The 573,386-nt window shown below is 42.4% G+C and overlaps 33 protein-coding genes and 1 long non-coding RNA gene across 71 annotated transcripts; 13 read left to right on the forward strand and 21 right to left on the reverse strand.

Annotated features, from left to right (window-relative positions):
* The first annotated feature begins 3,654 nt into the window (after positions 1-3,654).
* LOC115375205 (uncharacterized) lies at positions 3,655-15,431 on the forward strand. Its single transcript, XR_003929696.1, has 3 exons — positions 3,655-3,824; positions 11,582-11,645; positions 13,710-15,431. It is a non-coding gene; the product is annotated as an uncharacterized LOC115375205 (long non-coding RNA).
* Positions 15,432-17,232: 1,801 nt separating this feature from the next.
* Positions 17,233-18,238, reverse strand: ccl20a.3 (chemokine (C-C motif) ligand 20a, duplicate 3). The gene is made up of 4 exons (XM_030074887.1): positions 18,113-18,238; positions 17,834-17,939; positions 17,644-17,721; positions 17,233-17,525 (listed from the first exon to the last, which is right to left on the reverse strand). The coding sequence occupies exons 1-4, from the start codon at positions 18,186-18,188 to the stop codon at positions 17,483-17,485; spliced, it is 303 nt and encodes a 100-aa protein (XP_029930747.1). The 5' UTR covers positions 18,189-18,238; the 3' UTR covers positions 17,233-17,482.
* Positions 18,239-21,225: 2,987 nt separating this feature from the next.
* Positions 21,226-22,192, forward strand: ccl20a.4 (chemokine (C-C motif) ligand 20a, duplicate 4). The gene is made up of 4 exons (XM_030075023.1): positions 21,226-21,386; positions 21,602-21,713; positions 21,829-21,909; positions 22,014-22,192. The coding sequence occupies exons 1-4, from the start codon at positions 21,314-21,316 to the stop codon at positions 22,036-22,038; spliced, it is 291 nt and encodes a 96-aa protein (XP_029930883.1). The 5' UTR covers positions 21,226-21,313; the 3' UTR covers positions 22,039-22,192.
* Positions 22,193-22,405: 213 nt separating this feature from the next.
* Positions 22,406-32,123, forward strand: capn10 (calpain 10). Its single transcript, XM_030075242.1, has 13 exons — positions 22,406-22,688; positions 23,153-23,403; positions 24,478-24,609; positions 24,807-25,003; positions 25,659-25,888; positions 26,657-26,798; positions 26,917-27,083; positions 27,627-27,883; positions 27,968-28,170; positions 29,326-29,581; positions 30,556-30,749; positions 30,911-30,956; positions 31,664-32,123. Exons 2-13 carry the CDS (start codon positions 23,248-23,250, stop codon positions 31,691-31,693), a joined length of 2,010 nt encoding a protein of 669 aa, XP_029931102.1. The 5' UTR covers positions 22,406-22,688; positions 23,153-23,247; the 3' UTR covers positions 31,694-32,123.
* A 955-nt stretch (positions 32,124-33,078) lies between these two features.
* On the forward strand, positions 33,079-37,320 carry eif4e2 (eukaryotic translation initiation factor 4E family member 2). 2 transcript variants are annotated; one of them, XM_030075002.1, is made up of 8 exons: positions 33,079-33,214; positions 33,810-33,921; positions 34,028-34,162; positions 34,384-34,488; positions 34,721-34,873; positions 34,978-35,118; positions 35,888-35,964; positions 36,100-37,320. In XM_030075002.1, the coding sequence occupies exons 1-7, from the start codon at positions 33,195-33,197 to the stop codon at positions 35,921-35,923; spliced, it is 702 nt and encodes a 233-aa protein (XP_029930862.1). In that variant the 5' UTR covers positions 33,079-33,194; the 3' UTR covers positions 35,924-35,964; positions 36,100-37,320. The 2 variants fall into 2 exon arrangements, with proteins under 2 accessions (XP_029930862.1, XP_029930861.1); XM_030075001.1 differs by having other exon boundaries at positions 34,978-35,114.
* Positions 37,321-37,575: 255 nt separating this feature from the next.
* Positions 37,576-40,589, reverse strand: LOC115375594 (phospholipid scramblase family member 5). Its single transcript, XM_030075046.1, has 7 exons — positions 40,244-40,589; positions 40,053-40,130; positions 39,701-39,893; positions 38,514-38,625; positions 38,323-38,422; positions 37,742-37,800; positions 37,576-37,602 (listed from the first exon to the last, which is right to left on the reverse strand). The coding sequence occupies exons 1-7, from the start codon at positions 40,587-40,589 to the stop codon at positions 37,576-37,578; spliced, it is 915 nt and encodes a 304-aa protein (XP_029930906.1).
* Positions 40,590-42,724: 2,135 nt separating this feature from the next.
* chrng (cholinergic receptor, nicotinic, gamma) lies at positions 42,725-49,952 on the reverse strand. The gene is made up of 12 exons (XM_030074040.1): positions 49,889-49,952; positions 48,319-48,455; positions 48,172-48,216; positions 47,839-47,963; positions 46,897-47,052; positions 46,090-46,187; positions 44,906-45,106; positions 44,676-44,790; positions 43,912-44,026; positions 43,516-43,771; positions 43,282-43,415; positions 42,725-42,946 (listed from the first exon to the last, which is right to left on the reverse strand). The coding sequence occupies exons 1-12, from the start codon at positions 49,950-49,952 to the stop codon at positions 42,725-42,727; spliced, it is 1,668 nt and encodes a 555-aa protein (XP_029929900.1).
* A 2,051-nt stretch (positions 49,953-52,003) lies between these two features.
* prss56 (serine protease 56) lies at positions 52,004-59,367 on the reverse strand. Its single transcript, XM_030074041.1, has 14 exons — positions 59,271-59,367; positions 57,582-57,740; positions 57,181-57,435; positions 56,783-56,972; positions 56,511-56,619; positions 56,194-56,350; positions 55,779-55,921; positions 55,270-55,429; positions 54,906-55,094; positions 54,616-54,807; positions 54,280-54,482; positions 52,986-53,562; positions 52,772-52,878; positions 52,004-52,622 (listed from the first exon to the last, which is right to left on the reverse strand). Exons 1-14 carry the CDS (start codon positions 59,365-59,367, stop codon positions 52,449-52,451), a joined length of 2,712 nt encoding a protein of 903 aa, XP_029929901.1. The 3' UTR covers positions 52,004-52,448.
* A 4,376-nt stretch (positions 59,368-63,743) lies between these two features.
* Positions 63,744-65,702, reverse strand: LOC115375532 (COP9 signalosome complex subunit 7b-like). The gene is made up of 7 exons (XM_030074967.1): positions 65,690-65,702; positions 65,366-65,524; positions 65,076-65,151; positions 64,896-64,984; positions 64,542-64,744; positions 63,996-64,101; positions 63,744-63,913 (listed from the first exon to the last, which is right to left on the reverse strand). The coding sequence occupies exons 2-7, from the start codon at positions 65,522-65,524 to the stop codon at positions 63,797-63,799; spliced, it is 750 nt and encodes a 249-aa protein (XP_029930827.1). The 5' UTR covers positions 65,690-65,702; the 3' UTR covers positions 63,744-63,796.
* A 3,344-nt stretch (positions 65,703-69,046) lies between these two features.
* vwa5b2 (von Willebrand factor A domain containing 5B2) lies at positions 69,047-81,756 on the forward strand. The gene is made up of 22 exons (XM_030074295.1): positions 69,047-69,173; positions 70,643-70,824; positions 71,508-71,723; positions 72,599-72,824; positions 73,006-73,163; positions 73,530-73,661; positions 73,752-73,876; positions 73,985-74,161; positions 74,308-74,418; positions 75,192-75,394; positions 76,389-76,503; positions 76,736-76,921; positions 77,018-77,234; positions 77,342-77,676; positions 78,334-78,571; positions 78,671-78,997; positions 79,082-79,219; positions 79,371-79,499; positions 79,655-79,705; positions 80,442-80,553; positions 80,682-80,805; positions 80,943-81,756. The coding sequence occupies exons 2-22, from the start codon at positions 70,686-70,688 to the stop codon at positions 81,705-81,707; spliced, it is 4,224 nt and encodes a 1,407-aa protein (XP_029930155.1). The 5' UTR covers positions 69,047-69,173; positions 70,643-70,685; the 3' UTR covers positions 81,708-81,756.
* Positions 81,757-82,190: 434 nt separating this feature from the next.
* On the reverse strand, positions 82,191-87,748 carry alg3 (ALG3 alpha-1,3- mannosyltransferase). Its single transcript, XM_030074296.1, has 9 exons — positions 87,538-87,748; positions 86,911-87,010; positions 86,654-86,801; positions 86,066-86,226; positions 85,739-85,859; positions 85,025-85,230; positions 84,477-84,553; positions 83,454-83,598; positions 82,191-83,371 (listed from the first exon to the last, which is right to left on the reverse strand). Exons 1-9 carry the CDS (start codon positions 87,719-87,721, stop codon positions 83,191-83,193), a joined length of 1,323 nt encoding a protein of 440 aa, XP_029930156.1. The 5' UTR covers positions 87,722-87,748; the 3' UTR covers positions 82,191-83,190.
* A 32-nt stretch (positions 87,749-87,780) lies between these two features.
* Positions 87,781-93,928, forward strand: mul2 (mitochondrial E3 ubiquitin protein ligase 2). 3 transcript variants are annotated; one of them, XM_030074297.1, is made up of 6 exons: positions 87,781-87,897; positions 88,961-89,114; positions 89,255-89,342; positions 89,491-89,611; positions 92,301-92,532; positions 92,695-93,928. In XM_030074297.1, the coding sequence occupies exons 2-6, from the start codon at positions 88,998-89,000 to the stop codon at positions 93,199-93,201; spliced, it is 1,065 nt and encodes a 354-aa protein (XP_029930157.1). In that variant the 5' UTR covers positions 87,781-87,897; positions 88,961-88,997; the 3' UTR covers positions 93,202-93,928. The 3 variants fall into 3 exon arrangements, with proteins under 3 accessions (XP_029930157.1, XP_029930158.1, XP_029930160.1); XM_030074298.1 differs by lacking the exon at positions 87,781-87,897 and adding an exon at positions 87,925-88,062; XM_030074300.1 differs by lacking the exon at positions 87,781-87,897 and adding an exon at positions 88,087-88,169.
* A 5,458-nt stretch (positions 93,929-99,386) lies between these two features.
* camk2n2a (calcium/calmodulin-dependent protein kinase II inhibitor 2a) lies at positions 99,387-102,581 on the forward strand. Its single transcript, XM_030075352.1, has 2 exons — positions 99,387-99,852; positions 100,750-102,581. Exons 1-2 carry the CDS (start codon positions 99,684-99,686, stop codon positions 100,818-100,820), a joined length of 240 nt encoding a protein of 79 aa, XP_029931212.1. The 5' UTR covers positions 99,387-99,683; the 3' UTR covers positions 100,821-102,581.
* A 4,575-nt stretch (positions 102,582-107,156) lies between these two features.
* On the reverse strand, positions 107,157-190,718 carry ece2a (endothelin converting enzyme 2a). The gene is made up of 4 exons (XM_030074682.1): positions 190,431-190,718; positions 189,937-190,107; positions 150,722-151,005; positions 107,157-108,107 (listed from the first exon to the last, which is right to left on the reverse strand). Exons 2-4 carry the CDS (start codon positions 190,094-190,096, stop codon positions 107,820-107,822), a joined length of 732 nt encoding a protein of 243 aa, XP_029930542.1. The 5' UTR covers positions 190,097-190,107; positions 190,431-190,718; the 3' UTR covers positions 107,157-107,819.
* A 5,637-nt stretch (positions 190,719-196,355) lies between these two features.
* acsm3 (acyl-CoA synthetase medium chain family member 3) lies at positions 196,356-202,928 on the forward strand. Of its 2 annotated transcripts, none has more exons than XM_030073551.1 (14): positions 196,356-196,386; positions 197,438-197,644; positions 197,892-198,102; positions 198,408-198,615; positions 198,728-198,871; positions 199,420-199,576; positions 199,711-199,790; positions 199,898-200,021; positions 200,129-200,209; positions 200,304-200,405; positions 201,433-201,560; positions 201,672-201,771; positions 202,154-202,273; positions 202,362-202,928. In XM_030073551.1, exons 2-14 carry the CDS (start codon positions 197,438-197,440, stop codon positions 202,446-202,448), a joined length of 1,749 nt encoding a protein of 582 aa, XP_029929411.1. In that variant the 5' UTR covers positions 196,356-196,386; the 3' UTR covers positions 202,449-202,928. The 2 variants fall into 2 exon arrangements, with proteins under 2 accessions (XP_029929411.1, XP_029929410.1); XM_030073550.1 differs by lacking the exon at positions 196,356-196,386 and adding an exon at positions 197,055-197,285.
* Positions 202,929-206,932: 4,004 nt separating this feature from the next.
* Positions 206,933-213,184, forward strand: map6d1 (MAP6 domain containing 1). The gene is made up of 3 exons (XM_030074584.1): positions 206,933-207,688; positions 208,285-208,609; positions 212,573-213,184. Exons 1-3 carry the CDS (start codon positions 207,144-207,146, stop codon positions 212,648-212,650), a joined length of 948 nt encoding a protein of 315 aa, XP_029930444.1. The 5' UTR covers positions 206,933-207,143; the 3' UTR covers positions 212,651-213,184.
* Positions 213,185-213,957: 773 nt separating this feature from the next.
* Positions 213,958-244,711, reverse strand: yeats2 (YEATS domain containing 2). 6 transcript variants are annotated; one of them, XM_030073699.1, is made up of 30 exons: positions 244,527-244,711; positions 243,950-244,067; positions 243,701-243,798; positions 243,473-243,565; positions 243,146-243,376; positions 242,430-242,548; positions 240,528-240,689; positions 238,734-238,845; positions 236,947-236,991; positions 236,683-236,851; positions 235,362-235,604; positions 234,204-234,371; positions 233,127-233,218; positions 232,142-232,327; positions 231,792-232,023; positions 231,200-231,361; positions 229,908-230,035; positions 229,079-229,225; positions 227,637-227,825; positions 222,866-223,226; positions 222,598-222,732; positions 221,490-221,645; positions 221,138-221,300; positions 220,601-220,677; positions 220,391-220,470; positions 219,188-219,392; positions 217,210-217,445; positions 216,855-216,929; positions 216,547-216,620; positions 213,958-215,547 (listed from the first exon to the last, which is right to left on the reverse strand). In XM_030073699.1, exons 2-30 carry the CDS (start codon positions 244,047-244,049, stop codon positions 215,439-215,441), a joined length of 4,347 nt encoding a protein of 1,448 aa, XP_029929559.1. In that variant the 5' UTR covers positions 244,050-244,067; positions 244,527-244,711; the 3' UTR covers positions 213,958-215,438. The 6 variants fall into 6 exon arrangements, with proteins under 6 accessions (XP_029929559.1, XP_029929560.1, XP_029929558.1 ...); XM_030073700.1 differs by having other exon boundaries at positions 221,490-221,564; positions 243,146-243,379; XM_030073698.1 differs by having other exon boundaries at positions 243,146-243,379.
* Positions 244,712-246,122: 1,411 nt separating this feature from the next.
* On the reverse strand, positions 246,123-268,254 carry klhl24a (kelch-like family member 24a). 2 transcript variants are annotated; one of them, XM_030073706.1, is made up of 8 exons: positions 268,026-268,254; positions 266,199-266,317; positions 265,246-266,090; positions 262,934-263,118; positions 258,742-258,860; positions 252,301-252,489; positions 249,899-250,087; positions 246,123-249,765 (listed from the first exon to the last, which is right to left on the reverse strand). In XM_030073706.1, exons 2-8 carry the CDS (start codon positions 266,271-266,273, stop codon positions 249,565-249,567), a joined length of 1,803 nt encoding a protein of 600 aa, XP_029929566.1. In that variant the 5' UTR covers positions 266,274-266,317; positions 268,026-268,254; the 3' UTR covers positions 246,123-249,564. The 2 variants fall into 2 exon arrangements, with proteins under 2 accessions (XP_029929566.1, XP_029929565.1); XM_030073705.1 differs by having other exon boundaries at positions 266,199-266,331.
* Positions 268,255-269,174: 920 nt separating this feature from the next.
* On the reverse strand, positions 269,175-271,130 carry LOC115374891 (probable G-protein coupled receptor 148). Its single transcript, XM_030074042.1, has 4 exons — positions 270,865-271,130; positions 270,514-270,774; positions 270,163-270,325; positions 269,175-269,570 (listed from the first exon to the last, which is right to left on the reverse strand). Exons 1-4 carry the CDS (start codon positions 271,128-271,130, stop codon positions 269,175-269,177), a joined length of 1,086 nt encoding a protein of 361 aa, XP_029929902.1.
* A 281-nt stretch (positions 271,131-271,411) lies between these two features.
* Positions 271,412-274,034, reverse strand: LOC115375698 (probable G-protein coupled receptor 148). The gene is made up of 2 exons (XM_030075186.1): positions 273,896-274,034; positions 271,412-272,987 (listed from the first exon to the last, which is right to left on the reverse strand). The coding sequence occupies exon 2, from the start codon at positions 272,870-272,872 to the stop codon at positions 271,913-271,915; it is 960 nt and encodes a 319-aa protein (XP_029931046.1). The 5' UTR covers positions 272,873-272,987; positions 273,896-274,034; the 3' UTR covers positions 271,412-271,912.
* A 114-nt stretch (positions 274,035-274,148) lies between these two features.
* On the reverse strand, positions 274,149-276,865 carry mterf4 (mitochondrial transcription termination factor 4). The gene is made up of 4 exons (XM_030075185.1): positions 276,759-276,865; positions 275,975-276,422; positions 275,660-275,844; positions 274,149-275,018 (listed from the first exon to the last, which is right to left on the reverse strand). The coding sequence occupies exons 1-4, from the start codon at positions 276,783-276,785 to the stop codon at positions 274,620-274,622; spliced, it is 1,059 nt and encodes a 352-aa protein (XP_029931045.1). The 5' UTR covers positions 276,786-276,865; the 3' UTR covers positions 274,149-274,619.
* Positions 276,866-277,503: 638 nt separating this feature from the next.
* pask (PAS domain containing serine/threonine kinase) lies at positions 277,504-289,722 on the reverse strand. Of its 2 annotated transcripts, none has more exons than XM_030075311.1 (22): positions 289,605-289,722; positions 288,963-289,187; positions 288,626-288,855; positions 288,349-288,519; positions 288,013-288,150; positions 287,725-287,859; positions 287,260-287,530; positions 286,684-286,865; positions 286,473-286,593; positions 286,230-286,328; positions 285,748-285,919; positions 284,222-284,454; positions 283,898-284,027; positions 282,917-283,509; positions 282,641-282,786; positions 282,241-282,408; positions 281,951-282,076; positions 281,710-281,844; positions 280,731-280,930; positions 279,441-279,574; positions 279,157-279,306; positions 277,504-278,264 (listed from the first exon to the last, which is right to left on the reverse strand). In XM_030075311.1, the coding sequence occupies exons 2-22, from the start codon at positions 289,165-289,167 to the stop codon at positions 278,086-278,088; spliced, it is 3,918 nt and encodes a 1,305-aa protein (XP_029931171.1). In that variant the 5' UTR covers positions 289,168-289,187; positions 289,605-289,722; the 3' UTR covers positions 277,504-278,085. The 2 variants fall into 2 exon arrangements, with proteins under 2 accessions (XP_029931171.1, XP_029931170.1); XM_030075310.1 differs by having other exon boundaries at positions 286,464-286,593.
* Positions 289,723-290,181: 459 nt separating this feature from the next.
* kcnab1b (potassium voltage-gated channel subfamily A regulatory beta subunit 1b) lies at positions 290,182-340,041 on the reverse strand. Of its 2 annotated transcripts, XM_030075225.1 has the most exons (18): positions 339,957-340,041; positions 334,964-335,080; positions 333,140-333,195; positions 328,691-328,958; positions 321,712-322,305; positions 309,695-309,738; positions 307,399-307,436; positions 305,404-305,483; positions 304,869-304,913; positions 303,894-303,938; positions 302,547-302,590; positions 299,400-299,486; positions 293,127-293,212; positions 292,602-292,722; positions 292,403-292,497; positions 292,102-292,222; positions 291,621-291,709; positions 290,182-291,491 (listed from the first exon to the last, which is right to left on the reverse strand). In XM_030075225.1, the coding sequence occupies exons 5-18, from the start codon at positions 321,924-321,926 to the stop codon at positions 291,402-291,404; spliced, it is 1,200 nt and encodes a 399-aa protein (XP_029931085.1). In that variant the 5' UTR covers positions 321,927-322,305; positions 328,691-328,958; positions 333,140-333,195; positions 334,964-335,080; positions 339,957-340,041; the 3' UTR covers positions 290,182-291,401. The 2 variants fall into 2 exon arrangements, with proteins under 2 accessions (XP_029931085.1, XP_029931086.1); XM_030075226.1 differs by lacking the exons at positions 328,691-328,958; positions 333,140-333,195; positions 334,964-335,080; positions 339,957-340,041 and adding an exon at positions 323,205-323,646.
* LOC115374896 (complement C1q-like protein 2) lies at positions 332,490-333,696 on the forward strand. Its single transcript, XM_030074047.1, has 3 exons — positions 332,490-332,772; positions 333,064-333,186; positions 333,416-333,696. Exons 1-3 carry the CDS (start codon positions 332,490-332,492, stop codon positions 333,694-333,696), a joined length of 687 nt encoding a protein of 228 aa, XP_029929907.1.
* A 2,189-nt stretch (positions 340,042-342,230) lies between the features above and the next one.
* LOC115375705 (ras-related protein Rap-2b-like) lies at positions 342,231-344,426 on the reverse strand. The gene has a single exon (XM_030075227.1). The coding sequence runs from the start codon at positions 344,101-344,103 to the stop codon at positions 343,555-343,557; it is 549 nt and encodes a 182-aa protein (XP_029931087.1). The 5' UTR covers positions 344,104-344,426; the 3' UTR covers positions 342,231-343,554.
* A 2,026-nt stretch (positions 344,427-346,452) lies between these two features.
* On the reverse strand, positions 346,453-399,316 carry mbnl1 (muscleblind-like splicing regulator 1). 22 transcript variants are annotated; one of them, XM_030075207.1, is made up of 12 exons: positions 399,294-399,316; positions 379,902-380,955; positions 357,855-358,070; positions 357,410-357,625; positions 355,847-356,086; positions 354,539-354,592; positions 353,128-353,278; positions 352,100-352,135; positions 351,124-351,215; positions 350,674-350,718; positions 349,862-349,933; positions 346,453-349,415 (listed from the first exon to the last, which is right to left on the reverse strand). In XM_030075207.1, the coding sequence occupies exons 2-11, from the start codon at positions 380,073-380,075 to the stop codon at positions 349,877-349,879; spliced, it is 1,281 nt and encodes a 426-aa protein (XP_029931067.1). In that variant the 5' UTR covers positions 380,076-380,955; positions 399,294-399,316; the 3' UTR covers positions 346,453-349,415; positions 349,862-349,876. The 22 variants fall into 22 exon arrangements, with proteins under 22 accessions (XP_029931067.1, XP_029931065.1, XP_029931063.1 ...); XM_030075205.1 differs by lacking the exon at positions 399,294-399,316 and adding an exon at positions 398,618-398,704; XM_030075203.1 differs by lacking the exon at positions 399,294-399,316 and adding an exon at positions 392,667-392,970.
* Positions 399,317-412,862: 13,546 nt separating this feature from the next.
* On the forward strand, positions 412,863-423,354 carry LOC115375234 (cullin-3-like). Its single transcript, XM_030074633.1, has 17 exons — positions 412,863-413,162; positions 414,608-414,805; positions 415,357-415,470; positions 416,472-416,632; positions 417,554-417,668; positions 417,762-417,990; positions 418,147-418,292; positions 418,461-418,637; positions 419,008-419,178; positions 419,344-419,451; positions 420,771-420,895; positions 421,011-421,107; positions 421,659-421,793; positions 422,005-422,191; positions 422,309-422,454; positions 422,643-422,808; positions 422,854-423,354. Exons 1-16 carry the CDS (start codon positions 413,103-413,105, stop codon positions 422,772-422,774), a joined length of 2,301 nt encoding a protein of 766 aa, XP_029930493.1. The 5' UTR covers positions 412,863-413,102; the 3' UTR covers positions 422,775-422,808; positions 422,854-423,354.
* Positions 423,355-423,759: 405 nt separating this feature from the next.
* dhrs12lb (dehydrogenase/reductase (SDR family) member 12-like b) lies at positions 423,760-428,458 on the reverse strand. Its single transcript, XM_030074681.1, has 10 exons — positions 428,376-428,458; positions 427,548-427,681; positions 427,356-427,438; positions 426,748-426,843; positions 426,532-426,613; positions 426,356-426,417; positions 426,100-426,204; positions 425,429-425,519; positions 424,362-424,499; positions 423,760-424,201 (listed from the first exon to the last, which is right to left on the reverse strand). Exons 1-10 carry the CDS (start codon positions 428,429-428,431, stop codon positions 424,044-424,046), a joined length of 1,005 nt encoding a protein of 334 aa, XP_029930541.1. The 5' UTR covers positions 428,432-428,458; the 3' UTR covers positions 423,760-424,043.
* A 358-nt stretch (positions 428,459-428,816) lies between these two features.
* ap1s3b (adaptor related protein complex 1 subunit sigma 3b) lies at positions 428,817-432,962 on the forward strand. Of its 2 annotated transcripts, XM_030075174.1 has the most exons (6): positions 428,817-428,965; positions 430,237-430,415; positions 430,622-430,730; positions 430,969-431,106; positions 431,894-431,955; positions 432,106-432,962. In XM_030075174.1, exons 1-5 carry the CDS (start codon positions 428,963-428,965, stop codon positions 431,933-431,935), a joined length of 471 nt encoding a protein of 156 aa, XP_029931034.1. In that variant the 5' UTR covers positions 428,817-428,962; the 3' UTR covers positions 431,936-431,955; positions 432,106-432,962. The 2 variants fall into 2 exon arrangements, with proteins under 2 accessions (XP_029931034.1, XP_029931035.1); XM_030075175.1 differs by lacking the exon at positions 431,894-431,955.
* Positions 432,963-433,122: 160 nt separating this feature from the next.
* Positions 433,123-436,167, reverse strand: scg2b (secretogranin II b). The gene is made up of 2 exons (XM_030075173.1): positions 436,107-436,167; positions 433,123-435,568 (listed from the first exon to the last, which is right to left on the reverse strand). Exon 2 carries the CDS (start codon positions 435,553-435,555, stop codon positions 433,738-433,740), a length of 1,818 nt encoding a protein of 605 aa, XP_029931033.1. The 5' UTR covers positions 435,556-435,568; positions 436,107-436,167; the 3' UTR covers positions 433,123-433,737.
* Positions 436,168-445,044: 8,877 nt separating this feature from the next.
* On the reverse strand, positions 445,045-460,477 carry acsl3b (acyl-CoA synthetase long chain family member 3b). 2 transcript variants are annotated; one of them, XM_030074225.1, is made up of 16 exons: positions 460,254-460,477; positions 459,029-459,111; positions 454,075-454,592; positions 452,944-453,121; positions 452,659-452,768; positions 452,266-452,404; positions 451,279-451,429; positions 450,739-450,862; positions 450,495-450,566; positions 450,138-450,277; positions 449,667-449,839; positions 449,408-449,482; positions 449,120-449,311; positions 448,925-449,039; positions 448,600-448,757; positions 448,011-448,168 (listed from the first exon to the last, which is right to left on the reverse strand). In XM_030074225.1, the coding sequence occupies exons 3-16, from the start codon at positions 454,423-454,425 to the stop codon at positions 448,011-448,013; spliced, it is 2,136 nt and encodes a 711-aa protein (XP_029930085.1). In that variant the 5' UTR covers positions 454,426-454,592; positions 459,029-459,111; positions 460,254-460,477. The 2 variants fall into 2 exon arrangements, with proteins under 2 accessions (XP_029930084.1, XP_029930085.1); XM_030074224.1 differs by lacking the exon at positions 459,029-459,111 and having other exon boundaries at positions 445,045-448,168.
* A 4,085-nt stretch (positions 460,478-464,562) lies between these two features.
* Positions 464,563-466,494, reverse strand: LOC115374581 (uncharacterized). The gene has a single exon (XM_030073560.1). It carries the CDS (start codon positions 466,211-466,213, stop codon positions 465,530-465,532), a length of 684 nt encoding a protein of 227 aa, XP_029929420.1. The 5' UTR covers positions 466,214-466,494; the 3' UTR covers positions 464,563-465,529.
* Positions 466,495-473,176: 6,682 nt separating this feature from the next.
* On the forward strand, positions 473,177-493,396 carry LOC115375111 (paired box protein Pax-3-like). 3 transcript variants are annotated; one of them, XM_030074434.1, is made up of 9 exons: positions 473,177-473,261; positions 473,849-474,084; positions 474,747-474,876; positions 475,139-475,282; positions 485,269-485,468; positions 486,014-486,179; positions 487,338-487,558; positions 491,895-492,153; positions 493,371-493,396. In XM_030074434.1, exons 1-9 carry the CDS (start codon positions 473,177-473,179, stop codon positions 493,394-493,396), a joined length of 1,467 nt encoding a protein of 488 aa, XP_029930294.1. The 3 variants fall into 3 exon arrangements, with proteins under 3 accessions (XP_029930294.1, XP_029930295.1, XP_029930296.1); XM_030074435.1 differs by having other exon boundaries at positions 487,335-487,558; positions 491,895-492,158; positions 493,371-493,388; XM_030074436.1 differs by having other exon boundaries at positions 491,895-492,158; positions 493,371-493,388.
* A 14,191-nt stretch (positions 493,397-507,587) lies between these two features.
* LOC115374897 (zonadhesin) lies at positions 507,588-532,202 on the reverse strand. The gene is made up of 27 exons (XM_030074048.1): positions 532,160-532,202; positions 529,066-529,140; positions 528,166-528,407; positions 526,805-527,131; positions 525,444-526,005; positions 525,093-525,289; positions 524,543-524,926; positions 523,652-523,944; positions 523,213-523,478; positions 522,390-522,527; positions 521,941-522,203; positions 521,713-521,797; positions 521,503-521,574; positions 520,476-520,732; positions 520,296-520,380; positions 519,974-520,093; positions 518,732-518,902; positions 517,861-517,998; positions 517,407-517,663; positions 511,862-511,946; positions 510,818-511,376; positions 510,268-510,478; positions 510,022-510,178; positions 509,553-509,923; positions 508,528-508,657; positions 507,775-507,943; positions 507,588-507,618 (listed from the first exon to the last, which is right to left on the reverse strand). The coding sequence occupies exons 1-27, from the start codon at positions 532,200-532,202 to the stop codon at positions 507,588-507,590; spliced, it is 5,688 nt and encodes a 1,895-aa protein (XP_029929908.1).
* Between the last annotated feature and the right edge of the window lie 41,184 nt (positions 532,203-573,386).

Here is a 573,386-nt window from a genome sequence, read left to right on the forward strand (position 1 = left end):
TGTCCAGAGTAGCATGATAACAATTTTGAGCAGAACATGAAGAAATTTAGGTTGCATGTATAATCCTCTCAATTTAATAGGTTCTTAATCTGCATAGCCAATTTACATACAGGCATCGTCTAGTAAAATAGAGCAGCCACATGTGTTTCCGTTGCTTAAAACTAAAAGAGTTTTTCGGAGCGTATTGGTGTGTTGTCGGGGTGCGTTTTGCATTTTTAACTTCACAATGCTCTTCAGATGTCATTTAACTCGCTACTTTCAGAGCTAGTTTTAGGTGACAGATACATCGCAGATGAATGCCAGTTGGATCTGATTTTGGCCAATGAGAAAAGCTGTTTTGTGTGTCATCCACGGCTTAAAGTGGTGCACCCAGTCGGAGGCTTTAAAAGGGGGAGCAGGAGAGGGGAAGAGAGGAGAGAACAGAGAGGAGGAGAGCGAAGAGATGGATGAGAAGTGAGGAGAGGAGAGGAATTCAAACCTGCATTTTTATTAGAAATGAGGAGAAACAACAGAGTAAATGGGCCCAATTTGGCTACACTTGGTGCTATAATAGTTGCCCATCCAAAAGCCTATGCCCAATCCCCACGTCACTTTTGTCAGCCTCCAAACCCTGCGGATGTTCTGCGTGTACAGCAGATGCACATAACCAAAGGATGTGAGGCATGAAAGCAATGGGAAATTCATTACATATTCCTACCCCCCTCCGTTCACCATAATCACCACAATTAGCAGACATCTGCAGTGATTCCAAAGCTGGGAGTGTATTCAGGCAATCAGAGCAGCTTCACCAACGGCACTGACTACAGCCCCCTCTGTGATGGGCCCCATCCTGAAGGGAAGCATTCCATTAGAAACTCAGTGATTAATTGAGACGGAGAATTCGCTCCTGGCATCGCAAGAGAATGAAACCCGACGGGAGGCATCCATGATAGTAGGGTTGTACAGAGGCTTGGTTAGAGGTGGTCCGGAGTTTGTGGGGGCTCCGCCATACTGTTCGTGATGCGAGATAAGGCATTCACACTGTGGTTCGCAATTAGCAGTAAGAGAACAGTCACCAGAAACAGTTATAGGAAGATTTTTCTGACCCATCAAGTAAACAAAACCTGTGTGTGCCTAATGATAATCCAGATTTTATAGCTGCTTGCCATTTCGAGGCTCAAAACCTATTGTTCTTGATGGCTATGGCAGGAGCGGCACATTTGAGCGTATCGTTAAATATCGCCCGCTCTTCTTCAGGACCACTGGAAATGTTGATGCCCAAATTACCCATGTGTGATATAACCCATTATGTCATCTTGGCTTGTGGATAAATACATCCGTGGGTTTGTGTGACAGGTTAAACCATCTCAACCGTTAACTGCTAAAACTTTGAAAGGTTTGAGATAATTCTCAGAAGTGTGGAGTGGCCTGTTTACTCCATCTGTGGAGGATGACAGAATGTTAGACAACTCATTACTAAAGCAGTGGGAGATGTCATTCATACTAGGCACAGTATGGCACAGCCATGGTTTAAGCCTGAGCTTAATACGTTGTCATGGAAATCTACAGTAGCACATTGGACACACTTTCCATTTGCATTAAGGCCAGGGACAGACGAGGCCGGATCGCACACATATGGTTATAATAAGGGTAAATAAGTACATCAGTCTGGCACACACAGCCATGGATGCTCATGTTCAGACGTAAACACATTTATCACTTACATGCAATATTGTGCTTGTCAGGTAAAAACCTTTTATCTCCAAAATGTCTGGTTTGCAGAAAATGGGCAGGCTGCCTTGTTTTCCATCTGATGGCCATACGGTACATATTTGAATTTAGGTTTTGAGTTCAAACTGTAAAATCGTAGAGGACCCCTTAATCCTTCAGTTGAAAGGAACCATGGGCATGTTACATAACACCAAAACTGGAGTTACTGGGTTTTCACGAGTTACACTCACACACACAAACACACACACACACACAAAACACACAAACTGTGAGATTTGTGGACGTTCTGCAACTGTGACTGAAGCTGCAGCTACATTAAGAGGAAAAGAGAGAGATTACAAGCTTAGAGGAAATCTAGTCAAGGCTGTTGCTCTCGTTCGGATGTTTGAAATTGAACTGAATAAATCTAGGTGTTACTTCTGAGAACATTATTATTCCCACCAGTTATGCAAATTAGACTTCCAATTCACACAATAATCGCAAGATGTGCCGCTTTGTTGAGACTTTCTTCACCGGGGAGCGTGCAAACTCCATCAGTTTTAATGGAGACAACAAGTAGAGTTTCCAATGAGAACTAATTTGCGGTCGACAAGCTCTTAAGAGTCATAAAGTTGGAGTCACAATGAAATGGATGTCTGTGAGCGTACACCTGGCGCGTCCCTCTTTCCCGTGCGACGGCCTGGTCCTAATAAAGGCCTGTGTGGTGCAGCACAGACAGACTGCGTTTCTGCTGTGTGGAGAAATGTGTTCAATCACCATGGCTACCGGTCAGAGTAGAGCCCCCGCTGTGGTTATTAGGATTTCTCTGTCTGCTCACACACTAGCCCAGTATGCAGGTTAACACCTCACATTCGGTATTATGGATGTGAATCTGTGTGTGTGTGAATGTGTGTGTTCATGAGGGGGAGGCCGTCGGGTCAGGGGTGATATAGTATTGTAATTACGCCTACAGGAGGGCGTCGGACTATTTCATTCAAAGCATCTCCTCTCAGAAACTGCCAGCTAAAATGGACTGACATGCACTCCTCCGGTAGCCCTACTGCTTCCCAACAGTAGCACTGATGTGAGAGGGGGAACATGAGAAAGCTTTGAGCAGTATTGATTCAGCTGAGTACTCTCCGAGTACCAGAGGATCTGAAGAGGGAATTATCCATGCACCATTTCCTCCCTACTCCTGTGTGGAAAATTCTGCAGTTCTAGCTTTCTCGTAGCCTACATACAGCAGGGCAGAGGAACGCACACACACACACGCACACACACAGACACACACACGCTTACATGCACACGCACGCACGCATACACACACAGGCTTTCTAAAGGTACTAAAATAATGGTTGTTTGATTTATTTATAGTTGGTGGCCTCAAACTAGGCTAGTCAAGCATTCTTCATTTTTTGTCAAATTAAACATGACAAAAAACACACATCCTATGAATTCCAGGTGGACACCATGCTACAGTCCTTCACCCATAGGAGTAATATTGTAAAGTAACGCCACAGGAATTATTATGTACAATAAGGTCATCATAAACAGGACAGACAGTCACAGACGCACTGTAAGTCCCTGTAGGAATATTATAGGGATTTTTTCCTATAGGGGACAGACTGTTTCTTGACTCCCCAAATTTGACACAAAAAGATCATAGCCTATTATTTGAAATCATTGCAATAGCAATGTTTAAGTCAATAAATACACCAATGAGAACAGAATATCAGAGAGACTCGGGGCATTGTCTGCATATGCCGCTTGCCCTAAGTATCCTCCTCCACTCCCCACCCGATTTCTCCTGAATAATACACGATGTGCCCCCTCCCCGCTGCCGCGACATCCAATGGGAGACGTGAATTTTATCAAGCTATCTCCACTGAGCCAATCCCGGCCGTCCCGGTGATCCATGTAAACCGGATGCCCTCCCTTCTGCCTCTCAAACAGACGTAGGCTGTGGATCTGCGACCGGGAGGCGCACAGTGTGGAGTTGGCACTGGATGGAAGTGATGAGATTGAAAATGCCACTGTGGCAGACTTCAAGACATCGGTCCTAACACATCAGTCCAAATCGCCAGGGCAGTGAATCCTGCTGTTTTGCGAGCTGTGGGTTGAAACCGAATTTTTTTGTAAGTATAGCACCGTGTAAAAATGTGTAAAACTGTAAGGGGAAAAAAAGAAAGAAAGAAAAAAGAGCGAGCCTGTAAAAAAACAACAACAGTGTTTTGTTTAATCCTGTCTCAATAGAATATGTGAAATCTGATGCAATAGGTCGAGAGGAAATATGAATCGATGTGGGTAGCCTAATTAACTTGATGCTTTTGAACTTGAATTAGCCTGTGTATTTTATTGATGTATTTTTAGGAACGCATGGATTTTTTTTCTGCTGAATATGCACATGGTTGGAAAAAATGAATGCATGCGAAACTCTGTGACAGTGTTCTGGGCTCTGGACCGGCGCTCCAGCTCGTGTAATAAGCGGCTGCACATGTCTCCAAATCAGCGCATGTGAATTCGTTCAACATGCCAGTGGAAAAAAGGTGTCTTTCATCGCTCATTTCGTAAGGACATTCGTGTGGCCCGAGGAAAACGTGATCTCCGGGCAGACTCTGCCAGCTGAAGTGCCTTTTGTTTTACTGCTTGTATTATAAACTTTTATGCGTTAGGTTATGCTTGCAAAATACATCGATGGCCTGACTCTCTCTTTTTTTCCCATCGATGCTATTTGAAAGTTTTATCGATGTGCTTTAACACCTAGTGGAATCCAAAAGAATCTCAGTAGACGCCTCTCAAACACTCAAACAATATAACTGATTCATTTCACCCACCAGACAGTCCTTTTTTATTCCTAATGGGCCTGAAAGTCGGCGAACACTGATAAATGGTGGCTATTATTTTTCAGCTGAACAATGCGCACTGGCTTTGTCTGGACCATCTGTCATTGTATCGACATTACACCACCCCTCCTGGTCCAAAGATTCACAGTGAGACACCTGAAGAGCAGAAAACAGACAGTGATCATTCAGAGCTCCAGCCGTCTTGCTCAAAGCCGTGACTCATGATGTGATCCGCCTGTGTGGATGCGTGCGTAACGCCTGACAGAAAATCTGAAAACGCACGGGCACAACCCGGTGCAATTAAAACATTTTACGCCTTTATGAAGGAGGTATAATTGCACATAAACCACGACTACCATGCTTTTCAATGTGAATGGAAATTGGAAATAGTGCAAGTCGCCTTTATGCATGGCGAGCTTTTTGCGCATCCTGAATTCTCGGAAATAGTCTTGGCGCATCCGACTTCCTCCTGGAATTTAGGCCTCCAGCTTGTATGGCAAAATAGACTACCATTTTCAGGGTGGGCATTTTGAGAGTGATGCCCCCTGTATGGCCCAATTAGCATTCTCTAGTTATATAAAGCAATATACACTTGGTTTTGGGGCACATATTATGCTACCTTGTTCAGCCTTTGTGAATATCGACCCTTCAGGTAGTTTAGCAATTGCGCGCCTACAGTATAGTGCAGCTGAGATTTTTTTTTTTTTTTTTTTTTTTTTTTTTTTTTTTAGGTCTCTTTAGAAACTGCCGTGCTTAGTCTCTCAGCGTGCAGTGCCAAGCATTAAAGTGCCTTAAGGTTAATGAGGCAGTCTCCATAAATTCTTCTGCCATCTGGATATAGTGGGTCTAGACGCTTAGTGCAGCACAACATTTTAATGGGTGTGGACTATATAGGGGTCCTCAATTTAATGAAAAATAAAATGCACAAGGACCTCCTCTTGAAAAACAAACATTTACCTCAGGCTGAGTTATTTTATTTATTTATTTATTTATTTATTGTTAAGAGTATTTCACTGCATGCAGTCAGTCTGTGTTTTACATAATCAGCTGAGTGGAACTTGCTTTTTCCAGTTTTGGTCCAGGTTATCTTTGAGAAAGAGAGAAAGAGAGAGGGAGGGGGAGAGAAAGAAAGAGAAGGAGCCACTGAGTGACTGAAGGCTACTGATAGGTGCTGATATCATCAGCTGTGATATCCTTACTTCCGTCCCTCTCTCAGGGCTGAGTTACACATAATTCACTTTAGCTTTGTCTGCATTGGAGAGACTAAGCAGCAACCTTCTGCTCACTCACACTGAGGAGCAGCGCATGTCTGTGTCTGTGCCTGTTGTAGGGCTTTAATCCAGTTTTCAAGGTGAAATTGCTCTCAGTGGGCTATCAGAGTGGAATGAGTTAATGGAGTAAAGCCACTATCTTCCTGCCATGCAGAGAGAGGGCTGGCTGGATGTTGGTCTTCTTATCTTCTGCTGAAGCTGTGATCATCATTCCTGTGCTACCCACTCTCTCACGTGATGGGCTTCATCAGCTGCACCCTGCAATTATGGAGAAACCTGCTATCACAGAAGAGAGGTGCTTAGCCATGGATCACTATTGTTTTTTAGTTTCACATTCTGTCTAAAACAATCTCAACAGTATTTAGAAAAGATTTCTGCTTAAAAAAACAACAACAACAACAAAAAACTTCTCTTTATAGCTTTTACTTTCAGCAACAATATTATGGTGCTGGACCAAAGGCTCTCCTTTCACTTCCCTTTTACCCGACAAGTCCCTGTAAACACTGAACACTCAGATGTAGAGGGCAAAAAAAAACACTACTACACTCACTTCCTCCTCATTATTCCGTTCAATCATTGAAATGCAGTATGCAAAGTCCTTTTCATTCTTTATTTCTGAGTCATCTGGACGACATAAAAAAGCATAGGTCCCTGGTGGACGATGAACCATATCCCCAGAAATAGATGTAATGAGTATATGTGTGTGTGCGTAGTATTTTTCTTATACCACATCAGATTTGATCAAACAGCTGTAAATCCAAAGCCGACGATGCCTGGAGACGCAGTTTTATAATATCGCAGTCCAGTATTATATTAGTGTTAAGCACATACAGTTGGATTCAGTTAATGCATCAAAGATAGTTGATGTTTGAGGCTGAATGAGATCATCAGATATTACAGAGGCAGGAATGAGGCAGCGTGTGTGTCTGTTTCTGTGTTTGTACTTGCTCGTGTGTGTGTGTGTGTGTGTGAGGTTATGGCGGTGGGTAAATGGAAAGCTTAGGAAATGGATAGACCTCTGTTCACTGCCTTGGGCGCTTTGGCAAACGGCCTATCTAGATGAGCAGATGACCTGTGACCCCCTGTCTCGCCATGGGCTCAGGTCAAGCCAGGTGGCTTTTAAGAGCCGATCGGGCCTGTTCAGTAACATGTAACAGTTCAACTCTTCACTTCAGAATCAAACGGACTCTTTTAGTTAATTGATGAACCTTTGCGCCTTCTGTGTGACCATGTGTGTATTTTTGTGCAAGCCTGAAAAATAATTTCCTCGGTTCATGTGTGTCACAGGTGAGGTTATGCACCAGTGAGCACTGATTCAGAGGTTAGGGCAGCAGTCATTAGGTAGCCCCCGTCTGCTCTCACCTGGTCAAACCAGGTCTGTTAAACCTAGAACATCTGCTCCCCCAAATTCTTTGATTTTAACTTCTCTCTCTGCCGTGAACTCTGCTGAACTATGAGCTAGGCTTAATAAAGTCAGAAACCTGTCCAAACTGCCTAAAGCTTCAAAAGCTCCTTTTATCTAGGGGTTTGCACTGTGTGCTAGCAACATCCGAGATAGGAGATAAAGAAGATTTGCCAGTTGGTTGTCAAAGGCAGATCCAGGTCTGCCATTAGACTTCATTCTGGGTTCATTTATGAGACAGTACAGCTGTTGTGGCTCCTTTAATCATGAGGCAGAGTACTTGTTAGACAAAAACACCACATTAGTCCAGACCTTGTTGGAGCTGAAAGAAACAGCCTGTCTCCAGTCTGTCACAACTATCTGTCTATTGTATCGCCATACAAGAAATTCCCCATGGAAATTTTGGAATCTTTCCCATTGTTCCTAAAGGAAAGGGGGCTTTCATATGGATGTGGGGAATGCCAGGAAATGACAGGCATTCTTTGTGGACTATTTGAAAATAAACTTGCGGGTCCTCACTTCCTTCTCAAGAGCTAAGGAAAACCAGAAATGAAGGCAGCATTATGATTTCAGCAATCCCTTAATGTCATTTTCACCATCTTATGTTTCCTGCTGCAATTTGTCCTTCAATTTTATTTTCTTATGGTCACATTACAGTTCAATATACTGGAGGTATATCATTGAAGTTTCAGCTAAAAGGCTTTGGTTGTGGGCTTTTACCTTTTTTTTTCCCCCTTCAATCATATAAACGGGTGCGGCCTTCTTTTCTTCTCATTTGTTCTTATTCTGCCTTATCTTTCCCCTTACTTAAGACACAACCCAACTGCTGGAGCTATGCTTTATGGGGTGTGACAGTGAGCAGTGGTTGCCAAGGCAGGCTGCGTGGACTGGAACGTAAAGCTTTACATTCAGCCGGCCACGGTCGGTTTGGGGAAGACTTAAACTCCCCTCAACCCTATACAGACCCTTGCAACAGGAACTGCTCTCATTCTGCTGAGCTGGCAGGAAAAGTGCAGAAATGGAAGGGGGGGAACAGAAGAAAAAAAAATGGAAGAATGTCAGACCTCCCTTACTTAACCTCAGAAGTTCTTAATTGTGCTTTCAACTATGTTTGAGAAGGGAAATGGAGGTGCGCTGAAAGAGAGGTGGAAAAATGGGGACTGATGTGTCATGATTCCTAAATTATACTTTATAGATTTTTTTTCGACCATGTTTCCAGGCATTATTGTAAGTGTATTTTGCCACTACTCAGGTGCTCGTGGCAGCTTTGTGTAGCTTTGTGCAACAGGCTCTTCTTCTTTCTCAGCTGGTCAGTCTTGCTGCTCCTCAGACTGACACTCACACCTTACTCCCCCTCCTCTCTCTCTCCTCCTCCTCCTCCTCTTGTTGTTTTTCCCACCAGGCCAGTGGTAGTTCCCAGGTATTTGACCGCTGTAGCGTAGCCGGGAGGCTGGTTGTTCCATCCACTGTGAGACAAAAGCAGCGTGCCTTGAAGAGAGGGATGAAAGGAAACGGGGCTGTGCAGCCACTCCTTTTTACAATGGGAAACCTCCTTAGTGAGGTTGTAGAGCAAATAACCACCTTCTCTCTATCTTTTTTTTTTTTTTTTTTTTTTTTTTTTTTAACAAGCCCAGGGAGTGTGTTTGTGTGCGTCTGTCTGCGTGTGTCTGTGTGCAGATATAATGTGAGTTTGTGTGTGCATGCATGCAAACAGAAGAGGGTGCTTATGGCTAAATAAAAAGTTTTAGTCGCCTTCCACTCATTTAGATCAGGCCCGCAGATGGTGCCTCTCTAATTAAAGATGTTTTGTTTTTGTTGTGGTTTAAACTGTAATGAGAAGGTTCGAAATGGAGATGGAGATGAGCACCTGTAAACGAACCAAGAAATAGCATGGAAGTGTTTTTTCTTTTAAAGTAGTCTTGTTCCACCAACAAAGGCTTAGATTCATTCTGTAGCCTTTTGAGTTATTTTAATGAAAAACATTATTTGTGTTGAATGTGCCAACGCTGCTAGTCCTTACCAGATATTTCAAGTATTTACCGTACTATCAAGCAGTGCAGCTCTCTTTGTTAGAAGTGATTTATGCTCATACAGTCATCTGAACTATGCGTCTGCTGCATATCTCTATCTGTCTGCTGTAACCCAGTGGCACTTAGTGCAGTGTTATCATCTAGGGCAGTAGCCAGGGGGAGGGAGGAAGAACCACAGGAGTCTTTTATGGCCCCAGCTCCAGAGACAACCTGTTCTCCGGCACCTCTCTTCTGGCACTTTTTTATGACATCATAAATTCCTCCATTTCCTCTGACCAGCCTTAGGTGGGTATAAAGGACATAACTGGCCAGTAATTGTCTGTCTGGCCCTCTCATCTGTCAGTCTCAGTCTACTGCTGGTGACTTCCTTCAGAGCCAGACTCACAGACTGCCTGAAGATACAGAGATCTCTTAGATCTGGAAGGTGGACCAATAAAAACAGCAGTTTTATTTGATGAGTGCTAAAGCGAGGCAGTTTTCGTTTCGGTAGAGTTTTCCTAGGAGCCTTTTGAACTGCATCTTTGCTGGTCATTTAGGTCAACGAAGAGAGTAAGCCTGGCACCAGTGTTCGTGGCCCTTTTCTGCTTGTATGTGCACTTCAGACTGAAGACAGCAGCCCACTCTCAGACCTGTTGATACCTTTTGTTTGTTGAAGTTTGAGGATGAGGAGTAGAAAAGAAAGGATTAAGGGTAGAAAGAGGAGGATTGGGAGAATGGAGGAGCCCTCAGGAACATTCAGTGTTCACATTCATCTGAGGCATGGCTGGGGGCTCCTCAGGGAGGCAGGAACAATACACGCACCAGCACGACAACATTCCTCGGGGTTAAAAAGGTCAGGGGTCACCCAACGACCCCACCCTGCCAATCAGACCCAAGGCACTAACTCACTCCCTTTGTTTTTGGTTTATGTCTTTGCACTTGTTGAACGGACTCAGCACTTTGCGCTACATTGTCCCATTTGCTCTCTAATAGACTGCACTGGCATGGAGTGTCTTGACTTTCTTTTAAAGTTCATGCTCCATATTAGCCAGTCGTTTTTAGCTCAGGCATTGGCAGTTTCACTTGATTACACCTGGAACAAGGCACATGAGCAAAGCTGGCTTTCGCAGCTTCTCACAGCTTCAAGCTGATGTATCGAGTTGAAAATAGATGTTTCGCATCTCGGGGGTGGCGAGGGAGGAGTTGATATTTTTTCTTCCATTGTTTCAAGCGTGTTGCTCTACAGAGAGAGAGAGAGATAGAGAGAGATGGAAGAGAGGTGAGAAAGATTTGCCACACAGGAGAAGCTGCACAGGTTGAGCAGAAGAAACTGAAATCACATTAGCTTGAAGCTCAAACGAAGGCCGTTTGTGTTAAAAAACAGATATTATTAAATACTTAATACTTAGTAATTGTACTGAAAGTTCGCTTGGCAGCCGTAGTAATGTGGCTGTTACAGCAGTTTTGAAAATAATGTTTGTAGCGGTATGGCCTGTGTCACATGTACCATAGCCAGATGCTGAGGAAGGCAGGTAGTGAACCATGGCTTTATTTCTGACATAGCAGTGAAACAGATTGTTACACATACTTTAAATTTACTTGAAAGATTATGGCATATAATCAGTGCAACTGACAGAGGTCAAGTATTTGGCCACTGAGGACATAGCAGATTCTCAGTGTAAGCAGGCAAATGTAGAAGACCACAGTATGTATATGGACACCACACACACACACACACACACACACACACATATGAATATATATATATTCATATGTGTGTGTGTGTGTGTGTGTGTGTGTGTGTATATATATATATATATATATACATTTGAACACCACAGATCCCTTCCAATGAAGTCTGAGTCTGAAAGCTGCCATTAAAGCAGAGAATATGCATGTGCAGGCGTGGGGTGGCATGTGAGGCCCCTGCAGGCAGACTGCAGGTCTGTTAGTCATTATGAATGAATGTACAGTACACACTGGAGTGGACATGCAGCTACATTAAAGCCTCACCCACGGCCACATCGGACCACCCCAGAGACACACCGCTGGCACTTCCTCTACCTTTTTCATGGCTCAAGCCTCAGGGGAAGTGTGTTTTGGGATTTCCTGAGAAACCACTGGACATTCGACTTCTTTTGTTTAGACAAAAATTCCACTGACTATCAAATTGATTGTAAATTCTTATACAAATTTTCAGATTCCCAGACAAGCCTGTTTATGCCGTTGCTTTTTTTTTCTTTGTTGTTGCTGTGCAACATAAAAATCAATCTCCAGTGTGTGCCTCTTGCCTCACAGGGTGTGTGTGTATCTAACTGATTTGTGTTCACATGTTATTATTATTGTCTCTCTGTCTCCTATCCGCAGGTGTTCACAGTGCGCCTCTTGAAGCTAACTGTTGCAGCTGTGATGAAGATTGTTTCAGAGTAAGGTATATATCTTCAATATATTTGATTCTCACAAAAGTGCGTAAGAAGAGATCTTCATAAATCACACAGTAGAAATTGTAGTAATTTCATACGATTTTTTTTTTTTTTTTTTTTTTTTTTGCGTCTTGGAGGCGTAACATCAGAGAATTTGACGCTAAACCCCCTATATTTAATTCGAGCGCTGTGCGTGATGCGGACTAAAATCGACATACAGTTTAGGGAGGAGAGATCACTCTGTATGAGCCTGCAGTTAGAAATGAAAGCCTATCTGGCTGCAGCTGTGGAGGAGCTCCAAGATGGGGACATTTATTGTCGGGAACAAATAGAGCCTTTTTATTTTGTCTAGCAGCTGACGCCTCTCCCCACCCACTCCTCCAAAACCGCTTTTGTCAGTGATGTAGAGTGGCCTGTACAGGCAGACCCAGAGACCACGAGAGTTTCATAGCAGAAAATACAAAGTGTGGGGTTCGTTGGCGATAGGCTTTCGAGGAGGAAAGGCCCGGCTGTTTGCCATATGGTGTAATTATCTGCTATTTCAAAAGATTATCTCCCTCCATCAACACAGTGTTTAAAAGTGTGTATGTGCGCATATATGTATGTGTGTCTGTGTCTGTGTGTGATCTGATCTCTGGTTTGTACCCCCTGTGTAATGTTGAGACTCTGTGGCCTGCAGCCTGGCCCCTCATTCAAGCTGGGTTAGCTATGATCTCCCCCCTAACCCCAATACCCAGCCCCCCAACAACCCTCCCTGATCCCTCCCTGCCTCGCACACACACACACACACACACACACACACACACACACACATAGAGTCCCTCAACACAAAAGAAATATTCAGCTGTAGAGAGGGGGTCCCTCAGAGGGCGCGACATTGAACTGGGGGGGATTAAGAAGAAATGCCTGGCTGACACTGGGGTTGCCATGGCAAAGCCCCCTTTTCTCCTCTCCCTCAACCCTCTGCCTATTTTTCATTTTAGGTCGCATTGTGGGGTGAGGTGTAAGTAAGTGTGTGTGTGTGTGTGTGTGTGTGTGTGTGTGTGTGTGTGTGCATGCGCGTGTGTAAGTGTGTGGGGGAAGATGTAATATGGCTTATGAATTTGGTCTCTTATCTATGCTGCTTTGCTTCACCCTTAGAGAAAATAGACCTCTATAGCTCTTGTGCTGGAACACGGACCACGGTGCCTGGGAGCAGAAAACGCTCTCAAAAGCTAAAACACTCTTCCAGCAGCCTTCTTCAATTTATTTTTTATGCGGAGTTTTGTGTTTATGGATTTGTATTTACTAAGCAATTGCAGATTATTGCTTATAATACCATAAATTAGACCTAGTATCCACGCAGCAATTTATCTGATTGTAAAACAAACAAAAAAAAAAACAAAAAAAAACATGCATTTATATATTCATAGAGGAGAGGAAGACATGAGATTTTTTTTTTGTAAGACGTAGCATACTCACAAGACAGCATCAGATTGTTATTATGCATGATTTTCTGAATTACAGCAGCGTTTGCATGATGCATCGCTCTTCTGTTGTGCTGAGTGCGTTAGCCTGGTAGCTTGACGTCGGCCTGCCCGCCCAAGCACAGTAATGGATGCGGGCGAGCATGCTCGGTGACATCAGCGCCTTAAGTCGATGAAATAGGGCGATGAATGAACATAGATCAGCGTTTACCGTCCTGACGTCACCCCGGATCTGTGCAGCCGGGAATGACACTGTCAGTGGTTGTTTGTCCTGCAGCGATGGCCTGCTTCTGACAATGGGGGCACTCAGGCTGCGGCCAGGCGAGGGGCTGGATATTAAAGCTTGGCTGCACAGTAGGACACCCAAGCATTGTTCTCCATGTTAAATATCCATAAGCAATATTGTAATTTTGTTCCGAGCCATGCAAAAACACAGAGAGGCTGGTTCCAGGACCACAGGGGAATAGAGCAGCGTTCATTTTACAGTAGTATCATCATACAGTTTACCTGATTACGATGTAAACTGTATCCACGGATACTAACAAATCAAAGAGTAACACAGTGCAATACACATTGCTAACCATTTCCTCTTCATCTGTGTTTCAGATGCTGGTACAGCCAATATTACACCCGAGACCTGAAGATTAAAGACCTCCACGTGCATCTGATTGAAGAAGTGATTGCAAACAGATCTCATTTTATATTCCAGTTTTTTTTTTTTTTTTTTGTTTAATGAAATGCACCATGTGTTTGTATCTGTGTACAACAAAACCAGCGCAACCTCGGTGGTCCATCCTTGCCCCGTGGACAGTGGACTCATTCTGTCACTGTCCTGTGTCATTATGTCCCTCTGCTGTGCGACCTGACCTCTGTGATTTGAGTGACACCCTCAGTCGTGTCCCTGTCCCCTGCTTGTCTGACATGACTGCCCTGCCTTGTCTGTCAGCTCAGCTCACAATCACACCCACTCCCCCTGCTTGCCTCGGTGAACATTCAACGCTGTCGGTGAGTTTGGTATGGATCACATAAAAACCATCGACCGTTGACTGTGCCCTGTGGCTTGCTCTGACGTCATCAGAAATGATCAAAAGTGCTCTGCTATCTACGAAGGACAAAAATGCAAGTGGGCGAAAACGGACAGAAATGCACACATGAACACACTCACACATACATGTGCGCACACACACACACACACACAACTGATTCCACTGTAGCCCAAAGACCAAAGGTCACAATCAACATTCATTGCTGTCGCTGGGTTGGACTGTGTGGAAAAGCTCACTGAACAATGAGTGCAACTGTGGCCCAGATCTGCCTGACTCACGTCTCAGCCAATAAGCCAACCGGATGTGAAACGCTCTGATTTCTTTATTTATATAGCTCTTGTTTTTCACTTCTATTTTCTCCACTCTTCCTCCCTCCCTGGCGCTGGGAGTCTTCAGGGGAAGAGAGAAAGAGAGAGATAGAGACACAAATAGACTTCTGGCTGCTTGCTTGTCCTCATCCTCCTCTCCTCTCCTCTAATTGGTGGTTATGTGTGCAGCAAGGGGGAAGGAAGCGGAGTGAATGTGTAATCATTTGGAGTCTCTTCTCCTTTAGATGTTTCATCCCTCTCTTTTTTGTTTGTCTAATTATATAGTGTGCTCAGTTAACTGTGTTAACTGTGTGTGTCTGTGTGTCCGTGACACTGAACGAGGGAGAGAAAGAAAAAGAGCGAGGAAGACAAAATAAGAAAAAGAGGGAGGGAGATCATAACAGCAACAAAATTTATTATGTAGTTATGAATATACTTTGTATAATCTTTCTCCCGGTGGTGCCACTCTGCATCCACTTCAAGTGATTTCCAAATTCAGAAAGTAGATCTTTTTCACCTTTCTGACTCAGGCTGCTGTCTCATTATCTGCCTTTGAGTTTCGTGAGAGACTGTCTGGCTGCCTGCCTGTGTGTGTGTGTGTGCGTGTGCGTGTGTGTATGTGTGTGCGTGCGTGGTGATAGAGGACCTGTCTGGCTATCTCAGAGTGCAATATGTTATTTCCTTCTATCCTAATGCCTGGTCCCCAGTGGGAGAGCGCAGTCTGTAACCTTGTCTTCCTTCAGACAGTCTGGGACCAGCCATGCTATTGGCTTTTCTCTCTCTTTCATTAGGCCATTTCATAGCGACTGTCTTATATTGTTTCCTGTATATAATGTAAATACACATCTCACGTGGTAAATGTACCCATATAATGCATAATAATATTATCTGTGTATTAGATCCTCATGAAGCTGAGGATTTTTATGACTCATTTTTTTTTTAACTTGGCTCAATAAAGTTACATCACAACTGAAGCACAAGAGTCTGGTGTAATTATTTTACTTGTGAATACCCATATTAGAGATGTTCCTCATGCTGCTAAATGGATAAATGTATTGTTGCTCAGCAATGTTTCACAGAATGTCCCTCTCCCGGTTCCTCTCCTCCTCAACTCTGTCTTTGCGTAGCCTATATTGCTCCCTCTCTAACAGAAAGTACTCTCTCTGTCATTTAGTGACCAACCCCCTCGCCCGTCTCCCTCTCTCCCCAGTCTCTCTGTATTATTCATAGAAAAGCACTCTGTGCAGTCGTGCAGAACAGTGATGGTGATGTAATAGTGGCTGGGAGCGTGGCTCCGGACTGTCATTTGGGATGGATTCATGCGACTGGAGAAAACGTTCAGTTTGTTCAGCTTTGTTGATGTTGCCGACAGCTATATTTGATGGCTGGGAATTGAACCTCAAGCTCATCTCACAAAAAAAAGTAAATTCAACAGACCACATTTCAAAGACCTGAAATCTACCCATGATGCACCCTGTTGTGGACACATTAAGGTGTCAGGGATGAAGGAGGAGGCATGGAGTTTCATCTGAAGTCCTCATCCTGCATGCTCTTTTCATCTCTGTGGAGCAAACTTATTAGCTTTTATATTGCAAATATTATTAAAATGTCAGACCTAATAAAAGAAAGACACAGTAACCGAGTTGCTTAAATGTTATGGTATTGCGCTTCCTCGTGGCACTACCTCCATCTAGTGTTCAAAAATCTCCCAGTATTAATTATAAGAAAAGAGACTCGGCCATTCTGTGAGCTGCACGGAATGAAATACTTTACAGAGAGGAAAACACAGCGAAGACAGGCCATTGCTCATTTTCCCCAGTGTTTTATAATTGTATTATTTTAAATGATTATTTATATTATTATTTTAATTGTATAGTGACATTGATTCCCTGTGGTATACTGGGTTCAATACTGTGTGTCATACAGAAAACGTCCTGCCAAGACCATTCTACCATAAATAAAACAAAGCTCCACACTAAAATACCCTTCATAAATATGTCATTGTTTGCAGCCTGCGTGTGTGCATGTGGGATAGGCCTACCTGTACTTCTACATTCTTCAAACAGAAAGCCCAGATGACTTCCTCCTGCTGATGTCAGTGGACTTTCACCAGATCCTGTTTTTATGTTCACCAGGTCATGACCGTGGAATGTAAAATGTCCAAAGCTGGAATTTCTGTGCATGAGAAGACAAGCGGGACAGTAGAGATAAACAAGTGTGTGATGTCAGCGTACACATGCACACTGTGTAGTACAATAATAAACACGATAAGGACACCTATCATCACCAAGCTTTTAACCAGCTGTCATGCTTTGTTTTATTCTTTTATTCTATTATTTTACATATTTTATTGTATTTATGTCTTCCTTTGTTTTGCATTGAGGTGTCTTCCTTTGTTTTTAGATATTTTACTGTTTCAGTGTCTTCCTTTGTTTTATCTCCATCTTTTATATATTTTATTGATTGCTCGGTTTTATTGGGCAATATTTGCACTCGTTTTAAAAATAGAGGTTTTATTTTATTCTCGGTTTTAATTTTATTGTTAAGCACTGGCAAGCAAAAGTGGTTTATAAATAAAGCATTATTGATGATGATGTTGTTATATAATGATTCACTTGTATACAGCTTTCCATTATTCCCCGACACTAAGCCCATGCACAACAAATCCAAAAACGACAGGAGAAATTTGTATATATATTTTTTTTTACAAAAATTTATTGCAGCCATATAACGATATAACAACAAACACAAACGCATCATCGCATACAAACAAAAACAAATACAAACCAACAAAAAACAAGTTCCATCCTTCAGTGCTCTTACAACTGAGCTCGTCCACATATTACCAGGCACATGGTTATATTACAGTATTTGTGGCCGAGGGAAGCTGTCAGCGGGTCATAAACGTGCGGATAATAAAGGTGCGGTCAGCGGGTCCCAGACGGAGCGGAGACAGAGGACGTGGAGCTGCCGGGCCCCTGCGGTCCCGCTCCAGAGGCTCTCCTCAGCCACCAGCCTGCCCTCACTAGGCCTGAGAGGTCCTGTTGTGAACCATTTGCGCTTTATTCCTGCAACAATAATTCAGAAAGTTGTTGTTTTAACTTCAGCCACTGCTGTAAAACAAATGTAACATCACTATTTATGCACAGACGCATTATTTCTGAGACGATTTCCTCAGAGTCCTACCTTAGGCGGTCGACGCAGGTCATCACCCAGCCCAGAGCAGGATTTGTACACGCTGCCCTGCCCTTTTTGGTGTAAAAACTGTAAAGGAAACAACAGAGCATTAGCATATAAACTTAACACTGGTGTTAGGTTGAATCTATAAATGTCTGGTTGAGCGTCAGAGGCCGAGCATCATCCAATAGGAACTCACATGATGGCGTTGATGTGACACAGCTCTTTAACGGTCTGGACTGAGTAACCCTTGATGGCATTACATGGGATTATGCCACGAGTGTAACTGCGACAGCATTCAGATACTGTGGAACAAGAGAGGGGACAAATTAATTATATAGAAGAGAGACAGGGAGAAAGACAGAGAGAGATTAATCCAAAAAAAATGCAGGCAAGTAGATAGACTGTAGAGGTGGAATTTGTGTAAATGCAGTGAGGAGAGTAATTGAAGGTGGTGGCAGATGAAGCCAGTGTTTACCTGCAGATGTGTGGGAGGCAAACAGGCCAATGGTCAGCAGCATGAGTGCCAACACTGCCGTTCTGATGAGGACCATGTCTTCTCCTGTGTCAGTGGCTGTGTCTCTGAGCTGAGCTTTAGTCTCGCTTGTCCTCAGGTGAAGGTGTGCAGGCTGCTGCAGCTGTAGCTCTATATATTCTCAGAGAAGCAGGAAACATCTCAGCCATAGAGGAGACAGATGAGGGTTTTTTTCTTGCCCACGCCAGAAGAAGTATTGCACCATTACAAAATTTCCCCCTCACTTTCCCCAGAGAAAAGGGGAACAGCTTCAACACATGCCAAACGTGGAGATAATGTGCACATATTAAATACTTCTGAGTGGCATTCATACCTGGTTCACACTTTGATAGAGGGTTTGTGACATCTACATGACTACTACAATGTGTCACTACAAACCAGATCAATATACAGCTGAAAACATCACATATGGTTCAGTTGTCATGTTAATTATGAATAGTTTTGAAAAAAAAAAAAAAAGAAAAAATATCAGGGAGGAAGCAACACAACAGAAAGCTTTACACTCATACAAAGTTACAACTTTCATAAAGCAACACTTGTCAAAATTACGTAAAAGAAGCTGAATGATGTGACATGAGCAAACAGCGTGGCACACTGGCACTCTGTTCATGAATAGAATAGAATAGGATAGAATAGAACAGAATATAATAGAATAGAATAGAATAGAGTGTGATAGAATAGAGCAAAGCAGAGCAGGGCAGAAAAAAATAGGACAGATCAGAATGGAACGGAACAGAAGAGAACAGAAGATAAAAAAGCAGAGCAGAGCAGAGCAGGGCAAAATAGAATAGAAAAGAACAAAATGGAATGGAACAGAACAGAAGAGAACAGAGCGGATGGAAATAGAGCAGAAACAGAACAGAACAGAATACAACCGAGCAGAGCAGAACTGTGCAGAGCAGAGCAGAACAGAACAGAACAGAACAGAACAGAACAGAACAGAACAGAATAGAACAGAATAGAGCAGAACAGAGCAGAATAGAGCAGAACAGAGCAGAACAGAACAGAACAGAACAAAACAGACCAGACCAGACCAGACCAGACCAGACCAGACCAGAACAGAGCAGAACAGAACAGAACAGAACAGAGCAGAACAGAACAGAACAAAACAGAGCAGAACAGAGCAGAACCACAGCCTGGCATTCACAGACCTCAGGTCACACTTGTACCTTTTGTTACCACGCCTGTTCAAAATAACCAGACCTTTAGTGAAAAGCACAGGGAGTAACGCGGGGAATTCAGGAGGTGTGACTGCTTTTGGGAAGTCACCACAACATTACAGCGTAGAAGGCAAAATCCTTGAGAGCAGTTTTAAGTTTAGATACGAAAAGGTTCTCAGAGGTCGCACAGAGTCTTACTGTAAATAGATCACAGTGTGGAGTGCGTAAATGTAGGCAGCTACAAGTGGGTTGGTTTGAGGTAGTCAAGGAGCTATTTTCTAGGTCAGAGGAACACTTGCAATATCGCCTAAAGCTTTGAACAAAAGAGAAAAAACTATACGGGCAACACTTAAATAGGTCATGGTACAGTTAATTTCTTCCCAAGATGATGCATCATGAATTTTCCTCTAAAACCGCAACCCTGTTTAACATGCAATAATTACCACGGCTTTACATCCTGCACAATGCCTTTACGAAACAAATATAGCATGCTGTAACTTAATATAATTTTTCTGTCTGCATATTTAAAATGAGCTAAAATGCCAGGCTTAGTTAAAGAGATTTTTCCCTTACATTCATGTGGCAGAAGATGACTTAACTGCTGGCATGTTAGACTGCCAGTACAAAGACCAGGACAACTCTAGTCATTATTATCACAATACATAAACATAAATTAAAAATTCTATGCAAATAATTATTGGCTAGATTTGAGACCAGAGAAGAAATACTTTTGACTTGTTTGTTAAAAGTTGTTTTAACAAACAGAAGGAGATACTTGTTTTAAGAAAAAAAAAAAAAAACACTAATTGATATGTAACCTAGGTGGTTATAACTGTGGGAATACAATGTATAATAAAAATAATAACAGCACCATCATCATCATCATCAACAACAACAACAATGACAACAAGAATAAGAATAATAAGAATAATAATTTCAGTGTATAATCTCAATAATGTCAATGACTTGCATATTATTCCTCTTACATCAAAAATTACTGTTGTGAAAATTTGTTGTTGTTATTTATTTTAGTTATTTGTTGTTATTTGAATTCCTCTTTTTGCACATTTTTGTAAGACTAGCTATTGTAATTGTAGCAGTTAATGGGGATCTTAATTAAAAATAATAATAATTTGAAATAAGGACAAATTCAAAGAAAAAATCTCCTTGCTCAGTAATGCTGGTAAAAATTACCATCACTATCATCTATGTTTTATGGTTCTTTAGGGTCAGCTGAGGGAATTGTGATACATGTTTATGTAACTTTGAAACAAAATGTAAATGAGGGGATTTGTATAGTCATTTCACACACATGCACGTTCATTGGCCATCAGCTATTAACAATATTAATCATGCATACGGTATACTGCACACTGAAGTAGCTCAATTGTATGCAGTAACAGGGACAAAAATTAGTAGGCAGTTATGAAATGAATGAAAGCTTGTGATTTAAACACAACAAGGAAACACAAAAATATGTCAGTGTCTCGTATATTCTTCATTTACCGTACAAATATATATACATATATATGTACTGTTGTACTTTTTTTTTTCTTTTTTTAAATTATAGTGTTTACACCTGGCAAAATAACAACATTAAACTCTTATGTGCTCTAAGAATACAAGTCTAAGGAAGGATAGACTTTTTTGGTCAATGTTAGATTGGATTTTTTTTTCTTTCTGAAATGGATAACCGCTGACTCTTGCATATTCTTCAAATTAACCAGAAGAGGATGGGGTTGTGGTACTATCGTTGCAAGCAACTCACCACACTTGACCCCAATACATTTGAAGGCAGACATTTCCAAATTGCTCTTTGAAGCAAGTGGGTATGAGGTCTCCACAGGGGGGTTTTTCATTTCCATCTGAGACAGTATTTAAATTCACAGTCAGAGCCATGATTTCTCAGTTCACCTGATCTGAGCATTCGATCCCAGGATCAGCACTTATCAGAGGACGATCCCCCCGCCTGAGCTGTGTGAAGATGGCAAGACTCACCGTGTGTCTCTCCGCTTTGCTGGTACTGCTGGTGGCACTGGTCGATCTGGGTGAAAACAGTAAGTTGGCCATGAGCAACAATGTTTTGTACCACGCTGACTCACACCAACTGTCTTAGTCATTCTCTGAACCATCAGAAATCTATTTCATTAGACCTCACTGTTTTCAAGATACTATTCAATTTCTACAACAAAAATGTTAAACGCTAAGTCTCTTTCATGGTCTTTCATCCTGGATGTATCAAAAATTGCTCTTGATGTCTCTTTTTTTAAAGGTCCCATGAGGCTTTGCTGCACAGAGTACAATGAACATCCCATCCCCATCAAGATGCTGAAGCACTACAGAATTCAGAAGGACACGGATATCTGCAACATCAATGCAGTGATGTAAGAAACAATAACACTTTCTGTGAAGCAAAAGCAGCATACACCACTTTGGCAAACTTTATAAATGTAAACTGTGCCGTTGTAATAACTGACTTATTCTCTTGTCCTGAAACAGTTTCAAGACAGTGAGGGACAGGCGTGTCTGCGGCAATCCTGACAGCAAGTGGGTCCAGGATGGCATAAAGTTCATAGAACAGTAAGATAATTCCTCAATTCAACTCATATCCTCACTCAAATGCTAAAACAGTCCATGTTGCATTGGGTCTGTGGTTTACATGTGTCTTCTGTTTTCCTCCCAAGGAACAAAGCTAAAGGCCAACACTGAGCAGCGGCAACACTGATGGAAGACACCTGACAAAATCAACTTGAAGACATTCAAGACAAATATAATATCTTGCCTTTAACCTTTGTAAAACCATATAAAACCTATTTTTCTGAATTAATGTCATATATTCTAAAATAACATGCTGATTTCTTGTTATTCCTCTTTGGACCACATGATGTATTTTTCTTTATATAACAAAATGTACTGCAGTCACTTTTGAGAATAAAGTTGATTATTTTTTCATAAACCTTTAATTGTCATCCTTACAAACAAATAAGCACTTGTAATTACAGCACACTGGGCATCTGTACGTGTAGTTCACTTTTCTGACACTAGGTGGCGGTGACACATTGCACCGCAGGAAGGATTCACATTATGAATGAACAACAAGGTGTCCCACCGGAAGACGCTTAATATCAACGTTTTCACACCAGCGTGACATTTCTGCCTTTGGATTTAGCCTTCCAAAATATTATTCTGCTGTTGAACTTGCACTTGAACTTCATGAATGTAATGACAGCTTCGTTGTCAAGTGAGGATGAGGCGGCCGGCACGCGAAGCGCCCGGTGTTGTGCTAACAGCAGCTAGCCGTTATTTTATTATGAGCAGCTGAATGACAGTCACGACGATGCGGGACAAGGAGGAGCAAGGTAAGATAATGGCAAACTAGACGAGTGGATCAGTCAGTATAGTATATGGCAGTATTTTTTTTCTCGACATTAAACGATGGGAAACACAAACACATCACCATCTCTATTGCAACTTTTATTTCAACGAATGGTGGCTAGCTAAACTTGAAGTCCGGTATAAACACGGAATGCTCCTTTATCTTCCCGAGGAGAGAGTTTTCATATAACGTTGACGAAGCTGTTGTGTTATAATGATATTTAGGTGTAATAACGGTTGAGAGTATGGTATTAACTCCACGTATGAAATGGAAAAGGTGGGTTCACCGTCCAGCCACCCGTGCAGCTAGTTCATGTTTGTGGTGATGTTTTAATGTGATTCTTGCAAAAGCCGCCTTATTGCAGGTGACTTGCCTGTGATACATATTTAAATGTGTAATGTGTCGTGGCCAGCGCTATATGGCACTAACACGTGGTGCATTTTACAGGGCAGGTGTGCCACAGCAGTGAAACTCAGCTGGTTACAGCCGGCTGACTCAGACCAAGCTGCCCAGCACCGTCCAGGCTCAGAGAGGCAGGAGCCATGAAGGAGGAGGAGGAGGAGGAGGAGAGGAGCGAGTGTGGAGCTGAGCCTCTGTTTGAGGACCCTGACTTCCCCCCTGGTGACACCTCGCTGTTCTCTGAGCGCTCCACACCCATCGCAAAGCTGCAGGGAGAAATCACCTGGAGACGCCCACAGGTGAGGGAGATTTTGGCAGGGAAACTCCCCTGTTCCTGCGGCTGTCTTTTTTTCTGTTTGTCTACTGTTAAAATGATCTCATTCTTTGCGTTGGACAGTTTGCTCGGCATTGAAATCACCGTCACACAGACACATTCTAGCAATTAATGATACATCTATTTCCATAGTACTTTTCTTAGTGTTACAAAGTGCTCAGACTGATAGAAACTGTAAATGAGATGCCATTACGTCAATTATTTTACTTGTTAATAAGTATCCAAATGAGATTAAGTGTCAGCAGAAAACTACGGTATCTACACATGTACCACGATTAGGACAGAAATACATTTCCTCAGTATTATAACATTCATGATTATTATGGATGCATGAAAATATCAGTGTATCATCGGTATGGTTGTGCCGGTTGTCAGGACTGTCTCAGGCAGAGCATCATCCAAGCCTGGTTAGGTAGGATGAAGTAAACTGAAAGAAAGTGACATGTTTTACATAATCTAAGTTGAAGTAGTTTTCTTGTTTTGCCCTGTGAATGTGTACATTTTTGAAAGCATTGTATGTTATATCTGCACAGGCCAATGGACCTTCACAATAAAAGCGGGCATAAAAAAATGTTGGTAACACTTTACAATAAGAGTACAACAATTAACGTTTGTTAATGCAGTAATAAACATTAAGTAACAGGTAATAAACATTAAGTAACAGTTAACTAACCGTTAACTAATGTGTCTAAGAATCATGTACTAATGCTGTTCATGCTAAGGTATTAATTTATATGTTATTTAAGGGTTATTGTAGATATTATTAACATTAGTAAATTCCATAATAATCATTAACTAACAGTTAATTAACCATTACGGCATTAATATTAACTAACGTTAATTGTTGTACTCTTATTGTAAAGTGTTACCAAAATATTATTCCATTACAGGAGAGACTTGATGTTATATTTATAAATGTGTCATTGGAAGGTGGTTAAAGTAAAATTCCACCAAAGACGTCTGTGATGTGAGTACGGCTTGTTTTCAAGAAAGTCCCCTTAAGTGTCTAATTCTTCCTTTTGCCTTCTTGGTCCTCCAGGAGATTTGCCTGTCTCCATCTCTCTTTCCTGAAAACATCAACCTGGGTCATGCAAAGCAGGGTTTATTAGGAGATTGCTGGTTTCTCTGTGCCTGCACCGTCTTGCTCAAGAATAAACACCTAATGAACAAGGTAGAGCAAAATGATCTATGTTGTGTAACTTTGACATGTTGTACTCTGTCTATTTGGACCTAAACCACGGCCTAGTAATGAGACTGACCGTTCTGTAGACACTAAACCCCTGTACGTTCAGGCGCCTTAACTGTTACAATGCTATGTCTGTCTTAGCACAACACTGCTGTAGTGACTGTTTCGGTGGTCCTCTCCAGGTGTTGCCCCCAGACCAGCCTCAGTGGGATGACCGCAGGTACAGGGGCGCCTTCCAGTTTCACTTTTGGCAGCAGGGCCACTGGACAGAGGTGACCATTGACGACCGCCTGCCCTGCATCAACTCTTCTCTGTGCTTCTCCCGCTGTCAGGACCCCACTGCCTTCTGGGTCGCTCTGCTGGAGAAAGCCTACGCCAAGTGAGAACCTCTGTGAAGTTGCCCTTTTTCTGTCTTAATTTAATCTGCCATGAACTTTGATTTATAAATCTTTTTCATCTTTTTGGTGATTCTTTTATAAAGGCTCTGTAAACCTCACCTATCCCTTAACTCCTCTACAGCCACTGAAGATCATCCATTGCTAGCAGCTATTAGCCACTGAGGGAACGCTGCCATTGAAATCAATGAAAGCTGCTCCACTGGATGTATTGCGTCGGTTTTATGCTGCATCTAAACTAAAAAGCAATCACCATTAGGACAACATAAAATGTGTCGAAATAATGAGAAACACATTTAATATTGGTTGTTGCTGGTGTGTTGGCTTGTGTTCAAAATCAGTAAATAAATGGCAGCCTGGATAGTCTGATGTCAGTTATTTTTCTACACAAGAGACAAACTCCAACCAAGCACATATTTGTATCCCACAATAACTGTCTGGCTATAGTTTGCAGCAGTACTGACCTTTGTTCCAGCTCAGCTTTCATTTATATTTGTGCACACGGAAAAGAAAATACCTCAGCTATACTGATTACCATCTCCATGTTTTTGGAGTAATGCAGTGGCACCTTGCTGATGGCAGTGCAATGCAATATGAGGAATGTGAGCAGTCCATAGCCTGTCTCTTCCTCTCTCACAGGGTCCATGGCTCATACGAGCGGCTGTGGGCAGGGCAGGTGTCTGAGGCCCTGGTGGACTTGACCGGGGGTTTGGCAGAGCGCTGGAACCTGGGAGACGGAGGGTCAGAGGAGGAGCAGGGACCAGAGCATGACAGTGATCGGGTCAGGAGGAGCAGGCTGGACCTGAACCTGCTGCACCCTGTGAAAGATAGCTGTGTGCTCAGCTGCTCCACTCACAGCAGCCCTGGAGGTCAGGAGAGTGTTTTCTTGCAGATTTAAGGGATTACTAAATGCTTTCAGGAAGGCTTTGTCAAGCAGCTGACCTTAGGAATTATAAAATCAGCACATAGATTTTTTGTTAAACTGAGGGAAACTTCATTTTTCTAAATAAGAAATAGTTCAAGTTTTCAAGATTGTTTTCATTATTGTCATTTGCGCAGAACAGGAAGTGCTGGGCCATGAAATGCTTGTTTGGCTATGCTCTCTCAACAGTGAAGCATTAAAACAGTGCAAGCAATATAAGACAATAGAAAGTATAACATAAAGCAATGTGTTAAATTATGTACATCATTAAGAGGTAAGAATGTTTGTACATGTGAATAAACCACATATGGACCACAACATCTGGTGTGCAAATTGGCATATGAATTAGTGTGATTAAAAAATTGTGCAGATTGTCTTGAGAATGAGACATAATGGCAGAAAAATCCACATAAAATAGAATATAATAAGATAAAAGTCTAAAATACACAATGTTTAGGTTTAGCTTATTGCACATATAAAATAATATGTGAAACAACCATCAGGGAGACAACATAAATGCATAATGAGTTGGAGGAGCGGGTAATATAATCCATGGAGACTCGAAAGAAAAGTCAATTTAAGAGGCTTACGGTCTGGAGGTAGAAACTGTCTTTGAACCCACCGGTCTTTACCTTAATGCTCTTGTGGAAATAAGATTATGTATTGAGAATGCATCCTGTGCCATATCATCTGATTGCCTCCATGCCTGCTGCAGGTGCCAGTGAGCTGGGTCAGTACCACGCTCTGACTGTGATGGAGTGGCTGGATGTGAAGACCGTGTCAGGAGGACAGGTGTGCCTGCTGAGGATCAGAAACCCCTGGGGAAGATGTTGCTGGGGAGGGGCCTGGATAGGGAGGTAGGTGTGTGTGTGTGTGTGTGTATCTGTGTACACATGTGCCTGCCAACTCCAGTGTAAACATGTACCTCATAATATGTGTGCAGTCTCAAAGTTTGGTCTCTCTCTCTCTCTGCAGCGGGGCAGGATGGGCTTCTGTCAGTCCTGCCTGTGCTGTGGAGCTACAGGGCAGGACGGCCGTGGGTGAGTTCTGGTTGGACGAGGCTGAATTCCTGTCCCATTTTGATGATGTCACAGTGGGCTACCCCATCAGTGAAGAGGGACACCTAAAGAGCATCTATACTGGTAATTCTCGTATTTTAATTGAGGATGGTTTTAACCTTTCTGTCAGCGTTTGCAGTGTACACGGAGCCATTACCACAGTGAATGTAACTGATTAGGGGTGTAATGATTCATTAATTGCATTGATTCATTAATTATAAATTCTGCTTATTCAAATGCACTGATTTTCTGAGAGAGATTCCTTATCCAGCCCAACTGGAAAGGAAATGTTTTGAAGCAAATCATTCATAAATCACTTGGATTTTTTTTGTCAATAATATTTTTTATAGCATAAATACTATTTAAGGAACTCTATAGTCTGATTCTTTTTTTCACATTTCAAGAGAAAACACTTATATTACTTCACAATATTTGGTTAAAAGCACTGGATCAAATGGTTGACTGGCATTGTGGTTTACAAACATGAATCAAATTAAAGCGTTAAAAAAAAGAAATTAAGTTTCTAATCAAATCACCAACAAATGAATCATGAATCAAATTCAATTTCTGTTAAGCCAACGATTTGTATTGATGTAATCAGTCCCTGACAACTTCCTCCTGCAATAGGAAAGCTGTTGAAACACAGCCATCAGCTGGTGGGACGGTGGATAAAAGGGCACTCCGCTGGTGGTTCTCGCAACAGCAGCAGCTACAGCAGCAACCCCAAGTTCTGGCTCAAAGTGTGCGAGAGAGGAGAGGTGCTGGCATCCCTGCTGCAGCGTAGGAAATGCAGAAACACGGAGCAGCATGCACAAACACCACCTGAGGACAGCAGGAACACAAAGCACCAGCACCACCAGGCTATCGCTCTGCACATGTGGAAGGTTTGTGGTACGGCTTTGATAAGAAAGCAGGTCTTGGTGTACACGTGGGCGTCTGTGTGCCATTTTGTTCACTGGTGTTTCCAGGTGGAGAAGAGGCGTTTTAACCTCAGCCGGATGTTGAGCAAGCCTCCCTGCGCTTCTACACACTGCCATGCCTATGAGAGAGAGGTGGTTCTCCATGGGCAGCTGGAGCCCGGCTACTACCTGCTGATCCCCAGTACCTTCCTACCAGGAGCTGAGGCCCGCTTTCTCATCAGGGTCTTTTCCTCCTCGCCCACTTCCCTCAGGTAATGGCCACTGAAGGGGTAGATTGGTTTTTGTCATTCTTGTTGAAAAATCAATGGACTAGCTGAATCTCAGCAGACTTCTACAACTTCTGTGACGTTTCTGCCAGATTTCAATTCTGATTTAAAAATGTTCAGGTGCTTTTGGTAAAGCCAAATTTTTGTGACATATTAAAGGAACAAATCACCAGAAATACAAAAAAGGTCTTTGTATCGATTTGCATCTAATTTGTCCTCGTTGTGTGTGGAAAGATACAGTTTTCCTTTGTTCTTTGACAGGAAATAGTTCTCACGGAAACTCTCTTTCTTTGCGGCTGAGGTTTGGAGAAGGGGGAAAATCCAAACCAAACCATTTAATACGATGCAAAACTGAACCATAAAAAACAAACCTTTCAGTACACAAAACATCCTACAAAGTGCAGTGCTACAAACACATCCACTGTGTGAGAGCCATACAACCACACACTTGATTTATTGAATATACTGAAAGTATTTTTATGTTTGTTTTAAATAGTCTAAGTATTATTATGAAAAAAGCTATTTTGCAAATAAGACAAAACAAAGAGAACATTAGAAATGATAGTGGGTTTTTTTCTCCCTTACGTACAAAACAAACCAAACCGGAAAACACAATCCGAAAACCACAATAAAGACTGAACTTTATTTATTTATTCTGTTACACTCCGAATTTTCACATATAAAACTTTGCCAGTGTGAGCTCCACAAAACAAATACAGGAAAGATCACAGCAGACTGAAAACCACACCAAATCTCAAAGAAACTAGATTGGTTTTAGGGTAAGTGGAAAAAGTAATATATTTTTGATAGGCTTAGTGCTTTTCAATATATTGATGTTCTTTTGTTCTTGTTATAGTATTTAAATTTTTCTTCCTCATACTGTGGAAATGAATGGTGGTGAGTGAATAGTGACATCTGGTGGTCAAATTGTAAACTTTATCAAAATACTTAGTAACAAATTCTACTTTTTAACAGACCCACAGCTGCTTCCATTCAGCCCACAAGTTTTCTCCTGGAAATGTAGTTCCTTTGATTTATATTGTCTGGGCACAAGGAGACTTTTGTTAAGTGCTAAGCCTGTGATGTGTTAGGTGTCTGGATGAATTCTTCAAACTAAGATGGTGTTTGTGTCCCTTTCAGTGCCCTGAAAACCCCAGGTCCCTCACTGCCGTCAGCGACAGATGGAGAGTGGGAGACCAGTTACTTTCGTGGCACGTGGGTGGTGGGAACGAACGCTGGAGGAAGCAGGAACTTCCTCTCTCACTGGCAGAACCCCTGTTTCCCATTTAACGTGTGCAATGACTCAGAAAAGACATCAGGAGTTAATGTCAGGATTACCCTGCGCCAGAACCTCCCGGATACTGACCTGCACCCGATTGGCTTCCACGTCTACAGGGTCAGTCAAATATTAAAGAGGAGTACCGGTGTCACTTGGAGTTGTAACCGCTTTACTTCTGTCGTGTTTCCTCTGTCATTTTATCCAACTGTGCAGCTTTGGGTGCTAATTCCAGTATTGTTCCATATATTTTGCTGTTCATGTCTAAGTTATGATTTAGATAGATAGATAGATAGATAGATAGATAGATAGATAGATACTTTATTCATCCCGAAGGAAATTCAAGTTCTAGTGTTAAAAATATTTTTAATCATAATATATTCCTCTAAAACACTTTGACTACACTTTTACACTGGATTGAGATAACAGATTGAATGACTGTTGATTGTCTCTTGCAGTGGTGGTAATTTCTTTGCTGTTGTGGCATTCTACTGCTAAAACACTAACTTCTGTCTGTATTAAGTTATATTAAACATTTTTTAAAGTTACTTTATTTTTATCATTTATAAAATCCAAACTTTATGGTGTTAAATCTAGCTTTAAGTTGACAGCTTGCCTGCCTAACAACAATACCCTAAATAAGTATTGTGAGGTTACATGTTTTGATGGATAATTTACTGATGCAGGCTTCCACATCTCCCTGTGGTGACAAAAAGCAAAGCTTAATGTAATGCAAACATCCATATTAAAACACTAAACTGATGCACAGTAAAGCCCTGATAAAAAGTCATGAAACCAAATCAAAGATGCATTACCGTGATGTATTATCTGGCTTGAGCACTTTGAAGCCTGTGCAAGTTGTTTTTCATACTACACAAAAATAAACAGCAACAAATGGGAAGATACAAAAACCAGTCCTGATATCTTGAACTACACTAACCCTAACCCTAACCCTAACCTAGATGAGATTAGTACCAACATTTAAAAAATGGATTATCCTTTAACATGACATAGATGTAGCCCTGTATTCAGATATAGTAGCTAACGATTCATGGTTGAGATTCTTGAGTTTCTGATTTTGTGTATGTATCCAGGTCCCAGAAGGGGTTCCTGATGCGACATTACCCAGGGATGAGGATCCTGTGGCCAGTTGTGTCCCGCACTGCTACACCCAGGACGTCAGCCTGTCCTGCAGCCTTCCTCCTGGAGCTTATGCCATAGTTCCCTCCACATATCAGCCTGACTGTCCAGGCAACTTCACCCTCACCCTAGCTCGCAGAATACACAGGTTGGCTCCATTCCTATATTTCCCGTTACTTTCTTAAGGCTGTTTACAGTGCTGCTGGTGTAATCGCAATGTTTTACACAGATGAGCAATGGTTTGAGGTATTTTGTATTGTTTGATGCTGCTGAAAAAAATCCTAAAACATGTATTTTTTTTTTTTTCAGGAAGGTGGTGAAAAGTCAGGAGAGGCTTGGGAGAGCCATTCAAGAGGTAATTAGATGGAGTAACATTTTACATTATATTACAGGAACAGTTCACCCACAATACAATAAAATGACATTTTCCCACTGACTGCTAGTGTAATCTATCCATCCATATAGCTTTTGGGTGTTTTGGCGAGGTTTCCAGTCTGCAGTGATATCCACTGTCTCCTTGCACCGCAACACATTGGGGCTGGATCGGTATTGTTTTGTGGAGCTCAAATCATCATACATAAAAACTCAACAGCAACAACTCTTTCCAAAAACAATGATACGTCTACCCGATATAATCCGCAGCCCTCGGTGGCAAAGATTTTTTTTGTGAACTATATTCTGAATATATACAGTTTGCCTTGTTCTTTAGCAGGAGCTAGTTCCCAACAAAAGTCTTCACCCTGTAAAGAATGTGTATTATGTCATTATGCCACTTCTGTCCGTGAGCCCCACAAAAGAGCACCCCTTTAACCCAACTGTTTTGGGGTGCCAAGGGGCAGGGAATATTGCAGCAGACTGGAAACCTTGTAAGATCAAACCAAAACTTTGTGGTTGTATAGACTGGACTAGGTAAGTGGGAAAATATCTTTTCTTGCATTTTGAATGACCTGTCCTTTTAAGTCATGGCTATCACCTATAGCCATATTGTTATTGCTGTAATTATGGTCAGCAGATGGCACCATTGAATAATCTGTTGTCTTGCTTTGTCTCTTTGGTCGGCAGGTCTCTCACATCTCTGTGATGCGTAGCTAGTTCTGGGACTGTGTCACTGCTCCGCTAACGTCGGCTCACCTCTTCGTGCCTCTTGGCCCATGATGAAAGAACCAGTTCAGTCCACAGAGGGTGTGTGTCTTTGTGTGTGTTTGGGTGTGTGTGTGTGTGTGTGTGTGTGTGTGTGTGTGTGTGTCTGTGTTCCACTGGTGGCTGAGAAGGCAGGCAGCTAGATTTAGTGGGAATGTTTGTGTCAGGACTCGTAGAAACCCCTTTATCCTGAACCGGTGAGGCTCAGGGCTGATGAGCAGCCACACACTCATCGGCGATTAGGACATCAGAGGTTGTCGGTGGGCTGGGCTGCTAATGAAGGATGACGGGGCTGGCTGGTGTAAACAAACAGCCGCCATTGAAGAGGCCCGCCGCTGCCCTTGCTCGTCCACTCACTGGTGTGCCTGCCGGCCTAGAACAAAAGCCCCTCTCATCAAGCTCCTCTCAGAGGCCCAGGGGGCAAAGGGGCGAGGGGACGGTCTCCAACAACAGAGCCAACCACACCATACCATGCCATAACATACCATACCACACCATGCCACACCATGCCATGGCCTCTACCCTCTATCCCCGACTCCCAAACAATCGCCACCATATCTACTCAACACCGTATATCCCTAGACACAGACAGAGGGTTTCCTGGACTCAGGCAGGGTGACGACCCCATCCTTTAACCCCATGACCAAACCTGCACTCAGCCAACACTCTCCCTTCTAGCTGGACCTAAGGCCGTCTGCCCGGCCTCTGATTCCAGTCTCAGTCCCAAGCACCCACAGCCCACCCACCTCTCATCTCCCTCCCCCTCAGACTCGGTCCAAAGCTCCGACTGGACCTGAACTGACCCACTGTTTGAAGTGGCTGCAGGAACCGATGACAAGCGGAGGCATGGAGGGGATTAATCAAGGGATGCGGCACATCAGAGAGGAGGCTAGTTCATATGAAGAAGCCGCCAGTCTGTTTCTGTTTTTTTTTTTTTTTTGAGCCCACATACAGTATGTGTGTGTGTGTGGGTGCTCGTCTGCCTGCTTTGTACCCTTGTGTGTGCTTGTGCAGAAATATGTTACAGTATATATGATAACTGCTAAACTGGAGCCACAGTTACCACACAGAGACTTTTGAAAGCTATAATTACTCTATTTCAACTGTACTGTACCATGGCTGTGTCTGCTGGCTCAGCCTGTTTGTATATATTTTGTTTTGGAGTCACTGAAAGGTCTGATGAATAAAGTGTTAAAAATAAAAACACTGGTGCTGATCTGTGCCATAAATAAGTACACATTTCCTGTCTGCTTTTGTCTACACTTTTTTTTAATAATTTCTTTCCATCATGCATTTCTGCATAAAAAGTTAGCTCTATATGCTCATCAACGTGACACATCAGACTGACCAATGCACTGTGTGCGCGTACACGTCCGCCTGCTGTGCGCGCCGTCGTTCCTGCGGAATTCAGTAGGCTGTGGTCGGACTCCGAAAGGTTCCCACCAAGAAAATTATGAACAACAAATTTGACGCGTGAGTAATCAAAGTTTTGTGCGTGTGCGTGGAATATTTAGCAGAGAGTGTGCGCCCCGCGGTGAATGCAAACCCGCCGGGGAAACGTAATGAATGCTTTTGCGTGGCGTGTAGGAAGAGAGGTGTGTCAGCTTTGCATGGTTGCTGCGTGGTCTCTCTTTGCTTATAAACGTGTATGATCGCATGCTCCAGAAAAAAAACGATGCATTTTTTTTAGTCGTAAACGAAAAGACAGGGCAGACGATAATTTTAATTTTATTCTAGGGGGCTGTAGGCTGCTGCTTACCCTGGCGAGAGCCGGCCAGGCCCCGCAGGCCTCTGCTGAATCCTCGGTGTGTGAGTTATTGAAAAGCGGGGAGAGGTGCGCGCAGGCTCGGCTTGAACTAGCCTCTGGCGGCCGTAGTTGCAGTGAGACTTGTAGCACAGGCTGCTAGCAAAGTGCCATATGTTATTAAGTCAAGGTAGTTGCAGTGGAGGTGTATGTAAGATGCATCACACACCAGGTTTTATGATTGCAATACACAAGGGAGAAAAAAACGAGTGTGCCTTCCTTAATGTGGTCAGTTTGTCGGTTCTGTGTTGTGGTTGCGTTCAGTCTGAAAGATGATGACAGTGGAGACCACGACCAGGACCAAGGCTCACCGAAAGACTGTGAGAAGGAAAAAATCGAAGACGAAGATAAGGAACAGAACACTGCCAAGAAAAAGGTGAGCTTTGCAGACATGAACAGAAAATAGTAGTAATATCAGTAGCTTTTCCCTGTATGTGGGAGTGTGTGTTGGTATGTGTGGTAAATTGCTTTCTCCTCCTCAGATGGTTGTACCAGGGGTGGGAGAGCACCCTCTTCAGTACAACTACACCTTCTGGTACTCCAGACGCACCCCGGGGAGACCAGCCAGCACCCAGAGCTACGAACAGAATATCAAACAGATTGGCAGCTTTGCCTCGGTCTGTCCGCTTTTTCACACTTTTGCTTCTTGTATGGAATGATCTGTTTTGTTGAGAAGGCACAGATAGGATAGTTTTTCTCTGGTTTGGTTTTGTCGGTAAACTCAGTGTGGACTCTAGAGATTCAAGAGTTGAGACCGTACACGGTGATATTGGGCTCTAAGTAACCTTGAACTTGAACTGTACTGTGTGAATAAAGAAATGACACATTTCTTTGCAAGGTGGAGCAGTTCTGGCGTTTCTATAGTCACATGATAAGGCCAGGCGACCTGACTGGCCATAGTGACTTCCACCTCTTCAAGGAAGGCATTAAACCTATGTGGGAGGTGCGTACTCATGTTTGAAATGTATGTTTACTCCTCCCACACACTCCCCCGTCTCATGTCTTAAAGCCTGCACCTGAAAGTGTTTTGACTTATTCAGGGCCGATTGGGGTACCCTGATCATCTTTTCCGCTAAATGTGCACAACACGGCCACACAGCTTCTCCTTTTACACTGGATCCACGTGGTTTAATAAATGTGCACCAGTTTTCTAACGCTGTTTATGCTGCATCCAGGATGATGCCAATAAGATGGGCGGGAAGTGGATCATCCGCCTCAGGAAGGGGCTGGCCTCTCGCTGCTGGGAAAACCTGATCCTGGCCATGCTGGGGGAGCAGTTCATGGTGGGGGAGGAGATCTGCGGAGCTGTGGTGTCAGTACGCTTCCAGGTAAACACACCAACACACACAGACGCACCTATCTGCACATGAGTCATGCCTGTTTGATGATGCACTGACACATCATCTCTGCTTCCTTATGTCTTTCCCCCCAGGAGGACATCATCTCCATCTGGAACAAAACAGCAAGTGACCAGGCTACCACTGCCCGCATCAGAGACACCCTGCGCAGGGTCCTCAACCTGCCACCCAACACCATTATGGAGTACAAGACACACACAGACAGCATCAAGTATGTATGTTTCAACCCTTTTATTATTGGTTTTCTCTCTCACCTCTCTTTACACATGCATGCACACACACACACAAATTCAGAATTTATGTTTTCTCACACAGGTGGCAGTATGACTCATGTATAATGCATTACAGTGGAAACCCAGCAATTTTCCATACTCTGTAATGATGATAAATCTTACTTATATAGCACCTTTTTATACAAGAAATGCAGCTCAAAGTGCTTTGCATTACATGAATGCATGAATTACATGCACCAACAGTGCTTCAACAGTAAATAGACATAGAATGAACATGAGGAACAGGGATTAAATGCCATAATGTATCATAATTTGGAAAATCAGTGCATTTTTCCTCAATGCTGTATCTTCATTTAACAACAGTGAAACACAAGACCAACAAGCTCTTACAGTATTGTCACACTTTAAAGAGTTAAAAGATGGATTGCATTTGTGTTGCTGCAACAGTGTGCACAGTTCTACAAAAGGCTCACATGGTTCAAACACATCAAAACTCATTTAGATGTAGTTGTGGATGGTATCACTGCAGCATAAATTTTCATTGCAACGCTGATTTACTGATGAAACTCTGGGGCACATATTTAGTTTTTGTTTATGCATGCATTGTCAATACAAAAGTAGGATAAAACCAGTGCATCCAACACTTTCAGTGCAACTCTTCTTTCCAATTAACTTCCATTAAAGAGCAACTCATTAATGCTTTAGGTGTGATCCTTGCCTTGTGCGTTACTGCGTCTGTCTCTGTTTTCAGAGCCTGGGAAGACTTCCATGGTCTGGTGAATGCTAGTGGTGCCCGTTAGTCCCCTGACTCTGAGAGTCTGTGCAAGGGTACGAACTGTCTTGTGCTTCATTTCCACAGTTTGACAGCGTTTGGAGGTTTTCAGAATAGTGAATTTCTGAATCTCTTTGTTCACCTGTCTCATGCCCGTGTTGTCTGTCTCTGTCCGTGTTTGTGATGTTTAGATGTGTATGTGTGATGTGTTGGGGATGAAGAGTCCAGAGAAGGAAACCTCTGCATGGATTGGCACTGTTGGAGACAGAGCACAGGTCAGGGACAGAGGCAACAAGACCATTCCTTCTTTTTATCTCATGTGGAAACCATTGGGACTGAATCGAAAACCCTTTCAACAGAACGTGGAACCAAGCTGTCTGTTTGAAAGAACGAAGTGTTATTTTTAATCAGCCAGGGAGGAAGGAAACTGGGGTGGATCTTTTCTATTTTTTCTTTTATAATTGCAAGTTGCATCATCTCTTACTTGCCACCAGAGGGAGACTGTTGGACAGATGTTTGGGCATCTGGTCAATAGCTGTTGACAAAGAAGTGTACTTGACAAAATACAACAATACCAATCTGTGAATAGATCTGATTTTATTGTTTAACATAACATTGCGCCTCCCTCTGATGAAGTAAAAAAAGTACATCTAGATCTGTTTTATTGGGACTTAAAAACAAACAGGGTTGCAGTAGATGTTATTTTATTATAGTGCTGTATTTTAACTACAAATCCTCTGGTCATTTGAACTAGACTTATTGTGTACAAAATATATTTGTAAATACTGTCCACCTCGAAGATCACATAACTGAATCAGAAACGATTCTCCATCTTTGACCTGGAAGATGAATCCCAAAGGATGAGGACCATCCTGAAGTGGGCGGAAGGTGTGTGTAACCTGCGTCTTTAGAACGGACTGCCATGCTGCCTATATCACTGTGCCTGGCCTCGAGCCCGACCCGAACCAGGTTTCCCTTCTGTGAGTTTTGTCTTCACTCCGCCTGTAAAGATCCCATAGGTTGGGCTCTGCTGTAAAATCCTCCCCACAAGCTGTATAAGAGCTCTGAAACACTGATCTGAAATCAGCAAGCCTGACTCATCCACCATCCTCCACTCCCTTCCATTTTGTACGAAAACATATGAAACATGCCCAGGGTCAGGGCTTGTGGCTCAGTCTATCTCCTCTCTGTTACAGTTTTTATCAGTCCCTCGGGAGCATTTTTTGGAACCGTGTTAAGAAAGCGCCTATAGTTGTTGCAAAAAATTCTTTCACGAGAAAAAAAAAACTGTAATGCTGCCTAGGATTGAATGTGTGGTGCTGGGAACAGGTGTGTGTCAAAAGAGAAGAAGCACTGTCTGATGTACACCTGAAGGATTATAGCAATAAATGTCAAATATGCATCTGCTGCTACAACGTGGTTCAGTGTCGCTTTCTGTCATTACGAGGTCAAGTAAATTGACATTTTAGCCGAAGGGCAACTGATGAGTTGTCAAAGAAAGATTTAACTTTATTCATTCTTTGCACATCGCATCCTTTCCATATCATCAGCCCTTCTTTCTTTTTTCCAAATACACTGGGTTTTATAGTGCAGCCTTCTGAGCCGTAAGTGAGTGATGCAGCTGCCATGTTTCAGGAGATGCCGTCCCATTCCAGTGGCTCCAGTGATCAGCTCATCTCAAAGAACATATGATGCTGTAGAGGCAGAAGGAAGCGAACAGGTCAGCGGGCCAACAAGAGGCTTAATTATCCTTATTATAACACTATAATATAACTTACATGGGGGTCACAAGACTTAGACTTGCTATTCTGTGCATATTTTGTAATAGCTTACCAATAGAAACGTGGCTGCCAGCAGGAGCAGTTTGTTGTGTGATTCCATATTCAATGGCACTGCAGGATTGCAATACATTTACAACAGTAGACTTTGTTATTTGAAAGAGGGAAAGCTTCAAAGGCTAATAACCTCAAGGTCTAGATGGCTGATACATTTGCTATCAATGAAATTACCTTGAAATTATTTATATCAATGCATGTGCTTGAATGGAGCTGAATTGAAATACAGAGATCAGAAGCATGTAACTTGTGCAATGCCCGATGTATTTCTTTAAGCTTCATAAGTGCAAAAAGCTATGGAAAATGAGAGCAGGTGAACATTGCTTGGTTGTATCTATACATGCAGAATAAGCACCACATTTTGAGCATAGTGCTCTTCCTCAGAAAACACTGAAAAAGAGTAGAAATGATCATTGAATGAAAAAAAAAAACCTGAAGCTGGGAAAATGAAAGGAAGAGGTGATATCACCTGAGATGGAAAAGACTGGTAAATAAAAGCAATAACAGACAGAGCAGGTCTACTGGAGTCAGTGGGATTTTAATTTTTTTGGGATGGTCCTCTCCTGAAGTACAACTCACCCTCCAACCCAAAATATTCATGGTCCATGTTGGATTCATCATTAAAGCCAGGCCACTTCTTCCATATTGTGCCCACTTTCTCACCAATTGTTGAGACAACCTGGTGTTTGAGTGGATAGAGAAATTACTATATGAAATACTGCTGGGAAGTAATGAGCAATATTACATTTTATTACGAGATGCATTAATACTTGGAATTCCTGGTTGGAGAAACAGCGGCACGGACAGCAGGATCCCTGGATTTGGATCGTAGACGCTCCCTTTGAATCGCACACTTCTAGCAAAGGGGTGAACATGCTCCACCTGACAACCAGCCAACACACACACACACACACACACACACACACACACACACACACACACACACACACACACACAACCTCCATCAGCTTGCAAACTTCTTTACATAAGCATGCAAATGGTAACCTGCCATACACTAGCGAGCGCTTCACACGTTTTGACACACACAAGCCTTGATGCTTGGTTGGTCACATTTTCAGCTGTCATGGTTCTGCAGTACCAACACCATTGTTTGTTCGGTGTCCAATTGGGCCACGCTTTATTCTAGAACAGAGAATATTTATACCAAGTGGACCTCTGGTCACTGAAACCTCTGCCAGGTCAGTCTTAATTGGACACAGCTTTATTTGGCTGTTGCGGCTGGAAAATGCTATTTTACACACAAAGAAGACCCGAACTAACCCTGGAGTCAGCTTTGGGCCAGCTGAAGGAGGTTATTTCGGTTGGCTATAGGAGATGGTATACCATTCTACCCATGACAACTGTACTGGCCATCACTATTGGATGATAATATGACAAAGAGAAATTGGCAGTAAAGTTGTCTTTCCCATTGAGAATGATGCCGCATTCCTTCCTTCCCTGCCCAGTCCATGTCTGTCGTTGTGGCTTCATCCAGACAGCTGTTTTGTGCATTAACTCTCCCCAGTTTAGACTTCACCCTAGCTGTGTGGGACAATAAAGGCTCGCCATGCTATTTACAGGACCGGGCATCTATGGTGGTCCAAGGCCTCGGCTGGCCGAAGGTTTGCAGCAACATGGATCCTGACGTAATGGATAGACTGGAAAATGGGGGCCACATGTTTGCTCAGTCTGAGACTGCAAAGTATGAGGATTGATGGTGTAGTACACTGGACCGAGAGGTTTACAGTGGGGCCATTATAGAAGTTCATATTTCACCATATTCATAAGTGACTAAGAATGCTGAAGGAACTGGTGAAGTCTGATTTTGTTTCATTGAAAGTCACTGCAAAAACTCTTACATGTAGGTTCACATTAGGTGAGGCATACATTTTTTTTTTTTTTTATCCTAGTTTCACCAAGAACAATAATTAGATAGAAACAGATTCTGTTGGCCTACCTTTGGCATACCGTGCCAATGAGATGGTTTTGTGGAGTGTAGGCCCTGATCTCCATAAGGCAGCAGCCCAAGCAGCAGGCATCCACCTTAAAAGGTCTTTCAAAATAAAAGACTTGGCGGCCATGGTGGTCAAAGCCCTGCAAGGAACAGGCACGCGCTGGACCACAACACTGGAGGCACACACAAGAACTCTCTGAGAGAAGGGACAAATTGAGAATGAAATAAAAGAAAAGAAAAGGACACACAGGAAACATATTCATTCATTCTCTCTTTTGAGAGTCTAGTGAATACATGTGAGTTGAATGTTTTCTCTCTGTTAGGACATGAAGCTGCTGTACACAAATAACAGAACCTTCCACAGCCATAAACAGCTGCGCTCTGCTTTCTCCAGCGGCGATGCTGTAGATCCTTCTGGGAACACACTGTGGACCTACAACAAGGAGGCATTATTCAATTGGAATGGACAAATCACAGCATCTAAAAAACATCTTTTATACATCTTTACACTCAGATAAGTATGTGCACACACTCATTTTGACTGACCTTGCAGCTCTGGTCTAGCTGTGATATGTATTTGACTGACTGTGTCTAGCATTTCCATGCAGTCTGGTCCTGCTGCATCTCCAAGCCTCTGCTCCCCAACCTCAGGTCCCCTCAGGGCCCCTGGTGCTTGCACATGCCCATTCTCCATCTTATTCCCGAGCACCAGGCCTGAAAGCCGCTCTCTAGATGCCCAGTCAGAGTGCACTGGGTGGGGCTGAGGTCCAGGTGAGACCTGAGACTCACAGGAAGGCCTGGCTTGGCCACGGAAAGCTCTGAAGATCATCTGGATGTGATTCTCTCGCTCCAGTCGACCGAAGGGAAGAGGCTGATTGGTTACTGCTGACATAGTCTGAAATTCAATACGAATGTGGAATTAAGTAAATAATCAAACATCCCATCATTCTCAGTGTGAGAACAACAGGTGAGGTATGAATTAAGTTTTTTTTTTTTTAAAGAGTTTAAATTCACAATGTTCAGTCTTTGTTAAATATGGCAGACAAAGGTGAGCACATTAGCAAATACCTTTCACGTTGCTTAATTATGTACTAGATTTGTGTGACATAAAATGTGAATGATAAAAAAGTACAATGAGGGGCATAAATCTTACAAAAATGATAGAAAAAGTGCTTCCCAGTGTTTTATAAGTTTCTAATCTGGAAGTCTTAACTGATATTATTTGAGTTGTCCTCATAAGATGTACAACAAATGATGTTCTGTCTAATGTATATTATTTCCATTAGATTAAATGTAGAAATTTCATTTACAAAGAACAGTGGTGTTTTAATAGGAAGTTGGGGATATGTAGTTACTCATTTCATAGAAAATCATGGGCTATATTATTGTCTAACTAACAAAACCAACAATGCAGAGCAGCACTGAAAATCCTTACAGTACAAAGTTTAACAAAATACTATTTTACTTTTTTCTGTGACAGGAGGCCTTCATGGTCCTTTTCTTAACTTCTGAATTAATGAAGAAAAGTTAAGGGACAACAGCTTTTTCTTCAACCACACTGTTTTTCTCACTGACTCAGCCAGTTCCCTGGCACCAATATAAATAAGACACAGTGGTCTTTCGTCACAGTTGCCATCCTGCAACTCCTTTTTATTCATGTCACATCCACTCGCAGTCCTGTCCCACAGTCCTGTCCCCTCTTACAATATATTACACATGCAATACTGTGCATTACACCATCACAAAACTGATTGCAGCAACAAAAATTATGGTGGTACCACAGTGTAGAGCTGCTTAATGCTCTGCATATATAGTGATTGCTTCGAAGTGCAAGACGTGCACAGAAAGAGTGACTACACCAGGTGCTCACATAGCTAACATCCTCCTGAAGTATTTAACTTTTCTTAAACATAAGCAAAAAGACAAAATGATAACACTACACCATCAAATGTCTGCGGCTTACCGTCCGTGGTCCACCTCCAGGTATGTACAGACGGTGGTAAGATAATATGAAGGAGCAAAGAACTGTGAAGGAAAGAGCCAGGCGAGTGTTTGAATCCTCATGATCAGGAGGGGTTAAGCACGGCCCTTTTTTTTCCCCACTGTTTGTGTGAGAATTCACGTAGTAATGTTTGGCTTTGTGTATCCGTGTGTGTGTGTGTGTGTGTTTGGGAGGTCTCACTCCCACTCTTCTCCCTGGCTCTGTCTCACCCCCTGACTCCGTTTCCATCCCAACCAGCCGGATCTGCCTTTTGTTGGGGTAGAAAGGCATCACTCAGCCATGTAATTGAAATCCTGCTTCCAGAGATGGGGGCAAGAGGAGGGTGGGTGTGTTTTAAGGGGTAGTTTGGGGTGTGGGGAGGTTCTCGATGTTCTCATGTGCCCCCAAGAAGATGTGACACAAACAGTGTTGATGACTGGATTGAGATGTCCAAGACAATCAACTGTGCAGAAGACAGACTGATGGGGAAAATTTTACTTTAATTGATTAAAACACATTTGGAGCATTATATTTGCTGTAAATACCTTCTGTTGTTCACCATTTATATGTGCGATGAACACAACAGAAAGTCTTGTTGTAGGGAACAGTTAATCAAGGCCAATAGCAAATGAGTAGTTATTGCAAACATTGAGCTGACTCAGAAAGATGACACAACTCACTGATGACAGAAGTGTTTACACTTAACATTAAAATTCTTCTTTTTTGTTACACAGCTTCAACCACATTTTACACCCTCAATAATCAGGCACAGCTGATATCAGTATACAGCATTATGGATCAGGCATGCCATCCACACAGCTGTACAGCCCTTTATTGCAGTGAACAAACAAGTTTCACCTAACCTTGTGTCAGACCCTTTGAAGCAAATGATGCCACAGCAGAAGCTTAAGATACACATTATTTCTGCCACGCAGCCATATCTTCTCCATTTTCTCCAAGTCCCAGTCATCACTCGGACTCCTCTGGAGAAGGCATCAGATTTCCTCTCTGGGTACAGCGATGAAACCCGGAGACCTCCTCTTGGCTCACCCCAAGAAGTCTGCTCCCATCCCGTTCTCACTTGGGCTGGTGAGATTCTCCACCGGAGGCAAGTACCTCCTGGGATCCCCAAGAAAAGGTGTGGAGGGAGGCTGGTTGAAATGGCCCATGAGGAAAATCCCGATGGTGCCGATGAAAAACACCAACGCCATGACGATGAAGCACACCCTGTCAATCACCCGGGCAACCAGGAACCACTCTTCATTCTCCTGGGGTAAACAGAAAACATCGGTGATCATCGGTGATGGCAAGCTGCACTCCATGCTTTGTGTTTGAATTCATGTATGTACATCATTTTGGTAAATAGACACCGACCCTAAAGGAACACTTCACCCAAAACGAAGAGTGAAGAGTTTCATTGGGAACTTTCCTGCTGAAGAACACAGCCAAACTGTGTTCTCCTATTACACTGGGGTGCTGGGAGACAGGGAAGGTTAAGGCAGGCTGGAAGAATACTGTATGTTTTTGTGTGTTTGTGTGTTTGTATTAGGCAAACTGTTCCTTTAAACCTGAGTAGACACAGTGTGTAAAATGTGCTACCTACACTCTGGAAGTTGTTCTGCTGACGCGCAGTTTCAGCAATGTGTTTGCAGGACTCCACACACTGCTTCAGCTCTGGAGAGGCCTTCGCCAAACTAACTTCAAGCTGCTCTGCCGTACCTCCCTCCAGTCCATCATCTAGGTACAAAGGTCAACTGGATATTCACATATTCATAAAAGGAAGCATGCATTGGAGTACATTTTTTTTTTATAAGCACAAACTGGTTCAGATACTCACGTAGCTTTTCTAATACTGATTTCATCAACCCGTTTCTCTCTTTGAGTCTGGTAAACATGAGTTCAGACCGAGCTGTTTTCATAAAGTATTCCTCTGCCTTGTCAATGAGCTTCATGGAGCTGCGGCGTCTGCAGGGCACCATGAAGACGCCGTTCCTGTGAGCTCCGCTGTTACTTGTTTGTAAGGTGTTCTCGTCATTTGGCGTCCAGGGCCGCATCTGCATCCTCAGCATGCGAGGCAGGATGTTCAGAAGGATCTGATGGTGAAACGGGGTCAAAGGTTAATCCCCATGTCAAACAGAACTGTTTTGGCCCGGGTGTATGTACAGTCAACAGCTTGAGAGTTGATCAATAGAAATTCTACTTGAACAAGGGCTTGGTCCAGCCAAAATGTCACCTTCCGGACTTTGTCTGTCATCTTGTGAGTGCTTGGGGTTCTCAGGGACACGTTGAGAACGATCACACAGTTCATCACTACCATGGTGGTCACTGACATCACAAACATCAGATACCTGCATCCGAGAAAAAAACACAATTCACTGGATTAGGTTACACATCATATCTATTTTAGCTGTGTATCAGACCCCAGGTGACTTTCAGAATAACAGCGGAGAGAATCTATGGCTCAACAGGAATTCAGATCAGTGCACGATTCACTATTTGGCGATTCGATAAAAGATTATTTTCCGTTTTGGAATGACTCAGTTCAGTTTGACTTTGCGAACAGTTTGCACTCTGAGTCAACAATTCAGTTCAGTATTTCAGCCAAAATATTATAGCCATCTAATTGACATATGTAATAATGTTAAAGACAGTGGGCCTCAGTCATTCACCAAGAAGAAATTTTAGAAAAAACCTAGGAAGATATTGGTGAATGAAGCCCAAACTATCCTTTTTCTTCTTAAATGTGAAAAAAATTCAGACAATAGAATTTCTCAAACTTCATTTATTATTGAAAAAAAAAACAACAAAACATTGTTGACAAAGACATTTCAGGTCATAATGTTTGAGAATGTCTTTTTTTGTAAGAATTGTGAATCATGAGTATTTCAGTTCAGGCCAAAATCTGTCTATTTGTTTTAGCAGATGGGTGCAGTCAAATCATAATAATACTCTCGTCTTTGAACAGCTGATATCTTAGTGTCATGCGCATGATCCTACTTTCCAATAAGAGGCACTGCCTTGGAAGTCTCCGGAACTTTTTTGGCGATAAGGAGGAGGAACACAGTCTGGCCCAAGAGAGTCGCAATGGACATGGTGCACTTCTGACCACCAGCTGCAAAACACCAAACCATGAAAAGCACTTCAGTGGTGATGAAAATGTGTTTTCCCTGAGTGGAAGAGTTGATGAAAGTTTCAGATGTGAATATGGAGAGACACAGAGACGTCACCTTTGGCAGGCAGGAAGTAGACGAGCAGGCCCAGGGAGGAGAAGAGCACGCAGGGAGCGATGATGTTGATGATGTAGAAGAGGGGCTTCCTCTGGATGATGAGAAAGAAAACCACCTCCTGGTACTCCAGCTCATCTCTGGTGTACTGACTGTTGATCACCTTCTTGGCCGGCCGGTGTTTGATCACCCACTCTCCATTCTCTGAAAACACCACAGTCAAAGTCTTTATCAGACTTTTATTGTGTAAAGCCAGGGCAGGAGCTATCATTTCAAAAGTGATTTGGGTGGAATATTAATTAATTTATTTTAATTTATTTTTTTTTACATAAAAATAAATCAATAGGTGTGTGTTACTTTTGTTGTGTATATACAAAATATAAACCTTCTGAAACCTGAGCAAATTCATCTGATTTCTCTAAAAACATTATAGAGTTAATACTGAATCACAGGAAAATCACCATAAAATGATCACAAAATTAACCAAAAAATGAAATTGCCACAAAATTCCCTGCCAAAAAAAAAAAAAAAACACACACAAACAAAATAAAGACAATTTGTTAATTCTGTTTATTTATTTATTTGTTTTTGTTATTATTTTAATTTCTGTTTTATTTTCATTTATTTTTGTAGTGGGTGTTCTTTTTAAAATTATTTAATTTTCTTATCATTTGAAAATATATATATATATAATAACATTTTTTTCTTTTCTCTCTCTCTCTCTCTCTCTCTCTCTCTTTTTTTTTTTTTTTTTACTGATTTTGTACCATTTGTCTTTGTTTTGTAAATTTTTAAACTCATTTTCTTGTAATTTTCTTTCCCTATTTTGAAAGGAATCAAGTGGATTTGCTCAGGTTTCAAAAGGTTAAATGCTTGTGAAAGGCATCTGAATGCAGAAACGCCTTTAAAGAAAATAATAATAATAATAATAATAATGTGACAGGACACCCGACTCATGACAGTGAGTGAAATATTTAGTAACCGGACGAATGTAGGTGGAATAAGGTGTTGGGGACAGAGGGGACTGCTCCACGTCCCGTCTGCTGCCTCTCTGTGTTAAACTACAATTATGGCCAATAATACTGATAATTCTATATAGTTCAATCATTTTAAGATCTAATGTGTCACACTGGATGTCCGTTGTGTGGCCAGCAGTATTGATTACTCATTTGGCTCAACTGCTGTACCTGTGAAAGCCTCTGGGTCAATGTCCACCCACTCCAGCGTCTGGTTGTCCTCCTCTTTGAGAACCAGCTCAATCTCATTGGCGCTATACGTCTGGGAGCTGCACAAACACAGAGGACAGCTATCTTATCCCCCCAAAAAAAACATTGTCTGTCACCATGGCAAATACATCCATTCATTATATTTTACAAGACAGCAGGGTGAAAAGGCATTACTGCATGTATGCTGGTGGTAATTGTTCCTGGCTTGACTGGATGGAAGAGAGCAGAAAGGCGCACAAGCTGGCTTCTGACGTGTGTTTCCAGGTGGGAAAAAATCATTTATATATAAGACAGCAACAATTTGGATGCAAAAAAAAAAAAAAAAAAAAAGACTGAAATTATGGCATGTCTTGAGGAATGGTGGGCAACTTAAGTCTTCATTGACAAAATATATTTTGTGTATATTTATTGGGAGATACTGAATTATGAGCTTCGAGGTTATATGAGATTATACAGTATATAGGATTAATATACATATACACCTTTCTGGGCAAACACTGAATCTCACCAGAGCATCCTCTCCTGTTTCTACCCCTCTTCTCATCTAGTTTCCTACTGCCTTGATATTTCCTTTTAAATATATAAATCTATATATTTTGAAAGTTCATAGGACTCTCCATTCTTTTAAAAATGCAGGAAGCTGAGCACTTTAGGTCCCCATACAATTGTAACTAGTGATTTTAGTCCAAATCTGATCTTGTTTCAGATCTGTATTTGCTGACTTTTGCCAAGACAATTCGAGTTATCATTATTCCTGCCTGTACCCACCGAAACACCATGGTGCAGTTCTGCCAGTCGAAGGGGAAGTAGTTGACAGTGATGGCACAGGCGCTGCGGTAGATGGCAGGAGGCAGCCAGTACACACAGCCGTTAGGAGACACCAAGGCATTGCAGTAAAGCGCTACCTCAAACTGTCCGTCCACACTGCACACAGGACAGGACAGGGAGGTGAAATTTGTTGACCCATGTTAAAAATAAAAATACATTGTGTGCACATTTCTTTTTTACTCCATTCAATGCACCCTCCTTAAAACAGACATAGGACCATCAATCATCAACATGGGCCCCATTTTCCCAGAAGAAAATGTACACACACTTCTCTGCCCGCAGGAAAAGACAAATCTTAACTTAAGCATGAACAACACTTAAATCACATGTTCATACACGCACCAATCAAATATGACCATTACTGAGCATCTTGGTGTCTATTTAAGCAGATTTGGTGCTCACTCTGCATGGCATTGCATCCCTGACTGCTACCTCCACAGCCCATGATTAAATCACCATCATGTTCATTTAGTAGTAGCACTGTGTATCGCTTAGGCTCTGTCATTTGGGTTGCAAGCTCAGTCAAAGCTGTGTTGTACTTGCCAATTTGTTTTGAAGCTTCACTTAAGCAGAGCCAAACAAAAATAAATGGTTATAAATTGACGGGACTGTCCATACTGCACTCTCAAGCTTCTTATTTACCTTTTTCTTATTCATTGGTCTGTCTCGTCCCTTTGGTACAGGCTGGGTGGGATCATAAACATGAATGGGGCTGTCTGCAGTATATTGAAGTTCAAGTTTTTCAACTTTGGGGATGCAAGTGTGCAAAGTCACTTGAAGCAGCTTAAGTGGCTTGCTCAGTGACTAAAAAAAAAAAAAAAAAATCAGCGGCTAGTGTGGTTTATTCTAAACATGATAAAATGTTAAAGTTGATATACTCACTTGTTTTCCAGTATGATATCAGGTAGCCAGATGCTCTTGGAAGGGACACGGAGCTCGGAGGTGATGTTCCCATACAAATCTGATCTGGGTGGCTGGTCCCATCTCAGCCTGTAGTCACACCATTGCTGCATACACAAATAGTCTGAGTCTGCCTTTGTTGTCAATATATAGTCAGGATATTTTGTTATTTGGGAGAGTAATTTATGATAAAGAACAATATTTACCGTGGGTTTAAAATCATCTATCATCAACAATGCAAGGCAGTCAAAAATAAATTGTGAGGGAGAAAACCTTAAGTGAAGGCAGCACATAGTGCATAGGTTGTGTGTTTACCATTTCTATCCAGACGCTGGTCATCAGGGCCTCCTCCTTTTCATTCTGAGGAGAAACATTTATGTATTATGTTTGCAGGAAGTGGAAACAATTGGAAGCAATCTTCACCAGGAATCACCACAAAGACAGACATCAAACTCCACTCACCAGAGAGATGAGGTTGGTGAGCGTCATCTTGATGTAGACCTGAGTGATGTCACCATTCTTCTCCATGGGTCGGACATTTTTGTTGTATCCCTTCATGAGATCCTTGAAAAGCTCCCCCTCAAGATTGATGGCTGATGCTGCAGACAAATACAGGGTCACTGAGGTTTGATGATACTGAGGGCAAAGGGAACAAATCAAGTATACCCTAAATATTCCTTCATTTCAAATATAGTCTCAATTCCATTTCCACCGACTGAACAATTTTACATCAATTAAACACATGACTTTCCCTTAAATTTCTCCTTAAGTCCTTTTAAAGTTAGATAAAAAAAAAATCCAAATGGTATGACAGTGGCACGTATATATTCAGTTTCACTTCGCTGAAGCTACATCACACGTTAAGTGTCCAAACCCCAGATGCCCTTGTTTTATGGCAGCACCAGATCTACATGTCTTGTGCATCATTTTATATTATTTTCCTTGTAATTCAGCAGGACATATTTGGTATCTTTGGAAACCTTGGGATTGCTTCTATAATTTAAAATAAATTTCCGTGGGTTTGAACAAAGCAGCTTGTATATGTAACAATGAAGCCACCAATGGCAGAGTTAAACCTATAAGCCTGAACTATGAAAGAATTGGCAGAAAATTCCATTTTTTTGAAATTGAACCCTTTATTTAGTCCTATAACATAATGTAAAAAAAAAAAAAAAAAAAAAAAAAAGATTTTTCAAAAAATATGTTATTACATGCGATTTTTCTGTTGTATCATATATGACAGTACTTGAAGTGCCCAAAGGTATACAACAGTATTTTGGTCAAGTATTGATTAAACTGAAAATGGAATGTGTTATTTGATAACGTATATCATATATGATACAAATGGCTTTATAGGGTTAAAGGTGAACGTTCAGTAAATTTATGACAAAATGCATAGAGCATTACCTTGTACAGACGAACTTCTCTGGTGCATATGGTTGATATTGACAGCTGTTCATGTATTACTTTAATATGTAATAATTTATTTATTGCTTGGGCAGCCGAGCCTCTGTTGGAATACTTACAGTTCAGGACAGAAATGGAGAAGACATGTTTGACTTATGTATATAATTTCCTTTTGGTGGACTAAGAATAAAACTGTAAGAGCTGTTGAGGTGCAAAGCAAAGACAAGTTAGCTACTTGACTAAGTGGCCTTACCGGCATTTGTCTGGTGACTAGTATTACAGTAACATAAAGCCGAATGTATTGGACATCACAGCAACACGTGGCTTGATGGACCATGTCAGGTAGACAGAATATGAGACAGGGGTAGACATGCGGTGTTACAAATGGTCTAGTCAACACATCTTACACCTATAATACATTAAGTCTGACTGGGCAACTGTCTTAAAATCCTGCCAGATAATGCTGTACAATTCACTAGCAGAGCACTGAGGTCAAAGTCATATCTCTGCTCTCCCACCAGTCAGCATTTATTAGTTACAATCAATTTAAACTGACAGCACACCATTATATCACTAAGATCCCCTTCCACACACACTGGTGGATGAAAACACAGATCATTCTTACCTTTGCTCGATATCACAATAAGCAGCAAAAAGAGGGACGGAGTGAGTGGAGGTGCACAATCCATCTGCTTGTCTCACTGAAACAAAGCTATAACAACTGATCTGATTTACATCGATAATAGTCAGAGGTTGCTGGCACTCAGCCTGTGTGTGTGCATGCGTGTGTATGCATGTGTGTGTTTCTCAGCAGAGGTATGAGGGTCGGGGCTCTGGCTGGAGGGTGGGTGGGTGGAGGATTATGGGAATGGTTGGGTGAGAAAGGGGCTGGTGGGGGTGGTGCTGGGGCGGGGTGGGTGATGATTGTTAGAGTTAGGATTAGATCCAAGAGTATATTTCCAGTCCTGCATATTCAGCTGTCACAACAACACCATGCATGCACACATAAACACACACACATTGAAGAACATGAGAGCGTTACACTCAGTCCATGGCTGCCCTCCAGTGTTAAAGTACAGCAGTCCAAGAAATATTGTGTTGTAGCTGTATTCACAACTGCAGGCTATTGTCATTCAATTATTCAAACTTAATGTGGCAGTAACAGACAGTTATCAGCTTTTTTTTTCATCACAGATATCTCTTTTCATGGCTAACTGTGTTCTCTGCTGTAGGCAGAGATCCTGTCTGCTTCTATATCAAAGATTAGATAAGGAAGAAAGGCAGACAGAAACAACAGTACCAGGAGGAGAACGAAAAAAAAAAAAACAGTACAGTGACAGGTGACAAGACGTGTCTTTTTACACCGCTCTCTCTCTGATGATTGACAAGGCTCTGTGGAGGTTGGCTGATATTGCTCTCACATTTATGGCTTGAAAGTAGTGAGGGGGGCCACTCAAAATGTTGGGCACACACACACACACACACACACACACACACACACACACACACACACACACTTCCAGTCAGCAGGAATGTAGTTGATGTCTTGCCACAGAAGTACAGTGTGTGTGAGTGTGTGTGTGTGTGTGTGTGTGTGTTTATTCAGCTGTCACACTCATATCCCTGGATATCCCTGTTTTACGGTTTGGGTTGGTTGATAAAATCTGCCATTTTCTCAAAAGCTTAGTGGTCAGCATTCTGGGCCTGGATTTAGGTCTGTTTGACTGAGCTCTTTCAGCCACACTAAAATAGCGGCTAAGATTTGGTGAAAACAGGGAGCCAGACACAAGCCAGCATTGCCATTCAAGGTTTGACTGTTTCTGATGCTAGAGTAACACTTCTTGGAAGCCAAAGTAAGCAACACATGCAGTGTTCTGACTCATGACAGATGGACATTGACGCAACAAGAGGCTGTAATGGTCACCCTAGTTCAGGGTCTTATTACTATTAGCTATCCATCCAGGAATAAGGAGAGGGGATAAGGTGGTGGGGGGCAGTGGTAGCTATGGCCCGGCAGCTGCTGTGTTGATGGGAAAGCTTCTCATAATGGGTGAGGAGCTGCCACGGCACTGAGGTCAGTCCGGGGTCATGAAGTGGCCCAATCAGCATGGAAACCAGTCTGAAGAGAGTAAGCTGGGGTCTGGGTTGACCTGCTGACCCCTCCTCTGCTGTAGATCAGCAGCAAAATGCTGCGGGATTAGCAGCATTGCTGCCAGCTAATTTGAGAATCTCATGTTATGTATTTCATATTATATGTGCAACTGGGAAACATACAAAGCAGGGTTTTCAAAATTTTTCATGCACTGGACTTCAAAGTTGATTCTTCATTAAGCTGCAAAACCCCAGCTGAAGTGCTTTTGCCCAGAGAACTCTGATATCAAAATATGTTTTGTTTTGTGTTAAGTATTAAATTGTTTAGAGGTCATACTTGTACATGTCATACATGTACAAATAGTTTAAAGGTGACGAGATTACAATAATCCCTCACAGGCCAAACTTTTTTTGGATCATAAAAACCTGTTAATGAACGAATTAGTGAATGAATTAGTGAAATTAAACTATATGTTATTTGCTGAGGTCCCACTAGAAACCCCTCAAGGACCCTTGGTGGTCCTTGGACCACACTTTGAAAACTACTGATATAGATTACTAATTGTATTCAATACCATAAGAACCACAAATGTAATTAATTACAACTTTTATTCATATTGTTTTTTTTTAACAAAAATACAAAGCATTTCTTCTATACAAATAAATATCATAAGAATAAAGATAGCATGGATAATATATACAGCCTGTGTGCTTCACAAGAGGCTCAACCTTTGCAAAAGACATTATGAATAACTTATAATATTTGTACAGACTCATAAGTTAGAAAAGGCTGTGTCTAACACCAGACACGTAAAACAACCTGTGGCTTGATGGGTGGTCAACAGCTGGCTTGATACATTCATTGTTGTGTGTTCATTTACAGCCAAAGTAGGGCTCTCCAGGGGGGCAAAATGTTTCAAAAAAGGGTTTTAAACAGGAGAGGGCAGAGGAATGAAAAGTTTGTGTGAGTGTGCGTTTTATGTGCATTTCTCCCGCTTCAAAGAACTGAAGTCCTAAGAGTCTTTGTTCTGTCATCTCTCATTTGAGTCTCCACTTGTCACTTGCAAGTGTTTTCACTTGGTGTTAGGATAAAGTTATGTTTTGAGTGCCTCCAGTGCCAAAGCGATGATCCTTGGCATACTGCGGTAGAAGGACTCATTCTCCAAACCCACCAGGCTGTAGAAGGTCAGAGGTCGCCCTCCCACAACTGCTCTGACTCGCGCCTCGTAAAGGCCTCGATCGTTCTTCGAGCTCAGATCAACTAACACCTGAACCAAAAGAGAAACAAAGAAGCGGGGAGAGAGAAAGAAGAGTAACACAAAAGTTACAAAATGATCCAACAATCACAATACTTTCCATCCATGCTCGTCTACCTCACTCAACCACTTCATTGTCACCTCTTCAAGTAATTATTTACCTCTTGGAAGTTCATTTGTAAATTCTTGGTTGGGATGCCCAGGACCCAGCGATAAGAGTCCCTAACTTGGCTGACATGCTGTGAAGACTCTCTCAATCCAGGACAAACTAGAGGAACAGATGTCATGTCATTATAATTCATTTTATAAATACCATTTAAACATTTTGCAAAATTTGCTTGAGGAAATACAGTCAAAAAAGTACGTGAAACATACTTTTCTCACTGCTCCCAGGTAACTGCCTCTTACGAAGAAGGCTCCGGTGTTTCCTGTGGAGGTTTAAGGGCTGGACAGGAGGGGCAGCAGGCCTGGGGTCAGCAGTTGTTGATATGTAGTCGCCTCCAACCACTGACTGGGAAACAGTTGTGGACTGGACTGGGAGGGGGAACGGTGGAGACGTGAATTCTGTTGCAACTCCACTCTGTGTCAAAGTAGAATCTTCTGATGTAGTACGATGCTTTACATCAGGAGAGGCATTTCTGTCGGAAAAGGTTTCACTCATTTGTGTCGTGTCTCCCATCAGAATTCCATCCTCTGTTCTGAGTTTCTGGATTTCATCCATCAGGGCTGTCAAAAGTGAGGGAGACCCCTGGGGTTCCTGGGAGGAGGGGGAATCGGTGTGCATTACTGTTCCAGCGAATGTTGTAGAAGAAGTGTTGGGAGGCTCCTCCTGGATGTAGGCTGTGTCCAAGTGCAGGATGGGAGGAGCAGCGTTGGAATCCAGTTTGGAGCGCAGAGCTGAGATGACAGACTGATACTCTCCCTCGAGCCGTTGCACTGAGGAGTCCTCTGTCTATAGATGAAATGTAAAAATATACATTCAGATATCAAGGCCGGACTTAAATAAATCAACATAAATATCAAACATATCAAAAGAGAAAAAGCTCTTGTCTGTCTAACTGTGACATATTAAACATGACCAGTGAAGCTAATGAGGTCACTGGTTAAGTAAATCAATGCTTTTTCACAGCAGCACATTTTGAAATGAAACAGCAGGGTAAACACAGGTGTTACTAATGACATTAATTAATTCCATTTAAGCATGCTAAACAGCAGGATCGTGGCTCTGTTAGACTTAAACGGAACAGAACCTTAATGCTATTAGTAACATATGTATTTATAATGCTATTCAAACTTGTTGTAAAAAGGTCTATAATTTGTAAATATTTCTGAGTCAATATGCCTACAACTTTGCTGAACTTTGCTGAGCTGATACCAGAACATGACAAGCACCCGCGATGATTTAGAAATGATTTGATATTTTCTGCTATCAAACTTCATTGTAACTGTGCAGGAAATACCTTAATGTGACATCATGTCTTCTACGCTATCCATAGGAATAAGAAAAATACACTTCCAACACCAAAATGGGCCCATGAATGCTAAGATTTTAAGGAGTGTTTAGGCTTTTTGGAGAGGATTTTCCCATTTAAGTTTACTCAGTCGTACTGTATGAGGCACAAATGTTCCTATGCAAATTCTGTGTTGTTTCCTCCTGCCCTCAACCTACCTGTAGGAAGAAGTTCTCCTCCTGTCTTAGTGATGTGGAGGAGATGTCTGCTGGTGTGTCAGTGTGTTGTTTATCCAGGTCCTCACCCAGGCTTCTCAGGTATTTTTCCCAATCGTCCACCAAGGGGCCGACCCCTCTGAACAACGCCGGGGGAACAGGAGGAGGACCCTGCTCTTCTTGCAGCACCGCACCACCAAACAGTTCTGCAAGGAAGAATACATCTGTTACAGACATGACCTACAGGGCAGTTTCTGAATATACCATTTTTCTGGCAAAGAAATGAGAGTTTTTGAGACTTGGCAGGAGATGGCATGAGAGCAGCTGTAATTTATGTACCTGCTGCTTGTGCGAGGTCCTGGCCCAGGCCCAGGTCCCTCCTCTCTCTGGTGTGAGTGAAAGCTGTGCTGTAGATGTGCTCCACCAGCTGAGGCAGAGTCTGGGTGAAGAAGGTCAGGTCCACCTTGTCTCTGATGTAGTCCTCTGCCCTCTGGAGCAAGTCCAACAGGGTCTGCAGGAACGAACGCAACTCTACATGGAGGAGAGCAAGCAAAACGTTAGACACAAAGAAATAGGTATCTTTAATTTAACATAAAAATCAAGCTGTGCATTTAAGAAATGGTACTCACGGCATTTCTTGAAGCGGGTGAGGCACTTGTCTTCGGCCATTTGTTTGCAGGTGCTGGCTGTCTGACCAGGAGGACAAGTCAGGGAGTAGAAGCGACATAGGGAACTGAACTCTGACTTCTGTTCCTCTTCAGACAGCTCCGTCATCTTTAGGAGTTCAGGACAGGTTGGCTCACGACTCCCGAATGACTCTACAAAGGACAACCGCAGATGATACAAATGATTTGAATGCTCTATTTTTTCCATAACCAGCCAATAATATATTCAGTATTTACAAGTAGTAAACCACTGATAACTGAACTCTAACTGATTGAGCAAAACTCTGTAGACAATTTATAGCACATTTTTCTGTTACCCCAAACTTACTCTGTATCTCAGCCTGAATCCAGTCTGAGAAAGCAGAGACTCGTGTGTAGACTCCCGGCTTGCCCTTCTCTCCACAGCCATCTCCCCAGGAGGTAATGCCATAGAGCTGGAACCGACCTGATATTCGGTCCTGGTAGATCAGTGGGCCTCCAGAATCTCCCTGTGGAGGACACAAAATTGAAAAGAAAAACTGTTATGGAACAATGAAAACTGTCAATGTTATGGAAAATGGCTTGGTTGCTGCTGACAGTCGCCAAAAGTAAGCACCTCACAGTTAGCCCATTTACACCTAGCAGTCTTTAGGAGGCACTGTCTACAGTGAAACAGTATCATTCACTTGGCTCCTCTCTGAAATACTGCTGAGCTGTGTAGCCTGCTTTGCATCTCCAGTACTATGTGTCCAAACTCTGAAGTGGATAAATTGTGTTTTGAAATAGATATCATCAATTCAAGTGAAACTTTCAGATCAGAGTCTTCAGTGCAAATCAAAGCTCGGCTGTTCTACCCACCTGACAGGAGTCGATGCCTCCGGAGAGATAGCCAGCACACAGCATAGTGTTGGTGACCAGCTCTTTGCCGAGGGCGCTCTTACAGGTGCTCTGAGGCAGCAGGGGTACCTTTGCCTCCATCACCACGTCAGCAGATGGGCCGTCTACAGAGAGGATACACACAGCAATGCACTACAGTTAAAGGAATGTGCAATCATGAGAAACACATCAGAAAAAACATGATCAACTTTGCTCATCCCCAGGGGGCTGTTGGCAATCCTGTTGGCTACAACAAATTCTCATAAATATGGTGAGGGTTAGATTTTTTAGATCAGATTTTTTAAAAAGTGTGCAGTTTACAGTTTTACAAATTTGGATTCCTGTGCAGTTGATAAGTGAAAATACATGCCATTTAAAACACACTATTCCCCCTCACCTTCATAGAGGGACCCCCATCCTGCAACTAGACAGGGGCTACCAGTGGGGGGCTCCATACCAGAGGGGAGACACACAGGGGTGACATGGTTGGACAGGACCACCGGGGATGTCAGCTCCACCAGAGCTATGTCGTTGTTAAATGTCTTTGGGTTGAACTGCAAAGACAAGAGAGCGTTTAAGTGATAAGATGAAAGACCGATTGATTGGTTTAGCTAGCTGACTGGAAGATGATGGTGGATGAGCCAATAATAAACACAAGGATACACATGGAACAGTGAGGCTCTGTGCATTATGCCAAACTGCGTGTTATGTTACCTTAGGATGAGGGATGATGCGGTTGACTTTGAGAACCTGCTCGTCAGGGTCAGTCTTTGTGATGTCGAACTCACCCACCACTGCTGTCCAGTAGCTCTCACTACGGCTACTGCAGAGGACAAAAAGATTGCAGAAACAGGAAGCGAGAGATACAGTTATTCCTAATTTTCTTTTTTTTTCTGTAAACAACATTTAACTTTGCTGAGAAAAGTGCTAAATAAATTCAGATTATTACACAAGTTTGTTGCCTTACTACAATTACACACACATACCCTGCAAAGCAATGAGCAGCGGTGACCACCCAGGAGCTGTCCACCAGCACCCCTCCACACATCAGGCCACCATCAAGCTGCAGGTTGACCAACCAGGGCCAGCTACCTGGAGGGGCAGGGGAGCCCCCCACAATCCTGGAGCGAGGCTGTGTGATATTTTGCATGGTGGACAACCTCTGACCACACACTGCTGCTGGTGTAGAGAGACACGGGTGGTCAGGAAATGTGGCAAATTTCCCTTATCTTGGACACAGATGGGTAAAACCATGTAAATATTTGACAATTTTACCCTCATGGCTCTACACTGATTTCCATTCTAGTTTTGATTCTCATGCCAGAGCAAGTAAGATGGTCTATTTGTAGGAATGCTTTGTCTGTAAACATATGTATCCCCTCACCCTGTGCATGTGTCTGCGTAGCGGGCTCCAGGTTTTGCATAGTGTTGAGCAGGCTGCACTGGAGGACACGGGCACTGCAACTCTCGCCCATAATCCTGATGCAGCTCTCCTTGTCCAATTCGCCTGGTGGGCAGCGATGCTGGTAAAACGCACAAGCCTGGCTCAAAGCCCAGCTCCGCTCTGCCTCATTCTGAACCTTCTGCACCTTACTGATGATATCACAGCTGGGTTCTGATAGGGCACTGGCAGGAGAGGCTGCTGGGCGAAAGTAAGAGATGTAGACATCAGGAGAAAGCATTCATTGGTGATAAAAACAGAAACATCTTCTCAATGTGTTACTTGAGACATTCAAGTAACAGAATGAGAAAGGGCAACAGAGGGGAGACTAACGCTTCACTTACAGCAGAAACCGGACTGCTGACCACAGTCCTGAAACAGACAGGGAACACAGCCCCTACAGCCTGCCTCGGCCCGGCTTCTGTCAGATGAAGCACGCTCCACAGCAGACAGAGCACTGGTCAGAGCCGCCTCCAGAACCACAGTGCCACGGTCCGACAAAGCTGCGGGAGAGGGCAGGAGGATAGAGAAATAGGAAGAGACAGGTGGAGCACAGAAAGAAAAAAGATGTCAGAAATGAAAGAGGAGAGGGAAACAAAAAGGAAGTAGAGATGTTCACAAAGAAGATGCATGAGTAGGCTATTACAAATACTTTTAAAAAACGATTGAGTGCTGATCCAAACATTTTCACAGGTTTGTTAATTTCTGACAAATTTATAAGGCTTTCTGAAGGAACCTTTTTTGGCAACAAGTCAATAGGAAGGACATATAGGTCATTATATAGAAGACAGTCATGGACTGTGGGAACAGTCCATGTGTGTATGTGAGAGTTTGTATGAACTTGTCCAGCTTTCTGGTATGTGTGTGAGTAGCGCCTGTTTTCTCATGCTGCTCTTTGAGCTCATTGGCAGCGTGTGAGGGGAGCTAGCTCACGCTCAGCGCCCTGGTGAGGCTTCTACAGGCACACTTCAATGGGACCGCCGACCCTGCAGCCCCCCTCTGTGCCGCGCCACATCACAGGATAGGCCGCTAACAACAACAATGCTGATTGAAGACTTAATTAGAAGGCCAGGGCTGAGCGGGCAGAGGCTGGCGGGCAGGGATGGACCCTCGGGACACAGGCTGGCAGCCCTGGGGCGGCTGGGACCCCGAGTCCCTTGTTCTAAACACTTCAAACACACATTGCCATCACCACTGCCAGTATGAAGGCTCTGCTGTACTCAGCACTTCAACCAGGGAAGGCCAGGGGTCCCTCTGCACTGCATTAGACCACACTAAAGTCTCTCTCTGATAAAGCTGCCTGGGAAAGCGCAAAGATGTGACTGGCACAAGGCTGGCTAGAGAATGTGAAACATCTTAGGCACATGAGAAATTTTCTAATAATTCAGATTATTTCAAAATAAACAGTTTGAGGCATTGGTCATAGCAGGATTTTTAGTGTACAACAGTGTGTTGCATCATTGGCAACATGGAGACAGACACCTGCTGCTCCTCAGTAGGACATCGGAGATCAACCGGCCATTCCACCTGAGTAACAATTAATCCATTTGAAAACACTTGGCACCAAGTAAGCCTGATATTTACCTGCTGTTTTGCCCAAAATGCATCACCCTGCACATGTTCAGAAATGATGCTCACATGAACAGATGTTTTCCTCACAACTTCAGAAATATTTGTTTGTCCAAAAACCTAAAGCATCACAGCATCTTTTATGCTGGTTAGGAGATTGTCACTATGCAGCTTTAACTAAAGAGAGAAACAGCTGGCTTGCAGAAAATTTTAAGACCAGTTCAAATGTAAATTACTGTGTGTTTCCAAAAATTATTTTCAGTTGCGCTCAGCTTCACTCCTGAAGATCTATACAGCGCTCACGCATGACGAACTGTACTGACATTTCTGCCGCTTTTGGACTGGCCAGGTACTGTGATCAACAATCTTAAAAAAGAGACGATTAATAACAATTTTTCACAATGAGTAAGAGGAAACAAATACCAAGCTCTCTATAAAAAAAAAGTTTAGTGAAGCCATATTACCTTTGAGTGCGCTCTGGGGCATCCTGTAGACCTCTCTCCCGGTCGGAGCTCCCAGCAAGCAGTCCAGCCCCATGAGCAGCAGTGATACCAGCAGCATGGTGTAAGAACATCAGACCTCCACTCCACGGTGGCAACAAGCAAGCAGGCAGGAAACACGCGGTGACGTCTGAGGAGGGTGCAGAGCTGCTGGAGCTGAGGCTAGACTGTGGTACACTCACTGTGTCCAGGTCCTATTGTCTGGTGGCTCTCTACAGTCGCTAACTGTCTCCCTCCTCCTGACTCTCTGGGCTCTCTCCCACACTGTGGTGCAGGGCATCTGTCTGTAAGTTTACTTAGAGGAACAATAGGTGCCTGGAGTGGTCCCTGGTATATATAGAGTCCCTAGGGGAACACCAGTGAAAGGGAGGGGGAGAGGATAGGAGAGAGAGAGAGAGAAAGGGAGAGAGAGGGAGGAGGGAGAGATGCTCCCATGGCCAATACACAAACAGATGAATTCATTAAGACTGTGACAGCAAATCGGGCGCAATTTGCCAAGGCTGGATATTACAAAGAGGTTTGGTTCTATGAAAGGAGACAGAGGGAGGGAGAGAGAGAGAGAGAGAGAGAGAGAGAGAGAGAGAGAGAGAAGTAGGGAGGGGGAGTGGGGAGGATGGAGTGATTGGCTGGGAGGCAAGGAAGGGGGTGTAGTTTGAATTAATTAATATGAGAGGAAGAGGAGAAAAACGATGCAGTAAAGTGTATGGGCTGATGTGACATTGGAGTGGAGGAATGCAGAGCGAGAGGTACGGTCAACGAGAGTCTAAATGAAAGAGTCGCAGCATGAGCGGGCAGAGCTGGAGACGGATGGAGACGGATGGAGAGATTGAGTGAGAGGGCGAGCGATGGGGGAGGGACAGTGACAGGGAGTTATGGGGGAGGGACGGTGTGAGAGAGCGTCTGCCATTCTCCATGCCGCTCAAAGAGGGCATTGTCCCCGGCGTCTCTCTGAGGATGCCCACATCAAAGCCGTCCCCCGGGCATCACTTGGCCGCCGCCTCCATTGATCACTTACAGTCCTTTATCCCTCCCATTAAAATATTGTCAGTTCACATCACTTTTGTCTTTCTCAGCTGAACTCCGCTTTTGTTACATAAAGATACAGTAAAAGGGTGTTTATGTTCACAATGTGTTTTTAAAAGGCCAGAAGTGGTCAGTCATTCAATAAATTAAAAGTTTTTAATTGCTTGCATTTATCAGTAACTTATTATGGCATGTCTAGTCACTGCACCCATACAAGAATAACAAAATGCGAAGTGCGTTTGACATATTGACTCAAACCAGAACATCTGAGTCTCATATTCAGCCTGAAAACCTTGCTTTTCTTGATACAAGGGAAAAATCTGTCAGAGGGATACGATAGTCCCACTTTTCCAATTCTAATCCACTCGTTTCCATACGTTTCTTGAATCAAGTGTCATTTTCTTGATACTAGTGGGCTGATTTGCCTTATTTGAACAATTTTATTCTATAACAAATGAAATGGCACTGGAAACAATTGGGATCATCTCATCCCACTGCCAGATTTTTCACTTGTTTTAAGGAAAACTTTTTAACAGTGAAAATGAGCCTAAACGACTTGTTAAGATGAAGATTTTTGCAGTATGGATCAAACGTTGATAGTTTTTTTATTAGGCAAAATCTCTTGGTGATATGTGAGTCATACTATCACAGAAAGCGATGTGTGGTACAAGGCTTTGAGGGGTTAAGTCAGGAAAAATTTCAAGATTCATTTCATGGTTTATTGTAGTTTGTAAACTTTAAAAGACATCCAAAGCCAAAGAGTAATGTTTCCTGTCTTCTGTTTTCCTCGCACTGAATATGCAAATATAATCACCTGCTCATGAAACAGACCTTAAAATAGAGCTTTTCACAGTTGTTACTAATGAAATGAATTAAAGTTCTGTTCCATTTAAGTGCAGCAGAGTGTTTCAAATGAGCCAGCAGGAACAACACCAGGACCCTGGTTCTGCTGGACCTACATGGAACAGAACCTTAATTAATTTCATTAGTAAAACCTGTGTTGACCCTGCAATTCATGACAAAATGGTCGCTGTGAAAAAGGTCTGTAGAATGACCGGGTGATTTTAAGTGACAGCTATGATGCCTAATTGATTTCACTGATTAAATGTGAGACGGAGATGCAGAAAGAGACTAACTAAAGGATTTTTAAACCTAGAGTCAGCAGAAACATGGCTGTGCAACTGTATGAGCCATTCGGGTTACTGAGGGTAATCATATACTATGCATCCAGTATGTATTACTGGATGCACAGTATATAAATATATGTAATGTGGTTAACCCCATAGATGAACACAAATCCCACCTCTATTTCTGAGTGTAAAGAGAGAAAACTGAATGTGCATGAATGCAGATGCAATGTAGTATTACAAGCTTGTGCATATTAATATTATGTTACAGGCACTGAACAGCAGAAAGCTCTGCAGCAGACATGAGATTGATTGAGATATACAATTGATACAAACACAATGTTCTGTACACTCAAAGGCAGTGAAGGGGGACATGGTCACACTCTAGATGCACACAGAGAAAAGTCTGTGCCGACCGGTAACCCAAAGGAGGAACACAAATTGGAGTCATCTTTGAGCCAACTAACTGGCTGAACGATAAAAAGACCAGCAGCCGAATCTAGCATCAAAGAGAGCCGCCCACCGATGCCACAAGCCAATGCTGACAGCAGAGTTCACACTGCCAACAACATACGTGTGAGAGAGTGTGTGAGACTGCGTGTTTATGTTTCAGTGAAAGTTTGTGCAGCCAACTCTGCTAAATTCAAATGGCTGAGCTTTGATGTCGGAAAATCACAAGCGACTTTATCTTTGTGAAGATGAAAACCAAAACTAGGCTTCAAAAAACGTTTGAAACAGAAGGAAGGAGATGGGAAGAGAAGGTGAAACTTGGGGTAGATATAAGAAAAAGAAAAAATACACTTCTGCGTTTTAAAGCTCTACTTTCAGACATTTGTGTGTGTGTGTGTGTGTGTGTGCGTGTTTGTGTGTGTGTTTTGTTGTGTGTGTTGTGCCCCAGCCCCCTCCATGCACCCGTGCGGCACAATGGCCCTGAGATCTGAGAGTAGGCTCAGGCACAGCGGAGCGGGAATGGCATGGGACAAACGGGCGGCACTCTTTCATTTCTTCCCTCCCTCTATCCATCTGCCTTTGATGTCCTTTGATTAATCTGCCTTCTGCTCACTCTTCCCGTCCTTCATCTATCCACCGGACACAGAGGACTGGAGCCTCCCTCTCTTATTCCTCCTCCCGCCCGTCTCTGTCTCCACAAATTTCTGGGGGATGTTCTACTTTATCTACTCTTTCCTATGGTGGTTATGTACAGGACAATCTTAAATGTGTCTGTAATGTTAATGCTCAGTGGGTAAATAAGATTTTGATCATCAGTTCCAGAATAGATGGGCAATTTCCCTCTGTAAGAAAATTTTGTGAATGGCTAAGGGGAGCTGAACTTGCGTGACAGCCAATTGCACATAATGAATAGATCATTGCCAAGATTTATTTTCTTTTTTAGTCTCAAGAGACCCCCTGAATGGAGATAACCTAACCGTCTAGTCTGGCCTAAATTTTTAGTGAGTACTGGAGTTGCAGGGGTCAAAGTGGTCAGACTACAGAGATTCATGTGATTACACAATATCAATCTGCTGGCCTGTGTAGAAGTGATGTATCTTTACCCCAGGATGGACAGACTCCTCACTGGGGGGCTGCATGAGTAGGTTACATAAAGAAACCGCACAATGCTCAACACAAAATCACACCACAATGAGAACCTTAACAACAATCGTGTTGAGTAACACCCAGGTATTGTGTTCAGTTATGAAACCATTTCTCCCATTGTTTCAGCCAGAAAACAATTGAAATCTAGGTCAGTGGGGTACGCAAGGGAGAAGAGGTTCCCAACATTTCAGCTCAGACAGACACTTGAACCCCTTGACAACAGCTCGTCTGCACAGGCATGTATTGGGTCATTGTTAAACATGTTGTTAATTAGATCTATTATGACCTCAATGATCACATTAACTACCACTAAATGCACATTAACTATGAAATGCTCAATAATGCGATATAAAATTTACCTTAATGTAGTAATAATGAAGGATTGGATGATGATTTTATAAGTAAAAAAAAAAAAAAAGACTGTTCGGACATAATCTTCATCTTTTTATAATTAAAATGTATACACCCTTTAGACCCTTGTGGAATGAAGTGTAATATTTTTATTGAATGAAGGGAAATGGAAAAACCTCTATCTAAAGAAACAAATGTTTTGCATAAATTACTTACATTTCATGGCAACGAGTTTAGCTTGCATTCATGAATTTCCATTAATGAACAAGGAGGAATTATGCAAAAACAAGAAGGGCCCTCTGTGTCCCAGGCTTAGCCTCAACATGGGGTGGGGCACAGACCGATGCTTTGATGGTCACTGATTCTGAGAGGTTGGGTTTGTGCCCTTGGAGCTCAGTTTGCTGGTTGCTGCCCTCTAGTTGGGGATGGCAACAGCATCTTACGCTGTGAATGCAGGCTGTGATGAGATGTGGAGGAACTGAACAGAATCTGCTGGTGGATGTTCCTTACCTGAGGGGAGAGAGGCCAAACTAATATACTCACTCAACAAAGCCTTCTTTGTATTTGAATCCATCTCTCTCCCTATCCTCACCTCCGCCTCAATCTCCTGGTGGGCTTTCAAGTGGGCATCTTTGCACTCATTCATTCTGCCCACCTGCTGCGGTATAGAGGTTAAGACAGTCTCACAGTTGCTGCACCTGTCCAAATAAGCAGAAACAGAATGAAATGAACAGAAGTGAGGCACAACAGACCCTTCATTTGTTATATGCCTGTGTACAGCTGCACAGTGAATGGTTTCTAAATAGGTATTGCAAGTTTCCACAATTAATTAATGACCATTAATCAGTCATTGAATTCTGGTATACTGACAACTCTGAAATGCTTCATTTCATTTATAATGTCTGGTGTTGCTGTAAACAAACCGGATATTGACAAAAGATTAAAAAGTGCACTGGAAGAATACTAAAAATGATGCTTATGTAATTGGGATCAGAGTACCTAGAAAAATCAGACACTATCATTTTAGTCATAATGTAATATAATGCAACTGTATCATTCAGCACAAAGAAAAAGCTTGAAGAAAAAGCAAGAAAAACTTTCAGCAATTAATTAAGTCACACAAAAACATTCTGCTCACCACTGTGTGAGAATGCTGCTGATCTTGACGATTCCCTCATATGGGATGTCCCTACTAATACAGAAGTCGACCTCCAGTTGCTGCCTGCACTGGTCGAGCTTCCCTTGAATCACGCCTGCATACATGGCCTCGATTAACAAGTCCTCCAGCTGCCGAACACTGACCAGGTCTAAGTCCTTCATCAGGACAGAGTATGGGATAACCTGAGGAATGATAACGCATGGAGCATGGGGACATCACACAGAATTAAGGCTAGTGTAAGTTAAAGATAAAGTGGGGAAATAATTAACAAAATTAAAAATCCACAACAATTATCATTTATTTGCTGTTAAGCCGGGACTGTGATATTTTTACCTGTACATTTGCAGCCAAGTTAACAATAGACAGGTGCCTCAGTTTGTTTTTCTGTATCTCATTCAAAGGGGGTAAAGTGTTTTTCAAAGCTGGAAAGGAATAGCAACATAGTTGTAATTACTATCATCATCCATGAGTGGCAACTGCAGACTCTGAGTGGGAAGCAAATGGAAAGTGTACCTTTATAATCATGGTATGTGCCATAAGCAAAAATGGTTAGCAGGTGTAAGTAGCCCTCATCTGGACCTCCAGACAGCTGAAAAAAAAAAGTAATGGAGAAACTAGATGAAGCATGCAGCCAGTGACTCCCAGTTCACTGTTAACAAGCTACAGCTGATTTGAAAAGCCTGACATCTGGTGTCACACTTCTAACATTACATTTATTGACGCGTCTCCCGCTGTGACTATTCCGGATATAAGTCGGGTGTGGGGGAAAATGCCTACTTGATGTGTGATTTCAGCAGCATTACCTCTTGAACACAGGAAAGGTCAAGAAACTCCCCAAAGTCACTGACACCAGGGGCTGCCAGTAGCTGGTTGATGAGGCTGACCAGACTTTCATCTGTGGTCTCTTCAGCAAGTGACAGGCTCTGTTCACAATGACTGCTTTGCTCATGCTCCCCAGCCATCTGAGGAAAACAACAACAACAACAGCATTGTAGCCTACTGCTAAACCTCAGCTTTAGGAAACTTTAGCTAGCTACATCGCTATTATCTAGCTAGCTCGCTGTCAGCTTCAATATCAAGTGTTGTCGGGTACACAGGTTGCTAGGTGGCTAACCAGGAGCTGTTACCTGAATATCTGAAGTTCCTGAAGTGTGACCTAAAGAGGATCCCAGCAAAATTCATTCCAGTTTAATGTCATTATAATGTCACTCACAAGACATTAGCACAATAAAAGAAAGTAAGAATGAACTGCCAATAAAAATAGCCTGAGGCACCAGATAGTTTTATGTTTGTTTGTTTGTTTAAACACCAATAGCGAATCCAGCTGCCTAGCAACGTAAACCATTAACGACCGTTATGCAGCTTTAGCTAAGATTACCTTAACTACACTATAACTTACCCAAACATTAAATCGTGTTTACTGAAAAAAAAACAAAACAAAAAGGCGAGACAGTTACTAAGAAATAGAAACTATATATAACACTGTTTTAACACTGTCATGTCTGTCAGTAGGAGGATGTTGGCCACAAGGAGGCAGCATGAGCTACAAAGGAGGCTCGTGTAGGCTATACTGTGTATTTATGTGCAACATTTCAGTAATATAAAAGCACATTCACTAACAAAATCCAATCATGAAACCAAATAACACTGATGCTGAATGTCCTTTCAAAATCTTATAGCTTTACTAAAACGTTAGTAAGGGTACTAAATAAATAAATAAATAAATAAATAAGTAAGTAAGTAAAAAATCTTGCTTTGGTTCTGTGTGCTTATAAGTTTTTTTTTTTTTTTTTTTTTTTTTTTTATCTCAAGCAACTTTCTGCTTTTGGGATGCGTTGGACCGCTGTAGATTATGCAACTAGTCAAGTTAATTTGCTGCTGTTTCATCAGTCTATTTTTGAACTTATGTATCTGCCTGATAATAACTTTGTACTGCTTTATCCATTCTATCACTTATAAATGATGACTTTTATCTTGGGAGTGAACATTCACTAAGGTGCAGGATCAACTCTGTAACACAAATAAAACAAAGTATACTTTTGCAGTCTTTTAACATTTTAAGATGCAAAACTAATGATTAAAAAAAAAAAATTGAGTCATCTCCATGGTAGTATTTCAGACAGGCTGGATATTTAGCCATATTTGTCAAATATTCTATTAAACTGTGGTGAATACTGATGACCCTGAACTGTATGACTGTGTCAGGGAAAGCAGGCAACATGCACTGCACCAGGATTTATTTTCCGCTGGTTGCAGACAACATCCACAACCCCGGGAAACACCAATTATTTGGGATGCATCATTGTCAAGGTGACGTGTCACACCATGCTCCATCATGTCTGAGTGCAACATCCTGTGTGTCTCAGAATATCTGCATAAGAGGTTTGTCTGGCCAAAACTCTCCAGAGGGTAGTGTTAAAAATACACAAACACTACCCAAGTCATCCAACAGATGACAGTTACTTGCAGTTCAATCCCAAACCAACAACAATATCACATCTCAAATGCAACATCAAAATCAAAAGGCATGCAAAGATGGACCTTCCTCATAATCAATAGTGCATCTCCCCAAATACACATAGAGCTGACTGCACTGCAGTGAATGCTGTGCACTGGATGACCTGAGCTTTCACTCTTTCCATCGCAACCGACCATCTCTGAAGCAAGAATAAAGGACCTGCGGAACAGATTGCCTTCTGTTATAAATCATAAAAGTATGTTTATATAATACAAAATCTTAGAGTTGATACCTGGCAGAGTTAGTTTATTTGTGAAGTGATTACAAAGTGCATGTTGATTTTTTTTCTTGTCTTGTTGAATAGGGATAAATATTGTGTCAGAATTCTTGAAAGCAAGTGTGTTGAGTTGTCCCTCCTGGTTGGATCATTTGGGCTTTGGTCAGCAGATGGCATAAGAAAGTCTGAAAAATGACTGAAAAACATTTTAAGGGATTTAATTTGGACAGAATATTTTACTCAGGATAAAATATACTTATTTAACAAAATAGATCAAATATGCTCATGGAGCCAGGAACAGCCAGTTTTATATGCTCTTATGCTTGCCTTTTGAAAATGATTTTATTTCTATCAGGTTTGTAGCCGAGATTTTACTAAAATATAGCAGAATTGGGGATGAAAAAAAAAATGACAAAACGACTATTATTTTATCTTATATCATGGTGGTGTTACCTTCCTCATGTGTGTGGCTGTCGAGGCTTTGTCTGCTGTGATCTCACTGACCTGGTAGGAAAGGCAGATACACATCGCCCCCCTCCTTTCTCCGGTCAAGCCATTAGCCATGAATTATGGTGCTGCTACCATCGCAGCCAATTGTCTGGATAAAAAGCAGACTCTGTCTCACTTGTGTGTATTATGCCTGAAGTGCAGGTTCAGGACCAACATTTCTGATCAGCTTTGTGGTTCAAGTTAGGGCAGGTAAACACTGATGACACCTCAGTCAACAGAAAATATTGGCTGGTGCAGAGTAGGAGGAGGAGGAAACTGCACATCGAGGACTGATCACACCAAATTTACTCTACTGAGAAGAATATATAGATTTTTTTTTAAAAAATTTTTATTTTATGGTGCATATAGAAAATAAAATATAATACAAGAACAAAATAAACTAGGAGTGGCTAAAGTTTCTGAAGAAACTTTAAAATTGCTTGCCTATGTTTCCAAATGCGTGGCCATGCACTAGACTGCCATCTGTTTTTCTATGCTGTTAGTAGTTAATGCTATGTTTGCTGTTTTGCTAAATGGTTGCATTGGTATACAAAATAGTTACTATGACATTGGCAGGTAGTTAGGATACTATGGTGTTCCTGGTGGTTGCTAAGCTGTTGCTATGGTCTTGTGAGTGGTTGCTACTGTCTTTTGTGTAGGCAGTCCCTATGGTGTTCTGGATGGTTGCTGAGGTGTCACTAGGTGGTTGCTATAGTGTTCAGCATGGTTTCTAGGGTGTTGACAGGCAGTTGCTATGGTGTTCGTAATGGCTGCTAAGGCATTGCTAGATAGCGCTATGGTGTGTCGAGGTGTTGCTGTGTGGTTGCTATGGTGTTCCAGGTGGTTACTAGGGCGTTGCTAGACGGTTGCTATGGTGTTACTGGTGGTTGCTAAGGCATTGCTAGGCGGTTGCTATGGTGTCTCGGAGGTTGTTTGAATAACTAAATATATTATGAAATATTTGAAATGTGACTAGTGTAGAGAGAGAGAGAGAGAGAGAGAGAGAGAGAGAGAGAGAGAGAGAGAGAGAGAGAGTTTTTTCTTTTACACTTTTTAAAATTAGTATTACCTTTATGTGTATGCACATTTTATTGTTCTTCCTTTATTGTGTTTATTTGTCATTTATTTCTTTGGCGACATGTTTGATCCAAAACGTCATGCCAGAGCGAACTGAATTGAGAGAGAGAGAGAGAGAGAGAGAGAGAGAGAGAGAGAGAGAGAGAGAGAGAGAGAGAGAGAGAACAGGGTCTCCGGTCACGGGGAAAAACTCCCACGATTTCTCACCGGGAGACCGGCGGGCAGATGTGCTGGTGGAGGGTGATGCAGAGGTGGCACATAGACGGATTAACAAACAACTGCATTGAGCACACAAAGCAGAAAACACACAGTAAGTAATTCCGGGACATTTTTGCATGTTATCTCAGGAGCTTTTAACTGCCAAAAGGGACTGCAGTGGCTAACTCTTAGTGAGCGATACAGAGTATAGGCTACTGCAGAAATATTAAACAACGCGAAACGAAAGAATAGTAGTAACTTGCTTTTGATTACTTTCAGTGAATAAAGTTAACCCCCCAAATCTTGCCATTAACCAGACTGTGTTACTGAATATTTTTTATTATTATTATTATTTATATGCAGTAATGTGTGAATAGATGGTGGTTTCTATACAAAAGTAACTTGTGTTTTTCACCCAGAACTTTAAAGGAAGAGTGTCTGTATGTATGTGCCCTCACTGTTTTTAATACATCATTATCTCTGCAGTGCCTCTTTTGTCTTAGTGATAAAGCTACACACACAGTCTGCAAGGCTCGTCCAAAAGCTTGCTACACCTTAGAGCCTCAGCAGCCTGAGCCGGGATGCTGCATTGTATTTTTCCTCTCTTGTGTTTTCTGGCTGCAGTACTTTAACAAACCAGGCATTTATTTGCCTGTTATGAGCTGAGAGTGCTCGGGAGCCAGATGGGGGCTGTTGATCTTGTTAAAAAGGTAGATGTGAAAGGACCATTACCTGGACCAGAGCAAACACACACACACACACACACACACACGCACACACACACACACACACACACACACAGACACACAGAGTTCAGTGCAGTGTACATTCACCGAGCTGTGATCTAACTCTCCTCTCTGCACCTGCTGCACTTAAAGTTATTAAGTGGTCAGTCATGAAGAAGGTTATTTATTGTCATTCCTTACAGTCTGAGTTACGTAAATGCAGACTTTGAAGAAAGTTTAGATGAGTGGATGAGTTGTGAAAAGTTCTTATTTACAAAGGCGTTACAGCTCATCTTTGTTAGACATTGTCATCTTTAGGGTGAAGAGGATTTCTAACCTTTTCCAATCGTTTTGTCTTGGCATCACAAACCCGGCAAATAGTAGTTTGCCATTTCTTATCATGCTGCTGTGTGGTTAAATGAGAGTAAGGCTGCATTTGCATAGAGGTTGAGCTATGATGGTATATATCAGGCATTACACACAGAGTAGTAAGTGTTGACCTGCTGTGTTAATGATTGACCTAGCCTTGCAGCAGGTTGCTAAGGAGCTAGAGAGAGAACCTGGGTTGGTTACATGTCCAAGAGCCGATATCTTTAAACAGAGATATCCTGCAGTCCAACAAGTGAAACATGTGAAAGTAATACCACTTTATAAGTGTTTAATCAACATGATGCAAATCAGGACTGATTCAATCAATGTTATTTCCTCTGGCATAACGCTTCGTATCCTCAACAAGATCAGTGTGATTAAACACAGAATGGAAAATGAGAAAATTTAAATGCACACTCACAAGTGCCTCTTCCACTCTGCCTTGACCGTGTGACCGATCCCCGTACGTGACTGTGTCCTCATGTAGCCAGCAAAGTAGAGGCCTGTTGGCAGCCTGAAGCCCTGAGAAGATGGTGGGACTGAGAAACCGCTCCACATGGGAACCCTTGCTACTCAAGGCCTCTTGCATCAAGTCCTGTGCCAACGGCTGTTCACTGGGCATCACTGCACACCTGACCTATGCCAACGCTGACACAGAGTCAGTTGAAGGTGAGTTGGGGTTCAGACTAAGGCTGGGGATTGGCACTCATTCTCCAGTTCAATTAGATTTCAATTTACCAGATCCTGATTTGATTTGAGTCCTGTTTGGTTCAATTCCCTATCAATTCAGTTAGGAATAATTCAATTAAATTTCAATTTGCAGCTGACAAAGTAGACCTTCACTTTTGCCCAACTTTTCTTTACCATCTTGTTTTTAAAATACAAAATACTTCAAGACATCTGTTTGATGGTGCTTCAGTGGGGGATTTTCCACCGTTGTTTGTTCTTTTGTTTAAAATGTAATTTCGGCAGCCGATCATATGGTAATATTTCAGCAAACAACTGGAGGTGCGCAACAAACAAAATCTTGCAAAAATCTTCACACATCCGCAGAAAAAAAGTCTTTGATTAAAAGGCTGAACTTTGGATTTTAAGACCTGATATTAGATTGTTCAAATAAAAAAATCAAATCAAATAAAATAAAAAAAAGAGATTAATTTGAAAATCAGTATTTTTAGTATGACTTTTACCATGCAGTTACCTCATATCCATCTATAAAGCACTGCAGAGAGGAAACTGACATGCTTCAGAGTTTCATTGCTCTCTAGGTTGGAGCAAAAGTCTGGACTCATTGTTTGGTGCCTCTGCAACAGCACTTTACCCAAATCCTCTGTTTGTGTATCCCGTTTTAGGTGTGTTTGTGTACCCTCTCGGGGAAAAGGAGGTTGTGGTGGGCTTTGAGGCTGTAATCGCAGGCCGGCTGGTGGGGGTACAGATCCAGAACCGAGGAAAGCTGAAGGACTGCTGTCTGGATTGCTGCCCAGGCTCGGGTCTTGATGGCCAGTGTGGGAATGGCCGGGAGTGGGGCTGCTGCGGGAGCTCCAGTCTAGACATGCAGTGCACCAACGGTGAGGAGGCAGAGGAGGGAGGGGCAGTGAGGGAGAAAATGTGCTGATGTGCCCATATATTTCTCTGATATGATTTCATATGGCTTCTGCATTTAGAAATGAGCTCTGCATCTATGCTGAATATTCAGCTCTAACCATGCTACCAGGGCTGCTGATCTACCCATTATCCCAAGACAACCCCTGTAATAAATCAACCCAACAGTTATTGAGCAGTAATCAACCTAACTCATTTATGGATACTGCTAGAAGACACTAGTCACTGGGCCTTCTCTGTTTAATACAAAGACATTCAGGCCTGTACACAACACAGAGCTGATGGGGAATATCTGAACACCAAGGAATGTATACATTCTTGTATGGTAAAACTCCAAATACATTATGCAAACTGATTTCCTGTCAGGATCATCAAAATGTTTGACACACTGTATTTTGTCTCTAGATGGAAAAAAAAGTGTCAGTTGAAATAGAAACACAAATCTGATCATTTCAAACAAAGAGAGGGCGATGGATAAACAATACTGCTTTGATCCCTAACCTGGATACAAATGCAGCTGTGTCCTTTCATAGCCCCGTCTTAGTCACACTGAGGATGCTGGGGTAGTCTTTAAGGACAGGCAACAGAGGATGATGGATTTGGCTGCCCGCCTAATGGTGAAATGGCTTTCACTTAGTATAAACATATATCAACTGGAAGTGCCTGTGGTGCACTGTGGTATCATAGACATTTGGAAATTTCTCTGATGCACACAACACTAGACAAATTCAACCAATTCTTCCCTTAATCCTTGACTATTTTGATTAAAGATAAATTTAATTTTCTTGTTTGTCTGTTTTCATTATTTTAATATGCAAGTAACAGCTCTATTTTGCCCCAGGACATCTCATCCTAGATGAGGACCTGGAGAGGACCACCTTCATTGTGGGCACAGGGGTCATTGGCCCTATGGATATAGTGTCTATTATCATAAATTCTACAGTAGAACTCCCCACATTGGAAAATGGAGCAATCCACATTGTCTACCCCACACTCCTCACCCCAATTGTCAATGGACAGATGACTCCAAGCAAAAGTGAAAATGGAGGCAAATCAGATGAAACAGGGTATGCTATAATATCATCTACTAATAGTGAAAATACTTTGAAATAAATTCTACCTTAAAATTTACATTTTATGAAATTAGTCATAATTAATTCAAATAAATGCTTGTTCCATTTGAATAAATTCAGAGGTATATTCAGTTCTGCTGTTTTCTCAAATAATCTAAATTACTCTCTTGCTCAGACCAACCAGTTGTTTCGGCGCCACCTCAGGCAAGCAGGAACGGGTTCCAGGCTCTGAGCAGCAGTGTGCCCATGCCATCCTCACCAGTCCAGCTGCCAACCTGGCACCCTATGAGCTCAACTTTCAGCTGCTAGTCAGAGGGGCCTGTCTACTCGCTGGTATTGCCTGTCTCCTCAAGTGATTTAGATTCTGGGTTTTTTGGCGCGCCCATGGTGAAATACTGGAGCAAAAATATGTGTGAGGAATCCTGCCAGAAAGCAGAGTTATTGAACTTAAAAATAGGATCCAGGTTCAGACATTGCCAGTACACAAGGTGAAAAGCAGCTAGAAATATACAGCAGGACTTAGTCTGCTCCACAAATATAATATATTTAACTATATGCATCATTGGTCTGTATGCTTTATAACTAATGTCATGATATCATCCAAAATGTATTAATTGAGTAGAGACAAAAATAGCGCTTTTATAATCAGCTCTGTTTTAAATGGGCCTCTGTAAGTATCTATTGCTAAATCCATTCCAGGACTGGAGAGTCCGACTCATGCTCTGAGGGCAGATGCAGACCCCAGTGCTCAAAGTGCCTCTGCCACCTACATCACCCTGGCACAGGAGCATCCATATGACAGACACATAGAAGTCATCCTGCACCTCAGTGGTAAGCTATTCAGAATTGTCCCCAAACTATGATTCATAATGAAAACGTTTTTTTTTCCCTGATTTTTGACATCTGCAAACTCTTCTGTAGAACCTCACAGCCCATTGGTCATCTTGGAGAAAGGCAGGCTCTCCTTCAGCCAATATGAGCAGCAGATCACTTCCCGCCGTGATTTCATTCGCTCTATGCGAAAAGATTCAGAGCCAGAGAAGAAGGTTAGTATCATTTTATGTCTATTTGCAGTTCAAATCTCAAGCCGTTCATTCCCATCTCAGGGTTTTCTGTTACCTCGTGAAATGTCAAAGTCAGCACTTTGGTTGCAGGTGGAGTTCGTAAGGAAGCGGTACCACAAGGACATCCTGAGCTGCCCTGTCTTGATGCTCAACTTCTGTCCTGATTTGTTGTGTGAGCCTCCAGAGCTGCACAGCGCCACCAGGGAGCTGCTCTTCCTTATTGACCGCAGTGGCAGCATGAGTGGCACCAACATCCATCGCATAAAGGTGAGCTCCAGTCAGTGGCAGTAGTATACATGGGACTTGAAGCTGCAATTTAAGGACATCCACAACACTGCATGTTAAATGTGAATCATATGCAGTGATTCACATTTAAAGGGCCCTGTGCTGTCTACCCTATTTTGTTTCCTCAGGAAGGCATGATGGTGGCATTGAAGAGTCTCCCTCCTGGCACCATGCTCAACATTGTGGGCTTTGGCACCACCATCAAGACCCTATTCACCTCCAGCAAGCTCTGCACTGATGTTGGTTTTAAATCTGCACTGACATAACTATGGCAATCTAGTGAGAGAAATTATATGTCGATCTCAGAGACAGATAGAAGATACTTCATGAGTGTGCCCCACACATAAGATATGGAACAGATACAGAACAGATACACTTTGTGCACAATGCACACACCTTTTTTTGGATCATGCCTTCAAACAATTGATGTTTTTGATCCATGCAGGACCCTCTGTTCTGTTTTGTCCATCCTCTGTTCCTCAGTAATCAGTCAATAGGTCAGCTGTTTGGGTTGCCTTAGTAGCAGAGTATCAGGTTTTAGCAGAACCACGGGTCTGCAAGGACAAACAGTCTTTGCACATGCTCTAGACCATATGGTGACCTTTTATGCATATTAACTATGGTAGGAGATATCCTTCCATCCCCTTTCCTGTCAGGCATGTTTGTCCACCGTGTGATTTGAGGTAGATTCAAGGCAGGTGCTAACAACTGTGTATGTTTACCCTGTCTTTATTAGACAGGGATTGATTAAGTTCTTCGCTAACCTCACTGGGTAATTGGGGAATCTGATATCAAACATAGTGAATTTATCTCAACAACATAGATGATGTTTACACAGGCAAGGACATGTAATTGGACAGGTGCTAGTACATGATTCTCACTGCAGTATGAGTCCTTTCCTCCACTCTAATCTTGTACTACAGATACAATTTCTCCCCATCTCTCTGTGTAATATACATGTGTGCATGTATATGTTTATGTATATGTATGTATGTATGTATCTTTATGGCAGGTCACTCTAGTGCAGGCATGCGAGTATGTCCAGAGGATGAGGGCTGACATGCGAGGTACCAACCTGCTGGGGGCACTGTCCTGGGTGTACCAGGAGCCCATGCAGCGGTCATGCCCGCGCCAGGTTTTCATCATCACAGATGGGACCATTAGCAACGTGGCCAAGGTGCTGGAGCTGGTCCGCAGAAACACATGCTCTGCCAGGTATGGGGTCTCAAAAACAAAACATAGCCATTTAGATATTTACTCTATGGAAACTGCATAAGAATAATGCAGAAAAGTGATGTGAGTGCCCAATCTGTGGCAAAAACGCATAAAAAATGGACCTTAATTGGAATGACAAACATTAACAAAGATTTACACTAGATTTCGCAATGTAATCAACACTGAATTACTGTAGGAAAATAAACAGAAAAATAAAGAAAAAAAGGATAGGGAGTAAGGTGTGGGACTTAGTGAGGCAAACAGAGAGCTTAAAGAACCGACTGTGATCAAAGTACTTTGAAAGAAAGAAAAGAAGAGAGTGAGGTATTTTTGGCTCCACCCAGTAATCCCGCTAAGTGCTCCTCTCTGCAGTCCGCCCTCTGGTTTCTTGTGCATTGCTCAATAACTCCATTTATCCCTCATTAGTATTCTCCTGTTGGATTGGCTTTGCCCAACACTGTTTTTGTCTGTCCCTATCTAAATATGCTCATGGTTGCTATTCCTTGATCACTAACATATTTCAGTTCAATTAACGCTTTAAACATTGCAGTCTAACTACAGTCTATCTTTCCCTGGACCCTGAGACCCAAAGGTTTATTATCTCATTATGCTGATACATATTTTCAAGTACTCGGTCCTCTGCTCTTTTCAAACTCTTAATTAGCCAAATGGCTTTTGATCCCATTTCTGTCTTTTTCACGGTTCTAAATTTCCCTTACCTGAGGCACAAGAAAATCACCATATGCCATTAGGTTTCACAAAAATGTAAGTATATACACTTTATGTCATTTGAAGTGTTGAGAGGATCAACTCAATTGATTGAAAGATGCACCTATATATATTACAGACAGCAAATAGCATCCAGGAGCACTCAGTAATGTGAGAGAGGATAAGAGAAGAGTGGAAAGGAAGATCTCACATGATGTTTGTGGTATCATAATTCAGTTTTCTCAGGGGATGTGGATAAAACTGAATGTTATCGATACCTTTGCAGATGCTTTGGCTTGGGCCTTGGTCCTCGAGCCTGCAGGAGGCTCCTGCTGGGCGTTGCCAAGTTGACAGGAGGAACTACAGAGTTCTTGTACGATGATGAGAGACTCCAGCCCAAGGTAAGAGTAGTGCAGTACTGCCACCTATTGGAGAAAATTTGTATTTCAGTGCAATTATCTCAGTTTGGGATAGAAAAACACAACACTTTTGTACTTGTGCATGTCTTTCAGCATGTTATAAGCCTTTTAGACAAATTATCACCAACTGATTTGCAACAGTATCATGATAATGTTATAGACTGTAGCTTGGACTACATGATGTATTGTGACTAAGGTTAGTCTAACCTCTCAGTTAATCAAGTCCCTGAAAAAGGCCTTTGAGCCTGTGCTGACTGATGTGCGAGTCGACTGGTACCTGCCGGACAACATGGAGGCTCTTCTCTCACCCAGTGAGATCCCTCCAATCTACCCAGGAAATCGTCTGATTGGATACTGCACTCTGTATGATATGACTAATTTCAAAGCCAAAAAGACAGAGGTATGTATCACTGTATTCTTTGAAAGATAGCCTGTGTGTGTGTGTGTGTGTGTGTGTGTGAAATTAGATCTCTTACCCAGCTCTCTTATTTTGAAGGCTCAAGGACATAGCTATAAAGGTGTCCACCGTGGCTCCATGGGCTCAGTTTTTGGCCTATCTAATGATGAGCTATCGCCTCCTCCTGCCTCAGAGCTCCTGCCCATGGTGACATCTGCAGATGGCACTGACTTGGAGGAGGCACTGAGGGAGATTTCCAGAGAAATCTCCTCTGAGTTCTCCTGTGCCAAGGACACAGACCCTGGCACCAGCCCAGGTCTGATATGAAATATGAATATGAATGTTGGAGACAGAATTTAAAGGATTTACAGACTTTCTGGAAAACAGAAACAACTGTCATCAGTTTATTTTTGTTGTCACTAGGCGTGGAAATGGACTGGACGAGTGACGTTCGAAAGAGGATCCAGGAGAGGTCCTACGTCCAGGAACAGTATGTCCTCACTCGCTGCTCCCTCAGCAGTGAGAGGGGACTACAAACACACTCTCACTCCCAAACACACACCTCCTCCATCTCTGACTCTGCAGGTGGCTCTTTTCTCCCTGAGCCTCACTATGGTGCCCTGCTGGACACAGGGTCCCTGCCCCAGGGCCTGGAGAAAATGCCCCCTCCAGAACACAGGACATCCCTGTCTCGTTGGGCAGACTCACCTTGTCAACAAAACCTCGCCGCTGAAAACTCTGACAATTGGTCAAAAAAGGTAAAAATAAATTAACTGAAAAAAATACACTTTTTAAAATTTAAACACTGTGAAATAAGAGCAATTGGTGAAGTGCCTTGCACCTCTAAGCCTATCTTATCTGGTGATGATTTTGCTAGTTCTTGGATAACTTGCCAAATATAAATTATGTGATGTCACACCCAGATATTCCCATCACACCTACAGAGGAGTTTGATAGGGAGAAAAAAAATCAGTTACCTAAAACATCAGTGATAAATATAAGGGTTTGGTAACAGCCCTTCACTATCAAAGAGCAATAGCTTTTTTTTTTTTTTTTTTTTTTTTTTTTTTTTAATAAAAGTATCATTTTCCACTGGTATTCAAAAATCATAAGGGGAAAGAAAGAGATATTCATTTCTCCTCCAATAGTAGCCTCAAAAGAGCAGAATGCAATGCAGCCACAGGACATAACACACAGCTGAATGCAACAAGTTCACACCCTCTCTAGGTATTGTCCAAAGTCATTGTTGGAAGTGTAGGAAATCAGTAACAAGTACAAGTAGGAACACAGGTTAACAGAAAGTGAGCACACCAAAACTGTAAATTACAGTACTTGGAGCTGCCTACAGTACTTTGGAGCTGCCTAACCTTTGAGCCTCTTTGTTTCTTCCCTCCTCTCTTTTGTCATACAACCAGAATGGACGTCTGTATGGAGGTGAGGAGTCTCGCAGGAGACAAAAAGCTTTGGCTCGTTCGACCATGGCGGCGCGAAGTTTCTCCTCCCCCCAGGGTGAGCTGGACATGCACCGTCTGAGGAGAGCTCTAGAGAGGGTCTCCTTTGATCAGACCCTTGGAGGGAGGCTGGACGAAAGTGATGGGGAGACTCTGCCCACCCCATGTGGGGCACTTTCCCGCAGAAGCCTCACCGACTCCAGTAAGATAATATCGACAGTAAAAGCAAAACAATCACTTTCTTTCGTCCTCCCTTCCATCCATTCATCTGTCGCTCTCTTTCTCACCGTGACTCCCTCAGATGGGCTGCTGTTCCCTGCCTCTCCTCTGGACTGGGACAGCTTCACCGACCCGGAGTACCTGTTCACTGCTGCTCCGCTTGAGGATCCCCCACCAGGGCAGTGCCGCTCCCTCATTCACGGAGTGCTTGGCGGTCAGCCCTTGTCGTGGGAGGTCACTGTGGACCTTGGGCACCTCTGGACCCCTGAGGGCCAGGAGACAACAGTGGGTGGGGGAAGTGGGGGAGGAGGAGGTGAACCATGGGAGGAGATCATCCACCAGCTGACTGCTCGCTCTGTTATCAGAGACTTTGAGAAAATGGCAGAGAAGGAGACTGACATTGAACATGGTGAGGTGTTTCTCTGATTACTTTACGTCCGTCTGAACTGCTATTTATGCCCTTTACTATTTTGTGTGATGATCTGTCTCATAGGCCCAGCTAAGCGATACCGTCTGAAGGCGATCCAGACCAGTAAGCACTGTAACATCATCTGCATGTACACAACCTTCACTGCTATTGACAGCAGCTCCAGCAAAGGCTTGCCAGACAGCACAGAAGTCAAAAACACAGGTGTGCTACCCAGTCATCACACACATACACACACACACACACACACACACATGCGCGCATCAACCCCAGGGTTTGATTTCTAATCTCTGTGTAGACCAAGACCCATTTCTACATGGATACTGGTTGCGTGACCTGCGTTTTGTGTGCATAGGGGTGCGTTTGGGGAACAGGCAGAGTTCCCAGTCGGGTAGTCGCAGGCAGAGGGCCTACTCTGTCGGTCTGGGCCGACGACGCTCCAGCAGAGACAGTGAGGAGATGGAAGACGCTTGGAACTCCACAGGTACATAAACTGTAAACTGACAAAACCTCCTGAAATGTTTCATTCTCTAGTCATTAATGGTTACTGTTTTGCTATGAGTAGTAATAGGTCATCAACTAGACCAGTACGTAATGTGGAGGAATTTTAAGTTATCAAGATTATGTGGTGTTTCTCAGACAAGGATGACACTCCTGCCTCACCCTGTAGCCTTGCATCGTGGGATTCTAGTAAGTACTGCTCTTCACCTGCTCAGTTAAATGACTTTGAGGTCACCATAGCCTCGAGGTTGGAGTAGTAGACCGGAAGCAGGTTTAAACCTCTGAGCTGAATGGGAAACTCTGAGTGGGGGAGATGACCCAAAACTAGGGCTGAGTGATATGGACAAAATCAAATAACTCAAGATCTTTGACAAAAAAAAGTCTGAGTATCGATATTGTAGGGATGACTATAAATGCTTTTATAAGATATTTACATGCAGGAGATTTTTCATAAACAATCATTAGTAATGTGGATATGATGACCAAGCAGGTAGAGGCAAACACCTATTCAGAAAATTCGATCCCTTTATTGTAATTCACGCTTTAAAACCAGGAACAATTGTCTTATATGATATTACAATATCAAAATTCCCAGGCAATATCTTTTTTCATATTATGTATCAATATTATATCATTATATCACCAAGCCCTACCCAGAACTGCTCTCCCCTGAACTGATCACATTAAACTAACCCACAGAATAATAACAATTAATGGTTAACTCCTATCTGCTCAGTGGTAACCAGGCTAAGCCTGTCTTTGTTTAGAGAAACTTGTGTGTTACTGCTATGAAGCTGGAGATTGCTGAATAAGGAAAACCTTTCTCAGGTTAAAAAACAAACAAACTCCAGTTATGAAACATTATTTTAGCACAATACGGATGCAATATAATTGTGTAATGCTTCATTCAATGCCACTATGTCAGATGTAGGGGGTGGTGCCTATCCTACCAGCCCCCCAGCCGTGTCAGGTGCCTCAGGGACTCGCTCACAGCGATCTGTAGAGAGCAAGTCAATGGAAAGCTTCTTTGGCACGAGGTGAGACTTACACGCAAATGCCAGTTGCAAAAGATGAACTATACTTCTGGAATTGTACTGTATCCTTAACTGTAATAAGAAAACACACACACACACAAAAAAAACCCCCACCACTTTATGTTTTCCAGGTTCCCTCTGGGCAGACTCAGGTCCTCGATTTCATCAGGAAAGCAGGTTCCTCTCAAGTCCCACTGTCTGTCTGCAGAGACTGAGAAACAAGCTGAAAATGAAACTCCAGACTACTTGCCTCTGGTGAGACGCAGATACTCACAAACACACAGACATATGCACTAATAAAAATTGCAAGTACACACACACACACACACACACACACACACACACACACACACACACGTTCATTACTCTTTACATCCATGCTGTTTCCTCAGGTGAATCTCCAGCTGGCTTCAGGAGCTTTCCTGCTGACGGAGATCTACTCTGACTGTGTCCAGATCCCACTGGACCGCCTGAAGAGGGCCTCACCCTACAGCCTCCACCGCCGCAGCCTCAGCCCGCCGTTCCGCTGCACATCCCCGAGTGCTCCATCCCTCTCCTCCACTGCCAAGCCTCCTTGTGGTCCAATGAGTCACCACGCTTCCTTTCCTCCTTCCTCCTCCTTCACCAAACCCCCTGCTCCTCCATTCCATCACACTCCAGATGACACTCCCCTGACGCTCGAGCCAAGGCTCCGCCGAAGGCATTTGTCTGACCGGGGGCCCATCACCTCACCCCCTGACCTCCCCAGCTCTGAGGAGGGCTCCCTGGAGCTTTCTGTTGGCCACTCCCAGAACCCCAGCCATGGCCAGGCGGACAGTGGTCGTGGGTCAGAGACAGACGTCTGCGAGGGCTCCCCAATGGAACCAGTCACTGCTGAGCTCCAGGGGAGCAGTCAGCTGGCTCAAGAGGACCTGGAGGGCTCAAGCTGGGCTACGGCTGTGGCTCTAGCCTGGTTTGAGCACCGCTGCGCTGGTTATTTCATGGAGTGGGAGCTGGTGGCGGCAAAGGCAGATTTCTGGCTGCGCCACCAGGAGCTGCCAGAGGGAGTGGACCTGGCCGGGCTGAAAGGAGCTGCCAGACAGCTGTTCCTGCTGCTGCGCCACTGGGATGAGAACATCAAGCTGAACATGCTGTGCTATAACCCCAATAACATGTGAGACAAATATCATTATTATCATTGGAAGATGAGCCAGATCCACTGGGCAAATTAACAGTAGCATCACAGACTTCACTTTTTACCTTTATTGTGACTCCAAAGAAGCAATGCCTTTACATGAATAACTATAGTATGTCCTACATGATTTTATCTGCAGGGTGAACTAATGCCATATCTCAGTGCCAAGACCATTTTAATATTGTTAGGTTGCACATCAGAAATTCTACTGCTCTAACAGTTTATATTTTATGTGACAGGAATACCGTTTACTTGACATAGACCAAGTGGCCTTTTATTATATTCTAAATATGGTTTATGCAATCACAGAATGCCTTGGCCATCTGAATAGGCTTTTTACTCAGTGATTTTAATTTGTAGTCAGTGTATAGTGTATTACTTTGCTTAATGTATGTAGTCAGTCGGTACTGAACGAGTGTGAGCTTTGAATAATTTCGATGGGAATAATGAAAGGATGATTCTTTGATAAATTCACAAATGATTCTTTACAGCAATGAATTTATTGTCCCACAAAATAAAAACATAATGTTGAAATTAATCCATTTGTCTTCATGTGTAACAAAAACATGCAGCCCCACTCCCCCCAAAAAAGCACTTCACTAAGGCTAACTGAAAACTCGCTTTAATATAAAAGTTCACACTTTTGTTGTTTCAGTCTACAGTATACTGTCACATTTAATCTACTTTCATAATGATGAGCACTGTGCCAAATTCAAGAAGATGAATGAAATTAGAAAAACAAAACAAATAGCCAAGATTGTCTCCAGCTCATTTCTACATGGTTGTAGCAAGTTACATAACTACTGGACACTATTTTTGGCCTTGTATTATTGAATATCTACAGTGCCCAGTGGTAATGCCACAAGCTTATGTCTGATATGCAATGACATTTAAGCTCTGATTGCGAAGTTCAAGTTCTGTGGTATATTAATGACATTCTTTAGGTACAATATACTGCTCTCTTAAAAACAAAGTACAAAATAACATTTTGCACACCAGGAAATGAGTTAGTTATTAATAAACCTGTCAAACTGTTGAGAATTACCTGACGAGATTAATCATGGGAAGAATGTAGTTTTAGCATAAAAATAAGTAGCTGTATAGCCTGTGTAACAAATTCTTAAGATATCTTTAGTCACAGCAAAACATTCACAATTTCTCCTCAGCACTATACTCTGCTCTTCCAATTACATATCTGAAAAGGGAACCTGAGAATCCATACTTTCTTTCTTTCATATCTTCAATTCTCTGTCACATACCATTTCCTCATTTAGGTGTCTGTGTCTGTGACTGCATCCACATGTTAATATCTCTTCACATTACGTGGTGAGCTGAGATGAGAAGCATCAAAACAGCTCCTTTTTGTTAAGACAGTCTTCCCCAGTGACTTCCCTCTGTGTCACGAAGACAGGGGGATGGAGGCTGTTAGACGGACGGTCAGACCCAAGTACACCTGGGTCTGGAGCTCACTGCCGTTTATCCTTGACGGACGCGCCTCCCTGTGCATCTGCCGGGGCAGAGGCTGGCGTCGGAGCCAGCCATAAACAGAGGAGGATGATGAGGTGACAGACATGCAGGGCGGCTGAGCTGTAATTAGTGGACGGGTAGGTGTTCCATGAAAGCTCGATAAGACCCAGGATTAGGACCCTGCATACAAAAACAAAATATATAGTAGGGTATTTGCTAATCTTTGTTAATCTTTGGGGCACAGTTTCATATTTCCTTTTACCTGAGCAGGTGAGCCAGTTTCTTGACTCCTCCACTCCATAGCAGGTAAGGTAGCGTGTGGAAGTACCAAACATAGAACTGGTAGTGCAATGAGCGGCTGAAGCACATTCCAATGAAGTTAGAGGTAAACAGAACCAGCACTATCTGTGATTTTCTGTTAAGGACTCACTTAAAAGGCAATGCAAACCAGCATCATGTTCATTCATTTGCTAATCAATGTTATACCCCATATATAAGTAACATTATCAAAAAGTGACAGACAACAACTTTTCTGGCAAGTACCTGTAACTGTTCAAATGTATGTAGTATTCTGTTGAGGATATGATTCATTCATCAAGTTATCATGGAAAAGAGTGCAGACTGTGGAAATAATTGTAAGGCACTTGCCAAGTCTAATTCGTTAAATTTTACCACACCACCAAAATGAAATGCAAATAAATTCAGAGTCCGATGAATCAGATGTAGTCTTCAACTGAGCATGAGATAAAAACAATTGACTGTTCACACATGGCAGACAAACTTTTGCGTATTTTGCATCTCTGGCCTATAAAAAGAAAGCTTTGCTGCAGCATTATGGTGCACTAATAGTGTGAGATGAGCCATAATTGCTGGGCTTCAACATAGGCCTTGCCCTGAGTTAGGTGTCCAGTGTCCACACATCCAAATATAGATCCATAAGGAGCCTATGGCTCTTCAAGACTATACATAGTCTCTCTCTATTTGTTCTTTTGTTGAAAATTTAATAATAATTTATATTCTCATGGTTTGTCTCAAGTCATGAGGAAGTTCCAATAGTTTTCCATATGCAACACAGAAATTCTTTGAAATGAGCGCACACATTTGATCTTGTGGCTACGAGAAAAATGGAATTGATAAAAACTGACCTTTGCTATTAAATGAGTGCACAACCACATTAAGATCAGATTTGATTGTATGATAGTTTGATGAATGAGGGCCAGTGTGTCTTGAGAAACAAGAGCATACATACAGCACAGCTGCACACTTAAATAGGATAGAAGGATATGATCAACAGACATTTTCTGAGCAGGAACCTTCCTCTTGCCTGGCTCTTTCAGCAGTTCGAGAATGTTCTCTTCTGGCCTAAGAGAAGAAGTAGCTTTATCATTTTTCAGCAATAAAAGAAAATACAAAGAATATACTACAATATGTCTTTAACAACCACAGAAAATCCTATTTATGAAATATTACTATCCTTGACTTGCAGTGACATCACTGTTCTGTTGATGCCACCATACTGACTCCTGTTTGCCTCCAAAAAATGTACTGCTGAGCAGGAGTCAATATGACTCCATAAACAAATCACAGCCCATTCTACATGTCATAGATAGGCGGTCCCAGTTTATAACCAAAATCTCCACATTCAAGCCGCACCCTTTGTCTACCAGCCTAAATTCTTGAACATGGAAAACCTCCACCGGAGTCCACAGGATCGACTGCTGCTGACCGAGCCAAAGCCTGCGGTGTACTGGAACAAACAACTGGCACAATTTACTGCAGCCATCTCCATCTACAGTGCCAATATGACCTTGGCACAGGTAATGTCTGCCTCACCTCTTCCAACGGCGGAGGGCAAAGAGCAGCAGGGTGAGCAGGTGGGCAGCCAGCAGGAGCAGGTGGAAATAGCGACTCAGGAAGAGCCACTCCGGCAGGAAGCGCCAGTTCACCGTCCATTTGAACATGAACTGACGGCCCAGATCAAAGGCTCGGCTCACGTAACCAACGGGATTCTCCATGAGGAAAGGGAGACCCAGTAACAGCTGTGATAGGACGAGAGAGATGTGGCTCAGAAAAACTGAAAAACACTGACTCTAATAGCCAAAAAATCCATACAGTGTGGAATCTAGGGAAATTAAAACAACACTGGCACATCTTGTATTGAAATGGATGGTCAGCAGTAGGGGTTGACTATTCTGCCACTGACTAAAGCTGAAGAAAGATAATATTTCCTGCTGATATACAATCTTTAAATTTGCAGCTTACCATGCAAAAAATAAACAAGAAAGCTATTACTAGAGAAGATTTCTCTTATTTAATGTTTGAATAAACAAAATGAACACAGAGAATACTGCAAATGCAACTTAAAAAGATGAGAGAAATTCTGTCAAGCAATATTTAAAATCTTATAAAAGGAGCTATAGAATATCTTTCATATCGGAGGAGGCTAGACATGGACATACCAATATCCCATATTAAAAAAAAGGCAGTTATTGGTCAGATATAGTAAACCAATAAATTAGCCTAATCCTAATAATAAGGTATATTTACCTGTATGCCAGCACACAGAGAGAGTTTGGGGATAGTCCTGATGACACCAAATTCAGACAGGAGGAGGAAGAGGAGGCCAGGGGCGAATAGGAGCACATTCATTTTCACAGACACTGCTAAACTGTCAGAAAGAGAGGGAGATAGAGTTTTAATTTCCTCATGTCACAAATGACAAAAACACACAGTATCACTGATACGAAAAAAGACACACTAAAAATGCCTGGAATTCATGGCAGACATCAGCACACACTACTCTTGGTCATTAGAGCAGACTATTAAGTGAGAGGCTGATCCGTTTTAGGCCTGCAGTAAGGTGTCCACACTTGCCTATATAGGCCGCAGCCCAGGGTCCAGCGTCCATCCAGGAAGAGATTGACAGCCCCAAATAGCAGCATCATGGCCACTGGATCGTTGAAGAGACGCAGCACAAAGATGGAGTGGATCCGGTAGGAAGCACAGCACACAAAGAAGAACACATAGGGAGGAACCTGGAAACAAGGAAATGAGTAACCACTGATTCTGTACAGTTGCACAGAGGAGTTGTGCAATGACATATGAGCCTGATTAATCATTATTATTAATTTGAATGTGATTTCAGCTCTCTGGCAAGTTGATCAGCTCCCTCAGTCTCTACTAGAAACAATAAAATGATGTTTGGCTACTGGCTCACTAATCAAAGCTGGCAATTTAACCAAACAGAGCACTACATCACATGGTTAAGTTTGATAGCGTCCAGATAAAGACAAATAAAGTGTCTCATCCAGACAGATTGGCCTCGATTTGGCATCAGTGTCATTGCAAAAACACAGCAAGGAAACAGAAAACAAAACACTGGTGTTTAGTTGGGTATCACAACAATATGCATAAAGTTTGATGATAAAACATTAATTTTGCATCAAGCAACAGTGGGCTTACCTTTTTCGTACGGCAGTATATCCTGAAGACCAGCAGCAGTGTGATGAGGTAGAAGACGGCGAAAATATATTGTCCCAGACGGATGTTCACCCCGTGGCCGGTGATGTAATACAGAGCTGTGAAGATGTAGACAAAGCCAGCAGGGTACCTAGAACAACAAAGTGGTTGTCATATTAGCCTTTAGCCATGAATTTTTACACTTCATCAAACCCCAAGTTGAATAAAATGTGGCAACACTTTGGGCTTTTGAAACTCACACCAGGGGGCCCGTGTCTCCTTTAAGCTGGGTGTAGTCGTAGGTACCGTTGATGACTCCCTCCACCTCATCCATGTAAGCTTTCCAGTCTATTTCTGTGTCTGCAATAGAATATATTCAACAATGATCAGGCATGATGGGGTGACTTTAAGTGCGACCATAGAAGTATAACTGTCAGGACTGCTCACAATTTGTTTTGTTTAACTTGTCATGGATAAGGGAAGCAAAAACATACACATTAGACAGAAGTAAAACTATCAGAATTAACAGAGATGACTGATACTGCTTCACATCATAGTAACACAACATTAACTCAATAGGTAACAACTATGTAAGCTCTTTTACTCGTTTTCCAGACTACTTGGATGAGCTCAAACTACAACAATATTACTAATAATAATAAAATAATTGCACCAACTTTTAAGTACTAGCAATTCTGCAAAGGGGAATTGCCAGTTCATACTTAGGGAGAGCAACAGCGAATGCACGCTGTCATGCAGGGGCAGTAAATCCTCTTTGACAGGGGGCTGCACTAGATGGTCAGCTAATGCTAGCTACTGAGCGCCCAGCTCCGTCCGGAACAAAGGCGGAACACCTTAGCATGCTAACTATCCATGCAGCTACTTACATGCCACTTTTTGGATGACCCATAGGTTGATCCCTATCTCCAGGAGCCACAGAACAGAGACGACCAGCAGTGTGTAGTCCGCCCTGAACAAAACCAAATGCTTGTCCTGCCATAGTACGTGCAATTTGCCCCTCAGTCGGGACAGGGGACCAAAAGACTTTTTCTTCACACCTCCTCCTGCCATGTCGGCGTAGCGACGTGGAGAGGCCGCAGCTCGCTTGTCAACGTCGGCTGTACCCCGACACGTGACGCAGAAACCCAGTCGCCCTGACGCTCTCCGGCTTCATCACCCGCATCACATGACCAAAACATTGACCCCATTCTTCCGGGGACGACTTGAGAGAAGTTTTTCTCTGTCAGGTAAACGTTTCAGATCTGTAACTGAACATGTGGTAGAATTTCGACAAGCATTTGCACACACGACTTGTAGTCGCTCGCGTTGCAGAGTTGAAAACCGTTGGCATGGCAGCTGCGCCGGTTGGCCTAGCAACATTACCGAGCAGCTAACCAGCTAACCTAGCAACGGCAATTTTTTACTAAACATAAGCTGGAGAATCTGTGTCGCTGGTTTAGCCAACACAGTGACTCTCAACATGCAGCCCAGCTTAAGTTTATCACAGAAAGTATAACAGGTCTCTACTTTAAATTGTCAAAGAAAACGTTCATGCTGTTGTGTTTTTCAAGCTTGCAGTTTTGCTAACGTAGGTCACGGCGACGTAAGATTAACGTAGCGTTATCTGTCGTATCGATTTAACAAACACCTGGGAGGTTTTCCACAAATCAGGATTAGCAACCTGGCAACATACGTTAAAGTAAACAAGATCACTTTCTTCAAGTCTTCGAATTTTCTGCAAGTCTATCCTCTGAAAGTTTGGTTCATGTTTACAATCAACTACCTGGGTGACTGGGTCATAGTCCTAACCCTGACCTTTAAAGAATCGCCTTACAGCATGAAATCACTCTCGCCAGTTATGGTTAACTCTCTAATCCTGGTTTTATCTTTTAGTGATGTGACACTGCTGAGTGTTGTTTAAATGGCAGCTTTGTTTGCATTTATGACTGATGTCTCCTTAATTTGACTCAATTATAGAAACTGAATTAAGTCTATAGGTAAAATTATATGACTGGACAATTTGTTATTTATTTTACTGTGCTGCTGTTTTGTATGTTTTAATTGTGTTCACATTGGAGTCACTATATCCTCGTGGTACAAATGTTAGAGTTGAAAGGTTTGGTTGAATGGTGAAAAATATCAGATCAATCAATCCTCAGTGCCATGTACATATTTAAAGCATTTCACAGAAGTGTCAGACTGGATCTTGCAGCTGTGAGATTAAATGGCAGCTTTTTTCTACTGACACACGATCCAGTCTTATAAGTTGAGCGTCCTTCACATAATATGTTTGGCTTCCCAACTGTGTAGGTCAGCTCTCGAGGAGGTGACAGGAGATCCAGGGGGAATGGATGAATTTCCTGTGAGGACTGTGGAGGCACTATGTCTTGGGACCAGCCTGGCACTCTCTGGCATCTTCTACTATGTCTACCGAAAGAAACGGAAGACAGTGGACAAACTCAATGTTCGTTGAGTTTCACTTATAATTGCCAAGAACATAAGTTGTAACAAAATTGTTTACAAATTTGTTTCTAAAAAAATGTAGAACCTGTCAGCTATGCTACATATGTACATGGAGTGTTTCTTGTGTTCTTGTGTTGTCAGGATGCTCCACACCTGACCTTAGATGGAAAACTCACAGACATTTTGAATGTTACTCCAGGGAAGTGTCTGCAGTATGTTGTCATCGAAGGTAACAATTTTTTTTTGCTGTTAATGATGCTGACAGGAGTTGATTCACGCTTCCTCCTTGATAAACAAGTTTACTAGTCTGTTTATGTTGTCTCTCTGATATATATATATGTGTGTGTGTGTGTGTGTGTGTGTGTGTGTGTGTATAGGGGCAGTACAACCAGTAGGAGAGCCCCTAAGGAGTCAGTTTCAAGATGGAAGCGTTGGAGTGGTGCAGAAACTCATGCTGAGAGAACACAAGTTGGTATGGAATGGCCTCGCTCGCACTTGGTAAGAACCACCACACCAATAATAGCAATACAACATGACACTTCCAAAAGGCTCAACAGTAAATTTTAGCATCACACAGGCGCCAAGCTCTTTTACATTTAAGCTTACACTCAGCCAAGAGTATCTCACCCAAAGTTTCTAGCCTCACCCTCAGCCTCAACAAAGATAGAATAATGGGACAGCTGACACCAAAAATGACAGACTAAAAGGATTACTGAGCAGTGGTAGAAATATTTCCAGAGTTAAATGTTTGTCTCCCACTAAGGCTGTCAATGCAGCAAATATATTTAGTAATAGTTCTTGAAGTTACTCTGGATAAAAACATCCACCAGTTGTCATTCGATATGTTACCCCTCCAACTTGAAAGTGCCCGCTCAGCAGGTCAAGGATGGCATTGTATTAATAAACAATGAAAGTAAAGGCGGTTATATCAAACTGAAGACAGTGTATATTACTTCTTCTATTATAACTAAGCCATCTGAGGATTAAAATATCTTAAGCTCTCATTTTCATCATGAAAACAGTGTCCATACTTTGCCCCTAACCGGTCTGATTACCCTTCCCTTTTGTTGCTTTTTGCTTTTTTAGCCTCAATTATAAACAATAAAGTTCAAATAGAGTTTGAAGGTTTGGCTTCAGGAAGGGGTCAAAACAAATTTGATTTGAGTCCCTCAAACTTAGCTAAGTAGCATAGATTTGTCTGCATGCCATCCTGTAATTTACTTTCTTTCGTCTTAGAAGATAATTCAAGTTATTTTCAGCCATGGCCTGTTTTCATAGTTTTTCCCATAATGACCATTGATTGTGTTCAGATGTTTTTTACCAAAACACAACAAAAGAGCCAAAAAATCATTTGAAAGGTTTTTAAACACAGACACAGTCTTCATCAGGGTCATCAGGGTCTGATGAAGACTAAGAGCTGATGCACATTGGTCTGCTCAGTTGCCCATGCTTGAAGAATAAATCTGCTGTATTGTTTCACTTGAAGACAGACTACCTTAGTTTTTTCCATGGTTGTCCAGGATACTTAAAGTTCTCCTCCAGTCATTTATTAAGATCCTATAACAATCCCTGTTTATCAGTATTATATATTTAGGAGTTTTTACCATAAAAACATCCCTTAGTGCCTTAAAACAACTTAAATGTAATGCCAAACCTTGCCCTCATTAAAAATGCACAGATCTATGAATGCATTGTCGTCCACCTCCCTGCCTGCTTGGACAAAGCTCATGACCAGAGCTCTGTTCACACAATACCGAAGTCACATCCCATCCCAGTTTATAATCTAACCATGAAAAAAAATTCTTTAGTCAATCCCTTAGTTACACTAATATTGCTCATGTGAAGCAGCCATTTTGTGTTGGTCTTTCAATTATACTGGAATGACGTGATTGGCTGTCAGATTTGTGTACCAAATCTAGATGGTGCGGAGTACATTTGAATCTCAGATTTTAGGGGTGTGCGCAGACACCTCTCCCTTCAGTAGAGGATTGTGAAAGCACCTCTCTAGTCACAAACTTTGCATAGATACACGTCAGTATAGTCAAGGCCAGACACTTTAGGGTACATAAACATAAGAAAACACTGAGTGGAGGGGGTCTGTAAGGACAAATGTCAAGCAAGACTTCCTTTCACCTGCCTAGCTAAACCTGCCCGGTAGACAGTTTGTTTGTCTGTCTGTGTCAAGACAACTGAAAAACTGGATGGAAAACTGGATGGATTGGATGAAACTTCACTGAGGGACTGCTAATGAGAGGATTAGCTCATTAAAGAGTATCTTAGGTCATAGGTCAAAATTCACATTTTGGCTATATCTCTGTAACTAAACATCGTAGAAAGATGCAGCAAGGTATGTTATGCTGATGTCAGGGATTGTGCAGTGTGATGCAGGCTGCTGTCTCTGATTGCTCTAGTTTATTTATTACTTGAACCTTGTGTGTATTAAGGTATTAGATGTTAAGATCATACCTCTTTTGGTTTCCCTAGCTGCTTTAGTTTGTACTTTCATAGTAAGAATTCTTCTCTGAATTGTTCTCCTTCTGTAAAGACACATTAATGCATGGTGCTCTCACTCCTGAGAAATGAAAATCACATTTTTTGCTCACCTTGAGGCACTGAAACCTGTCTCTTCAGCTTTTATGTCATGCCATAAGGTGAATTGGCCTAGAAAAAGCATTGCAGATTTTGCATCTTGACAGGATACTGTATGTCTCAGTTTCTCAGTGCCACTCTGTCTGAGCATAGTGTATGTCTGGGATCTTTACCTATTCGCTGGCTGAAGGGTTTCTCCAGTAATAAACTTAATTCTAGTTACTTTATTTCCATTTACATGTTGCCATTTAAGCTTTGGTTGCTACTTAGCTCGGGAAATTGTTTTGGCATTTCTACATTCTCTTAGCAATGTATTGACAGATCTGTTTGATTCTGTTCAAAAGCATATTGCTTTATATTTTTATATTCTTATTTTGCACTACATCAGAAATACTTTATTTTAGAAACTGTCAGGAACATCTTTCTCTGTGAGGAAAATTTCAGTGATTTTTACCTGTTTAATCGACCAGACCTCATTGAGCAACTGATACTATTGCTCTCCTATTTTATCACGGACATAAAATATTTGATTTTTCTTTTTTGTAACAATATAGAAGCTAAGCAACCCCTCTATAATCCCACTGCAAACCTGTTGCAGGACAGACAGTGAGCGAGTCCTGCACCAGAGAGTGAATGCAGTGCCCTTCAACCTGGTGGGATCAGATGAAGCGACAGTCAGGGTCCTGTGCCCTCTGGAGGCCTCAGGGTTGGACATGGAGATCATTCATGAGAAATTCCACCAGGCCACTTACGGCTTCACTGACATCATCGGACAGTACCTCAGTGGGGAGAAACCTAAAGGGCAGCTGGAGACGGAGGAAATGCTCAAGGTCAGTTGTTAGATTAACCTTTCAGATTGAGATTATGATTTGTTTATATCACAGTCAGTTGAAATGACATAACAGTGCTTTAGAGATTTTTCTTCATGTTTTTTTTTTCTGTTTTTGTTTTGTTTTTTTGGCTAACCACCAACCACCTCCATCTTTTTCCAGGTGGGTGCAACTCTTACAGGTGTAGGTGAATTGATTTTGGACACAGACCGTGCACTCAAGCTGCGCCCCCCTACTGACGGTTCAGAGTATTTCTTGAGCACAGCAGACTTTGAGACCCTGCGGGTGGAGCAGGAGAACCAGGCGGTTGTGTGGCAGGTGTTGGCCTCTGTCTTCGCTCTGGCAGGGGCCGCAGTCCTCCTTTGGGTGGGTAGACGCTACTACCGCAAGCTCAGGGTGCGCTGGGAGCAGGACCGGCTGAGGAGGGAGTTTGAGAGACTGGAGGCTGGAGCACAAAGGGTGGGCGTTGTGTCGGCAGGCTCCGAGGCCTCTCAAGATATACCCATCGAGAATGCGTGTGTAATATGCCTGAGCCAGCCACGTGGCTGCGTTCTGTTGGACTGCGGGCATGTGTGCTGCTGCTTCAGCTGCTACGAGGCTCTTCCACAACGCACGTGTCCCATATGTAGGCAGAATATCAGGAGAGTGGTACCTCTCTACCAGGCCTGAGGCATCTTTTACGAAGGCTTTGTTACTGTCGTGACCATCTTACCTCACAGGACCTTAACCACTGCAAAAACTATCCTTTCTACCAGCTTTACAGGTGTGAAGCTCATGTGTGAAGCAGAGGGTAATTCTCTTTGGTGATCTACTTTAGTTATAACAACGGTTTCCAATACTCTTTAAAGTATAGGTCTAAATAAAATGTGAAATACAAAGATAGAGTATCACTTTTTGATCCCTACATAAGTACAGTACGTTTTGATGCTGTTGTTTTATCTCAATTGTAAATGTGTCTAATTACTGGCAAAAAAAAGTACTTGGAAAGTGTGTAAATATATACAATAGAGATAGATGTTTATTTTCCTACATGTTTGTTCTGTGCCTTAATTTTGTTAATTTAAATAACTGCTGCTGTCATGGAGTGATTGCATATAATGGGGCTCCTTGATGCGGGTGATAAGGAGCTAAGCTTTAATTCCAGTTAGCTTCTGCACCAGTTATTCATGAATCAAGCAAGAAAATCACAGCACCAAGAAAGTGTTTGAATCATTAAAAATAAGTGAAAGATCTTGGTTCTGTGATGCTTGTGGGGGGTACAAGTACTGCTACATGAAGTAGTTCAGTATTAACATTTACTGAATACGCTACCCAGTAATCAAGGACAGGTGATAATGTGCAAACTGTTTGTTTGTTGGAACAGTCAGGTCAATAAAGCATCACTTTTTAAACCCTGTTTGCAGTGTGCTTCACTTCGTACTTCACCTTATACCTCAATTTACCATGAATGTATAAATACACCTACTACAGCCTCACTTGACATAAAGTTCTTAGTAAAATCAAATGACAGTAAAAAAGGATGAAGAACTGTTGCACGTTAGCATCAGTGTATGCTCATTTGTATATGCCTTCAACTTAATTCTGAGTCATAACTTGGTGCTCTGCCTGCCTGTGCCTCTGAACAAACCAGAGACATCTGAGCAACAGCTGTTTCTTCAAATGGCTGCTGCCCTTGTCAAACAGTGGGAAGGCAGTTCCTGGCTGAATACACTGATGAGTTTCACAGGACTCACTCACGATGAGATGAATTGATGTTTTTCCAGGGGCACAAATGCTTGTTGACAGCTCCTGGTCTCTGAGCAGACTTGTGTATAGTGAGTCAGCAAGCTTACTATTTCTGTCATCTCTAACAAGCGGTGAGAAGATGGGGAGAGCAGATAGATGAAAAGCCACCTCCAGATTCTTTTCAGTTTTGATATAGAAGAGGAGAAACTAACAAGCATGCGTGGGGTTTTTTTGCGGGCTGGGGGTGGGTGAAATGGGTGAAATGAGAAGTGAGGTGCCAGGCCTTAGTTGGGGTGAAGCGGGTGAGAGAAGAACAGGTGGGGAGGGACAAGGGATGCCATAAATCTTCCTCAGTGGTCATCAGGGTTCACTCTGACAAATTCTTCTTGAACTCTCTCAGCAAAACGACAGCTGGGGCTCTCGTGGAACAGACTATTACTGTACCACACATAGACTTCTCGGGGCATGGAAAAACACCGGCATTCAGTTTTGCCGTTCGCTGCTCATTCCAGTATAATTGAGTAATCTGGAGGATGAGAAGACATTATGGGGTTATTCTCATATGGGCTACTGGTAAGATGTGAAACTCTGAAAATGACATTGAGAATCTCTAGATTGCAATGTATGCATTGTTCATCCCACAATTATTACAAAGCAGAGTTAAAACCACTAAAAGCTGAATTTTTTTTCCTACTGTCTGTTGGATACTGTTCATTGGCACACATTTTCAAATTCAAAACCTGAATGAGAATTTCTTTGCAGAATATCTTCTTATGAAATTGATTAATACTTCTACCACTAGGTGTCCATCGTTCTTTACTTCAGTTTTTGGAAGTACATAGTGTCTAACAGGAAGGGGAGACACCAACTCCAGTGGACTGTCTCCAACAGGTCACATGCAATTAACACACTCTGTGACACTGTAGTTAATCCATTCTGATAGCTGACAAACAATTCGGATGATATGATTATTCTTTAATTGGCTATGCTTCATGAATAAGGACCGTGATGTGTCACGTCCAGAGAAAGAACACTGGAATACTTCAAGGGCTTGTAGAGGAAATTAAAGCATAATGAGGTTGCAGCTAGTGGTAATAGGTTAGGTGAAACCTCATTTAGAAGGGGTACCATTTTAAAATACAGGGATTTAAGTATCATTAGCACAAGGTTATTATGAATTTCCTCAGTTATTAAAAATTTGAATTTACAGTGGCCATTACTGCTGTCATTCCACAACAATAACATTTGTGCTATTTATGTGTACATCACTTTTATTTTGGGTGATGTGAACATATGGGGCCATCGTTTAATGTTGGTTTTGCTGCATGTTTTTTTTTTTTTTTTTTTTTTTTTTTTTGTCATTTGTTATGGATTGCATTAATATAGAAAAGCCAATGGGAATGTTTTACTTGTGTTTCTTGTGCACATTGGATTACAGTATGCCTTGCATTCAGCGAGGCTGTCACAGCAGACAGAGCCAGTGCTGTATGTAATAACACACAAATTCTGAAATACAAATGGCACAGGTCCAATTCTGAAGCAAATGTGACATAGGTTTTGCTAAATCTCCAAAATCCTGACATGTCCTTGTATGCTTGTGTTCCTGATTGGGAGGGGCGTGCATTTTTAGCTCTGGCAGCCATGCTTCAGCACACATTCAGAGAGACAGCAGGAGGAAAGGTAGCGGTATCTCTAGAGAGAGAGCCACCACAGCCTGCTTGTCCCTGATGCCAATTACCACTGTCACCCATCTGCCTTGGGCATGCAGTGAAATGTGTGATCCGTGACCTACTTTCTAACAGTAGTGTGACTGCAGACCTTTTCCTCTCATCAACAAACCAAGCACACCTCTGCAAAGACAAGAACAGGGGTGGTGCAGGTGGTATCATAGGGACGCTGACCGTCACTACTCATGATGGCCACATATAAGGATTTTCCTTTCTGTAGGACTGCATTTATGTAGAGCCCCATCCTCCACTAAATCCTACCCTGAGTCTTGAAAGCAATCATATTTCTAATGGAAGTTGGGCAGCGATCAGTTTGTTATTTAGTCTACATCTGCTCCCATCAGAAAGTGATGAGTGAAATCAGATCCACAGAGATGTTTCTCACACCTGCCCTGTCTTCAGAATGAAGAGTAAAGAAATAAATGTAGAACACTCTTGTAAGAGTATGAATTGAGAGACACACTTTGGTTTGAAACTCCATTTTGACTTCATGAATATAAAACTAAATAACAGAAAACATACAGCTTTGAGCACATCTTTATTCTCCCCACTGAATAGCAGAGGAACAAGGGGAGTCAGGTGAGAGATGGAGCAGGCAGCTGGCCTTTGTGTAGCTGCAGAGAGACAGAGTATGCCGCAGCCTACAGCTGTGAGCATTTCTATCTCAGCTGTGTGCTCACTGATCCAAGGGCAGGAGCACTGCCAACGTTCCCACAGCCCATTGGAGGATGTTTATGCAGGGAAACAAACAGCATTAATCTTCATGACGAGGAGAGAGAGATACACACAGTACTTTCATTTAGTCCATGACTGCAGATGGTGTGTGTCTTTCCTCTAATTACAAACAAATGATTTTTAAGTATCTGGATTATATTTCTGCCTTCCTGTTCTACACGCACACATGTGCGTGCGCACACACACACACACACACACTATGTTCTTTGAGGAACACTGGCTGAGGAAAAACACCAATAACAAGCCTGGAGCTAAGAGCCTAAATCAATTCCTTGAGTATCAGCTCTTAGTATCCGTGTGCCTGTATGTGTGTGTGTGTGTGTGTGTGTGTGTGTGTGTGTGTGTGTGTCTGTGTGTGTGTCTACGTGTGTGTATACGTGTGTGTGTGTAAGCTCAGCAGTGGTTGATCTGCTGTAGGGGAGAGATGGGGAGGGGTGACTCAGCACTGTGATTCATTTGTAATTGGAGGCAGTGCTTCAAGAGCACACACAAAGCTTGCACACACACACACACACACACACACACACACACACACACACACACAGTGTTCCTTGAGGATGGGTGCCCTTGTCAGAGAGGATGGGACTGATTGACTGAGCTTGGTCATTAAGAACATGCTGCCTGCTAAAGAGAGAGAGAGAGAGAGAGAGAGAGAGAGAGAGAGGGGGCAAGGGAGGCAGACAGAGGGAGGGAGACCACAGGGTGTAGAGTGAGAGGGGGCAAAGAGGGATCAGTAGAAATAAAGTGGGAGGCACACAGAATGAAGAGTCATTGCACTTGAGCATGGATCCATTATAATGTACGACTGATGAGGGTATATGGCATCACAGCCTTCATCTAGTATATTGTCCTATGACCCCCACAAGCTTGTTGGAGTACAAGAAAGTACAAGAAAGAAAGAGAAGTGGTAATGCATGCATGCCTCTGCCCTAAATAGTTGAGTTGGCTGGCAACAACTGTAGGCCTACTACTTTCCCTGCCTGTAGCCTATAGGAGCATGAAGCAACACCTGTTGCCATGCGGGGCAACAGTTCAGATCAGGAATGCTTATCATACCAAAATATCAGCTACAGACATAGATCTTAAAACGAATTCCAAGTAATGTTGCCACCTCGAGTGGTACTGACAAGTGAAACTGTGAGCTCTGGCCCACGGACTCTATGAAGTGAAATATAAGGGCCCACTCCAGTTATTTCAATCCACTCTTTAAACTATGGGTTGGAGATTATTTATTTTATATAAAGAAGTAACCTTTTTGGTAAAAATATAATAATTTGACCTGCCTTCAAAGCGCTTGGATGTTCTCTTTCTTATATCTGGAAAAAGTCTTTTGGGTTGTTTTCCGCGTCTAAATGTTGGTTGCATGTTTTCTTAAATAACCTCCGGAAAATGGTCGTTAACATTGATGCTCCCGGGAGGCAGTAACATGTTTTAAGGGGGGGTGTTATATGGGCCACATTTCTGTGTGAAGCCACAACTTGCAGCCAGCCAACAGACAGGGGCTGGCTGTGGCTCTACGGGAACCCCCCCGTCTTATCTCCGGAGGAGAAATCCAACACTGCTGATTCCACGACCGTCAGCTGTTCACTTTCCCCAGCTATGCCGACTGCTGGCCAACAGCGAGCCCCAGCAAAGGGACACTGGATCTTACACAACGACAAGGTTGTAACATGTTTGTTGTGGCCAAACGCTAGTCAGCTGGGTTAGGGTTTGTGTTAGTATGCAGTAGGAGAAAAAGATTGAATCTTTGCAGGCTGAGGATAGGTGCATGAATTATACGGGTGCTGTCCGTGGTGCTGAAATTGAGTTTACTTCTTCCCTGGCCTTTGTGTAGAGCTGGAGCCCTGCCAGGAACACATTATGTACCGTGAAGGTGTAACTCTCTCTCTCTCTCTCTCTCTCTCTCTCTCTCTCTCTCTCTCTCTCTCTCTCTCTCTCTCTCTCTCTCTCTCTCTCTCTCTCTCTCTCTCTGTGGTTTGCAGAAATGTGCTTATATTTTGTTTTTCACATCTACTTCTGTAACACAGACACCGTGTCTTTGGGCTGTCTTACCATGAACTACTGAACAGAACAACCTCGGTTAGGCTACAAAATGCGAGGAAATACACAGACTGCCGCCGAGTAATTTTGGTAATTTTGTGGCACTTCAGCTCTTCAACCTATCTGAAACACAGAAGAGCAGGTGAACTCCAGCACGAAAAATAGCTATCTAGTCGAAGATGAAATTATTTAATCAAGTCTATATGACAGGCCTGTGAATTTTATCGGCAATCATAAAGCCGAAACAAACAAATAAGAGATAAATAAGTAAATGAATACCACATAATAAGTTCCTATATTATATATTAATGTTGCCCTAAACGTAAATCCTACCTCTAGCCTCAAAGCTGCTACCAAGTCGGTTTTAAAGCGAAACATTCTCATCCACCTCAGCAATAACATCTCTCGCCTGTTGATGTCACCCGTACTCCTCCAGCACTCGGAGCCCCCCCTCCCCCCCAACCACACACACACACACACACACACACACACACACACACACACACACACACACACACACACACACATGCTCTCTCTCTCGCGCGCGCTTCAAACCCGGATGGATGACTTCACCGTTCCGCCTGGGTTTCCTTTATGATCCTGGGATCTCCCACTTCCCTCACCAGACATCAGCCAGCAACACAGGCGAACACAACTCTCTCTCCCAGCTCACTACAGCTGCACCACAACCTGAGACCACAGAGCGACACACACCATCACCACCACCACCCGGACCTCCGAGGCTGGCCGCGCATCCACATCTAGTCCTAACTCTGACTGATACTCCAAACGGATCCCGGCAGGAGAAACCTGACCACTGCAACGACCACAAAAGGGATCTTAGGCTATATTGATTATATAGCCACCGCCGACGACTTTTATCTGTTTTTCCAGTCGCTGGTAATCCTTCTCCACCGTGCCACAATGTCCGAGGTGTTGCCATACAACGAGGGGAAAATGAGCGGCTATGGGGCGGACAGCGAGGTCAGTCAGATGTCCTTTAGCTGCGGACTGCAGGACACAAACGCCTTTTTCGCTGCGTCGCAGGCGAAAAGACCCCCAAAGCTTGGACAGATCGGCAGAGCCAAACGAGGTAAAGGATGGTTAAATGGAAAGGACTGGCATTGTAACTTAAACATGGCCACACTTAATCAATGTATGACAGAAAATTCCTATGGGCAAACATTAACTGTCATAGAAATAAACCCGACCACTTTTGACTGTCACTACAAATTGTATTGGCTTCCCAAAGAAAAATCACTAAAATATGGGCATAGTGTTTATGTGGTGCTCTGTAGTGAGTTTATGGTGACCATCTTGCACTCGTGGTATCTTTTTTCAATGTCAAATGGTATCACTAGAATGTTCCTACAGGGACTTATATTTTGTTATGATATTTGTATTGTATGCCCTCAAAATTTATTATAGGATTACTGGGCTATAGGTAATTGCAATTGTTTGTTGAGCTCCAAAGACATTTTTTTCCTCACTTGCGCATCGACGACAGTAACATTGTTTGCAATCATGCAGAGAAATTATGTTTGTGAAAGGATATCCCCATACAATACCATAAAGCAATAGTGTTCTGCCTGATACACGCAGCCTGGCTCGGCGCCATTATCGAGAATGCGTTGTTTTCATCAAGTGCGTCTACGCCGAGGTTAGGGATTTGCAATGGTGGATCGTATTTGCCCAGTTACTTGCACTGCACTAGAATCACAATTTGTCCCACATTTTTGCACGTTGTTATTTGGTGTGTTGTATTCCCCTAACGGGGTACGATAATGTAACCTATAAATAATTCCCAGCAGGAATATTATAGTGATACCATTACAGATAAAATAAGTGGCATCATAAAGAATTTTAAACTCACTATATCTCGCCACAGTGTCACCACAATGAGTTAAACCAATAATATAGTGAGCTCTTTGAAAACGTTTGTAACTCGATTGGTGTGAGTAAAACATCATCTGCCCTTTTGTCTCCACAGTGGTGATCGAGGACGACCGAATAGACGAGGTCCTGAAGGGGATGACAGACAAGTCCTCACCTGGCGTTTAAACATGAACGATGCCTTGCAGACTTTTTTAATTTTGATCACCGATTTGAAGCACTTGTCGGCTGTGCATGTTCGAGGATTGCAGGAGAAACGATGGCACGAAGCGAAGACAAGTATGGAATGAGAAAGGGAATGAAGGGGAAAGAAAGGGAAGATGGAGAAGGCAAAAAGGAAGAGAAAAGAGAGAGAGAAAGAGAGAGAGAAAGAGAGAGAGAGAGACTCTGGAAAAGACCGAGATTTATCATGGGATTGCTGGCAATTCTCCAAACGAATCCCGATTTTAACTACTGCTGCGCAGCAAGATGTTGAGATGGCGGACACTGCTCTGTGTCTCAACCTCTGCTGAATTTATGATGGATTAACTTGTCATTACTTCACGACCATCTCTTTCTTTCCAAAAGCGCTGTAAGCAACAAAATACTGCAACTGGAGGCTGAACCTAAATTCAAGCCTTATTTCAATAAGTTGTACAGTAGGTAGGCTAAGCTTTCAGACCTTTCCTCCCCTTTAGGCTTTGCTTTGTTGATTCAATCAGCGACGGTGCATTCAAGGGAGCTGTCCTTTCAGCACTGGTCCAATGCATTCCTGTTGCTGCTAACGCTTTTTAAAAACAGACCAACCAAACTCTCAAGTCTACTAACTAGAGGAGACCCATTGTATGTAAAAACATATATCCGAGGATGGTGCAATGTTAATATTTTCTTTGCTATAGCCCAATTTGTTTTGGCCCTACTCCTGAAAAAAACCTTATAGTCCACAGATTAAAATGAACAATGGGCTACAGTTTTATTCTTGCATTACCCATTAGTGGTTAAAGGTGCAGACTGGCGCCTTCATGTAGCTAATCTACACCTGCACATATCTTTTGTTTTTCCTTTTTTATTTATTTATTTTTTTAATTTGACATTTTCAATACTGAAATATCGACAGAGGCCAGCAGAGACGAAGAAATTATAGTAAATGTTTAAAATACTAGTCATGAAATTGATGGGAAAAGAAAAGATGTTTTCTATTATTTGATTATTTTAATTTTGCTATTATTCGTGTTTTCGTCTTCTATAAATTAAAAGTCGACTTTTTTCTCCATCTATTTGCATGATCTTTCGCTCCGGTGCCAACACAGGTGCCACCACTCTTACCCTGGCACGCTTCTTTTTAACAAAATTCATATTTGTATTTTTATATCTAAATATTTGTTATTTAAATGATATGCTAGTCTATCGTCTTACAGTTCATCAACAAAAATATTTATACTTCAGAGAGGATATACAGATCGAGACTAGGCTACATAACGGAGAATCTAAGAGATTTTGGTTGACTGGTCTCATTCTATATCAAAGGTTGGACGTTTTTTAAAGACTAACTGAATGTGTCTGGGGTTTTTGCACACATCAATGTTAAACTATTATTAAGAAATCGTATACTGTGACTTGAGCTTCGTTGATGAATTTGTTAGAAAATGGCAGTTTTAGAGTATATTGCACTGTTTACGAGTATCCTCAAATAACACCTTGTTATTTGACCGATTTTGGACATTACAGTTATGTTTTTTATTTTGTTTATTTTGTACCATTCTTTTAAAGAAACTGGATATGGTTTGTTGTGCATGAAACCTTAATATTTTCAATAATGAAACATCGTTTTATGAAGCAAAAAAGCAACAAAAATGTCATGACATTCTAAGAATGAGTCATTGTATATTATGATGCCATTTTCACTGTATTTGGTGAACTAATAAATGGTGAAAGAAGATTATATGGTGATTCTTTGCTATGGCTTTTGTTCCATGACACAACACTAATAACTATTGTATCCACTGTAAGCTAATAAGGCCAACATCAGAGTAGCCCAGGCTTGCTGTCAATCAAAGTAAGTAGACAAAAACATGGAGCACATCACCTCATCATCTCAAAGGTCTGAGCCATTAAGTATAATAAAATAAATAACATCAACTGAGCAAAGAGTAGGTCGAGTTGAAGCATTGTAAAGCAAAGGGAATGTAATTCTAACATTTTGCAGCACAGGGAATCACAGAGGAACTGGACTAGGCCTCCACAGCCACTATATCCATGAGTGTAAATACTGATCCTTAATTACAGAGTGAGAAAGGAACAGTGGTCCATCTGTAAAGCTGTTTAACAGCTCTGTGCCAGCCTAGACTAGTGAATCCATTAAACCAGAGACCCCTGGGGATCCATGTCTGGCCACAGGATCATCTATCAAAGTCTGGCCTCATTGTTCCCCTAGCTATCGCAAAAAAATCTACAGCAGCCGCTTGAACAGTCAGTGCTGGTGCACCAACCATGCTGTGCTATCTCAACGTGGTTGGTGGTCATTAACATCGAAATCAAGGAAGCTGTGGTTTGTTACATCAACAAATTTCTGTGGCTGTGGCAGAAAACTGTGGCTATTGATATCACCCTCCCTCTACTTGTGGTACTCATGCAACATGGCATTGAAAAGCGAAAATAAAAGCCTGATATTGACTTTCCTCGAAATCTCACTGTAGTGAGTTGGCAGCCATTGTAGAGGCTATTTTGCTTGGGGTTTAACTGGAACAGTAGCAGCAGAATTCAGGCTTGAGAAAATGTCTTACAGTGAAAACATATAACAAGACAAATGCCCTAACAGCAACATGTGAACACACAATCCCAGCATTATTCAACGCTGCACTTGACTCCATCCACAGAGCTTCAACAAAGTGCCATCGTTATGAAGTCCCTCTCTCCCAACTGTGTTCCCATCACTGAGATTATTGACTGTTCTCGTAAAATCACCACTGGAATGAATGAACACACAAAGCTATTGATCGTATTGCTGATGTTGTTGTTGTTGCTGCTGCTGCTGGTCTGTAGCTGTCTGAGGCCACGAGCAATTACACTTTCAGAGTAATGGGCATCCCTGGAAGGCAGGGACCAGATGGACAGGTTTGGTCAGATATTGTCTCAGCCCTTCCCCACTCCTCTATGTCTCTGTCATGTTTTACTGCAAGCATAAGATGTTCTGTTACAGCAACAACAAAGCACATTCATGAAAGTCCCACCATTGGGCTTTCTCCAAGAGGAAACGTAGGTATGAAAATATATGAGATATTCTAAACTTTGTAACCTCAAGACAATGCAAAATAAGAAAAATACAGAGAAAAATGTAAAAAAGCCTTAAAATATTACTATAAAGTATAACAAAATATATGTAGAACATCTGAGAAGAATAGATGAAAGCTGTAATGCAAGATAGATGCCTGGCCGAGGGATGTGTAGGTCAACAACAAAGGTACTACCGCTGCCCCCTGAAGAGATTTTGCCCCAAATTCCACTACCACTTGGCAGTTTTGAGGGTCAGAGGTACTGCGGTTGTTATTTAGGGTACTAGATATCCCGGCTCCTGTGTCCTGACCTGGCAGATGGGCTGGGAGCTCAGGCCGTGCTGGGTTCAACACAGACATGCTCTACATGCCTCCCCGAAGCCTTGTCACTGTGTCATGCCATGTAACACAGAGATGGACGGAAACCCAAACATGACAAACGCGCACATGTTCACGTGGGGACAAAACAAATTGAAAACTAAAGCGGCGTCAGTGTGAACGGACCACCAAAAACGATTCATGCCATCCCCTCCCCCTTTCACAACACACAAACAGACCCGGAGCAAAGCTAAAAGGCACTCTCCAACAGTTCAGTCTGTGTGTGTGTGTGTGTGTGTGTGTGTGTGTGTGTGCAGCGGTGGAAACAGTAAAAGCGGCAGAGAGCTTTGATCTATGACCCCCCCACATCCCTACCCCACACCCCACCCCATCCCGAGTGGACATCCATTAATATTCCTCCTCCAGTTACATAACCCTGCCATACAGTATATCATGGCATTATGCTAGCCCAAGGGAGACAGGCAAATATATACACTTCAGAGCAACAGCAATGTTTCCTTTAAGCCCACACTGCATCTAATGCAGATTGGCAGCCACTGAGAAGGCTAAGTGTTTCCCTCCACACTCTGTACGCTGGTCTTTAGCAACTGGCAAAGCTAAAGCTAAGCTAAGAGGCTCCTGTGGCTGCAGAGGATGGGACCAAGGGCTTGCAAACTGTGTCAAGAACTTGGAGTAGTGCCGTGTAGTGACAGATGATGCTTTAACACAAAATGATGGCACTGTGCGGGTTAAAACATGAAAGGCCTGTAGTTAAAACATGCAACAGACCTTTTGACTTGCACGAACTCCGCCACATCCCCACCCCGACACCCACACGCCAAAAGCACTCAGGGCCAATCGATACAGACAACTGAGAGAGAGGATTGAGTGCATGGGAGGGGGAGGGACGAGAAGAAGAGGGGGTGAGAGAAAAAGAGACAGACAGATAGAAAGAGAGAGAGAGACAGACAGACAGAAAGAGAGAGAGAGGCATTGAGCATGCAGTAGATTGCTGTTGTTGCTGCCCTTGGGCACCCGAGCATGGAGGACAATTAGGAGCAGCAGAAAGAATACTGGCTCCACTCTCTCACACACAGACACACACACACACACACACACACACACACACTGCACACACAAATATCAAATCATAGTCTCAGACAGCTGAATAGCACAGGTGTTCAGAAGAAAAAGGTAAACAGTGGGAGAAAGAAAGAATGAATGAAGAAAAGATGAAAAATGTTTTTGTTTATATGAGAAAGTGATGGCTGAGCCTCTGCTGCATGAGGCCTGTGCCCTGCTCTGTGGTTACATAACTTAAGTCCAGTCAAGTTAAATCTCACAGTTGGCGTCTATGCCATTGCGCATCAGTCAATCCAACTGAGGGAGCTGAAACCCAAATTTAAGAACTGCTGAATTGCAATATAATCCTGTATTGACTGAACTGAAATGGAAGAAACACCGCACCAAGTCCAACACAGCAGAGAGGAAGAACAATAAAACAGAATTACATAAAGCTTTCGCAGGAAATAAAGAGCAGGAAAGTAACAAACACTACATGACTCGTCATCTATTTGTGTTGACCAACACAGAGTGGAAGCACATCTTGTTAACACCTCCGCCCACCCACACACAGCTGATTCCATCAAAGGTTTTTGCTGTCCCAGCGCTGCGGTGTGGCTGGACTGGCCTCCTGCCAAGGCCAAAGCCTCTATTGTCAATATGCCACATAAGACTTACATAAGCACCCTCCTGCCATCCGCTCTGCCCGGGCAAATAGGTGCCACACTGTTTTTTTTTTTTTTTTTTAAACCCTCCTGGTCGGGTGGCCAGACCGCTGCACTCATTTGTCACCATGGAAACCTCATAATTGCCAAACTAACCAATGGGCTGCACCCTGGGACAATCCAAGTTTGTGGGGGAAGCGAGGGGTGTGGAAGAGGTGAGAGTCCATCACTGTCTGATAGTAATTCATCTGTTTTAATAGGATCATAATGTCTTTGTGTGTGTGTGTGTGTGTGTGTGATCATAGTCTGTGATAATGGCACACAATCACTCCGAGCCTTAAAAAAGCGATACATTAAAAAGTGCAAAGAATGTGTGTGTATTTTTCATTGTACATTTTGGTTCAGCCACTTTTATCTCAATAGTTCAATCACTCCAATCCTCATTCAATATCAAGCACACAGAGACAAAGGAGTTTCTTTCCTAAAATTTTTATTCCTTTTGAGCACCATCGGTTAAACTTTGGTAAATCTCCAAATTGTCAAAGTTAAACAAAATAACAACCACATATTACCAGCATAAAATCGAGGAAGGAAAGAAGAGCCATCTGAAAGATCACACACCTTTTTTCAAGTCTTAAAAATAGACAGTAATTAGATCTCAGCGGAGAATTAAAAATAAATGATTTCTACTTTATTAATGTAGTCCCCCCTCCAGTCACCAGCCTTCCTGCCTGTCTGCCTGCGTGTCTCTCTCTCTCTCTCATACTGGTCTATATTTAAGCAGCAGAGAGCACAGGAACGAAGGCTCATCTGATGTTTCCTCAACAAATAATACACACAATGGGCTGTTACTAGTATGTGTGTGTGTGTGTGTGTGTGTGTGTGTGTGTGTGGGTAGTGGTGTTGTGTGCTTGACAGGTGCATCAAACATGGCATATCTCAGACAGTTACTCGGCTAAGTGTTTGTCTGGAATGTAAAGGAACCATGGGACAGATGCAGACAACACCAATGGGTGACATATTAATAGACTTAAACACTGACTCGACATGCAGGCTGGTGCTGCACTTATACGATGCCTTGACATGCAATTTGTCTAACACTGACAGGCTTGTAGTGCACTAGAGAATCTGAGGCTGTTCTTTTTACTACCTCTCCCTCTGACTTACTGTATACATCCAAGAGCACTGGAATGGAGAATTGGGTTATGACTAATTAAGGTTTCTATCACATAACCTAGAGTAGTGACTGGCAGAATATAAAAAGAATGATGATGAAACCAAAGGCAAAAGCAACTATGATTAGCTGTACTGGTTGTGGCTAAAAAACATTTTATTGGCAATCGGAATTATTTTGACATTCTGTAATATCCCACAAATATTTTAAAAAACATTGATACAAAAATATTTCATTAGAATGACCATGGTTGCTCACGGTGTTTAAGGCCAAGGCTAAAATATTTCACAATTCAGGCACACCGGTGGTGTAACGTAAAAATCAATGTATTTTTCCCACGGGAATCACTTCCTCCAGATGTAAACATAAACATCTATTATCAGATCGCAGCTAAAGATATGTTATAGCTAGAATTATTACAGAATAAAATAATGAGCGTAGAGCAAAAATTAGTTGTAGCAAAAGAAGTTTTGCTAAATCATATTTTGAGCACTTCCCCACAGACTCAACATGACAAAGTTGAAGAGGAAAAAAATAACTGTCTGTACTATAGATTGGCAGATGAACAGTGAAAAGTATGAAACCTACATTCTCTCATTTTGGGTTAACTTCTAGTCAACGAGACAGTAAAATTAAAATATTCCCCATTTTTCTGGGGAACTCCTGGAACTCCTGGACCCCAGGTTGAAAACCGGTGTCATAAGTCAATATTCAACAGGTAGTCCTCCTTATTCTCCTGTATTTTTGTGATTGTAGTCGGAGGGTCTTTGGCCTCCTCCAGCAGCCTTCTCTGCAGTGCCGCGTCCTCAGGGCTAAGCTCCTCCCCTTTGGTCATTACATACACAAAGTAGTGGAAGCTGTCTCCGTAGGTGTGGTGTTTGATGGACCAGCTGTACTCGCTGCGAGCATAGAGGCGCTTCCTGAAGTGGGGCTGAGCAAAGGTAACGGAGAGGAAACGCCCTCCAGGCTTCAAGACACGACTGACCTGGAACGGGTGACAAAGAGCAAAACACAAACATCAATATTGTAATCCTCTCGGTTATGGCCATAATTAACACCACCATAACTACCATAATCACCATTTTTAGATTTATAATCACTTTTTTACCATTTTTTTCATGATATTTTTATCTAAACATAGCAGCACAAACAGCACCTGAAACGCTCTTGTCTTATGATAAATGCTTGTGGATATAAGGGAAAGACAACAGCGTGAGACAAGCAATCATAAAAATGTATCTGCCAAATCCAATACCAAGTCATCAAAATCCCATAACTACTGTTGTTTGCTTGGTAATAAAGTGTATAGATTAAATAATAGACTTTTATACATCTGTCAAATAGCAGATTCTTTGAATCTTGCCAAGCTGGTGCACGCAGTGTGAGTCAGAGCAGGCGTTTGTGTATTGAGCCTGTCAGTCCACGGCGCCGGCTGCGTGGCCAGGCAGTGAGCACAGGCTCGTCTCATAATGTGGCATGACAGCACATAAACTGCGAGGGTCCTGCCATATGAATAATTGCTGTTCTGAGTCCATCAACATCATTCCAGCGTGTTAAGTCTCCATGTGAGCTGCACGTGTGTTATCAGGATGCATTACACTTCACAGATGAGAGGACTGCAGAACACATACTCTGGCAAGGGAACACTCACTCAGACACACACACACACACACACACACACACACACAAACATACAGATGCATCTAGACTTAGTTTGAAAAGCACAGCGAGGAAGTTCTCCGCAGACAGAAGTATGTGTGGGAGTAAAAACACATAATTTGCAGTACAATGAGCATCGCACAACAAACTTTCACATTATGAGTTTGATACAGCCAGTATGTGAGTGGGGTCATCTCAGCAGAGCAGTAAAGTAGAGAGGTTTCAGGAGAATTGAAGATTATTATCCAATGGTTTGATAAAGAATGATTAGAGGGAATTCATTTTATGGGGATCTGTTGATATAAGTTTCATTGTTGTACAGTTGTACAGTCTAAATAGATTTTAACCCCTTGAACTTTGATTTTTTTTCCTTAAATTTCCAGCTACGTAGTTTCAAAGATAGATTTTATTTCATCTTATATGATAATGACACCTATATATTATGCATCAGCTTGATACATTTGAGACAGAGCTGGGATGTTAGCAACGCCATCTCAAACGATAATGGAGAGGAAAAATAAAATTAGAAAATCTGGAGCAGATGGGGGTGCCCCGGTGGCTCACCGGCTAAGAGTGCGTACCATGTACCAGGGCTTAGTCCTGATCGCAGCGACCGGGGTTCGAATCTGACCTCAGGTCGTTTGCTGCATGTCATTCTCTCTCTCTCTCTCTCTCTCTCTCTCTCTCCCCTGCCTTTCCTGTCTATCTCTTCTGTCAAATAAAGCAGAAATGCCAAAAAAATAATCTAAAAAAAAAAAATCTTGAGCAGAAACATAAAAACAAAAAAAATATATAAATCTTGAAACATCTGCAGCGAAATGCAGAAGTCTGTCCTGTTCGCTTCATAGCCCTTCAGAAGAGACCCTTAGGCAGAAATGTGCCACCCTAACCACTATCACGTAACATTATTTAGCTATGGCTAATGTTAATGCTAACAATGCCCTAAAAACATCATCAGAGAGAGAATAAAATCTGAGTGGGTATTTTTTTGTCCTGTAAACTACTAGCTACAACACCGCAGCTTTTACATTCAAATGGCAGAGCAGAGGATTAAAAAACGAGATGAAATATCTATTTTACTCCAATGTTTATTGAAATTACAAATAAACAAAATGTAAGCCCTAAAATATAGCAAATACAATTCTTCAGTTTCTTTTTCAAATGCATGTGTTGTTTGCTTTTATTCCTTATGTTAAGAGTTAAATCAATGAAGTAAAGAATGAAAATATGTCTTTATTCATGATTATTGTTGTTGTTGTTGCTGTTGTTGTTGTTGTTGTTGTTGGTGGTGGTGTTTGGCCGACCCATTTGTTTACTTGTGGATCTCAGACTGAGCTGTTCTTATGAAGTATGAAGGCATATGATAATGAAGTAATAGTCAGTGGGGAAAATTGTGTGTTCATTTGCATCTTCTGCTTTACACCTCAATGTCTGGGCCTAATATTGTTGTATAAAATAAAATAAAATAAAAAAAGATGTCTTGCGCATCATTTTATACATATTTTTCCTAGAAGTCAGCAGGATGTACTGCATTTGGTACCTTTGGGAACCTTGGGGATCGCCACTAGAATTTGAAATAGAGTTTTATGCAGTTTAAAGAAGCTCGGCAATGCAGCATGCACCAATGCAACTAATACATGAGGCTGCGATACCATGCACTCCCAGTTTGCTGTATGTGAACGTGCAGTGAGCAGCGGCTACATGGTGTCTCTCTGGTGGCTTCGTGCCTGGGCTTTGGGGCGTGAAGGGGGCAGCCGGGGCAGGGCTCACGTGTGAATGTCACGAAAGCTGTAAAAAAAAAAAAAAAAAAAAAAAAAAAAGCGATATCATGCAGGCAGGTTGCAGTAGCAGTTGTGGTCTCGAGTGGAGCGGAGTGGCCTCCTCTATACTGTCCCAGGGTCTTTGGAGAGGAGAGAAGAGCCACTCTGAGACTCCAAGAGCACGTGTATCCTGCTCCCGCTCGCACGATTCATCTAGCGAGCAGCAAGAACATGAATTATTCACTCTCCACTGTGACAAGGAAGAAGAGCGAGAAGGAGGTGGAGGGGGTCGTTGGATATTGGGTAAATTGAGTAGGACAATGGAGAGAGAGGGCAGGGAACAGGAAATGTTGATATAGACAAGGGAGGGCCTAACAAAATGGCAGTACAGAGATGAAGCTTTTCAAAAGGTGGAGTGAAACAGTCTTCCTAAAAGCTTCCTTTAACATGTCAAGATGGTCCAAAGGTCTTAACATTTCCTCAACATCATAAAACGGATGTATAGTATCAATGGACTGAAATGCTGTACTCATCTTCCTTGTTTTTGCTCCTGCACTTTTAATGACTGTTGGCTGAAAACTCAAAGGGTTCATGGTTCGCGGGATAGAAATATGGTGACAAATACCTAGAGCCGGGCTTGGGGCCAGCGTCTTTACAATGATGAACGTGCATATTGGCAACAGAAGTTTGGCTGTGTTATTATGGAGGCTGGAACAGTGACCAGGTAGGTGGTGGGTTCACATTTTATTTGATCATATTTCTAGATCAGAAAATATCATGTTATTGTGTGTACTTAATGGCTGCCAGAGTCAGTGTTCAGCCCACAAAGAGATGAAATTAGATTGGACTCCATCAGGGTCTCAAATTTGTCAAAGCAATGGGAGAAAACGGTGGCCGAAGGCGATAAAAAGGGGCGACTGGGCAGTAAAGAATGCACGTTTTGGAGGCGAGTTGTGTTGTTTATCATAGTCGCTCACTTCTGCCATTTCTGTTTCCAAAATGCACATGCAGCTTTCTGTATTAGCCTTGTTTACAAACTCTCAAGAGGTCTATTCAGAGCAAAATGTCTGTTCTCTGTCTAATAATTTGTAGTGGTGTGTTCAAGCCTACTTCTACTTTTGAAATTTGAAGTGAACCATAGGTGTGCATACACTGTACCATCCTTCTTGTGACCATGAGATCCCCAACGACTGGTGCAAATTACTCTCTTTCTTTCTTTCTTTCTTTCTTTCTTTCTTTCTTTCTTTCTTTCGAATGTGGTGTGTGTTGTCTGAAATATTGTTGCTTGAAGCTTGAGAGGCTTTTTGGCTTGCTGGTGGCACTGCGGGTGTCAATCAGTTTAATTTGTGGATACTGGATATTGATTTAAAAACACATTATTCCTCAAAGGCTCATCAAATTTGATCCAGATATAGAATGTGAAGCTTAGGGCCCTGTTGGCATGTTGGCGAGGCTGTGTGGGGCTGGGGGGCAAACAGGTTTAAAATCGAAATGCTGGCCCCCTCCGTTGAAATCAAATATTCCTCCAAGCTTTGTCCAAAACAGGCCCGCAGAGGCGCAGAAATGTGATGGATGGAGCCCAATCCATTGACAAAAATCACAGAAGCTCAGTTTCCTTAGAAAGCCAAGGCTGTTCAGATCACTGGAGCTGAAGAAAAGCCTGGAAACAGGTGGAGCCCTCCGGAGGCTTTAGGCAGAGAGCAGACAGGGGCGGGAGTTAACCGAGTGCATCCTGCCTTCACCCCTTCACCTATTATTCATGACATGGAGATGTATGGGCCCAATTCATTTGCCTGAGGTGTGTAACTCCAGAGCCTTATGTCACAGGTGACTGGAGGATTGACGTCACCGCGAGCCAGGATGACAGTGAATTACAGCAGCGTTGACTCAGCTAAAACCCAATAATGCTGAATGATTACTGACAACTATTAGTGCACAGCCCATTTTCTGCCTGTGTGAACACCAGGAGCAAACAGCTTATCTGACCGAGCTTTGTGTGTGTGCACTGGGATGTCATGATCAAAAACGAACAGGGGGGGGGGGGTATTCAAGGAGGCCTGAGAAAACATCATTAAAACATTAATTTGGCTGACACCTATCTGGCTGGAGACGAAGTTTGGGTGCGCTCAGTGAATCATGGCAGGTTGGAAAATGTTGCCAGCTATCTGAAACCTTGAGTGTTGGGTAAACAAACAAAGATGGATGCTGAGATGTTTAAAACCGTGACACACATGGTGACACATTCTCGCACATCTCATTTCCCTCTCGCACGGAGAGTGTTTACATACAGTGCTGACCCAGATTCACACACACATGTACATGCGTATACACACACACACACACACACACATAAAAATCCTTCTGAGAGGGAAGATGATGCATTAAGTGTGGTGACTCATACACAAGTACAGTATGTGTACGAGAGCGCACGCACTACAACGACAATTTTGGCGCTATGCAAATGATCTGCCCACACATTAGAGTGCTGGTATTATCATGGTAATGGTTCAACAACGGCAGGTTTGTGTTGACGAGATGCACTCATGTAAATACCACAGATGAAATAGACGCTTCACTTAAAGGAGTAGAAATCACTGAGGCTATTTTTTAAATATTTTTTTTGGAGGACATTTATTCTGAAGCAACAAGTGGATGAGGACTTGTTGGGTGTTGCATGCACACACTCACACACACATACACAGTGGGGAGACGGCCTCCCCAGAACACTGAGTCAGTTTTCAGTCTTTCCACCAGCAGTAGGACATCTGTAACGTGATCCTCCATGGGCCACAGGGCTTCTCCGACGGGGCAGGCCAAAAGGAAACCACGCAGTTAACGCCCTTGATCACACACTCGCACTGTACTGAAATGATCTGCTCGCTGCTCCACAACAGTATTGCACAACGTAGTATGCTTGGACACACACATACACACACACACAAACAGAAACACACACATTCACACAGGTGTGCATGTGTATGGCCTCCTCTGAATTATTCAGTGTAGAGGCGGAAGTTTGCCTCTAAGTGACCTGACCTGCCTCGAGTGCACCACAACAACCAGGTGACATTGGATTTCACTCAGTGTCCCAATCTGGAATACCTACCTGTTAATCCCACAGCCTTCTCAAGCTGCGTTACAATACTACATTAGAATTAGTCACAGTATAATAGTTTGTCATATGGACTATGTGTCTGAAATAAAAATTCATTGTTGTTATTATTATTATTCTTATTCTTATTATAGTTTGGCAGAATCATGCACAAATACTGAAAGTACTACATTATGCTTGGGCAAAATTATCTTCAAAATATTGTCTGTGATGCATCCAACATTTCAAAAAAAAAAAAAAAAAAATCAATTTCCAACCCATTATGTTATTTTATTTTTTATTTTCTGGTCATGTTTTCATTTGTTTTAATTTATTTCAAAATTTTTCAAAATTCACCAGACTGAGGATGCCTGGAAGAGATGCCTAGCTGTTATGATGGGGCAGCTAGTGGAGATTTTAAGCTTCCAACACCTTTAGAGAATAAAGCCAAAAATAACCATGTTCAATAGTAATACAAAACTATAGTAAAAAATAAAACTACAAATAGGTGCCTGACCTTGTTGAGGGTTTGAAATTGTACAAAATATTGAGGCATGACTTCAAATATTGCAATATTGAATATTATCAGATATTCTCCCAAGCTTTAACTGATTGTCTTGCTCAACGGCACTTCAGCAGGGCAGATGCTTTGCCAACACGGGGACTTTAACCGGGATCCTCTGGTTGAAGGGCTGCTTACTCACGACACCAACCTGCTTCTCATTTCGTGCCGCTTATCTGAGATACACAGCCCCGGGGCATAAGCTGAAAATTTCAATTTCACTTATCAACAAACCAAAGTGATGTGGTAACATTTTGACAAATTGCAGCAGCATTTTACAGCTCTAAATGCTGCTCGATGAACATGTCATTCCTGATTTCATTTTCCTTCATGTGACATTCAACTTGTTGTTACATTGTCTGGGCCTTTTTTCCCCGAGCAGTCCACGGCACCTAGTTCAGTAGTGACGGCCTGATGAGTGTTTGTGTTGGGGGAGAAAATAGGTGAATATCAGCAAACCTCTGAAATATTAACTTTGCATATGTCACTCGCACTTCCTGCCTGACCTTTACCACATTAGTCCGAGAGAGGATGATAAGGATGATAAGTCGATCCAAGGAGAATAATCGCGCATCTACTCCTTGTGCGCCTCTCTTCCCCCCCGGGCATGGATCCTCAAATTCTTCCATTCACTTACTTTTGTCTTCCTGTCCTCACCGGACCACAATATTACCGTTCCCCTGCCTTTATCTCCTTTCTTTCCTCCCTCAGTTCTCGGTTTGCCTCCAGATAGATGAGATAACTGATCTAGCCTGGTCAGCTGAGGACAGGGAGCTCCGTGGCCACATTGCACACCAGGCTCAAGTGTTCTATGATTATACACTGCAGGATCTCCAGTTTACATAAGCAGGGTTCATCCGAGACCGAAAAGGTATGTCTCTGACTCTTCAGGCAGAGAAGCTGCAGTGTGCTGCAACACTTAACTTGGAGTGTGTCCATGCTGAAGATCCACAGCATGGCCCGTCTGTCATTTCTACACACCATTTGCAGATATAAGGTTCAAAGGTGCTAAATGCAGTATATTTTACTGCATTTTATTTTTTGTTAGCCTTATAGACTATGCAAAACGTTTTCTTTTTTCTCATATTCTTTGTATTGAGCTACTTTATTTATGTTGTTATTTTCTTGTGCTTTATTTTTCTGAAGATACATATTTTTCTGCTAATGTTGCCCACTATTTTTCCTATGCAATGTCTGGATAACCTGCTGCTGTTACACAAAATCTCTCAATTTGGGATCAATAAAGGTCATCCATCGATCCATCTATCCATCCATCAATCTATCCCTCCATCAGTCCATCAAGTTGTCCCAGTTTTTGCCATTCACGCCTCCAGTTCAAACCAAACATGCACATTATATACCTAAAAGAGTCCGCGTTTTCTGCTGATTTTAACGGTGCCAAAGATGAAGCAGTCTGACCTCCACTTTCAAAGTGACACCCTTGGAAGCTGGTGACGGCACATTCAGCCAGATTAGCTGGCAGAGTGTGTCACAGTTTAGCCGGCAGCCTGCGCTTGTGCACACTGACAAATACCTTATGTTTCGATTCAAAATGTGTCTGCCGATCAATACAAACTGTGTTATATTACATCAGTGTAATCCTTTTGTGTTTACTAGTGTTATTATACAGTTTTCAACTATGTTTTGGTGGATTTTGGGAGACAAAATAATTTTTCGTCTGCTGAGGTGTTGTCCTTAGTGTTAAAAGGTGCACTCAGTAGGTGTGCTAAATCATTGTCACCCTCCTGACGAAAATGGCCATCATGCATGCATAAGTGCATACGTGTGTGCGGTGTGCATAAGGGTCCTGGTTTAGGGGTTTGAAAATATGGTCACCCTATTCTAATACAACTTTACATGTTTCAGGATATTTCCTGAGAACAAGTATAGTGTTATAAAGAGTTGTAGTGGGGATTTTTCCTTCAGCTCTACCATCATCACTGCAATTCCTCGCTTATTTCAATAGACCTGAAAATACATGAACAGTATAAACATGATGGACCCCAACAGTTTAAAGTCAAGTTAAGTAAAATGGAAGAAGCTACTTGAAAACACTGGAAGCCAACGTGCCTGGTGCACTGAATAAAATCATACATGTTTGCTCTCCAGTTTCAGCCAAAGCCTTGGACAACCTGCATCACTGACTTGGCCACTGAGACGCCAATCTTGCCTGTTTCAAACTGGTGATGGAGGCTGTGGTACGTGGGAGGATTAGTGAGGAGAAGGAAGAAGTGGAGGCTCCGTGTGCATGCGTGTGCATGTGTATGTATGCGCATGTGTGTGTGTGCGCGCAAGTGGGTGCGTTCTTCCCTCTGTGGGTGAGACAGAAGTGATCAGTGGGTAGCGACACCACAGGGCACTATCTCTGGACAGCAGACCTGTATGGACCACACAGCTTCAGAGGCACTGTAAAGTAAAGCCACACACACACACAATCACACATACACACACACAAACACACAAGCATACGCTGCTATGACTGTGTAGCCCTTAAACTTGCATGACCGCACACTCAGTGAAACGCGCTTGAACTGGGACAGAGAAAAAAAAGCGGGGGAGAGGTGCGCTTGTTATTTAGGTCATATTTCTCTCTATTCTCTTAAAATTCTCTCCCATCCCCTGGTTGTTTTTCTAGCAGCCCCTCCTCTACTGTAGCTCTGCAGACCCCTCGCTACAACCCCCCCACCACCACCACCACCCTGAAGAAACATGCATTTGAAATCAACTGTTTCTCTCCCTTTCCGTTTCACCTCACCCATAGCCTGCAGCCAGGCATGTGGATGGCAGAAACGTGTTAATGTCTTGAGGAGAGCGGGAAAGAGTAATAAAGAGGATGGGAGGGGTGAGGAGAGATACAGAAAGGGGTGGTGGGGGTGGGGGTGTGGGAGAATGAGGTCTCAACGCCAGCCTCCTAACTAAGCAGATCTGCTCTTCCCTCCAGGGGTGCAACAGCCTGCTTTGTTTTCCTACATCCCTCCATTCCTGTTTTATCCTTCTCTCTCTCTCTCTCTCTAACTCTCTCTCTTTTTCTCTCTCCAAGCTCCTGGCTTCGAGAGCCAAATGTGCAAATGCTATAAGCCACCATCTGCCCCGTGGAGACAAAAGCTTGATTTTTGTGCATGTGCGAGTGTAAATGTGGCTGAGCGTGTGGGCCGTAATTGCACCAACCTGGCTGAAAGCAAATTGCCTTCTCCGGGAACTTGGTTTACTCAGACAGCCATTAAGGTGAAATTCGAGATTGTTTATGTTTACGTGCATGTTGGAGATAAAATGCGCTCCAAACTTATTTTGTACAAGTTGCAGTCTGAGAAGTTTTTTTTTTTTTTTTTAATGCTGTACACCATATGCACACAAACCAAGCAATGCGCACACCATTTTGTTCATATAAATCCCTTTGTCGTGGCACATATCCCCAAATGGTGCAGTGATGGATAATACGGGGTAACGTGAGAGGAGCTCAGTGCTGGATTCCCACATCCCATTCCTCATTTCCAGCCTCCCACTCCCTTCCTTCTCTATTCTGCCCACCTATCTTTCCTCATTCCAACTTACTCTCCTTTTCTCTCTTTTCTCCCAGCTCACATACCATCGTCCTCTGCCCACCCACTGCACAGTTGAATTATACATCAGAGACCTTCTCTCCTTTCCACTTCTATCCTTCATCATCCCTCTCATCCACCCCTTGCCTTGCTGAGACAAAAAAAAAGTGAGTTTGTTTGTGCGCACATGCCATATGGAATGTTTTAATGCATATTTGGATGATTCTGAAAAAAAAAAAAAAACTAAGTGATTTAAAGTTAAGTTTTCTATATCCACTTCTCAGCACAGGACCAGCATCGCCTCGTATATCTGTTGGCGTTGAGCGCAAGCTGTGTGGGCTTGTCTGTGCTGAGCTGTGGAGGCTCTGGCTAGCAGCGCAGGCACACAACAACAACAACATCAAGCCTCTAAACTAGGCACATCCCTCCCGCTTACATTGGGTGTTGCCATGGAGACAAAAGTTTAGTGCTGGTCAAAGTAACATATGTGGGTCAGAGTGTGACACCTTTCCCAACAAACAGCAGGCAGGAGAGTGGCGCTATTCACGCAGCATCCCTCATTAGACAATCCGCATGCCAGTTTTTTTGTTTTTTTTAGATAACAAGCAACATGTGACGCGTGAAACAGTGCAAATAATCCAAAAATACTAGGAATCTTTGCAGTGTAAGTGTGTATGAACATTTGGCTGGCATGAGGCTTCCGAAGTCGGCCGGCAACTGTGAAGCACACCAGGCACTGTGAGGCAGAAAAATCCCCTTTGGACCGAGAAGTTCCTCAGTCAATCAGTAAGGAGCCTAATTAGTGAGTTGACATTGGGTGACTGGGCCAGGAGTTCAGTAGCGACAAGAATAGCTGAATGTTTTCCTGTTCCCTCTGAAATGTTGCTCCGAATTAGGTCATGGGTTTACAATGCACTTTTCTGGAAGTGAAGAAAGAAACAACAAAGCGCTGGCTGGGTCACCGCTTTGAAAATTCATGCGTGTGTGCATGCAGCGCTGTGTGACAGATAAGCATCTTTGCATTCAGCCGCTGCGCTCTCCCCTCATGACAATCTGGCACACCGAGCTAAAATTAAAACCCCCCTTTCTTCCCTTTTCATCAAAAATAACTTCCTCCCGCTTTTATCTCGCCTTTCTTCTTTATCTCTCCCACTCTCTCTTGCTGCCTCCTCACCCTTGCTGCCTTCCCCTTCCATCAGGGACCAGGGTAGAGGTTTGCTTTAATTACTGAACTACTTTTCATACTGGCAGAGAAAGACAGAGGCACACTTCAGACACCCACACCCGCCCACTGTCACGCTCCCAGCATCCCTGCATCGCCTTTCATTGCCATACTCCCTGGTGTGTGGAGTGTTTGTGTTTATGAAAGTGTGAGCCTCCGGTATACACTTATGTGAAGAATCGCTATCAATTTTCTGAAAACAGTTGCATCTGCTCGTCTTTGTGGTCACTGACTTGTTTAGTCATCTGTGCAAAGCAGCACATCAATGCTGTCATATCTGGTGATGTCTAATTAATGAAGCGGTGTTTAACATTCTCGGTACAGTATGATCAAAAAAAAAAAAAAAAAAAAAAATGATGCAGACGCTGCGTGGTAGCCGGTTTACCGAATTGGAAGGCGTAGAGTCAGCGTATGTGTAATTAATAAACTCATTCGTCTTTCAGAGCAGCTCTAAAAACATCAGAAAACTCAGAGGAATACAAGCCAGCGAGAAACTAGAGCAAAACGTGAGCGCTGGTACAGTGACACGTTTGGCTAGCAACCGGCAGAGGAAAGGGAGGGAGGGAGGGAGGGAGGGAGGGAGGGTGTTTCCCTCTTTTTAACTCGCTCCTCTCTCTGCCTCTGCCTGCCTCGCTTGCTAAATCTGAAACTACCTTTTAAAGCCCAAGACATTTATTACACTTATCAAGCCCGTGCTTACACTTACATGTAATTATCCATTAAATCTTTGTGAGTAGACGTGCATCAACAGTGGTTGGGTAATTACTTAATTGTAGTGCATATTCCCCATTGAGCAACACAAGGAGTTTACTACTCACAACAGCAGCAAGTGCATTAGGATTATTTAACCATTAGTTGCTAGCCATTAGCTTTACTGACTTGCTCTGCAAATGTTTCCTTATGACAAAAGTCCAAAAGTTGAATCACAAGAAGCTGTTTTATTTATTTTGGGGGAGAGAGACAAATGGGCATCCATCCATTTTAGTAAAATCAATCTACAGAGAGGGAGAGATCAATAAACTAAAACAGAAAGAGTGGCTGTGTACTTCAGTAATGTCTCACACTCTGTAGTGCCTTTCTTTCCTTTTTAGCGGCGAGCCAGATAGTAAGAGTTTGGCAGCAGCTGGAGAAGAAGGGAGGCAGGGAGGGAGCGAGGAAAGTAAAATGGGCCAGTGTGTCTGTCTGCTCAAGGGGTCTCCCGTGGGACGGGGAAGGGGGACAGGGCAGCCCAGCGGAGGTTCCTGCAGCACACAAACACACTCCACTCACTAGACCAGTAGGGCAGGGAAGCCCTGGGCAACTGAGACAACCTAATTAATAATTGACACATTATTGGCATACTTCAAAGGCTGTTACGAGCAAGTAATCAATGGTCATTCCAATGGTATTTGGAGACATTACGGGCGGAAAGTTGGCCAGCTCCCGGACTCATTTCGTGGAGAGCTGCCTGAGAATTATTTGTCCCAGGCCAGGGCTACTTGTTCAATTTCAAGACATTGTTAATACGTGGCCATCTCTATGTGTCCTTTCATTTTGTTGGGCAAAAATACCATTTGTATTGGCCAGTGTTCCTGGCTGTGCATCAGTGACAAATGAGCCTGCTGTCCAACAGTCCAAGCCGGCGCTTCGCCCACAGGTCTCAACTCAGTGGAGACCCTCTGATGACTCATCCTACAACAAAGTAGAGCTGGGTCTTCGTTCCTTCCCCTGTCTGGCTTGTCATAGCAAAAATTAAGAGGCTTTTGGTCCATCTTGAAATCATGAGGAGGCACATTTACTCCTATATGCAACAAGTTAATTGTCTTTACTTTTCTCACTCTCCCCTCTCATTCTCTTGCAAGCAATCCATGGAGGGAAATAAGAAGGGAATAGACTGATGCAAGGCTCATTTTCTTCAATGGGCAGAGCGCCTGAAAAATCCTCCTGATGAGGACAAACTGTGGGTAAAGGGTTGACACTGTCCTTTAGAGCATGTTAAAGTTACTGGTAAATGATTTCTTACTCCTGTGCAGGACCACTATATCTGAAACATCAAAATGGTCTGCTTGATTGCTTTATACAGATTGTGTTGAATAAAAGTAGCACTGACATATTGCAGTTTACATAGAATGACTGTATGGGACAAATTGGAGAGGTAAGGAAGGTAGACAACACTTTTCTACAGCATACCTCTATTGTTGCCTGCAGATGTAGGCAGGCCAGTTTCCATAACAACCTGAAAAAAAAACACATGTACAAAAAAAAAAAAAAAAAAAAAAAAAAAACCCAAACAACTTCATCTAATTTATTCTGGAAGCTCTGGATTCATCTCTTTGTGCTATTGATACACATGAGGAATAAATGCAGCCCGAAGCCAGTTTTCGTCACTGCTTCCATGTTCCTCACAGTTGCTGTACGTTGGTTTGTTCCAGCCTCGTCGGTCACAATTTTGGGTATTAGCATAAAGAGCTTGCAGTTAATTCTGACAATAAGAAATAATGTTAACACCTCTGCCAAGCCTGTAGTCAGATCCTACTAATGTGTGTAAAAATGCATTAACATGTGGCTCAGTTGGCTTGGTCCTAAATATTCTCCTGAACCTTCACCAATAAAAGGTAAATCTACATTTTCGTAATTTTAAAAAGGTACAACATAAAACAACTTAATACTGTCTGGAAATGTACTGTATTGATTTCAGCGCTTTTATAATACAATAGGCCTGACATCTTTTGAGTGATCAGTTGATTAATCAGTCGGGAGGGTCACAGTCGACCAATCACAATCGATTAGTCGTTAGACACTCAGGAAAATGTCTGCAACCAGGCCACATGGAAGTAGCCAGGATGCATTTAACTTTCTAAGATAATAACGTGGTTAATGGTGCAGATGTTGTTTGTATTTTTGTTTGTATTTGATTTATGTCGCTTTTATTTGAAATGTTGCATTTGTATGAAGTGAGAAGAAACATTACTGCGTTTGACCTGGTGTCTGTTCTGTTTGGCAGAGAAATGTTCACATAAGAATATTAAGAACTCCATCGTGAAAATCGTCCTTTAACGATGCTCTGTCGATGTCTCATTATGGGAGCGCTAGGAAGTGTTCTCGCCTTCAAAGTCGGGCAAGCTGAGCTCCAAACTCAGGGGAGCAAGCGATGGTTCCACGCCCAGTCTAGTGTGACTGTATGTGGGAGAGGAGAGACACAACTGGACCCACATTACAGCACTGAAGACTGCAGAGACAGTGAGAATGAGATTGTTGGAGGGATGTGGCGACGCAGGAAAGAGAGGAGAAGTTTAATTGAGCCAGACTGGGGGCCGATCCTCCCTCTCTGTTTCCATAAAGCCTGTCAGCACCAGATGCAATAAGCGTGCCAGTGGTAGCGTGTTTGTGTTTCTGTGTACTGTTGCTTGAGTGTATGCCCGCGTATTTCTGTGCATTAACGTCAGTCCACATGTGCAAATATGTATTCGTGCCAGCCTTTGTTTGTGTGAGCGTGTTGACGTGTGTTTTCAGGCGAACCTGCATCACCTGAGGCGTACAGATGGAGAGCAACGTCCCACCAATTTTAGCTTCAAATGATGATTTATTTTCCACATAGTAATTATTTTCCTCCAGTTTGAATAAATGATTTTGGAGGCGTTGTGTGTGTGTGTGTGTGTGTGTGTGTGTGTGTGTGTGTGTGTGTGTGTGTGTGTGTGTGTGTGTGTGTATTTTCCCACCAACTCACACTATTGAAAGAAACAGAAAGTGTACCTAAATGGCAAAAGCTCAAAAATTGAAAGGCATAAAAACAATAAAAAAAAAAAAAAAAAAGACCTCCGTGACAACGATGTTGTTGTAGTTAGACTTCCTGTAACTGGCACCTGGCCAATTAGTGAGTGAGTAAACAGAGTCTGCCCTGAGGCGGCCAACAGCGAAGAGCCTTGTGACACCCGTACACACAGCTCACCTGGTAAAGGCTGAACATACAACCCAGGTTCATCGCTTAAGGAGGAACAGCAGAGCAAAACCACCAGTAGCCTGAGTTCACACTGTGCTGGTCCTGGAATGAATGTTAATCTAGCAGAATTCATTATTTCAGGCCAGATTAAAAAGTGATTTCTGACACAGGCTGATGGTTTGACCACAAAAAGCAACTAATCCTCATTTATGTGTCAGAGGGATGGAAGGCTAGACGGATGACTGTCTGCTGGGCTCTTGGAGATGTTGTCCTGCTCCCATCTGGTCATCTGGTCTCCTGCAGCTGCCCGGTGTCCGTCTGACTGATGTTGGAGGCGCAGACATGGCAGTCAAGTGACTGGAGTGTTAGTGAGTCACTGGCGATGATGTTTCCATCCCAGATAAACAGCTACAGGGATTCCCTCATTAATTAAGAGCTTTAGTATGTTATGATTAAGAGTGGCATGCAGTGGCATGGTGACAAAGAAAAAACACAGGACCACATGCTGTATGAAGCCTTTTTGGCTTACATGGCACTAGCTCGCTGATTGTGCTCTCGTATTTTTCAAGGTAACAGGGAAGTTTAAAGCTTATTTTGTGTGTCACATCATCAGTTTGCAGAACTGATCTCATAATGTCAAGTTGTCATGGAAAGGTTCTTTGGGAAAATGTTTTCATTGTCACTTAGCTTTTAGCACTTGCATTACATTTATACATTTTTTTTTTTTTTTTGGCCAATTTGCCATTTCCTAACTCATATAGCCTTATAGAAGAAAAAGATTAGTCATGTTTGTTTTTTGATTAATGCCAAAAGTCAGATAGGCATCTCATAGATATATTAGCCCATCTGGACAATTTAAGAGATATGACATGCTGTATTACTTTTGGTTATGATGACACTTTGGGTGTTTTCTGTGTGTTAGCTGTGTGATAAATTAACGACAAGTCCAAAGTGGGTCTCAGCCTTGCTCGTAATGCATAGTGTGACGTATAGGCCTCAGCCTCTGTGACCCCGATTAGGAGTATGTGGGTGTGGAGAATGGATGGATAGACAGATAAGTGGGTGGATATACTTTAGCTGCCACTCTTTTGGATGACCTTTGGCTGTGCAGTAGTTGCAGTTGTTACTTGTAGAAATGGGTGTGCAGGATTAACACAATACATGCTTTTTTTTTTTTTTTTTTTGCTATTTGATTGGCTAGGGCATGAGTGTTACTTGGAAATCAGAAAGAAATCTGAATTATTGTGTCTCAACTGAATAATAGCCACCTTTCATCACCACAACCCATTTTAGACATGTGCCTATTATTACACAGAAAAATACTGTGCTTTTCTTGAACTGCTGCTGACTGACTGCTGACAGGGTTTACTACACTTCCTCCACCCTCAGATATTACTGAAGATCAAAGAGAACAGGAGCCACAAGTCTGAATCTAGAGCAACCCGGGACACGCCTGTGCTGTGGGGAAACTCGACCCCCCTTGTGTCGCTGCCTGAGAGGCGTCTGATACCAAATGTGTGTCTGAGGTCTGAATATCAGATGTATGGATTTGATATTGCTGGCTTTCAAAACAACAAAGTGTCTGTGTGTCTTCTACTCTTATTTAAAATTCATAGATAAAACAAGGAGGAGCACTGCTGCTGGCTGCTTGTCTTGTTACTGTAAGTGCCTTCTCTCCGCAGCTGCGATATTGTAACAGACAGTTCAGTATTCCCACTGCACTTCAATAACACAGGTAACTCTCTGAACTCCAGCTCCTCTGTTGCGCTAAACAAGAGCAAATGGAGACGTTTCTTTCAGCCATGGCTTTTACCCTCTGAAAGGGCCTCTGTTCATTTAGGGAGATGAATATGCTAATCGTGATGTTAATGTAGTTATAGTGGTATCTGTGTAGCATACTGTCAACTTCCAAAAACTTCTCTTCTGTCTATTTAAATTCAAGAGACACGAGCTACTACTGTTACTGCAGTGCTTGGCTCTTACTTCTCAGATTGGGTGAAAATAAATAGACTACCATCTGATTTGGCTCTATGGTCAGTGATGCAACCAGGAGGAAAGCAAAAATCTGCCCTTCAGCAAAAAAAGCCAAATCTCACTCTTTCCCTGCTTCCTCATCTGTCTCTCTCTCTCTCTTTCTCTTATTCTCTCCTCATTTGCTATCCCCCTCACCTCATCTCCCTGCGTTAGTACGATGCATGTGACTGCTTTCATTTAGCTAAACTTTCTTTTTCTGCATCGGGGCTGACGAAGTTACAAAACACCACATGTGAAGCCCGAAACGCAACCACAATCTGCATTTCATTCATTACGGGCCTAAAGTGGCGAGGGGACATTAAGAGCTGCAGGAGCTGAATGCAGGTAATCAGCAGAAGGTAAGATAAAGAAAAGATTACCTAACAACCTGACTGATCTGATCTGATGCGACTGATTAAAGCAGTCAGGGGTTTAAGTAGCGCTAAGCTCCGTCGACAGCGGGACATGATAAATGACCGCGGAGCACCGAGCCAGGGCTGTGCTGCAAATCACAGACACACACAGGTAGATCACAGCAGCCCATATGCAACGGTCACTATGGTGCATTCACCTTCATTTGACCCTGTGACACAGCCCTTGATGAATGGATGGTCGTGGCTGTTATGGGAACAGGTTTGTAATAGAATCTGGAGTAGGCGCAGGGTTACGGGTTAAAGATGAAGCTAAGGTTAGCGTTTGAGTCAGTTTGACAAACTACTCCATATGTTCCAAAGACCAAGGTGTAATTAAGAGTGCTAGTTGGATTCAATTTAAAAAAACATGCTTTGTGAGTCACTGTGTTGTTGCCTGTGCTGGGGAGCAGCTTCACCACATGTTATTACCTTACTAATTAACTGGCAGTTCAAATACATTCTGCATTAGGTTGCTGGCAGTTTAAAAAAAAAAAAAAAAATCCATATTGAAATGGTGAATCAAGCAGTCACACTTTTGGTGCTCGAGGAGACAATGACACAAATGAAGTCAAAAGTTACAAAATCCAGATAATTTCCAAGATAAATATAACCAAAGCCATTTCTCTCCGCTTCCCATGTTCATTCCATATTTTTAAAAAGTCGCTTGAACTACTTTTCCTAAGTATCCCTAGTTAACTGAACTATTTATTAAAGTAGCTGTGCTGTAGTTCAACTACTTCCAGTGCAACATAATTGGTAGCTTGCAAAACTATGATTTCAAACTAGCCTTCCAAATCCTCACTGTCGCATGTGCCTTTGCTGGAGAGTATAGCTCACTACATGTTTTCTCAGTTGCATGTTGGCCTGATTTCTATGGACAGTAATGACAAATCAAGAGTGAATTTCACAGAGCTAATTCCCAAAGTGGGAGTGAACAAATCCCTTTGGATCTTGCCACCAGCATCAAAGCTGTAGCGAGCAACGGCGCACATCAAAGACTGAGACGACTCGAAAAATCACCAACAGCTGACAAGCGCCGCGTGCCTGAAAACCACAGAGAAAAGCAAAATCCACTCCATTCCTCCTCCTGCTGCTTCTGGCCCAGATGCTGAATTACCACGGAAAACAATAAAACTCTCATTGTTCTGAGCTGATATGGCCAACCTTAAAATGTCACATCTAATTCAACAGACACTCACTAGTGTCCTGACTCGCGCTAAGTACTGGTGAACTGCTGCCATATTTGTGGGCTATTTTTGTGTCAGCAGTCGATCCCGCAGGCAGAATGCAGCTCATGACTGACTGCCTTGGCGGCGCCTCCTCACGTGCCCCCAACCAGGTCGGCTGCAGCGTGAGAGAGTGGGCAGAGGCTCGCCCACTGAGATCCCCTCAGCTCCCTTCGCCTCTCATATGAAGTAGAGCACTGCCTGGGAAAGAAACGAAGACGTGAAACCAGAAAGTTTCCGGATGAACTGCGCTGTGCTCGAGCTCTTGCGGGTCCCGATATGGATCGGAGAAGGGTTCGACTGGAATATGTTGATGTAAACTAAGTGCAACTTATTTGCTCCCCGTAGGTGTGTGCAGTTTCGCCAAAGTGTGTCTTCTTTCAATGACACAAACTCAAAGCAAACTATTCTGGCAGGAGCGGCAAACTGATGCCACCTCACCCAAAGGCGTAACAAGGTCTCTCCCTCACTCTGTCACTCCTTCTGTCGGCTCGAGCTCCTCTGTCATCTCTCCTTCCTTCTCAGTCGCTCTGTTTGTCTCTCCCTCGCGCTCCATCTGATCAAGGACTACATGAGGACTTGGATACAAGAAGCTGTGATTATTTTGTGAAAATTCAAAGTGCCCCCAGGCTGTTGTTTTTCGTAATTAAGGACTGGAGCAACAATCTGGCTTCAAACACAACCCACAACAGACAAGAGACAGTCACACTGCCGGGCTGATCTGAAATATGCCAAACATCCATATCCATACTGTACGATTCCAAACAGGCATACTAACCACGTCCTGTAGGCCTAATGAGTTTGAAAGCGGGGGCAGTCTGCAGTGTTATATTTGTTCTAAACATGCAACACAGCAAAACACAAGCCCACCTCCCTCTCCCCTCGTTACACGTGACGAGCGTTGTCTCCTGAACGCTCGGCTGTTATCGCTTTCTTCCTGTCTATTTCTAAATTTGCTGTGCCATAAAAGCCACGTCCATTTTTGACGTGTCTGCGTAACAGCGTGATTTGTGGAGCAGCGGAGTTGTTTCAAGTCCTGGGATATCTCCTCACACACAATGCAGAGGCTCAAAGGGATCAAAAATGAGCGATTTCCCTCCTAGGGCTGGGATGAAGTCGAGGAGAAAATGGAAATATTACAGATTATATACATAATACAGTGCAACCCAGCCATGCACTGCAAGTGGGTAATCATGTAAATTCAGAGGATAGAAGAGTTAGAGGTTAAAGGCCCTTTATCCTTTAAAACACTGTATTTCCAGTGGTACTGTTAATACTTATTTAGCAAAGATATGTTTACTGTGACACGCCTAACCCCAAAAATTTCATTGTGGTTTAACTGAATATGAGTTGTAATACAAATGACACTGAAGCTCAAATAAAATGGCCTGCTGTTTTTGAAGCCACAACCCAAACACAGTTAATCCAAATCCTCTGTATTTACAGGCTTATCAGTCAAGTTTGGATGGCAATTTGGTCAAAACTTATCCAAAATGGATGAAACATATCAAAATGGAGTGGTTTTAGTTATATTTTAGGGTAAATTTGACAGCCAAATGAATGGAGCTTCTGTACATCGTAAATGCGTAATGTTTGAAACGTCAACTCCTTCTGTTTCATCTTGATTTTGGTAAACAGACATGGAGAAAAAAAAAAGGAAAAAAAAACTTTCTCCCCTTTTTTTTTTTTTTTTTTTTACTCCTCTCCTCACTGGCGATAGGAAGATGGGATGCACTGCACTGTCACCTAGTTTCCATGGAAACCTGTTGCTATGGAAACAGGCCCTGGAACAGACTCGGGAGTGGCGGCGGTGAAGATTTTCGCTGGAGAGGGAGGCAGAGGGAGGTGAGGATAGAGGGGAGAGGATGGAAAACGAGAGGGAGAGGAAGAAGAAGAAAGAGAAAATACGAGGACATGGAGCCGTGCTACGCCTGAGTGAAGAAATGTGGGAGACAGAAAGAAAGAGAGAAGGGCGCAGGCATGAAAACGACTCCGATTTTGTGCAGTTTTACATGCCAAGTAGCATCCTGGCATTAACTCAACTAACAAGTGTAGAACACACACTGAACCAGATCTTATGACCAGGGCAGACTGGGTTAGGGCTGTGTTTAATGTGGGATTATTGGGAGCCTCTTATTTGATAATGAACATGATCCCACATTTAAAGGGCAGCCTCATTGACATTCATCTCACTGCTTTCATGGCCGTTTACAGCAAACATTACATAACTACTGAAATACTGGTGACTGGCTACAGCCAAACATGGGGCAGCCTGCGACACTGTAAGTGTGGGTCTGTGTGTGCATGTGTGTGTGTGTGTCTGTGTGTGTACATTCATGCTTGAGTGTGTGCACAGATAGTGTCAATTCACTGCAGGGAGTTACTTAAATCTCCTTTCTACGGAGCAGTCAGTGCTCTCTTAATAGACACAAGCACACAAATGCACACACACACGCACACACAAAATCACAAATCACTTGAGTAAGAGAGAAAAGTGGCAAACAGCTTATTTTGTTTGTTTCGGAGAAAATAACATGCAGGCAGTGCTGGCTGCTGGCAGGTAAATCCAAGGCTAAGAGACTCGTCTGCAGATGTTCACATAAAAGACCGTTTCCCAGAAATTACAGCCTACCCAGCCCCAGGACTGCACGGTTTCAGCTCCCTTCCTCCCTCCCCTCATCTCCATCTCTGGCTTTTTAATCTTTCTCTGGCTGAAGTGGTATTGTAGCCCGCTGGGTTAGTCTGTCAAACTGCTAGCACGGAGAGAGAGCCTTGGTTTATGCCATGAACTGCAGCCAAGGATGGACAATATGGACAGCGACTGGCACTGGACACCATAGGACAAACACACGGATGGGTATGCATGCACACACACAAACACACACAGTTATCCACTCATTCTTTCACTATCTATCTATGCTTCAAACAAACTGTGCCCGAGAGACATTTTCCTGGGTGGGCAAAGGAAAAGGAGCTTATAAGTCGCCTTGAACCTTCACTCACCTGTGAAAAGGCAAACAGAGCTTAGAGCGGCATATGTTATGTATGTGTAGATGTATTCTTATTAACACAACAGTGTGAGAACAACACATAACATAAACTTCAGGTTCCTCCTGTCCAGTAGACAATGTGATTAGACTGTGCAATATCAAATGTAATGCTTTTGTGCAGCAAAAAATTGCATACTAAAGATGCACAAACCAATACATCTAATTCTCATGTGTGTTTGGGTCATGGGTCATTGGTATTACTTATTTTATGACAACAGACAATAAATTTCACACCATCCGATGCTAAAAGTGTATTATATGGGTATGTTTGACCATATGTTTCTGCTCTTAACAACACATAATTATACAATTATACAAAGACGTTTCACTCATATTTTACAATTCAGATGCATTTCGAACACCTGGTGGCCATCTTTCATTTTAGAGCATACAAAGACCAGCACCGACGAGAAGTAAGGAAAACGTATTCAACAGGTAAGAAAAAGAGGGATAAGGGTATAAAACCGGAGGAGGCAGAGAATACTGAGACTCTCTTCAGGCCGAAGGAGGGAGGAAACCAAGAGAGGAAAGGAAGAGAGAAAGCCGAGCGAGCTCTGTGAATGGTGACGGCAGCCTCGGGCGTAGCTGCTCTGCATTCTCTTTGGTGGGGGACTGGATAAAAGCTTTACGAGACTTCAGTCTGACAACGGAGAGTGGCAGGAAAGGAGGCGATTTAATTAACTGATTGGCGGTATTATGCAACTCCACTTTTTGTCTAATGACGCACCAGAATCTGACAACTACCCCTGATGCAGCATTTCATGGTTTGAGTGATAGTGAACATGTTTATGACCTGTTTATGACAAACTGACAAACGGATAGAGGTCACGTTTCATGTGCTGCAACACCGGCTGGCTCAAAATGAAAATCTGATGTATAAAAATCTTATTTTAACATTTTAATTTTTTTTGTTCTAGTATCTATCTATTTATGTATGTCTCTGTGTATCCATCAATCAGTCATTCATTCATAAGGTTATGTCCATGGTTGTGTCTGTGTTGATGTTCCATATTTGCCGTGATTTTATTTATTATTGGCCTCGTGCAGCAGTTTGATTTACGCCAGCTGTTTTTAAATGTGCTTTATAAATAAACTGCACTTCGCTTGACGTATGAAACCCACAGTTACGACTTCCTGCGAGGAAAAAGCCGCTCACACAACTTGTGATAAGGTCATGAAAGTGATGCACTTTCAAAGTCCAAGCCAGCCACCTGTAAGAGGAAGCAATCAGAGGAGAGCATAACCTTTAGAGGTTAATGAGGCCTTGGAATACAGTACTATAATTTATAAAGTGCAACCTCACCTGCAGTACTCAAGCACATTTAATAGCAAAATGCATTTAAATGACTCTCACTTAAGGGGGATTTTGAAAGCAGGGCTATTTTTTTAACCAAAGAAATTTCAAATATTAGGACATTTCTGGCACCTTTGTGTAGTTTTCCTGTGAGTGCACTCTATTGACACACAGCAACTGTAATGACACTTTTCACATGCAGTACAATAACGAGTGTGTGTGTAGCGCAGTGTCTGCCAACAGCCTCCTGACAGCCCCTGGAAGCTACTGTTTTTGGGATGCATAAGTCACTGTCGCAGCATCACGGTGCTTTCAGCATGGGAGATGACAGTTAAATAAATGCGTAATAGTCTGGAGGTTGTCAGGAAGCAGTTTAGTGTGGCACCGCCGGAATCAAAGAGAACCGAAAGACAAGCTCCTTGGGCTTTCTGGATCCTTTCAGCGCTGAAGAAACGCTGTGAGCAACAGAGATGTACTGCACAGATCTCTGTCTACACATCTGGAATCACTGACACCTAACTGGGGAGGGGGGTCATAGGGACATGTGTGTGTATGTGTGTTTATGTGTGTATGTATGTGTTCTTGTGCATGATGTGCTTGTGCATCTGTGCCTCTGCAAGCATGTGTATGCACATATTTGCGTGTGTGTGTGTGTGTGTGTGTGTCTTCAGCAGTAGTGGCCAGCTGTTCAGCAATGGGATCTCTGCACATCTGGCAGCTTGCATTGGCCTGGAGTGGAGGGCATCCGCAATGTACTGATGAAGAAGGGGGGGATGGGACAAAGAGGAGGAGGAGGAGGAGGAGGAGGAGGAGGAGGAGGAGATGGATAAGATTAAAGGCAGCCGGGTGGAGAAGAAGAAGCAGGGATGATGAAGTGTTTTGATAGGATGAGGAGGAAAATAAAGCGGTGTACAGTGAGACACCTGGAGATGAGCTGTGTTTGAGAAAGATGACGAGAGAGCTTGGGAAAAAAAAAATGGAGAGAGGAGAGAATGCCTCACTGACGAGGAAAAAGGAGGTTTAACTGTGAAGGGGATGGAACTTAATCTAGTGAATGGGGAAAAGGGAAGAGGACACACACACACACACACACTCACACTTAGCAGGAGTGACTTGCACACGAACCCAGAGAGATGGAGATGGAGATTGTCGAGAGATATGAAGAGGTAATGCCGCAGACGCACACTGGTAGGATCAACACAAAGAAACTGCATCAATTTCTCCTCACGCCTTCTGTTACTATTTTATACATTAACTTCTGCTAAACCTTTGAGATGCACTCTTTTACTTTTAAATTTCATTTCACTTGAACGGGCAGAAATGAATGCAATCAAGGACAACATGTGGTGAATAATGCTGTTCCTTTAAACGTCCTCTTCAAGAGGACAGAGGCAGGAGGGTCAGGGTTCAGGTCAGACCACCGGGGTCAGCTGATAATCTACACATTTAGACGACCACTAACCCTAATACACCGTCAGCTTTTTCTGTCTCGCCTAAACACCGCAAAGGTAAGAATAGCATGATCGTGTGTAACATAAGGATTAAAACCTCTTATGTTTGCGGACCATGGAAAAAAAATTAACTGAAATATTTAGATGTGTGTCACGTGTTTTGGAGTAGACGGTGTCTTAGGTCATGTGCACATACAGAGACAATCCATTGAGCTGTATGTTTATTAGTGAAAAAAATCTATAGGCCACCATCTATTATCCTGTGATCCTATGATCCATTGTCTAATACATGTGCCGCTGATTCCAGGACCAGAATTAATGTAGATGTAGACGTATAAAACTGCCAGACAAATGGAACGCGGATCCATCCGACAGATTGCCTGGAGGTCTTACCAGCTGTCATTTAACGGCATTGCTGACTAAAAGTACTTCAGAATATGAACCATGGACAAACTGTCTGTATAAATTATTATGTTCTACAGTGCGCTCTATATATTTATTTACATGTAGCAACCCCTGTACCTGGAAAACTGCCCCTGCAGAAAGAAAAATATAAATACAAAGAATGAACTTCATCTGGCCTTCTTTACAGCCTAAATATCCATATATCGTGACAAGAATACCCCCCCCCCCCCCCCCCCCCCCCCCCCCAAAAAAAAAAAGAAATTTGAACTGCAACACCTACTGGGAATGATCCCAGAGCTTAGGAGCGAATGTGGGCCTGAGAACCAAAATTGGTTCCACCCCCACATGAACAAAACACAGCCAGTAAACACCGCTTAAAGGTGCACTACGCAAAATTGAGTGTTGACCGAGGTAAGCGCAGTTTCAACTAGCAGTGCACGATAATCTCAGCATGTCACTGGTATCGGGTGATATCAGCTTTAAAATTAAATATTGATATTGGCTCAAAATGAAAAATTCTGTCGATGAGACATGCCGATTTGTAAAATAGGTCACATATGCCCTGGTTGTGGCTGTTGTCAGGATTGTCTCTGGGAGAGCGTCATCCAAGCCTGTTTAAGTAGGATTAATCTTACACTTTTGTTTAGTAGAGTGTTATATGGAATAAATTTGGCTTTTTTTTTTTTTTTTTTTTACATATTCTAAGTTGAGGTAGTTTGTCCAGTGAATGTGTACAGTTTGTATAGCATTGTGTTTTATGTCTGCATCTGCCAGTGCCATCACAATATGAGTAGGCATAATGATATCTTAATTCCACTACATGAGACTTCACGCTCTCTGTAATTAGGCGCAAAAATATGTTTAAATATTGGTATAAGCAATCAGCAAAAAGAGTTGGAAAATATCGGCATATTGGATATCGGCAAAAAATCCCCTATCATGCATCCCTAGTTTTGACCGACAAGTGACACGTAATTTATCGGTGAGTCTGGCAAACGATGAAAAACATGTGGAGCCAACCTTCATATTTCATTTGAGTTATAAGGGTCATCACTTGAATGCAGTTTTACACAGTGCACCATGAACTATGTTGAGGAACAAAAATAACTGGTAGAATGGCAACACTTGTAACACTGCTCACTGAGTTACAGTCATGACAAAGTCAGAGAGTCTGCGCACTTTTTCTCCAAGACCTCGTTTTGTTCCGCTTTATCAGAAACAAAAGCGGAGGCACAAGAAATGCATGTGAAAAAAAAAAAAAATTGATGAGTTACGCAATGTGTGTTTGTCTTTGCAGGAAATGGATCTATTTCTGGCAAGAGGGTCAAGCCTCCAGAGTCTCCTCTGCTCCTTACAGCAGCACATAGTGGTTTCCCACAGCTGATGGTTCTGTCCATTAGCTCAAAGGTGCAGAGGTCATTTTGGTCACTTGAGATGGAGCTGACAACATTACGTTGTGTCGGCAGAGAAAACTCTGTCATTTCTTATGAGTCTGGTGTATGTCAATTGTGGGTCTCCGATGGAGGATCACAAGGCACAGCTGTCGACCCCAACCCGGACGGCAAAAGCTTGGTGGAAAGAGAAAAGAAAAGAAAAGAAAAGAAAAGAAAAGAAAAGAAAAGAAAAGAAAAGAAAAGAAAACAAAACAAAACAAAGCAAAACAAAACAAAAAGAAAAAGATTGCAGGAGAGGAGAGAAAGTGACCTGACCACAGGCTTGATTGATCTGCTGTGTGGAGAGAGGGCTTTTTCACAGTTGACTGGGCTCTACACTTCACAACACTTTATACACCAACACACACAGGCAGACAAACACACACACACATACACACACACAAACACAAATGCATAGTTCTGCACACACACATGCATGAACATGTGCCAATGCATAGACCCACTACTGGATTTTCTGGCGTCCCTTGGTAGCCACTTACTCTTACTTTCCGCCAACCGCCTTCAGACACACACACACACACACACACACACACACACACACATATGCACACACAAACCCAGGTCTGTCTTTGACCCTGTTCTGTCAGTGTGATGTTTTGTTCACGCTGAATGAGACTGACTTTTCCCTGGCCACATCTCCCAGCTGTCTCTGCTCTCCGCTCCAGTGTAATAGTGCTCTCGTGAGCTTAAACCCACATCTTCTCTAGTATTTTCTGCACAAACTGGGGTCATAATCGCCATAATCTGCAATGCAAAACAGAATGCATTGTCCATATTGTATAATTAGAGAGCAGTAAAACAAAGTGCATCATGCCCAACATGCATGTAATGCAGATTAATTCAAATGTAAGATACAGATGGCTGAGAGTCTGCAGCTACAGGCAGTGACGCACATACAGCAACACAGTTTGCATTCATTCTGGGGGGAACGTGGACTGGATGGTGTGTAAAAATGCAGTTGATCTCTCTGACCTCTTTCCATAGGAGAACTATTTCTGCGATGATAACTTTCAACATGAGAGAGAGAGACAAAGAGCAACACGGACAATGAGAGAAAGAGAGAAAGCAGGCAGATCAGTCCAGCCTCCCCCTTTCCTTCCTCCCTATCTCTGCTCTGACTTTGAAAGGCCTTAATGAGAGAAAAGTGTCTCTATCGATTCTCCTGCATTCTAACGCTCCGTGATCGAAGAACAAAGGAGAGGAAAGATAAAGATGGAGGCAGAGGGAGGGAAAGGGGAGGGAGAAAGTGCATCCCATCTAAAAGCCTTCCACATTTTGCAGTCAACTGAGGAGCTGCGCATCCCATATCAATATTATAAATTAACAAATTTGAGAGTTTACGAGCAGTAGGGGGCCCATTTGTGTCAATGTGTGTGTGTGTGTGTGTGTGTGTGTGTGTGTGTGTGTGTGTGTGTGTGTGTGCATGTACTGTATGTGTCTGGCATGTGCTCATGGGTGTGAGTGTACATCCACTTGTATCGTTTTTTTTTTTTTTTTAATACTTGTAAACCTCAGGAATAATGATGCAGGAGAAAAAAAGCCACATGAACAACAGAGGTGCCATTATAGCTACCTGGCAAACAGAATAAACAATCTCATCATCTTTTCGACTGTCCTGTGTCTTTGCAAATGAGCACAGCACTAAGTAGACTGTCATTAAAGCGATCTTGATGCTTATACTGGCAGACTGGTTTGATTTTCATGAGCTACACCATCGACAACAAAAGCCAGAATATAAAGAAACTGTATTCTGCCTGTATCAGACTTCTTAGCAAATTACTTACTATGGTTTATTTATTTGTCTGTGTTTATTGGTGTTTGTTATCATGTGTATTCATTTTCTAAATTTTTAACTGTAATTTAAGGAAAATGCATTCTTATTTACAGAAAAAATTTGTGGAGGAGCTGCAGAGGAAAGAGTGCAAAGTATCTGCGAGCGAGAGGAAACAATCTGGTATCCCTGCAGCTCCTCGTTTTCTACAGTACGGTGTGTGTTTTTCTTTGCAGGTCTTCTTACCACACCTCTGTCTATAGTTACACTTTCTCTCCCTCATTATCCTGCTCTCTGTCTCTCTTCCCTTCCCTTATCTCCAGCCTCTCCTCTCCTCCTCCTCTTCCTCATCCCTCTCTCCCTTATTCTCTTATTCCAATTAATGATCCTCCCCCTTTAGGCATCCGCTGTTTCCATAGGAACAGTGCTCTGTAGTCGATACTGGTCGTCTAGGCAACGGTGAGCTGGGCAGGATGTTCTCTGTGTGTGTGTGTGTGTGTGTTTACTTGATTTGGGCTTGCCCCTTGCAATGGCACAGGCAAAAATATGTTGTGTTTATGTCTGAAAGAAGCTAATCTTTCTTTATGCCCAAGGAAATTTTCGAGTTTTTTTCTTTCCTCTATTTAGCATGTCTGTGTTTCTATGTGTGTTTGTGAATGTGCATGTGACCGTCCGCTCTCAGTCTATATTATATAGGCACTGTGTGAGTTGTTTTTCTCTGTGGTTCGGTCACAGTGTATTTAGATCTTGTTTGTCACTGTCCTAATGCTCCTCTAAACTTTATCCCTCCCTACTGTGCAAATGAGCATCACGCATCATATTTTTTTTTTCTCCCTTTGTGTATACAACGCACTCACACACACACGCCCACACACACATACTCAGATACACACAGACAAACACAGCACTAAAGGTCAGTCCCTGTAGATCACGATCTCCGTCCTGGGATCAGATTTTAGAGTATATGTCGTGAAAAGAGAGCGAATAATCTGGCAGTGTAATTTCTTTTTCTCCCTCAGTAACAGAGTAATCAGGTGCACAGATGACAGGACATAGCTTAGGGACTGTGACCCACCAACACTATGTGCATGTGCCTATGTGTGTGTGTGCATAAATGCATGGGATGTGTGCACCAAAGCATGTAGTCACATTTATGAGCTTAGGCAATGACTAATATTTTCCTTTGAACGACTTCTGCAAACCCATGTAAGTAAATTGCTGTATATGTGTGTGGACATCCATGTAAACACGTGTGTGTGTGTGTGCGCACGCGTACAAGAGAGAGAGTGTATGCATGTGTGTGTGTGAGAAAAAGGGAACAGAAGGATTGCGTCTGGCCCCGGGGCTTCCCTATTCACAGCCAGGACAAACCCTAATGCTGGATTACCAACAGAATCCACAGAGAGACAGAAAGAGAGGGAGGTAGAGAGAGAGGGAGATAAGGGGGATAGAAAAAGAGAGGAGGGAGTGCACAGAGAGAGAACAATGACTGAAACTGGGATAGACAGGAGGGGGGAAACAGGCAGAGGAATTAATACAGTATTAAAGAGTAAAAAGACAGAAATCAGAGAGAAATTAAAGTGATGTGTCTTTTATTGAACGTGGCTGCTGTCAACAAATATCATGTTAATGCTCTGATGGTATCCAGGGGCCAAGAGCACACTTTCTGTCTGTGTCTCCATAAATCCATTTTTTTCTCACAAAATTCACAACACACCATATTCACACAGCAGCCAGGACACACTTCCCTTACAATCAGGGTGAGATTCTCAAATTCTGTTAAAATAATAATGATAATAAATAAAAAGCAAAACAAAAAGAACAATGTCATGCTGCCATGTCTCATCATTGCCCAACTTCAACACAAAAATGAAAAAAAAAAAAACCCAAAAAAACAATGGACAGTAAAAATTCAGGGGCGCACCTTGAATTGAGTCATGTATAAACTATTGTTAACTATTTTTTAATTTTTAATTTAATTTTAGCTAGAAAACAACTAACGCTAGCACTCATCCACATCCTCTTCCAGCTGTGTAGAAAAAAAAAATGATACAAGCAGCGAGCTGACAGAAACCTCTTCTGTTCTCACGAGAAAATGTAAAAAAATAATTAGGAAAATAACCTTGTGGCTCTTGATTTTGATTAAAAAAAACATTGGTTTTGGCAGGAGTTGAGTCTTAGGTTGTTAGTGGCTTTGTCAGAAAATTATTCAATAACTTTGTTTACAACAACAAAGCCTAAAAACCATGTAATCTACTCGTTGAATATCCTGCTTACACCGTGATCATTTGCCAACAATATAAAGGAAAGAGGAAACAATATAAAAAAAGTTTTCTTTTCTCGGCCCAAAAGCTCTGACAGATGTGCTTTTTAATGTCGCTATGGTTACAAGTTGGGTAGCGGATGAATTTAGAACGATAATTAAAGTTGAGCGTAACTACGTGTGCAATACACGATTTTAAGAGTATTCACCCAGACCATGATGAATCGAGATTTATTTAGCTGACATCTATTTAGCTAATATTCAAGTTTGCCTGAGATAGGTTATGAATTCGCTTCCAATCATTTTTAAATAACTTTAGCAGTGCGCACGTGATTTTGAATTACTTTTGCGCGTTAACTTCAACTTCGTCCTTTGTTGTTTCTGTTGAGAACCGAACGTTGATGTACCACTGTTGGCTTGGCGAGGTGAACCACCCGAAAATATTCTGGCCTGCGTGAAACGAAGGCCCTCAAGAGCCGGCGCCGCTTCTGCCCGCTCAGCTTCTACGATTCAAACAGGAAAAGAGACAAAGTGGAACTAATGAGCTGCATTTTACTGAGTTATGGTGCAATACTGCTCCAATGTGCATACATACCATATATGTATTGTTGTTTTTTGGTGGTGGTGTTTGATTGTGTATGTGTGTGTGTGTGTGTGTGTGTGTGTGTGTGTGTGTGTGTGTGTGTGTGGCGGACCATCTGCCAGTATGAGTGGTGAGTGAGTATATGGCTGAACACGTGCAGGGAATCATGCCTGAGCCGTGTGAAAATCCCTAGAGAGCTGGGAAACATCAGCTCAGCAGTCCATCCCGTGAAACAGACAGGCACACACACACACACACACACACACACACACACACACACACACAAATATATGCACAGATGTGGATGCACAAACATACTCCAACATACACGTTGGTGTACATTCTGCATACCAGCACAGAGCTTGCACACACACACACACACAAACACACACACCGCAAACAAGTGAACACACACACCCCGAATATAAAAAGACACTCTGCAGGGATTCGTTAATACACTCACACACACGCCGTCTTTGATCCCACCCTCACATCCCTACATATGCGCGGCCAGAATTACAATCACCCATGCTCCCTCTCGCTCACGTGTGCTCCACTGCTCTACTTTCCTCTTCTGAAGCCTCAGAGGGAAGGACCGTTGGGCCAGCACCCTCTCTCTCCCTCTCTCTCTCACACACACACACACACACACACATACACACAACATACACACACAGTAGTATGCACATATGCACACAAACACATTACACGCACAGGAGGATCCAAGTACGCATAAATTCAACCATGCATATACAATTAAGCAACACACACAAACATAAGCATGGTGATACACACCCACACACACACATGGCAGTGGTTGGGTATACACACACACATACACACACACAGAAAATCACACCCCGGCATGTATAAGCGCTAATCAGGAGGGCAAGTGCACACAAGGCTTGTAAGAAACCACACACACACACACCTCATGGATGAAGGAAATGTACTTCATCTATTAAAATTAAAAAGGCTTTAAAAATTACTCAGACTGGTGTTTTGCAGCGGCTCCCTCACTCGGCTGCCCGGGACTGACTGCTCTGTCTCACTTTCTGTTTATCTCTGGGATTCTGCGGCTAGCTTCCTATACGGCTGCAGAAGCCATCTTCCTCCCTCCGTACGGTGCACTATTATTCCTGCGCCCTGTCAGTGTGTGTGTTTGTTTCCCTGTTCTCAGGCGGACTTTGGCCTAGCGTTAAAGGAACATAAGTGAACTGATAAAAAAAAAATAAATAAAGAATACATAATGTGTCTGGTTGTGTTTCCTGCCAGGGGACTGCAGATGAAAACGAGCTCATAGCTAAATCTGGTGCAATTTTGCAAAACTGTGCAAGATCCCTTTTAAGTAAATGTTAAAGTTTCTTTCTTTCTTTCTTTCTTTCTTTCTTTCTTTCTTTTTTTTTTTAAGGAAGTTGTTCCTTATCCAATGTGAGGGTCTAATGACAGTGAATGTTTTATTGCTGTAAAGCCCCTGAAGGCAAAGTTGTCATTAGTGATACTGAGCTATACAAATAAAACTAACTTGACATGACGTAAAGAAAAGTAAAATAAAGAAACATCAGCTGTGAGTGCGTTGGGCTGACGATGAGAACAAAGTAAACTCAACCATCAAATTACATACAATCCACAATTTTTATCAGCTGAGTCTCACCTGAGTCCTGATTTCATTCGGCCTTTAGAAGTTGTGTGAAGTTGTATCCACTGAAAAGAGTTTTCTAAATAAAAACACAGACAAGGCTTCGACCTCTTCACTTGCAATTATAGCAAATGAAAGTAAGTTTATACCAAAACACAATGGTCAGCTGGGAGACGAAAATATATTTTAAGTAACCAAGTCACGCATGCAGGGAAATTTAGCGCTGATTGGGTTGAACTTCAGATCTGAATTATAGATGTGAACAGCTGATTGATGCGGGGGGCAATTACCAATCATTTCCTCACTTTCAATTTGAAGAACACCATTCAAAGGCGAGTGGAAGCCTTCAAATTACATTTGTTTTTCCAGCTTAAAAAAAAAATACAATGTCTACACAGTATGAGTGTGTGTGTCCGTGTGTGTATGTGTGTGTATGCGAGAGAGAGAGAGAGAGGGAGAGAGAGAGAGAGAGAATGAGAGAGAATGAGAGAGAGAAAATAAACTGGATTGGAGTAATCCACTTTGTCCTGGCAGAAAAGGTTCACACAAATGGAAACATGCCCCCCCCCCCACAAACACACACACTCACACACACACTTAACAGACATAAGCCTCTTTCACACATAGTTCCTGGTAAATTACTGGGTCGACCTTTCATTCACCGCTAGTGATTTTCACTATTCACACACGCTGCTACACTCAGGAACATCTCCATCTTGCACCTTCTCCGTCTTGAAGGTTTCAGACTGTTGCCCCTCAGTTTCCCCTCAGTTCAGAACCTGCCCAGTTTCCAGCATCTCTTGAGAAAAGAAGAACTTATATTGCAGTTACTGAATCACCCATGAGGCACGTGATGTATGTGTAGTGCCGTATCTTTTGTAGCGCTTACAGTAACAGTTACTCCACCACTGTGTGTGCGTGTGTGTGTGTATGTGTGAGTGTGTGTGTGTGTGTCCTCATCTGAATGTTCCCTTGTGGCCGTCTTCCCGGCAGGAGCCCAAGTTTCCTGGTAATGGAGCGAGGGAGAACTCTCCACAGCAGGAGCAACTCAGAGCCAGGGACAACCAATCAATCTCTCTCTCTTCTCTCTCTTCTCTCTCTCTATCTCTCTCTGTCTCTCTCTCTTTCTCTCTCTCTCTCTTTAACTAGCTCTAGATGATATCATGACACTCGTTTCTCCATGAGGCGGGTGATTGGCCGGTTCAGGAGTCACATACTTTCCAGTAGTGGAGGTCAGGAGTCCTCGGGGTGGAGGGGGTGTGAGTGAGATGATTCTATCTTTCATGTGCAAAAAAAAAAAAAAAAAAAAAAAAGTGTTAAAGTGCTTGTAAAAGTTTGGAGATAGGTAACAGGATGAAGACGGGCATCACACATGAAGACACAAGATCACACACACATTCTTCGATTCTGCCATTCGAATAAACACACAGGTGGAAAGTAACCGAGTATTTTCACTCAACTTTTGTAACGACAAACAATTTGGAGGCTACGTTACTTTGAGAATTTCTACTTTGTAAGTTGTTAACTTTTACTTTTCAGAAGGAGATATTGTACTTTTTACTCCACCCCATTTTTTTCTGAGGGCTTTAGTTAAGAGCTGAAAAAGTGTTTGCATAAAAAATATAGAAAAATCTCAATGATGCATTATTGAGTTGTTGAGTATGAGCCATCCAAAAATATGTGGAGTAGTTCGTCTTAACCCTACCTGAAACATTTAAATGCATGACTTTTACCTGCAGTTTAGTGTTTTTCCATTACGGTATTGCTTTTTTTTTTTTTTTTTTTTTTTTTAAGCTAAAGCACTGTGTTTAGCCATTCATCCATGTAAGCTGGATGTAAATCTAATTAAAAACCTGGAATTCTTATTGTTTCATGCTCCATGCTACAGAGGGCTTACGTTTACAAATTTTCAAATGACACTACTACAAGATGATGAGGATTATTGCGTGAGACTTCTCTTGTTTAACTTGTAACTGCATGTGGTCTGATCCAGGCATGCCGCTAATTTAATCTGTATGAGATTTAATCTACCCAAATGGAATGGAACATAACAAGCAGAGAAGGAATCGGCCCGGTTCCAAGTGAAACATGGTCCACTTTGTTTGAGAACGCCATAAGAACGATATGATTATAGGACGCAAAACCGAAATGCAGTGCATTGTGGGTTGAAAGCGGATGTTCACACCTGTAGCTGCCTGCCAGACAGAGACTGTGCTGCCAAAATGAGTCAGAGACAAATGTGGAGTAACGTTAGGGCGTTAGGGATCTTGTGGAAATATGGGCTGACGACAATATTTCATGCTTGTGGAAACACAGAAATACTGACGTCTACATTGTTACATTTCTCTGTCGTGTCGATTGTTCAAACGGTTGCAAAACAAGTCCCGAATTCAAATCTTTATTAGATTCAGTGTTAGAATCGCCTGGTCTGACTTGAGGTAAAAACTGAAATGCTCGACCTTCTGAAGTCACTTTTTAGAAGTACACTTGCCTTTTCCCAGTGTGGAGTTCATTTTAATCGATGAAGAGAGAGGATTTCATGAGGCAATGTTAAAAAAAAAGAAACACACTGCAGCGTGAGTACACAAGTTATAAAAAGGACCACTATAACATCATCATTAACATCTCACCATGCAATCTTCTATTATTTTTCGGAAATCCCGGTGTCACGCACTAAAACATCTCACTCTACCTGTCCCGTGTGTTTTCATGTTGCTAAGCTCTCCCTTTGCCTTGCATCAGTCGAGTGTAACAACAGAGCAGCAGCTGGCACCACACACTGACTGCATGTAGATGAATTACATCTGTGCCGTCAACACGATGATGGAGTTCGAAGCAAAGCCTGTTGCCATCAGCAACAAACCGGCCATCAGTTTTCCGTGGTCAGTCCACTCAGATCAGTGCAAAAATCGAACAAATCAGCGGACAGTTGTTAAAGTCGGTTTTAAACCCAAATGACCCAAGTAAAGTATTACCAGGCTAACTTTTCAAGGAGCTCCCTACAGCCCTTCCACCGACCTGGGAAGATTAATGTTGTACAGTCGTGATGTGTCAGGTTATTTAACCTATTTTAACCTGCTTGTTGACAGATTACTGACACTTTTTACAGTGTTTTTATCTGGCAAGCAGCGCTGCTTTCTCCTATGCGGGAGAAAATCCGAGTCCTCCGGCTGTGTGTGTGTGTATGTGTGTGTGTGTGTGTGTGTGTGTGAGGGAGATGGAGACGAGGAAACTAAGAGCATCTGTCTCTTTTGGTCTCTATCTGCTCCTACATCGGTACTACAGTACTTCTTGTTTTATGAATGAAGCAGTACACAAGTGGAAGCAGCCACGCTGTGTGTGTGTTTGACCAATCAGAAATCCTGAGTTAAAAAAAAAAAAAAAAAAAAAAACATCCCCCAAAGTTCCTGGGCGATTCAAAAGCCCCTACCCTCGAGTGGGGACTTATTTCTGGCTTAAAAAAACGTTTTGACCCTGATCCCTGTGGCTGAAGCGTAGACAGCTCCTCAAAAGGCTCCTAGTTCCTGGCGAAAGTTCCTGCAGTCAAAATGAGCCGTAAGAGAAAAAAGAGGAGTCGTGAAGCAAATTTAAGAGGTGAAGCCATTTCACAAAGAGTTGCTTTGAAGAATTTTGTGTAACTAGGTGTATGAACACATCCAGAACGGGGGGTAATAACTGTGTATCCACAAATGTTTAGGGGTTGAAGGAAAAGGTTTACATAACATTAAGGGGAGGGGAAGGCAAAGTAGTCGGGGTGGAAAATGCCATGTATGATGGTGGCTAACTGGTTGGTAAGTAATAATTTTATTTAGCTTTTTCACTTTAAACACATTATTAAGTAGGTTTTTTCTGCCTTTCTGTTTTAACAGCATTTCCTGGCCCACCTGACTCCCTTCCCTTGTAAGCTTCCTCCCTAACACCCTCCCTCCCTCTATAATAGAGAAAGAAACAGGAAAAGAGGCAAAAGCTAGAAGAAAAAAAGAGAAATGGTTGTAGAAGGATACATATAGTATCAGAGGTATAGAGATGGGGCAAAGAGGAATAGTAGGACACAAGTGCTGCTTTGGTGGAAATGTTATGTAAGACCTCAGTTGGAGCCCTGCAGCTCTTTACATTAACCAGCACTACACTGAGCTAATGTACACACACACACACACACACACACACACACCATATTAGAGATAGACTTAATGATGATGTGCACTGACTTGCAGTTCACAATCTCTGTATCTTTCCCCAGCTCCTCAAACCCTGCTCTCTGTCTCTCTCACACATGCATTTTTAAATTCACTCCGCTATCCTTTATTGGCATGAATTTTACATTAATACTGCCAAAGTTTTTTTGAATAGGGATTCATTAAAAAACAGTACAAAAAAGTGAATAAATAAATAGTAAAACATTCATTCAAGAAACATTCATTAATCGTTTGAATAATTAAATAAAACCAACTAAAAAAAGTAGTGCAAAAGTCTAAAAAGGAAAAAAAAAGATCAACATAATGCTCAAGTGCAACATTCAAACTCAAAATATTTGCGCTGGCTTGAATGTGTTAATGTACTGTACCATGCAGCCAAAGCACGAACAGTCTTAACACATGACAGAATGACAATTGCCACATCAAATGCGGTAATTAATGGATTATGTAAAGATAATAATTTGTACCATCGAGATAATCAGTCCTCATGATAATCAGTTGTTACCTCAGTTAGAGAAATCCAGCGACAGACTGCAAGGCAAAGTATCCTACATGTCCTTATCTGTGTTTCTTCTTTTTCTTTCTTTTTTTTTTTTTTTTTTTTGCAATCCAAACTTTGTTCGCCTTTACACTGTACTGAGCCAAATTAGCATCCAAAGTTCATCAAATGTGACCCGAGGAAGCTTTGCCAAAGGCCATAGTGCTCCAGCAGCGTGGAGAAAGATGTTTTATCACTCAGAATTGTTTTGCTCATGTATTTGTGCCGTGCAAGATCACTATAGGTTGATAAGCAGGGGTGCACACAAGTTCCTGTGTTGGCAACAAGCTCCGCTGCTGAAGTGCCACTGAGCAAAGAGATCGAATCTCTCCAAGCTCCAGGGCTGCTCTGACTTGAATCACATGAAACCCTCCTTCAGACCGCTTTAAACAGACCGCAGAACATTGTTTATTTCTTCAAACAGGGGTGGAAAAAAAGCTTTAACTTTTTTTTTTTTTTTTTTAGCTTTAACTATAAACTAGTCCTTACCTCTTCGAACAAGCCCGAGGACTAGTCTTTACCTCTTTCAACAAGACTAAAGGTTAGCAATTAAAAGTGTTCGTCTGAAACGCTATCCAACGAAAGAGTCTCCATAGCAACAGTAAGAGTGATTCACAGAGCGTGTCAGGCTGTGAAATAAATTTCACACCTCAGTGCGCCACGGCCTCTGCTGCGAGATTGTGTGTGTGTGTGTGTGTGTGTGTGTGTGTGTGCACGTTTTGCAACAGAAATAAAACTGTATGTTTTTTTGTTGTTGGACTTATTTTACCGCGGGTCTGTGCGAGCTTGAGAGAGGAGAAACATGATTGTCAGATGACGTGCACTTTTTTTTTTTTTTTTTTTTTAAACGTGTTTTCATCAGCAGATGTCCAAGTTTTCTCTACTGCCTGCATGCACCTTATTATCAAAACATGGTTAAATGTGTATTCATATGTTTGCATGGTAAAGATCAAATCTACTGACCTGAAGGGGAGATGGTGGTTTGCAGATACAAAGAGGATGTGTTAGAAACGAAACTATATTTTCAGATCGATATATTAGCAAGAGGAAGAGTACCTGCGTCACAATACTTTTCTTCTTGCATAGGCTATAATTTCCCTCAACTTAGAGTGTCCAAGGCCATGACAGTGCACATACGGTTTTGTCTGTCAGAAACAGATTCTAACAGAGCCTCCCTTTTCTCTCCTCTACATTGCGTAGTTACATTGTGGGTTCCCCCTTTTCTCTCTCTCTCTCTCTCTCTGACGCCATTTTGTAGATTGTCACCACAATATTCTTGTTTTTGTGTCCCACATCACATGTGCATTAGGATCCTCATCGCCTCTATGATGAAACGTTCTCAAAGCGGACTCTAGTGTGCACCGCGCTCCACTCCCTCGCTGCCTCTCTCGTTCTCCCTCTCCTTTTGCTTCCTCCGATCCGTCTCACACTGGCGCACTGCTCATTAGCTTTCTGTCAGTCTCGCTTTCTGTCTCCTGCTCGCTCTCTTTTTCTCTTGTTCCCGTGCTTGCTCTTTCTTTCTCTCCCTCTCTATCTCTCTTTCAACAGCTCCGGTGCCATCCTGTAGTTTCCCCCGTTTTCTCTCAACCTCTTCTCTCCCTGTTTCTCCTTCACCCCCCCTCTTTACTTGTGTGTCAGTTTAACAAGCAGAGGAAGATGAGTCTTCTTTTGGGCTCCCTTTTCATTGTGCTTTCTCTCTCCCTCCTTTCTCAGGAACCTGTCTCACTTTCTTTCCATCTTGTCTAGCTTTCCGAGCCTTTATCTTCCCTCTCCATCCATCCCCATTTTGTTTTGCAAGGATTTTTTTCTAAAAGATAATCAAAGTAGGCTCTAAACCCACCTCCCTGCAAAGATACACACACACACACACACACATGCACACACAGACTTGAATCGTGACTGCTGTGCCAATCTGAGCTACAGTAAGAGGCACAGAAACACACTCGTGCAGGGGAGAGGAGAAGTCTGGCGTTTCAACTCCTCAGTCAAACACAAACCGTCACACTCATGATGCCTATCTGCATACAATGTGAGTGCGGTCACACATTTGCGTACCACACAGCTCCGAGCGAAGACAGGTGAAAGTGGAAATGGGAGAAAAAAGCGGGTAAAGGGGGAAGTGAGAGGAAGGAACGTGGCGAGGGAAGCAGGTGATATGGAAGTGATAATGCACAGCAAGGTGTCCCGATATAGACGATTAATTGGCGAGGTGGAGGCCCCAAGCACATCAATTCCCTATTTCGGGACCCCTCAGAGGCATCATCACACTTCAGCATTTACCATTTGGCTACTTTCCAAATGATCTGAAAATATATTTAAAAAAAAAAAAAAAAAAAAAAAAAAAACAGCCTGTACTATTTTTGTATGAGTCAGACTAATATCTGGCTAAAATTTTTCAACTTGAGTCACTGTAGATGTTGTGGATTTGCCAAAGTGGATATGGCACATATGTACGCAAAAATAACTTGGCTAGCTCAGTATTGGTGTTAACATTATGCCAGTGTCAATTGCTGGAGGATAATCACAACAGTTTCGAGGCAGTCGGGATATTCAAAATAGGGCAGAGTGGCTAGTCGTTTGACGATTTCCATATTTCCATGCTGATCATGAATCAGTCTTGCATTAAATGGTAAAAGTACATTTGCCTGAGATGCTTTTTTAATCCAGTGTTGAAAAAAATAAAACTAAAATGGAGTAGGTTCATCCAAAAATCACACAATATTGTGATATCCAATCACTATACGTAAAGAATAGCAATAATTACAGAATCGCAGTTTTGGGGTGTCAATGCAGATTCCTTACTGATAGTGATAGCGTCCTGACACACGCAGCTCCAACCAGTCAGATTCAGGTTTTCGCGGTGGTCACGGTATAAACAGTGAGACTGAACTTGAGTGTACTACTGTAATGGCTTTGGAACAGGCCTGCTTCATGAGTTCAGCTCCAGCTCTCTTGAAGGGAAGTCAAATCCTCCCATCTGTCCCCCAGACACACTCCCTGATCCTTCTTTAATACCTCCCTCTGTTAGAGGAGAACACGCAGGACACTCTGTCTGCTGGGATTGTGTGTGTCACCGAGAGTGTGTTAGCGCGTGGGCGTGTGTATGCAACTATTGTCAGATGCTGTCCTTAAAAAACTGACTCACAAAGTCTATAGGCCAGTGTTAACTGTGATTAGAGTCCCTGGTTAAGCTTATTGCTTTAAAGGCCTAAACTGATTTGGGAAGTTGAAAAGATGTGTACAACTTTTTTGTTTGCTTTGCTTTTTTTTGTTTTTTGTTTTTTTTTTTTAGGTTTTGGGCTTTATATTCTCTTATGAGATCGTGTATTTAATTGTGACTCTGTTATACTTTTTACTTGATCAATACAATAATAGTTTAAGTACAGTACTTGGGATTCATGGCTTTCTTGATTCTGACAACAGCTCTGGAGATTAGTGGTTATTGTTTTGGTGTTTGGCACTCAATGTAGGCACTGTCCCAGGATAATGTAATAATACAGACACTCACGCATTTGCTTTGACCTTCTTGTATTTATTCCAAATAATCAGCTGTTGCTGCATCTGCAAACGTGAAATGAATCACTTCCTGTGCAGCACAGGGAAAGATGGATGCCCTTTTAGGCGTTTATGACAGCAAATGCCAAAGCTTTTTAAGGCATTCAAAAATTGTCGATTATTGCTTGAAGAGTACTGACATAAATATTTCCCTCTTTTCGAGAGGCATAGCCTGAATGTCAGGAGTGAGTAAATATTCCAGGAGGGATGTAATGTTGTCCTACAGTTTTGAAGATAGCCTCCGTCTTTCATGTCTTGGTATCCTCAGTGTATCTGGGCGCTGTGTGACCACACCCACCGACAGGCGACAGATTTGTGGATATCGTGCTCTCATAAATGCACCATTTATCCTGCTCTGCCTGCACACGACATAGATTGGCTCATAACCTTGTCACATGGCGGGAAGATCGTTTAGGAGTGAACCAAGATGCTGTGTAACACACAACACCCTTTACTTTGACAGAACCTTTACTATTCAGAATTACAGTTGCAGTGATGGTGAATATTCACGATATCACTGTCAAGTCAAAGTTAGTTTTAAAAACATTCAATCACCATGATGCATTTGCATACTGATTACACACTTACTGTGACATAAAACCCAGAATTTTAAATTATATGTTATTTTAAGATCTTCATTAAGAACAGAACGTATATAACTAAGAACCTACGCAATAGACATTACATTTTAGAAAAGCATAGTTTTCACTTGTTCTCCACCAATACATTTATGGAATACTTTTTCTATAGCTTTGCCACAACTGCATTTTCATTTTGCATATGTGATGTCAGCAAAATGCCCAGATTACAGCTGCAAACACTGAGTATCGATTCTGCAAAGGTTACAACCAGCGGAACCGTCTATGAGTAGATCATGAATAAATTTCAAAGCTCGGAAGTCATCTACTCCAGCTGAAAGTGTTCTCTCATCTAGGTGTGTCAAGGTCAAGCATGGCTGATAGCCAAAACGCTGTCATTGTCACATTGACTCAGTGGTGGTAAGTGCTGTAAGCCAGCAGCTGAAGGGCACTTGACGTTGTGCTAGTTGGACTGATGGGCTGGAGAGATGGTGAGTAAATGTAGAGGGCCACAATTACTGATGTCACCTTCAAAAGAAGTCACTCGCAAATAAACTCCTATTGTAGAAGTGCAGTCAAATGATGAGAGGAGGTGCTGTGTCAACTGTGGAGATACTTGAGGTTTGTGCAACACTGTAAGGGCTGGAAAGGGCTCAGCTCGACAGGAGAAATGTCGTTTTTGCATATGGCAAAGACAACATCAACAGTCGTGATCATATCTGTCCAGCACAAGTATCAGCTGCAGAAGTGAGTACAGACTTTGCTTTACGATCCAAAGTCAAGGCTAACTTACCCAAACTAATTCCCATTCATGTTCTCATGTGCTCTTGGACGTTTCTACACATCACTAATTCTGTCCTGTGAATTCACGGCCAGTGTTTATTTTCGCTTAAATTCCCCTAAATCGATTAAATCTTGCACACCTGAAAAACCGTTGTGATCGACAACTCAGAGAGTGGAACCCAAGTATTTTGAAGGTCAATGACGGGTTTAAAGCTGCACCACGGAAGAAGGAAAACATGCTCCTTACATGTAAACACTAAACACTGAGTTACTAAAGTGCACCCAAAGCCTCTTTGAAATTTTAACACTCAGGACATTCGGTGTTAATGCACAAATCTTAAATGATTATAACTGAGTAAAAAAAAAAAAAAAAGCAAACATAGTGAACCTATTTACAAGATAAAATTATCAATGTGTGGCAACTTTCAGGTTTCACAGAGCACTTTTTTCACATTTTTTAAACATGAATAGGAGTCAAGTGGGGTAAATTGGCTTTTACATCTAAACCACCAAAACATATTCTGCACACAGTTATGCAGTTGATATTTGTGATGGATATTTATGATCATGACTGTTGATGAGAAGTCAAAATAGGAGGTTGAATGTAGCTTTAAAACACCCTCATCCCGCCTTACCTCTGTCAGCACTTGGTGCATAAGGCAGGAGGCCTGAGCGGACACCTTCCAAGGATCTTTCTCGTCCACCAGCAGGGCGTCCAGCGTGGCCTTCTCCAGAACGACATCAAAGGATGCGTCCGGGAAGGAGAGCTGGCGCATGTCCATTTGGTGCCAGCTCATGCCCGGGCAGTCTTTGTGCCTGGCGCTCATGTTAGTGATGCACACCGAGGAGTAGTCTATGTTGGTGATGCAGCGGTAGCCCGCACTGTACATTTCACCGCTCATAGTGCTGTTTCCACATCCTGGAGGAGAGGAGAGGAGAGGAGAGAAATTATTAAAAGACTCAAATTCTTATGTGTTTGCTTGCACTGTCGCTGTTTGTCTATGAGTAAAACGTGCTGTGATCAATATAGCTTCAACATGTGATTAAACAACCAATCCAATCATGACAACAAGGACTGCAATCAATGGGACCACCTCTTGTGATTGATGAGACAGGCACAAGCACACGCGCACACACACATACATACACACACACACACACACACACACACACACACACACACACACGGACCCACGTACACACAATGGCCTCTATTTGATCAATCTGCTAAAGATCTGTTGTTCGTTCATGAGCGGAGACTGGGGAGCCTCCCAGTCTAAGAGACCATATGGGCCTCCTATAAACTGTGTCCAGAGGGTGCAACCTGTTTCTACATCATGCCGCATTGCACAAAATTCATTACAAATTACAAGGTTTCAACTGCAGCAACAATGTAATGTTGAGGGATGACAGATGGATGATAGCTTGAGACGGGGGGTAAAAAAAAATGACAAAAGAATGGGGAAGATCGTCTCTCATGTGGCAAGATGAGATGAAAATGATCTACTGAATGCAGCATCTCACCCTCTGGATCAGATGACTCATAGATCGTGGAGCTGGAGGAGGAGTGGGTGGAGAGGAAGGTGGCCGAGAGGCAAAAAAATAAATAAAAAAAAAATGGAGGGGAAGAGAGGAGGAGGAAGAGGAGGAGGAGGAGGAAGAAAAGTTGGAGGAGAAAGATGTGTTGATGCACGGATCCTGTTTCAGGAAATGTGGGATTTATGTGTGTTCGCTTCAAAAAGGTTCAGATGCCTTTGTGTGTGTGTGTGTGTGTGCTCATTAGTGTGTGTGTGTGTGTGTGATTAAGGCTAAGTGCATGCGGGGGGAGAGACTGTGTGATAGGTGGGGCTGTCACTGACTTCTGGCAGCACGTTGGCATTGACACCTCTTTTGCAAACGTGTGGCTGGCGCTTGTTATCACCTTACTGCTGTTACTAATTACCAACCTCCAGTAGCTATGTGTGTGTGTGTGTGTGTGTGTGTGTGTGTGTTTGAAAGTGTGTGTGTGCAAGGCTGATTCAGTTAGCAGCCTCACACACTAAACAACACATTTGTAACCTATTCAGACATATGTGTCTGTGTGCGCGCGTTAATAAGACGGTTCATGTAGCAATCCATAACACACCAAACTAATAACCATAGCAGACATTCCTCCTGCACATATACCCGCATGCAAATAGCGGGGGCAATTAAAAAGGAAGCAGAGGTACGAGACAGAAGGAGATGCAAACAGAATGACGGCAAGTGAGAGGAGCTCTATAGAAAGCGTTTGCGCTGCCAAACAAAGCGGTACAGTACATTCTGAAAACAATGCAGTTACGCAACGGGCCCACGGATGATAAACACTTCCAACGAGTGGTATCAGACTGTGTTAACTCAGGATGCTTGTTTGTGTTTGTGTATCCCTCATATGAGGTCCCCACTCACAAGACCAATGTTTGTAAGGGGGGAATAAAGTGTTCCAGACATCAGCAGGATGGAGCCACGCCGCCGTCCCCTGATGGCTCTCCCAGTGACGTGAGTGATCCCAGCAGCAGAGGAAATATGTCAGCGCTGCTCGTCACGCTCATGCATAGTTGATGCTTGGTTTATGGATGCCTAGAATATGAGAGTAGGTGGGTGGGGGCTGGATTACACGGGCCGTGGCTGTTCACACAAAAGGAACCTTGGGATTACTTTGGGATCAACAGGTTATCGTGGATGTAGGTTGTGGAGGTGGGGCTTAAAACCCAGAGGCTTCTTTCAAAAGCACAAAACCAACGGGCGATCAGTGAGGGAGAGTTTTATTTGATGGAAGGGGCTTGATTGCTCAAAAATGATATGATTTTATTGGTTGTAATTTTTGTTCCTGCCTACTGGTTTGACATGACATCACTATTGGAGGTACACCGTTTTCTTGGGTGTAGATTTTGATATAAAAGTATGAAAAGGCTTTTATTGTTAAATAAATGAATACTCTGGCATGGAAAATGAGCTTTACTTGGCTGAAAGGTCCTCATTTGTTTTCACTGCGACTTTGTGCCAAAAACAAGCCACAGCTTTGGAAAGTGTGTTTATGTGGAGAAGCAGTTTGACTGACAAGGTATGAAGGGAACAGCAAGGAGCCCTTGAACTCAGCATTTAAATTCCCTCCATCTCAAAAAGGTCAGAGACAACATAACAAATGGTGGAGTCAACCTTTGGGGAGGGGGGAAAAAGGGGGCAATCATTTGGCGCTCAGTTTGTGGTCAGATTGAAGGTCTGTAGTCTCTCCCTATGCCCACGTTTGGGCCTCTGCAGAGGGGGTTAAAGCGCCCCCCCCCTCCACCCCACCCCCCCCACACACACAAATCCTAAAGCACGCCAGACATTGTTTCCAAAGGGTTCTCCCCGCTGACACAGCTATGTGTGTGTGTGTGTTTGTGTGAGTGTAATCCTGTCTGTGTGTGTGTTTTTTCCATGGACTCGGCTCTGAGGAAGAGGTGTCAGATGACAGCTCATTCCTAGGGGTTGTCACGACAATTATAGTTGCCGGGCTGTCGTCAAGGACACCACTCCCATTTTGTCTCTGTGACATCAGCTGGTGGCCTCCTCAACCCCTGACCTTTATATATACACACAAACACAGACACACACGCATGCTCACACACGCACACGCACGCACACAGACAGACAGACACGTTGGTTTTACTACATTTGCGGGGACACAGCATTGACTTACATTCATTCTCTCCAGTCTTTTCCTAATCTCAGCCGGACCCTAACCTTAATTCTAACCTTAATCCTTACCTTAACTAATAAGCCAAAACAATTAGCCTGTGAGGACCGAAATGTCCTCACCAGAACAGTGTTACAGTAGTTAAACAAGCCCACACACACACACACACACACACGCATGCACGCAGACAGGCACACTCTGTTGCTCCATAAGCAAACAGGCCCATATTTCTGAAACTCAAGAGGGGAGAGCTGACTGGGCTTTCCAGCAGCAAAGTCCTGCTTATGTGTCAATCCACAGGGTGTGTGTGGGAGGGGCGTCCTAGAATGTATGTGTGCGTGTTTACATGAGAAGGTCCATTCGGGATAGCAGGCCAGTCCAGGCCAGTCTGGAGCCAGTCTAATAGATTTTCCTCCAGCTGGGAGTGCGGCCGGTGGAATCTCCTGCTAGCTGGAGCGCACATCCTAACTGGATTAACCAGAGCAGGCAGAGAGAGGCAGACTAAAGTTAGAGGTGTCATGTCACCTCGTTCTGCTGGCTCGGTATGTGTGTGTGTGATGGAAAATTTGAGTCCTGGTCTTAAAAAGTATCATATTGCTTCTAACAAATACACAAAAACAAACCAGGATGAGCGTCCATCATCTATCGGTGATGCGCACGCTGTGTTTTGTCAGCGTGTGTGTGTGTGTGCGTTCGCCTCTCGGTTGCCATTTATTTCACAAAATCCTGCATTAAAAACAATAGGATCCACAAACCCTTATTCATGAATGCCAAAGGAGTGGACTGGCTGCGAGTGTGTGCCCACAGAGAGGGACATTTGCCAAACATGGAGGTGGTTCTCCTCTGCAGTCTCAGAGACGCTTTGTACAAGAATGGCATCAGGTTGCATGGCTGACCCGATAAAACCTTTGATATCCAGGAAAAAACACAACAACATGTGACTGCTGCAGCTGTGGAGCTTTCGGTATATATATTACCCCACAGGAAAGGAAACCTCTGAAGTAAATCCACTGGAATAACTAGCATCTCTTCACTCCTCTTATGGTCAAATGCCAAGTCCGGCTTACCGACAGCCAGGAAAAGGGACACTTAAAAAGAAGCAAATCATATCCTCAGTGACATTACTGTCATTATAAATATATAATTTCCTCCATCAAAATGAAGGTATGGTTGTTAATTCAAGCATAAACAAAAAGGTAGTTGTCAGAGTGCTGATCTTGAGTTTTACAGATGCTAATGTTTGCTGATATATGTGATTTTCCACTCAGGCCTTTGCTCTGACATCAAGCCTGGTTCTGAAATGGGTGTTCCCCTGTTACAGCACAAGGGTGAAAGACTGTTATACTGGATTGTGTGTATTAGTAAACACAGGATGTGCAGAAGATTATTTTCCACCTGCAAAGTGCCGCACCTTCAGAATCCTTGCATACCTATTAACAATGTGTTTTAAAAATGTCTCCTGTTGGAGGCTTGACCTTTGGGCTATCAGATGACCTCCATCCACATACAGAGCGACTCTCCAGAGTCCATCTATGGTCAGGAGGGATGGTGGGCGGTGGAACCCCTGCGAGCGAGCCAGCGGTGTGAAATATCAAAGCCGCTATCTCTGAGGTGATCCAAGTGCAGCAGTGGAAACTCCATGATGTCAGAGTCATGCAGAGCATCCATGGACACATTAAGAGTGGTGAGAGGGATCGGTGTTAATGAAAAGTGATGTTCACGTGTGCATTCTCAACAACACTGTGCCCCCCCCCACCCCCCACCCGAGGCTCTGGGCTAGCCCGTGGTAAACCGGTGCCATGGTGACGCTTCGCTAAGTGCAACGGCACCTAAATGTCAACAAAGAACTGTGCTGAGGTGAAATGTATGTGTATCTTTGCTACTGGTGTGGACTTCCTATGTTATCAGACAATCCACCATCAATATGCTAAAGTAATAATCCTCAGTGTTTTCATAAGTCTACATCCAGTTTAGTGTGTGTCTCTTTCTCGGAAAAAATCCTCTGCTGCACAGAAGCTTTTTTATTTATAGAAGCATTGCCTTCCACGTTTTCATTTTAACGATACTTAAGTAAGTGTCTTAAGTAAGAATTACACAGTAACACAAATTACTAAACACAGTTACCACAATTAATAATAGTCAATCAAATTTCATGCGTTCTTGCTGGTGGAGCTCTTGCACCTTTTTTTTTCCAACTGGCGTTTGACAAAAACGTGCATGGTGCAGGTGTCATGAGCTCGACTGTGACTGATCAGGTTAGGTCTGGAGAAGCCTGTGTGTGTGTGTGTGTGTATATCTGTATGTGTACATGTGTGCTATGACAATGTCATGATGACAAGCCAATGTCACTCTTGGTCTTTTTTCAGCCAATTACCTCTTGCTCTCTCTTCTCTGTTATGGTCCACTATACAGATTAATGAGGCTGGACACACATGTCCTGTCTCCTTCTGTGTATCCTTTTATTTTACAGGCATTTTTGAATATTATTCTCCAAAAGGCTGGGCTGATTTCAGGCTGTCCGCTGTCAGCAGGACATCTGTAAGCTGATCCATGGGGCTTCTCGAACAGGCCAGGCCACATACACACACACTCACACTGTAATGAAATGATGTGCTGGCTTCCCAACAGTCTTGCATGGTATGACATGTTTGCACATACACACAATGTCTCAAATTACCTGATCCGCACAAGCTTTTAATGAACATTTTTTTTTGTTCTGTCTTAAAACTTTTTCCTGGATTTCAACAGTTTCCAGTAGCAATTTATTTTGGACTGTCTACGGTGGTCAAACTCTTCAGCTTTACTCCTCCGATTGGTTGGGATCTCATTACTGTGTGGCCAGGCTTTGCTCAGTCTCACAGCATTTTATTTTAAATTCTAGTGGAGATCTCAAGGTTTCCAAAGATAGCAAACATGTCTAAAATGTCTGAAATAATGCATGACACCTACATATTTTCTGTTACAAAGGTGAATTTGTTACAGTCTGATATCTGTTGTAATGGTGCAGCCATAAAGCAGTTTCCTATTAAAGACACAGAGGCTGGTTCAATCAAAAAATCAACCAATGTATTGATTGAACCAGTCTCAAACCACACGCGGAGACAGAGAGACAGACTTAGAGAGTGGAAAAGAATAGGGAAGGTGGGTGGGTGGGGGTGGAAAATGAGAGAATAGAGGGAGATGATGTGACAAAGATGAGAGTGGAAACACACTGAGTGAAAAAAAACTAAGGAACAGGGGAGATGAAAGGGAAAACAGTCAGGAGAGAAGGGAAAGAAAGAGGTGCAGAGAACGGGAGAGAAGGAAAGAGAAGAGAGCAACGAGGAGGAGAGGGAGAGAAATAAGGGAGAGCGAGGAAAGCAGGGAAACAAGAAAGCGGGTGGAGAGGAGGAGCTGATGGAGAAGAGGAGGAAGAGGACGAGCAAAGAAGGGAAGAGGGCAGAGGAGATGAACTATTAAACAAAGCTGAGAGATGCAGACACAGTCGCTGCTTCTGACAGGGCGAACTACTCCGCCTCGTCTCCATGGAGCTCAGATTCTCTCTCCTTCTGTCTGCTGCTTCAGATATATACATATATATGTGTGTGTGTGTGTGTGTGTGTGTGTGTGTGTGTTCCAAGGCAAGTGGATAAGCACTAATATTACAGTCTGCAGCCTTTGTGTGCATCATCTGTATTTCTATGTTTTATGTGCACAAACCAATCTAAATATAGCCTTTTTGAAGTCATCTTTGCATCTACGCCAATTTTTTTTTTTTTTTTTTCCCCACATTTCTCAAGCAGTTTCAGATGCTCTATAGAAGTTGCATCAGCGCTGAGGCCAGATGACATAGATTCTCTCAAAAGCTGCAGCTCTTCCGGCAAGTTCTCTTCTCAAGTCTCCTCTTCCCTCCACTCACAGAGCAACCTCAGTTATGTAATCGGGTATACGAGCTAATTAGTGGCTGAATAATTAAGACTGTGCCCGTGACAGTGTGACTGTTTGATGGAGTGTGCGTGTGTGTGCGAGAGAGAGAGAGAGAGAGAGAGAGAGAGAGTGATGGAGGAGTTTGGAAGGACTCCATTGTATGAATCGGCCTCTCTGCTGTGGCACCGAGCCTGAAGCTTCTCTCGGATCCAAAACACCAACAGGCACCAGGAATGGAGGCTCAGTAAATGACAAAGACGGGAGAAACGCTCCATTTCTCCTCTCCAGCGCGAGCTGAAGGTTACTGCGTGCCACCCACTACCTTGTTTTCATTATTATGTATCCCTTGTTATCTTCCCCGCCACAGTTCATCCCATACTGCATACCAAGCATTTACGCAAAATACCTGTGTCCACTGAAGTTTTAACCTCAAGCGTGTCCCTCATGCAAAATATTTCCCTGAGCTCACAGGTTCATTTTGGAAGCATTTCACAAAGCCACTGAGATTGCGTGAGTGTTTAGGCTACGGCTTTCAGGGTAGTTACTGTCATAATACAGCAGCTGTACACTTGAGTTGCTATGGTTACGCTTCGCTCACATCATCCTTTAAGGTTTGTTGTACTTCTTGTGACACATCGTCACCGTCGGTGTTTTAGCGTCTCGAATGAGAACAAACAAAAAGGAAAAGACGGACAAACTGGACAGAGGAGACTGTAATTCTGGTGATGCCGGATTGAATTGTTGAATTGTAATGATGCTGAACAAGCTGCACTGCGAAAACAATCTGTCTTAGCAAGCCATTTAAGTCTCATACTCAGTCATAAAATCTTGATTAAAAAAAAAAAAAGTGAAAAAACCTGCCAGTGGAATGTGATAATCCAACTTCAATGCTTGAATTTGTCCCAATTTGCTTGAATCGACTGTCATTTTGAATGGAACTGAATTGTAGGCTACTCTATTGGTCCAAATGATGGTTTACTGGTGAGGTGCCTTATTCTGCCTTGTTTCAGCGGTTTTATACTGGTTTGCAGAAAAAAAAAATCATGAAACAAGTGAAAATGGACTGGAAACAAGTGGGATTATCTCATCCTACTGTCAGACTCTTCCCACATGTTTTAAGAAAAACAAGAGCTAAACACTGAATATGAGACTAAATGACTTACTGAGATGGGGATTCTTTGCAGTGCGCACATCGCTCCTGGTGCCCCGTGGGTTTTCCCTGCCCCCAAAAATGTGTCTTGATATCTCCTCTTCCACTTCAATAACCATAATTTCAGTTACTGTCTTGCGTTACACAAAGTCTTTACCGTTTAAGCGGCTGGCAGGGGTCCCATAAGAGTTTCTGAGGAAAATGGTCACTAAGGACCTTTTAGCAAAGCAGAAGAGAACTTCAGGGAAGCAACTCAGGGTAAAAACTTACAGATCAAAGGGTTTTCCCTTACAACATAAGGAACCTGCTGGTGATTTTATGAAACTCCATTTCTCCTGAGGCACCTAAAGATGAAATTTTAAGGGCTACCTTGGCCTAAGTGGGTTTTTGCAACCAACCTTGCTGGATCTTAAGTGCTTTAAACCTTATCTTCTACTTGAAGGAAGCTACTGTAGAGGCTGCAAGGATCTGCTGCATTTCAACCCTCCCTGTCCTTAGAGGGGACGAATGACAGAAAAAAAAAAATTCTGTGCTGTAGAGAGAGATCAGGAGTGACGGAGAGAGAGAACCCAAATGATGCAATCTGATCTGCCCTTTCAGTGTAACAGGGATTGGTGGGGGCACGCACACACACTGTCTCTCTCTCTCTCTCTCTCTTGCTTTTACACACACACACACACACACACACACATACACATACACACACACACACACACACACAATCCAGAGTGAGTCAGGTGTGTCACTGCAGATCAGGTCCTTGTAAAGGACGATGTCGTGACTCGAGGATGGTTTTCTGTTGCCACTTTGGCAACAATGAATACACGGATCCACCCAGCTAATATGACACTAAACTTTACTTATGCAACAGCTTTACAAAGATTTTGGGTGCATTTAGTGATGCCTCACATTACATAAACCTGATTATTAAAATTTAATATGTTGTTACCTCTGGACCCATTTTCAACTCAAGGACCGGACTGTCTTGCAACTGTCGTTTCTACTGTTGCTGCTGGATATCTATCTAACTATCTATCTATCAGACAATTAGTAATAATGAATGAGACGACATACAGAGGGATAGTAAAGTGTTTGTTTTCATATTTTTGTTGAAAATACTTTTGTCCCTTATTGATTGCAAATGTAATATTTTTCTTTTGCTTTTGTTTCTCCTATAAAAAAATTGATGTGGTATTTTTTTCTTTTTTCTTTCTTTCTTTTTGCTCTCTTTTGTCTCTGTCTGTGAGCTTTGTATGTTGAATGTAAAAAAGCTAATTATAACCCGCACTCTACTTGCTGGATTTTCATTTCCTTCAAATAAACAGAACATACATAAATATAATAGCTATTGTCTATCGCTCTCTCCTTTTCCATCTCACTTGACCCACATTGGTCAATCCATTATATTGCAAAGTGGCTGCGTAGCGCTCTCGTCTTATCAGATTCATCGATACAGCGTGACGCCACACTCAGCAAACACGTCCACAGGTGCATTACAGTCAAATCCAATATAGAGGCAAGTCGCATCATCCTGTTGTGCTCACTACCGTTTCTGCCCACAGTCTCCCTCCGTCACTGTCCCCGCAGTTCATTACAGCCACACCGTGTCAGCTGCAGATGTGGCAATATTTATTTTTCCGCCAGCCCACTGTAGCAAGGAACAATGTGCGTGCAGGTGTGCGGTGTTTGAGGAACCAAAGTCCTTGCGTACTCTTTGTTCCCTCTGACTGGCAGAGTTTTAATCTGTCAGTCAGTCGGAGGCACTGCAGAGAGGCAGGTCATGATTCAGCAAGAAACCGTGTGTGTGTGTGTGTGTGTGTGTACGTGTGTTTGTGTATGTGTCTGTTCATGTGTGTGGGGGATTGAGTTCAGTGGAGTCCTTTCACTTCTCCACTCTCTTTAATCTGTGATTAATCCAGCTCACCTGTTCTGTGACCTGACCTGAGGGCGGAAAACACACAAACATTTATTGTGGGCAGAGACAGAGACAGATGACAGTAAAAAAAATAAATAAATAAATAAATAAAAAAGACTCATTTCTCGGTCAGGCTCTCTCAGTTTGTCCCAGTTTACATATAGAACCGATTCATATACATGAGGCTACAAGGATGTCACTGTCGTCGTCAGGCGTTTCCTTGCAACTGCATGCGACAAGGATTAGGGTGCAGACTGCCTCGACAGGGAAACACTGCAAAGTGTGACAGTGAAGGTGAGGCAAAGTCAGGCAGTCAGAGGTGTGTGATATATAACTCCAAAGGTACACAAACATACTAAAATGACTCAGAGTCTCTGCCTACAAGCAAAAGATTGTTGTTCATGTAAAATTTCTTACATTATGACAAGTTATTGGTCTCATATTCTAAAAAAAATAAGTCTAAAAAATCCTTTTTTTTTTTTTTTTTTTTGTTAAAGTAAAAAAATCTCAATTCAAATGCAGATTCCCTCATTTGAGGCTTTTTTCCCCCTGTGGGAATCTGTCAAACTATGTTGCACCAGGGCAGAATGAGGCAGATCAGTCAACTAGTTCATTATATAAAAAAAAAAAATTGACACTTGAATCATGAAGACTTGATTCAAGCACTGGAAAATCATTCCTGTTGGCATATGTTTTCACTTGTTTTAAGAAAAAATATGATTTTTAAGACAAAAATGACTTGTTAAGATGCTTTTTTTTTTTTTTTTTTTGCAGTGAGTGCACTGCCAGAAGACCTTTTTGCAGCATTATCGTCTACATTTGTGTGGTAAGGTTTAATTGAGGCCAAAACTTGGGAAAATCTCAAAGTGTCCCAGGAAGTGTTAGGTTGGTGGATGCAGGCTGACACATCCTGTGAAAAATAGCACAAGTATGCAAACGCTGACATGCACAAAGCACACACACATACACACTCTATATTTCTCATATTCACATATTCACACTTGCTCTCTCTCTCTCTCTCACACACACAAACACACCTCATTGTACTGTATAAGGGGAAAGGGAGGATAGCAGCAGTGGAGGCATTTTCAATTAGCCCCCTACCAAGACCACGTCTGTGACAAAATGAAATGGCCGAGAAAGCACAGGTACGCCGGTGTTTCAAACACTTGCACACAAATGCCCTGTCCCCTCTTCCCTGACACACGCACACACGCATACACACACACACACACACAGACACATGCACACTGTGGCTCAAGCTTGACTGGTTAATTTTCTGCTTGGGTGGATGCCGAGTTGGTTGGGTGAAGGTGCCTGTGTCTGTATGTAAATGGGTCCATTGTCTGACCTTGGTGTGATTATGCGGTATGGATCAGCCTTTGGGCTGATGAGGGCCACAGCACCAAGGGAGCTGTATGGCTGGCCAAGCCTATTGATCCCTGCAGAGAGAGAGAGAGCATGTCTGTCTGTCTGTCTGTCTGTCTGTCTGTCTGCACTGTCAAGGTGTCACAGTCAAGGACTCTGATCAGCGGCTGCTACATGGATTAATGACAGGTGCCTCGACTGGCATATTCATAGCAGAGTGTACCATGTTCACAATAGACTTTGTCCCCTGCCAGAAGCTATTAGCCTGTGTTAGAGCTGCAAAGGAAAGCCCTGATGGCCAGCTAACATCAGTAGTAACGCCACTGCAATGCAATGCAGCTAATAGCATTCATTGTCCATGGACTCATGCATGAAATTAAAGGAACAGATCAGCATAGCGGCTCAATAAAAAGCACAGTCAGATGAGATTTGTATATTTCCTTTTTATGAGTAGTGAGGTTATCTGCATTTTGCCTAGAGTTACAGGCCTATAGGACTGTAATACCAGTGGGGAAAAGCTTTTGTTTTAGCCTGATACTGTATATTAGAGTAAAACCAATATTAGACTTAATTAGGCTGCTATCATTCGCTTTGCAAGTTTGATACACACAGCTGTTAAAGATGTTACCACTCTGGCATGCCTTCGCTAGGCGCTTAAATCTTTGCCCAGCGATGACAGCTTAGTAGCTCATCGTTAGTTAGTTCATAGTTCAACTTTATTATCCTTCGATGGGAAATCTGATTTGCGGCAGAGTGCAAACTACAGAGCAGAGTCACAGTCAGATAAAATCAACAGCCCATAACGACAGCACAATAACAAATAACAAAACGATATCAGTAACAAATACAAGATCTTGCAAGTGCTGCGCACCAACCTAAAAAAATAAGGATGACGACTGAACAGCTGCGTAGCCTGTTTACTAAGTTTTTAAGTTTCAGACTCAAGTTCCAGAGCCAAAGCCACCTTTCCACTAAAGGCCAAAAGCTTTGGCCTTTAGTGGATGGGTAATGGGCACCACTCGGGCACTTGCTTGAGGGCGGCCCTTGAAGACAGAAGGTCAAAATCCATGTGTGAAGTTTGTCCTGTTCCTGAATTGCAAAACTCTTTGCCGCATGTGATTGTTAGTCAGAAAGTGTCCTGCAGCAGTTTGGGAGAAGAGCTGGTGTGCACTTTTGCATTAAGAGTACCAGTTGTGCCATGCTAGTAGCTCTACAGCCCTATGGCGTTATGCTGTCCCTCATTTCATGTTACACTGGTGAGCTATCTCTGACTATTATACATTTCTCTGGCTTTATTATACTATGATGCCATCCACTTTGACCAGCTACTCAATACCCTGCCAATAAAACACAATGGAATTCAGCTGAAAAGCTTTTTGTGTTGGATTTTAAACGGCCAACTCTATCAAATAACACCTCATATAAATGCCTTGGCAGTGCATAAACTAACTCATTAAAAGGACATTCATTGATAGCCTATGAACAAATGTGCCAGCTAGCTAAAGGCCTGATGCCTATCTTGGTATTAAAATAGTGCAGATGTTGACGATTTAAGATAGAAGATTACAACACTGTCAAACTGTTAAAAATTTAATTGGAGTATATATGGGCAGCAGGTGAAACTGCAACAAAACAGGGCTATAAAATATAATGGCAGCATTAGGCAGATTCCACATTGCCCTATATAAAATCTGCAAAACTGGTGGGAAAAAAAAAATGCATCAGCTCTCTTCAGACTCTCTGAACGTGCTTCAAAAGGCTTCCCAGCATCTATACTGTAGCTCGGACTTATAGAGTAGCCTGGTCGAGCCACCGGCGAGCAGCTGAACAGCAGTGAAGCTGCTAATGAAGAGTGAGTCAGCCTCTCAGACAGTCTGGAGGATGAAGATGGTGATTAATGTTGCATGCTTCATCCCCTGCTCTGCTCTGCTGCTACATGCAATATGCCCGTGCTTTATCGTAACTCTCTTCCTCGCACACGGCTACACACACACACACACACTTTTTGATTCATCCGTTCCTCCAGCTGGTTATCTGGTACTTCATAAGGCGACCTTTCCTTATGTGTGACTCACTTTTGTCTTGCAGTTAGCTGCACCCGATGTATATTTAAAAGAGAAACGGGTGAATGGAGAGTCGTCCTGCAGGTGTCTGCCACTCTGCTGGCTGAAAATTAGACGCAAACAGCTTGAGATTCACATGTGGTGGTCTGTTCTCGCTGAATTGTGACAACTTCCTGTTTCGCGGGAACCTGGTGTTCGTTGGCCATGAGGAGAGAAAGAAACAGTGAAGTGGAGGAGGCAAGAAATAAGACATGAGGAGGATCGTGTGTGTGCGCGCGTGAGAGAGACAGAGCTCGTGTGTCTTGCCAAACGTCCAGTAGCGACCAGTGGGTTCCCTCTCAACGCCAGCCAATCTCCACCGATGGAAAAATGTGTGTGACCTTTCCCCGGTGCTCCCCGAAACTTTTCCAGCTCAGACCGTCCTGCGCTGTCACTCACGCAGCCCAGGAAGTCCTTATATGGTCGTGTGAACAGGAACCACAAGAGGCGCCACGAATGTCACTCTAGTAATGCCTGTGATCCTGCGAGCGTACCTGCAGTGCACAGAGGGACGCTGCACTCTGCACATATTGCTCTCTCCACACTAGAGTCTCGAGGGGATTGAGAAACATGTAAATGACATTTAGTTTGGTCGCAAAGAAAAAAAAATAAAGAGGGAGAGGGAGGGAAATGAATGGCTGAGGCTATGAATGAGGATAAGAGAGGAGGATTTTAGAAGCTGGGTTGGAGTGAATGGGAAGAGACGACGGGAGGAAGAGTGGGCTGAGATTGAGGGGTGTGAAAGGGAGTAATTGGCGAGTGCGACGATAAAAAGGAACAAGGAGAGCTGGAAGTGAGCGGGTGGTGTGACGTATTCAGAATGTTTCTCTAACTCCCGCTTCACTGTCTTCTCTTCTCCTCTCCTCTCCTCTCTTCTCGCTCTCTCTATCAGGCATCTCTGCTGCAGCGTTGACTCTAACTGCATACTTGATGAGAGAACCAGCAGAGGTCCCAAGCCTCACACACACACACACACATACATGCACATGTGCGTGCAAACACACACACACACACGCTCACACAAACATACACACTGCTTGATAAGTCAGTGCCAGCCTAAGTGCTGAGTCTGGCACCAATCCTGAACCCACTGCTACCCACTGCTGCCTGGCTCTGACACACAGACACACACACACACACACACACACACATGCGCACACCACAGACAGGAGGGCCTCCTTTATATACACCAACAGGCTGGGAAACATTTATTTAATGAGAACGTGTCGGATAATCATTTAGTAGTTACTGTAGCTGCTGGATTTATTTCTGTTTTGTGAGATTAGTTTTTTTTGACATTCTGCTTTATTTGAGAATGATGGTGGAGAGAGAGGGAATGACATGCAGCAAATGGCTGGATTCACACCCCGGTCTACTAGGTGAGCCACCGGAGCGCCCATCAGCTGATGGATTTGACCTTGTGTGAAAAAAGGCATTCAAATTACACAGAAATAATAATAATAATAAAAAACAAACAAACATCTGAACCATATATGTGAAGTGTGTATGTGTCTATCTTGTACATCAGTGCAAGATATACAAACAGAAAAGTAATATATGCACATATTGAGGATTTTCATTTATGGCATATATGTCCATATTAACTTCTAGTATATGAGACATATTTGAATTTGACCCATTGTCATGAATGGACATAAATGTCTATTAAACACTGAATAGCACATGCATCCTACCCATTCCATATGCACATATAAAAAATCTATATGATCAATATATATAGGCTACACACATACACTGTTTCTACAGGGGTATACATATATTTGGTTCATATATGGCTATATAAGACGACATTTCTCTGGTGTGAGGGCATATATGTTCATATATAGTTTTTTGTTTATTGGATAAGGACTGCAGTTGCAAGTTGGCCTGCTGGCTAACACTGTCACATTTACATGCAATAAATGTGGATTAATGTGTTGTCCTTTAAATAAAATAAATACAAATACAAAACATATTAGATTTCTGTATGGAAGTATGGTTACTGAAACAATAGGTTTGCAACACTAAAGACAAAAACACACATACACTGGCAGATTGTAGTAATTTTTTTTTCATATTAGAGGCAAAGGAGCAGGACTTTCTGGCTGTAGTCACATAAGGACAGAACAGACAGCAGAGCCTGTAGATTAAACAGCTTTACTTTATAATAATCTGTCCTCCACTGAGCTACAGTCTGCACAGGAGTTGCACCACCACCCCCCACTCCTCCTCCTCCTCCTCCTCCTCCTCCCCTCCCCTCCCACCACACCACCGCTCCATCCCATCCTGCACACCACACACACACTCTGTCTCTCACATTCACATATTCATTACACCAACATACGTTCATTTGCAAACATACAGACACACAAAAACTGAATGTGGAATGTAAATCAGTCTCAGTGCTGGTGGGTGAGTAGCTGAGTGGTTGTGGCATAAAAATTGCTTCTTGTCATCGGCGCTCATTCTGAAATACACATACTATAAAGGCTGAATAACTTGCCAAGGCCACGGTCTGTCTAGCTATGTGTGTGTTTGTCAGATAAAGAGCTAAATTATAAATCCGCCCAGGTAATATCACTATAGCAATGCAGTCCGTGTCATGCTACTGTGTCCTTGTGTGGGTGTTAACACGCAGTGAGCCCTCCGATGACACAGGACTTTGTTTCCTGGCCCTGGAGGCTGATCTATGACCGAGCGCACACCTCCCCAGAGCCTGTCTCAGGTTTACACTGCTGCGGGATTGAATTACCACGGCAGTACGGAGTGTACTGAAAAGGTATTGGCTGCCTAATGTGATGTGGCAGTAAATGAAAAAACAAAATCAGACTAGAAGAGTGCGCTCAGTAGAGTGCAGATCTCTGCTGGGCATATCGCTACAGGTTCCTGTGGTCGGGAACTTGTGGCTCGCGAGCTATTTGTAGGTCTTTGGCAGAGGACATATGGCTTTCCAAAGAGACTGTAATTCAAAAAGAGCATGAGTTAAAATGTCTAAATTCAACATAACTACTAAGGTCTCTCTCTCTGTTTCTCCCTCTCTCTCTCTCTCTCTCTCTCTCTCTCTCTCTCTCTCACACACACACACACACACCACTCGGCCTGTCAGTCGCCCACCCTGCCTTTCTCTGTCTCTGTCACTACAGGTGGTTTTCCATCCAAATTACCTGGATACTTTCACACTTAAAAATTCCTTCAGCCCATTGTTTTCTGTGTTTCCACTGCAGTCTAAATATCCGCCAAGAGGACTAATCTGCCTATTTGTTTTTTTTTTTGTTGTTGTTTGTTTTTGTTTTTTTTTTAAAGCCGAGAAGCATCAGGCTAGTTCGCCCTATGTTTATTTTGTGTGTTTTATAAACTCAACCAATAAAAAAAAAAAAAAAAAACAACGCCCACATCCTGGACTTTTTCACCCATGATTGGTGTGAAAATGGCCACAATAGGGTAAAAAAAACCCAAAAAAAAACCCAGTAGTGTGCAAATAAAGAGAGAGGAAGAGAGCTGTGGTGGTTGAGTGAGCTAGACCATGAATGAAGAATGTTTTTCAAAGGTTTTGAACCACTGCAAGCATGAGAGCTTCTTTATCATGCAGTCATATCTGCGTGCAAAAAATTTAAGGCTGACAGACGCAGTAATTTGCGAGATTAGCTGCAGACACACACAGACACACACCACGCCAAATGCATGTTCCCGTCCAGGCTATGACTAACGGGGATAAGACCTAAAAACTCAATGCACAATCTGTTTTGCGTGTGTGAGAGAGAGAGATCCAAAGTACAAACGTCCCATAGAAGAATTAAATAAAAGGTGCACTCAAATTTCGTTTTGGGCTAAAAGTTATCACTCTCAAGTACTAGCTCACCCTTTTGCATCTGTTGTCGGGATGGTAGGGAGGGAGTCCAGTTACTGAGGTTAGTAGGAAAGCAAAACATTGATTTCATTTATTAATGAGTCTACATCACTGAAACTGTTTCCTATGCAACTTTAATTATCAGCATCTCAATCAGTCCTCATGGCCTCGCTATGGTGTTGTGGACTGAGAATCTTTCCACTAACTTCTGCCTGGCTCTGGCTTATAAAGTAAAATGGGACAGGAACAGGATGCCTGGCACGCAATGCAAATTGCATTTGTTAGCAATTAATGAAGTATTCTGAGAAGATATTATTAAAGACAATAAATACCTGGCCTGTTCCTACATAGGAGTTACAGCTGCTAATTGTCTGATTTGCACAAAGGCTTTGTTCTTCTTGATTTATTTATTTATTTATTCATTTATTTATTTATACAATATAGGGCAACCAGAGAGGACTGTAAAGTAAGAATTTAATTGTGCAGTGCCGCTCGCCCTGCTGTGCATATGACAGTAAAGCCTTTGAACTCTGCCTCATGATTGATTAGTTTTGGAGCACGACCCTTTGCAATCGACTCTTCTGGCCATTTTCTCTTGCTCAGATTATTATACACACACAAACATCATGGCATTATGGCATCACCAAGCATGCAAAATGACATGACTCTGTCTCTCAAGTGATAAAAAGCAACAACCATATACCCAACTAGTGGTCAGGCTTGTACTTCAGCTTGGCAATTAGTTATAGCAGATGGGACGAGTGCCTAATGTGACGACTGAAAAACGAAACACTTGAACACTGTGAATAGTGCTAATCAGAAAGCATGGTCCCAAACATGGTCCTTTTCCTGTCTCTCTCTTTTGTGACTGTCAAATAAAGCAGAAATGCCCCAAAAAACGTACTATCACTGAAGGAATATAGGAATGATCTATCTCCATGTCTCTTCATCACCTGCCTCAGCCCTGTGAGACAGTCTGGCTGCTGATTAGCATTGGTTGACAGGGCATATAGTTTTACCACCGGTAAGTTAATGTTAGCAGTTTCCCATCATAACATCAGTAGTGTTTAACACTAAGTAATGTTAACTGCTGCGGCTACCTTTATATGGCTGACAATAAGTTCTTTACAAATTATTTTTGCATGTTCTGCACGACTGATTATCACTTTCGTTTTTATTCTGAGGCTTTTTCATTCATCGCTAGAATTTTGCAAATACCAAGCTGTCCCGATGCAACCCACGGGCCTTACAATTGTGTTCCACTCGCATCTGTTAGTGACCATTCACACGAACATACACCACTCGGGAGAGATGCTTTGGGCTCCATTCATTTCAGTGAATGGATGTGCCTGCTCTCTTTCTAATGGCACATCTCTCTGTATGAATGCCTGTACAAGCTGCACATACATGTATCTGTATCTGTAGGTAACTTCCCTCAGTAATGGGGAAGTCTACGCTAAATGCAAAGATGTCTGAGAAAACAGACAGAAGTTCTCAGGTGAGTCACACCTGTGGTCATAGGAGATGCTTCATGTCAGGGACGCAGCATCCCTCATCCATCATTACTTAACCAGAATCAGCGTCCAGACCTCTCCACTCTACAATCAAAGTCCTAATAGTGACGCAGCTGGGACTCAAAACTCTCTGGGAACATTCCCAAATTCTTTACCCACCCTATTTTATCCACCCTGCCCCCTGTTCCAGTTAGGCTAATGCATTCGGAAATGCATTAGGAACAAGATTAAGAAAAAAAGGAGGGCTGGAGTGGGGCGGCAGAGACCGAGAGAGGGCATCAGAAGGATGGAGAATATAATGCTTGGTGAGGGTGAAGTCTGCTGCCAAAAACTAGTTACATCATCGGAGGTCAACGAGGCAGAGTGTAATCATGGTAGAGATGAGATGATGAGGGGATGAGAGAGACGGGAGGAGGAGAGAGGGACGCACAGGAGGGGCAGACCAGATGTTGGCTCCTGAAGATGACATGAGCTAAACCAGCAGCAAGGGCGCGCATATACAGCCTTTATGAGCAAAAACAAACACATGCACAATGACAAATAATAAGCACACCTATTTAAGAAATGATCAACAACAACAGGAAAAATAACACAGCCCACATACACTCCCATGAAGCCCAGAGTGAGATATAAACAACAGACTGTGAGCAGAGCATAGATCAGCTTATATGATTTGTCAATAAGTGAAAAGCCAGATTGTCGCGTGTCAAACATCGGTTGCTAAGACAGATGAGAACGTCAGGCTTCTCAGCAGAGATGCAGGACATCTTCCTCCTCCCTCCCTGCCATTTCTCTCCCCTGCATCTCTCTAATGTACAATGTTATGTAACCTGAGCTAGAGACTCCAGAGGAGAGGAGAGTGCCAGGGATAAAGAGCAAACGCAGGAGTGCAAAGGTAAAGAGAGGCAGACACACAGCCAGAGAGAAAGAGAGAGAGAGAAAGAGACATAAAGACAGGCACAGAAACAGACCCGGATGTAGACACATAGTGCAATGCAAGAGGAAGAGATGAAAGAAAGAAAGAATGAAAGAAAGAAAGAGAACATGGAAGCACATGGTAGACATACAAGCAGTTGCCATGAGTTGTGAAGAGGCTTTTGGAGGAAAAAAGGTAAAAAAAAAAAAAAAAAAGAGGCAGCAACTAAGAATGGGAGAAAGAAAGAGTCAAAACGTAGTTTAGGAGAAAGAGGTGGGAGAGAGGAGACATTATACTAATAGTTTTCAGAATGTAAAAGGGGAATAGGCACATACAGAAGAAAAAAAATGGAGGAGAGGCAGTGAAATACAGGGAAGAGAAAATGTAGGAGGGTAAAGAATAAAGATAAGGATGGAGACAGGGACATATAGGAGGGCAGTGGTGAAAGTGTCAGTGTTTTAAAAAAGCAACATTATGGCACAGCAACAAGGGAGACTCGCAGATCCTCTTGTCATCAAATAGTCATAGCACTAACCCTGCAGCTCAGCAAGCAGTGTACTTGTGACAGGAACTGCATTTATCATCCAAGCATAATGCATAGCAGGCAAATGGGACTTGGGCTCTTTAAACTAAGAGCGATGTCTTGTCACGGGGACCTCAGAAGCTTCAGATGGGACGAGGACGGACACACAGCGAACAAAAACAGAGGCTGACAGCATGCGTCGCAACACAGCCCTCTTAGCTCCGTCTGTGTTTTTGTGTGATGGGTGGCATAGTTTAAGTATGTGCATGGTGTTGCCTTCTGTTAGTGTGTGTGTGTGTGTGTGTGTGTGTGTGTGTGTGTGTGTGTTGGATTTAATCTGCATGCGAACACAGACTCTGGAAAGACTCCCAGCAGTGGGATTTGTGAAAATCTAACTGTAGCTCAACAATCTCTCCAACACTCTCTTTCCTCCCACCATTTTCTTTCCTTCTATCTGTCGGTCTTCCTGCCTTCTTTTTTTCCATCTTTGACCCAGAAACGGTTAAACTGAACGCTGATATATCTTTTACAAAATGACATTCAAAGCCGATAACCTCCCAACTGTGCCGGTTCGGAGTAAACGACACAGCTTTGGCCCATGTTCGCTCTCCCATTCATTATGCTCGCACACAGAAACGGGAATACTACCTTCTTATTACCGTCCAACACACAAAAAAATGGATGCATAACAATGTGTTTCAAAATAAATATTGTCTTGGGGAGTGGGTAGCCATGGCAACAGGCAGAGGAACTAACTCTCCGCTGGTAGTTTGGACTCGTCTCTCACTCCTCTCCCTGACTCCAACACAACTAATAAGGGAGGCAGTGTCTTGATAAAACGTGTTGCATTAAGCAGAACACTGGACTCTATCCTCATGGGTCTGTCACTCTCTGTCTCAGTTGACTAACTAAAACTCCCCGTCTCTCACTCTCCTTCTCATTTTGTGTGTGTGTGTGTGTGTGTGTGTGTGTGTACTGGGCATAGTGGGGGGTTTGCAAGGCCCTGGCTCTCAGGTTTATATGAACAGGGCACCACAACCCATGGCAGACCATCTGCTCTCCGAATCCCTGTACTGGCTAATATAGGCCACGCATACACACACACGTACGTACACACACACATATACACACAGACAGTGTTTTTTTTTTTTACACTCCAGTGCTGCTAGTTAATCCAAGCACCACTGGATGAGATAATCCTCCAGTCAAACGTGAGGCTCCTCCTGTTATCGAAATACTTTTTTCTTTCATCCCTTCATCTCTGCCTCTCCTCCTGTCCTGATTTCAGAGGACATTGAGAGACAAACAATGATGATGTGCAGTTTTTTTTTTTTTTTTTTTTCTTCAAGCACAGTGGGCATTCGACTCATTTATCTTTGCAGCAATACTGGCCCCACTTATTTGGGAGGCCATTTCTCATATCAAGTTTCTGATACACAACTTTACATCAATTGACAAGCGATAATTATTACTGTGTGAGAAACAGTCTAGAGACATTCAGTATCTGGTTTAGAGTCACTATCAAAATTAGGCTTAATGTCAGAAATAGAGCCAGGTTAGGATAGGTAAGACCGGCTTCATGCCATGTAATGCTTTCATTAGTTGCAGGTTGCAGATTAAACTTTTATTGTTGCTATGTCGCCAAACCTAAACAATGATGCAAACCCAGAGCATCATTTTCATTGGATGGTTCACCTACGGACCTAAAGTTGCACTTGACATGCACCATATAAAACCAACCTCAGGTATAAAAATGAAGTCAGGATTAGTGTTAGTTGAATTATCCCCAGAAAGTTGGTTCAGTATCAGCACTGGACTACCCATATAAAGAGTTACTGTATTTTAATTAGCGAGAGAGTCAGAAAGCAGGGAGGAACACCTAAAAATAGTACAGTGATTCATTCAGCACATGGCATACATTGCATCAATCATAAATTCTGCAGGTTCAACGGCATTGTTCTGCTAAAACAAAGAAATAAAATTAATAAATAAAATGAATCATTCTTCGGGCCAAATCACGATTCCTGAGGGAAAAAAAAGGCCATAATTGTACTGACTTAATAGAATATTATTCACTGCAATTGCGACTGTCAATAATGTTTTTTTAAGAACAAATAATGTTTAAGTAATTCTGTTGTCTGATTTTTTCCCCAAACTTTATAAGAAAAAGAATAGTCTTACCTTGTTGCATGTGTTTCTTTAATGGATACAAAAGTGTGGCTAAAACCAATAAATCAATCTGAATCGTGGCTTACAAACATGAACCGAACCAAATCATAAATAAATGAATAAATAAATAAATAAATAAATAAATGCTTAAATTGAACTGAATCACCAACTATGAATCATGAATCAAACTGAATCACTGTTAACATTCCTACTCTGAGCTCAAATTCCATCTTTTCTGTCTGCCCCTGATAATCTACTTAACATTTTGGAAGTGGGAAAAAAATACATTTTTGAAAAACAGAAGGGAGCAGGGAGCCTGTCCTTCATCTTGAGGATCTGTGATGTCCTGTGATGCCGAACATCTGCCTCGCTGAAGTGAGCAGGACACTGAATCCCTACCAGTTCCATGGACACTATTCTGTGTCTGGCCCTGACCTCTGACCCACTTCTGGAGGAGGGGAAGGGAGGAGGGTGGTAATTGGCCCACATGGATCAGTAAGGTATCACATTAAAAAAAGACCAGACGGTCCACCAAACACCACAACAACAGCGTGAGGGGCATATCGCTTGCCAAGAGAGAGCAGAGGCGGCTCGGTGATGTGCAGCGATGGCACTGGGGAGACAGCTGGCTTTCAGCGGGCCAGAGACCACACTGAGCTGCTTCCACTGTTAATCGTCAATATAATCAGTGTGTCTTTCTCTGTGCCTCCATCACGCTCTCCCTCTCTGTTACACACCCCTCCTTTTCCTCTGCCTGTACTTGTTCACTTGGCCTGCTGAACCCCCTCCTACAACCCATGTGCTTCCCATCCGATCGCTCACACCTGCAGTGCTGTATATAGACAATGCAAAGACGAGCAAACAGCAGCAGCACTGAAGAGAAAGGCATCTGAGCCGTAAAAAGTAGATTAACTGATAAAGAATCTGGTAAGCAGAGACCACCGAAGTGGTCGGGGTTTCCACTTCTGGATCCCGCAGTTTGTCTTATGTGGTGAAAATAGAGCTGGGCTTCTGGTTAACGTTTACAATAATTTTGTCCATAAAATATCTTAATCTGACACACAACACCACATGGTATATAAATATTTGCTATTAAACTAGGTGCACATATACAGTGGTCCCTCGTTAATCGTGGGAGTTACGTTCGAAAAATAACCCGCAATAGGCGAAATCCGCCAAGTAGTCAGCTTTATTTTTTACAATTATTATAGATGTTTTAAGGCTGTAAAACCCCTCACTACACACTTTACACTTTTCTCAGACAGGCATTAACATTTTCTCATTTTTCTTAAACACTCTCAAAGTTCAAACCTTCGTAGAAAAATAAGTCCAGTAAAAAAAAAAGCATGCAAAACTGCGAGGCCGCGAAAGGTGAACCGCGTTATAGTGAGGGACAACTGTACACCATGAAGCTGCATCACAACAGTGCACTGGAAGAGGTGTGATGCCTGCATCTTGAGACTGGAATTTAGCTCGCATTCTTTCCCCAACCAAAAGTTTACTTTTTTCTGTACATACACTACAAGATTTGACATAAGGAGAACACAGGAGGTAGCAACAGCATCAGTGTTTAAATGCTAAGCATAACAGCTCTTCTCAATAGCCAAGATCTAATTTAATAGCTAATTTGGTGATTTTTTTCCACTGCAGGTCAAAACTTGTTCCACACCACATCAACAAATAAAGATCCATTTAAGTCCAAAGATACTAAGAAAAGCAGTTAATGTCAGAAACCTCTGAATGACTTTGTAGGTCTATAAACTGATAGGTTCAACCACATTTGGTTTTCTGCTTCATTAGAGAGGCCCAGTGGGGAGAGACAGGAAAGACAGGGTGGAGAGAGGGGATGACATGTGCCAGGGCCTCTGTGGTTAAGTCAAAGGTACATGCTCCACCTGGTGAGCCACCGGGGCACCCCCATAAGCTCTTAAATCAATAACAACTTTACTTGAGGAGAGGCAAATGTAGCGTACAGATTCTCATGGGTCTGTGATGACTGTATGACTCTTATCATGTTTGCCATGTTTGACAAGAATTCATGGTCAGCTTGTCATAAAATAGTACATGTGCACTAGATCATGACATTCATCCCCCCTGGCTGTAACGCTGAAGTGTTAGCTCATATTTTATGCAGTTTATGCACTTACATCACAGCCTAGACAGACACACAGAAACTTGGTCAAGGGTTGGATGCATTCAGCCCTAGATTCCTCCCCGCGTCACTATGGTGACGGCAGACTAAATGTACAAATGTGTGTCCATGCGTGCGTCTTCAAGTCAGGGAGAAAGTGAAAGTGGGGAGGCAAATGGGGAGTTACGTAAGAATATCACAATCACGCCAAGATAACTCTATCATGCATGCTATATCAGGACTGAGAGAGAGAGAGAGAGAGGGAATATGAAGAGGCAGCCAAGAAATAAAGTGAGAATTTAAGACCAACAATGAATTAGGTGGAGCGGGAGGCAGACAGCCATTAAAACAGACAAACAGAAAGACAAATATAACTGCCTTGAGATGTGCAAACAGAGACAGACAAATATGCCAGCGGACAGATACATGGGAAGACAAGCAGGCACAAAGACGGATGGGCAGAACATTAGACAGACAGACAGACAGACATGCAGACGGGTAAAGAAGCAGAGGTGGATGTGCAGGTCTGTAGTCTGGGTCTGTAGTCTGTGCCTGCAGCATTACAAGCAGCATTACGTAATAAGTGCTGGGGACCGCCTCAAACAAAGCCAGCACTCTCCTAAAAATCCTATTGGTCACACACAAAAAAACCCCACCGACCAGTGTATTTAACGACTTAGCCGCAGTAATGGTCTTACAGCAGAGGATGAAGAGGGGATTTGGAGGGACATATGGGAAAGATACAGCGATGTAAGGTTTTGTTGAGAGGTAACAGGCTGACAAGAATACAGGAAAGAGAGAGAGAGAGAGAGAGGTCAAGATGATGTCATCACATAACCTCAACGCCAGTGTTTGATGCCATGTTGTGCTTTCATAAGAGCACGTATAGCCAGCAAGTAACCTCTGATCAGCATTTGTGCTCTTGTTTTCATGTGAACGGCGTGGACATCTGTTCAAGAGTGCAAGTGCATGGGAGAGAGACAAAGCTGCATTTATTAAGATGTGCTCTATTCGTTGCACTGTCAGCGCCACAGAACCGTGTTAACTCACAAAAACGAGCACCAGTTAACCCGCCGCCGTAGCCCCTCATCCTCAACGTGACTGCTATTCATGCACACACACACCTATATACAGATGATTGAGGCATGTGAGCTTGCATTACCACAGCTGTCCTGCAGCCCCAATGCGTCACTGCAGAGAGGCGTATGGGACATTGCTGACACACACAGAGCTGGCAGGGTTTTCCCTTCTCAGAACTATGTAGTGTGACGATACGTTAACGATGCCACCGGGGCTCAGGACACAGTGCCTACCTGGCTCTCTCTGTCTGACAAGTACACACCATCAAAAATAAACAGTTTTCTGTCTCTGTATCTCTGTTTTGCATATGATTTGCTGACATATGTTGCACACAATAGACATATTCCAGATTTTGACAGAAATTATACACAAGTATTCTGGGGATGGTCCAGCATCATTAACCTGATGTGTAAATATATCATTTCAATAATTGTAGAAATAGTTGTGTGTTTTTTTTTTTTTTTTTTTTTTTTAACAAAATCAACTGAATTTGTCTGATGTTGACCCAGTGTCACTGATCCAACATGTAACTTGTCTGAGGTCTGCAAACTGACAATCTGTCTTCCACTTCTGTGGTAGCCAGTGACAAACAAAAAGTAAAACTGTACACTTTATACTAACACAAGCTCTTAAACAATATACCCTCATTTACAAGTGGGACAGATAAAAACTACAAATAACAAGACATTCCCTAATAATACCAGTGCTTTCTGGAGAAAGCGGGATCTGGGGGCATTTCAGGAGACAGCTCCAGCCAGGGAGAATCAAGGGACTGTCCCATGAAAACGGGGATGTCTGATCTCCTTACTATATGTGCAGGATATATGTGTGACATATGTGTGAGGAAACACACATATATATTCATGTGCATACATACAGTATGCTGTCCTGCTTTGTTCCTTCACCTGGACCAGAGTAAGACTAATCCAAAAGCGTCTACGCTAAAAGCACATTACTGATGCACTGATGACGCATTTGCAAGCTTGTCAGAATGGCTGTGATGCACGTACAGTGCCTTAGATTACGTACTTTAACACTGCATCACTTTAGAGGTCCCGACTGGAGTATCCAACTGTTACACTAATAGCAGGACCATATGCGCCTATGTGTTCCTGCTTCAAGCACATCTGTATTGTTCATTTTGTCATCTGTTAAGCCCTGGAGTATATCAGCCTCATGAAATCAGGTCATTGTCTTCAAGCTTCATAGGTTCCTGCGACACACGCTGTACCAGCTGATATGTCAACACAGACTTGTGACAAGCGTGTGTGTCACTAGAACCATGGATTTAAGCGTACAAGGTCACTGAGATGTGACTTTTTATGTCATGACGTACAGCAACTGTCACAGTGAGGGAAGCTCCTCTGTACTTTACACAGCTCTCGGTGTAAAATGCGGCGCTGGGTGCGCTCTGATGGCCTATTTGACCTCGACATAATGTCTTTGTGAGCAGTGTACAGTAAGCTACGTGGTGACACAACGGCTCTTTTAAGGGCTGCCTTTGACTGCGGATGCACTCTCACCAGCTGTCAAGAGAAGGACAGGGAGGGAGGGGGAAGAAGAGGTGTGTGTGCGAGCGTGTGTGGGGCAATGTGATGTAGGAGGGTGCAGTGCAGACAGAGGAGGAGGCTGTGTGAATGCCAAAACCCTACCACTCCGCAGCCTCAACACACACAGATAGCTGTGTGCTCATGCCACAAAAACAATGTGTTTCCTAGAGAATGAAATGCTATTTTCCAGTCTCTTGCATAAGTGCAGGCTATTCACTCGTTCTCTCACACATACTGTAAAGACACCAATTCATGTGCCAGACATACAAGCGACAAAGGATGTGTGCCATGTTACAATTCATATGTACACCATCAGCTCACAGCAACGCCCACTGGCACTCCTCGCATCTGCAAGCGGTCATTCTCAAAAGCATAATGAGGTGTGTGTGTGTGTCATCACAAAATGCCTTACATGACTGCACTTTACTTCAATTGCTGGTGACAACACACTCCAAGTCATCACGCAGTATGTGCACAGGCTTGATAAACACAGTGTAATTATGTCGTACTTTAATGTAATGATACATATGCTCATTATGCCATAATAATAATAATGATAGCAGTTTGTGAAGACAAGCCAATTTACTTACCCTTTGAACTCTGGTTTTCCCTTAAATTTCCCCTAAAGTATCTTCAAAGTTACAAAAACAAAATGTTCCATATTAAAACAATAATATCCCACTTACTCTGTAATTGCCGGTTGCAATGCTTCATGCTACATTATCATAGCATTACATTGCATTACACTGAGTGAAATATTCAAACCCAAGATGCCGTTGTTTTATGATGGCATCATTACATAAAATAGAAAATTATATCTATATTGCTTTTTTTTACATTTTACACATTTCCCTGTAGTCCAGCAGCATATATTTGGTATCTATGGAAACCCTGGAATCTACACCAGAACTTAAAGTAAAGCTCGGCAAGCGGGAACAAAGCTCAGCCACGCAGCGTGCATTTGTCATGACAAACCCACAGATGGATCTGGCAGGGCAGCAGACATAAAGATGATATGATGAGTCAAATTAGGTATAACACATTATGGTACTCATTTAACGGGGATTCCACAGCTCATGATACATTCTTGACGTCACAGAAGCATAATGGATTTCAGTGGCGGAAACCGCACTTAAAAAAAGCCTCATGTCCTGGTTATACTAAATTCGTTATATCATAGCCTATGATGACATGTTCTAATACACACTTCTGATGTCTAATATGCTATATAGTATTAAAGAAGTGCTCTGAAAAAAAAAAAAAAACAACTTATAATGTTCTCATGCCACATTCATGACACGTTTTACGACATTATGGCTCCTCTGATGCAGGAGATTTAATGATATTGTGCATATGACGTGATGACTTATGGTAACGTGTTGGCCTTCACATCACCAGTGTCTTTCTCTGTGTTCTCCAGAGCTACACATCAGAGCCCATCTCCCTCACTGAATGATTCACTTGTTCTCTCCATCTTCCTCGCTCTACTGCCTTCACTCTTCACTCTGCCTCACACTTTTCTTTTTTTTCATCTTGGCCCCGTGACCCTCATCCAACCTGCCTTTCTACTCAATCACCCCTTTGCTCTGATTTGCTTTACTTTCTCTCTTAAACTTCCCCCAAAAATCCTCATCTTCTCTTTTCTCCCGCGGTCTCACACTATTTCTCCTTGTGTCTCTCACGCTGTCCTCCTAATTCATTCTCAACTCTACATCTCACTTTGTCTGACACACACACACACACACACACACACAAATACACACACTCTCTCTCTCTCTCTCTGTCCTTTCTTCTTGAGTTGCATGCATCACCTAGGAGGTCTTAGGGGGGGTGACTGAGTAGTGTTTCCTCTGAGTTCAGGGAGTGTCATAACACCAATATTCCACAAATAAGTGTGCATGTGTTGACTCCTCACTAAAATGAAACACCTATTCCCACACAATGGCTCATCCTCACCACAACAGGGCTTGTCCAAAAAACAACAACAAAAAAACCCCAAAACAATCAAAACAAAATGCAAAGTCAGTCTCATTGGTTAGCTGGACAATTTGCGCTCTGTGTGGGAGTGAAGAATCACCGGGCTGCCTCTCCCCTTCCAATGGCCGTATTATCATCAGTCAGTGAGTGACTCAGGGTGGTGGGTGGTGGCGTGCGGCTGCCCCCACCACCCGCATGTGCCCACCTTCTGTCATTGAGAAGGCAGTCATTCACTAAAAATCCACGCTGCACGCAAACTGTCACTACACTGCCGCTGCTGATGCCGCACAAACACCGACACAGAACGACGCATCTTCTCTATGTCCACGTCGCCACGTCGGGTTTACAAACCCACATAATACACCAGTAAGAGAAGATTTCATAATGAGGCGTCTTCTAATTGTTCACGAACAAGGAAACTCCCTGTGACATAGAAACACTCAACCGCAAACACACTGTAACACACACACACACACACACACACACACAAAAGCATGCTTGTTCTGTGCTCTGTTTATCAGGGCTGGGCCCATCGATCATCCTAGCCCGGTTGCCCTGGTAACCCTGTTATTATTCAAAGCACGCAGCATCAGCTTGCACAGGGAGAGGTGCGTCTATGTGTGTGTGTGTGTGTGAGCGGAGGTTCCCATTGGCTCACAGGCAAAGCAGCCATCGGTCCGGGCATTCTCCTTCCCAGCATCCTTCCTGATCTGCATACCTATGAGAACAGGATAACGTACACACACGCACACACACACACACACACCGAGCTGGACACTGCAATCGGAGTGCTGCTATCTCTCCGATATAACTTCAACTTCAAGAGTTTATTTAAAGTGCACACCACCCAAAGAGTCTCTGTACACTTTCAGAGGCAGTAAAAAAAAAAAAACAACAGAAGCCGCCCCCTACACAATATTCTCAGCCTAGATTTGAAAGTATCAACAGAGTTTGTCTCCAAAACGCATAGTGGTAGACTATTCCAGATTATTCCAAACAGAGCAAGGGAACATAAAGGATGTGATGGAGTATATGGAGCTAAAGGCTAAGAGACCGTTTAAAATCTTATAGGCACGAAGAGGATTCTGAAATCAGCCCTCGTGTGAACCAGTAACCAATGCAGAGATATCAGTACCGATGTTATATAATCCAGCTTTGTAGTTCCTACTCCTAGTTTTCGGTTCGTATACTCTCTTTTCTGTATTTCTTTGCCTCCCTCAACCTTGGCACACTCCCTCTCCCCAGCACTTTCCTCTATTCCATGTGATTCTCATTCAGCCTCCATTCCTCTTCCCCAGTCTCTGCATTTCATTCAGCCTCCACCCATATCTGTGCTACCCCCCCCCGCCCCTGCCCCTCTTCTTATTTTTCATTCACATTCTGCGGCTCTACGGCTCATTCATAAGCGGCACCACTCCTTACAGCAGCAAAATGTAGGGAGGAAAAGGAGGTAGGGAGGGGAGAGGAGATGGGGGCGGGATGGAGGGAGGGTTGCCCCTACTGACTTACTGACTGTTGCATGGTAAGGGCTCCCTGAAAACAGCCAATCCGAATGCCGAGAGGAGAGGAGGGTAGGGAGAAAAGAGAGAGAGGCAGAGAGAGATAAGGTGGTGAAGGGGGGTGCTCCCACCCGCCTCAACTCCTCTCTCCTCCACCTCCCCTCTTCTTCTCCTTCCTTTCATTCATTCACCCATACAGCCATTCATTCATCTCACTCCTCCTCCATTCAGACAATGCACCTCATCTGCCACTCTTTGGTTTATCTGGTGCAGATGTCTTATCTCTTGCACAGCATCTCTCAGTCAAGGCATACTGTGCACTACTGCATGGTATTTTTTTTTTTTTTTCCGGTGTGTGTGTGTGTGTGTGTGTATGGCTGTTTCCCCCCGGTTGAGGCCAGAGGACACTGCAGACAAAAGAACCTCTACTGCCTTTGTTCGCCGAGCAGCCTCATCTATCACCGTGTTACCCTGCTCGTGTCAAAGACAAGCTGTATTACATTTAACACAATATCGCTCGATCACTCCTGCTCGCTTTGAATGCTTTATGCATGTAGGCCTAATGAGACATGCAAATCCCATTGCAGGACCGTGTCATCAGTTTAAGTGAGAGAATAGTGGTTCTTCTGAAACCATGCAATCATCACAAAATTAGGACACAATTAAACGCATGAAACCAGTGTGTTCATCTGAATGTGAATGAGCTTGTTGGCGACCGCGGGCACAAACTAGGAGCAGTGACACGGGAGGACTGAGTTAATACGAGCCTATCTGATCCGACGTGCTGGGCTTCCACTCGCCGCGGGAAGAAAAAGCTGCGATCAATAATAGGAAGGGCAAGCATAAAATGGCCGAGGCCTGTCCCTCGGTTCTATTATTCCTCTGAAAGCTGCCCGTGCCTCGCAACCTCTCGGCTGTCTTGAATCCAAGTGGGTGAAGGAAGGTGTGTGCATGTGGAGGGAGAGCGACAAGGGATGGAGAAAACAGGGGAGAGGATAAATAAAAGAGAAATAAAGATAAAGCAGGTGGAGATGAGGGAGGAGAGGAAAATAAAGAAAGAAAACAGAGAAAGGGAGAAAAAAGGAGGGAAGAATTGCATGGGAAAAGGTGGAGATTGGAGTTTGGAGACAGGGGCTGAGGGAGTTTTGACTTTGTTGCAGGCAACAGTGGAACAGATATCAACTGGGCCTTCTGACAGCTGCTAAGACATGACTCCTGACCCCAGATCGCTCTCTCTCTCTCTCTCTAGCTCCTACCATCCTCTCTATGCTGCCAGTGACTTTCCGTCCCATCAGCATTTAGTGTGTGTGTGTGTATGTGTGTGCATTTCTGACACTGCGGAAAAAGGGATGTGAGAGGACCTTCACCCAAGAGCTCCCCATTAACACTGACACAAAATCCTCCAGCTTAGCCTATAGGGTCCTCCACTGCTGCACCTACTTACTGCAGCGTTTCATACACACGCACACACACACACACACACACAGGTCCACTACTTCCTAATGACCAAGGGGATGAGTGCACAAGCACAGAAGCATATGACAGCACAACAGACTCATACTTACGCCCCGTATAATGAAGCCCACATTGTTTTTATTGTTAAATGGCTGACCAGAGAAATCATTCCAGTGCAGTGTGGGAGGATTTTATTCAGCAGCTTCACAGGTGGCAGTCTGTAAAACCTGCAATGAAACCTGACTCACCCTGCCTTAAGGAGATGCTAGCCCACTTAAAATAATTTCAATAAATATGGGTTTCAGCGGAAAGGGTTAGTGTCACATGCTGGTCTAAATACTGTTAGCAGTGGCTTTTCCACCTTGCAAGACTAAAATTATAGGGACAGAACTTGGAACTTGTTAAAGGAAATGGTGAAACTGGCAGAAAATATCAGCTATTAGCAGATGCAGCTGTGAAACATCAGTATTCAGTATCAGCTTTCAAAAAAGAGACATCCGGTCTAACACAACAGCTAATAAACTGAAACACAGATCAACAACAATAACGGCACAGTAGAAATGTGCACCTCATCTCTCTCGGTGACAAACCCCAAAGTCCCTTGTCCCACAATGACACACACTCTTAGATCAGGCAAAAGTCAATTCTTAGCTCGCCACACAAGCCCACCAATCTCCTGTGGAAAGTGCTGCAGCTCTCAAGACTGTAAACACCTCTACTCCAACTATATATAGCCTGACTGGCTCTGGGCACACAGGTGAAAGTCTTTGATACCCAATACTGACACGAAGGGGGCAAAGAGGGCAGGGTAGGTACAAGTGAGGTGAGGGAAGAGAGAGGTGAGACAGTGATGTGGAAATGGAGGAAACAGCAGAGGTGATGGAAGGAGGTGATGATGGCTGAGATCAAGGGGAGGGGGGCTAAACACTCAAAGAGTAAAATAGAAAGAGCTGGTGCTGAGGCAGAGAGGGTGAAGAGGGAGAGAGGATGGTATGAGGTTACACGGTGGCTAGGATGAGAGCAGTGATGTAATGTTCTTGATGAAAAATCGCATAATGTAACGGTGGACGGACTCTGGGGCCATACATAGTGACACAACAGCTGAACGGCTCGTCGTGCCAGCGGCCCGGCCCTTCACAATGCCTCTGCCAATTAACACTGCTTAGATCATCCTCAGGAGTTATGCTGTCAGAACAGTAGGTGAGCTTAAAACAAGGCGACAGAAGGCATTTCGGTGAGACAAAAGATACCTTATTAGGTTTCTTGCATGCACATTATGTACTGCAGTGTTTGCCTATGTATAGCCACGCACATGCACGGGCTACCAAACAAAAAAAAAAGCAAAGGCCTGCATTCAGATAGCTAACAATACAAATGATGATGCAGATAAGGAGAGCTGCAGGAGGAAACCACTGTTCATCCAATACAAAACAACATATTTTCCCACTTAGCCCAATCCATCCAGACAGTTCCTGTGTAATTTGGTGAGGTTTCCAGTCTACTGTGATCAGCCATGTTTCCCTTCAATTCAATAAAATGAGGATAAACGGTTGTTGCTGTTGTTTTTATGGAATTTAACCATTAAAAATCTACAAGTGAAAAACTCAACAGCAATAGCTCTTTCCAGAAACAATGACAATGTCACCAAGCATAATCCATCACTTTATAATCCATGCTTGAAGACAAGGAAGATCATGGCAGCCTGGAAACCTCACCAAATCATACTAAGAGGTGATTTGAAGTGTTTTTTTTTTTTTTTTTTTTTTTGGTTTTTTGTACGGACTGTTCTTCTAAAACCTAACAGACTCAAATACTAATTGTTCATAATGAGCAAAACGTGACAATCTGAAAGCATTTAGACAGCACTTCAACACATGTGCGAGCACACCTGAGGTTCTGAGTCAACTTCAGTAATTGCAGGCATTGCTCTGAATAACCTATGCTGCCAAACATTTCAGATAAAAATGGCTCTGCTGCAGAAATGCCAAGACTGACGCAACAACAGACCCATATCACATGAGGCATTTTTCAGTAAGGTAGGCTTTCTCGCTCTTGTCCTGGAGATGTGATATCGTACGTACCTGTATGCCAGGTGTAGTGGTCTGGAAACATGTAGAGAACATTACGTATAGACGGCTAGTTACTCCCAGGCCACTCACCCCCCGACACACTCCTCAACACCCCGCTCTAGAATGGGGCCATTACATCATCACCTAGCACCTTGGGGAACAGCAAACGAGCACTGACCACTGGGGTATGTTGGGTCATTACATCATTGGCAGCAGCCCGGGGCAGGTCATAAAATCGTGAGCTGTGGCTGTGTGGCAGGCGCGAATAGGACAGTGTGTGCAGCACTGATCATTGCTAATGCTTGGTAATGTTGGTCACACTCACACAGGTCAGCAGGAGGGGCAGTGACTGTTTGTCACGACGCCATGGCACTCACCACCCTATGACTATAGCCTACCATGTAGTCCAGTCCAGCAGATAATGAGCACAGTTATGTCATATTACATGGGTAGAACACACAGTGCCTTGAAATTGGTACATCATTACTGTATTGAAGCTTGAGTAGACATTCCACTTGGAAACTATGTCTCTGAAGTGGTGTTTGTGCTCTTAGAACTGATCCTTAGTGACGCTGAGACTGCAAGCAAGATAAAGTTATGATTTTCGATATGTAGGCCCGTTCATGCTCTGCAGCACTCTCCAACTAATATTTATGGACTTTCACTCTTGTCTGTGGCTGAGCAACTTTCTGCAACATTTTAATGCATATCACATTGACCTAATGTCACCGGGTCTCTAAGTGGGTGTCTGTGTGGGCATTGCAGCCGATGTACTAACAGGATATGCTTTCAGGAATGATAATACCACCTTGTCAATCACCTCCCTAACAATACTGCAGAAATCACACCAACGTTAAAGCGTGAAACTTTGCATCATCTTGTCCTGTGTAAGACGATGGCAAATTAATTTGTGTACTGTGACAGCTTGTGTGTTGTGCGTGGTCACAGACTAGATCAGTGTTTTCAAAGTCAATTTTAAGTTGGGTGATGAAACCCAACTCAATTTCATTCTTATCTATTTAAAGTGATCTTCATACCTGCAGTACATATACAGCAAGGAGCTCATACAGTGTAATGCAAGGAAGAATGTCTACCAATGAAACATAACCACCCTTTGAACCTTGGTGGAAGTACATTAGCGTGTGTAGAAAACAATATATGCCAAGCATAAACTGATAACTTTTATAATTGCTAATCACAGAAGAAAACTGCTGTGTGAACAGAAAGAGAGCCACACCAGTATACATACATATACACAGACATAACATTGTATTGATCATTTTAATTTTAATAATACCATACTGACTGCGTTTCTGTTAAAGCAAATGAAAAAGATCTGTGCTATTTAATGGCAATTACTACAAAAACAAACCTAGGAATGCATATACTGAGAAAATGTGTCCTGCTATAGCTGATATTATTGATTTCAATATCAATGTGAGAAAAAAACTTCTGCAAATACACACATATTGAGAATTTGTAGTTCAGGCCATTTTGTGTTCTGTAACAATGAATGTATTGTCAATACATTGCAATTTATATGGATGAAAGGCCATTTGTGGAGATTTTTTTTTTTCTTTTACCAAGATAAAATAAAGCAGGATATTACTATGCATGAATGTAAGCTGGGCAGCGATGGTTTGTCTTTAAAACAAAACAAAAAAAAAAAAAAAAAAAAAAAAAGACTGAAAATCTGTGGCTTGAAACTGCTGAGAAGAATGAGGGGAAAAAAACAAGGAAAGGCAGAAGTGGGTTACTAAGTAGGTGGGAGGGAAAGCAGGCTGATGGGGAAACCTGCCATCCAGACAATAGAACGGCATAAAAAAAAAAGAGAGAGAGAGGAAGAAAAGAGGTTGATACTGTAGAGGACACAGAGGTGGAAGATGAGAGGAAAAAGAGGACCTATAGAAAATGGGTTATATGATAACAAGAAGGAGGAAAAGGGGCACACAAAGATAAGAGGGACTAAAAGGTGAAGGGAATGAATAAAAATGAACAGCATGACAAATGAGAAGAAGGAGAGCTAGGTGAATGCAGACATGACAATGCACACAGGAGACGGGGCAAAGGCAACAAAACTGGCCACAAAAACTGAGGAGGGGAAACGAGATGAAGAGATGCAGAGTTAAAACTGTCATCAACATGCAGCGGAGGCCTCTTGTTCTCCTCATCCATCCATCTTGCCCTCCGTTCTCTATTTCTCTCTCTTTGCTGCGTAGATTAGTCTAATGGAAATGACCTCCATCGGAGAGAGCAGAGTGGCCCAAACCTGATTAGCTATTTACTTCTCTTCCATCTCTCCATCCCTTTTGCACTCATCCCACACAAACAGCACCGTGGCACCTTGCTCTTCTCACATCTTTCCACATCCTCCCCCTCCTCCACCTCCCTTATCTTCTCTTTTAACCTCTTCAAATCCCTTAGAATTTCCCCTAAAGTAGCTTCGAAGTTAGAAAAGATGTTTTTCTCCATATTGTGACGCCGATGTCAGATGCACATTCTGTATCTGCTGGCTGCAGCGCCTTACTGAAGCTACATCACACTAATATTGAGTGAAATATTCAAGATGCTTCAAGATGCCATTGTTTTACGGCTGCACCATTACATCAAATAGAAAATATTTCGGTGTCTTGTGCATCTTTTTAAACAAATTTCCGTGGGGCTGAACATGATACATTTGATATCTCTGGAAGCCTAGAGATCGCCATTAGAATTTAAAGTCAAGTCAGGAGGATTTGAACAAAACTCGGCTGTGCAGTGTGCGTTTGTAAGAATGAAATCACCAATGGGCTGAGGAGGTATTCTAGTTCCCTATAGTGATGGGGCAATTCATTGTTATCTCCTTATGCGTCAACACTCCCTGATGCACAGAGCTGATCAGCAATACTGGTAGGAAAATACACGTGCGACCATGGCCAGGCATTTGTCCATGAGATGGTTGTAGGCAATTCTAAGAGCTCTTCATGTGTTCTCAACAAGTGAACGCTCACACATGTATATAGTGGGCCACCCTATATATAGCTCTCCATCTCTGCCTGTGTGTTGTGAAAGACGACAGCAGCACGTGCTGGTGACAGAAACGTGCGATTCCGTGATTGAGAGAGTGAGCACATGAGGGAGAGAGAGAGAGAGGCCCTGCGAGATGAGAGCACTCGGCCAATGTAATGGCTCTCCTTGGGGCGGAAATCAGCATGCACAGAGTGGTCTGCCCTGGTGTGGCCTGCTGCAGTGTAATGCAGGAAAGAGACGAGAGGAGAGATTTTCATATATCACACTCTAGAGGCTCGGAGCCCACTCACACCTCTGCTGTAGGTGTGTCTTTGTGACGCATGTTGGCCAAATGTGGGTGCACACTATGTGTTTGTGTCTGTCTGTCTGTCTGTCTGTCTGTTCTCACTGAGAAAACAATAGTATTGGGTGGGTGGGATCTTGAGATGCCCATTTCATCACATCACCATCTTCGTCACAATTGACGATTATCTGAATGTTAATGCACCAGGCAATATAAAATCTAGCTTTGTCAGTCAAGAAGGCAACCGACTGACTTCATCGATATCCAAATGAAGACAAAGGCATCCAGGTGTAATGAGGTTGCTTGTAGATTGGTGCTGTCGTCTTACCGGGAGGAGACAGGAGTGAAATGGAGGGAGCTTTCTGGAGAGGAAAGAATACCCATCTTCTGTCGACCTCTCCAATCCCCCCTTCCCTTACACACACACACACACACACACACAATAGAAAGCCCCTGTCACTCCTTGACACAAATTTAACGAACCCCCCAGACACACACACACACACACACACACACACACACACACACACACACACACACACACACACAAAAACACATGTACACGTCTCACTGTGCATACATAAACAAGCTCCACATCAGCAAACACAGACCACTGCAGCCCCCTAGGCCTCAGCACAGGTACAGCAGGCGAATGAAAATGACTTTGTGCCTGGCATGTTGGCATCATAGCGGCAAATTCCTGGATTCATCTGCAAGTGTTCCTCCTTCTCTGGTCCAAACACAATGAACCGCTTGATGAACAAGGCAAACTTATCTAATAACGCCCTTATTATAAAGTGATGACGTAAAAGTGTACTGTTTCACCTCAGGAAATAATTCTGGTTTGACCACATGAATAAAACGGTAAGACAATCAAGTAAACAATTAGGAATCACTTCAGCCACTGTTGGTAATACACAACTCAATAGTTCCACCCTCCTTATCATAAATAGTCTATTCAAATTTTAATATGGAGATGATGCACAAGTAAGTCCTTGTTGGCCTCACATTTTTGCCTAAAATAAATGTGATCCATGAGAGATCATTTCAATAATTTGCTCTGACGGTGACGATGCCATCAACCTTCGTCAACTGCTCATATCCCCTGCATATTGTTTTGTGCTGCTCTGACACACACACAGGTTTTTCCTACCACACGAGCAGCAGCGGCGGCGGCACAAAACATGTTTTCAAATGCTTTTTAATTGTGCCTTATGCTGCAGAAGCAGGGCCATTAAAAAGAACACTGCAGGGAAGAAGTGCTTAGCAAAAGTTAACAAGGTGTATCTTTATGACAGAGTGACATCTTGTGGAGATTTGTGAGAACTGCAACGTAACACAAGTTGCACCAACTTCCAACTGTGAATGGGAATAATGCTTCATAATACTTAACCACTCAGTAATAAAGCAATCAACAAAAGCAAAAAAAAAAAAAAAAAAAAAAAAAACTAAGAGACTTTAGCTTTATCTTTGAATGCACTGAGACCATCTGTGCCAAAACCACATTAAGGCCTACTTGGCACTGATGATTATGATGACTGTATGTTTATAGTGGCTTATGTAAACATACTCTAACCTTAACATGTTTGAACATTTTCTCTGTTGGGCTACCACATCACATAATTTTCCAGCCAGTCATATTAAAGTTGATCAAAACCTATCAATAAATAGAAAAAGACAGCCTACAAACCAAGCACAAGAATGGAGTCATCTTTCTTCATGTGTCCCTCCAAAAGGTGCTGGAATTTGGAGAAGTCGCCCAGCCAGTCAAAGCACTGCTCTGTCTTGTATCTCTCCTCCCAGTAGTCAACATCTTTGTATCTGGAATTGTCATCTGGCATGTGCTCCATATTCTCGTTCACTGGCATGATGGGAAAAACAAACAAACAAACAAACAAACAAAAAAAAAACAATATGACGCAAAATCCAAACTTCACCAGGCTTGCCTCACAAAGCAAGCTCGTTTCAAACATCTTAAAACATACAAACTAGAAAAATTAACATCACTGGCTTCATAATGCTTTGAGGTTAGACACAAGATGTAACAGAATCCACAGGCACAACACTGCGCATGTGCTGCTGAACATAACTTTTGGCACCTGCCTCCAAACTTCCAGTCAATCATTTTACTTATATATTACTTTGCCATTAAAAACAATCTTCTCTGCTTCAAAGACTACTTACGAAATTAAGCGTCCTCCTAAGACACTGAGCCAATGAAAAAGTAAATAGCTTTGGGCAAATCCACGTGTTGTAGTCATTCACCCAGCATTGTCGGTAATGTCCCCGTTAAGTCCGCTTATTTCCCAGCATGAAGCCGCAGCAGCACAGTGCGATAACTTTTGGAGTAAAGCGCTACAAGTCAGTCGATTTTGTTAGGCTATATGCATGTTTTTCTATAAGAATCGACAGACAATGCGGAAAACTTTTCATAGTGCATGAACACGTTATTCGCCCCCGCCCGGCTGTACGCAGCGCATTGATGTTTCCTGTTGACGCTCATTCGCAACCGAGAGGCGGAGCAGTCTGATTAAACATTTAAATCCCTGCACGGCGGGGATGACTGTGCCGCATTCAAGCGCTCCTCGTAATTTCTCACAATAACGGACGATTACATTTGATTCACTCTGTTAACAACAGCTTTATACGCCACACACCTGTTTGAAACGATTACTGACACTTTAGCAGAATTTGTTAATTGAGGCGAGGTGAATAATTGAACCCATCCAATGGGAAAAAAAAAAAAAAAAAAAAAAAAAAAAAAAAATCAGTCATATCTGTAAGGTGTTATTGACTTCAAAGTGGCACTTTACAATGGCCTGAAGAGGTTGCCAGAATTAAGAAGTGAAGTTGTTCCTCATAATAAAAACGAAAACCCGCATGCATGTGGGGGAAACAACAATATTAATTAATAGCTGAGTTGTGGTCAGAAATGTCAATTCACTGAGACCCTTAGTTTCGGCAAATTTTTAATCTATAATATCATGTGCCGAATTTATCAAACTGAATGGTCACAGTGTTAAAAGAGAGCTAAACAACAACAACAATAACAACAAAAACTGAATTAACGCATGGGAATAAAGAACAATAGGATTTTTGCCCCGGCAAAGACTGATTAAAATTCCAGGTATGAAAACATTTACAATATCTTCATAATAATGCATATTTTATTTTATTTTATCTCTGGGTTGGGGTGGGCTGGGGTGGGGTGGGGTGTATGCCTGGGGTGTATGCATGTGTGTAGTTTGCTGTATTTGTGTGTGTGCGTGTGTGAGTGCGTATGAGGGGGTGGGGGATTGGGGGTGTATGTCTTTTAATGTAAAGCACTTTGTGTTGCATTTCTTTTATGTATGAAAGGTGCTATATAAATAAAGTTTGATTTGATTTGATTTGAATATTTAAAGAAACAAACGCTCTTTGTTAGATTTTGCCTGACTAAGAGGTTTGATGTAAAAAGTATTATTTTGAAAATAAACTGCACACTCTCAGAGTTTATTGACCCTAGAAATGACTGATTGTTCAAAATAAAATCAATGAATATGTTTGTGTGCGTGCGTGCGTGCGTGTGTGTGTGTGTGTGTGTTTCCCACCATAATATTTATCAATAGATGCATTGGTTAGATAAACTTGTCATTATGTTGAGATGATGTCTACTTTGAATAGTAGCATTGATGGAAATCTCCCTTACAATTTCTTATTGAATCTCTTTAAATAGTGTTGTTACTATGTTGTAAATTGTATGGAGATTAAATCATGGTCTGTGTGAATGCTCTCTTCTGATTGGCTGGCAGGTGTGCGTTAAAACAATGTATTGCACATGTAGTCCGGCTGACAGACAGACCTGATGGCCAAAGTGAACGAGCTCAACTTTGAACTGCAGGGTAAAGACACATGATTAATGCTGTCAATGCTTTCAAAGCCAAAGTGGGTCTGTGGACAGTTGAGAAATTGGAGACTGACACACTTCACACACCTGGAAAGACTTGGCAGAGGATGTGAGAGAAGCTAAACCTAAACAGCTCTGTGCCCATTTGGATAAAGTGGCAGCTGAATTTGACAGGTGTTTTCAGTAAATGCATGCCATGGAGGACATTGTCAGATTCATCACAAACCCATTCCCTCCTATTGACAATGACTCTGATGTGTCTGTCAAGTTGCTGGATGCATTTTCCTTACCAAATGGAGTGGACACGTCTGACCCCAAAATATGTTGCATATCAACATTTAAACTCACAATGTGGTGGAGCCTACGTCAGCGTCATGTGACTAAGCATTACTTAACATCAGCTAACAGTAGCTTGTTAGCTACTTTAGTCACTTTTGTTTGCTTCGTTTGCTCTGTTAACCACCAAATTCACTTGGTTAGCTTTAGGAAAAAGTCATGGTTAAGTTTAGGAAAACGGTTCATCATTATAGTTAAGGATGGGAAAAGAAGGCTAATTTATGCTCCATTTTGTGTTGATGGTGCTCATGGCACAAATGGCGTGGCACGGTGTGAGTGAACGGCAGCACATTCATGGTTCATGCGGTTGAAACGGCGCTTAAACTGATCATTATCTGTTTATCCAATACTGCCTCCACGGCGCTGTGCCATGTTGTTGCAAAAAATTGCTCTGTGCATGGCTCAGCTACAGAGCTCTGACCACTGTCCAGCACTGTTCAGGTCGTAATTGCATTATTCTGCCGTTCATGCCGTCGACACCACAGCAAGTATGAAGCCTAAATTCCTGCCATCCACCTCCCCACTTGCCTCCTAACATAGCATTTGTTTCTCACGTTATTCAACAATGGGAAACTTGAAAACGTGATCAATACGTGATCATTTTGGTCTAGAATAATAGGTTGTAGGTAATGTTTAGTCATGTGAGGATGTGCTTAGTCAAAACTAAGCAGGAATTTATGTCCAACCCAGTCGCCAGAATGACACTTTGTCATTTTATGTTTCTGCAAAACAACAAACATGTTGAGATGTCAATGTTTTTGAACCAACAATTCAATGCATATCAATGTTTAAACTTACAGCCAATGTGGTGGAGCCTGTGTCAACACCACGTAACTCAGTGTTAACGAATGTCCTATTATACTAGACCAAAATGAGCAGTGAAACTACTGTACATGGATGTTCTTTTCAATTTGGACTTTCACCTCCTCCGACATGGTCTCCTTCTTCTCTCACTCCTCCTCCTTCCTCAGCCACATTCTCTCCATTCTTCTGTTGTCCTCTTTCGTTTTATTGACTTGGTTTGGCCATGCTCCTATTGCTTCTCTGTCTTTTTTCTGCCTGGCTCGTTCTGGTCAGGATACTTTGAGTTTCCTCTACAAAGTCCTGTCATTTTGTTTCTTGAATTTGGTAATTATACCATCTGTGAATGCCTGTTGCTTCCCTCATTGATGTCTTTTTCTGACAGCTGTCCTCCAGAGGGGTTAGCTACTTTGGAGAGCAGGCTGTTCTCTGTAGCTTTCCATGTGTTTTCCGATTGTTCCTTCTGGTTTTGCCACTCTCTCTCCTTCTCAGCCACACTCTTCTCCTTCTCCTCCCTCTGGATGTTTAGACATTCCACAAGGAAGGAGATTTCTTTATCTTTGTCCCCAAAACTCTCCTCGATTATGTGGCATTTTGCTTCAGGTCTTTCTTTGTTTGAGAGGAGCCTGTATAAATAAGTTCTTTATTTCAATCTTCCCTGCCTTCCCATTGTGTTCCTTCTCCTGCTAAACCGTGGATAGCTGTGCAGCTCCTGTACCCTGATGTCTCTCCATCTCCTTTGCCACATCCTCCAGTTTTCTCTTTAATCCAAAGTCTCTTCTGTTTGAAGAGCTACGACTGCAGAGCATGAATTTTCCTCCTTCTAAATGCTAAACTGTCCCTTGAAGAAGAAAATCTTGTCTTTTTGTTTCACAGCCTCAGTGTCTGACATTTTGTGTCAGTTCTCTTTTGCTTTGAAGGAGAATCTGTTTCTCACCTCGGACGTTCTCCATGATGTCCCCTGCCTCCCCAGTCTCTTTCCTCATCTCCCTGAATGTTCTTTGTCATGTTCTCCATCACTTCTTTCTCTTCATCCCAGAGTCTCTGCTTTCTGGAGCTCTGTTCCTGCTGGGCTTCCAGGGGTGCCCTGCTGTTCTGTTTGGTATTGTCCCTCATCTTGCATAATCAGACATGCAATTTGTTGCAATGCATTTTATTAGTTACATCAGACATGATTTGTCTGTTAACACACTTCAGGACAAGATTTTGAAGGATTGTGGACTACCTATCGCCTACACCCTTGGCCTAGCTTTCCAGCTCAACAACTTCAGTAAATTGTTTTCTCTTCATCAGCTAATGTTGGGTTTAATAAAAGACAGCATTGTAAGCAAGGACACCTACTGCAAGTGCTGTAGAGAAAACAGGTAAGTGTTAGACATAGAAACAGTATGCCAATCGCAAGCAGTATAGCAAGCAGAGTATTAAGAGCAAACAGTCATGCCAGGCTCCTGTGAAGCTAACCCAGTGATGTGTTCAGGCTTGCTCTGATATTACTCATGAGTCCAGAGTCAGACATCTTTGAGTGAAGGTGCTTCCACAGGCTGGGGCATTTAGGTTTGCTTTTATTCTGTGGTATGCCCACATCCAGTCATTTCATGTCCAGGTTTTCCATGTCTGATATCACATTCAGATGTCTCATCAGCTCAGGTGCATTTTGTGCAGCCTGCCTCTGTGATATCACGTGTGATAATTCATCACAATGTTTTGTCACACCCCCAAATATATTACCCACTCTTTGGATCTTCTGTGTGTTTAACCTGCAGTGTGTTGCAAGAGTGGATGGTGACCTGCATCTGTGATATCCTGCATGATACCCTTTTCATAATATCTTCAAGGACATACACTCTGATGTAGGTGTGAAGGGTGTCTTTCATCTCAGTTGTGGTTGTGGTCGGAGATTGGTTGGATTGAGGGAGGTTGGACCCGCCGCTGTGTTCAGATGCAGAATGGCTTGTTCAGCCGCAGCAGGGGTGGGCCCTGTGGCCTCTGCTTTGCCGTGGTTGTGGAGAATGTGTGGTATTACATCCAGGTGGTTCATGAGCTCCGGTGTGCATTGTGGATGGAGGAAGATCTGCCTCTGTGATATTGTGTGAAATATCATATTTCATCACATCCTCATGCCTGGCCTCTTTGCCTGTGTCTTTCCCTGCTGCGTCTGCACCCACCCAGTCTGTGTCTACCCTTTATACAGGCTATGGGCTGTGACATCATGGCCCGGTTATGTGACGTATGTAATAACATGCATGGATGTATGTGCATGAGAGCAGGCTGCCTTGGGTCAATGAGAAAAGCTAAAAACCTCACACACTTTTCAAATCTGATAACCAATTGGCACAGGAATTCAACAAGTTTTATCTTAGGTTTGATGGCTTTACTTTTAGTAATGAAATCTTAAATTTGAAAAACAAACTATCCTGTCCTGGTCGTATTCCCTTCAGTGTTTCCTCTGTGGCCAGATCTTTTAAACTCTCTAAAGCTGGAAAAAGCCCGGGTCCGACTGCTCTCCTCCTGTGCAGATCAATTAGCCCATTTTTTACCATTATCCCATTTTTTACCATATCCTCCAGCTGTCACTCAACCAGCAGAGGGTGCCAAAGTGTTGGAAGCAGTCCACAGAATACCTGTGGCTAAAACCACTAACCCCAGGGTTTTTAATGATTTCAGACCTGTGGCCCTGACTTCCCTTGTCATGAAGTCCTTGGAAAAATTGATAAAGACAGATCTTATTAAGACGGAACATCTATTTGACCCACTACAATTTGCTGATAGGGCTGGCCGTGGAGTAGAGGATGCTACTGCCACTTTATTAAATCTGGCTTTTAAACATCTTGAAGGAAACAAAAATCATGTCAAGCTGCTATTTGTGGACTTTTCCTCAGCTTTTAACACAATCCAGCCCCACATTTTAATTGACAAACTTCTAAACACTTTAAACTTACATTTTAACATTGTAGGCTGGAGTTTTTAACATCCAGAACAGAGAGAGTGAAGATAAATGGATGCCTGTCGGGGAGCTGACATTAACTTATTAAATACGTATTTGTAAGTAAAGGTTTTATTTTGAAGGCTGTGGCCGGAAGTGTTAAATTGCCTTCAGTGACCTGTTGAGAGTGCAGGGTGAGTACACATGATGAGCGAGGTAATTTCGCTTTCGGTTCATTTCCATTCTGCCTTATTTAAGGCCAGTGGGAACATTTACCTCCGTTTTTACACTTTGGCCATGTGTCTGGTATCTGAGCCGCTGACAGAACAAACCAAACCAAACCAAAAACGCTTGCACTCTCGTGTTTTGACCCGAGGGTGTCGCTGCCTACCTGGCTTAAAGTGTCGCTGTCAGGTTTTAAAAGAGTTGTTAACCAACAACACCAGACAGCGGACTAATGAACAACCTCTTGTAGCGTTTGCGTGTCGTACGGTTTCAAAAAATTCAAACAAGGGAGTTTGAAAATCTGAGTCTTAAAAGTGGCGATTAAAGCCCATGTCCTGTCGCTTATAATGCGCCGTTACTGTGCTAGCATGTTGTTTAAGATAAATGAATGAATAAACGTGGTGAATTTATCTCACTTTTGGAGAAAAGAGACGTTAGAGTACGATATTCCGGACAACCTTGAAAGCAGCACAAAAGTAAGCGGTCTACCCGGGGTTGCCAGGTTGGCGATTTTTCCGCCAATTGGTTGGGATTTAATTTTTTGTTGAACGACTGTATTTTTTTGGGCCTCCTTTACTTGTGAACCCATGCTCTGTGTAAATGTTCAAAGTTAAAAGTCGCTTTAAGCTGCACAAATTCATCAATGACAGGACATGACAATTGCAGGCAACCTACAATAAAGAGGCTTGACCAGAACGGCTTTACTTAGCGCTGTTGTAGGAGCTTGGTGTGTGAGGGTTTTTGCCGGATGTGGCAACCCCGAGACGAGTCTACCTACACACTGCTTTCGGTCACTTGAGGAGGTAATCGGGTGTTGACAGTCTGCTCTACTCTCAGCACATATTTAGATCGTCATTTATTTCACACGGTAAGACCATCATTAATTAATCATCACGAATATGCATCGATTACATCTTTTATACGCAATTTAAAGCTTTGAACGTGTAATCCAGAGTTTGAGTGCGTTTATCTGCATTTTCTGACACTAACCCCACCACCGACCCCTTGTTCTCCCCCCAGATGAGGACCAGTATTAACACCCTTCCTTCCCAGTACAGGACCCTGACCAGGTCTAGACTAACTGCGAGCCAGATTCAAAGACACAAGGCATCTCTTCCCAAAAACTTTTCTGACTACGAGAGCATAAAACACGACTTCAACCCTCAAATCCCAGAATATTTCAACTTTGCCAGAGATGTCATGGACAAGTGGGCAGAAAAGGAGAAGGCAAGCACAGATCAGTCTTTATAACTCATACATCATGTTTTTTTTTTTTTTTTTTATGCTATTTTTTTTTTTTTATTACTGAGCAGAGATTTGACCCTAGAATAAATTGTGATGCTGCAATGGTGATATGAAACTGCATTCAAATTTTTCAAGGCAAATGAATGAACAACTAAACATATTTTTTTTCCTGCTTATTAACCTAAGTAAACCACCAAGCACAACTTACCCTTACCCCTGTGGCCTGCAGGTCGGACAGCGAGCAGCTACGCCTGCATTGTGGTGGGTGAATGACAGAAAACAGGAGATTCAGTGGAGTTTTGAAGAGCTGGGCTTCCACTCAAGAAAACTGGCCAATGTGCTGTCGGGACTGTGTCAGCTCAACATGCGGGACCGGCTGTTCCTCATTCTACCCAGAATCCCTGAGTGGTGGCTCGTCAACATTGCATGTCTCAGGACAGGTAAATGATTGTAGGCTATCGTTTTACTGTAACAAGAAGAAGGTGTTTATTAGGTAGCTGCAGTTCATAAACACCGTGGAGGACAAATTCCAGGAGTTTGTGTTTTTAGTGCAGCCCTGACATAAAATGTGCATTTGCATTGTCTTATCATGTGTTTATTGTTTTATCATGAGTTCCTCTTGCATTTTATGATTTCTTACATTGCTACCAAATCCCTCTGCGACTGCAACATGGGTTTATACAGTTTATTTGTTGTGTGTAGTTAGCTGTTAACCCTCTCCCTTGCTCTGACACGGCTGCTACAGGTACAGTGCTCCTACCTGGCACCTCTCAGCTGACAGCCAGAGATATCCTGCACCGGCTGCAGACCTCAGGGGCCAAGTGTATCATCACAGATGAGTCCATCGCTCCACTGGTGGAGGATGTAGCCAGTCAGTGTCCTTCCCTGCAGTCCAAAATACTAGTTTCTAATAGGAACAGAGATGGCTGGAGAAACCTTGGTGATCTGATGAAGTATGTACCACGACAAGGCTGCAGAATTGTCTCGGTGTCAAGGTTCAGTTAAAGCTGATTAAATAATTTCAGTGCTCATTTAACTCAAAAAATTCTCCCTGCTTCTATTTAGTAATGTGGCCAGTGACCATGAATGTGTGGAGACTCGCAGTGATGATCCTATGACCATCTTCTTCACCAGTGGCACCACAGGGTTGCCTAAAATGACCCAGCACAGCCACTGTAGTTATGGCATAGGTCTCACTGTCAATGGCAGGTAAGTTCAGCAGCTTCTGGATGATTTTAGATGAAGCATTGTGTAATACATTCAGAAGTATTCAGATTTTTTTTTTTTTCAGATTGTTAAATTATTGATTCATTAACCTGCAAGAACTTTAATTGTTTGAGCATTGGTGTCCAGGTGGCATGAAATGTGACAACTCAATATCATGTTGAGGCACTTACAACCTCACAATGCATCATATCTTATGAGCTTATGGAATGTTTTGCATGTAAAAGTCTGTCTGTGCAAAGTAACTAGTAATTGTAACAGTCGGTTGTGTGTAGTGCACAAAAGAGTACAATATTTCCCTCTGAAATCTAGTGAAGCAAATAGTATAAGTTCTCACAAAATGGAAACATTCAGGTAAAAGTGGCAGCGCCTCAAAATCATCCTTAAGCACTGTATACGAGTATGTGCACCAAAATATTTTCCATGCCTGGTTGTTACAGACTTCGTAAATAGATATTTTTCCAGAAGTGACAGCTCCAAGCGTGTTAATAGAGCCCTTAAGATCTCACCAGTTGTCTCGTCTCTACCTGGAGGTACTGGTTGGACCTGACAGACCAGGACGTGCTGTGGAACACATCAGATACCGGCTGGGCTAAGTCAGCCTGGAGTAGCGTCTATGCCCCTTGGATCCAGGGAGCCTGTGTCTTCATACATCACATGCCTCGTTTTGACAGCTCCACCGTGCTAACGGTAAGTGAACATGGCAGATGCTGAGATTAATTGCCACAGGGAGTTGGACGATCGGCATCGTCTTCTTTACTAACCTCGGGAATTGGTAAACTCCAGTCCTGCACCTCAATTGTGTCTCTTTCTTTTCACGTCAGACCCTCTCCAGCTACCCGATATCAACATTCTGCACAGCTCCGACTGCGTACCGCATGCTTGTTCAAGAGGATGTGGCCAAGTATGTGTATTTATTCTGATTTGGTGTCAGGTATAGATGCGCTTATCTTACTGCCAATTCAAAGTGAGGGGCAGAGTGACTGAAACATCATTTCTTTTCTGTGTCAGGTACAAATTCAAGTCGTTGCAGCATTGCCTGTGTGCCGGTGAGCCCATTAATCCAGAGGTAATGAAGAAGTGGAGGGAGGCCACGGGATTAGATATCTACGAAGGATATGGACAGACTGAAACCGTGAGTGACCTAAACAATAATGTTACAATAATAAGTCTAAAACCAGGTTAGATTCTGGTTACGCTTACTGGTCCAGTGAGGGTTATTTTAATGCTGTGATTGCTTAGGTTTTGGTGGCTGCTACTTTCAAGGGGATGAAGATAAAGCCTGGATCATTTGGAAAGGCATCGCCAGCATATGATGTACAGGTAAAAAAAAAAAAAATAAATAAAATAGCCCGCAAGTGCAAGTATGCCTGCAGGAGCTAAAGAATTAGGGTCAAGAATTTGTGCTGTTTCTCAGGTTGTGGATGACGACGGTGCTGTTTTGCCCCGGGGAGAGGAGGGAAACCTTGCCATCCGAGTGAAACCCCTCAAGCCGTTCTCTCTCTTCACTGAATATACTGTGAGTAAAAACGCTTTGAATGATTTGACTTGGACTCACTGGTCATTATAGTAAACATGATATGCAAAAGGAGAGAAGATTAAGACAAGGCTATCAAGGCAGCAGTTAATAAGTCACCCCCAATGAATGATACTGTTAAGCCCTGGGCTATTTATTAACAAAATGCAGGAGTCGGCGTTAGGGTCTTTCAAAGTTTGAAATTCTGACCTTTAATAATAGCATTTGATCATATAGACAATGATATAGGTCAATATAGATATTTTATGTTATTTTTTTCACGCTACAACAAAGTGAGAAAATGCTTAAAGTGTTTTTTTTTTTTTTCAAGACCAACACTGATTGTGACATGTATTCACTTAACTTAGACTGCCGAGGCCAATATTTTGTGCAAATAATCAGTATCTTTAAATTTAGAAATTACATGTCAAAAAAATCAAACAAGAAAACTATTAGACTACTTTAATGAAATGATTTGATATGCAAAAAGAACAGAGAATAATGGAACTGCAAAAAAATAGAAGAATAGATGATATTGAAAAAAAAAAAAAGACCTAGAGAATAACCTCTTCCATACTGGAGAGAGAAGACATGGCAGCAGTGATAACCAGTATTGAAAAAAAGGCAGATATTGGTCGATATATGGGTAAACTGATAAACTCTACACGCCCCACTTCATTATGTTTCCTTTCTGCTGGTATTGTCAATAAAAGGCATCATGCCGTCTCCTTTCATAGCTCAGCGCCATCGACTGAACTGGCAACCTTCCCATCATTGTTCTGCTGCTCTGACCACATGACCACCTCCTCCCCACCAGCTGACCTAGTTGTGCTTTTGTAAACTAAAGCCTTCGAAAAATTTTACATGTGGTGACGGCCGCAGCACAGGACACACACCAGAATAAACAGGAGTCAGTGTGATCAGCTTTGTCACAGTTTAATTATGCAGTCCACACCAAGACTGATTGGTTGTAACATACAGCATCTCCATCTTGTTTGCTGTTGAAATGAACACACACTGACATGGCCAGGGTGACCCAGTGAAGACGGAGGAGTGTTACAGGGGGGATTTCTACCTGACCGGGGACAGGGGAGTGATGGATGAGGATGGTTACCTGTGGTTTGTGGGGCGAGCTGACGATGTCATCCTCTCAGCCGGGTATCATCCGCAGTTTTCTTTTTTTTTTCTTTTCATATACCACATTGAATTGATCAACTTCACATCAGCTATTAACTAATATTAAATTACTTCTTATGGTGGTGGTGGCAGGTATCGGATCGGCCCGTTTGAAGTGGAGAATGCTTTGATAGAGCATGAGGCTGTGGCCGAATCAGCGGTGGTCGGCAGCCCTGACCCAATCAGAGGAGAGGTATGCCGTTAAACCACTGTTGGCTGATGGGGCTCACCTGTAGCTCACCTGCAGAGTGTGTGCCACCTATCAATGCTGTCCTTCCTGCAGTGACCTGGGTTCAAATCCAAGCCCAAGCCCTTTGCTGTTTCTCCTCTGCCCTTCCTGTCTCTCTACTGTCACTATCAACTACAGCAGAAATGGCAAAAAAAAATAATCTAACTGTTGGTTGATTACAACTGTTAAAAAAAAAAAAAAAAGCAAATTTCAGTGGTGATAGAAATTGCAAGAAACTGCTTCAGCGGAACTGAATCCAGAAGCAAACACCCTCATAGTCTGTGTACTGTGTATTATTAATGAGTTTAAATGTGAACATTGTTGAGCAGTATTTTCCTCCTTCCAGGTTGTCAAAGCATTTGTTGTGCTGACACCAGAGTACAGATCTCATGACAAAGAGCAGCTTGTGAAAGACTTGAAGACACACGTGAAGAAAATGACTTCGCCCTACAAGTATCCACGCAAGGTACTGTCAAATCAGTAGGGAAACCGCATGCCGTAATATTGGACGTCTGCAACATTATGTTTCTTTTCCGTCTTTGCGCTGTCTCCAGGTTGAGTTTGTGGAGCAGCTTCCCAAGACAATCAGCGGTAAGATCAGAAGAGTGGAGCTACGCAAGAGAGAGTGGGGACAGATTTGAGTTTTTTGACCATCAGGACATTATAGCTGCATTGATTTAAACCTACAAATTTCAATCTCACTCACAGCATATTATAAACCTTTGCCTCTTGATGGCTGCCCAAATAACAGGAAGGCAAACCATCAAGGAAACCTGGGACTGATGACATCCGATCAGTATGACTTAGTATTGTTTAGTATTGATCCAGCACTTTGCTGATTTGTGCATAGTGTTCATTTGTCTTTCTATATACTATTGTGTAGAACAAGATAATGTCATATTTGGGTAGTTTTACACTGCTCTTTCCAAAAGTCTTGACCATCATCACAATATTAGCACGGGGATCCATGCTCCTACACCACAGTGCCTTTGAATAAAAATTACCATTCCATCTCACTATATGAAGATGTTTCCATTTGCTGTGGTTTTGCAAACTTTTGTGATTTTTAACGGGGTACACGTTCCTCGATGGGTACAGACAATAGAATAAAGTTTTGGGCGTATGAAACCATTTCAAAAATGCAAAAATAAAAATCTGACATTTTGGAAACATGACAGTTCCAGCAGACAGCAGTGATAAGCATTATCATTTTGAAAGCCGCGTCATCTGTAATGGCATTGAGAGGAAGAGGACGTGAAGCTAGTAGATAATTGTCTGACTGCCAGCAAGAAGTAGATTAGGCTCACTTATTTGACTAGTCTGATGTGCCGCTCGCTGGTGACAGCTCCAGCAGCAAGGGTGACAGCCATGAACAGTACAGGCAGGCCGGGGCTTACAACCAGCTGCCGGACCCCTCGCCCTGAGGTGGAGGCTGTAATGAATTTTACTTGATTACTTTTTTTGAATAAATATATATAACCATCACTTATGTTACCCACTTAAGTCTCAATGCACCTTGAACACTCTAGGTCATATGTTTGGCTACTGATTTATTGATTTTATCTGAGCATTTAACATGGTACAGCCTAGTATCTTGGTCACAAAAGTGGGTGACAACCCCTATATTTGAAAGTGGTATTCCTTATTTTTAACTAATCACACCCAGCGTATAAGCCTAGATGGAGCTCTGTCATAAACAAGATCATTGAGCACAGGTCCCCTCAGGGCTGTGTGAGCTCTCCCATCTTATTCACACCGTCCACTAATGACTGCACAAGTACTCAGTCTGGTAACTATATAATTTAATTGTCAGGCAACACTGTGATTCTTAGTTTATTGTGTAAGGACAATCGTTTTTTACGAGAGTGGTGAGTGGTGGAGTGACAGTGATCTGATGACAGTCACTTCATCTTCAATGTGAAAAAGACCCTAGACAATGTATGTTTTTTGGGGACATTGCTACTTTAAATGAGAAATAAAAGCATACAGTGAACAGCATTTTTGGCTTATGGGAGATCCTGCAGACTCAAAAGACATGTTTATGCTCAAACATGTCCATCCCCATTCATTCACACATGCAATGTCATTTTATCCCCTGCAGATGGTAGTGTCACACTGCTATTTTCAAATTGTTTCAATGCACTGGAAAATGCTCAGTATGTGTCATAATATCCTATCATCCTCCTATAATTATTATTTTAGCAGCTCTAGCTTTGTCCTCCTCCTCCACACTGGAGTGCCATTCTGTTGTTATCTATACCACTGCAGGGTAGGACTGTGACAATCCTCTGTTATCCTAGATGTGGTGACTATTCACTCTGAAAACTGGGGCTTAACCCATTTTATTGCACTGCTTATTTATCTGAAAGTCAAGGGAAATAGATATCTCATACATATTGGATAATTTCAATATTACCATTCAGTTTTATCACAGGCCCAGGAGGAAATACACAAAGGCAAGACATGAATATCTTCATTAAATGCAAAATGTTTTTGTCAGCGAGCCGTAGTCCATGGAGTTTGGTGTGATGTCAGTCCCTTTCGGCTTCAGGCTGTGTTTGGGATTAAGTAACAATGGTTCATGTCTCAGTATTAGTATGGCTACAGCATCACCAACTTTCCGTTCTTTCAAAAAGACTGACATATGAGCCTCTGATCTTTGTTGTCTTTCCTGCAGGAAGGTCAGTGCTGCCCCTTTCTCCATTTTCTCTCATCTTTGTTTTGAGTTTATCACTGAGCAAGAAGCACCTGGACATTTTTGTCCTCTGGGTGTTCATCCCCCTCAGTCTGTAGACTGGAGACTTGGGGGAGAGTAAGATCTCAACTCTGGCCACCACAGGAGCCATTTGGAGGTCCTCTTTGTGCAAGAGAAGGATGCATCTTGTTATCTGTCTACCCCTTGCTTTTTACAGTCTTGGACATTTTCAGCATCTTTCTCCATCATTCCAGTTGATTCTGACCAAAATCTTGTCAACTGCTTAATCACAGAGCTAATTACATCCCACTTGTCAGGGTGCATGGCCCTCCATTACTGTCCTAAAAGGCCTAATGGATGTGAGATGCATAACATTTTTGCTGTAATGAGCCAGTAAAACATGTTCATGGAAATGAGATGAAGTCATACCTTTCTTTTACAGATTCAGTGCTACTGTGGCCATTGCTGTAGTATGTTCATGTGCACCATGTCTACATGCACAGCAGTGTAAAGCAGTGAAAAAATAAATAGTGTTCTCAGGCCATGGATAAACTGAAAACATACTATTTAAATATGCACCATTACAGAGTGAGCATCAATATGTTGAAAAAACATATGCTTTGGGCACTTTGTGAGGTTGATTTTTAACTGTGATTTGGCCTTATAGTCAGGCAAGATCAGAGTAGCTTTGTAGTGATGAGACAGACAAGATTTTGGTCAGAATTAATTGGTAAAATGGAAAATTATAGGGAAATATGGTCCAGGTTGAAAATGGACCAGCACAACTCCTTCATGAACAGAGAGTTCTTCTGCACCTTAAGGCTGCTCCTGTGCATTTCCAACTCAATCATCCTTCATGCTACAAGTTGATGGTAACCATGGTCACCCTATGCCCTTACTTGTTGGTGTGTAAAAGTTGTCCACAGCTGGCAGCTTGGCTAGCATTGCCAGTTACATACTAGAGTTGTGAGGCACAAGCATTGGCGTTGTTCATCAAACAGTTACAGCTGTATGATCTGTTGGTGTGAACAGGCATAAAGAGAACTTGAACTCACTGTTGAACTTATCGTTTGCTCAGATACAGGAGCCTCACTTCACTTTTACTGCAGAGAGATATTGGTTTTACAGAGCTGTAACCTAAAGCTGCTCTGCTGTTTCCCTTTGAGAAGCAAGCAACTCTTCAAAGTGAAGAGTTCCTCTTTCCCTCTCCCACTTACTGTGATGGGAAGCTGCTCCTCTGATTTCTTGAGTGCATCAAGTGCCATCCTGCTAACTTCATGCAGGCACTTCCCCTCCATTTCACACTCACTGAACTGTGATTAACTCTGTTTCTCCACATCAATTTGGTCCTAAGAGCCTTCCTGCTGTTATCATTTACAGTTTCTCCATTTTATTGCCAATCCTGCACCAGCTATCATTAAAGAAGCCAAAGCACTTCTCATCTCTTCATCCATGGAATTGCTAATTCCACTATTGAGTGGCTCCAGACTCCGGCTGTCTATGAAAGAAAGGAGTGGTGTTGAGGACGAGCTGCTGCCTTGGTGGGCCAAGGCACATGCTTTATGCTCATGAGAGATGCTTCAGGGTTGATATTCAGAGTACCTTATCCAAGTGTATCCTCCTGTTCCTTGCAGCTTAATAATGATGCTGCTCTTCAACAACTGCCTGTTCCTCCCCATATAACGGCCATATTAAAAAACTACTATCTCCAATAGGCCCTAGAATTGAGACACTGTAACAGCATTTGACTAATTAAATAATACATTAACAAATGGATTTCATTTTGAAAGCAAGTGGTTAAATACAGAGCAAGTCAGTCAATATGGGCCGCAGTAAGGCTTTGCCTCTGCTTGTTCTCGGGGATAAACTTCATGAACTCGACTGAAATGAAACAGCTCGAGGCACAATGAGGATTAAGAGGCAATGATCACAAATTCTGCTGCTATTAAAAAACGAGATTAAAGAGCCTGTGCATTATTTCAATTAAAAAATCATTCTCCACACACATCCACCCTGCCCTTGAGCTCAGGATGCGCCGGGTTTGATGAGATTTAAAATCAGCTGTCAACCAGCCCTTTCTACTACCTTTCACGCTGCAGATTAATTATGTAACCTCAGCCTACTGGCAACACATTAGAACCACGTTTATGTCAGTGGTTCACATATAGTATAGTGTGGTCCTGGAAAAATATGTTTTTAATCAGGATTTATTTTATTTCAGTGTACGAGAAATATGCGGGAAAATAAATAACGGGTTGATTATGAATCTTTGGGGCTGATGTGGACACTCTGGATCCGGATGGAGATGCGGATAATAATTTGCGATGGATTTCTCTGCATCGTGGAGGCACTATCACAGACCACGTGAGAGGAATATTCAATGACGGTAGCCGGCAGACAGCGGCTCCGGTTCATCTGTGCTGGCACTCCGCTGCTGCTGACATGGACACTTGGACACGGCGCAGTCTCGCTCCCAGTGTCCCAGCAATGGACACCTACACGCAGGGCGACACTGTGCCTGAATGTAACCTTTGATCTCCATCGTTTCCCTTCTTTTCTGTTTCTTTTTTTCTTTTCTGTTTGATTTCTTTGCTCTCATCTCCGCTGTTTGTTTTGCTTTCCAAGTCAAACAGTTTGGGGAATGGCTTGGCCGTGCATCAGCAGGGTGTGCTGTCTGGCTCGCTTCTGGAATCAGTTCGACAAATCGGACCTCTCAGTCCCGCTGACCATCCAGAACTACTCGGATATCGCCGAGCAAGAGGTGCGATCTGTCACCAAGCAGGTCTCCAACACGGACCATCCCCCGAGGAATAGTTTCTCAACCCCGGACCACCGTGATGGCTCCCCACAAGCGCCCGGCGACGGCCCAGGGACCCGGGGGTCGCTAAGGGGGCGGAGGGAGCCCAGTTACAAGCCCCGGGAGGACTACCACCCGCCCGGTGTGCCTTTCCCCAGCGTTACTCAGTACAAGCAGGATTTCAAACCCTGGCCCATTCCCAGGAAGGAGAATTTCCCTTGGATTAGTAACGGGGGAAGCAGGGCTGACAGTGTTTCGGACAGCCCGGTGAACACTTACCACAATGCCAACCAAGCACAGGGGGAGAGGGGGGAGAGGGAGGAGCGGGGCAGGGGGCAGAAGTGGGGGGACCAGCAGGAGACAGGAGCAGGCAAAACCAGCTCGTACAGGTAGGATGCATCTTCCTGGTGTTTCAGCACCCTGTCACTGTCCACTCCGTCCTGAGGGCAACATGGAGCAAGATGCACGCTGAGTGCAGGAAAACTTGCGGGCATGTGCTGCTGCCTTGCCTGTGCAGTGGTTAATTAGATGCCTTTTGTAAATAATTCATTGATTCCCAGGGTTAACCAGGCTAGCTCATATGGAAATGGGGGCCATCAATAATTCTCTCACACATTTCATTTTATCATCTTGGAGTTCTAGCTAGATGGGAGGTGTATTCATCGGCTAAAATTGTTGAGTTTGCATTTTAGACACACTGCAGGTTAGATGTTGACTCTAGCATGATGAATTATGATAATGATTTGCTGATAACCTCTGGTAATGAATGCATTCTTTAATGATGCTACACACGCATAGTCAAAAAGTCAGTCATTTCACCATTTAGCATTTTCAAATATGTTCAAAGTTGCCTTCCAAACTAGCACTTCACAAGCAATCAGATACAAGCTTTTGCACATACTGAATATACTCTACGCTCTCTACATAGAGAGTTCTGCTCCACCTCTCCCTCCTTCAGCCTACTGACGCCACTCTCTCCCCTCAGGCAAGAGTACCGGCCATGGACAGGGGTGAGACCAGCAAAAAGTGCAAGGAAAAATCCCCCAGCTCCATATGCCAGCCCAGGGAACAAGGCCACGCACCTCCCACCTGAGACCAGCTACCAGGCTGCCTACAGTGGCGAGGTTCACAGGTCCATAGGGCTGCACCAGGCGGACCACATCCCCTCAACTATTGCCAACATCCAGCCCACGTCTGTCCCCCAGCCCATCCCAGCTCCCATCCCAGCTACTGCCGCCCCCAGCCCTTGCAGCCTCCAGCACAGCAGCCTGCCCGAGAGGACCGACCTCAGTCTAAGAACCAAGGGAGAGGTGAGTGTAGACAGCACAACGACTCTTGCTGTGGAAGAACTTGTGTTTCTCTGCAAGCCCAACATTTTCCATCCATTTGTCTTTCATGTAGTGAGTCACACAGACCTGCACTGAAAGCAAAAGAACAGACTGCAACAATACCGCCTCAAAATCAGTATTACCAGCACTCTCGTTCTTTTCACAGCCTGTTAAAAAGCCTAGCAACACACCACACGTACTGCAAAGCAAAGGATTTGAAGCATTCAAGTGGAGAGGACACATTATGCACATTACTTATCGCAGGACTGGATGTTTCAAAGTAGTTTTCAAGCTACAGGTATAAATTGCAGTACGCTCCTGAAAGTCATCTTCACTCTTGTCCCAGGTGGCCTGTTGCTGTTGGGGCGCCTTGCAGAAGTGATACAGCATGTCCCTAAGCAGCTCAAAGTGACCCAGCTGTTTAAAACAGGCCATGTACTGTATTAGGTAACACTCTGCTGGTGCTCCACTCATTACTTTGACCTGAATAGAAGAGGCTTGACGGGAACAGAAAAGTAAATATTCACATGATTGGACATTTTGTCCCAGATTTGTGTTCTCAGAGATAATGAGACAGAGAGACAGGCAGACAAAGAGACAGATGTACAGTTAGATTGACATTTTTTAAAACTAGACATGCTGAAACTAACTAAAACAAGGCAAGAGGATTTACTTAGGAAGCTGAGAACTAATCAATTTGGTCAGGTTGTTTGAGATTACTGTAGGCTAAACTGGGTGAGGGGACGGATTCCCTTTCCCCTCTCCCCTCCCCTGGGTGGTGTTACTCAGGTCATTTGTGGCGTGACAGCAAGCTAAACAGTTTTTGGGAATCTCCAGAGGTTTAGTGCCATCCCTCCTCCCCGCCCACGCCACACGGTGCCATCTGTCATTTGAGAGCAGGGGCTGTGATGAGCTGGGCCAGGCTCAGCTAGTTTGATGTGACATATGTGGGCGTGCAAACACAGAGACGCTGGCCGGCCAGCCAATTGTCATCTCTGCTATCTCACACTGACATGCATCTGGGAGAGACCTTTAGGAAATGTAGTTTGGGGGAACAAACAGCACCATTTGCCCTCTCTCCTGCATCATCAGTTTTTTTTTTTTTTTTTTTTTTTTTGAGCGAGGGTTTCCAAAAAAAGCAATCACTGCATGAATGGAAAACCGGATGACCTTTTGGCCATTTGCGTAATTTTCTGAATTATGGCTGCTCTATTTTGATGTCTTTGGAGCCTTTATGTACCTTGGTGTTCTGTGTGATGCTGGTGGAGGTCGATATGAGCCGTGTCAATGGTAGGTCACAGGCTCTATTAATATCACTGGCCCAGTTGGAGTGTGAGTTCACAGTACATTAAGAAGGGATGATGGTGGTTGGCAGTATGCTGGGCCATGGGTACATTACAGTGTACATTACAGTAAAAATAATGCCTAGAAGCTATAAAGCTCCCAACCTCACCCTTGAAACAGACATACTTGCATGCATTCAGGATTACACACATATGTGCACACATATACAAATCAGTGTGGCCCAGCCTGTCAGTATTGATGCATCTTCATTGGCCACAACACAATCTGCCAGTGTGACACAAACTGGCCTGGAAGAGATCAAGTCGATCTTGGATTATCCACCCCAGTCACCAACTGCCCACTCACTGCCAGCTCATTATTGACTCACTGCCCCCTTACAGAGGAGCATAACCGTGCACTACACATCTCATTCCACCACACAGTACACTGGCTAGGGATGTTTTGTTGGGATTTGTCTGTGGAGGACCTTCAAATCATGTGAATTCTGTGCTTGATGCAATTTGCAACATTTATGACACCAAGCTGTGTTATCACCAGAGAGTCACCGGAGAGTCAGGCTGCTTATCTAATGTTATGGCAAAATAACTCAACCAGCAGCACTGACTGTATCCATTCATTTTAAGACTTAATGGCAAAGATCTAAATAAGCCGCTGAAATCGAAATTGTCTGCTTTTGATGATGAAGGAGTCGGGGGCCATTAAAAGCTCATTATTGGGCAAATCAGTTTGTTCAGTTGTGCTCTCCCCCACCTAAAAGATAAAGTAATGGACTTGTAGCCATCTCTAATTCAACATTACGCTGCAGGGAAAATCAGGCAATTCGCTGCCAGGCAATGTTGATACTTTTTTGTGCTGAGGAAAGGCGTGTTTTGTTGAACTCCATGAGGGCGAGGATTTGTTAAATGGGAGTGCGAGCTGTGAAATGAGGGAAAGAACCGCCGTTAAACCTTGTCCGCCTGGCGTGAACGAGTGCACCAGGCTGCAGCGCTGAGCTCACAGCAGGGAGGGAAGTGGTGTGTGTGTGTGTGTGTTTGGAATCAGGCAGGCCCGGCAACCGCAACACAAGGGAGACAGATTTGCAAAGATGGACTCTATAATCCAGAGTGTGTCAGGGATGAACAAGGAAAAACCACTGAATGGGCAACACATTTAGCACAGAGAATGAATACCACAGCAGGGGAACGCATTGTTCATGTTTAGGTATTCTAAGAGACATTCCTGGTTGTTTTGTTCCTTTTTACTTGGCTTAGAGGTAGCATTCCCCTGACATTTTGGTACAATGGTTTGAGAGCTCCCAGGCAATTCTCCTTGAACTTTTGAATATAATGTATAGGAACACTCTTGTTTTTCATATGCTATAGTGACACAGATGCACAGTACAGGGATGGAAATGGCTTTCAACTGCATAAACAGCGGGTAAGACAGTCTACAGGGACAATACATCCTGAAATTCACCTTCCTCCGCACTCATTCGATCCTTTTTCCTCTTCATTTTCTCTCTTTCCGTTCACCTCCTCCATTCCCTCATGCATTCTCTTCCTTTCTCTGTCTTTCTCCTCTCCCTTTGCATCCCTCAAGCCTGGCCTTTCTGTCTATTTTCTCTCTCCCCCCCCGTTCCTTTCACTTGGACCTTTTCCCTTTTCCCACGCTGCCGGGACTACAGGAGTCATCTGTGCCAAGTTGGCAGGGCTCTGGCAGGGAGAGAGGGTGAGCTTCATAGTAAGAGCAATGCAGAGGGAAGGGGGGCACCAAAAGGCAAAATGAGTGTGAAGAAAACAAGGTAGGGGGAAAGAGGAGAGAGGGAAAGAGTTGCAATAGAGACATGTTTTGGTGATGAAGACAAAAAGGGGGGAGGGAGCAAGACAGAATTGAATGGCAGATGATGGATCATTTGCCTTTCTGGTAAAGTGTGATGTTGCAGTGGTTTGCGGTCTTCTTCAGCATGAATCTAATTTAGGAGAGAGGCAGACCTGGCTGCTACACAGAGTGGAAAAGACACTGTGTGGGAGGGGAAGTGAAGGGGGGGTGAGCACATGCGCACACACACACACACACACACACACACACAAACTTTGACAGCTTTTACAGAGTGTACATGTACACAATCCTCCTTCCACCCACGTCGCTGCGCAGTCACATTGAGTGTACTGCCGGGACAGAAAGCCTACAATCTCCATAGATTTCTGCTCTGGGCGTTTAATGAAAGTTACCCTATACGTCACGGCTAGGAAAGTGAATTGAAATAGCCTGGCCCATTTTCACAGACTCATCCGGTAATTGCTAGAAAGAAAAGAATATGGGCAACATCTCACCGTTACGGGCCATTTATTTGACACAGCCTAGATAGATTCCGGTAAGGTTTTGAGAACAGCTGCCATCAGCAGAACAGAGCGCCACTAAGCAGGGAGTGGTGATGTAGTGAGGCTGCCGGCGCCCCGACAGCAGACCTGATGCTCTTTGACTGCACAGCTCAGCCAGTCTCCTCTCATTTCACGTGTCCAGTGTTGAGCAGCACCACAGCTGCTGCTCTCTCCTGTGGCAAACGCTCCCTCTGATCACCTCACAACCTGCTGTTATACCCCGGGCCATCCCAGCGCTCACTGCTCTGCCTCCGTCTGTCTCTCTCCTCCCTCCTCTCAGGAACAGCTGGTGAGGACCAAGCTCCCTCCGAACCCCTCAGCCGTCTTTCAGAGTGGGTCGCGGGTCTTCAACATCTGACCGCTGGCTCCGATCATCAAGCATTCCAATTTTGGCCAGCTCAGTTTAAAGGAACCAACAGGGGAATGTTTTCAGTCCATTCCACACCACAAGAAATCTATGCAAGGGAATGTAATGCCCTGTCAGTGCATCTGGACAGGCAAAGTCTGTGGAGTGAGTGAAAAACAGATGCCACATAGAGACACCCCCCCCACCCTCTTACAATTCTTTCTGCCCCTATACTGCTATGGAAATGAATATGCATGTAACTAATTTGAAAATAAGCTTTTTTTCAGCATTGTAGACACAAGAACCTGGCTGCTCCATGTGTTTGTGTGTATGTGAGTGCATACGTGTGCACCTGTTGACTGGATTTTTTTTTCTTTCTTCCTCCTTCTACTGTACTGTTGACTCTGCTCCAATAATGACCAAGATCACAGTTTGTCACTTAAGTGTGTATGCTCAAAGCACTCTGTTTGCCCTTTGGTGTTGCTAAGAAATCTGCTAGTCTTTTATTAACGTAAAAAGGCAAAAAAAAAAAAAAAAAAAAAAAAGTTTCCTCTGTATTCATTTAGTTTACTATTTGAGAAAGTATTGTTCGATCTTTTATTTTGTAAACCTGTTGTTTAAGAATATAAAAAAGCCAATATAATGTGAGCAAAATTACAATAAAAGAATATTAGGTTCTTAGTGGTTGAGTTTTTTTTTTTTCTTCAGTGGTCACTATTCATGAGATGTACTGTTTGGAATAAACAAAATTTCCTGACACACTGCAAAAACTCAAAATCTTACCAAGAATATTTGTCTTATTTCTAGTCAAAATATCTCATTACACTTAAAATAGCATTTGCAAATTTTGAAAATAAAACAAGCAAATTTTCACTTGTTTCAAGTGAATTTTCACTTTTTTCCACTGGCAAATTTTGCCAATGAAACAAGCAAATTTTCAAGTCAAAATTCACTTGAAACAAGTGAAAATTGTCTAAAAACAAGTTACTTCTGAGATGATCATGTCTTATTTTAAGTGATATTTTGACTAGAAATAAGACAATTATTCTTAGTTTTGAGTTTTTGCAGTGCATGCAGTTATCTTTAAGTAGGAGATAGCTGCCTCAAGAAACTGTCACAGAACACACACTTTTCAGAAATCAACATTATGACTCTCAGGTTCTTAATTCTGCTGGCACATCTTTGCCCGGTTTAGTCAATAAGCGCTTTGCTGTCAGTCCATTCCAGGTCATTACCTACAATTTATCCTCACTGAGTTCATCAGAAATCCAAAGAAACGAAATGTTGGCACGCCCAAGCATTTGACAACCACTCGGTGATGTAAGCAGGCTTTTGCTTTTTTATTACAAGAATATTGATTATATATATTTTTTGGTGTGCACTGAAAAATGAAAATACAATATTTAGGTATTCTCTACACTAATTTGGTCAAACAGGCGTCACAGCCACCCAGGCAAAACACTTACACTCACCTCATTCACACATTAACATAATGCAAAGCTTAACAGACTGAATTTCCGACAAAACACCCCCTTCGGTCTTCAGTTATTTGTATCAGCTGACAAAACACATATTAGCATTCACATCCAAACCAATTAACTACCCTAATGAGCACATCCAGTACCCACCACAAATTCATAAGCACATGCTACTGTTAGGGCATTACTGTTTGCAGGTGTTGATGATATATATAAAAATAAAACAGGAATTGAGACACCATCTATTTCATGTTGGTCATGTACACTGTACACTGCATGGTGGATACATTACGGTGGTTAAACAAAACACTAAACAGTACTTGAGCTGGCTATCAAATGTGGTCCATAAAAACAGCTTTCGTGAACTCGTGATTCTTACAGAGGCTTGATAACATTAGCCAAGAGTTTTCTCAGTAGATATGATGAAGATATGACCGCCATTGTCTATGTCATTATCTTAACACAGAAATCAGAGCTCCAACTTGCAATAAGAAGCAGCCACCCTTCTGAGCAAACCTTGGATTACAGTGGCTACTTGCAAGGTTTGGTTATGACTACAGATCACTGATTGTTGATGGCAATGACGCCTCTGAACAGATATGTCGGTTTCATAAAAGAATTTAAAACATTAATTCTTCAAAATTCTTCTTCATATGGCTAGCTGGGAAATACTGTTCATGAAATACCCCGGACAAGGTAGCTCAATTAATAGAGGCCTCTAAGATTGAGATGTCCCAGACTGTTTCCTTTTCCATAACTCAAATCTGTGAGTCAGTTCCTCCGGCGAGCAGAGTGACTGAGTGTAATATTGTTCCCAGTCCAGGCGAGGAGGCTGCAGGATTAAGACTGGTGGAAGGGACAGTTGTCTGCTGCTATCGTTTCAGCCCTGGAAGTCGCCCCAGCCTGCGTTTCCCCACTGACTCTGTCTGGAAGCAAACACTTAATCACCAAAATAATCTTGTTACGAGGTAAGCAAGAGTGCAACTGCCTCTCAAAATCAAATCGCAGAAGTCCCACAATGCCACTTTTCAAGATATATTAAGACTAAAATGTCACAATATTCTCAGAGTATTTCAAACATTTGTCAGTCCACTGTCGTGCGGCTGCTACGAGAAGCAAGCCCAGCCCTTTTTATGATCAAGTCAGTGAAAACAGTACTTCAGTAACTGTCAGGTGTGACACGACCATTTCAGCAACAGGATGAACTCCGGCTGCGAGGATTCACGGGGTTCGGTCGTTCGCTCCAAGTGCAGAATCCTGCTCCTCCTCTGTTGAGGTTTGGACAGTCATTGCCACTCTGTGTGTGCGTGTCTTGGTGTGCATCAGTTGTCCTTAGCCAGGTAACCCATGTGTATGTTGGTGAGAAAGTCGCAGGTGGGGATGCTGCTGACTGCCTGGTGCACGTTCATGGCTGTGATCTCTCTGGGAGCCCTGGAAAAACCATGTAACACGATCAAGAATGTGAGCCGGACTCTCAACATGGGAAATCTGCTTCATATCAGCTGGAACAACACTTTTGAAGATTCATTATCATTTATCTGTATATTGTTTTGTTCAATACTCAGTTCTGATTGGCCAATGAGGGTATTCTGAGCTCTGTTATTTCTGCGTTACAGGCTGCTGTTTCACATCTAATACATCACTCCACAGGGACACGTCTCATCACATCACCACTTGCTTACTGCAGACAAACACTCATGAAATATATATAGATTTTTTTATGTAATGATTTTTTTTGCAACGTGTTGGGGGCAGAATATCTACTTTGATAAATGTACTTAAAATATTAAGAACTACTAATTGTTTATATGACCACCTGGGAAATACTGCTCATGAAAAACCTCTCAGGTCAGGACAAGGTAGTTGTTTTTTACAGTTGCAGTCCTAAATTTGTAAATCACTTGTAATGAAATCATTTTCAATCAGTATTTTGTATCAAGTAATTGATATATTTGGCAATTAATCATACAAGAGGAACAGTATGCAGGCACTGGAGCCTTAGTTCACTGTTGGGGCCTTTTTTGTGATAATGACTGACTTGCTGTGGTGGGTGGGTGTGGGTATCTAAAGTACTTCATTTTGATTCTGCCTAACCTCTACAGTGTCATTTTACCTGAATGCAGTTGTATAATGCTCTTTTAAACTGAAATATGACAATTTGGTGGCTGTCTAATGTGCAGTCAAATTAAGTTTTTAGGAAAAAATAACATTAAATTTCATTGTAGCTCTTCTGGAAGATTATTATATGCTGTAACCCATGTCTGATGAACAAACACACCAAACCTCCAAATAGCTTGGGCCGGCCCCAGATATGACAGCGCATAAAAGTAAAGAAATGGAGTGCTAAGCAGGTTATGTTAGGAAAAAAAAAAAAAAAAAAACACACACACACACACAAAAACAAAAACAAAAACAGAGTGTATTTCTGACCTGTTCTGAGGGGATTTGGCATATGCCCCAGCCAGAGCTTCTCTCAGGATGTCACTGGCAAATTGTTCTGTAGCCTGCAGCATGTGTACACACACACACACACACACACACACACACACACACACACACACACACACACACACACACACACAGAGTCATTACTCACATAGAAAATCAGTTTCTAGTACAGTACAAGGAGAGATACACAAACTGTATGCAGTGTGCATGTCCAGGGGATGCTACGGTAATAATGACTTATTCCACTGTAAATGAACAGCTCTTTTGCCCTGGCCTGTGTTGTGACCGACCTTGAGAATCATGGCTTCAACCACGGGAGCAAACACATTCTTCTCCACCTCCACTGGCTGGAAGGCTACCCCGATCTGAAAGCGTAGGAAAGATTCAGAGAGAGGTGAATAAGGGGGCGCAGCTTCTGCTTGTCATTCAGTTACAATCCTTTTACTAAAAGCAGCATTACAGAAGGGAGGATATTTTGGGTGGGATTCATCCACCTGTATTTGAATAATCTTCAGCAAACAGAATAATCTGAATTTATGAAATCTTTCAGCAAAACCAGCTGCAAGTCATTTCCCCCCAGGAAGAAACCATTTTCACTCTAAATCCGAAAGCCCTCACATCCCAAACCCCAGAGTGGCTCCTGACCTGCTGAGCCGCTTCATTGACAAATTGTGCAGACGGGCAGGGACCCAGGAAGAACTTGGGCTCTGAGTCGGCCTCTTGTTCCTCTTCTTTGACCTTGAGCTTCTGGCAGGGGGGAGTCACAGAGATAATGTCCACTATTTCATCGTCTGCTTCCTCTGGTTCCGTCTTCAGCAGAGTTTGCATCTGCTCCAGCCGCAACACCAGCTCCTCACAGCTGCCCAGGGTTGACGGGCACTCTGTGGATTGATTGATTGATATGTGCATTTAACCGACCGGTGAACAAGCAACAGCATAGCAGCAAGGCAGAAACATCATGCGTTTAAACACTTCATTTTTGAGTGAGGCTGCTTGATGCGTGGGTCTGTTGAGAGGAGAGAATAAAAATGCAGTAATGCAGTAAACGTAAAATGCAGTAAACGTAATGCCAGGCAACCAAATCCTTTTTTCTTTTTTTAACTAACGTCTCATTTTACCAGCTCCGCTATTTCGTGTAATTCAGTAAATCTATGTAGCAAAGACATGGAGAGTGAGAAAAGACAGTGGGGGAGAAGAACATGAACAGCACAGAGTAACGTGTTGTTTGGGCTCAGGCAAGTGTGTGACTCACTGAGCTAAACAGCCTCGTCTCTCACCCTTCAGAGACAAAAGACAGAATTAATTAGGACTGCCTGTGAATACCGGTTCAACAAAACACCAAGGCTGCGCACTAGCCGCCCTCACACACATTACCGGACAGCAAACACATTACTGGACTCACTGGTATCCGCAGAAACACTACACCCACACTTCACACACCCTGGAACACTGAAGGGAAAATATTGATCCACTCTGAGATACTGCGAACAAGAAAGGGCATGCTGTGAAATAACAACCACCACCGGCCAAGCTAAACGATGTCCTGGTAAACGCTACATGCCCAAACACACAGACATCAAGAGATCTTGACGGTGGTGCTGCACAGTGGCCTCGGGTTCCCCTATCCTGCCGCACAAGGGGTGTGAACACACTTGACCACGGTTAAGCCATCAAAGTAGAAGCATACAAGATTATCCCCTGCCCTAGCCTCTCTTTGGTCCTCGCCCATACACACAGACTGCATATCTTTCAGGGTAGGGCTGCATATTGTATAGATTACAGCTGTGGTTATATAATAAATCATCAGAAGTAATGGTTAGTGCATTCCATTTAATACTGCTCCTGTATCAATGCATTCGTGTCTTGGAGCCAGTAAACATACAGAAAACTCAAATTTGGATGCTGAAGAGGAAAGAGTGTAACCCTCACTAAACCCTCAACCTTCCACTATATAAATATATAAATACAGACACTATCCTCTATAGAGCAATAGACAAAGCCACCGACATTATCACAGTGACATCAACATGTGTTCATGAAAGAACATGAGGATCACACACTGCTGCCTATAATATATCTATAATTCTATTTTTATGATCACTCAGTAGCCTCTTTGCGGCTGAAAATACGCCCACAGACCCACTTGCCTCTGAAAGAAAAGGGGATGCACTGACTATACAGATCATTTTTGCTATAGATGGGTAGTGCAACCTGGCAGTGGAGCTTGTAATCTGGTGGAGGAAATTAACCTCGCACTGACTTCATTGCCCTTACTTGCTGCCAACATTAGAAGTTACATAATCCAAGGTAAAGTTTATGCTGTCAAAATTATGGTACCTTTTAAAAATTACACATTATTATAAACCGTTTCTTTCCCCAGACCATCACTGAACTGAACACTGTCACCCAATTAATGCACTCACACTTGCTGATGCCTCCCACACATACACTCACATTGTTCACTTTACTACCTCAACCAGTGATATTTATGCAGCACTTGTTAGTTCTTATTGAAAGTCATTTTAGATATTATGCACTGCATCAGGACTTCGTTTTATTCCTGCCTGTATACTCTCAATATATACTGCCATAATGTGGTAATGAACTTAACTGAATCACTCACCAGGCTCGCTGTCTATCTGAGTGAGGATGTCCTCAATGGACTCCTCGTCATTCCTGCGTTGGGGCTCGGGGTCAGGCGGTGTGTAGCCCCTCTGCCGGCACCACTGCACCACCTCTCTGGTCTTTGGGGGAGTGAGGGCCTGCAGACGGGGCGAGTGGTCCAAAACGTCCTGGACAACACGCTTCACTGCCACCGCTCGCTGGAGCTAAACACACATACACACAGATATGCCAACATCTATTATGTAAAAATGTACAATAGGCCTCAATGCCCCGGGTTTGACCATGCACAACTATTTTGTGACGGCACAGCTTTGATGTGTGTACATTCATGTGCACACACAATCTCCCAACAGTCAAGCATAAGCTACTTAAAAGCCAATCGTTTTTAATCCCACATTGTAAAATGGCGTGCTTCAAGTCCTCTGTCTCCTAAGTAAATTCGTAACCTGTAGATTATAAATATCCATGTCTGACCCTGAAATATCAAGTGAGAGGACAGGATGCCGAGACACAGGCTGGTCTACGAGGGCGACTGATGAACTCATTAGGAGGAGATGAGAAGGGACAACCAGGCACAGATACACATCTGACCAGATAAGAGAGGAAGACATGAGGCAAGCAGAAAGCTTGTCGAGTCAGGAGTCCAGAGCCGAGCACACACACTTTACACAGACAGCTCTACACAAAGTGAATTATCACTGACAAGAAACGCATCCTCAACTTGGAAACCAGGTAGTAATAAGACACACGTACTGACACCCTGTGTTGTTGCTGAGTTGGAATTAAACCTTTATCAGGGGAAATATGCTCTGTCTTCACTGGGTACTGTACACCCACAGAGCAGTGAAATGTGTCCAATGTAAGTGTTAATTCTGGGAAAGCGAGCTGATTCTTGACCTTGTGTTTTGATTTTGTAAGCACAGCATAACAGCACTCACTCATGTTTGCAAAAACTGTGGTGAGCATGTTAAACTGTTTGTCTAATTTATTGAGAACTGTTGAGACATTTTGATCCTCTCATGTCTATTTTTCCCGAGAAGCATATTTTCACTACTAATGTGCATAATCTCAACAGGAGTGTGATTGTAACTCCAGGTCTGAGACGGCATATCGCTGAGTGACACGGAGAATGTAAAACATAAAATTTTAATTCCTATAATAAAGCACACATACACACACACACACACAAAAAAAAAGTCACCTCTGATGCTCTGCGCTTGCCAATATTCCAAGAATAATACTGCTCTGTAGAGGAGGCACAGAATGGATGGGAATCTTCAGCTAAGCAAACAAACAACAAAAAGATTAGATTATTCGTCAAAACCTGGTCGTCCAAGCATTTAATCTTTGTTTCGCTTTGTGGCAATAGCTCCAAGCATGTCAGCTGGAGGGGAAGGGGAGGCTCACTTACTCTTTTCTGGCACAATCAGAGGGAACTTTTTCACCACAGCAGTGAGCAGCTGCATCATCGTCTCTATGTGCTCAGTGCTGAGGAGAGGAAAGACAAACTGTGAGGCACAGAACCAGAAAACACTCGTTAAAATGCTCGTCAGTGAGAGAAACTGCTTTCCATTAGCAATATGGTATCCGTTTGATCGCTTTCATAAAATGCGGCTTTACTAATCCCCATGGAGCACTTCACCCAACGAGTCAGAGTGGACTTGTTTAAAGTCAAAGTTGTAAAAATATATAGAAAAATGCTGTTGTACTCTTGATGACTCAGTGTTAGTGCAGGTGCAAAGAATTTACTTTGGGGGTAAATTCTGCACACTTCCAAAAAATAACAGGATGAAATCTGTTTCTGCACTTGCACCTTTAACTCTGACATTAAGCCTGTTAGGAATTAAATGTGATTAATTTGGCTATGTTTTGATGCTGCTATTTTTTGGCGGCATGCAGAATTTCCTTTTATTCTAACAGGGAAAGTGGAGCCATAACTCATCCTTACTTGATGAGGTCATGCGTGGAGTTTTCAGCCCCCTGCTCCAGTTTGACGGTGGTCGTTGTCGTGGCACCAGCGCGTGGAGGGTGGATGGAAGTGGAGATCGGAGCAGTCACCGGAGGCGACGGGACCGCAGTGACAGGTGTGCCAGCACCGGGCTCTGTCTTTACTGAGACAGAGAGTGACAGCGGGAAGCAAGTGTGAGAAAAATATTTATTTCAAACAAGATATTATTTTGACTAAGTGAGGGAGAGAAGAGATGATGACTGGGAATGTGTAGGCAAGAGAATAAGAAAACTAGGAAAAGAATGCAAGGAGAGAAGATGTGGTGGGGGAAGGAGCAGGGGTCTCCTCTCACCTTGTGCCAGAGGCAGGGCAAGGGAGGGGGAGGCCTGGCTGGCAGGACTGGGGGAGGGTCCAGCTCCAGCTGCTCCTGGGGTGGTAGTGAGAGATGAGGAGTAGGAGGAGAAAGAGGAGGAGGAAGGAGTACTGGAGACTGGGCCTTTAGACAGTACTACACACAGAAGAAAACACACACACAGGATGCATCAATAGCCTGTACTGCTTAGTAGGCTTTATTAGATGAGAAATGGGGTGGGGGGAGGTGGGCTGTACTAAGGCTTTATACTAGACAGGGAAAATATGACGATACATTCGGCAGTATGTTTATTTCCATATGCATCTCTAATCATGTGACACGCTACAGTAATTTGTATCAGCAGAATAAGCCTCAGCAGAATTTCACAGCATGATGTAAATAAAGCTGTAGCATGCCTACTGCCCTTTGTACTCTCCATTATGCGAATGCCCATTATCAATCGATGTAATCTGGTGTTCCAGATTTGTCAGAAGGAAAAATGGTCTGCACTTGAAGTAACGTCAGTGTGATCATTTCTTTCTTCTGACAGCATTCTTCAAAGTGGTTATTTTACTAGAAAATCTGAGAGACCACTGTGTTTTCTTTTCAAAGACACAGTCCTCCAGAACGACAGTGTACTCTAGGGCTGTGCAATTGGACAAAATAAAATATCATAACACATTTGATTAAATAGCTCAATATTGATACTGCAGCGATACTGTCGGGAAGACTATCACTGCTGCCATGAGATATTTACACACAAGAGATTTTTGATAAATAACCATTAGCAGCATCAAGCAGCTAGAGGCAAATAACAGAACAACTGGAACAGTCTATTAATTTCAGAAAATTGCATCTGTTTACTGTAAGCAGCCTTTCTAAACAGGAGAAAATGCCATATCACAATATTAAAATAAGTCCCAGGCTATATGTAGTCTCATATCATGATGTCGCTATAATATCAGTATGTCGCCCAGCCCAGCAGTTTCAAATTGCCACTACATTTCTTCTTCAGAAACTTATAAAACAGCTCAGTAATGACGCTGACTGCTGTGCTGCCTAAACAAATATTTTATCTGTTTGTCTGTTTGGCTTTAGTCACACTTACCTTTCCCAACAGGCATGAGTATAGTCTGTACCCCAACAGACCTGGGGCCCACCCCTAGCTGTTTGAGCTGGTTGGCAGGGATGGTCAAGACTGTTTGCTGGGAGCTGGAACTTCCAGAGTGGATTTTGAGCATGCCTGGACAAAGCACAGAACATTCTGGATGTAAACAGCTTTGGGTCTGGATTTGCTTGTTAACTGCTTTATCTAGAACTGGAAATCAAACCGGGACACAACGCCAACAGGCCACGTGAGGTTTCTGTCTCCTTACCTGAGAGAGTAGCGCCTGTCTTCCCTCCTCCTGCTGCCATCCCGCTGACTAGTGAGGCTGCTGTGACCAATGACGTGCTTGCGCTCTTGGGCACGCCCACTACAGTCCCAGCGCCCTTGGACATGCTGATGACCGGCATATTGGTGATGTTCTTGGCAACAGTTACCACGGTACCAGTTGACCCTGCAGCACTCTTTGTGGCAGAGTTGCCGGCACCCTTGACCAAGGTGGCCACAGCACCCTTCGCCAGGCTGTTTCCAGCGGCAGCGCTGGCACTCTTAGCAGCACTGATGACTGCTGCCTGGTTGGCCGCCACAAGGACTGGGTGGTGCTGGGAGGAAGTCTTCACACCATCAGCAGCCTGCATGAAACACACACACACACACATACAACCATTACACAAACACATACATAGCTTTTTGCTTTCAGCCAGATATCATGAAATTCTGACTATTGTTGCTACTTCTAACAAAGAACGGGCTCCAGGTGTCTTTTCTGCCTATGCTGTCAGTATGAACAAGATCCATTCCCACATCTGTGCTCTCCCTGTGTTTGTTAGCCTTAAGCTTATGCAAAGCAAAAAAAAAAAAAAAAAAAAAAAAAAAAAAAAGATAAGTTGTGGACTCCTAAGTCCTCACTGTGCTTTGGATGTAAATTTACAGCAGGGCCGCAGCATTTATACAGCACGGCGAGCCTCCACATCCTACACAAACATCAACACCCACACCATTTTAGTCTACTGAGCAATCTGAAGACATATAATATCTTTTAGTGGGTATAGGATTCCTTATTTGTGCTTTAATATCACAGAATACCAATGTCTATGGTGAATATTTTTGATAATCTAGCTGTATTCTCCCAATTTTTGGAGGACAAAATAATTAACCTGCATTATATATCATGCATAATAATCAGTGATGTAAACAGAGTGACATCAGGTTGAGAATTTTTTTTTTTTTGCATTTTCCAGGCAGCAAAAATAAATCTCAAAGCCACCTTCATCTTACATCCCATCTGCTTATTATTAGGGCCCGAGCGCTGAACAGCGCGAAGCCCTATTGTTATTGTAGTGTTTTTTTTTCTTTTTATTATTATTACGTCTAAATAACCCTTAATTTGACCCCCTAAACATGCTCCAAAACTCACCAAATTCGGCACGCAGGCCAGGTCTGGCGAAAAATTTGATAAAATGGACAAACAGGCCCCCAAGGTGCAAAAATGAGCTTGGTAGCGCCACCTAGGCACACAAAGGCAGCCGCTGTGGCCCACAGGAATGTGATAGAAAGACCAAACCAACGCCGAAATGTAGGTCTCATCAAGCCCTACAAATCACGAGCTGACACCCCCGACCTAAAACCAACAGGAAGTCCGCAATTTGCGTTTGAATGTCACGTTCTCGCCCAAAATTCCGCTTTGAACAAAATCTATCTCCTCCCAGGCCGTAAATGTCAGCAGCTTGAAAATTTAACAGATGACAGAGGACACAGTGCTGAACAAAAGTTGCTAAACACTCCGTCATTACTCGATTCGTTTGGATTTCATAAGCCCTCAAAGTCGGAGTGGCCAGAGCCAAAACCTCATTTTTTCCCATGGAGTTTGGTGTGCAGAGGCTGACACTTGGCACTAATTAAGCCCCTGGAGTCTAAAGTAAAAGTCTGATGGCTTTGAAAACTATGCAGATGGAAAGAGGACAAAAATTCCTACGAAAATATGTAGTTTTGATGTGGATTGGACCAAGTTTGTGGGAGCTGTGAAGACTTTTCAAACATTTTTGACTCTGGTGTGCTCTGCTCTGCACTCTGCCTGGACATGTGACTCACTCTAGCTGCCTCAGGAATGTGCAATACACACCCATTGTAAGAGCTCAGAGGGAGCAGAAAACACTCTCAAACTAAAACTGCCATAACTCAAAAACAGTAAAAGATAGCAAAATCATGTAAATGGGAGATTTATAGATCCAAGTCTCGTGCCTCGTTTAAACTTTGAATCAAGTCGGTCACTTAAACGGTGACCGAGCTGTGACCCCTCAAAAAGGGGTGGGTTTTCTGGATTTCTCCATTAGATTGAATGAGGATTTCTCTGTGTGCCTGCATTTTGGTGTGATCATGCCACAGCTGCCACTACTCAAATCAGTCACACACTAGGACATGCTAAGGGCGCCATCTGCTGGAGGGGCGCTGCTAGTGGCCAGAGGGGCACCAGCAGCGAATGTACGAGTGGGTTTTTTGTTGGCGTTGTGTGTGTGTGTGTGTGTGTGTGTGTGTGTTTGTGTGAGTGAGTGAGTGAGTGAGTGAGTGTGTGTGCCTGCATTTTGGTGTGATCATGCAGCAGCTGCCAGTACTCCTGTCGCTCACACACTAGGACTTCCGCGGCCTTTCAAAATAAAAGCCCAAAACTCTTTCAAAATAAAAGCACTGAAAAATACCCTTTAAAATGGCACAGACAGACGAATTATCTGCACTTCGACACGCGCGCTGTCCCCGACGTGCACGGGGGGGCGAGGGCCCGTCCAACGCTGCTTGCAGCTTTAATTCTGGTCTTTACAGTTTCTCTTTCAAGCCTAATTTGTCACATATTTTAAAAGCCCATATCACTCCTAGTTAGACAGTGTGGAGAGAGGCAGCAGAAATGTGTGATGTGATGAAAGAGCATATTAGATGAACGACTCGCCAGTACAGGTGTGAAGGCTAATTAACTGTAATTGAGCTGCTCTAAAATACAGGAGATAAACAGGGGGGCATTGCAGGAGCACAACACATAAGACTTAAAATAGACAAGAAGCCCTAGAAAATGTGAACATGGGCGGGTATGGCAGCCACGGTCGCACACACAAACACACTTTATTTTGTGACTCAAGGGATAATTCTGGTCATGATGAATGCTGAGCTTATTTTGTAGAGTGCCCTCTCTCCCTTATGAAATGTCTGTGTTTTTAGGCAATCTGTAGCTAGAAGGATTTTGTAGATATCATCCCTTTGCATGTATTTTCCAAATTTTGAAATGGCTTGTGGCAGATAAGAAACACGCTTTTTAATATCGTTAGATTTATGCCTTTAAATGTCAAAGAATAAAACATGCTTTGTATATTTTGTTTTATGTAAGGTGATTTTTGAGCTCCAAAACGGTGCCATTCAAATAAAATGCATTATCTCAATGACATAATTACACCACTACATCATTTTCCCATAGTTCCCTGGGTCGAACACTTATCCTTGCAATTACTGTCACAAACACATCTACTGTTGCCCTGTTTGTCAATGAGGAATTTCTGTGGGAACACAAATGTTCAAAAACAGTCAAATTCATTTGGATAAGAACCACTTTTCATTAATAAAGTAATATTTTTCTATGTTCATGCTTTATTAGGCACGGTTTAGCCCAAAATTGGATTTGTTTTTTTTTTTTTTTTTGTTTTTTTTTGACATTGTGTATAATCCACAGGAATATTAAGAAACTAACTGCCCTTTGGGCTCCATTCTGCTCTGCCCTTGCTTAATTTACATTTGGTCCCACCCAACAGAACTTTGTAACAGCAGCCATTTTGGCATGAAGTAGCAGGATAAACACAGGTGTTTATCCTGACTAATGACATTAATTGAGGTTCTGTTTCATTTAAGTGTACCAGAGCTTTTCCAGTGATTTTTCAGCATGAACAACAGGAGAACACTGGCTCAAAGAGACCTAAAAGTAACAGAACCTTTATTAATGTTATTAATAACACCTGTGTTTACGGTGCTCCTCATGCCAAAGTGGCTGCTGTGAAAAAAGTCTATTTCTAGAGTGAGTTGTACTGATCAGGTCACTGGATTTAGGAAATTCTCCAAGACAAACAAGGTGATTTCTCTCTGGCAGGGCCGTATCGATACAATTAACAGTCCTAGAAGAACATTTGCATTTTTCCCTAAACAGGAAAGGCAGTGCTGTGGTCCCCTGGTTCAATGTATTGCTCTGTACTTGCACTGAATTTTCCAGAAGAGTAAATGTTTTGTGTGTGTGTGTGTGTGTGTGTGTGTATGTGTGTGTGTGTGTTTGTTTCTGTGAGTCAGAGCCTCCAGTTAAGTATAAAGTCTTTTGTGCTTCTTGATATCTCAAATTAATGAGGCCTGGCCACCAACAGTAAAGCTTTAATCACCCCAACCCAGACCACTGGTGATAGACTGCTTAAGGCTCCACACACGCCATTTACGGTCTCTGCTCTCCCTGACAACCACATCACAGCCAAGCTGTTGCATTCATACAGCAGTGGTGGGGGCCAAATTGCTAGGAAACTGACCCAGGCGAAATGTGGAGATAAAAGAGATTATTCCTCATCTAAAAATGTCTATAGTTTATTACATAGGGAAATTACAGTAAAATTATGTCATGGAAACAAATCCAGGCTCCAGCACAGAGATATGCCACTAAACATATGGAACTGACAAAGGAAGAGGACAAGACAGCCAGAGCTGGGGCAGCAGAAGGAAACTTTTAGATTACGTTTACATTTGACTTTTAGATTGATGAATCTTTACACTGCACACCCAAATCATATGAATATGCAAAAAAAAAAAGTGTTTGAATATTATGCAAAGTTGGCAAACTGATTGCAGTTCAAACGTCAGCTGGATGTTTTTTGGAAACTGAGCCAGTTATAAAATTTATGGGAAATGTTAAACAAGCATTCAGGGACTATTTCAAGTCCAATGTTATTTAACCTGTGCATCATATGAAATGAATTTATGAAGCAATAGCTGTCAGACAGAAGAAAAGAGATCAACACTCTGAAACTGGCCTGTTGCTGGTTGGTTGCCATGGCAGCGCTGGCAGAGCCGGGGGTGGAGCTTGCAGCAGTGATGACTCCGCCCGTCATCCTCAGTGTGGTCGTCCCCGGCTTGGACAAGTGGCCTGCCGTCGCCGCGGTTACTGTCTTCACAGAGCCGTCAGACAGCTTCACCTGCGTTCCTTGGGAACCGCCCACCACCTATCAATCACACAAAGATCACAAACTTGAATTCTAAAAGTCCCAAACTAAACAGCAAACACCCACCTTTTACCCACTTAAATACAAACAGCCTAGATGAAACCTAGAGAAAAACTCTCCAGGAAGTAGGTGAGGTGCAAATCCAAAGTTGTTCTCTATCCACTGACTCTGACTGACCCTCACAGTTTAAACTTTTCCTAGAACAAACTTTGTCCCTCTACAACCCATTTTACTGCAAAAAAACACAATAAACCCAAATTAGCTGTATTTAGTTGAAAGTGGACATGTGATAGCCACTCTCCAACTTGCCACAGCGTAGTCTCAAGAGTGGAAAGTGGCGAGAAAATGAAAATGGCTATTGTGCAGTTATATAACTGAAACAGATTAAGTGGAAGTGTCATCCTGCAGCCCAGCAGCACATGGGGGAGTTAGGCCTACACCAGCTGTTCCCTTGATGAGTCCTTCACTGTTACACCCTGCCACTCACTCACTCACATATTGGGCTGCGCGGACTGAACACACACAAATGTACTGGTGCTGCTCCCTCTCAACTTGGTGCACCACTAACACACTACTCATTTCTCAAATACTACACGCTGTTTACCCCTCAAACTAAGTGAACTACTAAGACAGTCTTACAACAAGCTCAGCAGGCTACATTACTAATATATAATATGCTGGTGAGCGGTTTCAGGCTGATTCAAACAAAACTATAAAAGAAATCTGCCTGGACAGTGTTTGCTAAAAATTATTTTGATTTAAAATTAGCTCACTCTTTTAAAACATTCAGCTTTTTGTCTTTGTATTCATTTTTTTTTCTTACGGCTGGCCTTACATCCGCTCTGTGTCAACATACATGTTAAAATTTCAAGCTTTAACCAACATGAGGCCACATATCGAACCAGACAGCTACTACTGGTTTATGTAAACCAGTGTAACAGTCAGCCAATCAGCTGCTTGTTTCATACAACAGAGCCATTGCTTTGCTCTAATTTGATTGGCTCATGGTCAGATAGAGCGCATGGTACTCAGCAGGAGCAAAGTTTGAGCAGTCGTTAAGACCGTTTATCTGTTTACAACCAAGTCATTCAAAAGTTAGTATCTCAAAAAATGAATGCCGTTGTTTTTCCCACTGTGTTGCACATAAACACGGCTTTCAGTGCTTGAGAGGCTGTTAATAATGTAAGGGACATTAAAACAATGACACTGAGTAACTACTCAAGAGTGCTGCTAAAGGTCAGAGACACACTGACCTGAGCAAGGATGGCCGCCTTCTGTCCAGCTGTCACCCGAATGGCCTGCTGGGTAACCGTTGCAGGAGATGATGCTGCGTGACCTGCTGAACTGGAACTCCCCTGCTTCCCTGAGCCCTGTGCTGGCTGGCCAACTAAAAACGTACCCTAGATAAAATGGAAAACCAGAAGGGGGGGAAAAAAATCACCAAAAGGGGGAAAATAAATCAATCAAAATCATTGGAATGGTTACGTGGCAAGTTCTTAAAGGGCAAGACTGAAATAGTCCCCTCTCAAAAAAACATTAAAAGGCACACAAAATAGGTTGCAGGTCTTAAGTTTAAATTTAGGTGGAAATCTCACTGCAACAGCTAAGGACTCAAACTTAATTAAATGCTAACTGCACAGACAGCATTGTAGCAAAGCTGACCAAAGCTAAGTGCAGAATCAATGCTACAGTAATGAATGTGTCAAATTAAGATCACACCAGGCTACACTGCTCCACTAGAATACATAAAACTGGGCTTCACAGGAAAAAAAAAAGAAGTGCCTCCCTTGTTGTACAGCCTGTGCACACAAGACCTGTCATGCTATAAGAGGATACAATCTAAAAACAGATTGTGGTATTACATAAAGTTGCGGTGATGAGTATTGGAAGGATAATGTTCAAGATGTCAAAGCCTCCTACAGACTTTCAATAGAAGCCTTTTACAAATGCTCCACAAATGCCACAGTGACAGAAAAGGGAGATAAATAAACCACAAGAGAAGGAAAGAGACAAAATACTCATACAAGTGTTTGTGTGTGTCTGCAGTGTTTGCATTACAGCATGTTATGTGCTCCTACCCACCTGTGGGGTCTGTTTAAGAATATAGGATGTGTAGGAGAGGTTAGAAGGCAGGCTGCTGGAGGAGGAAGAGGAGGAGGTGGTCTGGGAGCCCCCTGCACCTGCAGACGAGCTGCTCTGGGACTGCTGACCTAAATTACAGACAGCCACATACACATCAGTCACAAAACCTCATAAACATGCCAATTATTCGTGCTCATGAATCATAGTTCATCTTTAATTCAATTCATTTTATTTGAGTAATTTCAAATTAAAAACACACATTCTATGTAGGACAATAGGATTTTGTAGAGTAGACCTTTACAGTCAGTGGCCAAAGCAACATAGCTGACTGACAGTGAAGGCTCCTGTGAACTCTGCTGAATCTCAGTGCAACTTCTGGTGTATCAGCCAGGATCTTTTAATCTAGAGGCATGCCTCAAGTGGTAAAGAGTCGCTCTAGCAGCGGGTTTCTTAACGAGCTGAGAGCAATATGACTCCTAATGTGACCCCTATAACTTGAGGCAAAGTGGAGCCTGTGAGGGCAAAAGGTTTTTGGCTGGGACACTAACCCCACTCATATGTTTGTTGGCTATTTTACCTCAGTGGTTCACAAAATTGCCCAACTCAAAACTTACACGTAACCACCCACTGTGTTCAGCAACTCTCGTTTAGCATCAGTCTATCCCCATCAGTGAACTTCAGGATGAAACCACTGTCCTTTGCTGATGTGTGACCATATTTAGCATGTGATGACATGATTGTTTAGATTGTTCTCCTTGTCGCATCAAACCAAATTTATCATTTTTGGACTGACGCACGAGCAATTTGGGCAGCTACAATTTGGCCTCTTTGGGACTCTATTAGCTGCCCTCTGGTGACTGTGACACCTCTTTTACAGCAGATCATATTCATTTTCATGCACTTATTATGACTTACCTGCATGCTGTAGCTATCTTTGTAATGGTGATCCAGATGCTACAAATGTGGTATTTATGTTTGAGTAGAAGCAGATTTGCCCTTGGGCTTCTGGATCAGCTCTACTAAGTACTGCAGTCTAAAAATAGCTCTTATTTGAATATTTATATCATAATATGTTCATAATTCCTGTAATTGCACTTTTAAATATATTGTTTTTGTTGTCTGCAGAGCAATAAGGCACAGTTCCACTGTATTTACATTTTTCTAGCTGTGGGTGCAATTTTTCACTTTTAGGGGGCAAACACAGCTAAATAAGTATCAAGGAAACACTGCGTTCCCATTCTATTAAAAATGACATTGTTTAAACAACTTCCACAGGATGTACAGTATCCTACCTGCTGAGTTGGAGGCTCGGAGAATAGCACCCTGTGGGATGAGGAGCAGCTTGCCCTTCCCTGACGGGTTCTTACTGTTGGTGGTCAGGTAGAGCTTAGTGCCTGGGGGCAGGTTGGCCAAGTTGGCCAGGTTGTTGGCTGGCAGCTGAAGAGTAGCCATTACTGAGGACACACACAAAAACATACACAAAAAGTATTGTTTCATCGACTTCTCAGAGTGTACTGGCCTCTGTATACACAGAGTGTACACAGAGGCCTAGCTATATATTATTAAACTTGATTTCAGTCCAAGCACAAAATCATGTACGGTGATTATGACTGGAAACATGTTAAGCAAGCCACATCACAATACCACTGAACAATAAATATCACAGTAAGTGCAGTGCCAATAAGTATAGTACGTAAACTATAATATGTCAGGACTAAACTGAAACTTTTTCACATTCCATATACTTTTTATTTGACTTTTTTATTGATTCCCCAACTTTTTGAGACCTGGGATTTGTCAAATTTATTTTCTATAGGTTTTCAGTGTGTAAGTCACTGTGCATCATGTGCATCTGAGTGTGTGTACACAAGTGTGAACCCTGACCTCCACTCTTTCCACCTCCTGAGCCACCAGCACCCTTGGATGCAGCCTGCTGACCAGCAATGCCACCTGCTCCACTGACGATGGCCTTAGCAACGCCCTGAGCCACCACTTGCTTCCCGCCCATCACCTTAGAGCCAGAGGTGTTGCCCTTGGCGACCAGAATCTGCCCACTGCTGATCGCCACCTGTTTGACCGCAGACTGGAGCGTTGAGCCGACAGGGATGCCTAACATCTAGAAATGAAATTCCAAATGTAACTTGTGAATGACATTAACTGTTGATAAGAAAGACACAAGAATCAGTTTTAATCAGTAAAGGGTTAGAGTGCTTCTTCATAATTATATGTGTGACCTTGCTAGTTGTAGCCCCTGTGGCCCCTCCTGTTTGTTTCTGGGGCGACATAGAGATCACATGGCCTCCCTTCACTGCGACAAACTGGTGTGCTGCTGTGGCGGTGGGTTGCTGCTGGGTGGTTACCGTGGAAACCATCTGCTGCTGCTGAGTAGAAACTTCCCCTGGCTCTTGCTTGATTATAACCTGCACAAGGCATGAGTGCACATGGAGAGGGAGAAAGGCCAGGTGCTGTGAAAAACACTTGAGGGTTTTCAGATGTTAGGTATTGCAACAATTAATATTCATTTATTTAGTGTAAATATTACATTCTAACAAAAATAAAGCCACTTCCTGACAAGTATCTGATTATACCTGCATTTGGACTGCAAACAAATCTCCTTTTTCTTTTACAACAGGCAAAAGAGAAAAAAAAAGGTGTACAGGACACTGAAAATATGCTGCCCAAAAGCAATTTTTAACAATCAACATCATCATTTATTTATCCAGCCGGTGTTTTTATATTCCTCATCCGCCCTGGTCTTTAGTAGTAGGAGCCAGCAGGCTGCAACAGAGCAAACCTTGAACACCAGCCAGTTTCACAAGGCATAGGGAGTCTCTCTGCAATAAAAAGGAATTTTAACTAAAAATGTAATTTACTGTCTATGAATAACGAGGCGGTGGGAGGGTGCGGATTTTACTGCTGGCTTCTGTCACCCTGTGTGTGTCATCTGTGAGAGGGTGATACAGAACCATGCAATTCAGTCTGCAGTGCCCCCCACCTCCCATCTTCAGAGTGATGTCCCATTTAAGTAGCGCTCACATCTGCTGAAGATAGCACCCTGGCGTACTATTAATACCACGGCGCCTTGGTAGAGATACAGATTCTACAGGGACGGGGAGAGAGTATCGTCACACTGGGGGGGAACAGTGCAGTAGATGGATGTTTTCACTAACAGGAATCCATGCTGACCCTGACAATAACAACAAGACTGCGCCCACTCACCTTCACCCCTGAAGAGAGGAAGCTGCCTGTGTGAACTTTCGGGGCTGGAGAGCGAGTGCCCTGGGCAGCAGAGTGCTTGGCTGAGGGGCTTCCTGCAGGGCAATTTACACATAAATACACACATCAGTGAGAGAGGACATGACTGCACTGCTGATGCCTCACTGCTGCTCCTGTCATCGCTTCTACAGACATCAAGCTGCTGCAACGCAAGAGAACACATTTCTGTCAGGGTTGCTTATAAGTGGGGCTTACGCTGTACAGCAAGATCTCAGTGAGCTGAGCTATGCTACAGTTTAATTCTTCACTTGCTGCATCAAAATTTGTTTTAACCTGAGACTAGTGAATCAGCACTGACGCCCACATCAAACTCATCTAGCTTGATAAAACATCGCTTAATAATAATCTGACCCCGCTGCCAGACCTGGCAGAGCTGTGCATTGGCGGAGGGTGCATGGAAGTGGCTGAGTAGGCGAGGGAGAATGAACGATCCGGGGGAGAGAGCTCCTGAGTGGAATGTGAATTGATGTTGCTGATGCCAGAAAGTAAAACACAGCAGCTAGGGTGATGCAAGTTGGTCCTGCTCCACTTTGGGGTAATGCTCACACACATACGCACACCCTGGTGTGAGTGTGTGTAGACCCATCCACCAGCCTCTAATCTGGCCATGGAACACAGCACCTCAGTCACCATGGCAACATCACATCCAACAACCATGCTGCCTCACCACACGTCATGATTCATGAGTGCAAAAAAGGGACAAAGGAGAGAAAGAGGCAAAGGAAGGGAGAGAGTAAAAAGAGCTAGAGCCTGACATCTCTAGTTCCAAAAAAAGAAAAAAAAAAAAAAGTGGAATAAAAATTGGGCGACCAAGAAGAAAAGGCAAAGAAGCAGAGGAAGGAGTGAGAGTAAGCGGGAGAAGGAGGGAGGCCGGTGGTGATGCTCATCATCTATATCGCTACAGAGGACATTCTAAAAAGCCATTTTCACATGTGGGTGGCTCAGACTCTGCTTTTCGATGGGCTGCAGGTCCACTTCCTATGTCAAGTGCCACTCTGACACTGAGCAGGAGCTGTGTACCTGTGGAGGCGGCAGACGTGGAAGCCATGCCAATCACCTGGCCCGGCTTGTCCACGATGATGTAAGGGTTGTTGAGCACCGAGGAGGAGCCCTGCTTGCCGTGGACAGGGGTAGAGGTGGTGGGGGTGCGGGGTAGGGGGGAGTGGCTGGGGGTGGAGATGGGAGAGCCTGGGAGAAGCAAATACACGGGATTAGCCAAGTAATTATTCCTAAGAGTGCTAATGAGGACAAGTGAACATTTATATGAAAAAAGGAAGTTATGTAGAGAGTTAATGACAACAGATGTACAGCTACATAAAATGTGGGGTTGTAGTATATTATTTACATTTCTTAGGTTCCCAGATGTTTTACATTTTCATTTGAACCCTTTATATGAATATAATATGTTAGGTATTCTGAGTGTGCATGCATATATGTATACGGCATACACCGATTTCCACTCTCCCCCACTTTCCAAATCACCAGTTGCCTTAGTGGTGCCTTGATGACTGGCACGCCACTTGCACCATTGCCGGTCAAGAACAAATTTTTTTTTGTGTGTGTTGGCTTTACTTGTGGTGATTTGTTCCAAATTGAACTGTCCACACAAATTTTAAGGCTTGGGGCAAAGAAAAAAATAAATTTGCAGAGGGTTTTGTTGCACAGCCTCTTTCTAAAAATGCCTAGCACTGCAAATTTGTAGTTTATCATGTAAGAAATCTTGTTGAGTTTATCCCCTGCAAACAGCATTGTGTATTCCAGGCAGTGAGTGAGTGCATATCAAGTATGTAGGCCAAGTGAAGAATGAATGACAACAGGGAACACAGGGAACAAAATGTGCATAAAACAGAAGACTGAAAAACAGGCTACTAGAATTTCTCTGATGACGTTCGATAAGAAGTCATTAAAGAGACAGTAGTGACAGTGTTTCCCTGAGGTTTTAGTATTCTACCTGAATAGAAAACTAAAATGTAAAGGTTTTTCAAGATAGAAAGAGTACAATTATTTCACTTAGATAGCAAACCAAGGGCTACTTCCTGCCAGTGGTTTATTTGACTTTGAATGACAGATCCAATCTCACAAAAACCCTCTGCTGTTCTGGACAGAAATCATTACAAAAAGAAAAAATAATAATTTAAAATGTATATAAGAACAAAACAAAACAAAACAAAGAAATACCTGAAACAATTTTACAGCTCATGGTGATTGGTTGGAATGATTTCCCAGGAGACTCTGCAGGGCTGGGTGGCTGCCCCTGAGGGACAATCTTACAGCTTGCAGTGATTGGCTGGAAGGCAGAGTTGCCATGGGAACCCAGAGTGATTTTGTCGCTGGCTCTGGGTCTGGTCGGGGTGCGTTCACCAGCTGCGAGGCTGGTGGCATGTCCTCCTGCAGACCTCCCCGACTCTGCTTTGATAAGGGCTGGAAGGTGCCAGGAGAGTATAGATCATTAAAACTCGCTCTCTTCCTCACAATTAATTAGCAAGACTCATCCTGGCACAAACAAACACACACAGCGTGTGTGTCTGCTGAGGGCAGACTGACAGCGAAACTGCTGCTATAACACTTTACAGTTCCATCTGCTTGTTGATGACCCTTAAGACCGGTACCACCACAGGCTGTCTCGGTGAAAATTAAAACTAAATTCTTTTTGAAGTTCAAATGTAAGCTCCTCTGAAAGTCAATAAAATGGCAGACTTACCTAAAGTACTCTAACATTTTCATTATCCTATGATTATGGAAGTTGTCTCATCATGTTTATTTAACTGTTGATTGTTAGTAGGGCTGCATGATATTAGAAAAAAACTTACACAGTGATATCTATTTTTTTCTGTGATATATATTGCTATGGGAAAAAATACAGGAAATTTAGCCAGATAGGGGCAGTGACTTATTCATGTACAGTTACAATCATTAACAATTATAATTTTTATCATTTGGGTACTTTAAAAGACTATCCTCTGCTAACATCTGCTCTGACATCAGCATGGACAAGTGGAGAAAGAGTGGGTGGAGCAACAAACCAACTGTGTATCCAGGAACCCTTAAATCGGACACAATTATTTAATAAACATAAAGAATTTTCTTGTAGAATAGTCATGTAAAATAAGATCCTTGCAAGTTTTCCTTTTGTATCAAGCAGCAAAAAAGTTGTAGCCTGATGTGTTAAAGAGTTAATTTGTCTTACTTGTTGTTAGTTATTGGAGGACTGTGCTGTGTTTTTTGTTTGTTTTATTTTTTGATCCTCAACAATTTTTAATGGGTTACTGTCTGCTAATAAATGCAGCTTTGTGTAATTATTTTAATTGTCAAATAAATTAATTCGATAATTGAAGCAGTGAGGCCTAGTGACCAGAGAGACTGTCATAACAGGGAATTGAAGGATTCATCCTCCACAACTGCCAATATGTCTATCAACAGGTGTCATGTCAAAAGGTTTGCAGTGCTGATGTAAATCCTTCATGAATGTGTTTGAATGGACAAACTTTTCAGCGTGTACCTTTTTCTACACTGGAATCGTGTGGGGTGGGAGAGCTGCAGCGCCTGGTGGTCTGGGTCTGAGAGGCGTTGGATGCTGGGCTGCCCGCTCTGTGAGTCAGCTTGGACAAGGAGGGCTGAGAAACGAATTCATCCCCTAGAGAGTTCCTATGGAGCTCCACATCAACTACCTGGAACAAATACAGACACGTCATCAGAGTAATGCTGCGAGAAAAAGTGAGTGCAAGAAAGAGAGAGAGAGAGAGAGAGACCATATCCAACTTACAGTTTCTGCACCCAGAGTCTGCAGCCCCGTGTATGTTCTGTCCAGCTGTAGAGAAAGAGAGAGGTGTAAATAAACACTTCGACTGAGTTTTGGCAACAAACTAACGATCGAAAACCGAGTGAATCTGTTGTGAAGACTACACAAAAAGTTAGAAATGCAACCATTACATAAGGAACAAATCCGCAAAATAATTCCAAAACCTAATTATACCAGGATTTATTGCCAATTTATTTGTTATCGTGGCCAAAAGAATTCACGATAACTATATCATCACAAAATCTCCAGAAAATCTAAAGGTGGAGTGAGAGTCTGTAATCACGTCAGGTGCACTTTGGGGGAGGGAGACAAAGCAAGAATGGAAAGGAATAGAAATGATTTAGCATGCACTGGAATTTTTACATGATATTATCACGTGTATATTATTAACATGATATTAATATGTCATTATTTAAACATCAAAGTTATCATCAGTATCGGTACATCGCAAACTCCTAATATCAACTTAGTTGTATTTTGCACCGTCTGCTTACAGCAGAGCTGCTGACTGCTAAGCCAGTGCGACATTGGAACAGTACACTAAAACAACACTCTGGCTTACTGACAGTCTCTTTATGTCATTGCAGGCCTTTGCTATACAGCACATCTTGTCTGCACTGTATGTAAGGTCCTGTCAGGTTTTGGCATGCACCTGGTGTCTGAAACCTGTCTTGTATAACTGTCTGGTAGGGTGCCAGCACCAAATACCCAGGGGAAATTCCTTATGCACATGTTGCACTTGACAAATTTCAGTAATACAGCTGCTAGTAGCCATTAGTAGGGTGCAGGTCTATAGAACAAATGACCTGACAGTGACTACATATGCTTGATTCAACATTTTGAAGAACTTTCAATGTCAGTTCTGCTAATATAAGTGAAATGTTACTTGACAGAACCCTTTTTCCTGATGGTAGTACCATTCAGTGAGACCAAATGGAGTCTGACACACTTTAGGCCCCACTGCAAAAAGCTAAGCATATGTGAAGTTTGGACAGACTTGCAGTAAATCTTTACGAAGTATGCCTCCCGTCCTTTGTAAATCTTTGCTGCCAATTTCTCACATGTGCCATGGCCACAAGGTTAGAAGTGTTAAAATTCTGTGAAACACAGATGATGTAAACTGTTGAAATATGCTTGTGTATACAGTTTCACACAGATTAAGTCAGCTTTGTAGGAGACACTCAAAACAGTTATTACTGTTGCAAGATTGGCCTGAATGTAGACACTGTGGCATGTGACCAAAAGTGATCTGTCACACTTTGGGATCAATCCCAAATATGAGCTGAAGTTTTGCTGACATATATGATTGCAATGTGCAATAGTTCTGGCTCGAGCCAAGGAATCTTTGTGGGGGGAAAATGTCTGATTCAAGACTTTAAACCTCACGCATTATTGGCAAAAATGTAGAGCTTATTTCTTTTAAGTGTTAGCATCTGGCTGATGGATGTACATCTTTTTGCCTGATCAGCAGAGGAGACTTGAAAAGTATCCATGAAACTTGGTTGTTCTAGTTCCTGAGATACAGATATATTTGGGCAGAAAAAACAACAACAAGAAAACTAACAACAATAATCGTTGTTTCATTTGCAATTGACCAGTGGTTGAGATGAAAGTTGGCAAAGATAAAGACTGCAGAGAGAAGGTGGAGCAACAGGAAAACTCTGAGAGACGCAGCGAAAATTGTGTGTGAATACTTGATGCGTCTCAATCAAAAGAGAAAGGGGAGTTAATGGATTTGGGTGCGGCCTGACCTTTAGCTGGTGGATGATGTCAATGCGTTTGTTGCGGGGGTCTTTGAAGTGGATCTGGATCCTCACGGGAAACTCACCCCAGCCTCGCCGCGTCAAGTGGAAAGGAGGCTCACTGAAAACAGACACATGCAAAAAACACTTATGTAACATCATTAAAATATGCATCTTTGGGGAAAAAACCCTACTAAGGAAGCATCACAATGAATCTGCAAAAGAAAGAAAAAAAAGCTAATCTGCTACCCTGCTTTGTGACTCAGTTGGAATTCATAATCTCCTAAAATCAATGACTTGAAGGTTCCCTTCTCATCACCCTCTTTCTTTGAAGCCTGAGGTTTATGTCCCTACAGAGACTGATCCTGCTGCCAGCATTTTTAAGGGCAGGTGTATGTGCAAGCATACAAGAATGTGAGACAATACTTGTGTGTCTCTAGGAGTAATCCATTTGATTTTCTCTTCCATTTGCATTTCTCCCATACATATCTACACACCATGTGTCAGCAAACAATATCAGGCCCAAGAGCACTGGTGCTAAGCGGGAGTGAGGGCTTGAGTCAGTCAGGGGGAGCTTATGTGGAGCTGCTATGGCAATGTGAGCGCCTTGTCAGCTAAAACAGCCAGGAGGGTATGGCTCAGGATCAGGATTGCTGACTGATAAAAGAGATCATTCACTCAAAAAGCTGTCTGCAAACTTAAATCCTTTGCCACTTTTACGGGATAAAAACTAAAGAGAGGCATCCCGAGCTCAGCACTTGAGGCCACCAAAGTTCAAGATATTGTAGTTCTTCCTCAAAGCCTTATTGCTCCTGTGATTATGACCCAGCATGACACGGCAATCTCCACACCTCAGTGCTCTGGGCTGAGCCACGCTGTGGTAGACACAAGCTCATCTGAGTGATTACACAGCATGAGCTGGGTGTGTCCACAGTATTAGTCATGGGTTGATGTTGCTGACTCATAATGGCCTAAATAGCGTCATTGAACTACACCTCAGGATGTGTGTGTACACTGTGTACAGTGACTCCTTTTTCAGTTTGCATAAATGTTTACCATAGACAAAGATTTAATTAGAGTTCATCCTGTTCAACAGGACAAACGCCAATCACAGCCACCCATCAGCTTGTGTATGTTCCCAGGGCAACAACAGGCTGGGGTTCTGGATCATCAAATGTCCACAAGGGGGCACTGTTAATTACAAGTTTTTGATCACAGTGTGTTTACAGCTAAAATATGTGCAACACAATTTAAATTGCAGGCAGCTGTTAGAGCTCTGGGTCGCTTCTCTACTTAAAAGCTGGCCTGAATGTTGTCTTGAGGCCAAGGCTCAATTGGCAGAGCCAGTCGCTGATGAAAACAGGCTCCTCTGCATCCAGGTGGTGTTCTCTCATCCAAAATTGTTTCTTCACACTCTTCAGCTTGGCAAGTAGATCACAGAAAGGGTTGGGGAAAACTATTGACCTGGAATAATGATATAGGCCTAAAAGTAAACATTGTATCTATGAGTAACACAACACCTTGACGCCATATCTTATTAGGAAACAGCTCTCCCTGTCTCTTCCTTCTGCTCTTGCCTGAGGCAACTATGAACAAATAACACCCAAGAGCTTGTTTCAATAACAAGAGGGAAGCCCTGCCTTGATCAGTAGGCATAAGCATGAACAACATGTGCACACTGACACATGGTTTGTCTCTCTCTCTCTCCCTCTCTCTCTCTCTCTCTCTCTCACACACACACACACACACACACACACACACACACACACACACAGGCACACACACCCAGGCACAGGCACACACCTGACTTCCACCAGGTCATTGGGCTTATAGCTGGGATGCAAGAAGAACCAGACTTTCTTTACAAAGTGGTCGATGCTGGGCTCCCTCCTGGATCCTCTGACGTACAGCATCCACTTATGGGTGGACTGGTCATTCTCTTCCCTTTTATCTGGGGGGATGTACCTGAGGGAGGGAGACAGAGGAGACAGGTGAGGGCTGATGGATGGGGAAGAGACAGTTTTAGACAGCTGAGAGAGAGGAGTTAAAAGATGTTTTAGTAGAGAAACAAGGACGAAGGGCATACAGAGTGAAGGAGGGGTTGACAGACAGGTGGGTTGGCAAGACTGTAAAGACTTCCTTGAAGAGAGATATGATAAAAAATGACTGAGGCTGGCTGGGACACAGCCAACTATTCAGTGCTGACGGCTTGGCCTTGTGTATACATAGATTAGAGAGAGACCATAAATTAAACAATTCACATAAACATTCCTATCACAGACAATGCATTTCACTAAATGATGAATCTGCTGACAGTAAAATTGAACATTCTGCGCAGTTAATTTTCTATCAACTATCTACAGTAACTTTGTGACAGGTATAAGTCTGTATATTATATATTACAATGAAGGAGAGTTAACACTGTTCCATGGAGCCATCAAAGGCATATACAGTGCATAAGACCCAAAGGGCTCAACGATCAAGCTCCTCACAGTTAGGCTAGGTGTTGATCTAACAGGTCCTTCATATCACATTGAAACACATGATCTATGGGAGCTGTCAGTTATATGAATCAACACTTTATAAATACAAGTGCAAAGGAAAAGATATCAATCAAGAAAGGTGGTACTTTCAACCTGCATCAAGACCGGGCTTGTAACTAACCTGAAAAATTACTCCACTCTTCACTGAGCAGAGATGCAAAAACAAGGCAGTCTAAGGAAGACCGCTGAGCTTTCGAAAATGATACACAAAACCAACATGCTGGGGGGGAAACAAAAAAAATAATAAAATAAAACCATGACTGCTCTCAGGGCCACAGTAGATTATTAACGTTGAATGCGGCTTTTCTCTGCCATTCCTAAAATATCTCCTCTTCCTAACTTTGGCACTGCTCTCACGACATACCAAATACCACCAAATAACTATCATGTCGCTGCACAGTAGGCGAGGAGATAACAAGCACAATCTGTTTCTCTAGTGGTCAAATTTAGCATCAGAAAACAGAACAGGAGGGTGATGCAAATTAGAAAGACATGCAATTCAGGTGTACCGGAGATTCTAAACCACCCACAGGCATGAACATAACCCTAGCTTTGCCTGAAGCAGTTTGGTATATGATGTACTGTATGTTGTAGTATGGCATATAGTGGTGCATATGTGATGCTTACACAGTACATGTAGGCATATGTGTTAACAAAATATTGGCCGATATGTTTGTTTTAATACATAAAAACCATGTGTACATAATTATTCTCCTGTTGATATATTATAATCATATGCACTGGAAGCCTGCTATTTTCCAGTTGAAAAATAAACACTAATAAACAATCTACACCACCATCTGCTCAGCTACAATAAGCTGCTCACTGCTATACGAACTATTGGAAACAATGCAGTCTGCAGGGCAAACCTTTTATTGACGCTGCTTTCAACTTATCTCAAGGGCTTTTTACTGCAACATGTCCTTGCCCATACCAATATATCTGTGATGAGCCAATACGGAGCATAACTTCAGCCGGCTGATGTTATCTCCCAGCTGATAGACAGGTCGTGCACTTGGGAGCTGCTGTGATCTTGAGCTATGTTACACCCTATTATCGCCGTCTTATACTGCACAAATTGTTCAAAGTAAATAATGCTCTTTCATGGTATGTTTTTACTGAGTAAAGATTATGACTGCATGAGCTCAGGTAGATCACATACTTGGACACGTTCCCCACTACAATTGTCTTCTTTGCGTAGAGTCTGGAGGCATCATCTCCACTGGTGTGGTAGGTCACCCTCTGTTCTGCTCCTACCGCCGATGGAACACCAAATGTGTCCTGCAACATAAAACAGAGAATATAAATAGCTTGATGAAGAATAAATGCATATAATTAACTAATTAAAAAACAATTAAAGATGAGCTCTGAAACGTATTATACTAAATGTCATTATGATATCCATGTGTATGATGCCGCTTCACAGCTGTCCTGGTTGACAGTGCCAAGACAGAGCTGCTACACTATTAACGTGTTTAATCAACCGCAGAGGCTCCAAGTGCAGATACACACATGCAGATAGATTAGCTGATGCTACACAAAATCTTTGGAGAACCTGAGGGAAGTACACAATGCTAGCAGAATGCGTGTTAATTACTGTGAACCTACTGTCACATCAACATATCATCCCATGCTATTTGACTTTCAGATTTTGACACATCAGTAAATAACATTGATTTCATTACTTGGTTGAGACATGACATTTTCACTCTGCTAGACAGGAGATGCTCCCCCATCTTTACTGTAGTTCAACTCCCTGGAGCGAGAGCGTGTGGGAAGCTAAGGATTTCAGCTTTAATGTTAATGCCGATTTCCCATCCATCCAAATAATTACCTGGTAATTACAATTACCACGTCGTCTCTGTCTGCTGAACTCACCTTGCCCGTGTTGCGCCCAGGCCTGCGCTCCTGCCTGCTGCCTTCCTCTCTCCATGCTCCCTCCCCGTTCCTCTCAGGTCCCTCTCCTTGCTGCGAGAGAGACTCGGACTCCGAGGGGGCCAGAGATGGGGTCTCAGAGCCCTGGTTGAGAGGGGAAGAGGAACGGGAGGGAGACTCCAGGAACCGCCGGATGGCTGGGTGGTTCAGCACTGCAGAGTCACTCTTGGAGGCCTGCTGGAAAACACAGGAACAGTGGTTGCTGTTACCATAGCACTTTGCTGTCCCGCTACAACCAACAACTGTTAAAGTATGAATATTATAAATTACCTCTGGCATCTTTGTCAGCCCAGCGTTGGCATAGTAATTGGCCACTATGCAGGCTCTTAGCTTGTCCATCATCCTTCTGGCTTCATTGAGACGCTGCAGAAAGCAATGGATAAACAATAAACCAAAATGTATTACAAGATGTTAACTAGTGATGAACTCATTTTAAAAAAGTAGTTAAATGCTACAAATAAAAACTGAAATAAGATGTTTACTTTATTTTTCATTTACCTGACTGATCACATCTATCTCATGCTCTTTGTTCTTCATCTCCAATGAGAACTGCTCTCTGATGATTGCTTCAATCTTCTGCACTGTTGCTTCTCGGGCTGCGAGGACACAGGGGGGAAAAAAAACAGAGAATAAGTACCACAGACAGCAGCACAGAGCTAGAATGGTTAGTTAGAGCAAATTGTACAAGTTTGACAAGCACCTGAGGCAGGTGTACTGGCTCTGCGTCCACACCAAGTTATTACTTACCATTATGCTCTACCACTTTGTTTCTCTTGCTCTCCTGGACCAGTGAGATGTCCTCATAGTCTGGATCATTATCCTCTATCTTTCTCTTGACTCCCGACATGATTGCCTAGAAATGAAACTAGAACAGAGAGGAAGAAAAGGAAGATATGTCTAGCTAATGTGTCTGGCGAGTGTTATCATTCAGCTTCAACCGGCCGACTGGAACAACACTTAGCATCGAGTTAGCATTAGCCGGCTAGCAGAGGGCTCGCCAGATGCAGCTGAAGTTACTATGGGCTGGTTAGCTAGCTAGTAGCCAGGACTGCTACACCGCTAGGTAGCTGTCTACAAGCTAGCACTATTCTGCAGCATACTATGAGCCAATTACCTAAGCAAACTGAACTTGCGAATTACGCTAAATGATTTATCTTTGAGTTTTACAGCCCCACAGCCTACATAAGATCGACCCGTCCGTGCCTCTTACCCGTGCAGCCGGCAGCAGCTACTCAGCTAGCATGCTAGCATGCTTAGCTAATGTTGGCGAAGTTAGCACACACATGCAGACACCGACACAACGTGATTTGAAATGCAAACTTACTGAAGCAAGCCGTGTGGACCAGCGTTTCTCTGTGAGGCGTGTGCTTTAATTCAGTGCCAGCATACCAGCATGCTATGTTACATTTAAAGACCCGTGTTTGGTCAATTGGTAAATCTCGAAGTGGACATGTAAGCTAAATCGTTGAGATTGGCCTTGCATTTCGCCAAAACGTCCACCAGGGCCCGCTATTCTACAAAGCAGATGGTACTTCTCAGGAGATGTGAACAATCTGCAAGGAGAAGTCAGTCTGACTTGATTTCAGCAGCACAGCGCCTTTATAGCTTTATGCTTAGTTTGCCTTCTGCAGTACAGCTCTGCACAAATTCTCCTGTGTGAGTTTATTGTTATGTGTAATGCATTATACATATATAATCTGTCTATATTTGTCATATGCTCCACTCAATGTCATTGTCTCCTGGCACTAGTGTTTCCAGATAACTAAAGTTAAATAACTGACTAAAAATAAATAACATTAGATAAATGATTCTTGCCTGTGCCCTTCACTGGAATAATAGTGTAAGGTGTATAATAATGCAACATCCTTAATTTTGTTCCTTAAGTTTGTTTTATGCACTAAAATCAAAGTTGATTAGTGTACTTTCCTATCTGCACTTGATGAAAACACACTTGCCACACTGTGTAGTTTATCGTAAAATGCAGAGATGTCCCTGTAAGAATCTTTAATAAGAACGGATTGTGGTTTTGGTGAAACCACATTGTAATCTGCAGCGTATAAATTTTAACATGACGAACACCACCATGCTCTTGTGAAAACTTATTGCGCACAAGATGCCTTGTCCTAACTTGAAATATTGTGGCTTGTTTACTACATTCTTGCTCAACACAATGGTTCATATGGTTCATTAACACATAAAAACATCAGCTGTAAATTTATTCAAATGACTGTTGCTCCACCCCTTGAAGAAATAAAAGATTCAACAGCAATATGTAACGGCTTGCAACAATTTGAACAGGAGCTTGTGTCTTAAGACAACAGCTGTCTTTATCACACATCCTGTAGTGATGCATCTCCTCTTTTATCTTGTCTCTCCCTCTGGTGTGAAGACAGACGAATCAATCCACTGATCCAAACTGTAATGAAAATGTTCAGTAACCCTTGTCGGGGCCAGTCCCTCCATCACTGCCAGCACAACAGCTGCTTTCCCTCTCCGGCTCCGTACTTGTCTCCATGCTCTAAGTCAAAACTCCAAGCAGGGTTTAACAAAGAATGCAAGCTATAATTAGGGCATCTGTCATGGAAAAATTCTGTATCACCGTTTGGTAATTGAAAATGATCATTTCATCACAAAATGTCAATCTTGTGCAACAACTGTATTTCCAGGTGTAGCTTTGCCTCGAAATTCCATACACTTAATAACTACAAATATTTGACTAATGATAGCGTGTAAATGCGACTCTGAGCACCTCCAAGGTAGAATGGAATGTCTTCCTGCTGCCCAGGGCTATGAGAAAAGAGAGGCACTCAAAAAACACACAGACAGTCAACATCAGAGGCTGACAGTAAAGACAGACAGACAGACAGTAAACAGTGTCGACTCCATTCTTTGCACTAATGAGGTTGTACGTGAGTTTCGGTATGGAAGGAAAAACTTTATTGATGCTTACTTTAAATATGTCAGCTGTTACAGTTCGACAGTCTACAAAGACAAAGATATCTCTCAGCTAGACAAACAGCATCCAAGAGGGAAGTGTAGTTACAATATCACACATACATAATCAAAGTTTATATCAAAATGATCTGATTTAATTCCTATGCTGATTTATTCTGTTATTAAGGCACATAGGGAGGCATTCTCCAATTGAAAACCTCTGTGTTGCATGCAAGTGGTGTTTTCACATTGGATGCATTTTCAGCAAAGTCACCTTTGTGATTTAATCAGATCTACTTTGGCATATGTTTGTGCTCATATTCATATCCATCAACCAATCTTCAGAGTTATTTAATTAAAGGCAGACCACTTGCATGTGGCACACAGTCAAAATAAAACCATATCTCAGCAACACTCAATCCCAAAACTCACCACGACAAGAAAAAAAAAAAGTAAAGAGACACGAAAACAATGGATAACATTAACAAAGCACACAATATGAGCAAGCTTCTATGTAGATAATAATGAAAATCAATAAATCGTGTTACAAAAGGACAGTGTTTGTGTCCTGTTTGGAGTAAATACTCAGTGAAATCACAGACGCACACACACTCAAACTCTCTTTCACTCCCTATCTCACACCCTCTTCTAGTCTTTTGTGCTCTCTTGCCTGTCAGCCGCCTCTGGTTGGCCTTCTGAATTACCCTGAGCATGTAATTCTGCAAAGGAGTGTGGGTAGGCCTGAGGGATTTTTATAATTTTTCACTGTTCTAGCATGTGCTGCTATCAGAGGCATGACACTGAACTAACTCATCCATCTGGGAAAATGCCCGGAGCGTGGTTTAGGCCAAAATACCCCCACCTGTTTTTGCCATAGTGACTGACAGAGGGGGCCCAATCTCGGCTGTTCTTACATTTCGTTATACTTGTACAGTTACACAATCTTAGATGTTAACAAGTAAACAAACTCACTGATCCCCTACCTTTAACCCTAAAAAACAGAAAGCTGAATCTCTCTCACTCACTCCTGACATTGTTCTCTATGTTGTTTTTGTTTGTGTATCAGAACCATAGCAGGCAGCGGCCAACAGGAGGCACCAACAGGCCCCTTTCCTCTCACTCTCATACGTCACATGAAAGCAAAGAACATTTACTGATACAGTAAAAAAAAGAGAAAGAAATCATATTTACATTGTCTTATAATTCTACATTTAACAGTATACTGTCAAAGTGCACAATTGGGGCTCTCAGTTACAGAAAAAAACAACAATATGCAAACAAATAAGAGATACATTTAAATATGAGTTGAATAAAGAAAATAAAAATGTTTTAAAGTTACCACATTCACAGCAATATCTCTAGTCTGTCAACACCGTTTGTAGTAAAAGGTGACTTTTACTGACCAGGCTTTGCTGAGCAGTAAACACACATACACATGCACACACCTGGAGGTCTCTATGGTTACCCCGAGTTACAGGTGAGGGGCGTCAACATTAGTGGTGCAGCGTTCTTGATAAGGTTGGAATTTTTTTTGCAACAATGCAAGACTGGTAATAGCGAGCAGTCATGCAATATTGATCCTACAACTAGTTGACAAACCTCCACAGCCACCACGCATCCAGACAGAGTAGTAAAAGTCACACACATAATATGCATACACCCACTTATTCAGAGCAGTCTTCGAGTTTGATCTACAAAGGCTTCTCACATCTACAAAACCACCCACCCACCCAATACACCAATTAACTAGTCTTGATATGCAATAGACACACTTGCTAAAGCTACAATACAATACAATACAATACACATCCAATTGTAAAAAAAGACAAAAAAGTATAATTTAAGAAAAAAAAAAATCAAAAAGAAGGTATCAGTATTATGTGTAATAATATTAATAATGATGATGATGTAGCGTCATAAAATCATGGTACGGCTGTAAATCCTAAAGCTTCGGGTGATGGCACAGCAGAAACAGTGACAAAAGAAACAGACGCGGGAAGTGGATCTAGGTGGAAAAACTAAAGAGAGGGATGACCTAATGAGAAAAGGAAGCAGATAGCGTGGTGCGCTGGGCCTTGACCACAGCCGGGGACACAGGCTGATGACAGGAGAACATCTGTGGCTACGCTCCAATGTTTTGATACATTCTCCACCCCTTATCTCCTCTCGTCTTCCTGCTCGAGTTCAAGGGTCGGGAGCATCTTGCATTCAGTGTTTATTTTTAAATTGCTGATAATGTGGGTAAAAAGTACAGCTGCCAGGCTGTTTACCACATCATTACTTGGTCGTTTTGACTACTAAAGACAAGAGTCGAGCAATTGAGGACACGGCAGAGTCTGCCAGGTGATGTTTAAGGATCATCTGGTTTAATTTGTAAAGGTTTGGAGTGCAGCAGGTACAGAGTTGGGAATCTGGCCAGACCACTCATCTGTCTGTCAAAAACAAATTCATATCAGTTTTCAGTGCATGGTTCTGCGTGGATATTTTCCAATATCTGCTTTAAGGCATTGTTTTTGTTCGTTATCACTATCTGAGATCACTTCAGCTCATCAGGAGATCTAGATCTCAGAATGACACAAGGTGTTATTGCTTACCACAGAAATGAAACCACAGCAATGGGAAGTATGTAGAAAATGTAGATTATGTACTACATCCTTGAAATCTGTAACAAAATACAATTATGGAAATTCAGTAATGTTATCAGCACTTTTAGTCTTTTTGATTGATTTCGGGTTACTTTCCCCAGAAAATCCATTGAATATGCAGTTAAGCACGTACTATATTGTCAGTTAGAGTCTTAAATTTGGTGTTTAATATTATCAGCATCGGCATCAGACCATCTAAATACTCTTTTCCTCAGCACAGTTTTGTGGTAATCCAACAAGTAATTACCCTTTCTTTTTTCAATCTGATTTTTGCTTGATCTGATCAGTGTTTTCATACTAAATGCAAGAGATCACAGTTACCACTTGTAGAATCAGATTACTGTAACCCATTACATGTGATCATTTGCTTCCCAACATTGTGCAGCCATTACTAATCTGCAGCACATCTACCATGTTGATCTGACTCCACTTCGGCTCAAGTTACAGACATGTCAGTAGCATTATCAGCCATTGAGAATTTCCACAGAAAGACTGTAAGGAGTAATGGTGAAGGGTACAATGTTATGCAGCAGCGAAAGATCCACACCACCACAGAGACTGTCGCTACATGATGCTGTGAGAAAATAAATTAGCTGAATGGTGAGGTGAATTACTAAATAGGTCTCTTCTAAAGAAGAACGCTTCTGTGTGTGTGTGTGTGTGTGTGTGTGTGCTGTGCATGTGTTTTGTTTTGTTTTTGCAGAGCTTGATTTTCAAAGAGTTAGAAGTTCTTAAGTGTGTGCACTCTTGTGACAGTGTGCGTGTCGGTGCATATGTTTCTGGTCAGGGCCTGTGGTACTTTTCGTTGTAGCGGTGGATGGTGACGCAGCCGTGGTAGGAGATCGGCCGCGGCATGGCTGCAACTCCAGTGATGATGCCTGTGGCCGGGTCATAACACAGAATGGTGTCTGAGGCTTCGCCGGTCTCTCCTCTGCCACCAAGGATGAAGATCTTACCGTTGCACACTGACATGCCACAGCTCTCCTGCAGGGAGGCAGAAGGAGAGAGAGACAGTAAGAATAAGGGGAAGCCGCTGCAGTGTACACAAGGTGAACTAAAACAGAGCCTGCTTCTCGTACCAGTAGTACACAGTGTGTGTCTGTGTGCAGTTTATCACCTGTTTGCTGAAGGTGTGAACCACATGCATCCAGTAATCCTCTGTGGGGTCGTAGCAGAATATGGACTTGGTGAGACCACCGGACACGTAGATCAGGTTGTTGAGGGACACCGCCGTGATGCAGCGCTTGGCGATCGGGATGTTGGCCCTTAGCAGCCAAGAGTCTGTCTCTGGATCATAGCACTGGACCTGTGACACAAAATGGGTTGGTGTTACGTGACTTTGAGAAAAGAAAAGACATAATACTGTACACTGAAAAAAAACAGAAGTGTGATCCTGACAGTAACATACTTGCAGCATAGGACCATACCAATCCTGTTTTGACTTGAATGCTTGGCAATCATGTACTGTCGCTAAAATTACCATAAATCCACTAATATTTTCACAAAGCACATTAAAAAAAATAGTGTAAGTTAGCATTGACATCTAAGCTACCAAAGCATATTTTGCACACATTTCTGCATATTTGTGAGAGAAAGATACAACCATACCTGTTGAAGAGAGGTCAAAATAAGTTATGGTCATTTATTTTACTATCGACTACATAACAAAGACAAACTGCAAGCTGCAAAGAAAAACAAATTCCTTTCTTATTTTGCGACTTGAGTGGCATCAGATACTGTGGTTTTGTATTCAATCCATGCATTCTCCCTCTCCTCCCTCTTCAAAATGGTATGCTTTCAAATTCCCAAACAGCCTTCCCTCCCACACAAACTGCAACCACACTCTAATGTGAACAACACATGCGCATGCATTTACTCCAACAGTTGGGATCAATGTAAAGGACCTGCGGGAGACTTGAGAGATATGTAACTTGAGAGAACTGGAGTCAGCATGAACTCTTACCCCTAAGGCCACGTAGAGTGAGACACAAATAGATAGACAGCCCGTCAGTGAGACACTGAACCTATTGTTATCCACTGCCAGCCTGCCTGTGTACGCGCTTTGTCTGGGCAGCACAGACATGCATAAACAAACAAAATGAGCAATTCCAAGGAAGAGGGCAATACTCCTGTGTCTTGAGTTCCTGTGAATGCCGCCATCTTCCTGTTTACTTTAAGTTCACAGGGCTGTCTGTCAAAAGAGAAGGAAACTGTACCAAGGTAGCTTGTCTCAGCGGATATCCACATATCAGACAATACAGCAAAGATGTGCAATCTGTGTTTCCTTAGAATTTCTATTGCCCACCACTTAGTCCAAAATCCAGGCGCCTGTGATGTTTACAACACAAACCAGCAATTTTGAAATCATTAATCAGACATTCCTCTCTGACTGCTTAAATTAATTTGACTGCGGCTACTGAAAATGACACCACTTTGTCAAGCAAGCTTAGCACTATTAAACATCATGTTGCGGATTTGGCTTATCCACCTTATTGCCAGCAGTGGGAGAACAGAGTGACATTTATTAGACATGTACTGCAGTTTGACCCGTGTCAGGCCCGTGTCACCGCCACTGCGCCTGTGCAAGTAATCGGCAAACCAGGATAAGATGTTTACATGCAACGGTATTCCGGTTTCTTTCTACTTCGGGTTGCTCAAAACCAGGTTAAGGGCTTATCTAAGTTTCTGAAATCAGGATATGATGTTAATATGCGCAAACATAAAAACGGGACATTTCAAAAACCTGATCGTAACTGGGACACTCTGGTCCAAGAAGCAAAAAATAGCACTGGGGGTTATCCAATAACCTGCCAGACATTTAAGAATGAATATTACAGAAAATATCACATATGGTCACAAATATTGCAATACTCAAATTATGAGATACTGGCCTAAGCCTGCTATTATTGAGAGTTCATTTGATTTGATCACAAATATGCTTAGTCTGTTCCCTTTTTCTTTTCCCTTTGTTCTTGTACCATTCCCTGTATTCCCTGCAGCAAAGTGTCACAGCTCCTCATTGACGCATGACAAGTGAATGAGTCAAGTATCAGTGACTCACACAGGTGCGATTAAACCTGAAATACCACACAAAGCGTAAATCAATATGGAAATAATGATCAGGAATATCAACTGACGCAGTATAGCCTGATGTGCTTGATCAAGGTAAAAGAATGGGATGTGGCTGTTATCACGTCAATTAAAAAGACAATCAGTGATATTTGACAGGTACAGGTGGGGTTCCCATTTGTGTAACAGATAGTTGTAAAACCTTTCTGAGGTGAACACCGTTCAGCACCAGACGCTTAAAGTGTTGCTCAACTAAAGCTGCATTCTATCAACCTGAGCGATTGTATCTTTTTGTATTCATGAGTATTCATGTAGGGTTTTGAGGACTTTTTTTTTTTTTTTTTTTTACCAAACAGGTTTTTTGACATTCCTGTAAGAGACAAATGTGCATTTAGCTGTTATCGCCACGTCCATACGTCTGTGATTTGGAAGCACCCATCTGTTTCCCACCTTGTCTGAGCAAGTGTTGTCGTCGGGGCCTCCTCCAATCACAAAGAGCTTGCCGGCACAGCTGGCAACAGCTGGAGAGCTGACCGCCTCTTTCATGGGAGCAACTTCTGTCCAGCGGTTGGAGAAGGAGTCATAACACTCCACACTGCTCAGGCGGCTCTGGCCATCATAGCCTCCCACAGCGTAGACCTGAACGCAGACACACACACATTCACAGTGGAGCATGAGTTATGATTGACACCTGAATATGGGCCACTGTGAAACAGTGAGTTGTGTTTACTTGTGATGTATCCGTGACTACACACATTATGCAAACACACATGTACACATAGATTTCATTATCAACTGCACCAGATGTGTTTATTCAAGGTTTCTAATCCATGTGTATGAACAATATTTTGTGCCTCTGAACAAGGAGAACCAGTCTACCAAGTAAACAAAAATGATGACGCGTTGCTCTCAGCAAGCGCCACCATCCCTGTTCTCTTTTGTTCTTACAGCCGGAAGCACAGGCCTGGATCACCTCCGCACCTCTGCATGTGCTAAACTCGAACTTCAGCATTACCTCACACTCCTTCACGCTCAGCACAATAATCCTTTGAGCCGCTGTCTTATCTTGACATTCCTCTGTGCAGTGTCTTTTATGTACGGCAGCTTTGCCACTGAATACAATGTGAGTTTAAGTCACTTTAAGACTCATTTACATGTGCTCTAGACAGGGCCGAGCAGCAGTGAGGCAGACGATATCGTCAATGTGGCATCACCAAAATCTGTACATCCATCACTATTTAGCCAACGGGCATACTGGCTGAGGAGTCAGTGTGTGTATCGTGCAGTATATGATACGCCTTGTAGTTATCTACAAAGCTTTAATGAGGTTGGAAGGAGCTCATGCTACAAGTGGATCTAGCTGAAATCTGGCTGACAGATACCCCTTGGATCAAAGACCAGGTTTTTAGATTTTGGTGGTGATCCAGAACAGGGATTTATGCCGTTAGATGATTATCGTTATCATCATTATTATTCTTGTTTTTTTTTTTTTTTTTTTTTTTAAAGATGATAATTGTTTATGGCTGGCTGCTAAAAATAGCACATGGATCCGTTGCAGTTATGTGCTATCTTTTGGAAAAGGGCAGCTGCTTTGCAGTTGTTTGGAAAATTGCTTGGCACTGACGGTGGTTTGCACTCCACCAAGTGCCTCCGAGCTATAATCTATAATCCCTCTATAGGGTAAAGGAGGACAAGATCAGGAGAGGGATGAAAGAGTGGCATTAAGAATCATAAAGACATTGATTTAAAAGGAAAACAAGGGAAAGCAAAGTAGGGAAAATACCTCAAAAGGAAGACATTTATAAAAGATCTCTAATTTCCTTTTCCACGGTAACACAGATTCTAGAAGATCACGTGTCAGAAAAAGTCAGGGCAGACACTGAGCTGTATTACTGGTTCAAATGAGCACAGCGCCACTCATCAACAGGCTTGTCTGATGCAACATTATGCCTTGAGACTGTTCCTCTCTCTCCTAACCTACAGTATAAACAAGGATAGAAAGAAAGAAAGAAAGAAAGAAAGAAAGAAAGAAAGAAAGAAAGAAACAGGAGGGAAGAGGAGGAAAAATAGAGGGGGAAGTGGATGGGGCACCTGGATATTTGCATAGCAACTGAGTCACCTCACACTACCGCCTTTCTCAACTGAAAAGTTGAAAGAGAAACAAAGAACACCTCAACAAACCCATTCAGTGTGTCTAATGTAGCCATGTTAGTGTGTGTGTGTGTGTGTGTGTGTGTGTGTGTGTGTGTGTGTGTGTGCGTTAAATGTGAACAGCATGTTGATTTTTCCCACATAAAGCACTGAGGAGCCACCACACTGTAGGATCCCGTATCAGTTTAAGAAAGTTCATTTGAATATGTTGATGTGGGAGATACGAAATCTGAAATCTGTGTCGCGTGTCAATGTACCTGAGCGAGACACGCAGGAGGAAACAGAAAAGATAAAGGAAGACCGTGGGACGCAGAAGGAGGTCTGAGAAAAAAAAAAAAGAGAGTTAGTTCTCTCCTCGCTAGTATTCTGTCCTCTCCTGAGCTTATCCAGACACCTTCTTGACATCCAGACTCCTTCCTGTTTTGTCACTGCCATGCCATACATACTCGATATGCAGCCCACACGGTCCTGACACACGCTTTAAGAATATGGTATGTCAATAAAGATGCGTTTTGCATTTGCCGGATGATGGCAGCCCATACTCCACAAGGACTTGAAGTATGTGGCTATCGAATAAATGTCAGACATGATTAATGACTCTCAGCAGACAGAGTCGATATATTGAATAAGCAGACGCGTGACTTCCTTCATGATTGTGATCCAACTCTGGCGATGGCGGAGCTTCCTTAACACATGGAGAGTCCGAAAAAGTGACAAAGAAAAACAGAGATTAAGAGATGTAAAGACAGACAGACAGAAAGGAATGCAGAGAAACTGACAGAGCGAGAGAAAGAAAGATCTTAGAGAGCGGGAGAGACAAAGAGAGAGAGAGAGACTGAGAGAGAACGAGTGAGACGGTGTGACAGATGAGAACAGCCGTCGCTGAGCGCAGCCCATAACAGGGAGAGCAAAACAACCAGTGACCTATTTTAGCTTATACTCTACAGAGGCGAGATCAGTGCAACAGGACATCACAAAATGCACGGACATTAAGAAGTGTGCATGTGTGTGTTGTTGTGTGAGAATGAGGTTGAGTTTTAGACTTCTCTTTTTTGCAAATTGTATTTACTCTGGCTGGTCATGACTAGGGAATGAATGCAGCCAAAGGGAGGACCCCACAACCACAGCTGGCCAACTGTTTGAGTGCAAAAAGATATTCAATGTACCCACTGAGTGTGGATATTGCTTGCATGGTGAGTTATTAGAAGGCAACACTGAAGTCTTTGTGTGTGAAAGCATGATCATGCATGTGAGACCATTTTACACGCTCAAGTTTGCTTCCCCCTACGAGCAACTGGAACACGAGTAGTGTACATCAAAAGGGGAAATTATAGACCCCCAGAGGAAATGACTGGTTGCAAACTTCTTCAGAACTGAATTCTGAAGAAGCAAAATGTGATAGAATATAAAGAGACAAAGAAGTGCTTGATATAAGATGACAGATTTAATATGAGAATGGAATAAAAAAAAAGAAAAAAAATCCCTCAGAAGGAAAAACTTGATCTTTGATCTGTAAAATGAAAATGCAGCGAGAGAGGAGCTAGAAAATGATGATTAACTAAAGACAAGAAAATAAGAGCATCAAAGTGGCATGGCAAAGCCACCATACAGCGACTAAAGAGACAGAAAAAAAGGCGAGACAAAGAGGATAAAAGAGAGGACTAAACCACATGTGTGTGACAGATTCAGGAAGTGGCCCAAGATGAGAGCTTCTCCCGGGACTTAACAACTCTAAGGAATGTGTTTTTCAAGTGTGTGTGTCTGTGTGTGTGTATGTGTGTGAAAGAGTGTCTGTTTGTGTACACACACTGTGCATGTGTGTCTGCATGTATGTATGACCCATGGCCAGGTTTCTCAGCTCATCACGAGCTGCAGTCCGTATATTTTTACAGAGAAATACGCTTAAGCATGCAGAGACATGAATATTAATGACAGGTTCAGCATTAGACATGGACTGGGGTTAGAAGGATAACCAAAATCTTTCTCTATTATGGCTTAATTTAATCCTTTGAGCACCAAAAAACTTTTTTCCTTGTAGGTGTTAAATCATCAGTATGAAGTCTTACTTTACAGGAAGTACAGGTTCTACACACTTCACTGATTTATGAAACTTGATTCACATAGACCCTGAAGCCCACTAAAAAGACTTAAAGTGTTTATGGAACTCTCTAGCCTTCTATAAGTCAGCCACAGGTCATTAAATGTAAGCCTGCCTGGCGTCCTGTAATAGTTCTACGACTGTAAATTACAGAGGTGAGTTGAACTGCAGCCATATCAATCCAACCTGTTGTTGTTTTCAACGTGCACGGATCATGACTCAGGTTAGGGATAATTACTAACTTTTACAGCCAGGCCTGATTACCTCACTGATGTGGAGGACTTGTGTGTAGTCCTCCTTCCATGCACGCATGCATGTGTTTCTTGTTCCTGTGGCAAGGCAGGATTCAGGATTTTGGGTGTTGTTTGGGAGACACTGTGAGACCAATGCAAACTGATCACAAGTGGATTTCCAGCAGCTCAAGAGAAAATGTTGCGCAATCGCTGCAAATGACAACAACCTGCCTGTGTCATGACCTCGCTGTCAAAGTAAATACAGCACTGTTTCAGCCACCAACTTTCCAAGAATAATTGTACTTTTGTGCCCGTGTGTGTGTCTGTACTTGTGTGGATAAATGCGCTTGCATACGCACAGTGTGGATAAATAAGTAGCACGTATGTTATCCTGACTCATCTCTATTTATGTCCTGCTTTTGCACCTCTCTGTTAACAGATAACTACAGGGTGGACACTTTCTGGAAGCTGCACATGACATTGTATCACCAGTGGACAACAGTGGTTTTGCATTATGCCATCATGATTTTGCATTATGCCATCATTTCAAACCATGTACAAACACTATGTTATGAGGACCAACTTGAACATCTACTTGAAATAAAACAAAATCTGTATGGTAGTTATAAACAAACAAACAAACAAGGTATGTAGCGATTAAATCCAATAAAAGATTTCACTTTCATCTCATCAGAAACACTGGACATCTTTGTTTTTATGTTTGCTGGTCTATGCCTATGTGTATATACTCAGTGTGTTTATAGGCCCTTATACAGAGTATTTTCAGCTGTCAGCTGTATGGCTGCTGAAGGCTGTGTGTGATTAAGGAGAGACAGATGAAGCATGATATGAGCTAGTGGACTAGGCTAGTGCTTAACTGGGAGGTGTGAGCTAGTGGCACACATCCAGTAAACTCCCACTGCCCTCAGACAAGCATGTCCACCTGGCACTACACTAGACTATAGATAGATACAGTTCAAGAACCTAAATAGTGATCAGGGATCACTCGTCACGTGTAAAGACAAACTTTACAGTGATTTTAGAACCAAACTGGTGTTAGTGATCTCCGCCTCTATTCTGATAGTAACAGGGGACTCTGACCATAAAATATAGCAAAACAGAAAAGTGAGCTTGCAGGAATAACCAAAAGCTTGAATTATTATTATTTTTTGTGTGTGGAGAAGGTAACAGGTAAATCGGCTAAGCTGTCCCCATCAGCGTTTGTTCATATGACTTTTCAGGCAACTTTTTCCCTCCATCTGTTGAATCTGGTACTATACATCCAAGATGTGCAGGATGAGTCAGCGCTGACCGTTTACAAACCCTGGAGCAACAAATGGATGCATCACATATTTTGAAAATGACATCACTCTCAGTCACATGGCATCCTCAAGGACCAACAAGTAAGATCCTTGACATGCAGAAAGTCGGCGCTAGTCAAATATGTCACTGGAATCCACTGCTGTCGCCTGTTTTTTTTTTTTTTGTCTGTCAGTGGTGAGTAACTGATCTTTAAATCTATGTACACAACTTATTGTCAGTCATCACTACAGACCATTGGCCCGTTTCAAAACAAATTCCTTCAAGCCTGCAGGCAAGAATGTGTGTGGCAGCAGAACAGGACTCTGACGTTTTTGAATGTTGACACATAAGGTACACTGTCTTCAATATTCAGTTACCTCTCCATTCTTCGACTGTGTCATGTTCCAGAAAACTTTACTGAGTGTTTTACCCGTGGAACTCGAATTGGAGCAGAACGGACTTTCCTGTTCAAATCAACATGAGCAGGATGTTACGAACGGCAGCCATTTATATGTGCATCACTGCCGCTGCAAAGAGCTGTGGTCGTTGCACAGGGCTACCGTCCGTATTCCAGTTGGTGGTAAAAATCAGTGTTCATTTAATACTTCTTCTTCTCACTTCTCAAGTGAGTGTGGCACACTATACTGCTCTACATGTGCACTGTCACTGTATCAGCTAATTAGAAATGTCATTTTGTCCTGAACGAGTCAAACGACGCTGACAAACACTTTCATGATTGTTCTACTCCATTCAAATTTTGTGGTTTTACGTCAGGTCAGGTATTACTAAACAAAATAATGATGCGTGAAATTACATACCACTGCATTGTTGTTGTCCTATTTCTCTGTAGCACCATTTATTCAAACATGTGCTGGCAAACACCTCCGTCTTGAAGGACATTTTTGGCCATAGGCTGCCAGATTAATTTCCTAACACTGTAACACTAAACCATGTGGCTACCATCATGGAATTGTACTGTGTGTAAGTGTGTAGGAGGAGGGAGAGGGGGTATGACAAAACCAGAAAATAACATAGAAAGACTCAGACGTGCTGATAACTAGAGTTCATTACACAGAAGTGACGGTACGATGAGACTAACTTCCTGACCTTGCCCAGCAGGACGGCCATCTTGTGTCTCCAACGGCCCTTGTTGAGGGAAGCCACTCTGATCCACAGGTTGAGCTGCGAGTTATACATCCACACATCCCTGCTGTTGATACGGCCACCTAAAACACAACACACACATTTCAGATACTTGGCAAATCAATAAATATATTTCTATTGTTTCCTTTTTACTGTACCATTGTTTTTTTCCCCTATAACAGCTAAAGTTGCACTGTGCAAAACCGCTGATGGTCAAGTACAGTGAGGATTGTTTAGACTCCGCTGACAAATTTTTTTTTTAGAAAAAGCAGGAAATTTTATGTTTGAGTCTACATGGTCCTAACTGTGCTTATTCCACATTTTTAGTCAGTTGAGTTCCAACACACAGTCGACCCTGTGCAATTTTGCATCATGTACCTTTAAGTTCATTTTGAGGCCAGTTTGAATAAAAAAAAAAGTCAGAAAGCCAGATTATTATTTTTTCTCCACATCCAACTGATTTAATAAAAACAGTGTGTCTAAAAATAAAGCCAAGTCACTGTTGGTGAACACCCAAGTTCTGACTGCATTAAGCATTTATGTCAAAGTACCATTTCATTCCCTAACTAGGGCATAGCTGCCAGTTTCTTATCTTTGACATAGGCTTGGTGCCCTGTGTTCACCAATGGACCTCACAAACAAAGCCTGACACACTGACGCTGAATAAACACAACATACACATGTACACAAAAGCATAAATGCACACCCACACACACAATCGCAATCTTTTGTTCATGACAGTCGTTTCTTGTCTTTAAGCAAACAAGTACAATATGAAGTGTTTTTATTTTTTTTTTTCTCTTTATGGCAGCTGCACAGCACAACAACACTCGGCAGTCAGTCAATGAGGTTACAGTGTGACCCAGGCATGGTTTTAACAAGCCCTGACACGAGCCCTATCTCTCAACCCAACCCCTTCCCTCCAACCCGTCCACACACCTGCCTGTTGAGTACCAAGAACCAAACTGATCTTCAGGAAAACAAACTGTTAGCAATGAAAAAAATGCAGCTTTCTAGCAGAGCCAGGGAGGCATGACACACACATGAAATCTAGGTTAAGCCAAAAGGGAACTAAGATAAAAACAAACATGCTGGACTCAAGAAAAAAAAAAAAAGAAAAAAGAAGAAGGCAGAGTGTTGTCTGTAAAAGCTTAACATTTTCTGGTGCTGTCCGGAAAGTAGGCAAATATTATTCTGACAACAGGGTTACTGCAGTGTCATCTGAACTAGTAGCAGTCATCTCCTGGCTTATGCCCAACAACAAGTTCAGCAGAAGATGCAAGCTGTGTGAGGAAGAGAGATGGGTTTCGTACGAGTGTGTTTCTATGCGTGGGTGTGACATGGCTACCAATAACACTCAGCATGTAAACAGTACAGACAGTGACAATCTGCGTTATTTCACATTGGGACATAAATTGATCTCATGATGACATCAGTTAATACAATATAAAAGATGAAAATTAATAAGAGTAGTCATGCTTGCACGCCACACCTCTCTGTTTAAACCCCGATGCCCTCTTGAAGGCAAAGAATTTGTCACTTAAGAAAACAAGTTCATTGTGACACTGAACCGTCTGAGCTCCTGACAGTAAAATCAAATGCTTCCTTGATCCATTGCTTTTTGGTACAGCAGAGTTCTGCCATTGGCTGTTAGGGATTTTCTTTTTACAAAAGCCTTGTGGGTGGCTACATGAGCCAATAATTATGGCACAAAGATACACTGCCAATGAAAACAAAAGGTGTCTGGTTCACTTTTGTCTTCACATGTCTGCAAAGCAGAATTGTTTTTCAGTAATGTAAGGTAGTTGAGAAACAGACTAGACAGGTGGCAAGAGACAACAGGATTGAGTTTCAGCCTAACAATCAATAAAATGACTCCATCAAGGGTCATCGGTGTGACAATTAGAGGACATGTTGGTTACCCTTTATTGCTTCTTGTGGTGGGGTAATGTAAGATAATTTCTGTTCAGTAATATCAAATTACACTGTAAGATACAGGAAAAGAGACAAGAAGGAAATTAGTCATAACATCTGGTTGCCAGATAGCATGCAACTCCCGAGGCTTCGGTTTGTAGAGATTTGCATGAAAGAAACAAGATGGCTTGGGTCATATTGCTTCAAAGAAAACCTTACAAACTACGCTGCTTGTTAAAAAAGATACTAGCTTTATAAGCAGTTGTTTTCTCAGTGGAAACCTGAGTTGGTCAAGTCGCACTGGCTCAGACGGGGAGGACCACTGTTGCTAATTACTGTTCTTAAGGTTCAAAAGGAGGCGATTCTGGGACATCCCAAGATGATTTGTGTGACAGCTGTCATAGGACTAAACTTTGCCTACAATTGTACACATTTTACTGCTGCTGGTAATGATCAAGTTCATTACGTTATGGAATTTGTGTCCTGTGAGGAGACTTTGAGTGAAGTCACACTACCTGTGACTCTGACATGCATGCCACAGTGCTGTATCAGGCAAGCATGCATGCCGCTGCTCTTTAGCTGATAACACATTATTCAGCATAAGTCAGATAGCAAAAAGCCACTTCAGTGAATGACAACATAAAGCTAAAGATAACTTATCTTGCACAACCAGAATGAGTTAAAACAACAGTGGCTGATGACACAGCATTGAGTGATTTGCTCAAGTGTGCTGAGCATATGAGAAAAATATTGGTGGTCATAGTCCCTGTCCTCGGACAGAAAGATTGGAGGGGTTTTATATACCCGTCTGAGGCACATCCTATTTAAGACCACAGCTAGCTGCAGCTGTGCTGGAGACTGGAGGCCCTCCAAGGTATTTACACCAACCCCAAGTGCCAGGAGAGAGAGTGAGTGTGCAAGAGCAAGAGAGAGGGAGAGAGAGAGAGAGAGGGAGGGAGGGAGAGAGGGAGAATGGGTATATAAAAGTAAAAGATAAAAATAAAAGGTGGTAAAAAGGGGATGACTGCATCAAGGAACATGGAAAATGGGGCAATGAAGATAAAATGTCATAAAGCAATTTAAAGCGGGGTTGCAGGACTGTGTATGAAAGAGAGAGAGAAATGGGGGAAAAGGGAGAGAGAGAGAGTGAGAGAGAGGTATGTTGACTTTTCCAGGCAGTGCTTCCAGGCAGATTGATAGTGAACACGTGAGGACATGGCACAGGCAGAACAGGGAAATGCATAAACACAGCACACACTCTCGCTGTCTGTCTCTCTCTCTCTCTCTCTCTCTCTCTCTCTCTCTCTCTTTTTTTTCCCCACCTCTTTCTACCTCTCTTTTGTCTCTAGTCTCTCCCTGCAGTCACTTTGGCAACTTTTTTTGCGGCTAATAAAAAGCATGTTGGGGCATGAGCAACCCTGGCAGACACATCTGCACGTCTATCAAATCATTTTCCTGGAATATGCTTCCTATATTCCCAAGAAAAGAACTCACTGACATTTATCCTACAAGGCATATATTGCAATGCTGTTTACATCAGTAATATGAATCAATCTTGGCTTTGCACTGAGTTTCTCGCTGGTCTTGTTAGTCAGGATGCATGACGTGATGTTGCTGTCTTGTTAAATCTAGAGCCATTTTCAGCAGAGGAAACTTGCACCATACTTGGCTCAAACTGTATTCCAACAATGCAGCAGCTTGGCCAAGAGCCCTTGAGGACTATACAGCTCATACTTAAGTTCACTTTGAATCCCAACATATGGCAGCAGACTCAAACCAAAAATGGATGTTAGACTGAAGATCCTAGAAAGCTGTGCAAGTTATATGGAGACGATTGACCTTGTGGATTGTCCAGTGAGAAGAGCGAGAGAGTTCGAGCCAGCCAATAAGGGCCTCCCTCGGCAATGAGCCTGGAGAGTGCATCCAGATGTTAGTCTCATATTTTCCTTAGTCTCAAACAGGCTGTGGTTGTAAAAATAACACAGGGCAAACAGCCATCATGGACCTTACTGCCACTCCACCGAGAGATTAGATGGCAAATTAGGCACAGGGAAGCACTGAGTTCCTTGAGATTGTGGTATAGACTAATTTTTGTTTTTGGCTAAGGTACAATGTTAAAGTAAGCAAAAGAAATGAGATGTTGTAACAAATATACACTGATACACTGAATGCAAATGTTAGCAACATAGGTGTAAATGGTAGTGCCATAAAAATGTCGTTAGCTAATGCACTGGGCTCTTACCCGACACCAGAATGTCGTTGCGGAGGGCACACACAGCATACTCTGACTTGGTAAATTCGGGCAATTTGGCTAGTGATTTCCACTCTCCTGTGACTGGGTCATAGCATTCAGTGTAGGGCAGGTTGAATCCTCCCATCCTCTCACAACCCCCCACCACCACAATCACCTCAGAGAAGCCTGTCGACCTGTATGGAAAGAAGAAGGGAAGGAGGGAGACAGACAGAAAATTAAAGATGAAGGGAGAAGCATAAACACAGCTGTGGCAATTTTCAAAAACAACAACACAGTGTAACATGTCTACATGGAAAAGCTTGGTATCACTCAGCAGGAATGTACACATTACAAAACCGCTATCTAATAAAATCGTAACCATATACAAAGAGTATGAAACCATATAAACATGACATCACATAACACATCAACATGTGGACGCAAGGCTAATTAAAGGGCAGGTAGTCATGCCAGGGGAGGTACAGATTGGTATTTTCCCCTGCCTGACGTGTAACTTATCTTCGAGGCAAAGTTCAGATTAAAACAGAAATATCAACACGCACACCAACAATAATACGCTTGGGGCTAGACTAGACTAAATCTCAATTTCCATGCTCAGAATGCTTTCCTATCTGGCTGCTCAAAATACGTGCCACAGATGTGACCTAATTTCCTATGGGGGAGCTAATTAACAGCAGTCTCATTTCTTATGGTATCATTCAGAATCACCGGTGCTGGATAGAAACCCACCAGCAATTTCTCCATATCAAAAGCCCAATATATTCTGGATACCCACTGTCAGAGCAACTGAAAACCAACCAGTGTTTTCTCTGCACTTTCACCCACATTCCCAATGCCTGTTTACAAGCCAATGTGGCTATATGTAATAAAGTATGGGTGAGACTTTGCTTGTATGAATATATGGGGTACCATAGCCAAGGAGCTGTCCACATTTGTTTGTGTGTGTCGGTGAATGTGACTAATATGTCATCAAGAATTCATGAAGAGAAGAGACAATTAGCTGATTGGTGAGACCCTCAGGGCTTCCCCAGAGATGAGAGGGGCTCCAGTATGAGGAAAAAGGAGGGAGTTAGGCATCTGTTTGGTGCAGGAGAAAAGAAGATTGGGCCCACAGGGCAACAAAGGCAGACAGCCGGGCGACTGACTGGCAGTTTGGTTGGCTGATATGATCAGATCTGCCTGGATACTGACACGATATGTCTGAAATATGCGTCACATAAGCTTGTTAACTGACACCGTGCACCGTTCCCACTTAACCCTTACAGCAGGCCTAAACAGAAGGGCAGCTGCACTGTTGTTAGCTTCACACCAAGCCACCATATGGTCTGCACTGTGTCTCATTCACAAGGCTTCATTCAGCACCAGCCTTTTCCATTTAATCATGCAATCATACCGTGTACACACATAAAACGCTCACAATAAAAGGGCAGGATACATTTGGTAACTGGGTGTGAAATGAGCAGGTTAGTACTTCAGAAGCCCAAACACAACAGCGAGGTGAGTTACACCACTGGCATGACAACAAGACTCAACATTTCGTGATTGCATGTCCTTGCATCACACGATTTTTTTTTCCCCTCCCAGCACACCGGAATATGTGGACGCATGCCTTGTCTCGTTCCTCATGATACATTTTCATTTCAAAATAGGACGGTATAACAAATCTCAACTGATGATAGCTTTGCCTGCTCAGCAAAATGACTTGCTCTTCCTCTTTCTCTCGCTCACTCAAATGCGCATGTGTTCAAAATTGTTTCAAGGGGTAATGAGGTTGTGAGCATGCTGTGACCTTAAAGTGCAAACCGTGAAGGATAAGACAGGGAAGCACTGGTTGAAAAAAATGTTTTCTGATCTCACTCAAATATCTTCACAACGTCAGAAGCTTTTGAACCCTATGTGACTCAAAAGGCTCAGAGAAAAGCAAAAATCACACAAAATGGGATGTGGCAGTATATTTTTGGTTTTAAATTTGGATTTACCTAACCCTCATCAAAACACCCTTCTGGTGCCTCAACCTGCAATGCCACAAGAGGAGACAGATGTGACAAGGACAGTCGTTCATCTTCTTCTTGTCAGCAGCAGATAAGATACTGTAGGAAGCTACTCAGTGCTGTAAGCCACAGTGCTTACTTGAGCCAAAAAAATGTGATATGATCTCTTGGCAATGAAATGACCCATGACCCTGAACTATTGATTTCTTCCTTTTGTACATTACAAAAAAATATCTTAGATTATCTAACTAATATATCTCCTTAGAATGGGAGATAGGAGCTTCTTTCTTAAGTAAAAAGCGATATTACCTGCGTGGGCGGGTTCTGGGTGACATCATCTCGTTGCCCAGCACGTGGTAGCGCCTGGCCTCATGGAGCAGCTGGTAGCACTCTGGAGCATTCTGAATGAGCTGGTCTCCCTCCACTGTCTGGACAAAGTAGTTGGGGTGCAGCAGGGGCAAGCGGACATGGTGCAGCAGGTCCTTCAGCATGGGCCTCCTGTGCTCCACATCGTGGTACACCCACCTCATCACCGACTCAAACACCACCTCCTCCTTTCCGATGGACAAATCATCACTGCTGATGTATTCTTCCAGCTCGTCCCTGTGCAGGTCAAGGAATTCCTCGTGCTGTGCCACTTCAGAGAAGTTGGCAAGGGCATAGCTGCGGCAGCGACTGGCCAGCTGCTTGAGGGCATGTGCATCGGCAAAGCGCTGGATGCCAAGGCAGTTGCAGGGGTCCAGCTGGTCCTCCAGGAACTTTGCACAAGCATCGCGCAGTGTGGCGATCTGGAAGAGGCTGGAAGTCTCGAAGAGGAACTGGACATTCTCAGTGGTGATCCTGACGCGACCGGTGTAAACAAAACTGAGGAAAGAGTCCATCGCCTCGGCCAGGATGCCGTTGATCTCCACCAGCATCTCGCGGCTCTCGCGGTGATCGTTGCAGAACATAGCTCTGAAGTAGGAGGAGCAGGCGGAGAGCACGGCGCGGTGGCAGGGGAACTCCCGGCCCTGCACGCTGATGACCACATCGGTGAAGAGACGACAGTCACGGAACTCATTGAACACCTGGAGGATGGCCTCCGAGTGAGAGGAGCCAGAGGAGAAGTCCAAGACATCCTGGCTGGCTAAGCTCTTGGGGTCAACTTCAAAAACCTTGGGAGACAACGTAACATATAAATATGAATTATGGACATTTGTCACTTTCATCAGCACAGACAAAACAGAGAAGTGATTGAAAATGGCTGTGTTGTTTGGCGGCACCTTGCGTTTGACGGCCGGGGAGTCTCTTGTCCCAGAGTCTTCCCTGTTCAGCCTTCTGCCTAGAATCAATACCATGGCTGCCACCTTCAATGTAGACCTTCTCTAAACCTTTGGGCGACCTGGGGATGGACAGCAGATAGTAACGTACCAATACCAACAACTTGTTTCAAGAAAATAATCCAATAGTGCATGTATTGTTACCACTTTCCAGATGTGTTAGATGTGTGTTTGTTATATTGTAGGAGGGATGGTCAGGGAAGGGTCATTAGCTCAACCTAAGTGTTTCAGTGTTGCTGTATATAGAACAAATAATCCCAAGAGGTAAACTAAAGTCACAGAGGATGTACAGCATGTGACCAGAAGCAGGAGAAAACAAAAATTTACCCTCATAATTCTCAAGCCCTTAGGGAAATGTCTGCCTGACATCACAGAGATGGAAAAACGCTTATTTCAAGGAATGACAATTTTTGAGGAGCACACAAATCTGCCAAATAACTTCCTCTGGCTCACCGCTTCTGTGAAACACTTGTACCCTGCAGCACAATACACCGGTTCAGAGTGAGGATGACAAAGAAACTCTGGCGGGAGGGAGGTTGAGCAACGGTTGGAACTAAGGCCAAGCTACATGTCAGTCAGGTTTGTTTTGAAAGAGAATGGGGGAAGGGACTCTATAAGGGCGCTCTACGTCACCATCATCTGAACAACAAACTTTGAAGTCAGAACCGTAGATAACACTGCACTGAATATTTTCACGGCTTTAGATAAGACTTAAATAGACTTTCTGTTCTTTTTTAAGACGTAAAAGGAGACTCCAGAGTCCAGTGATACTCATATTTATCTAAGGCTCCAGGGTTCAAATGATGCTTTGTTCATATGCAGATATTAGATATCAGATACAGTCTATACAGATAGTATTTTAGGGACATCTACGTCCGCATAGGTGTTGTTTAACTTGCCCAAGAAAGAAAGTCTTATGAAATTCAGCAGGCTTAGACAACCTTGCTAAAAAACTGGAATGCGCTACAACATCAAGGCGCCTTTTCACTGGCCATGTGTAGCCCTCAGTAAAAGGTCAAGGCAGCCAACAGGTCTGGCTCATGCTCAAGTGAAGTCATTTCATTTAAGGTTATTTTTAACTTGGCTCAACAACCAAATTATCACTCACCCTATTCATTTTTTTTTTTTTTTTTTTTTTTTTTTTTTTTGCACGTGTGTTATAGGGGTAGACTTGCCAGCAGCAGCACCTTTTTGAAGTCAGGCCTAGAGGACAGGTTTTGCCGGTGTGTCTTTGAAAGACTTCCCTAAATATGTTTATGACATTCAGCAGGCCTCAACAACTTTTGATTAAAACTGTACTACCGGCACAATACATCATCAAGCCTTCTTTTCACAGGTCACCCTGGCTATGTGTGGCCCTCAAGCACATGCAAACATGCGGTACGTGTTCCACAAAAATAAACATAAAGAACGTACAGTGCTGAAATTGTAAAAGTAATGTAACACCACCCTTATTTGCTATTTTGATAGTCACGGGAACAAAATTTGATACATCTCATTACTGAAGTAGAATAGAACAAAAAGTTGCTATTTATTATTGTTAGTTTACATGATGAGGCGATAGGAAATACTTAAAGACTGTGTAGGCTACTCCAAGTTATATCGGACAAAGGATCCGTGCTTCATGCCGACCGTTAGCCCTTGACAACACACACACACAAAAAAATGAAGGGCAGTCGTGCTGTTTACTTTGTTATTCTATTCAACCGGGAAAAAGTGACCATAAAAACACGTTTCGAAAACTACAACTTTAAGTGCAAAGAACTATACCTTATCCAGAAGTTTCCAGATGAAGCTTCCTCTTCAGTTAGAAGTGCAGACCAAAAAAAAAAAAAAAAAAAAAAAAATGTGGGAACAAAAATATATGTGTGTCCTGAAAATGTGTATCAGTATCCTTTTGCAACAGGTTGACTCAAGTAGTTATGGAAAACAAGGCACGCTGTTACACTGCGCAGACATTTTGGCTTAGTGGAGATGGCAAAGACAAAGAACTCTAACTAACTGTAAACACAGAACCCAGATATACTTGTCTCGGCCTTAAAAAAAAAAAAAAAAAAAAAATCCAGCCCACCGAGTCCAGTCAGCTGGCGGCGAACTCGCGGTGCGTTATGGGTAATGTAGTCTGTGTCTGGCGGGTGTGCCTTAATTATTCTCAATCAGAAACATCACTTCCCAGACGCCACTCGCTCTCCACGTGGCTATTCTTTGTTTGCAAACAAAACTCGACATTTAGTTGAAACAACAAGTGACACCGTTTGAGCAATACACAGACACAGACTGTGTAGTGTTTGTCACAATCAGCGTGTTAATCGTGTACATTGTGGACAGTATTTATGTTTTTCCGTGTGTTTCTGAAATAACACCAAACAATAAAGAAATTAAATTTAATCTTTACAAAAACAGAATATGTGTATTTACATAATCGTAGGTTGATTTGCCTGCAGTGGCTTCACAGGTAAAATCAAATGCCAGAAAGATGAATCTGTGCCAAACAGACATCCTATTCTCCAGGTGTAATGTGATATGGGACACGTGAAAACAGGATAAAGAACAACATGCTGCACACTTACATTTTTTTTTTTTTTTTTCAGGTGAAGAGGGAGGAGGAACTTATGGAACAAAGGATGTCACAACTTCCTCATGCAGTTGCACAACATTTCACAGAGTTGCCAGTGGAGTTCCCTGAAAGGGTTCACGACTGTTATCACTGACCCATTTGCACTGTTTTTTTTTTTTTTTTTTTTAACTCTGCCTACTTCCAATAGTGGAGAAAGAGCTGTCCTATACACAGCATAGGCTATATTTCTTAGTGATGGTCATAGCAACAAAGCCATCCATTTAATCTTGACCAACATGCGATTAGACACAATCAAATAAACACACACGCAGTGTTGTCCTTGTAATGTTTGATTTGGCTTCTCATATCATAGGTGTGACAGCTGAGGGCCTCTTCAGACCATAGAAGCTGAGCAGGACACTCCTCAGCTCTCTGTACCTGAACCCATACAGGTACGGTGCCAGAGCCTTGGGCAGCACCAGCAGCAAGTTACACAACACCAGAGACACCCACAAGTTGGCACGCAGATCCTGGACTCCCTGATGGCAATACAGAAGCAGCTCAATAGCCAACACCAGTAAGGGGCAGAAGGACAGCAAGAGGTGAAAATAGTGCATGAGGAAGGTTCCCCTGGCCCGGGACGAGCGGCTGCCTCTCTGGATGCCCACCGTCCGTGTGCGCCAGTACAGAATCACATAACCAGAGAAGACCAGGAGTAAGATCAGCAGGACGATGGTCACTGCCAGAAGCAAAGACATCTGTGGAAAACAGGTTACAGTTACTCGCATTGCTGTGACTGAGTGGCTTTTTGTATACTCTTTTACTTAAATCATTTTTTTGGTGTCTGAATACATCAAGGATACCTCAGAGCATATTAAATTACTTCCGTTCCAGCTAACAGGTTTTGTCTCTGCATAAGCACTAGGAAGTGAAACCAATATAAACTGACAGGCTGTCAGTTGGCAGAGGAGAGGAGGAAACTGCCCTCACTTTGTGTGCAATGTTTATCTTCTCATTTTTCCAGTTAAAACAATCTGTGTTGATCTCTGTGCTCTAGTTCGTTTAGAATTACACAGGAAAAATAACTCTTTTGAAAACTCACTTGTGTTTACCCTGAGCATTTTTTTTATCAGCCATGTTACTTTTTACCAGGAAATATTATGTAATTTTATGTCTGCTTAAGTAAAATATCAGCAAAGCAGCAGTACCTATATTTGAGCAGGATCTTCTAGTAATCTTACCTACAATACTTCAAAAGGAAGTATGATAATACTTAAGGGGAAGTATGGTAATTCATATGGAAAGGGCAAACAATATAGCATTAGTGATTATTGTGGGTTTCTGATCCACCTGCAAGGGTGCGGAGAGGCTGACAGTGAGCACCAGGAGCAGAGGTGCAGAGCAGAGTTGAAGAGAGCAAGGCCAGGTGGTGTGGTACCACACAAACACCCCTGCAGACCCAGCTGGGAAGATCACCGACACAGCCCAGATACCCAGAATGACCTTCTTGGTTCTACAGGGATCGGGAGAGAGACACATAAAGGTAAGTTACAGTGTGTGTGTGACTGGGAGAAATTTTTCTGTCACACTAGTTGAAAAAAATTTTACCCGCAGAGAACAACAAATGCAAGAGTTCTCTCTTTTACCATTAAAAAAAAAAAAAGTTTTGCTATCTGAAAATCTTTTTGTTAGAATCGTTACCGGGACACCGGCCACAGGGCAAAGTACCGCAGCGGGGCCAGCACTGCCAGTGATGTGTCAAGGACTATGGCCTTGGTGCTGAGGATCCCAGAGCTATACAGCGCCCCCAGCAGGAAGAGCATTGTAGCACAGGCCCACTCAGACATCAGGACCCCTGCTGCGTTCACACAGGTACACAGCGTGTACATCGTCAAAAACAGCAAATCACTGAGCAACACGTTGGCCAGAAGAAGGTAGCGTGTCTCCTGACACATTTGGGGCCTAGGAGGATGACAGGGATGTTTTAATTAAAATATTTCCTTACTTTTCTCCAAGTAAAGAGTGTCTGGCATGTGGGTGCATGTGACTCACCTGGTAAGGATCTTGGCCAAGAGAACGGGAATTACCAAGGAAACAGCCATGAAACCTAAGATGGGGCACAGCTGCAGCAACCTGATTTGGTGGAGAGATAGAAACACATACCAGTCGTTGATAAAGAGCTCTGCTTGTCTCCAGAGAGGGTCAGAAGTGTTGCTCTCTTTGGACAGGGGGAAGTCTCTCTCTGTCTGGCCGGAGCTGTTGTACCAGTTGCCGATGGCACACAGCAGAGACCGAAATGGGTCCTCATCAATCCCCATTGCTGCAGCACAGGAGTGTTCAATTCACTGCCATCCACTACCTCTGTCTGGCTGAGTGACACGCTGAGTGAGATGGTGCTGCCCTGACTCTTCTAGTGCCTCAAAGTGACAAGTCGATTAGCCATTTGTTAATGATCTCCTCGGATGCCCAGTTTTAGGCAAACAAGGCACTGGGGGAAAATGGAGCTAAGTGCTTGTTGCTGTGGTCATAAAACTGACCCTGACTGATAGGTTCTACAAGGCTTTTACATTATATAATGATGACATCATGCATATTTGTTTGGTAGAGTTTATTTGACATATCTATTTTGGTTTTAATGACCGCTCAAGACAAGAATCAGGTAGACAAAAGCTTGGACAGCAACAGAATTCAGGATATTATTTGCATTTGGACCCATACAACAGTAACCAGTAACAAGGCCCCCTTAAAAAAAGCCGACAAAGAACTCAAGTGACCTTTTTTAAATTATTTTTCTTTAAATAAAACCACTAAAAAATACAGTGCATATGAAAATAACTCAAGTGACGTCTTTACATAAACAATTATATCTTACAATAGCCGTAAGGCATGCAATATTAAACAACAAACCTCATGAAAAACAACATGGGAAAAGGCAATTTCCTCTTCATTGTAGGAGTGCAACTTGGATAATATGCATACAACTGAAATATGCAAATCACAAGAGCTTTGGATTTCATGTAAATTATTTGGTCAAGCTGAAATGTAAGTTTTTATCTCAAAGATCAGTGCATGTGAGTGACAGGCTGCTCCAGTGTGTCTTTTAAGGCACTGTGACCTGACTGAGTTGCCTGTGTCGGTGTAGCAGTTGCAGCAGGGTATCAGAGATTTCCCTGTACCTCATGCCATACAGGAAAGGAGCAAACAGCCTGGGCAACAACATGAAAATACACATATTGACTGTGTTGATCCACACATGGACGTCCTGACCAATGCCATCAGTCTTTAACAGGTAGAGCTCCACAGTGAAGAGCGCGCCCGGGGCGAAGTAGAGCAGGAGCAGGACGCCGTGGGCCAGTAACGTGACCCGGGCTCTGGAGAAACGCCTTTGCCAGATACCATGGGTCTTAGTCACCATGTAGAGCCGTATGTAGCAGTACAAAATAAGCAAGATGCAGACTGTTGCTGCTACGAAGAAGTAAATGTGGACCCCAACTGTGTTCTTGGCCTCTATGAAGCCGAGGGAAATGAGGACCAGACACACAGACATCTTTTCAGGGGGGCTCTCCCTCCCCACCTCCATCATAATCACCAGGGAAAAGGGGTACAGGGCTGCCACCGCCCACACCACCAGCAGAATGCAGTGGGTGCGTGCAGGCGGCAGCAGTTCACGGTAATGGAGAGGCCAGCGTACTGCCGCAAAGGTGTCTGCTACCATGAGGGTGACGGTGAGAATGGCACAGCTATGGGTGGTGACAGTGACAGCTGTGAGCAGCTCACAAAGGCGCCAGGGCATCTCCGCTGTCAAGGTATTACACAACACTTTCGTCAGGTTAAGGATGAGGAAGATCAAATCTGCTGCCAGGGTGTTGGCCACCAACAGGTAGCGGGTCTCCTGACGCAAAGCGCGGGACAGACAGATGCACGCCATTAGGACAGGGCTGGTCAGCAAGGTGGCCAGGGTGACAAGGGCAGTGGGGATGAGGAACAGCTGTAGATGCCACCTCTGCAGAGTCTGAACCCATTCCAGCGTGATGTTTGCCATTTTTATTGGTGATGTCATTTTGTCTTTGGGATTTGGGATATATGGATGCTGCCAAGTGCTCTAGTCTTTTGTGTGTAAAATTTTTGTCTGGCTGTGAAACTGATGCCTGACTTGTGCTTCCTCCAGTAGCTTTCTGTGGATGACAGACACAAACAAGACTTGGTATTATCTAGAATTAAACTAAACAACTCCGTAACATATTTTGTTGATGCCCTGATGGCTTTCTTTACAACTTTCACTAGGAAAATTATGTAGCATAATTTTCCTAGTGAAAGTACGCAAATTATGTTATGACTATTTTATGACAACCACAATGAATAACACACTGTGAGCAAAGACAAGTTTCCAGATGTATAGGAGCTTTACACTGAGCCCTTAGGAATAGCTCTGGCAATGCAGTAGCTATTGGGGAGCCAAAACAAACATATTCATCATATCGCTGTACTAAAGGTTTGAACCTTTGCTGCTCAGTTTAGATTATAGGGAGAGGACTCATTTAACAATTAATAGCTGCTGTAGGTATTCAAATGAGCAAAGCGCACCTACCCAAAATTCAAATATGAAACATGGTACATAACAACGGACTTTGTTCCTGGAATGGTATGTTGCAAATGAAAACTGAATCCAGTAATACAAATATTATTACACAATATTTATTTTGACCATACTTTTAAATATAGACATTACATCTGTTACTTGTAGTTTTCATTCAATTATTTCATTGGCTTTAAATATGTACACCTTTAGCCTTAAGATGCACTATCAGGTGTCAAAGCAGGAGTCACTATTTCTTGAATTTTTAATTCTTTATAGCAAAAACCACTTATGACAATGTTGCTAGCCTCTACATACATACAACTACATGGCCCTCAGCATTCACTCCACGCTCAAACCCTCAAAAAAAGGCTCCAAAATCACTCGATTCTTTTCAAACACGGCACAGACACATCTACTGACAAACTATTGATTGACCAAAGGTGGCGTTTGGTTGAAATCATTTCCCCTCACAGTAACAAACACAGCCTGGGTGAGTTTTCTTACCCGATGTCCAGCGCAGACAACCCTCCGCGTGTTGCTCATCCATTAGACTTAATGCCTCAACAAATCGATGGCTGCTCTGTGCGACTCTAGCCACTCGCTGGCCTTATCTGCTGATGTACTCACTGTTGACTCATAGAGATAATACAGGGATGCAGAAGGCTATGGCCACTTGGCTATCGCATAGTAACAGGGTGGTGCTTAAAACCTCGTAGCTGGTCCTCGTATTGTTACCTGTTTCATGTCCACCCACTAATAAGTTTCAAATCAGATTTATTAAAACCATTAAAAAAAACTCGCTCAAACAGATTAGGCTCACTTTTTCCACTGCATTTTTTCCCGTTCCATCAACTATTATATTAAAGGCAATTAAGCTTCTGACAACAGCACGTTGTAATTTATGAATACAATGTGTGCTACTTATCACCCAGCTGACACTGTCACATCTAGTATCCTGATGAGGCCATGATAATAATGATGCAATATGCAGTTATCCGTCACTGTTCATTTAACCTGCTATTGTGATGGATAACAAGGGCGTGTGGCCAGGAGGATCAAGGAGATCAGGAGAGAGGGAAAAAAAAAACAGGCGGGAGTAACCACCACATTTGTTTACTGTTTGAACTGGGCACACGCTGCCAATGACACAGCTTGACAAAAGACAACACTGGATCTGTTTGCCAGGATAATAACTGTAAATGTTCTTCTCCCAGTCCATCCCTCACTCTCATTTCTTTCTCCTCTTCATGTATCCACTCCTCCCTCCGGTCTCCTCATCTTCTTCATTATGCTCCTCTCCCTCCTCCTCATCATCATCACTGTCATCCTCGGTGTAACTCTGCCGCTGGTCCTCCTCCTTCCATTCTCTCACCATCAGTTTCTGAAACACATCATACTCTTCTGCCGACGCCTTGGCAATGTCTGTGAGGTAGGCTGCCTGGTCCGCGCAGAGGATGTCGTTGAGTTTGGGGTTGATGATTATCGTCTGCCCTTTCTTGTCCGGGGTTTGGTACTGGCCCCTGCGCTCCAGGAAACAGTGTCTGGAGCGCACCTCGTCCAGAGTGAAGCGGAACAGCCTGGACTTCACCATCTCGGCCTGTTTGACACCCATGCGAAAGTAGACGTACTGTGGAAAGACGGGAGAACGCACGCTGTTACAAACAACACAGACAACACGGTCGGGTGTGTCAGTAGCCGAATAATCAGTTCTCAGGAACACACGATGCTGTGCCGCCTTGTTCACAGCTACTTCTGCCCAGGAGCTGTGGATCTGCATGAGGGTCACATCAGCTGAAATCCCTCTACAATGTCCTATGGCAGAGAGTTAAAAAAACAAATTTGCTGCACAGTCATCCATTAAGTCTGTTTTTAATAGACTTTCCCATGGCATCAAAGTGCTCATGCTGAAACATCGATAGCCAATTTAAAAAAAAAAAAAAAAAAAAGCCATAAGGGATGAGAGTGCAGTTCATTTATTTGTTTTTAACTCTCAGTATTTCTTGGTCTGTGCCTCAACTTGGTGTGTGTCCTTGTCAGCACCTCTGTTGCAGGGTGGAGTTACGATATTTTGTCACGTTTTAGGAAAGTCGACAGCTGTGTGGACCTACACAAGAGCGGCTCATCTCTTAAAAGACATATTAAGTTCAATGATATTTATTTCTGTTTGTTGATGCTTTGATTGCAATATGTAACAAAAAGACCTGTTGTCAGTGTGACAACATCAGCACCAATTCTGTAGCCCCTCTCCAATTAGATCTAAACTCTGACCTGGAACTTGTACTCCAGCTGAGCCGGGTTCTCCTCCACTACGGCTGGACTGTCCCGGAGGATGTCTGTGACCTGCTGGCCGGTGAACATACACTTCTCTCTGAGAAAGATCACCACATTTTTGATTCTCTTCACAGGCATGGTCAGGATCTGAGGGTGATGGACCACCACTCTCTGCAGACTGCCTGAGGGGAGACACAGTGTTGGAATACACTTAGACCATTCACTAAATAATGATTATCAATATGAACCACACTTCCTTTACCCACTCTTTTAAAAGTGTGAAAATAAATGGTGTTGTGCATAATCTCACACCTTCCACTAGACCCAGTTTCCGCAGGTTGCCAATCCGCTGGTGGAGCTGCGAGTCCTTCACACCGTAAAGCTCAGGACTTTTCTGCAGCATCTTGAGCACGGTGGAGGGGTTGAGGCCGAGGACGAACAGAGCTGTGAGCGTGGAGAGGGCGTGTTTCGAAGCATTCGCTCCTTTGGCTTTGGACACGGTCTCGTACACCTCCTCTGCCTGGATGTCGGTGAAGCCCATGTCGAGTAGAGCGCAGCGGGAGAGCTCAGTGACCGGCTGCCTGGGGAAGGCTGCAGGTTTGTGGTTGTGCGGCGCTGACTGCAGGGGGCTCTGGCCGGTGGAGGAGCAGAGGAGCCTGCACGCCGTGGAGGGCGGCTGCAGGAGCCACACATGACGTCTGCCAGGCTGGACTGAGCTGCGTACGGGGGAGGTGGCAATTCTCAGGATCCACTGAACAGCCTGCAAAGGAGACAAGGAGGCTGTAAACATGAACAGCAAAATTATCCCAAAGCTTTCCCTTATGAAGGAAAACCCTATCACTTAGCTGAAAAGTCAAAACCTCACAAATGACACAACACAAGAGGAAAAGGCGTAAGAAGTATGATAAGGTTAGCTGAAGTGAGCAGAAATCAAGGTTATGGAGGCAGTTTGCCGGCGTGCTAACTTGGACCGTAAACGTTGCTACAATATTTTAATAACATGACATGATTATATATGATAATACCACTTTAAAATCATTCAAGTGAAGTAAAAAAAAAAAACTCAAATGAAGGGTTTTAAAGCTGCAAAGTTCACCTGACGTCCCGCAGCTCGTGTATTCATGCTTGTCCGTCGTGAAAATACTTCCGTCTTGCAAATGTGGGCATGAGCATAAGGGTTCCGGCAGGAAAACAAAGCCTGAACTTTATCGGTATTTTCCTACACAACAGTGGAGTCAGTTTTCTAAAACCTTCGACATGAAAGAAATTCCTGTATGTTTCATGTGCTACCAAAAATTTCGAAACCTAAAACAAAAAAAGAATAAAATATCCTGGAGTGTAGTGCAATGACTGATGATTGACAGGATGTTATTCATGACACAGCCATCCTTAAAAAAGAAAATATAATAATAATAATAAAAAAAAGCTGTCATTTTTATCTTACACAAATGTTGTGGTCATCACAAACAGTATAAAATTTACAATCCATCGTTTTATCAGGCATTAACTGATAATACTGGTTTACACAAGGCCCAATATACTCTAATGCTCACAGAGAGGATTAATAAAGCTTGAGACCCATTGTTTGGTAGTGAGGTAAGTGGTGTATTTGTTATACTAGACTACTTTAAGAACCATTAAAACACACACACACACACACACACACACACACACACACACACACACACACACACACACACACACACACACACACACGAGAGCACTTGGTATTTTTGGAGTTGTTTGTGCCCTACATGCAAAAATCATGTAGTTAGGTCCTTGCAGTGAATTGTTTCACATTAAGAAAATGAAACAATATAATCACACAAGAAAAAGACAAATTTGTGCCAAAATATTTATTCATGTGCAACACAATAAATAGATAAAATATTGTAAATATACTTACAATTTTGAATGAAAAACCTTGAGGTTTAAAAACATGAATATAAAGACATACACTTCCTAAATGAAAGCTGGAGAAAGAAAAGGCTTCCCTTCAACTCTGCTTCTCTGAGCTTAACAACTCAAGCAGCAAAGCTAACATTTTGCTTTAAAATTTTCCCCACTTCAAAAATTAAATAAAACTAATGAACTCAATAAAAAAAAAAAAATGCTGGTATAATGTGATGCTTATGCCTTCCTGTGGTGCGCTTAGCAATCAATTAACACAGACATCTTTCCCAGCCAATAGTGTGATAATTATATTTAGTAGCAAATCCAATATAAAGGTAAAAGATCCATGTCTCTGATCTTCTCTGTCTAAAGAGTCAGATTAAAGCTTTGTTTTGCCTCAGACCGGCAGAGGCTTGTCTTCCTTGATTTTTACACCACATCTCCTCTCTAAGGCTCCTTCCACCTCTGCAGTTTAAATGACGGACGGACGGTTGGGTTCCACACAGCGACAAGCAAAGAGATTATAGTTTTCAGTCATCGCAGAGGTATTTCTGGAGTTCAGATTCCAAGGCCACCATCGAGCTCCTCTCATCCTCATCTTCCTCCTCCTCTTCGTCATCATCATCAGGAAGAGTCTCATCACCCACATCGGGGAACAAGCCCTGTCCGATGTATGCTACGGGACTGGATTCCTGGCGCTGTGGCGAGCCTGTCATGGGACAGAGGGCCGTGAGAACAACTACCTCCACTCCAGTCTGTCACCTTAAGGTTTGATGCAGCGATAGGAGATGACAGATTCTGTGTGTTGCCTTTTACAACTGACAACTGTGCTGATGTACTGACATTATTAATTCTTAAATTTGGCTATTTTCATGAGAAAAAAAATGATTCAGTGTTTCCTTAATAACTTCATTCTTTGCTATATTGAAATGACTGTGAAACTTTAATTAAAGCCCACATAAAATGAACTCACATGACTACTTTCTATAAAACAGAGCACTTCAAATAGTGACATCATCTTACACTACTGGGTGTAAATTAAAATTTCAGCCAATAAAACCTTTCATAAAATCTTTAAAAAAAAAAAAAAACTTTCATCCACCTACCCCTACAATTAAAACTGTTTTTCTCCCAAACTGATGTATTATTGGGTTAGGGGTCTGATCTGTCCTATTGGTTTGTACTTGTGAATGATCCCTCCCTGCACCCAAACATCCTGTTTAACAGGAAATTAATCAAATCAAGACGTTAAGTGTCCATTTCATTAGGCCTTAAAATTGTCACATGATGCTAAAACACTGAACCAAAACCCATACTAATGACATTATTTCAAATTAATTAGCAGCTATGTAATGCGGAGTGAAACAGCCTGAGTATGAGGTGGTCAGAAAACTGTAATTAATCCTTCATTTAAAGATTGAAATGTATTTTAATGTACAAAGAAATTTCATTCCAGATTTTACAGACTCTGTGTGCAGATGTTGGAGAATGAGGAACCTTGTTCGTATACCAGAGGTGCACAACACAGCTGGCTGATATCTGGCATTTAATAAAAAGCCCGAGCTGGTCTAGCCCGGGTGGTGAGAGAGTGATCTCCTCACCATGGTTGTCACTCTCGGGGAACACCTCGCTCCAGCTGTACTCTGCCAGGAAGATGGGCTGGCTGATCCAGGACTGCAGCAGCAGCTGGTCCAGAGTCATCCTCTGGTCAGGATCAGGGTGCAGCAGCCCACATAACACACCATGAAGCTCTGGGAGAACCAACAAAGGAAGCACAGCAGCGAGTTGTGAATAAAAACTCTTTGGGAAGGGAAAGTATTCGCTGTGTGACAGTCAGTGATAATGTGACAGAGCTTTGTTCTGTTGGTGACAAACAGCAGTATACCTTGGGAGACAGGGAAGGGGGGTTTGAATTTGGCCTCTAGGATCTCTCCCACACCACAGAAAGGATTCTCACTGAACAGCAGTGTGTACAGTAACACACCCAGAGACCACATCTCCAGCTCTGGACCTTCATATCTACACAACAGCACCAACAGAGAGGCGGAGCAAAGGCACAGAATCAATACAGCAGCAATAAAATATGATATGTTTTCAAAGGCAAAACCTGAGGTGACCTCGTTCGTTAGTTACATTGCAATCGATGAACATCTTATCAAAATTCATGGCTGGCAATATATTCTTTATTGATTATAGATTGTAAAACATGCAATAAATGTCACAGAGGGCTGGAAAACAGTGATCTGGCCTAGATTCTGCAGCCAGATTTTGTGCTGTCTGTAAAATGTTTAAAATACAACAAAGAAGGAGTGTAGGACATCAAATTCTATTTTACTACTGATTTTATCTAAAATATCTGTACAGATGGATTTAACTTGGAGCTGACCAATACTGTAGTACAAATAAATAAATCAAATCGCAATAATTTTGACATATTGCATTTACGCACTAATCATTTCTATATGCTAATTTTCATTTTAAAATGAATAATAATGTGATTTTTGCTAGGATCTGTGCCAATCAAAGGTGTTTTCTTAAGTTTGGAAAATGTGGTTTGGAGGCCAAGGCATCTCTGTAGCACCACAATACTTCTTTCATGAATGGTATTTTGTCACACATTTTATCTTTGTCAAAAATTACAGCTCCGGTGATTTGGATATTGAACTTGGCCATAGTATGATTTAGATAATATTGCAATTAAACTATTCAGCTCAAGTACAACTGTCACAAAATATCTTTTCAATACGGAAAGGGTACCAACTAGGGCGGAAACAATATGTTAAAAAAAAAAAAAAAAAAAAAAAAACACGAAGCATTTAATTTTTACAGATATTGTGATTGTGATATGATCCACAATTTTAATGGGATAATTTTTTTTATTCTAATGTTCATTTTCACTGAGAAGGCTTTTAAATGATTATGTGTGATTTTTGCTGGGGTCTGTTTTCTTACATCTGGAATCTTGATCGATATCAGCATATTTTATTTACAACAATGTTTTATCAAATATTTTACCTTTATCAAAAACTTGCAGGTGTTATGGATATTGCACTTGGCCATATCTGGATTTGGAGAATTTTTCAATTAATTTTCAGCCCTCGTACCAACCTCCCTCACATCATCCCCTAGCCCCAGATATTTAAATACAATAAATAAATTGATATTTTGTACGTACGGATTTCCCTGGAGCACCTCAGGGGAGCAGTACTCCAGTGTGCCACAGAAATTGTAGAAGAGCTTCCCTGGAGCCAGCAGGGCAGCAGAGCCAAAGTCTATCAGTCGGATGTGGAAACACTTGTCGATGATGATGTTCTCGTCTTTGATGTCCCTGTGGAGGATGTTCTTCGCCCTCAGGTAAAACACAGCTGCCACCAGCTGACAGAGGGAAGGAATCAGAAGTTAAACAAGGGACACATTACCACATTTTACTCTGCATTACTAAGGGGGGCTTTTCAGACCTAATTCAACTTGGTCTGTTTTTAAATCGGACCATGGGTCATTTATTCTGATGGTTTAGTTTGTTGGGAGAGGTGAGAGCACGTATTCGAACTCTGGTGCAGACAAAAAAAAAACCCCCAAAAAAAACAGTGAGCCACGGTCTGCCTGAAAAGTCTTGGTTCACATAAATAAGTGAACCATGATATGGTTTGTTGCAAATCAGAATGGTATCAAACAAAAATACAATCCATTGTGCATTGAGGGTTGAAAGCAGATGTTTACACCTGAAGCTCCTGGCCAGACAGAGCTGCCAGGGCTGTCAAAATGATTCTGGCAAATGAGTGTGTCTTTTCTATAATTATGAGCTGACAACAGTATTTCATAATTTATTGTGGAAACAAAAATACAGAGGTGTATGTTGTTATGCTGTTCTTGCTCCATTGCTCCAATGTTGTTCTTTTGTTGCAATATGCTGTTATCTGTGATTGGGATATTGCAAGAAAGTTTCCCCTTGTAAAATTTCTGTCCAATAGATGATCACCCTGTTTAATCCTGTGTCATTTCTTTACAAATTTTGGTTCACTTAACAGTGCTGGCTCAAAACTGTAACAAAATAGCAACTTTACACCTTAATTGGACTAAAGCAATCATATTGTATATATGTAAGCACCCTAAATTTCAGTCTCCTCATCACATGCGGTCTCCTGGCCATGTACCTGTCTGAAGATGTAGCTGGCCAGGGGCTCATCCAACCGTGGCTGCTTGTCTATGAACTCAAACAGGTCCAGACCGTCTCCATGTTTCTCCATCACCATCTGGAAGTAACTCCCATTCTCAAACACCTCCAGAACCTGGTGACATTGTATACATGTATAAGGAAGGGGATTTAATCTAATAGATGCAAAGGTGTAAAATCATGTATAATGTCTTAAATGTTTACTGTGACAACCCAGTTACCTTGACGATATTATGGTGCTGTACCCGCGTCAGTAAGGCAATCTCCTGGCTGACTCGGCCCAGCATGGGGTCATCCACCCAGCAGTCACTCACAATCATGCCTTTCTTGATGAACTTAACTATCACCTGTGAATCATAAAAACAGTGCAGGCCATATTATCACCATGATATAGCCTTGCAAAAACTATTTTAGATACTAAAATATCCAGTACTTTTATGAAGAAATGATATACACTGTACACAGAGAGAGTGGGAATGTCTTTATACATAAAATTAAGGCGCTATCTTACCTCTTGTCCATCACATCGCCGTAATGCCTTCCAGACAAAGCCAAACGCTCCTTTACCCATAGCTTTAAGTGGCTGGTAATCTTCTTCAAACTGTCCGTCACAGGCTCGAGACCGCTCTAGATCCATGGTGGAACGCAGAGCCTCGCCATGACTGGCCTCGGAAATCCTCTGATTGAACAAAGGAATGAGCTGAATAAATACATATAGCTAACAAGAGAGATACAGGTAGACATATGATAGTTAGAAAGACAGACAAATAGAACTTTACTGAACTACATTGCAGTATACAGATAGAAACTAAACTGGCTGTTTGGGAAATGGCTACATCTCTTTTGATGTTTAGATAGAGAAATACATTTGTATTATTAAACTATCACTGAAGGCCTTTACTGCCACTGACCTCTCCTAAGCTGGCCCCTGACGCATCATGCAGCGACTGGCTATCAGTTTGCAACAGCTCCCCCTGCTGGCTAGGTCTGCTTATCCACACACAGAACACAGAGCTGCCATCAGGGAGGTCAGCCCTGCACACATCACACTGCACATCTGGAGAGAGAGAGAGAGAGAGAGAGAGAGAGAGAGAGAGAGTAGTGGCAGGCAGAAAGGTTAAATGCATAATATGGGCTTTTTTTCATCTGGGAAACACAATAGCGGTAAACTCTACATTGTTACCAACCTATTCTGGTGCCATCTCTGTGGTACGCACTTCCTTCAAATCGCCCCTCCAGAATTTCCTTAGTGTCTGAGGACAGGGTGAGTTCATTCTCCTTCTGTTTCTTAGGGGTAGATGTGGCAGGAATGTCTGTTTGTAGCCGCATACCTCCATTCATCTGCATACAGGCAACCTGACCAGTGTCAATTGATGACAGAACTGCCCACTGATTCTGCTCCATCTGCTCCTGCGCCCTTTGCTCTTCCTCCTTCAACACACTGTTCTTGGTGTCTACAGCAGCATTCGCATTCCCAGCAGGCTCTGCTTCATGGTCAGGCTCTACAACATATGGGGAGGGGGTGCGCAGGAGCTCGGCTGTATCGCAGGATGTCAGGGAGTGGTGGTTATCGTCAGTATAATCTCTGCCGTTGGGTAGTTCTACACTACCGCTCAGGTCTAGGTCAGCCAAGGCCCGTGTCACCAGGTCGCCGTTGGTGTTGAGATCGAGGAAGCAGCTGGCTGAGTCCATGATTTGGGTTATTTTGTGGGACTCCTCTGCCTGGCCAGGACCAGAACCACCATGACCAGCAAACTTCTCACAGAAGCCAGAGGAAGACCTGGAAAAGTGATTCCCATCAGATTGAGCAGAACAATGAGCAACGATCCATGGGAGCTAGATTGGCAGTAAACTGCTCCTTCTCAGATTAAAGACTTATTCAGATGGGATTAGTTTAACAAGAAGAGCACCGTGCTGGCTAACTTGGTAGAGCAAGTAACACCTATCAAGGCTATGTCCTTATCACAGCAGCCCGGATTCAAATCCAGCCCAGACCCTTTCTCTTCCCTGTCTCTCCCCTGCCTTTCCTGTCTCTATCTCTAAAGTCATGATCAAATAAAGCAGAAATGCCAAAAAATCTTAAGAGAGATAAGGTACTGCAACAATTATTGGCTGAGTAAAATGTCACATACAAAGACACAGCAAAGCTTTGTGTCCTGTCCTCTCACCTGCTTTCCATGGAGATCACCTCAAAGCTCGAGTCCTGCAGAACAGAGTGATGTGAGTGTTGGTCTTTGCCAAGATTAGGGGAGTTGTCACCCAGTCTTGGTATGGGATGTTCATCCTGAGTGGGAGTATCTGAAGAACAGGAAAGGAAAATTAAAAACATTCAATGGAAAAAGCCCCATACACTTTCGTAACAGACTGCCCTTTTGCCGTTTCTCAATATATTTATGAAATCATTTCATGCAACAGTTTCTAATTTTTGCATATGCATATGTTTACCTATGTATGGTGTTAGTATTTCTTACAACAATGTAGCCACCTCATACCTGGGATACTGTTGATGAGTGAGAGACTCTCTCTCTGAACTGCACTACCAAGCTGACATTCTGGGTTGTGGTGTGAAGGTCTGGTTGGGGCCGGGCAGCAGGTGTCCTCGTCTGGAGGTTCCACCAAGAGAAAAGTCTGGAGGAGTGCCTGGGTGGTGTCGGCACTGTCTAACTGGCTACAGCAGGGAGCAACCTGGGCCGCTGCCTCCATCAGCTCCGTAGTGTCATTAGCCCTGTGGAAACAATAACTGGGCTTCTGTCCAAGTGTATTTATGCAAATCAAGATCATCTTCGAATGAAATAATCAAATTAAAAATGCTGAATGGAGATTGGAAATTATGATGAAACTTTCTCCATATTCCAAAAAGTTTTTGTGCGCACTGGAGGCAGAAAAGTTATAGAAATTATTTGATAAATAGTGATGACATCACATATGCTCAATAAACAAATGCAATGACACTTTATAAGGGCTTAGGTGCAGAGCTGGGGGTGAGTGATTGAGGTGAGAGAAACTATGCTGGCTGAAACTTCATCTTTTAACATAAAAGTGCTGTGGTAGCATAGTGTTGGCATAACTAAGAGAAATGCTGAACAAACTATTTGATTCATGTAACTTAGCTGCAGCAGTTGAAAAATAACCAAGTGAGAGTGCAGGTCTTTTAGAGCTGCTCTTCAGGAGCACCAAATCATCAAAACTTTGTGATGTTAATCTGATTTCTTTCTGAAATGAAATTGTGTTTCCCTGTGAGAAATTTAATCTCTCAACATTCAGTTTTAATTTACTTGAACAATAACCCATCTATTCTACAAGTTTGTAGCCCATATCACACTTTTCAAAACAACTGACAATACATGATTTCATACTCAACTCTACAAAAGGTGTCAGGCTGTAGCAATATCCTGGCAAAAGTGATGTATCGCATATATTGTCAAACCTCCCTCCCCACAAAGTAGCAGCTGCCAATAATCCAGACAAAGAAAACAAGTGTTATTTGACCCTGGCAAGGCTGTGCTTTAAACACTGCTGATTGTGTGTGCCTCATGCTTGACAAATACTGCAGTGAAACTGGCTGCTCAGAGACAAAGGACAACAACCTTTTTACCAGTGCTCTGTTTCCTGGCTGGAGGGCAGTTTAACTTTATCTGCACTCCACTGCGTCTCCTAAGCACTCACATCTTGCTACAGTAACTTTTGGAGGATTGACAGTAAATTTGCAGGTTGTCCTTTATTTTCCAAATAAAGGACAACCTGCCTCTAAGATTGAATAGAGCCATACACTACATAAGGATAGTTTAAAATGTATTTTTCTATGTAAATTTCAATTTCAAAAGTAACACAAATATTTGGTATATAATTCAAATTCAGATGTTTTTTTGCCTATACAATGCATACCTAGTGTCATTTTTTTCTTCTCAGACAAGGAGAGTAAATTGGTTTTTGGGTATAAAATATTCAGCTGTTTGCAAAGCCCTGTGGCTCCTACATGACACAAGGGAGTACAGACATGTAGTAGAATGCTACTCACGTAACCATAGGTGTGGAGGTGACAGCAGGAGGGGACAGGGTGGAAGGAGCACTGCCCTGTTTGTCTAGCCTGGCACTTGTTCCGGTGAAAATCCTGCCTCTCCCTGTGGAGCCTCTACCCAGGACAGCCTGATGCACCATGGCCATGTCCCCGGCCACCAGCGAGGACGGGTCTAGGGAGCACGAGAAAGAAGTAAACAGATAAATCAGAGTCACTTATAACAACAAGTGGACGAGATTGACTTTGGTGCTGACACATTACAAGACGCTTACATAATTCTGGCTTGAAACACATCAGGACCTTAAAAATATTGCATTCAGTTAGTGCTGTACAAATGCAGACTAAACATAAACAAACTACAATGATACATTAAACAGAAAAATAATTTCTGCAGTGTAGTGGCATACGGTAATTACTAAAAGTAGCAAAAGGCCCATGATCTATATCGATGAACTTTTGTGGAGATACAAATAAGAGCTAACCTTTATCCTGAAGTTTGTCGCTCTCTGAAAGAGTGTGACGAGTTTGGCTGACCAAACTTCCAGTAGTGGGGTTTGATCCACTGGAGTATCTACAGGCCTCTGTGACAGAGATAGAGATTTAGATAATTTAGAGAAAATAAATAAATAAACAAATAAAGTTCAAACTAGTGTCAAGACACCAGCATTGCAACAATGTCATGTTGAAATATGTGATAAACCAAGATGAATCCTTACTGAAATTACCAGATGAGGGTTTGGATGAGACCATATTAATGACCTCCTCTTGAGGATCAGAGAAGGGGCTGACACTCCTGTCCAAGCTGCACATCCATCCATAGAAACCGGGCATCAAGAACGTGACGCTCTGTTGATATGACAATAGTCAGCAATGACAGAAGTGAAAGATGGCGTGTGGGTGACCTAACAGCCTTGTTCAGCTGGTGCGTTGGCTAACCTTTCCCAACAGCTCGTCCTTGCTGTAGCCAAACAGACGGAGAGCCAGGTGGTTGTGGATGCTGCGGATTGAGCCATCAGTGTGGAGGAGGAGGAGGCTACTCAGAGGAGCAAACACCCAAACTGTCCCAGAGTACACTAGCGCAGAGCTGGGGGACAGGATGATGTTGTCTTCTTTAACTTCTGAATACACAGACACAGAAAATGCACTAATTAGTGAGAGCAACTCTGATAAATTTATACTGCTTGTAAACTTAGTGCTTTACTTTTTTTTGCTAACGGCCCACATTTTTAAAACATTTATTTATCCTATGCTGATTTTTTTTTTTTTTTGCTTGTGGATAGGTAAACTAAGCAAATTTTACTTTGAGATTATAATGCAACAAGCACACACATTATTCATATATAAGTTGGCACCTTATATTGCAGGGCTTAGAGAGGGCTTTGGCAGCATAAAATAGTCATTAGCTTTGGGTGGCAGTTTCTTCAGAATACTGTGGGATGTATTTTAATCTCTCCGTGACCTATCCTTAGGTCCCGGCACTGTCTCTGAAAAGCACTGAGCTAAATACCTTACCAGAGGACAGCTCTTTTCCATGAGACTGCTCACAGTGCTTTGGCTGCAAAGCTGCTGCTGCTGCTTCTCTGCACACTGTGGAGGTAGGAGGAGAGTGTGGCTGCTTGTCCTCTGCATCTGATCCTTCAAGAGTCTCTGTTGGATATGTGCAACTACTCCCATTGTTTTGCTGCTGGGGTCTACTGCATTCCACTGCTCCCTGTAGTTTGATACACAGTGGGACTAATGTTCCCCCTCTACTTTTACCACACACTTTCTGAACCCTCAGCATCTGAGGAAAGGAGAGCAAAGTCAGAAAAGACAGACTTTAAGGATCTGTTCAGCTTAAAATGTGTCATATCATTTACTTTCTGTTTATCACATGACTGTGCAAGAAGTACACTGATACACAGAAACTTGAAAGGGGAACTTATTAAGCCATTTCCATAGCTGAGTGGGACAGTTTTAGTTCTCAAGTGTACTTACTTTAGGCAATGCATGGCTGTGAAGGGGAATTTGTAAAGAGGGGATTAGCTCCTTAACAGACAGCCCTTTCAACTCCTCGGGCTGGTGGTATCCATGCAGATGGGCAAATGCCAAGTCACAAGTGAGGATACTGCCCTAGAAATAGCAACAAAAGTGTTTTAAGGCATTGTTTTGACACCTAGGTGAGGGTGTGATCAGGACCACTAAAAACCTATACCAGGAATATTAATTTGAATTGTTAAAAAAGAGAATAAATATTCTAAAGTAGCAAAATCGGGATTTACTTACATCTTGTGAAAATGACACAAAGGCTGATACTCTCTCCACATGCTCCAACATGACAAGCCAATGCTCTGTGCCATTATGTAGCTGTCTGTGGGTACATACTGACACAGGCACCTCTCCAGATACAGTTACAGCATCCACCTACAGGGCGAGCAAACATATCACAAAAAGAGATGCTCTTAAACATGCAAAAACATATTCTTACATTTGGTGGTTTAAGGAAGCAAACATATGGGGGGAGAGGGAGGGTGGTCATTGCATAATTGCTATATATGCTCAAACATATTTTTCAGTCCTGCACCCGTTTATTTAAAGTTTATTTTACTGAACATTTCATACCACTTTTCCAGACACAGTTGCAACTGTTCCATCTTCTTGTAGATACTCTTCTGTCAGTGCTCCTTCCAGGACCTGGCTGGTTTTCTTCAAAACAAAGGACAGCTTTTCCCCAATCAGCTCATTAGTGGAACATTCAAACAGTTTGCAGGCCTGCTCGTTGGCAGACAGGATCTGGAAAAGGGATAAAAACACATTGAGAGGATGAACTGTAATTGTGATGTCACATGATTGGCCAACGCAGCCCCCCATTAATTCTCAGTAACTGCTTATAAAGTACCTCTCTGGTTTTAAGGTCCACACTAAGGATGACTTTATTTGGGTTGAACACAGATGGGGATCCAGAGAGCCCAAAATCTCCAGACATTAGCTGGCTTAACACGCTCTCCTCTGTCTCTGACACAGAGGCTGGGAGTGGTAGACATGCAGCTGAAATGTGGGAGCCAGAATGCAGGTTGGAGATTTGGAGGTTTCTTGTTGCTACAGAACTGCAAATGTCCAAACATTCACCTGTGGGCAAAAAATCGTGACACGTCATTAGATATGCTTTTTTTTTTTTTTTTTTTTTTTTTTGCTATCCTCACCAGTGCCAGATTTTTCCACAGCAAAACACTCACCTGTCATTGACCCAGGATAACAACGACGCTGCAGTGCCAGAAGGCCCCTCTTGTGGAATGGTCGTCGAGAACATGGGTAGGATTTATTCAGGTCAAAATCATCGTCCAGGCGATCAAAGGACAAGTCGGGAACCACACAAATAGTGTCTCCTTTATCTCTGATGTTTTGGTTCACTCCGAAACGAGCCTCAGCCCACACGGACATTGCTGCTATTGGTTATCCAGCTGGGATTGGCAATACATGGCAACTATTACACAAAAGTGCAGCATATAGACAAAGTCTTGCATCATTGTAATGGGGGAGTTAGGTTAGCTTGTTAATAGGGACATTTATCCGACTGGCGCAATGCTGTTAAACATAAAAAGGTTAACGTTACATTAGCTGCTAGCGACTGCTTAACTTTTAGCCCACCTTAGTCGAAAGGTCTGCACGGCTTTACGAGTTTGATAGTTTGGTAGTGAAGTCTGACGCCAGACAAAGGAACGTAGCTGGCATTTGTTAACATTATCACCTCTGCGCTGTTTGACTAGCTAGCCGGCGCGTCTGCTACCACTAGCGACATGCTGTGTTGCCCTGTTTGGGTCGGAGAAAGCAGGGCTGCCGCTGCACCTTCAACCACTTTAACAAGTAATTGGCCTTACCGTAGCCTTAGCAAAACGGCGACACCATTCCTCCACGTTTACACTCGATAAACAAAGCCTATTCTGCTGCGTCAGGCGGCCACTTTTGTAAACCGCGGGTTTCAGGCGCGGGTCCACTTTATTCGAGGAAGTCCCCGCAGCCAATCAAATATCGCGCTTCGTAGAGTTTCCTGTAAATTATCCAATGAGCTTCTCCTGGGGGTTGACACAGCTGAGTGTTTTGGAGACCGTTTGCGTTCCTATGGAAACGAAGTTGCGAGTGCGTAAGTTTCTCCAATCAACTAATAATTGTTATGCAGATTTATGCAGTGATGGGATAAGTGATGAGAGAAGCAGCAGATTACTTTTGTGTTTTTTAAAGGTCTAATTCTAAAAGTCTAGCGATTAATGATGATAATAATATACAACCCGCTTCCCATATCAGCAGCGTACTTTTGTTTCTATGGTCTGTAATGTTCAACTGTAAAATAGTTTTTGTTTTTTTGCATTTGATTTACTTGACCCAGTTAGAGGAGTTGTGTAACACTGACAGAAAATGTGCATGGATTTGCATGTTGAGAGCATATCACATAACAGGTAGGCTTCAAGTTATTTATTTGTATGTACAAATGTGATGAACAACACCAACAATACATGGCTGGATATGGTTCCTAAGGGTTTTATTTTTAGTTAGGCTCTTCATTAGCTACATGGCTTTGTTTATAAAATCCTCAGGCTACCCCGAGGACACAGACATTTCCCCAACTTTGACTAGACAAATGTTTTAGCCACAACACAAACCCAAATTAAATGCATAAGACATTATTATCATTGACAGAAAGTCTGGCACAGTCCAAATTAAAATGGGTTTAAGGGACACAATAGGAAAGTACACTGGACTGAACTTATGCATCATAAAAAATGAAAATCTTGATATATGAGGAGATGAAAATGCTTAATCTGACATACATAGCTGCTTATAAAGGAAAATAGATAACAGTCAATACAGATGCTTTGAAATATTTTTCAGTTAAACGTAGCTCTCTTGGCATTAGCAACATGATTAGGAGTAGATTTTCAGGCCATCCCATATTGAAACAATTCATCATGTTGACAAGTCAGCTCCAGTTACAAGGGATGGTGTTGGCAAATTATCCAGCCTACTGCAATCCGGCCCAGTTGAACATCATATTGAGTTTTTGCACACATCACAAACATCTAAAAAGCTAGATTTCTGGTACACTGAGTACAGTCTAGTGCATCTCCTCCTTTATCACATACAGGGACTGCACTGCCCCCAGCGTATGGGACGCTTTGGACATAAGTGCCTCTAAAGATTTCTTGTTTCACTACATCGAACCCCCAACCTGCACGTCCTTCTCCAGAACAGAAAATGGTCCATGCTATTGTCATTTGAGTATAGCTGCACAGTCATCTGTGAAATATTATTCACAGCTAATAATCTAATCTTTTGCTGCTGTGGATTTGTGGATCAGGAGTCTCTACACAGTTTTTGGAGCAGAAGAGAATTGCACATCCGTAACAATCACATCGGATCATCTAACTGTTGGTTAGATTGGTTTCAGTGGTTGGCTGAGATAGCTGTAGCATGCATGCTTTATCAAGGAGCTCGATTTACAATAATGAGTACTGGTTGATCTTCATAGGAACAAAGAGCCAAGCAGAACACCTGACACAGTCTCACACACACAGTCATACGCTCACACAAGCAAAGTTGGGCACGTATTTATTGTGCCATGGCTGTGAGGACTGCGCTTTGATCAGCATTTGAGCATAGTTCTCAAAAAGGGATTCATCCTAATGGTGATAGTCCCTTTTGTTGTGAGGGCGATTGCCCAATATATGATCCACTTCCGAGGCGATTCCTGCTGTCATCTTTGGAATTACCTGCAGTGCACAAAACCAACACAAAACACAGTTTTTCATTTCGCCAGCTGCAAAATCATATTCTGCCACCAATGCCAGAAGAATTAATCAATAAGTATCCAGCGTTACACAGAGATTGTTTTTTTGTACCTGAATGGCTCCCAGGTTCTCTGTTAGCTGGGTTGGATTGGAGGATCCCAGCAGCACTGAGCTCACTCCCTCGTTCCTCAGGCACCAGGCTACAGATTGGGAACAGGACATCGCAGGGAGTCTCATGAGCAGATGGTATTAAGGTATCTAGGTATCAGATTTTAAATTGCCAAATGCAGGAATAGAAACTGTAGGGGGGTTATTCTGCAAAGCTGCCTAACCATTTAGCCAGACAACTTTAGACAGTCTACAAAATATCTTAGGTAACTTTACTTTTAGCAATCAACATGGATGACCGAATCACATTTCTATAAACTGAGCATTTTTGTTTTGTTTCACATTCATATCACTAACACCGGGATGCAGCTGCTTTGTATAATATCCTCTTGATGCATAGGATCGAGGATCAAAGATAACTGCTCCTTTTCCACAGTAATGCATGATATACTATAGTATTTTCACTGCTCATCTTGTCTCTTACCTATGGCTAGCTGTGGTAAAGTACATCCGAGCTTCTCAGCAATATGAGTGAGCTCCTTCAGCTTGGCCTGCTGTTTTCTCCCATCCTCACTCATTATCTTCTCCCTCAACCACTGGTATGGCTTGAGTGGCACAAAAAATGGAAACGCTGGGGTTACTCCCACATGTTTGGCAAAAGTTACCTCAGCTACATGATGTAATATTCAAGGTCAAAATCATACATGCACCTCAACATCATTCCTGCAACATATGGGTGGAATGGTTGCAATTTGTAAACTGGTCGAAAGATATTCGAGCTGTACCTTCATCGAGGCCCTGGAGGATTCTGGGACTCCGTTCTCATACTTGCCAGTGATGATTCCACAGGCCAGGGGGGACCAAGACACCACTCCCACGCCTGTGATGGGACGTGACCAGATAAGTAAGCCATCACAGGCCCAAATCTATTCAATAAAGTTTGATTTTGGGAGAAACTAGTTTCAAGCAGATGATGTAACGTACCTATCTTGTGGTAGAGCTCTGGCAGCTGTGTTTCCACTTTCTCCCTCTGGAAGAAGTGATACTCGGCTTGCTCGCACACCGGAGGAATTAGATTAAACTGTCGGGCCACAGAGTACGCCTCCTGAATGAATGTGACGGATGAAAATGGAAAGAGATCAGGTCAGGGCAAAAATGCACCTACCTTCACCCATTCAGATTTTTTCCCTTTTCCCTCTGTATAATATCATACTGTTGCAACAAGTTTTGACTTTATTGGAAATACCTTTTTTTTTTTTTTTTTTAGTTTCATTATCCTGTTCAATATTTTGCGGGGATTTCCCTTGTGAACATCAAACACTCAACCTTGTTAAAGTGCTGACATCTATAATGGAGCCCAGCTGTGTGGCATAGACAGCGCTGCAGATGCACACCTTTGCAGCTACAGTGATATTTTCATTCAGAACCATAAATTGGCCTTCACCGGTAGTAAGCTGTGTGTGAACAGACATTAGTATGAGTAATTTATGGGCTTTTCCTGTTACTCACCATGATCTCCATGGCAGACCACCGTGATGTGCCCCAGTACATGGCCATGCCCTGGTTTATCACATGTGTCATCGCTCTCACTATCTCTGCAGGGGCAAACACACCAGCAGTTATGTTCAATGTCATAAACCGGACAGTGGATGGCGCCACTAAGACAATCCTGTGCTTTCCATCCCCTCTAAGTCAAACATCAAATTCATCACTTAAAATATTTTCACACAGGAAAAAAATAGATTTAAATATGGGAGTTACTTTTCATCAGAGGACAAGGGGACGTTCATAGTTTTCAGTTTGAACTGCGAATTAAGGCGCAACAACAAAAGATGTTAAAAGAGGCCTCATAAGCAAGCCTGTGACTAAAGTGACCGCTCTGTAAGAAAGCCTCATTTATCAGTGAACCCACGGGCAAACAGATATTGTTTGCTGCAGGGGCAAAATGAATAGACTCTGCCAGCCTTGGGAAGTAGGCTTGCACATTTGGACTAATCATAGCAAGGAACAACTGTGGGGGCTGATGCCCACCCATGGTGACCTTTAGTAGTTTGTGTTTTTGTGCCTGAGGGTGATGATGGTGGGCGGAACTGAGGAATTTCAGTAGGGGTGAAATTATGGAGGTAGCGATAAAGATGCAACATATGGCAAAAAGGTGGAAATTATCCCCCAGATGAGGAATGAAGAAACTTTGTATACAATATGCAGAGGGAATCTTTAATTAGCAGAATCATATTGCAGAAAAAATTACTGTGAAATTCTTATTCCCAAGATTTCGAACCAAGGACACTTCACCGCAGCTATGACTACAATATGTGTCTCTCACATGCTGTGAACAAACCCTCTAATTATCGAGGAAAACACCAGCAAGGAGATAAGGTGAGGACATTCATGCGATTGCTTTCCTCTTTAATTGCGCTTAACAATCTAAACGGAAAACTAAAACATCTGCCCCATTAGTGAAATGCAAACACTGCATTCAAAACATAAAGCGGGGGACCGAGAACAAGGGTGAAGAGATGAGCCCACAGCACAGAGGCATGTGATTAAAAAAACAGCGATTCCCTTTCATCAGTACTTCTCTCTCTGTCTCTCTCTCTCTCTGGACCAAAATGTAGCTCAGTGAGAGACAGAGAGCAAGTGTGTGTGGGTGAAGCAGGTGGGAGGGTAGAGGAATAACAGTGCATCTGTTCCAAAAGGGAGGGAGGGAGTGAGGGAGATAGAGAGGAATGGAAGGACAGAGGGAAAAAAAAAAGTGAAGCAGTGAGAAAACCTGCATAGTTCATAAGAGTCTGTAAAAGCATAATGAATAGTCCAGCTCACAGCGGGGGGTGGATGACAACTTGAATCACAGGAATATCCCTTCTTAGCCACTGAAATGAAAATATTATGTCACTACTCTTAGCAGAACATTCCTTTCCACTAGTTAACAAGTTCAGCATCAGATGTTACTCTTGTATTGCTCAGGTGAGGAAGCCATTTTCAGCACTCATCACTGAACATTGCTGATATCACCCTACTCACACAAACCCACTGCAGTTTGTCAAGGAGGATGTGGGTGAACTCGTGGGCACGCTGCACATTTTGATGTGTGTGTGTGTGTACATGTGTTAGCACGTGCAGCCTGTGTGCGTATGTGCAAGTACATTCAGGTAGTGGGTGAAAGTCTATTTGTGTGCTGAATCTATAAACCCACTGATGCAAATATGTAAATTTGCAAATGTGTCACTCTCTGCCTGGGTGTTTGCAAACATCAGCCTGTCCTTGAGCCTTCTCACAGCAGCGATACATCACTGAAGCTGAGCTGAGCCGGGAACATTAGGTCTCCTTAGCCAGCAGGTACCACAGAGTGCAGCACAGAATGTGGGAGAAAGGACACAACACACACTTACACAACCACATTTCTCTTGGCAGGGGGTCTTTGAGAATGTGACTTTAGCGGAAGGTGGTACTTCTCTTCTAGCTAATGCTTATCCCCCTCAAGCACACAGAGTGTAGATGTGATCTAGCATACATCAATATGTCACACCACAAGGGATTTTCAATGGATGGTGGAGCTTTTTCTTAGTTTGATCTCTTATCAAGGGAATGTGGGTTCTGAAACTGCAGCAACAAAGTAGGAGGAGTATGTCTTACTTATTGAGCTGGTGAGATTATCCTGCATGCTCTTCTTTACCACTTGGTATCTGAAAACTGAGGCGATACCCAGACATTTGGCTGGATGTCCTGACCAGATGTCGGTGTTAGGGCCGGGTTTGTGTTCAGAACGCTGTGACAATATGATTTTATTTGCTCTGCAGTGAAAAGTAGTGGGCTGGAGGGACTGATATAAAATCTGTTTATGGATGCCAGCCTGCCTTTTTGTCTACCTCTGTACTTCTCTCTACACTTCATTCACTCTCTCCACTGTATTTCCATATTCACTTAATTGAATGGATTCAATTTGCTGAATATTTCTTTGCCACAAATTTATAAAATTATACTGGTGACTGCATATCAACATTGTTTTGAGACTTGCAGGCTACGGTAAGGAGATTGCACTGACCACTGCAAAAAATCTCCATCTTAACAAGTCATTCAGTCTTATGTCTCATCTTAAAAATCTTGCTTTTTTAAAACAAGTGAAACAAATCTGCCAGTGGGATGGGATAATCCCACTTGTTTCCATTGCAGGCTCACTTGTTTCAAGAATATTTCTGGGTACAAGCATAAATATGTTGAAATAAGGCAGAATAGGGCAAATCAGCCCACTAGTGTCAAGAAAATGAAACTCGATTCAAGAAGATTCTGGAAACCAGCTGCTTAGCATTGGAAACAAGTGGGATTATCTCATCCCACTAGCAGATTATTATTTTTTTTTTGCTTCTTTTAAGAAAAACAAAGATATTAAAACTGAATATGAGACTAAACGACTGGTTAAAATTGAAATTTTATGCTGTAAATTGCCTATTTGCCTAGATTTTTTTAAAATTCAAATTCCTTTCCCACCATCTCATTATATTTTATGTAAATATCTTGAACTAACCCACATGTCAGATCGAATGCCAGCAAGTTAGATTGGCCTTTAAACCCTCCAAGCGAGACTCCCATGTCCTATCTCTGCAAATGACAGCTGCAATAGTAAAGGCCAGTGTAGGAAATTAAAGGGGATTCATAGCCTGGCAAGGACAAAGTTGAATATTCGTGATACAAGCTGGCCCCTAAGTCTGTCCCTCTCTCTGCCATACTGGATGAAAGCCAAAAGATGAAGCGAGTCAGTAACAGTAGGGGGAAAGGAAAGAGAAGCATGTATACAGAAAATGACTGGGTGGGAAGGGATGGAAGGGGGTGAGGGTAACAAAGGCTGATTTTTTAGCTATGACATCACTGCTTTTGTCCTCAAGGCGACACAAGATGTCTGTCGCACAATTGCAAGTGGTTACAGTCACGCAAACATTAGAATAAAAAAGCAAGTCTCACATACGTGCATGGACAAACACCTGTTTGCTTGCTTTATGTTTACACGTGCTTCACATTAAAGAACAAGTACATACAAGTCGAGTATAAAATCATTTAGATAAGACGCTTAGGGCTTGCCTGCTTCTTTTGCATGCTCTATTGATTCTCTTAATCCTGTTTTAAGCAGTGGGAGAGAGGGGCAGGCAGTGTGTGGGTGTGATGTAAAATGAATCGATTGGTAAGACAGAAGAAACTACAAGTCCTGCATGACTCGATGTTCACACAGACTGGGGTGGAAATATTACTAAGACATTCTGCTCAAGCAGAAAATAGAAATCACATCAACAGGTGTAAAATATATAATTAAAAGTAAGAAAAAAATAACTAAAAATAAAAACTACACAAGTGCACTTAGTAGAGAGCAGATCTCCACCAGGCGTATCTCCCCTTTTCCGGGTTATAGGCTGCCCTGTGTGCTGAGCAAAACTGACAGACTCAGCAGCCAATTGTATTGTCAAATGCTTTTTAAAATTACAAATTGAATTACTGTGTCATTCAAATATAATAGTGTACAGTATAGAAAATATACCATAAAACCCACAAAGCCTCTTGAGTTTAGCTTTTTCTTCTTCTGTGTGTGTGCATTTTACTTTATTAAATACACTATACCAGTGGTCAGGAACCTATGGCTCACCCTTTCTGGCTCTTTGCCAGAAATATAATGGCTTTCGACAGAATTTGTTTTTAAAAAAGAGCACAAATTAAAATACCTCTCCCTGTTCCTGTCCCTGTGTGTGTCTACTTAAACTCACCCAAAAAATGAGACACATATCCTGGATTTTTTCATTCGCAATTGGAGCAAACATGGCCACAACAGGATAAAAAGACTATTAGCCTGATAGGCCTCGTGGTGTGTGAAGAGAGAGAGAGCAGTGGTCGTCCAGCGAGCAAGACAGAGGATAAAGACAGGGAGCGGAAGTAGCCAGAACAAATAGTTTTGTCATACAGTCATAACTATGCACAAAAAAAAAATATTAGGCTGGTAGGCCTGGTAGTATGCAAGATTAGCTGTGGACAGAATAATGATATAATGCGCACACACATAGACACACACACACACACACACACACACACACACACACACACACACACACACACACACACGCACGCATACCCAAACGTAATAATTCTTCCAGGCAACAAAATAAAGATAAATTTCTTAGTTGCTGACTGATTGATGATTGGCTACACAAATGTCCAATTTACAATTCTGCATTTTTTTGATATTTACTGAGAGACACAAAATATGTAGACTGTAATGGATGCGATTTAAAATGTAGACTCTAAGCACAATACTTCAGCAAAAAGACACTTAAGTAAAATGACCGACCTTTAAAAATACTCAATAAATGGCTTAATTACAGCAATGTCTGTAAATGTATTTGGTTACTTCCACCTATATAACCAATGCTGTCATTTTTAAAATGTTCAATGTACATTTAGAGGCACTATTTAGAATATATGAAGGTGGGATGATTTTGACCATGGTCACGTCGGTACCTGCAGTCCCAGTCTCTCTCTCCTGCTGATAAAAGTGATTGACCTTCAACACAACAATGTGTGAGAGCGTCCTTGCCCCACTGTGATGAAGGATGTGGAAGATGTGCATGATTTTTTTATGATGATTAACGAGCCGCTGGATCACCGTTGCATGAATAGCAGTAAGTAGAATGCATTCAGCCGCCCATCTACCTATCTACATGTCTATGTATCTTTTTAACTGCCCCGTATCTCGCTCTATTTCAGTCCCTATCAACCTGTCAGACTCTTGATCAATCACTCAATCAGTCAGATGAGAGCAGACTTCTCTCCATCAGTGTATGTGTGTGTGTGTATGTGTGTGTGTGTGTGTCAGTATTGCAGTAACTTTATCTAGATAGACAACTCCATCATAAGGCCGGATGGTGCTGGCTGCAGGGTTTGTCTGCCAGTCACCAGTACTACCAGTGACAGCCAGGCTCTGTGGATGGTAAGTATGACAGATTGGCCTCCCACTGCCTACTAGCTTGTCAGAGGAGGGAAGAAGGGGAAAGGGGAAAGCTTATAGAGCCCAGTGGGGACTTCATAATTTCAGCCACACATATACTCCCCATGGTGGAAGGGGCGGCATGGGAAGATGGAAGGGGGCCAGGAGTTGGGGGTGGTAAATCAAGACACATCAAATGAGAGATAGAGAGAGAATTCAAAGACAGAGCATTGGAAACTGGAAGAGTAGAAAAGAAAGAAATGGTGACATAGATGTGTGGGAGAGACAGTCGCAGAGTGCTGAAGGAATGGAGCGCACAGTAGGGCCTGTTTCTACTGAGACCAGCCCAAAAATACACCAGCCCCCCCCGGGGGGCCAGATAATCCTGCTTCAGAGGAACAGGGAGGCTGGGAGCGGGTGCAGCTCACAGACCCTGTGGAAACTAGCGATCCCACAGAGAGCGAGAGAGAGAGAAAGAAAGAGAGAGAGAGAGAGAGAGAGAGAGAGAGAGAGAGAGAGAGACTGGTAGACAAAAATAGAGAGCAGGAGATGAGGCAAGATTGTCAGATTACTTGAAATGTGTGTGTATGCGTGTGTGTGAGAGAGAGAGAGTGTGTGTATATGTCAGGGAGAGACATGTGCACACACAAAGACAAACACAGAAATAATTAACAGGGCCGCTTTCGGTCAAAGGCAAAGGTCCACTGAGGGCAGCAGCCCTGCCAGTACTTCTCACCCTCTCAAGTTACAGAACAACATGCATTGTTCCTGCTATGACCCACCACTAGCCCCGCGGGGCCTGGTCAGCGGTCACTCACCCTCCATGGGAGTGTTGCTGTCTGGCCGATTGGCAAAAACCACATCAACATACTCCAACTGCATCCTCTGGAGGGAGCCCTTCAAACCTGAAGTGAGGGGAGGTAGAGAGACAGGGTGAGATGTGTGGGTGATTAAAATATGTAAAAAGAAGGACCAAGAGGAAGTATGAGCATTCAGGATATTTGTAATAGTGTTTTAGAGGTATGTAAACACACCAATAAATATTTAAAAATTCCTCAATTCCAGCAGGATGTTTTGACTTATTTGGCAGCCTGTATTGCAGCCTGTATCAGCCTGCAACATAATCCTGCAATCATAAATATTTGTGCAAATAGCAGTGGACCAAGGGGACTCATTACAGTATCACTCAGTCATAGCCTCCATCTCCAAATAGCATCCTGAATAAGAAATGTTGTCCTTTGCTATCTTGGGACACGGACATGTGGGGCGGGGATACTTTTTCGCAGGTATATTAAAAGTAAGCATGTTTAAAAGCATACATAATGTGACCACAGCCCACCATCTGGATCCAGACTCCCTCATCTTATGATGCAGCCTGCATGTGAATCTGTGTGTTGCCACTTCAGTCCGGCTGGCTTGCCTGGGTTGCAGTCACAGTTAATGGGGCTACACGTTCCATTTGCCACACAGCACACACACGACGGTGCACTGCAGACCACACAGACACGGCCCTTACCCTCGCTAACAAACATTGGCTTTGCGTGCCCTGTTCAACAGATGCAGCCTTCATCACCACTAACCCAAATTAACAGCCTGTCATTTATTATCGGGTGAGGTACAAATCTCGACGTGCGCCTGTCATGCTTAATTATAAAAAAAAAAAAAAAAAAACAACAAAGTTATGTTTTGAATTACAGATTGCTAATCCAATTTTCCAAGAGCCTTGTGATGTGATTAATGAGAAATGAACATGTTACGTTTTTTACTGCTTAAGAAAGAAATTCAATATAAATTGCATTAAATATAAAGAGTTTTCTGCATATTGGTGTTCAAAATATAATTTTGTTTGATTACTAATGACTTTTTTTTTTTAACATTTTAGTCAAAAGTATTTATATGAAAGAAATGATAATCTCATATGCACTGCCATTGTGCGCCCTTCAACAAGTACACAGTCCTCTTCATCTTCCTCAGTCCTCTGCTTGCCTAATTTCACACATAATGAGAAGTTAAAATATTCTTCAGCCCCCAAAACACCTAGAAGTAGAATCCATGATTTTTGGTTTGGCAAATGAGATTTTTTTTTTTTTTTTTTTTGCCTTAAAATACAGTGGTCAACAAGAATTCAGATAATATTAGATTAGATTTCACCAGATAGCAGTGGATTAGAATTAGATAAACTCAGATGATGTCACTGCCTCACTTTTGCTTTCATTTCGAAAAGTGCAAAAACCCCTTGCAGCTGTGCAAACCCTTAATCAGACTGTAAAAATGAATTCTGTTTTGACAAAGGGTGTAGACACCAAACAACTATAAGAAAGAATCGATGACAGCAAGAAGGGAGATCGGGAAAAGGTCACAGTCATCTGTTTCTGTTGTGTTCATCTTTCAGAATTCTGAGGAGCTGAAAAACAACATATTGGAGGGCGGATAAGAGAAGGCGACAGAGTATTGTGTGCAGATCAGCCCTCATTCATGCATAGAGAGGACCAGATGAAAGATGAAAGCCGAGCACAGGAGACTGTCACAAAGGAGGACAGCACAGTAATGAAGAGACAAGGAAGAAAGACACTCTCTCCTTCTTGAGTAAGTACGTGTGAGCGCGTGTGGCAGATTAGTGCCACACTCCTCATCACCACTGCTTAATCCCAGTCGAGAGTTATGCTTTCCCCATCACCGTGCTCACATCTTATTCCCTCTCCTGTCATCTCTGCACCCACGATCCCAGAAACACCCATTACATGCTACCTAATCTGAGCCTGCACCGTCATCACAAGCAGTTTCCCGGCAGTCTTGTGGATTAGCAGAAGTTTAGTGTGAAGTGATGCTATTTTTGGCAGTGAGAACGACGGATGTTAAACAACAAAGCCCGGCGTCTGCAATGAATAATGGATTCATGTTCGCATGTCTGGTAGGAAAGTCCCCTTGAAATATGGGAATTTGCAGCCATTTCAACAGCGCTTTTATGTCAACCTGCTGTGGCGTCTTTGACCTGTTGGGCGAATCTTGCTGGCTCTTTGCCGAGGGTTTGAGACGCTGTAGCGCTGTCACCCTAGAAATCATCAGCGCTCCTCTCTGCTATTGATCATAAAGTTTTGACACCCCATCATGCCCACTAACAATTGCTGTGCTATACCCTCTGTCAGCAAGTGTCATTTAACCAATCAAGTGATTCATTGACTGCCCTGTGGTGACACCCACCAACAGCAGTGATGAAGAGGGTGTCAGCAGATGTTTGGCTCAGCCGATTCATTTGCCTGCAATGACATGAGCCACACCAGTGGTGACAGAAACATTGCACCTCCCAGCAATGCCATCTATTCTCTGGACAGGGCAGCCAGGCTTTAGCTAATTGCCATCGCCATCCTCTATTCACTCCTCTGTCTTTACTTGCTTAAGTGCATTCTCCTGCTTTTCTTTCAAGGGAAAGCTATAGTGGCTGCAGTGAATGTTAATATGAGGGAGAGCTGAGTCACTGCTGGAGGTGCATTGCGCTGCGGATCAGATGCTGAGCTGTTCGCGAAGTGGGATGGATTAGGCCAAGGGTGTGGGAACACTGTGTCATTATAAGTTTGTGCAAAGGCAAAGTTGCCATTAAGCTCTATAAGACAGACAGTTTAAGGAAGGGCTGAGGGGAGGAGAGGAGAGCAAAGGAAGGGAGATCACTGGTGTGATGCAACAGTTTCTTGGACAGAAACCTCTAAAGGTACAACGAGCAAACAGACAAATGTAATGCACCCAAGACATCTGTGCTGGAGGTGGTGTTGGCTCATACCATGTTCAAATTCAGCTGGGTACACGTACTCCGAAAAAAAAAAAAAATCAAAGAGGGAGAGGAGAGACAGACAGGATGACGGGAAGCAGAGGCAAAGAGATAAAAGAGGGAGATTACAGGAGTGCAGCGGGGCGAGGAGTGATGGGGTTTATGTGAAGGACAAAGTCGAGGAAGGGAATTGACCTGTTACCTTCAATGATGTGTTTTCTGTTGAGTCCTCTCTCCGTTTCTGCTCTGGAACAGGAGGGAAAACATTCATGTCAGGGGAGTCACACACGCACACGCACACACACAGGCACACAAACAACCTCTCCCACATTCCCACACATAGACTGAGACACATCATTAAACATGCCAAGGAAGAGCCTAGATAACAAGCTACATACAAATGACTGAACAGAGACATGCATGCGATGCTAAATGATATCCCTGCAGCTACAGAACAAACTATGCTATCTGCCTGTGTGTCTGTCAGTGGGACAACACAATGCTCTTTAAGCCATTCCTCACCAGTGATTTGTCAGTACCCTCACCTATATTCACTCAGCCGCTTTTTGAATTACCCTATCCTCTCGTTTTTCCACTTTATCCCCCCCCCACCCCCCCTCTTTCTGTCTGCCCCACTGTTCCTCAGCTTGCTCAGTTTCCTCTGATTTGTCTGCTCCTCGCTTCATTTCACACCCGTTTTTTTCTGCCTCGCTCATCCCTACCATCTCCCTGCCTGCCCTGGGTAATGGATATTACAAACACAAAGAGAAAGTGGCATGGGGTCCAAAACATGCTGTCCCTCCCTCATATTCTCACATCCTCCTGCTTTCTGTGCAAGAGAGAGAGAGAGAGAGAGATAGAGAGAGAGTGAAAGCGAAGAACGAGAGAAGTGTGCAAATATCCATGTTGTGCAGCGCTGAGATGCTCGGCAAGCCTCTCAGGCGCTTTCACAGCTGGCTCAGCTGGTGGTTAAGCAGTTTTTTCCCTCTGAATCCATCCGGTGGGGAGATGGATTTGGTACCATAATGTTAGGCTGCTCAGGATGGGCTGAGATTAAATTTACAAGATCACACCCGGGCCCTTACGCTACCGATCTACAGCAGATAAAATACCGAGGATGCCTCCGCTGTTGTATGAGCAGAATGTGAACGCGCTGATCTACAGCTTCCAACTTCCATCAGTAGGAGCCCCGAGACTTTTAGAAACAAAGGGAATGTGACTAATGCAGACCGAGAGCAGCATACGTCTGCATGACAGACGAACAAGAGATGACTCTTGGCAGTTTGGCAGGAAAAGTTGAGGATGGGTATGAAGGGAGGGAGGGAAGGCAGAAGAGCGGAGGATGGTTGGGGGAAAGGGGGATGGAGGTGAACAATCCCACTGATTTTTTTGACTGCACCCCTTACAGAAAGAGGCAGCGGGTTTTCAAGACCTTGAATCCCATTTCCTGCTCTGTGGCTGGAGGTGAAAGTTTAATGTGCAGTGTGTTAGTTAAGTACTCACATACACATTCTCTCTCTCACTCTCTCTCTCTCTCACACACACTTACTTTCCTCCCCAGTAGAGCTTTGTGGTGATCACCAGGCTGGATCTCCTGAGGGAAGACAGACAGACACATCAAAAAGACATAAAAATAACGAAAAAAGTGATTCTCCAACAGTGTTTGTGTGTCTGCATGTGTGCACATCTGCAATGGCGTCCAAATGCGGGTGCATCTACCTGCATCTACCTTTATTCATCGTTCAGAGCGATAACAAAACGCCCTGCATTGACCTTATACCGGCATTGTGCAGTTTCATGGCGCTTACTGACAGAGCGGCTACATTAGAGCCTCACTCATTTTTTAGACATGCTGCTTATCCAGTATGAAGAATCACAGTGGGACCCTTTTTTTCTGAACTCTAACAAGATAGCTTCTACACCATAAAATCCCCTTTGCCTGAATGATAAATAATTCAAACGGATCTAGAGTTGAAGTTGAAGAGGAGGCAGGCGGAGAGCTGGCATGAGCCGTTGAGGAGTGTGATCCACGGAGAAGAGTCTATGAGTGAAAGTGCAGTGTGGCAGCGCATGCAGTATAGATGTATGAAATCAATATCTGCCAAAGTGCAAGTTATCTGCAAGCCCTAATGCACCAGCACCTGCGTATTGTTACCTCACACTGCAAACCATGGAAATGATTTCCTGTTATTGCCATGGTTACAGCAGCATATCGAGGTAACAGATTGATAGCATGTACAGGGGAGGGAGATAGCAGTGTTGGATTAACACTTATTTATTAACTTCAGGCTAAGATAGATGAGATAGACGCAACAATGACACATTTTCCACACACCGTCGCGCACACAAAAGCAGAGACACACGTCGGCGTAAGTAAGCAAATGCATCTCACGCACATTATGCAAAACCACCCCCCAACACACACACACACACGCACACACACGCATACTTAAAGTACTTTAACTGTAACATAGTTTTGGAACATGTTTAGAGGCTCTTGCTTTGTTAAAACACTCTACTGTACCTCCAGCACTTTTTCTTGATAATGTTTCCCAGGATTATCTCTGCTCTGTACAAAAAAAAAAAAAAAAAAAGAGACAACACAAAGAAATGAAGAGATTAGATCTCCGGCTGTCATTGCACTGGAAGCATGTTTGCATGTCTTTTATCTGCCTGATTAAAAACCTGAATGAGTAACAGATAAAGAATAAATGGCTGTCATACTGTACACTTGAATTGCACTAGTAACCTTGAAATTAATATTCATAGCTACATCGCTACAGCGTGTTCCCCATTATTCAACAAGGCAACGTCCAGGTCTATAAAGTTAGATTGAGCTGTAGGCAAAATGGAAGGGGAGGGGGGCTGCCTGTGATGAATAAGAGTATGTAAATCACCAACGAGTCATGACCACAGTTCAGCTTGGGCATCCTCAGGTGAATTAATTCTGGACTGGGGCTGATTCTTGTTAACATTTTGCGTCGCTGTGGGGCCAGGGACCAGACAAGACCAGCGCTGCTTGGATTTTAGATAGATTGTAGAGGAGAAACATCACTCACTTCCCCCCAGAGTAGACCTCAGCCGTGTCGAAAAGGTTGACCCCGCTCTCATAGGCGATGGTCATCAGCTGCTCCGCCACCTGACACAGACAGGAGAAGGTTTTTTTTTCCCCCCAGTGTGACCACACATTACTCACATTGCACCTCAGAAGCCACAGGGCTCGAAAGACCCAGACAAAACTGAAAGAGAGTAAATCTATTTGCGGCTGAGATACACATCACCAAGAAACTGCGACGGTGCTCAGAGATTAAAGTTGTTTACTGCTTAATATGATTCCCATCCTACTTTGACCCAGTTATTGTGCCTCTAATTTATTCAGAGTTGTACACGGGAAGGCCTATTTTGTCATGACAACTCTCTGTCTCTCTCTCTCTCCCAACTCTGCTCTTTATCTGGCTCCTGTTTTTCGTGAGTTTGTTTGTGTCTGTGGTGGTTTGCATTTTGTCTGTGTCTGTGTGTTTACCCTCTACTCATGGCCCCATCATTGCCTGTGGTCATTAGGCAGTGATGAGCTGTCCCCAATTCTGTGTTTTCCCCCTCAAGCGCATATCAAGGCACGGACAGCAGGGTGGAAGAGATCTTGCTCCTAATAAAATGTGACAGGGAAGGAGACCTGACCACTTGGCCTTGAAAGACCCAGTTAGGGTTCAAGAGGCTGAATGTCCCCCTGAAATTTTGGGAACATGATGCTGGAATCAAACTTATGCTCTACTCCCACTCAAATTTAAACATTCAGTATTTTTCATCCCTGGCTTAGTGAAATGATTATCATTTATGATGTTTTATGACCACTCATTGCCATTTCCAGGGAACAATCCCCCGATTTGATGCTTTTTCCCTGAAAATGTCTCTGGATGCTCGCTTCTCCAGATGGCACTGGTATTACCAGGGGATGTTTTGTGATTTGTAGTTTTTATTTCAAGAGCACAATATTTCTGTCCTGCTTGTAAACGAGGGTATATCGTGTTATGAGCTCGTGTGATGGAAAGTGTTCTGTTTTCCTTTTTGTTCATAACTGGCTACAGGAAAAATGGAAGACAAATCCTCAGTTTACAGCCTTTGAACAAGTTACATGTCATATCAGTGATGGTGAGTCCACGTGAGACAAATTCACCTGATTTTGTTCAAAAACATGGAAAAAAGGTGAGTACAAGGTGAGTACACTGCCAGCTATAGTGACAAAAAACTTGACTTCACCCTGATGCAGGTATTACTTGCCGTCAGCACAATCCAACAAGGCCCCTTTTCAGCATTGAAAACCGTCAGATGGGTCCTGTTTGATAATAGGGGACTCACAGCACAGTTAAATACATCTTGCAAATGGTTGCAAATTGGGCTTTCTAACAAGTTTATTCAGCATTTATGATCCGCATGCTCTGCATCTTACTCAGCTGAGGCTGCGCTCACTCTAACTAGGAAATTCTGGCTTATGAATGTCTGACCTGTGACAACATGGTGTTCACTGTGAGAGCTCTGGATAAATTAATACTCAGAGTAAGAAGAATTTTATGTCATGGAGAATACCAAAGAAAAGGGCACCCATTTTCCCTGAGTTTATACCATTTACAAATTTGCAAAACAGAAATTCTGGGGGGTTTGAGTCAAGCCAGTGTGATGTTGTAAATGCTAATTAAAACTTGTAAGAAAGCACCGTTTGCAACCTTTGTTTGGGTGGTCAGTTTCAAGACGTATTTGTTTTTTGGATGGGATTATTGGATTGTGCTGAGGGCTAGCACGAGGCTGCAGCAGAGCAGTAAGTTTCTCATCACTAAGGCTCGCAGTGAGATTGAGCTGTGTGTTATAAATGAGGTATATACATTTGAACACAGCCTGGGTTGAAAAATATCAACCCTTTCACAAGAGGAATGGATGCTACAAAGCAGCTACTGGTCAGATGGGTTACATTTAGTGGTCTAAAAAAAAAAATGAAATGAAATGTCCTGTCTGTTCACAATGTGTGATGTCCAAATGATAAATTTGACATCATATCCTACCTCATCTGAGATCTGAGCTCCAAATGTTACCCATGTGCCTGTTGAAGGAGATGTCAGAGTCAAACTTTTGCATACAAACAAACAGGCACACCCGAAAACACACAGGAGCCCCTACTTCTGACCCCCACCGAAAAAAAAGCAAAGTTAGTCATGCATTAATTATTAATTTGACATTTTGGCGCTGACACACGGTGCAACGCCCCCGCCCTAAAACCATCACAACCAAATGTCAGAGTTGAGTGATGATAGGTTAGAGGAGGAGAGGTTGCCTAAGGCTCAGTGCCATGTGATCAGCATCATGTAACTAAGAGTGTGTTGTTATGTTTATTGTGTTGAAGTGAGGGGGGGTGGGGTGTGTTGGTGTCATTTTATTTGTCTGCTTGCCTGCATTTCAAGCCACTGTGTGTTTTCTAGTATGTCCTCTGTGTGGTCAGGCTCGCATGTGTGTACATTTGCGTCTGCGCAAGTGTGTTTATGGATACAGGGCCATCATACCGCCCGAGTCCTCTGTCCTTGTCACAACGACCCATTATCAACCCGTGTATAGAGCAAACAGAAGTGTGTGTCCTCTCTGCCACTCTCTGCCGACAGGTACTTAGGCCTATGTTTGTTCTCTTTATGTCCTCAATTTCCTCTCCGCATTTCAGCAGCTGCACATCAAACTAAATGTGCATGCCTGGGGAATTTGGGTTCATTTACCTTTGGCGTAATTCATTTAGCACAACATTTCTGTTTGTGATTCTTTCCTCAGTGTGCTTGGGGCCGGTACATATAGCCATGTAGGCAAATCTGAACATTTGCACACTGAAAAAATGAGTACAGGCATGAGAACAGGGCCGCCGTCATGAGGAGACAACTGGGACTTCAGTTCTGGCCCAGGGGAGCCCCAATCACAATTACTAGTTATAAAAACGTGTTTCTAAATCTTGCAAAGTATTACAGCTTCCAAGGACGCATAAATGCACACGTAGATGGGTCATGTATGCGCCCACAAACACACACTCCACTGATATGCAGTATAGAGGGAAATATGGGAAGCCTCTGTTCCTCCTTCAAACGACGCAGCCTGAATCCAGTTTTTGTTGGAAACGCCGTGTTCTCCAGCCAATCTTTTATAGCCTGCTCCGCATTGAGCCTGAAGCCATCTCCACCAATAAGGAATAATGTTATGCTAGTGGTAAAGCTGTAGTCAGCTTCATTATAAGTAATCTAGCTAGTTAGGGAAATCAATGTAGGCTTGCCTGTTCTGTTTCCATACAGCTATGAGCAAATGAAAACTGATGAATTACAGCCCACTGACCGATTTTTAAAATTAGATTATTCATTGAGGAACATAAAATCCCAGATCTGATCACAAGTATATGCTAATGTAATACTTTTTTAAATCCCCATAGAGAAATTCTCTTTTAACTCGCCCACTTCTACTAAAAAGTGTCCCTGGAGCTATTGTGAATCTATGCTTGCTCCAGGGCACTTCAGCAGGGCAGATCCCAGCGAACATGAAGGACCTGTGTCCTCCAGTTGAAGGGTGATCTCCCTATTCACTTTGCCACCCTGCTGCGCGATACACTGTGGCTGTATTTTAAAGATGAATGTGGAGATGATTAATTCAGTAATTCACATATTATGCATCATGAGATTTGCTTCGGTGTCTGCTGAATCTGGCCGACGCTGTGTCATCCCTTTTGCCCTGTCATGTTTTGTCTTTTGAGACACTCCCCCTTTGTAAGCCCCCAAATACTGTACATACACACACACATGAATGCACATATACAGGCATGGGCAAGAGTGCATGCATACACACCCACTTCATACACACAGGACTTATTCAATAAATCAATCCTATCAAAAGTGAATAAGATTGTTTACCCTCTGGTGTGCTTTGGATATGTGTGATAATTGAGCAACTTGTTTGCTGAATCCAGTTCCATTGATTAAATATTAACTCGGAGATTATTAACACTCTGCAAATAGCTTTATGCTGTCCCTCATGACTGCCCAGGCATATGAAAGATGCATGAAGTTTAGAATGGGGTGAAATGTTATGCGGAAATCTGCAAAACTAATTCCCTTCCCATTCGTTCCTTCACTGACATTTCCTTCCTGCCCACCCCAAAAACACACACACGCACGCACACGGGCGCGCACACACACACACACACACACACACACACACACACACACACGCACACACAAGAAATTAGTTCAACATCTGGAGAAAGCTCAGTTGAGGTTGCACTTGGGTGCTAATGAAATCATTGCACATTTGCCTCTAATGCTAATTAAATGTACTCACCGAGCCCCAGACAGGAAACACGCAATCCAGATTTCCCCAGGTTCCTATACAAAAAAAAAAAAATTCTAATGAGATCAACAAAACTAGCATCAGTCTAATATGAACACAATGACCAGGCTCAGTGTCTTTTGCCTCTATTTCACTCTCTAAACAAAGCCAAAATCCATGTTGTTGTCACATCTTGTGGGGCACGCCTCTTCAGGTGTTGACATGGCATAACATACAAACAGTTCTGACACTGCAGAGCCAAGGTTACATGCAGAAAATCAATTGTAATTGCAACACACGGCATTTAATAACATTGGCTGGCATGGTTCATAGGTATTCTCATGTTTGTTTGTGGGAGAATCACTGAATGTGAGGGTCACCCTTGCCGCTGCTGCAATCATGAATTAGAATTGAGAGATTACCGGGCGTGCAGAGTTGATTTATTCCATCTATCACAGCTTCAGTATGGACCCACCTGCTCTGCAACAAGGGAGGAGAGAACCATACACGTCCTCGACAGACTCAAAAAGGAATTTTGTATGCATAAAAGGAGCAAATCTAATGTGTGTGTGTGTGTGTGTGTGCTGCAGTGGTGTGAAGTTTGGTACACAACTTTTTGCCCTTCGTTTCTCACTTCACTCTTCACGCAGTTGCCTCTTCGTATACTCCTTTGTATACTCCTTCGTATACTCCTTGAGCATCATTTTGCAGCAGGGAGCGCTTCAGTCCTCCAGCTTTTTTTTTTTTTTTTTTTTTTACTGTTATTGCCTTCCCCATAAAATGTAGACACCCCTGCAACTCACAGTGCCGCACTGAGGACACTGTTGTATCTTATCAGCATTTCTCAAGCCATCTCTTGCTTTAGCTCTCACACACACTCTCTCCGCTTATTCACTGTGCGATAACACACAGTGATGTATGGCTTTTTGGTGAAGGCTAATTTACATCCAGCTGATCTGAGGTAATACTGTACTATACCTTCAGCCCTCATTAACACCATGCAAGACTGACATCAAAGTTATTATGCACCCACCATACGTTGCCTCCTGCCGCTGAGAGATGCACATAGAGTTTTACAATCTGTGCCACTGAGAGTCAATTCAACAGAGAGAACAGCTCATGTGGTGCTTGTTTTTAATGATTACCAACAACAACAAGAGCAGCTTATTCTCTTTCCAGCCACCATTGCTATCTTCCTAAAGTGTGATGCATGTATAGGTGAAAGAAAACCATGACATGGGGGAATGGATAGGCCCCGTCCCAGGATAGATCAAAGCACTGTGGAGCTGTTTGCCCCGGAAAGGCAGCCATGGTCATCTGGTAGAGGAAAAGATTGGAAGCGACTACTGTGAAATTGAGACATATTTGTTTGGCAGAAACACCAAGGCTTACATGCATGCGTGTGCACACACACACACACACACACACACACACACACACACAGCGCTTTGCGGGAGCACACTGACAAAACACTTTCCCAAGAGAGGAATATGTCCAGATATATATTCCTTGACACTGAAACAACCTCCAATTATGTCTGGGGATTGTGCCTTATGTTCAGTTTTGCAGACATTTACTCATCACAATAAATGAGGCTGTGAAAAAACGCCAGCAGTGGTTTTCTTGTGCATGACTACTAATGGCCTGTGCGAGTCGAGATGCAGGCACACTAATCTCTGCCCGCGCTATCTAACAGTGCCCTCAGCCAATTGAATTAGGTGTCCAACATGGAGACGCATCACTTAACATGCCAGCAGCTCAGCCCAGAACCCAAAAAAAAAAAAAATATATAAATAAATAAATAAAAATCAAATGAAAGTGTCTTGGTGTAAACATTTTGATTGATTCCTTATGTCTTTATATTGTGTTTAAAATCAGGATAAAATGATAAATAATTTGTAATTAACGCACTGATGACAACATGACAGGAGAAAAACCAGGCGACAGATCTAGCTGCAGACACAAATTGATGGTTGCATTCTTGTCTGTGATGTGCTGGAGAGGAGTTTATGTATCCTCAGCTCCTCTGATGTATTATGGAGTGAGATTGGCGCTCTGATCCATGCAAGTGTGGGGGAAGGGCTGCAGGTTACAAGTGCAGCAGTGACTGACTGAAGTCTGGCTGTGTGTATCTCTGTGTGAGTGTCTTGTATTTAAGACAGTTACAGCTTAATGATCCCAGTTCTTGAGGATATACATTTGCCTGCGGTTTTCATTTACACTTTTTCCAGTGTTTACAGAGAGTCGCTCATTCACAGTATCTGCACAGTAAACAGCCTGCAGGCCCACTCCGTTTCCGATTAAAGCTGGCTGTCCTTGGAGAAAAGTAAACTTTTTTGGTAATCTTCCACAGGTTAAAATAGAACCGTTTGAGCGCTCCTTCAAATGCATGCAGACTGCCTTAATTACTGGAGAAAAACAAAACTGACCTTCAACATTCAGAGGCACTGCCTTGCTTCTGTATTCTCCTCCCCAGTGTTTTGTGGGGATTCAGGAGGCAGTAGCGCTGCCATACCTGATCATTAGCCAAGCAGCCTGCTGCAGTGCAATAATAGAGCTGTAGAGGTCTGAAAGTGTGTGCCAACAGGGACACATATCTAAAGAAACTATTGATTCAGGAGATTGAACACGCCGTTTGGAACAGAGAACATAAAATGAACAAATTTGTGTTTGTGAGAGAATGTGTGTATGTTTGGGAGAAACAGAGGGCAAGAAAAAAAAGTAAAATAGGGCAATGATCTCACGTGTGAGAAGAGAAAGTATGATGTATTCTAAATGGCGAAAAAAACAAATGAAGAAAAGGCCAGCTTGTCCATACATACTCGCATTCAAACAACTTCGTAAGCCAGTGTCTGTGGCTCGGTCGCTCATGCTTGGATGGTGTCCAAATGAAGCCTTGAAGTAAAATGACAAATGAGTCATTTGAAGACGCCCCCTCACACAAACCTGTCACCACTTATGAACATCTTGCCAGCTGCTATGTAGCTTGTACTATTCTTAGTGGATTTTTTTTAGTATTCCTAGTTCAAAGAAAAATATCAAATGAACATCTGGCTGATACTGTGCATTGTGCTAAAATTTTATTAAGAGTGTCCTCTCATTGTACAAGAAATATTTGTTTTGTGGAGAGAAAAGGATTGAGAAAAGATTTAAAGCAATCTCTCTTTTTTTTGCTGATAGTGGATTGTTTAAATCAATATCTGTAAAGCAATGATATAGTCAAAGCTGTAAGAATAAACTCATCTTTCTCAGGGAGTACTGTTGAATATGCCCACCTAGCAGTATTAATATATAACACAATCCAGTCTTATGGGCGGAGGATTAGAGAATACCCGCCTCCTTGGTCACCACTACATTCCTGATGGCAGCTCTAATGTTGTTATCCAATCATTCAGCACAGGGGAAAAGAAGGGTCACCTTCTAAGTATATCAAAAGGGCCTGCGCAGGTGAGAAGAAAATATAGGAGCAAAATGAAGCACTTTGAAGGAAAAATGAACATACTAACTCAGAGAGAAAAGCTGAAGAGTCACAGGGGGGGAAAAAATCACCAAGTAAACCATGAACAGCCCTTATGGTGGAATGCTGAAGAACTGAAACTGAACTGAACTGAAAGACAAAAAAGGGAGCTGGAGAGTGAAGGCCAAAGAGGGAGAAAGAGAGCAAAGGAGGAAAAGAGAGACAGACATGCAGACAGACTAACAGACATATAGAAGCCAAGAGAAACTATAGAAAAAACTATAGAAAAGCAGAGAGTTGCAGTGGGGTGAGTCCAAGCCCCAAGTCTCAGTAGATCAAACACTATCTGCAGATAAGCATTCTATATGACACTGAGTGGGGAATAGGAAATGACAGCTGGTTTCCCACAGGGCCTGGCACAATGCTCGTGTTTGTATTGTGTGTGTGTGTGTGTGTGTGTGTGTGTGTGTGTGTGTGTGTGTGTGTGTGTGTGTGTGTGTATGTGTGTGGTGTGTGCATGTTTCAAAGACCAGGGCCTAGAGGCTACTCTTGGCTTTTTCCAACACAGACATTGTTTCAAGTGTTCCAAGTTTTCAAGGGCTCCCAAACACAAACACATACTAAACGCAGACAATAAATGTGCAATAAACGTCATTAAGAAAAATCTTTGAACATGCACACTACACACTCACACACACACACACACACACACACACACACACACGTGCGCATAACTTACATGCCAGCACACTAATCCCACACAGATTGAAATTCAGTGAAGTGATGATGATGATGATGATGGAGTGATATTCAATGAGTATTGCCCACTTTCAAATATTAACTAAGTGATTTTTCACTTTGGCAGGCTCTCACAAGCTACTCAAAAGGCTCACAACTTGTTTCCATTCTGTAAATTAACATTCAATTTGATGGTGCTGCAGGGGTAGAAAAAAAAAAAAAGACAGAGAATCACAGGTGGAATAACTGTATTTTAGGCAAGAACAGATAATTGAAGCTAGTGGCCTGTAAGTTGATCCTCTTCTGAAAAACATGTGGGCAGATGCGTGGTACATTGATTAAGGATGATGGAAATCTCGGGTGCAGAACAGCTGATTGGGCCAGAACAGGTCGACACTGTTAAACATGCACAGTGTTGCCGTCAGGACGAAAGGTATCTAAGGTCAGATTTGCCCTAAGCAAAGTTAGATTTGGAGAAAAAGACAAATTCCTCGGTGTAGTGATTACTTGATGCTTTGGCTTGTCTTCCCCTAAATGAGATGAAAAATCCTGGCTGTGCAGCTCCTAATGCATTGCAGACAATTGTTTCATTCTATTGCTCAGATTCATCACACAGTATTCTGTTTCTGTTTTATCACTTGCAATAATCATTTATCCCTTGTGATTATAGTTACTGGATGTAAACTCACTTAATGAAAAAAGCCCAAATTGCCTCTGTAAAAGCAATGCAATTATACGGCCATTATGCATACAGAAAAACGTACACTGCAGTTATGAACTCTATTTAAAGCTTTGATGCACCCTGCGCAAACTGGTCGTTTAAGTGAGAGATTGAGCTGCTCTCGTCTTCGGGGGCTTGTTTAGTCTTTAGGCTGAGTGGAGCTCTGCGCTCTAAGGCTCCAGTTGTGAAACACTCTGGCTCATGCTATTAGAGCAACACATCACAGCAGAACTGTCAAGGCTGTTAACTGTAGTAAATGGTGTGGGAGAACATGTCCATTTTATTCAAGAATGATCAGCAGTTTGATGTATGATGGAAAAAGTGGGTAATAACAATAAATTAGAGACACACCGGCAGCCATCAAGTTACACATACAGGCACGCAGGCACACACACTTGCCCACTACACAAACACAAACACAAACACAAACACAAACACAAACACAAACACAAACACACAGGGAACAACACCCAAGCAAATGATGATTTATGGTGACTGGTATTAGTGCCACATCAGCTGAATATCTGCACATTATGTCCCTGTAGTCCCTGTGGTTGCTTCAGACAGGTAATATATGTCCCCACTATAGCTGTCAAAAAGTGCAGGCATCTATGGAGAGATTAAGGAACTTTGACAATCATCCTCTATCACATGAGCTTCCAGACATCTTGTAAAGACCCATCTACTACTCAGTGATAAACAAAAGCAGACTGCCTAAATGCTCAAAGCTGCTGGAGGCAAGTTTTTTTCAAAACAATTTTATCATATGTGGTGAAATTCTCATTATGTACCAACAGGTATTCATTAAGTCAATGTACTGTGTCCCTCTGCTCCTTGGGCTGCATTCTGATTGGCAAAAAAATCACAGTTTACTGCTATTATTATTCAAAATACATTGTAATGGCAATGGCAAGTTTATTTATGTATGGTAGCACCTTTCAGATCCAGAAGAAATTCAAAGTGCTTGACATAAAGTGCAATAAACACTTTAAAAGGCAATGGTACATTAAGACAAAAAATGTTTATAATACATGACATGAACAACAAAAGCATAAAAATGAAAGAAATAAAAATAGAGTAAAAGAATAGCGCAGTTACAGTGCAGTAGTATGCCAAATAGATTTAAAAGTAGATTAACAGGGTGCACATTTCAGAATTTTTGGGAGTTGCTTCCAGCTGCAGCATGATAACTAAATGCTGCTTCTCCAAATGTTGTTTGTACCCTTCATACAACCAGCTGACATTTTAGTGAGGATCTAGGGACCTTTGGGATTACACTATAAGCATGTCAGCCATATATTTTGGCCAATCAGTGATTTAAAAAAAAAAAAAAAGCAATGGTGTGATGCTCAGATCCCTTAGCTCTAATTAAAATCCTTGCAGCAGCATTTTGGATAGGAGACAATTGCAACAGTAAACTTGATTGGACATATAATCCCTAATTTATGTTACATTTCTTTAGATGATAAAATTGTATCTTGGTTATTTATTTTATATGGCTGCAAAAAGGAAGATCAGAATCAAGTAAAACACTGAGATTTCTTACTTAGCCTTTAGTCATCAGCCCCATTTCTAGAAGAGCAAATGCAATTAGCTCAGTCTTGTCACTGTTCAACTGGAGAATCTTTTGCTGCATCCAGGTGTTTAGTTGCTCTAAGTATACAATGAGTTTGCTGGATTGAAGTCATCTTAGGACAGTAACTAATAGATCTATGAATCATCTGCTTAGTTACGGTAAGCAACCTTGTTTTGTTGCATGATTTAGAAAAGAGGGAGCATGTACAGGTTAAACAAGAAACGTCCAAGAATTAGGCCTTGGGGAACTCCACAGGCTAAAGTCACCTGTTCAGATTCATACTTGTTGGTTATTACAAAATAGCTTTTGCCCTCAATACATGACTTGAACCAGTTGAGTGTCATTCCAGATAGCCCTACCCAGTTTTCTAATCTGTTTATGAATATCTGGTGATCAACTGTATCAAATGCCGCCGTGACATCCAGTAGAACAAGAACGGATATTTTCCCTGAATCTGTATTTAGAAAAAAGTCATTCAGGGGCCTTAGTAGGAACTGTTTCAGTGCTTTGATTAGTTTAGAAGCCGGATTGATAGCTATCAAAATAGCCATTTATATTTAAGAAGTCACTAAGCCGATTAAATTCAACTTTGTTAGAAATTATTCCTAAAAAAGCAATATTAGAAACAGATCTGTAATTAGTTGGAATCAACGTGCTGATGGAGCTCTTTTTTAAAAAGGGTTTAGGAAGTTGAGGAAAAAAATTCTGATTGGAGTGAACAATGCAGTATTTGCACAACAAGTGGATGGTTTCAGCTGCATCACAATATGCTTTAGGGTTTCATAATCAACAACAGTTAACTGTGAGTCACCTTAACCAAATTATCTCTGTGAGGTGGTTGAGGCAGTGTACTACCATTGTTTAATAGGGAGGTATTGGTAGCTTGTCTAATACTTAATTTGATCACTAAAGAAGGATATAAACTCATTGCACTTCTTGGTAGAGAAGGTCTGGGACATATTGTCTCAGAGAGTATTTGTCAGCTTATCAACAGAAGTAAATAAAACATGGGGATTGTTGATATTCCTATTAATAATATTGGAGAAAAAAAAATTGTCTCGCCATGCCAGTTTTAGAGTTGAAAATATGATGTTTGTGCTTGTTGAAGTTTAGTTTTCCTCCATGTATGTGCTGCTCTCCCGCATTCCTTTTTTTGACTTGCTACAGCTGAGGTGTTTTTTTATGGAGCCCGGTGTTTGCCAGAAATTACTTTAATCTGCACTCGTGCAGCAGTATCAATTGCCTTCAGAAAATTCGAAGCAAAATTGTCAGGGAGAAAATAAACAGAAGCTGATTTTATGCTCGGTAATGCTGACATGGTTTCCATTTATAAAGTACTGGATTTCTCATTTATACACCTTCTCTTTATGGAAACAGATGTGGATTCGCTATCAGCACTGATTAACATATCAAAGCAAATGCGGTCAGAAAGGGCAGAGAAGTCTTTTATAGTAGTAGTGGTACAAGTAAAGTAGTAGTAGTAGAAAAACTGATGCCTTTACTGATCACCAAATCTAGTGTATGTCTTTAAGTGAGTCGGCTGTTTAACATGGTGCAACAAACCAAAAGTTTCAAATAAACCAGACAGCTCTAGTTATCTGTATCTGCATTTGTAGCTGCATGCTGGGACTGAAATGCTCTTCGGCCAGCCTTAACAAAACATCAAAATACTTGATAGACGGTTACTTAATACTGACAACAATGTATGACCTCAGGATATTGCCTAATTTTCAATCTGTGCCCCAGTAGGTAATGAGACTTTCCACTACAATCTAATGATATATGTTGTACCCAAAAGAGGGTGAGAAAAATGATAGAGACAGAGTAACAACTCAATAACACCAGTATTTTCCTTTAAGGTCTGATAGCACAGTAGTTGATCACATTATTAGAGGGCCTTGCCAGAAAAGGAGAGGACTTTTATCTGACTTTTAATTAAAAGCATAAAGCTACAGGCACAGGAGAGTCATCCGTGAACGCAAGGATGATATTGGCTCTGCGCCTGATTCTGACAAATAAATGGGGTTCGAACACTTGCAATTTCCTCCAAAACTTTTACTTTTTTAGATTTTAGAACAAATGACAGCGTGGTGGTATTAGAATTCCTTGAAATTATAGACAAATTAGTAATGAAGCCACCTTGCTGTCGCTCTCTTATCATAATGCCAGCACAAAAACACACATTACACGCTTACTTTATACATTGCAAACTCACTTTTGATACACGGAGACACACAGACGCACACGCAGCACAGAGTGTCTCGCTCTATCTCTGCTGGCCACTGATAAGCCACTATCCAAGAAACCAACAGAAGGGATTTTTGCATGCCCATCTGCAGTGCAGCTCTGAAGCAACCAAGCGGAATATTCCCCAAACCTCCTGGACTGTCAAAAGGCCTTCTGGTGCTTCATGACCGAATGGACCTCAATCCAGACAACCAGGGGCTCCACATCAGGAGCCAGAAATAATCTGAACAGCGCGTCAAGCCAATAAACCCAGCATGTCGTGTTACATCATCTCGTCTGTGGGACTGGGGCAGCCCACATCCCTAACTTTGAATGTGGTATGAGTTTGTTTTATGTGGTTGTTTTCTTTTTAGGAGGACAAGGAGAGGAAACACAGCCACAGAAAGTTGCAGGCAGGGGATACTGCAATTAAGACTATTTTCAGATTGCCATGACAACAGAACATGTAGTTGATGGTGGTATTATTAGTTTGTGCCCCCTTGTTCTGGTCACTAGATCTTCATGTTTGAAGTTCCTACGCCTTCAGATGTTCCCAGTGCGCCTTAGTAGGAGGAGCTTCACCTAAACACACATATTTCCGCATATTATATTTACACCCACAGACACACATACACATAAAAACTCATAAAACTCACAAAAACATATGCAATACATGCATGCGTGCACACACACTTGCATTTGCACTGGAAAAAATGCTTGCACTGGTCAACACAGACAGAACTTCAAATAATCTTTCCCACTCCGATTCAGTTGTGGTCTTGGCTTTGCTTCAAGAGGGAGAGATTCCCAGTCAGATGGTGTCTAAAGCAATATGAGTATCCAGTTTAACTGAACAGCTTTGAATCAGAAGTTGAGAGGGGGGAGGGACGGAGAGAGAGAGAGAGAGAGAGTGAGAGAGACGGAAACAGAGGGAGGTGAAATGACAGATGAGAGCTTTCATCCAACATTTGCTTCTCTGTGTGATGAAAATGGGGGGATTTGCTAAGAGCTTGGAGACAGCTTTACAGCAAACTTCCTCCACCTGTTTTTACAAGGAACTGTAAGGATGAGCAGACCCCAGTGTTACAAATCTCACAAAGCAGCAAGCAGTTTAGAAGTCACCTGGCTTTGCATCATCCCTGCATTAGTACCGAATTTTTCTAATAATTCCTGTGGGAAAAGAAGCAGAAACAAGCGGGGCAAAACCGGGACTTCTTGTTGGTTACATCTGTGTTGTACATTTTGGAGGAAAAGTGAAGTGAGGGACTTTTAGAAGAAGACAGAATTTCAGCATTGCTTTTTTGTTTTTATTTATGACAAAAATCTTTTGTAAACGCTAGGCCAGTCAGTACAATGGAGCCACCAGGCCTGTTTGCCATTGTGAAGAGATTGGAGTTGGCTATTTCAATGTTGTTATGGAAACGAGGAGACAAGCAGACACTTATCACATTTACTGTAGCTGCTTCACATCCAATCTACCCAGATTCTGCTAATTGCTTCTTTACCGTGAGCTTGACCTGCGTGCCCAGCTTCTCTTTTCTTTCCTGTCTTTCATTTTTTTCTTTCTTTCTTTTTTCTATCTTTTTTCTTCACTCACTTCACCCTGTCTACCCCTTTGCATCCATGTCTCCTGTCCCTCTTGATCCTGACACAGAAAAGGATGATGTCACCCTCTCCAGTGAGTTAACAGTGAGGTGAAAGCTACTATTTTGCTCCTGCGGTACGGGTTAAGAGTCCAGTCCGTGAGATGAGAGAGCATTGTTTACTTTGCCCGCTCTTGTTCGATCTCCCAGCACAGACGCACATGGACAGCTCCACTGCAGTTCCCACAATATACATACAGTCAGTCACAGCTGAGTATGTGGTGCTGCATTGCAACATGGCTGGAGTCTCAAATAGATGCTGAGGGTATTGAACAAGCTGGAAAGGCACAAAGAGCCTCCGGGAGACCTGAAAGATTAAGCTCATCTCATCTGCTTAATGTAGTGAGGAAACCCTTTATATATTCTGATGTGTATAGTATATCTGGCAATATATTGAGTTATGTGGAGCACACTTCAACTATCAGGTTTATTATGGGAGATGAGTGGGATGATGGAATCATGGTATTATTAGACCCACCTCCCATCAGCTGCACATCTGACTAAAAATACCCCTGAATGTTAAAGAAAAAAAAGCAATGACTTCATAATATTCAGTTCAAAACAATCAAAGGAGAAATAATAGGAAAAAGTAATTGCCCTATTGTTAAGTCTGGAATTAGCCAAGTTTCATCACAAGGATTGATGTTATCTGGATTAATGAAAATTACTCTTGGAAAGCATATTAATCTCGTTTGCAATTAAGTGACAAACATTAAAAACATCAGCAATTTATTAGAATTTTTTTTTTCAACTCTGTATTATAATGTACTGTTACTTTATTTATTTACAACATCCAGTGAACAGGTCTATACTCACATATACATGTACGTGTCCAGAGGCTGATTTAATTTTGTATTTTTTGGTTGAATACACCCAACGGTGTATCTGTTTTTTTCTCATGATTATTGTACCTATATGCTCATACACTGCAGCATCTTATGGGATTCTGCATTTGCCACCAAACTATACCTTACAGAAGAGATTAACATAAAATCTCTTGGTTAACATAAAACACGACAATGTTTCAATTCTGTATATTTTATCAAGAAATACACCAGAATCCCATATCCTCTACAAAGTTCACAAGCTCATATTTACAACTGGAGGCGCTTGCTGTCAATTATAAACTATGGAAGTTATCAACTTGTAGAACATTTACACTGCTAGTAAATCTATCTGCCATTTCTCTCTTTGAACTGATACACACACACACACACAAACACTCATCCTCGCATTCACTAACTTTTTCCTCTATGGCGTAACTGTCTCAGTCAGCACTATTTCAGTTTATTTTGCCTCAGTTATGTGATTTTATTGTAAACTGTCGTCATTCAGATTCTGTTCAATTAGTCATTCATTTTCTTACGCCCTGAATTTCAGTTCAGGATCATGGCAGACTGATGTCTGTCCCAGCATGCACTGAGGAAAAGGAGGGAAATGCTCTGAACAGGTCATCAGGTCATCCATTACCCAATTCAGTGTTATCTATCTTTGTTTCTCACCTTGTTTTTGTTTTGCTTGTTTGCTTATTTTGATATTTTATGATTTTTAATTTACTTTTCATTAATGTATTGATCCTTTATCATCTCACTTCTGTTTTATCACTGGGCAAAAAACTAAACTGCTATGCCCTCTCACACAATCCACATTGGTGTATCGTCTACGTACCGGTATTTCATGCCGGTGAGCTTGGCGGTGGACTCCTTCAGGTTGTGGTGGTAGCGGTGGGTGAAGGAGCCCAGGCTGCGTGCTATCAGGGCCACAGTGCGGAAGCGGGCCCGGGCCTGGCTGGCTGAGTTGGGACTGGTGGCATTCTGCTTGCTGTGCTCACCATTACGAGGGGCCTTCAGCCCATGGTCCGTGCACGCAAAGGACACCTGCATGGCTGCTGGGGGGGTTCAGAGGCTGCTGGAGCTGGGCTCAGCAAGGTTTGCCAAAAACAAAACTAAAAAAAAAAGTATCAGTCCTTTCCTGTCACCAGAACACTCAGGTTGTGATGTTGTCCAACTTATTTGAGGTTGAAAGACAGTGATCTGGGCCGGTCTGGTCTGGCGCTGCTGAATCTCACATGGAGGTCACTGGCAGAAGAGGGGAGTCTGCTTGGTCTTCTTTTGCTTCGGCTGCTCTGGCAGGAGAATCTCAAGCCAATGTTTAGATAAGCGAGGGCATAGCAGAGGTGCAGTCCCGCTCAGGGATTGACCGGCGAGCAGTTGTCAGTGTGTGAGGAGAAGAGACGGGGATCCTGCGCAGGTCTGGCTCCACCTGAGAGTGTGACAGAGGATGGAGATGGAGGGGGAGGGATGGAGGAGAGGAGGTACTGAATGATTAGCTTGAAGAGCCGTCCAATGAAGCACTTGACTGACAGAGGAGAGCAGAGAGGGAGGAATGCACTCGGGAGTGTGTGTATGTGTGTGAAAAAGAAAAATAAGGTCAGAGGGGGTTGGGGTTAAAGGTGTGAGGGGAGAGAGATTCCCTGCAGTCCTGAAAAGAAGACTTAACCGAGACAAATCTGAGAAACTCTCTCTTGCGCTCTTATCTTGCTCCGTTTCGTTTACTCCACCTTAATGCCTTCCGCTCCAATCTCTAAGCCTCTCCAATCTCTGTCTGGCAATATTCAGAATCACTGCGATTCTGCCCTGGTTCTTTCTGTCATTCTGTCTCTTCTTCTTCTCTTTCTCGCTCTGTCTGTCCTGTTATCTTGCTCACCCTTTCCTATGCCTTTTCCACTTTTCTTCTGTCAGACTTTAACCTTCTACTTATCTTTGCTTCTTTTTTGTCTGCATGCTTTTTTTTCCCTTTCTCTAAGAGCTGTCTTGGAGGCTTTGTCAAGCCGCCAGGAGCTGTGGGTGTCTGGGGAGTCTTTCTTGCCCTCAAACCGCGGATAAACCTTTTAGTCAAACACCTGGACTGAGGAGAATAACACCGCATCACACTGTACTTTTTTTGCTCTCTCGCTCTCTCTCTTTCACACACATAATCACAGACACCCTCTCCTTCATCTCACAGATACAACAAACAGGGTCATGCTTTCGCAGAAAAGCACACTCTTGCAGACAGTAATCCAAATTTACTCTGGCCCACATCTACATTCGTATTCCCCAAGTGCACATACACAGATACACACAAGGCAAATCTTTACTGATGCATGTGTTCTTACACACATCGAGTTGTCGGCACTGTCTGAGACAGAGGGATGAGGAGATTCCTGATTGATGTGCACCCTCCTGCGAGTTAAAGGGGAACCGAGCGGTGTCACACAGCAAGCAGATGTCCCAGGAAGATATGCATCCCAACAGAAGAAGCAGTGGTGCTCCCGGCAGCTGTCCTCCAACCTGGCAACCTTGTCCTGTCTCCAAAGTCCTCAAGGAAGCGGGGTGGCTTACGGTCCCCCGCTTTGCAGCAAAAGAGCGCGATTTGATAAAGGGATCCTGGAATGATAACAGACAAGCGAAGAGTAGAAGGACGAGAAAGGAGGATGCATGGTACCTCGCTTGAGGGAGGAGAGGACAGACGCACAGTGAGAGGGGGAGTGAGGAGGCGAGGAGCAGCGCGTGTTGAGTGAAGAGAGTGAGCCAGGGAGTGAATGAGGAGAGACAGTGTATATAGGCTACAGGCTCTGACTGACTGGCTGAAAGAACTGCAGCGTTTTTCACTATGGCGCCACACACTCAGAGGGGGAGAGAGAGAGAGCGACGGGGGATAGATTCATTCTGAACTGAATTCAATGTGTGTGTGTGTGTGTGTGTGTGGCTATATGGTGAAAGAAAAAAGCCTCAGGCAGGATGCTAAGGTGGCATCATATGGTCGATTACAGTAACCTACATGTGTGTTCACTGTGGACTACTTCTGAGGCGTTTTACTTGCTACCCCCTCTTTCCACTACAGTTACGGTGTATGCCCTCTTTACACTCCAGTTCCATATGAAATCACATAACAGGATTTACATACAACTTGTAAGCCTTGTACAAATTACATGTTTTAACCGCACTCCATATCATCCACCGCGAAAGATGATAGGCTATAATTCTTCACTCTCTGCAAGAAGCACCAAGAGAATCCCACCCTGACCTGCGCTCCTCACAGCAGATGTTAAGTAGGGGCCGGTAAATGTGTAACAGTGAAATAAAGCGTGAGTCAGGCGGTGTTCAGGCAGCACTGCATTGTTCTTGTCCTCCCCCACAGAGCACTAATGTGACAATGCAGGATTTCACGGTTCATTGAACATCCGCAGACCTTGAGGGCACCACAGTCTTATTTATATCCTTGCGAATGCATTTGATAATTGTAGACAGTTGTGGTAGTCAACTCTGCAGGCCTCCATTGGTATTGATGCCGAGGGCAGTTTCTGGGTGAGCAGTTGTAGGAATGGGGGTTGGTTAGGCAGCTCTCCTGGTCAGATGTCTATATGTCTGAGGCACTGCATGCTGTGCTGCATACCATGTGATTGGCATGCAATATGTTTGATGTGAACCTATACCAGTTTATGGTCATTTAAAGTGCATGCAATACACATCCACATACTTTCAAGCTTTTTTTCTCCACATGACCCTCAAAAATTAAACCATTCCTCTTCACCACCAGTTGATTTAGACGCAAATGTAGCTACAGAACTATGAAATATCACACAAAATAGTGATTTTTATTCTCTTTATTCAAGCCATTTTACTTAATTCATTTTTGGAAGAAGCCTTGGAAAAATATTAAATTTTTTTTCCTATTTTTTATTAATGAAGAAATGGCCCATAGCTGATTCAACTCCACCTTGCTCTGCTGCTGTGGGTGATTTGTCTCCCTTTGTGATTGGGTCTAGCTCTGGCTGTGTCTGGGATACCCCCCATCTCAACCTTGTCTGGCCCCACAAGTCCCCTTTATATGTCTATTCACACTCACACACACACTGCATACATATATGATGACATAACATATGTAGTTACATTTATAATTACATATTTAAGCCTTTCAAATAAATATATGCAGGTGCACCTGACACACAATATAAATCCATACTATCCCCAATCCTTAACTTCAGCAGAATCCATCTCCTCATACTTAGAAATTAATTATATCCATAACCTTGAATTCATATCAACATATAATGGTCATTGTGCTTGTCATGATTTGTTTTTATGTCTCTTCCATAAATGATAATATTGTCTCGCTGTTATGTATCTAAAACCAAAAAGAAACGAATCCTCTAAATTTCACAAGAAAAGGCATCGACCACAACCAGTGAAAAACAAAGGAAATTTGTAATTTTTTTCCCCCAGGCTCAATAAATCATCAGATCAGATTACTCTCTAAAAATCACCATGTGACCCCTTGAGGGTGCCACTGCTCTAGTGAGCCACCATTTGTACAGTGGCCTGTGTGCTGCAGCCTGCACTCTGCCTGCCAGCGAGCACTGCTTTGGTTTAGTCATGTTGTTTTGCAGTATTCTGGAAAGGTACTGCTCAATTGGAGGAAGTTGCAAACACTTTCCTAATGTCATCAGCTCCTCCAAGGCTAGAGCTTCGTCCCTGTCGATCCCATTTTAAAGTGTGTCAGTCAAATGCGTGAACTAGAGCTGTACATTCTAGGCTGGAATCCCCAGTGGGCAATAACGCTGTTGCCCTGAGGCTCACAAGTTTGCCTTAATTGGTCCAGTAAGAATCTATAATTGAGTTCTGGAACAGACAACCTCCATACGGTAAGTATGTAGACGCTCTCATAGTTGAGTGACCGTGACGCTGCATTTGGAGAGGTTCATAAAATCTTACAGATGCTACACAGTCCAGATGATTCTTTTGTGAGCAACATTAATACTTTATAAGCATTGCCTGTGCTTTGCTGAAATGCTATGCAAATTTATACAGGGTATAGTGATCTTATTCATAATAGCCATTGCTATACAAATAAGGGACTCTGTTCCACTAGATATCATGTCTCATAATTGCAGCCCTGTACACAGTAGGCTGCTAGACAAAAAAGATTTTCCTTTCTTTGTCCCACATTTTACTCAAGTATTCAAAACCTATTCAGCGTTTAATCGCTAGTTTTCTTTATCAGCGCTAACCTCCTGCTGAGAAAATGAGAGATAATAAAGGAGGGAAACCTTTCTGTGCTGTCTGTGACGTCACTGCCGCAGCAGTTCTCTCTCTTTACTCAACCATTTCTCCCTCCACATATTTTTCTCTGCTAGATGTTTTTTCCCCTCATCTGCTCTCTCGCTTATCGCCTCTCTCTCTAGTCCCCCCTTCATCTCTTCGCTCTATCTCTCCTTTCTCCCTCCATACTAAATCGGCATTTAACACGGCTCTCTCATCCCCATCACCCCTCCAGCCCATAGTAACTCCTTATGCTGTGGATAAGCCTGGGAGCACAAGTCATTGTGATGCACTGCATGTACAGAACCACAGAGGAGGAACTGGTTGTTTAATCAGCCCTAATAGTGTTGCGTTGACACCATGTTGACATAATGGCAAGAGTTATTAAGCACTACAACTTTCACTTTGGGAAACATATAAAATATTGATGAGCAAGCTGGACTCTGAGTTTGAGAGGAAGGGCCAATACTGTATCATGCTCTGAAGTAAACTATCAGGTCAACATCAACATCATCATCATCATAATCATCATCACCCGCATAATTGTCATCTTTTCACATTGGCACCAGAACAAACATCCATATTGTCTACATATATTATCACCACTACATCTTCATCACCACCATCACCGCATAATCATTAGTCCTATTATCATCATCACTTCCACCGTGATGACAATTACCATTATGGCCATCAGCATATGCATCATCATCATCATCATCATCACTGCAGTCATTTCCAGCCTCTGCCATAACCTCATCTCAGTTTGAGTTCGCTATATATAGTTACATTGATCAATGCTGACATCTATATTGTGGCAACCTCTATAGATGCTTAGTGACCTTATGCACCTGCCTAGGAGGCATGTGGTATCTTTGTGGTGGTATTGAATGATAAAGTGAAGTGAATGACAATTCCTGCGGCACCATTTATATCTAAGGGCGAAGCACTCAGACTCAGCGAGCTACCACAATTCATAGATTCACTATTGATGAAATGCCTGTGTTTACCTGCAGAATATCAGATGTTCAGAGGTTTGTAAAGTGAAGGTTATGAATAACAACCACTCACTATATGTGTACACTATAAATGTACTGAAAGCACGTTGTGAGCTTACACAAAAAATAAAATACATCATAAAAATACACTTAAGTGAGTTTGAACTATTTGATGAGCCATGCATATGCAAGACTGTAATGAATACAATGTCACAGATACATCACAAGCACCCAGGCTACCACAGAAAATGATTATTATACCAGTAAATGCAACGGCAAATTTTGTCATGATGGAACATCATTATCATGAAGGACATGATCTGTGTTAATAATTTATCATCATTAAAAATAAATGAATTTGACATTAGCTACCCAATTATAATCCTAATACAGGTTCTTATTGCTGTTGGCACTGTATAGATAAACTGGCCCCAGGTGAGTACATTTTATGAATATGGAGCATATTCTTAATGGTGTCTATAGTATTACAGTAGGTCGATTATTATTCTTTACTCGCACACTCACAAATTCACACACACACACACACACACACACACACACACACACACACACACACACACACACACACACACACACACACACACTATTAATCAGGGCTAATAGCAGGCAGACAGGGAATTCTTGGACCTTTTCATTAAACAGCGAGCCTTTAGAGAAAAAGAGAGAGTGGGATGGTTGGATATTGGCTAAACTTTGCATGAAAATTATTTCAAACTTTGGCCACTTCTTTTCTGTTCACTGCAGAGCCGTTTGAGTTTTAGAAACCTACAAGACACCAGTAGCAGTGGAGAATATCATTCCATTAAACATTATTATGAAAAAACACACTCTCTTACTGTATCTATATGACAGTCAAAACAGCTGTTGCTGTCATCAGTAATTATCAGCTATTAACTCCTCAAATCTTTCCACCACACTGAGAACAGCCAAAATTACCAAAGACATAACAGTGTGTCTGATGTGGCCTCGTGTGCCCTTCACATCAAGTCTAATTAGAGAGAGGAATTAAAGCTGCCCCTTGCTGTGCTACGGAGGATTCTTCCCGATCAGGAAACTATGAAGGCATTAGGTATTTAACAGGATAGGCACCCTGCTGAGCAGAGTTAAATTTTAATCATAATTATGGTGGTTTATAAATGATACAAACTGAAATATGTTGGCATAACACACTACTGAGACTGTTTATCCTGGTAAGGTTCACACTAACAAATTATGCACTAAGGCTGATAAATAGTTGTACAGGAGCATGTAGGTCATAATACAGCATTATTATATAGCATAGTATATCAATATAAGGGTAATAATGGTAAAAGAAATAGTGACAAATGAATGTAATATAAAGTGTGCAATGTAATAAAACAAATGCAATATAAAGGTTATGCTGCAATATGCCATATTTTCTAGATGTCCATTTATAATCTCTATCAATTCTGCATGTAGCCGAAGACAGAGTGTGGTTCACATCTATATTCTTAGTACAGAACAATTTCTGAACATGCTCAATTTATTTGAACTTTTTAACACACCTTTTTCAGTGCAGCCTACCTGTAGACCATGTTGGCACAAGATTGGGTAGATCCCTGGACAAAATGGCCGTGAACATGGAGAAACTCCTCCAAACTCCTCTGCTCTCGACCTCTGCTGGCTCCGATGCCTCTTGGAAGGCAGCCGATGGTGGGGAACACCCTGGTTCCTGCCCCCTGCCTCTGGTGGACAGAACTGGGGCAGCAATCCAGCCTGTGCCCCCCTCTCTGTCTGGGTACAGGGATCTCACTGCATGCTGCCTTGAGATACATGTTTGGATCGACCTTTTCTGCAACGGTGTGATGGGACACGTTCTTTTGTTAGCACATCTCTTTCATGGCCCTCTCTTTTCAATATATTTAGCCACCCTGTGCAGAAAATCTGGCCTAAAAAAAAATCTCTTTCTAAATACAGACACAATGCTGATCATGTGGGACTATACAAAATATCCATGTTTGTTTGATGAAGAGAACTCCTCAAGCCCAGGTCCAACAGAGTGATTTAGAGAGATATCCAGGCATAATATCCACAGATGTGTCACAGCCACTACACATGAGCATGGACAAAGCCCAGACAACCAAACACATGCACACACACACACACAAACAAAATGTTTAAAGTCTCAAAAGAGATAGTGGAGAGGCCCGAGAAATATCTCTGTATGCCGTACCTATGATGTCAACTTTATTCTTAGATGACTGACAAATTAAATGACAAAGGCAGCTTTTATTTGAGCCTCTCTGTGAGCTCTGGCTGGCTCCAGCGGGAGAAGCCTGCTTGTCTGTGAAGTAAGCTGAACAAAGCCCGTGGATATTTCTGACTACACTTATTTCCGAGTTGTAGCTGAGTCAAAGAACAAAATGTGATCCATTCAGTCCTTGCTGGTAACATTTCCTTGCGGCGGGACAGAGAGCACAAACACAACAAATGCAACTCGAGGGAAGCTCCCGGGAACTTAGATTATGTGGTTGGGATGTTGATCCATTGTGAATGCACAGATTCAGTGGCTCTTTTTTCTTTTTCCTGTTCTTTATTTCTGTCTTTCTTTCTTTTTTTTTTTGTCCACAGAATTCATTGAACAAAATACTGCATGTCAAAACAGTTGTGTGTACTTATTCAGTTTCAAGTCTCTATTGTTTAACTAGATGAATTATATAGATGTCAAAGAGACCTGATATATTAAGCTAGATACAGAAATAGGCATAGAAATGGAATGGATGCATACTGTTCAATTAGGCAAAAATGTCTGTGGCAGTCAGGAATAATAAACCCCAGGAGCATTTATCCCAGAATTAATATTAGCGCATTTTGCTGTGTGAGTTGTACTTGGCAATAGCTCAGAAAGAAGGTACTGACTCCCATCTAGTGTTTGAAAACAGATGGTACAATTACTGAAACTCAGTGTAATTATTTCTTGGTTAATTAAAATATAGATCCCTTTAATTTGGTATAAATGAAAACAAAGATCCCTCAGTCAAACCTGCTGAACCCAGGCTCAGTGACTATACTTCAAATGATTCAAATAAGATTTAAAATGACCTGTCTACATCGAATCAACTCTGCATTTGCTGTGCCAGCGTTTGGTAACCTTGTCCAGGCAAGAATATATATTTTATCAGTCACCCTTGAGGTTTTGATTTCATTTCTGAAGGAGAGTGATGTGCACATTTTCTTCATGATTCTATAACTCAAAAAGGATCCTGAAATTGTTATTATTCAGCCATCAATATTCTGGTATATAAACATACATACTGTACTCGCTGTACACTGGGACTGCATACAGTCTCCTACCTTTTTAAGTACCTGGCTGCCCTCTTGTGGACAGAGAACGACAGCATTCAAATCCCAGACTCTTATACAATCTAGTGATGCGTGTAAAAAGCATGTAGATATGTTAGGTTATTATTTGCACTCAAGTACTTTTCTCATCCTGTTGAGGAAATGCAGGATTTTATGAAACAAACATTCAAATATGTGCACAGACACATTCACACACATGACAACACATATGGGCACATCACAAGTGTGTGCTTGAACACAAGTGCACTTACACACAAAGACGAAAACGGACACAAACGTATGCATCATTCCTTCACAGACATAAATGCATGAGTATAGAGTGAATACAGTGTTGAGATACTGGATGCGTGTGGGGGAGCTGAGAGCACCTCTGTGTCTCTGCAGTGTCCTCCCACTCAGTGCAGCGTTAAGAGGCAGACGCAGAGCATTTAGTCTATTTCAGTCCCTGGATGTGAGGCCTTTTCTTCACTGTTCTCCCTAAGACCAGAATGACTCATCCACACTTCTCTGCACAATCTGCCTCCTGCAGGCAGCGAGGCAATGCTGCTGGAAAAATCTGAGCTTCAATGTGGAATGCCACTACGGGCAATCTCTCTCCTATCATTCCAGTCTTTTCTCTGCTTGCAAATGGCTTCTACAGAATCACCCCAACTCTTACTGTTTACCCTCCGTTTTGTACCCTGTGCTTTGTTCTTTAACATTTTTCTTTTGCTTCCCATGCCACCTTATCTCGGGGCTGTCGTAAACTGTCATCACTGTCAAATTGAGAAAGGGTAAATTCCAAGGTCCATTAAAATGTGTTCAGAATGAAGTTTCCTGTTATGTAGCTAACACGGAAGCATAGTGTATGGACCAAAAGCAAGTTAAGTTTGACTGCATCAATCTTTGCTGTCATCTCGATGTGTTCACATCCTGTGTGAAAAGAGAGATGGTGTTAGATGCCTTTTCCTCCTCTGCGATGATCCATTTGTTAGTCAGGATAAGAAACCCTGCAAGCACAGCTCTGCAGAGCTTAGTTACATGAAGCGAGTATGAGAATCAGATCAGCTGTAAAGTGTGATCTCACAAAGTGGGGAGGTAAAATAATCAAGTCTGTGTGGCTGGTGAGGATGGGTAGATCAGTGATGAAGATGAGCATGACAATTAATAACTAAGTTTGACTACCCAGAAATAACATTACAGATATCAACATCATTTTGATTAGTCATTATTAAACTGTGACTTGTCATTCAAGATATCTTTAACGTCATTCTGATTAGTCAAAATGACAGCTGTGATTTAGTTTTGACTTGTCAAACAGAGCATTTCAGATATCCACAATGACATTCTTCCAGGGACAAATCATGTCTCCTTTGCCATTCATACATATTGAGCTTGAATTTCAGATATCCACAATTCACTCACTTATCTGCAGTGTGATTCCAATTTCAGATGTCTACATTACTTTGACTGGTCATAATTCTAGTTCAAGATACCTACAGTGTCATTCTGGCTAGTTAAAACTTAATTTAAGGTATCTGAAAAGGACAGTGTAGATATCTTCACTTGATGGGAATTAAAGATATCTTGAACTGGAGTTATGACTGGTCAGACTTCTAGTTGTAGAAATTTAAATTACAACTTGTCATAAGTGTTGATATCTGCAATTAGAAATGTAACCTTCATACACATGAATGGCAAAAGTGATGTCATTTGTTGTAGGAAGAATGTCATTTGTGGATATCTGAAATGTTCTCTTTGACTAGGAAGAACTGAATCATGGATATCTGCAATACATATCATCCAGTCTAGCTATTAAATGTTAACATGGCTTGCTATACATGAATGCACCAGAAAAGGCCACTGTTCAAACGTGGTAAACAATAACAGAATACAATTTTATGGGCCAGCTATCTGATAATATTATGATTAAAAGGGTTTATGAGATTATTTTTTAAAAGCAAGGTTATTTCCTCATTGGTTTTGTGTATTTAAAGCACAGTTGGGAGAACTGATCAAAACAAACAGAAGTGACTGAAAGATGAGGATCTCAGCAGGTCTGGTGACTTCAGTCCTCTGCTGCCTGTGTGTCGCTCTGGTTCAGGGCAGTGAGCAGAACGGTGGAAATGAGGTCCCACAGCAGGAGGACCACCAAGCAGAGGTGGGCCTGATGAAAGAGCTTCCCAAAAAGGAGCAGTCAGCTTGTACAGCCAACATAGCAAACAGTCATCAAACCTGTGAGCTCTTCACTATCCTGAGAGAACTGGAGATCAGACTGCAAAACAGTGAAAGACAGGTGGAGGAGCTGCGGAGGCAGGAACAGCGTAAGAACTGTTATTCTAACTTGGGATTTTTCATTAAATTCATTTAAAAGAGTCAATTTTTTATTTCAGCCCTTTGATGTTAGCATTTCTGCGTAGCTACTTTTTCTATTAATTTTAGTTTGCAAGAGGAATCTGAGTTAACACTAATAATGTACTGAATTGCAGTGATTTTGGAAATCTGTGCATGATTTGTGTATGAGATTTAAAAAAAATCACAAGCAAATGTAAATCTGATGTACAGTCCAGAATTTATCCATGTATGTTGTGTAATGTTGTGTATTTCCCTGACAGGCAACTGGGTGGCATTTGGAGCAACAATTGGCAATGTTGGAAACATCGGACCTTTCAACACTGAGATTACACTCACCTATAAGACAGTCTTCACCAACAGTGGGGCTTACAACCCTCATACAGGTGCATTCACTGTAAAATGAAAAACTTGTCACAAGTGCAAGTAAGAATACACAGAATACAAAAAATACACAGGTGTTATGGATTTATTAGCTGAGAGACTAACCTTGCTTAATAACCCATGTCAAGTTTCTTTTCTGAAATAGCATACTGTAGATAGTGAAAAAAGCTCTCAGATGCACATTTGAAAGTCTTGCTAATGATAAACACTCTCCCCATTAATCTCCAACAGGTATTTTTACAGCTCCAGTAAAAGGAGTCTATTACTTCAGCTTCTCAGGCCATAATATATCTAGCAGATCAATGGGGCTGCAACTGAGGAAGAATGGAGGGCTCGTGGCGACCGTGTACAACCATGCAGCTGGAAACCGACATGAAACTGCAACCAACGGCATGACTCTACAGCTTGAGGTGGGAGACCAGGTGTACATGAGACTTATGACAAACACCTGGATTTTCGATAACGGTAATCTTCACAGTACCTTCACTGGCTTTTTGTTATATGCTCTGTAAGGTGAGGGAACCTCAAATAAGCAAGTAGTCACAGGGAAGCAGGGTGAGTTCAAAATCTAAGTTGGCTAACAATAATTAAGAGGGATTTCTGATTAACAGTTATTATCATTACTGTTATTGTTATTGTTGTTGTTGTTGTTGTTGTTATTATTCATCGTTGTTGTAGTGGTAGTAGTAGCAGTATGTCCAGTAGTACTCGTGATTATAATAATAAAGAAATGAAGATTCAAATCAGTGGAATTATTCCATGTTTGTCAATGACTATCAATAAATGTTTGAAATTTTGCTCTGACAACAGTAAAATGTATCATCCATATTTCTCCTCTAACTATTGTCATTATTCATCATTATCCTTTTTCTTTGTGTATATACCAAAGCTGTTCTTTTATAGTGTCATTTCTGAGCATTAGTATCAAGTGATTTTCAGATATCTGATGTTTATTCTGACAGTCTGACCACAATGAGAATAAACGTGTTGTTTACAGGAGAGGTGATGTGAATATGTCAAAATGCAAACTGGACCGTGCCAGTGGAATAATGATGCTTTGTAAGAGAGCGAGTTAATACATGTTGTCCACAGCTCACCAAAAGCCGGGCCTCCATAAGGCTAAGAGCTGAGTTGACTGTGGAGAACACCATGGAGCTTCTTTGTCTTACAAGACATTTTAATAAAGTCCTCTCAAATAAAGATATTCTTAAAAATGTGCGTCTTAAACTGTGAACTACATGCTTGTGGGTGCTTGTTCATTATGTCTGCCAGCAGATGTGGACGGAGCTTATTTCCTCACCTCCATTTGGTTGTTTGCTTGTTTGTTTGTCAAAATAAAATGTCATAATTCACATCTCCAGAATGAAGCATCGTAGAAAGATGCAGCGAAGTGCAATACATTATTGTATTATACATTTAGCTAGCTATTAATCAATACACAGGATATGACGTTACTATTCACTGTGCCATATTCCAGGATTAGCTGTTCTATAGCCGACCAACAGTGGTTCTCAACCTGGGGTGTGAAGACCGTCTGGGGTCCTTGAAAGGGTTCCAGGGGTCCCCAGGAAAAAAATGGGGAGTATTTTAATTTCTCTGTTATTTCATTGACTAGAAGTTTGTCCAATGAGAGAATGTGTAAGAATTACTATTGTGGTCATAGGATTCACACTCTTCACTGTTGATCTGCCAATCTACTGTACAGACAGATAGGGAATATCTAACTCTCATCAGATGGGGATCCTTGAGACAATATCTTATCAAATATGGGTCCAAAACCTGATGTGTATCAATTTGAAGGACACCAGTCACACTGCTCCACCTCAGCTGCTAGATCAGAATCCCTGAGCATTTTCCCAGCTTCATCTGCAGCATCTTCCTCCGGCACTGTGAGCTCTACAAAAAAAAAAAAAAAACATAGTTTGTTGTGACTTGATCAATCACAGCATCAAGTCAGCCATAAATTTCAGTACATCCCTAGGAAATATTAGCTACTTCCCAAAATCCACTGCCAGTTGCCAATGTTTTCCTGCCCGTAGCTGTCATGCAGCACGCCTGCCAAATATCCCTTCTCTCCTGATCTTCTCTCCCTCACCTACAAACTCATTCTCAGTACCCTCCTCATATTCTCAATGGCTGTTGCTAGAAGTCCTGGTTACGTCTCCGCGTATACTGTATCTTCCATGAGACAGGCTTGTTTTACAAGCTGACAAGAGATGGACAGGCAGGATCTTCACTTCTTCACTTGGCATGCGGTACAAATTGAATAAACACACAGAAAGCAAGACATAGAACATCAACTAATTTACACCGCTATGGTCACAATTATACAGTCATCATACTATGTTATCAAAGCCAGCTTGAGAATGATAGAGTTAAGTGCAAGTGTGGATTTTGATCACTGTGACTCTCTTTTGTGTGTGTGTGTGTGTGTGGGTGTGTGTGTGTGTATGTGTGTGTGTGTGCTTCTGACAGAGGCTGTGATCAACAATAATACCTTACCTCCCTCCCCATTCTTACATAGTGACTTACTCAACTATTCAGTGGTTAATTCCTGGCAATGGTAATGGCATGAAAGTGATGAGTAAGTCTCAGCTCGCTTGACCTTCCATACCCCGTCAGGGTATGAGTGGACCAAAGAATCGGGTAATGGTGCCACTGTGTGCTAACCATGGAAATACAGTGTGCGCAGAATCAGCAGAATGCCATCTAATCTTAGATTTATGTGAAGTAACAAGGGTTTTTTTTTTCTCCATACAGGGATACATCCTCTTTCCTCTGCAGTTACAGACGCTATAATTGCAAAACCCTAATCATGCTTTGCATACAGGAAATAAGCAGATAAAAGTCTTACTTCCACATTTTCTCACATGGTAATACTCTTAGGGCCAAAGTCTCATTTTGTCTTGGTGGTGTTATCAGCAGTCACACTGACCTGTGTCCATGGGTTTAACATTTAATAATAATAGTAATAATATTAATAATAATGATAATGATGATAATAGAGTCTAAATAAGCCTTAATGGATCAGCAGTGAGACATGCAGAGGGTGTGGTTTTGGAAGAGATATCTGCAATGTTAATTGATATGTTTTGAGCAAAAGGTCCTGTGTAACCAGCAGAAATAAGGTGAAATGAGGCTGTAACCATTTCTTTCTGAGGCCGTCTGTCCAAACAGCTCATAGATAACCGGCCATGACAACTATGTCAGTGTCATATGATCCAGCTGGCTTCTTGGCTCAAATCAAATTACACAGAGCCACTGCACGCACCATGGCCTCACCAATGAAATATATTCATTTTTCCTTCTCTCTCAGTCCTCTTTCTATACATTGCCACATTTTTACTTTGATTTTTTTTTTTCTTTTTTCTTTTTTTTAGAATGTGAGTTTTGGCTCAGGATGAAAAAAAAAAAAATGAAAACACATAGTTCTTTGACCATTATGTGACTAGGGTCATGTCCTGTGTCACAGATTCCTGAGAGAGGACAGGCTGTGAGGCCTTCTCCCTGACACTGTAAACCGTCTATTTCTACACGAGTAAGAGGAACCTTCTGTCTGTTACCACACTTCACAGATCTGAGGAGTTACCGCAAGACAGGAAGTGCTCCACTCATCCACCCTTCCTTTCCTCTAAACACTAAAAAAGCACATCATACGTTTGAGCTCTAGTCAAGGGTTGCATGTGAAGTGCTAAAATGCAAACACATTGTAGGTAACAGACATAAAGGCAATGAGATGAGGATGACACAGCTAGCAGGTGAAGGGTTATGATAATAGCTGGCTTGCATGTATTGCACTGCACCAGGGCAGTATAATATGGCATTGCAGCTGAGCTAGTCCAGGCTCTTGGGTATAGAAATATGACAGCAGTAGTTATAGCCACAGTTACATTTAGAGTAAGAGCAATGAGGACTAAAGTCATTTACTTTATTTTTTAAACAACAGGAAGTGAAGCAGCTTTTTGCAACCACAAAATGGGCAAAAATATATTTATTTTGAAGAATTAGCACTGACTAGAAGAACGTGAGCTTTATGTAGATTGGGCTTCTCAACTGTAAAAAAGGAGCAGAGCTGGTTCAGTCAGGAAACTCTCTGTGTATCATCAGCCGATTGCTTCCTGGCTGGTGAGCTTTTCATACTTAACCAGTCACTTCTCACTCTCTAAATTCAAAGCCCTTTAAATGAGACATCAGCTTATCTTGACGTGCTGCTTGTCTAGCTGCCCTACCGCCTCTTCTCATGCGTTACAGCATCACTTTAACCCGCTTCCTCCCCTCTCTGGTCCTGCTTAGATCTGGTTTTATGTTCAAGGGGGAACTGCATTCATCCCTTCTAAATATGGATATCTAGCAGTGATTTAGGAAACAAAATGTGCGCAGCAGCTAACATAACCGTCAAACCTTATGGCTTATAATCAAGTCAGAACAAATTCATAGAAAGAATGATTCTGCTCAATTCAGGGGATAGAATAATCATAGATTATCTTACATGTGATTATTTCCTCATTTCTCTGATTAACATCACAGTATCCTCTATGTTGTTATGATATACCAAGCTGACAGTACTCCTCATGGTGCCACTGAGATTTACCACTAGTGCTGGTGAAGCTATGGCAATATATTCCTATTTGGCCTCCTACATCAGTAATGCATTATTGTTGGGATTTTTCTAGATGTGGATATAGGGGTTTTGCTGTATATGGCACTGTTTGTATAGGCTATACAGTATATAGAGCATGTCAGCAAGCATTAGACAGAATGCAAAGGTTACTGGATTCAATCAGGAGGCTCCAACATGCTGATGCACACACTAAGTCACATGACTGAAGCCCTCCAGGCATGGAGCCCATGTGAGATTCATGGCCTCCTAGAAATTCTCGTGAGAATGAAAACATAGAAATTAATATTCCTTCACCTTTCTCTAACTCTCTTAGTCCTGCTGTCAGACTTAATATCATTGTGCACTGAGCATAGCATACAAGACAAGTATGTACAGAAACAAATGTCATTCATGCGCCACTCCACTTTATTGCATCCAACTCTCCCTCCCCCCACGTCATGGCTTTCTAGGCTTTCTATCTTCATGTGAAGCTGTATGTTAAGAAACAAACAGAGTCAAATACTGATTTATGGACTTTCATATAATACATAAATAACCTCTTCTTATCAACCTACCCACAACTGGCACCTCAGAGAACCCTGTGGGACTCAAATGGTACATTCAGGGGCATCATGGCAGTGTTCAACCATCCAAATCCAAATGAAACTACCTACCAGACTGTTATTATACACTGTACTGTAGCTTTAATGATTTACTGAACTGTAGATTTTTTGTGGGGGTGAGATTTACATTCATGGACATAAAAAGCCAAGAAAACGTGAACTGTTAGACTTGACAAGTATGACTAATGTGACAGACGTTTGGAGAGGTAGCCAACACTTTAACATGCAGGCTTATGAATAATGATTACCATCTCCACTGCAGAGATTATTTTTATTCAACTACTAACAGTTGCCTTGCCAGCTACCAAGAAAAGTGGATATTTAGCTATCTATGAAAAAAATTGTGTGCTAACTCAATATATACACACAGTGACTGTTCATTTCAACACTGCATCACCACTGATCAAAAGGTAATTAACTTCAAATCTTGTCAACATTGCCAGTTAATTTAATTACACACGCAGAGCTGGTGGGCCATTTTTAGCTATATGTGTATTGGGGTTGCTTTTAGTTACAATGATATTCTAAACATCAGTTTGCTGTCTGCAGCATTTCACCCATAGAAATTGAATGGGAGTGGACAATGAAGTGTTGGCTGTGGTCATTTGACTAGTTCAAAAGAAAATGCTGATTGTTAATTGTTATGGTGATGACACATGTCAGTGATGCTGTAAATCTGCCTGTAAAGTTCATCCTCCATGAAAACTCCATATAAATCCTCAATTTCCCTCCAGCAGCAAGGCAAAGGATGCAGTGCACAAAAGATGCCTGTGTTGTACTAGGCCTACTCCACTTCTCGTTTGGTCACTGCAAAACATCACTGCAGTGAGCGTGTGACTTGCTCCAGGTTGTTTTATATGGAAATTTATTACAGAAGTTAGCCTATTACAACAATCACATTTCTTTGCAATGAAAGCAAATCCAAGAAAAAAAAGGCCATTCGCTCTAACCATCCTGCTCTCTCTACACTTCCTGCATTTCTTTTTTTGCCTACAGTGTTGACTTTAGGGTGGCGCTGCATCCCAGGCTGTGGTTGAGGTGAGGATGAATATTCAGAGCAAAAAAGTACCATGAGCCACCACCACATCTGTTTCAAAGAGGATGCAACTCAACTGGAATTAATTAAGACAGGGACTGACTTATACCCAACCCAAATCTGCACTGTAGTCACAACTTTAGAGAAAATAACTTGTCTCTGCTTGCATTGCAGTTAAATTGCTATACAATATTATTTTTGTGCAAAAAAATGTCAGAGTTAAAAAAAAAAAAAAAAACATGAGGGGACACATGCCCCCGTAGTTTGAATGGTCATGGTCACTGGGTGTATTGGTCCTTTTTATTTAAAACATTCAACTAATTACTGTCCACTTCAAGCAGTGATTGAACTGAGGACAAATGGTCAACTTGGGTCAAATGGGAAATATCAACGTCACTCTGATTCCAAATGTAGCTTCATTTGGTCTGCTGAAAGTAAGACCTATCACACAACTAATGAAGACCCACACCCAGAGGTTTAGAGCAAATAGAGGCTTGGTATGACATTACCCACCCTTTATTGTACCACACGGTCCTGTAAGGAATCACTCAGGGATGGATCAGAGATGTCAAATCATGCATCAAGGAGGCCTGAGAGTATGCATCTATTCAAACCAAGCAATCACTCAGCAGGTGATTTCACTGATTAGTTCACATCCAACCAAAGAGGAGGACCTTACCAGTGAAATCCCTGTACTGGCTGGTAACAATGACACCCTGCATAATTTGTTGTTTGACATCTGATCTTATGGTTGCTCTTGAAAACAGCAGCAGTACAGAAAGTGACATTTAAGGGCAGTAGTTCCGAATACCAGTGTTCATGATGCAGAGCCTGCTGGTTTTCATTGTAGCAGTCTAACCAGGGGCTATTTTACTCACAAAATGTTCCCCCACCCATTTGTGGCAGAAGTTACCGGCCCACCAAACCGGCTGGGTAAGATTAGGCATTAAGTTAAAGAAGGTTAAGATTAGGCATGAGGTTAGAAATGGTTAAATGTACTGTAGATAATATGGCAGAGATGCTTAGGGTTAGGTGGATAAAATAGTTCTGTGGATAAAATTAGGAGAAGGCACTGGGAGTGACTTCACTGTTGTGCCAGGAATATGAGTGGAAAAAATATGCAAATTTTACACCTTAACGCCAGGTGAATGTATTAACTATGTGGCCAAACAGAAAACCAGTAGTCCTCTGGGTCCAGAAGAGACCATATTTACTCATTGTATGTTGTCTGTTCTCTTGTCATGAGCACTTATCATAGATAAAAATAAAGAGAATGCCCATCCAGCAGGGCTCTTACGCCTAATCATTTAACTGAAACCAACCTGCAAACAAATAAATAATAATAATCAATTCCACATCTCTTCTGTTAATCCATCACTTCAGCCCATCCATTCCAATTAAAGCCATTAAAGCCAAAAACATGGGAGTGCAACTAATTTTTTTTTCTATTGAGTATTTGCCAAGAAGTCACTCAACACTGTAAAAATGATCAGTCTTGGTGAATGAGTGGAAACAATGAACCTCTGAAAGGATCATCCCCACTCAGAGCGTATGATAAAAATCAATACTGAAGCCCTCACCCACCATAATAATTAGCAGACCTTTTGGTTGCCACATTATGTTAACAAATATCCTAGTTTGCACAGAGGGGAAAAACTGGCTTTGCCTGTCTCTTAAAATGAAACTGTTCAGAAGGTATGCTCATCATTTCCTTTCATTCGTTCTCCAGGTAAGAAATTGGCTAATTAAGTGTACATTCCCCAGCAGACATTAAGATAGGCCATGCTCTTTTACACTTAAAAATAAATGAAGAGCGGCCAACCGGTAGATGGAAAGCGGCCTCTTTGATAAAACACTGGATTTTAGGATCCAGTGAAATTTCAGAGCTTTTTGGAGAAGCGTACATGATGCTGACTAACCAATCACCATGAAAAACATATGGGGGTCTTGGCCATGACAGCGACTGAATGTTTACTACAAATAACTAGATTAGAAGTGGAGAAAGCAGCGGTAGGAAAGGTAGATGGTTGTTTGCAAATTGCAGGAAACAACAGGGGAAGTTAAGAGAGCTTGTGCTAAGTGTACCTTACACTCAGCACATTTTGCTGATAGTGGCGGCTACTGCAGCTAGCCATTAAACAAAGTGCGTGCTGCTTGATTCTCCATTCAACTGAGGCAGCACCATTTTTGCAGAAAAGCATAATAGTCGGAGCGCGTCCATAGGCTGAATTTTGGGAATCTGAGCTTGGCTCTGTGTGGTTAGGAGACACTTCAGACTGCATCTCATTGGCCAGTCTGAGGAACGACTCACAAATGCCTGTCTATGTATGGCTGAATGAACTTGGCTGCTGACACAGAAAGCCCTCTCTGTCCTCCACTCCACAATCTCGAAAACATGCGGCGGGAAGAGGGAAACAGCTCTCCCCAGCTAAACACACTTACTGGAAACCCTACCCACTACCCAAACAACTGGACTGAGAAGTTTTCATTCGCCTGAGCCATGATAATTTACTTAATAACATTCAATCAGTGCCATGGCCCCACTCATAACAAGTCTATCATATGATGAACAGAAAACATGAGTGACCTGTGAGTCTTGCTTATATTTTTTTGAGCATGACATCTTAACATGAGGTGAATACCAACATTTAGCAAGTATTTTTTGTCTGTTTGAAACAACAGCAAGCTGAGGGATACTTTTTTTTTTTCAAAATTTTTCATTTCAAAGCAGCACTGAAAGTTAAATGTTTGCATTGTCAGCACAGAAACAATCACAGCACGCAAGTGTTACATAAAATGCTTTTTGTATTAAAAGTCTTTTAAACCAGACAGTTGGATGCTTGAGAGTTTATCCCAAGGAGAAAATTACAATTAAGTCAGAAATGTCACATTTTATTAAAACAAAACAAAACAAAAATCTGGACAACACAGACATGGCTTGCCATTCAGTGAACCAAAATCCTAGTGGGTTGAAGTTTATCTCTGTTGTTCTTGGTGGACCAGTACCTCTAGTAAAAAGAAGGCCTGATTTGGACCTGAAGCATAGGTCTGTTACAAGCTCAGCTTCCTGACTGCACGTTGAGTAAAAAAGGAAGAGGCTTTTTCACTTTGACCCCGACGTTTAGCAAAAACTGTGGGAGGAAAAAAAAAGTTCTGATTGCCATCAAGACGCACTGCAGAAGAAGTAGGGCTCATCAGTTGGCACAGTCACAGGTATTTTCTTAGGAAGGCACTTGACATGGGGTCCTGGCGTTCCCCATGCAGCGACAGCAATGCACCACGGTCCTTGTTTGCGCACACTGAGGAGTGACACTGTCAGCTAAGTGCAAGTTTGTAATAATAAATCCACTTTCACCAGACCAGAAGGAAGGAAAAACAAAATGTATAGGCTTAATGGATCTCCACCACAGTCCACAACTTGAAACTCAGTGTCTTGGCTAGTGGGTCTGAGCCACTTGGATCACGCTTGCTTTTTCTTTTCCTGTAAATTAAAGAGCACTCAGATTGGATTCGGGTGACCTGTGCAAGGCTTGAGTGGTGGTTGATGATTTTATGTTTCAGATACAATGCAACGAGGAGGGTTTCTTTCATAGTTTTGGGCCCCTCGGCTTCAATTTTAGCCAAATGTAAACAGCGAGCTTACAAGTGACCGATCCCAGATTTCTAAGGGGAGTTGGCAGTCCCCCATCTCCAAGACAGATGGACCAAGCCCAGAAGATGTAACAGTACAACTCAACGATAACCAAAAGCATTACACGTTTCCATGAGTAAAACAAGAAAATAAGTGTCTCTCTTAGGTTTCACAATAAGACATTCCCATTGAGGCACATTTCCAGAGAAGTGTCATATACAAAGCTATAAAAAAATCGGAAACATTCAAGTACTTTGTCATGTAAACACTTTCCAGCCTATTATACATAATAGATTGTTGTCGTCGATTTTTGTTTGTGTGCAATAAGACAACAGTGTGAGGAGAAAAATACTTGCAAAAAAAGCCTGCGGTCAATTCAGAGTGCGCATCATGGGTTATCATCAACAAGTTATGAAACAAGGCTTTCGGAATAGTATGCTTGGGTTCAGCCCAGATACATTTTTTTTTTATTTTTGTTTTTTAGAGCAGGACACATGAACAGCACTGATCACCGCCGCTGGGAACAGTGGAGTAGTTCATCTGCCTGACGATTTCTGCGAATAGTTCGTCGACTGATCCTTTATTTTTGGCTGAAGTTTCCATAAACGGGCAGCTCCAGTCCTGGGCCAGCGCCTTGCCTTCCCCGGAAGAGACCTCCCTCTCTCCCTCCAGATCCACCTTGTTCCCCACCAAGATCATGGGCACCCTCTCGTATCTTTTCACCCGGATGATCTGATCTCGCATCGGCTTGATGTCCTGGAAACTCTGCTGGTTGACCAGGCTGTAGACCAAAATAAACCCCTGGCCGTTTTTGATGTACAGGTCTCGCATGGAGGCGAACTGCTCGGTCCCCGCCGTGTCCAGGATTTCCAACACGGAGGGGGACGAGTCCACCTCGATTTCCTTCCTGTAGAAATCCTCTATCGTGGGGTCGTACTTCTCGATGAAGGAGCCCGTCACGAACTGGACAGTCAATGCGGATTTGCCGACTCCGCCCGATCCCAAAACAACCACTTTATACTCCCTCATGGCTGTTTAGCAAAGCAGACACCTCCTTTTCCACGAAGCCTCTCTCCCACCCGCTGGCCGCCCCGATGTTTTCAAACCAAGCTGGCTGGGAAGGCAGCCCTCTCGCTCGGATCGCAGTCAAATCCGTCGCCGGCAAACGCTCCCACGCTCGTCTTCGGTGCCCGCGGATCACAGGTCTGGCGATAATGACAGCTCCTGGGCATTAGCGGCGTAGATTAAAGCACATTTTGATTGCACGTATTGTGCAATGGTGCTGGGAAGCGTGATCGCTTCTCCCCTCTTGCTTGGCGTTTCCTGCCCACATCCTCAGCGCGTCAAGAGCACAGGCTCAGTTCCGTTTTCTTAAAGGCACAGTCGCCCCAAACCTCAGCCCAGGCCGTCAGATGACCGGCAGTGCGCATGCCTGTCTGCGTCCTGTCTGGCTCACTTGGACCCTCAGTGAAGGCGTTTGAGCTGCCTGATGTCTCATCATAATCGCCATGATAGATTAAACACACCAGTTATGCAAAAGAGGGCAATTAATTAAGTGAATTAATGCATTAACTAGCAGATAATTATGTCAGTACACCTGATTTTACATTGCACATGGGTATCACAAAAATAATAAAAGCTCCATATCTCAAAGGATAAAGAATCATTGCTGTTTCAAGAAAAAATCATTATTTACTCATTAATATGTAAATGTATGCTGCAAGATGTTCCAGTATCTGATATAATCTAATCATCTACTCTGTGGGGGGCATGATGATAAAAACTGCAGAGCAAGTTAGCAATAAACATATGGCCTCTATGTGGTGAATGGTGTATTTTCCCTCAGTGCTGCTAATCAGTAACAAATACACCACCTTTACTTTTGCTATATAGACTAATCAAATTCATTAAGGTTTTTTTTTTTTTTTTTTTTTTTTTTAACAGTGGTATATTTTGGACACCAAATACCACCAACCACTTATGGCCATCCATCACTATGGAAATGAAAGAATGCACATCAAACAGATTAATATATTTACACATTTAAAGTGTTTTTCTTGTTTAAATAGTTTAGCTGAGATTATTTGTACAGACTGACATCCTGGTGGACTAAAAGTAGCTTAATCATTCAATTAATAAAGAAATATATTATAAATAAAAATCAGATGTATCTTAATTAGAAGTGAATCGTCAATCTACTGCCCAGGTAAATCAGAGCTAACTGAAGTGGTTGAAGCACAAGTACTTCAAATAGAGCCATGATGTCATCAACATGTAAAATTTAAACAAATGATCAGAAGACTGGTTTTCTTGAGTTTTAATTCTCAGATGTGTTTTATTGAACTGATTTATTATCAGATCTGACCCAGATAATGCATACTGTCTGCAGAAGACAGTACAATCTAGATATCTTTTCTCATCTGTCCTATATCATTCTCCATGGAGCCGCTCTGCAATTAATGTCTTGATGACATTGCAGCCTCAAGGTGAAGGCAGCTGTTCAAGGTTCATATTCATATACAGTACATCCCATAGACTGCCCTAGATTGTCCCCCATGCAAGAATTGGACCAGATAATATGGGTAAATGATTCATTTTAATCAGCGTGGTCTATCAGAAGGATAAGGCTTATGGCAAAAAGACAAGTGTTGGGTAAGATGTCACATGAAGAAATGTCAATAAGGTTTTCAGATCTTCTGCTGGCCCATGTCTGGCACACATACACACACACACACACACACACAAACACTGACCACACAACTGTTGCATGAGCAAATCAAATATTGTTTTATTCAGATTTTTTTTTTCATCCATACAGCAAGAGTCAATTATGGCAACAATAAAATGTGCATAAACAAATCTGAAGACAGAATAGTACATTATTGTGTGGCAACGATTAGCAAATACGTAATTGGTGGTTGCACTTACAAGTAAAAAGCGGTCAAAGCGTACGTGTGCCCCCAGCAGGGAAGAGAAACCTTGGTTCAAGCCCAGAGACTGAACATCTGGTTCGGAGAAAATGGTGCTTTGGTTCTATAGCAACTATACAGCGACCTCAAGTCAGAAACACACTGACCTTGACCGGAGACTGTTACATTCATTTCAAAGACTAATTTGCCAATATGCATTTGGTGTGGTGAGCCTTCACCTGCTGAGTGCACAGCTATGATAGCAGGAACAGTTTCCTGTGAGTCAGTGTTGACTGTAATTATATGGCTATGATGAGAAAAAGTATCTGGGGTGGATGGGTGCTAATATTTTATCATTCTAAATAACATGGTAGCTTGGAAAATATTTTATCACACAAGAGTAAGATGACTTGTTTTTGAAGTATTATTTCTCCCCACTGTGGATGTTATCTACTGTATGAGAACTTTGAAAAATATACTGTATACTTTGTAATCTGAATGCGTTATCTTTCCTTACATATCTATGCAGTCTCTTTTGTTTGTTCTTTTACATGCAGTCAAATCAAACTATAGTAGAATAAAATTTTTGATAGAGTTTCATGTATCAACTGTACCATGGGAGCAGCAATACTGCAGGACCAAGTCCAACAACTGATATATGGACATCATTTGATATGTCATACTACAAGAGGGGTGGGAGTAAGCATGACACGGGGATATCTACTCCCCTACAACATTCCCTGGCAATACTAGCCACTGATAAAATAAGCCAAAAAGCGCATAGCTTTCTCTGAATGCATTGGCCAAGAAACTAGTGCCCTTCTTTGCAAGCAATTTTTTTAGCTGGTCTTCTAATTTAAGAATTTAAATTAATCTAACAAAATTCCTTATAATTATAGATCTTTTTTTATTCAAAATAATATCTCAATATGATACATGTTTTTTCTCTGTTCATTTGACTATATACAGAAGTGCAAAAAGTCAACCTTCGTCCCTTAGGTTAGAACTCATCGTCTGCAGCATTACTGACTTCACCAATCTGGAAAAGCCTTTGCTATCTCACGCCTAATCTCACTATCCACCAAACATCCAAAGACCCGTCAATCTCACTGTTCATTTTGGCCTGACATTCAGGGCAAACTTAAGAAATATTAAAACAAACGTACATATCTTTTTTGAAATGGATACAGTAGAAAATAATTTTTACTCTAAAACATGGACAATCTATATTTCAATACAATATATTTTCAAACATGATCTTGACATGTTACAAGGAAAATTTAAGTTGGTTAAAACATTAGTCTTTTTGTCTACTCAGAGTTGCTGCAGTTGCAGCAAATAAATTCGATCTCATTCCTTGTATCAAAAAACTCTTTCATCAACAGAATTAATTGATAATGTAACATCAACTAAAAAGAGACATCCAGCTATATGAATGAAGTGAATATTTAAAACTGACTCAACACATTATCATTTATATGGTTTGAAAAACGTTATGAATGTCATACTATCTCAAAATCTACAACGGCTATATAAATGTTGTCAAGTAATATATAGTAAGGCAAAAAAATCTACAACTACATACCTCAAATAGATTCAAATCCTTAAGTAGTTCATAACACATAAGTTCAATGAAATTTAAGAGAGTAATTGTTACTTTTACATAGAGAGAGAAAGGGAAAGAAAAAGATCATAAGCGGCATGTGAGAGAACTATAAAACATCATTGGTGTTCTTTACCTGCATGGTGATTGAAGGTACATTTGATTGGGCTGGGACCCATAATTGTAATCTAAGGCTTTGTTAGGTACATTACAATCGGTAAAGACACACTACACACCTCTGCAAAAATGGAAAAGGGAAATGATCACATAACTGACAGCTGAATGAGAGATAAACATGTTTTCCTAATTATTTCAGACGTCTTAGGACATGCTTCAGTAACCCTTCGTGAGTATGACTGAGAGAAAAACTGTGCTTTGGTATCCATAGTCAGACCTACATGTGAACGAGAACCTTCACGTTTTGCCGGGAAATGCAAGTCAAAATGATCGTGCCTCGTATTTCCTCAAAAGTGAAAGTTCACATGGGATGGGTTGTGAAATTAGAGCAAGGTGACCAGACAAAACAATCATTCAAGTGCACATGTGGTTTAAATGACCTAATAGACCTTTGGGTCTGCTGTTGTTGTTGTTGTTGATTTTTTTTTGTTTTTTAAATCAACACATAGTTCAACAGTGCTTCTTACAGACAGTTTTAGAGTCCCTCTTCCTATTAAAAGGGGGAGCAAGGTAACGTGATCTCATCTGAAGCTACACCCTCCTTTTCATCAGGCTTTAGAGTCAATGGACTTGAGCAACAACTTTATCTCAACAGATAAATACGGCACATACTGTAGTCTACGCAAAAGAAAGAAACAAAACAAAACCCTTTAAGAACAAAATACTCCTCCATTTTCTATTTTAACAGAAGAAAAAAGAAATATCTAAAATTTTGGAGAAAACCCCATCGCTAAAAGATTACTAAGGGAAACATGAGACATTAAAAAAAAAACACTCACAATTGAGATTCTGCAAAGAAAATAATATATAAAAGAGCCATACAAAACATTTACCTTCGGTAAACAGAATAACACTGCTGAGATAACACTCTGGTTTTAGCTGTATGGCCTTGATGGCACATGACAAGGTAAGAAAAGCTAGCCTGGCTGTGCTTTCAAGGTACACAGGTATGTTGGTTTACCCAGAACATTCATACGTCCAAGACCCTCATTTCAACATCTAGTTTCACTAGTAGCCGTAAAAACACAATACTGTACATGCTTTATCATTTTGGCGAATAAAATTCCTGCTAAAATTATTGTGCCTATCAGATTTTAATTCAAATTCAAGGTGCATGTTTGCATTTCACTTGTAAACCATGAAATATGGCTATCAATTAAAAAAAAAAGAAAAAAAAAGAAAAAAGCAGAACAAATAAAAAAAAAAGGAAAGAAAATCTTTCTTGGTCTTCTAACGTACCAGCACTGTATGCTGCTAGATGCAACCACGGTCTTGACCTTCTGTGCGTGCAGTAATGATAATAATTAGAACAATTTGAGTGCTATGATTTAGTCAGACACAGAGGTGTAATGTGAATGTCCCCACTGGGAGAGATGCACAGACCCTGGCATCGAGATGTCCTTCTCTCGGCTGGACGTTGGCTTTGACAACAAGGAGGTTGGTGAGGTTGGCTCTTCTTGACAATGATATGTGGGTGAATGGCACAGACCATGTGTTGCACCCTAGATGTTTACATGCGTGATAAGACCATCATTGTGGACCGACAAAGAGACGACAGACTCTCCTTGTCCCATTGCTTGACATTCTGAACGTTATGTACATAAAGGCTGAACTCTTTAGGCTTGGACGGTGCCAGCACACATTCATTTGATCTGCAAGAAGACAAGAAGAGAGGCATTTTGCTTACCAAAAAAAAAAAAAAAAAAAAAAAAAAAAAAAAAAGCAGATGTTTTCTGCGTTAGACGTTAGGTTCCTACTGACAAAGGCAATGAGGTGCTATAAAAACTACACTATGTGCACACAAAATGTCAAATTCTAAGCTGAAGTTATAGTGCAACTTCCGTGCAATTAGCTGCATGTTGTAAATTAAAATTTTACTGTTGCTATGTCACCAAACCCACATGGAACATTCCAAATGATGATGCTAACCCACTTCACGATTTTCATTGGATGGAACCAAATTGCATGAAAAAGTTTCACATGTGACATCGGCCTTGTAGCAGGTAAGCCGAATCTCTAGCTAGTGCAAATATGAGTCACACTAAGTGGCCAAACATAATAAAACAGAAAGAGGATAAGGATTGAAAGGGGAACTCACTGTTCTTGAGAGGAACTACATTTGAGTCAAGTACTTGTGATTACTCAGATGATCTGCAGATATTATTGGAATCTGGGGACAGAGACAGATAAACATCGAATGAAATTTCCCAAAACTGAAACATTTAAATGGCGACATTATATCTAACACAACTCAACACATTTCTTTAACCACGTCCTCTCTGCACTCAGATGAGTTTATTGCTGAGAAGGATGAAGATGACAAGATAGAAAAGCAATTTGGTTACAGTTGTGCCAAAAATTTGTTCAGGCATGTCACAGGTAACATATGCTAAGAATCAACATTCGCTTCTGGAGAGGAGGGAAGAGGAGGGGAGGACTGAAGGGAAGGGAGGGATGAGGGGTACAGAGGGAAACAGTCAGTGAGGTGGCTCCCCCATGCAAATCCAAGTCCTCCAGCTTGTTGACCTGCACCGCTCAATACATTGCAGAAACCTGGCCCTGGACCAAGATTAGCAACAAGAGGATTTATCATACAACTTTGTCCACTGGTCATATTACTCATATAAACTGTACGATGTAGCTCTGCTAACAAACGCCTTCAAGAGACTTCAAAAACCTTCTTACAGACTGGTAATGATTTTCTGGCTGTGAGAATGATGAGTATGTCCAGCTTTTAAAAACAGCAGGAATGTGGTAAAGCTATGCCTTACGTGCTGGAAGCAGCAGCGAAAAAACAAAAAAACAAACAAACAAACAAAAGCCAAGCACCAAATGGCACAGATAGCGACTGTTGCACAAATTGTGCAAATGGCTCTAAAAATGGAGACAAAAAAACTACCTCATACATACCAAATGCATGTATTCGTTGGTAGTCAACTTTGATAAGGAAGAGTCCTCAAAATAGGAAAGGACAAAAATCGAGGTTAAAATGAGGAAAAACATTAGATGGAATACATTATGCTCTTTCAGATAGACAGTTATATTCTCAGATAGACTTATCAAGCTACAATGTTTCGGTAATAATTGAAAATACTAAATTATGTAGATTCTCATAGTATATGTGTACACATGAGTGCATGTTGAACTGTAATACAAAAGTGTAGGCCAACAAGAGGGAGTACCGCCCTTTCCCCAGCCCACCCCCAGCTGTAAGACACAAGCATCCCCAGATCATCCATGTGCATATAGAGATAGAGAGATAGAGAGAGAGAGGGAGAGAGGGAGAGAGAGAGGGAGAGAAAGAGAGAGAGAGAGATAGAGAGAGAGAGACAGACAGACAGAGGCAGTAGAGGTGCAAACCTGATTGGTGGAGGCAGTTGCGAAGGGAACGCTTGTGGCAGATGTGGTGGCTGCAGACACAGTGGCTGGGGTACCACCGTGCATCATGGGAACTTTTTTGGAGGGAAAATCATGTAAGCAAAAACACATAGAGGAGCAGTGTAGCCACATACAAACCAGGCAAAATGAGAAGGAGAGAGAGGGAGGGGATGAGACAGGGGGTTCAATTTAACCGGTTCCCTTTTTTTTCCTCACTGCCAACAGTGATAAAAGCTGCTGTGACGCCCCCGCAACCCCCCACCCCTAAAAACTGCTTTGACAAATGTAGCAGCGGTAGCGGTCACCTCCACATGCGTGTGGATTAGCAGTGAAGTGACCAAACAGTTTTATGGTAAACACCCAGATAAGAGCTCATTTAAAAAGGGCCATAAAATAAAGTGCCAATCCTGTTATATGAGTCTCGAGGATGAAGTTATCAAGGCAGAGGAGATAAGGGGGGCATGTTATAATTGAACTCCCTCAGCTTTCAAATGTTTTCAAAGGGGTTTCATTAGGTGTCAGGTTAAACCAGCCAGAAGCCAAGGTGGTCAAAAGAGTTGAGAATGGGCAGAGGCGTGGGGTGGTCAAGCAACATCATTGTACATAGAAAAGTAACAAGATGAAAGTCAATTAAAGTGGCTTTGTAAACAATTAAAGCTGTCATAGCACACAACATTTTACTATCATCATTTTTATCTTCTTCTTACATGGACGCTTGCATATGCATCAAAATCACACATAATATCTTCACGCAACCAGCACTGTGACTCTCAAGTCACCAACACCCACATTAAAATAGGCAATTTGGTGTTATCAGCTAATTCTCTCATACACACACAAAGTTCATCAGGTTGCACAGGATTTAAGTAGCTGCCCCTTTGGTTGTGCTGGTTAGATTTTGATGACGTGTGAGTCACAGGAGGTTACGGGTATCTAAAGAAGGAAAGCTGGAACCTACCAACACTGGCTGCAGGTGTCATGCACAATATTGAGCCTGCCCATCATGCAGTGCAACAGGAAGTGGATTGGATAGGGAAGAGAAATCAAAACAGCCCATCACAAGGTTCGTTAGAGTGAGGGGAGAGATAAGGTGGGAAAAAAAGGTTAATACTTCTCGGACAACACAGTCATCAGTGATTGGACAAAGGCGAAGTGGTGAACTATAAAGGCAGTCTGTTAATCAGATGACAGATTCTGAATCTTAACTTTTGTCTGAAGTGTACTGCATATGAATGTGTAATACATCAAGAGTGATAGTGGTTATGTTTGCAACTATCAAGTATTAAACATTATATACACACTCAAGACAGAAGTGAGAAGAACAGCAGCTCTGTGCAGAAGCCAGACTCAGCCTACTTTTTTTTTTTTTTTAGCCAAACTGATGCATTGGGTAAAATGAACCAACCCATCCAGCCCCGGTTCATCCCAGCCCAAGCCAAAGCCCCAGCGAGAGCTCGTCATCAAAATCTGAGTGACCACACCATGAACACTTTACTAAGACAGTCTACAGAAACAAATCCTAAAGACCAGCTTCTTCCTCATTCATACGGCATTTACTAGAAGAGGTAAGTAGCCCTATGGAGCGATATAAAGTTAGTAAGTGAAAAGACGTTCTACCCATTTTAAACAGAGAGTGGCCATGCAGTGCCATCCAAAGCGCAATGCACTGTTGAAGCGATTTTAACAGTAAATTTGAAACTGTGCTCAGAGGTAGAAGTGGCACTACATGTGTGACCCCTGGCTAAGGATCAAATCCAGCTACGGCTTTCTCTCCTGTGTCTCCCTCAGCCTTTCTCTCTGCTCTCCTGCTGTCTAAAATAAAATCGGAAAGGTGAGTGCGCTGTCCACATTCTTCAGAATCTGTGCTGAACTACAGCCTACCACTCCGTTTCCACCCAGCCACAGCCAAACAGAAGCTGGGTTAAACTGATCTAGGCATCTTCTGGGTGGTCAGAGCTCTATCAGTGGTTGGTGTTGGAGCCATACCTGACGGCAGAAAAGCCTGCTGCTGAAACTGCATGTTGGCCAGGGCCTGTTGGTACTGGAGCATGCCGGTGTTAAACACGGCAGAGGCCCCGTTGGCCTTCTCCAGGGCTGCCCGCTTTGGCAGGGGAGCCATGACACTATGGGGGATGCCCTGCCCAGCCAGGTGGAGGGAGGGAAGTAAGAAAGAGAAATAGGAGAGAGAGAGAGAGAGAGAGAGACAGAAGAGAGAGACAGAGAGAAAGAGGTGCGTGGAAGGGAGAGAGATTGTGTTTGGAGAGAGGCAAAAAATGGGAAAGAAAACAAAAAACAAACAAAAAAACAAAACAATGGTACATACGTTAGAGGACATCGTACAAACAGCATCACAACATCCTTGTGTGTACATCAACAACATCATCATCAACATCATCAACATCATCATCATCATCATCATATAATCATTAGCAAGCAAGCAGCAGTCTGACACAAGTACTACACAAGCAGGAGCATGGTGCCTACTGGAGCTACAGGCTAACAAGCATTCGTATCATATTCATCATTTTATCAGGAAGCTTACTGGGATGATTACTTCTGTACTCCTAAAGCTGTCTAAATGCAACAGAAGCAAGCATTAACTATTAAAATAATAAGGCTGCTAACAAGAGGTGGAACAGATAGGAAGCACAGAGAGTGGGAGGCTGCACTGCTAGCTCCATGATAAACTGTGTAAGCCATGTTTAAGTGATGGTTCACTCCCAGACAGATATCAAAAATGGTCTCAGGCCAAGGGGGTGAAGTCATCTCTTGAAAATATTTTTACAGCGCCAAAATTCACACCATATCATGCATGCAACATGGATTTTATCTTGGCATGAGGCCGCTCTTGAGGTCTGAGTATCCGTGACAAGGTTTGATGATGGAGTGAACTATCATTTGAACTGTAATTATCTGTTATGGTGGGATCACTCCTGTATGATTTTACAGATCCCCTTAGCCCCACCCTTATCCATCTGACATGCACTAGGAACACATACATGCAAAGAGCTGACTGGGCTGCTCCACAACACTGAACGACTGACTTTGACGTAAGACTAAAGCCATGCCACCATTATAAAAGGCCTACTTCCCTAGCCCTCACTGACTGTTGTTAAATAAGCTATAGGTGATGAATTGATTGTGGCTCCTAGCACAAATTCCACATGTGAATTCATGTTTAAGGTGAGTTTTACATGAACACGATCTTTTGGTGTTGGATGCAATCGAAGCCTGAAAGCCACAATCACTTTATCACTGGCAATAATGACAGAGCAACAGGAGGAAATACAGACATTACACTGAGACAACGACAACAAAAATAGCTAAGTATCTTTGGTTAAAACATTGCTCTACAACAAAGCCACATGCCAAGCTAAAAGGTGAAAGGTCATAGTACCAGGTCAAAGGTTGCGTCGAGGGGTCGCTTCAGTGATTTGACAGCCGACTGAGTCTTAATTAGCAGGCAGCGAGCACATGATGGCAATGGGCCAATGGGGTTCAAGCGCATTAACATAAACCAGCAAGCAGAGGTGCATCATGGGGGCAGCAGTGCAGTTTGGGTATAGGTGAGAAAAAACAAAAACAAATAAAAAAACAAATCATTGGAATGCAATATACAAGGGGATAACAGGACTAAGGCATGCACAGTGTCGACACTAGTTCTACTGCTCAACAGTTATATGATCATCAATAATCAATGACTACTATCAAATCTACATTAGTTACTGTCACACACAAATGGATGAAATATAGCAATGACAACATAATTCAATTATTACTTCAAGTCGGCCTCATTTAGCGTATTGGAAAGAAGATGATTTGCAAGTACAGCTCACAGATTTCTATTTCACTGTGCACATCATAGTCAATGTCACATTACAATGATTCACCCCAAGCTCTCTGCCTCGCTACATCGATAAGAGCGTGTAGAGAACACTATGGTCAACAGACAAGTGTAACTGTACTGATATTCACATGTGCTGTTACTGTGTGACAAGACATTCTGCTGCATACTGAAAGCACAATGAGTCTATTTATTTATATGTCAAGAGGAAGTGGAGTAATGAACAGGAAGAACAGAGAGGACGGTGTCACAGATAAGACTGGTAAGACCAGGCCGTCAGAGAGAGAGAGAGAGAAGGAGAGAGAGAGAGAGAGAGAGAGAGAGAGAGAGAGAGAGAGAGAGAGAGAGAGAGAGAGAGAGAGACAACTATCTCTCTCTGCCTGTGGTCTAGGATGAGATGAACAAGGAGCCAGACAGTGACTGTGTCGGGCTATGAAGAAAATAAAAACAGAACACACTCAAGAGGATGTATGGTTGTCATAATGTATCATTGTCCGATCATTCTTCATGTCATCCTGCTCTGTGGCAACTGGTCTTTCCCTGCTGTGTGTCTGACTCCAAGCAGATTTGACCCAAATCAACATCCCGTTTAGACCTTGTTTTTAGATGTGACCTAAGCAAAAGCTGACCCAGAAAACCGACATGACACAAGTCAACAGTGAGAGGCACTCTCTGAAATCTAATTGAGTGTAATCCATGGAACATATTCCCTGCTGGGTGATGCAAGTTTCAGTAGATTTGTGTTGATATAAATATACCACTTTGTCCATGTTAAGATTCAATTCAAAATGGCACCCTAGCATGTTATGTGCACGTGAATGAATATGACCATGTATCTGAAATGGTGCTCAGGCTGCTCACCATGGCCGCGGCGGCTGTGGCCTGGTTCACCTGGTGCTGGGCGGCCTTAATTTTGGCCTGCAGATGCGCTGGAGGGTGGAAGTACTTGCACTTTTCCCGGGAGCAGCGCCCCTTGATGTAGTCCATGCACACAGTCACTGTGTTGTCATTGGTGTCTATCATGGTGCTGTCTGCAGGATGGGCGAAGCGGCAGTCGTTCTCTCCCCGGGAGCAGTTGCCTCTCTGGTACTCCCGGCACACCTAAAGACAGATAAGAAGGATTATGAAAAGACATTGAGTGTCTACACATATGTAAACATTGCTGGGTGAGAGTAATCGTTTCCATTGTGTATCGTTTCCTTGTGGCTGTACATACAACACCAGAGGGCAGCACCTTCTTTCACATAAGAGGAAGCATGCATGCATGCTCATTATTTGTGCTTGCCACCTGCTGTGTTTATTTGTCAGAAGTGCAATGTATGCTTGAACGTATATTTCTGGTATATACAACAATATGACGAGTACATGAATACTTCATGCAATGTCCCACAGTACTCTCAGCACTGGCGGCGATGCAATGTGTGGAATGCATTTCCTGGAATGGTTTTAAAGGGAAATCGGCTATTGGTGATACACATTGCATTTCTGGGCCCATTTTGTTGTACAGTGGTATAATTTTCTTTTTCTTGGGTACAAAGATGACAGATGTCGCACTGAAATATTTATAGCACACTAACAATGAAGATGAAGACTGGTGTTAGTCCCTTACAGTCAAAAAGTCATGGACCTTTTTGCACTGACACTCAACAGTCATAGAGGGGGATATCCATAGTACAAGAGGAAGAGACACACATTTCTCCACTGTCAGTAGTTTCAGTATGGGGGTGCAACTCTCAGTATTTCTTGCTCGTGCTATCACTATCACTATCAGTATTACTCACTATTGCTATTACTCTCCACCAGCAGAAATACATAAAACCAAGGCCTGCGTGTAACATGTTCAGGCACATTCTCCAGGGGAGTTTTCTAAAGGCTTTCTGGGAAATGTAAGAAATCACAACTTGGAAGTAGATGTAGACAAGGCAGATTGATCACAAACTATAAGACTTCAACACAAAACAACCCCTAAAATGCACTAAGCATCACAGATTGATGATATAAAACTGTATATGAGTGTGTATATGAGTGGAATTTAATTAACTTATCTCCTATAGTGAAGTGCCACAGCTAATTAGATTTTGATTCAGTGCTCTCAGACACAATTTAGGAATGTCTCATAATTACGGGTGGTGTAGGGATAACATTATTGTTATGCTCGCTACACCACTTGTCAACAAAACTCTTGCCTTGTTTATAAGCTCATTATCATCCTGGAAGACACCACTCCCATCAAGAGAAAAAAAAAAAACACATACACACACATCATGGAATGAAGCTGATTGCATTTTCCATGGACCTCGATGAGATAATTGAATTCACTCCATGCCAGGTAATGCATTATTGTCCCAGTGTAAAGTGCTGAGAAAAGCTTGCTGCTGCTGATGCCACCAAGGGTATGAGCCTGTCTATCTGTCGGTCTGTTACCTCCAGTCTGTCTGTCCTCAGCAGTTTCTGGGCGGCGGCGGCAGCGTTGGGAACTTGGCTGACGGTGGGGCTGGAGGCCATGAGGACGGGGGTGCTGGGCAAGATCTCTGGGGGCATCAGGCCTGGTGACACGGGGCCCAGGTAGGGATTAAAGGCTGCGGCTGCTGCTGCTGCAGAGGCATTGGTGGCCAGGCCTTGGGTCACTGAGAACATGGGCTGAGGGGTCGGAGGGGAGCGTTAAATAAAAAAGGAGAAATGAAATGACAGTGAGTAAAAAAACAAGCTTTTTTTTCTGGGAGGTGAGGTACTGAATGACAGACAGTTTGAAAGACTGAGTATCTTTTGCTGTATTGTTTCACCCATGAATATGCACAGTGAGCTGTCAGCGAGAGAAATGTGTGAGCGATGTGTGTGTGTTTGTGCTTGTACATGGGTTTGGTCTCACCATGGGTAGTAGCTGTGGTGTGTTCATACATGTGTGTCCCCTCACCATAGGTGGTGGCTGTGTGCCAGGCATCATGGCATTGGCAAGCTGCATCTGCTGGGCCAACATGACCATGTTCTTCTGCTGGATCAGGTTATTCCTGCCATTGATCTCCAGCTGGGTCTTTAGATGGGGTGGAGGATGCAGGTACTTACAATTCTCCCTGGAACAACGGCCCTAAAGACGGTGCAGGAGGAAAGGTGGGAAGGTAAGAGTCCATTTAGGAAGAACAGAATTTTTGGGTGTCATCTACTTGTGCTCACATTTCACCATTTTTCATATACAATGTTATTGTGTCAAAGCTGCATAATGCTGGGATGGGTACATGTGCATATTAGAGAGGAGAGGACTAGTATATTTATTAATTTAATCATTATTAACAGGGGCAGATATATTAAGCATAGAAGATTTTCTGCAAAATAGTCTGATGCCACTAACATAACAATTACATACAGCAATAATTTGCACATGTGCCTTTGATAAAACAAGTATTTAAAAAACAATAGAAAGGAAAATTTAAAGTACAAAGACAGATATGTAAAATACATTACCAGAGGAAAAAAAAAAAAAAGAAACAGTATACAACATGGGCTGAATGCCCTTTAAAAACATGTTTAAACTATATTTGAAGATTATTAAATTCACAAATTGCGTTTATTTCAACAGGAAGTGAGTTCCAATCCATACTTTTATGCTTTGCACTGAAAGGGCTGTTAAACTGAATGATGTTTTGCAATAGCCGGGACCTTTTCGCCCAGTATACGCACCATGGACATGTGCTACCCTGTTTATGGTTAGCTCAGTGCCACAGACTCAAATTCATATTAGGTCTGGGTTAAGCCTTGCACTAATTATTAACAGCTGCTATTTCTGTCAGTTCAGGGATGTGTGTGTGTGCATGTGTGTGTGTGTGTGCATTAGCCCCAAGGAGGTTGTGACTCCAGACGTCCAGCTTGGCTACATGTCTGACAGTTGCTATAAATACCACCCAATCATATGATCCATAGATATTGTATCACCAGTCATCCGGAGGTCACACTTCAAAGCCCTCAAATAATTATCTAAGTCAGGGATCCCTTTTTGCTGCCTGCCGTGAGTATCCAGTTCACCCACCAGTCTGGGCAGCAGCAATCCAAGAGAGGACTCAAGTCAAGATAGTTCAGGACTGACACACGCATACTCGTGCAAGCAAGAATGCATACACACAAATGCATTCACGCCGGGGTCATGTTCAGATAACAGGTGGCAGACACACGTCTCTCTCTCTCTCACACACACACACACACACACATATGCACACACACAAACACGTCTGTACTTGAGGAAAGACATGTATTTACTTTCAGCCCTGTGGCACAGCTAAGCTGGCCATGGCTGCCTCTGCTCTCGTTCGCTGACAGAGTTGTCCCCACTGGGATTCATCTCAGCTCCCTATCATGACTTCATTCCCTTCTCCCATCTCCTTCACTTCCACTGACACTGAAGCACTAGACAGGTGCGAGGCAAGAGGGGGTATAGATAAGGAGGGACAGGACACTTAAATGACTGAGGGGCTCTCTATGAGATACAGATGCAGTGTCATCCAATAGTCTGAAGTGGCTGGCTCAGGCTCTCTCTGGACCTCCTTCATTTTAACTTAAGCTTACATTGTGTGGCACAAAGCAGGTGACAGTAATGTGCACCGCATGGCAGCATGGATATCACCCTGCCAGAACCTTCTCCCCTGTGTCTTTTCCACTCTGCCTCCCTGATATCTTTCTTACTGTCAAATTTGAAGAGGGGACTGTTTATTCTCCGTGGCCTGTTTGTGTTTCACGGGATAAGGAGCAGGGAAAAGGGGTGACATGGATTACTTGGGTGCACCCCACATGTCACTAATATGATGGGATATGTTTTGCATCAGGACTGTGTGTGTGTGTGTGTATTTGTGTGTGGGTGTGCATGACAGAGACATAGAAAGAGAAAGAGAAGAAAAGACGAGAGAAACAGAGGGACAGAGACTGAGAGATGTTGTCCTTATCATCACTGATTACTGCCAAAACTTTGGCAGCATACACTAAATTGTATGTCATTCCAATAAAGTTCACTGAAGTGAACTGAACTGTGCTGACAGACAGTTGCTTCAGGACCAGCTCGTCTAAGCTTGAGACAGACAGACAAGTGCTAACAACTCGGTTGACGCTCTGATCCCTGCTGTTACACTGTCTGTGCCACGCATTGCATTGTAAAACTGAGAAAAAAATGTCTTATAATGAAATCTCTAGCACAAGAATGACTAGCATATCATCTTATAGTATTTACAGATACATTTTTGTTGGAGTTTGTAAGGGGCAGAGAATTGTTTTTTTTTTTTTTTTTTCTAGTTGTAGCATGGACGTCGCAATCTAGGCTGTTGATTGTGGATGATGTTAAAAGAAGGTGGTGGTCCTCCTTGCTATTTAATGAGATGGGAAATGATGCTGTTGTTTTTGTTACAACTGGGCCTCATCAAAAATCAACCAGTCAATTCAGATCTCAAATTTGCATCACCCCACCCATGCTTTAGCAGCCGTCCCTGTTACCCTGTGGAGGTAACAGCCATTGCTGATGCTAGGGAGGAAGGCTGGGTCACAAATACCAATACCAGCCAGTCATCAACCAGTGGGTCATTAAAAATGAATGAATGTCTCTTACACTCTAGTTGCATGACAAGCCCTGGAACACATTTCCATTTTTCATTTAAAGGTGACACATAATAAAACAAAAGCCAAAGCTGATGAAAATGCCCGCCCCCCCCCAACATAAATACTAACCGTTTACCTTTAAAAAACATACCAAATACTTGTTCTTTGCCTTTGTAGGGCAGTGTGCTACGGTTTATGATCACAAGCAGATGACTGATAAAAGCCTTTGGTTTGGTTTGAGGAGACAGATTAATGACTTGCATTCAGTATGTGCACACAGAGGTTGATGGATTCCATCCCCAAGGCGATGTAATGGCTCACAGAGACTACAGCACAGCTACTGTGCGCTCGCCAGCCGCCACCATGACGAGAAGCAGCGGCGGTTTGTACTGTAAACTCATCTGACAGGTAGAGAGGAGAATGGACTACTTTAAGCCATCTGGCAGAAACACACAGAACAACACGTACTGTAAGAGTGAGCAGAAAAACAAGGGTATTCTGGCAAATATGTGTTCGGTGAAGAGATAAACTCTTCCCTGTGTCTGCCTGTGTGACAGAAACATTAACACGTTTTTTTTAAAAAGCAAAATTCATAAGAACGTCATTTTCCATACAGAGGTTTCCTGTTGACATGTAAGCCTGCCGAGGCTGCTTGCTAACCACATGTCCCTGAGCTGAGGTGGCATTCAGAAGCATTGTGACACTGACAATGCTGAGAGCTGTGTGTGTGTGTGTGTGTGTGTGTGTGTGTGTGTGTGGGCGAATGTGTAGGTGCTTGTGTATGAGATGAAGGCAGCTGAAAGCAGGTTCTGATAGCACTCATCCAGAGAGTGGCAATGGCATGCAGCGAGGGGAGGGTGAGAGGGAATGTTTGTGTGTGTGTGTGTGTGTGTGTGTGTGTGTGTGTGTGTGTGTGTGTGTGTGTGTGTGCATGTAGAGAGGGGGGTGGCTACGGAGGCATGAAGGATCACGTTGCGTTCACCCCACCTGACCCCGTCCGTTGACCGCTGGATTCACCACTGCAGTGGGAGGGGGGGCTGAGGAGGTGTTAGTTTATGAGGAAGAAGCATGTGGCTTTGACTCAAGCAAACTGCCACTGCCATTCTGCCGAATCATGCAAAGATAAATAAATAACTGAGGGGAAACAAACTGCAAAAAAAAAAAAAAAAAAAAACTCAACCACCATGGGCAGCCATTTTGAATAAAGAATCGGGTTCCAGAGGAAGAAGAGAGAGAGGGAGAGAGAGAGAGAGAAAGAGAGAGAGAGAGAGTGATGGTGGCTTCATATCAAGAGCCCGACTGCGTCAGGGAAATTTTAGAACTTGCAGGAGAAGTGATTAGTGTGGGTCACCCCATGCAGGGAGGAGAGAGCGAGAGAGAGAGAGAGAGAGAGAGAGAGAGAGAGAGAGAGAGAGAGATGGATATATAGACCAAGAGATGGCTGGGGAGGGAGACGTCCCCTCCCTCGCTCACATGATGTTTTCTAGCTGCTGTTGTGACATCAGGGGCCTTGAGGAGCAGTTAGCGACGGTGTCCACGGCAACAGAGCAGCCTGACACTCCCGCTCTAACAACAAACTGATTCCTGGAATCTGCCTGATGACGGCCAGATACAGCGACTCGGCAACAAAAATACTCACACAAATCAATAGCTACGCGATCGCTCCAGAGCCGCTGTGAAAGTGGAGAGGACCCGCTGTTCTTAACACCCACCCTCTCTCTCTCTGCCGTCCTGACACACAAGCCTTTCTTCTTTCTGGTGGGAGTATCATGCTAACATGCTACTGTTCTCATTACAACTATATCATGACAAAGCTGCTTGTCACTGCAGCTGAAGGATAAAGATACCATCTGCAACATTTCTTATCGCTCTTTGGTGAAATGCCTGCCTTGACTGAGGGATCCCACCACTGGAACAGAAAATTGCATTATCTTTTTACCCTGACACAGTTTAAACCTATTCTCTAATCATGCAAATAAAAAAAATTAGATGTGCTATGGAGGCTCCTCGAATGTTTCAAATTACATTTTCCATGGCACTGTGGGAAAATACCTGGTGAGAATCTGATTAGCGAATAGAGTCATCTGTCGCTGCTCTGTGCTTACGCCAGAAATTATAAATACTACAAGTAAACAGTCGCAGAATCATTTACTTGCACCAGCGCTTGACTCCATAATGTCAGGGTACAAGCACAGTAAGCATATGGTAGTTGACACTGTACAATTTTACAGTGAAATCATTTTTTACTATGCCGTATGATTTGTGATATGAGCGTGATTTGTGTTGTGCGGGACAGCTGCCTGCATCGCTAAACTTTAAATCAAACCCACTCATAGGCCACTGTTCGTTCTAGGGCTGGGACACAAAATGGAAACCAGTGGATGGATCAAATTAATTAGAGATGCAACAATCAGACGAATAATTGATTAGCTGCCAATTATTAAATTAATCACCAACTGTTTTGATAATCCATTAATCGTTTTGAGTCATTTTTAAAGAGAAAATTTCCAAATTCTTCTCAAACCAAATAACTTTGAGGTGTGGACTGCTGGTTGGGAAAAAAACACGACATTTGAGGATGTCACCTTGGACTGTGGGAAGCTGTGATCAACATTCTTCACCATTTTCTGACATTTTTTATAGACCAAACAACTAATTTATTTATTTATTTATTTATTTATTTATTCTTTATTTCATTCATTTATAAAAGAAAAGAACAATTTAATATAAATACAAACGTTCCCAGATCTTGAATGAAAGGGAGCAGAAAAAAGAATAATCTTATTTAATATGCCCCTTTATCCCAAGAAATCCAGTTACAAAGTAATTTAAAAAAAAAACAAAAAAAACAAAACAAAAAAAAAAAAACACAACAAAATAAACAAGAAATAAAATAAAAAAGCTGGTTTAATCAAGGAAATAACAGACAGATTAATAGATTTTTTTTTTCCTATTTCAATTTCAAGAATATCTGCGAACCTACACAAAATCACATTAAATTAAATAATCAATCACACTGATATTCATTGCACTGAAATGCATGCTGAGACAGTGCGATTAGCACTAACTTAAAAATAAAATTGCCTCATTTCACTTCTCACTTTATGACAGATTTTAATTAGCACTTGCTTATTAATGTACACAGCTGAGTATCTGGGTATCACAGGAACTTGAAACACTTGACGATAATAGTGAATTACTGCCCAACCCCAGTTTTGCCTTGTAATTACACAAACTATTTTTTATATTGCACTCTGCAATATTCATTAATAAGTAATGTATATATATACACACACATAACATTCACTAATCACATTGTTGACTCGTTTTTAAACAGCCAAGTGAGCGTTTTGCAAGCAAATTCACATTCCTCAACCAGTACCCGGGCTGCACCACCAAACTTGCTCTCTTTTCGTGAGGTTAGATTCAGGGTGTGTATTATATTAATAGCAGGAGCCGTGTTTCTCCTCGACAGATCTGACGCCCTCAGCTCCAGGCCACGGTATTTGGACAAACAGGGAACAATAATCCCACTGGCTACTGTGCAGCCTCATTGATGATAGGTTGTAACAACATGTCCCACCCTGATCTCTCACTCTCACTCTCTCTCTCTCGCGCTCTCTCTCTCGCTCTCTCTCTCTCTCTCAGATACAAACACACCCTGCTTTTGTTACTGTGCGGTATTAAAACAAACAATGAATCAATGTATAAAGAATGCTGGGTGGAGCTGCATCCCATCCTTTCGAGAAGAACATGGACCATGTGGCCAGATGTGTGTGTGTATGCGTGCATGTGTGTGTGTGTGTGTGTGTGTATGTGTGTGCTGCGGTCCAATATATCATAAACCATTCCCTATAGGTTTAAAACTGCGGAAACATAAAGGATAAATCCGCTCAAACACAACACAGGTCTCACTTTCCCGTATTTCAACCCGCTGTTTCGTTGTCAGTGCTACAGATTTTAAGGTCAGATGTGATATATAACACTCTAGTGATCATTTTAGCACTTTAGCATTTGAGTGGAATTGTCCTTTAAGAGCTGAGGAAAGCACTAATGATTACAAAACATGGGAAAAAAAAAAAAAAAAACACAGAACAAAATTAATTTCTGCTGCATCTCTGATGACCCTCTGCCATGCACTCATGACTGTTTATCGAAGCATTTCTCCTATCACCCTGTGTATATTTATCACATCCCAATCAAAATGCACCAAAAGCACAGGTAAGGTCTACCCGCGTTTGCTTCCCTTCCCCATCTTTGAAGCTGCAGTGTGTTGTCAGTTGTGCTCGGCTGTGGTGTGAAGCTACTCTGTTCTGTGCCCTGCGTTCCAGTGACTTCTGTCTAAACATACACAGAGATGAAAGCCCTTTCTACTCACACACACTGTGAATGAAGCTTTGTTCTGCTGCAGACAAGCAGATATTCAAAGGACCAGGCCCGGTGGTTGGTCTCTTTTGTCTACTGTGCACTCAAATATAGCATGAAATGTAAAATATAAGCAGCCTATGTACGGACTATGCACTGCTCAAGGTGCATGATTTGTATACTGCTGAATTATCCTCATATTGAGAGAAGCTATAAAATTAATAGGACTGAAAAATATTGTAACAAAAATTATACTGCCATTATTTTGACAGATATTCCGATATGATGCTTAGCGGGAATTTTCGCATCATAATTTTCATTCCCACTGAAAGAAAATAATGATGATATGATTTTGGCTGAGCTCTGTACCGACCAAACAAATTTTATTACATCTGGAGAGCCAGGGCATCTAAACACCACGTTTACTTCACTCATCATGTCATTTGGTCACACATTTTACCTCTATCAAATGCAACATCCAAACTACAGGAGCAATTTGGATATCGCATTTAGCCACATTGTGATTTCGATAATATTCCAGTTACTTGTGCAGCCCTAATTATTGCATACAGCAATTTATCGGCAACAAAAAAGCATGATATACAACTGTTTGGTGCAGTCTTATCTTATAGATTTACAAGCAAGTAAGCTGCCAAAAAGGTAGACAGCAATGTGCGATCAATAATCAGCCTATACAGTGAGGCACTATAGATTTCCATTATGTTGTTAGCCTCTTAATTGGCAGTAATTCTACATTAAACTGGCAGTAAAGTTTGTTCAGTGTATATCGTGAGTGACGAGGAAATCAAGCATTTAGGCAGTTTTGTTTCATTGATACAGGGTTGCTTCTGGACTGTGGCCTGAATTTGTGTATCGAAAAATCTGCAGAGCACACACACACACACACACACACACACACACACACACACACACACTGATGCACATGGACAAACATAGAGACATGAACACATGGCACAATGCACTCTTTCTTACTCACTTGCTCTCTCTCTCTCTCTCTCTCCCTCCTTCACACACACACACACACACACACACACACACACACATACACCCTTGTGATTATGACTGTATCTCTCTGGTGGGTTTCAATGTACACATTGATCCACACAGTGGAGCTTAGTGGTCAGGGAGTTGCTGTGGCCAGGGGGGCTTATGGAGATATGGAGGAGGGAGTGTTAATCTATGATAATAGTTACGATATGCCCCCTGTGACGCATTACCACCCTCTCCAAACAATGTGGGCGAGAGACAGATTAAGGGCTGGAGCAAAGCTACGCCACAGACCACACACAGAGAGGTAAGGCTGGTCAGACAACTTTATGAAAGTTTATGAGAAAAAAAATCTGAAGGGGAAAATGTCAGCTGGAAATGCCAGTTTCGCCGATTTCTTTAATAACTCCAACCTCACACTCGCATTTAAAATATCTCCAATTCTTCCATCCACGTTCAGCGCTTTGATAACTAGACTTCACCACCATCTGAAGGAAACTGTAGAATTTGACACTGTAAAACTTCCATTGCACAAACTGAATTTTCCATTAAGAGGCACAACCATCTGGAATTCCCTACCTGCCAGTTTAAAGCAGATTCATGACCTTAAATCAATTTCCCCAACAGTCAAAGTCTGCTTAAACCCGAGCCAAGAACTGTGATCATGACACTAACTAGTCATTATTTGTGTAGGCTACTTGAGCTCATGATAGAAATGTACTGCATTTTGTTATGTTTTTTTTTTATTTGACTGTTCTATGTTTTGGAAACTGGCAATGCTCCCTGTATGTGTCCCTTACAAATAAACTAATAAAATAAATAAAGAAAACTAAAAGGGTAGTTTTTAGGACGTAAAGTCAGAATGAAACAGCATTTTCCGAGTCTCTTGCTTCCTTAATTTGTGTTTTTTTTTTTTTGTTTTTTTTCTTGTTGGGGCAGTGCTTAACACAGAGAAGTGTCTTTGAAAAGTATAAGCCAATCAGTTAGGAAGAGAAAGGCAGCTTGATGTGATGGGAGGAGTGTGACTGCTGGAAATTTTTGTTCACGCCTACTGGTGCACTGGCTCATGGGGCGGTGTGGCTGAAGAGGCAGAGCGAGTGTTGAAGTATCCTTGAGCAAGAAACTGAACCCCGAACTTCTCCTGATGGGCAGCTTGGCACCTTGCATGGTAGCCTCTGCCATCTGTGTGTGTGTGTGTGTGTGTGTGTGTGAGTGTGTGTGTGTGTGTGCGAGGCAAACATTGTTAAGCGCTTTGAGTGGTCGATAGACAAGAAAAGTGCTATAGAAATGCATTCCATTTACCATTTAACTGGTTCACCATCAAAGATACACTTAAAGGATGTAGATGTAATGGGGTTTTGATATATGAATAAATATGTAAACATATAAATAAATATAATTGGTTCTTTTTTGGCATTGTTGGTTAAACAGGGGGACATTCTGGCATGGAATATTAGCATGGAAAAATAGTCGCTTTTCATTTCATTGTGCTTTTAATGATGAAACACTATAGAGAAAAAGAGAGCAGCGCGCGCACACACACACACACACACACACACACACACACACACACACACACACACACTCACAGTTATTCACACTTGACAGGGTGTTGGTTTTCAGAAATGCCTAAGGTCAGATGTCACGTACACAGGAGTCCTGGATCCAAACTTAGACCTCTCTGTCTTTTTCTGACATGCACTCCCTCCTTGCTCCCTTTCTCTCTCTCTCACACACACACACACACACACACACACACACACACACACACACACACACACAAACACTCTTTCTTGCCATTTTATTTGCACTAGTATTTCCCTACTGTCTGCGTTCAATAGGCCGCCTCGTCTTGTCCTGCCAGGGGTAACGAGGTTAGTTCCGTGCTGTTCATTATCTGTAATAACAGAGCAATCACACAGCTATCGATCTGAGCTGCAGTGCTTTATGAAAGCCATCCAGCGCTCACAGCGTGAGTACACGGCGTGGCCTGCGAATGCTCATTTAATCATCACCGGGCTCCACCTCCCAGTGTGGGAGGTAGAGAGGAGTCACTGCGCAGGAATCACAAGATCCGAGGTGTCAATGCTGCCGCTGTTGTTTCAGAAACGACTGAGGTGTGTTTTCTGTTTCGAAGGTAACCGATACAGTGTCATTCTGCACGGTTTTCCCCATAAAAGTCTATAGATAAATGGATGCCAAGTTTCAATACTGATAGCGGATAATGCCGGTCAAAGATAAAAAATCACTGGTGTGAAAATTAGACAAAAATGACCCATGAAAGATCCAGAACATATTATCCTGTGCTAGTGACTGATTCATGGATTTTGGCTCACACTGCAAAAACACATCTCAACACGTCGTTTAACTAGTAAGCCGGTATTTTTCTTCAATGAGAAAATCTACCAGTGGGATGAGATAATCACGCTTATTTCTAAAGCTCATAAACTTGCCGCAAGGATTTCTTGAATCAAGATGACACTATGAAGCTCGACTCGCCTTATGCTTCCTTGTTTCAACATATAGCTTATATTCTTCTTCTTGTTGTTTCATGAACAGCAAGACTTTAACACTGAATATAAGACTTGTGAAAATGGGTTGTTGCAGTTAAATGAAAAAGGGGAAAAAAACAAAAACATAATAGTAACACAATACCATCTAAATGCAATATTTACTGTTTTGCCGTACGTTTAGAACTGCTTCTGTTGGACGGTGGGTAGTTGCAGGCAGCGGTCCAATCTCACTGATTAAAGGCAAACATGCCGGTACAGTAATTTCTGTGGAGCATAGCTAGTCAGAGCATGCCGAAGCTTGCAGTCACCAGTAAGGTAGCCATAACTCTTGACTGTGATTATGGGTACTTTCATGCTGCTGCCGGCACTCACCCACAATGACAGTAACTTCTCTTTTAACACCTTCAAGTCAATTTATTTGGGTACGTCAAGTTATTTGGTTATGTCAATTTATTTATTTTTCAAATGCCTGGATGATTCATTGGCCAAGCTAGCTGAAGTACTACAAAGAAGTATATCAACAGAGAGATATGACTGCTTGTCTTTCCAAGATAAACAGTACACCAACAACCTCAACAACCGTGCTCAATAATAACAAAAGAAAAGTGAACTTTGTAACTATCACTGACACTGACAGATAAGGCAGAGAAAGAGAAACTCATATATAGACCTGGGAACTGTCATCAGTCAATGGACAGTCAATGATTACAGCCACAAAGGGCAGGGGAAAAAAAAAAAATTCTTGCAGCTCAGATAAGAAGAAGATTTACAATATGCCTGCCCTGTCTTTCCCTCTCTCTCATCTCTTTTATGCAGACTACAGCCTCGCTTCTTTACTTAGGAGTGGATGCAGCGGCTCAGAAATGCATCTGCAAACTTCAAAAGCCGAAAAAAAAAAAAAAAAAGTTTAGAGGGATGTCTCCATTCCTTTTCTCTTTTATATACCTTCCTTTGATCCAGGCTTTCTATTCTCCCTTTCCAGCCCCCGCCACTAACACCACCAGCATCCCTACAGTATTCAGCTCCTTCACCATTCTGCGACAACTGAATAATAGAAAGCCAAGCAGAAAACTCTATTCCATCTGTAGACAGATATTAACTACAAGGCTGATGATTAATTTGGTGTGCCGTCGCTAACCGATTTAATATGGCATATAACTATGGTATCTTGATCTCGCAGATTCTGTCCAAGGGTCTAATCCCACTATCAGATGGCCTAATCCTGTTTCTGTCACTTGTCTCATTCCAACTTGGCACTGAAAAAAAAAAAAAAATCCATTGTACACCTTAAGAAGGGATCAATTCTCATATTTAGTCTTTTTTTTTTAATTTTATTTAAAAGTAAGACAGTTACGTCTATGCAGGGGGGATCAATTCAACTTGTTTCAAAAGTAATTTTACTTGTTCCTGATTTTTTTCTAGAGGTTTTAAAGTCCTGAAACAAGGCGATGAATGGCAGATCACCCCAACTAGCATCAAGAAAAATATGATGATTCTTGATCTAAGAAACAATTTGATTTGAGGTGAAATGATCACATTGCACTGGTAGATTTTTGTGTCACTTATTTCCAGAAAAATAAGACATTATAAATAGATTAAATTACTTGTTACAGTGATTCTTATCAATTCTTATCAGTCCCATATTCAACCTACAAAGTGAAGAAAGTAGTCCTGCCATTTTGGAATAGGGCTGGAAATATGTGGTGCTGTATATCCTTCAAAAAAAAAAAAAAAAAAAAAAACCTTTGGGTTGCCGCTCAAAATCATGTTATATCCACTTCATTCATTTCTGGAGAACAGCACTCTCGTTCTTGCAACAGGGAAGGGAGTTACCGGAGCAAACTTGGGTATTTATTATGGGTAAGAAGACAAACTATCATTTTGAGGTGAAACATTTCTTCGGTGCTCTCCTCTGCAGAGTTACAGCAACCAGCTCTTCCCTGACCTACAAAAAGCAGAAGAGAAACTGGTGGTGGTGCTTTGGAGACAGGGAAGGAGAATGCAATGCCACGAGAGAGAGAGAGAGAGAGAGAGAGAGAGAGAGAGGAGGAGGAGGAGAGACGGACAGCCATTTGGTTCCTTCATAATTTCCCCCTCACATCTTTGTGCCATTCACCCACCCCTCTGAACCCTGCCACACACACACACACACACACACACACATACACACAGCAGCAGCACAACTAAACACCCCACCCTGTAGCTTCTGGCATCAGCTCTCTCACGTTAGGCAGCAGCAGAAGGGATGAGGGCAGGGAAAAACCTGAGTGATTGACTAAATAACAGACGAGAGGGAGGGCCAGTTTGAATAGGTGTTGAGAGAACTGAGCTAAGTGAATGGCTGTGCCCTCAAGCTCCTCTCTCACCTGCCTAATGGGAGGATAATGGCTCTGCTGACTGACTGAGTAGTGACTCTTATGTGAGGGAGAAGGAATAGGCACACAAAAGCGATGGAGAGGAAGAGAGTGGAAGAAGACAGAGAGAGAGAGAGAAAGTAAAATGGAGAAGAGAGGCTGGATCAGGTATAAGGCTTGTGGTGAAATGTAGCCAGTGGATGAGTATGACATGTGCCCTGTTGGTTTCTGACTTGGTTACAGGTGTGAACAGGACATACTGTAACTTCTGGCTCTAAATTCCCCTGTGACAAGGCCAAATAAAGTTGATAGCTGATTGATTTGCCTGGGGACATAAAAAGAGATGAGGGCTGAACTGTTTGCTTGCATCATGTGTGGAGGAAAAAAAAAAAAAAAAGCACTCCTATAAAACCTCTCCAAAAGGCCAGCTCTGATACAACAACCTGTGTCTGATATCAACATATTTCAGTGAATACACATCTGCATCCAATAAATTCCTGGAGATAGCATCACTTCTGTAAAAGACTGATGCTCAACCAAGTGATATCACTCACACATGTTGGGCAATTTGTGACTGCATGCAGATGCAAGTTGTATTTTACTGTGCTTTTGCTTTATAGGGTTGGATAGATACACCTACAAGCTATCTGTATCTGCTCATATCAGCTTTAAAAAGACATATTGTTCTAAAACTATTTTTACTGCCGATATTTGGTTGATTGTGATATTTAGCAGTTCTGGGACCTTTTTAAGCCTAACCCCACTTACAACGTAAAAATGTAAAAATATAACATAAAAGGGTGTATTTATATTCACAAATTTGGTTTTCCTTGTAAAGCAGGGCTCTGGTCAGGTTCAGGTCACAGCTTTTATTAATCTACAACTGGCTGGTTTGAATTTGGGGGGCGCGACTAAGAATCGGTCAGTTCTTAAAAAATTCATACTGGCACCAATATTAGCTATTATGTGTGGGAAGATATCAGATATTGTTATCAGCTTGAAACTAACTATCCCTATTGCTTTACATTACTTAGTGGTAGAATCTCCTTAATGTGCAACTTAAACAAAAAACTTTGACATTTTTGCTGATACAACAACCCCACTCCCACTAGCCTATTATTGTTTTGTTTTTTTTTTCCTCATATGCGTATGTGTGTGTACGTTATCTCTGAGAGAGAGGCTAGAGAACTAATCATTGTATCCGTGATGCTATAAAGGGGCCCAGTGTGATGGAGGGACAGGGACGGCTGACACTGAGAAGAAAGACAAGCTGTTGTCGTTGATGTTCTGTCACACAACCTCACACACTAACGCACAGCCACACTGATCTGAGCAGCACCCTGCACCGGCACCACACACAAGGATGCACACATCATGGAGCGAGCACACTAATGAATGTCTCTGTGTATGTGAGCATGTGTGTGTGTGTGTGTGTGTGTGTGTGTATGTGTGTATGCAGACCAGGGTTAGATTGTACCAGATACAAATCACTGTAGCATCAAAGCAGCGGAGCCAGATAAGCACCAGCAGCCGGATTTATAACAACGTAAAATAAATAAATCAAAAATGACCACCGTTTAAAAAAAAAAAAAATGGCATTCTTAAGATGTTTTCATGCATTCTTGATTTTATGATTCTTAACTTCCACATAAACTTTCAACCTTTGTCTTACAATTTCTACAGTGAAAAGCTAAGCCTCTAATTTCAGACAGTTCAACAAATTTTAAACCATTAGGTTATAGTTTCAAAACTTCATAGGTTTCTCTCCACTTAACAATAACATTTATTGTAAAACTTTATTTGGAATCAGCCTACATATGCTAATCAGCACATTGTCCAGCAAATTTACAATTATAGGCTTTAGCAAAAATATTTTCATGTACTGACAAACATGCTTATTTTAATGAATGAACATAAATTCAGTCTCCAAGCCCCAACAGTAGTAAACCTGAACTTTAAGAACACACGCCCTATTTTGAGCAGTTTCTAAGAACATTAAAGAAATTCATGAGAAATGACACTGTTGCTGAGAAAACACTGACAAATTGCACTTAAGAGCCTTCTAAGGAATTTCCTAAGATTTTATCTTCAAGTTATTTCTTACGATCAATCTTAAGAAAACATTTGTGAATCCGGCCCCAGGAGACGGAGCCAGGACAGATCCTACTCACTGACATAAAAGCCCCTCTAATACGATTTAGTTCTTGCTCAGTGAAACAACTACCTGTATCAACCGTATCAACTAAGCAGTGATATTAATAGTTCTGTGCTTGAAAAAGCCGCTTATTGTGGATGGATGAATCCATGCCTTGCTAACTTAAAGGCGTGAAATATTCATTGTGTTCTGTGAGTGTTAGGTTTCCACCGGTGGGTGCGCCTAGTATATCCCATTAAAAATCCAATTAGGATGGAGATTCCATCCCGAGTCTGTACAGGAGGGGGGCTCGCACGAATCCAACGTCTGATTAAGATGGAAAAGCAGTCTGCATGCGTCTCACTGAATCGTATCATCATCACTGCAGTACTCTGCCTGGAGATTAGGATGATGGCACTGAAAACACAGCGAGCTCGACGCTGATGTGATGGGCGCACAATCCTTACAACACACGCACATCATGAGACGACTGTGCGATGGTCTTTCCTTTTTTTTTTTTTTTTTTTTTTTTTTTTTTTGCAGGACATCTAGTGAAGAAAGGGAGTATATTTTAACTTGCATGACTCGTCTGTGAGAGGCTTTGAACTCCCCAGGCCCATCTGCAGCTGTTTAGTGCACATAATGCGTGTAGACAGCGCTGTATAGATGTAGCAACATTCATGCACATGCTTACCAGTGGAATTTGGGGCTAGATGGACAAAATAAACTATTACATGATCTTTGACTGAATATCTCGATATATTGTGATGACTAGTGCTTTCTTAAGATATTTACCCAGAAATTTTAGATAAATAATCTTTCATAATGTGGATATTATTACAGCTAGGACAGTCTAATAGGTTCAGATAACTACATCCCTTTTACTGTAATGCAGCCTTTAAAACTACGCAACAGACAACACGCCATTATCACAATATCCCGGACCATATCTAGTCTCATATCATGGTATCAATAACATTGATACTATTTATAAGTATCTGAGAAATATTTGAATAATTTCTTTTGCAAATGTCCTCCATAGGTGGCCTAAAAAAATCAGACCCTTTCCTTCTCAGGGCTGTTTACACTCATGTTTCGAATGGGCGCTATCTAAACAAACTCTGTGTGCTCACTGAAAATGCAGCCTACATGCATCCTGTAACTGCATAGGGATTCCAAGCTGTACAATTCAGCTGAATAACTTAAAAGTTCAGCTAAATTAGACACTTCCAACAAGCTTAGCTGAGCCTTTCTGCCTCGGCCAGGCCTCTTCATCACGGGCCGTCCCGCACTGAAATTCTTGCCCGTGTGCAGCCATGTGCAATGTGTGTTTGGACGTACTATCCAGTGTGTGACAGCAGTGTCAAACACACATTAGCCTTCTGACCTCATAACCATACACACTGCGCACATACACACACACATACACACACACACACAGTAAGACATGCAGGGATTTCACTGCCCAGACATTGGTTGGAAGTTTTGTTTTAAATCAGAAAAACATTGTCAACTAGCAACGCCACTAATATTTACCCCACATGTCTGGCTGGCCAACCACCACTCAATGTGTGTGCGCGCGCATATGTGAGCGAGTGTGTGCGTGTGTGAGTGGGTGCATGTTTTAATCCAACTGTTCTGTCTAACCACTGCATATAAACATACTGTCACAATACGGTCAGCAAAATGAGGAGAAGGGAAGAGAGACAGAGGGAGGGACACAGAAAGTAAAAGAGACAGAGAGATAAAGCAACAAAGAGAGAGACAGACGGGATAAGAGAGAGAGATAGAGAGACATATACACAGATACAGACAGTGAGATAGAAAGAGAAAGCCAAAGTAAGAGGTTCAGCAGGAATGTAATCTTGGCTCCGAGCATGGCAGCAACAGCGAGAAACGCTCTGCGGCGGCACCACTGAAAAGAGATATAAAACACACACACACACGCACAATGACAGTGGGTGTGTCAAGCGTGGAGCTGCCAGGTAGACAAAGTACAAGGTCTAGCCTGTGTGTGTGTGTGTGTGTGTGCGTCCATGTGTGTGCTCAGACGGTTACTGCTCCATGTCACACCACGTGAACAGCGGGTGTGGCAGTGTGGGGGTTAAACGAGGGATAAATCTGCTGCTGCTGAGTTCACATAGGGTCGCTGTTGATGTTGCAGAGGGAAGGGGGGATGTTGTGCTAACAGGGTGTAATGTGAACCATCCTGTCCGGGGATAGGTGTGGCCTGAAGTAAATGAGGCATAAACCAAACTGAGCGGGAAATAAAGTAGACGGAGCTAAGAATATGGGAGGGGAGGGAGAAAACAGGAGAAAACGAAGACGTCTGAAGGGGGAAGTGGACTAGAATAGGCTTGCATCAAATGAAACTCGTATGGTACAGTGTGTCCCGCAGGTTGGCAGCTGCAGTCATTGGCTGGCAGTTTACCTTGGTGTGGGGGAGCGGGGCTGCATTGTAACGTTTTATTTCATGAGCCTGGCATCCCGTGTTTGCTCAGACAAAACGCCTCTCATTCTAGTACGAGCGAATGAGGGTATTAGCCAGCCTGCTTCTGCAACATAAGCTGACTATCACGCTCCCATCTGATTATTGTTAAGCAAGTACAGCATACAGCTGATTGCAAAAAACTTCCAGATGTCTCCTCTCCGTTTCAGGATCTCCCTCTGCATTCAGTTTGTGTCTGATACAGCGCGGCTGTCTGTCAAGTACAAACTGCTGCATCATAGGCACGGTGAATTATCATTGCTGTAGTTCACAGCACTAAATGGCTCTGAAAGCTGCATCAACAAAACTAGAGGAGTGAACTCAGTAGAGTGCAGATTTCCTCCAGACTCACTCCCCTGTTTTGAACGATGGGACTATATATGCTGAGCAAAAACTTGGGAGAGACTCAGCAGCCAGTTGTATAGTCAAACTCTTTGAAACTGCAAATTAAATTACTGTAGGATTCAAATGTGATGCAGTGCAGACAATACACCATAAAACTCCCAAAGCCTGTTCTCTCTGTATGGATTTTACTTTTTTTTTACTTCAGCCCTTCAGCCTGTTGTTGTCTGTGTTTCCATCCCAGTCTAAAAACCACTAAGATTAGGCAAATCAGTCTGATGATGTATGAAAGAGTGACGGCTGTTGAACAGCGTTTTTCTCCTATGTGTCTGCTCTGTGTTCTGTTGGCTGTCTTAGTTAGTAGTGTGTTTTATAAAGTCGTCCAAAAAAAAAAATGTACACACACGTACTGGATTTTCTTCACCCACGATCAGAGAGAACACAATAATAGTAGGATAAAAAAACATTAATATTAGTCCCAGAAGTATGTGAAGAGAGAGTGAGGGTTTGAATCATCACAACCACGAGAGGTTCTTCATTGTACAGTCATAACAGTCATAAAAAATATTAGGCTGAAAGGCCCAGTAGTATGCGAGATTAGCTGCGGACAGACACACAGATAGACGCACGCATACGAACAAATGCATGATCCTCTCCAGGCTACCGTCTGGCAGAGAGAACAATATCAGGTTTGAACAGTCACTTTACGCTACAGAATACAGAATGAATATAAAACAAAAATGTACTTCACGGGCTGTTAAAGGTGCACGATGCCAAATTGCCAGAGGGCTGAAGACCCTTCAGACTCTGCCGGTAAAAAATGTGGATGAAGCAGGTAATTTATCTGTGTGGCAGGCTAACGATGGAAACCGCACAGAGGGAACTATCAAATTATGTGCTTATTTCACATTTTTGGTGAGCTGAGACTGAACAACAGAACAGTCCTCACTTAAATCAACCCTCGGCAGTTTTGCACAGTGCACCTTTAAATTCGCCTGGCCACTAACACAGTGAAGTTACGCGGAAAACATAACAGTAGTAGCAAACGTTTTCCACCTGCCTCATTAGTTATTCTCTTTGCCCTTACGCTGATGCACACTGAAATATTTACTTATAAATATCAGTTTGTGCAGATTCAGAATGTGCGTCTCTTACCGAACCTGTCTGCTAAGAAGTTAATCATTAATAGAGAAAGTTGCAAAGCTGACTTTAGATCAGGGAGCACAGGCAGCCATTATCCCTCTCCAAATATTTACCCCACAGCAACATAGCTGAGCTATCTGCTCTCTACCAACCAGACACATGGCCAGCAGACTGGCTTGAACTCTGGGTTTAAGGCCAAGTGCAAGGCCAATAGACACCCATGCACACGCACACGTAAATGCACGTACACACACAAACACACACAATTTCAATCCTATTTATACCATGGCCTGGATGAAAACTTGGTTCTGATTGCCCTGCTTGATTGATTGTCTTGCCTGGGGGGTATATTACCCACATCTGATTACTGTCTTGAACATCTTCCCATTGAAAAATTGAAATTTAATTTTATTTCTGGTACAAATATATTCCCTGCTCTAATTCCCACAGCATGGACTCTCCCAGCTTGGTTTAGAGCCTGGCGCATGGTGTTTGTGTGTATGTGTGTGTGTGTGTATGTGTGTGTATGTGTGTGTGTGTTTCAATGAGTGTGCCGCATGAAAAAGGAGGCCAAAGTGAGTGGCTGTTGGGGAAATGACAGGGTTTGGGTGTGACCTGCTCAGCTATGCACTGGTGATCATGTGAGACCTGTTCTAATTATACACCTCTCAAGAAGAAGGTCGGTCCTCTCTCATGGGCAGGAAGTGTGTGTGCGCATACGTGTCCATGTGTGTGTCCATGCACACATGTGTGTGTGTGAGTGAGTACAAGATAGAGTAATAGACAGTGATGTACCTTGGTGTAACACAACTAAATGGCAAATGAGATCTATGGCCTATATCACACATTGAAACCTCAACCAGTGTGAGAGTGAAGTAGGACAGTGTGTGTGTGTGTGTGTGTGTGTGTGTGTGTGTGTGTGTGTGTTTGAGAGAAAACCTTCACAAAATGTGGTTCATGTGCCGGCACCTATGCATGTGTGTGGCTGCACTCTTAACTACTGGTGTGAAAATGCATGTTTGCAGCCAACATATCTACCGGATCACATCGGATTTCCTTCTCTCTCTCTCTCTCGCTCTTTCTCTCCTGCCTTTTCCACTGCGAGATTTGAGAGAGCTGCTCTGTCTTTCATTACCAGTGGAAAAAAATGGAGCAAACGGTTAAAAAAGCATTGCCCGTCTCCAACAAGACACGAGCCCCAGTCCAAACGACTAAAAGAGGCCCGTCAGTTCCCCCCCCAAAAAAAGCCTGCCTGCCTTTCCAACAGCTTACCTTTACATCAGCATGAGAAAGGATATTGTTTAAATATTGTTTTGTGCCACGTTTACATGCGGTATTTCTTTTCCCAGCCTCCTGACTTCTCCCCACTCGTCCCTGCTTTCACTTCTGCCTTCTTTCATCCGTCTGCCTGCGGGTTAACAGCTTCACTGCTTTGTCTGTGGATGTCTACATGTGGTCAAGCCCTTGTATTAGGTCACTGTGCTGGACTATTGCCCTTGGCAGCCAGAAAGTCAGGAGAACACTGCACTTTTGATCAGTGTCGTCTGTTTGTGCGAGTGTGGGTGTGCGCCACACGTGTGCATGCACTGCCAAAGGGGCTTTGCTTTAGCCTGGAACTGCTATACTCATTAATAAGCACGCGCATGCACAGGCATTAGCACATTGTGAGGAAACTTGGGAAGAGTTCAGCGTGGGCCAGACAATGTTCCTCTGTCCACATCTGGCTATAAACAGCGTTTTCAGAATCAGCTCACACACACACACACACACGCACGCACACACACACACAAGCACACACAGACGCACGCGTGTTGGCTTAATCCTAACCCTGCCCTGCTCCAACACAGCCAATGACCACTACTCAACAAAGCCTGCAGGCGCAGAGCACAAGCTGAGGGAAAACGTACTATACACGGAGAAGTCAATTGTGTGTCTGTGTGTGTTTGTGTGCGGGGAGATGCTGGAAACCTAGGGTCGAGGTCCACCCATCTCTAGAGATCTTGTGTACCAACAGAAAGACAGATTGTGTGAGAGAGAAATAGAGGAGAAGAGAGAAAAGAGGTGTTTGCTTTCCTGCTGCTGCTTAAAAATAGATGGAAAATTACTGCATACGGTGCTCCCACTCTGCCCCCCACCTCTCTCTAACAGACACACACACACACACAGACAGACACACACACAGACAGACACACACACAATACCCCCTCTAACTGCCCCTAGGCCTCTGCACAGGAAGTGGTTTGACTGAGTGTGAGCTACACGATGACGTTAACGCCTCGCTTCTCTCTGGCTGGTGAGTCGTGCTCTGCTCCGGGCATAGTATGTACATGTGAAACCCGTGTTTGAACAACCAAAAGGTATCTGTGAGTGTTTTCCTATTCAGCTCTCCGTGCACCTGCATTACACACACACAGAGAGAGAGAGAGACGGTGACCCTGAAAACAGCACACAGTCGCCTCTGCAACTTCCACACGGCGCTGGAAACTGTGCTGACGTTGAGCTCGAGTGACATAAAATTCATGCAGCTGCATTTATTCGCAGCGATTTGAGTCGTTTGGAAGTGCGACTGACTCAGGTTTGAAATGCACGCAATAAACACCTGCCAAAAACCTTCAGCCAGACGTAGAAAATTCCACAGGGCAGTGTTACAACGGCTGACTTCTGCTTCCTGAATCTAGAGAGCTGCAACCCCCCCCCTCCCCTCCCCAACCCCTCAATGCCTTTAGTCACATGTTCCAGTCACCTGACCAGAAGAAGGCGGGACTGGAGAGAGCACATGCCGAGGCCAGATGGTGCGCTGTTTTAAACCGAGGCCATGTGGGAAACCCTTTGCTGCGTGTTCACCTACGCTCTAGCATAACACACAGGCTGCAGCCTACACCACAGCTATTCTCTGCTAGGGTCTCTTTTCTGCGGCCTCAGAGCCTGTTTCCCTGCCTTTCCCCCTGCCTGCCTGTCTGACCTCCACAGATTCTGCGGTTTATCCCTCAGTTCTTACCTTAAGTGAGTCGAAGCAAGCGATGACCCGTCCGTTCTCCACCTGGCAGCTCTTGGCCGGGTGGGCGAACTTACACTCCTGGTCGGTGCGCGAACACGTGCCTCTCTGGAACTCCCTGCACACCTCCAGTGTCAGCCACTTCGTGTCACGCATGTGTGCAATGTTCATCGCCATGGCAGCAAGTTGGCAAAAAGTATTCCAAGCTGAGACGGGCTTAACTTTGAAGTACCCCTAGTGTTTAAATCCACAACTTAAAGTTCTGTTTGCGTATTTTTTTTTTGGTGTGGTTACTGTCTGTGATATGATGTTTTACGTTATAGGAAGTTGAAATGAAACATATAAAAAAAAGAAGAAAAAAAAAAAGAGACGGTTCCTATTGATTGAGGGCAGGCCTAGGCCTACTCCAAAAAATGAGTTTGTCCAAGGTGAAATGTTGCAGGACAATGTTTCTCTATGGATGTCAGTGGATCATTCTCCTGTTCAATCCACCACTGAGGGAAGGGAATAAATCCAGCAGACAATTTCACCTGACAATTAAGTTGCCACTGGTCTCTCTCTCACTGTTTATCAACTTCTCATCTACAGCATTCACAATCCAAGGCAGCAAACACACCTCTGTCCAGGTGCGGTGGAGCAGGCAACACAGAGGCGATAGTCTGGGTGTGGTCTGCTAGAGGAGGGTTAAGGACACTGAGGACCGAGTGGAGGCTTAGAGGGTTAAAGGCAAGGTGGGTGAGATGCTGTGTTGGCCTGGATGTGTGTTGGGCTGCTGTGGTAAGGCTGGTCAGCTGGAGGAGGGCAGTTGGCAGCAGGGGCTGTCTGGTGAAGAGGGCTGAGGCTGGAGCCTGGCTGCAGCGAGGGCAGAGAGGAGTGGAGATGGTGGTGGTGGAGATGAGCGGGCGAGCAGGTCTGGGCGTAGGCGGCGAGGAGGGTGTGGTCGCTGTCCTTGTGCTCGCGTTACCGTGGCAGCAAGCGAGCGAGGCAGGGGGAAGGGTGGAGCTTCAGCTGTAGAAGCAGGTCAAAGCTGCAGCAGACGTCAGGGAAGGCACTTCCTCTGTGGAGAGAGAGAGAGAGAGAGTGGGGTAAAGGGAGAAAGGGGGAGAGGGGAAGACAGAAGACAGAAAGAGAGAGATCAGTCTGGTGATATCCTTCCAAAGAATACGTTAAGCTTTATTTTTTCTTCCATTTATCCCTTGCTGGAGGTTCTGTTTTTGCTCCCCTCTGACCTGGATCGTTATTCCAAGTCATTCTAGTCATGCCACCGCTAAGCTATGCAGCTGTGGGAATGAAGAATATGTAAAAATGTCAGCAATGCAGGGGTGTCAGCTAAAACAAATAAAACTTTCACTCGCGCGGCGCTCTAAACACACATGGCGCGCGCACACGTTCATCACGCCATGCCACACACAAACACACTCTCACACACGGACAGAAGTGCACAAAGCAGCCATTCACAACTTTCCACCACTTCTGATTGAGGCAGGAAAATCAAATCAAATCCCATATCACTTACAGTTGAGTGCTGCAAAGCCGGCCATAGCAAATCTATTTAGAAGAGAAGGAAAGCAAGAGAGTGAAAGTAGGGGGAAGTGGAGGCAGGGCATGAGGGAGAGGAGGTTAGTCATTTCCCTTCTTACGAAGCGGTGTGCGAGTGGGGACCAATGAGAGCCAGCAGAGTTGCAGCAACATTCTGGGCTGAGCGCCAGGTGAGAGCTGGGGGAGGAGCAAAGAGGAGGTTGACCTGCCTGCCACCAGGGAGAGAGAGAGAGAGAGAGAGAGAGAGACGGAGAGAGCGAGCAAAAGCCAGAGAGAAAGAGAGAGAGACAGACGCAGATAAGCCAAATTAATCATTGTCCTTGCTATGACAACTACCTGATTCCTCACAGACAGATTGTAAAAGCGTGATAAGTTTATCACAACCAACATTTCATAAAAATCCTGGAGCATATTTTTCACTGTGAAGCATTTCCAGATGAGCAGATACCACTGTCATTAAAAGCAATACCACAAGAGTCTCAAAGAGATGTGAACTTGCCTGCTGTGATAATATCATGTTTATTTTTCTGCTTTTATAAGCCAAATTTCCCATTTATCACATGCTGATGAGATCATGGGTTAAGAAGTTTTTTTTTTTTTTTTTTTTTTTTTCCAGGATTTTGTAATGTTGCCAGTGTTTTCTATTTTTGGTGAAGCCATTGTACAGGGTTTGCTAGGGGAATTTGAATGATTGGGATCCCAGGGGCCCATTCCTCTCTTATCACAAGGGCAGGGTAACGCACCACACCCTATCTAGAGAAATCGCCTTTCCCAGAACAGCATGTGCACCTACAGTAACGCTATGAAGCGCTACCAACGAAAAGACTGCAACACTGTATATCAGACCCCTGCAGCAGCAGCACAGCCTGGGTCATGATGACCCAGCAACATGGATATATGTTTACAGAAGGGGGTGGGGTGAGGGGGTGGGGCAAGAGCGAACGAGAGAGAGGAAGAGGGGAAGATTGAGAGAGAAGGAGAAATCGACCTCGCTTCACCTTGGATGATCCCTGGGACGGCAAAAGTAGCACTGCTGCTAGAAATGACCTTTGGAATACAAGAGTATTAACAACACATACACTAGACCTGCCTAATCCCTAACATACAGCATACACACACCCTTTCACACACACACACACACACAACCACAAAAGAGCATATCACTTTGCAGAGCACCATACAGGAAAATAAATTAAGGTTTCATTAAAAAAAAACTATATATCTATTTTGCAAATTACTTCAAAGCTCAATATTTCCAAATGAGAAATAACTGTCTAAAATTTTCCTGTTTTTAATAATAACTTGCAGTCAGTTTTAAAGTCCAGTCATACCAAAACATTTTGAGTGGGGGTGCCTGGATTGGATCTCATGTTCTGGAATGAAACTCCTCAAACACAGACCATTCCATTCTTTATTTACTTTACGAAGGGCATGTTTCTATTCCCATGAACTTGCTCATTCATCATTTCATCTTCATTGCCATAAAGATCAGCCAAGTCTAAACACCCTCTGTAACTCAGTACACCTCAGGACTTGTGATTTCAATATCATATCATGTTGACGTTATACGTGTTTATTGCTAAGGCGCAGTCAGTTAGAGCTGATGGTAACACACTTATACTCCTTAAATATACTTTTTTAATAAAATAAAGAACAAGTGGACAGCACAGCCCAAACTATAACTACATTTAGCTGGACTGTCTTTGACCTTTTCAGACAGAGCTCAAACCACAGCTGGAAAGGAACTAATGAGGTGGAATAGTGGCATCCTTTATAAAACTGAAGGCGCCATGGGCTGGCTTCAATCAAATGAGAAAATGTGATGACTTGATGCATGAAAAGCTGATGCCCCCTGTGTTCTGGCTCACTGCCTAATCTGTTCTATGGTTTCTATTAAAGTCAGACGAGCAGATATCTGCCTGCGGATAGAGACAGTATAGCACGGTACAAGACAGTGCCAAAGTGATAATGGGCCCTTATTATGATCCATCATGTCTGGACATGGCCGTCCTTCCCTTATTGATTTATACATCTCAGTGGTCTTTCATGTCAGCGTGCCACTCCCTTTATCTAATTCTTCTTTAAATGTATGTGCCATTTGTCTCCAAGGCATCCAACCATTCTCTTCAAATAGATGTCTTTATTTACCTTATTATGTCTATTCATTTTCCCTGAGAGTGGATTTCAAACTGTTTACAGCAGCAAAAAAACAAACAAACAAAAAAAAACTGTTCCTCCACTCATTTAGTCTTCCCATTTTTTGACCATCCCCAACTTTCTCCATCCCTCTGCCTTTGTGCCCTCAATATGACTGTCTGGCTAGCGCGCTCTGCCAGCATCCTTAGCAGCAGTCCCTCAGTCTCCAAGGTCTCTCGCAAGTTGGTGCAAGGTCAACGACACAAGAGGATAGGAAGATGGAATGAAAGAGAGAGGGGGGAGGGATGAGACAGATAGAGAGATAGAAAGATAGAGAGTGAGCAAGAGAGAAAGCAAGAGAAAGAGAACGAGAGAGAGGGAAAGAGGGGGACAGAGAGAGAGAGATAGAGAGAGAGAGATACTGTGCTCCCTCTAGGACACGTGGTAGGAACATGACGTGGCTGGAAGAAGAGGAAGTGTGTCTACAAAATCAGCGCATCACCATCAGCTCATGGTCATGTGACACCAGACACTAGCATATGCCTCAACGGCACAAACAATTTCTGACATGAAAAGCAATACTGCCTGACTTTTACTTTCTCTTGGTTATGAGTCACAAAACAAATCTGTTCTCAGTGAGTCAAAGACGCTGTCGGAATCCACCCTTCACCTACACCAGAAGTGCAGACTATGCATAAAATTTGCCAGTGACTTGCACAGTTGACTGTGATGGATGATGCTGAGACATTATGAGGTATCCTTGAACACAGAGCTATTTTGTTAAGAAGGCATGCCTCAACTAATGGAAAGTTACAGCGATTGAGGCAACATGCTAGTTGCTAATCTGGGTTGGTCTAGGAGTTGTCAGTGTGATAAACTGCTGGAGCTGCTCCCAGACAACAAGAAACAGGGTGTGGTTGGCAGTTATGATAAGGTTTCCTGAAAAAATAACTCACTGCTACCATTATTAGTCTATAGCAAAGCGTAGCTTGACATTACAGGTCATGAATTACTGAAGGCCCTACATTTTATAATTGTAATTCATAACGCTAGTTATGCATGGTAACTCTAGTTCTACGGTCACATGAGGAGCCTTCTAATAGGGCTCTATTGGCTTAGCACCTCAGCGTATTGAAAATTTGCATGCAAATGCTCAGTCAACCAAGGTCAGCCTGTTCAACCCCTTCGGCTTCCAACATCTATACAGGACAGAAACAATATCATTCCTCATCCACCAAGTCTTCAGCAACTCACAGACCAGCAAGGTGACTCATTACAAGGCTCTGCCTGTGATTATATCTAGAGTTAACATGTGTACCTATTGTTCTATTTCACAAAGGCTCTACTGGTATAAGAAGCAACGCTCCATTACTTCACCCCCATCTGGAGCAATAACATGTCAACAACATGCTGTATCACAAGCTGATGTACTGTGAACCAACATGCAACAGGTCAGCCAGATCTGAGCCACTCACACACCAAATAAGGCAGGTGTGGATCAGTGACACATTCCTACATGTGTTTCCCAACACCAGCCAAGTAACAGCTCAATAGTGGCCCAGCACCTTAAGACTCCAGCAACACTCACAGATAATTTGTTCTGGTGTTAAGCACAGAGGTAGAAAGAGACCCATTGACCACAATGGCACGGTAAAACTTCCTCCACACATGTGCATACTCTATGTGGAGTGCACATGAATTAAAAAAAAAAAAAAAAAGCATATTACATCATTGCAAAACCAAAGGGCAAGCTTAGACAGGAGCTCACTTGCCATCCTGTTGCCACAGGACACAAAAATCTGCTGTGTGCACCCCCAAACAGCCATTCCACACAACATGCCAGTGCACAGGGCACAAAAGGTGCAAAGATTCCTGTCTCTCCTTTGTGAAGAGATGGATAGGATACATTGCTGCATTGTCCTTGACCAAAATGAACTCATGTCTCCTCATATCAGTACACATTTGGGCTGAACCAAAATCACAAATCATTCACCCTCTAAGCTCCTTCAAAAGGGCCTTGTGGACTAAAGGAAACTCCCACTGAGAGGTGGCAGAACTTATCACTGGAAGTTTCCTCTTAGTCCCCTGTAAAAAATGTTTCAGGGAAGGGTGGCCAAAAACTGACCTATCCCCAAATCCCTCAGGCCAAGAGGAGATCACTGATGCATATATCTTGATATTAGCACGGGCTAGTCCCTGTTCCAGCAGGTGCTAGAGGCAAGAGTAGTACGGGGAGAGATCAACATCTCGTTCCTCACGCCATTTCTGGAAATCCAACCATTTAGCTTTGCGGTATGAAATAGTAGCTTAGGCCCCTGTGCCCTGGACAGTCTGTACTGTACAACACTGTGCACACATCACACCTATCACTATGCTAGCCTGCAGCTGTGCTCCCTAATACTGCGTGAGTGTCCAGGGTGATTTTGCCAACACCTGAGTCATCTCTTCATACCATGGTGCTGTCACGTGGTCCAGGGCCACCAGAATGACTTTGAGCCTCTCCTGTTTCAATCTCATCAGCATGGGAGAAATAAGATAGAGGAGAAAGAAAGCATAAAGCAGCTTTCTTGGTCCCATCATGTGTCCAAACATATGTCTGAACATAGATATCCGTGATGTCTTGGGGCATCAGAAAAGAACCATAATGGACAGTCAGTGTTTTCCCTCTTAATTAACAGATCCACATCCACAATGTCCAGAATCCATGAACCTGATCCTTATGTAACTACCCTTTCTAGTGGTGTCTGGGGTCCCCTAGTAGTTCAGGTCCCTCCTTGGTTGCTGCAGATCTCATGTGAAGCCCCTATGGAACCGAAGAGTGTGCTAATGACATGAGAACACTGTAATGGCATCATGGTAAGAACTTTCACTACCTCGCTTTACTGCACCAATTCAAAGACCCCTCTCAATACTCTGGCTCTCGAGGCTATGAGTAAGGGGGGATCCATTGTCCCCTCTTCTGTGGAGAACTGGCAGGGAGCAGGCAGCGATGTGACAGAAGTGTCTTCTAGGGACAGGTAAAATGCTATATTTCATTGTTACTATCACCAGAGAGGGGGTGGCAGGGAGGGTGCAATGTGACCTTCTCTGGAGCATTGCTGGAACTGACCCCTAGCATCTCAGCTCCACTCTATGCTGTCTGTCCTCAATGACATCTGCATAATACCTGAGTGAAGCACTGACACCAACATAGGATGCAGACTGGGGAGAGAGGGAGCCTGACAGAACAGACTGCTCTCTCCCACTCAGCTGGCTCGAGCCGACTATTGGTTAGAAATGCAGTGACTGACTGACAAAACAAGATCCACTGCTGATGAGACACGGCAGCAGGAATCTAAAGAAGCTGTCAACCTTGAACAATAAGGTCAAATCATATCACCAAGCCCACCGACTCAACACTCCAGTGTTGAAGCCACGGTACAGAAGGTTTTGGGCAATGGGCTGACCTTCCACTCCAGTGCCTCACTTGTGTTCTTACAAACGTATCACATCCATTCCCTAGAAAGCTAACCCATCTCTTGTGATGACAAAGCATGGCAGGTATGGAGAAGTTGACCAAGAAAACAAATCTGGCCATCGGTGAGCTCCACTAAGCTACGCTGGTTGTGTGTTTGCAATTGAGCCTTGCTCTGTGAGTCCAGGCCAACCTGGCACCTAGCGAGAGAGCCCACTGTTCTTGACACTTGAGCTCAAGTGGCCAGTACAGAAGGAGCTCTGACAGATACAGCTAACCAGATGCTACTATCCCTGCCTCATGTACAACGAAGGCCTACACTGGTCTGAATTGCATAGAAGCAGAAATGCATTGGCTACTGTCACTCTACCACTGGGGCCGGGAGAGCCAGAGGCAGGAGATTTAAGAGTGGCGCAGAAGGGCCAGGCCCAGGAGGGCTACCACCACACTCGCCCTCACTGTCATCGCATTCCAACTACAGCTCTGGGGAGCAGTGCAAAGCCCTCCAGTGTTTGCCAGTACCTCACAAATATGAGATACAAGACCCGGAGGGCGGGGTATTTTAGCGGCACCATCATCCCTTGAGACATAAGCCTAGGGCTGAGGCATTAAGAGTGTGAGACATGTTTCATATTCAGGTGTTGAAAAAAAAGTGAATAAAGAGTAGTGTTGCTCCCGCCTTACATACATGGCAGAGCCTCCTAGGCTTGAGTAGTCTCACCCTGGTTGGCTGCGCACATGCCAGAAAATTTTGAGAGCACTGAACCCACTGGATGACTGGCTAGAGCCCAGTTAGAGGAAAGTTTGTGAGATAAAACAATTATAACGAGGGGTTAATAGCTGCAGTGTTAGTAGAAATCAAGAATGAAGCAAAATAGCACATTTTTACACTGAAAATATACTATCACTCCATGGTAATGTTGCAATGGCCTTTGCTATAGCAACCTAGCTAACCACAGCTTCTAACGAAAGCTTCTATTTTCAGCTCTGACTGCAGAGACAGATGCAATAGTTTATCTCCTTTGGCTTAGTGTTCTTCAGTAAAAGAAGTGGTTTCAGCATATTGACAGAGGTGGAGTCAGGGTGACAGTGTGCTGAGAATGATCATCACAGTGGAGGACATTGGGGGAAATGCAACACCACCTCACTGCTGCTGCTCCATGTGCTTTGAATATCACACGCCAATACTGCCCTCTCTGACCCTTACTTACATACATACATGTGGGGACACAGAGACGGACACACACACACACACACACACACACACACACACACTAATGCACACGTGAGCAGGTTCTATGTCTCTTGGGCTCTCTCTCACGCACTCACACACAAAGTAAGGGCTACTACTCTATCCACCACATTTCTCCTGTGACAGCCATACATCCCAGAGTAGTGTTTCCTTGACGATGGCACCCACCATGTTTGTTGAGAGATCAGACCCAATCAGGTCTGGATAAAGTGACCACAGGGCAGGCCAAGGACAAAAGCAACGGCTTGGACTACAGCACAACAAAATCACACAGACAATATAGGCTGGATCCTTATAAATAATTAATGCACTTTTCCGATGGACAATTTATTTAGTTAGGCTTCTGTTGTATGCATAGAGGTTTTTTTTTTTTTTTTTGATGTAACACACTGTCACAAGGACGGGACAGGATGCTCCATGTGGCGATGGTGAAATAAAATCTCTGTAATGTCATCGTCTGCCTCACCGTCATCATCATCATCATTTATTTTCTTAGATATTAGTTTAGCTGACTGGTTTGTCATTGGATTAAGTAATGGGAGCTTGTGGCCAGGAATGAACAAGACACAATGCCTATTGATTCCACTGAGAGCAAACCTCTGGAGACAATGAGATCTCTTATGCAGCACACACACACACACACACACACACAGAGAGAGAGAGAGAGAGAGAGAGATACATACACAAATTACCACAATGTGTCCTAATGTACAGGATTCCTGTGGTGAATATTTGAATGTGTGTGACACTGCATTGACACTGCAGTGTGTGTGTGTGTGTGTGTGTGTGTTTGTGTGTGTAAGGATGTGTTAAACTCAACAGACAGTGAGAGGCCTTATGTTTTAATGAGTGGCTCATTGGCTCACATTTATCCTGTCTGAGTCAATGTGATGAAGCATAGTCAGGCTCCACAGCTTAGCAGCTGCATTCTAAATACTGCAGGACCTACATGTTCCCTGGGCTTCCTCCAACATCACATCTATCAAACAATTACGATAAATCACTTACACCGAAAAAAAAAGAAAAGAGACATCATTTTCGACACATTTCTAGGTATGGTTTGGTTCGCCATGCATCTTTTTTTACACTTTGAAACACAGCATGGCGTAAAAACAGCTGTTTCGTCAAATTACAGTGTGCTAAAGAGTCTCACAAGAAATGTGCTGCCTCAATCTGCACTCACCACTTTGTTGAAATCTTCATAGTTTTGAATCTGTCTATAGATCTATAGAGGAATCCACATTTTACATGCACATACATATATCCTAGGACAGAATGTAATGCCTACCAATGCAATCCACTCGTAGGTTTAAACACGTTATCTAATCGTTTATGCCACGCACACAGGCACGTACAGCACCTATGTTTAGCCTTGTTATCAGTGTATTGTGTGCAAGCATAATCTGTCAGCGGCCAACATTATCTCCCATATTTCCTATCATTACCATTTTTATTTATTCTATCATATTCTTAGAGGACAGATTAGGCTAGTGCTTGTACCACAGCCCAATGAGTGGCTTATGCTAAGGCCTGCTTCCAACATGAGGCGAGTCCCAATGCAGTCACAATGATGGAGACAACAGCAGAGGGAGAGGGGCAGATAGAGTGATAGATAGGGAGGGAGAGACAGATGAAGAGAGAGGAAAAAGATAGAAATAGGGCAAGAGGGTATCATTAAATGTTATAGCCCTCTGTTTCTCGCCCTCAAAGGCGGACAGGTTTAAGGTGTCTGGGCTGTATGCAGGGGCTGATGCAACTGGGCTCTCGAAAAACAAGGACAGGCTTGTGTTGACACATGTACCACCTGACCGCGCAACAATGAAATAACGACACACTTGGAGCCGGCTCTGTGACCGGCAGCACAGACATGTTGCTTATTAGTGCTGTTCAGTGTTTGAGCCTCGAGCTGGACACTGTTATTTGTTCCTTCGATATCGCATTATATGACAGACGCTCTGCCTGGTGACCCTTATTTGTTAGAGAGAAGAGAAAACAGAGAAATTCAATTGATTATCGGTGTAATCTGGGCCATGTCTGTCATGTCACAGTGGTCAAAACGAATTAGCATGAGCCTCGCTTGTGATTAGAGCGCGAGTAAGGCTGAAGTGCCATCTCAGACTGCTCCAGTGCATATGTCACGGCATAATGTGGCAAGTGATATGTTGAAAAGGGGTGAAATGTGGTCATAACACAGTGGGAACATACAGTGAAGAACACCTGTACTGAGGGCTTAACCCGTCAAATGCAAATTACAAATGAAACCACGCACATAATCTTATCTGTAGGGCAGATACAGAATCTTGGCCTACAAACACACACACACACACTCAGATCACTTCGCAGCTGTGCTCAAAGACATATGCAAACTTGGTCAAACACAGAAAGAAACGCCTATCCATCTCGTCTGAGGTTTTTGAGGAATGCTACCTTTACTGTCTATAACCCACCACATTTGCATGGAAGTTAACAACATACCTCCACAGGCCTGCTGGGAGACAAAAGCCGAATTTCTACCTTTGGGGTTGTACAAAGTTTGAACATGCAATCAGCCTCACCTCTGTCAGTATGGCCTACACATGCGTGCATACGATTTGTGGTTGTATCTCTGTGGTAAGTATGTGTATGTGTGTATATTTGTGATTGTGTGTGCATCTGTGTGTGTGTTTGTATGTGTGTGTGTGTGTGTGTGTGCGCGCGCTACTGTCTGAGCCACCCCCGATCCCTCTAAGTCACAACAACAACATTCCTCATCATCGCCCCTACCACGGACACACCACCAAGAGGAAACCCAGGGGCGAGGGGAGGGAGGGAGGAAGGGGAGAGAGACAAAGAGAGGAGAAGGAGAAAGAGAAGGAGAAGGAGAAGGAGAAGGAAGGCTACAAGTCTACGTCTCCGAGGATCTGGTGGCTTCGTCACAGCAGCAAAACGTCCGCATTTCGCCACAGTATTTCCACCCAGAGTGAAGTCAACCACGCTGTAATTTCAGATGTTTTAGGTCCACAAAACAATGCCGTATACGTTTTAATTTTTTTTTTTTTTTTTTTTTGCGTTTCAGCCTGCCAAGTGGCCCACGTTTATCCTGAGTGAAGCGCACACACACATGCGTCCTGTTTACCTTACCACGATCGCACAGGCAAACTGAACTCCTGAGACACAAAAAACCACCGCGGGACAATCTCACGCCATCCCCCCAACCCAAACGCCTTAACAAACTGCACGAGTACTTACTTTTACTCCAGTTCAAACCTTGACAAGTAAAAACCCTCCATTTACTGGGTTTCCTTCTTGCTCTCTCTCTCTCTCTCTCTCTCGTTTCGTTCTTCCCCCTCTTTCCTTCTCTTTTCAACTTTCCTCCTCTCTCTCAGTTACTCCCCCTCTGTCAGACGCATGCAAGCACTCACTCACATACACACACACACACACACACACACACTCCCACAGACAGAGCCACCCTCTCACACACTCTCTCCTCCCGCGACCCGGAATGCTTGGCAAGGTTCTACTGTACTGAAATACTGTGCTCGCCATATAAGGTAGCGGCGGCTTCACATGTCACAGATAATTTACATGCAGCGGGGTGGGAGTTCACCTTACATGGCACACACGTAGAAAGAGACATACACACATGCAAAACCATGCTGGCCCCTCAGGCGGATGCGACAGGGGGAGGGAAGAAAATGAAAGAGGGAAAGAGAGAAAAAGAGAAGGAGAGAGAGAATGGGGGCAAAGTGGGGGAAGACAAAGAAAGAAACAGCTGTAGGTAAAAGAGAATCAAATTTTTACATTTGCCTAGTTAACCGAGCCCTGCAGGATAACTCCCAACATGTCCAACGTTGAGTCAGACGGATGGAATGAAAGCTGAGTGGGCGATCTATTGATCCACTTCACTGTTTCCTGGAACAACCACGGCCCTCCAAACACACACACACACACAGGCACATGCACAGACACACACACACTAGCAAATTTTCTTGCTAACTAGCGCTACCCTCAGGAAGTAGCTATTGTGTGACTGTCTGCTTTGAGCCAGGAATGTGCCTTGCTGCTCTGTGTGTGTGCGTGTGTGCGCCTATGTCCAAAAAGCAAGCCATAACAAACAGATGTTAACCCTGTGGCCCTCATACTGAACCCACAACACACACATACACACACATGAGGCAGACACTAAAGCAAACAAACTCCATATCTCTACCTACTCTCCGATGCACTGGCGCTTACTTTGGAAAGTAAAGACTGCAGCACACGGAGAAGGAAAGATCTAGATAAACCGATGAGAGACCCTTGGAAAAGAGAGAGAGAGAGGGAGAGAGAGAGCGAGACAGAGAGAGAGAGAGAGAGAGAGAGAGAGAGAGAGGGAGAGAGGGGAGGGTACAAACCAAGCCCTTACCTCTCACATCGCTCTTCAGTTTGTGCGTGCGCTTCCGCGTGTCGACTGACTCTGCGTGCGTGTTTATGCGCGCGCGTGTGTGTGTGTGTGTGTTCAGACAGGCCGCGACAGCAGACCCCCAGGCACCGGCTGGACCATTCTCAGGCAGGCAGGCAGAGCGCAGCAAGGCAGAGCGACCGGCAGAAGAGAGGCAAGCGAGTGAGCGAGTGAATCAGCAGCGAATGAGTGGAGGAGCTGTGCAGAGCTGAGCACCAGAGAGAGAGAGAGAGGGAGAGAGAGAGAGAGAGAGAGAGAGAGAGAGAGAGAGAGAGAGAGAGAGGAGGAGTGTTTGTCTATGAGTGTGTGTGTGTGCGTGCGTTGCAGCGTTGGCCGTGTGCGCTAGTGTCTTCCCTCCCCTGCTTCTTTAAGTGGCTGGGCTGTGCTGAGCTGTGCTGAGACGGGCTGGGCTGTCTCTACGGACTCCCCAGCCTCTGGATTGTCTGTCTGCCGCCTGAGGAGATTGCTGCTCGCTGGGCGGCAGTAGCAACAGCTGTAGAGGAGGAGGAGGAGGACGAGGAGGAGGAGGAGGAGGAGTGGGGGACAGGAGAAGAGGAGGAGGAGGGAGCGTTGACTGCACTGGGCATACAGATCCTGCAGTCCCCTCTCCCCCCCTCCCTTCCTCTCAGAGGGCTGGCCACACCCCCTAAAACAACACCAGGAAGTGCTGGCTCAGTTACAGCAACACTGGCCTTGCCTATCCAGTCAGGCTGGGGAAGGAGAGAGGGAAGAGGGAGGGAGGGAAAGATGGGAAAACACAGAAAGGAGGAAAAGAAGGAGAAGGAGAGGGAGAGAGAGAGGGGGAATGAGCACCAGAAGAGAGAGGCAAAGGACACAGAAAGGGAAGAAGAGGAGCAGGAGGGCTAGAGAGCAAAGGGGTGAAACAGAAACACGGCGTGAGAGGAGGAGGGGGAGAATGAGGAGAGAAACAGTGGTGGAAGGGAGTTGGAAAGAATGAAAAGATTAAGGGGGGTGAACGGGGGGGGGAAAATATGGAAAAATTTGCAGTGAGCTCGCGACAGATTAGATTTGGCCTCTGTCTGGATCCCCACTCTCTCTCTCTCTCTGTCTCTCTCTCTCACTGTTTTTCTGATGTGGCATGCAACACCTCAGCTTAGCCTCACACTCACAGACCCTGCCCACACTGTGACAGCAAGTCACACTTACCCACACACTGAACTGACCTTTACAAGGCTGCTGTAGCATGTGGCTATATGTCGGGTATTAGTGCTGCATGATATGGAAAAAAAACAATATTTTTTTCTTTTTTTCTGCGATAGATATAAATACATAAAAAAAAATTACCAGAAATATCACCAGATACAGTGTGATATTCATGTACAGATATACAATTATCATAACTGTCATTATTTGGGTTCTTTAAAAGTCTATCCACTCGTCCTTCAGTTCTTTTTCACGTATCTGACTCTGACACTGGCATGTACAGGTTGAGAGTGAACATATATGTTTTTTAATAAATTTTCACAAATAGACTTAAATGTCACAGTTGTGTTAGTTACATATAGTCTACTTTTTGTAACAATGTTCGAATGCTTAATCTGCACAGTGGAGATACAAGATAAAAAAGCCTCCTGGTGCGGCTGAGGATGGTAAAACTCTCAAACTCAAGTAACAAAAAGATTTATCTGCATGCCGACAAGATGTAAGTACAGATAGAGAGGTACAGATAGGGCACGGACCGGCCCCGTGACATTAACTTTTTAACTTTTAACCTGCTCCAGGATGAAGTGTTACTGATAACGGGAAAACACGCACTCAAAAGCTCACAATACTGATTGCCTGCCTCTAACATCCAGGTGACCTTATCCGTGACAGCAGCCATGTCTCATGCATGTTTACAGGCAGGGGACACACAGGCTCTCCGTGCACCGCGAACCACAAGTCACCATCAGTCTTGATCAGTTTATCAAACAAACAAAACAGGCAGTGTGCATTTTCAGGTTGCAGGCGGCAGCTAGTGGGGATGAACATGTTTACATAAAATAAACCCAAAGCACCTGAAGGCTAAAAAAAAAAAAAAAAAACTATGTGTTTTCACATCCCAAGTTGAGAAATTTCACTGTAATGCAGCCTTTAAAACCGAGAAAAGACCACAGTTACGTCATATCACAATAATGCAATTTCCAAAATCCCAGAGAATATCTATTCCTATATCACAATATGGAAAAATTATCAATACATCATCAAGCCCTGCTGATACCACCCCTCTTCTATTGCTGTTGACTCAAGGCCTCAGCCCCCACCACCATCTCCATTCAGGGGAAAGCCAGAGAAGCTAGAGGAGCCTCCGAGAGTCGGACTTGGACCCGATGCTGCAGTATCCGGTAGCCATGGAGATAGAGGCCTTGGCTTCCGCAGGAATCTAGACAGATTTTCTAGCTGTGTTTTCGTGCCAACTTTTTAAAGTGATCCTGCATTGTCTAAGACGCAGTTAATTTGATATTGATTAAGATTAAAACGAAAGTGGAGAAGACTTCCATCACGCGGCGAGCGCTTCACCTCATCTTTTCATTTCTGATGTTGCCAGATTCGCCACGGCGCAGGCCAGCTCAGTTCGTCACAGTCCAGTTCACTTCACAGCTGCATCCACATTGCCGTGCACACGCTGATATTTCTGCTTAGCATTAGGGAAACATGCAGTAACAGCTCTGTCTCTCCCTTACATTTATTTGCATAGACGAACGGCCAAAAATTAACAGCGGCTCGAGTGAAAACTTGCTCTGTCATCGCTCCCCTCTCGTTCTGTTGCAACCTCTCTCCCTCTCTTTTTTGGACCAGTGTGTACTGCTGCATAGCCCTGTTTAATACAGAGCTGGCGATAAGTCATCTCTAATTTACACAGCAGGCCCTTAAACCCTGGGTGACAATCTGTGGTAGAGCCCCAGCTGCAGCGCTTAGCCTTTACCTAGCCTACGTTCTGGCACAATGTGTCTGTGCACTCAGAGGGAGAGAGCAGGCTGTATATCTCAGACAAAATAAAGAAGGTGTCACTGAGCTATTTTTTGAGTTGATCACATTCTGACAGACAGTGGTATGAACTACAGCGGCAGAGCGCGCGCTTTAATCCATTTCTATTCATTATACATCACTAATGGAAATAGATCAGACATTAACCATGGAAACAGCTCTGTTAAAGCAAAAAAAAAAAAAAAAAATGTCTGTTTCAAATGAGCGCAGGTCTGCTGATCAATAGGAGCAGATCACCCTGACCCCAAAATGGAGTTTGCTTTCACCCATAACAGGGAAACATGGCTGATTGATGCAGTTCTGGCTCCGCAGATGACACATTAGCAGTCCTCCCAAAGATCTGGGCTCTCTGTGAAACTCAGACACTGACGTGGAATTTCCCCTCTTCTTCTTCTTCTGCTGCTGCTGCTGCTGCTGCTGACATCATGCCAGTGCTTCTCTTTTTCTGTCCTCTCTCTTTCTCTCTGCCTTGCTTGTCTTTACTTTTTATTCATTATCATTATTATTATTTTACACTATCTCTGAGCCTCTGCCTTATCTTCATCACCGTTTCTCCCTTATGACTGCATCTTAATTCCCCCAAATATCCCCCAAAGAACCACAACCACTTGTCTATTTGTCACTAACCACAGGACCATACTCCAGTTGTGCAATTACAGGGCACATACGCGCTGCAGTTACCAGATGGTTAGCTCATTCAGTTCAATATTCTCAAGTGCCATTCTGCATATTTTATGATCAAATATAAAACGGGAGCCCATTTTATGAGGAAACTCTCCCTTCCAGGCCATCTTTCTTCATCTCAAGTGAAGTCACCCGTATGTTTTTACCTCTCGCTCCGTATGTCTTGCGCTTCACAGATAAGAGGACATGTGACCGTTGCTCTAGAGGGGGGATCAATGAGGCCACAGAGCTGTGTTTCAGTATGAGTAGAGAGCTTACAACAGGAACTGACATCTTGGGGTTGAGAAAACTGTTACTTGCTGTGTGCTGCTAATTCTGTTTTCGAAACCAGTGGGTGGTCACACAGATTAACGTTAACTGATACAGAACAGGAAGAGGAGTGTGTGTGTGTGTGTGTGTGTGTGAGTATGTGCTGTGTCCTCACACCTCAGCTTCCCTGTGTAAAAAGAGTGCAGCTTGCTATTATCACTAATTCAAATATACCAATTGGCATGTTGTCTTGTGAACCCTGTTTCCAACATGATCAGGCATGGTCAGCCTCTTTCTCTGTGTCTCAATCAACCTATCAACACTTTTGCTCACCTCAACCACTCTCTTTTTTCCCTCTGTGTCCTCCCTAACGAACGCAAGTCTCTGCTCTCAGCTTCCCTATCGTCTCAGCGCTCTGCTATTTCCCAGCCTCCTGTAAATGACACTGGCTGGCTGATGTGAACACTCACTCCACTGAGAAAATGTCCCAGAGCCTTTGTGTGCCAAGCTGTGACGGCCCATCTATCACTAAGGCCACAAATACACATTACACTCCCATTACAGACCATCACAGCAGCAACTGCAACAGCACAGAGCTTTGCAGAAAGGCCCAAAGCGCGGCAGTGCACAAAGGAGGTGCATTCACTGTCAGCCATTTCACAATAGTTTGTGTTGGAGGTTGCAGAATGAGACAGCAGAATAGAAGCTGGAGATAATTTTCAACACTTAAAATGGCTGCTGGTTGCGTTACATCTTTATCAAATTATAAGGAGCGCCCCATGTCCACCATGTCACATATGGCACCATGCCATTGATCCGACAGACCATTATTTCAGAACACCAGTAGTCTGAAAAATGTCCCACTGGACTGAAAGCCCATTAGAATGATGACTTGTTATCCCCAAAACAAATTCCCATTGTGCCGAAAAATGCAGAGTTTTGCATCCCTGCAGAGAAATGCATCCACCCCTCTTTACTACCCTGACCTTAACCTGAGGAAACCCCTGCCTAAATGTAAGCAAATGTGTAGACATTTTTCGGCCTTCTTAATAATAGGCATTTGTTTTCAGGATAATGAGCCATCCGACAACCAGGCTTTCAGTTCGATGGGACATTTTTCGGACCATTGGGATTTTGGAATAATGGGCCTTCGAACCAACGGGCAGTCGCCTCGGCGGTTACATCTGCTAAAGACAAAAAGTCCACAAGTCCAAAATCTACAAGTACAGGCAAACCCAGCCAACACAAGAACAGACAGTGACTGAAAGATTATGCTTTGTACTAAAATGCATTTAACAATGTGGGCCAAGTTGTAACATTTGTGTAAATGTCGGCAAAAACTCATTTTCTGCTACAGCACAGTCTGCAGTCGTGTTTCCTTGCAGCATACTATGTGGTTTTGTCTAAACTCTTTGTTCCACTTTGACGCAGTGAGGGGAAGCAGGTGCAACTCAAGCTGTCAGGTTTGAAATACGGAGAGAGGAAATAGCATACTGTATTGTCCCCATCTGACACCACTGTGTGTGTGTGCAAAGCGTTCAAGTCGAATCTTATCTTGGAAGATAAAATTAAAATGAATGGCAACACCCTCTGCAAAGAGGTCTTTCACTCGAGCGTCGGCAAAGTTTTTGTCTTAATTTAGCCTGTATATGCAGCATGCTGCTGAAAATATGACACATTGAATAAACTCGCCTAACCTCTCAAACATGCACACAAGCGTTTCCGTAGCATTCGTCATGAGCACTCAAGTTAGACAGACTTGTACGAGCAGCAAAATATCGCATTTGTTGGAAAAGTATGACATATGCTACAAAGTATCACAATAATTCTTGGAGGAGAGGAAATGATCATTATCAAGGATATAGTTATGAAACCTCACAGGGAAAAAAACTGAGAGGAAATACACTGGAAATTACAACATAACACCAACAGAATGAGTCGTTTCAAAGTTAACTATTGAACAGTGATCCTTGAGACGCTGGACTTTATCTTACCTGTGAGTCTGTCTAGCGCTGACGAGCCACTGGGACAGGCAAAGCCGCTTCAACACAGGTCACGCTGACGCAATGCATTGTGGGACAAGCAAACATCTTGTCTTCCTCTACTTCTCTCTCTCTCCCTCTCTCTCTCTCTCTCTCGCTCTCTCTCTCTCTCTCTTCTCTTTCTCTCTCATAATAGCGCCTTTTGCATGGCAACGGCCATATCACAAATGCGGTCAGGTTTACAGCAAACCATCACTGCGCAACACCAAGTCACCATGACAACCACTCCTAATCTCATTTGCATCTACTGCTTGCATTATCTACTGATGCCAAATATGGTCACCCCTTTATTTTTTTCCCTGCCCCCTTCTCTGTCGCCTTTTATAACTTCCTCTTTCCCTCCATTTTCACAACTGTGAAATGTGTGCATGTGTGTGCGTGGTTTGTGTACACATGTGTATGTACACATGCCTGAGTGTTTGTGTGCTTGCAGCCGATGACTGTGTGAAAAGAGGAAGTGCCCGTGACATCTGACCAGTTTGCAGCCTCAGAGATAAGCAGTGAAACAGCTTGGTAAAACAGGAAGTGGGGTGTGGTAGAGGCTGCTGTTTAGAGACTTAAAAAAGGAAGGGCACTGAGGTTATCACAACAATCCTGCGAGGTACAAAGTCGCAGGGGTTTCACTTACCGTCCCGCAGCTCTTCTTCAGCGAGGTTGGCGTGGGCATGTGGCCTCTTCCTCCTCCTCCCCCTGGGCCATGTCACTCAAACCATCCCTGGAAGGTTGAGACAGGCCCCTGGAGCCCACACACACAGCAACACTCAGCAGCACTCAGCACCTGTCTGCAGCTGCCAGCACTGAGAAGGAGACACGGTCAATCACGCAGGACAGCACAGCAAAAGGTAGAGAGCAGTAATGAGTGGGAGAGAGACAGTGAGCATTATATCAGCAGAAAAAGTAATCCCTGGGAAAGATAAGATGCATGCTATGTCCACTTAAGCTCTTTTTACACAGTCATTTGTTTTATTTTTAGTTTTTAACTTAATTTTATTTCAACATTTTCTGTAGCCTTTTCTTTAATTAATTTAGCTATTTAATTTCATCTGATTTTATTCATACTATTTTTAATTCTCAATTTATTTATTGGGTTAATTTAAGCTCAATCTACCCAAATCTTCAGTGGTTGATGGAGGGATACATGTGCTCAGTGGTTATAGCTCCCCCATCTAACTTCCCCTGAAACAAATAAGACAACTTCTGAGTTGATGACTCCCATGGACTTTATGCTAAGCTAACACAAACTGCAACCAAACCATCGGATGCACAGAGGTGAAAATGGTATTGAACATCTTGTCTCAGTTTTGGCAAATCTGAAAAAAGGTCATTTTGTCCAAAACGTTGGCGTATTCATTTAAATTTGATCAAAATATGGAATCAGGAGAAATAAAACTGTGGGGAAAACCCAGGAGAGAGGTTTTCTCTTTCACTTTAATGAAGAGGTTTCACATGTTAAATATGATTTTTCCATATGCCTTTCACTCTGTCACCACTTGTCTGATTTAGTCCCATTTGCACTGATGGAACAATAATTTGCTGCAAACTCCAGTGACACACAATATTAAGTGCATCGTGGAGGCCACTTGCGGCTGCTAGTGTTTCTGGCATCTTCTTGATTTATGGTAATTACACTAATTCCTAAAAATTAATACAATTATGATTTATTAATGTTAAAGTGCTCACAGCGCCTGTAATGTGAAGGCTATTTCACTTTGTTTTTGGAAGCACTCAGGGGATCTGGCTTCTCATCCAAAGCTTTCTGGGCACATCATCTCTTCCTCTGACTGTAACCTGTGTCTGGATTAGCTGTGAAGTGGCAGGAGATGCCCTGAGCACCAGTGGCCTCCCCTCCTCTAGGCTGCAGGGCTGTGGGGGCTCCAGGGACCGGTAGTCAATGAAACCAGGCCTAATTTAGCCTCCCTTCCTCCTCTAGCTGCCAGGAACCAGAGTGAGACTCCTTCCCTTTTTAGGGCTCCCTGGACTCTGCAGTCTGCAAGTAGCACTACTGCATTCTTAGCTACACTATAAGGAGCTGGGGGAAGTGTGTGTGTGTGTGTGCGTGTGTGTGTGTGTGTGCGTATGTGTGTGTTAATGTGTGATAGAGAGAGAGAGAGAGAGAGAGAGAGAAAGTAGAGATGTTACAGCTACAGTTGTTATGTGCATCATTTCAACTATTACTTATGCAGTAATAGCCTGGCATCATAAGCACACTAATTATTTCATCAAAACACTCATTTGATGAAATCACTCATAGAATAAGCTCATTTAACCTGTCAGATGGGAAAGGTTTACAAAACCATATGGTGCCATTATACCTTTACTCTGCTGATAAACACTTCCAACAGACAGCCTGGCGCTGTAAATGAGTTAGACACTGGTGTCCAGCGCCCACTGTCAAAACAGCCTGCCATCATATTACACCACTAATTAGCTGTGAAGACTAATCAGGGACAGCGTATATTTACACTATCCACTCAGCCAGGCCCTGACACTCATATCGTGTAATGTTTAATAACCCTGCACTGAAACTGGATGCTGCCTGCCTAAATGTGTCTTGTCTCTATTGTGATCTGCGAGGGAGGGAGAGAGAAAGAGAGAGAGGGAGAGAGAGACAGAGAGAGACAGAGAACTACTACTTATTATTCTACTTATTTGTACTGCAGATTGTATAGTCGTTCATTGTATATAGGAATGTCATATATTCTTTCTATTTTATCTTTATTTCTATCTTATTTTCTTTTATTTTTTTATTATTATTACCGTTATTATTATTATTTGTATTTTTATTTTTATTTTATTTTATTTTTTACTTGCACAGTGCCGGAGTTGTTGCAATTACATTTCACTGCTGCTGTACCTGTACATTCATGCATGTGACAAATAAACCTTGAATCTTGAATCTTGAAAAGAGAGAGACTGATCCTCCAACTTGAAAATGGACAGTATTTGAATTAACTAGATACATATTTTTAACGAGATACATATCTAGTTTCAAAGTGGCATACTTTCCTCCTAATTTGTTTGCAATTAAATGAAAATTGATTCGTCACTTATAAGCACTACCATCATTGCTTTATTAATGCACATTCTCTCAGACTGAGACTTGAAATGGAAAAGTGAAATGGAGAAGTCAGTAGGTCCAGCCAGAAATATGACTGTGCAAGCTTATGAATATGATAGAAACATCTCTATTTATTAAGCATGGCAGCCATGTATTTAAAATAAATGGATTAGATGAGGATTACTGTTTGCGTCTCTGTTTCCTTCCCATCCGAGTGTTTTTCTACTAGTGATGTCACTACACTTGTATTATTTAAGACAATGATCACATAAGCCATGGTATGAATACACAACAGGATTATCTATGGTGTAGTGCTAAAGTCTCATCTTCTATTCCCCACCTCTCATCCCCTTTGGGGAATCCACAAAACATGGCTGCTGCTTTCCTGCGAGTGTACGGAACAGCCCGGGCAAAGCCTGATTCACACTCACATAATCCCATTAGCCTATTCATGGTCCCTGTCTGACCAAGGACAAAAGGCTACCAGGACAATATTCATAAGCATGGGCAACTATTTATTTACTTTGCACCCCTTTGCAGGAGTTGCAAATTACATTTTTTTTATTTACTGTTTGTGAAAACTTGTTTCAAGAACCCCTTGGATTTCAGCCAACTCACTCACCAGCTGATGTGTCTGTCCACCATCCATCATCATTTATGGTACACAGAAACTCAGCAGCTGTCATCAACCCAGCTTGTAATATCATGAAAAAAAAAAAACAAAAAACAAAAAACTTGGTGCCAAGAGGCTATTGAGGCTGAAGTAACATAAATACAACTTGAAATTACAGTCTTCCACTGTGATGAAGTTGGACTTGCCCGACCGATTCACTCAGATTAAAGTTATCTGATCCACGGCCACAATGGCACAGTAATGGAATGTATGGTGGTAGTTAATATAGACAAACAAGTCAACAGTGACCATTGGTGCAAGTTACCATGGTTACCATGTCAACAATCAAAAATCAGGGAAGAACTATGGACTGGGCTCCATTCATTCAGCCGTGCATCATGCCTTATTTCTACAGGCCTGTTTTTGATTAATCTGGGGAGAATTATGCATCTTGACAGTGGGGTATGATTTTGAATATTTCCTCCCCCAGAACACCACCAGTACGCCAACAGGCCCTTAAGCCTCATGTTTAATATATTGGACACTGTTGAGTCATATCTGATGAACCTTTGGAATTTGTGTTTTTATACTGATACACAGCATCTGTTAAATCAAACTGGCTCACTGCGGTGCCAACAGGAGGCCAAAAACTCCCCAGGCTTCAAGACGGAAGCTTCACACAAACCAGGAACTAGACTGGGTCCCTCTGGGCCATGTTATCATAACATAGCCTGACCCTGAATCAACCATACATGTGTACTAAGTATTAAACTCTGGGTCATGAAAGCATGTGCCGAATGATGGCTGTGGTTTTGGACAACACTGCAGTTACAATATAATTTGCAACACAGTATACAGACATAGATTTTATATTATTCAGTGACCAATAAATATTAATTTTTTAGGGATACACTGATGATAATAATATCCAATGTCTTTTCATGCATAATGGCTAATACCAACATTAATATGCATTTTTGTAAGAACTGTAATACAAACAAAGTATTACTGGTGCAAACAAAGCTTTTCAGACAAGCCTGTCTTAAGATTAAATAAATAAATAAATACATAAATACATAAATAAACAAAATACCCTGGCATTTTTACTCTGTCGCTAATCTTACAGTTGTATTAAGAGAGATACTCCCAAAAAAGTAAATCTGACAATCAACACAGGCATGTGTGGCAATACTGAAAGTAAAATAATATTGAACTGACACCAATATTACTTTTCAAAGCTGATGAGGCCAATTATATTGAGCTCTCCCTAAACATTTTTAATAATAAAATAAAAAAAAGATGTTGCTACCTAAAATTTACTCTTTCTAAATACAATGGATATTATATTCACAGTGTGCAATTTAATTCCTAGCCAGAGACTGGGCTCAGTGTCAGAATAACATATTTAGCAATTCATTTTAAGCACCTTCTGCTCTGACAAAATAATTGCAGCCTTGTGCTATTTGGAGATTTAAGTAGTTCAACTTGACATTTTTTTTTTTCCAATTAATTGTGCAGCCCATATCTTCCTTACACAGTTCCCTTCAACAGAAAGTAGGACAACTTTCATCAGCCAGCCATCAATATGTGCCAAGCGGAGTCCATACTATGATTTCTCAGGTGAACTCCTTTGCCACCAAACACGCTTACATGAGTAAGTCCTCCTCATGGGGGCCACTTATTGGGCTTGAGGAAGGAGCGGGGTTCAACCACAAAACACAGCTCTAGATCAAAAAAACACCATTTACACACCAGAAGACCCTCTGCTTAGTAACCTAGCAACCAGTGAACCCAACATTGCATATACTGTAATTCTAAAACTAGCTAAGCTGAGAAGCAGACATAATTATATCTCTCGTCAGCCAATCACATAAGGCTCTGGGCCATAAATAACAGACTGCTCCCCTACAGAGCTCCAGTCTGTGCTGAAAAGTCAACAAACACTTTCTCCAGTAGCAGCATTTACTCACTATTGGATTCCTCTTGCTCAGGAGAAGACAAACACAAAGGGAGCGAGATGGAGGAAGATATATGGAGAGAAAGAGCAAGGAGGAAGAGAGAGAGAGAAACAGGAAAAGAAAAACAAATGTAGCCTATGATTACTGAGTCATAATGAAGGCTGTTAGATGGGACTGTGGCTATGAGCTATGTCATTAAAGACACTGCTGAGTGGCTGGAAAGCCTTCCGGGTCTCTATTTGAAACACAGGCATGCTGGATAATGAGGACACAAAGGGCTGGAGTTAGTGAGTCCTTACACATAGCGTCTCCAGCTTTTGATTTCCAAAAAGTGATTATAACAGTTTGCAAATATTACACTCACAATTCCAATTGGTTTTCAATAGCAGAGTCCCTATTGTAAATGCCTGGAGCTCAGTTTTCAAGCCTAATTAACTGGTATGTGTTTTTGCCAGACTACTCTGGAGCTCTGCTAAACAGTTTGGTCTCCAGGGCCTTATATTTAGATTTTATGACCAATATTGAATTCACACCTCAGATATTTTTGACAGGGTGATTTAAGGTGTCACGTCGATGGTCAACAAGTCATGACCACAATTACCATCGGATCACATCACATGGCTGTAAGAGGGCTTTGGTCCAGTTGTTCTCTCTGGGTGATGAGAGATGGGTTTGGAGGTGTGCGTCCACACAAGACATTACTAATGCATTATAAAGTAATAGAAGCCTCTGTCTTTTCTTTCTGGGAATTTGTTTTAGCTCTTAGCTTTGAATCACCGGGCTCAAAGGCTGCATCCATTTATGATGACCAAGCAATTTCTACAAGATCAGTGACTATGACTGTGCTTTGAAATTCTCTTCAGCGTACTGTGAAAAACATTCGGCTTTCATGGTACGTGATCGCATCGACGGTGACGCTGACTGCATGAAAATACCATCTCAGTATTAAGATGATCTTGTTACATATTCCCTGAGATGCATAAACATGACTGATGGCGGTACCATGAGACATCCTTGGCATGTATCAGATAATAAAAACAGATGTGTCCTACATTTCTCCTGTCTTCCTATGCTATTCCTTTTATTTGGCGCCTCTCAAATGGGGAGATGACACTTTCTAGACTCCAACGTGATGTGTCCGGTGAGTCACAGTCCTATTCCTGTCGATCTGATTTAAGAGTCATGTAGGTGCACGCACGTCTTGATTGGCCGTTTATTAAATATCACATAAGGGCCAGTCATGTCGCCCACCATTGTCATGACATAAGTTCTTCCCTGACCTCATCTTCAGAGAAGTGTCTAGAGTCCAGAGTAGGGTCCAAAAGTTTGATTCCACTAATACAAATTTTACTGCTCACTGCTTACTACAAAGTTTGTTTTCATGCCTTCTCAGAAAATAATATAGTTGTTATATTTCTTACAATTCTTACAATGCATTTTTTATAAGTTTTTTCTTGAGACATTTTTTTTTCAATGCTAAAATGAAACTGAAATATACTGTATCTGCATACCTCATTTGCACACCAATTGGTGTTTTTGTTTTTTTCTTGGACAACTAATATCACATATTATAAATTAATATGGTCCTCTATGCATTATAGTTGCTATTGCTAGTGCTTTAATTTTGAAAAAGGACTTGTGTTTAACCTTCTGTTCCAGTTGTTTATAAATGTCAAAAGAGTCAAGTTCCCCCAAGTGCTAAAAAAAAAAATCCAAATTGCAGCTATATTGAAAGTTTCTACAATACACCCTGGAGAAATTTTCAGACTAGATCATTCCCATCCAAAGCAAGACCACGCAGACCTAAAGTGAACCACTCTGTCTGAAAACTACTATATCAAGTTAACATCTTTAGGAGACAAAAAACAACTTCTGCATCCAAGACACAAAGCCAACTGAACAAAGAATGCTCCACAGCCAATTGTCAAAATACAACTGGTAAACTTCAGACTTCAGTGTTAGGGCAGCAGTTTCCAAACCACTTCTTTAACGGCAAAACAAGTCTAAACATTTGGCATGGGCCATGTAATACCAAAATTTCACCTTTGAAAACTGGATGAAACCTCTTGTTTACAGATCAAGTAAAACTTTGAACTTAACGGTTGCAGTCAGAGAGCTTACGTAAGGAGACAGCCACATGAGAGGTTAATGCAACAGTGCATAAAACCTACAGTCAAACATGGTGGTGGGATGATTCAGGTGTGGGGGATGTTTCATTTATTCAGGAGCTGGTGACTTGCTCAGGATCAACTGTGCACTCACCAAAGAGCAGCAGTCTACTCTATTCTACAGAGACTGCAGCTTCTTCTGGCTTAAAGTTGTGTGGAAGAGGATTCATTTTCCAGTGGCACAATGATCCTAAAACATTCACTAAAATGACGCCAGGCCTATTTGACGTGCAAGGACAACCAAGGAATGCTGATTTTCATGGCTCCACATTCACCAAACCTAAATGCCACTGGACATATTTGGGAATATCTGAAAAGGGAAAAGGCAAAAAAAATACTGGAGCATTGCATGATACTCGCTATGATGCTGAAGAATACCAAAATAATATGGCTATGCGAATATCTAGGGTGAAAAGGTGCAATCCATGAAAGACGGAGTGCAAGTAGTGACTGCATCAAAAGGTCAACATACCAAATATTATGGATAATACACCAAATATAACTGATAATACTGGTCCCTGATCTATAATTATAGTATATAGGCTAATGTATCATATAACAGATTAGCTGCAACCCTAGTCTTTAGTGTGATATTGTTGCACTTTGTATCCTCACACAGGATGCTCTATGGTGAATCCAATGAATTACTATGATAAACCTGTATTAAAACAAGAGAGAGCCAGAGTGGGCCTACAGACGTGAGGAGACTACCTTGGTTGTTAGTGATGCTGGAGCCAGAACAGGCTGACCCCTCTCTCAGCTCCCAGGACGTTTGCTTCAGGCCTGCTCTCTGCCTATTGGGATTCTGGTAGCCTACATTCCCTGCTTCAAGGTCGACACCAGTGGCAAATTAAATTACTCCTCCTGTTTTGTTGTGTTGGCGCCGGGTCAAAAGTAACTTGGCTAAAATGATGAGTCCGGGATTCTGAGGGGAGCTGCGTTCATCCTGACCCTCTGCTATCATGTCTGCAAAGACAGAGGCAGGGATGAAAAGGCCTGAAATCAAAAGCGGTGCATTAAAATCTGCTTCTGTAATCATCCGAGCGTAAAATCAATTGCCTTTGCTGTCTAATTATACTTTATACTGCTGTCCTTTGGGTTTACCTTGCTGTTGGACGGCATCTTGTGCCTGTATGTGAGCTGGTGGGGGTGAAGGCTCTCGAGGCCGTTCAGTGTAAAGCGCACGCTGCACTGCCATCTGTTGGCAGATCTAGGAATGACATGACTGTGGCAAATACATATGGACACGTTTGCTGAACCTGTTTGTTTTGTTTTGTTTTGTTTTGTTAGCTCCACCAAGGGGATGTTTTCGTCTAGTCCCATCTGTTTTTTGTGTCTGTTTGTTAGCGGGATATCTGGAAAAAGTTATGGGGATTTGCTCAAATGTTTGTGGAACATTTAGTCATGGGTCAAGAAAAAGTGATCAAATTTTCATGCTCATGAGTCAAAAGGGGGAGCAGTGGAGGGTGTCGCCTGTCACAAAAAAGTATGATTTAAGATCGGATTCACGTTGAAACAGCAAAAATTTGTGGAAAGCAATTTGGGTCAGGAAAGAGCCGATTACTCCGATTGGTCAAAACTGAGAAAATGGAGAGTTAAATGGGGAGTGACAGTGGCTGTGGCCTATCACAAAAAGGTGCAGAACTGTAGCAGCAGGAATACTCCCGAAATCCACCTCACACAACTTTTTAATGTTTGAATTTGTTAAACAAAGACATCGCCTTTAATTAAAAGGATAAATGGCAAAAGTTTAATTTTAATTTTAAAAGTAGGCCTTTGTGACTTGGGAATGGCATATCTAGCTCTCTGGATAAAGAGGGTACTGAATCTTTCTTGTTTTGTTTTGTTTTGAAATTGAACATTCATTTATTATTGCCAGTGCTGCTGCTGTCACTGTCATGATAATTTTTGTTGTTGTCCTTGTCGTCGTTGTTGTTGTTGTTGTTGATGATGATGGTGATGATGATGATGATGATGATGAGGGTGGTGGTGATGATGAGGGTGGCAGAAGGAACATCACATTTAGTTCAACACCACCTGCACACTTCATAGCGAGAGTATCAGCTTGCACCATTATCGTTATGCATTTCAGTCATGTATCAGCTTCCTGTGCCGGCTCTCACTGCAGGAATTTGAGGAATTTATCTGTCAGGTGCTGAGGAGATTTTTTTTTTTTTTTTTTTATCAGCAGGCATATAACTTACACCTCACTCTGTGGAATGGGAGGAATGAAGAGCATGTAGTGCTGTGTCAAAACACACTAAGAGGCTGATTATGCCCAGCACGGCTGCTCATCTGTATGCCATCAAGATGTAGGCTTTTCACAGTATTAACAAGTAAACTTACAGGGCATTATGATTACAACATGGAGGCAAAACAATGAAGAGAGACACTGCAGTGTCACACACCACACTACCAGCACTACAGCTACAAGTGTGCTATTTCTGTGGTTTTGTCTGCTCTGTTAGGGTTGAAGTGATGTGCTCAGAGTTAGATGCACTTGAAATGGCAAATATAATTGTGGACACAACTGTAGCACTTCCTGCAAGCACAGGTGACATTACTCCTGTCCTGATCACTCCAACTGAACAGAGCCTGTCAGTCCTGTGATGGCGGAGGATGCCAGCTGATAGAGGGATGGAGGGCAGTGTACAACAATGACAGAAGATAAATGACATGTTCTCAGTTTTTGACATAGCCTTGACCATGTTTAGGCCAAATGTGCTGTAATCACTGGGGTAAGGGTGACCCAGCTGCATTACCTTAAAAAAAAACCCCACTGATGTTGAAAACCAGAAATACCCAATGACCTTTGCTTGCATCGCTGATGATATGTCCAGCTGCATGAGATGTTGCAAGGAAAAGCCATATAAAGCTGCAAGTCCTCCTGACTGAATTCACAGTAATTACAAATACTGAATCGTATTTCACCCACAGCTCACTTTTTTTCTCTTCTATCTCTTTTTTCCTCCAGTCTCCATCAAAGTTAACAGCCTCATCCACCTCCTGGTATATTATTGTGCATTTGCCTCTCAGTGTAACACAGCACCACTAATCCTTACATCTAATTACCTTTCTGCTCTCAGTGAATCATCTTTTCTAAAGCTTTAGTCTTTTATGGACTCAGTTACCTCTGGTTTCCATCAGTTTCAATGTCACAGAAGCCAATATAGAGTCAGAGAGGTAGAAAGTATGAATCCTGTGGTAAGAACCTGAATGGCTGAGCCCTTTAATTCATATACTGTAGGTAGAGCAATAATATATGTCATGAAAAATTGTTTGATTGTTCCATTTTAAGCTTATTTTCCCGAGAAATAATAAATAACAAACATCTAAAAGAAAATAAGAGAAAGCAAGAAAGAAAGCAAGAAAGAAAGAGAAAAAAATGTGCTTATTTTATTCTTTACAAATGACAAATGTCCCTGGACACATTGGCCTATTAAGGTACAAACTCTCTTTGGCAGATGACTAATGTTCAAACGATTTCTTTTTCCAACTGAAAATGAGTACAATATGGTTTATAGATATTACACAGAAGTTAATTAATCACAAATACCCATACGATACAGCCTTAGACGTAACCAGCTGTACTTCAGATTACTAGAGGTGTTTTTTTTCTTCTGTGTAATGCATTTCTCTGAACAAATATATATTTTGAAATATATATTTTTTATATTTCAGGGGAAACAACCTATATATGAAATGGTTTAACAGGATTTAACTGGGACAGCACTGTTCCTTTCATCAGATCTACAATCCTCACTCTCACCCTCATCTGCTTCCTCTCACTGTCTTGTCTGTCTGAGAATTAATTTCTTATTCTCATCATTTGTCTCCTTTTACTATAAATGCACAGTATTTGTGAACTGGCCCACTTTGAAACCCAAAATGTACGGGTCTCCAATTGGGCAAAATGAACCTCTCATACACACATTTGTAAAGAGTGTCTATATAAGCCTGTCAATACATGGTTCACAATCAATAATACTGTATATGTATATGTGTATAACTTTATATACTATTATATACTGTCAGTGGTTTTGGCACTACAGGCTGTCATGCTGTTTCTGATTTGGTTGACCATAACTTGAACCAAGTCATGTGACTCAGATCAGCTCTAAATAGACCAAACTGTTGAAGAGGGTGTGAGGACTGGGTCAACAGGGTCACTGTTGCCCCCTAGATGTTGTCGCAGAGATTGTATCTTGTGGTGTGAGTTACCTGTTTGAGTCACTAGAGAGCAGTATAACAGTCACTAGAGAGCAGCAGGATACAAGACAGCAACACCTTGCTGTATCACATCCACTCTTGTAAATATGTAAATACAATGCGAACCCACTCTGGAGGCCATGCATTCACACAGACATGTCATCTGCTACACTCATCTATCACTGTGCTCTCTGTGCATAAACCAGGACAAATCAGTGGCTTAAAAAAAATAAAATAAACACTTTGAAGAATGCTTATAGTCCAGAACATTTACATTACTTGTTGCCTGGCTACCTTTTCAAAATGAATCTATTAAGATTTATTTTTTCTAATTCAATCCACTGATTGTTTGTTTGATGGATCCAGCAACAATTTGAACTGGTTGTGCACATACAGTTTGACACTGAGTGTAAACTGGGGTAAAATGACAGGATTTTTGTGTGCATGGATACTGGCATGTTGTCTGTGTGAGGCCTGAAACTGGGAAATGAGAAGGGTGTGTTTGACATCTGATCCTCTTGCAGTAAACAAAGTTGGGGAGGGAAGAAGAAAGTGGGGGGGTAGGTAAAGAAAAAAAGATGTTAGCCTATACAATTGTTGCTTAACGCTCAATCTTTCTAGTCACATTCTTTGAGAATTAATTTGAGTTTTGAAGAAGCAGTGCGCCCTATCACCTTGCAGTCGGCTATGTTAGAGCCCAGGCTATAAGCCAAGGCATCACTGTCCCGACAGCCTATTGTTGTTTTGCGTTGACAGAGGAGATAAATATTTAACAGGAGGAGGGAAAGTGGTATAGGCATCAAATCACGAAGAAGAAAATAACACTCTCTCCGTCATGTGACCCGACTATCAATAGTCTGATGACAGCCAGATTGCCTATATCTGATTGGCCGCTTCCTTCTTTGTTGATGCCATTCAGTTTGACCCACCCGCAGCTTTGAAATCACCTTCAAATAAAAAAAAGGAAACTCAAGTAGATGCTCTCACAGATAGCCTCTCTGTTTACAGGTCAATCGGGGTCGTGCTGTACAGGTAAACGGGGTGCAGGTGAGACAGACAGCCTACAGACATACTGGGAGTGTGTGCAGTCAGCACCATGGACAGCGAACTGAGGCTCATCCAGGTGATAAGAGAGATGCGGTCGGAAATCAGAAAACTGGAGCTGGAGAACATGGGCCTGAGGAGGAGAGCTGGAGCCAATTTACCAAAGAATGCAACAGTTCCCATCCTGGCGGCGCGATACAGAAGTAGGCAAACATATGTATTTGTAAAAGAGAGAGGGATTAAACATAGCTAAATCTGCAATAATTTATAAAATTCCTAGATAATTCCAGTATAGTTTTACAGTGTGTTTGAGAATCACACACACACACACACACACACACACACACACACACACACACACACACACACACACACACACACACACACACACACACACACACAATGAAAGGCCTAACTGGTGTAGGCTTTATTATTTCAATAGGGACTTGGGGTTGCATATTGCTATTAAAATAACTGGTTCTGTAAAATAACTGGTTCTGTCGGTTTTCTCTCTCTCTCTCTCTCTCTCTCTCTCTCTCTCTCTCTCTCTCTCTCTCTCTCTCTCTCTCTCTCTCTCTCTCTCTCTCTCTCTCTCTCACTCGCTTTCTCGGATTATTCAGAGAGCATCGTCATGACAGTGAGACGGTATTCAGTCTTCCAGCCTTTGGTCAGTCGTCGGCGGCATCTGCAGCAGCAACAACAGCAGAGTGTCCATCTATAATTTCAATTTCAAGTCGCCTATTTATTCTGCAAGCTCAAGATAATGCTCCTGATGATGTACCCTAAATGCGTCAATAAATAGCTGGACACTTGGAAAGTGCACGCCAAATGAAGCGCCTCCGTTCATTGTCTATTCTGTCTTGTCAGTCCAGTCCATACTCATACACATTTTCAAAAAGGTCAACCAGAGAGTTATTTTGTTGCCTTTGCTGAAGCTATTATGAAAACAATCTATTTAAATGAATGAATAAGTGAATGAATGAATGAATGGAAATAAAAAAATATATATTATGACGACTAAATTAAGCTTAAATTCAACACAAACATCAATGTTAAATATTCTCAGTCATATGATGGATCTTCGGTGTGAGGCTCTGTCAACCTGTAGAATGCACCTGTCCGTCTCGTCGTCTTCCTCTCGCGAGAGTTCGGCGTTGCGCAGTGGAGTATCGCTGGCCGCCATCACCGCACACAAGCTAGCTTTAGCCCCAAAAGACTCAGAGGCGAGCGGCTGACAACAACACAACAGCGATAATAGACGGACCTGATTCCCAAAGTGGAGGTCAAAGAGTTTCCCTGCCACTTTCAGTTTGCCGGAAAAAACAAGCAACCGCCTTTCATGTAGTCTTTCAAAGTACCCTAGAAACGACAGTCGTTCTAACTAATCATGTCCAATCTCAAAGGCGGCACCAAGAAGGATACCAAGATGAGGATACGAGCCTTTCCTGTAAGTATTTACCGACTATCTGGGCACCTAGAGGCTAACTGTGAGACGCGAGTACCGGGGATGACAGGTCGTTACGCTAGCAAGTGCTAGCTAGCCGTCCACACAAGAGAGAAACGCCTGTCACTGTCAAGTTACAACTACCATTAGCTAACAAACTTACCTGCATCAGATTGTCAGACATATCCAGGCGCTCCATCAGCTCAGGGAACGATTGCTAGCTCCCTGCTTTGAAAATGTCATAGTCATCTAACTTAGCATTAGCGAGCTAGCGTTAGCATCTGTAAAGAAACTTCGTACGTTGGTTGGCTAGCAAATAGCAGCTAACTAGCAGGCCTGTTAAATGTTATTTGAGTTATCGCTAAGTTGCGTCCAGTCAGCAACTAGCATTAACAAACGCTACGTTGTGGTAAGAGCTATCTGTATTTGGCTAATGCAAATATTAGCATCCTGTTCGAGAGCTCATTTGGCTAGAGCTAACAACCTTGGTAGTTAAAATGTTGACAACATGAACGTGAGAACATGGTGGTCATCGTAGGTTGTCCTGTGAGTTAGCACAACTTGAGTCCAGACTGTCTTAAGAATGCATAAACTAACATGAATTATGATTGTGCACGCAGCGTCGGCAAGAATTTGGCTGTAGTTTTAAACTGATTGTGTCTGCAAGCTTAGCTGGTCACACTACAAACTGACAAGCCAACTTACTCATGTTGTTCTGAAATATAATTTATTGAGAACATAACACTGGGTTAAATGAGCACTTATGCGACCACATGCACAATATGCCAATATCTGCATATGTTATGTGGTTGCTAAGGTGTGAGATGCATGCTGTGACTGCAACATCCTGTCAATTCTGACACCTAGGGTTCTATTGAACCATAGGCAAGTGCCCTTTTCTCCTGTTGGATATGCACGTTTGTGAGTGAGCAAATGGGCGAGTGAGTGGACGAAGGTGCAGGATGCAGGTCCAGGATTTTTGTCCGTTAGTTAGCTCCTGTTATTTAATCTTGTTGTTTTCCAGTCTCTGCCTTAAGCATATTTGAGGATATTCAAATTCAGCAATGAATAAGTTGATTTTCTTTTCCTCCATAGGACTTCAAGTAGTCATTGAGGCATTCTTGTTCTGTGACTCTTGCGAAAGCGTTACTTGATCAGCAATCTGCTGTAGCTGTGAAACAATAGTTGATACTCTAGTGTGTTTGCTGTAGTATAGAGGCCTTGCCTGCTGGCAAGGTCTAAATTCTAATTTAACCCTTTTCACACTCACATTTTGTAGCCCCTGATTCACACTCATACTTCTAAACCTTGGTGAAGGACTCACTCTTCAAATTCAAAGCCCAGGGGTAATATATTCAGAACATGGTTTTCATTTGACCTCAAACATTCTGTTGCTTTTCAGAAGTATTCTGTTGTTGATACTTAACGCTTCCTTCTGTCCCTCCTAGATGACTATGGATGAGAAGTATGTGAACAACATTTGGGACCTTCTTAAAAATGCCATCCAGGAGATTCAAAGGAAGAACAACAGTGGGTTGAGCTTCGAGGAGCTGTACAGGAACGCCTACACCATGGTGCTCCACAAGCATGGCGAGAAGCTCTACACTGGTCTGCGGGAGGTCGTCACCGAGCATCTCATCAACAAAGTAAAGAACTACATCACCCATTCATGGAAATCTACTTATAAAAATCAATTACAAAACACTGAGAGGTAGTCCTCTCAAACAAACAAAAAGAGAACTGATTACCACTGATGCTTTTTCTTTTTAAGTGTCCTGCCCCTAGGTTGCTGTTGCTGGATTTAAAAATTAAGATTCACCTGTGATTTTGAACAGATGTTAAAATTTTAAACACATGCACAAACATAAACACACAGCCAAATATTCAGCATAAACAAATGATGGTGAAATCTCTCCAGCTCTCCAGTTTTAGTGAGAAAGAAGGCACGCTTTTCACTCAGGCCTCTGCTATTGCCAAGCTTGACATACATGTTGCAAATCGGCAATACTGCTTCCTGTGAATATTACATTTATAATGCACTTTCAGACACCTACAAGATCTGAAGCAAGGGGTCATAAAACAGTTCTCCACTAGTAGTGAGTTTCCCATTTGAGCCTGGTTCTGATCAGAAATGCCTTTTGGATTAACTTCATCTCACTAGTCTTTACAGCTATCGTGTTTTTGTCTCTTGTTTCAGGTACGGGAAGATGTCCTAAATTCTCTAAACAATAACTTTCTGCAAACACTGAATCAAGCCTGGAATGATCATCAGACTGCCATGGTTATGATCAGAGACATCCTCATGTACATGGTGAGTGAGCTTCTGTGCTCCTTTTGTCATTTTGAATAGTTTACCGGCAGCTCTGGCGTATTTACTCAGGCCCTTCCCTGTCTGCAGTGGTGCTGTCTTTATTAGTCAGATGTTAGTGGGACAAGTCTAAAAGTTACAAGTTTCTCCCAAGGGCTCCATTACCTCTGCAAGTGGATTATCGTGCACTTGCCGTCATGAATTATTTTGAGCTTTTGAAGGAATGAACTTTTGTGTCCAATCTTGGCCAACCCTCACCTACATTCTATTCTGGACTTAAGATGCTGTTTTATTTGTGGGCCAAACAAAGAGCTTTTGTTAACTTTGTTTATTCATTTTGTTGGGCAACTTGCAATACTTGTTGATTAGCAGGCAGCAAGCCCAAAGTGTTTGTGGGGTTGTTTGTGTAAGAGAGTGTTTGAGATTGGTACAAGCATAGGCCAAACAATGACACAGCCAGTAATGAGACTGCAGTGCTCTCCTGGGGTTCTTTTGTTCGCTACACTACGCCCCCCTTCACACTTCTTTTTCCTTCTCCCTCCTTTATTCCCCGGACAGCTGGCTTTCCGTTGTTTCACTGCTGCAGAGTTTAGGCTCACCACTTTTCTGCAGTGAGAGCAGCCTGATGCCTGCCTTTGTTGTTGTCGGCTGACCTCTGGAGGAGAGCGAGACATAGGCCTACATGCATCCAGTGTGACTATGCTGTTGTCACCAGATGTATTTAGTTTGTCCTGTGCAGGACTACGACATAAACTTTCAGGGAGCAATTCAGATGCCTCCCATCAGTAATTTGGCAGCTTTATGAGCTTACACAAGCTTTATGGCCTTTCACTGAGGTTTTATATTGTTCAAAATTTTTGCATGCAAATTTACTCCTTAACACACTTCTTTATTCGATGCTAGTTATATTTCTATATATGCAATTGAGGCGACTATTTGCCATGGTACTTTTTTTCACACATACCTTATGTCATATTCATCCCACTCTGTCCTCTTGAACGCAGGACCGGGTCTATGTTCAGCAAAATAATGTGGAGAATGTGTACAACTTGGGCCTCATCATCTTCAGAGACCAGGTGGTGCGCTATGGCTGCATTCGAGACCATCTCCGGCAGACCTTACTCGACATGATTGCGCGCGAGAGGAAGGGAGAAGTTGTAGACAGGTAGGCAGAAGGACTGCATCAGGTTGTGACAGTAAAGAATCACCAAAGGCTGGGGGCAGGAAGTTGTTGATTTGGGGGCAGCTGATTCATCAGTCATTAGCTCAATTAGGTAATTGTCTGGAAAACTTTCTAGTCTTACCAGTCTTTCTAGTCTTTCTTACCTGTTAATAACCTAGTACCTTTGCCAATGGCATACTCTCCTCTTTGTTGTGCTTTTTTTGACTGGTCAGACTCAATAGCAGCTCTGTCTTAGTCAGAAAGTTGCGTAGTGCAGGTATGGTGTCAGGTACCTAAAAAGAGAGCAACGAATATCAAAACATTGCTCATGTAGTTATGGGCGCCAGTTTTCAAAGTTGAAAGAGATAAGTTAGTACCATACTGTTTGTACACTCTGTCAGTAATATCCAAGTAAAGCAGACTAGGCTGTCTCATTATTAAAAGCACAGACAATTGCTGTGAACACACATTCAATGTCCATGACAACAGCCGCCAGTACCAAGCCTGTATGTTTGCAAAGCAGCTAGCTGACAACCCCTCATCAGGCCCCATCATTATATTGGCAAGACAAATGAATCAGGACCTAACAGCTTCATGAGCTTCCCCTCTATTTTTCCCTCCATTTTATTGCTGGTTACAGTAACAAAAGATATTTTAGTTATGAAAGTTTGACTTTTAACACAATACTCTTTGTGCAAATTGTACAGTTATTTCAAATGTCATCACAGTCAATTATTTTCTTATGTTCATTTATGCTTGCTGCTGTGCTGTATCAACTGTGTATAAATTACTTAGTTTTATGAAAAAAGTCGTCATTTTTTGCCTGCCAGGTGCAAGTAGTGACTCAGCAATGAACCCTGTGCTTCTTTACGGGATACTAACCTGCTTTATTCTTCATCATAAAACAACCTTTGACCACTGCAGGGGGGCGATCAGGAATGCTTGTCAGATGCTGATGATTCTTGGCTTGGAAGGCAGGTCTGTGTATGAAGAAGACTTTGAAGGCCCTTTCCTAGACATGTCTGCTGAATTCTTCCAGGTGAGCTGGTTGAAATTATGGTGGGCTCCTTCTCTGAGCTTCTTGTTTTTTGCAACCACTAACAGCCTTTTATTTCAAAACAACCCTCCACAGATGGAGAGCCAAAAGTTCCTAGCTGAGAACAGTGCCAGCGTTTACATAAAGAAGGTGGAGGCCAGAATCAATGAGGAGATTGAGCGAGTGATGCACTGCTTGGACAAGTCTACGGAAGAGCCCATTGTCAAAGTGGTGGAGAGGGAGCTCATTTCCAAGCACATGAAGACCATTGTGGAGATGGAGAACTCTGGCCTGGTTCATATGCTCAAGAATGGCAAGACAGAAGGTACAAGACCATGGCATTGCCTCACTGATATTTACATTTCATTTAAATAAATGACTATTCAAATAGGTATGACGCAGTTGCAAGATTTTTCCAGTCTTTCTGCGATGTAGTTTCTGTTTTTAAGTGCCTTTTCTCCCTCCACATCCTCTCTCTCAGACCTGGGCTGCATGTACAAGCTGTTCAGTCGTGTGCCAAATGGTCTAAAGACTATGTGTGAGTGTATGAGCTCTTACCTGAGGGAACAGGGCAAGGCTCTGGTGTCTGAGGAGGGAGAAGGCAAGAACCCTGTTGACTACATCCAGGTATGATAGTCCACAGGGACAGTGAATCCACGAATACAGTTTCACTTTTATTATAGTTAGGTCGTAAAGGAAGAAGAACTTTGCTTAAAACTGTAATTGAACGGAATTTTGTTTTTTTATTAAGTGACATACACTGATACTAACTCTTTATTATTGCCATCTAAACAGGGCCTGTTAGACCTGAAGACGCGGTTTGACCGTTTCCTCCTTGAATCCTTCAACAACGACCGTCTCTTTAAACAAACCATTGCAGGAGACTTTGAGTATTTCCTCAATCTCAACTCCCGCTCACCAGAGTATCTATCGCTCTTCATTGACGATAAGCTCAAGAAGGGAGTCAAAGGGGTATGTGGCTATTGTAAACACTGGTAGTTACCATATGAGCAAATCTGTTATACTGAAGCTTGAAACTACAAAATTTTGTGTATATTCATAGACAAACTAAACTATACAAAATAGACCAGTCATTTTCCCAGATTTTTCAGCTAGTGCATGTGAAAAGCATATATGACACACATCTGAGGCTTTCATAACTATCAAAACAATATTAGAATCGACCGATATTTTGGTAGAAACCACTTTTCTCAGTTCAGCTCATAAAAGACAATGAATTTCATTTTCAGTTCTTCTTACACTGCGTAACAGATTCTCTGTCTAACAGTTTGTGTGATGTACATTACCTATTCTTTTTCTCTCTGTCTCGTAATATGTCTAGTTGACAGAGCAGGAGGTGGAATCAATACTGGACAAAGCCATGGTGCTGTTCAGGTTCATGCAGGAGAAAGACGTGTTTGAAAGGTACTACAAACAGCATCTGGGCCGCAGGCTGCTTTCCAACAAGAGCGTATCTGACGACTCAGAGAAAAACATGATTTCTAAGCTCAAGGTAAAAGGATGAGCATGTTTTTGATGTACGTGTGTGTCTGTCACTTGCACTGTTCATCAGCCACACTTTCTTTGCTCATGTTGCCCTGTCTTTGCCTTTTTAAAACCCGCATGAATTACCTGTCAGCAGGTCCAACTCATTGTTCTCCGCCTGTCCTCTTTGCAGACAGAATGTGGCTGTCAGTTCACCTCTAAACTGGAAGGGATGTTCAGAGACATGAGCATCTCCAACACCACCATGGAGGAGTTTAGGCAGCACTTACAGTCCACCGGGGTAAGACAGTGAAAAACCCTGCACAGCAAAACAAAACAATCCTGCTTCGTAAGAGAGCACACATTTGCACTCACCCCATTTGTGTAAAGTCAGATTTAGCATAAGCTGCGCAAGTTACCAAATATCACAAATAAAGCTAGACCTGTACCAGTCATGTTTGGCTCAAGGTCTAATCGCTGTGCAGTGAATTTGTCATTGTGTATTGTATTTCAGTTGCCTTGCACAGCCATACTGATTATGTTACTGTTGTGCATTTCACTAAACAGTCTTGGCACTGTTGGGGTCAAAGCATTTGGAATAGGGGTGGCAGCAACGGGCATTAACAAAATACATAGCAGGTGATTGGACCAGGTGTCATTAGCTAACTTGGACAAACAAACCATACGATGTAATATAAGAGCACCAAATCTAGCAGTTGTTCTGGTGGAGAGGAAGCAAGCATATTGGTAAGAGTGTTGGTAACTTTTTAAATTCTTAATTTAAAGGTGTTTTGTTGCATATCCGTGAGCAGCCGTGCCAACAAATACAGTGGTGCGGGCGAACGATGGAAGCTAAGCAGGTTTGAACTTGTCTAGTACTTGGATGGGAGACCCTTTGGGAAAACTAAGTTGGTGTTGGTGGGACAGTAAGGGCCATCTTCCCTCTGGTACCAACAGAAATCCCAATGTCCCACTGCTGTGATGGGGACACGGCGGCGTCCTTTAGATGCAATGTTAAACTGGCTCACTGAGGTCACTTACTGCAAAGAGTAGGGGGTTCCCTGGTGTCCTGGCAAAATTCCCAGCCTGGCTCTCTCCATCTGGCCATCTAATCATTCCCCAGTGTAATTGGCTCTTTGATTTCCTACCTCTCCACCTCAAGCCGATGTGTTGTGAGCTTTCTGGTGCAAAATGGTTGCTGTGTATCACCCAGGTGGGTGCTACACATTGGCGGTGTTTAAGGTGGATTCCCCCCTTCACTGTGAAGCACTTTGTATATCAAGAGAAAGTTCTATATAAATGTAATCCAGACATGCAATACATTATTAGTAGTATATTTTAAATTATTACCTTCAGGTGTAGCAATTGCCGTTTCTGGTTTTGAAGTTGGTCTATTGATGCTTCTTACTTGCATCATCACCATCACCCAAACCATTCCGTTTCTTTAAAAGTTGCTGATAGGTGGTAGCTGTTTGCTGGCCTCCAGTGACACTGTGGTTGGAGCCCAGACGGTTTGGAGTCAAATGTGGTTTCGCAAGATCAGCTGGCTGTGCGAGGTTATGGTATTTTGAATCTGGCTCTTAGAACCTGCATGTGCCTCTGTGTGTCCGTCTTGCTCAGGTGTCTCTAGGTGGTGTCGACCTCACCGTAAGAGTCCTCACTACGGGCTACTGGCCCACACAGTCTGCCACGCCCAAATGCACCATCCCCCCCTCTCCCAGACATGCCTTTGAAGTCTTTAGAAGGTAGGAGCTCTGAATTTACTGACAGCTTTTAGTGCACATGTGGAGGCTCAAGGGAGTTTTTTTTTGTGCAGTTTTTAAGGAACTTGGTCCTGACTTTTTTTTCTTTCCTTTACAGGTTTTATTTGGCCAAACACAGTGGCAGACAGCTCACACTCCAGCACCACATGGGCTCAGCAGACCTCAACGCAACCTTCTATGGAGCCGTTAAAAAGGTAGAAGCATAAGTGCCTTTGCATCAGCAAAATTGAAATCAAGCTAATGGTTTTAACTCATACCACATGATGCAAAATATGATGATACTTTGTCTTAGAGGAATGATTTGTTTATGCAAGTCCAGTCCAGTCTCCATTAGGGCTGGGTGACTTATATCCATATTGTGATATGAAACCAGATATTGTCTGGGATTTGGTATATTGTAATATGATATGGCATTAGTGTTGACTTTTTTTTTTTTTTTTTTTTTTTTTTTTTTTTTTAAAGCAGCATTACAGTAAAGGGATGCAAGCATTGGAACTTATTAGGCTGTTCTAGCTGTTTCTTTCTGTTCCTTTCTGTCTCTTCCTGCGTGGTCATCATGCCCACATAAGTAATGATAGTTTATCAAAAATGTCATGGTGTAAATATTTTTTTCTAAAAGCACTTATATCCAACCCTACAATATCAATATTCAGTTTTGTGGTCAAAATATTGTGATTTTTGATTTTGTCCATATAGCTCAACTCTCATCTCTTATTCTTCATATTTCCCTCTATTTAATCTGCAGGAGGATGGTTCAGAATTGGGTGTAGGAGGAGCCCAGGTGACAGGCTCTAACACCCGCAAGCACATACTACAGGTCTCCACCTTCCAGATGACCATCCTCATGCTCTTTAATAACAGAGAAAGGTCTACTTTTGAGGTAGTGTCACACTCAAGCAACACTTCTTCATCTAGTTTCCTCAATCCCATTCTCTCATTAAATTGTCTTGTTTATCTCTGCTGTGCTCGTTATGTGCAGTGAGGATTATTTTTGCTTAGTTTATCATTATTAGAGCATCCCTTTTTGATGTGATTTTAGTCATTTGCTCACCATTTTACAAACTCATCACCCATTCTGTTGCTGTTTGTAGGAGATCCAGCAGGAGACAGACATCCCGGAGCGGGAGCTTGTGCGGGCGCTGCAGTCCTTGGCTTGCGGGAAGCCCACGCAGAGAGTTCTCACCAAGGAGCCCAAATCCAAGGAGATAGAGAACGGCCATGTGTTTACAGTTAATGATCAGTTTACTTCCAAACTGCACAGAGTGAAAATACAGACAGGTGTGTGTGTGTCTGAGATGGACATTATTTATAAGCAAGAGCACTTTGAAATGTGTCTGCCCCATCTGTTTCAGTCTCGGTATCGAGGCTCATCTTGTCTCTGTGCCTTATTCCCAGTCGCTGCTAAACAGGGTGAGTCGGACCCAGAAAGGAAGGAGACACGACAGAAGGTGGATGATGACAGGAAGCATGAGATTGAGGCAGCCATCGTCCGAATCATGAAATCCAGGAAGAAGATGCAGCACAACGTCCTGGTTGCAGAGGTAGGAGGCTCACAGGAATATACAGTTACTGTTATCCTAAAGGGTGCAACAATTTTATCTGCACCTTACACGTATGTTGAACACAACACTTTGTTCTTCAAAAAAAGCATAATATTTTACAGATTAATCTTTGGGTTTTGTACCGTTAGAATGCTGATGTCCTCTTTGTATTTTGTGTCTGTCTTCAGGTGACTCAGCAGCTGCGGGCACGTTTTCTTCCCAGCCCTGTGGTTATCAAGAAGCGTATTGAAGGACTAATAGAAAGAGAGTACTTGGCAAGGACGCCGGAGGATCGTAAAGTCTACACTTATGTTGCATAGAGAGAGTATGGATGCGAGGAGAAAGAGACTGGAAGGGGGGGGGGGGGGGGGGGGGGGGGGGGGGGGGGGGGGGGGGGGGGGGGGGGGGGCAATGGGATGTTTTTTTCCTTTGGACTGTTGTTTCGCATGGACTGGAAGTTTCTTTTCAAGATAAATGCTGGGAACCTGACTCATCATCCATTACAAAACAATAAATACACATAGAAATCGGAATAAAGTCAATGCAGAGAAAAAAATCCAAATGTCGTAGGTGATTTTTAAATCGGGCCCACTCTTCCTTTTCCCTGTGAGTTTTAACATGGATGGATCCAGCTTCAAGCTTTTCACTGTTTTACCCTTGTAGAGATCAAACTTGCAAAGAATCCCTTGGGAAAAATGTGAATGCACCACATTATTTTTTGTTTTCAATACTGTATAAAAAATGAGAAAATTATTAAAAACAGCAGCAACTGTGGATTGTTACAAAACTGAAATAAAAATATTGAGTATTGATGCACTGTGGTTTTCCACTAGTTATCTAGTCTAAAGATGCTTGTCCATACAACTGTAAGTTATAAAAACTATTTTTGTTTGCCTTCTATGTCTGGCTAAGTCTTAATTTCTGATTTTCACATCGCATCCTTTTAACAAGGCCATTTATGTTCTGATTACCATTGGCTACAGATCTCTGGTATTAAATTACAGCTTTATAATTGCTGTTGAGGCAGATTGCCTGTGGCGCTGAAAGATGTGGAACTCGTTCACTCAATTGCTCCTATTTTCAGCGGGCACCAAGGGGGGCAGTATCCTCATACTGAATGTAAGACACTGCGTCAGTTCCATCGCCTCCCACCCAAACACACACCTAATACAGAGTCATTCACTGTGAGAGCCATGAGTCAGAAATCAACATTTAACAGACAACACAGAGCCCTGTTTCATCAGTCTGTTATATAATACAAGTAATGACAGACATGCATAAAAACTGCCATCAGATATTCCAGTCAATCCAAAGGTATCATTCAGTCGCTGAGTCAAAAATTTGACATTTTCAGTGCAAAAAAATGCAGTAAACAAGGGTGTAATTATAAGGCATCACCGCCTGCAGATCATGTCTGATGACAGTGTTATGTTAGAGGTACAGAGTTAGTTTGAGGTACAATAATCTTAAAAGATTTTGTAACATTTGTTAAGATCTCAAAGTGTCTTTTGCCCTTTCCAGTAAACACCCTGATCATCATGATTAATACTTAAATATGTGGATGTGATGTAAGGGTGTTCAGGCTGCACTCAGGCTCTGGGAGAGACCAGGGAGCCATTAGGCTGTGTATCGGGTCGAGACTGGGCAGCTTTGGCCAGGGTCTCCAGACAGGCCATGAAACGTTGAATCTCTTCAGTAGAACTGTGGGTCCAGGCCAGAGGCAGGTGGGCCGGGACAGGCTTACGATCTGGAATACAGATATGGCGTCAAAACAGTGAACAGAAGATATTGGCAATGGACGCATTTTGTGGTAAATCGTTCACTCGTGCAAGGAAGTTAGAACAGTATCACAAAAAGAAACAGAAGGGGTTGAGGTATTTTGTGGAGGTACCTGTCTGGTGTCATACCTTGAAAGAACAGGCCACTGGGCTGTCTGGCAGCAGCCTTGGACAGAGCCAGCCACACCACAGTGTCCGCCCCTTGCTCTGCACTACGCAGCCGGTCCCCCATCATCTGGTGGAACTGAGGCATTGCTGTAGAAACAGCTGAGAAGGAAGTCAATCTAGGTTAGTGTGTGTGTTTCAACTAAAACAGAGCTGCCATTATTGTGGAAACTACGCCTCCAGTGCTAACATTAAGTCAGAAAAATGAGGAATTATCTTAAGTTTCATTTTTTTCTTCAGTCAAAATGGAAAGTGCATTAACGTGAACATCCTCTAGTAATTAAAAGTCAGAATTACAATGTAAAAACATGATTTAACTCTTGTCAACCTAGAGAAAATCTCCCATAATGCATACTAAATACATACAAAATACATTATGTGTGTATTTATGTGCTAAGCAACTTTCAGTATAGACCAGTTCCACATGCTAGATTTTCAGGAAAGGTCCATTATTTTCTCCATGAACAGTGACTGTGCATGAAATCCTAGAAACATTTAAGCATTTTAGCCAATTGTTCCAACAGCAGGCGGCCATCAGCACTATATTTGCTCAGTGGTCATTAGTGTTTGCCTTTAAACTGTACCACATTTTGGAAAAAAAAAAAAAAAAAAAAAAAAGGTCTAAATTGGAAATGAGCTCCCATGTTGTTTCTTTCATTAGGTCAGTAATGGGGGGTTTGCCTCCCACCTGCTTCTTTGCAGACAAAGTTTGATGGTGTAATGTGAATCTTTTTAGAATTTTAATGCCTTTTTGTGAGAAGCCATATCCAGTTTTCTGTCTTCATGATCAACCTTTCCACAAAGTTTCCCTGTGAATTTGCTCATTATTTCTGGAGATATTCTGCTCATAGCCAAACTGACCTTGTGGCGCAAAAACACAACCCATGAACATGAACATAAGTTCTGTGATTTGCATTAACCAAAAAAAATATAAACAACAAAATCGCTTTGTGTGTGAGTATGCAAGTGTATTTAATACGCGAGGGAGAGAGACAGAGACAGACATACAGACATACAGTAAGAGACACCACCTGGTGTATCAGCCCAGCCTGGGTGCATCACAGAGAAGTGAATGACAGGGAAGGCTTTGGCCCACTGCTCTGTCAGCACCACCTGCTGTCTCTGGTAGGATACAACAACAACAACATCATCACATCAGCTGAAAGATTCACATGTACTGTACCTCTGTGTTTCTCAGCATGCTCAACTGCTTTATGCATTCATTTTCAGCTCATTGTTAAACCAAGAGAGACAGACACAAAAGGGAACCCAATGAGACAAACAGAAAGTAGTGATAGTGATACATAGTGATATAGAATAATGATAGCATGGTAGATCATATTATAGAATAATATAATAAAATTGTATACTAATAATAATACCATAGGATAGGATAATGCAATAAAGATAATAATAGTAATAATAATATATAGTAGTAATAGTATAATAATGATAACAGTAAATTAGTAATTTGTTACACTGCAGGTCAATTTTGCTCATGAAACTCAGTGCTCTTATTCTAATGCAACCTATATAGTTAAATATTTGACACACAAAGTATCTCTTTACTTATTTGCACAGTTTCTCAAAATCCAGAGTGAATGCCGAATTGTAATCCAATAGATATTAAGAATCCTTGAATTTCACTGGTGTTGGTGTCAATTAATTTTACTGGTTACCTGATCACATCCTCATCTCCTACCTTGTTCTGGGCATAAACCATGGTGCTGTCGAAGTGGCCCCTCTCTGACTGGAGGTTGTCAACTTGCAGTTTCTGCACCAGCATGCCGCCTGACGATACAGTGATCTGACAGCCAGAGAGAAAAGAAACAGTGTGCTCAGAGAACAGCCGCTGCACTGTGGACAAAAGTGTCATTATGCTGTCCAGCTGATGCAAATGAGCTATTTGCTTGTATGTGTGTGTGTGTGTGTGTGTGTGTGTGTGTGTGCGTACATACCACCCTTGGATCCCGGCTCTTTTGCAGAAGTGGTATAAGATTCTGGGTGAGGATGTACGTTCCTGAGGAGGAGGAGGAGGACGATGAAGAAAAAAACAGCAAACATCAGCCCTCTCATGGAATTCAAATTCAAAACAACAGCATAGCTCTAACTAAGCAGCAGGATGAAGTCTCACCCAGAGTGTTAGTGGCAAAGTTCTTCTCCAGTCCCTCAGAATTCTCCTCTCTCGTATTCACCATACATCCTGCATTGTTTATCTGCCATAAAAAAAATAAAGAAATAAAGAAATATCAAACAGCTGCATCCATGTTGAATGCAAATGAAATGGTTTACAGAGTCATTTGAAGGCGATCAAGCTTGTTGTTTGTGCTGAAGAATATTTAATTCCTACCAGCACATTCAAGGAGAAATGCTCCCTCTTGAAGGCCTCCGCAAATTCCCATACCTTGCGTGTCTCTGACATATCAAGAATGTGAACGTGTATCTCCTGGAATAACAAGATAAAACAATCATCTGAGTGATCACTTTTGCAGTCACACCACAACATTTGTCTCTACATAGATCCTTAGTATATAGTATAATGTCCACCTCAAATAAAAACATTGTTACTTAGCTGATATTTTACTTAAGTGGATGTAAACCCATAAAAATCTATCTAAGTAAGCGTAAAAAGTAGCTAATTTATAATAGACTTGGAGTAATAGTAAGTGAACTGGCTTAGTTTTTAGAAAAAAAAAAAAAAGAAAGAACATTGTAATGTGACACTTCCATGAGCAGTTCAGGGTTCAAACTACATTTATTTTCACTGTAAAATTGGGAAACTGTAAATAATATGCACAATTACAGACAAACCACTTTACTCTTTTCTTCTTTATTGACTGGCCAATCACTGCAAATGGCTCCAAAATTGGCCAATTTACAACTGTCTAATGGAGAGCCCACACAATGTGAACTATATAACTGATGCAGTAGAGACATACTTGAGTAAAAGTAACTCACTGTGTTCCCAGATTCCCTGACAATGTCTGCCCTGGCCTCCTCAGCTTTATCTTTATTCCTACACACCATGTGGACTGTGCCACCTGGAAGGAAAAACAGATAACAGTGAGTATTTAGTTTCTCCAGACCTACACAAATCAATGCAGTGCAGGACAGGACAGAGGACACAGCTGTCCACCATTTCCAATGTACCTTTCTTTGCTATGGCCATGGCAGTTGCTTTGCCAATGCCACTGTTGGCTCCTGTGATCAAGAAGGACCGTCCCACCACAGACACGCTGAGGTCCTGGGCATTAAAGTTTTGAGATGCAGCCTCATATCCACTCCTAAGGACAAAGTCAACACGTCAGAACACACAGATAATAGGCAACATGTGTCTGCGGACTTTAAAAGAACTGACAACATCCTCAGATTGGAGTTTGACCATCTCCAATATTGCTTTTTTTTTTTTTTTTTCTTTCTCTCCAGACCTTTTGTAACATCAGTCAGCTGCTGGATAGAGTACAATCCATGCATAACAAGGCACTTCAGATCTCAATGAAACTATTGTGATTGCGGTGAAGAGGCGCCCATGGAGCTGCACTAGTGCCACACAGTGATCAGACCTTTGATTTTTCTCCCCTCGATGGCTTGTATTCCTGCGTAAATATGGTATATCCTGCTGCGTAATTCTAGATTAAAGCTGGGTAATAATTCAGTATTAGGCTACCGGTTACTGTCGTTCAGTGGAATCAAATTGTCAAGATAGAGTGATTTGGTGATATTTAACAATTCTAAACTGATGACAAAAAGCAAATTTTCAAAGCAAATAAGGCATAAACGATTTTAAGGAATATTGTAAATTTCTACTTTTTCGGCATCACACATAACATTGCAATCTAAGTATAGTATCATACTGGCGCCAAGGCCTATATAACCCATATATAAACTAATAATATATCTGATGTGCTACCTCAAAGACGACTCAAAGCGCATTTCTCAAGTTTTTCAAACAACAAGCCTGCATGAGAGTTGACCGACCTTGTATATTCGTGGATTCCTTTCAAAAACCAGATGATGTTGCGGTACAGAGACATGGCCTCTCATCATAAGTGAACTCCCCAAAGAGCACTAACTGTGTGGGAAAGGGCGAGCTGCTGCCCCGCAGGTCCTTATCACATGAGCGTCTGAGGGCGCAAGGCGGCACACTGCGCTCTAGCGACGACCGCTGGAATTACACGGACGGGGGCTTGGAAAAAAAGAGAAAAAAAAAAAAAAAAAAAAAAAAAAAAAACATTACCCGGTCAGAGGAGATCATAAACAGTTTATTAGTTCTTTAATGTCTGTATAATTTGTAAAAACCACATGGCCACACCTTAGAGGAGGCGGTCGGCTGTCGGGAAACACCTTGTGTGAGATCTATAATAACCAGCCCAGTAGCAGGGAGGCGGTGATGCGGCCATCCAGCGCTCCTCTGTTAATTTCTAAGGGGGGAGGAGTTTGCCAACTTACACCGGAGTGGACAGCAGCAGGCTAATGCACCCGGACGGACAAGTTGACCCTTTGTAAGGGTTCAAGTGTTTTGCAAATTCTTTGTTGTCATTTATAGCAGCCGGCACGACGTCAAAATGGTGAGTTTTCTTGTCCTTGGTGACGTTTTTGTCGTTAGATGATTTTGCTTTTAAGATAAAGTCAGTCTTCCCTCAGTCTGACGACGGAGGCAAAGCTGTCCACCTGTTGCGGCTGACAGGTATGCAGCTTCGTAAACCTAAACCCCACCACTGCACTTACCTTTCATTTCAGAGGCCTGCGTATTGTATTTCACCCGGGTAGTACCTTTATTGGTGTATATACTGTGCATTTTCATTGTGTGTGGCAGAGTTAAAGCGACAGTCGGAAGTAGGCTAAGGTGTACATTTCCTTAACCTGTCGTTTTAGTAAAACAGGTTTCGTCACTTTCCACGGAGTCCGCCCTAGAGGCAGTTTGGTGCTTTTCATATTCATTTGCCCACAAGGCTTGATAGTCTCTACACAAAGACTTGATCCGCCGTCGTATGCTGAACTCTGCTGTGGCCTTAACTTTCTAGATAGTGGCTGCAGTCATGTTCAAATGAAGGCCTTACATATTACATCAATTGTTTCATAAACAGAAAAAGTCATAAGAGTTTTCAGAACGAGTTTACCAATTTTATTCAGATAGTAACACTCTTGTTAGTAAAAGGCCTGCCCAGTTATTTCATGTCAACTTTATTTATATAGTCCTTCATCACAGGTTCAAAGAACTATTTCATCATTTGATTATTCTAACTTCCCTGAAATCAGCAATGAAAGGAAGACCTAAAGGAAACAGTGTGACACTGTGATTCCTATGGAGAAAAATGGGAATTTTCATTTTTGATATGTAGCCAAGCAAAGCTAGGAAATACACTCTGTAAACATCCACAACACGGCTCCTGACCTCTTTTGAAAGTGGGAAAGCAAACACCAAACAACTTTTTCCTTATAATCATTCACTAAGTCATGTAGTTCTCCCTGTCGAGCGTTTTTCTTTGTCTTGTGGCGATAATGTTTGGTCAGTGAAGTTACATTTTAATGAACTGTGCCAACAGTAAAGCCCTCCATTGACCCCTGCTCTGTGCGTGTGTGTGTGTGTGTGTGTGTGTGTGTGTGTGTGTGTGTGTGTGTGTGTGTGTGTGTGTATGTTGAGGATGTAGCTGATAATGTAGAATGACTGAGTGAGGCTCAGGGACTCAGTGTGTGTTCATGAGTGTGTATTTGTACATATACACATCAGCCACTACACACACATCGCACAGTGCACACCAGTCCCTTCTTCCATCACCGCCCCCCTCGCACACATCACTCCTGCCCCCCTGACCCTGTGGTGTGTCTGCTTCGTTAGATGCGCTTCCTGCTGCTCTTCAGTCGCCAGGGGAGGCTGCGTCTGCAGAAGTGGTTCACGCCCACGCCAGAGCGAGAGAAGAAGAAGATCATCAGGGACATGACCACCATGGTGTTGGCACGGAAACCACGCTCCTGTAACTTCCTCCACTGGAGAGACCTCAAGATTGTTTACAAGAGGTGAGTGCTGCCCCTTCAAGCATGCCTGCCTTGTCTAAATAGTACACCCTCACGTAGCTGTCACTTTCTCAGCTCTGTAGGTCGCAGTGCAGTGTTTGCAGCAGTCTCTGTTTTCCATGTTTGTCATGTGTCCCTGTTTAGCTGATCCCCCTCTGTGCCAGTAGGCTATGTAGCTAAAAGTCATGGTTTTGTCCCCCTCTCCTCAGGTATGCAAGCTTGTATTTCTGCTTGGCTCTGGAGGACCAAGACAACGAGCTGTTAGCACTGGAGATACTTCATCGTTATGTGGAACTACTGGACAAATACTTTGGCAATGTATTTCATCATGTTTCATCACATTCTTTTACTCCATATTTGAGCTTATCTTTAAGTGCAGTGTTGAAATTTAATGGCAGATGAAGCCTGGACTACACTATAACACAGCATAATAGATTCTATTGAACCGTGGTTAAATCTAAAACATTATGTAGGCTATGTAAAAACAATTTGCATTATTCTGCTTTTTTTTTCCATTGAATCATAATTGGCATTAACCCCAGTCATACCCCTCCAGGTGTGTGAGCTGGACATAATCTTTAACTTTGAGAAGGCCTATTTTATCCTGGATGAGTTTCTAATGGGAGGGGAGATACAAGAAACATCAAAACAGATTGTGAATCGCTCCATCGAAGCCTCAGACATGTTGCAGGAGGTAAGACAAGCTCGTGCACACACACACAAACACACACACATGCATACATGCATACTCACATACACAAAGCAAAGTTCAGTTTGCATCTGTTGTATGAGAATCTAACATCTGTGGTAGGAGTCGCCCTTGCAGTTAATTAAAGAAACTGACATGTTTGGAATCTAGTTCAGACATTAAGTGGATTATGTCTTAAAAATTATGGCTGTGGGGTACTTTTGAATTGTGGAAGGGTCCAGATACTCTAAGTAGGTGTTTCATATTTTACTAAATATTAACACTTACCATGAATTCTTTAGGAGGCTCCAGTGGGGAGATTTAATTCTTTTGATTTGTGTGTGAACTTGCCAGCAAATGTAGCAAGTCCCCGGTGTGAAAGAGTCCAATTAACAGTGGTGCTGCCAAGTCCCTGGTGTGTCCTTGTCTTTTTCATAGCTAATGGGCGTCTCTGGATGACCCATAGCTGGTGCTCCTTTTTATAGACTTGTGTCTGTTTTGCTCTCTCTCTTTTTCTTTCTGTCTCTCTTCCTCTCTGCCAGTTTTTTTTTTTTTTTTTTTTTTTTTTTTTTTTTTTTCCGCAAGTGAGAGACAGATTTCCCTGGAACTTGTAGGTTTATGCTTTGCCTCCTGCTTTTCCTGTAGGTGTATGGCTCTGTGTGGTACAGTAGTTGACTGGGTGTGTTGTGCTTCACCCTCCCCTGCACTTGTGAAGAGGGATGACTAATACTGCAATCTAGAGTTCAATATGTGCAGTGTAGCCTCCCATTCATTTTGACTGTTATCGCTTCAGGATGACAACAGTGATTGGTATGAGGTGGAGCTGTTTGGATGACCTTGAATATGGACAGAAAGGTTAGAGGCTCTGCTTGTGTTAGTAACCGTGTGTTGGTGTTCTCTGCACTTTATTTCGGGTGATGTGTACATGTGTGACTGTGAATATCAATTGGAGCTTGAAACATTGAGACTGAGTGCTTCATTTTTGTTCTGTGTGCCCTTTTCTAGACCATGGAGGAGTATATGAGCAAACCTGCATTTTAATGCCTGGAGAAGGACGTAACAGTGGGAAGGAATACAGGAAAACAATGTGTTGTAGATGAGTCAAAGAGGTTTCTGAGTATGGAAATAGATTCTGCTCTGATGCTGCTGAACTTTTTTTTTTTTTTTTTTTTTTTTTAAATGGGAAGCTGAATGTCTGCACAGTTTCTGTCTGACACATTGTGCCTTCAGTTCCAACACAGCTTTGTTAGAGAATAACACCCCGACTCAAGTGAAGGAAAGAGTTCAGCATTACACTGATTCCTTATTTTTCAAATTTGATGAAGTAGTTACTGAAGATCAGCAACATGTGAATCATAACCATGAAGTGCTTTTAGACTTATAAATTTGTTGATTGTTCTATTTAAATCATGTATTTTATTTAATATATTGATAGGGATTGGTTTCATTCCAAAAACTCAAGGCTCTATTCATTTTTAGGGGAAAACTATTTGAAACTCACCAGTCAATATGTCGAAATCCAAATGATTCAGTCCGCAGGAACTTGAGTTTTGTAATGGTTTTAAGATAACTCAGATCTTAAAATTAACCCATGACAGACTATACTTTTATGCCACCAAATACGTTATGAGACGGATTTTTTTTTTTTTTTTTTTTTAACTCAATGGTGAATGTTTAATTTTGGAATGAAACCGATCATGAAACACTATTAACTGTGTTTAAGATAAAGCCTAGATAGTGTGGTATGGGTGGGGCCATTAGTCTCTTAAGGGAGCGGTTTAGTGTGGGTGTGAATATCACTGTTTTTATACCAAGTGCAATTTGTAATGTTAAAGCCTATGATTAAAGATGTGTTTTGATAATTATCTGTTTTGACTAATAATTTGTCGTGTTTTGATTCATTCATCAAGAGGCGCTCGGGTTCGTGGAAATCATTGTTTATTTCTATCATTAACAAAAGTGAAAGTGATCTATAACCTATAGTGCATGGTGTGAGTTAATAAGGCAACACAACTCAGCAAGGAGAAAAATAATACCGCTGATGCTTTATTTTTCTGATTCATCACACATTATTGAACATGTACAAAATGGCTTAAAAATGAGCATATATAGCACAACAACTGGTATAGGCTAACAATACAGAGCTTCGCAGTATGAAAGGGCTGGAAGGCAGGCGACGGTCTAATCTTTAAATTTGTAAGTAATGTCTCCATAATTGTAACATTTAAAATGCACGAACCCTGAATATATCACGAGTCACAACAACACTCGTTCTTTATTAGCCCAGCACACTGCCCTAACGAAAAATCCCTATAATATTCCTATAGTAATTCTATAGGGAGGTGATTCTAGTATCAGACTTTATTTTTCTCTATCATACATGGTACCACTATAACATTCCTACAATGCGTCTATGATATTCCTATAGGGACTGTGACAATGGTATATAGTCCTACATCCTAAAAATCATTATAGGATTTCTATAGTTCTTTTTCGTTAGGGTGATATTTGTAATACCGGCTATAATTCATATAATAGAAATTGGCAATGTAAACTAGATCACGTCCACCAGACTGGTTATTTTTGAGACAGTATAAACATTATATTCATATGTCGTGCGTCTTGCGAGGTGATAGGCTACATCCCAGCCACTGGTTTCCCACGGTGCTCCATCTCTTCCTCATTCACGGTCTGTGGAGCCGAGGTCTCGGCCGCTATCTCATCTTTCCCCTGCGTCTCTGTGGGCATTATCTTCTCCTCTGTGGCAACCTCGGTTTCCCTCTTGGCCACTGCGCTTCTGTCACTGTCCACTTGCCCTAAGTAATCCTTCATCGCTTGCTCGTACAGCTCATATGGGAACTGTCCTTTCAGCTGCGCCTGGGTGTCCCGCTTGGTGATGGTATTGGGGTACTCTGTAAGGATTTTGGCGGCCAGGTAGGTTGTCACCTCGTCTTCCACGTCATCATCATCACCGTCACCGACATCTGTCTGTCGTTTCAGGGGCATTTTGTTGAGCTCGGATAAAAATAAGTTCTCCCTGCGTCCAGAGGGAGAGGGGATTTTAGCTGGAGCTGGTGCTGAGTTTGCAGCCGGAGCGGACGCACCTGGTTCCCTGTCCGGGGAGGAAGCGGGCTTCAGGGGTCTCTGCATCACGGGATACTCGTTACTGATAGTCTCCACACCGATGATGTCCAAAAAGTCCTCTCTGTCCATGTCCTCAGGGGCAGTCTTGCTCTTCAGCGGCAGTCTCCGGCTGAAGTATCTGATCTTGGGTGTCTGGCCGGTCCTGTAGTGAGTTGAGCCTTGGGGGTGGCGGTGCAGCTTTCTAAGCTCCTCTGTGATCAGCATATCGATTAGGTCCTGCGGTGGGACGTGGAGCTTTAGGGAGAGCTCCAGCAACTCTTTCACTGTCCGAGGATCCACAATGGAGGGGCGTATCAGTCTCTTTTTCTGCTCCCCGGTGTTATCCCTCTTCTGCGTCTGGTCACTCATCTCCAGGACCTTCAGAAGGTAGTAATCCACCAGCTTGGTGTCATCATCAGCCTCCTCTTGGTCCTGGCTTGCACGGCGTTGCATCTCTTCTCTCTCTATTTCCTCCTGCTCAGCTGCGTCACTCAGCGCCCTGTCCATCTCTTCACGGTTCCCATTCACCATCTCCTCTGTCTCCTCTCTCTCCTCCACGGGGACCCAGTCCTCTCCTCCAGCCACATCATCGTAGGCCAGGTTTCTGAGGCTGACCATGTCCTCATCCTCCTCTTCATCATCGTCCCCGAAGACGTCTCTCTTTTGGCCAGTGGTGGTGGGCATCCTCCCGAGCTCTTCGAAGATGGAGCGTAAATTTGCGAGGCTCTGCGGGGTGTACTGCTCGTCCAGATCTTCCGTAGCCCGTTTGTAAGCGTCTCTGTTCTCCTCGTCCTCAAACATCAGCGGGTATTTCTTGTGGGGTCTGGGCAAGTTACCGTAGTCTACAGGTGCGCTGACGGGGCTGCCAGTTTCTTTGGTGCGGTGCCTGTATGTGCGGCGGTCGCTCCTGGGTGCCGCTGGAGAGCTGGGGTTGGTGTCCCTCCCGGCTTGTTCCTGGAGAGACTTGAGCAGGGCTTTCACCAGCTGCTCAGCGGAAACGTCCTGCCTCTGGGCGGCGGGTGGAGACTGACGGTCCCCGGCGCCTTCATTCTGGAGCGAGGCAAGCTGGAGCAGGACGCGGAACTTGTCCACTTCGTCATAATCCGTTGGCTCTGGTCGGCCCCCGTTCCGCTGCTTCAGGTTTTCAATGTACTCCAGGGCTTTGATCATGTCTGGGCTGGGCGGATAGGCAGCCGGCAGACCCTCACTTTCTCCGCCTCGGAGCCTGTGGTGGCGGGGAAGAGACGCCGCCTGCACGGCGCATTCATGGAGGAGGAAGGCCAGCAGGACTACGGCTCCTCCGACGGGCAACTTGAGGTGGAAATGCAGCATTATAGGCTATTACCTGTAGATCAAGAGAGTAAGCAATACATATTAGTGAAGCATAACAGCCTTCAGCGCGGCAAAGACAAAATACTTAAAGCAGAATGATATGCTTTCCCCAGTTATTTTGGCCAATACTCACTCGGTAGCCACATATACAAGCACAAGGGGTTTGTTTTGAAACAATTTGTATGCCTATCAGGGAGTTTCGCTTGGCAAATTGAATGGTATGATGCTGTGCTTGAAGTGATACAGTCTACATCGCTGGATGAGTCACTGCCCGCGTTGTTATGGGCAACCGCAGCATCCGATTTCGTCTTCACATCATAAACCCCAATTGGAAAAACACAGCCTTTTACGTGTGTTAGTTTAATTGGCAACGAATTCCTCATTACCATCGATCTCAGCTTGTTGAGAATGTTCTTATAACAAAGATAAGGCTCACGAATAGATTAGCAAGATCTGCGATAACACCGTGTAAAAAGACTTCCTTCCAACCCAGTTCGTCTGATTGATTTTAGCCTATAAATTAACAAATTCCAATGGGAATATTGTCTTACCTTTGGCAATAAAGCTCAAACAGCAGTGAAGGTGTATGGCATCTCCTCTGGAGCGCTACTGTTCTGTTTTCAGCACTTGGACAGCTCCCCTCGTTATATGAGGCAACACCTGACTACCGCGTCATCGCAGGGCGCACGCAATAGTCAGTCGTAAGAAATCCATATAAATGATTCAGGCTTATGATATGGCATGCTAAGCAGCTCGGTAAATTATAAATAGCTCTCGGTGTTGTCCGTTGCACAGCGCCGGTCTCTATAGGCTATTTAATGGAGAGATCTTTTAAAAACTGGAGGCAGATACATTGGCCTCAGGGTTGCAAGCCCTATCTCTGGCAATATGACAGATCTTTTAGTGAATACTCTTTCATTCATCAAGATGTTTCACCAATCCCTTATGCATGAACACACAACACTTTTAAGGAGAGTTCATAATGTGACGCGACGCTCATTCATGTCTTTTTTCAACACAGCGTATGTAAATACCGACACATTCTGACACAACATTGTTCTTGTATTAACCCATGTTACGCTGCAGATTAACACACATCTGTCTTATCCCGAAGTAAAGACATGGTTGCAGGGACGATGTCACTCTCTCTTTGTACCAGTGAAGGTATGCAATAGCTCCTTCTTATTCATTAGGTTGTAAAACATCAGCGCAGGCAACCTTATCTGATCCAGTTCTTGTCACGGCAGATGAAGAGTTAAGCCCGCCAGCGATGACTCACAGGCTAAAACCACCACGGAATTGCTGTCGCAGTTTAGCCCTCTCTCTCTTTCTCTCTCTCTGCGGACAGAGACGGTGATAAACGCCCTCTCGGCTGGGGACCAAAGCTCCGGCACTCCGCAGGTCGACAAGATAAAGAGGCCACAAAGGGAGAGCCGTCAGTAAAAGGTCACGGTTGGGTTGAAGACAACGTTTCTGATGGGATCAAAGCAATGTCGAGCACTTAAATGTGTCTTTCACCACCTGTCAAAGACTGCTCATAACCTTTGATATGAGAATATCATGTAGATTTAATAAGCAAAGACACAAAGTCATCAGCATCATCATCATCATCATGGCTGTATTTGTGCAGCAGGCACTCTTTGGACAGTTACAAGGTGTGAATGATGCAGAAGCAAACAAACATCACGAAGTCCATCTATATAACAAATCATCTGTGCTGTGCTGACTTCCCTAAGCAACGTTCAGAATTCATATTAAGTCCCTTTTGAAAATGTAATCTTTATCCTGATCTGAAGAAAAGTTTTGCCCTCCTATTTGCAAATGCCTCAACACCTTTTGATTTTAAATAATGGAAGCAGTCAAAAGAGCTTCATCTATGCACATTGAAAATGAAATTTAGGTGCATAGGCAGGCATCTATAAACTGGAGCCAAAGCGTTTCTTTAATTTAATCAATAAAATCTTTAATTCCAATGTTTTTATTGGAATACTCTACTTAGGCTGTGGTTAGCCCATTTGTGGTTTGTCTTTCAGGCTTAATTCTTTGTTGGTATCTTCCTGCGAGCCCACCAGATGGTCAATCAAATGGATTAGGCCAATTCCATCCTAATTGATGTGCCAACAACTTCTTTAGGCTCCCATGTAGCATTTAAAGTGAATCCAACTGACACCCTCCATCTTTCAGTCCAGCTCTGCTCCCTCCCGCCCCCCCCAGTCTCACTGCACATCCAATCTCATCCCACATGGCCCTTATTTGGAGCATGTTGCAATGCTTTTACACCCATTAAAGTAGTATTAGAATTGAGTGCCCACTTAATCTCTTCTCCTCTCCCTCATCGGTGCCTCACATACAGTTTCATAACGAGGGGACCTTGACACTGTTGTGTGCTGTTTTTTTCCCTGAGTTTTACATCAGCTGCCTGCTCTCCAGGGAGAAGGAGCAGCATAGAGCCTCCTGACGTTAACAGGCACATCCATCTGCTCGGTGACTGGCTGCTGTGCCTGCTCGCCTGTCTTAAGTTCCTCTGGGGGTGTGTGTGTGTGTCTGCACAAAAGAAAGGGGAGCAGAGTGAATCACAGAGAGAGGCAGAGAAAGAGATGTGGTGTCATTTGAAAGATGAGTTGTATAATCCCGCAGCATCATTCCTCTGACATCACATCTCTCCATTCATAAAAAAACACAGCCTCCACCTAGAGGGACATTAGTGATTCCAGAGGTCATGACAGCCAGCACGCTGTAGTATCAATCAGGTTACATTCTGTAGCATCCTCATCAGGAAATGAATGTTTGGTGGAATGAGCTCATTTTCTGCTATCAGTCTTAGGGTGGAAATAATGAAAAGGAACAAAAACAGTAGGGTTTCATGGAGATAAATTCAAATTTTCAGCTCAGTATGTGGCTTGGGATGCTGATTGATGGCACTGTCGTATATGTGAGCATAAACGTGAAGAAAGGAGATGTTATACGCAAAGAAAGGAGTCAAGAAAAAACCTTTTTAGAGTTTTCTTGTCGAGATTAAGGGAGTATTTGCTCAGTTGAAAATAACTGCGTCTTTCTGTTTCGTGATTTGTTATGTCCTGGGTTCTCGCAAGTGCACAGAAACGCGCACACATGCGTATCTGTATGTTTGCCTCAGTGGCTGAGACTCTCAAAAACTGGGCTTGTCATTGGTACAGTGTCTGCTAAAAATAACTCGTCATGTGGCTGTTGTGATCGCTGTGTGTGTGACTGATCATGCATCACAACAAATCAACAGACAAACAAATGCTTGCACGAGCTCTCTGCAGTGCATTTTAGTGGGAAATTAGGTATTTCTTCAAGATTGCCCATGCCATTGTCTAAGCAGTGGGCATTTTTTTGGTCACCATTGCTATCCAAGAATGTTCACAACAGGAAAAATCATCTCCAGTATAGCCAGATGGCAAAATTAATGTTGAAAGTCTGGTTGACGAACTTGTGACTTTAACTTGTCTGTCCATGTGTATGTGAGCCTCAAAGTAAACCATCCTATTAGCATCTATTTCTAGTTTTCAATGTGGAATGGTGATTTGAGTTTACATTTGGATTTGAAAAATACCTCTTTCATTTGAAGGCATTTCACATTGTGTGTGGGTGTTGTCTTGTAGCTATCCATCCGTCTATCTATCTGTCGGTCTTTGTTTATGTTATGCCATCCCCCCGGGCACTATGATTATTCTTCATGCTGGATCAGAGGGTTTTAAACTCAATTCGCAGCAGGTCCCTGGTGACAGAGGATTCACTGGCTGAATCTGTGATTTTTCTCCAGGGCTCGTCGTGTGCTGTCAGTGTGCATCGTGCTATACAGACCAACACAGCTACTTAAGAAAGTGGAAAACAATAGACACATTACCAGTGGTGGGTGTTGTACTGTTATTGTTAATCTGCTGAATGATTTTACTGAATAATAATCTATCTATGGATCTGCTGGATGCTACTCTTGTTCTCTCATTGTCTATTTCTTTGTTTTCCTGTTTCACACTCTTCCTATTTACTGCTTTCTCCCTCTCCCTCACGTCGCCTCTAATTGCTTCTCCTTCATCATTTCATATCCTCTGCCAATACCCCTCCCTATCCCTATCCCTTTCCTCCTCCTCCTCCTCCTTTATGTCACTACAAGCACAGCAGTGGCGAGGGATGCCGCCTCTAACTTCATGTGAGTCAAAGCTGTGAGGAAGACGAATTAGCTCAATAAAAGCTGATGTGCTTCAAGAAAAACCCGTGTAAACACACATACAAACACAAACACCAGAAGCTAAGGTCAGAGGTGTGAAGTGCGAGGTGTGTGTGCTTCAGTGTAATGGTTTCGGCTTTCGGATTTCATACATGCATGTCTATTATGCTGTGACCCACACAGAAAATTAATAAGATGATCCCACTGCAAGAGAGAGAAAGGTGACAGGTGTGGGAGGCCACATGTGGTAGCTCTTCCCATTGTCTCCTTTTGTTTGTTTTCATCCGCTTCTCCCCCTCCCTCGCCCCTCCTCCTCCCACTCTTCTCACCCAGCATCATGAGGTGCGGAGAGAATAGCACGCCCGTTGTCATGGCTCACCTTCTTTTGAACTACGGTCGCCATGGTGACGCTGCCTCACAACCTCTCGTCGTCTTTTCCACCTTTTCAACCTCGTTTCCACCTTTTCCACCTGTCACTGTCCTTCTCTTCCCCCCATCTCAGACGCTCCGTTTCCAAGGCTCGGCGCTTTCTTAGACGCTTACCCTCTCCCTCTTATGCCAATTATCATGGTAAAACATGGTCCCTGTTCTCAGGAGCCAGGTGGCTTTGATGGGGAACATAGATTGTGGTGATTAGGACTGGAATATGTTGTTTGAGCCATTAGGACAGAGGAGTATAGAGTGAAAATAAGGAGGGGAGAAGTGCACTATTTTGAGCATTATGGGGAGGTGAGAAGAAGAGCAAAGGAAAGGAAAGAAGGTGGGGAGTCTGTGCGCACTTAGTCTGTTTGAAAAGGGCACATGTCCACATAATGCCAGAGGAATTTAGCAGAAGACCTGTGTGAGGGGGCTGAATATCTCTGCACTAATGAGACCAACTTTGCCAGCTGAGCCTTTATTCTTCTCCAATCAATGCTCACTGTTTCATTCCCTCTCGTACAAACTAACACTCGTGTAAATTAAAGCTTGTAATTTGTCACTTTGTTCCTCTCTCAAGCACCTTTTTTTTTACTGTCGTGTGCCTACTAGGTCGCTTCCCGCATCCTGAACCTCATCTTTGCTCCCGTCCCCTCCTTGCGTCACCCCTCCTTCGCAGAATTGCTTCATCCTTGCTTGCCTTCTCACCTTCAGTTACCTCGTTCCAGCTCTTCTTTCCAGTAAACCATCAACCTCCATTTCATTCTTGCTCTTAGCTCGTTTTTATTCCCTTTCATACCCTCTTTTCACTCCTGAGCATATTCACGGGTGTCTGTGTGTGTTCACCTTGGTTGTGTCTGACTCATCCCTATTCAAGATACTTGTGGTTGTGTGCATGTTGTTTTTTATGATTTCTTAAAAAAAAGGCATGTTTTGTATGAGCACGCACACACACACACACACACACACACACACACACACACACACACAGACACATGCGCATATGTTGGTGTTGATGGTCAGGGGCACAGTGTGACGCACTCGCTGACGTCACCAGAGGCAGAGGCAGGATGTGTTTTTTGATGAAGAAATCCTGTTAACGATACTGTGTCAAGCCAAGCCAAAAGAATGTAATGAGGAACAAAGGTCCGCTGGGAGCCGTGGGAGTCGTGATGTGGAGGATGACATTTCCTTAAAACGCGTGCCAATTAATATATTGTATGAAGTACATTTGCAAGTCATGTTTATTAATCTGTGATAATCCATCGCTTTTGAATAGATGCAGCTGTATCAAAAAGGATCCACTCCTGCTGTTGAGTAATACTTCACATATGTCTAGGAACTGCTGCGTGGGTGTATTCACACATTATAATGATGCTGGATAAAGGCAGCAAAGCCACCGTTTTCTCTCTCTGGCTGGTTTTATCTGCAAAGAATGGCCATATGTATGTAAACCAGTCCGGATGTGCAGTGTCTAGGCAACTGCGGTGGCTGTTATGTCCATTAAAGTCTGCCACCTTTCCCCCGTCCTCCTCCACATCGCTCCATCTGGACGGACAGCGTGTTGGTGTGAGGCTGTCGGGCAGTGTGTGTGTGTGTGTGTGTGCGCTCTGTGAGTCCCTGAGTGTGTGATGCTGTTGGTAACATAAATCCTTGACCGCACTGGAGGTGTCTCATTATAGCTAATGCCCAAATATATATGTGTGGATGGCGAATGCAGCCGTCATCGAGTTGGACAGTGACTGCAGTGTGCCACGCCCAGGGTATTTTGGGGAATGTTTTTGCTGTGAGAGTTTAAATATCCTCCCTCACGCACAAATTCTGTTCTATTTTTTGCCTCCGCACTTCATCTGTCCACTATGATCAGTCTCATTCATCTACCCTTGCCCCCCTCCCTCTCCTCCACTTCGCTTGTTTTCCCTCCTGCTCCTCTTTCTCTGCTTCATCTCCTGCCGTCCCTCTTTCTCCACTCTCCTCTTTCCTTCTTTCTTCCTTCACCCATGTGTTATCTTTGCGGTCTCTCTCTACCACCACTCCCTGATGGCAGAGTGATGCTGCTGCCCTGGCTGCATCCCAAACCACTTGCCCCCTCGCTCCTCCACCCACCATCCCCTGCCTTCCTCCACCCCTGATGCTATAAATACCCAGCATCGGTGAGTCATCGCCCAGACATATCAGTTGCTGCCTCTCCCTCTGCATCTCCTTCCCTCCATCACCCCCTCCCTCCCCCCACTTGCCGCTTCAGTTGGGCTTATTACCAGATCTCACACATCGTCGTCCACCTCCACTTTGGCCCTCATGCTGTGCGCATCACGATGACCCAGACGAGCCAAGGCAAGGCAGTGCCTGGCACAGCGCGGTGTAGCCAAACACAGCCAAAGGTCAACTTAGCACAGTACATTTCCACCAATAACAGGCTCAGCAGGGCTGCGTGCGTTATGAGGAACACAGAGTCAGCTGAAAAGGAGAAAAAGTACAAATAACAAAGCAAGTGCGTAGTGAACTGAACTCTGATTTGCTGTTGCATTTCTCTTTAAGTAGCTTGGCTTTTTCATATTATGAAACAATGGCACATACAGTACAGGCTGTATCTCTGCTGGTTGCAGCACTTCATTGAAGCTGTCATTATTATAAGATGCCATTGTTTTATCGCTGCACCATATAGATGTCTTGTGCATCACTGTATAGACATTTCACGATAATTAAGCAAGACATATTTGGCATCTTTTGAAACCGTGGGACCTCCTTTAAAATTTAAGTTCTGTTAGTTTGAACAAAGATCCACTCTGCATCATGTATTTAGAGGTAAAGAGTTAAATAAGTTACCACTTTTCACTGACTTCCTAATGATGCATTGGTGAAAAAAATGTGATAAAAATATGAACGAAGGTGGGCACGTTGCTCACACCGCGATCCTGCATAAAATATAGGACAGGGAAAAGATAAATGGGCAGGGACCAGATCCTCCTGCGGATCTTTGGCACTGGAGTCTCGCCTTTTCCTCTCCGCTCACCAAGCTTGGGCCTTGCATCCAAGCTTTGTAAGTCATATCCAAACTAAACCTTGTACCCCACCGCCGCCTTGTCTGTCTTTTGTACTCTAGCTCCATTCAGCTCCTTCCACAGTACACCACAACTTTCTGCCTCTAATCTCAGTTCCGGTTCTAACCGCAATACCATCACTTTCAGCCATGTATGTAATTATTCTTGGCTTCACCAGCCACCGCCCACCTCTCCAGGGTTGAGAGGCAGTTCCAGTTCAGCTCAGCTCATCCTTGGGTAAACTCCAATATGGCTTATTGGCTCACAATGGAGTGTACGCACAGAGCACAAGCACAGATGAAAGTTTCTGAGCAGTTCTGAGTCACAAATTGAGAGATGGAAAGAGGAGGAGACAGAAAAAAGTTGGAATCAAGAGGTAGAGAGTGGAAGAACACACACACACATACACAAAACCACATCATACAATATGGAAGATGTCCTTCAGTCTCCTGCTCCTGTGCCGTTGTTGTCTTTGTGGTAGAGCCACTCTGATGTGTGTGCGTCAGAGCCAGTGGGCTAATGCAGGTTAGCATTATGCCTCTGACTCACACACTGGTCCCATAGGGTTGGATGGAGAGGAGAGAAGCACTTGTCTCTGTGTTCTTGCCTTTTACTGCTCCATATTGAGAGATATGCAAAAACACTGTAGACAAAGCAAGCATTCTTCTTTTCACCACCCATGTTCTTTCCTATAGCCTTCTTATAGACTCTTCGTTAGTGAGATGAGTGTGTCAAATAAAGGACTGCATTTCTTCCTACAGACAATATGGAGGAATGAAGGACACCAGGCTTTGATTGCAGTTTAGTCTTGTAACTGAACTCACAGTGCATAATGTATTTGGCAATGTAATCTTTAAATGTACTCACTGTTTGGGCTGTGCAATAAATTGATATTCAGATTTTGGATATTGTCATATAGTAATAATGACATAAGCATGGTCTTCTCCTGGTTTTAAAGGCTGCATTAGAGAAAAGGGACGCAATTTTCTGAACTTATTAGGCTGTTCCAGCTGTTATTTGCTTCTAACTGCTTGGCCAGCATATCCACATTACTATTGATTATTTATCAGAAATTTATTGTCTGTAAATATCTTATGAAAGCACAATAGTCATCACAGTAGGAGTTTGTTAGAAAATAAGTGTTTTGTATCTTCCATCACCCAAACTGAAACTAAGAAAAACAAATCAATCTGACTGGAAAATGACGTGAGGTTTTTTGTGTGGTTTTAGTGTTTCCATAGAACTTTGATAATGCAATTATTGATTATGGCTTGAATGTAATAAAACTAATGGCGGGGCTCTTCATTTTGCTTCAGTAACTGCTGCTACCCAAGCAGAGCCTTGCTGATACCTAAGAGTGACATGTGATCAGGGCTCGGTTTCCAAAGACAATCAAATTTCATCGTTGACACAATGAAGACAATTGTGCGTAGATGCGTTTAGGGAACCTGGTTTCATAACATAGACAGTGTGCTAGCAGGTGGAAGTGGAGGTAATGGTTATGCTTTGTGTGAAAGAAAAATCCTTTGTTTACCAGCTCAGATGGGGTAACTCCCAGATCTGCATATTCTGTTTGCATCAACATGCCACACGACAGTGCACACACATTCACAAACCAGATCCTCTCTCTCTCTCTCTCTCTCTCTCACACACACACACACACACACACACACACACACACACTGTGGCCTTCGTTACCATAGAAACTCTGGTTTCAGGACATGATTGCTATCAAGTCACTGATTGTATTAGTCACACGTTGTGCCTGGTAGAATATGTTCAGGTGTTCAACACAGATACACATATACCTCTGAAAACAAACAGCTAAATGAGCACAAATTACAACACAAACTTTTATTGTCAAGGCCAAATTACAAATAAATAAGGAAGGAGACACTTGCTATAGCCCACCTCGTGGGGCTACTTAACCACGCACAACAAGGAGGAGACCCCAAAAACTGGTCAATAACAAAGATTAAATAGGTTTAAAAGAGGTTTTACACCTGTACAATTGGTATTTTTAATGAACTTTGATCATTGTTCCCTCCCCTCCCAAACCTATTTACAAGAGAAAACAACAGGTGTGGTGAAATTCATCTTTACACCATTCACTCTCTTTGCCTTGCCCACAGGGGAAGTCAGCAGTTAAGATGAAAGTTACTACTAAGACGTGTGTGTCCTCATTAACAAAACATGGGGAGCACTTCACAATCTTCAGATGCGTGAAGACGGCTCATGTGTGTAAGAAGGCAACTAGCCACCTCTAGCCAAGCAGAGGAAAGCAGCAAGCAGGATAGTTATTCACTCTCTACTGAAATATTAGGAGCGAGAAATGTTAGAAAAGACGAAGGGAGAATCACAGGTTCCCAGTTCCTCATGACAGTATTGTTATTTTTACATGCTAAAAGAAAAAACCTTGTGCATTAAGCTATCAGACATTTAATAAGAGAACTTAAGAATACCCAACTGTACCTTTAGTAATGCTTTAAATTGTTTCTGTGTGTATAAGCAAAGCAAAAGTTGCGTAACAAAAGGGCAGCGGTGAAAATATGCTGTTACATTTTCAGTGGCTTGAAGTTGGGGAGTGAAAGGACCCCTGGCCAAACAAACACCACTTAAATCTGCTGTCCATAAGCCCGTAGGAATGAGTTAGACTGAAGCAGCTAAGGCTCCTGACTGAAAAACAGGAGCGACAGTGTCACTATTACCAATGCCATTCAGAGAATATCACCACCCATTTCAAAACATAACAAATGTAAATGTAATCATGTGTTCAAGTACATGGCAGTTGACAAAACCCCCCCAAAACTGTAGATCTTTTATATATACACTGCACATACAGTTTCATACACATAAACTAATCTGAGGATAATCTTATGTTTATGCACTCAATGTATAAAAAAAAGTCTTTGATTTTGAAGTGAGCTTATGCGTTGTCTTCAACAATTATATAAGGAGTGTACTCATAAGAACTTATTTCTCATATTCAATTGTGTGACTGGAGTGCTATTCAAATATGTCTCTCTCTATTATATATACATATTCAAGTGTTTTGGTAAAGTTGCACCTATTTCTTCATCATGCATTTTTTTTTTACAATGCCAAATATTAATTTTTCACTTAAAACATGACTTCATTTAGCACATGTATGTTCAAATCCTTTACAAATGGGCTATATCTAGAACTTCCCTCAGTGTCTGTCTACCTTACTCTAATTTATTACTACATGTATTCCTATGCTTATATTTCTACAGGTACAGGTACAGGTTTTCTTTATACATTGAAGTGGAAAAGTAACAGATCTAAACATTCATACACTGTGGAGGGGCTATCTGTGCGTTTTTTCCTTCCTACATACTTTTGTTTAAAATTTGTGTATAAATATTGCACATTCAATTTGCATTTCATATTTATAGATAAAAGTAACAGTAACTAGACCTATGGCAAAAATAATAACATGTACCAAAAGTAGTTGGGAGAGCAACCGATAAATGCCTAAATGCATTATCTATCAAAAAAAAGGCTAATATTACATTTCCGGGGCTGGCTTGTTCTCTTGGAGACATCCATACGGTGTACTGGTCATGTCTGGAGGAGTATGTGGCAGATGTGATAGGGCTAAGTCAGTGAACCGCTGAAGAACCAAAGGAATCCAGTCCTTTCTAGAAAAATAACAAATGGGACAGAGGGTGTGAGGCATCCAGGGGCCGGTCAGATAATGGAAGAAATTAAGTCCAGGGCACAAGGGAGAGATGAGGAATGGAGGCTGCTGACTGCAACCCATGGATGCCTTTCCCACTGATTTTTCAACCCTATTGCAAAGGCCGAGAACAGAGGGGACTCCGGACTAGACTGCTTCAAGTAAACACACACACTCACATATACAAACTTTGGGACACAGGAAAATGAGGGGAAAAGACGAAAAGCTTGTAAACAAAGCTCATTAAATTCCAATACTCATAAACATAATAACAATAAAAAAAGACAACAGTAAAGAAATAAAAACCCTCAGAATAATATCACCCTAATAAAAATAACAGTTAAAGTATAACACTTAAAAATGTTTTAACATTTCAATCTCTCATGGCTTTGCGACGCTGTTTCCTCAGAGACGACAAGATGCTCATCAAGATAATCGTCAAAGGGTTTTGAGAAATGACAAACCAAATTGAAAAGAGAACACAGAGACAAAGATACGATAAAAAACCATCACCACACGATTTTAAGATAAGAGATCCCTGCATAGATTCCAACCTGAATGTTGACTTAAAGCCCAAGAGGGATCCTTCTTTCAGGCCCCACTCATGCCACCCCTTTACCTACCAGGCATTTGCACTACAAGCAAAGTCAGACATCATGCTAAACTGGTGGAAGGCTCCAGAGAGCGGGGAATGGAGGGGAGAAGGAGCAAAGCAGAGGCGAAGGTGCGTGGACATTGATCCGTAAGCGTCCAGCGTGGCATTTCTTTTGTCTTGAGATGTGCAGATGTTCAATTTCATGTGCCACCTTGGTCGTCATAGCAACTCATACTGAGAAGTCTAGGAAGAGCGGGGAGGTTTTTTCCCCCGTCCTTTGATCGAAGCTGGTCGCAGGAAAGCCGGGGAGGAGGAGCTTGGGTCGGTTTGAGTCCGTGTTAATGTACGTACATGGATGTGTGTGCACTGTATTTGTGTGTATGTACTTGTATCTGTAATTCCTCTCCATGTAGTCCAGGTAGTGGCTTCTGAGTTCCTTGTGCATGTCTGCAAGTATATACATGTATGTGTGTGTTTGTGTGTGTGTGTATGCTGTAGTGTGCCTATGTGTTATTTTCCACCGTACATCCTCTCAATGTCCTCCTGGTAGTGTGATTTGAGCTCTTTGCGTTTCAGTTTGAATGCGTCGGTGACCAGGCCAGTCTCTGGTGTCCAGGGCTCAGCGCTCAGACGGATCTTCTTGGGGATCTCAAACCGTTCCAGTTTTGCTGGTTGGGGCGGAGAAATACCACAAGTTAGAGTGACAAATTCCAGCATAAAGAAGCACAAAGTGTGGTAGAAAAGCAGGCAACACAATTGCACCATGGCTGAACTGCTAACTTTAATTCACTGGATTCACTTATTGCTCTACAACGCATAGATTAAGCTTCAGTTCATACTAGAGAAGGAATGGTTACTGGTTTTACTCTATAAACTGATCCGATATTTGACGGCTAGTTAAACCATTAACCACCAAACTACAGAACCATGTCTCTAGTTTCTATTTTAGACTGCAAACTTAAGGAATGCAAATGTCAGGACCTTTGTGCCCTGACAATACCCTTGTGACCACAGAATGGTCATGTTACAGCAAAAGCTAAGGGAAGAAGATATGCAAAATTAAAAACTTGTAGAAGAAATAAAAATGTTTTCACTCTACCTGAGATAGCAGCCTCAGTAATGATGCGGAGCACCTCTTTCTCCATTTCGGTGCTGTTGCAGATCTCCTCCCAGGTGCCCCTCACATGCATCTGCTCTGCTAGCACCGTTAGCTGCTTGTGGTTGGGCACCACAAAGCTGATCACATACGACTGGTCACTGAGAAACAGGAACAGAATGGTCCACAAGTCAGGCTGTTTTGTTATGTAAGTGACAGTTTCATCAACATTAGGGAATAAAATCAAGACATAAACTGAGTCCAGCAAACTAGAGAAACACACAGAGACAGAGAAAGAGACAAATCGAAATAGAGAAAGTGTGTTTACCTGTTGGCATAGGCACAGATGTTGTCTATAAGGGCGCAGTTCTTCAGAACAGCCTCCACTTTTCCAAGGGAGACGTACTCGCCAGCCTGCAATTTCACTAAGTCCTTCTTACGGTCTATGGAAAGAAAACATACATTAGACTCCCTAAAGGCATATCATCTGAACTTCCACACATAAGCTTTATGGATTCCTTACCAATGATCTTGAGGCATCCATCAGGGTGGAACTCGCCGATGTCTCCAGTACAGAACCATCTCTGGCCATTCTCATCCACAAAGAAATCCTCGCGGTTCTTGCTTTCGTTCTTGTAGTAACCCATGGTTACGTTTGGTCCGCCAAGCAGAATCTCTCCCCGTGGGTTGGGCTTGTCTGTGCTATAGTAACCACCTGGAGGAGCAGAAAGCTAATTCATAAACAACAAACCACAGAAGTCGATTATCTCTCTTGCTCTCTTTAAAATGAGGTTGTTTACATCCGACTCACCCTCCTCCCAGTCTTTGAGTGTGATCTCTGAGCAAACCAGCGGAGCGCCCACTCGTCCTGTGCTATAGTCCCAAACTGAAAAACATTGACACCGACTGCTGCATTAACATGGTAAACGCAGGCAGTAATGGCAAATCAAATGAGCCTTTTTAATCAATGCTTTCTCCTCATTTCCCATGAGGCAGTAAAAACATAATATATGTCAATTCCTCCAAGCTCCCCTCATTCATTCATTCCTCCTCTAAACCCATTTTCTTACCCTCACTGATGGTGCCAGCTCCACAGGTCTCAGTCAGGCCATAGCCCTGCCCCACAGGGCAGCACAGACAGATGTTCATGAAGCGCTGGGTGGCAGCTGAGAGGGGAGCTCCACCAGACAGTAGCACCCGCGTGTTTCCTCCCAACAGAGCACGCACCCGTTTGAAGACTAGGCTGAGACGGAGAGAAAGAGAGAAATAAGGCAAAATATACAGCATGAATTTGAACACATGAAATTAAGATACTGGAAAGTGCCTTGGAAGCTTCAAAGATCATATAGAGTCAATGCTTTGTAATGCTTTGCATGGGCTAGAGAATCAGAAAGCATTTTTTGTACAGACTGAATGTGCCTTTACAAAAGATTTGGTTATGAAATAAGGCTGTGTTAAGGCTAGCCATGCAGTCATTGAAGTTCGTGTTTGCTCATCTTTGGAAAGGCAGAGATCTAATCCATGTATGGCATGTATGATACCTGTCGCAGAGAGGTGTACTGTAGCCTTTGGATATCTGCTCCATCTTGTAGTTGTAGGCCAGCACAAAGAGTGTCCTCTGGAAGCTGCTCATCCCCTCCACTTTGGTCATCACATTTTTATAGATCCGGTCCATGATTTCCTACACAGGTCAGGCGGAAAGACAGGGAACAGACAAAAAAAAAATCCCAAATATATATGAATATATCTATATATGTATCTATGTATGTATGTGTGCGTGTGTGTATATATACATTTTTACACACACGTGCGCCTGCACACTATCAGAGCGTCTTCCAGGAACAGGATTGGCTTTTTCAGATAGGACTGAAAGGTCTGTGCAGTGATAAGACACTTACTGGTACAGCAGCCATGAGAGTAGGTCTCAGCACGCTGGTATCTCCTTTACTGCCCTTCTTGATCTTGGTAGACTGGACAAATGACACAAGACAGTTACTTAACTATCCTCATGTGGAGGTGTGAGTCTGTTTGATATATGATCTATGACTGGAATGCATCCAGAGGAGAAAGCTTTAACTGCACAGCTGCAACAAAAATCAACTGCAAATACAGTGTGTGGTTATCGTGTGCGCATACACTGACCTGGTCGGCAAGCGTCTGTGGGGAGGAGTAGCCAATGCGGCAGCCGTGAGAGATACACACCAGCTCAGCACTGAGCTCAAGAACATGGGCCAAGGGCAGGTAGCCAATGTAGGTGTCTGTTTCACTGCCAGAAAATAAATAATACCAAGTTAATTAACACTAAAACAACAAAGATACTGTAATACAGAGGAATGACACAAAGAAACTGCAGAGATTAGAGAAGTGGTAGAAGAAAAAGGGTTTTCTGAGTCAACAAGAAAGCACTACAAAAAGGAATCAAAGGGAAATATTTTCAGTACATAAGAAAACAAGGCTGGTAAGTGAAAGGGAAGTGATGGAGAGTAGGGGTGGGACAATAAATTGATAATGCAATATATTGCAATACTTTCTCTTGGGATAAATTATCGGTACACTTGTGCCAAGTATCGGTATTTGTTTTTTCAACTTCATCTCTGCGTATTGCCAGTTACCCAGTGATTCCCACCCCTAATGGAGAGAGTGTGTGGTTTGGAGAGAGCAGTGAATCTCATGCTGGCATACTCAAGGTTGGGGATTCGCTCTGCCATGCCCGTGATGCCGGCGATGATGTTGCTGTGAGAGATCATGACGCCCTTGGGTATGCCTGTGGAGCCGCTGGTGTACATGATGACGGCGATATCAGATGGCATCGGCTGCCTGCGGTCGACTGCCACTGTACGGGAAGAACAGGGGAGGGAGGCTGATTAGAAGGGAAATGGGCCACACACTTGGACATCCATTAGTAGAATCAACACATTGAGAGAACAATCAATGTTTTCACTAAAATACAGATAACATCACAACACCTTTATCACTCCCTAGAATTCACTAGTTCTTTCCCAATAAGGCTGCGGCTGACTAAATAAATTTTGAGTTCTCCTAACAAATGTATGACTTTAGCATGTATGGAGTGAGCATCTAACAATTTTTAGATGCATAAAATATAACTGTGATAGCTTGATGAATAAATAACTTCAGACAACTGCAATACTTTGTAGGTATATTGTTTTGTTTATTTCCTCATGTTTTCCTGAGGAGCTAGCTAAAGTTATGGTACTGGAGAACATTTTTTGGCAAGTGGAAAGTTCCCCTCTAGATTAGAAGACTGCCATAGCAGGGCTTCAAATACAATTCTGGCTTCCAATGATTATGAAAACAAGATAACTGAGATAAAACAATTATTGTGCCGCATTCCTATCGCAATGATGCTCTCGTTTTGTCTTGAGTTGTAAATCCAGTGGACCCCTTTTCTTTGTAGCAGTGTACTTTTGCCCCACCCTAAGTAATGATGTTTCCAAAGTCAGTGAGTAATCATGTTAACTAACTGTGATCTTGACTTTGACGAAAACGAACGTGATTATGATTGTTGCCATAATCGGCCATCCCTATGTCATAACGGAGCACATCTCACACATTAGACATCAGGTCACTGGCTTGGTAAAAGCCACCCCCAGTGTACTTTCACCTCCCTGACAAAACCTTTTTAAATCACACTGCAGCAATACTCACTATTTTCAGGCTTAGAGCCCAGATCCTGTACAGTGTCCATGTTGTAGACCATGATGCCTCGGGGAATGTCTGGCCAGGTGGTGGGCTTCCTGTCAACTACAATGATATACTGTAGCCTCGGCACATCACACAGAATGGCCTGAGAGATGAAATTGGGTGGGAGTGGGAGGGAGGAGGCAGAGTGAGATGAGAAAAGTAATTGTTAAATGCAAATAGGGTTGAGCTCCTCATTAAGCCCTAATCTTACTCGCAAAACACTTACAGTGAATCAGTGACATGTCAGCAAAATTAATTTAATTGAGTTTTAAAGAGAGGATCTGCAGAGCTTTATGCAACACGGCTGACACAATAGCTACAGACAGTGTCATAATTTTAGCATAGCAAAGCGGGTACCTTGAGCCGACTCTGCAGGAGGTCTTTGCTTGTGATGATGTGTGTGACCTCGGTCTCGTTCAGGCCATGGGCGATAGCCGTGGGTCCGAGGGTGGAGTACAGGGTCACAACTTTCATAATCAAACCCAATGGAGTTCAGTTAGTCACATAAATCAAGAGGAAATACAATGTAAACTGATTGTCTGCATGAATTTGTACATTCACTGTTTGTGTGTTTGAATCCAGTGGTGTTACTTGCTGATACAAATGTGCATGAATGTTGTTACGTGTTTGTCTATCACTCACGTGGGAAGTTATACATGAAGCAGGCCTGTGCTGCTATGATCCACTCTGCCCTGGTCTCACAGAAGATGGCGATGTTACACCGTGGCTTCTGGCCGAGAGCTGCCAGACCACTGCCAAAACACTTTGCTGTCTGGTAGGCTTCGTCGTAGGACAACCAGTTATAGTTCCCCAAAATTACCTATATATGGACAGATATGCAATATTCAAAGTTGTTTATACACCAAGCCAAACAGTTTCTAAATGGCTGTGCCAGATGGGTCCAAATGCATCTGCGCATCTTTGTCAATGTATATCAGTATTGTCATATGAGAAATCAGACTAGATATCATCTGGGATTTTGGACATGATAATACTGTGATATGGCATGTATGTTGTCTTTTCCTGGTTTTAAAGGTTGCACTGCAGTAAAAGGATGCAATTTCCTGAAATTATTAGACTGTTCTAGCTGTTCTATTATTTCCCTCTACCTGCCTGGAGTCCACATTTAATGTGGACTTAATTAAATGTCTCTTGTGTGTTCATATCTTCTAACAGCAGCAACTGTCATGCCTACAATACTGTAACAATCTCTGCATTACAATATAAAAAGATTAACAGAGAATCTAGCATGACAGGAACACAGAGCGTAGATCTTGACTACTGCAGGAACTAGTCTGCAATACTGAGGATGCAATACTGAATTTGGAAGAAGTCTGATATTATTACCATTCATTCAAAAACATTACTCATACCCAGTGAGTCAGCGCCCTCTACGGTGCTTTTGTAGTCATGCAGTTGAGGTTTTCATCTGTGAGACACCGCACTAGTGAAACAGCACTCTGACAGTACAGAGTAATGCCTCTCCTCCTCCACCCACATTCCTCACACTAAGCACACTGACAGACTGCAGCAAGTCTGTCAGACAAAACCAAACTTCCTCTAATTGCACACAGGCTCACATAACATTCACATGTCTGCAAGCCAAGATGTGATGAGGGGTGCTGCCTAGTGGCTTCAAACAAACTGAGGCTTCATTAAAAAAATAAAATAAAATAAAATAAAAAACTGGAAACAAAGATATGTATGATCTGGTGGACATGTGCTAAGCGGGCAAGGGTACTATGAGCACAACACTTCTACAGTGACTCTCACCTTCTTGAAGACTTTGCCGTTAGGCTGCAGCTCATCCTCTTCACTAAGCACCTGCCTGGTGCCCAAACAGTCTCTCTCTGGGAACTTCCTGGCTGCATATTCAAACACTTTGTCCAAGGAGTCCACGCCAGGGTGCAGCCATGCCACCAGCTTCTCTTGGCTGTTGATGGCCCGGTAAGGCCCCGCTGGGTGTCCACTTATTGAGCGTGCCTTGATCCGGCGTGCTCGCTCCAAGTTGGTGCCAGCCCCAGAGAAGAAGTACCAGGGCAGGAAGGTGATGACAGAGTAGACCCAGACGACAGAGCGGAAGACCTGCAGCAGCAGGGGATTCATGTCCTCCTTCAACTTCATTTTTTAAGCTCAGGGGTTGAATGTAGACCTGAGGGGAAACAAGCTGTGCAACAAAATACTTCACTCCTCTCTGCTCTGTGAATGAGAGGCCTGGAAGGAAACGATCTTGACTTGCTGCTGAAGTTGAGAGAAGTTGTGGGCGTTGGTGTGCAGCACTCCAACCAGACCTGTGAGACAGAGACAAATATTTCCTTTCGTTACAAAAATGGCCTGCATCAAGGTTACATCAGCGTGTTCTGAAGTGTAGAGTGACAGAAATTGATAGTGCAAACACACACACAACCACACACACAACTGGCCTTTGACAAATCAATGCTTGCTTGGAGATGATCACAGCCTATTCTTAGCCCATTCCTTAGTCAGCTCTATTTGTCTCACCACTTCCTCTGGCCCAAGAGCACATACAGTCGGCCAGCCTCTGGGGAAAGGTATGTCGAGCAACAATGTCAGGCGACATTGTTGAAACAAGGCCATAGTACAGCCAGAGAAAATTTTATGATTATCATCGTAAAATACAGTTATTATTAGTTTGGTAGTGCATACAGTGCAAAGTAGCAGAGTTTACATTTTAGTAAGAAAACACTGCTTTTCTACTTATCTTGGCTCACACTAGGAATGTCAGTCAAAGCGACACTTGGGTATCAAGTCAATACCAACATTTTTGAATCGATACAAACAGCAGTGATTTTAGTATCTATAGAATCGGCACAACTTCATACTGCACTCTGTAAATCAGTGTTGTTTTACCAATGTAGCCTTAACCTAACACTTAACGTAGCAGTCGTGTTCACAGGGTTGTTAATCAAGAGCACATGATCATAACCCTGTATTTATTGTTACATCAGCATATTTCATTTAGTTCCTCTAATCAGAAATTCAAGAACTAAACAAACAAGTTTCTGTTTACTAACATTTACGCATTTTTGGCTGGACCGGCAGGGCGAGCGTTACAGAGGTGAATGTCTCTGACTGACTGAGAGATCAAAATTACACGACTGGCTGGCAAACTCAAGATGTGTGACTGGTAAACACAGAAGTGACCGGGTAGTAATGGCAGCAGCTACCGTTGATTGGACATGTGTTGGAGTTTGCCCATCGGCTGTTGCACTTTCGAGTGAGAGAGAGAGAGAGAGAGAGAGAGAGAGAGAGAGAGAGAGAGAGAGAGAGTTAGAGAGGGAGAGAGAGAGGATGTGTGTGTAACTTGCGTGCACTTAGAAATAGACTGAAATAGAAATTGTAGTGTGAATAGCCAAGCTCCTGCAGTCTGTGGTGTGAATGCATCAAAGTGAGGCAAACACTGTAAAGCATTTTGAAAAGCGCTACAGAAATGTAGCCATTTAGCATTTACCTTTTTATCTATGACTGTACGTCATCGATTGAGCCTTTATGCAAAGCACAGACGACGCTTTACTGCACAGATGTTGTACCCCAATGATATGACGCAGAATGACCCTCTGTTCCTTCCTTCATTTTAGCTTCACTGGTTGAATACAGAATAGTTCAGTTTCTCTCTGACTAATCAGTGGTCTGCAATACTTTAATGTCACCTTTTAGTATTGGCTCAGCTCGGTCAGTGGAGGTGAAATCAAAAGAAGTACCAGGCACTTTCCACAACTTTTGCATGATGGAAAAACAAAAAGCAAGTAGAGTCGAATTGAATCGAGCTGTACCGTGTGGTGGAAAAGCGGCTCAGCGGTCAAAACACACGCTTTTTAAATGTAGTCGCGGTCCAGCCATATACTAGGTTTTGACCTAGTCTTGTTTTTAAATAAAGGAGTGTATGCTGAATGGGATCTTTGTTTTGCCATGGTATTAAATGATGTATCAAGAACTGTGGCATTTTGGTGGTTCACTGTGTAGAGTGCTTACTCTGTAATACCAAGGCTGAGCTGCAGTAGCTTGGATTCAAATCCGCCCCCGACCCTTTGCTGCATGTCATATCCTCTCTCTCTCCTCTGTGACTAATAAAGCAAAAATACCCAAAAATAATCTTTAAAAAAAGAAACCGGCATTTCACTGGTATTGGTATTCACTTACAAAATTTTGGTATCTTGACGTCCCTAGCTTATCCCTGGCTTCCATTACCAATAGCGAGGAAGAGTGCTATGAGCTACACTAAAGTTTGCAATCACAAAGTGATGCCATCTGATATAACCACTGTTGCTCCTGAACCATACTCTTCTGTGTCTGAGTGTCCTGAAAAAACCTTTTGGGCCAGTTTGGCGTCCCAGACAGCTCTGCTATTTCTAGGGCATCCTGAGGGTTAGAGTGTTACTGGCAGTGCAGCTTAGCAGCCAGTGAACCTGAGCATGTGAGGGGCAGAGTCAATGACATGCTCCACAGCAGAGTAGTGCAGGTCTAGCGGTCAGGTGCTGGTTACCCTAACCAAGCCTGCTGCTGTGACAGTGCGGAGAGGAATGTAACACTGACCGGTGAGGTGGGCTGCTGCTGGTATGGGACTGACATGGGCCACAGCAAGCACTGCACATTCCTCAGTAACTGCTATGAACATTTTAGGAAGCTATTAATTGGTCACACAAGTATTTTTGCATCTAACAGTCTGGTAGACAAAGACATGCATGCAAAAAACAAAGTGTGCCCAGACAAATATATAATTACCAAGTGAATGTCAGGGTCAACTCTTCTGGGCTCTAACTAATACTGCTCACCTGCACTGCACCACTCTCTGCAACCTCCAACTGCTCCAGTAAGTATTAAGACACCACAGTAGGACAATCTCACACTGCAGGAGCCATCTGCTTCCACACGATAATAGTCACTTTGCTGTTAGTGTGTGGTGTTAATCATGAATTACAAGGAGCATGAGAATATGTCTGTATGTGTGCATGTGTGTGTGCGTGTTTGTGTATATACTGTACGCCAGACCAGCGTTGACACTGCTTAATAGAAGGCGCAAGGATGAAAAATGTATGCAGTATAATATGACACCTTCCTCTCAAGGGTACTGTATCATTACGCTTGCTGCAAATACAAGTTTTCTTTAGAAAACAAATCCTTTTAAGTCTGAGAGACTTAACAGTATAAGTTGAATTACCTCGTTTTTAATCTTGCAATTGATTTTTATCTTGTTATTCATTTAACTGTTTTCATATTTTTACCATATCATATTTTCACTATCTCTGAATGATAGGAAAAATGTAATACAATATCATAATATCCTATTACATCATTTAGTTAATCATAAAACACTGAGATATAGTGTGTCAATGCCATATCAGGAGCTCACTGGTAAATCATACCCCTACTCACCTGGTTCTGACACTAATACTGGTGTTAAAAATTAATGCTGTGGGAAGTCAACTGTGTTTAGATCGCTGGAAAGCTGAGAAGGAGACAAGATAGCGTGGACACATCAAATAGTTGTGGCAGGATCGAGTTCTTCGCCAGTTTGGCCTCCAGCAGCGGTCGACTTAGCTGCTCATCACAAATTTTAAAAGTTTAAAAGAAATAAATAAGTCAGGAGAACTAGCTATGCAGAACAAGATGTCATACACTCATTTTGTGCCCATGCTTTGGATGCTACAATGGTTTACTGTTTATGACTTTGCAAGATCAGTGGCTCTTTTTTTTCTTAGTAACCTTTCCAATATTCTGCTTGTACTGAGTGTAGTCCTGTCAGCGATAATCAGAATTTCAGTGCTACATCAATACTGTTCTGCAAGACTGATAACAAAGCTGAGTTGCAAATTGGTGCATCTTAAATGAATCTAGAACAAAGCAGCAGTCTGTTTTTTTTGACAATGAACTGCACAAATCAGTGTCAAAGAGCTGAAAACATTCAACAGTGTCAAATACTGCACCAAATCTTGAAGGATCTTTTACCGCCCAAACTGGTTGGAAAATACGTGCTAGTCAAACTTGGAACTATTTAACTTGCATAACTGAATAAACATCAACCCCCCTGGCAAAATATGTCACAAAGCCTTCCAAGCAAGCTTTGGTATTACCACAGTATCTGATTTTTAGATATTAAACTGGTAATTCCAACATTTCCATCAACGTAAAAAGTCTGTTACCGTTACAGCACTGGCTGAGTGTAACAAAGTGGCACTGTAGTGCCACGAACTCATTTCTGCCAAGTGCCAATAGGTTAAGAGCCTTATCTTTAAGGCTTGGGATCTTATCTTTGCTGATAATACCGAGATAACTTGTATCAATGCTGAAGGGAGAGCCCAGGTTATTCTTACTTCATCTGGAAACATTATGGAAAACCATTGAATTTATTGAGGAAGCAAATTGGGGGCAGACATTACAGCCTTCTGTTTACTATGTCTATCTATGGCCAAATCTGTTTTCTTAGGCATCCTCTCGCCACATAGGACATTTTAGTTGTCTCTTGGACTAACAGGATAAGGATGACAACATTTACAGATAGCATGAGAATGCAAATGAGCAATTCAAGCAGCTGTACTGCACTGATAATGGTTTGCTACCTGAGATGTTTATTGTTCATCTGAAGACTCATTACCCTAAATAGATTCCAGCCTGCTGGTGAAGGAGGGAGGATAAAGAAGTCTCATCCATGGCGTTAAGAGCCACCCACATACCACGATCATGGCCTCAGCTCCACAAACTTACATACCTTGGGAGGCCCGGTGCACAAAAAGTCACAAGTCACGTCAGGAAGGCGACAACTAGCCTCAGCCTGAGGAAAAACATCCAGATCTGTCAAGATAGACAAGAATATATATATTTTCTTGTCTAAACTGTTGAGACCTGAAATACAGGTCCTGTTGCTATCATGCTATAATAACAGAGTGGGTACACCTCTCTAGGATGCCACAAGGCAGACACACCTGATCACTCCCTCTCATTTTTTTCCCTCCCCACTTTACACTGTGACTCATGGTAAGAAGAGCTTCATTTTGCAGGAGCACAACTGGCATGTTACAAAACACGTATAACACGTATATCAGTATAACCGTGAGGCCAACTGTGTAATATCAAAGCTGACAATTGGTGACATGAACTATGCAGGTTGTTTATACCGCCAAACATCATGTCTGCAAAACCTCACACACACAAACACACGACTTTGGCTTTTGATCTTTTCAAAATCAGCACTTTCACTTGGCCAAGACGACAAAAAGACAGACAAACACTGCGAACCGAGATTCAGTGAAGACTGCAGGGTTCAACCTAACATCCACACACGGGTTTATCCAGCACCCTGTCCCAGATTCCAAAAAATAAAACAAAAACAAAAACAAAACAAAACAAAAACAAAAACATCACCACGCCGGTATGATGAGGTTTATGCTGGCTAACTGTGCACACTCTTCCCCTGATTTGTCCTCATCTGACAGATAATAACACCAGAGTGAGGCTGTAACACACACCACAGTCATTTTGACCTGGACAGCCGTTTGGACACCGTGTGCAACTTTACCAAAAGCTAACGAGCTAACCATTTCACGCCAGCTAGCTATCAAGAGGCCATTTTCCCCTCAACAGTGATTGAGGCTAAGCAGCATCAAGCTACAGATAGAGATGATTAGCGGATGTTAACAAATAGCTCCCAGCGCTGCAGCCGCAAGCAGGCAGGCAGACAGACAGACGGACAGACAGGCAGGCTAGTGTGTAGCTCAGCAGCTAACCACTGCAGCAGCTGGCTCGCTGTTGTTGCAATAAAAACAATATATTGTGCCCATGTCGGTGTACACAACCAGACAGGACCACATCTTACGGCACATACATGGACAGCACATTACGGGCTGTGTGTCACCCTAGTGAGCAAGCTGCGAGATAACAATACATCTTTATCTGTTTAGCATCAGCAAAGCGTTTACAGACAATGCATTTCTCACCTCTTTTCTCAACCGCTACTTCTGAGTCGCTGAGGGACTGGATAATGTAACTTACAGTGAAACGTTTTCACCAAAATTCCGACATGACATTATTATAATCTTTTAATTATTGCTACGCATGGGGTTATAATTACCCTTGCTGGTCTGTGAGGAAAATAAATATTGAATCGAATGAAACAGTTAAATCTGTGACTATCACCGGGCCCGTGTTATCAGCCCGGAAGTCATTGAGTGACGTCTCAGCAGGGTCCTGTCTGCGATTGGACCGCTGAAGGTGGCGCGTGCGTGAGGCACCGGTGACGTCAGTGGGGTTATTATCGGGCAAAGTCTCCTGTGGAAAGCATGTCACTTGACGAAATTGCTCTTCCACGACCAAATCTCTAAAATCATCACTTCTAAATGTTACGACTCTCACTGATTGGACGTGTTAGTTTTTAACCATTTCCACTGAATTCAAAGCTGCAAGCCTAGCCGCCCCCCTCTAGAGTGGGTCATCTCTAAAAATGGCACAGGAGCGCCAGCGCTGCACATCAGTCTAGTCAAATATGTCGCACTGTGGGAAAAGGGAGGGCAGCTGACAGCTTACCAGTTTCGCTGGATGCATTCCTCCCTGAAATCCGTATTAGTTTCCCCATCAGAAATACAAAGCAATTCTGCACTGACAGTCAACTGAGCGCACTCGTTTTGAATAGGTCAGATAAGGTCGTAAAGAATAACCTGCAAGAATATAGAAGTACTGCCAAGCCATAATATCTCAACTCATTCATTGCTGTGAAACAAATTCAAGCCTGTCCAGCAAAATATTGACATAATGAATTTCACTTTGACTTGCAACTCCCTAAACAAACAGATAAGCAGACAGAATGATTAGATAGATAGATAGATAGATAGACAGATAGATAGATAGATAGATAGATAGATAGATAGATAGATAGATAGATAGATAGATAGATAGATAGATAGATAGAACAGTTTAAAATTATGTGAGACCTCTACACACTCAAATACTATCCATGACAGTAGCTAAGGCATGAGCCAAGTCCAATTTTTTTTACACACATCAACAATATTTTACCTATATTTCAGAAACAGCTCCTCTCATGCAGTAATTATGTTCAGTACATCAGTATCTTTGTAGTGCAGATGTCAGTGTCAGCTGTCATTGGAGAGCTTACTGCAACAATGCATTGTTTAGTGGTCATATTGATCATACTGATCAGTGTGGTTTTGGTATGATGACAGTATTTGCTGTCCCTTTTAAAGACAGTGCACATAATTGGTGCTGAGTGATTGCCTAAAGGGAGAGAGGCTGACCAACAACCAGCAACTTATCTGTTGAACTTACTTCAGTAATAAAATATAAGTGACTCTGCAGTCAGTGATTTTGTATAAGTAATAAGTAAGTGAGTATAAGTAAGTCTAAGGCATGAGCCAGCACATTCACTAGATGGCACAGTCCTTTTTCTCTATGCTGCACATTTAGTTTTAAACACCAGGGGGAGTCTGGGCACATATAGCTGGCATTTTTTTTCATGAGGAGTTTGCACTGCTTTGATAATGCTGCTTGTTTCAGCTCAAGAGAGAAGAGTCTGCATTGTGTGACTGTGTGTGTGTGTGTGTGTGTGTGTGTGTGTGTGTGTGTGTGTGTGTGCGTGCGCACGCAAGTGTGCTGAGAAAGTCTTCTCTCTCTCTGTGACATGTGAAAAATAACATGATGAAAGTGAAATGGCCAGGTAAGCTGTGACACCATCACCCAGCTCAATGATCCCCTCTCCTCACCGATCTGCATGGGGTGTGTGTGTGCTTTTTACACTGTATGTGTATGCAGAAATACACTGACAAATACACACACACACACACACACACACACACACACACACACACACCAACACACAAATTCATGGCCTACCCTTCACACGTGTTTGCACAAAAACACACATACACACACCCAAAATCACATGATCACATGATGAGTCAGTGTGTGTGTGTGTATCGGGTGGTGATAATCGCTGTCCCGAGGCTATGTCTTCGAGGTCATCTTGATGGGACATGAACCATCTGAGGGCAGATGTTATGAGCAGAGGGAACACTTTCATCTCCTCTGTGAAGTATGTGTGTCCAATGTGATAATGTCACAAAGGCACACTTTGCACACACTTAGGGGTAACCTTAAAGGGAGACCCGGGAGCAGAGGAAATGTATGGTGTCCCGGGACTGTCTGTTTCTGGATGACCCCTGTTTCCCTGACAGCATGCAGAATGGCTAATGGGTGCTCCCTTGGGATTATACTTGCAACAACTGCTTGCTGAATGTCATCAGGCTTCCTTGAAAATGATTGTTTTATCTTTTATCTTGGTTTTCTTCTCAATAAAACAAATAGAAATACCCTAAAAGGGTGTGTAAATACTGAAATTAATATAAAGACATGAATCTGCCCCAAAATCAAGAACCTACATGTATATGTTTTTACAAGAAGTGACATTATATGGTGCCTATGGTGCATTCCAATCTTTTTAAAGTATAGGTAAAATAATATTCTACTGATCCCCTGGCCGATCATGCAGTCCCTTGACGACCAGAGGACTTAAAATACGCCAGAGGTGGGGATGGGGAGGCGTGAGGGGATTAATGAACAAAAGGATCCTTCTCTGTCATCAAAGAGGATCTGCTACCAACTCATCCCCTGCTCTCTGGCGGCAGGTTTTTCTTTTTTTTTTTTTTTTTTTATTGAGGGAGTGACGGCTTGAGGGAGGGATATACGAGGAAGGTTTGACAGTGGGGTAGAAGGAGGAGTGCAGATTTCAAAGTAATCTTTAACGTTAAGCCCTGTAGTCTCTCTTGAAATGAAGCCCTCAGTCCCAGACGCAGTGTTGTCTATGGCTTCCCATGGAAGCCTGCCACCCCTTCTTTCTTCTCAAGCTTTTGTCACGGTGGCGTTTAAGTGGCATTATTCACCGGCTGGATGACCAAGTGAAGGAGTCCCTTTGAGAGACCTGAAAGAGATGGATTTTAACTTCTGAGACCAGAATCCCCGCTTAGAGCAATACCGACTGCAGACAAATACCTACTGTGTTCTTGGGATTCCTTCCTCGAGTGTTAAACCAAAGGGAGACATCTATATGAATCATGATGAGTGATTTAATAACCTAAACCTAGTGAATGAGCAGCAGTACTACTGACCTCCAAATTTTCTCAGACAAAAAAAAAAAATAACAATAAGTGAAGGAGAAAGAGAAGACAGAATCTGCCTTTGTAGCCTAATCTATAAGTAGTTGCATAAAAAGACACTCTCAGGCCATTATACATCCATACTATGTGCTTGTATGTTACAATTAACCCTTTTTTCATTGTGAAAGCATATTTCCCTAGTACCTAAAACCTTTAACTTTAATTTGGGAGAGAAGCAAGTCATTAATGAATCAATAATTTACCTTATTCATGACTATTTCCCCACAGACCTTGCTGCTTACATGACTTGAGAGAGTAAGTCCATCGGATGATTTAAGACCCCCAGGTGGCCCTCTGCACCTCCATTGTCTCACTACTTTACAACACTGCTTATTTTGCCCCCTCTTCCCTTCAAGTTTTTCCCCTCATCCTGTGCAGGCTCATGTCCCCTCAGGGTTGCTGGTGTGGGATCCCCTGCAGACCTGGTCTACCCCATATGGAGTCAGTGTAATCACACTGCAAAGGTCCTGGGGTGAGCAGGTTCTGTTGTTTGCAGAGGGTCCTGCTGTTAGAATTGGTGGTGGCACAAGAGGAGTGGAAAATCGATCACACACTCAAACACACACACACACACACACACACACACACACACACACACACACACACACACACACACACACACATTGGCAGGCATATGTGATGACACACCTTATGGTATATGTCATGTATGTTTATAGGCATGTCACAAGAATCAATACATCAATACCTAAGCACCAAATAAATAAAAAAGTTTGAAATTTATGCCATTACTAATGATTTTAGTGTTGCTGGTATTCATACAATTTGATAACTCAGTTCTTATTCTAATGTAGCCTCATCATAACGTTGTACTGAGTGTTTAGGGAGGACATTTCACAGAGTTCCTCTAAATTTAAATGATTTATTGTTGGGCTAGTTTGTTTTCTACCTGAAGGCTACAGGCCGATGCTGCACTTGTAACTCAGTGCTCTTATTCTAATGCAGCCAACCTGAAGTGAGGAAACAGCACCTCTTTCCAGTGTTCAGTGGTATATTAACACCTCTGTGGTCAATATCACATAAGTCTGTCAAATTGATGCTTTGTATCTTTAGTTACAATGGCAACATTTCTCTCATAGTTTATATTACTGGGGAGATTTTGGTTTGTGGAAACATTGCAGAGGTTTTACACAGTAAAACACAGTATACTGCTAAAAGGTAATAGCAGGTGAGGTTTCATTTAGCTGTATTACCCTTGCCTAGGTTTGACACTACTCAACTCCATCTTGGTGACAAAATCTTTTCCAAGCAGATGATACTTTAACAGGTCATATTTGAAAGCAGGTTTGCAAATCCCACCATAAACCAAATTTAAATTCTGCAAAAGAAATATTTAGACTTATAGTTCAGACTGTAAGTCCTATACACAGTACCATTTAGTTTATCTGATCGTGGTATATTTATTCTTTAACTGTTGCAGATGTTGTTGAATTTTTACACAGACAACCAGCAATACACAATAGACTTCAACAATCACCTGTGACCAACAGTGTCATACAGACATGCTCTAGCCACTGAGTCCATACAGCCTTTAAAAGGGGCAAAAGTGCAAGTTACAAAATGCACAAGGCATTGAGAAAAATCAAAGTCTATCAGTTTCAGAGACCTGGCTGAGATTCTCCAAATGAATGATGAATGATCTTGAACAGCTTGGTCTAGATTTGTGGCCATGAACTCCTTGAAAGCTTGAAAGAAGACAAAACTCTTAACTTGTGATACCACCTGAAACGGCACAATAGATCATAGTAATGTCTTTACTGGAATGTGGCCACATTTTGCAGCTCATTTAAATGTGAGAGCCAAAGATATGCCTGTTCATAACGTCACTGGAGCTGGTCCAGGTGTCCCTATAGTGATCAGCTCATTTCATGCTCTGGTTTATTTAGCAGCCATTTGAATCCAAGTTCACAAATACTGTCTGATCTGGCTCACTAGACACGAAATATATTTCAGGGAAAATTTCCCTTTAAACTTTTACAATTAGACTGGATATGCAACCCTATAATATCTGTTGATGTACAGTCAGGTTGTTACATCGCATTCCCCCTGCTGACATTAGAGGAGGGGGCACTTAAATGCCTTGACTCAGATTCGGGTCGGTTTATCAGGAGGCAAACACACCAAGTGAGAATAGCGGAGAACAGGGCGAGGATGCTGGCCACAGACAAACAGATAGCGCCGACGGGCAGCGGGGTATTGTTGAAGTTATGCACAAAGACGAGGCCCAGAAATAGCAGGACTAACATGGAGAGGAAACAGAAGGTGGCGCACACACAACCCGTGATCAGAGCGACTTGTCTGCAAGTGTGGCAGCTCTCGTTGCTGTCCTGTGAGGTCGAGGAGACAGAAAGACCCACATCTGTATTTTGCGTGTTCACCAGCTCGTCAATGTGCCGCGCCAGCTTAATGTTTATCGGGAGCGCATCAGCCACCGTGGTGTTGTCGGGGAGGTTGTGGACCCGATATTCCGGGACGGGAGTGCGATGACGACAGAGGGGGCACCCGATTCTCCATCCTCTACCCTCCCGGAAGTGGAGACTGTCCAGACACTCCAGGCAGAAGGTGTGCGAGCACCCCAATAATTTGGGTTTGTGGCGGTCCGCGTCGAAGTAGTTGTAGCATATTTTGCACTCGTATTCCTCGCTGGGAAACGATAAGCTCACTTCATGCGGAGCGCTTCCACAGTCGCTTCCTGTGTTTACCGCCTCTGCCATGATCCGCCTAACAACTTTATTTGATTACCATTGCCCCAAGATCCAGTTTCACAGCTGGCATCCCATCATTCGCAGTAGTTTGCTGATTAAATTCCCTGGACATTGTGTAGATGAGTGCCGCTGAAGGAGGTAGTGCCGGTGATTTTAGTTCAGGAGGTTGAAAATGTCTCTCTCTCTATGTTGGTCGGACGTGCCTCAGCTGCACCGCCCGGCGTTAAGTCAGTCCTCAGTAACCATCGTTCCTCCAGCCGGTTGCTGGCACCACTATCCTGCTTTGTAACTCGAGCACAACCCCAGCACAAACCCAGATTAGTCTTAATCACGATCAGATTACCAAAGTTAAATCGTGCGCGCTCACGTTCTGCCGCAATAATCCAGTCAATAGAAGGCTGCCTTGTGGCAGTAAAGCCCCCATCTCCTCTTCAGCCACTTCATATGCCACAAGTGTGGTTCATGTGTATAAAATGATTAACATGCGTATTTTAGTCAGTAAATAATTTTATTGATTGCCTATACAGTGACAAAGAAAATAGTGTTTTCCCTTCTGGTTTTCAGCACCACGGGCTGTGGACAGCGCCAAACAGTCCAATCAGCAAAATGACACCTTCAGCTTTCCTCGTCCACCTCAGTGCCGGTACTGACCTGCTGGGGAGAAAGATGTCTGTTTTTACTGTAAGAGCAAGGACCACAATGGAAATCTGTGTTCTCTTGTTATCAGTTATCCTTGATTATTTTGAGACATGTGCGCTGCAATTTACAAGTGAGGAAGCAGATTGGCTGTAGATGCTACAAAAAGCTGCCAGATATGCATTTTACCTCTCCATGCATGTGTTACTATTTCTAACTTTAACCTTTGTACATAATTTCAAAATCCTCCCCCAAATCTCATTGCAATCACATTGCTTCACAAACACTCATAATATCACTTTGTAGTGATATTATGGAGCAGCTCTTAGATTCCAAGTAAGTTAAGTTAATGTCTGCTTCTCGCTGACTCCTGACTTTCTCTGCTGAAGGCCCTAAAACTGAAATTGGCCCTACTAATCTTAGCGTCTTCGTTTTTATTGAGGACACAAAGAAATTTTAAGATGAATAAATAAATAAACAAATACATAAGTCCTAAATAAAATACACTGGTTCGATTACATGATTTTCCCTTCAAAAATAGCAATAAATAAATAAATAAATAAAACAGTCTCATTGAGCTTACATGTGCCCTCTTGTGGCTGAACATATGAATGATTTGATGAATGTGTGTCTACATGGCTTGGTTGGTGGTTCTCTCTCTCTCTCTCTCTCTCTCTCTCTCTTCGTGCGTCTGTATATGTGTGTGTGTCAGTGGGATTCTTCAATAGGGCAATCAGCATGAAAGACGTTTTTATACACACCTTATCATACAAGGATCGTATTTTTCATTGTTTCAACATACTAAACATTTGGTACAATACACTGGGATGTAGGTTTCCTAAAATGTTTAGATTATTCACCTCTGCAAAGTCCATAGGATAATGAATGGATGTTATTTATTTATTTATTTAGGCTTATTTATTTACTTGCTAAATCAAATTGTTCAATTTAAGTAAAACAAAACAAAACAAAATCGATATTTATTAAGAAAAAAGTCAACATATACAAAAAAATAAAAATAAAAATGGGCTCATCTAATTTGTGAGCTCGTTCTGTTCACTAACATCAACTTAACAAAAAGTTCAAAAACTCTTATATGAAAACTATTAAAAGCCAAACAAATATTTCCGGACTTTCATGGAACGACTGAAACTTATTATGAATCCAAATCAAATGCTGTACCAGTGCTCATAAAATCTGTATGTGACTAATTGAAAACAGATTAACTTGTTGAAATGGTTGCATTTAGAAATGCTGTCATTTTAATGCTAAGTCTGCATGGAGACTCACTGTGTCATGCATATTTTGGTCAAAACAGGCTGACATGATGCTTGATAAAGTTTAGGGGATCCAGACAGATATTTCCACATTATCCCTCACGCAATATTCTTGATTCTGGAGTCTTTCACAGATCCCAAAAATATTGTGTTGGATTATATCTGAAAGCATCCACTTCCTGTGGTGATGTAGGAAATCCACTTCAAGAACTGTGAAGGTACAATACAAGATAACATATCGTGGAGATGAAATGGGTTGATGCACAACAAAGACCCTTTCTCTCCCTTTCTCCTCCTACTCCTACACACACACACACACACACACACACACACACACTAGAAAATGTTTCACTTCAAGTAATTTATTAGTGTATTGTAAGAAAGTTCATCATGGGGGCTATAAACTATTAGCTCACCATTTTCAGCCTTCATTTACTGACCTTTTAAAGTAAGCCTGTATGCCCTAAGGCTGTATGGTTAACAAATGCCCTGCTTCTCTTTCTCTTTTCTCTGGCTCACCTGGGTGCACCTTATGGGTCTTTGTAATGATAACTGCTCTCAGTTTGAGTTCCCACCTAAGTATTGTGGGTCCCATGTAATTGCTAACATCAAACACATCAGAAAACAGTGCACTTTTTGGAAATGCCTTGTAACCTTTAACATCCCAAGGCAGCTAATTAAAGAGTGGATATCCCTAATCTGAAGACGCGGTGTTTCTAAGATGCTTATCTAAGTGTGGGACTAGCCATCCTGCTAAATTATTTCTCCTTTTCCAAACAACTTGTGCACACGATTGTCTTTGTGATGGAAAATTCTCTTTTATGAATTCTTGTCTCTATGGAAACAAAACATCAAACATAACCAACACTGGCACAATAACAATAATAGCTAAGATGCAATCCAGCTATTTTGGAAGGGTATTTTAAGGTCACTTGCATCATGTCCACTGTTAACTTGTAACACAAAAAAGGTGAAGAGTGTTACATTTGCATAAAGAAGCAACAAATACAAACATATTCTTTGGTGGGGCGTTTGCCCATTGAAAAAAACAAAACAAATGGAAGTCCTTTTGAATAACATGTGACTTTATTTCAATGGATGGCTCAGTAAATTGTTTAAGACTGCACATTGGCCTCAGTTTTATTTAGGAACTGTGTCTGCGTAACATGTGCCTGAGAAATACTGTTGCCAAATCTCTGTTTAGAATATATTGTAAAGACAGATTTGGCAGTAGTCATCGTACACTGTCAAGGCCTCAAACAGACTTAGACCTATACATGAGAGACTGCAGTATATCAATACTGCAGCAACTATGTTATGGCACATTGTTTTGAATTCCCTTGTTGCAGTGGGAGCTACTCTCTAAAGACAAATAAAGTGGTTTTGCAGTTATAGGACAAATGTTGTTTTACAGCTGTTTTTTATTTCAACCTGCAAAAACATCATAGAAAGACATTCAAATTATATAAATCAGGATTATAAAAGTACCATTTTGGTTGTCATGGTATATATCTAGGTCTATTTAAAGCCCTATACAGTAGGTAGTTACAGTCTACTCATCTTTATGGAGATTTGTTTCACCAATAATTCAAATAGGTCTGGTTCTGTCATAATGTAGGACCTAGTTATCACCAATTCCACCGCCCACATCAAAATTGCTAGAGTATTAGACTAACCTTTTTCTTTGAGGGAGGCAGAAGGGATTGTTGTGGCTTTTTAATGTGTTTCTGAAATAAAGCTTCAAAAGCCTCTGGCTATTCTGACTATATCCCTGGTAAACTGGTAAACGCACCACACTATTTATTTTCTAAGCCATTTTGGTCTTTATTTTCGATGCACACTGTGCACCAGCAGAGCACATTTCTGACTTGGCTCTCCCCCTCTAATTGATTTGACATGGTAGCTCCAATATCCTTTTCATGATAGTCAAACTTAGTATGATAACTTTGTTTCTCTGCCATTCCTTCTTTTATGGACATATAAAGTTTCCACGAGTGCTCTGTGTCCACTGGATCTACTTTTCTACCAGGGAAAGATCTCACCTCAGTCCTAGGAGGGGAAAAAGTCATATGTTGTGGGTTACTGCAATAGCATGGATTGAAACCTGCAGAAAAATGATACTTTATCACAATTTTTGAAAAAAATGGCACACTATATTGCAGTAAGAGCAAAACAGATATATTTTAAATAGTACTAACAAAGTTTTTGAAATGAGAGTTTGCAAGATTATTTATTTATTTATTTTTTACAACTTTACAATTGTTCAACCAACACACAGAGTAGAAATGTGACAAACTTGATCAGTGATAGCCAGTTAATTGACAGAGCAACTTGCTGCATGTCAGCTAAGGCTGATGATGAGCACATTAGTTCATATCATGCAGAGTCCAGTCAGTCATTCCAATTAATGGACTTTTGAGGACGCCTATTGAATCAAAAGCCAGCACAGCCTTATTCCTGGAAAAAAGAGAACGGCATGGGTCTGTTAAACACGGGTAATTATCACAAATCTACAAGGCCTCAGAAAAGTCAAGTGATCCCTCATGTGGTTCTGTGTGTCAATAATCGTCCATTTGCACGGATGTGTTACACTAGCGTGTGGCTGAACCGCGGGTCTTGGTAGCGCCTATTGTTAAATTAGTGCATCTATTAGGTGACTGCGGAGCTTCTGCATGGGGTGTGGTGGAAGCCGTGAAAAAGAAAAATCCTCTCCACGCTGCGGACCCCCGCATCCACACCATATTTCCCTCCTGCCCTCCATTGTCTGTGCGTTCCGGTGGAGAGAAAACCTTCCCAAAAAGATGTTTTTCGTGTGGTTACCAATTTCCATCTCTATGATAATCGATTTTTACAGCTTCATACATCCCTCTACATTTGTTTGAATCTGTACTTCAGGTTTTTTTTTTTTTTTTAACAGTAAGCACACCTAAACTGATAACCAAATCTGAAGTCATTCCACGTTTGTGTTGACAATATTAAAATAATTGCAAAGGATTCCGGGCTTAGACACTAATTACTAAAAGGCTTACACACTAATACTTCCTCTCATTCAAATCAGCTATATCGAATCACTATTACTGATATAGCACAGGTTTATGTCCTGTTAAAATAATATGATAATAACTGTGTGACAGAAGATCTAATGGTAATTAACCATTTAACCATTTTGTCCAAAATGCTTTACAGTATATGAATGCACTGAAGCATGTGTGATTGCAGTGGAAAGTAAACCCCGCATGCACTGTTGATACAAGCACAAGTGCTGCTGTTTAAAAAATACAACTCCTACTATTAGGCAACAGCTAATACTACTACTGATTAATATTAGCGTTATTATTAATACTACTAGCAATAATACTAATAAAAATACGGGTAACAACAACAAGAACAACAGCAGCAGTAGTAATATTAGTAGTAGAAGTAGTAGTAATGATAATAATAATATTTATTATAATTATAATAACAATAATAGGTTTTACACATATTTAAATTATTCTGAGCTATGTCGGTAGGCCTGATAAGCCTCTCACCTGTTGCTTTTTCTCAAGAACAGTGCAAATGTAGCTTTTAGTCCTAACTATGCAAGGTTACTTAGAACATCCTTCAACAGGCAGGAGCCTGGTAAACTATCCATGCAAAGCCAATATAATATTGATCACCATCCTCCCTTGTGGTGCTGCCTGTCCGCGCCCTGCAGACAGGCTGAAATCCTGTTAGAGAGCACACAAGTGTTTATGAGAACCCATGGCTCAGTTTGCCCTCTCTTGTCTGCTCCTAAATGTTTCTGTTGATGTCCCAACCCCAATAAAATAAACTCCACTCTTACGGCGGTTAATTTGTATTAAAACGACAACAACAACAACAACAACAACAACAACAACAAAACAACAAAAAACAAACAAAAAACAAACAAACAAAACAAAACAAAAAAAACACCAGCACTACTGCTGCTGCTACTACTACTAATAAAATTAATAATCCATGATTGTCTTGCCTTTAATTGAATGAAACGTTTAATATGCAAAATGATGTGTGTAGCCTATAGTATGTGCATGTGCGTCCATGCTTGTGTGCACGCGCGCAGGGACCTCTTATGAAGTTGTAAATAATGTGTGAACATATTTGTGTTGTTCTGGATTCAAACAGGTTACACGGCCGGCGTCATCCCTTGCTTCGGCTGAGTCTTTGCTCTGATCAGTGCACTGACTTGAATTATCAAGAAATTAAGCCACAGCATCTCTTCATTTGCTGTATTATTATTAGTTTGTAGAGCTGTAGCAGTTGTTCTGTGTTTTGTATGTGTTTTGTTTATGTCTGCTGCAGTTATGACCCAGTTTTCCACTGGCCGGTTATTATCAACCAGTCTCATCGATACTGTAAATAGATCCAAACAGTAATTTCTCATCACTAATACATGGTTAATATCGATCCTATTGAGCGGGAGGGGAATGATCACAATTTAATAAAAGCTTAGAATGCATGCAATGCATATAGTAGGCTATAGGCTACATGAGACAGACTCACCTATTTATTTAATTCGTTTTATTTAAGTTGTGGCCTTTGTAAAAAGTTTAATGCTCAGCAACAAGCTGGTGACACAAGTTGAACTCGTGAGGTCAATCCAGACAGAAAGGAGCCCCTGCTGTCCAATCACAAAGCTCCTCCTGCCCCTGGATGTCCGGGTCTTTGACCAATCAGCGGGCAAAGCGCGGAGTCAGAGGGGACAGCGACCACGGATAAAATGTTTGACTTCCATCCATCCTCTCAATCTTCCCAGGACTGGTAGCAGTATCCGTGAGAGCAGGCTAAAGTCATTTTAACTTAAGTAAAACTAAAACCCTCACCTTCGCCCGGTGCTCAGCCCCGGACAGATTCCTGCTCTGCATCAGTTCTCAGGGCTTCGGCTCTTCTCTTGGCGAGGCAACCTGTTACTCAGGAGCTGGAGGCTGCCTCGTAGCCTGCAGACAAGCCCAAACACTACAAAGAAGTCTTGTCGGATTAAAAGCGCAAAACCAAGGCAGTTTCACCCCTGTTGTTACCTGACGGAGGGTCAGGAGTCATGACAGCGCTTGCAGGAGGTTTACCGAGAATGATGCGACCAACTCCACACCAAAACTACCCGCGGGGAGGCTACTCTCTGGAAGGTAGGATACTGCCACCAGTTGCTGACGGTGTAATATTCATAACTTGCAGAAAAGTTGACAAACCGCACAAAGGCTTAGTCTAAAAGTGCATTTCAAGCAAGCAAAACGAGCGACAAAATATTTCTAGTGGAAACCAACTCGCCTCAAGAATTTCTTGAATGGAACGTCATTTGGTAAAATGATGTGTTTTCTTCCAGTCTATTGACAGCAGTTTCTAGATTTTTTTTTTTTCAAAATGTGATACTTTGTCAGAATCCAGAGGAAATATCTAAAAAAACTTGGCATAATTTTGCCACTTGTTTTATGGACAAAAGAAAAAAGTAAAACAATATAGCTACATAGGTATAATGACATATAGCGTGTCATTTTTGCGCTGCAGTGACGCCACACCTTTGATTTTTTAATGTCTATTTAATTTGCCTTATTTGAAAGTTCCTACGTTGGCTTCACGGCCTATATGATAATCAAATTGATAATTAGCGTCTGCAATAGATTAAAAAGAGAACGAGAAACCGACGAAAGTCAAGAAGCCTGGTTATGGGGGTTCATGATGTTTTTTGTTTACTGAATGCTCTGCCCCTGTCCAGTTTCCACTCCGCTAGGACAGGGTCGGGTCAACCAGCTCGGTGGGGTCTTCATAAACGGCAGACCTCTCCCCAACCATATCCGCCATAAAATAGTGGAGATGGCCCATCACGGCATCCGGCCGTGTGTCATCTCCCGTCAGCTCCGAGTGTCCCACGGCTGCGTCTCCAAAATCCTCTGCCGGTACCAGGAGACAGGCTCCATCAGGCCGGGAGCCATCGGAGGCAGCAAGCCAAAGGTGAGCCATTCAGGCGGTGATGTGTGGTAAATAAACAATAACTAAACGAATCTCAGTAGAATTATAAAAAGTTTGACTCGGCCTGTATAAATAAAATGCAGTTATTTTTTTTCTGAAAAGCATAGCCTTAGACTAACTTAGGCTATGCCTCTTACCCTGTCCTCATAACCAAACTCGATATCAACTTGGTACGAACATAAGGAGATTCAGACGAAAACGCCAGATAAACTTTATTTCAAAAAGTGGGCTGAAAATCTGGATTTTAGTTGGTTTACCCTCCACTTCTTCCCTGAAAATATACAGGCTTGTAGGCTGCCAAACATGGCCTACTCTTTATGGCTGCAATTAACATGCCATCCTGTACAGGCTAAATATTTGTTTATAGTCAGCTGTTAACATATAATAAAATAAAAATAATGATAACTAAAAATCGGTCGAATTCACTGTGTTTTTGCGAGAAAGCTTTCTTGAAATGTGATAAATCTTGAGAGATATTTTGCTCTATAGTTTTTTTTAATGATAAATATTGCATTTTGCCAACAACCTTGAAATATTTTTACGCACTGCCATGAACTCCTTAAAACAAGGAAACTGGACTTGTAGCCTGTCTTGCATGGTACACTTTGCATAGAAAGTGACAAACTCTTGTGCTGCCTTCACAGCAGACAACAACTCCAGACGTGGACAAGAAAATCGAGGAGTATAAGAGAGAAAACCCGGGGATGTTCAGCTGGGAAATTAGGGACAAATTACTGAAAGATGGGATCTGCGACAGGAACAACGTTCCCTCAGGTAGTTTTTTTTTTTTTTTTTTTTTAAAGCTGTATCTTCTATTCACAAAACGAAACAAAGCAAAACAAAAAGAAGGACAATGACTGCCTCTGATCTGAGAAGATATCCCCATATAGTTTAGGCTTTATGTTGTCTCGTTGTTTGCTTTATTTGCATAAAAAGTTGCCCCTATTAATAATTATTTTTCCTGCATCATTTCTGTTTGTGCTAATATTTCTGCGATGTGACGACTTTTTTTTCTCTTTCCTTTTTTTTTTCAAAGTGAGCGCAATCAGTCGCATCATGCGGTCTAAATTCGGGGGAGTAGGTGAGGATGAGGAGGATGATGATGAAGTCGAGAAGAGGGAGATGGAGGAGAACGAACGGCGAGCGAAGCACAGCATCGATGGCATTCTGGGAGACAGATGTAAGTTGCTTAATTATTGTACAGTCTATTGATTTTATTAAGGGGGCAAAGTTCTGGAACCAATAATAATAATAATAATAATAATAATAATAATAATAATAATAATACATATAAATTATTTCTGTGTTTTACTAGTAATTTCTGGTGTAACAAGTGGACTTGGCCTCACATAATCATAAATACTACGTATGTATAGATAAGTGTATTCTGTTAATACGTGACATTAATATAACAATAACAGTAGCTACAACAAAAACAACAACGACAACAACAACAGCAACAATAGCATTACGGATAACAACATCAATAATAATAATAATAATAATAATAATAATAATGATAGTAAAAGGATATAGTTTTTTATAGTTTTTTTTTTTATTTATTTATTTTTACTTTTTTCTTTGCCAGAATTTAATTCAGATTGACGCTGTTAGCTTTACACCCTTAAAATAAGATTTCTGAATATGAAACTCATCAAAGGGAAATAAATAGACAAATGTTGTTAAACTTTGGATTATTGACCTGGTCAGAAAAAAAGCTGCATCTCTGAAAGAAGTGCAAGTCACGTTTCAAGTTTTAGGCATGTAACATTATACCACAGAGGTTATATATGGAGAGCAAGTGATATTTAGAGGGTAATCAAACATTTGTCTAATTTCTTTACTTATATCCTAAAAAACAGTTTTTGCGCACAATCGGACACTTGAGGATGAACTTGAGGAGACAAAGCGGCGAGAGTCCATTGAGACTCACACCTCGGTTTGACGCGCACAAAAGCCAAACTCTAGTGAGCGGCTCAGTGGTGTGCAAAAAGACGCCAAGGCTTTTCAAAATGTGGAAAGAAAGGGAGAAAAAACGGCGCTGACAAAAGGCCGGGAGAAGACATTATGAACCCGCAATGAGCGATGAATTATTCAGGGACACCAATAGGCTCAGTCAGACCTGTTTTATAGACTGCTCACTTAGAGGAAAAAAGGACATTTTCGCCTACAAAGTGTTAATTTGGGGGCTTTTTCCACAGTTTAGAGCCAGAGTTTGCCTTTCAGAAAAATTGAGATTAGGCTAAACACCGTCGACTTGAGGCAAACACCTGTTGATTTACGACCTGTTGTGGTCTGAGGAATGTACCGCAACAGGACAGCTTATTGCGTTGGACACATGATGTTAATAACAGATGACTTTTAAAGATAGGTCTAAAACTATTTTTTCTTATCATCGATTTTGGCGCATTTTATATCATAAGTATATTGTTTGGATTATAGCCCAAATGTATAAACAATAAACATTAATTTAACAGAATGATATTTTTTCCCCTACAACCTGTTAAAATATAAATTCACTTTCGGCTTTGTATCATTAAATTGATCGCTACAGTCATTTTGCGCACCAGGCTTTTGTTACAGTCTTTGCGCAATGAGCATGACGCTCAGCCAGTGCGCGCAGGGAAGCCCCTCTCTACTAGATTAAATCCAAACCTTTTCTTTCTTTCCACTTTCATCTCTGAAAAAGTCCGCCCCTTTCCTTTCCGCCTAGGGCGCACACATTCAACCAATATCTATAGGCACTTCCCTCTGCCTCGTCCATGCGAGACACAACTCACAACACAGATCAGACAGTTGACTCCTCAGACCTCTGAAAGTTAGTCAGTTTTACAGCCAAGACAATTGAACTTTTGGACAGGATAGATGAGCTGAGTTGGGAATCACTAATCACAGTAATAAATAAGTTAGGATATATTCTTAAATTATTTTCCTAAATAATTCTTTGCAAAGCAGAATTGCACCTTTGGTGACTATCCTCTCTGAATTGATTTTGTTGTGTTTGTAAATTGAGATGAGTACCTTTTTTTAATGCATTTTTTCAGAAAAAAAAAAAAAAAAAAACTAGATGCTTGCAATGATAAAAACTTTAATGTTTATTTAATTTACAATTAAACAAAGCCTAGACTGATTAAAGATAAATATAAATGACTATTTTAAAAAATTAAAAAATAAAATAAATGATTGTGCTCAGTTTTACACCCTACAGGCGAAGTGATACCCTGCATGAAAACAGCACCGAGACACTTCTGCCATTGATATACAGGATGGCAGTATTTCATTCTTGTGTCTCTTTGTGGAAGTAGTTGTTGTTTTTCTCTTTTATAGCTCTTCATTAGAATGTGAAAAGAGTGGTTTGGGCACTGAGAGAGTGTCTTCTGGCCAAATATTGATTAAGTAGGTGTTTGCAGAGGCTATTGTTGTGCAGGAGAGAGGCCTGTTGCTCTCTGCCCCTTTCTCCTCCACCACTATTGTTGGCTTTCCTTAAGTGCTAAGATCAAAGCTGACTCATTTAGATTTATTTGTCTGGGAAAAAGACGTTGTAGCAAAGGTTTGTGGGATAAAGTATACTGAGCAGCCCCAGGTCTGCATGGCATTAGCAAGTGCCTGGAGCATTATGGGAAAAGGATGTCCTCGAAATTGTAATGCATGCTGGAATGAATTGGATGCTTTATTTCCCTTTGAGGCTTAATTAATGAATTTTATTTCATGTTATTATTTTAAATACTACTGTTAATGCTAATGTAGTATAAATATTAAAAAAAATGTCATACATCCTGATATTTTGTATTTTAATTTGAAATAGCAGCAATTAATGGGATGTAACTGAAGGAAATACTCTGCCATTTTCAGAGATATCAGTTTCTCCATAAAAACAGCAGTGCACATATTCTCAGTTAATCTATCTCTAGTAAATAAAGTGTAAACATACAATCTTGAAGGTTATTCTACCTTCAAGATTCTATGTTTACTCAGTAATATCTATGTTTATATTTATTCAGTAATATCAAAAATGTATTTTTTTCTGTAAACTTCATCATAACCATGCAAAGACTTCAGGACCTACACTGGAGGGAGTGTGTGTTGTTGTTTCATTAAGAATTTACACTTCAACTGGAACTTAATTGATAGCATCCTTTCCCCCAGTTTATTACTATTGCGTACACTGTGTGCACTTTAGCCTCATTTAGCTAATTAAAGTAACCAAAGTCATGATGGAAGAGTAGCCCAGTCTTGCAGGATCCATTTATGGCAGTGGGGGTGAAAGGGAGAAAGAAGGGGAGGGGGGGTAAGAAAGCTCAGAAATACAAACAGTCAAAGGGATAACTTCTCTTTAAAGGGAATCCTGTGGTGCCAAATTGAATGAGCCCAGTTCTTTCAAATCTGCCATGGTGAACGCAGTCAACATGTAATAATTGGTTTCATTGAGGTGCATTCCAACAATCTGCTGCCATTCTCCTGCCTCTATTGTCCAGAGGCAGGCAAATAGCCAAGGGGACAGGAGGAATCAAGTGCTGACAAAACATGAAAGATTTAGCTGCCTTTGTCAAAGAAACTGAGTAGGACTTTGTTTGTGTAAATAAAATGGGTTACTGGCTCCCTGTGTTTTTGGCATGGATTTGGAGTGAGGGAAAGATATATAGAGCGAAAGCAGAGCAGAAATGCCATGTTTGTGTTTGAGACTCAGAGTAATAGCTGTTTTATTTTCAGTCTGTCAGAATATACTGAGTCGGCAAACACTCAGTTCGAGCAAAACCTGAGGGCAAAATGATGACGGCAACGAACCTCCACGTGTAGCCCCTGCATCTAAGCCATCTAATCCAATTATGAAGTTTCATAACTGATATTCGCAGGAGACATCTAAGAATATAAACAGATACATTTCTCTCACACACAGGGAGCGATGGTTGCTGAGTACCAGACAGATATGCCACTCAGACGAGGCCGGCTAAACAGAGAGATAGGCATAAATATTGGGTTTCTCTAACTTGTGTATTTGTCAGTGGTCCGTGCATTTCCACGCTGCCTTTGTGAATGAGGCAGGGATTTGGAGTGAGAGGAGACCGACTCTAGTCACCACAGACAGAAGGCCTCAATGCAACCAGAGGAATGTCTGTTTCAGCCACATTTCCATTTTCCTCTCAGTGCTGGGGAATAGAGAGAAGTTTCTGTGGGCCTCACCCTGTCTCTCTTGACTGTTTACTTGCAATATTTTGCTCTTCTTGATTTTGTATTAATAATCCCAAATTCGTAGATAGATAGATAGATAGATAGAGGTTTTTACAGCCTCATCTCTCTCTCTCTCATCTCTCTGCTCATATATAACTAGCCAACACATTTACTTTCCGTGTTGGCATCATTCTCAAGGCTCTCTCTCTCTCCCTAAAAAGAAAGAAAAAATCCACACTGGCTGATCTGCAACTGAATGCAGCCTCTATGCTTCATTAAAGCCTCTTTCTCTGTTGGCACCCACATTGTGATCCTCCAATATTAATTCAAAGGACAATTAATGAATGCAGGCCAACTTTGAAGTAAGGGGCTGGGGTCCTGCCCTGAGCCGGCCCCTCAACGCTGATGTACTCTCCACATTCTCCCCACTAACCCCAGAGACACTGGGAAATGACTGAAAGAGAAGCAATGAGCAATGGAAGGTCAAGGAGAGGAGCCCCGGTAGAAAAAGAGCTCTCTATTTCCTTGGAAGTATTAGCCAAGCAAAACTCTGTGATGGGGAGGATAAAGGAGTGCGAAGAGAAAAGGGTCGGGGGCTAGGGGCGAGGAGACTCTGGCAAAAAGGAACACAATGGGATAGTTAATTGAGTAAAGCCAGACAGCGTTGTCAATCACTTAACTTTGTTTAGCCTCAGTTTTTGTGGAGCTGTTTCGTTCAGCACATTGGACATTATGGACACGCCAGCACAACTCTGCTGCTGTTTTGATTAATGTCTTTTTTCCCCTCTGAACAAAGAAAACCGATAGAAAAGAATAGGACTTGAGGTTATAAGATTGGCTCTTGGAAAAAAATTAGTTCCAAGTCAGCGCATCTGTTTCCTCAAATCGTCTAAACACGGGCTTTAGGACAAAAATAGAAATAGAAGGTATGTGGGTAAAGCCCGTAAAACCAAAAATAAGATACCAGTATGAAATCCCACAATGGAAAGGAGGCTGGTGTTTGGAGAGCAGAAGAAGCAAGTATGGAATGTGAGGATGGCTTCTCTCTGTGTTCAGTTTCTGTGAAGTTTTGTTGGGGGGTCAGCGGTGAGGCCCTCTTTGCTGCAGCGCTGCGCTGCGCAGGGCAGTGGGTATGAGGAGGTCAGAGGCTAACCTAGGGTCACTTGACTGTTAAAACTATCAGCCTCCAGGAAGACGAGGTTACAATAACATTTGGTTGAACATGACAGCTAATCGATTCCCTGGTACCACCGTTTCATACTAATGAACAGATGTTGATTTGATTGCTGCTATTGTGGAACATAACAGATCTGTCAATTTCAAAGATGATTAATGAGCCACTGTGAAAAAAAATGTTGTGATTTCCTTCACAATGCGTAGACTTTGAGGTGTTATCTCAATTCAAGTGACTAATAGCGTTTGCTGTTATATGGAGAGAACAGGCTGGTCCTGAACGGCTTGTTTGGTCGCCTGGATCTAGCCTAGGCTGGCCCAGGGGTGGAATGAGGTGGATCTGTGCTGGGTTGGTCTGCTGGACTGGAACGTGTGGCAGACTGGCCCTTTGCTGTGGCCCTGCATGGGTGCTGTGCAGCTGCTTTGTCCTGGCTCTGGGGGTGGAAATGCCACCGTGAAACTGTCACCTAAATGCACCACAGTGGAACTAAATAATAACCACCTCACACTGGGCACACATAATGGCCAAGCAGGGCCATTTGTGGCTTTTTGTCGCTTCACCTATATTAGACAGAGATACATCTTTCAACGTCATATCACTAGCCGCTTCTTTGTCCGTTTAGGGCCGACCTCCTGCGCTCACGCTTTCCATTTTTTTCTGCGTGTCACATCATCATCATTCTCTCTCTCTCTCCCGCTCTCTCTCTTTCTGTCTCTCTCTTTCTCTCTCTGACCCCCCCCTTTCCCAGGCAGCTGCAGGTTCCTAGGGGCTCCTTAGCAAGTCAACTGAGCAGCCCACTCATTCCCATTTTCCCCCCTAACTGTTAACCCCAGCTGAGCCCATAAGCTGTCAGTTAACTATTCAGTTCCTCCAGTGCATCTGCTCTGGCTGGCTCTGTGTGCCATGCCACTGTTTTATTCAGTGGCCCACTCACACTATGCTCTGCCGGCTGAAAGGGCCAGATCTACTTCCCTGGGCAAATAACTAGTTCATTTGTCTCTTCTGCCCTTTGTTTTGTGTGGCGAACACATGTCACCAGCTCAATTACCTTCTCTATTAACAGCCCCTGGAGAAAGGGCTAGCCAACCCTTACCAAGACAAGGCCATAAACTGTCCCATATGCTGCCCTTCTCTCTCTGTTTCTCTCTCTGTAGCTCTTCCTTTCACTATCTCGTTCTCCCTCTCTTTCTCTCCGTCTGTATCTCCCCGTCTCTTGCTCGCTTCAGTTTTCTTTAAGTGCATCTCTTTGATGATTCTCCCTCACACTTTCTGTTTCTTTCTCTCTTCATCTCCTTTCTTTCCCTTTTTCATTCAGTTTCAGCCATAACAAAATACATAAATATGTGCACATGCTGTTTTGTGTGTGTGTGTGTATGTGAGCGTGCGTACGTACATGGATGTGTGAGCCTGTGCGTGTCTCTTCATATTAACGTCTGTCGGATGGGTGGGAGGAGGGGGGGATGAATGCTTGGCAAGGCGGGTCTTGGCCAATGTAGACTGCTCAGTAAACAAGAGCTGTCTTTATTCCTGTGGCTGGAGTCCTTGCGAGTTTCTTGGCGTGTTAGAGGCACCACCGCTGCAGGTGAAGTTAATGGAAGTGGACATGCCCAAAGTTCACATCTATGACCCTCTGGAGTTTATCTTCTCTGGCTGTCAGTCTCCTCTCTTGATCGATAAATGGTTCTGTTTACCTTTGGTGGTGAGCCGGTAGTGCTGTCTCTTTCTTGACGATGTGTATGTGTATGTGTGTGTGTGTGTGTGTGTGTGTGTGTGTGTGTGTGTGTGTGTGTGTATGTGTGTGTGCTTATATATGTGAGTGGAAAGTTTATTTAACGGCCTCTGATCAGTGAAAGGAACCTGTTGAAATGACTTGTTGAATGCTCCACTATCTACAAAACTAAATAAATATACTTCCTACTAAACTGTTAAATAAACCCTCTACTATCAATTCTACTATCTAAACTAGCTTGTTATTGGTTCATTAACCTACATATTACTTTGTTTTGAAATGTCTGTCTTATGGATAATTCTGCAGCAACCCCAATTTCCGCTTGAGGGATAATAATCTATCTTTCTATTAAGATTCTTGTCAGAGCCACAGCCAAACTGTGTACGGCTATGGAGCATTTTCAGCTCCCCAGTGCTTTAGCTGCAGCGTAAAATTTGATTTGGGTGTTTAAGTTAGGAGGTCGAGGCCTCCCTTTGTGTGTTTAGTATCCTCTTCTGCCATTTGTTCGGGAGAATGTGTGGGAATAGCCCACTCCAATTCGGCTCCTGCATCAGCGCTTCTCAGCCTTGGTGCTCCGCAGCGTAAGAGCCCTGTCGTAACATGTCACATGCAAAGACGTGGATGCAGCGAGGGGTGAGCACAGAGAAAGAGAGAAGTGAAGTGAAGGGAGTGGATGTGATGGAAGGGACAGGTCTACTTTTAAGAATGACTAGAGCCGAGCACCCCCATTCTCCTTGGTCCGGCACCCCGACACCCCTTCCCCAGCATCTTCTTCAGGTGCCTTCAGCCTCCCACTCTCCTCTCCATGTCAACCCTTTCAACCTCCCCATCCCCCAAAACGCTGTGCCCCTCAGGCTGTAGAGGGAGGGGATAAAGGGGTGCTCCCCTGCTGTGCCCCTCCACAGCCCCCCGTGGCCCTTCTCTGGACCTCTTTGTGCCCCCCTCCCCCCGCTCCGTTGCCCCTCTCCCACCCCTTCATTCCCCCACTCCAGTCCCTGGCCCTACAGCCCCCATCTCACCCTACAGCCCCCCACTCCCCTGCTGGGCAGGTGACAGGCCCCTGAATGCGGGCCTGGGCGTCCCTGATGGCTCCTACAGATGGAGCGTGGTAATCGGCCCAATAGAGCCCTGCCACAGGCTTTTCCCTTCTAACATACAAAGGCCTGGCCACATCACTTTCCAAAAAAAGAGAGAGAGGGAGAGAGAGGGAGAGAGAGAGAGAAAAAGAGAAAGTGCGAGCCAGAAGATGACAAAAGCAACACTGTCATTTGCCATTAAGGCAGAGTCTGTGACGGAGTTTTCTCTCTGTAGTTACTAATAATAAAAACAGGGAGGGAAAAGCGAAGGAGAGAGAGAGGAAAATAAAGGGGAGTAGAGGAGGAGAGAACCACCCCCTACCCTGCAGTTAACATGATACAGTGCCACTGGGGAGCTTTCTCCTCTCAGGGGTTTTATGAGCTCTCCTTCCCTCCCTCAGGAATCTTTCCGTTTCAGCTCTGTCATTGGCTCTCTTCCTTTTCTTTCTTTCTGTGTTCCTCTGTCATTAAAATGGAAATGACATTGCGTGTTTCTTTGCTTGCTGGTTTATTTAGTCTCTACTGTTTATGTAGTGATTAATGAAAGCCGCACTTTATTGGATAACTTTGGCTAATTTTGATTGTTGTTTGAAAAAGTGTTTACATGACGGGGATCAGATTTTATGTTCGCGCTGTGTGGCCTTCTCCTTATGCCTATTGTGTCATAAAATTTGCTCCAACTGGTCTCAGGCCACATCCTTACCTAAACAAACCACAACCCCGACTCAGAGTTGCTATTCCAGAGTCTTAACATCCAGCCAATCCCCTATGAGCCTCTTTGGCAGCGTGGCGCCCTTGGTCCGAATGTAATAAAGAGCTCTTCCCAGCATCCGAATCTTCTGCGACGGCCGTCCGGAGCACAGCGGCATTCCCAGGGTCCAAATCCATGTGTAATGCCTGGTCAGACACACACTGGCAACCGGCACAAACATTTCCTGTTCGGCTCCAGAGGCTGGGGTAGGCAGGCGGAGATCCCTGCTCCCCTGCATGTCTGACTTGGCACTTTTTAATTAAAGCCTTAAATCTGGAGGGCAGCAGGAGAAAGAACAGCTTGGTGCTACAGGCAGTGCTCGGCCCTCTGGTGAAACCTTTCTGTAGCTTACACCTGTCTCTCTGCTTTCGGGTTCTTTCGTTCTCTCTTATTTTTTTTTCCCTTTTCAATGTGGGTATTTGTGCTCTGCTGTGGTGACATAATCAGAGTCCCTTAAAGATGCAGTGAACCCTCCTCTAACTGCAGTAAGATTTAAGAGGTTCCCCAGAGTAGAGAGGGAGTGGATTCCAGCTCTTTTTGCCTAGTATCCATCTGTGTTTGAAACATTGTCATAGACTGAAGTGCATTGAGTGAAAGCCTATGGCTCAGACGCGGCAGATGCATGTTTGTGAACGTGTGTATGACTCAGAAAGAGATGGGGGACTGCAGACATGTAGTGGTGGACAATGGCAGGCTGTCACACTAGTTTTCAGAGCCTAATCATTATTTAATAGATGGATAACCTCCCCCATACGCTGCCATAGTCCTCTAACTCTCAGTCCCAAGCCTTCATTGACTCCCTTCTTCTGCTGAATTAGATCCCAAAAGCTGTCTCCCACTCAGCCAGTCGCTCTGTCCTGCCCTCAACTGAACAAACAGATTAAGAAGCACCTGCAAAGGGATGGGTGCCTGCCTTTCGCTACATGGGGCTATATCTCCATAGTGCACAGCATGGCTAAGACTAAGGGAGACACACTGGCCCAGGGAAGCGATGCCCTGGAGGGATCTAGCCCTCTCTAATCCATGTTCAAGCAGCCTCTGGCTTTTGATCCCCCCAGGAGCCACTGAGGAGTCTAACAGACCGGGAGGACGCAATCTAAAATGGCTCTATACCATGTGTCGTGCTAGCATAATCTATTGTCTTCAGTCTGTCTATACCATCATGGCTTTGTTGTAAAAGTGGCTACTCCACGTTTCAATATGTATCAGTTTGCCTCTGAATGTTACCGGCCAAACTAACAGTGTGTGTTGGTTTTTGTAATTCAAGCCAGCCACTCAGACGAGGGCTCAGATGTGGACTCAGAGCCAGGCCTGCCACTGAAGAGGAAGCAGCGCCGCAGCCGGACCACTTTCACTGCAGAGCAACTGGAAGAGCTGGAGAGGGCCTTTGAACGCACACACTACCCCGACATCTACACACGAGAGGAGCTGGCTCAGAGGGCCAAACTTACAGAGGCCCGTGTACAGGTTAGACTTGCACGCAGACTTGCAGTGTCCCAGGGGCCTAATCTTTACACAAAAGTAATGTTTAAGTCTGTCATGACTATCTGAAACAAACTGGACCAGTGGTGTTTACATAGTAAAGATGGTGCACTATATTTGTCAGATCTTCCACTGAAAGGCTATGAAAAGATTTTTAAATAGATGCCTGATTTAGATAGTGCATATATATAGCCTTTTCACAGCTGTGATGGCTTTATGGGCTTGCGTTATCTGAACCCAATGGCAAAGCATGCATAGACATAATGTCACTGTAGTTTCATTACATTCTCCAGATGTTCAGGTCTCTTATCGGTTCGACCTCTTGGCTATGAGACACACACACACACACACACACACACACACACACACACACACACACACACAGAGCTTACAATTATTTACTATTGTTGCACTAAACATCATCAAAGCAACATGCTCTATTAGATTATATAATCATGAGTATCTAATATGAGCATTAGATCAAGTATAAATTAAACAGCAGAGAACACTGCTCTATGATTTTCTTTCAGGTGTGGTTCAGTAACAGGAGAGCCCGCTGGAGGAAACAAGCAGGAGCCAATCAGCTGATGGCGTTTAACCACTTGATCCCTGGCGGTTTCCCTCCATCAGCCATGTCAGGCCTGCAGCCGTATCAGCTCTCCGAGAGCCCCTACCCCCCCACATCTATAGCTCAAGGTAGGTCCAACCACAACACATGCAGGCCACCCAAACATACTTCAAGCTTACACTTTTTCTCCTACTGGGTAGAAAATTTTAAAATGATCTGGCAGAGTTGAGTAAGGGTTCTGTAAATGTGATTATATTAAAAAAAATATCTATCTAAACCAATAATCTATGATCTTGTAATTAAAATCTTGTCTTTCCACAAACAAGTGAAAAAAAAAATCTGCCAGCATGGTGAGATAATATAACATTTTTCCAATGTAAGTTAACCTGCTTAAACCACTGAAATCTTATTTTCCCCTTAAATTTCCCTTCAAGTTGTTTCAAAATAAGAAAAAAGCTTTTTCCCCTATAATGTATGATAATGACAAATACATTCTGTATCTGCTGGTTGGAGCTACATCATGCTTTGACTAATCAAACCCAAGCATCCATTGTTTTATGGCTCCAGTTATGTGCATCATTTTATACATGTACTTTAGCTTTACATGTTTGTCATCTTTGAAAACCTTGTGATCTCCATTATGATTTTGAATAACATTCTGAGCTCAGCCAAGCAGCATGCATTTGCTATGACAAACCTACCAGTGGGATTTGTGATATTTATGAAAATGGTATTGACAATTGTAAAACATCCATTAAACTACTGATACTGGATTGGATACAAATGGAATTACCTGTCACATGTAGTAGATTTTTTCTTGTTAAAAAAAGAAGAGGTTTAAGAGTATGAGAGCACTTAGTACAAGAATAAGTGGTTTGGTAAGCTATATAGTTTTTGCAGTGGCATTAATCAGCCATGTGTGACTTAACTGTCTCAAGAGTCATATATTAACACTTTACAATAAGAGTACAATTAACGTTAGTTAATGCCGTAATGGTTAATTAACTGTTAGTTAATGATTATTATGGCATTTACTAATGTTAATAATATCTACAATAACCCTTAAATAACATATAAATTAATACCTTAGCATGAACAGCATTAGCACATGATTCTTAGACACATTAGTTAACGGTTAGTTAACGGTTACTTAATGTTTATTACCTGTTACTTAATGTTTATTATGGCATTAACTAACGTTAATTGTTGTACTCTTATTGTAAAGTGTTACCATTTATCTGTTGTTGCTCAACTCTCTCCGTCCCTCTCATTATCTCTTTTAGCAGCATCGGAGCAGCCCAGTACAGTCCACCGACCGCAGCCTCTGCCCCCCACCTCGGTGCACCAGAGTGGTCTTGGTTCGTCAACAGGGTCCCAGGATGGTGGCTCAGCATACTGCTTGTCGTCGGGACGCCACGGCTTTTCCAGCTACTCCGACAGTTTTGTAGCCCCGACAGGACACTCAAACACTGTCAACCCGACCATCAGCAACGGCCTCTCACCACAGGTTAGCCTATGGGATACAACTGCACATCCATGTGTAAATACACAGAGAAATGCTTGACATGTGCCTTTTGTACATGTTTATACCTAGACAAACACACATATATTCCTTCAGTGTCTGAATATACAAATATATTCTCTGAAACATACACACACACACACACAAACACTTTATTCTCAGATCAAAACAGGCAACACAGAGGCATAATTTGCTTTACACGCCCTCCAGGAAATGCACATGATGGAAGGATAATGGTACATAGAAACAAACTCATTTGTGTGACCTGGGAGGTGTCATTGCGGTGACATTGATGAGAACCTTGTTAGGCTTAAAAACACAGTATCCTCTACCTCTTGTTAGTGCTGATGGACTGTTGATGAATTTAAAATGTGGTGAACGTGAGTCTTTAGGGAGAGAGAAAGGAGCAGATATGAAGGGGAATGAGTGGGTTAGGATGAGTGAGTCGGATGATGACACAAATCAAAACTGAAAAGACAATTATGGTCGATTACACAGTCATCAGTGTCCATCGGTGGCTCCCTACCAGCCCAGAAGATGGACTAACAGGCGGAAAACGAGCTTTTAACCGCCACAAAGGGCAGCCAGCCCACACGCAATGCATGCTGGGTACTATTTCCCATGAGACAGATTCTCAGACTCCTGCCAGGCATAGATAAAAAACTGCCTCAGGCAGGTCTGTGTCTATGCGGATGCCTCAGGATGCATATATATATTGAAAGAAGAGATCTCTGTTTTATCTGTCATGATGCACAGTCAGGAAGCAGTAGGTGGCACCATTGTGGCTGGAAGGATAATTGACTGCTTTGATATTTGAGCAGTCGTAATGCGCTAGACTTTGCTGATTTCTCATCAAGATTCAACCGCAGCTCTTGCTCATTTTAAAACATTAATTTTGGGGGGATTTTCTTTTATTTGACAGTTCAAAGTAGAGTGGAATATGAAAAATTGGGGATAAAGTAGGGGTTTGAATCTTACAGCAGATTCAAACCCAGGACGGAGCAAGAACATGGCATGTGTCTAGTCTTAGCCAAATGAGCCAGTACGACACCCAACAGGTCGGAGTCTGATGTTTAACCTCACTGTTGGAGGGTAACCAGTCTGCAATTCTGTCAGTAGCTGCTTTCCTCTAAGTGTGCATGGCTTTGCTATGAGTTCACGCACCCATAGGGTCACTTAGTGACTTTAACTAATAAAGAGGCCAAAGGTGCTGTGGCCCCATGGATGGTTTCAACATTAACCTTACCGGGCAGCTCCTTACAGAATGAACATCTCATCTTGCATAGGGACCGCGTGCCTGGAATGTTTTCTCAGTCTGGAATTGCAATCACAGAATGTTCCAGTGTCTTAATTGATTGGAATGAAGTAATCTATCCCCTTGTAACAAAGTGTGTAATTTATGTAAATGACTCACTTTGTTGGCTAATTTGTTTTAATTTATGTATTCATTGCGACTGTGTGAATGTATATTGCAATATGCTCATCTCCATTTCAGATGAGGATGGAATTAATTTCCCGATTTTAACTTAATAAAAGAGAGGAAATGAGAATTGATTAAATTCTATGACACTGATAGTTAGCACATGAAGACCTCTTCTTTACAATTACAAAACTTAGCAATTAGTTGTTTTTTTTTTCAAGGCTACATAGCTTTGTCTGTTCTGCTCCTACTACATGCTGGCATTATCTTACAAGAAAAAAAAATAACAGCCTGATTCAACCAAGTTTCAAGAGAAATATTACTGCTGATATGCCTAATACTATTTTATTTTATCTTTATGAGCATATAAGGTAATGAAGACATTTTTCAGTATTTCTGAGGCTCAGACGATTCCAGACATGGCACGATTTTACAGCCTTGCGACGTTTTGATATGGATAGGGTTTACTTTAGAGAGAGACGATATGCTGAGGTCGACTTGTCTGAGCCTCTTGCCCTGCATCTTGAGCAGTAGTCTGGCCCAGTGTTGGCCAGTGGACTGTGGTCTCCCTGTGGTGCAGGGTCTCTGGCGTCTCACTGCTGATCTGCTGCATACCAAAGGAATCCTTTCTCACAGAGGAAGCGAGCGGCCAGGATTTGCACCCCCATGGGCACTAATCCCCAGAACAACCTCGAAACAGACACACCCTCGGGAGCTGCTGCCGGTTCAGACGCAGACAGAAAGTGCGTGAACACATGAGCGTGTGCGTAGACACAGAGCCTCACGTACGAGCGTGTGCACACAGACATACACTTCCACACACACTGGTGTTTGGATGCATGCACATGTAAATATTCATGTTCAAACTCTATCAAGTAAGCGCAACTGACATATCGACATGTATGTGCAATATCACATTTCGAAATACGGCTTAACTGATTTTGCCATGCTACAGCTGTAAAATCACAACAATCCGCACCCGTGATTGAGATGTAGTTTACAGGATACTCTCTAGGGAAAAAGAGATCTTTTGTCGCCAAATCAAGGTATATTCGCCATGGCTTTTCTTCTCAAAACATACAAATTTGTTACCTTAAGAGTAAATTCAGCCAGAATTGTTTAATCTTTGAGTGTGCTGTCTTGCTTCTTGTTGCTGTCTAACTTTCTTGAATCGTGGCAAAAAACTTTGTCCAAATGATGGCAGGATTACAGGGCTGATGCTTTCCTTACTCTCTCTCGCTCTCTCTCTTTCTCTCTCTCTCTCTCTCTCTCTCTCTCCCTCTCTCTCTCTCTCTCTCACACACACACACACACACACACACTGCTATGAGAGGAATTATGTGATTTGACCTCCATGTGCTTCCCATTTGGTGGTCACACATCACCATGTTCTTCAGATGTGTAAGTTTAGATCACTCTGACAGAATCCTGTAAATTACAGACATTCAGACACCTGATGTTACCTCATGTGCGTGTGTGTGTGTGTGTGTGTGTGTGTGTGTGTGTATGTTTTATGTGTGAACTTGTGACTGCCTGTTTGAAACACCTCACTGCTGCTGAACCATTACATGTTTCCTGGAGACACATATTCTTGCTTTGTTTCTTGGTCTAACATTAGTAAGCATTGTGTTTAAGTGTTTGCATGTGTGTGTGTGTGTGTGTTTGTTCAGTTTACAACAAGGTGGGAAAGCCCTTGTTTTTACATTACTCACCAGTAGCTCCTTCGATCCCTCTTTGTGTTTCCAACTTTTCTCTCAAGCTTATTTTGTCTTTGATTGGCTTTGTGCTTCTTGCTTTTTTCTCTCTTTTCTCTTCCTTGAACTGTAACTTTATTACTGAGTCTCCCTCTCTCCTTACATCTCGCTCTCTCCTTCGCTCCATCCATTTTTCAGACATTTTCATGACATTGCTTCTCACGCAAATTTTAGTGCAGCTGTTCACGATGTATCACCAGCGAGACCCCTTCACCCCTGACATCAGAGCAAAAATTGCCTACCCATACACACACATATACACACCTACTGTTTCACACACATCCCCACACATGAGGTAGCCTGAACAAATGCACACACACACACACACACACACACACACACACACACACCCTTGTTCCCACGTACCCTTTGGCCTCTACACTGGCCCCACTAGGACACGGTGAATTTGGGGCATCGCACTAAAGAGAGGGAGAGAGAAAGAGAAAGAAAGAAGAGGAACACGTGAGAGTCTATTGTTCAGAGCAGATACTTAAGTACATCTATCAGTTTTTCTCTCCTTCATATTCTGCTTAAAAACACGCAGTAGAATTCTCATAACTCTACTCCTACTCCTACTAAACATTTTTCTCTGCTATACCAAAGGTCAAACTCATAGTTTTGGATCATTTATTTCTATCTCATGAACTCCATTTTAACAAAATACTAGAAGCCCATTAGTGTCATGACAAAAAGAGAGGGAAAAATCCTCTTTATTCCATATCATTTGACAGAATGACTCCAGCAAAAACCACTAGTGGGGTAGAGGACTGAGCTCCTCAGCCAACATCGGCTTCCCAGCCAGTCAGTTAGGAAGCAGAGTAAAGAGAACCACATGTGTGGCGTGGATGCCAGTATAATGTATTTCTGACAATGAACAAGGAGAGAGAGACTACATTTTAGCCCACCTGAGAGAGCTTGAAAAGGAACAGTGGGACTGAATAACTCTGGATTCTGGATTTTTTTTTTTTTTTTTTAACATATTGCATTTCGATATGTTGCATTTCTTGTATTATGAGGCTTATGTCCCCTGTGCCTTATATGTCACAGATTCTTTACAGTTCATGTCTTCTATTCTATTCTATTCTATTCTATTCTATTCTATTCTATTCGTCCAACTCAACCAGTGTTGCTCCATATCTCTCCTCAGGTGATGGGCCTGCTGAACCCAGGAGGAGTGCCACATCAGCCCCAGAGTGACTTTGCCCTCTCCCCTCTGACTGGAGGCCTGGAGCCCAATGGAGGCATGGCTGCCAGCTGTCATGGTTCCCAGCGCCTGGAGGCCCTACCAGGCCTGACCAGTATGCCCACCCTGCCTAGCTCCCAGTCTTACTGCCCGCCCACCTACAGCTCCTCAGCATACGCTGTGGACCACCATCCATCCTACCAGTACGGACAGTACAGTCAGAGCAAGGTATGCATGGAAAATGCTATGATCCTTACCTGATAGTATTATATTTTTGTAGTGATCTGTGTCAAATTTAGGGCACTTAGGGCTAACGTCAGCAGGTATGTTTGATTTTTAACTCTCTGTAATATGTTTGATTATTGGTCTTTTCCTTCTCCAACCCCTACTTTGGCTGTGCCACTTAGTTTAGATTTTCTGACTCGCAACCTGTCTTAATTGCAGAGGCCATGCTGATGAGAGAACTTCTCAAATCACCCCAAGCTGTGCTGAGATTACATGTGTGTTAGGGAGTGCTAGTGCTCCAGCTACTTCAGTTTACATTACCATCACTGGACTATCCACGTGGCCCAATGCGGAGGCACGTTAGGGCCATACACACTCACACGCACACCCACACACATTTTCACTCACTGTCCTTTCATGACCCCATATGATGAGCTTGCCCATCAAACCCTAGTGTAGCTCACCTAGCCATGTAATGACCCCTGTGTAACGAAGATACCCCACCAAATGAAAGGAGCCGCTTCCCAAAGCATGTTTGACAGGAGGGAGGGGAGCGTGTGGGTCGGGGCGCGCTGTTGTTGGGGCTGATCTGGGGGTACACTACCACATGTTGACTGGCCCATCAGTGGCAACATCTTGATGTCATTAATTTGGCCAGTCCTGGGAGAGACACACATGTAGCTTTCGGGGTTTTGGGGTTGTGTGTGTGTGTGTGATTGTGTGTATGTATGGGGGCGGTGGTGGCGGCTAAGAGGCTCTTTAACAGGGAGCGATTATGGCCCTTGGCAGGCCAGGATTAGAACCATGTGTCCCAGTGGAGGTCAAATCTAGAGTTATTATTGATCAGTGGAGCAGAGCCACAGAGCCAAGCTGAAGCTCAGGCTCAGGCTAGCTTTACTAAGGCTCGGCCACACTGGTTTAAAAGAATGCAAAGTGAAATCCCCAAGTCATTTCACCTTTGTCTTGAGGCTATTTTTTTTTTTTTTTTTTTACCATAAGGCCCTAGAGCCTCCCTCATCACCTGCTCTCTCACCTGCTCCCTAACACTTATATCCACTGTTCATGAGCAACCCTTCCAATTATAATCACATGTCTGATTTAACTTCTCATTTCACACCCATTGATATCAGGCTTGAGGAATCTTCTTATTGAGTAATCTTCAAATCTTCAAAAAGAATCTTGTAACACTCTTCTCTCTTCCCTTGTCCTTCTCAGGTGCCTTTCATTATATGAAGCCCTAGCCTGGCCTGAATGGAAGACTTCTCTGGGCGACCTGAGCTCCCCAAACCAACAGCCTTTGTTGACCACCCCAGCCCCGAGGACAGTGAGGGGGTTGGTTGTGGTGACTTGAGGGAGGGGTGTCCTATTTGAGGATGGGAAGGACTTGAGGTGGAGGGGTGGTGACGGTAATGGAGGGTTTTGCCTGGAATAATTAGGACCAAAGGCGCAGCCTCTCCAGTTACCTGGCACTCGCTTTGCTTGCACTTCATGTCATGCTCTGGGGACCAAGCACGCCTCAGTGTCCGTGCTTGAAGAGGAAAAGAAGAGGGGTGGGGAAGGGGGAGTAAATAAAGTCAAGATTCTGTATTTAATTTTTGTAATAAGCGGCAGAGATGCTAGTTGGAGCAGACTTGTAAGCAGCACCCCCAACCCTCCTGTCGCTTCTGGGGCCCAACTTGATGTGGGGTGGAGGAGGTCTTATAGCTGATGGATACCAAGTGCTGTGCTCAAACACAATGCTCTTTTAAGGAACTCTTCATCACAATGTCTTAGGGAAATAACATTTACTGTACGTTGATGTGATTCTTGATTATGAAGCCGGAGATGAGAATGACTACACCAGAAATCCAGCAGAATGGCATGATTTGAGACCCAGTGCAGTCACAGTGAAACCACTGCAACCCAAAGAAGTGCAATACACTCATACCTCATGTGATGTAAATTAACGCAGATCAATATCCTTGATTACATCCTCAAAAAATATGTCTTCTCTTTTTAATGTCATTAATTTTGGGTTGTGTGCATTGATCATTTACAGTCAGGGGAAATCATCGAGCAACAGAAACGAAATAGAACAGTTGTGTTGTCATTAAGCCAAAAAAGAAAAAAAAAAATCTCTGCCAGTGAATGCATTATTCAGTTTGACAGTTAGGTTTTTTTTTGCATGTGTTAAATTAGACTTCATCAGGAACTTGCAAAATTTAGTTCCATTTCGTATTTATTTAGTGTTGTGCAAGTGTCACGTCCCCCCTGTACCCCTTGTATATCCATTCTGAGGTGCTTCAGTAGTCTTACACAATGTTGATTATTCATTACCTGCCTATTTGTATCATGTTCATTTACATCTGCATAAATTGATTTTTGTTGTAATATTTTTTTTTGTGTAAAATTCAGCACTATTTACTATTTATAATAAAGTATATAAAAAGTTGAAGTTTGAGGGTTGTGACTTATTTGAATAGGCATAGGAATGGGTGTCATTTATGGATTATTTTGTGTTAAAGAAAACTGAGAATTGATCAAATTTAGTTACTTTCTTTCTCGTTCTCACACCAGGCCACTGCCTGTTCTCCCTGAGGTATGTGCCGCCTCATACACACACACTCAAAGAGCACACGCACTAAATCATAAATATATCCCCTTTCATAAACACTCCTTTTGGACAAATTCCTGCTCCCCAGGGGCTCCTTCACACCCCTTAATGACTAAAGCAGAGCCCCTGTAAATGATATAAGCCCAGCAGCCCACAGACACACTGGGACATCAGTCACTGCCATGGCTCTCCAGGGTTCAGAGGCCTGTGGCTCCTGAGCTCCCGTTGCCCAACAGAAAGAAAAACACTGTTCACCCAGCTGGCTCAGCCTTCACAAGTTACACATATCACCAGTGCGGTTTTATCACTCCCTCTTTTTTTCTTCTTCTCTCTTGGAAAATAGGGGGATCAGGTACCTGCAGCTGTCCATGTCATTCACATTATATTTCTGTACAAGTATAAACTGGTTGCACATGCATGAATGACAATATAGTCAATTTATGTATTTGAGTTTCAATGTGTGTTTTTATATGTTCTTGTGTATGTGTGTGCACCGGTGTGTTTGTCTTTGCATGTGTTTACGCTTGTTTTGTGTGTCTAACGCAGTAAATGATAAGATCAAGGCAAGATCGCATTTCACTGTTTTTTTTTTTTTTTTTTTTTTTTTTTTTTTTTTTACAAGTGCTCAACTTGTAGGACACAATGAGTGAAAAAGCCAAAGGGGTTGCTTTGGAACAGAGTGTCAGTCAAGCAGCAACACACTGGAGACAACTTAACCTCTGACCCCAGCTCTCTTTGAAATGAGGAGACTACTTGACCGGAGCTGACAACAATCCAAGCATCTCTGCAGCCTCCAAGCCTCCAAATTGAAAGTGAAGGAAAGAACGCAAGGGAAGGAGGGTGAAAAAAAATGTTTTAGAGAACAAAAAGACTTAGAAGAGGGTGTTATTTCAGCAAATAGCTTGAGCTATCATTTCCCAGGAGATCAGTACTTCTGGACTGTATGATTGACTCAAATTCAGTTGTTACCATTATTTGGTTGAGAGTGTCATAGTAACAAAATTGTTTACAATTCTATTGCACAAATAATTCCCCAAAGCAGACTGCGGTTGTGTAATGGAAAGCTATTTGCATTGGACAGAGAAATGAAAGGAGTGGGGTTTATCTCTGAAATGTTGCCTTATCAAGACTGTTGAAGAGTGGCTGCATGACTCAGAGCATGCCTTTCCTAAAGTGGTGCAGTGCCACTCGCTGCCTCTCACTCTTTCCATCTTTACTCCTCTCTCAGTAGTCTTTGTCCCTGTTCTATCTGTTGCTTGGTCTATTTCATTTTTTTTCCTTTCAAGATTCTGGACATCCACTCGTCTTCGGTCTCTCCTCAGCAATCCATTTTGATATGAAAGCCATGAACCGGACTCTTCTGCTTGCCTTACTTTCCAGGTGCCAGCAAATGGTTCTCAGAGACATTGATGCAGACATCAGTGGAGAGCAAAACAACAGCACCGTGTCCAGTACCACCGTGAGCCCTCTGTCCGTCACCAGTCCAGCCTCGACCACCTCCAATCCCAGGAAGTCTTATGACAATGCTTACTTCTATATCCTGTTTGTCATGTTCTTCTACTTCTTCCTGTCTGCGACACTTTTCAAGCGCTTCATTCGCAGCGACAATGTGAAAAGGGACCCCTACGAGGAGTTCATAACTATGGGCCTGCCGTCAACACAAAAATTCAACCCAGGCCCCGTGGCAGAGAAGTTTTACTTTGAAGAGGAGAGCAGCCTGTGAGCCGCAGACTGGCTAAAGAGAAGGAAGGAGGGTATGAGCACTGGGGGATGTTTTGACAGTCACCAAGCCAGGAAAACGTCAATGCGGACTACTCAGACTAGACCTGCTAGTGATTTTGCAAAACCTGTACTAAGTCTCCCTTCCTCCTCCTCCTCCTTCTTTTACTCTACCATCTGACAATCAGAACCGTCACGCAAGCAGGCAGGCAAGCAGGAGGAGACGGCTGCCTCTGATGATCTGAGAGAAGGGTGGAAACATGGAGAAGTGTGGGTCAATGGCAGGCCGGAATCTCCTCCTGTGAGGCCCAATCAGGATCAATAACACTGGGGCCTTAAACATTGCACACACCGCAGGGAACCATGGATACCTCAACAGACTGATGGTGTGGACAGCGTGGACATTGTGTGTGTATGTGTGCATGTGAGAATTCACTTATAGTGGTGACCTGCTATTGCATTCGCCATTCTGTAAATTCAGTTTGAACTCAACTGAAACAGCTGATTACAATAGGGTTATACATTATTTTATTAGATTTACTATCTGATTCCGTTCACATTTTCATTTTTATTCCTTTATTAATAATGAGCACTGACATTGATTGTGAAAAGTCTGCACATATCATTTACAGCTCTTGACCCTAAAGTGAACATCATTAATTGATTGTATGCATCCCAAAAAAAGAGAGAGAGAGAGAGAAAAAAACAGCATTCTTTAACAATAGCGAATAGTCATGCTTGTAAAATTTATATAAACTGCCTTCCAGAGGGGGAAAAAAATCAAAATGACACGTCACTCTCAGATTGGTTATAATTAGAGCCAAAGCTCCGTGCAATAGCCACTCCGTCAGAGCTGAGGACTGAGCGACATTCCTTTGCCATTACATTGAAACTGATCTTTTGAGACTCAACACACAGCTACAGGGCTGGTTTAATTCAACCTCCCAGTGACCCCATATGATCTGAGTTTACAAAGCTGTGGCGAAACGTGAACCCAAGACTCAGCCTGCAGAATTAACTTCGATTGCGCAGCAGGATCGTGGAAACGGCCCTTAAGAGCACACACGCTTCTGATTTGCACCACTACCTTGAGCAGAAAGAAGGGAGGAGGAGGCTGGACAGGTACGAGCGCCTTCCCCACGCACAGGCCACTCTAACACTATTTCAAATTTATTTACATTTTTGCATGAAGTTAAAGAGCCTCAGATCAATTAAATCTCCGGGGTCAGAGGTGGGTTTGGCCGGACAACGCTTGTCTAATTTGAACTATCCGCTCGAGGTTGTGCCGGTCCCTGGGGCCACTGAATCTGTTTCCTCTTCTTCCCTCATAATTACATTTTTGTCTCATCCACCTCCCTTGAAGTTCTGGGGTCAACACGTGTCGGCCATAGGCTATATGGTAGCAAAACAACACCATTGTGCTCCATTTTTTTCCTGCCAGGCCTCTAAATACACAGTCTCAATAAAATCATTTAATCTCACTGACTAAATAATTACTTGCTTTAAATTACCTTATTAGCCTGGGAGGATTGAAATAGGAAATAAATTAGTCAAGATTTCTTTTTACTGTTTTGATTAAAGAAATGATTCCCATAAAAAGAGTAACTTTCTGCGCTATTTTCAGAACACGTTTGCGCACGTTGTCCACCCAAAGGTTTCATTTGGTAGTAATGTGTTTGATCCTCAAGGTGCAGGCCTCACAGTCTTGCTGGATGAAGTCTTGGGCCTGGGATGCAAACTATGAGAACAGGGAAAAATCACATTGAATACGCAAAACAAGGGTATAATGTATCTTGATTTTTCTTGTGACACTGTTACCATGTTGGCAATATGCTTGACAATGCGTCTAAGCAGATTCTGTATTTACCCCATGCAGGTTGCACTTACAGTAGTTAAAGCCTTGCTAATCGCATCTCCATTTTTCCCTTGCGCAGATGAGACAGAAACTTTAAAATGGACAATTATCGCTTTGGAACCTGAAAAATGAAGAGGGAAAGATGGCTTTTGGTAGTTTATCTTGCAAAGTGTTTTTATGTAGGCCTACATCACTTGACAGACACATGAGTGATAATGAATCGGTACTACACCTTCATGTGCGCCAGTGGTGGAGGCTGTGGTTGTCCCAGAAGATGTGGATGTGCTGCCATCTGCTGGTGAAGTTGCAGCCCTACTACTCGTATGGACTGCATGGGAGTCTGTCAGTGTTGACTGTGTGGTGATGGGAGCTAGGGCATGTTCAAAAATGTACCAATCAGAGTCTGAATTTGCTAGGAAACATCAGCTACAGTTTCTAATTTTTCTTTCTTTCTTTCTTTCTTTCTTTCTTTCTTTCTTTTTTTTGGAGGGAAGGGTGGGTTGTCAATGTCATTTACATGCTGTCAGTTATTGTAGTTGCTGAGACTGTGGCTGGGGCTCCCACTGTGGAGCAGGGCCCAGTGGTGTAATCGAAATACTGTGGATATGCATGAAAATAAACTCATGAATTACTATCTTTTGCATTGTGAAAAACAACAAAATTTGCTCTAAAAATTTGCATTCTATGATTACCACAACGTTTTTAAGAATTGTGAATGAATCAGTTCAAGGCATTTCTTATCGGTTTGTGAGATTCATTCCTTTCTTTTCAGACAATTTTACCTGTTGTAGTGGAGACTGTGGATTCCGAGGCTGTGCTGACATCTGCTGGTGTAGATGTAGTACTGCTCTGTGTTGTGTTTGCTGCTGTTGGCTGCACAGTGCTGTTTGCTGCAGTGAAGAGGAAAGGAATGAACCGAACAGAATCTCCTTGATTCCTCCATATTTTCTTCCATATTTTCATCTTCACCTCCACTTACATTGTACGCAGGTGGCAGCGTAGTCATCACAACAGTCGTCTGCCTGCAGACACACCTCGTCACAGTAACATGACCCTCTGCGACAGCCTGAGTTTCCAGCAGAGCAGCACAACACAGGAGGACCTGAGCAGCCTGGAACACACAGTCAAACTAAAAGATCATGACCTTCAATGCTGTAGGCTTATGTTCTGTTTGATAACTGCTTATGCCACATATCAGTTTAAACTGACTGTTGTGGTCTTAGATAAAATGATATCTGATGACCAGTAACTCACCCACTACTGCAGGTATTGTAGCCGGATTGGCAGTGGTCAAGTTTCCAGTCTGAGGAACCTCTGAGTTATTTTGTGGCTGTGTGTCCGTGGTGTTAAGGTCCCCAGATAAGTTGGCAGAGGTCAGTTCAAGTGGACTGGTGGTGGCAGAGGTGTTTGTAGAGTCTTGGGTGGATGCAGCTGAGACCAGTGGAAGGGAACTAAATGTAGCTGAGGGCGGTAGAGGTGAGGTGGTGGCGGAAGTTGTTGTGTTGGATGGATGGGAGCTGGCATGGGTGGATGGAGCTACTGTGGATGTATTTGTGGAGTTCAAATGGGAAGTAGGAGTCATTGTAACTCCTGAAGTTACTGACGGTGTGTCTGTGACTGAGGTGGAGCTTGGTGAAAGGGTCTGAACAGATGGAGTTGTAGCAGAGGTTGAAGAGATTGAAGTGTATGGGCTGGTCTGGTAGGTATCTGCTGTGCTGAATTCAGAATGTGTAGTTGTTGTTTGAACTAAAATATTTGAGGAAAAAAGAGAAAATGACATGCGATTAGACAGAGCAGCACAATACAGGAGGGCCCGAGCAGCCTGGAGCATCCAGTAAAACTAAAAGCTCATGATCTTCAATGCTGTAGGCTTATGCTTTATGCCACATATTAGTTTAAACTGACTGTTGTGAAGGTGATTTCTATTAGATACAAGACCAGTAACTAATGACCAGTAACTCACCTACTACTGCAGGTATTGTAGCCTGATTGGCAGTAGTCAAGTTTCCAGTCTGAGGAATCTCTGAGTTATTTTGTGGCTGTGTGTCCGTGGTGTTAAGGTCCCCAGATAAGTTGGCAGAGGTCAGGTCAAGTGGACTGGTGGTGGCAGAGGTGTTTGTAGAGTCTTGGGTGGATGCAGCTGAGACCAGTGGAAGGGAACTAAATGTAGCTGAGGATGGTGGAGGTGAGGTGGTTGCAGAAGTTGTTGTGTTGGATGGATGGGAGCTGGCATGGGTGGATGGAGCTACTGTGGATGTATTTGTGGAGTTCAAATGGGAAGTAGGAGTCATTGTAACTCTTGAAGTTACTGACGGTGTGTCTGTGACTGAGGTGGAGCTAGGCGAAAGGGTCTGAACAGATGGAGTTGTAGCAGAAACTGAAGTGTATGAGCTGGTCTGCTGCGTATCTGTTGTGCTGAATTCAGGATGTGTAGTTGTTGTTTGAGCTAAAACATGCAAGGAAATAAGAGGAAACATGAATGTAATTAGACAAAAAATCCAGAATAACTTGAACCAAGCCTTTGTTCAGGTTTACAGTGAAAGACACAGGTCATCCATACTAACAGATACTGACAACTCCTGCGCCCTCAGCTACATTTAGTCTGGATCATCTTTTGTCTTTTGCAATGTGAAAAACAACAAAATTTGCTCTAAAAATTCGTATTCTGTGATTACCACAATGTTTTTAAGAATTGTGAATGAATCAGTTCAAGGCATTTCTTATCGGTTTGTGAGATTCATTCCTTTCTTTTCAGACGATTTTACCTGTTGTAGTGGAGACTGTGGATTCCGAGGCTGTGCTGACATCTGCTGGTGTAGATGTAGTACTGCTCTGTGTTGTGTTTGCTGCTGTTGGCTGCACAGTGCTGTTTGCTGCAGTGAAGAAGAAAGGAATGAACCGAACAGAATCTCCTTGATTCCTCCACATTTTCTTCCATAATTTCATCTTCACCTCCACTTACATTGTACGCAGGTGGCAGTGTAGTCATCACAACAGTCGTTTGCCTGCAGACACACCTCGTCACAGTAACATGACCCTCTGACACAGCCTGAGTTTCCAGCAGAGCAGCACAACACAGGAGGACCTGAGCAGCCTGGAACACACAGTCAAACTAAAAGATCATGACCTTCAATGCTGTAGGCTTATGTTCTGTTTGATAACTGCTTATGCCACATATCAGTTTAAACTGACTGTTGTGGAGGTGATTTGTCGTAGATAAAAAGATATCTGATGACCAGTAACTCACCCACTACTGCAGGTATTGTAGCCGGATTGGCAGTGGTCAAATTTCCAGTCTGAGGAACCTCTGAGTTATTTTGTGGCTGTGTGTCCGTGGTGTTAAGGTCCCCAGATAAGTTGGCAGAGGTCAGGTCAAGTGGACTGGTGGTGGCAGAGGTGTTTGTAGAGTCTTGGGTGGATGCAGCTGAGACCAGTGGAAGGGAACTAAATGTAGCTGAGGATGGTGGAGGTGAGGTGGTTGCGGAAGTTGTTGTGTTGGATGGATGGGAGCTGGCATGGGTGGATGGAGCTACTGTGGATGTATTTGTGGAGTTCAAATGGGAAGTAGGAGACATTGTAACTCCTGAAGTTACTGACGGTGTGTCTGTGACTGAGGTGGAGCTTGGTGAAAGGGTCTGAACAGATGGAGTTGTAGCAGAGGTTGAAGAGATTGAAGTGTATGGGCTGGTCTGGTGGGTATCTGCTGTGCTGAATTCAGAATGTGTAGTTGTTGTTTGAACTAAAATATTTGAGGAAAAAAGAGAAAATGACATGCGATTAGACAGAGCAGCACAATACAGGAGGGCCCGAGCAGCCTGGAGCATCCAGTAAAACTAAAAGCTCATGATCTTCAATGCTGTAGGCTTATGCTTTATGCCACATATTAGTTTAAACTGACTGTTGTGAAGGTGATTTCTATTAGATACAAGACCAGTAACTAATGACCAGTAACTCACCTACTACTGCAGGTATTGTAGCCTGATTGGCAGTAGTCAAGTTTCCAGTCTGAGGAATCTCTGAGGTATTTTGTGGCTGTGTGGCCGTGGTGTTAAGGTCCCCAGATAAGTTGGCAGAGGTCAGGTCAAGTGGACTGGTGGTGGCAGAGGTGTTTGTAGAGTCTTGGGTGGATGCAGCTGAGACCAGTGGAAGGGAACTAAATGTAGCTGAGGATGGTGGAGGTGAGGTGGTTGCAGAAGTTGTTGTGTTGGATGGATGGGAGCTGGCATGGGTGGATGGAGCTACTGTGGATGTATTTGTGGAGTTCAAATGGGAAGTAGGAGTCATTGTAACTCTTGAAGTTACTGACGGTGTGTCTGTGACTGAGGTGGAGCTAGGCGAAAGGGTCTGAACAGATGGAGTTGTAGCAGAAACTGAAGTGTATGAGCTGGTCTGCTGCGTATCTGTTGTGCTGAATTCAGGATGTGTAGTTGTTGTTTGAGCTAAAACATTCAAGGAAATAAGAGGAAACATGAATGTAATTAGACAAAAAATCCAGAATAACTTGAACCAAGCCTTTGTTCAGGTTTACAGTGAAAGACACAGGTCATCCATACTAACAGATACTGACAACTCCTGCGCCCTCAGCTACATTTAGTCTGGATCATCTTTTGTCTTTTGCAATGTGAAAAACAACAAAATTTGCTCTAAAAATTCGTATTCTGTGATTACCACAATGTTTTTAAGAATTGTGAATGAATCAGTTCAAGGCATTTCTTATCGGTTTGTGAGATTCATTCCTTTCTTTTCAGACGATTTTACCTGTTGTAGTGGAGACTGTGGATTCCGAGGCTGTGCTGACATCTGCTGGTGTAGATGTAGTACTGCTCTGTGTTGTGTTTGCTGCTGTTGGCTGCACAGTGCTGTTTGCTGCAGTGAAGAAGAAAGGAATGAACCGAACAGAATCTCCTTGATTCCTCCACATTTTCTTCCATAATTTCATCTTCACCTCCACTTACATTGTACGCAGGTGGCAGTGTAGTCATCACAACAGTCGTTTGCCTGCAGACACACCTCGTCACAGTAACATGACCCTCTGACACAGCCTGAGTTTCCAGCAGAGCAGCACAACACAGGAGGACCTGAGCAGCCTGGAACACACAGTCAAACTAAAAGATCATGACCTTCAATGCTGTAGGCTTATGTTCTGTTTGATAACTGCTTATGCCACATATCAGTTTAAACTGACTGTTGTGGAGGTGATTTGTCGTAGATAAAAAGATATCTGATGACCAGTAACTCACCCACTACTGCAGGTATTGTAGCCGGATTGGCAGTGGTCAAATTTCCAGTCTGAGGAACCTCTGAGTTATTTTGTGGCTGTGTGTCCGTGGTGTTAAGGTCCCCAGATAAGTTGGCAGAGGTCAGGTCAAGTGGACTGGTGGTGGCAGAGGTGTTTGTAGAGTCTTGGGTGGATGCAGCTGAGACCAGTGGAAGGGAACTAAATGTAGCTGAGGATGGTGGAGGTGAGGTGGTTGCGGAAGTTGTTGTGTTGGATGGATGGGAGCTGGCATGGGTGGATGGAGCTACTGTGGATGTATTTGTGGAGTTCAAATGGGAAGTAGGAGTCATTGTAACTCCTGAAGTTACTGACGGTGTGTCTGTGACTGAGGTGGAGCTTGGTGAAAGGGTCTGAACAGATGGAGTTGTAGCAGAGGTTGAAGAGATTGAAGTGTATGGGCTGGTCTGGTAGGTATCTGCTGTGCTGAATTCAGAATGTGTAGTTGTTGTTTGAACTAAAATATTTGAGGAAATAAGAGAAAATGAAATGCGATTAGACAGAGCAGCGCAACACAGGAGGACCTGAGCAGCCTGGAGCACACAGTCAAACTAAAAGATCATGACCTTCAGTGCTGCAGGCTTATGTACTGTTTGATAACTGCTTATGCCACATATCAGTTTAAACTGACTGTTGTGGAGGTGATTTGTCTTAGATAAAAAGATATCTGATGACCAGTAACTCACCCACTACTGCAGGTATTGTAGCCGGATTGGCAGTGGTCAAATTTCCAGTCTGAGGAATCTCTGAGGTATTTTGTGGCTGTGTGTCCGTGGTGTTAAGGTCCCCAGATAAGTTGGCAGAGGTCAGGTCAAGTGGACTGGTGGTGGCAGAGGTGTTTGTAGAGTCTTGGGTGGATGCAGCTGAGGCCAGTGGAAGGGAACTAAATGTAGCTGAGGATGGTGGAGGTGAGGTGGTTGCGGAAGTTGTTGTGTTGGATGGATGGGAGCTGGCATGGGTGGATGGAGCTACTGTGGATGTATTTGTGGAGTTCAAATGGGAAGTAGGAGTCATTGTAACTCCTGAAGTTACTGACGGTGTGTCTGTGACTGAGGTGGAGCTTGGTGAAAGGGTCTGAACAGATGGAGTTGTAGCAGAGGTTGAAGAGATTGAAGTGTATGGGCTGGTCTGGTGGGTATCTGCTGTGCTGAATTCAGAATGTGTAGTTGTTGTTTGAACTAAAATATTTGAGGAAATAAGAGAAAATGAAATGCGATTAGACAGAGCAGCGCAACACAGGAGGACCTGAGCAGCCTGGAGCACACAGTCAAACTAAAAGATCATGACCTTCAGTGCTGCAGGCTTATGTACTGTTTGATAACTGCTTATGCCACATATCAGTTTAAACTGACTGTTGTGGAGGTGATTTGTCTTAGATAAAAAGATATCTGATGACCAGTAACTCACCCACTACTGCAGGTATTGTAGCCGGATTGGCAGTGGTCAAATTTCCAGTCTGAGGAATCTCTGAGGTATTTTGTGGCTGTGTGTCCGTGGTGTTAAGGTCCCCAGATAAGTTGGCAGAGGTCAGGTCAAGTGGACTGGTGGTGGCAGAGGTGTTTGTAGAGTCTTGGGTGGATGCAGCTGAGGCCAGTGGAAGGGAACTAAATGTAGCTGAGGATGGTGGAGGTGAGGTGGTTGCGGAAGTTGTTGTGTTGGATGGATGGGAGCTGGCATGGGTGGATGGAGCTACTGTGGATGTATTTGTGGAGTTCAAATGGGAAGTAGGAGTCATTGTAACTCCTGAAGTTACTGACGGTGTGTCTGTGACTGAGGTGGAGCTTGGTGAAAGGGTCTGAACAGATGGAGTTGCAGCAGAAACTGAAGTGTATGAGCTGGTCTGCTGCGTATCTGTTGTGCTGAATTCAGGATGTGTAGTTGTTGTTTGAGCTAAAACATTCAAGGAAATAAGAGGAAACATGAATGTAATTAGACAAAAAATCCAGAAAAACTTGAACCGAGCCTTTGTTCAGGTTTACAGTGAAAGAGACAGCTCATCCATGCCAACAGATACTGACAACTCCTTTGCCCTCAGCTACATTTAGTCTGGATCAGTAATAGTAGCACTTACAGAGAATAACCCTGTCTTTCCTGCTGCATGATAGATGGTTGTCAGACAAGTTGATCTATAAAAAATATTCTAGCACGCTATCACAGCGATCACTTCAGGTTTGACATTTGACAAGCTTCTCATCTCAGACAATTGAGAACTGCAAATGGTCACACCTAGAATGACATTCTTCCCTTCATAGTTTGTATACAATATATTAGAGAAACATAATTTAATCTCACACATGAAATCATATTGACAACAGCCTAGTCATTAATTATTGCAAGTACTAATGTACAGTAACAGTTCTTTCACTCAGTTTAGTGTAATTAGCACTGATTGTCCATCATCAACATGATACATTGTGCCAGGAGGATTGTGGTGACGGCCACGCCACTTAAAGCGCTCAGACCTATTCAGCATTCAGTGATTTGTTTAAATAAATAAATAGATAGATAGATAGATAGATAGATAGATAGATAGATACATAGTAGATAGAAAGGACTGGATAATTTAATTGTTCAGTGATTAAATAATTTTGATATATAAGCCATCAAACATTAAATCAAATACTTCTGCTGCTGTATGAATCTCAACAATGTATCAGTAATAGTAATAGTAATTGTAACTAGTAATACTTGAACCTGTAACTAATTGCTCAGACATGTCATTGTGTTAAAGTTTAAGTTGTTGCTATCAAAAATGCAGTGAATCTATTGCAACACATAAGAATACCAATGCCAGCTAAAGCAGCTTTTGTGGTATTATATTCCTTTTGAATAAAAAAAAAAAAAAAAAAAAAAAAAAAAAAAATGATACAAAATGAGGAGTAAGACTGGTAATGCCCTAATAAATTTTGATCAAGCTAGTTAATATTTAATGATATTCCACTCACCATCATTGTAAGGTAGCAAAGGCATCAGGAGCAAGCAGTACACAACAAATGCAACCATGTTTCTGTCTGATGGCTAAGTGTGACAAGGTTTATTTATGCATGAATAGGAGCATTATACACACACATGCGCGCGCTCGCACACACACACACACACACACACACACACACACACACACATGGTGTGGGGGGAGGAGCCAAGAGAGAGGCGGAAAGAGAGAGAAGGATCCCATTGTCTACAAAAAACAAAATTACCTTTTGCTTGTCATATCATGTTGCTGAAACTTTGTTATACTTGTTACTCACTGCTTTACACATGTAGACCACAGACATTCAAGGAATGCTGTTGAATCTTCCCTTGTGACTCTACTGACTAGACTAATGGGATTTCACATGTAACACAGTAAACGTACCAAAATGTTGACTAGTCAGTGTTCATCAGGAAGATCCACCAGAAAATGCATCCAGTTACAGACTTTCAAACACAAACAGCTTGCAAGTGCCAGCCACATTTTGAATAATTATTTATTCACAATGTAGCTTAATTAATTATTTATTGTAATAATTATGTACTGTTTATTTTTTATTGTTGATTAAATTGTTTTAAAACAGTATCAGATGTAGATAAACAATTGTGTGGTACTCATACATTCAGTAAGGATAAATGCCAAAAAGTGCTTTGCTCACAGTACTACCTAAGACAAACATTCAATTCCTGCGTTTGTGAGGAGTGAGTTCTCACCTATTGATGAGATACAGTCACTGAATCATGTGCACAGCTGTAAGAATATTACAGAAGAATAAATAGCAACCATGGCAATGACACAAACAGTAAACTTTGGCTATGTTTCAGTGCAGTGTCATACATGATTTCATAGAGCTACAAGAAGCTCTTTGCAAAAATTAAGATAAGAAATTTAAAAGAGAAAGAGACCACAGTAACTTTTTCCTTCTTGACTTTCAAATACACCCTGTGGAGCGACTTATTGAGATGATGTGAAATTGTCATGGGCCATGGATATGCCTCGTTATCACTGGCAGCTCAGGTTTAGGAGAGGCCATCGAAGCGAGTGGCTCGTCTGAGGGAAAATATAGAATACATCAAATCTGTCAGTTTGTAACAGTATAAGGTAACAGAAATGATAATTGTCACTAAGGAGGCACATGATTTCTGCAAGTCCCACTCACAACTGTGAAACACTAAGTGACAAGTGAATGTGGTGACTCATCTTTACCTCCGTCTAATATTCACAGAGTCCTCTGTCACCTTCCAGCTCTCTCCAAAGTCTTGCACATTCTCGGCTTGGCTACCATCTGGCTTCATCAGGTCATTCGTCTCTCTGGTGTCAAAGTTCCCACACAGCCCCAGCACCTTCCTTTTATACGTGTGTGGTAGAATGATTTCTGCTGGCAAAAAGACACCAGTGTTATGTCAGTGCAATTACAAAATTCTTCATCAGAGACTCAGTCTGTGTTTTAAATTTGAGGTGGGAATCACTGGGTAACCGGCGATAACGAAATATCACAATATTTTACCCACAATAACGATGGTATCATTACCAGGCGATTCTGCGTTATGTGATATTTTGGAAAAAAATCAGCTATAACACATCATGATATCCGTAACTGAAGAAGAAAAAATACCCTGGAAAAGGCAATATCATTTTCCAATAAGTAGGAATCAGTCGTGTTTTTTAGTGTTTTAATCTGCACAGCGACTGCAACATGAACATGACAGAGAAGTTCCAGTTCAAACACCTAAAGGCAGGGAAAAAATATCTAGCCATCGCTAGTTTAAGCAGAATAATACAATTTTATTTATTTTATTCTGTGTTTTACTAAAGTTCATTTAACTAAGTAAATATGTAAGTATTAATCTATATCTATATCTATATATCTATCTATCTATATCTATATCTATATATCTATAGATATGTATCTATATCTGTATATCTATACTTGGAGGTAATGAAGAGAGAATGATTTACTTGTGTGTCTGTGCCCATCAAACTTCACCGAGAGGCCAAAATCTGTCTTTAGGTGGATGTGATAGAGATGTTTCCAGATCCTCAGACCGGCAGTTGGTGAGACAGGGGGACTAAGACTCCTGCCATCCAGCTTGAGGGAGAGACAAGAGGAAGTGGAGGGTAGGGTCAGCGCCTAATTAGCCATTTCTGATCTAACATCTGGCCTTGCATTACTGTCAGTAATGTTTAGAACAGAGAAATGCGAACAAAGCCAATTTTCAAAACCACTGCCAGTATTTAAAATTTTCGGAAATTGTTGGAAGATAACCTTCTTGTGACCTCAACAAATGACAAGGATAATGTTACTGTCCACTTGGTACTGTGGCATATAATAATCAAAGTGTTTTTTTAAGTATGTAAATTATTTTTTCAAGTGCCTGTGACAAATTTAGTTACTGTTTATGCTGAAGGGTTAAGAACACTGAATATATGTAGATTCTGTCAAAATTAGATAGCTCATACTGCTTTTTAGAAGGTGATTGCAGTGACTGTAATTACTGTACTGTGACGGTTACATTACAGTGACTGCCTCCACAGTGGCAGATGTCCATTCACAGAGCTTTGGACCAGTCTGTGCAAATGATTGGTTGGGTAAGGTAAAAGGGGATTTCAGAAGTAACATTGAATGAGGGATTTGGGAAATAACCGCTAATGCTTTTTCTTATGACTCTGAGCCATGCACCTTATTTCCATGTCTCACTAATAACAGCTTTACAGTGACTCACAAACACACAAAGAGCCAATAAGGAAATAAACTTGATACAGCATGATTTGGCACTCAGTGGATCTTCCGCATTACTATCCTAACACCTCCCAGAGACAAACTTAAAGAACACCAGTTATTTCCCTCAGTGCTACAGCAAATGTTTTGGGGCAGGCTGAAATATGATAACATTATCTTGGAAACAAAATATTGAGACTATGAAAATGCTCCATTGGAAAATAAGATTGAGGAAATGAGTTGTAAAAATGAATTTGATACTCACGACCAGAGCTCTTTTCTGCTTGAACTCCACAGTATGATTGTAGACTCTGATTTTGAGCTCTCTTACTATGTGGCGGTCCTCATTCTCTTTGCTGTCATCATCATCATCATCATCATTGTCATCGTCATCATCATCATCTCTGCCTCTGCTGTGGCTGTCATCCTCTTCACTGCTACTTTTATCATCGTTTTCATTGTCATCTTGGTCATTTGTTCTGTATGTATTGATGACCTCTATGTAGACTGCTGGAAGATTATTAGTCAGTTCGGTGGTCTGGACCAGCACGTATGAGTCGTCACCCTTATATCTGTGCTTCAGGCCGTCAAAGGTTCTATAATGAGAGTCTCTCTTGACAGTGCACTCACTGAAGTCTGTGTGGAAACCGAGGAAACCAGATATTTCAAAATTTAGTGTGTAAGACATGACTGTTGTATGAGCATAAATAACATATTACACTGTTGGCATTCACCTGTGGACTTGCAGTAATACTGTCCCTCCTCATCTTGAAAGCAGACTGCATTTCCATCACACTCATCCTTATCATAACATTCAATCTCCCCTACATCGTCGTCTTTCTCACATTCACATTTCTGTCCGCAGTGGCTGGTGTACCACACCTCATCAAACTGAAAAGAAATGGGCAGTGGTGGAACCACAGTCATATGATTTATTCACATGCACCAATGAAAACTGAACATTGTGAGCTGTCACTTACATTATGGTTGTTGCCACTGCTGTCCACACAACCACACTGTTGGATAGGCACACAAGCCCATTTTTTCAGTACAAAGCCATTGTCACATACACATCCTGCCACACAAGGTTGATCTACATGATAGCCACGTGGACAGTGCAGGCTACTGCAGGTTGGGCTGCAGGCAGGGACACAAGTGGTGTAATGACTGTTCTCTGGGCAGGAGGGTGCTAGAGTGAGAGAGAGAGAGAGAGAGAGAGAGAGAGAGAGAGAGAGAGAGAGAGAGAGAGAGAGAGAGAGAGAAAGCGAGAGAGATGAGAGAGAGAGAGAGAGAGAGAGAGAGAGAGAGAGAGAAATTTGTGTCCTTCAAAGACGTTTCTTAGCTCTGATGATATCACTGGTGGCTGCCAAAAATATATAAAAGTATAAGTATAATTTGAGTAAAAACCCAGTTCATGTTTGCAGTATTTCAATAAGGAAATGTGAAAAAAAATTACTTGGTAGTTGTGTAATTGGGGGTTGTGGTTCTTCTGTCGTTGTTGGTTGTGGTCTAGCTGTCGTTGATGGTTGTGGTCTAGCTGTCGTTGGTGGTTGTGGTCTAGCTGTCGTTGGTGGTTGTGGTCTATCTGTCGTTGGAGGCTGTGGTCTAGCTGTCGTTGGTGGCTGAGGTCTAGCTGTCGTTGGTGGCTGAGGTCTAGCTGTTGTTGGAGGCTGTGGTCTAGCTGTCGTTGGTGGCTGAGGTCTAGCTGTCGTTGGAGGCTGTGGTCTAGCTGTCGTTGGTGGCTGAGGTCTAGCTGTCGTTGTTGGTTGTGGTCTAGCTGTCGTTGGTGGCTGAGGTCTAGCTGTCGTTGGTGGCTGAGGTCTAGCTGTCGTTGGAGGTTGTGGTCTAGTTGTCGTTGTTGGTTGTGGTCTAGCTGTCGTTGTTGGTTGTGGTCTAGCTGTCGTTGGTGGCTGAGGTCTAGCTGTCGTTGGTGGCTGAGGTCTAGCTGTCGTTGGAGGTTGTGGTCTAGTTGTCGTTGTTGGTTGTGGTCTAGCTGTCGTTGGAGGTTGTGGTCTAGCTGTCGTTGGTGGCTGAGGTCTAGCTGTCGTTGTTGGTTGTGGTCTAGCTGTCGTTGGTGGCTGAGGTCTAGCTGTCGTTGTTGGTTGTGGTCTAGCTGTCATTGTTGGTTGTGGTCTAGCTGTAGTTGTTGGTTGTGGTCTAGCTGTCGTTGATGGTTGTGGTTTTGCTGTCATTGATGGTTGTGGTCTAGCTGTCGTTGTTGGTTGTGGTCTAGCTGTCGTTGGAACATCAGGATTTGCAGTGTTTGGAAGCTTAGTTGTTGCAGTGGTTTGCGGTCGTGTTGTTGCTGGTAGTTTTGTAGTGGTTTGTGTATCATAATTAATTGTAGGTGCTGTTATATTTGATATTGTTGGCTGTAAAGTTGTGGAACTGTTCACAGGAGGAAGAGTAGGCTTGATTGTTGCAACCGGATCAGTAGTTGGGCCAGCAGAGATTGTTGGCTTAATCAGATCTAGAACAAAATTTCACAATCATGTCAGTCATATTTTGTCAGTTATATTTTGGTTTATTATATGTAAAGTTTTCAAACATCGAAAAAAAGAATCATTTGCTTACCTGCACAGTGCCCACTATAAATCGACACATCATCTAAGGCCACATCAGACTGATCATTGGAACCTCTCCGCCCCTCAAAGATGATCTAAAATGAAATTGTTACAAAATGCAAAGTTAACTATATTACACAAGATTCTTGTGATATTATGTGCTATGTGATATATGTGATATTATGTTCAGGTTCATAAAGGGTTTACTTCAGCTAGACCGCAATAGTATTGCATTTTCTCATTACTGGTACATTATTAGTACAGATAGTTGTAAAAATAAAAGTTGCACTATGGCACGTCAACAAAATAACCATCACCTGTATCTAATAACCATGACTAGTTGACAGGTTATTAAAACACAACACACAACATTATTCACCTGGAAAGGTCCACTTGTGGTGAGGTCCACCTGGCCCAGGTGCCACATATTTCCTTGGTCATTCCTCATCTGCCAAACACGAGTGGCCATTCTGTCCTGCACCAAATACACATGTAGGCCCATCGTATCAGCTGAGCCGTACATATGGTACCAGAAGTGCAGACACTGAGGACCGGAGACAGAGCACTCTGAGCTGATGAGACGAGCTGTGTCTCCCCATACTGCACCGGTGGCTTCGATGTAAAGATAGGGACCATCTGGATGAGTAGATAAAAAAAAAACATTTCATTTCAAGTAACAGATATGTTAAACTTTACAGTTTTATATGTGAGGAATTTATCAGTTTTTCATGAAAAACTCCAGTTTGAAGATGAAATCTAATTTGGTGATGAAACTGATGGCAAAGCAATCATCTTGTTTCATGACATAGAAATTGTTAAGATCAGAGGATTAAGCAGCCATGTGGTTTGAATTGTACACATTTTACAACAACGTATCACAAACCTTTAAGAAGTTTCTATGAGGGACGAAAAATGACAAAACAATAAATAAATAAATAAATAAATAAATACGCATATAAATATATAAATGCATAAATAATTAAATTAATAAATATTTCTACATGTATTTATTTATTTATTTCTGTTTTTATTCATGCATTTATTTATTTATTTGTGTATTTATACATTTATGCATGTATTTATTTATTTATTTTTACATTTATTTATTTATTTATTTATTCATTTCTACATTTATTTATTCATTTATTTATTTATTTTTACATTTATTTATTTATACTTTTATTTATTTCTACATTTATTCATTTATTTATTCCTTCTTTTATTTCTACATTTATTTATTTATTTCTACATGTATTTATTTATTTCTACATTTATTTATTTATTTCTACATTTATTTATTTATTCCTACATTTATTTCTGTATTTCTACATTTCCACATTTATTTATTTCTGTATTTCTGTGTCGTATGTTAATCAGGTGGGCGGTTCTTACATTAGTCTTAAGCACGATTGGTTTGTGGGTGTGATCCTGTCCACTGCTACTGCCATAGCAGTGGACTAGCTAGCTACGAGGGCATTAACAACGCCAGACTTTTCCATGTCGTCGACGTTACGTCGACCCGTCAACACCGGGAGATTTTTGGGGGGCTAGCGGGGCTCTAACCGGAGGGAGGGAGGGGTTGTAGTGGAGCACCGACCGGGCGACCGGGGGGGTGAGGAGGCTGCAGTGGAGCGCCGACCGTGTGTGTGTGGGTGTGTGGGTGTTTCTTCGACTTTCGACGGGTCGATGTTTACATTAATGCCCTACTAGCTACTGTGTAAAACGCAATGGAAAGCGTTTTGAGAGCCATCGTCAGTGATTTAAGGTCACTGGCGAATGATGTGGTAAATCATGCACCCACCGACTACTTCCAGTAGTCCGACTACACACACGGTCGGTGCTCCACTACAACCCCTCCCTCCCTCCGGTTAGAGCCCCGCTAGCCCCCCAAAAATCTCCCGGTGTTGACGGGTCGACGTAACGTCGACGACATGGAAAAGTCTGGCGTTGTTAATGCCCTAGTAGCTAGCTAGTCCACTGCTATCCACTGCTACTGCCAGTCCAGGCAGTAGCAGTGGATAGGATCACACCCACAAACCAATCGTGCTTAAGACTAATGTAAGAACCGCCCACCTGATTAACATACGACACAGAAATACAGAAATAAATAAATGTGGAAATGTAGAAATACAGAAATAAATGTAGGAATAAATAAATAAATGTAGAAATAAATAAATAAATGTAGAAATAAATAAATACATGTAGAAATAAATAAATAAATGTAGAAATAAAAGAAGGAATAAATAAATGAATAAATGTAGAAATAAATAAAAGTATAAATAAATAAATGTAAAAATAAATATATAAATAAATAAATGAATAAATAAATGTAGAAATGAATAAATAAATAAATAAATAAATGTAAAAATAAATAAATAAATACATGCATAAATGTATAAATACACAAATAAATAAATAAATGCATGAATAAAAACAGAAATAAATAAATAAATAAATGTAGAAATATTTATTAATTTAATTATTTATGCATTTATATATTTATATGCGTATTTATTTATTTATTTATTGTTTTGTCATTTTTCGTCCCTCATAAGTTTCAGCCTTACTACATCAGCAATTTGATGTGGAAAAATTCAGGGAAAATGCTGAAGTGGCAATTCAATTCTCTCAATTCATAAACCAAGTAAATTTTTCTCTTGCAGGTTCCACCAGGTATAAGTCAGCCTCACGAAGGTGTAAAACTGGCAAAGACTGAGTAGTCTAATTTTCGAAGAGTTTTAAACCATAAAAAACACAAGTGCAATTTTAGCAACAGTACTTGACTTTGAATGAATGCTTACCTCCACTTGTGTGGTCTGAGGAAGGCCCTGTCATCAGAGTAGGAGTGGAGCCACTGTGCCATGTCCAGTCAAATGCATCAGTAGGCATTTGATTCCATTCACAAAGATCTTGATCAAAATCACAATTCAGGTGGCAGACTGTGAAGAAAAGTCAGAAATATCACGAGTCTGCTTAGACAGTATCTCCTTAAATTTAATAAAAAAAAAACTGACTGGCAGTCAAAAGATTGATGGTAAATGATAAAGTAAGTCCAACCCAATATAATAAAGAAGGGGAGAGACACTGTAAGAGTTTAAAACAGCATTAATGAATTCTGATATTACCTGGGTGTAGAGCTGTTTGGGGTGGTGGTGTGTTATCTGGAGCCTGAGTACCCTCGTTAGGAAAGAAGGCTGTTGTTGCTTCAACTAGGGAAGGTGTGGTGACATTCCCTATAGGGGGCTGAACTGTGACAGGAGGCTGCACAGTAACATTGACCACGGGGGGCTCTGGAGCTGCAGTGGTTGGCACAGGAGAGCTTGGAGGATGAGTTGGCTTGACATCACTGAGATCTCCAAGAATGTAACAATATTATAAAGGAGACAGTATAACAGTTTGGAATAGTGTATGATTCCTCAATGAACTACAAAGGGCACTTTTCAAGTTGCATGGCATTTCAATCAGTTCTGAGCATTTGAGATCTATGAAAACATTTTATTGGTGCAGGAATCCTACCAGAGCATCGGCCATGATAAAGTCTCACATCATCTATGGCCACATCTGACTGTTCGCTGGATCCTCTGCGCCCTTCAATAATGATCTGTATGAGGACACAAAAGTCATTGTTATTAGTAAAACAATGGCCAACAATCTTGAGATCTTCTGAATGTGATTGCCTGGTGTTTGCTGAGTCACCTGGAAAAGTCCACTTGTGGTGAAGTCCACCTGGGCCAGGCGCCACATATTTCCTTGGTCATTCCTCATCCGCCAAACAGCAGTACCTGCCCTGTCCTGGACCAAATACACATGGAGGCCCATCGTATCAGCTGAGCCGTACATATGGTACCAGAATTGTAGACACTGAGGACCGTCGAGCAGAGCACTCTGAGCTGATGAGACGAGCTGTGTCTCCCCATGCCACACTGTCGGCCTCGATATAAAGATAGTGACCACCTGCATGAGGAGATAAAGATCAGTTCATTTCAAGTAACAGATATGCTATTTTAACAAATCTATAACATGGGGATTTATCAGTCTTTCATGAAACATTTCATCGGAAATTTGAAGGCATAACCAATGTAATGCTGATTAGTTTTAAGGAATGACAATGCTAATGCCAATTAGCGGTTAAAAGTCACAGAGACTTATTCATAAGCAGTGACACCTGAACATCCTCTTTCATTTAAAGCAGCTGAGAACTATGGAGGCAAAATAAATCATCTTTACAATGGGAACACTGTACAAACAATGTAAAGCTTTCACTTGATTTTTCCCCACCGATTTAAGTCAGGCTGAATGTGATTTAAAAATAACTGAGTATCTGTAGGATATTTTTTTCTGCAAGTCAGTTGTTCTCCATCTCCAACACAGTTGTGATTGTCAACATTAATTGTCTTTGTATAAACACCCATCTTTTCAGGAAACATCTGCTCATCTAATGGACTGTGTAAATATATAAATAAATAAAAATATATTCCCTCTTTATATTCCCTCTTTGCAATGCCTTGTAGCACTGCCTTGTAGCACCTATGTCCTTTGGACCAGAACCGCTTTCTGGCACTTGATGTTGTTCTCTCCTGAATTGATCTTTGCTTGTTGGTGTACCAAAAATCTCACATGTACTGTAATTGTAATTAATTGTAATTGTATGAATGGTTACCTCCACTTGTGTGGTCTGAGGAAGGCCCTGTCATCAGAGTAGGAGTGGAGCCACTGTACCATGTCCAGTCAAACGCATCAGTAGGCATTTGATTCCATTCACAAAGATCTTGATCAAAATCACAATTCAGGTGGCAGACTGTGAAGAAAAGTTTAGAAATATCATGAGTCTGCTCAGACAGTATCTCTGTAAATTTTACAAACAAGTGACTGACAGTCAAAAGATTGATGGTAAATGATAAAGTAAGTCCAACCCAATACAATAAAGAAGGGGAGAGCTACTGTAAGAGTTTAAAGCAGCACTAGTGAATTCTGATATTACCTGTGTGTAGAGCTGTTTGGGGTGGTGGGGTCGTGTTATCTGGAGCCTGAGTACCCTCGTCAGGAAAGAAGGCTGTTGTTGCTTCAACTAGGGGAGGTGTGGTGACATTCCCTATAGGGGGCTGAACTGTGACAGGAGGCTGCACAGTAACATTGACCACGGGGGGCTCTGGAGGTGCAGTGGTTGGCACAGGAGAGCTTGGAGGATGAGTTGGCTTGACATCACTGAGATCTCCAAGAATGTAACAATATTATAAAGGAGACAGTATAACAGTTTGGAATAGTGTATGATTCCTAAATGAACTACAAAGGGCACTTTTCAAGTTGCATGGCATTTCAATCAGTTCTGAGCATTTGAGATCTATGAAAACATTTTATTGGTGCAGGAATCCTACCAGAGCATCGGCCATGGTAAAGTCTCACATCATCTATGGCCACATCTGACTGTTCGCTGGATCCTCTGCGCCCTTCAATAATGATCTGTATGAGAACACAAAAGTCATTGCTATTAGTAAAACAATGGCCAACAGTCTTGAGATCTTCTGAATGTGAGTGCCTGGTGTTTGCTGAGTCACCTGGAAAGGTCCACTTGTGGTGAGGTCCACCTGGGCCAGGCGCCACATATTTCCTTGGTCATTCCTCATCCGCCAAACAGCAGTACCTGCCCTGTCCTGGACCAAATACACATGGAGGCCCATCGTATCAGCTGAGCCGTACATATGGTACCAGAATTGTAGACACTGAGGACCGTCGACAGAGCACTCTGAGCTGATGAGACGAGCTGTGTCTCCCCATGCCACACTGTCGGCCTCGATGTAAAGATAGTGACCACCTGGATGAGTAGATAAACATCAGTTTATTTCAAGTAACAGATATGTTAAACGTTACAATTTTACATGTGAAGAATTTATCAGTGTTTCATGAAATATTACAATTTCAAGACAAAAAGTAATTTAGTGCTGAAACTGAATTAATTTTCTTAACTAACAATAATGCAGTTTTATTACTGGACTTTGAATGAATGCTTACCTCCACTTGTGTGGTCTGAGGAAGGCCCTGTCATCAGAGTAGGTGTGGAGCCACTGTGCCATGTCCAGTCAAACGCATCAGTAGGCATTTGATTCCATTCACAAAGATCTTGATCAAAATCACAATTCAGGTGGCAGACTGAAAAAGAAACATCATGAGTCTACTTTGTCAATTATTCCTGAAATTGTACAGACAATTGTAAAACAGTCAAATAAAAAAGAAAACAAAACATCTTTTACAGTACCTTAAGCCCAAAGCAATCTAATATCCAGAGACAGAGTTATTGCAAATGTTAAAAGCACCCCTGTTGAATCCAGACAGTACCTTGGCGTAGAGCCGCTTGGGATTGTGGTCTATTGTCTGGAGCTGAAGCAACTTCATCCACTATTGTATCAGGAGGGCCTGGAGGTTCTGTGGTGTTTATTTCAGGTCCAGGACGGCTAGTTGCCACAACATCACTCACATCTGTAAGAGTGTAACAATGGTATAAAATATATGAATTAATTCATCATAAATTGCAGGGTTTTTTTTATGTTTGATGACATTCAAAACAATCCTGAGCTTTGAGGACATAATAAAACTTTGTGTGTGTCCACAGCTCCTACCAGAACATTGGCCATGATAAAGTCTCACATCATCTATGGCCACATCTGACTGTTCGCTGGATCCTCTGCGTCCTTCAATAATGATCTGTATGAAGACACAAAAGTCATTGCTATTAGTAAACCAATGGCCAACAGTCTTGAGATCTTCTGAATGTGAGTGCCTGGTGTTCGCTGAGTCACCTGGAAAGGTCCACTTGTGGTGAGGTCCACCTGCGCCAGGCGCCACATATTTCCTTGGTCATTCCTCATCCGCCAAACAGCAGTACCTGCCCTGTCCTGGACCAAATACACATGGAGGCCCATCGTATCAGCTGAGCCGTACATATGGTACCAGAATTGTAGACACTGAGGACCGGAGACAGAGCACTCTGAGCTGATGAGACGAGCTGTGTCTCCCCATGCCACACTGTCGGCCTCGATGTAAAGATAGTGACCACCTGCATGAGGAGATAAAGATCAGTTCATTTCAAGTAACAGATATGTTATTTTAACAAATCTATAATATGGGGATTTATCAGTCTTTCATGAAACATTTCATTGGAATTTTGAAGGCATAACCATTGTAGTGCTGATTAGTTTTAAGGAATGACAATGCTAATGCCAATTAGCGGTTAAATGTCACAGAGACTTATTCATAAGCAGTGACACCTGAACATCCTCTTTCATTTAAAGTGGCTGAGAACTATGGAGGCAAAATAAATCATCTTTACCATGGGAACACTGTACAAACAATGTAAAGCTTTCACTTGTTTTTTTTTTCCCACCAGTTTAAGTCATCCTGAATGTGATTTAAAAATAACTGAGTATCTGTAGGATATTTTTTTCTGCAAGTCAGTTGTTCTCCATCTCCAACACAGTTGTGACTGTCAACATTAATTGTCTTTGTATAAACACCCATCTCTTCAGGGAACATCTGCTCATCTAATGGACTGTGTAAAAATATAAATAAATAAAAATATATTCCCTCTTTGCAATGCCTTGTAGCACTGCCTTGTAGCACGTATGTCCTTTGGACCAGAACCGGAGCATTCTGGCACTTGATGTTGTTCTCTCCTGAATTGGTCTTTGCTTGTTGGTGTACAAAAAATCTCATATGTACTGTAATTGTAATTAATTGTAATTGTATGAATAGTTACCTCCACTTGTGTGGTCTGAGGAAGGCCCTGTCATCAGAGTAGGAGTGGAGCCACTGTACCATGTCCAGTCAAACGCATCAGTAGGCATCTGATTCCATTCACAAAGATCTTGATCAAAATCACAATTCAGGTGGCAGACTGTGAAGAAAAGTTTAGAAATATCATGAGTCTGCTTAGACAGTATCTCCGTTAATTTTACAAACAAGTGACTGACAGTCAAACAATTGATGGTAAATGAAACAGTAAGTCCAACCCAATATAATAAAGAAGGGGAGAGCTACTGTAAAAGTTTAAAGCAGCACTAGTGAATTCTGATATTACCTGTGTGTAGAGCTGTTTGGGGTGGTGGTGTGTTATCTGAAGCCTGAGTACCCTTGTCAGGAAAGAAGGCTGTTGTTGCTTCAACTAGGGGAGGTGCGGTGACATTCCCTATAGGGGGCTGAACTGTGACAGGAGGCTGCACAGTAACATTGACCACGGGGGGCTCTGGAGCTGCAGTGGTTGGCACAGGAAGGCTTGGAGGATGAGTTGGCATGACATCACTGAGATCTCCAAGAATGTAACAATATTATAAAGGAGACAGTGTAACAGTTTGGAATAGTGTATGATTCCTCAGGGCACTTTTCAAGTTGCATTCAATCAGTTCTGAGCATTTGAGACCTATGAAAACATTTTATTGGTGCGTGAATCCTACCAGAGCATCGGCCATGGTAAAGTCTCACATCATCTATGGCCACATCTGACTGTTCGCTGGATCCTCTGCGCCCTTCAATAATGATCTGTATGAGGACACAAAAGACATTGCTATTAGTAAACCAATGGCCAGCAGTCTTGAGATCTTCTGAATGTGATTGCCTGGTGTTCGCTGAGTCACCTGGAAAGGTCCACTTGTGGTGAGGTCCACCTGGGCCAGGCGCCACATATTTCCTTGGTCATTCCTCATCCGCCAAACAGCAGTACCTGCCCTGTCCTGGACCAAATACACATGGAGGCCCATCGTATCAGCTGAGCCGTACATATGGTACCAGAATTGTAGACACTGAGGACCGGAGACAGAGCACTCTGAGCTGATGAGACGAGCTGTGTCTCCCCATGCCACACCAGTGGCTTCGATGTAAAGATAGTGACCATCTGGATGAGCAGATACAGTACAGATCAGTTCAATTCAAATAGCAGACATATTATATTTTAAGAACTTTATAATATGGGGATCTATCAGTTTTTAATGAAACACTTCAATGGAAATTTGAAGGCATAACCAATTTAGTGCTGGAAATGCTTATAAGGTAATAATCTTGTTTCATGATAGAAATGGTTAAGTTAAGGTTTTAAGGCTGACATTGCTAATATTCATTACCAGTTAAAAACCACAGAGAGTCAAGTAGAATTAAACGATAAGGTTAATCTATTAGATATCACCAAAATTTATTACTTTCCATGGTTAGAAAGAATTTACCTTACGTCAACATATTTGAACACAATCTAAATTGATAAACATTATGACTGCCATAATATTTCCTCATAATTAAAGCGTGTATCACCTCCCCCGGTGTGGTCAGCAGACGGCCCAGTCATTGAGGTCGGAGTAAAGCCACTGTTCCATGTCCAGTCAAATGCATCCGTTACCATCTGACTCCAGTTGCAAAGATTGCTGTCAAAGCTGCAGTCGAGGTTGCAGACTGATGGGAACATTTGCGAAAAATTAACCAAATGAACCAATATTGGCCCCATGTCAAATTAAATGAAAGTTTTGACAATCTATAACTTCAGTTTCCTGTGTAAGCTGCAGAATCTGTATTCATTTATAGACAAATGTTACTTTTTAACCAGTTCTTGATAAATGTTTAGATTTTATGAAGCAGACACAGTTGGCCCATAAAAATATTTGTGTGTTTGTTTACCTGAATCTGTGGGGAGGACTTCTGCAGTTGTGGGAGGAAGTAAGGTTCCATCAGGCAGTCCAGGGGAACCAGCTAGGGGAAGAAAATACATGATGAGGTGATAAACTGTTGACAAAGTTTGCACCCTCAGATATGCACCTTTTGTAATTATTATCTTATCTTGAATCAAATGTATGATTTCTTGTCCCCTTTGTTAGAGGTCAGAGTCACCTGAGCATGAGCCAAACTGGATGGAAATATCATCAATGGCCACATCTGATTGAGAGTCAGAGCCTCGTATTCCCTCCACTATAATCTGAAACAAGGATTGCGAAAATAACATTCTCCACTTTATGGGATAACATTTTTTGCAATGCAAGGTTTACTCACAATATTCAACTACTGTTATCTTTTGGGTTCATCATACAACTTTCCTATATAATGTGCGACTCACTCTACCTGGAATGGGCCAGAGACCGTGGTATCAACATATGCTGGGATCCACTGATCCACTGATCCTTGGTCGTTCATCTTGGACCAAAGTTTGCTGACTGAGTTCTCTTGGAGCAGGTAGATATTGAGGGCCATGGCTGAGGCTGAACCATACATGTGGTACCAGAAGTGCAGGCAGATTGGACCATCGTAATGACATAATGAGCTCAACAGACGAGCAGAGTCTCCATGCGTAACACCATCACCCTCAATGTACATGTAGAAGCCCGCTAGGCAAAATAAATAAATAAATAAAAAAAAGACTAAGTGATTAGACTTTTATCACACAAAATGCACAACACTGATACTGCTACAGCATGACGGCAAAGGTTTATGCATAGCCAACTTTTATTCTGATAGTGGTGTTTTTCCTTTGTCATTCCAAATACTTTATATATATGTAAACAATTTCTCACATCCAGTGGTGTGGTCTTGGTTTGGTCCAGTGGAGGCTGACGAGGTGGGGCCTGAATGCCGTGTCCAGTCAAAACTGTCCTGTATGAGCTGCTCCCACCCACACAGATTTGTATCAAAGTTGCAGTTCAAGGGGCAAACTAGGAAAAGCCACATGAGGACAATGTACATGATAGGTATTAAGAAACCAATACTTTCAGGAACATTTGATTATTTGATTTTAAAATAAATCATTAACAAAAATATAATTTCTCTCAAACTGAAATATTTTGGTTAATCACTGTAGACTGTAGATGATCATATTACCCAATTTCACCTCGGGGATCAACAAAGTACTATTTAATTTCCTCTTGGGGATCAATAAAGTATTTCTGATTCCGATTCTGATTCTGATTAATGCTAATCAAATGGAATCTATGTTTATAACAAGCTCTGTTGCTTTTAGAGGCAAAGGAAATCCAAAATAACCAATAATAATCATTTATTCTACAAATCATGAATAACTAAAATATTTTCTAATTGATAAAAGAAAACTTCTCTGTTCTTACAAGTTTGATCAGGTGTTGGAGAAATAGGAGGAGATGGAGTGGTTGGAGGGTCAGCTGAAACAAAAAAAAGGAGCCTGGTGTCAGGGGAACTGACTTTACAATAACCGAAAGGATAAAAGGAAAAAGGGAAGTTGTAAGATATTAATAAGGCAGAGAAGAGATAATCAAGAGATACAAAACACTGTATGGAAAATGAAATGGAAGATCAGTCAATCAAGACCAATATCATTAATCCTACAGAACCCCTTCTACAAAAAACACTCCATCAAACACTCACCACAGGCAGTGCCACTCTGCCAGTGGGGCAGCTCCACTCCTGCCACCTCGCAAGCTGCCACATAGGACTCCAGGGACTCACACAGGGTATTTTGGGCCCCACTCGTGTCACAGTAGTCATACACACAGTTAGTGACATAGGTCAATGGGTGCACGTAGTCGTGGCAAGACTTGAAGACATCCCCCAACAACTTGTTACACTCACTGTATGCCAGATCCTCCTCATGGACATTACAGGGCCTAGGTTCGTTTGGATGGGCTATACACCTGGAGGAGAAGTATACATAAATGTATGGTATGATGAATTTCCCCACTATGCTACCAGAACAGTGTGATGGTGTGTTGATGTGTCTCATACACTGATTATTTATATTAAAAAGTACTGTGGACAGTGTCATTTAGCTCCACAAACATGATTGTGAAGGAAAAGGAGGACTCACTTGGTGTCGTCCTCCACCCTCCAGCTGTTGCCAAACTCGAATGGACCGGTGATGTTTTGGCCGTCAGGGGTTATGAAATCATCGCCCTGTAGATCAGAGTAGGTGCCGCAAAGTCCACACATCTCACCCTTGTAGCGTTCGTCCACCTGCAGGAAGAGTCTGTTCTGCGTGTCTATCATCATCCTGAGGCCAAAGCTCGTCTCTAAGACAACATACTGCTTCCTCATGTAGACTTTCAGTGAGCCGTAGGTACCATTGGTGTGATAGGGGAGATGAACCTGCATATTATGGACCTAGAGAAGGAACAATCCATTGTCAGTTTAGTTACATTAGCCAACCAAACCTAGTAACTGAGAGCCCACTATAGTTTGAATTAATTGCACATTTTTCTGTTTTTCAGTTTTTCTACAACTTTCTCCTGGGATAATTAGTGTAAGCAGTGAAATCTTGATACATCAAGGTGTGTGTCTACATACTGTGCACTATTTGCTTAGCACTAAACAAGACCAGGCAGTGACATGGACTTCGCAGCAGGGCAAAGTCAAGTGGGTCGCTAGTCTAGTTTGTTCCTCTAAGCTCCACACGATAAATAACTGACTTCTTCCACTGACCTGACTCATGCTGGCCCCATATCTCTGCACTTTAAACATAATCAAATAATCAAGTAATTTGCTGATATCATTAATGTGATACAGAGGATAATACAGAACTATGATTCTCACAATCCAGCAAAGGGGCCATGTATAGGTAAGGAAAGACGTTTGAATGGCTATTAGAAGCATTCCAGTGTAATACTTTTTTTTTTTTTTTTTTTTTTTTTTACAAAAGCCCACAGCATAATATAGAGAGAATTATCAGAATTATTATGTGTTCTTTCATGCTTACATAAACATCTCCACTCTGGTCAAGTGTAAGGTGCAGATCATCCACTTGAAGAGCCACAGCCTCAAGCTTAGAGCGGGTGAAATTCTGGAGAGGAGGGTGCAGGTTGCGTCCAGTCACAGTGAACTGAACTGAGCTTTGCCCTCCACATGTGGTGGCCAGTGTGTAATTGCAGCCCCCCTGGAAGTCATACGCCCTCCCATCAAAGGTGATATAGTGTGGGTCACCATACACGCTGCAGGTGACAAGTTTGGAGGGGAAACAGCCTTTGACCCCATCGCTGAACTTGCAGACCTCATTGTCTGCACAGTGCATTGTGGTGCACGTCACTTCATTATTACCCATGCACTGGCACTGCTGCTGACACTCTCCTTCCAAGAATATTGCTCCTTTCTGGAGAGGAAAGGTACATTTTATGACTAAAGATTAATTTTCTTGAGTTGAATGAACAGCAACAGCAACATTATTGAATCTGAAATATTATAACAAGGTCACAGAAATCTAGCATTGCACTTATGAACTTATGCAAATTTTTATCCCGTTCATCTAATCCACCTACTTCATGGTGTTGTCCATTCTTCCAGCAACCACAGTCCTCTGCTGGGACACACTCCCCTCCACTGAGTTTGAGGCCAGGGTCACACTCACATCTCTCCTCACAGCTTCCACAGGAGCCAGTGACATCCAGGCTGGAGCACACCTCAGGGCAGCCTTCAGCGCATGAGTTATAATGGCTGTTCTCACCACACTCCAGGGCTGAAAGGAGCACAGCACAGGAGAAGTGTGATGAGACAGTGTGAGCATGACAGCCAGTGTATTATCAAAACTAGTGTCATTATTTGTCACTATTTCTTCTTTATCATAGTAAAGGACAGTGAAATCAAAACAGGAAGTGATGAAAGCAACATACGGCACAGTGTGAAGTTCCTCCAGGTGGGTACAAGGACTCCAGCCTCCTGGCAGATATCAGCGTAGCTCTGTAGCGTCTCACACACTACTGCCATGTCACCGTGAGTAGAGCACATCCCTGCCACACAGCTCCTGAAGTAGCTCTCTGCACCCAGGACTGCTAGGCAGCCAGAGAGGGGCCCAGTCTCAGAGAGGAGGCCTCCGCAATAAGACTCACTGGCATACTCAGCCTGTTCCTGCGGGTCACACTGATGTGGCACAAGAATGGTCTCACAAGAGGTGACTCCATCAGTCTGCCAGCTTGTAGCCAAAGCTGTAGCATCTGGGGCATCTGAACCATCAGGCCTGCTGTAATCATCGTTTCTGTCGCCATTAAAGTTGCCACACATGCCACAGACTTTTCTGGAGTATGTCGCTGGCACAGTTACATGAACAGCACCAGCACTGTCGTATGAGACAAGCAGACCAAAGCTGGTTTCTACCACAACAGCAGCAGTGTGGCTACGGACCTTGACAGTGCCATGACTGAGACTCAGTGGAAGCTTCTTCCAGATGCCATTTACCTAGAGGACAGCAGTATATCAGTTTAGACATCTTTACTGATTACCATCTGCAGGTCTGAATCTGCAGTTTACATAAAGAACAGCATTTTCAAAACTGATAGGAAAGAGGACTTCTAGGACATTATGCAACTAAACTTTTGATAAAGTCAGTTTATCAGTGGAGTGAGGATGCAGATATGGGGACCTTTCTATCCTGTAATTACAGCTTAGTTCAACGCTGTTGTTCCAGTACAGCAAAGTGGCACAGAGCCACAAACCTGAAGCATGCACCGTTGTACAGATAGCACTGCAGTAATTATGAAGCTTAGGAAACAATGTGAAATGGGAATAGGGATATGTTTTAGAGGGGGAAAAAACCCTGGCTTGCACCACAAAAACTTGTTAATCCTGTGCTTGGGGGTAGTTTGGTCTGCATTAGAAAATTGTTGGCTCACATAGCCATGAAAAAATGAAAATTATTTACATTGTCTCTAAATCTGTGATGTCACACTGATACATAGCCCAATGAAGATTAAATTGAAAATGAACTGTAACACTGCCAACAAGGAGTGGCTGGTGGCACGGTCTCATTTTCTGATTCAGAACCAAAAGCAATGAAACAAAGCATATTTGAATGGTTAAGTTCTGTAAAAGTTGTCATGTTGGCCTTCCATTGTCAATAGAGTAGCTTCAGGATGGTATGGCTGTAGGACAGTCATTTTCACCTTGGCATGCTATTTTAATATTTTGACAGTAGAAATGATCAAGAATGACACATGTATTCTTAAACTGTACAATATCTTTGTGTAGAATGACTCACCATAGCCTGGTGCATCTGCCTTTTCAGCAGGGACACCCGGAGGTTCTTCAGCACCACACTGACCTGCTGGACAGTAGACACGGATGAATTCCCCGTTTGTTCATTGGCCACCTCCACACTGAACATAGGTGGGGTCTCTGTGGGTGAGCAGGTTTTGGCCAGAACATAAGTGCAGGGAGCCAAGAAGCGGAACACGACCCCATCAAAAGTGGTACAGTGTGGGTCACTGTGGACAGTGCAGGTCTGAAAGGTGGAGCTCCCAGTGGAATTTTCTCTTTGTGGACCGCAGTTGTTGCCATCAGAGCAGCGGGAAGAAGAGCAAGAGAGCTGGTCACCAGAACACAGGCAGCGGGTGGACTCATCTGTCCAGAACTCTGAGTTTGGTTCACATTGGCGTCCTGTGGGAGATATGACCAAGAAAAAAATTGCTCTCTAACTGCAACAATGTCTTTCTGCACCAATGTTAGGCTTTAGGAATGAGCAACCAAAACGTCACTGAAATATTAAATTCCGTTTTGATGTTCCCTAGAAAATATTTTCTTAATTAAGAGGGACTGTGAGAAAAATAACTTCTCTTGCTGATATTGTGAACCTATGAAACTAGACCTCTTAGGGAGCTATGGCCTGTTGTTATTTTGTGAGAATTGATATCTGACAGACATTACAAAGAATAAGCCCAGATCTAACTAATCAGCAAATCAATCAAAGAGCACAATGCTCAAACGCAAACACAATGACCATTCTGCTCTATACTTTGTTTGAAAATCAGAATATCTCCTATATATTTGATTTCTGCAATGAAGATCTTGTAATATGTTTGTCTGATAAAATGAAAGGTCTGTATTTTGACAGTGGTTCATTTCGAGTAACCTTTGAACTTTTATTAAGCTATTTTACAGTTTTGATGATAGTAACCCTTCAATAAATGCAACTACAGCAATGTAGTATAATCAATTTTGTATTATGGAACTAACCGCCAGGGCATACAAATTAAGTAACACTATCAAGACAATCTATGTATCTATCGATCTATTGATCTGTCTATCGATCTATATACAAATATATACATTTATGTGATTTGTATGTTGTCTGTTCTTTGCATGACAAATATATAAATAAACAATAAAATAAAAAAATCCAATATCATTCAGAGGATTGTATTTGAAAGCTGAGTTAATACTCACCACATTGGCCTCTCCTTACTCCTATTCTGTCAACAGTGGCCTGATCTTCTGTAGACAGTCCCTGGACAGCTTCAAAAATAACCTGATATAAAAAGGTACATCTATTTCATCATGCATGATACTGAAATTCAACTCAGTTATTTTGTAACATATATAACACCATGTGTGGCACTTTACCTGGGCCCCTGTTTCAGTGATTGACAGGGGGACAAACACTTGTCTCCAAACATCTCTGTCCAGGGCAGGTGAGGTCCAAATTTCTGCCACTCCTGTGTTGCTTTTGAGCAGAACTTTAAGCTCAGACCCATTAGCTGCTATTGGAGCCAAGTACCAGAACTCCAGACAGGCCTCACCATCCAGCGCCAGGGGAGTGCTCTCTAAAGAATTCACTGGGACATCCTCTGGAGAAAGGGACTCATCTAGGAGGTGAATAAGGAGATCAGGTGGTGTAATTGATTAGACTATGTACATCCATTTACACATGCCTTTGGCCAAACTATGTGTCTCAGTTTTTTTTTAAACCACGCAATATGAGTAGCAACAGATTATACTATTTAATGTGCATTTTTGGAATGAGCTTTTATAATGCATTATCATTTTCCCTAAATAAAAATGGCAAATGATTCCCACCACTTTTTAAATTTGGAATAACAACAGAAATATATTTGTTGTGGCACATTATGATTAGATACAAAATATCTGGATTGTTTTTGTGCTAAATATGAACCTCAAGTGTGGGCTCTCTGCTCTGATTGCCCCAGGGAGTACAGCAGGCTGTAAAAGATTATTACCCTGCTTCAGATCAATTAGTGATATGCAGTGAGACACACACACAGACACAGCCTGCAGATTAAAACAGAATGGCAGACCAGTGTTCAATACTACACCACTGAAATCCTCTATGAAAAGGGTGGGACAAAAATAAAGGTTGCTAATCAAGTTATATGTTTTTAGTGCCAGACACAGAGTCATATTAAGGAATGCACCCAAACTTAATATTATCTCTAACATCTATGACTGCATTTAATCTGCAGTAAGGAACCATAACTCCACTGTTGTAATGTGTACCTACTGTACCTGCTCCTCTCTGTGTCCTCGTCCAGTCACAAGACGGATTGGCGCCACTGTTGAGGGCACACTGTGTAACATATTCTACGGATGAAAAAGCAAATACAGTTTAAAAATATGCTATCTATCTCTGTATCTCTCTCTCTCTCTCTCTCTCTCTCTCTCTCTCTCTCTCTCTTCCCCATTTATCTATCTATCTATCTATCTATCACTGATGGGCATAAGACATTCTAATGCCTGATGGGAAGTGTGTTGTCACGTTGTCAATCAAAGAAATATCTTTTGTTTCATTATTTCTTCATGCTTACTGTTATGAAAAGTTGGTAGTGTGAATAAGACTAAAATTAATGATGAGACCTACTCAAAAGCACAGTATATTCTCACTTTGCAGCTATTCTGTATCTTTGAAATAAGACATAATGACAAATAGGTATTAGCAATCCTTGCAATTCACCATACCTGTGTTTGTCCTCCAGTCTGGAAGAGTAATTGATGAGCTGCCATTTTCAAGCCGAGAGAGAAAAACAACAGCAATAAGAGATATGATTCCAGTTCTAAACTGCTCATAATTGTCTATAAATCAGTTGAGTTTATTCTAAACATATAAGAAGTAGAAACTAACATTTCACACACAAAAATTCCAATTGCTTCACAGTTTCAAATTAAATTAAGGTAACAGAAATACAGAGTTGTCTCACCTGCACTGAATCCCTATCTGACATAGAAAGATCAGGGCTGCTGTGACCAGCAAATCTGTGCGGATGCCTCCAAACATGGCTGATCCCTTACCATCAGCCTTTCAGGTTTTCTGCGTCCGCTCTACTCTGTTGGCTGCTGGCTTCCTATCTCTCTCAGAACAGAGCAGACGGTTACGGCTGTTTATAGGCGCCACACCTGACCAGGTAACCTCAGCAGTGGGCGGAGAAAGACGATTGGAGGACAGAAAGACGGACTGTGTCTATGACGTCAAATAGTATATTAGTGACAACAGCTGAAAAAAAAAAAAGTTCTGCTAAATGGTGTGCACCGATAATTAAGGTCAGAGCTTAGTATTGCCTGGTCATACAAGGCACTGAAGCCAAGGTAGGACTTTAAAACAAATGAATGAATGAATGAGTTACTTAATGAATGAATGCACAAATACAATTAAAGTTAATTTTCAAGTCAGCCAACATAACAGCCTGGAGTTGCAGACATTTTATTTATTATATTAAAGTCAGACATTGATGTTGTAATAATGAAGAAGATAGATGGGTTAAAAAAGAGCAATTCCCATGGTTAATGAATTTCCAAATTAACTGTACAGACAAATTCTACATATTTCCATAACTACTTTGAAAAAGCAGTAAAGCAATAGAGAGTTAGATTTAGCACTACTCATAAATATAAAAAACTGGTTTATCACAGAGGTTCAAAGGAAGCACAGAAAGATTAAAGACAAAACTTACAGGTGCAAGGTAGAATGTTGATGGCACAAGTGGCCCATGAACAGTTTTGTCATTTGAATAAGTTCAATGTCTGCTATCATCTAGCCATACACACTTCAAGAGAAGGGTGTATACACTGTCAGAAAATAGAGTCAACTGGAAAACATAGTATTAAGCTGTTCATCCACCCAGTCAAGATGAGCAGGTTATAATTTGTTAATTTATGGTATTAGATTTGGTGTAAATGGGCAGCTCAATCCTTGCAACTGGCTCCTGCTGAAATAACAATCACCTCTTACAAACTATTGGTAGTGCCACTTGAACAGTATTCATGGCAGTCTAGGACACGTCAATTTAGCAGAGACCACACAACCCCGAGCGCCAACTCGTGTTGTTAAGTTCTAGTGTTTAGAAGTGGCGGCGACCGCTCATTGATGCCACATCATTAATTAATGCAGTGCTTGATTGTGTCAATATGGGTCTGTGCATCAAACAACAGTGTTATAATAATAATAACTCTGTGTTGAAGTACACCAGCACACAAACATAAACATTGTGAGCAGACGTCTTCTTTCACTTCCAGGTGAAAGTAGTTTGATCCTACGAGGCGCCAACTTGTTAGCCATAGCTGCAGAGAAGCTATGCTAATATAAACCCAGCCAATGGTATGGTTAGCTTGCAAAGCTAATTGGCCTATGACTAGTACAGGTAAGGCCTTTGGTCTAGATAAATCAGTGTTTACAGATGTGTAGCCCCAGCATACACTGAGATTTGCTTGTTTTCTAGTAGCAACTAGCTTTTGTTTCAACTTGTCAGCTCACACAGCTTGATAAGAAATTATTCCTTTCTAAAGCCACCTCAACTGAAGAATGGTATACAGCAAAGTTTTTAGTTAAAGCCTCTTGCTGTTGAACTGTACTCACTGATAGGAAACAACAGGACCAGGTGATGCCTCCCTGAGATCCTCTGAATGTCAAACCATTACTACCAGAGACATGGATAAGGTGGCCAGGAACATTAACATGTTCACACCCAGTCCGACGGGGGACCATGACATTCACGCCTACCTACGAGATGTTGATTTTCATATAAGTCAACTTCCTCAAGTGACGATCGAAGATTGCATATATTTGATAAAAATCACCAGGCCTATTTTGGATCCAGGAATGAACCAGATATGGAAAAGGATATCACCTTCAAGACCATCTTCCTTTGCAATCTCTAACCAACAATAAATCACTTCCTTGGAATTCTGGCTTGCCCTCGAACAGTGACAAGCCTGCAGCTGCTCGACCTGGCCCTGAAGCCATTCAACAGATGGAGAGCTGTGACAGAGAAACCGATAACATTGGCTACATTCTTCAGCCTCAGCCAAGACAGTCCCACAGCAACGCAAAGCCAAAGGTCTGGGGCCCAGAACAAAAACATTCAACAGACTACATAAACAGGGGTCCCCAGTCCATGCTGTGGTTCAAACCCAATGCTCATAGGTAGGAAAGACGCCCCCAGCCAGGCATGTCCAAGGATTGGCCCCGACAAGAAAGTAACTGGAGGCCATTCAGACAAAGTAAACCTGCCAAGTCATCGTCCCCAGTGAGCCAAAGACCAAACCACTTCTTCCATAGACCAGACAACAGGGAGGAGAACAATGCCAGCGCTTGGTATCTTTGTCTCACCCGCGAACAACTGAAGGAACTGATAAACTCCGTGGTCGAACATCTCAAGACACAGGGCTCTAGTTTCCTGGCGCAGCGCAGGGTGGTGGAGTGAGGCGAACCCCGCACAGAGCTAGTTTCAACCAGCGCAACTCGAGGGGTGCACAGTTTGCTAGTTTCGCAGACCGAGGTGCACTGAGATGGGAGTGGAGCCGGCACAGTGGAAGTTTGGCTGACTGGCGCACATCACCAAAACCTCACAATCAGCACAAACGGTGCCAATCTCCTTTGATCTGACATCAGTTGTAAGGGGACAGTTGATATGGAGATATATGTATGTGCTGATTGTGATAGTAGCACTGAATAGTGTTTTTTGTCGGTTTTTATTGCATTGTTAATGTGCCTGAGATTATGGGAGCCTGCCTGTGAGGTTTTGGTGACGTGTCCGCACTGCGTGCCTGTCTCCTGGGCTCCGCTCCGCCTGCGGCAGTAGCCCTCCATGTCAATTGTGCAAACTTTCATTACGCCTTCGTGCAGTGCATTTTAAAGCCGAGGACAGGGGCTCATTTGACTGGTTTAAAGTGAATCGGCTGTGTCAAACCTACTCCACACCTTCTCTCCCCCCATGTGCCGCTAGGAGGAACGGCGGAGTACTTGCGCCACTGTGCATGGCGTGCCAAAACTTGCAAAATCCACCTGGCCACACCCAGTTGGCGAAGCGCAGCTGCGAAACTAGAGCCCACAATCTCCTCATTCAAAAGACCCATCCTTATGACGAGGAATGAGACAAGCGACTGGCTAAAACTACTCAGCTACAACAGACAACATCCCTCTAGCAATCCACTAAATATTAAATACCCACAATCCACAATTAGCTTACTAAAGCTTACTGTGTTGCTAGTTATGTTGATGTTGTAATAGTTAGGAGAGCTATGCAGCCATCTAATCTGGGCCAATACGTGGGAGTATTAAAATAGGTAATAGGGGTTTCTTAGCCAGGTCACTAATTAATATGTCATGCCAAATGTCTTTCTACTCCTTAAGATGAAGACAAAATGGATGTAGTGTATTACTGAACATTAGACCAATTTAGTTCCAATGATTAAAGTTTGGCAATGTTTAATAGACACAGCATCCTGCCTTAAGAGGAGACTGCCCATGTGGTACTTTGGCCATAAATTTGACACTTAGGGGATGGGCCCAAGTTTGCAGATAACTGAAATGTATTTGATAGGCCAAATAGTCCCATTTGGGAGGGTCATCTGAGCAGTAGCTGTCCGAGAAAGAGAGATGTACACTGACGCAAACTCTGTCCCCTGACTCCCCTGTCCTCGTCTCCTCCTGAGGGCTCTGCTGCTACAATCTGGCCTGCTCCTGCCAACCAACCTTCACCACCGCTCCACAACCCTGCAAGAAGTTATTTCCGATGCTCCAGGTACATGGTGGTTGATCATCCCTTGGTGCAACTTCATTGTATCGGGTCATAAATTTTCCATCCATATATTTGTTCCTGCCACATATCGCTTATCCACTTACCATATCAGTCCATATATGCATCACCTTGTTCATTTACATGTGTATAGTTTGTCTGTCATATATACAGTATCTCGTAGTTGGTCGTTTGTAGTTAGTAGTTGTAGCTATAATAAAGTGTGTTTAATTCATGTCAGTTGTCAGAGTGATTTATGAGTGGAAATCTCAATCCCTATTCAGGGAAGATCTGCCTGCCTTTCAATTTACTACATTATACTTTTATGCATAGGCTATTAGTACTAAGGTAATATTCCTGGTGTAAACAGCTCTTATTAGGCCTATCCTTAGGTAAAATTGCCTTGGTCAACTAATAATCACTCTTATGATGATTAATAATGGCTTTCGATAATTTTGCCTATCATTTATGAAAACCTATCCAAGCAAGTAACCTGCACTATTGGTATACCATAGTATTAGGTTGTTCAGTTCAGACCATTAAAAGCTGACTGTTGTAGATACTCATGAATTTTGCATACAGGAAAAGGCCAACGATAACTTTTTGCATCATAAATCTGGTCTAAAAAGCCTCACACCCGACAACTCCCAGCAAAGATAAGCCCAAAGAATCAGTTAAGTGCCGTGCACAATCTATGTGTCTTCTTGAGAGGCGCACAAGGAGGCATGTGTACATTGTGACCTGATAATATTCTTGTTAAAACAGACTTTAAGTAATTCTGCTCACAGTGTGTTACATAGATAGCAGTCCACACTGTAAGTATGGGCAGAAGAGGAATGATAAGAAAAGGCCATCATGTGGGAGGGCAATGGTCTGATACACCTGTTCTGACATTCCTGAAGCCCCATCCTGTGTCAATAAGAGACGGGGGCAAAACAAACATTAAAGCTCTTTAAAGCTGTTCGTTATAGAACATGTCTTTGTTCAGAGTCTGTGAAGTCCCAAACATATATGCAGGGCATGAAAACACAATTTCTATAATGCCTTCTGTCTGTCTGAATGATGGTGATTGTGGGTTAAAAGAGGGCAAATGCAATCTTATCTACACAGATAATCTAAGCCACATTTATTTACAAGAAACCGACATGATTTCATAACAGACTGCCAACGTTTTATCTTTGCTTGTCTCAGACGTGTGATTCATCCCACAGGATCCCACCCTTAGTTACTTATAAAACTGACCTGCAGAGGTATGTATTCAGCTTGTAATTTGACAAGCTTCAAAATAAAGTAAAGTAAAGGAAGAGTTATCCAATATCTAAAATATTCTAGTCAAAAATATGTCTTAACACTTGAAAATGACAACACAAACAACTAGCTAACAATGATTAAATTTTGTTTCACTTTACTAAGTTAATGTTTTGCAAAATTCATTTAGTTACTTATTGTCTTGCACTATGCACTTGCATATTACTGTGTCACTCTTGCAATAGAGTCTCTTAACTGGGGGATTATCCAAACAGACAAACTGGACTTACATGAGATCAACTGGAGGGAAGTTGTTTGTGTATTTAAGCGGCCTGTCCAAAAGTCAAGCTTATTGCAGTGATTTTAGGAAGGCATATGCTTTGACTGTAAATCCCGTATTATTTATGATATCCCATGATTTATGCTTATGACATCACATGATTTAAAGCCACACATCTGTATTCATCATTAAAATTGGTCTAATTAACTGAGTTAACAATGTGGCATCCTCTCTTTGCCCCACATGAGGGGAAAAACACAATAATATTCTAGGAGCAATGCCATCAATTTACTATTGAAATGATAAAATTGCTACATGACATCAGTCTGAAAATGCCACCTTATTACACATCAATAAATTCATAAACTACTACATTTCCTCATGCCCTTCATTTCCTCTTTTACTGGCAAGTAGAAGGACCATTAATAATCAACCTTAACCACACCTCACTTCATACATGGGAACAGCAGAAAGGGCAAAGATGAGGCAAGACCAAGTACAAAGCAATACAGACTTTTAGTGGGCTCAGTGTCATTACAAATCCCCTGATCCATGACTAACTCCAGTGTGTCGTGGGCTAAACAAGAACACCTCAGCTAGCAATGGAATGTTATTGTGGAAAGCCATGTCACATGGTGTTATATTTTTAGGAGACGTTCCCTGTTCTTTCACATGAACACAGTACACCTGGGTTCCATTAAAGATTACCCAGTTCAGCACAAACTATGTTCAAATGCAATATTACAGAAATACAACTCAAATTCAGGATTTGTGTGAATCCATATAGTACTCTCCCTAATTGTTGCAGTGCAACAAAAACCAACATAAGAACCAGAGCAGAAAGAAAAAAGAAAAAAAAAGGGGGCAGACAGAAGGAGCATGATAGTGAGAGAGGGGACATGTAACCCAGTTTGTGGGCTGGACCTGTAGCCACGACCCTGTGAAAAACACAATATGGACATGAACTCCAGTCTACGGAGCCATGGCACCAGCATACTTAGAAATTTGCTCATCTCCCAATCTTCTCCCCTCTATGGGCACATATTCAAATTCATTTTTTGAAACACTTCTTTGACCCTTTGTCAGACTTCAGCTTATGCCAGACTTTCACCCCAAAGGTCACCTTTGCCAAAAAGAAAAATCAATCCACAGTGCAGCCTTATATCAACGGATAGGTCAATCTGTGGCATATGAATATCCTCTCCCCTTCTCACTAGTTTTCCTCTATCTTTGCTGTCTGTGGTCCCTGGAGATGTCCTCAGCTCAAGCAGCAGGTCAAGGTCATTGTTGATGGATAACACTGGGCAGGACAGGGCAGACATTGAGCTCTACCTCTTGTATGAGCTTTAGCACATCTACTTTTATTGAGTTTTTGTTCGTATACCTGTTCTGTTCCTTTAGATGTGGGAATTAAATGAGGACAGCTGGGATCATACTGCTGCTTCCCTTTGCTGTCTGAGGGGATGTCCGATGTCCAACATGGGGTCAGGGTCATCAGAGATGGAGACCAGTGGTGAAGCAGGCCAGACAATGAGCTCTCCCTCATGTCTCAGGTTTTTAGAGCAATCTTTGTTCCTTTTCTATGGTGCCCTATTTCTTCTGTCAAAGGAATATAAATTTGACTTTTTTGTACCTTTGAAGTGAAGGGAGTCTTTGTGGCTTTTCTAAAATCTAATGTGCTATATTTCCTTTCTGTCTGTAAAACGTCATGTATGGCCTTCAAAAAGGGCTGCGTATTTAGAGTACCTGTGATCCTTGATGTTTAGGAGTAAATTACATTAGTTAAGTTGGACATACACAGCTACAAGTGTCTCTATAATATTGCATTTAAAAAACCCTGTCTATTTACATTTTGCGGGGAGGGGCATGTATAATCCATCTGCTGGAAAATGACCTATTTTGAATGAGGTTCTCGGAATGAAGATTTACCACTGAAGGGTGAAAGCAGTGAAAGGCCTTCTGTGGAATGTAAAGTAGGTGAGGTGTAAGTTAAAGCAATCTTTTTATTCATCTAAAGTAAAAAATAGGTCTTTGAAAACAAATAGGTTTTTAAGATTCAGTATCTTTTTAATATTCATTGATTCATTTGACTTGCCAGAGCATTTCTTAATTTCACAGGGACAAGTCAAACTTGTTAACATTTCACCCTCAAGCTTCAAAAGTGAACAGTGTTTAAAAAGCAATAAAGCAATAAATAGCTTATTTCTCATTCCAATTAGTCTTACAAAATGCACAGCCAATTTAACAATTGTTTGTTTTTGGTTTAATACCTCTCCTACTTTTCCTCCTCCTTTCCTTTTTGTGTAGAGAAGGTCATGACCTGGCCTTCCCTTCCTTTCTGCTCCTTCATTCCGTCACGCTCCATTGAAAAGTTTCCATGTAATCTTGCAGGTGTTTCTGGCCCATGGCACTTCATTTCACAAACAGAGGCTGACTTTGCCTTCCTCCCTATGGTTGCTAAACAGGTTGTTTAATGAATACAGGTGCAGAGGTTCTGCTCTGCCTGTCAGGGAGACATGATCAATACTGTAGGCAAGCTGCATTTAATTGTCTTTTGTTAACACAGACCCGGTGTGAGGTGGAGAAAAGAAGAGACCCCTCCCAGGGCTCTTGATCCCAATGCTTTTCATTATGCTACATCTAGCTTGTTCACCACCCACGCAGTCATGAAATGCAAAATGTGTCTCAATCCCTCTTTTTTTTTTTTTTTGTTAGACTCTAAGAAAGTTCGTCACTACCTTAAATGCTCTGAGACCTAGAACATTTAAGGTCAGGATGAACTTCAGTCAAATCCCTGCAGGACTTTTTGGGAATGGTGAACTTTTACCACCGCTTCAGTCCCCTGGCAGCTCAGCTCATGCAGCTGAGGCCCTGAATGGCAGAGCCGCCAAGCAAGTGGTGGAGTGGTCTTCAGAGTGGGTCAAGACATTTACAGACGCTAAGTCTGCTCTGGACAACGTGACAGTGTTGGCGCCACCATATCCCAAGGCTCCTATCACCGACACCAGAGACACTTTGGACTACACAGTTGGAGCAGTGTATGGGCAGTTTGTGGATGATGTGTAGCAGCCACTGGCTTACTTCAGCTGATAGCCATGCCCCAATGAACAGAAGTACAGGACCTTTGGCCGAGAATTCCTTGGCCTCTACCTTGTCATCCGTCACTTCCATTTCCTGCTGGAGGTCCATGGCATTCATGGACCACAAGCTGCTGACGTTTGCTATGGCTGAGGTGGTTGAGCCATAGTCTGCCCACCTTTATTTATCTTGGAGGTCACTACAGATGTACAGCATGTTACTGGCAAAAACAGCCTGGTCACCCACTGCTTCTACTGGACCTTTGCAGGGCACATCCACCTGGGATTTGATTACACCTGCATGGTAGTTGATCAGGCTTCTGACCCGGCTGTTAAAGCTTACCGGACAGCTGTCATGGACTATGTTTGGAGGAAATGGTTTTTGTGTGCTGTGTACTGAAGTCTACTCTAGGGATGTGATTGAAACATTAAATGATGTCAGTCCAGCAGTTTTCTTTATGTACTTGGTGTAATGTTTAAGATCTTCAAATGAAGCAGGGTGTCAGCAGATCCTAAAAATGTCTTAAAAATGTCTTAAATTCAAATTTTTATAAACATTGGCCAGTGAAAGTCAATGAATAGATTTAAATTTGAATGTCCGAGGTTTTTACTTAAAACACAGGCATTTTATCTGATTTCATCTGTCAATTAAAGTATCATAGTCTAAGCGTGCTGCTGAACCGACTGGCATGTTGTAGATTAAGTCAACTCACTTTATTCTTACCTGTCATGCTTATCCACAAAGAGAAATCCAAGAAAATCCTTGTGCCTAGCTGTTCCAAGTCCTGTTTTTAGATTTATTAAAGTGACATCTTGCAATCTAATCTAAAGAAAACTGTTTTTGTAACAGTGCGTACAGTCACTTAGTAAATAACCTACCATATTCCTACCTAAAAGCTACCTCTGCACTGCAGATAAAATATATACAGTGGAATTTACCTTTGTACTGACCTGCAATGCTTATTTGAATAACAGACAATTTGTCATCATTGATTACAAATGTGTCTTCAAATGGTTTCTTAAAATGCACTAAATTTAGTACTCTGACATCTGTAGACATTCTGTAAAGGCAGATAAGGTTTTCCTCTAATGACAGCTGTTTGGGACTTGTTTTTCAGCTGTTGCCACAAAGGCAAGATAGTTAATATTTTAATTATGATGCTTATATGAGATGGATTCAAGAGTTTTGCTGGTCAGTGGAATAAAACAGAACATACAACATCATTTGATCATTACACCAGAGGGTGGCACTCTGTCTCTTTCTGAAAACTACCCATGTGCATGAGCCATTGTTGCGAAGGTTCTTGATATGTATTATCAACCTGCCCACTAAAACTAAACCTTGAATTTTCACTCTCTGCTGAAAATGCATAGTGCTAAATTGAACGGGATATTCATTTTACTTTTAAATCAACGTGCTGCAATAAGTATTTGAGATAAAATAAAAGGGTAATGCAACTACATACGGACATGAATGAGCTGAAACGTTCAGTCTCAAGGAAGCTTAGCAAGGTCTTTCATGCCCTTGAACTTGACCCAGTAACAGATGAAAAGAATATGAATTTAATTACGATAACAATTGATCTCGTTATCTAGTCTGTTAAAGCAAGATAGTTCTCATTTGTGAAGTCTGATAAGGAATTGGTTTTTTTCTGGGTTCAGTGATTCTCTCCCTGATAAACCCTGCTCCTGACTACAATACTCAGACAGACACCGGCCCAGTGTCCTATCTCCCCTCAATTAACTTCAAACTGCTCTCCATTACACGCTACAATGAGACACGCCATTTCATTACCTCACACAGGCCCATCAGCGCTACTAATTGTTTTTCTTTTCATTTTCAACATCCCCCCATCACCCAGGGAGAGACTGTGAAGATCTCTCATGATATTCCATGTTCAGAGGGAGGTGGAAAGAGGTGGGAGGTCAGAGAATGAAAGAGTGATAAAAGAGAGAGAGGGAGAGAGAGAGAGAGAAAAATTCTAGTTGTCCTCTGTCCTTTGCGTGCTGTTTATTGCTTCACTGGTGAACAGAGCTAGGGTGTTGGTGTGCATAACCTTCAAAGGCCAGAGACCTGAAGCACTCACCGACACTTAATTTACAATCAGCAAAAGGTCAGCACAGACACACATGTGCACACATGCACGCACACACACACACACACACACACACACACACACACACACACACACACACACTCACACAATTGGAGAGAGGCTGCAGTTTACTGAGCAAACTGGCCAATATCATTGTTGACCCACATGCTGTCCTCCAAACACAACAAACCATCACCACCACTTGGATGGAAGTTTAAGTAGTTCTATTGTTTGGAATAATGCTCCTTCATCATCAAGCACTTCAGGGGATACAATGTATATTTATTTCACGTAAGAATAGATTTCCTTTTATATACTTGATTGAACCTCCAGACACATGTACACACATGGAGGATCAGTCCAAACAAGATGAACAAAGATGTGAAAAATCTATAGAAATTGATGTACCGGAGTCTAATCTAGTCACTAAATTAAACTGCAACACCCTGGTGGCAGAAGACTGATGCATCTTAACTACACCACTGCATAACCATCATTAAAATAAACACTGAGTCCTTTTCTGCACCTGTGTACTGTGAAGACTTTAATGGAGTACAGTACTATATAATCGTGATGTAATAGGAATGACATCAGCCTCCCAAATATTAAATCGCAAGATGCAGAAAGAGGAAGAGGAAAAAGCAGGGCCAGGAGGACTCAGCACTACTTAACCACTCAGGGGGAAAAAAGCCTCCTAATTATTCATTCACAAAGTACCGCATATGGAGAGCGGGTGTGGAGATTTCATACACAGTGGGCTTCCTGTTAGTGTAAGACCCTCAGAATGAATCACTCCATTTTAAGTAACCTCACGACACACTTCAGCAGTATTCAAAATAAGTAAGAATTGGACAAAAACGACATTCCACCAGCAACAAGAGCAGAGAGAGAATATTGGAGGTTTGCGTTGTTGTAATGTGGTACAGCTCCACCTTCATATCACACCTTATTTAATTATCCCACCAGTTTATATTGTATTGCTATGAGTGTGTCTGCAAAATGTGCAGCTGCAGTGTTGTTTGTTGCAATTTCATTTATTGCCTCTGTGTGAGTTTTGATTGTGCAATGCCATTTTGATTAAATGCTGATTGTGTACAGACACTGCAATGAGTAGCAGACACCAGTGGCTCTTCAAATCTGTAAAAATAATAGAATGCCATGGGTTAACTTCCACACCGCCGTGCCTCTCAAGGTTTTGTTTCATAACCTCAGCAGTCTTCCAACACTGTTCTCCTCGTTCCATCTCATATTTGAGCTGAATTGAATCGAATGCATCCAATTGAATGTGCACCAATGACTGAGATGTGAGGCAGGGTCCCCAGTCTAAAACTGAAATCGTTTTGGTCCTGCTATCCAAGATTTGATTCGCTCGCCCAACCAGCCGAGACCAGTTTGTGATGAGGTGCTGGTCTCCAACAGGGCTATAGAAATCACATCCACGCTTTTTCACCTTAGCTGAGGCATACAGCTACCACCCTGAGAGAGAGAGAGAGAGAGAGAGAGAGAGAGAGAGAGAGAGAGAGACGGGCAGACTGAGAGACAGCAAGAGAAAGAGACAGAGATGGACAGAGAGAGAGAGAGAAAGAAGTCACAGAGCTGCAAGCTATTGGGCAAAAAGGTTGCATGCCCAAAATCCAGTGGGCAGTGGAGCATAGAAGAACAATCAAAGCTTATACACACACACACACACACACACACACACACACACACACACACACACACACACACAAACAGACTCACACTTTCTTTGTACAGTTTCTCAGTTGATCTCCCTTTCTCTGTGTGACCTGTTTTTCCCACTCCGTGCATGCTGCTGGAGTCTGTCACCATGGTCATCCAAAAGGTCCTGGAGAAACAGGGCTGACATTGGGAATCCAGTGAACAAAAGCTGACTCTAAATGAAAAACAGCAAAGAAATGAAACCTTTGGTATTCTAATTACTTAGTGATCTGCATATATTCAAACAACAACGGAGGCTTAGCCCAAGGAAGACCCTCTGTACTCTGTGACGGGAAGAATGAAAGCATTTTCCCCCGTCTTTTCTGTGAAGGGACTAGGCACACAGGCACACCCTAGTAAACCCTCATTATGCTTTGAAGATCTCTCTTTGCCTGCAGCGCCCAACCTATGCACCTTTTCGCTCAACCTCAGCTGAAACAGATAACAGCGAGCAGCTGCAACCAGGTAGAAAGGACCACATTTGAATGTCAACCGTCAAATATCTGAGGGAAAGCTACAAATGGCACAGCAACTTTGTCAGAGTCGTAAAGACACACATTATCTCAACATGGAGCATTGCTGATAAGGCAAATAAAAGCCAAGGGAATTTTAATCATGATATTGGGGATTAGACTTGCGAACTGAATGGCATTAATTTGAAGTTGCCTAACGCAGTCCTGAATGCAAAATGAAAGCAATTCATAAGAGATGCATAAAGAATAGGCATGGTAGGAGGTATGTTTTAATAATCGATGCACTGCTTTATTTATGCAAATACTAGCTAATTTGTAATTATCTGAGTGGGTGCATGTTTGGATTCTTTTTTAATCATCCCCTCAGCATATAACTAAGAGCACCCATGTATAGCTGTGAATGGTAATGAGGTAACTAGAGAGTACAACAACTCTGTGCAGGCTGAGAGGCAACCACATGATAGCAATGAGACATGATAACATTCATCACTCCGGACATTTCAGGTGTTCTACACCACATTGTTATCGAACTGAAACCCCACTGTTTTGGTGCAGACCTGCCATCATAAAACAGAATAGACAATGTGGATGAATACTCATTGTGTGTCTGAACAGAGCAATCTTCATCTTTTGGTCCACTGTCATGTAGGAATACCATTCAGAGTTGTTTGTTACAATGGTTTTCTCTGTGCTTGCATCAGGTTAAAGAACCTGACTGGGGTAAGAGGGACCTTCCTTGGAGGTCTGATTGCATCTCTGTGTGTTTGTGTGGATGTACAATATGTCTGTGGTTGTGTGTGGAAATGTTGCATTATTGGACATTAACCCTGTGTGTACTGTATGTGGACTTGAGTTCTCATGTAACCTCATGGTTATGATTTTTGGCAGCTTTGCACTTGTCCATACGGTTGCTAGAATCTTAGGGACTGCAAGTCTGCCAGAAGCAAGTGTGAAGCAGCTGGCAAGACATTACTCCATCTCAGCTGTCATTGGTACCACGATTGTGTGGAAGAGTACTGAAGGTGCCACCTGTACATGTAAGTGCCCATTACTGTGGGCCTGTAAAAAAATTAAATCATTTTTGTTTGTTTGTTTCATTTCTGCTTGACAGGACAAGAAGACATGACATGACATGGTCTGACCTCAGATTTGAACCCAGGGAGCTGCAGTACGGACTCAGCCTTGGTCAGTGGTTTGTACTCTACCAGATGAGCTACCAGCCCCTTCCAAAATAAACAAGCAAGCAAGCAAACAAGCAAACAAACAAGCAAGCAAGCAAACAAACAAACAAACAAACAAACAAATTCTTTAATGTTATATAAATAAGTGGATATTGGAAATGTGTGTTTGGTTGGGTTGGTGAGCTTATGTATTAGTTATGCATATGCCATTTAAGTGATTATAATTCTAGCAACAATTTTCTTTCAGTTTTGTGATGCAACCAAGGTATTTTGATGCAGAGAGGAGCAGGAGTATGTGGCTTTCTCCAGAGGACTTGAACACTCTCAGAGGACCAGGGGTCCACGCTCACCTAGTCGATAAACAATCTGTGCACCACAAAGGAACAATGGCCACCGTTCTATTGCCCACCCAGCAAACACGTCCCTTAAAAATGTCAAATGAAAAAAAAAAAGCTGTTGCAAGGGTGCAGTGTTCTATCGATTCAAAATGGGCTCATCATTGGACCACTATGACCATTTTATAGAACATTTTGTATACAAAGGGGTGGAGCATAACTATTTGGCTGTTAGAGCTATCTAAAAAAAAAAAAAAAAAAAACACCAGAATAACACATGGATGCTGTAGAGTCACCCTTGAAAAGCAATAAACGTAAATGGAAAAAAAAAACAAAACAAAAAAAACAAAACAAAAAAACAAAAACAAATTTAGATTCTGTGGAAACTGTTAAGATCAATGGCAGTTAAAACATATTCTAATGCATATGATTTTCCATTTGCCACAAAGTAGGTATTATTAGGATACACAATCAGCATGAGAGCTAAAATAGAGATGATAAAGATGTGGTAGAAAATAAGACTGATTTTAAGAGAAAAAGAGAGAGAACAACAAACACACAGATAAAAAGGAAAGACAGAAGCAGAAAGCTAGAGGCAACACCTAATAAAACCCACAGAGAGAACGAGGAAGAACAGGAGGTGGTAGGAATGGTAGGGAAGAGGGGGTTCTGCAGTGTTTCATATGAACCCGTTTCCTTTGAAGACTATATGAGTGAGAATTCAATCAGGTTTAATCTGCCTCCTTCTGAGGTGCTGGGCCCAGGGGAACCCTTCTGACCGATCTGGCCAGGCCTTTTTATTTTTAGGGTGGCCTTCTTCAACACCATTCCACTCTTCATCTCACAGTTTCTCCCAATACTGACCCCCACCTACTGCCCCCCCACTCCTACGTCTGTCCCCCCCCCCCCCCCCCCCCCTTGTAGTCACAGAGTCCTATTAGCAACTATCCTCTCTTCTTCTCCTTCCTTCAGCCCAGTGAACCCCGAGGCTTTTGGACTCTTCATATGATCTGTGATTGTGTGATCAGTGGAGATGTAGCTTTTGTGTGTGTGTGTGTGTGTGCATGCACGTGCACACGCATGCGCAAAGGATATTTTCCTACCTTCTGCCCAGTGGGGGGTGGGAGTGTGTTTCATTTCACCACCATAAAAGTTAAAGGTCTTTTTGCTAACTGTACCTTAGTGCTGGATTAGTCAGGATTATTAGATCTGGAATTTTTCGTCAAACCTCACTGGGGGACATTGAACATTTATGGATTGGAAAAAAAAAATATCCCAGGAAACAAGTGCAAATTAAATTGCATACAGGTTTTTAAATTGTTTAATATGTTTTTGTATCAAATTATTTTTGATTCATCATTTTTATTTAATTTGAATATTCTGATATTGATTTAAAAATCAATACTGTCTTTCTCTCTCTTACTGGCATCCCTATGCCATGGTTACAATACTGTAGCCTTACTTTTGTAAGCCCAAGCGTAGCCCTCGACTGGGTATAGTGCTCCTCTAATCATACACATGGACTAGCTACCCTCATATAGCTTGCTGACACACCAGAAATTTGCCCAACACTGCCGGTGTCTGGTGTAGGGAGCCCCCTGCTGGTGACACAGTGCTGCAGCATCTGCATGCCCAGCTCGGCCATAAAGCCATGGACAGAAGGAGCGTTCCTGTTCATTCTTCTTGTCCCATTGACAACTCCATTCCAATGATGGAATTTGTCCAGTATAGAAGAACACAAATTATTGTGCAGCACAAAAATCCCAGCTCCCTCTTATCAGTTTAAATGAGTAAAGCTAGTCAAATTTTCTAAGTTAAGTTAAATATCTTCTCTCTGTATTTAGAATCTTTTAAACATTAGACCAATATTAGAAATATTCAGGAGGAACACATTCATGAGAAACACATTATTCATGCTTTGCTGATTATGAGTATTCAAATTCAGGAATATCCCTGGGGGCCATTTAATTTATAGCCAACATTTGTTCATAGTGGGATGCAGAGATCAGACTATTAATAAAAGCCTGTCTATTCAAAGACAGTCTCAGTGTTTCTGTTACCTTATGTTCCTACCTCATCATGGTGGTGGGATGAATCATCTAAATAACCATGGCTGCAATTCTGTCTGGTGTCTTGTAGTCCTGACAGACACCAAATGCATTATAGTCTCAGATGAGGGGTGGGTAAAATAGTGTTTCACAAAGACCACTATGAATGTCTGTAAAGATGTCCTGTGAGAGAACCTCACCTGGAAGAAGAAACTGGTACTTACTTCTAGAACTAGGACTGGGATTGGTAGCACATGTAACAGCCTGCCACGCGGATAGTAGCATCTGTGGTAGTGTCCATCTGCTAAGTTTGTCTAACTAAACAGGGGTAGGAGTTGACAAAAATGTTACAAACTGTCCTTGGTTTAATTTGAGAAGTCCTCGGTAGGTGTTTGTCTCTGTACTCCAGAGTTCTGCGGGGAGAGGGACATGGGTACCCTCAGAGGTCTGACTGCCATCATCTGTCTGGGTGATGCTCAGCTCGTGTTTATCCCAGTGGAGAAAAAGATTGTCTCTCTGTAACTAGGAGTTGCAGAAATTCAGAATCAGAAATACTTTATTAATCCCTGAAGGGATATTGGGTTAGCTGCAATTATTCAAATTCTCAGCAGAAGAATTAAAATATAAGAAAATAGCAAAAGAAATAAGAAATATAAAAATATGTGCCTTACACATTTGTAAAAAAAAAAAAAAAAAGTATATATATTATGTATATATTAAGTATATGCATGATGTATGAAGTTGTAAAAAAAAAAGTATGTGCATTATGTCTAAATATGTGCATTAATCCTACAAAATATTACAACAATAAATACAGAAATAGGACATAGCGCATATATAAAAAAGAACAAAACAAAAAACCTAAAACAAACAAACACACAAATAAACAAACAAGCATACAAACAAAACCCCACCAAGTATACCAAATATACAGAGATACTGTTATAAATTATTGCACAGTTAAATGGAGAAACTGTTAAATAGTGTGCAGTTATACAATCCTTTAACTCAGGATATCTGACCCTCCACAGGAGGTGTTAAAAAGTCTGAGGACCACAGGAAGGAATGACTTCCTGTGATGCTCTGTGGTGAATCTCAATGTAATCAGTCTTGCACTGAATGCACTCCTGTGCCTGACCAGTGTGCGATGGAGTGGGTGGGAGACATTGTCCAAGATGACACAGTTTTTGGACAGCATCCTCCTCTCTAACAACACTGCAAGGGTCCAGCTCCACCCCCACAACATCCCCAGCCTTGCAGATCAGTTTGTTGAGTCTCTTGGCCTCTGCTGCCCTCAACCTGCTTCCCCAGCATGCCACAGCAAACAGGAGAGCACTGGCCACCACAGACTCATAAAACACCCTCAGCACCGTCTGGCAGATGTTGAACGACCTCAGCCTCCTCAGAAAGTAGAAACGATTCTGGCCCTTCTCGTAGAGGGCTTCAGTGTCCTTAGCTAAGGTCAGTTTATTGACTATATGCACTCCCAGGCACTTGTAGTGCTCCACGATGTCCATACTGACCCCAGAGATGGAAACAGGGGTCACCAGTGACTTGGCCCTCATCAGATCCACAACCAGCTCCTTAGTCTTTGCCACGTTGAGCTGCATGTGGTTCTGCTCACACCATGTGACAAAGTTTCCTATCACAGTCCTGTACTCCGCCTCTTCACCATTTCTGATACATCACTATTGCAGAGTCATCAGAGAACGTCTGAAGATGTCAGGACTTTGAGTGGTTGTTTAAGTCCATGGTGTTGAGGGTGAAGGAAGTCCATGGTGTTGAGGGTGAAGGGAGACAGGGCTGTCCCCTGTGGGACCCTAATGTTGCTGTCCATTCTGTCTGATACACAGTGTTGCAAGTGCACATACTGTGGTCTGCCAGTCAGGTAGTTGACAATCAAAACATAACCTTCACAGTGTATACTGGCCTGTCCAGGTGGGCATAAGCACAGTTTTGCAGGTAAACAATGACATCCTGAACTCCTAGTTGAGGCTGGTAGGCAAATTATTCCCATTACTGTGCGTAACAGCAGTTTACCATATCTGGTGTTCTTAGAGATAATGTAACTGCTATACAAGGATGGTTTTCCCCATATATAAAAAAGGGCAACAGAGATGTTGTTCAGCTGTTGAGTTATCACATTGCCTCCCTGGGAAAGCTAAGGTGCTTGGAAGTACATTCCTCTCAGTGGTTAAGCCTAAGGTTACACAATTCTGATTTCATCCTGTCATGAATGTGGGCCAGTTTTTTGACCCTCTCACACATAATCAAGCCGTAACTGGAGTTTGCGGATTCTGTCTACAAGTGTTCTGAAGATGTGGAAAAGGCCTGCAACTGTCCAGCTGGTGGAATGCACTACAGGAGCATAGGGTTCCTGGGCTGTTGCTGCAAGCCATTTGTCCCTAAACACTTGGACATGAGGACTTTGTACACAACACTAAGTCAAGCTCTTTGAAGACAGGAATTTGGCTGACAATAATGCACAATGTTCCTCTACTGTTCATGATAGTCATGCCCATAGTCATGGGCAGGATATCAAGTTGTAGTAGATGTCTGGGAACTGTCTGCATTGATGACACATAGATGGTATTTCAGTTGTTTGCAGATGACGCTGCCCTTCTGGCATCAGACATTAAGATATGCAGATGGGAATACATCTTCTGGTTGTTCTTGGAGTTCTTGTTCCTGGGAAGTTAGAAAAGGTTACTGGGGGAAAAAATATCTGGGGTATTCTATGCATCACTATCTCTGATAAGTATTAAGAACATAGATGCATGGATACTGTCGCCTTCAATGGCTAGCAAAATGCAAAATGCAAAAAAGAAACTCTTATTTTGCCTTATTGGTCAGCCCACCCCCCCAAAAATAATATTTAAACAAGAAAATACAATTTTAGACCCTTTGTTCCCTTATCAAAAGCTATGTTTCCAAGTAAGAGACAAAGCCAAACTGATAAGTCTAGTGGCACTGATTTTAGAATGGTCCAAGGAAACCTCATTTAAGAAAAGACATTAGTCCCAGCCTCTGCAACTCAAAAAAAAAAAAAAAAAAAAAAAAAAAAAAAAATCTTCAAGCAAGTCCTACCTAACTGGCCATTTCAGTCACCTCCATATTAACTGTTTATTCAACATGTAACTTTCTTTTGCTGCCAAAAAAATCCATGCAAATGCTCATTGCCTCCACATTGTCTGTCTGTTGTGTCTGTACCTATGTGTTGTCCTGTCCTACATGGTGCAATGTTCTTCAGGCCTCAGTGGCTCTATGATGAATCCTTATGGCCCAGCAGGCATCTGCCTGTATTACAGCTGGGCCAGGCTAATGAACTGGACCCAGACACAGGGCTAATCAGATTAATGAATGTGTTCAGGTATAAAATGACCAAAATCAATGGGGAGAGAGAGAGAGAGAGAGAGAAAAAAAAGATGGAGAATGAAGCCAAGCTATTGCCAGTGGAAGATAAGACAGTGTAGAAAGGCAGGGAGCCAAGGTCTGAGAGCAAGCAGATGATTCCAAGTCAGAAGAAGGCTTTAGCTAAGGAACAAAATAAATATGAAAGGTGACCAGGCCATCAGAAGACCACAACATCCTGTTTACCTGCTGTTAGTGCTATCTGAAAGAAAAGAAAAAAGATACTGAATAAACTTAGAATACTAATACTATATTTGATAAGCACATGGTGAGAAAGCCCAGTGCCATCTCTTGACTGTCCTGGTCAATGCCCTAGCTTAGCCAACAGTGTGGCTGAGGAGGTAGAGCAGTCGTTTGGTAATCAGAGGGTTACACCTTCGATCCCTGGCTCCTTCAGAGTGTGTCGAAGTGTCCTTGAACAAGACACTGAACCCCTCACCACTCCTGATGGGTAGCTTGGCACCTTGGGTGGTCACCTCTGCCATCAGTGTGTGAATGGATGAATGTGAGGCAAACATTGTAAAAGGGTTTGAGTGGTCAGTATAGAAATGCAGTCCATTTACATGGAAAGCAGTGTGAATTGATACCCTGTGGTACTGCTTTTAAGTCCCTAAACGTAAAAGTAAAAGAACAAGCATAAAAAAACGTGTAGCCTATGTTAGTTTAATTGTCCTTTCAGTGCCCCTGACCAAGGCGCTGGAATAGAACTGGATTTGGTCCCACTGCTCCTAATCATTCGGATGGGTCAAAATGCAGAGAAAGAATTTTCCTAAGGGGATCAATAAAGGTTAACCCTTAACCTTTAGAATCAGGTGAAACCACCCATTTATCCTCACTGCAAATGGATTGTTTAATTTGCCTGAAAGAAAAGAAGTCGTCTTCACCAATATAAGACCATATATACTTTGTCTGTATATACTTATGTATATATATATATATATATATATTGATATAAATGTCCTTTATTTCTGTCGCAGCTCTGTAAAAGCAATGTCTGTAAAGTGCTTTGCATACAGTTTATCACAGAATGAAAATAAAAACAGGGCAAAAGTAAAAAAAAAAAAAAAAAAAAAGGAGAGATCAGCAACGGTAACGATTCAAAATAATTGGACACCTAGAGAACACCCATCAACCACCAATGAACAGTAAAACAGCAGTCCAAGAAATCCCCCACAAGCGTCTCCATAGCAAATATCCATAAGCTCACCATGAACATGACACTCATGTCCAATCTGTACACTCCATGCTGCATGGCCAACCTGCCACCAGCTGGTATAAACACAGCTGCCACATCCACCGCCCACACCCTAACCCAAGAGGGCGCCCCCTGCAGCTCAGTCAGTGCATACAAAACTATGGACACAGAGGAAATCACCAGGACAAAGCCCAAATCCAGGCAAGCACACCCTTCTCACTAGATATACTCCAAACCAACAATGTCTACAGGCAAAACTAAATATGTGGCACATACCCGTCATCAGAGTGAATGTGCCATAACTAATGCACCACAACTAATCCTGCAAGCAGGGCACCACTCTACGCCCAAAGGCTACCCCACCTCAACCCTAAAGGTGCTTCGCAAACTCTGCAGAAAGAGTGAAACAGAGAGTAATTTACATAAAGGGTGTGCCTGTGGGCCTTCTATTAAGCTTTTGTTGGAATGGTTTTGAGGTTGTTTTTATGAGACTGACTGTCTGCTGTCACTATTATAACTGTCACATGATAGCTGTCATCAACATTATTGAATATGTATGGCTGTTGTCATTAAGCGTCACTGTCATGGTCAATTATGTCATTTTGATTTTGTACCATATGCGTTAACTGCCTGGGTAACTAGGCAAATTGAAAACAGGAATGCAATGTGTTATCTTATCAGATTACAACTGTAATGCTTTAGTTACCATGTGTCATGATTTAGATCAATCATATTTTATTTCAGTGGCACAACAATAAATAAGAGGCATTAGAGATTTCTTTCACACAAAATGTTCATGCATTTAGTCTAGCACTGCTCCTTTGCAATAAAAAAAGCAAATCTGTAGTCTTTCATCATGTCCTTTGACTTATTTATCATATTACAGATGCAAAACAAGATTATCAATTAATGGCATCACCAACAACACATGTAGGAGCAGCAGCTGTATCCCAAACCACTCAGTAGGTGCTTGCTGTCCATGAGATCCTGGGCGACAGAAAGCTGTTTGCCCTTTCAGTGTTCATCTTTGCAGATGCAATCAACAGATGTTGAACACGATCTGCTATGGTTATTACTTGGAACATGTTCCATGGCCTCTCATGGTCATATCCTCTGGTGAAGTACTTTGCAAATGTAATGCAATTGGATGGGGACATGTTTTACAAAATTCAGCTTGAATATTCATTCCATGAAAGTGTGAAATTTCAAACTGTGCAGTTGGTTATGTTGTGATAAGTGGTCTGATATCTCATTATGTTGACCTAATAGGTTGTTGGTTTGAATGTCAAGGTTAGGCCTCTCTCTCTCTCTCTCTCTCCCTCTCTCTCTCTCTCTCTCTCTCTCTCTCTCTCTCTCTCTCTCTCTCTCTCTCTCTCTCTCTCTCTCTCATTCTCCCTGTCTCTCACAAAGACACACACACATGCACACACCCACACCCACACACCCACACAGACAGACAGACACACACTTCACTGCCAGACCATTTCACCTCATCCAGCAGCATCCAGGCGTCCAAGCAGGGAGCCAGGCAAGAATGGCACAGGGGAGCATCTTCACAGTAGGCACAAAATACTGCATCAGAAGGTGCTTCTCATTCTAGCGTATCTGCCTGAGACAGATGCCACCCCGGGAAAGGGAGAGAAAGAGCGAGAGAGAAAGAGGGACAGGCATGGGAGAGGCAGAAAGAGAGAGGTTTTGGAACATAATGTTGCTGTGTTTACTCACAAAATTGATGCACTAATTTGCATCACCCTTTTCGTCATTATAGCATTTTAGCATGGTACAGTAATAATTTCCATTTTTTTATGAGGAGGCAACAGTATAAGAGCCGAAGAATATGTTTGTTTTTTTTTTTGTTTTTTTTTAAATTACAGGGTACTGTTTGATCAGTGGAGGGACAAATATTTTCAGTACTTTTGCAATGAACTTGTATGAGTAATTTTGCGATGAATATTTGAAGAGAATGCCTTTCATAATTAACTAATTTGAATTCCACTCTGAAGGCAAAAATCTAAGGAAGGATCCAACATTTTCTTGATTCTGACCCACAAGGGCTAACTTCAGAAACACACTGTGCATTGTGCAGATGACTTAGCAAGGATTTAGACTTCTCACAGTGACATGGATATTGTGTCTGAAAACAGTGGTTTCAATGCTTTGGGCCCACTTCAGTCTTGTCCTTGTTATTCTAATATATTTGTCTTGGCCAGAGGCTATGAGTAGCCACATGAACTGTGTTTGCATTGTCCTTGAGAATGATTGGATCCAAAGACATGAATAGAAATGATTTATTGTGTTATCAGTGTTGACTCTTGCTGACTGGATTTGCCTCTAACTCTATGAGAACTCTTAGCTTCTTGCTGGTCATCAATATGAATAGATAGCTTTACTACAACAGGCTGCTGCTGCTCTAATCACATATTCACAAGGAGTCATTTCCCTCCATTGAGTGGTCGTCAAAGCTTGCAAAAAGTCTCCTTAATGATCCCCTTACTCTCTGAGACTTATGAATAAAACACTCTTAGATCAATGAATTATTGACTACGTGTCATCAAGTAAGGAAACCCTTAATGAAAAAGTGATATCAATCCAGGCTGTAACGCAATATAAGAAGAAGAAAATCCATTAACTTTACATGTCCACTAATCAAAAGAATTATTAGCCTTATAAAAAAATATTTATGTAATGAGCAGACAATAAAAGTGAAAACAAAGAAATCATCACTGCTGTGCATTGATTCATCAAAAGCTTTTACTGTAGCAATGTATTTTCTAACTAACATAAAACTATAGCTCTGTTCAATTCTTATTCAGAATGTGTGAATAATATTCTTTAGGAAATACTTACATCTGTGTGTGGTGCTCTAAAGCCTTTCGATGGGATAAAATAGTTCATCATAGGGTTAATAATAATGGTAAAATACGTGATGAAAACCAAAAACCTTGTCTACCCCATTTGTCTATCCAACTGTCAGGCAGTTTTCAGCATTAATACTGCTTGTGGGTCTGTAATTGACTGTGCCCTTTAATAAAAGCAATGCGTATTCCACACCTCAGATATATAATACCCAAGTGCACATTTCCATACAAATAGGCTTGTATTGCATCACCAAAATACTTAAAATACTCAGATCATCCCTCTTTTCCTGTGCCTGCTGTCTGTAGCTAAATAGTGAAGTGGCTCTAGCTGTCTATTTCAGAAGAGCTGTGAAGCTATGGGCCCATTTTGTGTCTTTCCCTGACAGCCCTGTGATGTGTACAAAGCCCCCATTCCTCAGCTGGGAAATCAACCTTACTACAGTACCGTCACAAACAATCAGCACTCATTACCCACTACACAGCACTACATTCTACCCCATTTACCTGCAATGTCTAGGGTTTGTGCTTGTGTGCAAGCATGTGTGTGCCAAATGTGTGTGCCTCTGTGTTTACAGCTTATGATGATTTCGTTTGCGCGCCATGAATTGTGAGCACTCTTAGGTGAATTGCTGATAGCTGCACACCTTTCAGTCCCCTAACTTAGAATATGAGCTCTATGGTTGGAGGGTGTGCTGACGTTACCTAGGCTTGCTAACCTTGCCTTGAGTGGAGCAATCGCCACATCCAGAGGAGTGCTTTTATCTGCCTAGCACAATGGCCCAACTTTGAGCACTCAACCAATTACCTCCGTGTGAGACATAAAAATGTACGGTGTGTTTATACTCTCTATCTCTATGGCTCTTTGAAGGACATGATGATCACAAACAACCCGGTGTCAGGGAGAGGCCCATTCCAGGAATGGAGTGTAATTGGTGAGGAGAGCTGTGTGTTGGTTGCTCTGTGTGTAAGCAGATTACAGGCTGGCATAGTTGTGGCCCCCTCAGGGCAGCACAACATGGCTGTTGGTACATGGTGTGTAAAACAAGCGTGTCAGTCATGAATTATACATGGGAGAATGCCCAGCCATGAAATTGGGACCAAACCATAGTAGGAGAGAAAAGGCGAATGAGAGAGGAAGAGAGAGAGAATGAGAGAGAGAGAAAGAGAAAGAGAGAGAGAGAGAGACCTCGCTTCATGACAATTAAAGGGAAAACAGGTGTGTAGCCAACCACCAGGAAGCCAGCCGTTATAGGAGAGCGAGGGATTTGCTGGAAGCAGGGAGCTCCAGTGTTTTGCTGCCATTCCACGTTGTTCACAATGCATTGTTGCTGTTTTGTGTACTTCCCCTCCTGCTAACAATAAGCTTGTTTTGCACGGAGTCCAAATTGTTTACCAGTTACACCAAAGAAAGGCTTTTTCCTGCACAGGCTTTTGTTCTCTTTTGGAAGTGTGTTGTCTTCAGGATTAGTCTCTTTCATCATTCTAAATGGTTCCCTTTTGGAGTATTAAGCTTTCCCCTGCACACTATGCTTCACTGCTCATTAAAAGAGCATAACATAGTCATATATTGGGCCAAAATATTATTCGGTAAAAAGATTTTCAATGTTCACTTTTATAGAACTATTATATAATAACTTGCATTTTGTCCAACAAAGTTGCTATTTAATCTTTGTAACCTCTGCTCGGGGACTGGATGTTTCTGTGTATTCTTGTGCGTGTATAAATGTGCATGAACAATGTGTGCATGTAATATGTGCATGCAAACCTTGTAAGCTGGCAATCAAGCATAGTTATCATCGATTTGTTCCGGTTCCTACTGTCCCTGTAGGAGAAACGTGCTCACTCTGTCTGTTTATCGAAAGTAACAGTCAGTGTGAAAGCCTTTTGCCTGTTCATTCAAAGCTTTTAGAAATGGACCATTGAACCTCATAGATAAAGGGTTTGGACTTGGATAATTGCTTTGAAATATTTTGAAAGGAGCTCATGTTCAGGACCAAAACACAGTCATCAACTCAAATCAGTCAAATGTCCCCAGTCAACTAGAATACAAAGGCAATAAAAAACATGCTAAAATGGTTGCCATCATTAGTTGGCAGAAGCTTTAAGAAAATAATTTAAAAGTTCTGTCTTTGTCTTGCTTCTGCATAAATGAATTGAAAGTACAGTGCAATCAATCCATGGACAGTATTAGCAATCTAAAGCCTCAGATATTAGATTTTTAAATATTTATGGATATTAAGTTCCTGCCTTGTCCGCACAAATACCCTGACCAGCTGGACCCAGGGATCAGAAATCCTGGCAATTAAAATATGAAAAAATATAAATACAGAACAACCTTGTTATTCTAAATTATTCTGAGAGACACTGCAGTGTTACATGTCCAGTTTATCAACACATCGTATTTCCTTTTTGTGTGAAGACATTTTGTGTAAAGGAATGAAATAGTTTATCTCTGACCCATTTTTTACCCAAATTACAAGACTGCAGCACTGCAGGACCCAACCAGTAGAAAATCAACCCATTGAGAGTGTCACAGTTGATAATGATGCTCATTCCAAGACACATGACAAAACAAAACAAAATTGCCTACTCCGAAATCAGCATGTAAAAAACAGCCTCCGATAGAGATTGTCCAGAGCCAAATGAGCCTCTCCTCTGCGGCTTTAGCAATTCAAATCACCTCTCTCCTGTGCCTTGCATTAGGAGGCGGCAGAGAGAAAACCTTGTTAATGGTTTTCATTTACCCCCCAGCCAGACTAATCACACCAGCATTGGTTCCACTCGCTGCTCTGACTGACGCATTGGAAATACTGCAGCCCTGCGCTGTAGGTGGCACTGGAGCAGGTCGATGCCCCTCCATCACCCTGTGTACCAGTGCCAGTTTTCACCACACAACCTCAGGGCAAGAGAGAGAGATTGCAAAAACACACATAATCTTCATGCACACATGCTCAAACATACACAGATGCATTTGGAAGAGCACATCTTCTCATACTTAACCTTGAGAGAAATAGGGAGATTTTTGCAGGCGACATTATCTGTTACAAGAATAGAACTATGGAAATTGTTTTATTTTTATTTCACATATGAACTTGATTGATTGATTGCTTTATTTCAGACACTTTTTGAAGTTCACATACATAACAGATATCTTATTCTGTTTGAGCTGATTTAAATTACCAAATTAAAACACCTACTGTCGGCATCTGCCAAAAGGGAGCAGAGGCTTAAAGAAGCTCTATCTGTCACAGTCTCTGCCCTCTACTGGACTCTTTAGGTAATAACGTTCTCTAATCATATGCATACTTTCTTACTGAAAATTTGCATGTACGTAGCCAGTCAAAAAGAGAAGGCAAAAGAGGTTTTAACTCCTTTTTCTATTTGCAAATATATACAGCACATAACACTTAGTAGTAATAGCGGTCAAATTAGCTAAATCAGAAATGCTGTCTTTAAGGTTTCCCTAATTAAAAAAGAATGCCATGTTCTTACCTAGGAATATTAATAGCTGCTGTTTGTTGTGAAACTGAAATTTGCTATATTCTATGGTATATGTGGAATAATTATCCTCTCCAAAACAAGCAGGCAAATTCGTGAATAAATGGTGAAAATGGAAAATGGGCCATGTTATCATAATTTCAGATGACTTAACTTTTGAAAGCCTTGATAGAAGGAGTGATGTGCCTTGTCTTTTTTTTTTTTTTATTTTAAGCAGGTACTTGCCTTCATTCTCAACAGATGAGACTTGAATTGAGACCTGAAGATTTGAGACTAATTTGGGACTTGCACATGTGTGACTTACTTCCGTCGCCAAGATAATGCTGTGTGTGTGTGTGTGTGTTTGTCTCCCAGTGCCCAAAATACTGGTTAATAGGGCACAATTTAACTTCAGAGTTAAGGGCTGGATGGGAAACCTGTTCCATTCCAAGGGAGCATGTGTGTATTTTTTCTTATGTTTGAGTGTGTGTTTGTGTTTACATGTGTGTGCCATTACTGTCTCTCAAAAGGTGAGTAAGCTGCAGTGCCGCTGATGATGGCTGTGGAACTGAAGTGCACATTCAGCAGAAAAACTCAGCTAAAATACTGTAATCTCATTAGCGCAAGCATTTATAATCATGTTGTATTATTGAAGAGACATTTGACAGTACGCAGAGTACGTGAGCAGAAAGCTATATGGTTTATTCATCCTTATCCTTTATTCATCCATAAATACCCTGGACAGTCTACATCGATCTAAAGAATTGGATAACAGGCTAATAACGTGAGTCATTTCTTCCTGCAATCAAGGCGGTTGGCTTTATTTTTGGATAATTTATTGCTGCTTAAGCATATTTTCTAAAATAAAAAATTGAAGGATATTGAGTCCATTAGAAAGCAGCACTTTTGCAGCGTCCTGCTGAATCTCTCCCAGCAGTGGGTGGTTGCTCTCTGGGCAAACTGTTCTGCGGGTGATAAAGGAGAAGACTGGAGGCCTAGCAGCTAAAAACCTCCACCAGGTTTTCACAATTAATCATTCAGAGTTGAAGGTTCCATTTGTGGAGATCGTGTCCATTTGCCACATGGCCGAATAACTGAATAAGTCAACAACAACAATGAGCGCGAATTCGTTCTTGGCCCCAGCCATTTCTCAAAATAACTCTCCTGAGGCTGAAACTGAGACGATGAGAAAAGAGAGAAAATGGGGGAGCTAAATGCATGGTGACAGTGTACACCACTATATTTACTCAGCTGGTGATGAAATAGTAAAGGTGGAACATTGAGGTCATACTTTATTCAGAGTAAAAGCCTCCTGTTTTTTTTTTTTTTTTTTTTTTACATTAAAAGACTAACAATAAACCTTCTCTGTCGACTATCTCTGACTCTCCTCGCTACATCTATGAGGTGACCTCAGTGCCTATGTCCTGTGTGCAGCACCAACATATATATATATATATATATATATATATATATATATATATATATATATTTACAACATAGAACTTATTTATCCTCAAAGCCTGTTTTCAGACATCTTACATGCAAAATCAACCAGAATCAGCCAAATGAGATAATAGAAGAAATGAAAAACAAAATATTTAGATAAAAAGAAGATCTCCTGCACAGATCTTGGAAGTGTTCCACTTTGCTGTGACTCAGTGCAATAATTTTAATTATCTTTGTGATTCTTGTTCTGTGGTTGTTCTGTTCAGGATTTCCAAACAGGAACTTCTAATTACAACAATCATGCATTGACAAATTTTCTTGTTAATGTTTGCTATGATGGTTGATTAGGTGAATGCACTAATTAAACAACACGTTTTCCTAAAACACTTTGTGGTAATTAGTGAGATGCTGACACTACAATGTCATAAGGATGATTATGAATTAATAAAAAGAACAGGTTAGCACCTCTTGCTCAATTATCGTAATCAAGCTGTTTGGTTTGGAATTTTTTAGGAAAAAAAAAATAAATACAAATTAAACGATTAAAAGGAAGTACGTGCTTTCTGTTCAAAAGGAAAAGAAAAAAATAGCATCTGATCTGACTGTTCAATTTAAACACAATCATGCTGGTTCAGTTTATTTTTAGTGAACGCAATTATAGACCCATTTAAGCTTCAAAGCTATTTAAATCAGCAATTTCTCCTATTCGTGTAAAGACCCAATTAAAAGGCACTACTTGTGCACTAAAAGGGAAACATGTAACCTTGTGGTCATACGTGACAGCTTTTATGGCTTTATCTGTTGTGTGAGAGGCAAGTGTGTGTGTGTGTGTGTGCGTCTTCAGTGTCCTAATTATACACACATATGGGCAGGTGCCCCCCTCTTGCCTGAGTTGCTGTGACCTGCCGCATGCTCCCTGCTGATTAAATAGCTTTTTGAGTGGTTGCAACATCAACACCAACCCCAGAGTATGAAGACATCTGACACTTGTGTAAAACGTTGAAAAAAAATTACGGGGCAAGAGTGCCATCTAAAAATCTAATTGAAGGCTTTTGCCTCATTACATATAAAACCATAACACGTTTTTTTTTTTTTTTTTTTTTTTTTTAATGCAACATTACCAGCGGTGCTCTGAGTTAAGGGCACTGATGAAAGCGAGATTTAATGCACCATGATCCCTTGTGTGGTTCAACAGCTCTTGAGGCTGATAGGATGAGGTCATTTCTAGTTCTGTGAGATGGCTCTGAAAATGTCAAAGATGTGCTGCTCAGACTTATAACAGTGTGTGTGTGTGTACATACATGCCATAATGCGCGTGACCCATCTCACTGAATTCTGCTCTGCTCAGACTGCCCATGCTGTCGCACGTCAGACAGCAGCAACATGTGTCTCTAACCTGTCACATTGTACTCTGGCATTGTATGATGATAAGAGAGTGGTGGAGGCACTCGGCAGCCTCTGGGGTGCTCGACTGCGGTGGAGTTGCAGCAGCACTGCCTCAAATTTGTCTCATGCAATGGCAGAGACTGTCACAGGCTTTGTCTTTTTTTGCTTTTCTTCTTATTTCGCCCTCATTCCATCTTTTCTTTTTTCGCCTTTTTTTTCCCTTTCAAATGATCTGACCCTGCCTCCATTAATTCAGTGCAGATTGAGGCATAAATGTCTGCACTCTCAATAATATATTAATAATATATATTTTTAATATCTCCCCCAGGTGGCAGCCTGGAGAAGATCTTGCATTTGGTTGTGTGTGTGTGTGTGTGTCCTTCTGTGTGTGTATCAGCTAATCCTGCATATACCACAGGGCCTATCAACCTAATATTTTTTTATTTTTTTTATTTTTTTGTGCACAGTTATGACTGTATCAAGGATCTCTCGTGGTTGTGGTGATTCAACATCTTTGAAGAAAAACCCATTTTAATTTCTCAGCTGTTTTTTTTTTTCCAAGTCCAAGCACCACAGAAAAGAAGATACAGATGCAGTGCCTCTATATTTTCCCTTCCCCCATTAGGCGGAAAAAGAGTGGTTAATCGCTTAAGTCCAACCACAGGAGAAGAGGAGATACGCTTGGCGGAGGTCTGCAGTCTACTAAGGATGCACCCGATCCCAAACCCATTTTCAGCAAGTAATTAATTATAACTTTCTGATTACGAAATTACCCTTCTGAGCATTTTTTTGAAGGTTCAGCTTTATATAATACATATGTTTTTAAGCTGACTTGAAAAGGGAAACACCTCCTGCAAGTGATTGGCTCTGAAGTTCTCTGATTCACACTGGAGTGGCTGCCACCGCTGTCGATCATCATGACCAGAATCGATGATGACAGCAGCTTTTGCGTTTGGAGCTCTGACAGGAGTTCACTCAGACGTTGGTCACCGAGAGAGACACAAGTCATTTCCGTGACATTTTTTTTCATAGCTATATTTCTTTTCTTTTGCTGAATGGATATTTGTTAGTTTCCTAAACCTGCGTTGCTTGTCATGTCACTGTGAGTCTGCATGTTTAGTAATTAACAGGCTAAGGACACTGTTAGTTAGGGAAAAAAAATGCATCTATCCACTCAGGAATTATTTCCATTTCAAATAGGCATACTGTAGTTCAGAGTGAGGACTAGCAACTTTATGCTACATGCATTATTTCAGTTATTCAGTATACCCCAGTGAGAGGATGGGCAGTTCAGACAATTTATGCTCTATTATTGTATAGGTGAAGTGGAGAAGAGCGTAAAAGGGTTAAAAAGTTAAAAAATGTACAATAAACAGGGGTGGAAAATCTAATTTAAAAAAAATTGGAATGTTGACATAATTGTCCTTTTACATTTAATTTGCACTTTTCCATTTGATAACTGATTGTCTGTTCTCCTCCAGATAGTGGTTTGGAAATAAATTCTCAGTTTATAATTGCTTATGATGACCTTGGTGACAGTATGGTATTCTTTATAAACACAATTTTAATAAGAATATTCCTCTGTGGTTAAAATCCAGTGATTAAAAAAGTCACTTCAAGTTTGAACCACGCCAACTTTTTTTTTTTTTCCTGAATGCGAATTCTAATTATTTGCCCCAAAATAAATACAAATACAAATACAAATAGTAGTGCCTCCACACACCTCTACACTCTACTGAGTGCACTCTTCTAGTTTTTTTTTTTTTTTTTTTTTAAATAATGTTTTCTCTGATAATGACTCATCTTTTGTCATGGAAACACCTTGATAATCCTGATTTACAGGACTTCTCTTTTTTTTGCAAAGCTCTTTTCCAGTCATACTTTTCAGTTGTATAATCCCCCTGCAGATATTCAACAGAATGTCAACTGCTATATAAATATCAAGAAGAGTTCGGTAGAAGATCAATAAGCCATGCATTACATTTCAGCTACATATTGACATATTTATCGACATTATGATGTATATATTTGCTGAATTTTAACAAACACGTTAGACCCTGCCTGTGTTATTATGATGCCCACAGGCTTAAAGGTAGGCTTCTTGTGAGGTGAGTGTCACGCCTGTGTTCGAGGGCAACAGTTCAACAAATTTTATGAAGAATCACAATTCTGGTGGTTGAACTGACATCTGCTGCTAAACTCTTGTTGAGATTAAATTTATATATCAATTGACTTTCCATTTAATATCTATATGGGACTTCCAAGGAAAGTCTTACTCGTTTTTCTTTTATTGTTAAATTGGAAAATATCTGTCATAACAACATAAAATTTCTAAATTCAATTGATTACATATCCATTTTTTTTCATGCTGAAGGTGAGAGAGGCGGTTACAGATTGAGCAGAACTACAGCAGCCTTATGATGCCTTCAGAAGACGTAAAGGTCAAAGCATGACATAATCTATTAACTAGGTTGAATATTACTATCTAATAAAGTCAGCTGCCATTGGATTTCTTTGGGAATTTTTTTTTTTGATGGCTAAGATCGTATTATATTAATATTTGATTTGCTGAGAAAAGAAAAATTGAACTACTCAAGAATATAATGAAAATGGCCCTTAGGAAAATAGAATAAGAATATCTCTCACAAGTAGGTCTTGTTTTATTTCTATTCTGGACAGCTATTACACTTGCAATCAGAATGAGGCTAAATGGCAGTGCCCCGCGTCAGAAAAATGCGATATGTATGGATGGTCTGTAAAAAGTGACTTCACCACTGTCCAGATCCCATTACCTTCCACACCATGGTCTGAATAGAATATTATCTTCCCTCCCTCTATGTCCTTTCTATCTTACTCCCTTCCCTCCTGCTGGTGTGCTGTGTGACAGCTAAACACTATTTGCCGTTCAACAGCCACTGTTGCCCGCACCCCACTGATTTTCATCGAAATTGCACGCATCACCCAATCTCCCTTCCTCTTTTTATCTACCTGAAAGGCAATATGCACCTAGGAGGAAGAGAAAGAAAGGTGGGTTGGCGTACTGACAGCGATTGTGGGTAACGTGGATGTTATGTTAGAGCTGTTCTGTATTAGAGCTTTTCTGTATCATGCCTCTGTAGATATTGGCTGGTATTGGCTTTGTCATCAACAAGTCCTGACACTGTTTGCCACCTTAACTAAACAAAAACATCTTCAAAAATAATAAAGCCCATGTTGAGGAATGGCATATTTCTGATAACAGTACGTCTCCCTGTAGCTAAAACATCTTGCTCCTATCTTTACCCTTTCAATCTTGAAGTCATCACAGCAATGGCTTTCTTCTGTGTTCACGCTATTTCTAATCGTCATTCTTACAAAGCATAATAAAGCTTGTTTCGATCTGGCCCACAGATGTGAACACTATTGCTCCTATGTTTGTCTAATTTACATCAGCATATTCTGCCAAATCGGCAAGGCTCGTGCACTGTGTACAGATATATCAATAGAGATGTGAAAATTAATCCAAAAAGATGATAATTTATAGATTATTTACATGCTTTAAATTCCCCTGTGGCTTGGTGTGTGCATTTGAGAGATAAATGGAAATAAAACAAATATGGTGGTACAAATGGTGAGAGTACTGTATATCTCACAAAACTCAAAGAATATTTCTGAAGGAGTGCTCTCCAAATCAGAGGTGAGTTTTTTTTTTTTTTTTTTTTTTTTTTTTTTTTTTTCAGTCTCCTTATTAATTTAAATTAAAATAAGACCCTTAAATTCTTTTAGGGACTTTTAAAATGAAAGTGCAATTCGTTATTTTCCTATCCTATTGTACATATTACATCTCTTAAAGACAGACAGAGTATAATAGAGAGGGGCAGAAAAAATATAATCAAGTGGATAGATTGCTGCAAAGAAAGAAAGAAAGAAAAGAATCCGTGATAAACGGTTCTTGAGCTTATGTGTATATGTGTGTCCTATTAGAGTTAGAAATGTGTTCAAACTTATCTGATTGAATCAGCATGGTATCAGACTTGTGGAAAACATTAGGTATGATTGTAACTGTGGGGCTCAGATGTCCTCTGAGCATCCAATTACGTACTGTATGTGGAACAAGAGGACCATCTCAGCTGCAGATAGCACTGGTCCTGCAGCAGCCTCACTGCTCTCTCATACTCTGGTCAAGTGGCTCTTCTTGCTAGGTCTTGATCTCTTTTCTGGACCTGCAGCCTAATTTCTATGTATAGAGCTCTAGACTGAAGGGAGTTGTGGGAATGGTATGGCATTTGAGATTTGCTGCCTGCCCCCTGACTTTGCATGAGACTGTGACTCCATAAGCAGGGAGCACAGTTTATGTCCATCCCCTGGCACGGTTACTTCTCTCAGGGAAGGACGTTTGACATGGATGTGGTCACACACGACTGCCTGAGCAGGTTTTCCACCAGCACCCCCCCCCCACCCTCACGTTCTGACACAGCTTGCGGGAAGAGAAGAGAAAAGAACAGATTTTTGCCAGTGACAGAAGCAGTGGAGGGAGAGCACCGGCTGATTTTTGCACCGTGAAGGTGTCAGCTTCCCCGACAGACGGCTCCTTAACAAGTGGTCTGCCCCTGTTGAACCCTGTGATGATTCACAGCAGCCAAGCAGACGGGCAGGTGGCCTGGTGGGGTGACCCTGGCCAGGGTCCAGACACCCCGGGCAGGGGGAGACTGAGGAAAATGCCATCGGGATCAGCAGCTACAGATGACATCGCTGTCGGAAAGGTGCCACGAATCAGGGAAATGAAGATCCAACATATTGATGATCTTTGTGTTAACACAAAATTGGATATGCTTCTATCCAAAATGCTGTATGCCCATTTTGGGAGTGTTTTGTCAGCCTCAAATTCACTTGGGCTCATTTCAAACACATGATGATGATTCTATCCTTATACACAAACAAAGCAAAAAAAGAATGTTTTTAAACAAAAGATCTCAAGGGGATAATTATGATTTTAATGACACAAAAAGATATGATTTTCTTATTGGTGTTATCGATGTGTGAACATGGCATGGTTGCTGGGTTCTGCTAGGCTGCAGCTCCTCAGGCGGAAATGAACTGGAGGAAAAGGATTCACTAAAAAGAAAAACAACAACAGCATGCAAACAAACAAACAAAAACGGACACAACAGATTGAAATAAATAGACATATAATTATTATTATTTTTTCTACAATACCTTTTTCCACTAAGATTGATGATACATTTTAGCACTATTTTGGGTATTGCTGAATGCAGCAGTATTATTACACATTGCAGCCTGTCGGCATATCACAGCACTTATCAGTGTCATAAAATAACAACATGAGGACTTGTTGCCGCTGGTAAGACCATGCGTTGATAACATTTTTGCAATATAACTGCACTCTGAAACTCATTACAATGCCACGCCTCCCATCAGCACTGTAATGTGCTAACATGGTGCAGGAAGTATGACCACACATCAGTAACACTAGAGGCTAAGAACTCATGCCCCCTGTCAATATATCTGAACTATATGATTTACAACTTTAATAGTATCATAGACCAATCATAAACCAACTCTTGTACCTATGCTGTATTTATATAAACAATGAATTGCACTCTCAAAACCGTATTTACAACTTTTAATTCAGGTCATCAAAACAGTAGAAACTTTATCTGACCACTAAATGACCCAGTCAGCTCAGGCTTTAAAACAGTGAGGTATATGGCTGTGAAGCATGCAGATAGGACTGAGAGGATAAGTTACTGTTTGACTAAACGTTAAAAGACGTGTGAGCTAAGGAACATGAATGTGACATCATCACTGGTGCTAGAAGAGCTGGTTCCAGTATCTCAGAAATGACTGTTCTTCAAGGACTTTCGCATTCAGTTTAGCAGCAGTGCCGTGGGTGAAAATGCCTTGTTGATAGGAATGGTCATAGGTGAATGGCAAGACTTATTCAAGCTAACAGCTTGACAGCAAGCGGATGGGCTACTGCAGCAGAGGACCATGCTGGGGTCCACTCCTGTCAGATGAGAACAAGAAAATGAGACTGAAGTGGGGATGTAATCACCAAAACTGGAGACAAACACATGGCAGGATCAGAATTTGACATAAATAACATAAAATCATGGTCACTGCCTGTTGTCAACTAGTAGTGATGGTGGTAGTCTAATGGTGCGGGGAATGATTTCTTAGCCCACATTAGGTCCTTGGTACTAGCTGTGTATCATCCACACACAACAGCATACCTATTATTGCTGATACCCATCCACAGTTCATCCTTGTTCTATTGGATAATTCCATCAGGATAATGTTTCATCCATCTCACAAAGCATGTATCATCTCAAGATTGTTTCAAGTATATGACAGTGACTTTAGTGTACATCAATGACCTGCACAGTCCCCAGATCTCAATCCAATAGAAGTCGCTTGGGATGAGTTTGAGGCATGAATTGCTGCCAAAAAATGTGCAAGAAACAATCAAGTCAGGATGGACCAGGACCCCTCTGGTATATTTCCAGCACCTTGTCTTGAATAATTGAGGTAGTCGTGGAGGCAGAGTGGGTTCCTGGAACTACCTCAATGTAGCTGATAAAGTTTCCACTCAGTGTCTGTCTAGCCTCAGTTTTTGCAGACAAGTTTAGCAAATGGCAATTTAAAATGAATACTCTGAGACAACTAAATGCTGTCTAAATGTAAATGTTTAAAATGACAGGTGGTCCACAAATGTTGCCACCTATCTCATTTGTCAACCAGCAAATACAGGCAAAAGTAAATTAATCTAAAATAAGCATACTGTCAACTGAAGATGGCAATTCCATATGCATCAGAAATGCATTATTTTTTGTTCCTCTCAATTTTGTGGAAAACATCTTTTTTCAATTGCATTTGTCTTTCCTTTTGATTATGTTGTATCATCAGCCTATTATCAGCACACAATGCATTCCATAGTGGCCGTTTAAAATATCACACACCTTTAATGTCTGGTTTTAAGATCCGGTGAAATTGCATTAAACGCGTGATGAAAAGGCATGATCAACAGCACCATAACCTTTGGTGTAGCTGACAACACAAATTTATTCATCGGAAATAAACAAAATGGCTTTACTGAAATGATTACAGGCTTTTCTGAGACTATTTGAGGTAATGCCTTGTTAAGAACCTACATTCTCTGTAATGAAAAATGAAAATTCAGATAAGAAAGTCACTTTTACGAACACAGTTAATCAATCACAGCGAGCCTACTGCTAGCAGTTAGCTGGACCATTGCACAAAACCACTTGATTACAGTTGCTGTTGATTTCGAGAGATTGATTCGCTGCAGTGTGATGTCGAGACCACGTGAACAGTTTGCAAATGGCAATTCCCCCATAATAACCATGACCATCAGGGATCAACACTTCACACCCTCACCTAGTATCTACATATGAAAACCATTGCAATCAATAGAAAGGCATGCAAGGGGGGTGGTCCGAATGGAAAATCAATAGCAGAAAACACTCATTATGGGAAAAAAAGAGCAGAGCGGGCACAAAGGGGTGTACTGTTACTGTCGGGTACATGTCGATGAGTGAATCATTTCAACCCTGATGTGTAAGACGTGTGGAGGGAATTATGAGAGTGTCACCTTTATGTACTCCAATGGGCCTTTTATGCAGCTCTCAGTGCTGCTAAAAGGATTTGTCAAGTCAAAGCCAGTAGGGGATGTGAAGACTACCTATCTCAGGTATGAAATATTGAGTAGAGTTTTTACGATGGCTGTGTGCAGCTCAGCAGGAATCTGACAGCTCTTAAAATAAGGGGCAGAGGTGAGGATGTAGAGAAATGGAAGACTGAAAGAATATAGGGATGTTGGGTTAAAGGTGAGGGGATAAGGGTTTGCCCAAAGAAATTGTAAGTCAGCTCCCTGCTGCTCATTTTGGATTAGAGTTGGGGCTACTGTGTGTGTGTGTGTGAGTATTCTTTGTTTGAAAAGTGTGGATGATCCCAAATCTAAACCATTTTTTTGGTCTATTTTTTTTTTCAACATCAATTTTATTTTAATGCTAGGATATAATTGGTGAGAAGAGAGAGAAAAAAAGTTTGATCTCTGTCTTCACTTCCCCCCCTCTGTCTGTCGTTTTTTGCTCTTTCTCCCATTCGGTCTTTCTCCTTGTCTCTGGATAGCAATCAATAGTTATTATCTGCTGAGTGTGGCGATAGACACTGCACAGAGCCCCTATTCTGAGTTGATGGTGCTTTTTCATTATAGCTGACACTAGTCTAAACAAAGCAGGCCTATTTCCCTGCCACCAGACAAACACGTTCCCCATAATGGCACCAGATAAAAGAGAAGCAGGAGGGAAAATTGAGTTTCACATAATGGGGAATCACTAACTCGGGACCACTTCTTTTTCCCACTCCACTTTTCCCCTCCTCTGCCGTATTTTTATGAAGTGACACATTTGGCTAATACACATCAGAGTGATGCTAATTTCTTACCTCTTCCCATCGATCTGTCCATTCTTCCATTTATTCATCCATCCCTTCCAATATACATGTAATATTAATTATTTTTTTCCATCCATCCATCCATCCATCCATCTATCCAAACATCCATCCATCTGTCAGTTTGTAGGTGGGTAGGGGGTGAGGTTGTTTTGTTTTGACATGGTTGTTGTTTCATAAAATAAATAAATGATGTCTGCGCAGCGGAGTGGAAAGCATAACGAATGGCAGTTGGAGAAAAGGCAATTTAGGGAGAAGTGCACTGGCTGGCGAAGGAACAGAATGGGTTTTTACTGTGAAGTATAACCAATGCATTACAAAACGCATCACCAGAGCTTTATTGAAAACGCCAAGTACCCCTCTCTCCCCCCTATGAAAATGGCCAGCATTATCATGGCCTACATGCTTAGGCACTGAAAGTCACTTTCAAAAAGTCAGGGGAGAAGGTTTTATTGCAAGGGCACACACAAATAGAAAAGCCCACCGTGAATGCCAGAGCAAGAGGTTATTGTTTTTCAATGCACTGGTATACATGGGTGCAGACAGGTTTCATGACACATGGTTTGGGGTCAATGTGCTGTAATGCCTTGTTCTTTTCATTCATAATACACATATAACTCTGCTATTCATAAATCCATCCGTCTCTTAAAGGCACACTGTGTAGTTTTATGATTTTCAGTATTAGCTAGTGGCTATTGCTGTCAAGTCTGCATACAGACTCAATTACAAGACTAGCAGTATTTCATTTATTATATTTAGAGACTTTATTTTTATACCACAACTCGACTTATCTTAGCATATAAAGTTAGAAACATGAGTACTGAAAAATGAGGATCAAGAGCTGCAAGAAGTATTTAGTCAAGAAACTGCCTTAATAAACAAGGCAAACATACATTTTAGGCTACATAATATATAGGCAACAAGCCCTAAAGGAGGTTGAGCATGAAAACGAGAGCAGTAGCAATGTCTTACTAATTGCTAAGGGTGACTTACACAGCATATGTTGCTTGCCTGAATATCAAATGTAAAAGCCGTGGGTGTTGCCAAATGTCAATAGACTGCCAACAGACATCAGCCTGGCTACGCGTGTGCTGGAGAGTGTGGGGAAGGGGTAATTTCCCCAAAAGAAAGGGATTGGCCGGATGGTCTGTTTTCAGTACTCAAAATCTCAGCAGCGGAACAGTGGATTGAATGGTATTAATCAAAAACACTTAGGAACCCCCGGTGCTGCGTCATGATACCGAACCAACAAGTGAACAACTTTAATGTAAGTTAATATGCTTGCCAACCAAATCACCTTTAATAGCTCACAACAACATCTTAACAGCTAACATTACAGATGTCTCCCAGAGTTCAGCCATGACTAACTTTTCTATGGCAACATTCTCCTAAACTAGTTTTCATTAGCTGCTAACTCCATAGAGAAAAAAAAACACACTTGTAGTGACTAGCTGATAATTTTGTTGACAAGGTGTTTACACAGTAGGTGAGATGTTTTAGCTAAACATACATGCAACATTACTGTTCAAGCTATTTTATTTTTGATATGTGTTGGGTATAAAATTCAGTCATAAAAGTCATTTTATTTGTTTTACATATAGTATGTTGTAATATAAATCATGTCATATTACATTGTTTGAGCTAAAAAAAAAAAAAAAAAAAAAAATACAGATTTCATTTTGATGTGTGAAAAATATGTTATAGTGGTTATAATGGACACACTGATGAAGTAATCTTTTGATTAATATAATCATCTGTATGGTTATGGTGAAATCAGGGAATCTGAAATCAATTCTTAACAATACTCCAACCAGCAATTTTAGTAGTAGAGAAATATGAAATGGAACATGCAAACTCCTGATGGCATTGAACAGCCACAAACAGCAATAACTGGCAGGCCATCAGGTGGCCTATAAAGGTAACTGCCACATTTCACACGTGCACTTCAAGGACTTAATGAAAATATTACAGTTTCTTAGCAACATTAGATGTTTTCCTTTCTTTCAAACATCAAAAGCAAGGTTTTAAAGTGAAATGAAGAAGGAATACACTATAATGATGTCTTCCCCTTGGTGTATTCTGACACATTAATAACATCAGGGAGAATAGAATCAGGGTTCTGCCTGTAACTCTTGAAAAAGCTGTCTAGCAAGGTGCCTAGCAACCACCTGCTGTCAAAGTAGGCCGTCAGAGTAAGAGGCCACTGATCTCCATATTTGAGCCCTTACAGTTGTTGGAACTGGGTCTTTGAGACAAGAAGCTGCTCTGCAGCTGCTTTGTTCCTCTTACTTTGGAACAAAGTAAGAACTCCCCAACTGTCCCTGTTGGCAGTAAGATGGGTTAATGTCAGCCAGCCCACCATTCTCCATACTCAGGCTCTTGAGGCTGTGAAAATAGGGGCTTTGGGACAACCAGCTAATGCAGAACCTTTATGCCTCCCTTGTGTAGAGCACAGACAGAAAGGAGACAGCAGTGTGAGAACATGTTTTTTTCTTAGAGCTTGCTGCACTTACTGAGGCCTAAATGTTAGTCGGCCCTGAGATAGATAACCTGTCACTCGTATCCATCACTTGTTCAACACAGAGATGTTAGAATACAGGTAGTGCCATGAAGATAGTTTAAAGAAGGGTAAGAAGCTTTGTTACTAACATAACGTAAATGCACATTAACTCCCTTAGACAGACAGCTAACCCGCCTTTCATCACTGTCTCTTGTGCAAAGAGACAGTGACGTAGCATATCAGCTCTGGGGAGGTCTGCTGAGGAACAATCCTGTTCGCCAGTGAACATGTTGGGGAGCTCTGCTCTCAGCTGGGCCAGACATTCGAATGCATCAGAGATTTGTTGATTCTTGAATGAGCTGGCATCTAGTGAGACAGCCCACTGCTGTCAGTGCTTGAGCTCATGGAGCCAGTGGAGAGGAGGCTCTGAGAGAAATGACTAACAAGCTGCTATTTTTCTTTCCTGTGTTGTGAGGAGACAGAGAGCCATCAAACTGGATACTGCTGTCTTTTCTTGTGGCATCTCCCTGTGGTAGCATTGGTCATCCCTGCCACTAGGGGTAGGCGCGCCAACAGCAGGGATCAATGGCCATAACCAGTTTGGAGCATGTCAGGCAATACTTCACTAATCCCAGACGGTGCCATCCTAGCGATGTTGTCATCTTCAGGCAATGAACAAAGGTGGATTAGGAGTGGTGTTGGTCGTCCCTTAAATATGGCAAGCCCCGTATTGCCTAATATGCTTGACATAGTTGTCTGAGCACATACATAGAAATTTTCAGAGCACTGAGTCCACTAGTTGAGTGCCTAAGCCAATATAACCCTATTAGAAAGTTAAGCCTGTGTGAAATAGGCACAGCTTGCAGAATTCTACCATTTTTACTAAGAACAAGTACATACAGTACATACATACACACATACATATATACAGCAAGGACATTAAAGTCATGCTTCAGATTCTTACTCATATTATGACATGTGTTTCTCCATGTAAGTCTAATACACCCACCAAGTTTGGTCCATTAACCCCTTCCTTGTCACAAGAATGACAGCTTCACTGGAGGTATACTGCTGCAAAATGAATGAAGTAGATATAGATCAACAAACAACATGGTTTTCAGAGGCGGCACAAAACAGAAAAATTGTTTTGTAGTGGTGGAATATCTAAGCACTGGGTCCCTTGGTACACTGAACATCCTTTACAACATGCTTTCATGACCATTGTGTGAAAACCCCTACCAAGGTAAGGTTCCATGTTCCAGTTTTATGTGAGAAAACATTGTAACTGCAGTCACTATTCCTGATTTCTATATTTTTACTTCACTTGAAAGTTGACATTGGGTTGGGAAAACATTCTTGGGCCTATAAAGCTCTCTCAAATGCCACACAACAGCACATGGAGGTCTGTCTAAAAACAAAGCTGCTTGTCTTAGCTTTTGAAAGGATTACATTTTAGTACAAGGTTTTCACTCAGCACCATCAATATGTTGTATGCACACAAGTGCAACATGTACCTTCTCGCATACACATGCACACACGCACGCACGCACACACACAAGCACGCACGCACGCACGCACGCACACACACACACACACACACACACACACACACACACACACACACAAGCCAAGGTCATGCATGCTAGAACTGAGCACTTATCCAGACCCCCTCTAGACACAGGAGAAAGGACTAGGCTGTGGGCTGATCTGCGGCTCAGGGGCTCAGCAGCGGAGGGGAGACTGGAAAAGGGCTGGGACAGAGATCGGGGTCCAAAATGCACTGCAGGCCTATCTGTCTGACAGAACAGATCCCAGTGGCATCTGCTGTAGCCACATATTCTCTCTCTCCCTCTTGTCACACATTCTCTGTCTCTCTCTCTCTTTATATGTGTGTGAGTATGTGTGGAATGTGTGTGTAACTAATTTGCTCCCTGCTTTGTGTCCCTAGGCCAGTAATGAAGTGGAGATAGGGTTGTGAATACACTGTGATTTTTTTTTTGTTATCCAATACCAATTCACCTGCCACACATTCAAACCAACCATAATTTTTTTGATAAACAAAAACGGCCTTTTATATACTGCTCTTTATTTTGACTTCTATACTTCTGTCCATATAAATAATGAATAACATCGGGAAATCTAATTACTGGAGAGCTGACTCATTAAAAGAAATTGCAGACTACAAGGCTATCAATCCAAGCCAATCACCAGCTTTCAGAGTGAAAGCCAGAGTGAAAACTCTACTTTTGCACAAAGTTCAAGTTATTTTGAATGAAACTACTGAATCTGTTATGGAAACTTAAAATCTAATAGTCATTTTTAGCTTATAAACAGAACTGTGATACAGAGGGAGGCCAATGCTTACTTGCCAGAGTAAGACCTCTGAGACTTCCATAAAACTCTACTTTGCCCTTTTCCAACATCCCAAGCACTGCCAAACCTGTCTTGCATTGAGCACGTTTACATGCGCACCTTATTCCTGTATTAACCGGAATATTCGCAATATTCCGGTTGCGCACGTGTCATGTAAACACGCACCGAACCCGATTAAGGTCATATTCTGGTTGGAGAGAATTCCGAATAAGACCCCTGGAATATTCCTGTTCCAACCAGAATA

Source organism: Myripristis murdjan, chromosome 17 (assembly GCF_902150065.1).
Source record: "Myripristis murdjan chromosome 17, fMyrMur1.1, whole genome shotgun sequence".
NCBI classification, from domain to species: Eukaryota; Metazoa; Chordata; class Actinopteri; order Holocentriformes; family Holocentridae; genus Myripristis; species Myripristis murdjan.

Bases quoted from the DNA above. Each gene is read 5' to 3' on its own strand.
- ccl20a.3 (XM_030074887.1), bottom strand. From the start codon at position 18,188: ATGGTCCTCATCAGAACGGCAGTGTTGGCACTCATGCTGCTGACCATT. The intron at 17,722-17,833 runs GTGAGTTCCTAT...TTTCCTTTACAG, and splicing joins TGTCACATCAACGCCATCAT to TTTTTACACCAAAAAGGGCA. The intron at 17,526-17,643 runs GTAGGACTCTGA...TTATTGTTGCAG, and splicing joins ACCTGCGTCGACCGCCTAAG to GAATAAAGCGCAAATGGTTC.
- ccl20a.4 (XM_030075023.1), top strand. From the start codon at position 21,314: ATGGCAAGACTCACCGTGTGTCTCTCCGCTTTGCTGGTACTGCTGGTG. The intron at 21,387-21,601 runs GTAAGTTGGCCA...CTTTTTTTAAAG, and splicing joins GGTCGATCTGGGTGAAAACA to GTCCCATGAGGCTTTGCTGC. The intron at 21,910-22,013 runs GTAAGATAATTC...TTTCCTCCCAAG, and splicing joins GGCATAAAGTTCATAGAACA to GAACAAAGCTAAAGGCCAAC.
- capn10 (XM_030075242.1), top strand. From the start codon at position 23,248: ATGAAGGAGGAGGAGGAGGAGGAGGAGAGGAGCGAGTGTGGAGCTGAG. The intron at 27,884-27,967 runs GTTTGTGGTACG...TGGTGTTTCCAG, and splicing joins TCGCTCTGCACATGTGGAAG to GTGGAGAAGAGGCGTTTTAA. The intron at 30,750-30,910 runs GTTGGCTCCATT...TTTTTTTTTCAG, and splicing joins CTAGCTCGCAGAATACACAG to GAAGGTGGTGAAAAGTCAGG.
- eif4e2 (XM_030075001.1), top strand. From the start codon at position 33,195: ATGAACAACAAATTTGACGC. The intron at 33,215-33,809 runs GTGAGTAATCAA...GGTTGCGTTCAG, and splicing joins ATGAACAACAAATTTGACGC to TCTGAAAGATGATGACAGTG. The intron at 34,489-34,720 runs GTGCGTACTCAT...TGCTGCATCCAG, and splicing joins GCATTAAACCTATGTGGGAG to GATGATGCCAATAAGATGGG.
- LOC115375594 (XM_030075046.1), bottom strand. From the start codon at position 40,589: ATGTCAGCAGTAACCAATCAGCCTCTTCCCTTCGGTCGACTGGAGCGA. The intron at 37,801-38,322 runs GTGAGTTGTACT...GCAATCCTGCAG, and splicing joins TGAATATTTTGGGTTGGAGG to TGCCATTGAATATGGAATCA. The intron at 37,603-37,741 runs GTAAGCTATTAC...CTGCCTCTACAG, and splicing joins TGGCAGCCACGTTTCTATTG to CATCATATGTTCTTTGAGAT.
- chrng (XM_030074040.1), bottom strand. From the start codon at position 49,952: ATGGATTGTGCACCTCCACTCACTCCGTCCCTCTTTTTGCTGCTTATT. The intron at 47,053-47,838 runs GTGAGTATATCA...TCCTGTGTGCAG, and splicing joins GATATCATACTGGAAAACAA to TGTGGACGGACAGTTTGAGG. The intron at 44,027-44,675 runs GTAGGATCATGC...TCTCGGATGCAG, and splicing joins GCAGTGCCTCTTATTGGAAA to GTATCTGATGTTTGTGATGT.
- prss56 (XM_030074041.1), bottom strand. From the start codon at position 59,367: ATGCTGCTGGTATCACTGCTGCTCATGGGGCTGGACTGCTTGCTGGGA. The intron at 57,741-59,270 runs GTAATATGGCTT...CCTCTCCCGCAG, and splicing joins GCCCCAGAGCGCACTCAAAG to CTTTGTCGGACCGTGGCACT. The intron at 54,808-54,905 runs GTGAGTACCATT...TCCTCCATGTAG, and splicing joins CACCCGCTTCAAGAAATGCC to AGTTGCGTTCGTTCCTGCAG.
- LOC115375532 (XM_030074967.1), bottom strand. From the start codon at position 65,524: ATGGCTGGGGAGCATGAGCAAAGCAGTCATTGTGAACAGAGCCTGTCA. The intron at 64,745-64,895 runs GTAAAAATATCA...ATCATTCCTCAG, and splicing joins ACTTGGCTGCAAATGTACAG to GTTATCCCATACTCTGTCCT. The intron at 63,914-63,995 runs GTGAGGATAGGG...CTCTCCCCTCAG, and splicing joins ACCAGGAGATTGAGGCGGAG to GTAAGGAACATCCACCAGCA.
- vwa5b2 (XM_030074295.1), top strand. From the start codon at position 70,686: ATGGTGGGACTGAGAAACCGCTCCACATGGGAACCCTTGCTACTCAAG. The intron at 79,500-79,654 runs GTACATAAACTG...GGTGTTTCTCAG, and splicing joins AGACGCTTGGAACTCCACAG to ACAAGGATGACACTCCTGCC. The intron at 79,706-80,441 runs GTAAGTACTGCT...CCACTATGTCAG, and splicing joins CCTTGCATCGTGGGATTCTA to ATGTAGGGGGTGGTGCCTAT.
- alg3 (XM_030074296.1), bottom strand. From the start codon at position 87,721: ATGGCAGGAGGAGGTGTGAAGAAAAAGTCTTTTGGTCCCCTGTCCCGA. The intron at 87,011-87,537 runs GTAAGTAGCTGC...ATTCTATTGCAG, and splicing joins GGTCATCCAAAAAGTGGCAT to ACACAGAAATAGACTGGAAA. The intron at 85,231-85,738 runs GTAAATATACCT...GTCCTATCACAG, and splicing joins CTCTGTGTGCTGGCATACAG to CTGTTACTGGGTCTCCCTTT.
- mul2 (XM_030074297.1), top strand. From the start codon at position 88,998: ATGGATGAATTTCCTGTGAGGACTGTGGAGGCACTATGTCTTGGGACC. The intron at 89,343-89,490 runs GTAACAATTTTT...GTGTGTGTATAG, and splicing joins GCAGTATGTTGTCATCGAAG to GGGCAGTACAACCAGTAGGA. The intron at 92,533-92,694 runs GTCAGTTGTTAG...ATCTTTTTCCAG, and splicing joins AGACGGAGGAAATGCTCAAG to GTGGGTGCAACTCTTACAGG.
- camk2n2a (XM_030075352.1), top strand. From the start codon at position 99,684: ATGTCCGAGGTGTTGCCATACAACGAGGGGAAAATGAGCGGCTATGGG. The intron at 99,853-100,749 runs GTAAAGGATGGT...TTGTCTCCACAG, and splicing joins GATCGGCAGAGCCAAACGAG to TGGTGATCGAGGACGACCGA.
- ece2a (XM_030074682.1), bottom strand. From the start codon at position 190,096: ATGGAGCACATGCCAGATGACAATTCCAGATACAAAGATGTTGACTAC. The intron at 151,006-189,936 runs GTTTGTAGGCTG...CCTCTCCTCCAG, and splicing joins TGACTCCATTCTTGTGCTTG to GATGTGGAAACAGCACTATG. The intron at 108,108-150,721 runs GTAAGGCGGGAT...CACCCGTTCCAG, and splicing joins TGCACCAAGTGCTGACAGAG to GTCAGTCGTGTCTTGAAGCC.
- acsm3 (XM_030073551.1), top strand. From the start codon at position 197,438: ATGAGGACCAGTATTAACACCCTTCCTTCCCAGTACAGGACCCTGACC. The intron at 198,872-199,419 runs GTAAGTTCAGCA...CTCTACCTGGAG, and splicing joins GGTCTCACTGTCAATGGCAG to GTACTGGTTGGACCTGACAG. The intron at 201,772-202,153 runs GTATGCCGTTAA...TCCTCCTTCCAG, and splicing joins CTGACCCAATCAGAGGAGAG to GTTGTCAAAGCATTTGTTGT.
- map6d1 (XM_030074584.1), top strand. From the start codon at position 207,144: ATGGCTTGGCCGTGCATCAGCAGGGTGTGCTGTCTGGCTCGCTTCTGG. The intron at 207,689-208,284 runs GTAGGATGCATC...CTCTCCCCTCAG, and splicing joins GGCAAAACCAGCTCGTACAG to GCAAGAGTACCGGCCATGGA. The intron at 208,610-212,572 runs GTGAGTGTAGAC...CCCTCCTCTCAG, and splicing joins GTCTAAGAACCAAGGGAGAG to GAACAGCTGGTGAGGACCAA.
- yeats2 (XM_030073698.1), bottom strand. From the start codon at position 244,049: ATGTCGGGAGTCAAGAGAAAGATAGAGGATAATGATCCAGACTATGAG. The intron at 227,826-229,078 runs GTCAGTGTGTCT...TGTGATTGATAG, and splicing joins AGGCGGCCATCCTTGCTCAG to GTGGTGGGCGGTTCCCAAGG. The intron at 221,301-221,489 runs GTGAGAGGAGAC...TCTCTGTCTCAG, and splicing joins TGCCCTGCCTCTGGCACAAG to TAAAGACAGAGCCCGGTGCT.
- klhl24a (XM_030073706.1), bottom strand. From the start codon at position 266,273: ATGGTATTGATTCTAGGCAGAAGGCTGAACAGGGAAGACTCTGGGACA. The intron at 266,091-266,198 runs GTGCCGCCAAAC...TTGTCTCCCAAG, and splicing joins CCCCGGCCGTCAAACGCAAG to GTTTTTGAAGTTGACCCCAA. The intron at 250,088-252,300 runs GTGGGAAACAGA...TTTGTGTCACAG, and splicing joins ACAACACTTGCTCAGACAAG to GTCCAGTGCTATGATCCAGA.
- LOC115374891 (XM_030074042.1), bottom strand. From the start codon at position 271,130: ATGGGGATTGATGAGGACCCATTTCGGTCTCTGCTGTGTGCCATCGGC. The intron at 270,775-270,864 runs GTGAGTCACATG...TCATCCTCCTAG, and splicing joins TTGGCCAAGATCCTTACCAG to GCCCCAAATGTGTCAGGAGA. The intron at 270,326-270,513 runs GTAACGATTCTA...CGATCCCTGTAG, and splicing joins GCCCTGTGGCCGGTGTCCCG to AACCAAGAAGGTCATTCTGG.
- LOC115375698 (XM_030075186.1), bottom strand. From the start codon at position 272,872: ATGACATCACCAATAAAAATGGCAAACATCACGCTGGAATGGGTTCAG.
- mterf4 (XM_030075185.1), bottom strand. From the start codon at position 276,785: ATGAATACACGAGCTGCGGGACGTCAG. The intron at 276,423-276,758 runs GTGAACTTTGCA...TCTCCTTTGCAG, and splicing joins CACGAGCTGCGGGACGTCAG to GCTGTTCAGTGGATCCTGAG. The intron at 275,845-275,974 runs GTGTGAGATTAT...GTCTCCCCTCAG, and splicing joins GAAACTGGGTCTAGTGGAAG to GCAGTCTGCAGAGAGTGGTG.
- pask (XM_030075310.1), bottom strand. From the start codon at position 289,167: ATGTCCGTGTGGGCTGAGGCTCGTTTCGGAGTGAACCAAAACATCAGA. The intron at 286,866-287,259 runs GTAAGGTATTTA...CTGTGTATTCAG, and splicing joins TGGAAAAGAGCTGTCCTCTG to AAGTTAAAGAAGACAACATC. The intron at 282,409-282,640 runs GTCAGTGGCAGT...TTGTTCAATCAG, and splicing joins CAGGGGCCAGCTTAGGAGAG to AGGATTTCCGAGGCCAGTCA.
- kcnab1b (XM_030075225.1), bottom strand. From the start codon at position 321,926: ATGCAGGTGTCCTTTGCGTGCACGGACCATGGGCTGAAGGCCCCTCGT. The intron at 299,487-302,546 runs GTAACAGGTCAA...CCCTCACTTCAG, and splicing joins CAGAAAACACATCATTGAAG to GTTTGAAGGGCTCCCTCCAG. The intron at 291,492-291,620 runs GTACAAAAAAAC...TGTGCACTGCAG, and splicing joins AGAACCTGGGAGCCATTCAG to GTAATTCCAAAGATGACAGC.
- LOC115374896 (XM_030074047.1), top strand. From the start codon at position 332,490: ATGAGGATCTCAGCAGGTCTGGTGACTTCAGTCCTCTGCTGCCTGTGT. The intron at 332,773-333,063 runs GTAAGAACTGTT...TTTCCCTGACAG, and splicing joins GCTGCGGAGGCAGGAACAGC to GCAACTGGGTGGCATTTGGA. The intron at 333,187-333,415 runs GTGCATTCACTG...AATCTCCAACAG, and splicing joins GGCTTACAACCCTCATACAG to GTATTTTTACAGCTCCAGTA.
- LOC115375705 (XM_030075227.1), bottom strand. From the start codon at position 344,103: ATGAGGGAGTATAAAGTGGTTGTTTTGGGATCGGGCGGAGTCGGCAAA.
- mbnl1 (XM_030075207.1), bottom strand. From the start codon at position 380,075: ATGGCGATGAACATTGCACACATGCGTGACACGAAGTGGCTGACACTG. The intron at 358,071-379,901 runs GTAAGAACTGAG...CACCGTCTTTAG, and splicing joins CTTGCTTCGACTCACTTAAG to GGCCGTTGTTCCAGGGAGAA. The intron at 351,216-352,099 runs GTAGGTTCCAGC...CCTCCAAAAAAG, and splicing joins GACACCTGCAGCCAGTGTTG to TTCCCATGATGCACGGTGGT.
- LOC115375234 (XM_030074633.1), top strand. From the start codon at position 413,103: ATGTCCAATCTCAAAGGCGGCACCAAGAAGGATACCAAGATGAGGATA. The intron at 417,991-418,146 runs GTACAAGACCAT...CCTCTCTCTCAG, and splicing joins CAAGAATGGCAAGACAGAAG to ACCTGGGCTGCATGTACAAG. The intron at 421,108-421,658 runs GTAGAAGCATAA...TTTAATCTGCAG, and splicing joins TCTATGGAGCCGTTAAAAAG to GAGGATGGTTCAGAATTGGG.
- dhrs12lb (XM_030074681.1), bottom strand. From the start codon at position 428,431: ATGTCTCTGTACCGCAACATCATCTGGTTTTTGAAAGGAATCCACGAA. The intron at 426,418-426,531 runs GTGAGACTTCAT...CCTCCTCCTCAG, and splicing joins CTTTGCCACTAACACTCTGG to GAACGTACATCCTCACCCAG. The intron at 426,205-426,355 runs GTATGTACGCAC...TCTGGCTGTCAG, and splicing joins AGAGCCGGGATCCAAGGGTG to ATCACTGTATCGTCAGGCGG.
- ap1s3b (XM_030075174.1), top strand. The intron at 430,416-430,621 runs GTGAGTGCTGCC...CCCTCTCCTCAG, and splicing joins CTCAAGATTGTTTACAAGAG to GTATGCAAGCTTGTATTTCT. The intron at 430,731-430,968 runs GTATTTCATCAT...ATACCCCTCCAG, and splicing joins TGGACAAATACTTTGGCAAT to GTGTGTGAGCTGGACATAAT.
- scg2b (XM_030075173.1), bottom strand. From the start codon at position 435,555: ATGCTGCATTTCCACCTCAAGTTGCCCGTCGGAGGAGCCGTAGTCCTG.
- acsl3b (XM_030074224.1), bottom strand. From the start codon at position 454,425: ATGAAGTTGAAGGAGGACATGAATCCCCTGCTGCTGCAGGTCTTCCGC. The intron at 451,430-452,265 runs GTGAGTATTGCT...CTTCCCGTACAG, and splicing joins GGGCTCTAAGCCTGAAAATA to TGGCAGTCGACCGCAGGCAG. The intron at 448,169-448,599 runs GTAGAGTGAAAA...CGCCCCAACCAG, and splicing joins TACTGAGGCTGCTATCTCAG to CAAAACTGGAACGGTTTGAG.
- LOC115374581 (XM_030073560.1), bottom strand. From the start codon at position 466,213: ATGGCAGAGGCGGTAAACACAGGAAGCGACTGTGGAAGCGCTCCGCAT.
- LOC115375111 (XM_030074434.1), top strand. From the start codon at position 473,177: ATGACAGCGCTTGCAGGAGGTTTACCGAGAATGATGCGACCAACTCCA. The intron at 474,877-475,138 runs GTAGTTTTTTTT...TTTTTTTCAAAG, and splicing joins CAGGAACAACGTTCCCTCAG to TGAGCGCAATCAGTCGCATC. The intron at 487,559-491,894 runs GTTAGCCTATGG...ATCTCTCCTCAG, and splicing joins GCAACGGCCTCTCACCACAG to GTGATGGGCCTGCTGAACCC.
- LOC115374897 (XM_030074048.1), bottom strand. From the start codon at position 532,202: ATGTTCGACCACGGAGTTTATCAGTTCCTTCAGTTGTTCGCGG. The intron at 522,204-522,389 runs GTGAGAAATTGT...TATTTTGCCTAG, and splicing joins CCAAGACCACACCACTGGAT to CGGGCTTCTACATGTACATT. The intron at 517,999-518,731 runs GTACTGCTGTTT...TTTCTTTTTCAG, and splicing joins TTTGGTCCAGGACAGGGCAG to TCTGCCACCTGAATTGTGAT.